This window comes from Podarcis pityusensis (genome assembly GCF_964106645.2).
Source record: "Podarcis pityusensis genome assembly, chromosome: 1".
NCBI classification, from domain to species: Eukaryota; Metazoa; Chordata; class Lepidosauria; order Squamata; family Lacertidae; genus Podarcis; species Podarcis pityusensis.
Window position 1 is genome coordinate 121,302,678 of NC_138028.1, and position 576,716 is coordinate 121,879,393.

Consider the following 576,716-nt stretch of genomic DNA (forward strand, 5'->3'; position numbering starts at 1 on the left):
TGCAGCAGAGGGAGAGATGGAAAACAGGAGCTTCTCTATTAGTTCCATTGAACGATCAACTGCATTTGGCTCTTTCCCCCCCTCAACAGTCATCTGGCTGCATCAGAGGAGAGATGCTGGTTTCAGAGCCAATCCATTTATTCCATAAAGCTTATCTGTCCTCCATCACCTGGCAGCGGTCCTTCCATAAGCTTGCAGCTAACGGGGAGAAAGGGAAAAGGGACCACTCCATTGGCTCTGATGGGAGACCAGTTCCACCAGTCTCCTCCCTCCTCTTCTATCAGGCTGCCATGGAGGAAGAGGTAGAAGAAGGACCTACTTCATTGGCATTGCTGAGAGGCCAGCTCCTTTTGGCTCCCCCTTTCCCTAAAATGTTTGCATTCAAATAGTCACTGTTCTCCCACTGTTCTTTGGACAAATTCGAATAGGCATGCAAAGTTTCCCATGCAGAGGGCCATCACCTGCTCATCGCTGGAAGATGGACTACATTGGACATCCACTGCAGCCTATTTTACAGGGCCCAGACTAGTCTCGTATGGGATGGAGGATGACTCTACTGCTCTTATTCTCCCCTGGCGCCTAGCATGACTCAGCACATGTTGTTTGATGTGGCCAGTTCATAATGCAATGCCCTATCTAGCCTGAATGAATGAAACCATCTCTGATCTCATGTTTCGCTTCTAGCGGCCTAAACTAAATGTCGTGGCATTATTATTTTTCTATAAACAAGTGGTGTCTGCGTTGTTTTAGTCTGTTGCTACCATTAAAAAATTGAATAAAGTCAACAACATCATTCCCACTAAATTTAAAAGTGGTTGGGCCAGATTCCATGTGGTTTAGCTAGTTATAGATCAACTGAACATTTTTAAGGGAATAGGGAGCAGCCTAAATCCCTGTAATGAATGATCCTATAAGGAAGTGAGAGGGCAAGTCTTTCTATCTCTGAATCCTTTTATACGTGATAGGCTTCCCCACCCTCCAGGGAAATTCCCCCCTCCCACTATAGGACAACATTCTGATCTATGAAACAAGCACCATCTGAAATGTCGTTATGCTGAATCGATGAGTTTTTACCTCATTTCTCTGCTATGTGCATGTACACACACAAACAAGCACCGTTACCCTACCGATAGACACCAACATGCAATTGCAGCCATTTCCCCATGTTTTATGGGGGGGAAATCCGCATGCAAATCCATCAGCATTTGAGTTTATTCTGTAACATTACTTTTTTAAAAAAAATAATACAAAAATTAATAATATGTCAGTCTCAAATGTATTTACAGTGGGATTTTCTCCCAGATACATTTCCTGAAGGGCACAGCCTAAAAAAAGTCTCCCTCACATAGTTCGCAAGAGCTTTAAAGTGGTTTGAAATGGAAATTTGATTGTGGGATGTGTAGGAAATGAAGCAGCCTTATGGATATTTGTTTGCTGCCCGGGATCTCTCTTGTGGTGGCTAAAGTCGAAGCCTGGGGTTGTAGCCAACTAAGTTCTACACAGAGTAGACAAACTGAAATGAATGGAGTGAGCCATGTCTATTAATGTCAATGGGTCTACTTTAAGCAGGACTACCACCAGATACAGCCCCCTGTGTGTTGTATCTGTAGACATACTGTACTTTGGGGGGCTGCAGGTGAGGAAGTTAAATGTCTGAATGCTGCCCAGAGCCACACATAAAACGAGCACACCAGGAAGAAGGTTTCTAGCTTGACCTTCTCCCTGACATGCAAATTGTTCTATATGGGGGAGGGGGTAATCTTATGGGGAGGACCACTCAGGCATTTGGTTCCCACCCACCTACATTCTGAAATGGTACCGCCCAACGACCAATTCATCATGTGTGGTCTTAGCACATCTGTTTTTTATGTAAAACTACCAGAATCTCTTTGATCAGTCAACAGCATGTGGAATTCTTACAGTGAAACTACAAAGCCTTCTCACTCAGCAATGTTACCGAAAAAATCCAAACTTGGGTAAAGCACAATGCAACCATCTAACTGCTTTCCTAAGCACTCTAACCTTGGACCCACATCCACCATTTGAGTCCTGTAGGACAGCCAGGGTTTTGAACCAAAGACCCTGGTGGTATTCCAAAACCGTCATGGTAGCTTACAAGCTCAGGGACCTGCTTGTCTCATGTCCACTGCATTGTAGCCTCATCACCACTGTGGATGTTCAGTGAAGGTTCCTATCAAGGAATCAAGGGAGCAATACTTTCCATGTGGTGCTGAGCCAAATTGCCTCTCCCCATTTTGCTGAAAACCACAGGAGGAGATACTGCTCTTGTGCAAGGGCCCTGCTTACAGATTTCCCACAAGCAACTGGGTGGCCACTGAGAGAACCAGATGCTGGACCAGATGGGCCGCTGGCCTGATCCAGTAGGTAGATAATGGAACTAACCTTCCCTGCTTTCTGCTCAAGGAAGCCTTTTCTTAGATCAAAGAATTTTCGGTCAGTGATGGGATGCAATTAGATGCAACTCTGTCACAATACCACATTTTGTTCTTTAAAAAACCAACCAACCAACCAACCAACCAAACAAACAAACAAACTTTGATGGAATATTCAAGACTTTTCTTTTGGTCCTGAAAGACTTTAGGTTTTTATAGAGCCATTGGCACATCCCTTACTTACAATGTCCACATGGGTCACTTCCAGAAGAAGAAGAAAAATTACAAGGCCACACATTCAGTTTGAAAGATGTGCATTCTTTACAACAGCAGCTTGGAACTAGCATTCCAAATTATCTGATTCATCACTGGCTAATATCGTAGCTGCAAACAAACAGGGCTCCGCCCTACCGGCATATCCAACTCTCAAGGGTCAGGACTATGTATGCTAACCAAATGCACATCCAACTCTGTCTCTCTCTCTCGCTCTCTGTCTCTCTTTGTAGATAACCGATCGTTGGTCCTCTCTGGTTCATCCGTTTATAGTCATAATTTTGGCTGTGTTTTAAGAGCCATTACAGCTGTGCTGGACACACCACACTGTCCTCAACGTGATTCAGATGAATAATTGCATTCCATATCATCTCCAACAGCTTTCTTTCTCTCACACCCTCCAGCCCCCACCTCAGATTTAGAAACGTGGAGCTTACATGCAGGGGATCTTAAAGGAAGGGGTGCAAGCCTTTTCCACTTGTGCATCGAGGGACCCCCATAAACCAGAGCAGATCCCCATTTCCCTTGTTGCCTTATTGGTACAGGCACCGCTCCAAGCTTTTTATGGGAGATGAGAATCGTGGGCTGACATGCTGCAACCCCATCTGGCCCATGCCCTCCCCCTGGCCCATGCAGCACAGGCTTTCGTTTCTTGACCAGAAGAAGGTTGGGAAGATCCAGCCCTTACACGTTATATCTTGCCTGTAAAAAAAAATCACGTACATGTTTATAAATGGAGCAGAAAATTTAGAGAAGTGTTGAAAGAGTAGCTGATGGATTCTTGGCCATTTCCCCAAAGCATTCATTTGCTAGACCTGCCCGGTGAGATGACATGTTAACTGAAACACGCCTTTATGGTTGGCCATTTGTGCTTCATGGTCAACCTTAAAATAAGAGGAGTAACAAGATTGCAAATGGGTCCTGAACCCCAGTCATGGTATAGAAATGACTGAGTTCAAATCTGCCTACAAGTCTCTATGAGCTGCCAGGATGCCATAGAATCCTTCTCAGGACTCTGTAACTGCCCCCTCTCAGGGAGAGCTACATGTTACACTTTGGCCATGTGTAAAGTTAGCCTGATCGATCCCTTCTCCTTTGAAAAGTGTTGTTCTTCTTACATTTCTAGCCCACTTTCCCTCCAAGGAGCTCAAGGTGGCATACATGGTTTTCCTCCTCCTCATTTTATTCTAACAACACTGCTGTGAGGTAAGTTAGACTGAGAGTGAATGGCTGGACCAAGGTCACCAAGTGAGCTTCATGGCTGAGTGGAGATTTGAAGTTTGGTCTCCCAGATCCTAGTCCAACCTTCTAACCGCTACACCACTGGTGGCTGACAAGTAACTGGCATACTGTTAAGCTGGCATACCAGACAAACAATATGTGTGACTAGTCAGGAGAAGGCAAGATACATAGATGCTTGGATGTGATGCCCTCAGCCTGGCTATGGAATGTTCATAAGGCAAGCATTGAAATCAGGCACTTGTGGGGCCCTATAGGAGCCAACTCCTGGGGGCCAAGGTCCTTTCAGGTACCCCAAGAAAATATTTGAGGGGGCCAGGGCCTCCCAAACTTGATGGGCATTGCCATTTAAATTGTGTGTATGTGCCACATCTTGTGATCAGTTATGCAGGGCAAGGCTTACTGAGTCCCCTGCAAATATTTTATTCAAGTTGGCACCCCTGTGGGACCCCAAGAGAGTGTGAGGGAAGAAGTCCTCCTTACACTCTGGAAGGTGGGGCCCAGGCTTTGCCTTGCAGTACCTTTTGAGTGGGCAGAATTTGGCTCACCCAAGGTGCAGATTTGAGAAAAGCTTCCTGCACTTCCCATTTCCTCTGCAACTTTTATCAATAAAATGTGGCCCTCGTTCAACTCAAGGCTCATCCAGACTTCCTTTTGTGGCACGTTTCTAGGCACAGGTCTGCTGTGTCTGTGTGCTCCACCACCCAGCACTATCCCCACAAAATACCACTCTTTAATGCTGATTTGGAACAAATGGCAATTTGGGTTTTCTGTGGATTCCAATTCAGAAAAAAAAAAAAAAGTGCTCAGACCCAGTGCTTTAAAGCACACACCTGTGCTTAGAATGCACAGGACAAAAGGTAAATGTGGATAAGCCCTCATTTTGTGATTCTCATCTCTTTATTCCTGGGTCTGGTTACAATAGAAACAGGTTCTTAGACTGCTTCTTTTGAAGGGTCCAGTTCTTATGGTTGTAAATTGTGTCAACACTGTCAGTTTTTTAGGTGTCTGGACAATGGGGCTCCTGCACCTTTCGTAGTTGCATAGAATTTCAGCAATTTTAGCTTGCGATGCACTCCTGCTGGAATCCCCTCATGCACACCACTACTAAAGTTGCAGGAACCCAGTGTGAGCCAGTGTGGTGTAGTGGTTAAGCACGGTAGATTCGTAATCTGGGGAACCGGGTTCGTGTCTCCGCTCCTCCACATGCAGCTGCTGGGTGACCTCGGGCTAGTCACACTTCTCTGAAGTCTCTCAGCCCCACTCACCTCACAGAGTGTTTGTTGTGGGGGAGGAAGGTTAAGGAGAATGTTAGCCACTTTGAGATTCCTTCGGGTAGTGATAAAGTGGGATATCAGATCCAAACTCTTCTTCTCCTCTTGTACATCTGGACACTCTAGTTCGGCCTTTCTCAACCTGTAGGTCCCCAGATGTTGTTGGACTACAACTCCCATCACCCCTAGCTAGCAAGGCCAGAGGTCATGGATGATGGGAGCTGTAGTCCAACAACATCTGGGGACCCACAGGTTGAGAACCACTGCTCTAGTTGCTTTCCACTGGGATAACAGGTTGGCGGTCAACCCCAACAAATATCTGGCAGAAAAACATGTGCTAACATCATTACTGGGAAGGAGAAATCCCAAAGGGAATATCTCAGCTTGCAAGGAACTCTCTGCTACAGTACTTGCTGTGTTGTTCCCTTCCCACAAGGTAATGGTTTTTTTCCCTCTTGGGGAAGAGAGTAACAGGGAACATAACAATTTAAGGATGTAAGCAAAATCACAGTAGGGAAAATCTGCTGTTGGCAGGTAATGTGAGCCTCAAATCTGCGTGCAAAAATTCAAGCAGGTATGCTCATCTCTTTGACCACCCCTGTGTCAACAATATAAGGACATTAAGGACTATCTGATCCCTTATGCTCCATCTTGATAACTGAGATCTTCTGGTGGGCCACTTCTGGTGGTTCCCCATACCCCTGAGGTTTGGTTGGCCTTCACTGGGGACTGAGCCTTTAGTGTGGAAAGCCCAACCATGTAGGAGATCTAGGACAGATATGAGAAAATACTTATTCACACAGCTCCTAATCAAACTATGGAACTCCCCTCGGATGCAGTGATGGCCACCAACTTGGATGGCTTTAAAAAGGATTAGACAAAGTCATGGAGACGAGGGCTATCAATGACTACTAAGCTGTACCTCCACAGTTGGAGGCAGCAAAGCTTCCCAGTACCAGTTGCTGGAAACCATGGGAAGGGAGAGTGCTCTTGTGTTCCGCTTGCTGGCTTCACACAGGCATCTGTGAGAACAGGATGCTGTACTTGATGGACCAATGTCTTCATCCAGCAGGCTAGCCCTACATTCTTATGTTAACTCCCTATCAGTCAGAGGGTCAGTAGAATGATAGAGTCATGGCATTGTAGTGCTGGATGGTACCATGAGGGTCATCTGGTCCAACCTCCTGTGATGCAGTAAACTTTTTGTTCTACATGGGGCTCAAGCCCACGACCCTAAGATTAAGAGTCCCATGCTTTAGCAACTGAGCTATCTTCCTTGGTGTCAGGATACTGTCAGCAGCTCCCAGCTGGTTGCCCAGGAAAGTATAAAGACAAGGAACAGTTTCCTACAGTCCGCTTTTATTTCAAACTTTACAGAGAGAGGCTTAGAGAACCCAGCCTCTTGGATAATGGCGTTGTCCTGAATGAATCTCCACCCCTCGTCTCTCCCACTTCCTCATTCGTCATCATCATCACCTCCTCTATGGTGCCCTCTGTCTTGGAGCTCTTTGCTCTCCTACTTTTATTTTTTTAAAAAAAATAATATTTATTAGTAGTTTTCAAAATTATAAGAAGAAAAACATTAAAATACAACACTATAATAGACAAAAAGAAAAGAAAAAACACAAAAACCAATACAACAATACAACAAAAAGATAAAAAGGAAAGAAAAACACAAATCCCAACTTACATATCTAAAACTTCCATTTGCTTGTTTCATTGACTTCCTCACACCTCCCTTTTTGTATTCTAGTTTAATTATTTATTTCAGCAAATTCTTTCCATCTTTCTCAATTTTTGTTAAAAAATTCATCCTAACCTAATTTAATCTAATAATTAACTCAACAAATCCTTTCCATCTTTCCCCATATTCTATTATTCACATTGCCTTAATTAATTTAACCTTATCTTACCCTAAAACACCTTAAAGCTTGAATCTTAGTTATCAAATATACATTACTCCTGATATCATTTCTGCTAAAGTCGTATAGTTTCATTCCAACCTTTTCCCTAATATTCATTAATTTTTAACCAATTCCCCAATTAGAAAATTTTCTTTATAAATTTTCTTCCAATCTTCATCCAATGTCCCTTCTTCCTGGTCTCGGATCGTGTCAGTCCTTACTGTCCATTCCATCTAGTCCATCAACCTGGAAGCCTTATGTCCGAGGCCCTTAAGTCTCTTCCATGTCCCTTCTGCAATTCTTCTTCTTCTTGTTTATACTTGCCTTTTTCCTTGTCTTTAGTTGGTCTCTTTCTTAATTTCTTTCCTTTCTCATTGAGGGGTAGGCCTCTGGGGGGTTCCAAGCCAGAATTGTCCCCATCTCCCTTCATCAAACCCGCCCATTCCCCACAGTCCCACTCCCCACAATCCTCAATATAGTCCAAAAAGTATTTAAAAGCATATTCCAAGGTCTCTCCAACGTTGGGAACCTCCTCAACTCCAGACTCCCCCTGGCCCACTCCAACTTCAATCTTCAATGACAGCGGCTCATACTCCTGTAGGGCCTTGGGACTCTCCATTTGTATTATTTGGGGTGCGACCGCATCCTCCTCCATTATCTTCTGCACATGCCCAGTCAGTACAGATTCATGAGTTGGTCCCTGGATAATTTCTGTATCAATATTCCCTGTTTGCCCACAGTTGTTAACTGCAACAGTCAAATCCATTTTCTCATTCATCAAGTCCATCTTCTCATGCATCTGTTCCAGCAGGGCACTTGTCTTACATAAGGCAAGCACCCAGTCTTCTTTCCAACTCATCTTTAGTCAAGGTCAGAAAAGCCTGTTCCCACGCTCTTAATCTCACATCTGTTGAGCCCTCAAGTGTACTGTAGCAACAATTTGACAAGCTCCCTCTAGAGGAGGCAATTTCTATTTGTATCCATTTTTTTTTTTTAGGCAAGTCCAACAAAGGAAAATTACTTTCGTTTTTCAGATATTTTTCAGATATTCTGTTTCTTTAGGATGCAAAAGGCAACATTGAAGTCAGCTTGTTTCTCTTCTTTAGCTATCTGTCAAAATATCCCATTCACAGTCAATGAACCTCTCCAACAATTTCTGTCTCTGACACCCCGTTCCCAGGTTAGAGACGGTGGAAACTTATCCTTCTTCACTCCCTCTCCTGCTAGGGTTGAACAAAGTTCCCCCCTTTTCTCCTGCTTCCAAGGGGGTTTCAGTAATTATAAATGAAGGAAATTTAGACTTTTTTGACAGCTTTCCAGGCTTTAGCTTACAAAGTTTTTGCTTTAGTCTATATACAAAAAGCGGAAGGCAGACTTCCTGTTTTGAACCTTCCCGCTTCGTTACCAAATTAAGAAATTTCTTGATCCAATTTTCCGTTTCTACTCACGGGTACTTGTTTTAAATCCAATTGTCCACAGGAAAAAGTCAGCGCTCTCCGGCAATGGATGTGCGGCTTCACTCTGTGAAAGTAGCAGTCAGTTCGCAGCACCGCGCTTCTCACCCCACTTCGCTCCGGAGCCCCTAAATGGGATTCCCTGCGAGTAGGGGGGCGCTCCTGGTGCCCTGCCGAACCCCACGTTCCCAGGCTTCCTCCGCCTGGGATTTCTAGCGGGTCCCCACCTTTGCCGCAGCGGGAAGACCCAGTTTCCACGGAGCCCATTCCTCCGGACGGAGGAACTCCGCCATTCACCGATGGCGCTGACCCGGAAGTCTTTTGCTCTCCTACTTTTAAGGCTCACTGGGTTCTGGGAGATGGTGGATCTGGAATGCTTTCTAAAAACACCATTTCAGCCAGCTGTTGCTCTGGCTCTCCCATGATTTTCCAGCTTTCCCCCTCATCTGCCTCTGAGCTGTGACCTCCCGCAAGCCCCTGTTGTAAATCTATGCTGTCTTCCTCTTCCTCCTCCCTGGAAGGGTCTGGATGGGGAGGTGGTCTCCACCATTCCTCTTCTTCCCTGTCCCTGACACTTGGCTTCTTTTAGACATCTTCTGGAAACTGTACGGTTCAGATAGGCCTTCACAATATCAGATGCCTCTTTTTAACCAGCCAGTATTTACTGATGCTTCATTGATGTTTCTCATGAGGATTTTATGGATGCCTTTATGGATTTTACTACAATTTTGTATGTTGTATCCAACTTTGATATACTTTTATGAAATTGTGAGTTATAAAGAAAATAAACAAACTCTAGATGCATTTTAACTTTGGGTGAATGCTTTGCATAGCACAAAAGGATGGGTGCAAGCTACATTTATCCAGAAATGTCCTCCCAACAATCACCACCAGAGATCTGAACCCAGGTTTACAATGTGTGCACAGTTCTCATGGGGGTGATTTTACCTAGCAGGGTATTTTACCTAGCAGGGTAAGTTATAAGCACTCATTTCCTCTCATTCCTGAGGATGGGAGAAAAATTCAATTTATTTTTCATATGAAGGTGAACTTACAATATTTGTGATTTTCAAAACAGCATATGAACAGAAACAACCATTGACATCCACCCTTTTCTGAATTTTGCGGTGCAGTTCTGCAGTCAAGCAAAGTGAACAAAGATGCATATTTGTCAAAGCAGCATATAAAAACATGCTTTGGGGGAGAAAATTGCCCTAGAATTCTGAAGAAATTCAATAAGAAGCTTTTTAGAAAAGAAAATTGCTGCAGAAATGTAGAGAATTGAACTTTAGATTGGAAAAATGAGTCACTGAGAAAACTGATAATTGACATATTTGCCCTTTCCCCTTCTTCGCAACAAAGTAATTTTTCCCAAGGGTACTTTGCAAAAGAGAAAAAGTCATTGGACTAGTTTTATACATCACCCCATTTCCTTCATACATTTGCTCATTTTCAGATTTTTCTGAGGGCTAGCAACTTGCTTCTCTACATAAACTGAAATTTTGGCATTAGATTCTATAACTCTCATAGCCATGCAGATTTATTACCATTTGATAAGAAACAGACAAGTATTATAACAGAATTCAGTCAATAGCACCATTCAGTAAACATCCTTTCAATTCTGCATGTGCTACTTGATGACAGGAAATGGGAAAAGTGGGGATATATATTTTCTATTTTTTAAAAAAGTCAATATAAAGAAGAGGCTAAAGCTCATTGCCATTGCCAAGAAAAAATATATTTTATCTATCTGCTCTTAAGTTTTTTATAATCTCAGGAACAGCCTCAATACAACCTTTTACATGCTTCTCATGAACATTAGTGAAAACAATTCCACATCAGTCATATCCAAACATTTTAGGAATTTAATTATTTTCTCTATCTGCAGGACCCCAACTGACCTTAGCAGGTCGAGGGTTCGTGCATTAAGTGAAAACACAAAATTGCGTGGGATGATCATGACCCCCACAAAAATGCTCGCCCCGGGGTCATACATTAAATACAAACCATTCATTGTAAGTTGATTACCTACTGATAGCAACGTTGTACTGTTATTTCAACACAAATGATGCTAAGGAGTCAAAAGGGAAAGCAAACTATCATTAAAAGTGGAGCAAAAGGGAAGAAAACACATTGATTTAAATGGGTGGGATTTTATTTATTTATTTTTAGTTGTTCATAGCCCACCTTTCAGGGTACAAATCCTTCAAAGGCAGCCTACAATTCACATTAAATACTTTGTAAAACACACACACACACACACACACACACACACACACACAATTAGCAATAACAATATATAGAAGGTCATCTAGATCCTTCCCAGAGGGCAGCTGGTGACTGATGGTCCAGACTGGGGTGGCGTAGCGGGATAGTTCTCTGAGGCACCTGTCATCCTACCCAGTGAGCAGTTTGGTGGTCAATGAGCAACTTGCTCTATAGAAGTAACAGAGTCCCTAAAGAAAGCCAGTGTCTGAGGGCTTGGACTGAATCATATTTGACCTCCACACATCACATCGCAGAACACCTGTTGAACGAACCTCTCCAGGACCTCTCCCTTTCTTCATGGTTGTCACATGCAGCAGAAAAGGGTGGTAGAGTCCTGATATTTGGACTGTACCACTTGAGAGGGTTCTGCTGAGGTGCGCCATTTTTTAAAAATGCTCCCCCGTGTTGCAACATACAAACGAAACCTACCTCAAGTCGAACAACCTGGCAAGGGAGAGGGGAAAGTTCTAACCTGGCTTCCTCCATGCCATCTTAGTGTTCTACTTGTATGGGTTTTTGAGCACTTAAAAAACAAAAAATTACTCCCCCACCTGTAGTCTGAGGTTCTACCATCCATGCTACCACACCAAGACTCTAGCACTTCTTCTCCTCCTTGTGTAGATCAGGTCACAAGCTGCCCTGGATTCCATTCTTGGGAGACACAGAAGAAATAATAGTTCCTCAGCAGCCATAAACTGCTTCAGCAGGCCAAGGATGCAGTGGTCAAAAGTTCACTGCCACATTTCTCCTTGTATTCCAAAAACTAATCACAAGGGATTAGTCACTACCCTGGCTAGGAGAGATTCAGGATGACTACACACCATACATTTAAAGCACATTGCTTCCCCTAAAGAATTCTGGGAACTGCAATTTACCCCCCTCGATCTACAATTCCCAGTACTCTTAACAAACTACAATTCCCAAGATCCTTAGGGGGGGAGTCATGTGCATCAATTGTGCTTCAAATGTATGGCATGCATGAAGCCCAAAGCTGAGCTCACATTCCCTATAGCCAGTAATTGTACCTTTTCTGGAAGGTCTGGTTCACATTTTAAAAGCTGTGGCTTCAACGCTGGTCTCTCACAGAAAGAATTGCGTGGTCTCACGTGATTTTCTGGGTTCTCTCCATTTTTGTGTGTGCATGAGAGAAATTTCTAACCTTTCAGGTAAACTCAATCCTCATCATGGTCTTTCTGATTTAGAATCACCATCATCATCTAGAACAAAAAAAAATCAACTGCTAAGAAAAAATGAAATCCAGTCTTCTCTGTCGCACTTGCATGCCACACATAAAGAAAATCAGCTCACACACCAAAGCCCAAAATCATATAATATAACATATATGTGCATGTTCTGTATTCCATACAAACAGAGCAGCCGCTGACAAGCACAAACTCTCCAGATGTGTTATGTAGCTGCTTCAGTTGGCTGTTCCTTCTGCAAGGCCAAAAGAAATATTAATCATTTCATTTAATGCTAAGGGGATGGGACCTCCTCTCATATTTCAGAAAGGGGCTGGGAAGTAAAGGAAGCCAAAGATTTTCCTATTTAAGGCCAGAGCAAAGGAATGTCTGTGGCTGAGTTGTGTGAAGGGCCCGGTGGCTGAAAGGGCAGGAAACAATTGATGGTGCTCTTTTGATTTTTCTTTCCCCCCACTTTTTTTCCTTCTCTCTTTTGCACATAGAGTCTCATGTCTAATATTTTTTAGACATGATGAGCTGTGTGCAGGGAGCCGTTTTGCTTTTCCTTGCTGTGTTGCAACCCTCAGTTATTTTGGCACAACAAGATGGTGAGTAATTCCCACTTAAGATTTTTCATGGATTTTAACCGCTCTGTTTTTCAACACTTTGTTTCTCCTCTTGCCATAAAATCAGCACTGAGCAAACCCATTTTCCTGTCGCCGGTTGTAGCATGTAGTACTAGCCTAAATAAAACAAACTTTATCTGAGCTTACGCATTCTTGTGCACCGTTTTCTTAGCTTAAGTTCTTTGCATCCTTTGCTTTGCTTGACAAGTTCTGGAAACTTTTTAATCTTCCTTTCTTTTAGCTGTTGGAGTAAGATTTGTGAATACTAGTTCAGCAAAATCTGGAAGTCATTTTGGCATATTCAACGAGGCTGTATCTTCAGCTCCTTGCAACATGACTGTTTTTTTATATAGTAAAGTATTGCTTTGGTATACAGGAACATGTACCTTTTAAAAGAAAACTTTAATGTCAAAGGAAACACTTTTGCAAACCAGAATGGTTGTTCCAGCTTTGGGGAAAGATTTTCCAGCTGTGTGTGGTGCGTGGGTGTGTTACTTCTTAGACATAAGCAGAAGGATGGAACATACTGCTCTAATATTGTACCATTATTCACCAGAGGCTGCTTCAAGCTTCTACATGATCTGCTTGCAAACTCCTTTAAGATTAAGCAGAGGGAGACTTACATCTAAGTAATTATACCTAGGATTGGGTTGCTCTTGGTGCATGCAAAGAAAAGATCACTTGAAAATGAATTGGTACTAGATGTCCTATACCTTTTGTAGTACAGATGCTTTGTGACCTGTTTTCTTTTTAGATCTTTTTAATCAGTGTATACATTTTGAGCTTTGAGGTGTGCTATGAGGTGTACCAGAAGAAACTGTGCAACGTTTTATTTATTTGTGCACAGAACTGGGTCGATGAAACCGGTCACAAACTATTCATCACCACCAAACCCACTCACGCAATCCATAGCTGTAATTATAGGAAAAGGGTTTTTTGGAACATTCTGAAATCCATGTCCAAAACACGCATCACGTTTCCTGACAGAATTCAAGTTCTGTACAAGCCAGGCACTCTAGAGACCATAAGAAAAGGAACCACCAATAATAATCTTCATTACCTAGAAAAAACTGCATTGCTGAAACACGTTACTTCAGATCTTATGATTTATCTGAGATGCATGTAATAGCAACACATTCAGCAAACAAATGCTCAGATTTCAATGTTCACCTAAAAGACACAGTCTGGCTGCAATTCTCTTCCCACTTACTTGGGATTAAACCCCATTTAACTTGATGGCACTTACTTCTGAGCAGACATGCAAAGGCTTGCACCCTCAGATAGCTATCCCCACCACGCTCCCCAATATTGATCATTCATGTCTACTGATTTTGTGGTTTCCCCCTGTATGCTTTGTCTTTCATGCAACTATTTGCAGTGTGGATGATGTCGGATGTTCAATTCACATCTTAGTGAATATTAAATATGAGTATCCAACACCATCCCTTCCTTGGTTAACCATCAATCATCCATCTTCCAAACTGCAAGAAGGAAAAATTAACCATTTCCACCAAAGAAGCATGTGTTTTTTCAGTGCAATTGCATGAAGGAAACTTCTCTACATTTTGGTTGCTTTCCATATTCCATTGCCTATTTCACATAGATATTTGTGCCCTTATGGTTATGACTATGGATTCTGACATGGTGTTTGGTTCTAGTTGGGAGTACACATTCTGGGCAGATGTAGCAAAGGATTCAATGGTGCAGCCCAAAATGACATTTTTGCAGATTGTCTTGTCATGGGTGTTTCATTATTTCAGTGCCAGGTTAGATTTAAGAGGCAAGGACAAAGAGATAAAATTACCCTCGTGAGACTGGGTTTTTGTTGGCATGGAATAGCTCAAACACAATATCAGGTAAAGTACTTTCTTAGCAATGTATCTTTCCATACAATGCAAGTTTCTAGGCTTCTGTTCTAGAAGCAATCTCATCTTTCCTCACTCTTCCTCCCATTTTTTCCTTGCTCCCCACAATGGACAATGACAAATCAAAGGCTGTTCAAAACCTATTTAGAGAGACAATGTATGCAATGAAGCAGCAGTATATGGTTGGTGGGTGTTAGTGTTTATAAGGATGAAAAAGAGAGTTTCTAATCACATTATAAAGTGCTCTGGATGTGTCAGAAAGAATTTCCATTTGGTCTATATCAAATTTAAGTCAGTGCACTGTTTTTCTTAGCATATCTTGCCAACTGACAAGCTCTGGCAAGACATTAAGGAAACTGCTGAGGATATACAGAACTGAGAATGATCAGATGTAGCCCTACGCAATGTTCTTCTTCTTTTCCATAATAGCTAAAGAGGGGAATGAAATAGACTTGCACCATGATTCTATCCTACCTTCCTATGGTGACAGTCACATCACCACCAGTTGCCCACTTTGTGACATCTACATCTGGCAGCTGAGATACCCTATCCTTTATTCTATGCTGATATAGGTCATCTTAGAATCAGGCTACAATGGCATCTTTGGTCTTAGTTCTGGCTATTGGGGAATATCTGAGTATTTGAATGATGGTTCTTTCACCAGGGCTCTTTCTTCCTTGCAAGTCTTGTTTAATTTGTGGTTCACCAAGATGACGTTTCCTGGTTTGCATGAACATTTGTTTGAGTCAAGTCTTCTCCCTCACCCCTGCCACCGCTCCAGCTCTAACTAACCAAAGCATCAGCACCTATACTGAAGGGCCATCTAGTGGTTGCTAATTCTCCTCCAAAAGAATACTTAATCATCCTATGCTCCAATTAGTATTGCCCACTGTACCACATGAGCCTCGTACCTAGATCCATATAAATGATGAACATTTGCTATATTGGTTAAATAGACCAAAAAGACTTGTCATCCAATAGCACATTCAGAAAGTGATAAGTAAAGGTGTTTTCTTTGGGGGGGAGGTGAGGTTGCCCTTGGAGTAATCTCAGCACTATCAATAACTGCAAAGCTTTAGCTAAATTGCAAATGAAAAGATGCAACATTTAATAACTGGACTGCAGCCATGCTAGATAGGCTTGGGGATTAGTGCCAGCCTTGCTCTTTCATGTTTGAAGCCTCCTTATGGGTGCTTCAAGAAAAGTTATGTGATTAAGAATTGCTTACATCTAATAGCTCTGCTTTCCATTTCAAAGCATTCAAGACATAAGGGGCAAACTGAGTCGTGCTTGGTTCTTGTCGGCACGTTTTCTGAAAAGATATGACCCCATTTGGGGTTTTGCCAACATTCGGATGTACAATAGAAGCATGTTCACTGGGGAGCAATCAGTTAAAGTTGCTTTTGAAACAGAACAAAAACATTTGCAACTATCATTCCCTCCCCCATCCCTTACATCAGCCTCCTCTGGGATCTGATTTATATGATACCTCTATGTTGCGGTTGCCCCTTCCTTATGGCTTAATCCCACAGCACAGCAATAATGTTTAAGTTGGATAATCATGTAGCATTGTCATGTCAGGTGGGAACCCACCAGCACCACACCTTCCTGGGTGTTGGTGGCAGTGGATGGATAACGTTCCACACAACCTATCCCTCCCATCTGATTATCCTATTGGGTTGGGATCTATCCATGGGGAAGCACCAGCCACATGCAACAGAGTTAATGTATCAATCAGCTTTAGATTTCCATTCCTGAAGCAAAAACTTGGATTGAGTCTTATGTCACCTGCAATCAGGATTATGTTGTCTGAAATAAGAATATAATGGACTCTATCCAACTTGTGCAACAGACACCTGTACATGCAATGGAATTTTCTATACCTCTCTGCGTCCCTTCCAGCTTACCACATGCTCTCTAAAGCAGCTCTGGGGGTTTGAGGGCCCCTCCAGAAGAAATGTGGAGGAAAAAAGACATCTCACTGCCCAAGCAGAACTCCACTCACACTACGCTGGGTACAACCCCATGTGATCTTCTGGTTTGTCAGTTACAATACAAGCATTTGATGACCTGCACAAAGCCCTGACATTGATTATAGTTGATGGCATTTAAGCTTTAAATGGTGCAACTGAGAAATAGGCCAAACGCAAAACTTTCCCCATGATACAGGCAAGTAGCATGGATGGACCACATTCATTGGATACATCTGAGAGCCATTGGCTTAAGACTACTTCATGCATTACCTTTTGTAACTGGTTCTGCTTCTCGTAATACATGTGTGTACAGTGGTACCTCGGGTTACAGACGCTTCAGGTTACAGACTCCGCTAACCCAGAAATAGTACCTTGGGTTAAGAACTTTGCTTCAGGCTGAGAACAGAAATCACGTGGTGGCGGTGCGGCGGCAGCGGGAGGCCCCTTTAGCTAAAGTGGTACCTCAGGTTAAGAACAGTTTCAGGTTAAGAACGGACCTCCAGAACAAATTAAGTTCTTATCCTGAGGTACCACTGTAGTGTCATTTGTAAAAGACTTCTGTGTGGTTTCAATTAGGGGTGGGGAACCTTAGGTATGAGGGCCAAATGTGACCATTCAGACCACTCTACCTGGCCCTCGGGACTAACCCCAGGCTACACATCCTCCTCAGCCGCTCATCCCTCTCCCCAGGTAACATCCCTCACCAATGCAACTTCGCACCCACTTTGAGTGTTTTTGCCTGGCTGAAATGTGTCCTTGCTTGCTTGGCTGGGTGAAGCATAGAGAGGCATGTGCGAGTCTTAAAACACTTGTATGAATATGGATTGGGCTAAGCGTAAGCAACCTATTTTCTCAATTATTGAGTTAGTTGTTCAGAAAGGCAAGCCTTTCCATGTGTTGCTTGAAACCAGGGATGGGAATGAAAGCTGCCAGCTTTCAATCTGCACTTGATTTGGAATCTTTGTTTCCCAAGGCTAAGCATGAAAAGCTGTCATTAGTTCACTGTGGGGTGTGTGGAGGGCACAGCTTGTAGACGGCTCTATGCCCAGAATGCTATTTGCCTTCTGTTTTCATTCCCTAATGTGGGAAGCGCAACCTTTCCCATCTCCGCTCAACCAAGCCCACTTCATCTCCACCCAAGGCCTAATCATGGACAACTCATTTCTTTCTTGCATTTTGTGTGGGGATGTGAATTACTGGGAGATGGCTGAGCAAGACATGCTTGAGACTCCCTGCTGTAAAGGCTCCTGAGTAAGAGCGCACAGCTGCGCATAGCTGGCTTGAGCAATGCTGATTGCCACATTTGAAATGAGAGCATTCTTGAAAGCAAGGGCCTTGAGGGGATTCAGAGTGTTGCACAATGTAACCTTCAGTACAGAAAATGGTCTGTGGCTTCCTGTGATTTAGAAAAGTCCAAATCTAAATTAAGTTCCAGGGAATCCACATCCTTTAGGTGAGTAGGTGTTCTTGGAAATTAGGCCAGCTTCATAAGTTTGAGGAGGCCTATGGTTTGATGAAAATTAGATAATTACCCTTCCCTTGCATGACTTTCCATATGTGCTTTTTGACTCGAGCCCAAGATCCATCAAACATTTTCCTTAAGAAGCTGGGGAAAGAATCCATTGCTTTATTGCAACAGGGTAGCGCTGAAGTTTCTTTTTCACTGGCGCAGATATTATTTTACTTATTTTTAACAATGTTGAATCAATGCCATAAGGTGCTCGATAGATCTTGATGCTATAAGCAGAACCTCTCTCCCTTTCCAACTTTCCAGCTTAATCTTAGACTTCGGTGGTTAAAACAGAAGATGGAGAGCAAGAATTCAGATGGAGGGCTTGTTTCTTTCTTTCCAAAAGATGTCGTCTAGTCTAATTCTGGCATTCATGTTAGACATGCTATCAGTTATATATATTGGAGAGCCTTTTGCTGATTCTTCCCCCCCCCCCCCCATGTTTTGGTGACCAATGGGAAGTCTAATGCTCATTCAAAGTGACAAGGTGTTAAAATAGAAAGTTGGCTGTGCCCTGGTCTTCTGAAATATAGACACTTTCTCTGCTAATACAGTTGCTTGGTTTGTTGAGGATCTCAGGCTGTTGTATTCTTGATTTCTACCATGATCTAAGTCATTGGTCTTAATTTCTTGTGTCATGACCTGCAACTGGGTCACAAGCCAGTTCTAGGTTGACATGCTCAAGAGAATGAGAACAGATTTAGGAAGGAGGATATAATATGTAAGTCCAACAATTAAAAGTGAGTCCTGGGCCATCAAGGTGACATGTTATGCTCCAAGTAGATGCAACCCAGGCTTAAACTTGTATTGCTGTTCAAGCTGCTAGCATATGCTTAAAAACCTCCCTATCCCTGTGAAATTTAATTTAACAGCCGTTTATTTCTCAGGGTGTCCAAGTTGGCATGTTTGCTCAGGCTATAAAGCAATGTGAACAACCCATACATTCTGTGGCCAAATTTTCACCCAGTGACACTGAGCAGAGCAAGGACAGCTGCCAACAAAATGGCTCAAACAAGGCCTTTTAAGGCTCTGTGGTCCTCGGCCCATTCACTCTGAAACTTCAGTGCATTCAGGATGTCTATTCAGTCTATAAACCATGAAACTTCCCCAGTGTTTCCTATAGAATCCTAGATGATTAGTTGTTTCACTTTGTTGTTCTGTTCTATCTTTGCATTTATTTATCACAATTTTTTTGGCATTTTTTAATTATCTGCTCCAAAGGCCTCAGGTTATCTTATTATCTTATTATAATCAAACAGAAGCCCTACAGGGTAGATGATAGGAAGGGGTAGTCTGAGCAAGACTTTGGACATAGGTCTCCCTAGATATGACCAATCATTATTTTTATAGATTTATTATGTTTCCATACCACGTTTTCCTCCAATGAGTTCAAGATGGTGTACATGGTTCTCCCTTCTCTATGTTATCCTTGCAACAACCCTGTGAAGTAGATTAGGTTGAGAGGCAGTGACTGGCCCAAGGTCATCCAGTGAGCTCACACACAACATTCTTCATGGATCTGGTCCAGTTCCAAGAATTATTAGACTAACTCTATTGCCTAAGCAATTCTGAAAGAATTTAAGTCCATAATCTGACACCAATTTTAAAATAAAGGAAACTCAATGGGGAAAATCCAAGCGTTCTGGTTTCACAACTATTCCTGTAAAAGGATATGCTGTTGAGTGGCATGTGGTGGTTGATTTTCTAATTTTTGCACATTGCTGAGGTCTAAAGACGTGATGAATTTGGCTTGTCTTCCTCAAAATGTTAGCTAACAGCTTTTAATTAGTCTTTGAATCTATGGATCCAAGAGCCAAAGTAATAAATTATGTAGCCTGCTCAGAACATTTCTTCAACAAGCTTGAGCCTTAATTTAATGAGAACACCCTCTTCCATTTTTCATCCTCCTCTTTCTTAAGCCAGTGCATTTTGCCCAAATGATGGATTAAGGATACAATAAAGATTTTACAGTTGTGTTTTATGGGCAGAACTGGACATTACAACAAACACAAATGTGTTGCTAGGGGTGGAGAAGAATGTTTGATGCTATTCCATTCATTTGCCATTTCTATTTCATAGTGTTCATTTTGAAATTAATGAATCTCGAACTCCCCATTTAGTTAAGTTTAGCTTATTATTTGGTCTGAAATGAATGACCACCACATGGAGTGCCAATCTTACTATCTTCCTAGTGAGGTCTAGTTTTAACAGCAACCAAAGATATGAGGTGGGGCGAAGAAACTGTGTTGTGTTAGATGTTGCAGTGGAGGAAAGAGACATGGAGCAAGATGGTAATGTCTAGTTCTATGTTATGCTTAGGGGCACAAAAATATCAGTAGTAGAACATGTTTGGACCCTGGGTGAGAACCCAGAGGCTAAGAGTGGAGTGTACCAGAAGGAAAATGAATTTCTATTGGTTTATATATATATATTGTAACTTTGTATTAATGTAACATTTTTATATGTAACTGTGTATTTTTGTAATATGCAGTTGCCTGTTGTTGCTTCTTTATTGCACACCACTTAGAGATATTTTAATATATTAAGCAGCATAGAAATTAAAGAACCATAATCAAATTTTAAAAATAACATAAATCCAGCAAGAAGAATGAAAAACAGCTTTGGGTCTTCCTCTTTCCCCCAAAAAAGCTCAACAACTTTGGTCAATCCAATGGGTAGATCACTGCCAGTGTTTTTATAATGGGAGTAGATTGCAGTCTCTTGGGAGTTTTACATCCCTTACCTAGCCCAATCCCTGCAATGCAGGAATCTCATGACAGACAGTCGTCCAACCTCTACTTTAAAACTTCCAGGGAAGAAGAGTGCACCACCTCTTGTGGGAATCTGTTTCACTGTCAATCAGCTCTTACAGTCTGAAAGTTCTTCCTGAAGTTTAGTTGGAACCTCCTTTCTTGCAACTTGTATCCATTGATTCAGGCCCTAGCCTCCAGAGCAGGAGAAACCAAGCTTGCTCCATCTTCTATGACAGCCCTTAAGATATCTGAAGATGGCTATCATATCTCCTCTGTCTCCTCTTGCAAAATGAAGTTTCAGCACACACATACACCTCTCTCCCCACCATATTGTTTTATTTCACAGTGATCCTAAATACATTTGCCTATACAATATGGCAAAGTAAGTGTCACCAATTGTTGCATAACTCATGTGATGTTTCATCCTTGGGCTCCAGCTTTATATTCAAATTGTGATCAAAGAAGCCAAAGGTTCATTGCAGAGTGGTGGCTTTGATTCAAAGTAGTCTCTTGTTCCAGGTGAACAGTCTTTTCTATTGCAGTCTAGCTATTGACACAAGTATCAATCACAACATTTCAGCTAGTCTATGAACTGGATCAACTTTTCTTTTTTACTAAATTTCCCTAAACTTCACTTTTTGGTGACCTTGCATATGCTGCACTTCTCAGTGATTGAGGGCATGGCATCATGAAATCTACTTCCCTATCTCCTGGTTCAAATCTACTGCTGAAAGTAACACATCCATTTTTTCTTAAGAATAGTGGTTCCACAATAATTCCAAATCATTGTAGATATGTGCACATTCATCTTTTAATGTTATGCCTCCCCCATCAAAGCCCCTAGATAACAAAGACATACAACAGGGGCAATTCTTTGCCAGTCATAATTCTCCCTGTTGCATGAAAAGCTACATGTACTCTTTTTTATTTTATACTCCTAACACCAGTCAGCTGGGTCCGATTTCCAAAGTTTGGAAACTGTTTCATGTCAAGATGACAATGGAAAACATGATATAACCCTTCAAATAACAGTCATTTTGTAGATTTAGTTTGGGAGTGCTTCAACCACTGGGTTTTTTTGGCTGTGTTTCATGAAACACAGCAAAAGAGATTCCTTTCCTATTAGCTAACAAACCACTTCCATTTTCCAAGATTTCATGTTGAATGAGCACTGCATTATTTTTTAAAGTATTTTTTAAAAAATGTAAGTGAAGAAGAAAGAATATGCAGTGTCCTTTAGACATGCCTACTTCTTCTTCTTAGTTACATAAAATATATACATGAATGCCTGTCAGCTTGAGGGAGGTGGGCAGAGCAAGGGATCATGTTCCAAAACTTACCTCTTATCATTCAGCTGAATTGCTACACCCCTTTGATAACATATTCTTCAGGTACTACAACTTAATGTTTATTTTGCTAGCAACCTTTGTACAAAATGGTTTGTGCCCAGAGGGTTGACGGCACAGGCCTGCACAAGCTGCAAGTCACCCAACTAATCTAGCATAATGGATGCAGTGAGGCTTTGATGGAAATTCAAATACATGGCCTCAAGCACATCCTTTTATGCAGCTTGGTTCTTGCAGGGCTGGACCACCCCCACCTTTGAACATTTGAGTAGTTTCTGAATCAGAAGGCTGAGTACAAATGATCTTCCCCCTATCTCCCATTACAATGCAACTGATACATAGGGTTGCCATATTTCAAACAGTGTTGAGCTATTTTTGTGGAAATACGGTAAAAACGACACTGCCGACATGCTGCCATATGTCTGGATTTTCCCAGATATTTGTCCGATTTCTGCCCGGACACTGCTGCCGACTGGTGTATATTGTATATGTCCGGGGAAATCCTGATGTATGGCAACCCTACCCATGTAACCTGTTTCCTTACCAAGTCATAACTGTGTTGCCAATAATGGGAGTCAGTAGAACAAGATGTTGTTGTTGATGATGATGATGATGATGATTTTCCTAGTGATCAAAACCCAAAGGAATGATCACTTAAAAATACCATAGGTTGAACAAACACCAGAACTACCAAGTGATACCATGCAAGAGGAAAGACTAGTATAGAAATGTATCTGGTTTTTATTGTAGAGAGCTACAATTTCCAGAGTTCCTGGGGAAGAGGGGTTAAACCAGTCTGGGAATTATAGCTCTGTGAGGAGAATAGAGGCCTCCTAACAACTACCAGTACCCTTAATCCTCCCAGGATTCACTGGGGAAGCCATGACTGTTCAAAGTGGTTCTCACTGTTTTTTAAATGTGGTCAAGATGGGGGATGGGTCTTTGTTGTGAGAACGCTCATTCCCTATGAACTTCTGTTCCTATTTCTCATGGGTTCACAGTTCACAGAATGAGTTGTAGGCAGCCTCATTTGCATTCCAGTTCTGTCATCAATACAGTCTTCACTCCAAACTAGGTGCCTATTACAGATGAGGGAATTCCAATGCATGCAGTCCTTTGTGCGTATAAATCTTTGTACCACTGAACGACACAGCTATGCCACAGAACAAGAGAGTTTCTGAGCTGCTAATCAGTCCTGTCTCCATTCTTGGGTGAAACACACAGGTTCCCATGGCAAGTGGAGATCACGTATCAAGAGAAAGCAAGCAATCCCAAATTAATTTGCATCCCTGTTTATATAAAGAGTGCCTAGTTTTTCATAATTCCTGTTTCCCATCTAGAAACTGGTGTGTTCTGCCTAAGGATGGTAGCTGAGCTGCGTAGCAGTTGGTTGTAGTTACAGATAGTTGGGAGGACTGGACCAGCCATTATTTGTTTTCTCCTTCCCAGCAGGCCTCAAAGCACCTGAAAGGGCCTCATTTGAATATCTGCTACATCCTCCCATGCGCCATTTTACCAGAGGAAGACATGGATGACTTTCTTCTTTCTTCCCATCCCACCCTTTGCATTTTCAACCATCTGGTCCAGTGTTTCCCAAACTTGGGCCTCCAGCCATTTTTGCACTACAGTTCCCATTATCCTTGACTACTGGTCCTGCAAGCTAGGGATGGTGGGAGTTGTACTCCAAAAACAGCTGGAGGCCCAAGTTTGGGAAACCCTGATCTAGTCTGATGAAAAATTTGGGGGTACTCATGACCCGGAAGCTGTACGCCGGCTCCCTCGGCCAATAAAGCGAGATGAGCGCCACAGCCCCAGAGTCGGTCATGACTAGACCTAATGGTCAGGGGTCCCTTTACCCTTTACCTTTACTAAGTGTCTGATAGCTGAGCAATCTCACCACCTGTCAAAGATGGCCTGTGGGCTTAGGGAGATGAGATGGCATACTCACCACTGGGAAACCCAGCAGAACTGAACTCCACACATCAGATTCTGTCATTCATTTTTTGTCAGCTGATAAACAGGTGGCTATGATTTGAGTGAAATGACCTCATGAACCAATTTGGGCACCCTGGTGGGCAAAGACTGGCCCAAAGCAACTTGTTCCCCATCCCTGACATAGCTGCATCAATGTAGAAGAAGTTTTGACTCAGAAGCCTTTCAAATGGCCTCCATTTGGTGGTTCTTCAAAAGAGAAAGAAAAAAACCAGAATAAAAGTTCAGGTTGCAACATAGTTTAAGACTATCTCAATCTTAAAAATATTAAGGTACCACTATAGCAGTTTGATACATTATTTATTTTTAAAGTATCAGTCTGGGATAAAGAAAAACTATCTCCCAATGCCATGCATGTTTAGCTTAGAAGACCAGGACAGATGCATAAAGATATTTCAGCAGAAAGCGCATAATGTAATGTATATGAAGAGTTATGTTTTAGTTGATGTGCCCGATAACAAAAAACTTCCATGTAATTTCATTTTATTTTGTAGTCATTTATTTTAGATAGCGAGCTGGATCGCTTTAATGTACATCAAAATGAATTACCTGAGCTAAATTCTCCACTGACTTATAAGCCTTGGAATCATCCAAGCCACTTATAAATTAGCTGAGAATTAGTCTTCTGCCAGGGATGAAATATTGCTGCAGTTTGAGACAGACCAGGAATGCATTTCTTTCCTATCTGAAATATAAATGTACTGCAATATATAAAACCTTGACATCTCTGGAGGAAAGTAAGGTATCTCCATAGAAGTCCTTTAAAAGCTCACTGCATAGAAGATGTAGCTCTTCGTCTTGGCAGGAGAAGATCATTTCCCCTACTTTTGAGATTTTTTCCCCATGCTTTCTCATGCTGAACGGGAAACCCATTTGGCAAACTCAGACTTGAAGCAGCTCATATTTTGACTTGAGTATATTTGGGTTTCCAGGTCCTCAGAAGGAGAAATATGCATCACAGGTTAAGAACATAAAAACCAGAGCCTGTCTGCTGGACCAGACGAAAGTCATCTAATCCAGAACATCCTGTTTCCAGTTGTCACCAGCCAGATGCTATCCCCCAACCTTCACACAGTGAGTGTGAAGGTCCGCAAGGAGATTTTAACTGCCTGCATCTGAACATAGACAGAATCCTCCCTTTGATCAGGAAATCTAATTGCACAGGGCCAGGGCTAGTCTTGCACTGGGCAGAATGAGGCAATTGCCTCAGGCAGCAAATATTGGGAGGGGAGTGACAGTCCTCGCTCCCTAGCTGTTGTTTTTTTCCTGAGTTCCCTAACTATTCCTCTCTGTTGGAGATCAAAACTAGGTGTCTGCTGTCCTCACATGTGGGGCAGGATGCTTTCCTGTGTTGCCAGGGTTCAAGCAAGATTCCAGGTCCACTTGACTTCTGTACATGCAATGCCAGGGCATGGTGGGGAAGAGATCATGTGCTTTGTGGTACATATTACTGCCAAAGGCAGCAGAATGCCTTGGGCCAGCCCTCTACAGCTGTGGTTTTCAACCAGTGTGCCATGGCACCCCGGGTTGACTTGAATGATGGTCAGGGGTGCCATAGGCAACACTGGCCTCTGTCCCTTTTTCCTTCCCTCCCTCCACTGATGTCCTCTCATGTCTCTGCCTTCCAAAGGCTTGCACAGTTGTTTATTGCAGCAGCCCTGGCTACAAGCTCCTCTTTGGGGCAGGGGTGGGGCAGTTCAGAGACCAGGGGCAGCAGCTGCAGCTGCCTGAAGGACTCCCAAGGAGAGGGGAGAGGAGAGGAGGCTGAGGGAACACTCCACAAGGGTGGGTGTTCAAAAAAGGGTGAGAGGCTGGCAGCTCTGCAGGCAAGGGGTGATACAACTGGGCTCCTGAGCCCCACAGGGGTGCTGCAGAAAAAAATGTAGTTGATCAAGGGAGCTTTGGACTCAAAAAGGTTGAAAACCTCTGCTCTATAGAGTTCCTGGTTTGGGAGAGGAGCCTAACTGCATTATACTGAATGCAGGCTTTCATCTTCAGAACTTTGCATGGAACACACAGAGTTTGGGAGATCAGCCGGTAAATGGGGACACTGGTGGAAGGACATTTTGAGGTAATGCACATTCTTTTGAAGACCTTGCCATGCGGAATTCAAAAATACATGTTGCCTTTTTAATTATTCCCGATCACTCCTAAGTGGTCCATAAGAAAGGCTTGGCTTTCTTCAAGGTAATCCATAACACTGGTGTGGTTACATATAAGGCCTTTTGTAGAATGCAAAAAAAAAATAAAGAGATCACACCTTTGGAAAAATGTTGATTAAGCACTCCCATTTTTACTTGCATGTTTCAACTTTGGGGGCATATCCCTGCCTGCATTTATTCATCCCTTTTGGCTAATGGATTGCTATACCAAACAGCAATTCATTGACTGGCTGAAGACATTTATAAATCGCATTTGTCAATGATTTCAGGGCAGGGTACAGTAAAGCCTCATTTAAATCAAAAGTGCCTCCGTTCTTTTTTTTTCTCTGGCTGTGCTGTAGTTTTTCTCATTGTCTACAAGGCTGCTTCTATGTGATAGCTTACTGGCAACTTCTTTGTTGCTTATCTCTATCACACAAAGGTGACTAATGGCAAGCCGTTACTCTAATCTAATGTAGAGACTGATGGCAACCTTTCCAAAATAGCTATCCCAAAGATACAATGACCGTGGTCCAGAATGGTAAGATTGTACAAATGTGGAAATAAATCAGCATTCTAGCCATCTTCAGGCATTTGTTACCTGTGTGAAAGAAATATCTGAGGTGAGCCATGGGGATGAGCCTGAAGGGTCCACCACCACCACCCCAATCACATTTTCCTTGGCAGATGACCCGAAGTCAGGGTCCTACTTTACTCATTCAGCTCCCCCACCCCTCACATTTTAGAATCCATATTTTCCCATGATACTCAAACGTGCAGGAACCCTTCACAAGTGCAAGAGGCTCCTTGCTTCAAAATGCTACCCTCCAACTCCGAAAACTCTAAGGGGGTGAAGCTCACATGCTTCTCCCTGCGACCCCACCCCAGAGAGTTTCCTTAACCCAAATTGTGGCTCCTTTAACTAGACTTCACTGTGGGAACAGACCAATTACTCTGAGACAGTTTTCGGGCAAATTAACAATGATGTTCAGCGATTGGAAGCACATGTTATAATCTTCTTGATGCAAGAAGCCAAACATGATCGCCGTGTTGTAATTCTTAAATTCATACATGCATGAGAATGTTTACTTGATTCCATCAGGACTTAATTACGGGTAAATTAATTTAAGAATGGTGTCTTCGGTTGCAGTGTACAAACCAATTGTTCTGGGAACGTCCCAGTCAAAGAAAATGATTGCTGTTTCGGATTCTCAGGTCTCCTCGAATTGGAGACTGCCCTTTTGTGCATCTCACAAGTATGTGGAGGGAAATGGCTTCATGAAAGCATGCTGACCTACGTGATTGCTGCAACATTTGAAGTGGGTGAACTCACATACCAGCGAGCTTCCGATCACATAGAGAGGTCCCTAAACTACCCCAAAATGTGGAATAGTTAACCAATTCTCCTCCAAATATTGTTGAGCTGTACCTCCCATCAACCCAGACTTTTGGCCACGGTTTAAACACAGAAAAAGTTGTACGTAGGTCAGAGTAGAGCCTGCTTCAACACAGCCATCCTTTCCACATACATATTTATGAAGAGCTGTGAGAACTGAAAGAGGTACTTGCATTCTTCAGTGCCTTCTCTAAAGCCATTGGTTTCAGAGGAGGTTAATCACTCTTCAGTCCCACCGAAATCAGTGGTGTTTGAATTTGTTGCAATGCATTTGTTAAATGCAAGACATCTCTCTGGATTAGAGCCAATTTAAAATGCCAATTAAAAAAAACACCAGGCTGTGTTTTTATTCAGTAGATTCCTGGGATACAAAATGAATAGCATTTAACCTACTTGCCCTGTTTAGAAGTTCACTGGAAGTATATGGTGGTGGGAGCAGAACTACACAATCTAGCCTGAAGGTCCCCATTCCTACTGGCTATAGCTATAGGTTAAGACTTTTGTAGTTGACCAGGAAGATCTTGAGGGTTAATCTTCTTGTGTCCTGCTGAAATATATGCACAATCCTTCACACTGCATGATTGATGCTCCTCATTGTGTGGAAGATTCTCAGTGTGTTCAGCTGAGAAGCACATTCCTCTTCTGCCCCTCCTACTCAATATGCAAATGTTGGGGTGGAGTCAGGAAACATAGCCCTGCCTGGAGGCACCATGCCTGAACAGGGCTGATGCATTTGTAACATCCCATTAGTACATGAATTTTACTTGAGGTGCTAAAGCAGTGCTGGGGAGAATGGTAGACTCAGCTGTTTCTCACTCTGAGGAAAAGCCATTAGTTTTTGTTGGCTGATTCATGTTTTTATAGTTGTTGAATTTCCTCATATTGGGCAGCTACTGCTTTTGAAAGCCAGTGGTCCCATAAGAGTCACTGAATCTTCTGATGTGTTGACCCATTTCCTAAGACTCCCCCCAAAGTGCCACATGATCAACTCAGCCCATGTGGTCTCAGTCACATAAATGCCTCTGCAGCATGGGTCCTCATCACATTGATGCTGCTTACAGTATGCTGGGCATCTCATTACAAGGCCATGTAGCTTGTTAGGTCTGATCTCTCTCTCTCTCTCTCTCTCTCTCTCTCTCTCACACACACACACATGCACAAACACACAACCTTTCCCACAGCCTGCTTAGCAAGCCTGCCATTGGTCTGTTCCTTGCTTACCTCACTAAATCACCATGTATCTTTTGTCTATCCTCAACCTATTTCTGGTCTTCAGCCAGAATGCAAATCACCATGGAATGGAAGAGAAGGTACTCCCATCTGCTGATGCAAGTATACCTGAGAGAAGTCTAAGGGCCTCTTCACTGGTGTTGATGATGAGTAGGAGCTCCTCCTTATGCTCAACTTCCTTTCACACAAAAGAAACAATTCATTCCTTATAGTGTCACCAGCAGCATGAAATCCATCCCTGTCCAACTTTTTGTAAGTGCTAATTGCTTAATTTGCCTTCACTGCCCTGGAACTGGGGAATTCAGGAGATGAGAGACGGAGAGGGGGAACATAATTTTGTGAGCAACCTAGTAGAAAATTGATGTCACTCATGTTCAGTCTAAATCATAAATCAAGTGCTGAGGCGCATGGCAAAGGAGCCTTGTTGAACACATGTATCTGAATTTCAACCTGCGTGCTGTACAACGCAAGCTTTTCTTGTATGGGCAGTCATGTCAACTTTTGCAGCTTAGGGATCAGAGACATTGCATGTAGGAAGAAAAGCCTCGTGTAAAATAACAAAACGTACTATAGAGTCAAGATAACAACATGGTAAAACAGGCAGCGGTAAAAACAATGCTTATGTCCCAAAGTCCTAGCAAAATAAAGTTTTAGAAACTTCTTAATTGGGCATCAATACAGGCAAAATGGGATAAATTCTGGTGGCCTTGAATCACCATTCAGCTAGCTATGGGCATTGGTGAAGAAACACCATTGGTGGTTGCACAAGCTCATGGATTAAGTCAGGCTTCCCCAACCTTCAGCTCTCCAGATGTTTTGGACTACAATTCCCATCATCCCTGACCACTGGTAGGCTAGGGATCGTGGGAGTTGTAGGCCCAAACATCTGGAGGGCCGCAGGTTGGGGATGCCTGGATTAAGTCCATATTCTGATGTCATGTAAACATAGCAGGATGCAGTGATTCTCTTGGTATTTGGGCATTATATTTGTAGTTGTCACTTGTTATTATGAATCAGTCAATTCTGTTTCAAAAAATTGGCCTGTTTCCAAGGTCTGAGGATATTGGGCAAAGAGAAAATAATGTACAATTTAATCCAATCTAACATTTCTTGCCCAAGGAAATGTCATTTTGCACATTTTCTTCTCATTTCTCATTGCAGTGGTGCACCATGAGCTTGAGAAAGAAAGAAAAATAGCATGTCTTCAATTTGCAATCCCACCAATCAAAATTGCTCATATCCATTAATTTAAAATAGCTAGTTACAGGTAGGTAACTCTGTTGGTCTGCCGTAGTCGAAACAAAATTTTAAAAATTCCTTCCAGTAGCACCTTTGAGACCAACTAAATTTGTTATTGGTATGAGCTTTCGTGTGCATGCACACTTCTTCAGATAGAATTTTTTTATTTTAAAAAAGCTAGTTTTAGTTGATGAATCTACTAATACAGCCAGTGAAAGAAAGCAACCCAACTGGTATGTGCTGATCCAAAATCAAGCAACTGATGATCAAGTGAGCCAACTGGAGTGACAAATTATAGATCCGATTAAATGATACATTACTTTCACTTTGCACCATATCCTCCAATAGGGACCTTTGTTGAAGTTTTGGAAATTTCTTTGCCACTAAAGAACCGAAGCGGTCCCAAACATTTACATATTTACATCTTCAGTATAGGCATAAGATTGTGTTTCATGATGTTGTGATGGCAGAGAAGTATCCTAAGATAGGAGTCAGCAACTATAGGGAGATTGGTGTGTGCCAATCCAGAGGCCAAAGAAGGGCATAAGAACAGTGTAATGTGGCCAGAGTGAACCAACAGTCTCAAAGGTGGGTTGGAGAAGACTTTTGGCTGCCACCCTAAACTCCCTGCCCCGCCCTAGCAAAACTAATTGATATAAGTTCTTGCGTGGTGTTTCATCTGTTCCTCAATCAGGCTATTTAAGCTGCCAAATACACAGTTTAAAATTCAGTATACAGTAGATTAAATGCATAATATGGTAATAATCATTATCATGCCACCATTTGTGATTTTTTACTTCACTAATTATGCTATTTATTATAAACTAAAGCAATAATCCATCGGGGGAGTGAGGGAGGGAGAATTCTATAAAACATCTGGATGAATTTAAGTGCTGACTGTTCCCTCAAATGATACCAGAGGCGTTACACATGATTGTGTGCATCTGTACAAAAAGAGAACATTGTATTTTTTACTCTTCTTGGCATATAAGCCCCGGAGGAGTGGTGTAGGGAGTAGTGAGAAAATGTTTGGGGGCATGTGTCCAAAACTCCATGCATTGTGTAGGTGTTGGGATTTTGGACTTGTTTGCTTGCGAATCCTTTTTTTTCTCCCCATCCCACTCCATAAAGATATTCATACACAAAGTGTTCTGGTGCAATGGAACAATTAAGAGACATAGCACTGCAAGTCAATAATTATGTATATAGGGTTTGTTTTTCTTACATAAGGATTACCTAATCATAGCAACTGATGGCTGTGAGGCATTCCTGCTGCATCATAAATACAGGTTATAAAATGGATTTTTCCCATTGATGCACCATTTATTGAAAGAGGAGGAAGGAGTATGGGAAAGAAAATAATGCATAACATAAACAGATTCCATAATTCCATAGGGCAAAATGAGTTAGAAATCACTACAAATGACCATTGCAAGATTATTGGGAAATCTCTGCAGTTGCTCCAGCAGGCTCACCGATGAAATTATTTGCTGTAAACAAAAATATTTCTTACATCAGAGTAGGAATCCCAGCTCTACTGTAGACACGGTGTTTTTCGGCTGCAAGCAAGTGGTTGTTTTAAAGAGAGTTCAATTATGATCTGTTTCTTTCAGCTCCCTATTCTGGCCAGCCAGGTGTTGTTGTTTTCAAGTGCTATGCAAAGCCTTCAAGACCTGTTTGCTCAGATGCTATAGTGACCAGGAAAAGAAACAGGCAGCAACACCATGACCAACAATAGTTCTCTAATTTCAACCCTCTTCAGCAGCAGCTTCCAACCTGGTGCCCTTTGGATGCTTTGGGCTACAACGCCCATCATCCCTAACCAGTGCAGCCATGTTGACTGAGGCTGATGGGTGCTGTAGTCCAGAATATCTGGAGGGCACCAACTTGGCCAGGCTGCTCTGGAAAGGAACTTAAAAGCTTGTATTATATTCTCCCAGTTAACACTGGTTCAATGGGAGCAGCTTGGGTGGTGCATCTTGTTATTACTGTTCTGTAGAGCCCCGGTACTACTGGTTCTGCAAAGGGCATTTCCTTACACAGAGCCCCAGGTGAACCCTACATTGTATTTGTGGCTCTAATGCAAGTTAGCTCACCTAGTCACTTCAGCTGTGGGGAAAAGCTGAGCGCACACTCCATACCTTCCAACATAACGCGACCCAAATCTATGGCACCATCTTTCAGGTCTGCACTACTGTGCAAGTCACAGGACCAGTGTTGGATTTATGTATAAGCTAAACAAGCTATAGCTTAGGGCCCACTCTCTTGCAGGGGCCCCCAAAATATTCTTCTTCTTAATTGTATTTCAATATTAATATACTTCTTCTTAATTGTATTTCAGTTCAACAATTACTTTGATAAAATACATATTTTGTTATGTGCAAATGGCTTGAGATACCTGTTAGGTCCATAAATTACCATATAGCATATATTCAACACAAAAAAACAGCGACAATTTGTTGCTGACAAAGGACAGCTGGACATAGAAAGGGCCCCATTACCTTCAGTAGCTTAGGGTCTCATCAAACCTAAATCTGGCCCTGCACAGGACCCATGCGAGATCTCGAGTCTGCCCCCAAACAGGGTTTTTTTCAGACACAGTGCCCCAAAATGCCTCCCAAAAGTACAGCCTGAGAGCACACGAGAGGCCACTGTCCTCTTGCAAGAAAAAATAGGGTGCCCTGTGTGTATTTTCCCCCTGTTTTTTCCAGGGCAATGGATGGGTATGACACTGCCTCGGGCATGTCTCTTTTTGTTCTCCACTTGGATGAATGAGGGAGCTGTTATAATGGGGAAGAAATTAGGGATTCTAGTGATTTTAGTGAGGTCGTATCCAAGACCTCACCCTAAGCTATTGCTGGATCAGGCTGAAAAGCCTGCGGAATTCTCTCCACATTCTAGCTTTGTTAAAATATTCTTCTGCCTATGTCTTTGCAAGGGGGAAACACCCCACATGAGTATAAAGACTAGCATAATCCACAGAAGGACAAAAAGACTCCTTTCATGCATGCTCTTGTGTTATATTCACATCTAATTATAAGTCTTATGAGCACATTTTTTCCACTCGCCCGCACTCAGCACTTATCTAATTGCCCAAACTGAAAACACTCTGCAGTTTGGCTCAGCGATCCAATGAGTTCATTTTGAGACTATGCTTTGCTTGTATTACGATTCTCGGGATGGAATGAACATCTTAACTTTTCTTGTAAACATTGCCATAATAACAGGCACCGGATTCTTTGGCACCCCACTCCAAGGGAAAATAGATTTTGATGGCCTTCATTTGTGTTGGGTAAATGAAAAGGGATATTGTTCCGATTCTCCCCATCAAATGTCTTTCAAGGTGCAGGTGGGAATCCACCCAAATTCATGGACAGGTTTTGTGTTGCTGTTTGTAAATCCCATTTCTGTGCCCATCGCCCCTTCACATGCATGCAAATCTGTGTTCGCCTCTTCTCACAAGTCATGCAAACGTCACCCTTCTCCATTCATTGACTCACACACATGACCACATGTGCATTCTAGAATATGCATGTATGTATTATATACATAGGGACGTGGGTGGCGCTGTGGGTTAAACCACAGAGCCTAGGACTTGCCGATCAGAAGGTCAGCGGTTCGAATCCCCGTGACGGGGTGAGCTCCCATTGCTCGGTCCCTGCTCCTGCCAACCTAGCAGTTCAAAAGCACCTCAAAGTGCAAGTAGATAAATAGGTACCGCTCCGGCGGGAAGGTAAATGGCATTTCCGTGTGCTGCTCTGGTCTGCCAGAAGCGGCTTAGTCATGCTGGCCACATGACCTGGAAGCTGTACGCCAGCTCCCTCGGCCAATAAAGCGAGATGAGCGCCGCAACCCCAGAGTCGTCTGCGACTGGACCTAATGGTCAGGGGTCCCTTTACCTTTACCTATTATATACATAACCTGCCTATTAATGGCAGAGGCAGCACAAATCCTTTTCAGGTTAAACATGGTGTCTGTGGGTGCAAACGTTTCATTATCTCCTCCCTTCACCCTAAACAAAGAGGAAGACACAAATAGCCTCAAATGTCTATAAGTGACCAAAGTAAGCAAGCTAGGCTGTGCCCAATAGGTTAGGAAAACAAACTCACCTGACAACAATTAGCACAAGAAACATCCTTGCTGACCTCCAGGAAGATCTCCATCACTGGCACTCCAACCCCAGCATAACAGAACAATCCTAACCTGCAGATCCACTGGCTGGTGGCAGTTCGGAAGGAGTGAAGGTGCCTGGGACTGGGAGGAGGAAGAGTAAGACAGTTTAGAATTACAACAGGGGGTTGAGGATGGTCACAGCTCAGAGGCAGATGAGGGGAAAAGCTGGGAAATAATGGGAGAGGAGGATGCACGGGGGGGGTAACAGCTGACAGACACGGTGTCTTTAAAAGCATTCCAAGCCCCACCCCCATCTCCCAGAAACCAGCAAGCCTTAAAAGTAGGAGAGCAAAGAGCTCAAAGACAGAGGGCACGTAGTAGCACCCGTAGAAGTGATGAATGAGGAAGCGGGAGAGATAGGGGGTGGAGATTAACTCTGGACAACGCCATTATCCAATAGGCTGGGTTCTAAAGCCTCTCTCTGTAAATACTGAATAAAAAGCGGACGGTAAGAAACATTTCCTTGTCTTTGTACATTCTTGGGCAACCGGCCATGGGAGTCGCTGGCAGCAGTCTGACACCCCTGGTGCAGGACCGCTTCATCGGCAGTGGGCATGTCTGCCACAATGCCTGTAAATAGCTCCCCAGGTGTAGAGCTACTGTTGGTGGTTCCTTTACCAGCCCAAAGTAGGCCCCGAGGTGGGACAGTCTAAGCTGGGACAGGACAGGAAGGAGGCCAAGGATCCTGGAGAAGTAAAGGGAAGATAAATAAAGAGAATATATGTGCAGGGGAGGGGAGAGGAAGGAAGTCAATGTTTATCTGGAAACCTATTCCCAGATAAGTCAAGAAGCCACATCTGCCACCTGGCCAGGAAGTACAAGCCAGGGCTTCAGATGTAGCAGAAAAGCTGCCTTTTCACATACCTCCCCCCACTTAGAATTTCACTTCTTTTGAACAGATATACAGTACTTGCTCTCACTCATTAACTACAAGCTAGGGAACAGTGATTGCTCTGACTAATGCAATATCAGGTGTTTTATCCTTTGCTCTGAAATAGAGAAAGAAACCACCATTCCTTTGGCCATTCTCCCATAGGTGCAGTGAAACCCATTATATTGACACACACTGCATATGAAAAGTTCCATCAACCCTGACCAGTTAAACTAGAAGCAGCTGCCGGACATGGCAGTCTTGAGCATAAGACTGGTGGGTAGGAAGAGGAGGAGATACTTACTCATTTCCCTGTAGGACCTCTTTTCTTCAAAATCACCCCACCCCACTCCAGATGGTTTCTCAGCACCCACATAATTTCCACTGCAGGGTTGAAAGCAGAAGGGAGGGGCCTAATTTTGAATGGTAAAGGTAAAGGACCCTGGACAGTTTAGTCCAGTCAAAGGTAACTATGGGGTGCGTCGCTTATCTTGCTTTCAGGCCGAGGAAGCTGGCGTTTGTCCACAGACAGCTTTCAGGGTCATGTGGCCAGCATGACTAAACCGCTTCTGGCACAACGGGACACCATGACGGAAACCAGAGCGCACAGAAACTCTGTTTACCTTCCTGCCGCAGTGGTACCTATTTATCTACTTGTGCTGGTGTGCTTTCAAACTGTTAGGTTGGCAGAAGCTGGGACAGAGCAACGGGAGCTCACCCCGCTGAGTGAATTTGAACCACTGACCTTCTGATTGGCAAGCCCAAGAGGCTCAGTGGTTTAGACAACCCATGTCCCCCAATTTTGAATGGAGAATCAACTGGCAGGAAACCAATCAAGTTTCTCCTCCTTGATCGATGCTAAAGACTCTCGCACAGCCCTTCCCGGCCTGATCTTCTCCAGATGTTTTGGACTATGACTGCCAACTGTCCTGCTGCCTCAGGAGCAGTATGGGGGTTGCTACCCCATCATCAGTACTGAAGTCAACTTATGTATGTGGTATGGGCAAGGGTGCCATCTCATCCTTTGCCCGAGCTAGCAAAATAGACTGAGGAGACCCAGAATCAAATTTCAGTCATGAAGCTCATTTGATGACCTTAGACCAGTCATCTCTCAACCTAATCTACTTCACCGAATTGGAAGGAAGAAATGGACCAAACCCAAGTATGCCATCCAAAGGTTCTTGAAGGAAAGGGAAAATGCAACCATTTTTTTACAGTGCAGTCCTATAGATACCTCCTTTTGTGAGGTTTATTCCCAGATAAGCTTGTTTAGGATTACAGCCTTAATGACACAATGGCCCAATTCCCATTGGCCTTGCTTAACTGCTATGTTACAGCAATACCTTTTCCTTCTCAAACTTGCTAAATGTTGTGCTGCCTGATACATTCTTTCTGCACTAAATGGTGAAATGAAACATGGATTTTGAAAAAGCAATCACCATTTTGGCCCCTTCCTCGTTATATCAGCCCGTTCTGTTTCTTTAGTGGTATACATGGAAATGTTGGCACTGTTTCAAAACTCTCTTGTTGGGCAGGAAGGTTTCCCTCTGTTTTGATTTCTCTTTGCTTCAACTCAAGGAAAGCAAACACATTGATAGAGATAACCAGTATTAAGATGTGAACGTTTAGGAAAATGCAGTTTTAATCTGCTACATAAATTTTCCAATACTGGAAGAAGAAAAAATCTCTTTCTCTGAAATGTTTTCCAGATGTCTAACAACTTGTAATTTATATAAACAATTTCTGGCAAGCCTTCTCAATAATTACTCAAAAAGTAAACTTGTATACAACTCTAACGAATGAGGCATTGTATGTTGAAAACAAGCTTTTGTGTTTTATAAAGTCTTAAGGGCCAAACCCCCGTGTACAGTGCACTGGAATAAATAGATTTAAATATGCCAAACTCTGTTTTGGATCGTGGCCAGTATCTTGGATTGCAACCAGCATTCATCCTCCCCTCCTTCCCCATCTGCTCATTATGTTCTGAATCATAATAACCATGGGAGCGACATGAAATTCACAGGGATAAGCAATTGGCTAACTGTTCCTCAATCTTGGGTTCCCAGATGTTGTTGGACTACAACTCCCATCATCCCCAGACAGATTAGCCAATGATCAGGGATGGTGCGAGTTGCTACTCCAACAACATCTGAGGTCCCAAGGTTAAAAATCACTGCCCCCATGCCATGTTTTCTGGATTAGCAATCCTGCCACAATGCAAAAGGAAGTCCTTGTGCGATCAGGAAAGTTTGCAGGGTCCCAATCCCACATTTGTGAAATTTCTTTGCTTATTACTCCACTGGCGGTAGGTTGCCTTGTCTCCTGACAGAATCTCTCTTCCCTCTTGATCATGGCATGTAGTCATTTATTAGAGCAGGAGTAGCCAACACGATACTCTTCTGAAGTTTTTGGTCTCTAGTTTCCATCAACCCTGCTCATTGGCCGCACTGAGTGGTGCTGATGATGAAAGCTGGAGTTCAGCAACATAGTGAGGACATCACAATGGCTACCTGTAGGCTTGCTGTCACCTAAATGTAAAGGCAGGGGGTACCCCCTGCTACGGGGTAAATTGGAAGCCATTAAAAAAAATCCTCATAGCCTCAACTACAACTGCGCCAAAAGTCTGCCCAATCAGTGAATTGGTTTTGTTCTTTTAGCCCCAAGTCTGGAAACAGACATTTCAACTTGTAGTATCAACTTCCCATTATGTCTACATATTCTTTGCCAGTGCTGGCAGTTTTGTAGAGTGTTTTTCACTTTTTATTTTTTATTTTTTTTAAAAAGGAAATCTTCATAGCCAATGTGCAGGGCATTATGTCATCGTGAGCTGACACAGAGAGCTACATCTTAACCTAGCAGGAGTTTTGTGAACTGGCAAATCAACCCAGATGGAAGGTTCTCCTGGAAAAATGTATTTAATACGTTCATCCTGCCAAAAGCCACAGAGATTTGTAGTGCAGCACTTCCAGTTTAGTTCTTAACTGATCTAGCAATATCCAGAAAGTTAGAAAGAAGGCTGAAAGTCATTATAAACAGATGTTTGGGTAACATTGCCTTCTCTCAGGGCAATTGTGCCACCTACTGTATATGAAGAGAATGACAGTGTTCCTAGATTAGACCATTCAGCGAAGAGTCGAAGAGACAATTTCCTGTTCAATAATAGCATTTTTATTTAAAATCGTGTTCTTTTTATTGGCTTTCGTTGGCAGAAACAGCCACTTTTCTAAATCTGATGCCTTCTTATTCTAGCAATTTGTTGCAGGCAAGGTAGTTCCATAGTTTCCCCATTATTTTTTGCTGAAGATAATAGCTCTTTGGGACATAATGAGACAGCAAAGCCATTTTATGTTCCTTCTCTCACTATTCTAATAATTTACAATGCAATTCTCCGCATCTCCATTTACTTCTAAGACCCATTGTCTTCAGGGTCACTTACTCCCAATCTGTGCCTATAGGATTAAATTACATTTGCTTTAATTTCCTTATTGCAATGGATTTTTTGTTAGTTTTAGTCTGGCAGTAACCTGGGGGCACTTTGGGGGTGGGGCCCAAAAGCTGGGGTTCCATAGGATTCCCCCCCCCCCCAGTTATGTGTGCCTGGGACTTAAAATAGTTCTTATGCATTCTCCTAACAGTCCTTCTCTCACCACCACCATCATTTCATTCCCATTTGTTTAGGGGAAATGGAGGTAACGAAATGGAATTATTGGGTTTCATTGCTTCACATTCCATAGATGGAATGGCTTCCTTAGTCCATAGAAAGCTTTTGATACAGTGGAGTGACCAAGGGGAGTGGCAACTTTTGCTGATTCTCTCCTGCCACTGCAACCCCAGTACAGTGGCCAAGCTGCATGCTCTGCTACTGGGGGCGGAGAGCAGGAGGGGGGGTGACTGGTGTCCCCGGCGGGCGTGACGTGCACCCGGGGGGCATGGAGCGCATCCCAGGGGCATGGTATGTCGCCCACGAGGGCATGACACGCCACCCACAGGGGCGTGGCACACGTTCTGGAGGCATGGTGTGCCGCCTGTGGGGGCATGGTGCCCTGCACGCGAGAGGGTCCACAGCGCATGTCGGGGGGGCGCCATGATGGCACCCTACTGGAATAGTGGTGCAGGGGATGGTCTGCTCTCTCCGCACCACCGTTCCTCCCCCAGTGCCCCAGTACCCCTCCCACATTGTTCTGGGGGGCACCCTCCAACTTTCCAGAACAGTGTGGGAGGTGGTACTGGGGACTGAATGGGGGAAGAGGAGTTGACAAAAGCTGCCTCCCCCACTGAAATATATTCAGAGTTGAGAGTGGATTTCATGCTCTTTATTCAGCTCATAGTGGTGAGGAGGAATGGAAGTTCCCCCACAATATCTGCTTTATATACATTATTTACACAATGGGCTGCAGGTGACTGGCTAATTCCGGGATTCTTCTGTAGGCCAATCAGGTTGTGGATTCACTTCCACCTGGAGCTGGATTGGGTGGCTCCTGCGGACCCATCAGACTGCTGCATTGTTCTAGGACCAATCAGACTGCTGCATTCTGAATCCTATTGTTCTAGGACCAATCAGACTGCTGCATTTTGTATCCAATTGTTCTAGGACCAATCAGACTGCTGCATTTTGGATCCTATTCAACTCAGTACATAACACCCACATGCCACCAGCTGGAGGGAGGGAAGCCAGAATGCAACCCATGCATTTGTCCACTTAAATTCACGTTGGGCTGAGATTTGTTCCAGAGACCTACCAGCTCCAACTAGTCCATTGTTCTGTCTACTGGGTGACACTGAGTCTTGAACTGTACTGGGAACTTTGACAGGAAGGAAGGCCTCTTGTTCCCTGCAGGAATTGTCATAAAACGGTGTGGTTAGTTTGAAAGGCCACAAGATGCGTTGTAACGGGAAGGATATATGACCTTTTGTTTAATGCTACTAACATTATAAACAAAACACGATGCATAGGTTTCAATTAATCTTTTTATATTAATCAGGCTTAAAGAAAGGATTTTGCTTAATGAATATAACTCTTCAGCGAGCTTTGATATTCCTTTCCTCCCTCCTATTTCAGGACTCAATGCATTTTATTTCTGAACATCCACGTTTGGCTTGTTTCTTTCATTTCTGCCTTTTACGACTGCTGTGATGCATGGGAAAATTCGCAGGGGAATGCTTGGATTCAAGGGGTACAGCCAAAGTTTTTCCAGATTTGCAGATGATTGCTGGGGTCATAACAGTACAAATAAGAATAAAAGAATGATAATGTTGGAACCTTCATCCACACATGCATATGAGCCCGAATTCATGTTTTACCAGATTTCCGTGTGTGTATACAGCGGTACCTTAAGGGACACGGGTGGCGCTGTGGGTTAAATCACAGAGCCTAGGGTTTGCTGATCAGAAGGTCGGCAGTTTGAATCCCCGCGACGGGGTGAGCTCCCATTGCTCGGTCCCTGCTCCTGCCAACCTAGCAGTTCAAAAGCACGTCAAAGTGCAAGTAGATAAATAGGTACCGCTCTGGCGGGAATTTAAACAGCTTTTCCGTATGCTGCTCTAGTTTGCCAGAAGCGGCTTAGTCATGCTGGCCACATGACCCGGAAGCTGTACGCCAGCTCCCTCGGCCAATAAAGCGAGATGAGCGCCGCAACCCCAGAGTCGGCCACAACTGGACCTAATGGTCAGGGGTCCCTTTACCTTATACAGCAGTACCTTACAAACGCTTCAAGTTACAAACTCCAGTAACCTGGAAGAGTTAGCCGGAGTTGAGAACTTTGCCCCAGGATGAGAACGGAAATTATGTGCCAGCGGCGCAGCGGCAGCAAGAGGCCCCATTAGCGAAAGCATGCCTCTAGTTAAGAACAGTTTCAGGTTAAGAACGGACCTCCGGAACGAATTAAGTTCGTAACTAGAGGTACCACTGTGTGTGTGTGTGTGTGTGTGTGTGTCCCTCTATCTTTGCTGTTCCCCAAAACAGTTCATTGAAGACTGAGCATGCTCACTGGCCCCAGAATGCTGACTGTTGAGGGGCAAAAATGGAATTCTGGAGTGGAATGGCAGGAATCCCAAACAGCAGCAAACAACTGCAACATTTGTTGCAGGTCTCACTTCTGTATTTTTGATACAGGAACATCTGTTCAGCAGAGTAACCATCTAATCATTGCTACGTTTTCCCAGCAGCAGCTACCTGGAGGAAAACATTATCCTGAAACTGTCACTTAAAAGATAATTATGACAGAATCTTTACCATGTGCCAGTAAATTAAGGTGACAGGGAAGCAAATCTTTAGTATCCTTAGGAATCCTTCTGAAGCTCCATAGCTACCCAGATATCCTGTGACTGATAAAACGGTTCTGGGATTCTGGATTCTATTTTGTGAATGGAAACAAATAAAGAGTTCTACTATTTCCTCATTCCTCTGATTCCCAAGTTTATACTATATGAGCAAGTTCCTTAAAAGTTGGATAGCAGTAGCCTATTGTACATGCACAACCTGTTCAATGGATCGAGCCACCTGGCGAACGCAGAGTGTCATGTCTGACCAAAGTTGAAATAGCAACGAAGTGAGCACACATGGTTGGGTCAGACGTAACATGGAAAAGATTGATGGAGATGCAGAGGCCATAGATGTTTGAGGGAGGAGAACTATTTTAAATGAACTGTACTCCTATGTTGTGAGAGTAAATAACAACATTGGAGTCTGGACTGCTGAGGGATTCTGTGCCAACACAGATCCCTCCTCCTTGAGTAGAACTGGCCCACATCTTAAGATACAGGCTGATTGGTGGTAAGGAAAGTGGTTGTTCAGATACTTGGGTCCTAGGCTATCTAGAGCTTTATAGGCCAATGTCTATAAACTGATTGCAGTAGCAAAATTAAATATATGATAATGTGTTTATGTTCATGAGTGAAATGTTGTTGGGAAGTATGTGTATGTAACTATGCATCATTCACCAGAGTCTTCTGTTTTTGTTTGTAAAGTTAAATCTTCTGAAATGTGTAACATGAAGATGCACATCATTTCCCACCAGGGGAAATGAACATCTTTTTGTGCTGGCATTAACAATTTGTGCATTGTATTTTCATGTAATTGACCTAAGATTTAAAATATGCATAAATAAGTGTTTTTAATATTCTGTTGGAAGCCACCCAGAGTGGCTGGGGAAACCCAGCTAAATGGGTGGGGTATAAATAAATTATTATTATTATTATTATTATTATTATTATTATTATGCATTATTCTCATATTTAGAGAAGTGGGATTCCCTCCCCCTCTAAAACAACTAATGACACTCATTGCTTTGAGATATTAACAAGAGAGATTGCTGTTGACATTGAACAAACTAGAAAAAATGTCAGCAAATTCTACTGATAATCTTTTATTTCAAAAGATTGCTTGTCATGCCACTACTACCATGCTACTATGGTACATACAGACAGTGAAACATAGTCTGCAGTCATGACCAGCTTCTGTTTTGAGGTAGCCTTTGAGTATGGCCCCTTCTAAATCAGTGGCCCTGAACCCCAGTCATGAGTTGAACTGGGCAGCAGTTATGAGCGGCCATTTTTATTTCCCACAATGCCCTGGAGCAACACTAGAGACTGCTCAAGGGTGCCTGGTTCTGACATCAATGTTAAATAAGTTGGAGTTCTTGTTATTTAATATACCAATAAAAAAGCACACCAAGAACTCAGAAATTGATTTGCGAGTAGGGACCACTCCCACTATTGAAACTTACATTGGCCTGAGTTCTTGGTGTGCTTTTTTCTTGGTTCTGACATCAAGCTTACGATTTCACGCTATTATAAGCAGAAATTATCAAAAACATTTCACTTTATGTACTGTAGAACTTTATGTCCAGCAATGTTCTCCCCCCCCCCCAATTTGTACATGCGTTCACAATGGAATCTAGTTTTTTTTAATCTAGTTTTTAAAAAAGAATTGTAGGTGTCCATCTGTCACCCTTCCTAGTTGCTTGTCATCAAACCTTTCACATTTGTCTCTTAGCGTGTAGTGTAGAATTCTTTGTGAAAGTGTTCACCGTTCTCTCTGTGTGGGAAAAGACCCTAGACAAAACACAGAATCTCACGTTGTTTCCTCTCCTGCTATTAAATAGTTGATCTCTAGTGACCACCTCTGCTCTTCAAATGCTAGATCATGGAATCACAACTGCCATTTTAAACTCTATCAATGATCAAATAGCAATGATCTGCCAAAGCTGTTTGCTATTTCTTCCATTTGTGTTTTACTGATGTGCACCCAATACCTAATGTTTATTATTTCTCTCCTTCACGTTTTTCTCCCCAGTCGTAGGAGCATGTACACACCTTGGCCAAGTGTACGCTGACAGGGATGTTTGGAAACCGGAACCATGCCAAATCTGCGTGTGTGACTCAGGAGCTGTTCTGTGTGATGACATCATCTGCGACGAAGAATTGGAATTAGACTGCGAGAATCCGGAGATTCCGTTTGGAGAATGCTGCGCAAAGTGCCCTTCACCAACGACCCCACCTGTAAGACCTTGTATAAACCTACCACCCTGAATCCAGCCTCAGCTAAGCCTTGGTGCCTAAATTTAAGATGGTTTAGGCTACAAACCTATGCACACTTCCATGGGAGTAAAGTCCCACTGAATTCAGCAGGACTTCCTTAAGACATGAATAGGTTTGCACTGTTAATCCTATTGAGTCGGATTCAACACAGTGCTATGGAAAATTTTCCATGATCACAGGATTTCTGCTTGCAGAATGGAATGTTCTTCCCCTCTTCTCCCAGCCTCCCACAACCCTATGGAAGAGATTTAAGTATGTCATGGTGGGAGGAGAAGAAGGAAAGTTCTATTGCACTGTTGTAATTCTTGTGTTCATGCTATTATTTTGTTGACTATTGACTACTGGCTTCAAAGGGGTTATATTGGGTTCAATTCTATTTTCTTAGGCTTAACTATTGCTATGGCTGTTGATGAGTGCATACTCAAAATGGCCGTGTGTGATATATTCAAAACCTTCCTTCAAGTATTGATTTAGACTTTGTGAGATCAAGCATCAAAGAGGGCCAACTTATTAGGAGCATCATCTAAATACAGCTATTTCCCCATTCTCAAAAGGGCTATTTCATGGAGGTCCAGGAACGCTGATTCCTTCCCTTTTCACAATGAACCAGGACCTCTGCACTTCCTAGGCTGATAAAAGGGTTAGAATTTGAACTGCCAGGATATACGGAGAAATATTGTTTTTGCAACACGTTCCAGTCCAAACACCAACAAGGAAGTCTCTTAGCAATCTCCCCACAAAATCTGTTCTCACTAGAAACGGAGAGATGCTATAAACCGTTGAGCATATAAAAACTGGGCAGGGCTTGTTATTCACTTGAATACAAATAAAGCCTGGCAAGTATCAGGAATATCTACTTAGGCCAAAAACTTTGCATCCAAAGAACACTAAATTCTGTCCCAAGAGAACATCCACTCTCTGCACAATTTGCATTGCCAATTATAAATTTGCAGCTGGAAATTTCTCATGGTGTGTAGATGCATGGAACAAAGTTCATGTTCAGCACTTGATTTCCGCTAGCGAAAATGCTCAAAACCCAGATCCGGAATCAAGATGGAAACTTCCATAGAATGGAGTAGTCTGCATTATGAGTTTTGTTTATGAACCATTGGGATCTTTGTGTCGTTCCTCCCCTATCCCTCAAATATTGTAAGAATACTTGAGGGATTTGGTGCTACTAATGAAATAAAAATCAAATGCTTAGAGACACAACCTTTTACAGAGTGTGTGTCTATTTAGGAATAAGCCCCACTGAAGCCTCACTGGGGCTTACTTCTGAGTAAATTGGACTGTATATAGCCGAGGTGAGGAAATGTTTCTTTGCCAAAGGCCATGTTCTCTCAGGGAATTATCTGTCAGGGCCCCTCAGGGGCCATATGGTAGAGATAGGTAAAACCAGAGATTAAAGTGAGCAAGACCACCTCTTTCTCCACTCTTTCCAACAATCCTCTCTCTCTCTCTCTCTCTCTCTCTCTCTCTCTCTCTCTCTCTTCCCTTCTGCCCAGTAGGCTGTCATGGAAGGGACTGCTCACTGGTATCCCTGGGATGGCTCAGTAGAGCACAAGACTCTTAATTTCAGGGTTCAAGCCCCACTAGGTGAATTTTGTAGTCCTTTCCAACTCTATAATTCTCAGAGAGGATCTGAACCAATTGTTTGCATAGAACTTTTCTTCTTCCTTGCTTCCATTGTTCCACCCAATTCTACTCCCCCTCCCCATTTTTTTCTGTTCCTGGTCTTCTTATTTCCCTCTGGGCTCCCAATACCCAAATGAAATTAGGCAGAGGGCCATATGTACCTCTTAGGCCACAGATTTCTCACCTCTAGTATATAGAATATTCTTTAGATGAAAGTTGATGGCATAGATTTAAACTGCTGCCTCTCGCTGAACTAAAAGTAACTGGATGTGTTGAAGTTCTCTGTTACTATTCCCTTACCTGAATCATTATTTTTCATCCTAAAATTCCCTGCAAGAATGTTAACCTTTCCATAGTGGTTTCATCACTAGACTCTACCTTCCCCATATGATGTTTGTATGACTGCACACTGACCTGGCTCGAAGTTTGAGGGACCAACTTTGAGGCCCACTCCTGTCGTAGAAGTTTTCATAGAATTATAGAGTTGGAAGGGACCACAAAAGTTGTCTAGTACAACCCCTTGCAATGCAGAAAAATTTAGCCCGATGTTGGGCTTGAACCCACAACAGATTAAGAGGGTTCATGCTCTACTGACTGAGCTATTCCTTTAGTTGTCCTGATGGAGGCAAGCACATTCAGTGAGTGCTACACATCTAGGATCTTTTAATTTCCCACAATGCCCTGATGCAGCAATAACCACACAAATCTCATGGGAAGAAAATAAACATTTCTAGAGTGCTGTGGATTTCTAATTTCTGCATTAATCTGAAATTAATAGCATTTAAATATGTACATATTTTTGAACTTGTTTTATTTCAAAAATATGCATTTCTAAGCATGCTTTATCTTTTAAAAGTATTGTTTTAAGCAAGGTTTATAAGCGTTTTTGGAGCCAATAACGGCATTACCAAGTGTAAAAAAGTGTAAATTCCAAAGGAAAACTGTGTTGCGACCTGCAGTTAGTTCTAGGGGTGTAGATCATGTCGGGCTGTATCATTCTCAGAGAACAAAAGAAAGAAGCATTTCTACTGAACACAGGCCTAAATAATCAGCACTCTTTAGCTAAAGGCTAAATTGTATGATGACATCCCATCACCCTCAATCAAAAACTAAATGAGTTTATAACTAAAAATGTGGAGTGTCCCCTCATATTGCTTGAAAACAGTTGGGCAATTTATTGTCTTTCCTTGAAAACTAAGCAGCTCCCTTTGATAAACATGGTGACATGGGTTGTAATACATACCAGAATTTATCTCATCTAGACCATATGAAAGAAGTGCTCATTTTCATGGATTTTATTGGAGTTGTACTTGGAAAGCTTCACAATAGCCTTTTCTCTGAATTTTATTGCCCTCAAAACACCAAACGCCAAGCTGTTCAAACAGAGACATTGTGCACTGAGGGAAGAGGGAAGGGAAAAGGTGAGGGCTACCAGGAAAAAGAAGAAAAGGAAAAGAGAACATTATTCTTTATGTCTGTTAAATTTCTGTTGTGCCCTTCCTCCCAAAGGAGCCCAGGGTTTCAAAGAAGTCAACAAAACAATGCAATTAAAAATAAAATAAAATATTTAGAATGTTAAGAGTACCCAAAACATTAGGAACATCTTTAAAAAGTCATCACAGCTAACAATGTTCAGATTGACAGGAACAGTGTATTTCAGCTATCAAGCACCTGAGTGAACGTGAAAGCTTTACATACTTCTTGAAAGTTAATAATGAGGGAAACAGATGTACCTCACCAGGGAGGGCATTCCACAAATGGGGAGCCACTACTGAGAAGGCCCTGTCATGGGTCAATATCAACCAGGCAGCAGAGGCAGAACCATCAACAGTGTCTTGTCTGCCAATCTCATGGCCTGCAATGGTTGATCGTTTCCTTCTAGTAGCTAGCTCAGCAACTCCTGTTCTGGTTTTTTGCATTCATAAAAAGAATGCATTTCTTTTCAACAGTGTGGCCTTCTGGATGTTAGTTAGTTAGTTAGTTAGTTAGTTAGTTAGTTTATTAAATTTCTATACAGTCGTACCTTGGATCCCGAACACCTTGCGAGTCAAACGTTTTGGCTCCCAAACACCGCAAACCCGAAGTGATATGAGTGTTCCGGTTTGCAAACGTTGTTTGGAACCCAAACGTCCGACATGGCTTCCATGGCTTCTGATTGGCTGCAGGAGCTTCCTGCAGCCAATTGGAAGCCATGCCTTGGTTTCAGAATGTTTTGGAAGTCGAACGGACTTCCAGAACGGATTCTGTTTGACTTCCGAGGTACTACTGTACTGACTGTTCTTCATCCAAGGATCACAGAGCAGTTTGCAATATAAAAGCACAAAATTGCACACCATGGTAACAAACAACCCCCCACAGTATTACGTTGCTGGACTCCAACTCCCATCAGACCCAATCAATATGGTTAATTGTCAGGGATGGCGAAAATTGTAGTCGGACAACATTTGAAGGGGACTTGGTTAGGGAAAGTTGCACCTGGGGAATATGCCAGTTAAGCAAAAATGCATCTTTCACTTATTTTGGTGGGGGAAAACAATACAATCTTTTTGAAAAGTGCCAATGTGGATGTATATTCCCAGTCTCGTTTGAAACTCTGGTCAATTTCTGATCACTTATTTTCTTTATGTTTGCACTGATATTTATTGCTCACCTTGATTTCTTTTTCTTCCTCTAGGGCCCTGATATGAATGTTCCAGGTGGTCCTCAAGGCCCCAGGGGAGATCCTGTAAGTTCAATAACTATAAAATCATGTCCTTATTTCTCATTTTTTTAAAAAACCAAACCACTGCAAGCCAGCCTCGGTTCCCAATAATACTAACACAAGGGAAGAATGAAAGACTCAGGCCACTTGCTTAGGATGTTGATCTCCTGCCACAGATCAGCTTAGGCTTCAAAGGCCTAGTTTTTCACACTAGGAGAAAGCTGTAACATTTCAGACATCTGATGGGGACACATATAATTGACTGCTTCTTATTGCAAAACTTGCCCTGCTTCCATATCCCATACTTGTATCCCATACTTGCAGGTGGCACTGTGGTCTAAACCACTGAGCCTCTTGGGCTTGCTGATCATAAGGTCGGCAGTTTGAATCCACACAACAGGGTGAGCTCCCGTTGCTCTGTCCCAGCTCCTGCCAACCTAGCAGTTGGAAAGCACACCAGCGCAAGTAAATAAACAGGGAACCCCTGTGGCGGGAAGGTATATGGACCCTGGCTTCCGTCATGGTGTCCCATTGTGCCAGAAGCAGTTAAGTCATGCTGCCCACATGACCCAGAAAAACTGTCTACGGATAAACGCCAACTCCCTCAGCCTGAAGCGAGATGAGCGCCACAACCCATAGTCAAATTTGACTGGACTTAACCATCCAGGGAGTGGGACGCAGTTGGCGCTGTGGGTTAAACCACAGAGCCTAGGACTTGCCAATTGGAAGGTCGGCGGTTCAAATCCCCACGACGGGGTGAGCTCCCATTGCCCGGTCCCTGCTCCTGCCCACCTAGCAGTTTGAAAGCACGTCAAAGTGCAAGTAGATAAATAGGTACTGCTCTGACGGGAAGGTAAACGGCGTTTCTGTGCGCTGCTCTGGTTCGCCAGAAGCAGCTTAGTCATGCTGGCCACATGACCCAGAAGCTGTACGCCAGCTCCCTCGGCCAATAAAGCGAGATGAGCGCCGCAATCCCAGAGTCAGTCACGACTGGACCTAATGGTCAGGGGTCCCTTTACCTTTACCTTAACCATCCAGGGATCCTTTACCTTTACCTTTTTACTTGTATCCCCTTATGGTTGTTCACAAGAGCTCATTGCATGCAACAGGCAGGGGGCCAGGGGGATCTGCCCCTAATGTTTACATAGACTCCCATTCTTGCTCCTAGTGCCCATGTTTCATGGAACATCACCAAGGGGCTATGCATATAAAGTATAATGTGCAGACTGGGTGGGTGGAGGACTGGAGGCAAGGCAAGACCTTTGCACATGCCCTCACTGCCCTTTCACATATTGGCCATTGTGGCTTTTGTGTGAACAATCCCAAGTTTGATTTTGTTTTGTTTTTTAATATTTTTTATTAAAGGTTTTCTTGGTTTACAAAAATTAATGCATTGTCTCTTTTTCAAGTTGCAAAGTCTTTTCTACAGATCAGTTGCATTTGATATGAGACATTAGCAGCTCCGGATTTATGTACTGTATAAGCTAAACAAGCTATAGCTTAGGGCCCCACTTTCTTGGGGCCCCGCAAAAAAGTTAAAGAAAAAAAAAAGCACTGTACATTTCCAAAATATAAGATAAAAAACAAATAAAATAAAACCTACATGCAGCAACAGTGTTTTGTGTTGTGTAGGTCCATAAATTACCATATAGCATATATTCAACACAAAACACAGTGACAATTTGTTGTTAACAAAGGACAGCTGGACATATAAAGTGCCCCATTACCTTCAGTAGCTTAGGGCCTCATCAAACCGAAATCCGGCCCTGGACAATAGTATTGTATACAGTATAAGGTTAGGGAAGAAGAGTGGGGAGGGGGTGCTGAAACTTATATTCTTTTATATAGTGCATGTGTGGGGTTTTGTGGCAACATCCGCTGGGTAAGTTCTCGTTCTATTCGCTTATTACATTTCCTTGATAGTGAGAGGGATTGTGGGGGCCCAAGCTGACGCAAGTGTGGGTCATCAACACACCATGACTACTTGATGTAAGAAGGAGAAACACATGGGCAACACACACTGTTTTTGTTTTATAGTATTCCGTTCTAGTTACCATATTTTTCGCTCTATAAGACGCACCAGACCACAAGATGCACCTAGTTTTTGGAGGAGGAAAACAAGAAAAAAAATATTCTGAATCTCAGAAGCCAGAACAGCAAGAGGGATTGCTGCGCAGCGAAAGCAGTAATCGCTCTTGCTGTTCTGGCTTCTGGGATAGCTGCGCAGCCTGCATTCACTCCATAAGACGCACACACATTTCCCCTTACTTTTTAGGAGGGAAAAAGTGAGTCTTATAGAGCAAAAAATACGGTATTTGAATGAGAAAGGGCTTGAGCACTTGGTGCATGCCTCAATTATTATTATTTCAATTCATGTTCAGGGTCCACCTGGTACTCCTGGAATAAATGGCTCACCTGGCCCACCTGGCCAGCCAGGAACACCTGGCACTCCTGGCCAACCTGGAGTCTGCCCAAGTTGCCCCGGTCTCGGTACAGGATCGGTAAGTCACTCTCTCCTTTCTGTTTATGTTTTGGCTCTGAATTTGTTTTAGGTGAAACAGTACTATGTGCATGCCATAGAGTCATGAGAGATACGTTGCTCTGTTCCTCCATAGAACAGCGTTTTGTCAAAGGTTCTGAATGAAGATGGGAAGTCATAAAATGTTGTCAAAAAGGTTCTTTTAGCCGATGGGAAAATGGATCCCTAGGCTGCCACCACAGTTCCCTGGCCCCCCACTCTTTATAAACCCCACTCTAGATATTTGTGCTTCTTTAATTTTTATATTCCAGGGTCCCTGCCACAATAACTCACTGAGCTCCTCCATTTGACTATTTTCTGCTGCTACCCTTTCCCTCAGAACATTTTTGTAGCCTCATGGTGGCTTGGTATGTATGATAGGCTTAGTCATGAGACCGGCACCATTACAGGAGACAGGATGAACTAATAACTAAAATTTTCATTACTACTGTTGTTGTTGTCATCTCAATAATTTTGTTTCTTGATGACAGTTTCTAAGGACTCAAGAGTTGCTGTTGCTGCCACCAGCCTTTAAGCACCTTGGGCTAGTTTCCCAAATTTCTAGCCAAATTCACGCACAACTCTGTTCAGCTACTGGGGACAATTTGCCTCTGGTCAAAAAGCTCCACCAGTTGTACTTACAGCTGCTTAGGCAGCTTAGCTGATTTTATAAACCAACCTGTGTAACTTTCTTCTGCTAAGACCTTTACACAGGGCAACCCCTTAGCCCAGGCATAGGCAAACTCCGGCCCTCCAGATATTTGGGACCACAATTTCCATCATCCCTGACCACTGGTCCTGTTAGCTAGGGTTGATGGGAGTTGTAGTCCCAAACATCTGGAGGGCCAGAGTTTGCCTATGCCTGCCTTAGCCCAACAGAGTCAATGGCTCCCTTCATTTAACTTCACCATCAAAGAACTGTTACACACTGGGGTTGAATGGCTTTGTAGGCCTCACCTTGCACTTTCAGTTGAGCTTTCTTTGGTCTTTGTAAAGGACAAGACGGCACTCTGGACTGGCAGTTAAATCTTACTTCAACTTTGGGGAGGGGGTTGTGTTCTTCACCACACCTGAGACAACAGGCTCATTCAGGAGCTCCAGGATTTGCTGTGAAGCACAGTTCTGTCCTCACACAGAGCAGAATAGCCAGGAAGGAGGTCTCTACATTCCTCACCTTTAGCATTTGCTTAATGACAAGGCTGGTCCTGATACTGCCCGTTCCATTGGATTTTTGTGTCCCACCGCTGCTGAGAACCAAGGAATCCTTCTATCCAACATCTGCTAAATGCACTCAAAAAACGTGTGTCTTTCCAACCAGTAAAATACAAATTCTACTTTTGTATATGGTAACAGCCCTGTTTCCTTTCACGGCAGCTGTAGCTAATGCTGCATTTTACTACCACGTGGTGCACTTCTCGCAATGCCAAAAAGAAACCTTTCGTTAAAGAATTGGTCCGATAAACTTGCCGTTCTCCAGGAATGTTGGGGAAAGTGAGAAACTTAAGTCAAAAGAAGGACATTTCTGGAAACAGACATCCATGCGGGGATCAAACCTGCAACCTTGGCATTATCAGCACCACACTCTAACCAACTGAGCTATTCAGTCCATTAAATGAGCCTATAACTTTGCATGGTTATTATGAAGTGTTATGAAGTATTAAAACAGAGTCCACAAATCCACAAGTGTATGCAAGTCCCCCCTCTAGCAAGCCCTGATCCTTGCTGCATTGAATGCTCGCTGCTGAAGTGTTCAGTAGACCTCCTTCCAGAAACTTGTATGATGCCTCCAGCCAGGAGTCAGAGCTCCGGGAAAACCTCCCCATGCCTGCTGTTGTGTATTGGCCCTAGAAGGAACTGCATGAGTAAGCTGTCCATCACTGTGCTGTTATGTTTTTCGGTTGTACGTTTGTTTGTTTGTGCAAATTTGTATTTGTTTGTGCAGCCTTGGTTTGGCTTCTTGGTGTGGATACTTTTCACTTTCTTGGCCTTCTACAGCTGATCACAGTGGTATTTCCTTTTCCTGCCTGCCCCTTCTGTCAGTTCTCCTTGCTACAGCTACTGCTCGCAATATCTCCCACGCAAGCTTTGGGCTATGGTTTGCATATATCTCCTTTCTCTCTGATAAAGCAACGTGTGTTCCATGGACTCATGGATCCATGTGAGGCCCTTACAATGTTCTTTCTTTACCTGTTCCTTCTCCCAAACTGCCTCTTTCCCAGCTTAAGGTGCAATACTGAGAATGATGGCGACGATAACACTGCGCGGAGAAAAGGGTTGTGAAAATGGACAAGAACTTTATCTTCAGCCTCCTGGAAGGCTGACCTTTAGCGGTTCAGGAGACAGATTCATTTGCTCCCAAGCTACATTTTGGTCAACCCTGCCACTGTAATTGAGAGCAACAGCATTATCCACGCTAAAGGAAATTATAACCCTATCTTGACTGACCAATCATGAAGATATGTCCTATGGACTTTGAGTGGGACACCTCTTCATTTCAAATATACAGTATTGCCAGTGGATCTGTGGACAGCTGTCAGCTCCTCATTACATGCTTACATGTGCTGGTTTTGTATGTCATTGCAATTGTGTATGCTGTCCTCCTGTTTTATGTGTAATGGCTACATCTTTTTCGATTTCTTTTTTTAATTACAGAACTTTTCTCCTCAGTATGAAGGCGATTATACCAAGTCTGGTGGAGGAGGATACGGCCAACTTGTAAGACAATAACACTGTCTCTCATCTTTTTATTGAAATTACTGGTTTTTCCCCCCTTGTACAGATTGTATTGAACATATACTATTACTGCTTAGGAACGTAAGAAGTTTTAAAGCAGGTCACATTACTCTGGATCTGGATTTGAGCAATTCTTTAAAAGATTTTGATCAACTTTTTCAGACTTTTCCTTGACATCTCTACCTTACCATTATTTCTTCTTCATTCCCCTCCCCTTTGATTTTTTTACTTCCTTGCTTCCATGTTCAGCTTCTTCCTTTTTCCCCTTTTCTTTTACTCCTATATTTCCCTACTTTCATTTAAGTTTTTTCCCCATTACCTGCTCCACAAATTTCTCCCTTCCAGTCATTTTTGTCATTTTCTCCATTAGTAACAACATTTCAGACCATTCATTGTGTCTCATTCTCTATTTCCACATGGAAATTTCAACTGATAATGGATCAAAGCATTGTTTATAGCTCTTTTCGCATAAGCAGACTTTTATTGCATTCCCCCCTTATCTATAGCTGCCCAGATCAGTCCATAAGGATTTTTAAATACTTATTCAGCATCGTATATGTGCTTTATTTTTTGCTGGGGGGGCGGTGTCCAAGAATTATTTTGATGTAATCAAACCTACATGAAATTTCCTCAGTAAAACTGTATCATGAAAGAGGCATTCTTGTAGCTCCCACTTTCTATGTGAATTATGCAAGCAGTTCATTTCCCCTTGAATAGGCAATAGCCACCTACAATTGTCCGTCCTTATTTTCTTGAATGGAGCACATGTTTAGAAGAACATTGCAAATTTAGGAATGCAGGGCTAGCCCAAGATATTTTCCTGCATGAACCAGATCCCAAATGATGCTCCCCATAAAAATATCAGGTCCAGCTTGCATCCTGCCTTCATCTACTACCAGCACCATTCATGATGCCACCTGAAGCATGTGGTCTCACAACACTACATGGCAGGACTGGCCCTGTTGCAATCAGGTTTGTATTCTGTATATTCTGTTACAAGGGCTGTATTCCATGCACTGGATTATTAAGAAAGCTGTCTACACAAGTGGTCTACAAAGGAGATAAGAATCCTGGTTATTTCCTACATCTTTCCTACTTTGTCCATTTATTAATATGCTCATTAATCACTATATTCATTCACCTTCTGTTCCTCGCAGGTTTTTTCTTCCTTTCAGTTTGTTTGTTCATTAATCCATCCATCCATCCATCCATCCATCCATCCATCCATCCATCCTCTAACCCATTCATCCATTTCCAGTTGTTTACCATATTTCTCTCACAGTTTGTGTCATTTTCATTCTGCTGCTTGGCTTCCACATCTGAGATGCGCTGAACCAGAGGGGGGAAAGAAATACCTGACCATTTAATGTTCTTGGTTGCTACATTGCTTGTGAGCTTTCTGTTTGACTTTTGTCGTGTGGGTATGGCTAGAGCTTCAATAGACACAGATCACTAGACGGTGCCAAACTTCGTTTTGTGTGCAGCATTTATTTGTTCTTATTTTTTTGCGACTCTTGGAACATTGATGCACAGCCAGTCCTTGGCCCTTTACCTAAAGAGAGCTTGTTTCTCCATTGAATCACCTACATCTGGAAGAACTTGGTATGACTGTGTCTGGCACAGCAGTCACAAGAAATTCTTACATGCCAGCTACAATGGAGCCTTTTCATGATGGGCAAACAGTGCCAGCCAATAAGAAAAGAAGCACACAGGTGATTGGCCGTATGATGATCAAGTGTCATGAGGCTCTATGCAAAGAGATCTCCAAACTGAAATCATCAAGAACGGGGGAATTCCCTGTTATTTTGGTAGACACAAAGCAAGCACATCTACATAAATCTGTATCTGTGCCAGCTTGAGAATACTTTCAGATTTAGCTTGTAACTTGTAACTTGCAACTAGCCTTTATTGGCATAAGTGAAAACAGTAAACTCAAAGAAAGTCATCCAAATACATTGATAATCCAAACACATACAATATATAAAAGACTAGATAACCACTATTGAATAAATCAGGCAATTTTAGATTTAGCTTTAAAGATCTCGGCTAAGTTCCTCCTAACAATCTTGGTACAGATTCAGCTCTTGATATGTGATGATTGCAATGGAATAATTGACTTGTGCATCAGACTGCACTTTTCTTCACTACTTTGTTTACTTACACTGTGCCTATTTGTAAATTAAGATTTACCACATACAAATCAGCAGTAATGAGTAAGAATGCCTTATAAGTGAAGCATTCGGCTGCCAAATATATTAACTGGTGCAAATCCTTGGATACATTAGCTGCATTATGGAATATATTACTTTGCCATTCATGTCATTCACTTCTTGTCACACGGAGCATGTCATCTAAGTTGCAGTTCTTGCAATGGGATTCCTGTGCTGCTATCACAGCGGGCTATAATTAAGTGGCAAAAAATAATAATTATTCCCTGCTTTGTGAAATATATTTTATCTGTGCTGTAAGTCACAGGATATATTTCCAGTGCTCAGGAATATATTATGTGTGCTTTGACTTATGGACTCAGTGTGTGGGGAGAGCATTGTCCTTCCCCACAGAAATTACAAAAGCTCAGAACACCTTTTAAACAGACAAATAAAAGCATAACTGGATATGGATGACAAAATGTGGCTTTTTGCCTAATTATCAAGCATCCACTATACAAATTTGTTCATTTTCCATCAAACCTTTGAGCCTTTTATGTGTGTGAAGTGTGTGTGTGTGTGTGTGTGTGTGTGTGTGTGTTGTAGATATGTGGGAAAAGGTTGCAGATCAGTGGTAGAGCATTTGCCTCGCATGAAGAAGATCCCACGTTTAATTCCTGGTATCTCTAGGTAGGGCTGAGAGAGAGATCCCTGTCTAAAGCCTTGGAAAACACTGGTGGTCCATGTACTGTACACAAGACTGAAATGGATCGATTGTGTGACTCCGTATCAGATAACTAAACTTCTTATTTTTAGCGTGTGGAGATTAGATAGAGAACGTGCAGAATAAACCAACAAGAAAGTCATCAAATACTACATAAAAATTTGACTATAATTTTAGTATTAGCACTTGCAATTCAAAACCACTAGCAGTGAGATTGTTTCTCATCATAGGCAAAGGGCTCGCTGTATGATTATGCTACATTTTCCCTTACTCTCAGTGGAGCTGTTTCTCACCAAAGCTCCAATTCTGTTGCCAATGGAATAGATGTGGATTGAGATGGGTTCAAAATTGCCTAGCTAAAGCACACTCTGCCTTTTGCTTCATCTTTTCCAATAATACTGATGAGCCCTTTTGTTTCAGCTTGCATTTGGTCTCTACACTCTGTCTCATGGCTATATTCTAAATTCACTGTGTCTGATGGTATTGTTTTTACAATGTTGTTTGCAGGGTGCACCTGGAGCTCCTGGCTCACCTGGCCTCCCTGGTCCTGTTGGTCAGCCTGGTCCACCTGTAAGTACAAGTAATGCGTCTCTAATCTAATATCTTTTCTCACTGAGAAATAGGATCACGTTTCATGAATAAGGGCCAAACCAACCATTACCTAGAAGATGCACCATTTCGATTTAGCATGCTTCCAGACTGTCACTATTTTGGGCTGGGGTCAGTTATGACATTTCAACTTCTGAAAACCTCTGAGGGAAATGCCAAAGGAGGTATCCAGCTAGTTGTACCACCATATTTCACACGGAGCCCTTTCAGACATGAAGCTAAGTTATGGGTGCCCAGTATGCATGATGTCACAATGTCACATTATGACATCATGCACGGCCCCTGCCCTCAGAACCTGACTTCTGGTGGTACCAGAAGTTAGGTTTGGAGGTCTCAGAAAGCATCTCCAAGGCCTCGGAGGTGCTGTCCAAGGCCTTTCAAGACCTCAGAGGTTGCGTGGGGGCCCTGCAGTGTGGGTGCTGAGCTAAACCATACTTCAGTGCTATATAAAGGAGTCTCAAGTTGGCCTGCTTTCCTCTCCCTGATCCATCCCCAGCTCCAGAGAGGAAGATTGGAAGCACCCAGTTCCACAAATGAGTTCCCTATTTCATCCAGTCTCCAAGGATTCTGGTTCGTTTAAACAAGCCAGGATCAATCCATCATTTTTTGAATTAACCAGAATTCTCCAAGTTTGAGCATGACAAGGAACTCTGGTTAGTCTGTTAGCAAAAGTGGATTGTCATTATCTCTTCCGTTGCATACCAAAAGGGAAGAGTGGAGGGAGAACTGAGGCTCTCTCTCGCAGAATTAAACTATGGTTTTAGCGTTGTGTCCAAACTGAGCCATTTTTAAAATTTTAAAATATGCAGACAGCACAAATTATTGCATGCTCCACAATGGAATCTCTTTGATGGTGTCGAAGGAATTAATTCTCCTCGACTCCCTCTTGATGTCTCAGAAATTTGGAATTTGTGATTGCAACATTTAATGAGCCGACTCAATCCATGATTCCTAAGGTGTGCCATTTGTCTTGCCTAACAGGGACCCCACGGATACCAAGGCCCTCCTGGTGAACCTGGGCAAGCTGGTGCTCCGGTAAGTATCAGTGTACACTGTTAATTAATTGGTCTCACAACTTAATTTTGGTAAATGATCGTATTGTGTGGAATTGTAGATTAAATACTTCCAGCATTCATTAGCAGGAGTCATTATTATTGGACAGTTTTCTACAATATTTGGAAGAACACAAGTAATGCAAATTTTGTGGAACTGTGGAAACGCTTACCTGAGGCTCGCAGGCACATTTGAAAAGAACCTTGTATCTTGAACTGGTGCAATCGTAAAGCATTGGGGAGAATACCGCCTTATCCTACTCTCTGATTGGAAGGTGAAAGTGAGAGCAGAGAAGCATCCGGAATGCTTCTATCCATTTTTTGAGGCTTTGAGCATTTTTCTTTCTCAAAAATGCTTCGCTACCCATTGGAAACCATAGGAAAGAAAATGGAGGAAGAGATTTAGTCAACCATGTGACTAAATTTGTCCCTGGTTTGTGGATGTGTCATGGGAACATGACAGCTTTGGATCCTTCAGATCCAAGCCTCTCGCAGGGACACACCTAGAATGCCTCTGATATGACCCCATTTTTATTTTATTTTTGGCCATATGGACATCAGAGCTCTGCCAGAGGATCAGAAAAGGAGGCTCTGATGTCACTCTCCAATGCTAAGAATTTTGTCTCAGATGTTGGAAAGAGGTAATAGGATTGCACCCTTAATCTGCTGAGGCAAAAGTGCCAAATAAATGTTTATTATTATTATTATTATTAATAATAATAATAATAATAATATCCTGCCCTCCCCGGCCAAAGCCAGGCTCAGAGTGGCTAATATCATACAAGTAACACAATGCATAAAAACAAGCAATCAATAAATTAAGATACATCCCACAATTAATTCAAACAAATTAAAATTAAAACTGGACAAGTGGCAATCTTCTGGTTAAAATTGAAGGCAGTTACCAACTGATAATACCGCTGATATTATAAGCACCTGTGAGCGGGCTGGGAACCTTCTTCGTGCTTGTTCTTACACAAGGAGAACTTACTTTGAAAGCTCCAGCTGTGCTCAGGGACATATAGTCTTTTTGGGAACATATTTTTAAAGGTAATATCAAGTCAATGTTCAAAAAAATCAATACAATATTTATTTATTTTTACTTTTTAAAGCATTTACTTTAAAAAGCATTAAAGGGACAAATTGTCACCTGAGTTAATATTTTTCAGATAAACTGAACTACAAAACCATGACCAGGCAACATTCTCTGAGAATCATGTTCATGCTAATTGGACTCACAAAAGTGAATTTCTCTAGCTAAAGCCTGAGAATATAGATTAATAAAACAATGTCCTGCATAATGTTTTGCAAGACTTCTGAAATCCTAGATTTCACCATGTGGTGGGAGGGACAATAACAAATATTCAGCCATGAAATTAACAAACAACAGGTGCCATTTAATTGACATCACCGTACAAATCCATTGTGGATAGATTCACAGCCACTATATTTTGGAAACCAGTTTCTCAATAGCCATAATGACTACAGACTCCATCTTACTATTCCACTTCGTGGAAGGTTGTAAACAGTTGCAGAAAAGTAGGGGAAATCAGTTTGGATTCCGACATCACCTGCTTGAACGAAACAGGGACTAGGTATTCTCTGTTGATTGCAGAGTTCTCTTTCTCTCAGAACCTACATAATCTGATTTCCACTGGCTATCATTTCTGTAGACCACCATATATTGTTTCTGTTTTTCAGGGTCCTGCTGGTCCACCTGGAAATATGGGTCCTCCTGGCCCTGCCGGAAAAGATGTAAGTTAAGTTCATAGTTAACCTTAAGCTTATAATATTACATAAGGCTATCTAAGGAGAGTCATTTTCTTCTAAACCGTTGGTTTGAATCCAAAGGTGGATTGTACAGGTAGAAAAGTACTTCTCTTGACACAAGGTGTCCCCCCATTTCCTGTTTTGCTCAAAGATCGATGAAAGAGACTTCAAACGCTATGAATGCTGATTTGCCATCCACTAGCCTAAGTCCCTGGTTCCTCATGTCCAACCATGCTTGTTGACAAGGACAGACGAGCACATTTTGTCATGTGGGTTGCAGGGATGGGGAGCACACAAGGGTAGATGGACACACAGCAGAGGAGGAGGCAGTGACAGCTGACAAGAGCAGCAAATGGCAGGCAGTGTGCTCCACAGAAGCCGAATCTGCCACCCCACCCAGCTGTCTAGAGCTGGCCACCATAAGGCAATTGCCTCACTATGCCTCATAGGTGAGCCAGGCCCATAGCTGTCAATGTTTCCCTTTTTTAAAGGGAAATTCCCTTATTCCAAATAGGATTCCTCGCAAGAAAAGGGAAAAGTTGACAGCTATGGCCAGGCCTGCTTGTTGAGATCAAAGCCAGAGGGTTGTATCAGGCTGCCCTTCCATCATATACACACCTTAGTACACATTGGAAGACCTGCACAGGGTGTTCATTATATGCACAATGAGTTGTGAGAATAGATCAATTAAAGTCAACAAGACATTATTGTTCTTCTCATAAAGGAATGCTGTTCACAAGAGTGATTTTTCTGTTGTAGGTCTGGTCCTTCTTTTGAACTCTTAAGAATTTACTGAGACATTATAGCAAGACAATGAATTATTATTATTATTATTATTATTATTATTATTATTATTATTATCTCTCTTTAGGGAGAATCTGGAAGACCTGGCAGAACCGGCGAACGTGGATTACCTGGTACTCCTGTAAGGAAGGAAAAAAAATATTTTCTTGGTTTTGAGTATAAATATGGGTGGTTCTGGAAATGTGGTCCAATCTGAATATGGCTGAGGACAGTGTTGAAGTGGTGTTTATCATTAGGGCAGTTCTGATATGTGCCATCATGCTTTTGAAAGTAGTCGTGTTCCGGCCACTGACATACGCAACATCCATGTTGAGTGCATGTTGAGTGAGGCTGTGAAGGGGCTCTTCTCTTGAAATTACCCAATGTCAGGAACTGGGCAGAGGAGGAGTGGTGGAGACTGCCTCCCCATCCTGACCTTTCCAGGGAGGAAGGAGAGGAAGACAGTTTAGATTTACAACAGGGGGTTGCAGGAGGTCACAGCTCAGAGGCAGATGAGAGGAAAAGTTGGGAAATAATGGGAAAGGAGGAGGCAGGACCAGAACAGCAGCTGGATGACACAGTGTCTTTAGAATGCATTCTAGACCCCTCATCTCCCAGAACCTGGTGAACCTTAAAAGTTGGAGAGCAAAGAGCTCAAAGACAGAGGGCATCCATAGAGGAGGTGATGATGATGACGAATGAGGAAGTAGGAGAGACGGGGGGGTGCAGATTCACTCGGGACAGCGCCATTATCTAAGAGACTGGGTTCTATAGCCTCTCTCTGTAAATATTGACTAAAAAAGGACAGTAAGGAACCTTCTCTTGTCTTTATACTTTCCTGGGAAAGTAGCCAGGAGTTGCTGACAGCATCCTGTCACACAAACACATCAAGCTGCTCAGGATCTCCCTTGCATGGAGGAGCTCTTTACATGTACATGTAACTAGGCACATCAGGTACATCCAAACACTGGCCAGATATGCAGGTAGCAGGGTACGTAACCACACTGCCTGCCAGCAGTGACAAGACTAAGCCCATACAACCCTGAAACTGCCCCACACATTAGTTCAGTGCTTTGTGGGGTTGTTTGAACTGTCTGCTGGAAGCCATGCATTTCAGGATTGTCCTGATGGGGGGAAAGGAAAAACCCACTTCCCAATTTGGAGAGTATTCCCACAGTATCATGTTGTGTAGCAGTTGCAGAAATGTGGCTCTTGGAAGCTGTGTGAATAAGACACATGAGACCACATGTGACGGTTGAAATCAAGCAGTTAGCTAATGGTTATACAGCAGGTAAGTAGGGGTGGCATAGCAGTAGGGTGAGGATCAGGTCATATTCCAATCAGCCCTTGCTGTTGGAATAGTGCTCTCCACTTGATGGTTGGGAAACGCTCATTGCAGTCTTGGGAGTTGACCAGTGCTGACTGGTGTGAGACAGGCACATCCATAACTTTTGAAGCAACTTAGTATGTGTCAAAACTATTGGTTTCAAGTCTTACTCAGGCTTTCACTTCTACAGAGTATGGGAACTTCAAATAACAATGTGCTCAGAGATTTGTTCGTCTGTCTGTCTGTCTGTCTGTCTTTTTGTTTGTTTGTTTCAATCTGAGTGATACCCAGAATTAGCCATGCTTAGAGCAAACCCAGTGAAATCGGTGGATATACTCTGAGTATGACTTATTTGGGTATCACCCTAAGTCACATTTGGGAAACCTTTGGCCCTCCAGATGTTGCTAAATAACAACTCCCATCATCCTTTGCTTGCTGGGGCTGATGGGAATTGTAGTTCAGAAACAACTGGGGAGCCATTGAACTGAGAATGCAATAAAAACTCTTTCAGTGAATATTTGTATAAAATGATCTCCATTTTACATGCGCCTTCATGGATTCTTTTTCTACTACCTCTCATTTCCATTTAGGGTCACAAAGGTCCCCCTGGCATGCCTGGCATGCCTGGAATGAAAGGTCACCGAGTAAGTATTTTAACTTCAGCCAATGCATGGTAGAAGGCATATCAATGAGCGGTAATTCTCCCAGTTCTTGTATATTGCAGAATCTTACTCAAGCCAATGAGATGTTTGTTCACTCAAACACTTTTCTAAGCTAAACTCGCTGAAGCCCCAAAGATCAGGGCCCCAATTCAACCAGTTAGGACAAGGTAACTGCAATTAGCTTTTGTTGGCTTGGGGTCCGGTTGTGTTAGCAAGTATTCACTGGCAGAGTCAGTGAAAAGTGGAAATATTCTCAGATGAGTACAATTTTTCATTAGCACTGCTGTGTTCAGGCAATTTCAATGGAGAATTCTTTTTTCTATATAAATTGGCTTTGGAGATATGCAGGCCCATTTCCTTGGAGTTTGCATTCCTGGGGTTACTTTTTCTCTGGCATTAAGAAGAGATTTTCAGAATTTCCCCTGAAGATTCTCCTTTTGTTGTTGTTCTATATTATTTTAATTTGGCGGCTGCTATTTCCCTCCCACAATGCTGTTTCCCTACCATGATTGGAGAATCCAAAATGGTGGTCAGACTGGCAACACTACTGCTGTTGCTTCCACTTGAGAAACTGTTAGATAATGTTTCCTCCCCCTGTAGAATAAATAAATAGAAATTCTGTGAAATTCTTAACCCCCTCCTCCCTGAAGTTTCTTTGACCATAGTTAAGGTAAATGATTTCTATTTGTGCGTCTCTACTCAGATGTAGGCAGTGCTTTTCTTCCCCCAAAAAATGTTTAGGAGTACTCTCATTTTGACTCAAGAAACTCACCATTTTATAGTTCAAATCGGGGAAAATAAATACAGTAAATGGACAAAAGTACAAAGATTCAAAAAATGTTTAGTGGTATGCATACCCCTGCGTCTCCCCCAGAAAAAAAAGCACTGGGTGCAGGGGAAAATGAACAGAGCAAACTCTGTTGTTTATCAAAATGGGGGGCGGGGAGAATGGCATTTTCCAAGGAGATGTGCTAATGTATTTATTTCCTTTCACAAAGGGATTTGATGGAAGAGACGGTGCCAAAGGTGATGCAGGTGCTCCTGGTCTGAAGGTAAAATATGTTTATTCTATATACTGTACAGAACCGCTTCTACCAAATTAGGGATTGTTTTAAATGTATGCCTGAAGGGGCCATTAAGCTGTATTATGAGGCTGCATGCTTGGTTTGGTTGAAAGAGTGGATAACCCTGAATATGGGATTTTTAAGTGCATTTAGCTAAACATTTGTCTAGCCTCCTCTGCTTGCACAATAAGGTTTCCCAAACACAGGGGGGACTGTAAGTGGGTTCTGCCAAATGCAAAGTTGGGGTGAGAGTGGCAAGCACAGCCCCACACCAGTTCCGTGAATAGAATTAGGAGTGCCTGAATAGAGTTTAGGGCAGCAATCTTATATACCCTTACCTGATAGTAGGGATGGGTGACAAATTCAGTTTGGTTCACAAGACATAATATATACGGCTGTCCTTTGGAGCTCTCTGAATTTTGCACTTCTCTGGCATAAAAGGTATACAAAATGTATACCTTTGGTCAGACCTCACCTGGAGTACTGTGTCCAGTTCTGGGCACCACAGTTCAAGAAGGACACTGACAAACTGGAACGTGTCCAGAGGAGGGCAACCAAAATGGTCAAAGGCCTGGAAACGATGCCTTATGAGGAACGGCTAAGGGAGCTGGGCATGTTTAGCCTGGAGAAGAGGAGGTTAAGGGGTGATATGATAGCCATGTTCAAATATATAAAAGGATGTCACATAGAGGAGGGAGAAAGGTTGTTTTCTGCTGCTCCAGAGAAGCGGACATGGAGCAATGGATCCAAACTACAAGAAAGAAGATTCCACATAAACATTAGGAAGAACTTCCTGACAGTAAGAGCTGTTCGACAGTGGAATTTGCTGCCAAGGAGTGTGGTGGAGTCTCCTTCTTTGGAGGTCTTTAAGCATAGGCTTGACAACCATATGTCAGGAGTGCTCTGATGGTGTTTTCTGCTTGGCAGGGGGTTGGACTCGATGGGCCTTGTGGTCTATTCCAACTCTATGATTCTGTGATTCTATGATTCTATGTCTATGTTGTAGGAAAGTGTGCATTCTGTTAATTAATGCATTCCATTAATAAAAATCACATACAAAAATGCCTTACATGATGGGGAAATTGATTGCCAAAAATGTGTATATTAGGCAAAACTACAGTTAAAATGGTTTGTATATTGTGAGAAATGTGCCTACAAATTTTCACAAAGACTACATTTTATGCATATATATTTCTCAAACTGATGCAAAAATGTGTGAATTTGAACTTAAGAATGGAAAAATGAGAAACTGAGAAAAAACTTGAGACTGACAGGTTCTACCATCCCTACCTAAAAGCAAGCCACGCCAAAATCAGTGGCGCTTACTTCATTCTGAGGCCGAGTAAAGCTGTGTATTATTGCACCATAGTATTTGTCTACTTATGCAACCCCTTCACACAATTAATTTAAGAAGAATAGGAAAATATTTACCGTTTCACACGAGGTTTTAATTCCAGAGATCCCTGTGTTCAGCAAAGCCCAGCAGGAACTCTACAACACACAAAGACCTCTTTACATGCTCACCCAGTTGTCTTTGGTGATGTTGATCTTACTTCCCATGCAAATGATCAATCTCCCCTATGGCCCAATCCAGCCAGGATCACTGCATGTATAGCCCAAGATAGTGCAGGCAGATTTGACCTATGTATTGCATTTTTATTTTTATTTTACATATGAGGGTCTGATCCAAAAAGTGATCCTCATATAAAAGCCTGCTTCCATGAACTTATTCACCTTGCTGGATCAGGGAAAAATATTTAACGATTCACAAAAAAAGAAAAAACAGTTTTCAAAACACACCAGATAAAATGTGAAACAATATATGCTGTATATTTATCCAGTGTTTTCTTTATTAAATAGGGTGAGAACGGTCTTCCTGGAGAAAATGGATCCCCCGGACCAATGGTAATTTGTTTATTTCAAAACAATTGAGTAGGAAGTCTCAAAATGAATACTTGATAGAACATTCAGCTATTGGATTAAATTTATATGCCTTGTTCCCTTTGCTATAAATACTTCCAGGGCAGCACACACAGGAAAACCAAGGCAAAACATTAAGATGACCTTTATTATTATTAAAAATGTAAATAAAACAAGTGTAATAGATATAAAATAATCACATAGGAACAGTTAAAAACCTGGAAAATTAAAACAGTTTTGTTTTCCTCTGGCTCAAAAAGATAGCATAGTAGATGCCGTAAACGGGAAAAGATTCTGTAAATGGAATTCCACAGCTGAGAAAGTCACCTGCCTCACTTCAAAAGGTGGAGGTATCAAATAGAGCACCTCTGGTGATTGTGATATCAGTTTATGACAGGCTATAATGGACACAGGGTGTTCCTTCAAGTATCATTCCCATCTCAAGCTGTATAGGGTTTCAAAGGTAAGCACTTACCTTTTGAATAGCCTGCAGAAATGAGCTGTGGAGCTGTTTAACAACCAGTAATATATGTTACCGGGACGAGGGTGGCGCTGTGGGTTAAACCACAGAGCCTAGGACTTGCTGATCAGAAGGTCGCGGTTCGAACCCCCGCAATGGGGTGAGCTCCTGTTGCTTGGTCCCTGCTCCTGCCAACCTAGCAGTTCGAAAGCACATCAAAGTGCAAGTAGATAAATAGGTACCGCTCCAGCGGGAAGGTAAACAGCGTTTCCGCGTGCTGCTCTGATTCACCAGAAGCAGCTTAGTCATGCTGGCTACATGACCCGGAAGCTGTACGCTGGCTCCCTCGGCCAATAAAGCGAGATGAGCGCCGCAACCCCAGAGTCGGTCACGCCTGGACCTAATGGTCAGGGGTCCCTTTACCTTTAATATATGTTGCCACCAGCTAGTCGATTGTGCATCTGTTCCCTTTTGAGAAGAGATTCCATGCTGTTATCCATTTCTGTTGTCCAAAAAAGGGCTTCCTACTACACAAACTCAACTATCCCTTAGCAGCTAAGTATACATAGAGTTGGTAGGTACTGTCTATAAAATGATGCGGGTGGCACTGTGGTCTAAACCCCTGAGCCTCTTGGGCCTGATGATCAGAAGGTCGGCGGTTTGAATCCGTGTGACAGGGTGAGCTCCCTTTGCTCTGTCCCAGCTTCTGCCAACCTATCAGTTTGAAAGCACACCAGCATAAATAGATAAATAGGTACTGCTGCGGCAGGAAGCTAAACGGCATTTCCATGCGCTCTGGTTTCCATCACGGTGTCCCATTGTGCCAGAAGCAGTTTAGTCATGCTGGCCACATGACCCGGAAAGCTGTCTGTGGACAAACGCCGGCTCCATTGTCCTCAAAGCAAGATGAGTGCCACAACCCCATAGTTGCCTTTGACTAGACTTAACCGTCCAGGGGTCACTTATCTTTTATTTATTTTATAAAATGGTGGAAGGATTGGAGTGTGGAGATGGTGTCCTCCTAAATAGACACTGCCTCCTCCAAGCCACCCCAGCTCCTATAGGCAGTGAATCCCAATATACATGATCAAAATAGTCTTACTATGAGACCAAAATCTTAAAGAGTCATTGGTGGTGTTTCTCTCATAAAGGTTTTCCAGCTATCCAGTCAGTGATGAATAATTTTAAACAAAATGTGTTTGATTTCCATTCCTTCACTGAATGTCATATATATTCATTAGGGTCCAAGAGGTCAGCCTGGCGAGAGAGGAAGACCGGGAGCTCCAGGAAGTGCTGTAAGTTACTGAACCAAAACTTCACATTGATTGCTATTTTTAGTCCTTCAGGCAAGGCATCTTCAGTAGGTCTCAAGAATCCTGGAAGGTAGCATGCAGACCCAGAATTTTCTCATGTTGCCTCTGGTTTTCTTGTGTACAAAAGGAGACGACAAAGTATAGCATGAGTGTGTTTGGAGAAAGGGTCCGTATGTTACAAAAGTACCATCCATGCAGAAGAGGGAGGTTTCAGCAGGCTGAGAAGAAACCCCAAGGATTGCAGAAGCTCAAGAAAAATATTGGGATTGGGGGCTAAAATGGGGAAGGTGTGCAGACAAGCCTCTGAATATACAGTGAATCTCTACATGTTCTGTGCAGAGATTTGTCGGTGATTGTTGTTAATATGCTTATTGGTGACATTTTAAAATCAATAGGTGTATGAAAAACAACATGCATTATTATTATTATCATTATCATTATCATCATCATCATCATCATCATCATCATCATCATCATCATTATAGCAGCAATCCTAGATAGGATTGCATCCTCCATGCCTTGTTGGAGGCCTGGCTACTGACTGTCAAGAATGGTGAACTATTTATATATCCTCCGCTCCTTTGGCACTGATGCACCCAAATTCTGTGTTTTTATTTTCCAAGTATATCCCAAGTGCCCGTAGTAAGAATCAAATTATTCTCCCCCTATACCAGGATTGAGGGACGCGGGTGGCGCTGTGGGTTAAACCACTGAGCCTAGGGCTTGCCGATCAGAAGGTTGGCGGCTCGAATCCCCACAATGGGGTGACTCCTGTTGCTCGGTCCCTGCTCCTGCCCACCTAGCAGTTCGAAAGCACATCAAAGTGCAAATAGATAAATAGGTACCACTCCGGCGGGAAGGTAAACGGCATTTCTGTGCGCTGCTCTGGTTCGCCAGAAGCGGCTTAGTCATGCTGGCCATGCTGTACGCCGGCTCCCTCGGCCAATAAAGCGAGATGAGCGCCACAACCCCAGAGTTGTCCACAACTGGACCTAATGGTCAGGGGTCACATTACTTTATACCAGGATTAACACATGCTATAGTTTGTTTACTTTGTGGGCTTGGCAGCCATTATTTAAAAGGCATTTTTAAAACTGCCTTTCTTGAAGATTTTGTCCCCTTGTTTCTCCCCTCCCAAACCCATCAGTTCCAGATTCATAACCAAGAGCTCCAATGTGCACATAAAATTCCTGAAGCTCCAAGGTTTCTGGTGAGGAGCAAGTTCAGTGTTTGCAATGAGAGGAATTTACACATGGAGTTTTCTTTCTTTCCTTAGAAACAAATGTTTGTTTAAAAGAGGGAAACATATTGATATTGTTCCGTGTCAGATTTTGTTTGTTCCTAATGTATTTAATTCCATTTGCAGGGCGGTCGTGGTAATGATGGCTCTCCTGGAGCAGCTGGCCAACCCGTAAGTAACTGTGCATTGTGTAGCTATCAGCCACTCTGCATGTATTCAAAAGCTAACCTGTTTATAACTCAGAGTACAGCCCGGGACGCAGTTGGCGCTGTGGGTTAAACTACAGAGCCTAGGACTTGCCGATCAGAAGGTCGGCGGTTCGAATCAATGCGACGGGGTGAGCTCCCGTTGCTCGGTTCCTGCTCCTGCCAACCTAGCAGTTCGAAAGCACGCCAATGCAAGTAGATAAATAGGTACCACTCTGGCGGGAAGGTAAACAGCATTTCCGTGCGCTGCTCTGGTTTGCCAGAAGCGGCTTAGTCATGCTGGCCACATGACCCGGAAGCTGTACATTGGCTCCCTCAGCCAATAAAGCGAGATGAGAGCCGCAACCCCAGAGTCAGCCATGACTGGACCTAATGGTCAGGGGTCCCTTTACCTTTACATCTAGCCCATATATTATATTAAGTGCTGCTGAATTGCAAGCGAGACATAAAGCACTTCTGGCTTCCCTCAATGAAGGCAACGGCCAAAGTAAAACTTCAGATGAATTGTACTTCAGATATTACATTTGTTGCAGAGAACCAGTAGTGCCAGGCAACCTGCATCATTAAAACAATGCCTGGCCCTTTTGTTATCCGCACTGGTATCTTCTGCTTCTATACGTTCATCCCACACCCTGGTAGTCTCTTGTTTTATTCAAACACTTGCTAAGTTTCATCTCAAAATCTTTTTTAAAAAAAGGTTGAGAGCTCACCCCCCTGTGCACTCTCCAGAAGTAGTGACAGAAGGGTCGGATAGAGATCCAACAAAAATAAATAAATCTATCTAGTCGCGTCTCTCTGAATAGCATTTAGATTGAAATTCTTCTCAGGTTATTGATTAATGAACAAAATCTAAAACCACAGTTTCCATATGTGCTGAGGAAACCCAGACAATGTTAGGCGTGACTCAGTCCACTGAACAGAGTGAAATTTAAATGGGTTTACGCCATCTTGCTTTTAACAAGAGTCTTCCCTGTGATTGGGAGTCGAAGTCTGTGGCTGAAGTGAAAATCTCACCACATGAGAGCAGCTGAGCTAAAGACTCATCCAATTTGCCCTTGCCGCACCACTTTCTCCCAGGGAAACCCAATGTTTACTGCTGAATCAGAGCAAACATCAATCACGTTTTCTCCAGACTGACTTTGCTCTGATTTATTCCTAAAGAGCTGGTTTCCCAGGGGAAAGCAGTGGGGCAAGTGGAAAACTGCTCAGACTCATGCTTTCTAGGCATGGGACAGGTGCAAGTTTGGATGAGCTCTAAGTCTCCATTCCATCACAATGCATTGGGACTTAGCCAAGAGACTAATGTGTGCTAAAATCTGTCCATATTCAGCATTATGAAATCCAAGTAACTTATATCTGGCATATTGCAAGGACCAGTGTATAACCATTCATGTGATCATAACACAAGCTTCCTGTGTTATTTATATATTGTTGTGATATCCATAGCCTGCTTTTTCAGTAAAAAAATAATAGTCAAGTTTACTTGCAACATGTTTAAAATCACAAAACATCAACATGTCGACCACATTTTAAAAAAATGTGTAAGGAACAGGCCATAGGAGATAGATATAAAATCTAGGGATTTGTTGTTGTTGTTGTTGTTAAAAAAGACCAGTTTAGGAAGCCAAAAATTTGTGTGAACAAGATGATGGAAGTCCATCAGAGATGAACAAAATGAACCTCTCTTGGTGGGGAGTCCCACAACCTAGGTGTGACCACAGAGAAGGCCCTCTGTGGTTTGCAGTAATCAAATGCAGCTTATGGTTTTGTGAGAGACCCTAGGCTGGATACCTGAGCTCAAGCTCTGTGCTTGATGTGTCACTTCAAGCACAGGTAGCAGCTCACGATGGTGAAGGCAACCTTCCAAAGTCACACATTCAGAAAGGGAAAGATTTTGTTCATACGTGGGCCACATAGTCTCTTGATTGTTTTCATCTATTCTCATAAGAATATGATGTAACGCAACTAATACTTTTAAATAATAATGACCTATATCATTTTTTCTTCCAATAATAATATTGTTGTTGCTGTTTTCCTAAGGGTCCCCCAGGCCCCCCTGGACCTTCAGGATTTCCAGGTTCTCCAGGTTTTAAGGTATCTATCCTATCCTATCCCTTTCTATCCTATATGTTTGCCTTTAAATAAATGCCTCATATATGTCTCATCTGCGATCCTAAGGACGTTTTTGCTGAAATCCACAAATAGATGAAGTTAGGAAGTTTTATCAAAAGTAGCTCTTGGGTCTGGGTTTTTCACTAACGAGGTGTTTCTCATCTATTAATAGCATGTGGGACACGGGTGGTGCTGTGGGCTAAACCACAGAGCCTAGGGCTTGCTGATCAGAAGGTTGGCAGTTCAAATCCTCACGATGGGGTGAGCTCCCGTTGCTCGGTCCCTGCTCCTGCCAACCTAGCAGTTTGAAAGCACGAAGTGCAAGTAAATAAATAGGTACCGCTCTGGCGGGAAGGTAAATCATGTTTCCGTGCACTGCTCTGGTTCGCCAGAAGCGGCTCAGTCATGCTGGCCACATGACCTGGAAGCTGTACACTGGCTCCCTCAGGCAATAAAGCGAGATGAGCGCCGCAACCCCAGAGTCATCCGCGACTGGACCTAATGGTCAGGGGTCCCTTTACCCTTTACCAATAGCATGTGAAGTGGTTATTCCCCCCAAAAAAATCATGCAGTGTGATTTTAATTGAAACACTTGTGGATTTGAATTGCCAAGTTCCAGATTTAAAATCTTCTCTATTGATGCAAACATAACAAGGTATTGTGTAAATATCTGGAAGAGGATCTTCAGTGCCTCATCGATTATGGTTTTCAGTATCCCTTTGTGGGGAGAGGCAGAATGGTAAAAAAAATGAATGTGTTTGGTGTTGATGTATCCTTAGTTTCCACTAACTTTTTCAAAAAACAATTCCACGCACCCTTTCCTTCACATTCTAAATAGCAACAATTATTGAGAGATCATGGCAAACATATTTGCTGACATTACTTTGTGCTGAAGAAGAATTCTTCTTCTTCTTCTTTGGCGATTACTCGTAGCCGACTAAGATTGTTTTCTATAAACACGGTTTTAACTGTGAGTCCGTAAGTGACTGTGGAGGCCAATTCTGGATCCACACGTCCTTCCACAGTGGGGACATTGGTTTCCGGGCAGGATTTGATCACGGTGTGGATTTGCCAAGTGTGCCTTCCTCTTAGCATGTTTATCCCTTGCGTCCTGAGTTCGAGTGTCTTCAAAGCCCAGTGTTTCCCAGTTGTCAGTGTTTTTTTAGATTTGCCTTGAGACAGTCTTTAAACCTCTTTTGTTGACCACCAGCATTACGCTTTCCATTTTTAAGTTAAGAATAGAGTAGCTGCTTTGGAAGATGATCATCAGGCATCCGCACAACATGACCAGTCCAACAAAGTTGATGTTGAAGAATCATTGCTTCAACATTGGTGATCTTTGCTTCTTCCAGTACACTGGCATTAGTTCGCCTGTCTTCCCAAGTGATGTGTAAAAATTTTCAGAGACACCGTTGATGGTGCCTGATTGCCATGTCCCTCGTGTGATGTGATCTTCCACTTAATGAAACCACCAGAAGAAACTCCAGTGAAAATCCTCATTATTACATATTTTACACGGCTGTTTATAACTGTATATATTTTAAAATTTTATATATGGATGTTTTGTGATGGCCTATGTTAGTAATGCCTAAAAAAGTTTGGCAAATTAGGATGAAATCATCAAGCTACTGAATTTTGTTTGTTAAAACCAATTGCTTGCTCTCTTCTATTCAGGGTGAAACTGGTCCTGTTGGCCCCCCTGGCTCTAGTGGGTCTCCTGGAGCAAGAGGAGAACCTGGTCCTCAAGGACAGCCTGGTGGTCCTGGTCCTGCTGTAAGTATCATATGTCCTTTATACACCCATACATTGTTTTACTCACCTAGCAAAATCTGTTTCATAGAGACATTTTAAAAGCTGCTTCCGTGAATGTCAACATTATTACCTATTCTCTTTTTTCAATTCTATTTTATTAAGTTTCAACATTTTAAAATTATACAATCAAAACACAGTTTTGTCTTTTCTCTTATTTTTGTCAGCTTCCTTTTTTCCCCAATAAATTTTTATTAATTTTCCAACACAATTATACAATTTTATCCAAATTTTAACAAATTATCTCTTTTTGGACTTCCTTCAGCTTCTCTGGCAATCATCCATATTTATCTCTTCAATACGCATTCCCTTCATTTGTATTGCCATTTGTCTTCCCTCCCCCTTCTATTTCTTTTTAACAATACATCTCAATTTTTACAGTGCTTCTTGAAACCCCACTAGCGTTGTTTGCACATCACATACACTTTTCAGATATTCTACAAACTTTCCCCAGTCTTCAATGAACCTTTGGTCTCGCACGTATCTAATTTTCCCAGTTAGTTTATCCAATTCCGCATAATCTGTCAGTTTCATTCTCCATTCTTCTACCGTCGATATTTCCTCTTGTTTCCATTTCTGGGCCAGTAAAATTCTTGCTGCTGTAAATGCATACTGAAAAAGTTTACAATCCTTTCTTCTTATTTCCTTTCCTATAATCCCTAAAAGAAAAGCTTCTGGTTTCTTTACAAAAGTATATTTTGGCATCTTTTTCAATTCATTGTCTATCGCTTCCCATAAACGTTTCACTTTCTTACATTCCCACCACATATGATAAAACGTTCCTTCGTTTTCTTTACATTTCCAACACTTATTACATGTCTTATACATTTTTGCTAGTTTTACCGGTGTAATGTACCATCTATAAAATATTTTCATAACATTTTCCTTCAACGCCGTACATGCAGTAAATTTTAAATTTTCTTTCCACAGTTTTTCCCAATCATCAAATTGAATATTATACCCAAAGTCTTTGGCCCATTGTATCATTACCGATTTAACCTCTTCATCTTTCGTATACCATTCCAACAATATCTTATACATTTTGGACAAAATTTTACATTCATTATTTAGTATATCTGTTTGAAATTTTGAATCTTTTTCTACATAACCACTTTCTTTTATATCTTTTTTAAACATTTCATTAACCTGGAGATAATGCAACCAATCATATACATGATCTTTAACTTGTTCATATGGTTTTAATTTCCATTTTCCTCCTTCTTTAATTACCATTTCACCATACGTAATCCATTTACCTCTCATATTAATTTTCTTTACACTCATAACCTCCAACGGAGATAGCCAGTGTGGAACTCTTGGTTCCAATAGATTTTTGTGCCTGTCCCATATTTCTATTAACGAATTCCTGAAGATGTGGTTCCCAAAACCTTTATGAATTTTCTTCTTGTCACACCATAAGTATGCATGCCATCCAAATCTGTTATCAAAACCTTCAAGATCCAATAATTCCTTATTTTCTAGTTTTATCCATTCCTTTAACCAACATAGGCATGCTGCTTCATAGTATAGTTTCATATCATATTTTTGTCAGCTTCCAACCTCGTTTTCCATGCAGTTGTTGTCTGCTTCACCCTATCTTCTATCTATCAAGTTATAACCACAATATTATAATCTAATTACTTCTGTTACTCATAGCTGAAATCCTTCTCGCGAGTTCGTCATACTATAAAATTTCTTTAAATAGTCCGAAAAAGGCATCCATTCTTCCATAAAACCCTCATCATTAGAATCTCTTGATTTTGCTGTTAATTTTGCCAGTTCTGCATAGTCCATTATCTTACTTATCCATTCTTCTTCAGTTGGAACTTCTTCTTCCTTCCATTTCTGCACATATAGAATCCTAGCTGCTGTTGTTACATACATAAACAACTTTTCACATTTTCGGTGGGATTTCTGCCCCTATAATCCCTAACAGAAACGCTTTGGGCTTTTTCAATAGACTCATTTTACGCTTTTTATCTTATCATGTATCATTTCCCGAAATACCCTCGCTTTCTTGCAAATCCACCACAAATATATGTAAAAAAAACCATCTACCTGTTTACACTTCCAGTTATTATTAGGAACCTTCTTATACATTTTAGATAATCTGTTAGGTGCTAAGTACCATCTATACGACATTTCATATAATTTTCTTTTAGAGCATAGCAAGCAGTAAATTTTATATCTGATTTCCGCGGCTTTCCCCATGCACTCATTTCTAAACATTATTACCTATTCTCTCTAGGGTCCTGGAGGTAGAGATGGAAGTCCTGGTGCAAAAGGTCCCCCAGTAAGTAATCCTTCTGTCATACCACATTGGCTGTGCCTGTGGTCTAAGCTGCCATTTTATTCAATATCACATGGGAATTTGTAAATTTGAGCACATTTTCTTTCCCCACAGGGTCCTGCTGGCATGGCTGGTGCTCCTGGACTGAGTGGAGGTCGTGGTCCTCCTGGCCCCCCGGGTACCAATGGAATCCCTGGACAAAGAGGTCCAGCTGTAAGTCGCCAGCTCATCTTTGTCAAGTTTGCATGAAAATTGGATTCAGGAAAACAACATCTGCAATCCTATAGATATTGGGAAAACAACACCTGCAATATATACAGTACTTATAGGCACAAGCATATGATTTGAACCTAATTGGGGAGGGTTATCTTTTGAGCTTCCAACTTTCCATGTTTCCTCCTGAAAACTATTACATCTTATCTCCGACATTTTGCTGTTATTATCAATATATGCCCGGGAATAACCTGAATCAGAGGGTTGGGGAATGCATTCTCAGGCAGAGCAGCTCTTCTCTGAAGAGGAGCTATAGGGGAAAGATTTGTCCCCCCTTGTCTCCAGCAGTTTCAGAAGCAGGGAGAGACACAGACACTGAGCAGCTTTGGCAGGAGTTACCTAGCTACAAGCTAATGGAAAGAGAAACAGAAGGGAGGGAACAGCCAGCAGAGGCGTCATTAGAGTGTGAGGGAGTCTCCCTCCCCAAGAACTAGGAGGTCTGTCTGTATTAGAGAACAAAGAATGCAGAGAGGAGGAACTTCCTGTTGGTGCCCAGGATGTTGCGGGGGATGGAAGGGGAAGGATTTAGAGTAGCCAACTGCTCTCCTAGTGGAGAGATGTGGATTTTTGCTTGCAACCAGATGGCTGAATAAAAAAAGACTATAAATTATAAACTGCTCATTAATTCTTATCTGTGAAGTTATCAACGGGAGGGGAGGACTCTCGATGCCTTGACAATATAATACAAATGGGGATGGCACTAGAAGCCAAAAATATTAATGATAAGAAAATATTTTACTAGATATAGTGGCACGACAAATAAAAATGCGTAACTTTAGGGTGGGTTCAGTCATGCTTAGGAATAATTCCATGTGCCTTGCATCCTAAATAGCAAGAATTCTTGAGAGATCATGGCAGACAATGGGTCATATTTGCTGACAATACTTTGAGCTCAAGATGAATATTCAGCAGCAGATTTTACTAGATTGCTTTTTGCTTGCCTACTCAACACTAAGCGCATTGAAAAGCCATGTTTGATCAAGGCATAATCATGCTTAGAGTAGCCTCACTGAAATTAATGAGACTTAAGTTAGCTGTGACTAACTTGCCCCATTGATTTCAATGGGTCTACTCTATGTATGATTAAGTCCAAGCCACTGTGAGATTTTATGAAAGCTGTCATTGTAGTGTTTGATCTTTGCTGGCTCATTCAAACAAGCAAGTCAAGCGGTGAATGCGCATGTCTGAAACAGCCGTTAATCTTTACCGCAGGGGTAGCTACCCTGTTGCAGCAAAATGACAAAGAGTGTCATGACAAAAGCTTTAGTGCTGCAGAATCCACTTTGCCGAATGCATAGAACGTGATCCTAAATCTCAGAACAACACAATTTTTCTCCTAGCGTGTGTGGTTCATTTGGTCTCAGTCAGTGAAACCTCACATTCTATCGGAAGTATAATGTGAGGTATAGGGATGTGGGTGGCACTGTGGTTGTCGGTTTGAATCCCCATGACAAGGTGAGCTCCTGTTGCTCTGTCCCAGCTCCTGCCAACCTAGCAGTTTGAAAGCGCACAGGTGTAAGTAGATACTGCAAATAGGTACCACTGTGGCAGGAAGGTAAACGGTGTTTGCATGCACTCTGGTTTCCGTCACAGTGTTCCGTTGTGCCAGAAGCTGTTTAGTCATGCTGGCCACATGACCCGGAAAGTTGTCTGCAGACAAACGCCGGCTCCCTTGGCCTGAAAGCGAGATGAGCGCCGCACCGCATATTCTCCTTTGACTGGGCGTAACCATCCAGGGGTCCTTTACCTTTACCTTTTTATAATGTGAGGTGATTCACCTGCTGGAACAATTGCTGTTTAATAAGTCTTTCGGTTAAATTTTAAGGATTGTGTGTTCTCTTTAGGGTGAACCTGGTAAGAATGGCGGAAAAGGAGAACCGGGACCAAGAGGTGAACGAGTGAGTATTTGTCAACCCAGTACATAGTAGGTTTGGATGGGGCGGAACTGTAATTCCTGCTCATGGAAAATTGGTTTCAAAAGATACCAGTACATTGTTGTAGTGAGATTTTATCTTTGGGACTCCTCCAGCTTTAGCAGTTAATAATATTTTATTGTATTTCATTATAAGGGTGAAAATGGTACTCCCGGCGCTGCTGGTCCTCCAGGAGAAGAAGGCAAGGCAGGGGGACCTGGTCAACCTGGCACAAATGGTATACCTGGAAGTCCAGGAGAACGCGTAAGTACTCAGCAGATCAGGTTTTAGACAAAGGGAAACACACCTTTGAAATGACTCGTGTGACCAACAGTGCAACCAGACTCATGTCTGCTCAGAATTAAGTTCAGCTGAGTTCAGTGGACTTACTTCCAGCTAAGTATGGATAGGATTGCAACCTAAATCCTGAAGCAGCGAAACATTAGCCTTGCCCAACTTAAGGGACTATTCAGAAGATGGTAAATTCAAGAGAATGTAATGGAGTAAGAGCTTTTTTCACTAGAAAAAAGCCAACAAGATTGTCATTCTTGAATTTTTATTATTTTTATTTTTTATTTTTTGAGAAACAGCGTGGATTTCCAGCGTGGTCCCCAACTATAGCACTTTTCACCATCGGGAGCATTAAATTGTAAGCTCCTCGGTACAAAGACCTTGTCCTTTCATTAGCTGGATCAGGTCCATTGTACATGAATTCTAGAGCAGCAACAGATAAACTTTTCATCCAATGTGAAATGTCGCCTACAGTTATTCTTTTGACTAAATCTCATCCATCATCTCATATATATGCTGTTATGTGGACATTTCAGTACAAATAAAAGATTGAAAATGCATTTGACATCTCTGCTTGGTTGGGATGTAGCATACTTCAACGCAGCCTTTTCCTCTGCTATTAAGTGACCCACAACATGAACATTTCTGTTGGTTTTTTCCTTCAGGGTGCCCCAGGTTTTCGCGGCCCTCCTGGCAGTAATGGACTTCCAGGTGAAAAGGTATACTCTTCTATTCCTGCTCAACTGTTCACTTTCTACTTTGCTTATTGTTTTTCCTCAAATTACAATACAACTTTATATTTCCACAATCTGTTACTAATCCTATATTGCAATTTGTTTCAATGTCATTTAAGGGTGGGCCCGGTGAACGAGGTTCTCCTGGTCCTGCAGGACAAAGAGGCGTTCAGGGTGAACCAGGACGTGATGGTAGCCCAGGTCTTCCAGGAATGAGAGTAAGTTAAAATACCTTCTGGGTGGGATAGATAGATAGATAGATGATATAGATATAGATGATATAGATATGGATGCGGGTGGCGCTCTGCTATAAACCACCAAACCTTTGAGCTTGCCGATCAGAAGGTTGGCAGTTCGAATCTCTGTGACAAGGTGAGCTCCCGTTGCTCTCTTCCAGCTTCTGCCAACCTAACAGTTCGAAAGCGTACCAGCTCAAGTAGAGAAATAGGTACCGCTGCAGCAGGAAGGTAAATGGCGTTTCCATGCGCTCTGATTTCCATCACAATGTCCCGTTGCACCGGAAGTGGTTTAGTCATGCTGGCCACATGACCCGGAAAGCTGTCTGTGGACAAACGCTGGCTCCCTCAGCCTGACGGCGAAATGAGCGCCGCAACCCCATAGTCACCTTTGACTGGACTTATCTGTCTAGGGGTTCTTTACATACACAAACACACACAATATTATATATATTCCATATTAGTGATGGATGAGATGACTAGCTATAGTAACAAAGAGCTCATATGCCAATACTTTATTCTGCTAATATCCAGATACCAACTTTCTAGATTTCTAGATAATTCCCTACCAGTGTCCAAGTCCTTGAGAATCCATTTACACCTATGCACTTAGTGGTCAATGCTTATAAAGAGCTGTGCTTCATTATAGAGAAGAAATGGTGGACTTGTTTCTTGACTGCACCACTAGGACATCTTGAATTTGTCAACTTTCGAATTCCAAAAATGAGAGGTGATAAAAAATTTGTAACATGACTTGGGAATTCAAAAGGAAGTTTGGTTAAAGTAATGTAATTTAGTTTTGCTAAGCAAGCAAAATGTGTGTAAATCATTGAAAATATTTGCCAAGCACTTGCAGTTATATTTTTAATTAATTTATTTAGCATCACCTGACATTTGCAGAAGGGAAAATTTAAATTATTTTGTTTTCTGAAAGCATTTTGTGTGCTATTGCACCAAAAGTAGACTTACCAAGCTAATAATTGTCCAGCCACAAAATAATAGCAGATTTGAATTTTTCACACCCAAAAACAATTTTTTTAAGACCCTTCACTGGAGAGATTAGCAAAAATTAAGTTTCATGCCCTAAAATAACATGCCCTACCACTTAATAAAGCTTGTCTTCAAGGCTAATGCTGTAACAGTGGGAAAAATAAAATGGAACCCTAAAATGTCCTCTTACGAAAGGTCTCTTTTACACAAATACTATTTTCATTTCCTTGCACAGGGTTTAACAGGAAGCCCAGGAAGCCCAGGACAGGATGGAAAACCAGGTCCTTCTGTAAGTAAATAACTTTATGCCACTCCTGTTACCATCCTTGACTTTCACACCTGTAATAAAATAAACATAGCAGCTTATTTAAATTTACTGAGTACATTGGTTTGCTCTGAAGTTATATTAGCAAAGCTTTTACTCTGGGTTTTACTAAATGGCACTGTCAACCCTACTTAGCTAACATTCATGGGGACACCAAATATTATTAGATGAATGTATACTTTCAGTAGGAATGTGGGTAGAGCTGTGGGCTAAACCACATAGCCTAGGACTTGCCAATCAGAAGGTCGGTGGTTCGAATCCCCGTGACAGGGTGAGCTCCCGTTGCTTGGTCCCTGCTCCTGCCAACCTAGCAGTTCGAAAGCATGTCAAACTGCAAGTAGATAAATAGGTACCGCTCCAGTGGGAAGGTAAACGGCGTTTCCATGCACTGCTCTGGTTTGCCAGAAGCAGCTTAGTCATGCTGGCCACATGACCCGGAAGCTGTACGCCGGCTCCCTCGGCCAATAAAGCGAGATGAGCGCTGCAACACCAGAGTCGTCCGCGACTGGACCTAATGGTCAGGGGTCCCTTTACCTTTACCTTTATACTTTCAGTGTCTTAGGGTTTTCTTGTTTGTGTATGTGTGTTTTAAATCGTTTGAGAATGTTTAAAATGACAGGATAATCTAGAACTGTCTTTGTTTAATTCACAACAGCAAGATGATCCCTTGGCGTTTTCATATTTCTCTGTTGTTTCTTTACATGTCCCTATACATTTAATTTGCATTTGTTTTCATCAGGGGTCCCCGGGAGAATCAGGGCGAAGTGGTCCCCCAGGACCAGCAGGTCCACGAGGTCAACCAGGTGTGATGGGTTTTCCTGGTCCCAAAGGTAGCGAGGTTAGTATAATCTGAAGAATATATACTTAAGAGGCCACACTTACTTATACTTACAGCTTCTATAAACTCATGGTGCTGTGACTCAGACAACAGAATATCTGTTTCCAGTGCTTTTTCTCCTACAGAAAAAGAGGTGCCGGAACTCACCATGAATGTCTCTGTTGTTCTCTTAGAATAGCAATGGCACCCACCTGAGAGGTGCTGGAACTGAGTTCCAGTGAGTTCCAGCTGAAAAAAAGTCCAGTCTGTTTCTACTTTGAGTATGGCACCCCTGAATGTCTGTGACTGGCCATTAATTATGGTTCTATCACATTATTTTGATAATAAATAGAATGTAGTATATTGAACTTTTATTGCTTTCAGTCCACAGCCATTGAAACTTTCCACTATTAAAAACAAAAAAAGATTTCAGAGATACATTTCAACTCTGCCATATGTTTGTATTTCTTAGGGTTCACCAGGTAAAAATGGAGAGAGAGGTTCACCTGGACCTCCTGGCGGACTGGTGAGTAGAATTAATCAATCTGCTAGTAATTCCACATTATATCTTTATGGCATTATGCTGACAGTAACTAACACAAATTCTTATTATTTAACAGGGACAACCAGGAAAGGATGGTGAAGCAGGAGCACAAGGCCCTCCAGGACCTTCTGTAAGTAAGCTTCAGAGAGAAACTTGACAACAATTTCATAGACTCAGAGTTGGAAGGGGCCTCAAAGGTTGTCTACTCCAACCTGCTATTACTGTTGCAGCATCCCAATTATATCATATCTACTAAAATTGTAACTATTGTCTATAAAAAGACAAATTTATCACCCATCCTATCTGTAATTCTGTCTGGGACTTTACTTGACATCAGGCAGTGGGGCACAAATTTCATCTGGTAACCATGCAAAGTATTTTTTGATATTTAGGGGAAATGAGTATGTTTGTTCCGATAGCATTGGAAATGAGATTGAGGGGAGCAGAACAGGGAATCATTCATCAGGAATTCAGTACTTTTGCTCCCGCCTTCTTCTTCTTCTTCTTCTTCTTCTTCTTCTTCTTCTATGCCAGCTGCTGGGTGACCTTGGGCCAGTCACACTTCTCTGAAGTCCCTCAGCCCCATTCACCTCACAGAGTGTTTGTTGTGGGGGAGGAAGGGAAGGGAAAGGAGAATGTGAGCCACTTTGAGACTCCTTCAGGTAGTGATAAAGCGGGATATCAAATCCAAACTCCTCTTCTTCTTGATTAGTGTTGCCCTCTTATTGTTTCTTTATCTCAACATACCCAGGAACAAAAGAGTACAGATGTGCCAATGATGCGTAGAGTGTGTTGGCAAACTATTATGACTACTTTCCCCCTCGGTTTTTCCAGGGTCCTTCTGGGGAAAGAGGGGAGCCAGGAGCAACAGGACCACCTGGATTCCAGGTATTTTGATATTCAGCTGTTATTCATTCTTCAGTATATATTTTTCCCCAAACCAGATTCTTTAAAAGCAAGTTAGGGCGAAAATGTGGAAATGCATTTATGACACGAATCATTTAATTATATTTTGATGTTCAAGTCTGCAATACTGAACTCAGCTTGCTTATCCCATCCCATCAGAATCAGTGGGATTTGAGCAATGTAACTCTGAGCCAATTTCAGCCAGAAAAAAGCAAGGTACCATAGATTCCCCTACTCTGTATTTTTATGCCTTTCCCAACTGCAAAGACACCATCAGGTTATCAAATTTAGCTACTGGTCATCTAAAAGGAGTTGGACATATTCGTAAAGTGTAAAAGATCCATAAATACCTCCCAAGGAATTTATCTATAATCCTATTTGTAGGTTTCCTTCAATATTCCTACAGATGTTTTCCTTGACATAGACCCTTCAGGTTAGCCTCACATTTGACTATATGAACAATTACTGGTGACATGCTGCAAACATACCCTTTGTTAGGGTTACTCTTGAACTGCATGTTTATGCTCTATCATGGAAGAGAGATAGTATTGACTCAGAGATGGAGTAGCCATTTAGCATGCTTAAGGATCTAGGCCTAGTTAAAGATTATCAGGTAGGTGGGGAAAATAGGCCGATGCCAATCAGAGTAGACAATAACTGAAAAGATGGGTCAGTGGTTTGACACAATATAATGCCTATATTCAGATGGAAATCACTAAGTGGAGGAAGCTACTTTCTACTCTTTCTGAATTTTTATTTATAAAGTCATGCAACACCATTTGGCTGTTTATGTGCTGGAAAAGCAGACCTATATATGTGTAACAAGTTCTTTTGCCTCTCCTAGGGACTACCTGGTCCTCCTGGCGGACCCGGAGAGAATGGAAAGCCTGGAGAAGCTGTAAGTTGTCCTTTCTTCTTCTCTTTTCCCTCCTCTTTCCCCTCAATCTTCACCTCCAGAAAAAAAATAGAAAAAAAATGGATGCACAGATACACAGTGCTGAGTGGTGTGGCGAAAAACATGCAGGCTTTCCCACATACTATCACAGCAGCATCTAAATGATATCTGGAAATGGTGGCATATATCACTGCTGAAATATCAGCCCTAGCAAACCCGGGACACAAGGAAAATTCCAAGGTTGCTATAATGAATTCTGAGTCCTAACTGTATGTTGACATAGAGCCATTTTCCAGGGGCAGTGGTGGGGTGGGGATTAGTTTCTAGTATAGCTTTAAATGAACAATTAATGAGGTATTACATGCCAAGTAATTACTGCTATGAAGTGATGTGACTTATGAGCCAAATATTTTTTTAAAAAAACCTACAACATAGTAGAAAAATAAACCATAATAATAATATAAAACTTTAAAAAGAATGAGTAGCATAAAATATATTCCATAGTGGAATACAAGGTTCATATTTATAGAAAACATATCACATAATCATGACTGTTGTCAAATAAATTCATATTTAGTGGGAATATGATTTTTTTTAAAGCTATATTTTTTAAAGCAATGTCTACAAAATGTTTCCATCAATATTTGCTTCTTACTTAAATAAAAATCTATATTCTCCCGATATGCCAGGATTTCATACAAACTGTAGGGCATAAAAAGCTATTATATAAGGACTAAACACGAGGACAGAAAAGAGTGTGAGTTGTTAGCATTTTCCTACAGGTCAAAAAGGGTTTTGATAAATTAGAATGGGATTATCTTTTTAAAACCTTAAAGAAAGTTAGTACAGGTTCAGTTTCTGGATCCAAATAATGTATAGTTTACTTCAAACCAAAATAACAGATAATTAGATGCACTGTAAGCTTTTGAAAGATGTCTAGTTTATTACTTGTACTGTACACAGAACCTTTAGCAACTGAAGTGTGAGTAATCCATCGTCTGAGAACTATGGCCATGACATGACCTATAAATCCAATCAATTACTCAGGATTGCATTGCCAGGTTATATTAAGATGGCTAGGAATGCAATATTATGCAGCTTTGCATGAAAGTAAGATTTACCATATTCAATGTATCTTAATTCCTAGTTAGTGTGTTTCAGAATGCAGCTGTGGTATTATAGATATGTTTTCCATTATGGACATTATAATAACTTTTCTATCCATTTGGGCAGATTACTCTTACACATTTATGGCATAAAATTTCACCAAAGAAAGATGTGCCCCTTGTTAATAGCATTAAAAGTAATTTAAAAACAAATATTTATTTTAAAAATAAAATCAAACTTTGAAGTCAATTGCACAAATGTATCTTACTCAGAGCAGCAAAGATTTGTACACAATTAATTATAACTTTTCATGAAAATTAAGAAGCATCTGAAACAATTTGAGCAGCAAAAGTGTAATAAGCCCACAAAATAACTTTATATTGCAATGCCTCCCAATAACACTTGGCAAAGCTAGTCCCTAGGTTTTATCAATATGATAAAAATGACGAGGTTTATCTGCTTCTAATGGATTGTATTAGTGTGACAACTGTATATATTAGGTCATAAACTGGAGACATGGCTCAAAAGAAAATGCCTGGGTGCATGTTAAGCATTAATGAATAAGTATTTTATGAAACATGTAAGTAATCTATCTGCATTTGGTTCATAACAGGGTCCAAGAGGTGAAAATGGAGCTCCAGGACTCCCAGGAACCAAGGTACATTTTGTAACAACTGCTCCATGTTTTTTGTGTGTGTTTGTGTTTAAGTATGGAACGGGGGGCTGGGAACCAAACAAATACATGCTGTGGCCCTTGGAGATCGTGCAAAGCAAAATGTTTTAATTCATATCAGGGTGAAAATGGCATCCCAGGAGAACGAGGTGCACAAGGACCTCAAGGTCCCCCAGGAAGCAGAGGTGGAGCTGGCCCTCCTGGACCAGAAGGTGCAAAGGTATGTACAAGTTTATTTAGTTTTGTGCACACCTTACAAAATATTTCCGGTCTTCCTCTTTTGTTGTCATGTAATAGCTTCTTAAAACATTCTACTAGGGCCCAGGTGGTCCTCCAGGTCCTCCTGGAGGTCCCGGACTACAAGGTTTACAAGGAATGCCTGGAGATAGAGGAGCCAATGGAAACCCTGGACCTAAAGGGGACAAGGTATGCACTTCTGTACTTACAACAACAACAACAACAACAACAACAACAACGCATGCTATTCTAAACTCATAATGATCATCTGGCTAGCTTTACTACTGACCTGATCATAGGTTCCTTGAAAAACTGCATTGCCAGATGAGGCCACTAAAAGCTGCAGGTACTTATCTTTCCTGAGATCCCCACTTTTTGGATACAAAATGATATACAAAAATATTGGGGTCAAATCTTCAGGTAGCATACCTATCTCACGCCTGCCCTAAGTATACTTACATGGACTTAGCTTCCATTGGAGCCAGTAGGACTCTAATTGAAACAAAAAGGATTAAGAATGGGCTATTAATCACCATATTATGTTTATATTAGTGGGATTGGTTCGGTTTGACTCTTTAACCCTGAACTTATTGATCAGATTTGCACTTGAGTTCCATGACTGAATCAGCGTCCTGATTCATAACTTTCTAATACTTCCTAATCCTTGCTTGTATACTTTATATACTTTGTGAAAACCAGTATTTTCTCACAGCACGCTGTGTACCAGTTCTGTGCCACTGGTAACAATAGGCATATGAACATAAATTACAGATTGGTGAGGAGGGAATGACCCTTTCCCAGACACTAAGTAGATTGACTCTGTTGGGAGAGTCATTATATCTACAACACTGATCGCAGCAAACAGACTCCTGGTGGTTTAGCAATGTTAAGAAATAGCAGTGATTCCTCTTTCTCCCCTTTTCCTGTTCGGGTAACCATATAAGCTTTGTTTGACAGGGAGAGCCTGGTAGCAGAGGTGGAGATGGCTTACCTGGAAAAGATGGTGTCCGAGTGAGTAAAACTTCCCATGGGTTCATTTTTAGATAACTTGGCTACAACATCCCTTTATGGGCGGGAAGGTGGATTTCCAATTGTTCTCTTCCAGCTCATTATATGAGTCTGGGGAGCTCCTTGCTAACCTTCCCTACCAGTTTCCCAAACTTCCCCTTGTCAGGTAAGTCCAGAGGGCAGGAACCAGCAGCGGAGGCCAGCAGGGAGGGTTGGTAGCAATGACACAGGTCACATGGGAAATAGACAGTCATGTGTATGCTCAGGAGCGTTTACTGAGTAGGGAGTGCAGTTTTCCAATATTTCTCTGCTCAGTGGATAAAGCTGGGAGGGATTGTAACCCACACACTCTATGCTCCCATGTAGCAGTGGATGCTCCTGAGCTGGGAGGCAATGCAAACTTCTATATAGCCCATGTTCCTCAGTGTTGATAGATGTTTGACTGTTTCAAACCCTCCTAGCCATTTCTCCCTAACTTAACCGTGTGTGTGTGTGTGTGTGTGTGTGTGTGTGTGTTTAGTGGTGGGGATCAGCTTTGACAACTGGTAGTGGGTGAGCCTATTTTGAGACACAGAGATTTGACTTCAGCTTGGTATTTCCAAAGTGGAAGATTCAGTTCCAATCCCTTACTCAGTTTGGAATTTCAGCACCATCACTAATTCTTATAGCATGAAAGTATAAAACAACAACAACCCAGATTTACCCTATAGATCACCTATAACCCCTGCAAGCCTCGGAGTTGATCCCTCTTTTGCGGAGCGATCAATTCCGCGCCGCCATTACCTCTGCAGGAAACCAGAAGTCTGGGAGAAGAATATTCAGAACACTTTTGCTTTCCAGACTTTGTTGAAAGTTATGTTCACATTTTTTATTAATATTACACTGCTGAATATATATATTTCATCCTGCAGGGTCCTGTCGGTTCCATTGGACCCCCCGGTCCAGCAGGCCAACCAGGAGACAAGGTATGGGTCTCATTCCAAAATGGCAATTATTATTCATATGTAAATGTCAACTGTGCACATTTTGAAGAATCCAATTCTGAAAAAAATATATATTCTTTTCTTTCAGGGAGAGCCTGGTACAGCTGGGCCTCATGGTCCAACAGGTCCCCGTGGTGGTCCCGTAAGAGATCCTTTATTTTCAATCATAATTTAAGCAAATTTTTGTTTTGTACTGCTTCTAAAGTATTTTCCAAGGAAGAAATGTAGCTCTGTATAACCCATTGACTTCACATATAGTACTCTTGAGTGTTGGATTGCTTGCTTAGGGATCAATATATAATAGAAGGTGCCAGAATATCATTTCTTTTTGGCATGTATTTTAAAACTATACATGAAAGTAAATCAATCCCTCTTCTGTACTAAATTACATGCATAATCTCACAAATTTCACTACCAACCAATAGGAACCTGTACACATATTTCCCTCTCCTTTCCCTTCCCCCGCTAACATTTTACATTTACGCAAATTTAAGGAGCCATGATTTCAACAGTACCCTATTCATTTTTCTTATAATAATCTGTTATAAGATCTCTACTGATACATTTTAAACATTTAACTCTGCTGGTGGCATAAAATCGTGTAACTAAAATTGATGCCTAGCACATAACACTATCGTCAAAATAAGCATCTTTAGCAAAGCAGTCTGGCCATGTAGATACGTACAAGAATATAATCAACGTTTATTCTTATTTATTTATTTTTCTTGCATTCATATCCCACCTTTCTTCCATCATGGAACCCAAGGTGACATACATGCATATTATTGATTCTTCCCTATGAGGGAAATTAACCTTATTGTCCTATTTAAAATATTATTGATCATTTCCTAGCTGCTTGATAAATAATAGTTCATTATTAGAATGTCCATTTGTGGGTTTATTTAACTTTCCTGCCACACAGAGTACATTTGGACCCCTGAGAAACATATGAAAATCTCAAAGAGGGAGGGGAGGAATGCATGGCTTTCTTGCATTGGTATACAAAACAGATAAAGAAATAAGAAAGGAACTGAACACAGCAGGTGGGGAATGAGTCAATGTATAGGGCATTCAAGCAAAGTCTGGGTTTAGGCGCTTGCTATCCTTGATAGCCACGCGGGTGGCGCTGTGGTTTAAACCACTGTGCCGCTTGGACTTGCTGATCAGAAGGTCACGGTTCAAATCCCTGCGACAGGGTGAGCTCCCGTTGTTTGGTCCCAGATCCTGCCAACCTAGCAGTTCGAAAGCACGTCAAAGTGCAAGTAGATAAATAGGTACCACTCCGGTGGGAAGGTAAACAGTGTTTCCGTGCATTGCCCTAGTTCGCCAGAAGCGGCTTAGTCATGCTGGCCGCATGACTCTGAAAAACTGTCTGCAGAAGCGGACAAACACCGGCTCCCTCGGCCTGTAAAGCGAGATGAGCACCGCAACCCCAGAGTCATTCGCGACTGGACTCAACTGTCAGAGGTCCCTTTACTTTTACCTATCCTTGATCAAGTCATTTCCATAAGAAGTTGCCAAGCTAACAAAGCATAACCAGTTATGAAGGGGTATCAAAGCTTTTGCACACTTTCTTGGATGTTGTAAACAGTTTGATGTCTTGAAAGGAGAGAATAGGGGGACCCTGCAAATGCAGAATATCTGCAAACCAGAGCAGCTGAAATAGGAACAACAATAGAGGTGGTACTTTGCAAACTTCTGAGGTGATTTAATTGTATTACTCATTGACCTTTTCAGGGTGATCGAGGAGAGCAAGGACCCCCTGGCCCAGCTGGCTTCCCTGGAGCTCCTGTAAGTATGGGGAGGGAGGAAGGGAGGGAGGAAGGGAGGGAGGGAGGGACATAGGTAGATAGATAGATAGATAGATAGATCCTTTTTTGTATTTTCCTAGTCTTTTCCCATAGATTTTAAGTACATCAGAAGATAATTATTACCCCTTTTTCACTCTCACCTGTGCATAGCAAGAGGAAGGCAACAGCTTCCTATAAATATTGAACCTTCTAGTAAATTCAGGCATTGAGTGCTAATAGAACTACAGTTGTACCTTGGAAGTCGAACGGAATCCGTTCCAGAAGTCCATTCAATTTCCAAAGCGTTCGACTTCCAAATCGCAGTTTCTGATTGGCTGCAGGAAGCTCCTGCAGCCAATCAGAAGCTGCAGAAGCCCCGTTGGATGTTCGGCTTCCAGAAGAACATTCGAAAACCAGAACAGTCACTTCCGGGTTTTGATCGTTTGGGAGCCAAAACGTTCGAGAACTAGGCTGTTCGAAAACCAAGCCACAGAAACAAGAGAGAGGTTTCTGTGAAACTCCGATATTTGCAGAAGTACAATAAATGTTTTAGAAACCAAAAACAGAAACGCCTAGCCATAAGGACTGAGCATGCCCAGCAACCACAGAATCTAGGATACCATAATTGTTGGGAAAGACCAGCTGGCTTAGACGCCGAACAACTGAGAAAATGGCTGCCTAGGACCCTGAACAGGAGCTCTACTATTAGGAGGAAGGATGCACAGCAAGCTTTTGGTGCACATCCACTTGTCTAATAGTAATCCAGATGTGCTTGCTTCTCCTTCTGCATCAAGTACACCTGGCTGCTGCTTTTTAAAATATAGCGATTTAACAAAAGAAAAAACCTCAGTGACATGTAAACATCAATAACCCCCATAGTAAGGTTATTTGAGTGCTCCTTTGATCACAGCAGAATGCCCTGCTGCAACCAGTTGCTTCTTGAGGCGCTGCACTGAGATTGCCTGTAACACCTTTTATAAGCAATAAATGCTGGAGCTGGAGAGCAGAACCAAGGAGGAATCGTGGTCTTTTGAAAAGCCCAGTCTTTGAGTGAAGTTGTCAGGGAAATTAATAAGACATTAGCTCTGTGCACACTACTTTGCGATAAGCATCTTTAACTGCATCTACAGTGAAAAAAACATTGAGCTTGACAGGTGATTAAATTTGGATTCCAGCTTTCCCAAAGCACTCTTTAATAATAATAATAATAATAATAAAATTTTATTTATAGCCCGCCCTCCCCAGCCAAAGACAAGCTCAGAGAGGCTTTCTACCAGAATCATCCATGACAGGATTTGCAGCCCCCGCAAAAAAGCAGGGGAGCAGGACTCAATAGCTACTGTTAGGTCTCATTATTCACCTCGTAATCAGTCATTATTATATCTCATCAGTGCTATTTTTCTAGAAAAAGAGGTGCTGGAACTCCCTTGTTCTCTTTTAATGGCAATGGTGCCTACCTGAGAGGTGCTGTAACTGAGTTTCGGCATATTCTGGCTGGGGAAAAAGAAATCCTGTGTCTCCTACTGATAATAATGTTGATGTTTAACATGCATGTCTTACTTTTCTATAGGGACAAAATGGAGAACCTGGTGGAAAAGGAGAGAAAGGCCCTTCTGGTGAGCGTGGTGAACCTGGAGCCCCCGGCGCTGCTGGTCCATCAGGAGGCCCTGGAGCACCCGTAAGCATAGATATCCTAATCTAATGTTTATGAAGTCAATGTATTGCTGGTCTGTATTTTCCTTCTGGCATTATGATGTATCGTTCTCATATCCTGTCTAGGGTCCAGCCGGTCCCCCAGGAGGAAAAGGAGAGCGAGGTTCACCAGGCCCAGTAGTGAGTATTGTTTTTTCAGTCTCTTCTGTATCAGTAAGCAATGGTGATGCATATTCCAGTTCCAGTCAGATGCAAGTAGTTGCACTTGCTAAAGTATACTGTGATCTAAGAGAAGCATGCTAGAGTCCCCTGACATAGATAAATAAGAAAGTAGTTTAGATAGTTTAGGTACTACATGCTTGGTTCAACTGGCCTGAAAGCTCTAATTAACAAAAGTATTTTGATGCATGCTTTGACATACACCGAGGCCCTTCTGGCAGTTCCCTTTCTGTGAGAAGTTAAGCTACAGGAAACCAGGCAGAGGGCCTTTTTGGTAGTGGCACACCTTCCCATCAGATGTCAAGGAGATGAGTAACTATATAAGCTTTAGAAGACATCTGAAGGCAGCCCTACATAGGAAAGCTTTTTAATGTGTAATGTTGTATTGTGTTTTGTTATATGATGGAAGCTACCCAGAGTGGCTGAGGTAACCAGTTAGATGGACGGGGTACAAATAATAAAAATGATTATTATTTAGTTAGACCAGCCCATCCATTGTAAAATGTTGACCTCCCGTTCTTACGTGGAGATAAAATGGAAATGCATTCATATCTTTTCACAACATGGCTACATATTGCACAAAGATGCTCTAGCATTGGTCTCTTAATATATATCTGCCAACAGAGGATAACGCTTTCTGCATCTTATCAAGTCCAGAAAAGTTCTGCTGCAATACTTCTAGGACTCTTTAGGTTGCCACAATAATCTTGTGTTTCCAGACGTGTTTATGACAGGCACATTCGCCATATAAATCTCAGTTAGTTGCCATGTAAAAAATGCTGTTATTTTTCACTCTCATGTAGTAACTTCCAACATAGTCATCAAAGTAGGTGATTTAATTATGTACTTAAGGATATTTCAGTCTCTTGAATTCTGCTTTTCGGTATTTGAAGATACTAGTGTTTTATGACCTGTTAACTTGAGCATCATTTATATTTTTCAGGGTCAGGCTGGCTTTCCTGGTACTCGTGGCTTACCTGGCCCTCCAGGCAACAGTGTAAGAATACCTACCATTTCCTAATCCTTTCCATGCTACTAATGTCTCCAGTTGCCTTTGAGTTCTCAAGTGGCCAGGGATGAGTGCCCACCTCCATGGACATGAATTTGAAAATTTACTTGCCCATAAGTTGTGCACATATTGCTTGTGAAGTCTTAATCAACTGGTTTTTGTTTTAATAAATTACAAAACAAGCTTCCTGATGGAGAAACGCCAACCTGCCCCAAACTACAGAGCCTCCGATATTGCCTGCTTAGGTTCTTCCAGACTCACCTACATCAGAGCTGTAAGGAAGAAACCTCTGGGTGGAATTCAGGGTCACACTCAGGCCAGCAGCTGATGTGCCTCTTCGTGACTCCTTGTGCTTAAATCCTACCCAATGCCTTTTCCACACAAGTTGTGACATATGTCTATGTATCAGGCCCAACAACCCCATGAAATCCACTAAGTGAAAAGCGAATCTTCTCAACCAAAGGCCAGTTGTGGTTATGAGTCAAATTTCTTCTGGCTCTGAAAACCAGCAGCCACTCAATGCCTCAGTGGAAGACTCTAAACCAAGGGATGGAGGGCTGTAAAACTGGCCCACGATGTGTGGAAGAGGTGAATGGTGGGCTGCCCTGCCCTGTTAAACGGCCTGCCACTCCAACCCCTTTGCAAGAACCTGTTGGCCTCTATGAGAGGTCAAAAATCTCAGCAATGGAAATGGGAGGCCATGGCGGCATCTGTGCCACCCGGCAATCTTTCTCCAGGCCATTGCTCCTTTCCTTTGCTCCTATGCCACCTGGTTTGAGATCATGCTGTCGCCAGTGTGGTGTAGTGATTAAGAGCGGTAGACTCGTAATCTGGTGAACCGAGTTCGCGTCTCCGCTCCTCCACATGCAGCTGCTGGGTGACCTTGGGCTAGTCACACTTCTCTGAAGTCTCTCAGCCTCACTCACCTCACAGAGTGTTTGTTGTGGGGGAGGAAGGGAAAGGAGAATGCTAGCCACTTTGAGACTCCTTCGGGTAGTGATAAAGCGGGATATCAAATCCAAACTCCTCTTCTTCTTCTTCTTCTTCTTCTTCTTCTTCTTCTTCTTCTATATAGCAAAATGTCCTTTTGCAACTTGGCTTGAACTAAAGCCTAGCTGCGAAGAACAATTCCTTCAACTGGATCCAAGCAAGACTTAGGACAAGGAATAAATACATTATAATAATAATAATAATAATAATAATAATAATAATAATAATGTTTGTGTTCTGCTAACAAACCCACCCCCCATTTGCTATTATGTTGTTCATCCATAGTCTGCTTTACTCTCAAAGCATCTCTTCTTTTTATGAGTTACTTTTGAATGTGTTCATAGAGCACAATTCAATCCATATTGAAGGGTGGCAAGTCTAAATCAAGGAGGCCTATCTCCTTTGCACATATCATAAATTCTCCATTATTTTGGTATTCTAAGAGTGTTGATTCAAATACTGTATGTCAAGCATCACTTTCAAATATTGACTCCTAGGGTAACCCAGGACTTCCTGGCAATGCGGGTCCCCCAGGCAAGGATGGTCCTCCTGGCCCAGCTGGTTCTACTGGTCCTGCTGGTGGCCCAGGAGCTGCTGGTCCCAAAGGTGAGCCTGGCCCACCAGGTGAAAAAGGTCCAGCAGGTGTAAAAGGAGAACCAGTAAGTACATTATTTGGGAGTCTACAAAATAGAGTTTAAAATATTCAGTGAAAGATTACAGTTTTCCTGTGATGTCTTGCTTCTGATACGTTAAAATTACAGATGCAGTGATTACACTGATCTGTTGTGGGTGTGTGATAAATTAGGACCAATCTTTACAGCTAGTCATAGCAGCTCTTCTTCTTAATCAATGTATTGCCTTGCCTGCATGTCAAAATGGCTGCTCATCACTCTCCCGGGGGTGGGGAACAGTTGCAGCTCCTTACTCTTGGCCTCCTTCCTCTGATGGCTTAGGCATAGGCCATTGAAGGGGAATTCCCCATGGCCAGCGGGAGTTCAGGGGTGGTCTTCCTGCCCATGACACCATCTCCTGACAGGCTAATCAATGGCCCCACCTGGAGGGCAGTGCCTGGCTGGCTGGCTGGCTGGCTATTGGCTGCTGTCTCCTCCAGTCTGGCAGCAAGGCTTAAGAGGCTAGCTGCATGGAGATTTAACAGCGCTACAAAAAAAATTCATTTACTTAAGTTTTTGTTAACACTCTTCAAATAGTAAGGAGCAAACATACACATTCCTGCTAACCTAGCAGTTCGAAAAAGTGCAAGTAGATAAATAGGTAAGGTAAACGGCGTTTCCGTGTGCTGCTCTGGTTCGCCAGAAGCGGCTTAGTCATGCTGGCCACATGACCCGGAAGCTGTACGCCAGCTCCCTCGGCCAATAAAGCGAGATGAGCGCCGCAACCCCAGAGTCGGTCACGACTGGACCTAATGGTCAGGGGTCCCTTTACCTAAACATACACATTGTTTTATCTATATCACAGGACTGGATAATGGTTTTCGATCCTAGTTTTCAGGGCAAGCTCAAATCATAGTTTGCCAGTTCACATTAAATGGTAAACTATGGTTGGCCTCAAACCAGGAAATGAGGGAAGAATTTCCCAGGCTCATGAACAGGAGAATACTTCAAGCTCGATGTTTCTTCCAGGCTCATTCACATAGCGCCAAACTATGGTTCTGCATTATGCCTCCACCATTCCTCTGTTTCTTAGAAATGGAACAACTCAGAATGTAAAAAGTATCCCACCCCCCTTAAACATAATTGGTGAGAGGCAAGACTTTAAGTCAGCCTTCCTCAATCTTTGGGTTCCTCAATGTTGTTGATCAGCCCCAGCCATCTGGGTAAATGGCACAGGATTGTGGGGGTTGCAGTCCAACAACGTCTGGGGACCTAAGATTGGATTAATCATTATCTAAAAGCCTTATCAAAAGTTTTATCAGAACACTATTTCTAAGAAATATGGAGGCTGAAATAAGCCCATAATCGTGACAGGGCCCACCAACCTTTAGAGGTCCATAGGCCCATTTGCTCACTGGAGAAGCGGTTATGGGCAGCACACAAACACTGCAACCAAGCACACACCACACTGTTCTGTTGGCTACAATATACCGCTTCTTTCAAGCCTAATGTTAATGTGGAGAGGGAGACCTTGTAGGTGTCAGGGAAGATGGTCTCCATTATGCTCTGCAAGGCATGGAGTGCATTTTCATCTGTACCATCTCTGCTCAGCTGAGCACGTTCTGCAATAGAAACCTTCTCCCCCCCCCCCCCAGCTACACATATCTCAGTAAGCTTCAAAAGCCATTTTCTGCATCTGTATTTGTTGGTCTGGGGAAAATGTTTATTGTCCAAGGTGATAAATACAATCAGTAAATAAATCCCATAAACAAATTTGTTTCTGTATTTCTCTTCGTAGGGTTTTCCAGGTCCTTCAGGATTGGGTGGCATACCTGGGCAACGTGGTTCTGTAGGACTGCCCGGCCCGAGAGGTCCCTCTGGTGCCAATGGCGCACCTGGCGGAAAGGTAAGGCATTACCCCGTTACTTTTAATTCTCCAAATTATTTAACATAACAAACGTTTTGTGTTTTAGAAATTAGGTCTTGAAGTGATGTGTGTGTGAGAGAGAGCTTCATAAAGAAATGTGTGAGGAAGCTGTTTTGTGGACAAGTCTCCAGTGATCAGTGATTTCCTCCAGAGTTATAAAACATATAATTCCATTTTCGTGTCAGTATCAGCAGTTTTGTGGTAATATAAGGTGACATTATGTCAATGATGGTCAGTGTGGTGGGAGAGATGGTAGTAATCAATTGCCTTCACTGAATAGAGTCCAAGGAAGAACAAGCTTAATTATTTACTGACAGATGCAATGCAATACTGCTGGAGGCAGGAAGTGGCTGGGTCAGCCCCATGGGGGCAGCTTTTGACTAGCCAGCAGCTTTCAATATGGGTGCAAGCTGGTATAATTAGCTGGCATCAAGGGAATGAGAGGTCCCCCCCCCCGGTAGTTTTGGAGTTTGCTTATGATGGGCAGAAATGTTATTGAGCCCCTTTGCATATCCCATTGCTTTAAAGCTCTTGCCACCTCTCTACCCCTCTAGCAATGAACAGACCACACACTCAAGTAAATTTAAAAGCTTTACTTACTAACTCCTAAGGTCTGATTCATGCATTGTTCCTCGCAGCAGCAAGGAGAACACAGGTAGATTACTCTTGGGTGCCTAATACAGCATATAGTTTCAAACATGCAAGTTCAGATCCGTCTGTCTTGGTGGATTATATAGTGAGAAGAGAGAGTGAGGAATAGGAAAAGAAGCAGCTTCACTTTCTCCCTCGAGAAGGGGTTTGACCTAGCTGAGTCTAGGAACAGATCTCTCTGGTCTTAACTTCTTCATGCCTACAATAGCTCACATTTAGCAGGGTTTGTTTTAAAAATGTCAGTATGTCATTAATCCATCTGTTTTTCCATTGCAGGGTGAAGATGGCAAACCAGGATCCAATGGTAGCCCAGGAGAACGAGGACCTCAAGGGCCACCAGGTCCAATGGGCCTAAATGGAGCACCCGGAGAACCAGGCAGAGACGTATGGAAAGAATTTCATCTTCGTTCTATCCTAGGGATAAACACACACTGCATGTAGAAATTTTGCCCACCTAAAATGAGACAAATTAGCCTCATTCAAACATCCTGCTGTACATCCTAGTACAGAGACTAGGAAAGACTTGGTCTTCCTTCTGTGGAAAGCTGGATACTGGTTTGCACCCATGCATGTGCATTGCTTGATTTCTTTGAATTTGATTACTATACAAGACAAAGGCCCTTACTTCCTGGGAGACCCATTTGTTGCTGTCACCTGGGTTGGAGGGAGACCTGGACAAGCTTTCTCTGGTGTGCCTGAGTGACTGTTGCATGACTGTAGCACTGCTTATTTTGCACCCCTGTGGCCAGTCAGCTGCAACAGCCAGCCTTCTGGGGGCAGAGACTCCAAGCAGACCAGAGAAGGAACCTGTCCAAACTGGTCTATGCCTAGACATTAAAGGCTTATTTGCATATCTTTGTGCTTGGTTTCTCTTCACATGATTATGGTTTAATTCAGACTCACAGCTGAACATAAGAGCAGTTTCAATGAAAAGCATTGTGTCAGAGGTAGCATGGAAGTTTAATGTGTGATTCCCTATTCGGGCACGCATATCAGCATGTGGTACTGCGTTCCTCTTCATGTGTGATGTGTGGGAAATCCCTTAATGAGTGAGCAGTCTCAGAAGAGCACCAGCAGCCTATTTTGACATGCCATTAGGACCACGATAATTTCAAAGTTAAACTTTTGGTGGAGATATCACTCCAGAGCTAAATATTTCCTAAATGTTAAAGGATTTCTTTTAAGAAATCCAGTCTTTCCCTTTGCTTCAACCTGTTTATACTTATATTTAAAGCCTTCTTTCTCCCATATTTCTCAGGGTAACCCTGGATCAGATGGTTTACCAGGTCGTGATGGGTCTTCAGGACCAAAGGTGAGAAGCGACTTAACCATGGTGGTCATGTGTGCTCTTTCAGATCCCAGTGATTGTGGTTACTACTGCTAGTCCTAATCAATACAGTGGCACCTTGGTTCTCGAACTCAATCCATTCAACTTCCAAAATGTTCACAAACCAAGGCGTGTGACCAATGCCAACAGCCAAAACGGATGTTCGGCTTCTGAAAAACGTTCGCAAACCAGAAAACTTACTTCCAGGTTTGCGGCATTCAGGAGCCAATTTGTTTGTCAACTAAGCCGTTCGGGAACCAAGGTACCACCGTACTAGCATTTGACTGTGTTTATGGTCATTTAGAAAATTAAATGAATTCCTCACGTTGGCCATTTGTTGTCTCCTCAGGGTGATCGTGGTGAAAATGGTTCTCCTGGTTTGCCAGGGGCTCCGGGTCATGTGGGTCCCCCAGGTAATACTGGTCCAGCTGGGAAATCAGGCGAGAGAGGACATCCAGTAAGTGCTGCCTTCCTATGTTTTCTTACTAGCATCTATGTGATAGTAAACTAGCAGTGTATTAACAGTACGCTATGCTTTTTCCACCTCCGTCTGACACCACAAGGAAGCGGGGAAGCCATCAGGAATACCACAGAGATGAAGGCACTTTCCCAAGAGATTTAGCTTGCCCGTTCAGCGAATTTTCTTCGGGTGAATTGCTTCGAGTCGATCCCACTATCTAGCAATTGGGGGAAAAAAGGCATATCAAAACAGGAATTTTCAAAATGATTTAGTTATTTGTAATGACATTTCTTTTGAAATGCTGAAAACAGTGGGATGTGACCATGTGTCATACTCTAGTGCTCTAGAACAGAATTTCCTCCACTGAAACAACTTGAATTTGGTTTCTTCAACGACCTACTGCCATTTTTCCCAATGAAAAGCCTCTCCAAGTTAAATCCGGGGCATACACCAACATGACCTGAGGGCACTGTGAAAAACTATGCTGACGACAAAGTGTTATTTTTCTAGAAAAAGAGGTGCACCATGAATGCCTCCCTTTTCTCTTATACAGTGGTACCTCAGGTTAAGTACAGGTTAAGTATGGAGGTCCTTTCTTAACCTGAAACTATTCTTAACCTAAAGCACCACTTTAGCTAATGGGGCTTCCTGCCGCCATGCTGCCGCTGCACGATTTCTGTTCTCATCCTGAAGCAAAGTTCTTAACCCGAGGTACTATTTCTGGGTGAGCGGAGTCTGTAACCTGAAGCGTATGTAACCCAAGGTACCACTGTAATGGCAACGGCACCCACCTGAGAGCTGAGTTCCAATTAGTTCTGGCTGAAAAAAGCCCTGAGCATATATATTTTTTGAAAATGGAAGTCATTGAAGTGATGTTTGTTCATTATGTTTGCTAATATATTTGGGAGCTTACTAGTAGAGATGTGAATGTTTTCTCTGTTTTGTGACACATCCAGTTTATATCCAGAAAATTGATGCTTGGCATAGACATAATCCTGTGTTGTTCTTTGTTACAGGGACCTGCTGGTCCAGTCGGCCCCGCTGGCCCTGCCGGTGCCCGTGGTGCTCCCGTAAGTCTCTGCTTCAGAACTTTGCATGTATGTGTCCAGGGCAGCTGTCTACCAGCTCCATCTGGTATGCAGGCTGAGACCCTACCTGCCTGCGGACTGTCTCGCCAGAGTGGTGCATACTCTAGTTATCTCTCGCTTGGACTACTGCAATGCACTCTACGTGGGGCTACCTTTGAAGGTGACCCAGAAACTACAACTAATCCATAATGCGGCAGCTAGACTGGTGACTGGGAGCGGCCGCCGAGACCATATAACACCAGTCTTGAAAGACCTACACTAGCTCCCAGTACGTTTCCGAGCACAATTCAAAGTGTTGGTGCTGACCTTTAAAGCCCTAAATGGCCTCGGCCCAGTATACCTGAAGGAGCGTCTCCACCCCCATCGTTCAGCCTGGACACTGAGGCCCAGCACCAAGGGCCTTCTGGCGGTTCCCTCACTGCGAGAAGCCAAGTTACAGGGAACCAGGCAGAGGGCCTTCTCGGTAGTGGCGCCCGCCCTGTGGAACGCCCTCCCACCAGATGTCAAAGAGAAAAATAACTACCAAACTTTTAGAAGACATCTGAAGGCAGCCCTGTTTAGGGAAGCTTTTAATATTTAATAGGTTATTGTATTTTAGTGTTTTGTTGGAAGCCGCCCAGAGTGGCTGGGGAACCCAGCCAGATGGACGGGGTATAAATAATAAATTATTATTATTGTTATTATTATTATTATTATTATTATTATTATTATTATATTACTAGTTCTCATTAAACCCAAGTATACTCTTATGAAAACTCTTTGTCAATATGCTTCTACAAGGGCCCTGCGGGTGCACGTGGTGACAAAGGTGAAGCCGGTGAACGTGGCAGCAATGGGATAAAAGGCCATCGAGGATTCCCTGGTAACCCCGGACCCCCTGGTCCAAGTGTAAGTTTGCAGAACTCTCCTGCCTTCCTTGCGTAAGAGGGGGGAAATGCTGGATTTGTTTCATGACCCCAGAGTTTAGCACAATATGTAACTTTGACAAGAATGAAAAGTATCACAAGTGATCCCTACAGTGCCTGGATTATCCACCAAATGATGTACAATTTAATGTTTTGGCAGAGGAAAACAGGAGTGATTTTGCAGGTGTTCTGGAATTTACCACCCTGTGTCCTGAGCCTTCGTTATGTTTCATGGAGGAAACATGCCTAGCAATATCACTTGGGCATATAATTATTTCATTTTTGTGGGAGTAAAGTTGAACCTTTTGGGATATCCCAATATCCTTGGCAGCAATGCATGAGAGAAACTCCTTACCCATCTCAGCTGGATGGGCAGGGGGAGCATGCCTTGTTGCACAAATGAACAATCAGGATTTCAATTTAAGCTCCCAGTTTGTTCTTTTAAAGCCCCACCTTTACTTGCCCCATACCTGATGCCATGCATCTGATATCTAGAGAGGTTCTACTGTTGGAGTTTGATGTTCCAGTTAACTTGCATGCCGAATAGCTGTAGATACACACCATATTTTTCACCCTATAAGACGCACCAGACCATAAGACACACCTAGTTTTTGGAGGAGGAAAACAAGAAAAAATAATATTCTGAATCTCAGAAGCCAGAACAGCAAGAGGGATCACTGCGCAACGATCCCTCTTGTTGCTCTGGCTTCTGGGATAGCTGCACAGCCTGTATTCGCTCCATAAGACGCACACACATTTCCCCTTACTTTTTGGGAGGAAAAAAGTGAGTCTTATACAGCAAAAAATACGGTATATATTCATCTTCTGTGGATTGCCAGATCTTGTAGTGAGTGCAACAATACAGGTGTTCCAATGTAAAGAAAAGAATGAAAAAAACTGGATTTTACTAAATCTACATCATTATTATTTTTTTGACAGGGTGCATTGGGTCCCCAAGGTCCAAGTGGAAGCCCAGGACCTGCTGGTGCAAGAGTAAGTAACCTGTTGATTCTGTCCAGCCTGAATGCATGCTCAAATTATGGCTAGACAGTTGAGAGAGAACTAACTTTCTTCTTCTTCTTCTTCTTCTTCTTCTTCTTCTTCTTCTTCGTCTTCGTCTTCGTCTTCGTCTTCGTCTTCTTCTGTTTAGGGTCCCCCTGGTCCAAATGGCCCACCTGGAAAAGATGGTACAAGTGGCTACCCAGGTCCCATTGGGCCTCCAGGTCCTCGTGGAAGCAGAGGCGAATCTGGTGCTCCGGTAAGGGAATCAGATGATGAAAAGTGAGAAGCATCATCTTGAAAGCTAGTCTCCATACCATCCGGGAGCCTAGCACAAGACTTGACAAGAAGGGCGATCAAGTTTGTGCCCAAAGGGATCTGAACAGCACTTCTCAATAAAGAGTGGTAAAAATAAAAGCTGCAGAGTTTAGCCTGACCATGCTGAATTTCAGGCAAATGTCTTTTCCTTATGAGAGCTGTACCTGAGCCACAGTTATGGTACCCAATCCTGAGTGTGGGAATTAGGTGGCACTAAACAGACAGCTTCCGCACTACAACTGGCCACATGCACAGCCAGTTACAATGAAAGTGAAGGTGTCTATCCAGCTGGCCTCACTATTCAGATTTATTCAGATTTGTTGCTCACAAAGCTCAAGCTGGGTTCTTGTGTATTTCATCAGTATGATGATAAAATAGAAGGATTAATAGAATAGAATAAAATAAAATAAATAGATAATGATTATTATATCTGTTGTTTCTATTGGGTGACAGTACATTTCCGAGCACAAGTCAAAGTGTTGGTGCTGACCTTTAAAGCCCTAAACGGCCTCAGTCCTGTATACCTGAAGGAGCATCTCCACCTCCATCGTTCTGCCCGGACGCTGAGGTCCAGTGCTGAGGACCTTCTGGTGGTTCCCTCACTGCGAGAAGCCAAGTTACAGGAAACCAGGCAGAGGGCCTTCTCAGTAGTGGCACCCGCCCTGTGGAATGCCTTCCCACTAGATGTCAAAGAGAAAAACAACTACCAGACTTTTAGAAGACATCTGAAGGCAGCCCTGTTTAGGGAAGCTTTTAATGTTTAATAGGTTATTGTATTTTAATATTCTGTTGGAAGCTGCCTAGAGTGGCTGGAGAAACCCAGCCAGATAAATTATTATTATTATTATTATTATTATTATTATTATTATTATTATATAACAAGGCACAGTTATGGACGGAAATATCACTGGGGAGAGGACTAGCCTGAAACCTTTCCTATCTAAATAGTCCAGTGTCATGTGGTTAGTGGAATAGGGGAACTAAGCTAGTCCCCTAAATGTTCCCAGTAAATAAGAGTATTAAAGCATTAAAGCCTAGTGCCTTCTTTCCAAAGCCTGGGAAGCTTCTGCCTGGTTTAGGGAGGGAGGTGCGACACTCATCCCGCCCCCCATCACCTTCACATGCTAGCCCTAACTATTCAACTATTTCAAAAAATCACCAAGCGCCACTGAAATAGCCACATACAAGACCAGATCAAAGAAAAGCTTGACCAAAGGATAAATATTGAGTCCAACCCTCGGTGGAGATTATGAGCCTGGTGTCTTGCAGCACAAGGCTAAAAGTGCCAGTAACACTGACTGGTCCTTTTCTTTGAGTGTACAAGTGAACTAATGTACATGTGCATTTTTGAGTTATGGGCGGGGCTTGTTTTATTTTCTAGGGTCCTGCGGGTCATGGTGGTCCTCCAGGGCCTCCTGGTCAACCTGGAGCTCCTGGTCCGTGCTGCGGAGGTGGTGGCCCAGAGAACCTTGAAAAAGGACCATCCTACTACAGAGACCAGCCGGATGAGGACAAAATAGCCATGAGCGATATTTTAACTTCGCTGAAGTCAATCAACAACCAAATCGAAAACATCGTTAGCCCCGATGGATCACGGAAGAACCCAGCTCGGAACTGCAGAGATCTGAAGTTCTGCCATCCTGAACTGAAGAGTGGTATGTTCATTTCTCTTCTGATCCAGGTCATAGAGAAGTCAGTGAGAAATATGCAGTCTCAAGAAACGAACCGGGCATCGCGAGGGACACAGAACTGCCCCATAGATCTCTTTTCCCTCTCTTTCTGGTAAAGACTAGTAATATAAAATGTGGTGCTCCTTTGGTACACTATGCATTTCTTAATCAATGACAGCAAATGATGCTGCACAATGTAATGCTCAGTGTAATCATATTATATATTTCCATGAAGAGGGGAGAAGGAGGGATCGGCTAGTGGCTGATTCCTGCACTTAGCCACAACAGGAGGCAATGAACTACATTAGCTCCAAGTCTGGAATAGTTTCAGGGCTGGATTGCAGGCAAATTGTGGAAATAATAGGGCTTGGGATCCTATAACTATACTATATAACTATAACCTATAACTTTAATGTTTTATTCTGTTTCTCTATATGCTGGAAACTGCCCAGAGTGGCTGGCTCAACCCAGTCAGATTGGCGGGGTATTATTATTATTATTATTATTATTATTATTATTATTACCAAAGTGCTTGATGTTCCTGATAATGAAGAAATGTGTCGGGGGAATGTGTAGCTGTTATTCAGTTGAATTAGACTTTGAAGGAAGTGTAAAGATTAACAGTACTAAATATGACCCAGCAAACGTTAAGAGCATACAAGTGTAGAGTAATATTATCGTTTAGGTTTGTATTCTTCCCAAAGTAACCCCACAAGGCAGCAGAAGCCTTTGGCATCCAGTGTAAGGAAGAATCTAATCCCAGGTTAAAGAATGCCCTTTTGCTTTGTCACTTTAGGGGAATACTGGATCGATCCCAACCAAGGTTGCAAATTGGACGCCATTAAAGTATACTGCAATATGGAAACTGGGGAGACGTGCATCAGTGCTAATCCTATGAGTGTTCCAAAGAAGAACTGGTGGACAAGCCCAGGACCCGAAAAGAAACATATTTGGTTTGGAGAGTCTATGAATGGAGGCTTCCAGGTAAGAAGAATGATGCGTCTCCACCCCATCGTTCAGCCCGGACACTGAGGTCCAGCTCCGAGGGCCTTCTGGCGGTTCCCTCACTGTGAGAAGTGAGGTTACAGGGAACCAGGCAGAGGGCCTTCTCGGTAGTGGCACCAGCCCTGTGGAACACCCTCCCATCAGATATCAAGGAGATAAACAACTATCTGACTTTTAGAAGGCATCTGAAGGCAACCCTGTTTAGGGAAGTTTTTAATGTTTGATGCTTTATCGTGTTTTTAATATTCTGTTGGGAGCCACCCAGAGTGGCTGGAGAAACCCAGCCAGATGGACAGGGTATAAATTGTTGTTGTTGTTATCATTAATATTATTAATATTTGGTCAAGCAAACCTTGACTTGAGAGTGTAATTAAATTGCTTCTCAAGAAAGAAGCAACTCTGGATCCATTTCTAATTGAATGAAAAACACAATTGTCTTCTCTCCCAACTACCATAGCAACTTCCATGGCTCTTGCCATTTTTATCAGATGTTTCTTGCATTGCTAATGCTGATTTTTAAAAATATTTTAAAATATAATGTTACGTGCATGGATATCTATATATATTTCCAAATTTATACGCTTGAATTTAAAAGGGGGATGTACTGGGGGAAGGCATTGATTGGAAAGACCCCCCCCCCAAAAAAAAATAATAATCAGGAAACAACCTTTGCCAGCTGGAGCTGGTATCTTTTCTTCACTTTTATTTCCTCTCCATTGTTTCCAATGGTGGTGATGGGGTGGTGGTCTTTAAAAACTGGGGAAAGCTCTTCCAACCTCACGGCAAGAGCCCAGCATGGCTTTGGTTTTGATGCATGGACTGCCTATGCCGTCTACAACCGTCTACAACAAACAAGCCTTTTGTGTTTGCCCCACAGTTCAGCTACGGAGACCCAGATCTTCCAGAAGAAGTTGCAGATGTTCAGCTGGCCTTCCTCAGAATTCTTTCTAGCCGAGCATCTCAGAATATCACCTATCACTGCAAAAACAGTATAGCTTACATGGACGAGGCCAGCGGGAATGTAAAGAGAGCCCTGAAGATGATGAGTTCTACCGACAGCGAAATCAAGGCAGAAGGAAACAGCAAGTTCACATACACTGTCCTGGAAGATGGCTGTACTGTAAGTAAACATTGCAAAACAAAATTGAGATTCGGTTCATTGTTCCATTATGAAATTTCAGTTTTGCAAACCTCCTATTTTCACTCCTAATCTTGTGCATTTTAAAGAGCCTTAAATTTGTAGTTATATCTTTCGATTGGATTTTATAGTGCAGAAGAACTTTAGCATTTTCCCTAGCTGACTATAGAGGGGCCGATCACAAGAGTGAGAAGTGGAACAGGAAAGTAAAACTTTGGGGCAATGCTTGCTAGCAGGGTGGTGGAAACTTTGATTCAAGCTTCCACACATATAGTTATGTACAGACATCTCATCCTCTTCACTGGATGACCAGTGACCAGTGAGCTACTCCCAGCTCAGATTGGACTGATGAATAAGGCTATCAATGGGAATAGCAAGGCTATCAATGGCTGCAAGTCAGGATGGATCCTTTATCAAAGGCAGTATGCTCTGAATTCTACTTGCTGCTGATTAATACTACTGCTAATAATAATAATAATAATAATAATATGCATTTATCCCTCACATATGACTCAGAAGTCTGGGGAGAAGAATCACGATGGGTCATTCATACTTCCTCCTTCACCATGGAAGAGCCTGATAGATATTAATCCAAAGTGTCGCTAATCAAACCTTTTAAAAATCACTTTCTGCTTTGCATTTCACAGAAACACACTGATGAATGGGGTCGAACCGTCTTTGAGTACAGAACACGCAAGACAATGCGGTTGCCGGTGATAGATATCGCACCCTTCGACATTGGCGCTCCCAATCAAGAATTTGGTGTGGACATTGGCCCGGTTTGCTTCTTATAAACCCGAGAATCATGCTCATTCCGAACCCCAACAAACAAATTCACACTCCCATCTTTGCTCTTCTTGTCTTAACCTTGTCAGCTATTAAGAGTCAAATCAACTGTATCCCAGTTATTTATTTGCAAAAAAAATTCTGGAGAGAGGGAGGAAAGAGATAAATTGACATAAAAAATGCCATTTTCTTATTTTGCTCTTTACACGACATGCAACAAAATCCCTTCTGCTGTTTCTTTCACCAAAATTGAAAAAAAAAACCTTCCAACAGTATCTCCATGGTGCTACATTACAACCTCAACACTCAGTACAGCAAAACTGTAATTATAATTGAATGCTTGCCCATCAATCAAGCACTGATGGATTCCAGCATCCAAGTTTGCCCTCCAATATAAGATGCAGTTCATAAAGCTAGAGAGAATTCCCCGTTTCAACTACCTCAACATGGACAGAAACTGGGATGAGTTTGATGATTCACACCAAGAGAACCAACTCAAAAGATGTTGGAACCAATGAATACATCTGGTCAGGTGGTTTTGTTTCTGTACTGATTATTGATGAACAGAGTACAGTCCATCTGAAGAAGTGAATGCCCCTAGTGTCAACAGACTAATATAATTTTATTGCTGGACTGCATTGTGTGATTTTTTTGATTTATTTTTTTTACCGGGTGCTCCTATACTTTCCTGTCATTGCTGGTCAAGACCACTAAAATTAGGGAAGTGTAAAAAGATTAATGTGATGGTGCTAGTTGTGTGATTTTTTTCCACTTCTAAATCTGTGAGCCAGGTTTATTGGCTTGCGTTAAAACATCAAGGCTTGACAACAATTGTAAATGTCTCTCATCAAAAGTCGTATTGTCGGTAGGCCATTGCTGAGGGCTTTTCTTCCTTCCCTCTGTAAAAGTCAATAAAGATGCAAAATCGTGAGCTTCTTTTGTCACATTAACACATTTATAGTGTTGGAGGTTAACCATCTTTGTAAGCTTTTATATGGTTGTTGGTCTTTTCCTTACAGAGACACATAATAAAATATTGTAATAAAACTCTAGCATTGCAGTTTATGTGTTTTGCTAGATAAATCTCTTTCTGTAGGTTTCATCAACAATGAATTTAGCATAATGATCATTTATTTCTTCAGTACCATCCAGGTCAATGGCATTTTACAGAGGAGCACAGCAAACTAGGCAAGATCTCCAAAAAGGAATTTTACAATCTACATTTCAACTGAGGAGCGGGGTGGAGCAGAGAGAGAATAGTGGGGGCGGAAAGGGAGCAAATGCAGCTTCATGTATTTAGCAGGGCCGTCTTACCCATAGGCGCTAGGGGTGCAGGGCACCCGGGCGCCAGGCTCTCAGGGGCACCAGGCCGAGAGTCCAGGGCCCGAGAGTTGAGTCCGGGGAAGAGCCCGCCCATTGGTCAGAGTGCCACAGCGGGCTCTGCTGCTGCGGGAGGGGAGGCTCTGTGCCGTGAGTTCAGGGGCGACCGAGCCAGCGAGACACTGAGGCGGCCGGCTGCCTCCGCCCACCTGCATGCCTGGGACTAGGCAACTGGAAGGGGTGTTGAGCGGATCTTTGCACCCTGACGCCGCATATGCTTAAGACAGCCCTGGTATTTAGATATCATTTGGCTAAAGATGGGAGCAGATAACGGCCAAAGGGGAGGGATTTGAAGGGAAGCGTTATCGTTGCTCTTGAAAAAGAACATAATTCTTGCAGGCTTAAAAACATTCAGCTGCCAGTTGGCACAATTTCCTTTCAAAGGAATATATTTTGTGTTGAGGCAGGTGCTACACTACCTAGATCAGCCTTTCCCAACCTGATACACTCCAAATGTCTTGAGCTCCAACTTCCATCAGTGATAGCCAGCACAGGCTGCGACTGCGAGGGAGCATCCCGTGGCCTCTCCATGGCCTCCACTGATGGCCTCCTTCCTTGGGCAGCTCATAGTGGCTGCTGGAGAGTAAGCAAGGAGGAGGGGAGGCAACAACCACCAAGAGCCAGCCTTGTATGACATGCCAGCTCCAAGAGGTAGGCAGAGGGCAGGGCCAGCCTTGGAGGGAAGAAAGGTGAAGCAGAGCACAAGGAGTCTTAATTTCTTTTCAATTTCTTTTTTCAAGACATTTTATTCATTTTACTAATAAAGAGTACAAATAAACACACATCAATAAAGTCATACTGGATCCCAAGACTTCCCCCCATCCCATCCATGGAGTCTTATTTTGAACATCTACAACTGCATATTAGTCCGTACTCCAGTTTTTTTTAATATCAAACCATATTGTCCATAATGCTTTTTACACTACAAGTGAGTCAAAATCCTGCTCTTGTTTCCATCTGCTTACAGTGGTCTCCTAAATAACTTACAAATTTTTCCCATTCTTTTATAAAGTTTGTATCCTCTTGGTTTCCTGAGGTTTCCCGTCAGCTTTGCCATCTCAGCATAGTCATGGCTTGCCACTCTTCTCTGCTAGGGACTTTGACATCTTTCCAACTCTGGGCCAATAGCATCCACGTGGCTGTTGTTCCATATCTTAATTTCTATTTTTTTAAAAATGCTTTGTGCATCCATGTCTAATCCTGCAGTTATTTACTGGTGTGTGGTTTTCTTTTTATAAATCTACCAAAGAAAAAATAATACAACACAACACAACACAATATAATATATATTAAGGGGTTTCCTTAGGATGGTTGAAAGCAGTTGGGGAGGAGTGATAAATGTCCCTATTTTCATCTGAGAAATCATCATCATTTTTTTATTTGCATGCCACCTTTCCACAGTTAAAAAGCAATGCTCAAGGCGGCTTACAGCATAACAAGATTTACAAAATTACAAAAGTCATAAACAATAAATAAACCACATAAAAAAATACACAACCAAATGGGAAACCATTTCCACATAAATCAAAATCTAAAACTAAGAATACAACATTAATATCACAGTTTAAAATGACATAGGTAAAAAATAACAGCAATTTAAACAAAAAACAAAAACAAAAAGGAGCCCTCTCTACCCAGCAGCGGCAGTGGCAGCGGCAGTAGCAGCAGCAGTCCTTTATAGAGCCCATCAGGCCCTGCCCTAGGCCAGGTGTTGAGTGGCCAGACTCGGGCCCTCAGGTGCTGAGCAGGGGAGTCCTCCTGGGTGGTAGCCGCAGCAACAGAAATGTTGGAGGACATGCATTCATAACACCGCCACTTCCCGAGACAGGGCAGGCATCAGTTTTGTGTGGTCCATGCTGTGTCATCATGACCCTACCTCCATGCCATGGACAACAGGCAAGCTACAGATGCTCTCATTTGTCCTCCTGCCCCTTCCCTCTATCAAAGTCTGCTGCTGGTGGAGTGAGAGGTGTGCTGGGTGTGGAGGAGGTGAGGTGTTGCCTCCACCAACCAAGGAACCAGAAGTGGCGGCAAAACCGTGAACTGAACAGAATTTATTAATTTCGGTCACAGACCGGTTCCAGCTCACATACAATATCACGGAAGTCATAAAACACAATAGGGATACATTTGAATTTGCAGTTGGGTATAACAGGGGCAATACAGATATAGCAGCAGTTAAAAATATATAAGTTAAATCTTAAGCACTAAAATATAACCTAAAATTGTCACTTAAGGCCTTAGTCATTACGGTAGCACAGCTTGTTCCCTAGGTTTTACGGCAGTCACGCAGAATTTGGCCATCCTTAGCATGAACTCTGGATCCCTGTCCTCTACCAGGGATTTTAGACATTGGAGTTTGGATCCATTTGGAGATTTTTGCATAGCAGGGATGATAAATGCAGAGTGTATATCGCCGTAGAAACCACAGTGTAACAAGGTATGAGAGACAGTTTCTACCTCCATCAAGCCACAGGGGCAGACTCGTTCCATGTATGATTTACCCTCGAATCTGCCCTGCCATAAGGCAGATGGCAGCACGTTGAATCTAGCGAGGGTAAAGAACCGTCTGTATTTAAGTATTTGTAATTTTGACAGATATTTTGCTGAGGTGAACCCTCTCCCATTATCTTTTATTGCTGGGTTTTTATTCATTTCACTCACGTGACACACCATGAACAGAGAAGCTGGAGTAGGAGCAAGCAAGTGCTACTGGTCCGTCAACAAGGCAAGTGCCTGACTATGTGACCAGGTGCCAACAGGCCTGGCCTGAGATACCACACAGTTCTCTCTTTTTTCCATTTTTTTTTATTAATTTCCCACATTTATAACAAAAATAACATTACAAAACACACAACAAATAAAAAACACATTTCAATACAAAAAACTAAACACAAAAAACAATTGCTTCTTCAGATACCTAATTTTTATAACACTGTTAACTGACTTCCTCTAATCCCTTCTAACTGAATTTCATTATATCACTTATGTAACAGTTCTTCAAATTCATATTTCTAATAATATTAGAAGATTCTGGAGAGCCAGTGTGGTGTAGTGGCTAGGAGCAATAGACTCGTAATCTGGGAAATCGGGTTCGCGTCTCCGCTCCTCCACACGCAGCTGCTGGGTGACCTTGGGCTAGTCACACTTCTCTGAAGTCTCTCAGCCCCACTCACCTCACAGAGTGTTTGTTGTGGGGGAGGAAGGGAAAGGAGAATGCTAGCCGCTTTGAGACTCCTTCAGGTAGTGATAAAGTGGGATATCAAATCTAAACTCTTCTTCTATTAACTCCTTTCATATACTAACCTCTTCTCCTTCATTAGTATTCTAATCCTTAGTGCTTACTACTACATATTCTTATTCTAATCTCAAACCTAATTGTTACTCCAAGTACATTCTAATTATCTCATATTACAATATTTAGCTAAATATTCTTTAAATTTCTTCCAGTCTTCTTGTGTCTACTCCTCTTTCTGGTCGCAAATTCTTCCACACATTTCTCATCTTCAACTCAGGCAAAGATTTCTCATAATCCCACAAATCCATCAACACTTTATGAAACTGTTTTAACGTAGCCTATCAATGCAACATACCTTTTGCAATGAAGAGGAGTTTCTTGAGAGAATGAAAACAATTCTTTTATCAATATTCTTCGGCGGTGCTTGGACGGATGCTGCTACACATGGGCACTTGGGAAGGCATCCGTTTATATTGTTTCCACAGCCAACTCCCCTTTCTCCCAAGAATCTACACTGACATATTCACACATGCTCCAGCATTAGGCAGGGTCAGGTCTCTGCCTTGGGCAGCAGAAGCCTCCCAGGTAGCACTCTCATCGGCTCCCCACTGCCCTATCACACACACCCCCAGTGATGGAGAAGAGGCACCGCCATCGACATTGATTTTGGGCAGGTCCGTGTCCACGCTGGGTGAGAGTTCACCTGAAATCGGCGCCAATGGCAGTGGTGCTCCTCCACCAGCGGTACATGCAGCAGGGGGCTCGGTGGCAGCAAAGCGGGTAGTGGTAGCAGCAGCAGCTATAGTGGTGGCGGGACATGTGGCAGTGGCAGGGTAGGGCAGCACTCCTCGTTTCACCTCAAGCAGTGCAAAGGAACATGCTGCCCCTGGCATGTTCACACCCTAAAGCAGAGGCAGTTAACCTTTGGCCTTTTAGGTGCTGCTGGACTATAGCTTCCATCATCCCTGACTACTGGCCATGTTTGCTAGGTGAGTTGTAACTAGAGAGAGAACTCCTGGTTATTAGGAAGAGTTTCAGAGGGTCCATTGCAAAAGATATAAATTGTCAGGCTTCAGGGAATCAGCTTCCTCCCCCCCCCCCCCCCGGCAGTAGAACAGCAGTCATGAAATTAAAAGACGCCTCTTTCTTGGGAGAAAAGCAATGACAAATCTAGACAGCATCTTAAAAAGCAGAGACATCACCTTGCCAACAAAGGTCCGTATAGTTAAAGCTATGGTTTTCCCAGTAGTGATGTATGGAAGTGAGAGCTGGACCATAAAGAAGGCCAATCGCTGAAGAATTGATGCTTTTGAATTATGGTGCTGGAGGAGACTCTTGAGAGTCCCATGGACTGCAAGAAGATCAAACCTATCCATTCTTAAGGAAATCAGCCCTGGAAGGACAGATTGTGAAGCTGAGGCTCCAATACTTTGGCCACCTCATGAGAAGAGAAGACTCCCTGGAAAAGACCCTGATGTTGGGAAAGATGGAGGGCACAAGGAGAAGGGGATGACAGAGGATGAGATGGTTGGACAGTGCTCTCGAAGCTATGAACATGAGTTTGACCAAACTGCGGGAGGCAGTGGAAGACAGGAGTGCCTGGCGTGCTCTGGTCCATGGGGTCACGAAGAGTCAGACACAACTAAACGACTAAACAACAACAACAAAGCAGAACAAAGGAAAGGAGTCTTCTTACCAGTTAGAAATCTTTAATGAGCACAGCAAGAGAACAAAGGATTCCTGTCCTAGGAATTACGGAGCTCCCAATTAAGGGTTCCACCCACTTCCTCCCTAGTCACCCACGTCACTACCACGTTTTGTAACCTGATCTCGTAACCACTGTGCTTTTGGTGCTGCCACCTTATCAGCTCTTCTTGACCTTGGGCTGAGCGGATGAATGTTTTACAGAGACAGTGAATCTGTTAACTCTCTCTCTCCCAGCACATCTTCTCCTAGCTGTTCCCCATCCAGTATTTCCCAGCTTCTGCCTTCTGAACTATGTCCCTCTGCAAACCGCTATTCCAAATCTATACTGTTCTCCTGCTCCTGGGAAGATTCAGGATCCTGGTCAGAACCAGGGGGAGGGGGAGGCTCCTACCATTCCTCCTCAGTGCATTCCTCCTCAGCATGATCTCTGACATAAATGAGGGCTCCAATCCCCAAAGAGAAAGTTGGTAGAAAGGCTAGAAATCCATATAAATCTTCTTACAATGTTTCTTCAAGTTAGGTACTCTCTCATAAAAGGGTGGAGGCCTGTGCTAGTAGGCCCAGAACAATGGGGCCAATTGGCACTGTGATCATGCGATATTTCTCATAGGAAGCTGCCTCAAAACAAGTCATTCCATTGGTCCGTCTAGCTCAGCTTTAGGAGGGGGAGGAGACCGAACCGCCAAGCTGAGCATGACACAGCATCACAGTCAGGCTCCTCCTGAGCGCAAGAGAGGAGGAGCCAAGGCCACTGAAGCTGCAAAGTGCTGGGCAAGACCTCCTCCCAATGACTTGCCTCCTCCTGACAACATGCACATGACACAGGTTGTGTGTGAGAGACGTCTCAGGCATCCACCACTGGCCTCTCCATCTTTGGTCCAAGGTGGCGCCTCTGCTGAAATGCTGCAAAATTCTCCTTTCACACAGGCATGTCTTGCCTTGCATACATACTCCTTTCTAGGTTCTTCACCTTGTGGAAAGACATCTTTGGATGCTCGAGGCATGATCTTTCACTTGAGAGTGGGCTCAGCGTGAAACCACAAACACTGGCCCAGCGACTTTTCATCTCCATTGTACTGCAGAGTTTACTATAGTGGCTTGCCTGTTCTTTGTGATCCTGATTTCCAGAACAGGGTGAGGCAGGTTACTTGCAATACAACAGGAAGGCAGAACATGGAACTTGCATTATGCTCATCCTCTGTCTAGAAAGATTTTCTCTTTCCCTTCACTAGGCACATTCAGCACAGCTGCACTAGAGTTCAGAAGGGGCTGCTTTTTTTATAATTGGGCCTCCATCATTTGAAAGTACCCCATACCACACATCAAAGGGATCCATTGCTGCAGCACAACCGTTTTAATCAAGGCACTGGATTCTGCAAAACAGAAAAAAGTACTCTCTCTGCCACCACATCAGTCTTGTTACACTGGGTACCAAGGTTTAGAAAGCACAGTTAGATTGAGGTATCATTACTGCTACAGCCTAAATCAGCATTTTAAAACTGTGGGGATGTCATGTGCCTCTTTTGGTGCTTTCCTGATCGGGCCTTATCTATGCCAGTCTGGAACCAGTATAGCAAAACACTATGAGAAAAATAATACTGTGGGCTTTGGATGTGACAGTTGATTCACCACTTTGCTCCTCTTAGACCACAAAGGGACAAGGGTGGCACTTTGGTCTAAACCACTGAGCCTCTTGGGCTTGCATATCAGAAGGTCGGCAGTTTGAATCCCCATGACGGGGTGAACTCCCGTCACTCTGTCCCAGTTCCTGCCAACCTTCAGTTCGAAAGCCCACCAGTGCAAGTCAATAAATAGATACCGCTGTGGCAGGAAGGTAAATGGCATTTCTGTGCGCTCTGGTTTCCATCATGGCGTTCCGTTGCACCAGAAACAGTTTAGTCATGCTGGCTACATCACCTGGAAAGTTGTCTGTGGACAAACGCCAGCTCCCTCAGCCTGAAAGCAAAATGAGTGCCACAAACCCATAGTCACCTTTGACTGGACTTAACCGTCCAGGGCTCCCTTACCTTAGACCTCACTTAGGATTGCTTTGTATATTTCTGTTCTCCCTGTCCATTTGTCATTTCATCGATCCTTGCATTTTCAGAAGCCTGTTGCTACTGAATCATGAATAGGAATTGAACCTAACATTTGACAAGGCAATGTTGTGTAAATACTACGGCAAGTCCTGAAGACTTCTCCCTGCTGGTTACAGAACTGCAAGCACAGACTCCAGATCATGTTAGATCTTATACTAGGAGTCTCAACAATAGCCTCTTGAACCATATTGCCTGTATCTTCTTTGCACTGTTTTTTGGCTAGAATGCCCAGTGTGAACCTTCAAATATTTCAGATTATAGCATGTAATGAGCAGGACAATCTTAAGCTATTATCCACCATGCTGGAAGGTGTTTGGATGAATCGGAAGTATCCCTCAACAAAGGTTTACCAAGCTCCACCAGCAGCAGAGAAGCCAACTCCTAGGAGCTGAGGTCCCTTCACCCTCCCCCCATGAAATATTTGAGGGTCCCCCACAAAGTTAATAGGCATTGCCATTCAAATGGTCTGTGCACCACTGTGCTCACCCAAACGGTGGGCATACACTACTGCCAGAGATGTCCCCACCAATGGTAGCCAGTGAGCCCCCTGAAACACTGGTGGGGCACTGAATCAGCGTATGATTAACGGGATCTTGTGCAGGCCCTGTTGCTCTCACAGTAGACTTGATCCTGGTCTCTTCACCACATCAGTCTGCAAGATGGTGCGCTGTACAGTTTTTTTCCCCTGTACACACCTATCTTTCACTCTGGCTCTTATCGGTACAAGGGGTGCTTGTGGCCCCCCTCCATCATGCCCTGAAATTGCCAGCCACAGGTTAGGACTGCAGCCTAACATGTATATAAAGTGTTACATGCGCTTCAGGTTACAGACTCCGCTAACCCAGAAATAGTGCTTCAAGTTAACAACTTTGCTTCAGGATGAGAACAGAAATCGTGCTGTAGTGGTGCGGCAGCAGCAGGAGGCCCCATTAGCTAAAGTGGTGCTTCAGGTTAAGAACAGGTTCAGGTTAAGAACGGACCTGCAGAACAAATTAAGTACTTAACCTGAGGTACCACTGTATAAGCACAATTAAAGGTGAAATGCTACAACCACTGATTCGAGAAGTGCAGTTTGCTTTGAATCTTGCACTCTGTTGTGGATTTCCTCCTATAGTGGGTAGGGGTGGAAAAACCTGTCAGTTTGGGTTTCTCATTTTTACAGCCTTCAATTTCAGTTCTCTTCATTTCTACATCCATTAGAGAAATATTGAGATAGTTTTAAAAATCCTTGAAAAGATTCATTAACATTTTAGTGCAAATTTCCCCTAATAAACCTATTTTTGTATGCAATTTGGCCTAATATACATATTTTTGCAAAGCAATTTCCCACTTAATATAATACAATTTGGAATGTTATTTGCACCAATACATGCATCTCTATGCACAATTTACCCCAGTACATGCATTTTTGTATGCATTACCTGGCCAAAGAACTGCCTTACAAAATTTGGAGAAATATGAATTCCAAAGGCTGGCTGTATTTCGGTTCACATATTGTTTTGGGACATGCAAGTTAGGAAGGGTCAGGGCTTTAGGGGGAACTCACAGGAACTCAGTTCTGGCACCTCTCAGGTGGGTGCCATTGCCATTGGGAAGTGTTCATGGCGAGTTCCAGCACCTCTTTTTCTAGAAAAATTGCACTGGGAAGGGCTGCCTTTAAATGTGAACCTAATTTAAAAATTTCCCCTTCTCAAACTTCAGGAGATGTTCATGTGTCTTTCCTGATATATTCCATGTAATTTAAACTGACACACTGATTTTATCACAATATTTTATTCAGCAACAATTTTTAAAAATTGAATTTCCAGAGTTCCAAAGCCAGAGTTGTCAAATCCTGAGTTTCCAGATTTGCATTCAATGGCAATCATTCAGATTGCTTGCCTTTAGTTTTTAAGCACTGTCATAAACATATATAACTAAAAAAAAAAAAAAATTCCCCTTTATAATTTAATTTATAAAATACTTTGGGTGCTACATTTTTTAAAAAAAAAATCACAGGCGGCATAGTGCACACTCACTTATCACACACATACACATACACAAATACAATACAATCCTGTTTTCTTCCACCAGAAATAGATATTGTGAGAAGGACTCTATAGACAAAGGAAGCCACTACTCAACAAGAAACTTGTATTTAATTAAATGCTTTGCAAAGATACATGAATAAAGCTATGCGTATGGCTTTTCTTTCTTTTTGTGTGTGTTTATTTTCAAAAGAAACAAAACAAGAAACGAGAGAGCATAATTCTTCAAGAAAGGAACGGACCTCTGTATTCACATGCTCTGTGTAAAAAAGATATGCTGATGTACACAGCATTCTGTATATGGTATAACCATAAGAGAGAAAAATGCACAGAATAACATTTTCTCCCGGACACCAGAAAACTAATACTAAATTCTACCAAAAAAATAAGTTGATGGCAACAGTCTTTTATTTTCTCAGGATTTTACAGACACCATTTTAGCACCATTCCCTTTTTTTAATTAAAAAAAAACAAAACCATTTTACTTTATTATATTATATTGCCCTGCCTTATATTGCCCTGCCTATATCCATTCTTGGAATTATAACAGAAGCATAGCACCTTGTTGTATCTAGAACAAACACTAGATTATTAAATGCATCCCAGTTTCTAGAGATGAGGTAGCTCATGCTAAGAAATGATGGACCATTTGCTTGCCCTGATTGATCAAGGCAGTTAAGTCAGAATTTCCGGTGATGCATGACCAGTTGTTAAGCGAAAGTGTATCTCAGCAACAGTAATTTATATTAATACTTGGTTTTGGGGTTAATATATGGGAATACATGACAACACACATAATTGGGCAATACACTAGAGGCAGTAGGGAAATCCCGATGTCATGAAGTCATTCGGGAGTTTTGATATTGACCACAATGCAACAAAACTCTATCCACTGACTATAACTTAGAAGAGGTAATTGCCCATTGGGGATTGCTCATTAGATAGGCAACCAACCACCAATCACCACCCCAATCCCAACCACTGATTTTGAATTGGAAACTTTGGGGGTAAAACAATACCAAACCGTCGACATATTAACAGTAATTGGAATTATGCATTAAGCTAACTACATTAGGTAGCACGTGTTGTTCTTAATTTTGTAGAATTCGAGCCATAAGGAATGTGTACATCATCTACTTCAGTTCTCTTCAATGTGTCAGAGTACATAAACGCACGATATGCATTATTCCCTATGATCCCAGAGGATAGCCTTCATCAGAGTGCTTGATGGTTCACAAATGGTGGCCAGGACTGAAAGGGATGTCTATACACACTTGCAAATGGTGGTACACAGCTTTGTGTTCCCGATTTTGCTGCAGCAGTTGACAAGTCACTGTTTAGCTTTACATCATTTCTTTGGCAGTAGGAGCCGCTGCCTCAAAATCGGGAAGCAGAGTTTCAGCTGCATCTCTAACTCTTCTTTTGGATCGTATCTGATTGGGGGTCAAACAAAAGCAGAAAGAAGGCTGTTTCACAGATTCAAATTTTCCCAAATGTTTGAAATGGCTTAGCTTAAGAACGTTGACCACGAGCTCATGGAAACTTAAGTCCTTTGTTGCACTAAGGATAGACTCTGACATTAATTTCCCCTACTTACATCACGGAAGTGAGACAAAAATGCAAAAGAAGCGAGTCTTTGTAATATCATCGTGGTCAGAAAGCATCTGATGAATGGTTGGCAAGCTTCCAATGACCTTTGCCAATTGGATGCATCAGATTTGCATTTAAACATTTGGAAACTGCAGACTCTCACACCCTTTGCCTATTTTCTATGCTGTTTCAGAAGGGCATAAACTAAAGAAACAAGGAAATTAGCCCTGGCAGGATGAACATGAATATCAGTTAAATATCAGTTGAATATCAGTTAAAAACACTTCCAAATGTATATTGAATACCTACTATGGTTGACTATTGAAATTGGGAGCAAAGCTGAAGCAATGATGTTCTGTTTGCAGAGAGTATACCACACCTTTACAATTCATAGTGTGATTCACTGGAGGAATTGGTGGCAGCAGTGGTAGTAAAATCTCTTGGTAATGTTTCATTGAGCTACCTTGATGTTCAAGAACATTCTACAGCGTGAAATTGCCCAAAGAATATTCTGAACATTCCAAGTTTCGTGGCGAAAGTGAAATCTCAGATTGGCTGGGGGAATCCCTCACATGAGCTGGAGGGACAGGAAGAGCTATATGCTAAAGCAAGATGACCCCAAACTGGAAACCCACAAGAGATTGGAAATTTCATTGAGTTACCAAACCCAGGTGCAGAATTGATAGGGGGTGGGGTGCTAAACAGCAAATGAGATGGACTGAAAAGTAGGGGGTTGAGGAAATGAGTTGTGGTAGAATCATGAAGTTGAATGACGGAAGTCCAAGGATAAAGTGGAACATGAGGAAACCTCACACAGGGCAAAGAGGACAGGAGTGGTTTTGTACTATTAGCAAAAAAGAAATGGAAAGGTAAGGGAGCTTTAAAGATGGTGGGCCCAGTGGCCTTAGGGGTTCCTGTGTCTGGAGACTGAGGGGCCTCTGTACCTTTAAGAGTTACATAGAAGGGATAATTTGACTTTTCTTCCTTGACCACAGCACTGTGACTTGGCTAATCTAAGGGATCAGTAAAGGCCAATAGGTGGTTCAGAGCAGGGGTCAATTTCACGTATTAATTTGAATTAACAAACCAGTTATCAGTGTCATAATCTACAACGCCTCACTGGTGCAGTAGTGAATTTTAACTTGGTGGACAATTGACCGTCTTACATATACCCATCTGTTTAGAGTACTTGCTTCATGCGAATTGCACCCATTTTAAACTGAGCAGAAACCCCATGTATAAATAATAATGACGGTGATGTTTTTGTTTTGTTTTTAATTAAGAAACATATGTTAGCTATTTTTGCATCAAAGGGTGGTCATTTGTCCTTCTAAAGTCCTATTACTTCATTAAAAAGTTGACTTGGGACAATTAAGACTGAAGGTATGTAAGTCAGTAAAATAAATAACCTAAAGCAGGCCAGGGAATTAGAAAGAACTGTTATATACAATGCTGATTCCAATATCAGCCATTATTTCAAGAGTCTCAGGATTAACTTCACTCAGTCTAAATTCTTGTGTTTTGTTGCTGTTGTTTCCCAATGCTTGTGAATATGTATGGTTCCCCCCCCCCCTTTTTATTTATTTATTTTTCTTTCTTTCCTTCCTTTTTTACTACACAAAACAAACTGGCCCAATCTCTATTCCAAACTCTTGGTCTGCACTTCCAATGTCCACTGGAGCAATGTCGACTATAGGTAAGCGTGCCACATTCTGTGTTTTGTATTCGAAGACGGTGCTGCCCACGTTCCCGTTGCGTTTCTGCAAGAGAAGGAAAACAAGAGAGGGGGGAAATGACTCGAGGCTATTGGTCAGATCCTCTGCAAACCAAGAAGAAAACTAGGCCTACCTAGCCAATAAACATGTGCTATTCTGGCTGCAAGGGACGCGGGTGGAACTGTGGGTTAAACCACAGAGCCTAGGACTTGCCAATCAGAAGGTCAGCGGTTCGAATCCCCATTAGGGGGTGAGCTCCTGTTGCTCGGTCCCTGCTCCTGCCAACCTAGCAGTTCGAAAGCACGTCAAAGTGCTTCCTCTGGCGGGAAGGTAAACGGTGTTTCCGTGTGCTGCTCGGGTTCGCCAGAAGCGGCTTAGTCATGCTGGCCACATGGCCCGGAAGCTGTACGCCGGCTCCCTCGGCCAATAAAGCGAGATGAGCGCCGCAACCCCAGAGTCGGTCATGACTGGACCTAATGGTCAGGGGTCCCTTTACCTTTACTTATGCTGGGTGCAGTGAAGATTCAGGAAAGAAAGAAAAAAAGAAAGCACTTCTTTGCACAGCGCATAGTTATACTATGGAACTCGCTTGCACAGGAGACAGTGACAACCATTAACTTGTCTGGCTTTAAAAAAGAATTGGACACATTCCCGGACAATATGGCTATCAATGGCCGCTAGCCATGTTGATTATGATCTGCCTCCACAGCTGAAGGCAGCAAGGCTTCTGAATACCAGTTGTTGGGAACCTCAGGAGGGGAGATTGTTCTTGTGCTTAGATTCTCCTTGAGGGTTTCCCTGCAGGCATCTGGTTGGCCACTGTGGGAACAGGATACTGGACTAGATGAGCCTTTGGCCTGATCCAGCAGACTCTTCTTATGACCAGCTCCAGTCTGTTGCACATAGACACACCCCCATAGCCCTCCTTAGTTATTACAATCACTACTTATCAGTAGTTCGCAGTAGCTAAATCCGGCCTCCGACAACCGAGGTGGGCTGCAATCTGATACATACGCCCTGAGCTTAGAACTGAGAAGACGTGTCCCAAAAGGAGTGCCTGCTATTTGGCGTACACAAAAGTCTGTGCGATTATATGCTATGTTAAAGGACGGCCTGGTTTGTGCAGAAGAGCTGCTACAACACACCGGCAACAAAAGGACTGTAGAAAAAGAGGTGTCAGAAATCACCATGAGGGCCTCCCTTGTTCTCTTAGAATGGCAATGGCACCCACCTGAGAGGTGCCGGAACTGAGTTCCAGTGAGTTCCAGCTGGAAAACAGCCCTGACTATAGGTCAGTGACAGGGCACTTTGCCCCCAAAAGGTTTAATCCCTGGGGGATTAAATCCCTGGGGGAGAGGGAGACAAATTTCTGAAATTGCCGGTCAGTGTAAACAATACAGTCGTATCTTGGTTTTCGAACAGCTTAGTTCTCGGACGTTTTGGCTCCTGAACACCACAAACCCGGAAGTGACTGCTCCGGTTTGCAAACTATTTTTGGAAGCTGATCATCTGATAGGGCTTCCACGGCTTCCGATTGGCTGCAGGAACTTCCAGCAGCCAATCGGAAGCCGCACTTTGGTTTCTGAACGTTTTGGAAGTCAACTGGACTTCCGGAACGGATCCCGTTTGACTTCCAAGGTACGACTGTACTGAGCTAGTTGAAGGAAAGGACTGACTTTGTATAAAGCTGCTCCCTGTGTTCCTATATTTAGCTGGCTCTTGGCAGGCAGATAAAATTGCCAGTTCATACCGTATATAGAAGCTGCTATGGGCTTTGGTGTGTGTAGCATCATTGTGACTGCCCAAGGTATGTTGAGCTTTCCCCTCCGCTCAGCTGCCATCTGGCTGTGATGACCAATTAAGTGCACAGGACCTTCACTGTGACTGGAAATTACACAGTGCAACTGGTTGCGATATCATTTCCCCCCCTGCATTGTAAATTCTTATTTCAAAACCCAAAGCTTTGGGGATATTCTCTTGTTGAGAGAAGCTAGTAGTAAAATCCTATTTTGCTTTATGTCTCATTATGAATGCCCAGTGCTGAAAATGCAAAACAAAGAAACCCGCCAACTTACGCTGCAGCTGTCTTGAAGGACAGTGTATCTAAAGCGGCTGTTTCCTTCAGCTTTAATCTCAAGGTCATTAGCTGCCTTCAGGACCACAGCTTTCTTCAGGTTCTTGGCTTGGTCATCCATGTACCCTATGCTGTTCTTGCAAAGGTAGGTGATATTCTGAGAAGCTTCTTTGGACAGCAAACGGAGGAAAGTCATTTGAGTGACAGCAGTGTTGGGTGACTCACTATCTCCGTAGACAAACTGCAGAGGTATGAAGAAGTAAAAACTCATTTACACAACTCTAGATAATATCTTCTCTTCTCCCCTAAATCCATGCAATTCAGTTGAAGTATAACTGAAACAGCTTGCTACACAGTATAAGGAATTTTAATTTAATATCTGAAAAACTGTCTCCTTCCTCCCCTCCTTCTTGGGTGTTGAAATTGGCAGAGGAGGACCTCTTAGTAGTTCCACTGCTCTCAGAAGTTTGGGAAGGTGTGGTGGCCCAGGAAAAGACATTATTCATGCTGGCCTCTAAGGTGAGGCGTATTTTTATGCTGGCATTTGATTCTGGATTGCTGCAATTTGTTACTCCTGTACATTACAAAATTGCTTTTGTCGTTCTAATTCGCAAGCAAAACTGAGAGCTTTGGCTGCCAAATTGCCAATAAATCTAATACATAAAATAAATGCTATATTAAAAACCAGACATATTAATAACTAAATGTGCTAAATTTTTCAACTCACCTAAATTTATAATATTATTTTCATTATGGATTACATTTCTAAAAACCTCCAAAAGACAATGATGAGGTGAATACCCCCCCCAAAAAAAGTAACTTTAATTACCTGTGAACCTCTATTCATATCAAGTCCATACCATACGGGCTTTAGGTCAGATGATCTACTAGTCCACCACGTTTTACGTGGGATGCTAGCTGGGTTGGCAGGTATACACGATTCTCCTGTTTCCAAATTGCAGAATACTTTGATAGCATCTTCCACACAACCCTGATTAGGATCAATCCAATATTCTCCTGCAAAGATCAAACAGGAAAGTTTAAAGCGAGACAAACCAGCTGTTACTGGTCCAGTAAGTAGGTCATAATTATCGCACACAGCTTTCTTCCATTAAAAGTATACAATGGAGTAAACCAGTTTTGTAAGGCAACAAGCAAACGCGTAGACATCTGGAAGTAAATCCCACTGAACAAAGTAGGACTTGTTTCCAAGTAAGTATGCATAGGACCATACTACAGTTCTTCTGCTTCAATATCATCCATTCAAGAATGAGTCATCCAGTGGTAATGTAACAAATGAATATGGGACATCTTTAGAGAAGGTGTGGAAAGAGAATTCAACAGTCAGCGGAAGGAAGGGAAAAAGCTCCATTTACAAAAACCTGAGAACAACTGAACTACGGTAATCCTCAAACACTACATTCATGTTGTCAGCAGTTCAATCTCAGGACAGGTTAAATTGGTGTTTTATACCGTGTTGCCATTTTATTTTTATTATTAATTGAGTTTATATACCGCCCTATACCTGGAGGTCTAAGAGCGGTTCACATAAAAAGATCACAGTACAGTGGTACCTCAGGTTAAGAACTTAATTCGTTCTGGAGGTCCGTTCTTAACCTGAAACTGTTCTTAACCTGAGGTACCACTTTAGCTAATGGGGCTCCCTGCTACTGCCACGCCACTGCCGCGCGATTTCTGTTCTCATCCTGAGGTAAAGTTCTTAATCTGAGGTACTGTTTCTGGGTTAGCGAAGTCTGTAACCTGAAGCGTCTGTAATCCGAGGCACCACTGTATATAAAATAAAAATAAAAGCAATAACCCAATCATAACCCCCACCCAAAAAAAGAGCCACATTTTAAAAGGGTATGGGATGTTGATCAGGTCAACCAAAGGCCTGGTTAAAAAGCAACGTTTTTGCCTGGCGCCTAAAGGTGTATAATGACGGCGCAAGGCGAACTTCCCTGGGGAGAGCATTCCACAGATGGGGAGCCACTGCAGAGGTCTGTTCTTGTGTTGCCACCCTCCGGAGCTCTCGAAAAGGACCTCCAGACCTTTTCAGGTGATATTTGAATACGGCTGCATAAAGTTTAATATTTATGGGCTTGGATCTCAATTTAGTCTCCCACAAACTCAAAGTTTCTTTCCACCCATGGAAGACTCTTGAATTTTGCAGCTCCTTCCACTGTTCCAGAGGCTGCCACAGTCCAAGGGAACAGATTTTCGTAGGGTTTGAAGGCTTGCAGTGGGGAAGAAGAAATGGTGAGAGTCACCTCTCCCCTCCCATCTGGCAGCGGAAGGAAAGTCAGGAGTCAGTTCATTTTATTATATTTATTCATTCTTATAAGCTTATTCCACTCTGAAGACTCTAGGACAGAGCTTTCCAAACTGTGTGTTTTGACATGTTACTGTGTCGGCTGCACTGTGTAGGTGTGTCGCTGGAAAGGGGTTAGTTTACCTCCAGTTTGCCAGTAAAACGGAATTACTGTTTTGTGAAATGATGCATGTCTAAAAAGTATGTCACTAACATGAAAAATTTGGAAAGCTCTACTCTAAGAGGCTGCAAGAGATTTGGCGGAAATATTTGATAACTCCATCACGGTTAACCAATTTTTCTTAATTTGTGTTGATAAGTTTAAGGGGAAATCGTTTTTCTTGGAAACTGTATTAAATCACTCCAGCAGATATTGTAGAGGGTTTTTAGATTTTAGATGAAGAGATATGAAGTGAACTGCAATTTTTGCTCTTCTCATCTGCTCTAGCAATTGTTAGACATTCTTGTCTTATGGACCACGATTCTGGCTTGCTTCCTCCCTGCGGACCACCACATTTTCTTATGTTATGGCTCCCATATGAAAGGCTAATTAAAACCCAGTTTCTTCTACACTCTGACACAGATGTACTGAACATGTAGGGTAAAGAGAAAGAGGATCAGCTGCTACATAGCAGATAGACATTGCTATGGTGGTGCTTCTAAGACCTAAGACCATTCAGTGCTGTGGCAGACTGCAGAAGTTTTAAGTCTACATCAGTTGATACATGCGGCAGCTACACTGGTGACTGGGAGCGGCCGCGAGACCATATAACACCGGTCTTGAAAGACCTACACTGGCTCCCAGTACGTTTCCGAGCACAATTCAAAGTGTTGGTGGTGACCTTTAAAGCCCTAAACAGCCTCGGTCCAGTATACCTGAAGGAGCGTCTCCACCCCCATTGTTCTGCCCGGACACTGAGGTCCAGTGCTGAGAGCCTTCTGGCGGTTTCCTCACTGTGAGAAACTAAGTTACAGGGAACCAGGCCTTCTCAGTAGTGGCACCCACCCTGTGTAACACCCTCCCACCAGATGTCAAAGAGAAAAACAACTACCAGACTTTTAGAAGACATCTGAAGGCAGCCCTGTTTAGGGAAGCTTTTAATGTTTAATAGGTTATTGTATTTTAATATTCTGTTGGAAACCGCCCAGAGTGGGCAGGGTATAAATTATAAATTATTATGATATTATTATGATATTTGCCTTCATCAACAGTGACTCTGACAGCCGACACACATACATACATACATACATACATACATAGACAAACATACACGTACCACTCTTCTTGGATGGATGACACAGCCTCAGGTCATCACAGGTGCGGGCTGGATGTTTCTTAGATCCATCAGGGCTACGCATTGTTTCAATCTGACTACTCAGCGACTTCAGTGTGGCATGGACTCCCGGGTCTGTTTTATTGTTGTCATCTGGGGCAGCTTCGTCTTCTGTGAATTCCGGCAGTGGATCGTGCATCATATCGTCATAATGTCCCATGATGTCCCCAAGTGCAGCTGTGAGATGACCTGGAGGTCCAGGGGGACCTGGGGGACCTGGATCACCTGGTGGACCCTAAAGGTAAAAGTAGTGAGAGAGACCAGACTCCTGATGACTCAGTGAAATGCCTGGGTCACAAGCTATGAAGGGACAGCATTCTAGCTACGTTGCTAAACAACACCTGGGTGCGTTGATCTGGCATGCCCAACTGCAATGGATTTGTGAGTAATGGAGGAGGGATGATTGCATTGTCCCAGCAAGAAAACACTACGGTTACAGCTGAGCAACAACTGGACAAATACTTTGACACGGGATGATGGTCTGAAGACTATCTAACCCTACGCAACATGGCCATGCTGCCTGGGGCGATGAAAGTTGTAGCCCCAAACGCCTGGAGAACAGCAGGTTGGGAAAGACTGCTATACAATGTGCAGTGAACACTTACCTGGGAATAAGTCCCATTAAGCTCAAAGAGTTGATCGGGCATGTAGAAGATTGTGCTGTCAATTAATGAACTCACTTTTCTGCCATAAGAACTCAAAGCAGTTTGTAACAAATCAATCTAATTTCATCTGGTGCTAATCAATCTAATTTCAACACAGTGCTGTTAAACACTGTGGAAATTCATCTAATTTCCTTTTATTCTTTTTTTGACATAAATAAATAAGAATAAATAAATAAGAATAATAATGTGCACCCCACCATTGAGACCATTCCATTGTAACTATCCAACCTCCCAAAATTTCAACACCTCTTGCGATAGTTTGGCCCCTTTCCATTTTAACAGTACAAATTCTACAAACACCCTCCATATCTCCTCAGAATCATTTCTTCTGCATATTCCCCATCTTACCTTGATGGCACATGTTAATTTATCATTAATAGCTATATCCCACAAAATTGATCTAATTTCAACACAGCGCATACTTTTTTTCACTAATCTCCTCCTTTGGAAGTATACCTGAAGGAGCGTCTCCACCCCCATCGTTCTGCCCGGACACTGAGGTCCAGCTCCAAGGGCCTTCTGGTGGTTTTCTCACCGTGAGAAGCCAAGTTACAGGGAACCAGGCAGAGGGCCTCCCGGTAGTGGCACCCGCCCTGTGGAATGCCCTCCCATCAGATGTCAAAGAGAAAAACAACTACCAGACTTTTAGAAGACATTTGAAGGCAGCCCTGTTTAGGGAAGCTTTTAATGTTTAATAGATTATTGTATTTTAATATTTTGTTGGAAGCCGCCCAGAGTGGCTGGGGAAACCCAGCCAGATGGGCGGGGTATAAATAATAAGTTGTTATTATTATTATTATTATTATTATTATTATTATTATTAAGTCCCTTGCCCTCCAAAGCAACTAAATTCCCAGTAGTAAAATTACTACCAATAGCTATCTTACTTTTTGCACCAGTAGTGGGGTAAATGCTGTACAAAACCCTAAACTGGTACAGCCCCAAGCCGCCACCGCCACCCTCCCTAAATTTCCCATTGTTTACCTCAGGTCCTGCTTCTCCTAAAGTTCCTCTTACACCAGGAGGTCCAACTGGCCCATGTGGTCCAGGATTTCCTTCTTTACCTGACGGCCCAACTGGACCTGGAGGGCCCTGCATTGGGAAGGAATTTGCACATTAATCACCCACTTCAGCTGAAGAGTTATACTTCTGGCTTTTCCTCCATCTTATGTACCCCAACCTTATACTGTATACAATATTAATGACTCGCATCGAATGTAACTGATCTGTAGAAAAGACTCTATAACCTGAAAATGGAGATACTGCACATACTTCTGTAATCCAAGAAAATTTTAATAAAAACTATTTTTTTTTTAAAAAAAAGTATCTCTGGACTCAGCTATACAGCTGCAAATAAAACATTTTAAGTGTGTTTTAAGTGCAATATACAATGTGACACTAGATGGCGATGGCGAGCCTTATGGAAAATTCAATGCAAAAAAGCATTTTCAGAATTTTTTTATATATGTGTGTAGATTCCACCTCTGTATTTTAAGGCACAGATACAGAGATAAGGCACTGTTTAATTTGGCCTTGCATCTCCTTTTTATTCTCCATTTCTTGAGTTTCATGTTGCATCATATTATATGGTTATTTTTGTTGCTAAAAGAGTCGTGTTGAAAGCTGCCCTGGGAATTTTTTGTTATAGGGCAGCCTACAAATGCTATAAGTAAATAAATAACATCTAACCTGGCATCTAAGCAGGTAGGGCATGAATAACTGAGGGCAGAATCTGTCCCACTATCTGTGCTTTGTTCATATGCCAAAAAAAAAAAAAGTTAAAAACTGGAATTGTGCTTGCAAGGAACAGGGAGGCGGTGTAAGTGATGCAAGGACGTAATGGGAAAATATTGTAAAGAGTGAACTGGGAAACATAACTAAGGGTCATTAAAGATATGCAAATTAGCACACAGGGCACACACCATTGGCTCCCTGAATTCCATTCATCTTTGTACACAAAAAATTCCAAACATTTCCATAAGCTTGAGGGATAGAACCTTCTTATTTGGGATTGAAAATTGAGATCCTCTGCAAGCTAACTTTTTTTTTTTTTTTTTTTTTTGACAAATCCAAGATTATCTTTGGAAAAGAATAGGACAAATAGCCTCAAGCAATAACCTTGCTTAACGAAAGTACATTGTAATCCCCATGCAAAGTTCATTTACTTTGAAATCAACAAAACACCATCTGCACAACAGCAAACTTTCAACAGGGGGGAAAAAAATCTAATTGTTTCCATATTGTTTTTCATATCTGGTGTACTCACTCTAGGGCCAAATGGACCTGGAATCCCAGAACTGCCTTGTTCACCGATAGGACCCTGCAGGGAAATAATATGGGTGAGGCATTATTTAAAATAAACATTATGGTAGTGTTGTGAGTTTGGGTGTTAAACTGTGTGCCCGACTCCTCTAATCCCTGGACCCTGCAAGTGTTAGAATTTAATCAAGGCTTAATTCTTGGAATAGCCAAGTTAGCCTCCTGGTGAGCTGGTAGCCTGGGTGATTCCCTTAAGCAGGAATTAAATTAAGGGGTTAAAACAGTAAATGGATGGAGCCCTCTCCCTCAACAGACTGAGAGAGCAGGGAGTGCAGTGATGCAACTGGGAAAGAAAGCAGCAAGCTGGAGAGAGAGTCAGAAAAATATTTGAGAGCAACATTTGATTTCTATTTGAAACCTGCCACTATGGGAGAAAAAAAGACCCTTTGGGGTGTTAATGCTGTGAACCCCTCTGTCACAGGCTCAGGTTGTATATGTAAGTAAATTAAGTATATATATTATCACCACAGTCTCTGTTGTGCCTCCTTCCCAAAGGAAACACGAGCCCTGGGTTTGGGACTTTCGTTTTCACTTGCTTTTAAAAGTGAATGGTTGTTTTGTTATAATCCGCCCTGGGACCTTATGGAAAAGAGCGAGTAAGAAATATTGGGTTTTCTCCAACTAAGTTATACTCAGAGTAGACACAGTGAAAAGAATGGGTTTAAGTTAGTCGTGTGCATAGATTTCAGTGGGTCTACACTTTGTTTGACTGAGTTTGGATACTGTTATGTACTGAAGTTCTCACCCTGGGCCAGCAGGGGGATACTGTAGATAGTTCAGGTCCACATATGCAAATAAGGGATCGAAAGTGACGTTCAGTGATTGGATAGTTACAGAAAGTTGTTACAGTTACGTTGTACTGGAGCTCTATATAAGCAGGCTGGCTGAAGCCTTCGGTTCAGTTCTGTTCCAGCTTACAATTAAAGAGCTGCTTTGGAGAAACCGCTGCGTCGTCTGCTATGTCTACCCACTATTCAACAGATACAATCCCAAATAAATAAATAAATAAATAAATAACGCAGTTCATCATAAGAGGATGCAAAAGCAAAATTGTCTGGTAAATGTTGCCTGTTGTGTTATATGCCCAAGCTTGCAAATAGTCACTCATCTACCTTCCTGTGGCAAGAGCTTTCCAGGCAAAGAAGAAGAAGAAGAAGAAGAAGAAGAAGAAGAAGAAGAAGAAGAAGAAGAAGAAGAAGAAAAAGAAGAAGAAGAAGATTTTGATGGGGTGATTGTAAACTAGAAGGGACTTGGTACTCATCTCTTTCAAGTTCTTGATATGGCAAAAGATTTGCATTTTGGGGTTGAGGGCAGGCAGATAAGAAAGAAAAATGTGTTAGTACATTTTATTTGCAAGACACACAGAGGACCCTTTGGAGTGTGGGGATTCTGAAAAGCAAACAGAGTGCACTGCCTACAAGAGGCTCCCTATTAACTGCAGTGAGGAAGGGGAAAACCCTTCTATCAAAAGTAATAGGAAGATCATGCACAGTTGCTCCATATATACAGTGGTATGTGTTATAAGAATTTTAAGGTCTTATATTTATAATAAATGTTCATAAATGTACCAACCAAGCACGTACATAGATCAGCAGAGGAAGACCGACCTGAAACCATTTTGACTCCCAAACTGACCAAATGTTTTCTCTGCAAGGAGGGAGGGGGTCAGGGAGCCTTCCCATTGTTACAGGAATTTAGTAATCACCATTTCGAAGGCTGACAGACTACCAGGAAAGGCAATCAGATAAGGCATTATAAGATAACCCAACAGACAGGGGAAAAACAACATTCAAATTTCTGTTGTAGACCACCTTTTCTGTGATGTAGGTATGATGTTGGAGGGGGGTGGTCTTGGGTTACACCCCTTCTGTGATGTATGTATGATGTATGGAGGGGTGGTCTTGAGCACCAGGGCAGGGAATTTAAAATGTCTATATAAGGGCAGGCACACCTTTGTTCAGGGTCCTCCTCCTTTCCTGCATGTGAGGGGAGCACCCTGTTGCAACAGATCAATAAAGATCAGGCTTACTAGCTGCTTTGCTTCTCAATATTCTCTGGTTGGCCTCTGTTATTTTCTCCTACCAATAGGGAACCTGCGTAAGGACTCTATATGGGCTCTTGGATACCTCATAAGGGGAAAAGGGCAGATTTTGTTTACAACATACGCAAGTTCCAGATCAGAGATCATAGACAACAATGGAATCTTTGAATAAAAGTAAAGGCAAAAAAAAATTGATAAAGACTCACAGGAGGTCCAGGGAGACCTTGAAGACCAGTGAAGCCTCGGTGACCCTTCTGTCCCCTGTCCCCTCGATCTCCATTGTCCCCTTTGTCACCACGAGGACCTTGTGGACCCTAAAAGTAGGAAGGGGGGAAAGTTAAGCAGCATTCATGGGTTTTAACTTGAAGGGTATTGCATGAGGCTTAACACTGATCTGACAATCTATAATTACAACACCCCATCTAACTCCCCCTTTGGAGGTAGGGTATCTCTGAATATCTTGCTTCTGGGTTTTCCATGGGAATCTGGTTGTACTCAATGTGCTACTGGCCTGATCAAGCAGGCTTTTCTTACATCCTTACATTTAACAGGAACACTGACCATGTGCTTAAATATCTCCCAGTGACGCAAAAGGTGTACCGTTAGATTGTTCCCAAAATAAGTATGAAAATTCTCCTAGGGCAATGATGCCATAGTTGCAATGTTTTCTTTAACCCTCTCTTGCAAGTCTGCATAATTAAAAAAAACCTTACAGAATGGCCTTTTGTTCTCTTTATTAAGAAACAAAGATAATTTCTAGCTTCTGGTTAATTCTGTTCGCTCAGAACTTTGAAGGGAAGTACATTTAAGAACATTAGTCCGCTGGCTGCACTAGTCAAATGGTGGAACCAACTAAAAAGAAAGATTTTGCTACTGATTCAGCTTCCATAAGCTTGAATCCATCAGCTTCCTTAAGCTTATTCAACTAATAAACACAAGTACAAACCCTGTGTATACTTACTGAACTCACTTTTAAACTACAGTACAGTCGTACCTTTGATCTCAAATGCCTTGGCTCCCGAACAAATCAGCTCCTGAACAATCGAAATCCAGAAGTGAGTGTTCCGGTTTTCGAACGGTTTGCAGATGCCGAACATCTGGCACGGCTTCCTGCAGCCAATCAGAAGCCGCGCTTTGGTTTCTGAAAGTTTTGGAAGTCGAACGGACTTCCCAGAATGGATTCCGTTCGACTTCCAAGGTACGACTGCAAAAGCATGAGCCATATCAAGGCAGATCCCAAATTGCTTGTACAGAGATTCAGTTCATGAGTAATTTAGATTAATTTGAAATATTGCAATGGGTTGCCTGCATTAAGTTGGCTGAACTGAAATGCAATGTTATCCCTTTATTTATTTTTTAACAGCTGATTTGAAACTGACAGTAATTTTGGAAAACAACTAGAAAGAACTGCAATGGTCTGGTATTTTTTTCTGCCCTAAATTTAACTCATTTACAGTCAGTTAAAAGTACTCATGTAGGACATACAGGCAAACCTCGTTTTCCAGCACGACCAGAAGGGCCCATCGGACCTCGAGAGCCCTACAGGGAAATGAAAAGTGGTTTCATTAGTTTATTCATGATCGATGCCATTATTTTATCAACTTCATTACCATGTTTACAGTTCTTTTACATAGTATCTCTATGGTCACCAATGACACTTCATAACGGCAGGCACTATCTGAGAAGAAGAAGAAGAGGAGGAGGAGGAGGAGGAGGAGGAGGAGGAGGAGGAGGAGGAGTTTGGATTTGATATCCCGCTTTATCACTACCCTAAGGAGTCTCAAAGCAGCTAACAATCTCCTTTTCCCTTCCTCCCCCACAACAAAAACTCTGTGAGGTGAGTGAGGCTGAGAGACTTTAGAGAAGTATGACTAGCCCAAGGTGGAGGAGCAGGGAATCAAACCCGGTACACCAGATTACGAGTCCACTGCTCTTAACCACTACACCACACTGCAACAGCAAGCCTACCCACCAAGAAAGAACAAGAGACACCTGTCTCCTCCAAGCATGACCAAGCCATATCCTTAGCCTCACAAGTGACTGCTTTATAAGTGCTCAGTTCTAGGCTGCTGTATTGCCAACCAGGAAACTAGAGTCACATACTGTTGTTGGACTCCATCTGTCTCGAAAAACAATGGAGTGCACCTCCAGGGGTGAAGTCAAACTGCTGTGTTAGGAGCACCCAAGTGGCCTCTCTAGGACACAAGCCTGGGCAGTGTGTAAGGAGGTCCTGGGATGCTAAGATGACAGCCTCACTGATGTGGTCCAAAGGAAAGCAGAGCAATACATTTGGCATCAGTTTGAATGCAGGAGTTGCCGGAAGGAGGCGTACAAGGCTCCATCCAACCATCTTTGGGGGTCTACTCCAGATTTCTGCATGGTTTACTCCTTAGCCTTTTTTCTCCTGAAGATGTCGCACAAGGCAGTGGATATGGATTTTCCCTTGGGGCTTACTCCTAAAGCAGGCATGGCCAAACTTGGCCCTCTAGCTGTTTTGGGACTCCAACTCCCATCATCCCTAGCTAACAGGACCAGTGGTCAGGGGTAATGGGAACTGTAGTCCCCAAACAGCTGGAGGGCCAAGTTTGGCCATGCCTGTCCTAAAGCCTTTCTCCCAAATGAGTACAGTCACAAGGCAGCAGAAGTTTAGGATCAGAGTTTTCCTTCTCCTAAATGGGCTACCTTCCCAGGTTGACGGGCCCCATCTGCCCCTCACTTCCCTCTATAGCACATACAGAAACCACCTTCATGGCCATTGGACCCACTACTGGTCTCAATCCACTGGAGCCTGTCTTCACATGCAGCGGAAGTCCCTAACTCACCATTGACTACCCTCACCTGGTTTAGCAACCAGTGAAACTGTTTCCCGTGGTGTGGCCGCTGTCCCACACTGACAGCCACAGGTGAGAACTGAGCACAGGGTGGAGACCAAGGGTGGAGAAACTACATACAAAGGCAAAAGGAATTGCCCATACTTACTGGTTCACCCCTTAGTCCTGCATCCCCTGGAGACCCAACTGGCCCTGGAGTGCCTGGAGAACCCACAGAACCAGGAACGCCTGCAGGTCCAGGTTCGCCACGGTCACCCTGCAAGAAGAATTACAAATATTCACTCATCTATATGTCACAAATTCATTCTCTGAGTGCCAATCCCTACATAGCTAAAGCAGCACCTTATGCACACAGGGCAGAGGTATTAGCAGGAAGACCAAAATAATTTTAGGGAACAATTCTAAGCAGGGGAGAAGGAATCCTCAAACAGCCCAGTGAGGGATGTGCCCATTCAATAGCCACAACAGCTACTCATTTTGGGTTCTAGCAAAGCAAACAGTCTAATTTGTCAGCGCCTAAATAATATCGAGCATCAGAACAACTTGAGCACAATAAGGAAATTTTGCCCAAGGTATGAATATTGTCCACCTTCCCATCTCAACTCTCTGGCACCCTATCTGTATAACCTAGCAATTCTAAAACATAGACCAGGCATAGGCAAACTCGGCCCTCCAGATGTTTTGGGACTACAACTCCCCTCGTCCCTAGCTAACAGGACCAGTGGTCAGGGATGATGGGAATTGTAGTCTCAAAACATCTGGAGGGCCGAGTTTGCCTACGCCTGACATAGACACACTTTTACCCTCACAAGATTAAATGTACTGCCCTGCTGTACTTGAGGGACGATTCCACACAAAAAACACTTATGTCCCTGTGGAGATGGCAATACCGAATCGGTGGCACATGCCCTTCTGGCTTGCACTCCTTATAAAGACTTGAGGAGTGAGATTATCACCCCTCTTTTATTGTCTATTCCAGGTTGCCCAACCACTGCCACAGTGTCCTTGGCAAATCAAGATGAGCAGGTGACAACAAAGGTTGCAAAGTTTTTAGCTGGGGCAATCAGAATAAGGTCCACTATTTGACTGCTGCCTCAGGACCTTAAACTGTGTTTTATATAATCGACTTTTATTTCTGTTTTTGTATATCGCATTGTTGTTTTGTTGCTATGGCCAATGGCTGACGCAAATAAAGATTCATTCATTCAAATTCAATAGCCATAGAATGCTGAGTGTCTGTCTGGTGGGCGGGGGAATTGAAAACCAGGAGGAAAGAGGAGTGTAATGGAGTATCCTGGAAATGGACACTGCAGATTGGTTGGAAATCTGAACAAGATCATTTCACACTGCAACATCTTGTTGCATGCCCTTGCACGAATTGAATCAGCACTGAAACAACCAGCATGGCGAGAGAGAGAGAGAGGGAAGATGGAGTAGAGTCATTCTCCTCACTCCTAGTAGAAAATCTGCTTCTTAAACTGACAGCCCATATCCACATGGACAATATCAACACATCCATGCAGAAAGGTAGCTCAGCCACAAATATGAGCAATGAGGTTATCTTAATAATGAGATGCACCAACTATATTTGGCATAGTTTGTATGTAAATACGGCATGCATAAGTACCACCACTAACCTTCGGCAGTCCTGATACAACAAATAAAAGCTACTGGCAGCTTTTATATTCAAGTGAGACCAATGGTTTTGTGGTGACTTGTAGCTTCTAAAACATTGGGGATGATATACTGGCCCTCACTGAAACTATGGTTAAGTTTGTTTTCTTGGCTTTCTTATTTGAAACTCTTGAGCTTTGAAACTGGCTTTTCTTGCAGCAATTCAGAGTTCGGATTGTGATTTAACCCAAAGATATAGGTAAAGGTAAAGGTAAAGGGACCCCTGACCATTAGGTCCAGTCGTGGCCGACTCTGGGGTTGCGGCGCTCATCTCGCTTTATTGGCCGAAGGAGCCGGCGTACAGCTTCTGGGTCATGTGGCCAGCATGACTAATAGAAGACGCCAAAATTTACAGCACAGCTCCATATAATATTGTGCACTATTCTTACCCTTTCTCCAACAGCTCCATCTCGTCCTGGGGTACCATCATTGCCAGCAGGCCCCTACATCAAAAAATAAAGTCAGGTGTTAGCAGCGGCACTGATTATGTCTTAAACAGTGCAGTGTGCATGGGACTTCCCTTGAACACAGTTCGGAAACTGCAACTGAAGTCATGGCTGTCTTGAGCATATGCGGTGCCGAGGTGCAAAGATTCCCCCCCCCCGCCCAGGTTGCTCAGTCCCAGGCACGCAGGAGGGCGGAGCCGGCTGGCTGCCTCAGTGTCTCGCTGGCTTGGTAGTTCCTGAACTCACGGCACAGAGCCGCCCACAGCAGAAGAGCCCGCTGCGGCGCTCCGACCAACGGGGGCTCTTCCCCGGACTCAACTCTCAGGCCCTGGACTCTTGGACTGGTGCCCCTGAGAGCCCGGCGCCCGGGTGCCCCGCACCCCTAGCGCCTATGGGTAAGACGGCCCTGACTGAAGTACAAAATTTGCAGGCAGTCACATACAAACTCAGCTGCAAGTATTTGCACTTTCAGAATATATTATCAAGGAGAAAAATTCACTATAATTCACTTCCCTCAAAACACTTTCCAGCTACTGTAACGACCTCAAAAACGACGCAGAAACCAGATCATAATACTGAGACAAGGCATTTCAATCATGTCCAGAAGTTTTAAAACAACTACACAAGCTCTCTGTCCATTTCTGAATCCAAATCAAGCTGCCAAGCATAACTAAGGCAACTAAATGGTCTAGAATCATAGAATCATAGAGTTGGAAGAGACCACAAGGGCCATCGAGTCCAACCCCCTGCCAAGCAGGAAACACCATCAGAGCACTCCTGACATATGGTTGTCAAGCCTCTGCTTAAAGACCTCCAAAGAAGGAGACTCCACCACACTCCTTGGCAGCAAATTCCACTGTCGAACAGCTCTTACTGTCAGGAAGTTCTTCCTAATGTTTAGGTGGAATCTTCTTTCTTGTAGTTTGGATCCATTGCTCCGTGTCCGCTTCTCTGGAGCAGCAGAAAACAACCTTTCTCCCTCCTCTATGTGACATCCTTTTATATATTTGAACATGGCTATCATATCACCCCTTAAACTCCTCTTCTCCAGGCTAAACATGCCCAGCTCCCTTAGCCGTTCCTCATAAGGCATCGTTTCCAGGCCTTTGACCATTTTGGTTGCCCTCCTCTGGACACGTTCCAGTTTGTCAGTGTCCTTCTTGAACTGTGGTGCCCAGAACTGGACACAGTACTCCAGGTGAGGTCTGACTAGAGCAGAATACAGTGACACTATTATTTCCCTTGTTCTAGATGCTAGGTATTCCTCAGTTCCCCTACTCTCAAAATTTAGGTAGTTGAAGATCTCTGAAAGACTGTGTCCCCTCAACCTTGGAGCCGTCTTTCCAGGGAGGCAAGTCTGCCACCGAGCCCAAGGGTTTTCCATCACCAGGCAATTTGTGCAAGCCTTTAAGCTATTGTATTTTTACAACCCTCTTGCCCCAGATGGTTGTTCTGCTGCTCTGCTTTTACCTTGATATTTTTAGGTATTACTGTTGTTTCAAATTATGCACCACTTGGCCTGAGGGGCTTTCAGCTAATTAAGTTGTAAACATAAGCTTCTGTGAATTGGGACGTTTAATCAATGCAATTACTATGTCATACATTTACAGTGGGTTCCCCCCCCCCATAAAAATAGGTACCAGAACTCACCATGAAGTTGTAAATTTGCTGGGCGACTTGGGGCAGCCCTGAACAGATGCCAGCGTAACAATAGAGGTGTTAAAAACTACAACAAGCCGACACCCTAGCTGGTTGGGGGGGTGACCATATTTCTGGTGTAGGTTAAATAAAGGTGCCCCCACCTCCCTTTTTCTCTTAGATTCATGTATATGGCTAGGGCAGCTCGGAAGGGCCCTCGCGCAAATGTGCATGTATGTGCCTGGCTGGGAAGCTTAAAGGCCGCCACTGCTAGACAGGAGACAAATTGAAGAAAAGGAAATGAGAATTGGCCCCGTGCCATAGCTTGACCAATCTCAGCTAGGAGCAAGGTGGAGTCATAGATCTGAAAAAAGGAGTTTGCACATGTTGGCCAGCTTCCATTTAAAATTGAAATGTTTGTTTTGGGCTTCTCAGAAGTACAGTGGTAGCTCGGGTTAAGTACTTAATTCGTTTCGGAGGCCTGTACTTAACCTGAAACTGTTCTTAACCTGAAGCACCACTTTAGGTAATGGGGCCTCCTGCTGCTGCCGCGCTGCCAGAGCACGATTTCTGTTCTTATCCTGAAGCAAAGTTCTTAACCTGAAGCACTATTTCTGGGTTAGCGGAGTCTGTAACCTGAAGCGTACGTAACCTGAAGCGTATGTAACCCGAGGTACCACTGTACATAAAGGCAAGAAGCGGGTGAGGGGAGCGGTGGCCCATAATGGTACCCGCCTGAGAGGCACTAGAACTGTGCTCCAGGGCAGCGGCGGAGCATATACCCCTGCTGCCCAGGGTGGGCGTGCTCCCGAGAGAGGCGTGGCACAGAGGGTGCCCTCCCAGGCGTGGGATAGCCGCTGAGGTGCCTGGAGTGGTGTGTGAGCCCTGCAGCTGGGGGCGGAGCGAGCTGCCCATGGCGGACAATCGGCATGCCGCCAACAACTCCCAAGCCTCCCCCGAGCTGTCAAAATGAAGGGGAAAGGAGGTGTGCCGCTGGCAAAGTGGCGCAGCTCCCCTCCCTTACCCCGACGGCTCGGGGTAGGCTTGGGAGTCGCAGGCGGCCGGCGCACCAAATGTCACCCCCCTCCGTGAGGGCACCCAGGGAGATCCGCTCCCACCCACCCCCTTCCTACACCCCTGCTCCAGGGCGGTCTGGCTGAAAAATAAGCACTATGCATATATTTCTAATATATTACTGTAGCCTAGAAAAAGCCACTTACTTCTGGACCTGCTTCACCCACCGGGCCATGAGCACCTGGAGGACCTAGTGGCCCAGAAGGTCCTTTGTCTCCTGGTGGTCCTGTTGGGCCTTGTTTTCCTGGTGTGCCCTAGAATGAAAAGAAATATTATGCCTATGGTTAAGGTCACTGAAGACGCATTTTGTGAAACATACCACTCTTTTCACATTGGGAGTAAATTTGAATGAGCATTGGTGCAGCATTAAGAATAACTATCACGTGTGGCCTTCAAATTTTTGTGTTGTTCCACTAAGCGACAAAACAGTGTGGGGGGAAACTAGCACAACCCAAATCTTACAGCCTAGGGAGAAGAGACTAGGATCACATTTTGCTGATACTCACAGCAGGACCAGGTAGCCCAGGCATACCCCTTTCTCCACGTTGACCTGGCATACCCACAATGCCTCTCTGGCCAGTAGTTCCAGCAGGGCCTGGAGGACCGTCAGGACCCTAGGAGGTAGAAGTGACAAGACAGGAGGATTGCATTGCAGACTCTAAGATGCATATTAAGCCCAAGTGTACAGCTTTAGTTTGTTTTAGGGATAAAGGGGAAAAGTACTACCTGTACTATACAGAGTAGCAACTGGGAAAGATGTCAGAACAAGATGCAAAAATGAAACACCGTAATGCCACTAGAAGGTGTTTTAAATAAGAAAAGAACAGACATGGAAGTTTTCAATTCCGTTGTCACATGTGATTTGTGAGAAATGGTTTGAAGGTACAGTCATACCTCGGGTTACAGACACTTCAGGTTGCGCATTTTCGGGTTTAAGACACACCAAAACCTGGAAGTACCGGAATGGGTTACTTCCGGAGCTTGCGCATGCGCAGAAACACTAAATCGCGCTTTGCGCATGCGCAGAAGCACTGAATCACAACCCGCGTGTGCGCAGACGTGGCACTGCAGATTGCGAACGTGCCTCCTGCACGGATCACGTTCACAACCCGAGCGTCTACTGTAATGTATACTGTAAAAATGGAATGGAATAAACAGCATTTCAATGATGGATATCTTTTGTGCTTCCCTATAGCTCATTCCCAAACAGACCTTGGCCATTTGGGTAAAGGCCGTGGGAGAACGGACTATACCACTGGGGCTCAAAGTAGGAGTGCCCATGTGTTGCGTGCAAGGCTTGGGAGGAATTATATGTTGGCCAAGATGGGGAAGAAAAATGGGGGAAGCTGCAAGATGGGGGGAAAGGGAATTAGGACTGCTGAGGGAAAAGGACCATAAGTGAGGTCATGAGAGAAGAATGGCAGCCATGGCACAGAAAGGCAGAAACTGACGTATCTTTGTGCCTCCTGGGGATGAGATTTTTGTTTGGTTATAAAATGTTTCTTGCTGTTAATCCTGTCCATGGAAGCCAAATGACTGGATCTTTCAAACAAAAACAAAACACAACACATTTTGGAAAGGAAAGCTTTGCTATATCTATTGCAAATAGAAAACCCTCCCCAAGCTCCGCTCCAAATTACAGGTTGTCCATCTTCTCCTGAGTCTCCTTTGTCTCCAGGACTGCCAGGTGGACCTGCAGGACCTCGATCTCCTACTCGACCATGAGAGCCAGGATCTCCACGGAGACCGGGAGGACCTTCTTTGCCTGGTTCACCAAGAGGCCCAGCTGGGCCAGGCGCTCCCTAGAAAGGAAAGTTTGGGTTAGAACTGAATGCAAAGGCAGGGAGCTAGATGTTTTCCACGCGGTCTCCTTTCCAGGCACTAACTAGCTTTTCCCCCCCGTTTTTTAAAAATGTGTGATTATTTTCAAATTCTACCTAACAGCCTCGATACTGAGCTGTCCCTTTTATTTATTTCATGAACTGGGTGAGGAAATACAGCATATGCTCCCAACACATATTGCTTCTGACTTAGAATTCACTTAAGGGTGGGATAGCATGTTACTTTCAATTTCTCCTCCACACCCATGAGAGGCAGATGACCCCAAATCTAGACATCGGCAAAGCGGTCCAAATTAATTTGAGATGGTTTCTTGCATGAATTATACCTTACTCCAGTGGAGTGTTAAAAATAGATCATGTGCCCTAGTTACAACCAGTTTATAACATTATGATCTTGCCTTCAATAGACTCAAAGGAGCATACACGGCATATCACACCCCTTTATCCTCACAACAACCCCTTGTGTGAGAAAGTCTTAAGCTGTAAAAGGAAGGAAGAGCATAGGTTACCCAGTCTAAATTTAGCACTTGGACCACTTGGCTAAACAAAAATGGTAGGGTGTTGTTCAATGCTAGTCAAACTCGGAATCAACCTATTGAAAGCAAACGATGCTAGATTTGTATTAATAAATTTGCATTAATTTAGAATGTATATTTATACTTGGGGTTTTTTTTAAAAAATGAACAACCTCCCAAAAAATGTTTCAACTTACGGTAGGTCCCGGGGGCCCTACTCTTCCAGCAGATCCAGGGAATCCAGTAGCACCCTAGAAAAGAAACAGACACGGACAAGACATGAGGCAAGAAAAATTGCACTGTATCTATAAAACAAACATCCATATATCATGCATTTCATTTAATTATCATAAGCAAAACACAAATCAATATCAAGTAAGGCCTAGAGATTCCCAATATTTTTTATTAAATTAAATTATTAAATTAATAGAAAGCAATTCTACTTACTGGGGGTCCTTTAGTACCACGGCCACCTTTTAGTCCAGGAACCCCAGAAGGACCCTGAATGGAAATGAGAAAACAAAGGAGATATTCAGTTGCTGCAATAGACAGAAACCCGGCATCACCTTTTCCAGTGCTGCTTTTACTTACTGGTGGTCCATGAGACCCTGCAAGACCTTGGGGTCCTGGAGATCCAGCATCTCCTTTCTGCCCAGGCTCCCCAGGTTCACCTTTCACACCTGGCTGACCATCAGGCCCCTGTAAAAACGGACACACAGAAGGAAACACCACATTAGAGACCTTTGAAAGGTTCCCAGCTTTACATTCTAAACACCAATGGATAGCAAAGTTTATTCATTTATTTAATGCATTTGCGTGACATTGGACGTACAAAGTTGCTTATTTTTAAACTGCTTTATTTTTCACGTTCTAAAAATATACACAACGAACAGCCCCCAGATACCCACACCCCTTTAAAATCAAAAACAAAACTCCTTGCATATACAATGTAAATAATAGTCAAGGCTGCATGTAGTCTGGAATCGATTACATAATTTAGATGTATTCTATTCTCCACCAAAGAAGTTGCCTTATACAGTGGAACCTCGGAAGCAAAACACCTTTGAATTCGTACGTTTCAGCTCCCGAACGATCGAAAACCGTAAATGATTGTTCCGGTTTTTAAACGGTTTTCGGAAGCCGAATGTCCAGCATGGCTTCTGTGGCTTGGTTTTTGAACTGTTCCGGAAGCCAGAAAATTGGTCCAATGAGGTCTACACTGAATGGCAGTGGCTCTCTGTCAAGGCTTCAGGGAATCCTATCCCTCAAACAGTGGGATGCCAAGAAGCAGAAAAACCAGAGGAGTTCTTACCAAGTAGTTTATTCAATATTCATAGTGAGAGACGAAGGAATGCAGTCTCTCTTAGATAATGGCATTGCTCCAAGTAAAGTTCCACTCCTTCAGTCCCTCCTATTCTATGTCACCCCTGCGCTGGCTCATCTGAGCTTTCTGCCTCTGAGCTTTCTGATCTACTACCCTCAAGGCACGCCTGGTTCTGGGAGAGGGGGGTTCAGGAATGCTTTCAAGGGACACTGAGTCTGCTAGCTGTCTCTCCCCGGGTGCTTCTTCTTCCTGCTGCTCCAATATTTCCCAGCTTCTCCCCTCTGCAGCCTCTGAACTATGACCTTCTGCAAACCACTGTTCTAAATCTATACAGTCCTCCTCTTCTCAGGAAGGTGCAGGAAGAGGGGGGCAGTGGTTCCCACCATTCCTTCTCAGACCAGCCTCTGACAACCTCCAGGATTTCAGGCACAAACTTTTCCCAGTCCAACCTGGAAATGCTGGAGATTGACCCTAGGATGTCCTGCATGAAAATGCACATGCTCTATCTCTCAGCTATGACACGTCCCTATACTGATAATTAGGTAGAGCACAAATAAAGGAAATTCAGTTGGGTTCATCTGCGTGGTAAATGCGTAAGGTCATAGCATCAAAGTGTTTCAACCTGTTATCAGCAAAATGTTTTAATGACTAGCATTTACTACTGTTCTAAGGGCTATTTTAGAAATGCTAGCAAATGATCCATCTTTTAAGAATCTTTCAGAATAGTCTAGCATCTTACTGTGCAGAAGATAATGCGGACGCCATAACAGGTGGTGATAAAAAGAAACTTATTAGAAGATTCACATACCTGGGGACCAGCAAAACCAACCGGACCAGTTGGGCCATTTTCACCACGGGAACCCTGAGAATGAAATTCAGAGAGAGAGAGATGGTTTTAAAGGGATATTCAAAACTTGCTTCTAAAGACATAAAATGCAGGCCTCTATAGCAAAATAACATGAGAGGGACAGGAATGATTCTAAGGAATTTTCTGTTGAAAAATATGTATAGTTAGCAGTATAACTATATGCATAGTTAGCGGTATAAGGGGAAGTGAAACTTAACAAGTTGAGAAAGCTTGGTCAAGTTAAATAGAAGAAACTAATTAAGTGTGGAGGCAGGGAATCCTGGGGTGAAAGAAGCAGCTAGAGAGTAACTAAATAAGCAGGCGGAAGCAGCAGGAGGAGAAGGAACTAGACCTTTGCAAGCAAAAACAAAAGCATAAGGGGAAAAAAAAGAATTTAAATTCAGTTGTTCACTTACAGGATTTCCACGAGAGCCTGCAGGACCGACTAAACCTCGAGGACCAGGTTCACCCTTTAAGAAGAAAAAAAGTACACAATACATTATTGTGCGTAGTCTGGAACAGATAAAAAGTAATAGAATACCACAAAAGACACTGACGTGTTTACCAAAATCCTTTTACCTTTTCACCAGCGGGACCTGCGGGGCCAACTGGGCCTAATGGACCTGGGAGACCCTATGGAATAATAAATAATAATAGTAAATATCCAGTCAAAGGAGTGAATTTTCAGAGTCCTGCATTTAAAGCAGGGTTTCCCAAACTTGGGGAAAGGACCTCAGGGGTCATCCGAGTTCAAGCCCCCACAATAAAGGAATCTCAACTAGGTTATACATGCCAGGTGGCCATCTAGCCTCTGTTTAAAAACCTCCAAGGTTTGAACCCTATAGTAGAATCGATTCTGGAGCTACTATGTTGGGCACTTTCAAATGGTGTGTGTGACACTTCTGGAATAAAATGACTGCAGTATGAAGAGCACAGAGATAAAAGGAGCTATGTGTCTCAGCCCAGCCCACCCTCAAAATCAACTCCAGTTTCTTAACTCCTGATATCAAAACTGCATTGCTACAGTTTAGCGTGCATAGTTGTTGATTTCTCGTCACCAGGAATTCCCAATTGTATGAGCATCCAAAGAGGATTTTAGAGCACATTATTATGTCACCAGGGTGTGGGTGGGGGAGATAAGAAGAGAAACCAATAACTGACTCACCCTTGCGCCATCGTTGCCAGCTGTACCTTCGCTGCCTTTTTCTCCTATACTGCCCTGAAAAAAGCATAACGAAAGTTCAAGTTATTTGCAATGCATGATACAGAATCGTGGATAGAAAACCAGTACTTGAAGGAGAAATAATGGGGGAGGGAGGCTTACCCTATCGCCTTTGGGACCAGGAGTTCCAGCAATACCTCTTTCTCCTGGCATACCCTGAAGACCTGGTGGCCCTTGATCCCCAGGAGTTCCAGTGGGGCCGGGATTCCCCTACAGTGAATAAAGGAAATTGGGTCTTTTTTCCGTCGCAAAATGGAAATTAAGAGGTCTTCTCATATCTGTGGAAACTTACGGGAGTGGCTTTCATTTCTCTTTCTTTTCCCCCCAATTTTTTTAATTGATTTTCCACATTTATCACAAAAAAGACATAACAAACCACATAACAAAGAAAAACACATTACACCACAATAAACACAACTAAACACAAAGGAAATTTGTATCTTTAAATATCTAATTCTCATTACATTGATAACTGACTTCCTCGAACCCCCTCTATCTGAATTTCATTATATCATCTATATAACAGTTCTCCAACTTCATATTTCTAATAATATTGACTCCTTTCATTAACTAACCTCTTCTCCTTTATTAATATTCTAATCCTTAATATTTACTACACACATTCTTATTCTACCCCTAAGCCTATTTGTTACTTCCAAGAATTTTCTATTTATCTTATATCACAACATTTGGCTAAATATTCTTTAAATATCTTCCAATCCTCTTGTATCTCCTCTTCATTTTTCTGTTATATTTTTCTGCTTAACGTTTTTGCAGGAAAACGGATGTCAACACTGCTCACTTTAGCTTAAGCAATGGCAGAAAGATGATAATAATTATATCAGGTTTTGTAATAGAGGAGATCTCTTTGTATAATGCGGTAGGAAAGGGCGGGCGATTAAAAAAAAATTACTATGGAGGTATGAGTGGGAAGTCAACCTCTAAAGATATATTAAACTGGAAATTAATTTGAGATTTGATAAATTTGCTGATCTCTTTTTTGAAAACCTAATAATAATTAATTAGCCAAAAAAACCAAAAAAACACCAATGCTCATGTTAGGATTCTGGAGTACACTTGTACGTTTCTCCTAAACCTAGATCTAGTCCAGATCTTCCCAATCCATGGCCCACCAGTAAGAATGAATCCCACCAGCCACAAATGGCAACATGCCAGGGTTGGAAAATGTTCCGGGTTTACTGCCTGACTGATACCATATAAACAGCAGATCACAATATATGGCTGGAAGCTTGTGTTTGGCTGGGCGAAGCCACAAACTTACAAACCAATCTAGTCACATATCCCTGGAAAATGTGGGTTATAAACAAGGAGTGAATGGATTACATAAATGCATGGCTCCTGACCAACAGGGAGCCAAGTAGATTTCTCCTAAGGTTAATGATATAATACTACTAAAGATGGGCCTATTCTGCCAATTTGAGGGTGGGGGTTAAAATCACAGCTGTGCTCTTTAGTCCAGACTTGTAGACAGACGTAAAATTGCCAGAGGTGAGCACGAATTGCCTATGAGTGACCAAGCAAGGAAGTTTGTTTAAGTTAGAAGAGAACTACTTCTTTTTTTCTTTTAAAGCACAGGCGACACAGGTGCACACAAAGAGCAAGTCGCCATTTTGTGGGGCCAATAAATTATAAACTTTTTTGCAAAGCAATGTCAGCTACCTTGGTTAGTTGTGCAACACGAAAGAACATGATATGGACCACATCTGTACCAAGGTTAAGACAGGAAAGACTTCCACCGTACCATTATATGAAAAGGATGCTTTAATTTGTCCCTTAATATTTAACTTTCCTGTGTATTCCCCGCTTCCTTAGTCACCTACTAAAATTTGATAGGATCATCATCTGACCAGCATCTTGCTGGATTTTTCCAGAACGTAAGAAAATTGTTTTGTCCATGCTGGTTTGCCCTTAAGTAAGTTTTGAATAGGACACACATACACAAAAATTACCTTTGGACCATCAGGACCTTGACCTCCAGCCATTCCCTTTTCCCCCTGAAGACCAGACGCTCCTGGATTTCCTCTCTCACCTGGATTGCCACGTTCACCCTGGAAATAGACATATTAAGCAATTATCTAGCCACTGTGGGTTTGCTGGCTGTAATGCTCATAATTATTACAGGACAAGGAGATAGTGAATTCTGTAGACACTGGATATGAGTTGCACAAAAATAGAGTTTAAAGAATAACCCATCATTGACACTGGTGACATTTTGTACAGAATATTATGCTAGGCCTGCATTTTCCTCCTCCACTCGCTCCCTTGCGCAAGAAACAGGTGCAAGTTCCCTCACCTGTGAAAAGGCAATCGATAAGGGAAACGGGGTTTAGTACTACATCTTTATTACAGAGCAGAAATGCTTCAGCCGACACTGCACATTTTATGCAAAGGCCTCATATGCCACACAGATGGTAAGTCAAAGAGTTCCTCACAACTGCCATGAGTTACTGAAGTGTCATTACTAGTTGAAACTGTGACACCAACACTGGGTCACAGAGAGTGGTTTGCTGCCACCTGATGTACTTTCATCTCTAAAGCTAAGAAGATCTAGGCCTAGCCAGTACCTGAATGAGAGATTAGCTTGGGAGTGCAGCCACATGTGTGCTGCTTTAAGCTCCATGGAGGAAAAACGGTATAGAAATGTAACTAGCAGTGTAAACATATAGACATATGAACAAACTGAAAATACAAGAGTCATATTCAGACAATCATATTTTGCTTTGACCTTCATGTGAGTGACCAAACAAACTAGGAAGTATTCCATTAACTATAGTTTCCCGCAGGGCTTTTTTTTTCCCAACACCCCTCAGGTGGACGCCATTGCCATTATAAGAGAACAAGTGGGGAGTTCATGGTGAGTTCCGGCACCTCTTTTTCTAGAAAAATAGCACTGGTTTACCTTTTCGGCTGAACCAAGAAACTATGGTTAACAGTTTCAGAACAAAAGCAAAAGCACAGCTTACCCTTGGACCCAAAGGGCCTGTAACTCCAGGATCACCAGGAACACCCTATAAGAGGAGAGCAAATAAATCATTACTGACTACTAAACGGAGAAAATCCAGGGAAACTTTTTCTTTCTATTCATCATTGTTAGGCTGGCTATAAAAGCATTGTTCTGAAGTGAAGTTGTTCATGCTGAAAATATACCAGCCCAAAAAAGGACAAGGAATTGATTCATATTGTAAACACAGGAGATATTGCACTACAACACGTGAAATGGCAAAAGAATGCTATAAAGCAACCTAACTTATGAACGGCAAGTTAAAACATTTTGTTTGTTTTTGTTTTTATTTATTTATACTTTTCAAATTTATACTTTTCATTAATTTTACAATCCATCTAACATTTAAAAATTTGTCTTGTAGTAAGGTTAAAGCTTACTGGGAAATGATATATAATGAATTGAATTGAAAAGGATGTTCAAAATAACTTTTATTTTAAAAACCCAGAATATTTTCTTTGGGGAATTATAGGGACAGAACTACCAAAATTGTGTAGAAATTTATTTATGTATGCTACTACAGCAGCAAGAATGTTACTTGCCTCAAAATGGAAAGAAGCAGACGTCCAAGTAAAGGAAGAATGGATACAAAAACTTATGGAATATGCAGAAATGGCGAAACTTACCAAAGGAATAAGAAATCAAGATAACAAACTTTTTACAAAAGAATGGAAGTGGTTTATTGAATATTTGCAGATAAATTGTAATCAGATAAAAATGTTAGCAGGATTATCGTAATAACCTGCAGCTTTATAAGAGTCTATATTTACAGTAGATAATTAAATGAGTAAGTTAAATGAATTTGTATATGCAGAAGATATGAAAAAATAAATTTAAGGAACCACAGGAAGAGGGGGAAGGAAGTTAAAACATAGTTACCTGATCACCTGGCTTTCCGCCCTCGCCTGGAGGACCTGGAGGACCAGGTAAGCCCTGTGGGGGAAATGAGGAGAAAGGTCAATGGACATCTAGGAAAACACAATGGAAGGATTGTCTCTGGTATTTTATATGGACTACAATAGGACAGTGGTTTCCAATTAGCTAAGTACTGCGGACCCCATTTTTCAAAAACCAAGCCATGGACCCTCTCCTTTTGAAAATGTTGACATCTTTTGTTATGCGAATAGTGCCACCATACCCTCCATCATGTCCCAGTGCAGAACCAGGATGTGTGTCTTCTGGGTCACACACCTGCCTGAGTTACATGACCCACACGATCTCACACGAGACGCACATCCTCACTATTTTGTGCATTTTGGGGCATCATGCTCTCACACAAGAGCACGGCCTCCCAAAATGGGGTGACTTGGACAGTTGACGGGTATGTTCCTGGGTGGGTTACATAGACCCCTTGGGGTCTGTGGACCACCAGTTGGAAACCTCCGCAACAGAGCAATTGTGGGTAACTTGAGAAAAGAAATGGACTTGCATCCAGTAATAGTGGTATAGGATATCAGCCCCACTGCATATTTAAACTGAAAAATGTAATGGGTTGTTCCATTTTTGCTAAAGTACCTCTTCTTCACAGGATATGAAAGTTGACATTTTTTATGATAGGGCTGCAAAACATTATCCCAGTTTAATAATTTTTTAACTCAGGGGTGGGGAACCACTTTCATCCGGAGCACTGGACAGGTGGGTGGGGCTCTCTACATGTCAATCACCTGATGTTATATGATGTCAGGTAGATACAATCACGTCCAAAAAGACAGCAATAGTTGCATTCGGTGCCAGATTTAAACAGCACGAAAGGCAAGTCAGTGCTACAAAGGAACAATAAATAAGGAGCATACTCTAAGGCTTCCAATTGTTCCTTTGCAATGCTGTCTTTTCCTGCCCCATGCCATACGATGTCAGGTGAGTGGCAGGTGGCACAGCCAGCCCAAAGCAGCCTTAGAGGCCAAATTGGGAGGCCTGTTGAGCCCAATTTGGCTCACGAACCAGAGATTCCCATCAGTGCGTGTCAATTTTAATCAACGAGGACAAACTGTAATCCGTAAGAGCATACTGTTTTGAGGCTAGGTTGCATCTTGTGTATAACTTTGAGAAAGAATGAAAATACAATGAAAGAGGACTTTTCATGCTAGAAATTGTTTTAATTCATTGTCAACCCTCCTAAAAAGGTCCCGAGTGGGATTGTGGCCACCTTCCTTCCCATGTCCCATTGCAATATCCATGATTAGTTGAGAGCCCTTCTAGTTCCATCCCAAGTCGATCTAATGAAGGCACCAATAGAAGCATTCACCAGGCTAACTTCTCTGCTGTGAATATTGCCATTATTAGATATTTCCCAATTACATGATACCTTTGCACTACACTCACAGTGACTAGGGTTAAGAAAGCATGGGGTGCTTTACAAACATGTTTTTTTATTATTTTAGTTGATATTTCATTCTTTTATTTAATGTAGTGTGCACTCAAAAACCCTTTGGTAGGTTAAATTGAAAATAAATTTGATAAATACTCACCTGGAAACCTGTAGGACCCGGGGGACCTTGTTCCCCTCTTTCTCCTGCTAGTCCCTAAAAAGAAACAAACAATTGTATTCTTTACTAAAACAGTCGGGAAGTTTATCATTTTTAACCACGCCCGCTACCTTGCATGAAAACCACTGCAGCTATTCTTCTGAAACTTGGCCAGGATTTTTGTTAAGGGGGCAAGCTTTTGTTAGGGGGGCAAAACCTCAGATTTGTATTGATTTTGGGGGGCAGCTGCCCCCTGCCTGCCCCCTTGGCTATGCCCATGTCTCATAATGAGATGTCAAGGCTGCAGAGTTAACCCAATTCTTCTCCCCCACCCAAAAATAAAATATTTTCACATGTGTGTGTTCATTTGTGTATGTAAAGCTACTCAGCACCAAAACTCTTGGACCTATTTGCCTGTAATTTGGCAGGCTTCACCCACCCAGGAGAGGCAACTGGGTTTGAAAACACCATCAAAGGCTGTCAGAAGAAGATGAAAGGTATAACCACTTAAAAAAAATTTCCCCGTAATAGTGAAAGGGAAGGCACAGAGATTCATTCCCCCCCCCCAAACTGGGATTTGGACCAGACTCAAACTGGGCAGCCTCTGAAGAGTTACAGACAAAATCGGTCAGTTTTTCGAAGCATCAAATTGGGGTCCAAACTTGCAGACAACTCTAAAATATATTGCTTAAGTGTCAGTAGTCAACAGCAGGAATAGAATAAGACACCTGTTCTTCTAATTTTGACAAAGTTACAAGAGGGGGAGAAACTGGAAAGATTCCCCTAGTGATATTTGTAACATCTGCAGTCTTTATCTTCCACCTGCTCATACAACAGTCCTATGCCTCTTGGTCTTCACTCCAACCTACGTCACATTTTGACATATGTCCGTATTCATGAATGTCCCATCCCATAATCCTTCCAATAGACTTATTTAAAAAAACACAAATGTATCAGGGAATCAGACACATACATTTGTGTGGACAAATAGCTCAAATTATAGTCACCAAAGTATAAAAATTAATAGTATGACCAGTATTCTCACTTTGGGGGCGCATTCATGCCAAACAATGGATACCAGAATAATTTACTCATATAGCTTTGCTTGGAAACTTACAGGCGGACCAACGGGACCAGCAGGGCCAACTTCACCATCTTTTCCAGGAGCTCCCTAAAATAATATAATAAAAGAATAGTGATTTGGCGAACACATATGGATATGTGTCTGTGGCAAAGCGAAAGGTTGTTGTATTTAGACAATGAAAAATACTTTAAAAAATACTTACTCTCTGCCCTGGGACACCAGCATTGCCTGCTTCTCCAGGTTTTCCAGGGTCTCCCTAATTTGCAAAAAAGGGGGGAGGGATATATTATTTATGTTTCTATTATTGTAAGTCAAAATGTAGCCAGCTTGATATATCAGTGTAAACTATTAAGACACTAGCAGGATGTACACAGCACTGCTCAGGAATAGACAGATGGATGGATGGGCAGTCAGTTGGATAGCTCAGTTGGTTAGAGCATGGTGCTGATAACGTCATGGTTGCAGGTTCGATCCCCATATGGGACACCTGAATATTCCTGCATTGCAAGGGGTTGGACCAGATGATCCTCAGGGTCCCTTCCAACTCTACAATTCTATGATTCTATAGATATATGTTGGGATTTATAAAGGGATAAGGGAATTTGTTGGTTTATAGGGCTGTACATGGCTCCCATCCAGTGACCTGATGCTGGTCAACCAGGGAAACACTCAACCAGGATCCAGCCCCAAATTATTTTAAGGGATGTGACTAATTTTTAACTAGGGTTTTTTAAACCCTAGACAGCCAGGAGCGGGAAGCAGCATGAGATGCTACCATATTTTTCGCTCCATAAGACACACTTTTTTCCTCCTAAAATGTAAGGGGAAATGTGAGTGCGTCTTATGGAGCGAATGGTGCTTCGCAGGAGAGGCTCTGCACAGAGAGGGAGAGCTGCGCAGCGCCCCTTCAGCGAAGCGTCTCTCCTGTGAAGCGGGAGGAGGAACGGAGCCCCTTCTGTTCCTCCTCCTGCTTCACTGAAGGGGCGCTGCACAGAGACAATGGCCAGCACTGTCGCCACACAGTGGCCAGCTTGATGCCTGTGGGAAGCCCACAAGCAGTACATGAGCATCATAGCACCTCTAAAAACTAGGTGCGTCTTATGGCCGGGTGCGTCTTAAAGAGCGAAAAATACGGTATGTTCCCCACCCTCTGCAGGGAGGAGGGCTACATTCTGCTGGGTGCTGCTCTGCCAACATGTTCCCTGGACAGAACACAATGGCAAAGCAGACCCCTACAGGCAACAGGATTGCACCCTCGGTGAGCTGCTCCCTCACAGCTGCTGTATGTGCTTGGCAGCTGTGCAATGCTTGCTTGTTCTTCCATCTTGGCCCTTTCACTCTCCCACAGCATTGCCTCCAATATGTCTCATGGCCCAGTGAGGTTCAGGTCCCAGCCATCCCCGCTGATGACAACTCCACCAGCTCCCACTCCATGACTGCTGCTTACCAAGCTGCCTTCAATGCAGTCTGGAACAGTTTGGTCCATCAACTCCCATTTCTCCATCTCAGGAACCATCATGCCAAATCATGGACACTGTTAGGATTCTTTTCCCGTGCTTGCAGTCGTGGGATTGGGTTTTTTTTTAAATCACATGACAGTGTATGTTCTCATTCCACAATGTGGGAAGTGACAGAGACAGGATGTTCATAACCATCCTCTGCTACCAGGTCAAGACTATCATGAGTCCTACTCACCCACCATCAAGTAATGAGAGCATTAGGCTTATGCTCAAAATTGCTGCAGAGGAGAAAATGCATGTTTCACATCACAATGTGAACACAGCATTTTCTACTGGGGCCCTGGGAGCATCAATTTATATGCTACCACCTGAAGGAGTACAGGTAAAGAAGGGATTGGTTTGTGCTCTCAAGAAATCCCTGTATGGTCTCAAACAAAGTGCCCAGTGTTGGAACTCTAAACTAACAGAGACATTGTTTTCTCTAGGTTTTCACCAAGGCAAAGCAGATCCATGTGTGTTTGTCAAATATCTGCAGAGGTGTCCCAATCAGTGTAGTTTGGAACATTTCAATCCATCATCTTGATTCAAAATGAATCTGACCTTTTGCGAACGTACATCACAATCCACTCCTTGGTGTGGGAAATGGTTGTGCCAAATTTGTCAGTGTTATCTCCAGAGGTGTCTAAACCAGTGCAGTCTGGAACATTTTTGTTCACCATCGTGATTCAAAATGGCATCCAATTGTACCCAAACATAGATGGAAGCCAGCTCCTTCATCTTGATAACCATGAGGACAAGTATGGCAATGATCTCACAAGAGGTGTTACAGACAATCATCAGACAAACCACTTTCGAAAATACCTTGTAGATAAAGAAATAATACGTACACTACTGCCTTTTGGCCCAGGGAGACCCATGCTACCTGGCTGGCCTCGAATTCCTATTGGACCTGCTGGGCCTGGTCGCCCATCTTCTCCTGGAGCTCCCTGCAAAACAAAACAAAAACCCCAAGCATTTAATGCTGAAATATTAAACAAATTTGGTCCAGTTTCTTCCCTTAAAGACAGCCATGTACACATGGCCTTCAGAACCATTGCACAAACCACTGCAAAGCCTTTTAAGGAATGAGGAAGGCAGAAAGGTGCAAATAATCTGAATCTAATGCCTTCTTTAATGCAAGCCATGGAGTTGATAAGGAAAGGGAAGATAACGTTTTCATAACATAGGCTATAAAACAGGGATGGGGGAAAACTGTGGTTCTCCAGAAGAGCAGGGGAGTTTGGGGCAATTATTCCAATATTCTTTACAGTAGTTGTTGCTGGACCAATTCCCCACTAGCTCCATGAACTGAGCAGGCGTATGTATTTTGTAGATTGCATTCTGTAGTTTGTGTTTCTGATTTCACATGCAGATGCCATAGAGACATAATTTAAATCATAGCAGTTTCAAGCATTAAGGGGGGGGGGGACAGTTGTGAGTTCCATCATTATAATCTGTTGAATAAAAAAAATCAAAGTTTAATTCATAGAACGCAATCCTACTTCATTTTTAGTTGCTGCATTCGATGAGACACTGAGACACACACATACGTAAGTGCGTATGCAAGACTGCAGCCGCAGTGTATAACTATCTGCTTTCATTAAATCCATCTGTGGTCAGTATTCAGTAGGCTATCCCATTCAGTATTTAGAGTGTTATATCTAAATTCTTTGGATTAGTGCTGCTCATGCATGTAATTTTTTTTAAGCATCCACATGACGTTGTAAGCATCAAAATGCAAGCTCATATTTTCCCTGATCAATCTGCATTTACTCTTTCTACAAAAAGCCCAGCAAGCTTTTTAAAAGCCATGACAACCCCCCACAACCTGCGGCCAACAACCCTTTTGCAATATCTGAATGACCCAACTGCAATATTATGCCCCCATCTGGAAGCAACCTTGGACTGACAACTTTAGCCAGCCAATTATTATTATTACCCCGCCCATCTGAGTGGCTTCCAACAAAAGATTAAAAATACATTAAAACATCATTCATGAAAAACTTCCCTAAACAGGGCTGCCTTCAGATGTCTTCTAAATGTCATATAGTCGTTTATTTCTTTGACATCTGATGGGAGGGCGTTCCACAGGGCAGGTGCCACTACCAAGAAGGCCGTCTGCTTGGTTCTCTGTAACTTTGCTTCTCACAGTGAGGGAACCACCAGAAGGCCCTCAGCACTGGACCTCAATGTACGCGCTGAACAATGGGGGTGGAGACGCTCCTTCGGGTATACTGGGCCGAGGCCATTTAGGGCTTTAAAGGTCAGCACCAAGTGTGAACCAAGAGGAAGTCCAGAGCACAGCCAACCAAGTCCCATCCCCTAGAGATGTCTAAATGTACTTACCAAGGGTCCAGATTTTCCTTCTGGACCTGAAACACCTGGATTCCCTGTAAGACCCTATAAAAGGAAGATATTACAAAACAGCGTCCGTTTTAGCACTTGACTGCTAGATTCCGCTCCAAGTCACGTATATTCATAAGGCATATTTAGACATTTTCATAATACAGGGGGCAACCATTCCATGCAGGGGTTCCATTTCCAGCCCCCTCATTGTGCTCTGCTTTGCCCTGCCCTTGTTCTGCCCCATTCTACCCCTTTCTGCCTTTTTCTGGGTCCAAAAGGACCCTCACGCTGTCAATTGTGCATCAGTTGGATGCATCTGAAAAGGTCACCACCTGTATTATCACAGTATTTTAGATATGGCTGTCACCATATTGAGCTATCAAAAAGACTAACATTTACAAAGCCCTCCACAGACTGAAGAAATCTATACATCTATCTCTATATGATGTTCGGAATTCTCCCACTAAAACTTCTTTTATGTTACCAGCCAATGAAATGCCTAGCAGATTTTACCAGCAGAAAATGTTGGTGTGCCCTCTCAAATCAGTCGAAAGCTTTAGACGCCCTGAACTGACCATTCAGCTCTGTCCCTTGGAAATGAGACAAACGAGTTCTCTTACCCTGGCCCCTGGGAGGCCTGGTTCTCCTGTGCGACCGGGATCACCTTGACTTCCTTTAGGACCGGAAGCCCCTGCAGGACCACGTTCTCCTTGAGCGCCCTGCAAGGGAAAGCCAAGTCATGCTAGTCAGTGGTGGACATAATTAAAGGGAGGATTATATTTCTGAGAGGTATTTTACAATAAAGTCAATCCAGAATTCATTTAAAAATCATTTGTTTTCCTCAGAAATCCTATCGGCCAGTGCAAAAAGGCAGACTAAAAATATTCTGAAGCAAAAACAAATATGTGGGCAAATACCTATGCATTCTAACATGTGCTCTATTAACAACATAGGAGTTCGTGCAAATGGAGATGCGCTGAGAAGGGACAAATAACTATACAGTTGTACCTTGGATCCTGAACACCTTGGTCCTCGGACCTTTTGGCTCCTGAACGCCGCAAACCTGGAAGTGAGTGTTCCGGTTTGCGAATGTCCTTTGGAACCCAAACTTCCGATGGGGCTTCTGCAGCTTCCAATTGGCAGCAGGAGCTTCCTGCAGCCAATCAGAAGCAGTGCTTTGGTTTCTGAACGTTTTGGAAGTCGAACAGAATCTGTTCCGGAAGTCTGTTCGACTTCCGGAACAGATTCTGTTCAACTTCCAAGGTACAGCTGTATATATGTCAGGGAAGTCTGCTTACCCTTAAAGGTCTGGCGGTATTGTGGCCCGACACACCTCTCCCTGTGCCAGAGGCAGCAAGTGTCCCAGGGGGGCAGAGCAGCGATGTCACCCCCCTCAGGGATGACACCCGGGGCGGCCCGTGCCCACTGCACCCCCTTCCTCTGCCAATGACCTGTGCAGTCCAATGTGGTGCAATTGCAGGGGTTTCCCAGCCAGCAAGGAGCCAAACGGTCTTCCACGCCGGCCAGGAAGCCGGATGCAAGCCTGCCTGCAAACTGGCCAATCATGGGCGAGCTAGGACACAGGTTTTCCCCAACCTAAGCCTACAGGTTTCACTTGGGTCCTCTCCTTGGATATATAAGGTGACCTGTCTCTCCCTCCGCAGAACGTTCCTCATTGGGTTTCCCACCCATCTTCCCTTATCTTTGGCAACTGGTGCTGTGCTTGACCTCGCAATAGGCATTGTTGATCACCATATTCGGGGCCGAACAGGAATTTTCCACCACACCAGTTGGCCATGTCTGGTGGTTTTGCCTACCTCATAGCAATAGTCATAAATTGGCGATTTAGGCATTGGGTAAGCCTTAGTCCTGGCCGGAGGGGAGGCTGTAGCCTCTGCCTGCCCCTCCTCAACTCAGGGGTATCCCTTTATTTATTTATTTATTTATTTATTTTTAAATGCATTTTTATTGACTTTTCTTTAACATCAATACAAACAAAACAAATACAGTAAAGTTCCATAATCTTATACCCACTTATTTTCATTGCTCTGCCGAGCGCAGACTTCCCTCCCTCCCTTCAGTGGGTTTTCATTTTACACTTTACTTTCCGCAGCTTCTTGACAATATCCTATCCACATCATAAGATTTATTTTAATCCTGCTACCGTCTTTAAACTTCTACAATTATTACTTACATATTCCACAAATTTACTCCATTCTCTTCCGAACTTGGTTTCCTCTTGGTTATGAATCCTGTAGGTCAGTTTTGCTAATTCCGCATATTCTACCATTTTTGTCTGCCACTCCTCCAATGTTGGTAGTTCCTGTATTTTCCATTTTGGGGCTACCAAAATTCTAGCGGCAGTCGTGGCATACATGAATAACCTCTGGTCTACTTTTCCTATTTCTTCTCCTGTCAAGCCATGAAAGGGATCCAGAAGGAGTTGCTTCTGTCCAGACAACCAGATGGTGGCTAGGCCATAGCACTCCTCAAGTCAGTGACCCCACAGGAGTTTTCCTATTTGATATATGTCATAGGACTTCCATGTCATCTGGTTGACCCGATTTTTACTTCCAGTAAATATGGTGGATATCAATGGTTGTACCCAATGCCTATGCCAAACCTCTGACATCTGCAATTAATAAATTTGTGGCCTGGTTTGATCCAAACCATTGCTGTGTGTCATTTCTTTGGCTATGGGGCAGCGGGTGGCTGCGACACTGGGGCATGTAATTCCACCATGATAATCCAGCATTTCTACTGAGCCTACCTCCCATTATTAAGTGCCTTAATCTACTTACTTCACTTACTACAATGAAAAGTCTTTCATGCCAACTTACCTTTGGTCCTGGCAAGCCATCGGAACCTGGAAAACCACGATTTCCAGGAGGACCCTACAGAATCAAAGACGTGAAATTTATTTTTTAGAAATGGATTAAATATATAGACATTGCTTGCAAATGTTTATTGTTGTAAACCGCTTTGAGATTTTTCTTAAAAATATAAAGAGGTATAGAAATTTTAAAAATAATAATATCAAAACTGCAGATTGCACAAATGTAAAACACAGATCATTCGTAATTTGGTAATTGCAAAGGTCCATGATGATTGCTCCAAAAATTAATTACACTTTTAAAAAACACATTACATATTCATGTCCGTAGTCCTATCAGAGGACTGTTATTCTCCCCTTCCACATTTCTTGCATGTATACATAATTTTATGCAGGCATTCTGTGAGATTAGATCTGCCTAACTCAATTTTTGTTGCAATTAATGAATTCATGTCAAATCCTTGATCTTTAGCTCTTACATAATTTAATCAATGGAAGACTACTACTACTACTACTGGTTTTGAATTTCTGCTAATGTTCTAAATTTCAAGGAGCCGTATGGTTATGGAAGCTGGCTTCCAAGTGAATAGCCAGATGGAGAACTGCACAGGCTGCAACTATGTGATTCCTCCATCAACCTAGCTGCTATGTCTGTACATAGGTAGCCCAGTTACAAAATTGATAATTGCAGTGATTAGCTTCTTGGAAGGAGGTTTTGAAGAACTCAGTCTTCTTTTCCTACAGATGACAATTGGATCTGAGCCTAACCTATTAGAACAAATGAATCAATCAATCCGTTCTCACACTGTGTCACTTTTTCATTAATCTGAATTGTTGTTTTTGAAATCTACATATTAAGTTAAAGGGACCCCTGACCATTAGGTCCAGTTGTGACCGACTCTGGGGTTGCGGTGCTCATCTTGCTTTATTGGCTGAGGGAGCCGGCGTACAGCTTCTGGGTATTGTGGCCAGCATGACTAAGCTGCTTCTGGTGAACTAGAGCAGCGCACGGAAAAGCCGTTTACCTTCCCGCCAGAGCGGTACCTATTTATCTACTTGTACTTTGACGTGCTTTCAAACTGATAGGTTGGCAGGAGCAGGGACCGAGCAACGGGAGCTCACCCCATCGCGGGGATTCGAACTGCCAACCTTCTGATCGGCAAGTCCTAGGCTCTGTTTGTTGTTCTTGAAATCTACATATAGCTCTTCACAAACACTGAATCCTCAAGCATCCCTATCTAACACCTGATAATGCAATATTTATTACATCTAAAAAAACCAACCCATTTTCTCCAAGGAGTTCAAGGTGACATACATGACTCCCTAACTCCCCATTCTGTATATAATACTCCTGGGCCTTAGCTACATTTGTAAAGAAACAACTATTTGAATGTGTTATAAAAATGCAACACAAGATGGCACCAGAGAGCAGGAAATTTTAAAACACACTTTTCCATAGGGATCTTTTTCTTTTGTTAAAATGATCTAATTTCTGACTTATTTATAGCATGTTTTTTCCCTATGTTTAGATCCACCCCTGGATACAGCATCGTCATTTGAGGCCCAGGTGACTTCAGTGCAAGGTGTGCTTACGGCTATGGCTGGTTCACCAGCTGCAGATGTTGCTTACCCAAATTTGGGGTGGGCAACGGTTGCCGCCCAGCATGACTCCCTGAGGAGAAAGAGAAATCTTTCCCCCCTTGTGGCAGACTGCTGGGGTCCTCTTTGGCTGGCTGCAGGAGATGGCGGGCGTGCCCACCAAAGTTTGAATTTAGTAAATGGCCAATGAGAGCCTTGGAGGGGGAGGAGCCTAGGTGGCGGACCAGAGTGAACAAGTCTTCCCTCTGGTCCACTGCTGGAGGATGTAAGCCAGCTGCGCCTTGGGCTCAGAAACATCAGATACTCTGCTAAATGTGTTGTGGAGAGGGAGGTTATTGGTTTCTTTTGGGGGGAGGGCTGTTCTTGTTTTTAATACGTATTCTGTATTTTTATGTTGTGAACTGCCCTGTGATCTATAGATGAACGGCAGTATACAAATTTTAACAAGAACCACAACTGAATGTACTTTTTAATAGACAGTATGAGGCCAAACAAGACAAGGAAATCTGGTCACAAAATAGTACATGATAGATACAATTTTTCACCATGCCTATGATATTTCAATTGAATTATATTAATGCCAACAAAATATATAAATTCAGAAAGTCTTAAACCATGAAGCAAATATGCATGCCATAGATATATTTTAAAAACCAATTACATCACTTAGTATATTTGATTAAATTGTTTCAAACTCATTCTTGCCCAATAAAAAAAAAAAGGAACAGGACAAGATCTCTTTGGCCATTTCAGTAAAACATGTTTCGAAGAAAATGACAATTTTCTCAGGCTTATCTTTATCTCTCTGGCACCATTTGAGAAAACTGAGGACTTTATTCCCAACTCTCTTCAAGAGAATAGGAAATAAAAAAATTATTTGATTTGGTGTAGTCCTAAATCTCATTTATCAGCCTGTGCTTTTTTTGTGGGAGACAGAATTGCTTTCCTGTTCTGAAATTGTGTTCCATGTTTGCTGATAGACTTAAGTGTTTCACTGCAGGAAACCAAGTGCGAGAAAGCTATGGACAGAATATTTTTTTAGTATAATCAACAGCAGAGTGTATGCTACAGACAGCCAGGACAGGGGAGCAGGGCATGCCCCTAAGGGGGGACAGGATGCAGAGGGAACCCACTGCGCCCCTGGGGTCACACCTGACCCAGGGGTGGAGCTGCAGTCAGGCATCCTCGCACAACACTGCCCAGCCGAGGCAAGAGCGGCGAATTTGCCAGCAACTCTCAGGCATGACCCATGGGTGAAACTGCGCTGTGTCATCCCTCCAAAAAGTGCCGCTCAGGATGGTCCACCCTCCCACCCCCTAGCTACCCCCTAAAAGTCAGATAGTTGTTTATTCCCTTGACATCGGATGGTAGGGCATTCCACAGGGAGAGCACCACTACCGAGAAGGCCCTCTGCCTGGTTCCCTGTAACCTCACTTCTCTCAGCAAGGGAACCGCCAGAACGCCCTCGGAGCTGGTCCTTAGTTTCTGGGCTGAATGATGGGGGTGGATCTGTAGGCACAGACCATCCCCCGATTCAATATAGTTTGTTTAAAAAATTCCCAAACTCTGATCCACGGGTGATTCTGGGTCATTTCTCTATGGTAGTCTCTCTTAAAGTTTTTATGTGTTTATATGCCTACCACATTTTAAAACTTAAAATCCATTGTTGTATATTGTTTTAAATGTTTGTCTTGCTTTTGGGATTGTAGTTCCATTTGTGTTTCACAAGCTGGTCTCTGACCGTAATAAATTTCATGTTTCATGATGGGGGTGGAGACGCTCCTTCAGGTATACAGGACCAAAGCTGTTTAGGGCTTTACAGGTCAGCACCAATACTTTGAACTGTGCTCAATAACGTACTGGGAGCCAATGTAGGTCTTTCAAGACCAGTGTTATGTGGTCCCGGCGGCCATTCCCAGTCACCAGTTTAGCTGCCTCATTCTGGATTAGTTGCAGTTTCCGGGTCACCCTCAAAGGCAGCCCCATGTAGAGCACATTGCAGTAGTCCAAGCGGGAGATAACTAGAGCATGTTCCACTCTGGCAAGACAGTCTGCGGGCAGGTAGGGTCTCAGCCTGTGTACCAGATGGAGCTGGTAGACAGCTGCCCTGGACACAGAATTGACCTGTGCCTCCATGGACAGCTTGTGAGTCCAAAATGACTCCCAGGCTGTGCACCTGGTCCTTCAGGGGCACAGTTACCCCATTCAGGACCAGGGAGTCCTCCACACCTGCCTGCCCCCTGCCCCCCCAAAACAGTACTTCTGTCTTGTCAGGATTCAACCTCAATCTGTTAGCCACCATCCATCCTCCAACCACCTCCAGACACAGGACAGTCAAATTGTCAGTTATTGCAATTTTACCACAGTAGTTTATAAAATGTGGGTTTTATGCCTTGTGAACAAAAGGAAACCTGCCTGGAGCTTTTGAACAGAATCTAGGCAAAGCTACTTAGGTCTTTGTTTGCTTTTTAATTTGTTTTCTTCCTTACCCTTTCTCCCACAGGTCCAGGAGGGCCAACTGACCCTGGGTCGCCACGAGGACCTCTTTTCCCTTCTTCACCAACGGGGCCAATTGGACCCTGAGGGCCATGTGGACCCTAGAGGAGAAGAAAAATCCATTTTAAAAAGATATGCAAGAACCTATGAGTCATTCATATAATCAGGCACACAAAGACAAACATTCGTTTCCAACACGACAGATAGCCATGGCTGTATGTTTAAAATGCTGTGTTTCCTTTTCCGTTTCAGCAGCAGAAGCTAATGTTTCATGAAGAAGGATGCCTGAATGGACTGCATTTCTATAATAATCCTTTACGGTTGTTTCCTTGCTTGCATAAATTCTAATGTTCCGGCAATTCTGGAACACAGGCCAAACAGCATTAGAGGGAATTAATTCTATAATTACTCAGAATTCTATCATTACTAATTGTGTGCTATATTCATAAACCTTCCTTTCAGAACAAAATTGTGTTTCTGTATACACAAGCTAAATAAATAATGTGCATTTTCAAAACTCAGCTGTAAACACGGGAAGCAAATTCCTAAGCAACACAGCAATCATTTATCTATGGAATGATTCTACCTATGTTCGGTTTGGAGGTTAACTTTGATAGTAAAGCAGTGATTCAGAGAATCTACATGCAACTGGCAGTGAATAGAATCAGGTAGGTAGCCACGTTGGTCTGACGCAGTTGAAATAAATAAATGAAAATTAAAAAATTGTCGAGTACCACCTTCCAGGCCAACCAAGTTTGTTCTGGGTATAAGTTTCTTCAGATACCTGAAGTGTGCATGCACACGAAAGCTTATACCCAGAACAAACTTAGTTGGTCTGGTAGGTGCTACTGAACAAGTGAATAGAATGTTAGGATTAGACCAGTGAGACAAGAGTTCAAATTCCTGATCACAATGACCACAAAGATCTCAGGTGGTCTTGGTCAAGCCACTATCAACCAGTCAAACCAACTTCACAAGAGATAATGACTTAGGTTGACAACCCGCCCCCCCCCCATATATGCTGTTCTCAGTTCCTTGGAAGAAGAGGAGGATACAAATGTGGTTGGTTAGGTAAATGGGTAGGTATTTGGGATTTATTTATTTTTAAAGTACACTGTCCTAAGTGTCACCATTGCCTCCAGCTTGGAGAATAATAATTCAACACATCTGACACAAACACTAGCCAAAATCAGGGGTCATTCATTTTTCATTGACCAGCAGAAACAGCTGGGGTCAATGCATGCCATCTTGGGCAACCCAAAGTTGAATCTAAGGCACTATTTCACCAGATTAACTACACAATGCATTTTACCTGACTATCTTTTTGCAATTTTAAATAAAATTAAGTAGAGTTAGATTTAGATTTGTTTATGAGTGGATGCTGCATGCAAGTGATACAGTGCAGTGTATACTTATTACGGATGTATTAACTATAACCAATCAGCATGCTTTTGAAACCTGTGCATGTTTATTCGGAAGTAATTTGATGTGGTGTGCTCCCAGACCACAGCCACATCTGATCTTTTATAGTCAAGGTCATCTGCAGCCCTTGTTGACAGACGAAGTGTCAGAACTATGCAATGCATCAGCAAATTGCAGTAATTAGAACAATGTTTGGATTTACTTCTATTGTGAGGCATTTGTTTTGTGTGTGTGTGTGTGTGTGTACACACACACACATTTAATGGGAAGAGCACAAGTTGCTCATGCATTTCCAGTTAATGTCTCCATTGTTCTTAATGGAATTGTATGTTATATTTGCAGCTATTTTTTCCTTCAGTACATGGAGTTAAATTATGAGGTGTGTTTTTAAATCTTGGAATCATCCACTTAAGCAGAGTAGGATTCCTGGAGCCCCAAAAATTCCCAAGGTCAAGGTTAATATTGTTTCTTCAAAGCCAACAGGTGCAAACAGACTGTGCAATCAAGTCTGAAGTATGTTAGAGAGGGAAATGTGTTCTCTTGAAAGAGGAAAATCTAAGGATAGCTCCTAGAAGATATGTTTGGAAGACTTACCGGTTCACCTTTAGGGCCTGCTTCTCCTTTGAAACCGGGCACACCAGGATCTCCCTGAAAGTAAATATCTGCCATTAAAACAGTAATCAGTGCCGCTGGGTTTGTCAAGCATGATAGGGATAACACTGACAGATGATAACATTTAATGTTAGAAAACATTGTGTTAGATTTCTTTTTCTTTTTTAAGGAAAGTCATTTAAATAAAATCACAATGATTTTTGTGAATTAGTGGTAATTGGTTGGATTCTACTACAGTCCTGTTAACAGAAGCGTTGTACATTGACTTCCACTTGTGTATTAGGGCCTTCCCCCTCTTCTCACCATGTGTTCCCATCCAAAATTGGCTCAGGGGTGAGGAGAACCCTCAGAACAACCCGTAGGGTGAGGAGAAGAGGAATCGTTTCTTCTGGCAAGCCAAAATGCTTGCACTGACTAAATGATCACCTTGGCACGACGGTGAACTTCTCCAAACATCTGCTGATTTACTCCATATACCCTGTTCTCAATGGCACACTAGCAGTGACACTGTGGCTGAGACACCACTGTAGTAAATTGTATCATGTCTCTAATATTTTTCAGTTTAGTACCAGGATATAAATTACGGCTCATGTGCTATTTAACACCTGCGCAAATGTACCTCAATCGTTCTGTAGGGCAGACAAATTGCTGTTTTGTCAAATATCTGGACGCTTGTACGAAATGTCTTTTACGAAAAGGAGGAGCCAGTAAAATAGCAGGCAATTGTCAAGAGCCACCTAGACTGGAGCCAGCAGCCTTTGTCTGCTGGGACACCATGAGGGTCGGTGGTTTGAGCCCCACTTTGGGCGAAAGGTTCCTGCATTTCAGGAGACCTTCCAATGCTACAATTCTACAGCTCTGTGTGCAGCTGCCTCCGTGTGGTGAATGACAGAACTCGCTTCTGGAAAGTAAAGCGTTCATGGGCTCTGGTCAGCCAGGCTGGTCAATGGTTCCTCTTGCATAGTAAGAGCTGTGAGAGATTGCCTGTTGAGAAGCAATGGTCTCCCTGGCCTTGATGTGTTTTGATGCATTGCTCCATTCAAACGCTCGGCTTTGTCCCTCAGCTTTGACACTTGACTTTGTTCCTCAGGTCCAAGTCCCTAGCACCACTTCTGGTTCCAGGTTCTGGCCCAGCCCTGGTAGGAATATGCCTAAGAATGATTGAAACGAACCTATCTCACTTGAATTGCCTCTCCGTTTCATCGGTACTCAGGGATCATAGGCACTATATGCTGGCAATAGCAACACCAGCACCCTCTAGACTACTGTACCATTTCCAATGTGAGGGGAACATCATTACCATTTGCCCTCTGATGCCAGGAGGACCTGTGCTGCCTTGTGGTCCTGGAGAACCAAGAGGTCCTGGTGAGCCAGGTGGACCTGAAGTGCCTGGAGAGCCCTAGAAGACATATAAATATGGTTGACAACATATACATAAGAAAAGACATGCCATCATCATCATCATCATCATCATATCACCACCTGGTTTTTGCAAGAGTAATAAAAAAAAATTGTTATTTAGGGGAATTGAAATTAATTCTAAATTATATACCGGAAATGTGGGACATTACAAGGGGTATAAAAAAATGGATGTACTGTGCCATATTAGAAGCAAAAAAAAAACTTGTTTTGATGAATTGGAAGAGCCGCAAAAAGATTCCATTGAGCACATGGATTGACAATATGGACAGACTAGCTACATACGAACAAATTGCATGTCAACGCAAATTAAGAATGGATAAATATGAAGAAATCTGGAAGGAATACTTAAGCAATAAGGCGGACAGTGGTGGGAAGTAGGGGGAGGAGAGGTGGGGAAATATTATTTAAAAGGTGTAGTTATAGGTATATCAGTACTCAAATCTGAATTGTTAAATTGTGTTGTTAGTGTTATTGTGGTTTTTGTTGTATGTGTTTTTTGTGGTTGTTGTTTGTATTGAAAAAATGATTAAATAAATTTAAAAAGCAGCTAAAAAAAACATAAGGAAAGACATGCCACCAGCATCATCATCATATCACCACCTGGTTTTTGCCTGGTGCCTAAAGATATGGAATGAAGGCACCAGACAAAACTCCCTGGGGAGAGCATTCCAGAAACAGGGAGCCACTGTAGAGAAGGCCTGTTCTCGTGTTGCCACCCTCCAGACATCTTGTGGAGGAAGCACACAAAGAAGGGCCTCAGAAAATGATCTCAGGGTCCAGGTAGGTTCATATGAAGAGAGGCGGTCCTTGAGCTACTGAAGTCCTGAGCCATTTAAGGCTTTCTATGTCAAAAGCAGCACTTTGAATTGGGCCCAAAAACTATTTGGTAGTTTATATGATCACTTACCGATGGCCCTTTAGTACCTGGGGAACCATCCGTACCGGGGGAGCCCTAAATGGAGAGTAAGATATATCATCGTTAGCAACAAGCTTCAGTGTTCATGCACAACTTCTCTGAAAAACAGGAAGCAAGAGGGAAATGTGCAGATGTTACGTAGCTTAAACAATGGAAATTTCAGTATTTCTCAGACTGAACACACCTCCGCAGCTGTAAATAAAATCAAAGGCAGTCAAGATTGATCTAATACTTTGGGGACATGTGTCATCTGTGTATCCTAAGCAACTACCTTGGAGCCACACAAGACAGTGGTGTGCGTTAGCTGCAACCACCTTGGGCAGATCCCCACCTTACCTTCAAAGTACAGCCGTCTTGAGATATTTGCTGATGCGAATTAAAAATATTTAATATCTTTTTCATATCCAAATTCATTTAATTTGCTCCTTTAATTATCTACTTTAAATATACACTCTTGTGAATCTGCAGGTTATTACAATAATCCTGCGAATGTTTTTATCTGTTTGCAATTTATCTGTAAATATTCAACAAACCATTTCCATTCTTTTATATAAAAAAAGTTTGTTATCTCGATTTCTTATTCTTCCGGTAAGTTTTGCCATTTCCACATATTTCATAAGCTTTTGTATCCATTCTTCCTTTACTGGGACTCCCCCTTCTTTCTATTACAGATTATTAATTCTCTAGTGACCCATTTACTATGCTAGGGGGTCACCAACTTGGCTCCTGCACATGCACATCTGCCTGCAGCGGACTTGCCCCACCCCTGTGCCACTAAATTAGACTTGAGAGAAGTGTTCTACTGCAAGCAATCTAACAGGTTGTGGGCTTTGAATGGTGCCCATGATAGCTTCTCCTCTTTGCAAATGTGTTCATGGGCCGAGAAAGGTCGGCAACCCCTGAACTATGCATTCAATTATACATCAGGGAAATTGTGACCTGGCTGTTGCTGTGGAAGAGTGTCTCAAACTGTAGCTCACATGCCTGAATATACTTCCACATGGATGCACACATACAAATCCCTTTTCATCAAAATCAAGATGTCAAAAAGAAATGTTCTAAAATAGGAACATTCAGTGTGAGCTGCCACTTGCAATCCTGCAGTAGCAGAGAACAGACACAGTTTCACCACCTCAACGAAAATTAGGACTCATGAAATGCTCAGGTTATGAAAAGTCTGGTGAACTTACAGGAAGACCAAATGTTCCTGCAGGACCTGGCAGACCTGTTTCACCTCTTTGTCCCTGAGGACCTTCTGGACCACGTGCACCTGTTGGACCAGCTTCACCCTGGAAAAAAGGTGGGGGAGAAATGCATTGTTTCTGAATATTAACCACCACCATTAAGAGAAAGATCCTGGCAATGATTGACAGCTCTGGGATTAAACTGCAAAGAGAATATTACTGTAGCAGAGTAGCAGTCTGGTCTGCTCACACCTGCATCTAGTTGAAGTTCTTGTGGCGGGACACAGCCATGAAACCACTCTCCTGAAACTGATGTGGTTAGGGTAAAGGGGACCCCTGACCATTAGGTCCAGTCGTGGTCGACTCTGGGGTTGCGATGCTCATCTCGCCTTATAGGCCGAGGAAGCCGGCGTACAGCTTCCTGGTCATGTGGCCAGAATGACAAAGCTGCTTCTGGTGAACCAGAGCAGCACACGGAAACGCTGTTTACCTTCCCGCCGGAGCGGTACCTATTTATCTACTTGCACTTAGATGTGCTTTCGAACTGCTAGGTTGGCAGGAGCTGGGACCGAGGAACGGGAGCTCACCCCGTCACGGGGATTCGAACCGCCAACCTTCTGATTGGCAAGTCCTAGGCTCTGTGGTTTAACCCACAGCGCCACCCGCGTCCTCAGCTGGTGTGGTTACAGCCTGCCAGATGGGGATGGGGCATAGCAGCTGTGAGTTCGAGGCCAGAGAGAGACACCCATGGAGCCAATTCCTTTTTAAAAAATCCAGTTTCCCCAACTTCCAATTTTCCATGTATAATGCAGTGAACACTTCCAAATAAAGATGCTACAGAATCCATGCGATAGATGCACTACTAGCGGCCGATCGCGTTCATAAAAATAATATTCAAATCATGTTAAACGCTATAAACTTGCAGAAGACACATTGCATATGTTTGGTGTATCCCTTAATGCAATGTGAGATCATTCCATCGAAAGTGAGAATCTTAGCCAACACTTCTTTAAACAAAAAAGAACAAAAACCACATACTTGCTGCCTTTCGCCAAGTTCCTTCCCATGCCGACATTGTTTCGGTCTGTCCCTATTCCCTGCTCCCGCCCATCCATTAAAAGGATTATTACTTAATCCCTTAAATTACTGCATTGACTAATGATTGTTTAGCGAGAACTGCCAACTGTAAATACAGCGCAAAACATCTGCTAGGCTGATTAGTCCTTGCGCTGTTCTCTCCAAGGACATGGCTACCAGATGTTTGCGGTGATGAGATTTTAAGAACTTCGGGACAGAGAAAAAGTTCAGCAGCTTGGCCTCCAGCACTCCGCAGAGTGACTTCAGCAACGCTGAAGGAAGAGGGGGAAAATACAGAAGGGTGCTAGGAAAGCAAAGAACTTTCTTCCCACTAAGAAGTCTTTTCGGTCCAAGTAAGTATCTGTTAATCCCAGCTGGCGAAGGTGGCCAACCCTATTAGAATTGCTGGGTTTCAAATTCAAGAACATGGGTGGCCAGGTGGAAAAAGAGGACAGGGCTTCTGAACCTTTAATAGTTCTGTAGAATAGGGAATTTGGGCAGGCAGAGCTCATGCTGTGCCTTGATCAATCAAGGGTTGGCTCCACTGGTGCTTTTGCAACACACTAACCTTACTGCCGGGACGCGGGTGGCGCTGTGGGTTAAAGACAGAGCCTAGGACTTGCCGATCAGAAGGTCGGCGGTTCGAACCCCCATGACGGGGTGAGTTCCTGTTGCTCGGTCCCTGCTCCTGCCAACCTAGCAGTTCGAAAGCACGTCAAAGTGCAAGTAGATAAATAGGTACCGCTCCGGCGGGAAGGTAAATGGTGTTTCCATGCGCTGCTCTGGTTCGCCAGAAGCAGCTTAGTCATGCTGGCCACATGACCCGGAAGCTGTACGCCGGCTCCCTTGGCCAGTAAAGCGAGATGAGCACTGCAACCCCAGAGTCGGCCACGACTGGACCTAATGGTCAGGGGTCCCTTTACCTTTTTAACCTCACTGCTACTTCACCCCTCCCAGCTCTGTGTCCCCTATGCAGCAGTGGCACAGGTAGTCGGAGGCAGAGGCGTAGGAAGGGGAGTGCGGTGGGGGCGGACCACCCTGGGTGTCATTGCTGAGGGGGCTGACATTCGGCGTGCCATGCACCCGTGACTCCCAAGCCTACCCCTAGCAATTGGGGGAAGGGGGGAGCTGCGCGGCTTTGCTGGCGGCCATTGCCCCATGCTCCCAGGCTGCTGGAGGAGGCAGGCAGGCAGAGAGAAGATGGGAAGGAGGCAGGTGAGCAAACAAGCAGAGGGAGGAGGGAAGAAGAAAAGCAAAAGCTCCCTCAACTCAGGACCCAAACGCTGGAATGCACCGGAGGAGAGGTGGGTGTGAGAACAAAGTTAGGGGGGGTAATTTAAGTGCTTATGCTCACAATGTTAAGTAAATAAACCAGAAAATAACACTTGCAACTGTAAGTATATTATTTTTCCTTCTTTTGAAAAGTTCAATGTGGGGAGGTGACAAAAAAAATTCTGCACCAGGTACCACCTGACCTTGATACGCCTCTGGTTGGAGGTCTGCTGAGCACCACTGCCTTATTCCACTACCCAGAATCGGGAGATCACTTGTGAATAGGACAGGGACACAAAAGTAAAATGTCACTGCAAATGTGATGTCACCACAATCGATAAGCACTGGGAATTTCCATAGCAAGGAGAATTTCCCTTAAGTTCTCCTCTTGTGGTCAAGGGCTCAGGTTGGGGCAATAAAAACAGTGGCCCCTTTCTAAGCCCCATCTAGTCTGCACAACACACATCCATACACACACACACACATATAACATGCTTCTTTAAGGGGAAACAGACGCGGAAATGAAATGAAAATTCAGAGCAACAAGTGCAAATGATGAAGGGTAAGACCCAACACAGACTAATTCGGTATATTTACATGCTTTTCCCCGTTAAAACTATTCAGAGCATGCAATCCATTGGGAAAGTGCCCCCTCCCCTGGGCTAAATAACCTTTGAAATAAAAATACAGTGGTAGGCACTTTTCCCAGGACTCTTCCTCAAACCACTTGCTTGTGCCTTTAGGCTATAAAGAATGCCAACTTTCCTACAGACCCAACATTCTGAAATACAAAGTTTAAAAGCACACTAGAAAAATAACCGTGAGAAAACTATAGCCTGCCAGTGAGGCCAAATAAAAAAAATGAAGTAATAAAAGAAAGAAACTAGATCCAGCATTATTAAAAACTAATACTATCCTCGTGTTAAAGATAGGGGCGTGTTTTCACTATTATAATTCTTTCATCTAAATGGACCTCTCCTGTAGGTGTGTTTGTTTGTTTTTTTAAAAAAAGTTGAGCATGAGAGAAGATGAGCTAACACCGACTTTGCATGAGAACAGGGCTGCTTTATGACACCATATAAATGAGGAAAACCTGGCTGTTTAGCTTTTTCTGCAGTTCATTATTCTGTGGCACAGGAAGAGCCCCAGGTGCATTGCCAACTCCTGTTAAAATGAATTGCACTTCCAGCTGTTTCGGTTTCCTAAGGGATGCTGCAACCAGATCTATCCAGCTAAATAACACCACACTCACAACCTTAAAAAAGAAAAAAAAACACGCAATGCATATAGAAGCTTCGCTCAACAGCACACTTAAATCTCTTCTGTGACTTCGCTTCTTAATATTATTGTCGGATATGTTCATATGTATCACTTCAAACAGCCTGTGCCCATATTAACTTCGGCAGTAAAGCAGTCTTTGCTGTTCACACAGTTGCTTCAGCGAGGAGTTAATAAATGCAGGTTCTCTTTGTCTCCAGGCTAAGAAGGAAAGGAGAAGCTGATCCTTGTTCCCATACATAGGCCTGGTTCACAACACCACTTTAAGCTAAACCATGGCTTAGTGCTGGAGACTCCCAGAGAGGACATTGCGGCTGTTTTGCTCCTCCCTGGCCATCCTGCTGCAAAGCTGTGCATGGTTTGACTTAGCCATGGTTTGACTTAGCATGTCATCCAAACCGAGGTCCACGGTTCAGCTCTCCCAAACTACAAGCCATAAGCCTTAGGACACACCTGGCCATAATTCATGGTTAGTTTGGAGAAAGCTAAACCACGAGCTCGTGTTTGGATAACGCACTAAGACCAGGATCTAGCGACAAATGATGGATAAACTGATTGTTTCTTCACCGAATAATCAAGCACGGCATGGTTGATTTTGAATCATTGGGGTTTACTCCTGAGTAAACTTTCTTAGAATTGGGGTGCCAGGGATATTTTATCTCCTTGTTCTGAAACAAAAATATGCATATTAGAAGATGCAGTACAGAAAAAGTGGAGAGGTATTTCCCTAACAGAATCGAACCAAAACATGACTTACCTTCCTGCCAGGAATGCCTGGAAAACCTGGTGAACCAGCAATACCAAGGGGACCCTACAACAAGGAGATAGTAAGCATAATTGAGCACATGTTCTCCTTATCATCTCTACCAGACAACATGATGGTGGGGAAAAACATACTGGGCATTTAAAGGTCAGCCTAAAGTGGTAACTTGCACCAAAATGATTAGCTAACGATGTGTAACGCCTTCTCTTCTGGGAAAGGCTGGTTTTCCAATGATTATTCAGATTTTCCCAGTGAATTTACAATGTGATTGAACATGGCTGCTTGACCAACATGCAGCTTCCAACCCAAGCTCCACGAGGACATCCGCCCAATGTCAATAAATGTTCTTCACAAGGAACGAGCAATCCCTGATAGATCTCTTAGGGCAGCAAACTACAACCAAGATATTCGAAAGTACTTTGTTGTTGTTTAGTCGTTTAGTCGTGTCCGACTCTTTGTGACCCCATGGACCAAAGCACGCCAGGCACTTCTTTCTTCCACTGCCTCCTGCAGTTTGGTCAAACTCATGCTGGTAGCTTCGAGAACGCTATCCAACCATCTCGTTTTCTGTCGTCCCCTTCTCCTTGTGCCCTCCATCTTTCCCACCATCAGGGTCTTTTCCAGGGAGTCTTCTCTTTTCATGAGGTGGCCAAAGTATTGGAGCCTCAGCTTCAGGATCTTTTCCTTCCAGTGAGCACTCAGGGCTGATTTCCTTCAGAATGGAGAGGTTTGATCTTCTTGCAGTCCATGGGACTCTCAAGAGTCTCATCCAGCACCATAATTCAAAAGCATCAATTCTTCAGCGATCAGCCTTCTTTATGGTCCAGCTTTCACTTCCATACATCACTACTGGGAAAACCATGGCTTTAACTATACGGACCTTTGTTGGCAAGGTGATGTCTCTACATTGAAAGTACTAGGCGAGTCCTTTTCAGCATTCATTTCAATGAATATTCACTTTCTGGGGAGAAAATGAATTATGAATGGGAGACATATTGACATTACATATGTCTACGCCAGGCAAAATCTAAAAATCTAAATAGGGCAACACCTTTATTAAGAACAAACAAAAAATTGCGAAGAAGTGAGCAAGTTTTTTTAGTCATCAGAGTTCTCCATTGAGTTGGATGCCAACGAGTGTGTGAGTGTGTGGAGGGAATGTTACAGCCATTTTTTGCAGCTGGTGTCCGATTGGAATTAGGCCCTCAGCTGCTATGCATACAGCATTAGTAAACCAGGGATCTTTGGCCTAAGCAGCTGCTTCCTTGGGTGTGTTGACACTGTACATGTAATGGATGAGAGCCTACGCTCCTTGTATAGACACCAGCAGCCTGGGACACAGTGTGAGTCATTTTTTCTTACACCTCTGCCATCATGTTCTAACAGAGTCTTATTGTCGTAGCTTCACATGTTGAGAAAATTAAGCGCAGGTCAGTCCTGGGATTGGTATTCGATCTGTCAAATCTTCAAAGCTGAAAGCTTGTTCCATAAATATGCAATCCGATATTGGGAGAAACTGGTTTACTGTGATCCAGAAATACTTGGCTGAAATGAACATTGCGGGCTGAGCCGTGGTGAATTTTGCAACAGATAAATGTTAGTACAAAACTCAAAAGAAAATGATAAAATGCTCAGCTTTGTTGGGAAGGTGAGCCAAGTTTCATGTTCAAGGTCTGTAAGGCACATGGAATCATTCCATCAAAATAAAACAACAGCAAAAGCATGATGTTCTGCAGAATGAACCATCATGGATCAAATGTCATAGGACTATACATCTCCTCAGTTTAGAATGAAATGTATTTTCATATTCATCAGCAGTATCAAGTGTCACCCCTGCAGGTGTGAACTGCTGCCCAGCTCTCCTAATTTAGTACAGTCCACCCAGAAAGTAATATACTGAGACAATAGCAGTGTCTATGGTTGCTATTCTTGCAGAAAAGTTATTTTCCATCGTCTTAGGGAGACTTGGATATTTCTCTGTCATGTTCTTCCACAGAATTAACCAATATTTCTGGCTTGATATATAGTGGGGAAAATGCTAAAGGCTTCTGTAGTGCTTTTTGTTTCTTTGGCTATGCTGAAGAGCTAGATTGTCTAGACAAGCTCTGGGTAGCAGCACACAGCGGCCATAAACATTTACCACCACTTCAAAATGTTCACTGCTCCCCAGTGATTTCCTTTACTTTCCTTTTTGCTGGCTTGGCACCTTCTGGAAGAACAAGAGGCACTCACACACTGTAAAATAATGCTTTGTTATAAAGGACGTTTCTCCTGGCAATCTCAGTAAGTAGTATGATTTGTTCCAGAAATTAATTCATGATGAGAGCATCATTTGCCATGAAGCCTTGTACTGAATTTTCTTAAAGCATCACTACAACAGCTCAACATGCATCTAGATAAACAGTGAACCCAGTTCCCCAAATGTCAGCCCTTACATACAAATGAGGAAGGCATCAGCAGGGTTGGGGGGAACCCAAGGTTTGTGGAAGCACAAAAATAAACACCCGAAGAGAGAAAACCCTGAAACAACTCAATGGGAACTGAGCGGGTTCAGTAGCCACAAAAGGCTGGCTGAAATATAAACATGTCAAAACTCAGACTGTGTATACACTATGCCTTTAAAGCACAAGCACACATACACACCGCAAAGGATTCTGGGCACTGTAGTTTGTTAAGGGTTGCTGGGAAATGTAACTCTGTGAGAGGTAAACTAGAATTCCCAAAATTCTTGGGGGGGGGGGGAGTGCTTCAAATGTGCTTTATAAGTACAGCAGCACTCCCAGTTATCTGCTGCAACACTATTATCAGAATTGGATCTAGCCATTTTGGACTGGAAACAAATTGCACAGGCCATTTTGAATCTATGCGTTGACAAGAAGGCCGCTCCGCTTGCCAGCGGGGAGGTGTTGTGTGTTGTGCACTGGCCATGGGCTCTCCCCATGCACAGCAAGCCCGCGTCAGAGGGGATTTCTGGCCACGTCATGCACCTGCCCAACCAATCCGGTCAGCCAGGGGGCGTGACTGGCTGAATTTAAGCAGCCATGTGGCCAGGAATTGCCCTCTTGGTTTCCTGCTTCACGGATTGCCCGCCCTCTTTTCAGGCGTTCGTCATATTGGCCTTGCTATGGACCTCGGTTGGTTGCCTGTTGAGGGGACCTTTTAGCAATTGTCACAACTTTGTAAGGTCTGGCAGTTAGGCATTGGTAAAACCTGGTTCTGGGGAGGGGAGGTGAGGCCATCACCTGCCCTCCATTTTAAGGGTATTCCGTTAAAGCGATCCAGGGGTGTGGATCTTGTGCGAAGCCTGGGTAGGGGCTAGGGCCAAGCCATGACCTCATCGGGGACCCTGGGGGAGCTCTCAGTTGATATACATCAACAGGGCTCCCCCTACTGGTGGTTGACCCTTACTGGATTTCCTGCATGGTGGGCAGGAGTCAGATATAGTCAGTTCAATTCCAATGCCTAAGCCAATACCACTCACATTCTGTAACCAATAAAGTTGTGGCCTTAATTCGCCCACTAACCTAAAATACTGTGTCCATGTGTTTTATTATTCAACAAATTGGGGAGCTTGGGGCCTTGATGTGCAATAATTGCTTGCTGCTTCCATGATGAGCCCTTTGTTGCACTATGGATTTATGGGAAGGCTCCATTTTTAGCAAATCAGATTGTATTAGAATGAATGATAAATACTTTTTGGTCTTCTATCCGGTAACTGAATCAGAATCGTGGACCTTAACTTGTGGTGATCAAACCTGGTAGCAAGTGGGGCGCAAGCCAAGCACCAAGTAAAGATAATGCCATTCTACTGAACAAGAAAGCACATGTGGTCATGTGCCCTGATGTGGCATTGCCTGATAAGAAGCAGGCAGGAGAACAGTTCTGGAGAGGCAGGGGCAAGTGCAGGTCTACCTGACCCTACATCATCCCCCATCCTACGGGCCTTTAGACTCGTGTCAAGGCACACCAAAAAACAGCTGCTGTCTGTAACGCTCAGGCCTTAGCTGGAAGCTAATTTTCCAGAACACATTGTGAAATAGGTTGACAGTGAACAGTGGTGTGATCCAAATGAGTCATGTTCTTTTCTCATTTGAATGAAATGGGACCAGATTGAAAACAACTTGGGTGGAGTGGGGGGCAAAGAAAGATGGACAAGAGGTGCTGCTTACCATTGGCCCCGGCTTCCCTGGCATACCATGAGAACCACGAGCCCCCTAAGTAGAAAACAAAAACAAGAAAAATGAAGGTTAGGAAAGCTTGGGAGAAACCTAAGAGGAATATGATGGTGGCTCGAGGACAAAGCCCATAACAGCAGGTATAGGGCAATAGGGGGAAATAAGAGTGGGGGCAATTCCAATGTATCCTTTTCACGCACACACACATCTTTAATTTTTTCACTTATGGGAATCCACCTATTCAGCCAAACTAATATATTGTGGTCACCACCAGGACCATAGATGCCAACTCTATGGGACATGGCTGACCCACACACACACACACCTTGAGGAGCTGGGACTCATTGGACCTCACTGCAGAGCACCCCGTTGGGATCTGTTGGGGTTATTCCATTAAAAATAACTACTTACTGGAACTCCCTGTGGTCCAATTCGTCCTCGTTCTCCTGCCATTCCTCGAGGACCCTGCAACCAGAAAAAGAGGGAGTGAAAAAAACATTCTAGCGAGCTATAGTTAAGCGGAGATCACCTTCTGTTTACAACTTCACCGCAAACAGTATGCAATCATGTTCTACAACAGTAGTCGCAGGTGAAACAACCTACGTGATATACATTTTTTTTCTGGATCATGTGCTATCTCTTTTACTCTATTTTATTACTTCATGTGTTTTATCTGCTTAAGGTTTTATGGCACAGCAACAGAAAGCCATAAGAGTGATACAGAGTATAGTATCTAGCAGGTAACATTACAGAGCCATTCCTAGGCAGGATATATTAGGTTTCCAAGGTCAGGCAAGACAATCCCGTTCACCTAGCTATAATAATGGGTTTATTAATGACTACAATAATGAAAACGAACCTCTAAGTCCAGGTAGACATACAGAAAGGGTTGTTGCATCCCTCCCGTTTAAGTAAGGAAGAGAATAATCACTCCCAAAAGATATCAAAGGCTGCAATCCTAACCACACTTTCCTTGGAGTAAGCCCCAGTGAATTCAATAGGATTTGCTTCTGAGTAGACGTAGTTAGGCTTGTAGCCTTCATGCCTAAGATATGAAGTAGCTTTGATCTGAGATGGTATTCTACTAAGACTTTCCACACCTTATTGTCCTACCCTCTTACTGCTGGAGGCTTTCTTCACCTCCACCTGGTAGCCACTTTATCAGGCTGAAAATGATAATATTTACTCACTAAGATACCTTCCCTTTCTTTTGGCTTCAGGTATCATGGCTAGAAATATCAGTCTGGATGTGCTTACATGCTTGAATAAGAGTTACTGGTATGAGCAAGTTTTGCTGAGTAATGTAAATTGTCAGGCTTCGGGGAATCAGCTTCTTCCCTCCGTGGCAGCAGATAAGCAGAACTAAGGAAAAGGAGTCTTCTTACCAGTTAGAAACTTTAATAATCACAGCAAGGGAACAAAGAACCCATCTCCTAAAATGGTGGTGCTCCCAATTAAGGATTCCACTCCCTTACATCCCTACTAATCTACGTCACTCCTATGTCTTGTACTCTGAGCTTGTACCCTCTGTGCTTTGTGTGCTTTCTTTTCTGCCACTTTCTGAGCTCTTCTTGACCTTGGGGAGAGCAGAGGAATGCTTTCCAGAGACAGTGACTCTGTTAACCCTCCCTCTCCCAGTGTTTCTTTTCCTAGCTGTTCCCCATCCAGTATTTCCCAGCTTCTGCCTTCTGAACTATGTCCCTCTGCAAACCACTGTTCCAAATCTATACTGTCCTCCTGCTCCTTGGAAGATTCAGGATCCAGATCAGGAGCAGAGGGAGGCTCCCACCATTCCTCTTCAGTGCAGCCCTCCTCAACATGGTCCCTGACATAAATACAGTTGGGGAAACTCTGGTCCTCCAGATGTTACTGTGCTGCTAAGTGCGCAACAGAGAATGATAATAGCTCTGAATTTTTATCCCTGGAAGGGCATGGCACAAGGAGAACCAGTCCCACCCAATCTATCCCCAGTGTGTTCAGCTGACACACAATTCTCCCCACAACTGAGGACATTAAGACATCCCTCCTACACATATTTACTAAAGGGGGGGCAGAGAGATTGAACTCATTTTAGTAAACATGCATAAGAACTGCAGAGTCAAACAACATTAGAGAAGATTGATCAAAGTAATTAACGTTATTTCTTCAGCACATGGACTGGGTCCATGCTTGCCACGATATTGCAACAGTAAAGCATTCAGGGTGGCAGGAGAAACGGGAACCATAAATCATACAAATGGCACTCACCATAGGGCCTGGTGGACCCATCTGACCCGATGGACCAAGTTCCCCCTATAAATTCACAGAAAGCACATATGCAAAAGTTAGGAATATTTAAATTGCCCCGGATAATAACCTCATCATGCCATTTTGTACTATGTTATGCATAAATGCAGCACTGTTACTTATGAGTAGACCTTGGTTTATATACTACCAGAAGCGTAAAGGTAAAGGGACCCCTGACCATTAGGTCCAGTCGTGGCCGACTCTGGGGTTGCAGCACTCATCTCGCTTTATTGGCCGAGGGAGCCGGCGTACAGCTTCTGGGTCATGTGGCCAGCTTGGCTTCTGGCAAACCAGAGCAGTGCACGGAAATGCCGTTTACCTTCCCACCAGAGTGGTACCTATTTATCTACTTGCACTTTGATGTGCTTTCGAACTGCTAGGTTGGCAGGAGCAGGGACCAAGCAACGGGAGCTCACCCCGTCGCAGGGATTCGAATTGCCTACCTTTTGGTTGGCAAGTCCTAGGCTTGCCCACAGTGCCACCTGTAGAAGCATACTCATCTTTAAACATCCTGAGAGAATAATTTTGCTTCTCTGAAGCATGCATTTGCTTTGTCCCTTAAACCTCTACTGTTGAGAGGAAAACCACTGTCTCATGCAGCTGTCCCCCTAACAACGGCAGCAAATGAAGAAAGCAATTTGCATTCCAAGTACCATAAAGCTACAAAAGTGGATTCTTCAACAGACGGGTCCAAATGAGGCATTTGGTTTCAGAATCCCTGTGCTGGAAGCCCTTTTTGGAGAGTTGGGCCAGATCTACCCACTGGAAAATGCTAAAGAAAACCTCCCTCATGAGTCAAGGAGAATCTTCTGGTACTGATAAAGAAGTAATGGGTAACTCATTACATCAGAGAACTATATCTTACACTATATTTTGCTTTGTTTTTCTTCAGGTGTGTAATTTCAAGGGGAAACGGGAAACCAAAGATTAAGGATGGCCTACACTTCACAATCGCCAGAGGAGAGCCACTTGATGCCACTCCATTTGGGCCCCACGAAACATAGGTAGAGCGGTTTATACTCTGAATTGCCCCCCAATGGCTGAAAAGCTTCAGCACTACTGCCAGCTCTGTTTGTAGGTGGCATGGAGATGTGTCACAGGGTGGAGCAATTCACACAGCTGCTCTATGCATTATGGTGCGGAAGTAAGGCAATCATTGCAAGAAGCTTCCGCTGCCACCAAATGCAACATGGCTTCCTCTAATGAGGCTCATTAATCAAAATCCTGCCCCTAGTTATCCTATGCATGAGATCTGATCATTTCAAATTCCTGACAACAGAAACAAGCCATTTCCCTGTAAAACTAAAAACAAACCATTACCTTAGATCCAGTAGCTCCCATTTCACCCTTCGGGCCTTCGAGTCCTTTATGTCCCTATGAAACATATACAAGAATATTTAATTTTTAATACTCAAAGAAGAATAGTTCATCACACACACACACACACACATTATGTGCCTGGTTGACCACAGGGCAGGGAGACACAGGAGGCATGGAATGTAGTTAGCTTTATTTAACAGAAAATAACAACACAGTAGAGTCCTCTGGCTTGCTGAAACTGACCACAAGCTCTGCCCTTCTCCCTACAGCCTTTTACTCTGGATCCCTCCTAAGCAGACAAAGGCTACGGTGATGGGATGGGCTTCTGCCTTGGGCCTGTCTGGTCCATTGCTCAGCCATGTGCAGCACTCTCCTTGAGCAGGGTGTCAGATGGGGAGAAGGGCCAGCAGGACTGGGACTGTCCTGCTGTTGGGTAGCAAGGGCAACTTCTGACTCCTCTCTGTCTGAATCTGCGCTCACACTGTGACTTTCAACCTCTAGCCCTATCCTGGAAGGGCCTACTTCTTCTGACACACATACCCCTTGATCGCTCAAACCCCTTGCTTCTAGAACCTCCCAGCTCGTCCCTGCTCTTCAGTGTCCCACCACCAGGATCGGGGATCTAAGTCATCATCTTCTGTCTTCTCCCTGGTGGGCTCTTGGGTGGGCGGCCGGTCCCTGATACTAAAATTGAACAGGAAAGCAGACTTACCCTATGGCCTTTTAAACCTGGAAGGCCAGGAGCACCAGGAAAACCGCGAGCACCCTGAAACAAAGAGAAACAACTCATAGTTACATAGGTGGTGTATATACTAAGTCAGACCATTGGTACATGTAGCTCAGTATTGTTTGCTCTGATTGGTTAGCAGCTATCTGGGGTTTCTTGACAGCAGGACCATTCTACGTGCAAAGGATGTGTTCCACCAAGGAGCTATGGCCCAAAAGATGTATCCCATTTATCCTCACAATGAGCATGTGAGGCAGCTTAGGCTGAGAGACAGCAAGCACTCCATTGGTCACTTGGTGGGCTTAGCAGGGATTTGAACCCTGGCCTCCTAGGCCCTAGTCTACACACAACATGCAAGCCTGATGTAGGGAAGGGGTGAGCAGACTTCAGGCTCTTCTGAGAACTACTGTGCTTTTCAGTAAAACCTACCAACCACCACCAGATGCAAAAGACATAGGAGTTAGAATTTGAGAACAGAGTGCCTCTGAGCATATGGTGAGCCTAGGTGTTTGTTTTCAGTAGCAAAACTAAGCTGAACTCACAGTCCTTTGAAGCAAAAGTGCACCTGGTTAGCTCTCTTTGCTTCAGCAGCCTAATTTAGGTGAGGGAAGTCATTTTGTGGTTGTTAAACATTTGGGAGTCATGAAACCTTTGCCAATCTACTGCAAATCAATAGTTTTGGCATCTTCCTCCTCCCTATTGAATTGAAAGAAAATGAGCTCAAGGAGGTTCAGGCAGGGCCACCCCCTGAGCTAGCTGAAAGGCATAAGACTGGCAGGTGGGGACTTCTTGAGGGTAGACCAAGTTTACTGGGGCTGTGTACTATTTGCTCTAGCCGCCGCTGAGGTTCAGAGTCCTTTTACATGCATGGAAACAAAACAGCTAGAATGCTTACTGAATTATTTTACACAAGAGAGGTAGACTTTTCATTACCAAAATGAAAGAGATATACGACTACTCTTTAATTAAACAAATCTAGTGGGAAATCATTTTGAGGACTACAGACCCAAAAGCATTTTTTTCTTTTACATGACAGCTGTTAAGTCAGCTATTTTGCACCCAAAAAAAAGACACCATTGAAGAAGCGAAGATGCCCCTCCATGCTTCTTCCATCTAACTTCTTGTATCATCTACTGAACAATTTTTTATTATTCATTAAATGATCACAGATCTAAGAATGCATTTCTTTTGATATGCTTTTACCGATAATAAACATATGGTTGTTGTTTCCTTTATTTATGGTTTTATGGCATATCTTCATTTCTTTAAATAAATTACGATGTAGCTCAACAGCGCCACCTAGAGTGTGTGGAATTTCACACCCTCACAGTGAATCCTGAACAGATGGTCATCCACTGTTTTATTCTTGAACATACATCAAGTTAAGCTTTTTTCCACAGAGGCTGGCTTTAGACATTCAAGTGCAATGTCACTAAGAAGGTAGACCTACTCTCTAAGTTGATTTCTGATTGATCACAGAGACTACTGACATCAGAGATGGAGTGTATCTCACAAATGGGGCAAACAACCACCTGTTACCATTAAGGAGCTGGCATGTACTGGTCTCAGTTTCACCCTCTGTCTTTGCCTCCTGGAACCAACCAGCGAGATGCTCTCTCTCAAAACCTCTCTTCTGCAAAGAACTTTACATATGCTCCAAAATCCAAGATGCTGCTCAAGCAGGTAGGTAAATGTAAAGGGAAAAGGACCCCTGGATGGTTAAGTCCAGTCAAATTTGACTATGGGGTGTGGTGCTCATCTCGCTTCAGGCCGAGGGAGATGGCGTTTATCCGCAGACAATTTTTCCAGGTCATGTGGCCAGCATGACTAAACTGCTTCTGGAACAACAGGACACCATGACAGAAGCCAGAGTGCACTGAAAACACCATTCACCTTCCCGCCACAGCAGTACCTATTTATCTACTTGCACTGGTGTGCTTTTGAACTGCTAGGTTGGCAGGAGCTGGGAAAGAGCAACAGGAGCTCACCCTGTTGCAGGGATTCGAACCGCCAACCTTCTGATCAGCAAGCCCAAGAGGCTCAGTGGTTTAGACCACAGCGCCACCCGCGTCCCCACTCAAGCAGGTAACACATTACTAGCTAAATTAAACTGATTTCACTGGTTTTATTTACAAGCCTGTGGATGTAATTTCCACCTGCCCCCTTTCCTTCTCTTTTCAAATGAATTGTCTTTTATACTTTTGGGTCATTTGAAATAATTGTTTCTCACTAAAACCTTCCACATGTTCTAAGGACAGCATAATTAGGGAGCCAGTATTCTGCAGTTATTTCACAAGATCTGGAGAAATTTATCTCAGCTTCACCTATAAAAACATAGGTATGAAAACATACAGAGCTAGACCTTTGGGCCATCTGGTTCAGTATTGTTTACACTGTCTGCTGGCAGCTTTTCAGAATTTCAGGCAGGGTGTCTCTCCCAGCCCTACCTAGGCACATTGGGCATTAAACCTGATACCTTTTTCAGGTAAAGCAGATATTCTACTGCTGAGCCAAAGCAGCTCACTGACCTATTTCGCAGTGTTGCTTATGAGAGGAAATAAGGAAGCCTGAGCTTTTTCACTCTCCCCTGCACAGGCTACAAATAAAATAAAATGAAATATAAAATAAAATAAATAAAAAATAAAAATAAAATAAAATAAAAATAAAATATCTCCCTCCATTTAATCTGCCTTACTTTAATTTGGTTTATTGTTGTATGACAAACGAGCTGAAAATTGCAAAGTGCTGAAATGCTACTCTAGTGTTGAATATTACGTCTACAATTAAACTCATTAATTGCTTCAATGGGTAGCAGATGACTTTATGCCTTGGGAGGGGAGTCTGTGCAGGGAATATGGTCCAAAGAGGAGGCAAAGTTTAGAGGCAGCTGACACATTTATAAAAATTATGAGTGCAATGCAAGTTTGAACTTTATCGTAGTAGAGAAACTAAGTTTAGGTTAGGATGTAATGCAGAAATAACTTTTCATTGTTTATGAGGGTTTTTAAAAAATGAAACACTTCCAAGGGAAACCTAAGTGATGGTCTCAGGGAAAAGAAAAGAAAATTGCAGGGAGTAAAGTAACTGCACAGCTGATGAAAAGCAATGCTCTACAATGTCCTCTGATTGCCTATTGGTTTCCCGCAGAGTTGAACTCATTGCTTTCAACAGTGTGGGGAGCAGGTTTCTTCTTAAGAGGTGCCCTCTCCCCCTATGCAATAGTGGCCAAAAAAAACAATCTACAGAGTCACTCACACAGAAATGGCATGACTTCAAAAAGCGCTTAGCTTTTTCTGTTCACTTCTCCCCTGAGGAGAACATAGAACTTGGCCATTTTTACAGATGGTTGGTGCAGATTTGGATATGTTATCAGTCATTAAGCTCTTCAAAAGAGTAAGTCCTTTTTATGCAATTCCTATTGATTTGCTCTGGTAGTGGTGAATATATATACACACACACACACACACACACATTGTGTGTGTGTAAATATATACCGTATTTTTTGCTCTATAAGACTCACTTTTTCCCTCCTAAAAAGTAAGGGGAAATGTATGTGGGTCTTATGGAGCGAATGCAGGCTGAGCAGCTATCTCAGAAGCCAGAACAGCAAGAGGGATTGCTGCTTTCACTGCACAGTGATCCCTCTTGCTGTTCTGGCTTCTGAGATTCAGAATATTTTTTTCTTGTTTTCCTCCTCCAAAAACTAGGTGCGTCTTGTGGTCTGGTGCATCTTATAGAGCAAAAAATACAGTATATCTGGTTGAGTGTTGTTTTAGGAAGGCTTAGTATACAATTGCCAGCAAAGCTTTTCATATATAAATTCTATGGTAACTCAAAAACATGTTTGGAATCATCAGTGTTTCCCATAATGTAAAGTGGTGTGTAGGGTTTTGCTAAGCTTTTATGTCAAGCAAAACGAAACACGGTAAGTCTACTAGGACTCTACTATCCTGGGAGTTTAGGCACCAGGACTTTCTATGAATAAATGCTCATGAACATACTGGAGATCCTGGGAATCCAACTTCTCCGGGTTGTCCTGATCTGCCAGCTTCACCCTAAGAAGAGCAAACAGATAAAAAAAAAGTTCAGATTTATTTTGCAATCCATCAATAACGTTCACACATACAAATCATCTATATATGTGAACAAGGGAGCTTATATAACTCAATGTGACATTGTTAAATATCTATATCTGAATCTTTCTTCCCTTTTTTCCCCCCAAAACATTTTTCAAGTTTTCTTTTTTGCTGACCTATATGTGCATGTCAGCTTAACGTAGCACAACTTTTTGGGTGACAAGACAAACAGAAGAAACATAACAAACACCTCATTAGCACTTTCTTATGCCACTCGAGGGGCCTAAATAAATATTAGTAGCGAAGTGATTAGCAGTCATGAAGTGGGTTTGGTTTGGTTTTTTAAACCAACACCAGGTGCTGAGGGGGTGGGGAGTGTCATTAGCCTTCCCTCCCCAGCCTGGGTTAAAAACACCTTTCTCGGCACTATAATTAGCATTTCAGGGGCGAAACTCTCATTGACCTGTATAAACTGAGCACTTCTACATTCCTTTCAGTCTGTCATGCTGCAAACAGGTGTCTCTCAAGTTTCTGCTTGCAGCTGTAGAGAAACCTTTATTACAGGCGTGGCGAACCTCCCATGCGCAGGTCAGTCTTAGTCTGCCAGGGGGGTCCAGTTTTGGCTGTAATGCCATTTTGCCCAAACCACACCAACCTGCCAATCAGCTTGTGCAGCGGGGCGGAAAGAAAGAATCCTGGTTTTTTTGCACACCTCGGCTGCAAGAGCGAGTTCTTCCTTGAGCATTCAAAGCATGCAAAATAAAGGCTTCTTTCTCTTCCTTCTCCCAACTTTTGGGAAGGGCAGATTTCGGGCAGTGCAAGCAGTGTGGTCGCACTGGGCATGCAGCCAAGGAGGGTGGCATCTCAGAGCCCATTAAGTGCTTGTTTGGCTTCAGAAAGGAGGCGTGAGGACTCTGACAGGGTCCTAGTATCCTCCTGAGAGCCAGTGTGGTGTAGTGGTTAAGAGCGGTGGACTCGTAATCTGGTGAACCGGGTTCACGTCTCTGCTCCTCCACATGCAGCTGCTGGATGACCTTGGGTTAGTCGCACTTCTTGAAGTCTCTCAGCCCCACTCACCTCACAGAGTGTTTGTTGTGGGGGAGGAAGGGAAAGGAGAATGTTAGCTGCTTTGAGACTCCTTCGGGTAGTGATAAAGCGGGATCTCAAATCCAAACTCTTCTTCTTCTTCTTCTTCCTGCCTCCTTCCCAAAGCTAGGCAAGTGCTTACTGGGCTTTGGGAAGGAGGAGGAAGGGCTCTAGGGCCCTGCCAGAGCCTCACGCCTCCTTCCCAAAGCCCGGCTTAAGCCAGCACTGCAAATGGCCTTGCACAGGGCAGCATATAACCAAGGTCCACCCCTGTTAGGGGTGGAGAGAAGGGAGGAAATGGCAGCCCTGTGCTTGGTGCTTCCTGAATCATTGAGCATAGGGTTGGCACCGCCCCTTGCACCAGTTCCCAAGCGCCCAGCAGCCAGCTGGCTGTAAGGGGCTTGAGGACCCAGTGTGAGTGGGGCAATCCACCTGCCAATCATGTGGTGTCATAATGATGTCATATGACTGAGAGGCGGATTGCCCCACTCACCTGCAGGATGGAGTCAAATCTCTGTTGGAATCCATGTTCTGGCAGATTAATGCAAGCTGTTGCCCTATGTAACAGTTGGTGATGGTAAGGGATGGTTGGAAAATGCAATTAAAATGGTCTTGAAACTGAGTCTCCATAGCGGGCTGTAGCAATGGTGACTCTGCACTCATACGCCCAGTTTTATCAACCCCATCTATTTATAGCAGCCCCTGACCCATGCCCTCTACTGAGGAGGGTTTTCAAGCTCTCAGGACCAGCAAGGGGGTGTCAGTGGGTAGGGGGCATCAGCACAAATTGGGAGCCATACATCGCGCAAGTGGAAGTGCTTTCTGCTAGCAAAAAGGCATCTTTGGAGATTTCCCCTTTTAATATAGGTAAACGTAAAGGGACCACTGACCATTAGGTCTAGTTGTGGCTGACTCTGGGGTTGCAGCGCTCATCTCACTTTATTGGCCGAGGGAGCCAGCGTACAGCTTCCGGGTCATGTGGCCAGCATGACTAAGCCACTTCCAGCGCACCAGAGCAGCGCACGGAAACGCCGTTTACCTTCCTGCCAGAGCGGTACCTATTTATCTACTTGCACTTTGACATGCTTTTGAACTGCTAGGTTGGCAGGAGCCTTTTAATATAACTGAGCATAAATCCACGTTTAGCATTCTGTGTATCAATATTGAAGGAATCCAGCTTACAATGAAAAATGAAAGATAAGTTTCTAGTCCATATGTATGCAAAGGTCACTTTTTAAATAGCAAGTGTTGCCGACAGGTGGATGATACAGTGGTACCTCAGTTTTCAAGCATCTCGGAAGCCAAACTTTCAGTTTTTGAACGTCAAAAACCCAGAAGTAATTGCTTTTCAGAAGTTGAATGGCTTCTGCTGAGGTTTTTCTTTTCTTTTCAATTTTCTCCATTGAAATTGCAGGCTGCCCTTTGTGCCTTGGTTTTCAAATGTTTCAGGTCAAATGGTCTTCCGGAACGGATTACATTCAAAAACCGAGGTACCACTGTACAAGTCTGGAGAAATTAAAAATGGCAAGTTTCAGATTTTTCTAGTCATCTACCAGTAATCTGTGTGCATGGAGGAATCACAAAATCCCTCTTCTGTAGCACCCATGCCACTCAAAAGCTGCTCTATGGAGTTCCTCACTCTCTAAAGCCAGTTTTTGGGAGTACAGTAGATTACATGTGATGTCATAATGCTGCCATTAGCATACCATTGGCAAATCTGAAAGGTGAGCATTTTGAAACTTACGTCTTCGCCAGGTTTCCCTGGAGGGCCTTCTGGACCACGAACACCAGCTGGTCCCTAGCAAGATAAAAGATGCACTCTTAAATTAACAAATTAAACAATTCCGGGGATGGGGTGGGATGAGGAATAGATTGCCCCCTCATAAAATCAGAACAAGTGGAAAACTTAAACAATAAGCAAAGCTTTACTGTCTTGAGAGGAAATGTTTCCCCAAACTGGGTTCACATAACCTCCACATAAGTGGTGCCACCACTAGAACTTACAACACCTCTTTTCATTGCAGAACACTTTTCTTTCCCTACCCCCTTAAAATTTGGGTAGGTAGAAGCATCATTGACCTTACCATTGGCCCAGGATCTCCATGTTCACCTGGAGGGCCAGAGGGGCCTGGAGCACCCTAAAACAGAGAAAATATACATTCAGAATTGGAGAAATCTATTAGACAAGGAAAGACATGATGTGAAATATCTTGCATTGTCTATGAATCTATTTCCAACTCATATAAATTTTTATAAGGCTTATAAACAGATCTTGGGGTAGTCCACATCTTGACAGATGACGGCTTGGAGAAGCCGTGGAAGCTACTCTCGGCTTCTTGAAGGGAGAGGCAGCAATATGAGCACAGGAGCAAATAACTGTACATGACAACAAGAATCGTTTCCAGTAATGAGTAAACTAGCAGCCAATACTTTTATCATTATCCAAAAGATGTCACTGATAAAACTTGGGCAGTAATGGAGCAGGGATTAGGCAAAGCAGTTCTACTGAAGAAATTGTTAGGATATTTCCGTTCCACCTTAAAAGGGAGCAGGCTTTGTGAGTCAGAGTCTGCGTATTTCCTGTTTCACAGGATGTTTCTGTTGTGTCTTTTGCTTTCGTTTCTCTCTGTGTGTCTGGAGACACTGAAGCAGGCAGTCATGTTTTTCTTTGTTCTGATCAACGCTGAATAAAACTTGTAAATATGCTCTCCTGCGTGCATCTTTCGCTGTGCATTATCTGCTGATAGAGAGCGTGCATCGGCTCTAGAATGTGGCAGGCTATTTCTGGAGCTCATGTCGCTAATTGCTGATACTGCGTGCCTACGGGAGATCGACGGACATCCGGACACGGCTTGGGGGCCATGATGGACTTTGTCTCCCTGGCAGTATCCCAACAGAAATCCCTTTCCATTAACTTTGATTAACTTATTGGGGGCTGCAATGTCCCTGAAAGTCTTCTTGTTTACACAATAGCAGTCAAAGAACCGCTGTTCTTTGACACAATATTGTTGACACAATAGCAGTCAAAGAACCACTGTTCTTTGACACAATATTGTTGATGTAATAGCTGTCAAAGAACCACTGTTCTTTAATAAAGGAGTAAGCCACAGTAAGTCTTGAGCTCACACATTCTCCCCTCAGATTGGAAGCTTTCACTTCATTTTTTAAATTATTATTATTATTTAACTGCAGCTTGATATTAAGTGCCTATATAGGGAAGTTTGAAATGTTTGATGTTCTATTGTGTTTCTAATACATTGTTGAGAGCTGCCCAGAGTGGCAGTCAGATTAGTGGCATATAAATAATAAAATGTTTGTTGTTGTTGTTTACAAACATGGACAAACGGTGGCTAATCTTAGCAAAGGTTTACCAAAAAAAGCCAAATTCATAATATGAGTTAGGAAATTCCTTGCTTCAACTAACCATAGTTAACAGAAGTTAAGAGTTCAGATGCAATGCTAAGCAGCGGTTAAAAGAAAGAAAGAAAGAAAGAAAGAAAGAAAGAAAGAAAGAAAGAAAGAAAGAAATTCAATTTCCAGACAGTTCATTGGGAGTGGGAGATAACACATTCCTAAAGTTGACTGTAACACACTAATGCAAATGATAAACCATTGTCTATTATTTTCCCCAAATGCTACCAATTATACTTTTAATTATCAAACCACTTACAGGTTGTCCCTGCAGACCTTGAGGCCCACGTGGACCCACGGGACCCTGTGGGAGAAAACAAACCTTTGTTAAACATATGGTCTTAAAAGAAAGGAATCAAATGCTTTACAGTATGACATGCAAAGCATCCTGCTATATGTGCACTGTGTCATAAAGGATAAACTGATAAACCTGGGCTCGATCTGTAGTACTAAAGGTGATAGCTTACATGACTGAATGTTCCTCAGTACTAGGGTTGACAGCCATCCTGTATAATAGTTTGTCCTGTATTTCCATTTTGCTAATTCATTTTCTCTCTCTCTTTCTCATCCCCTCAAATACTTTGAAGCTCCCCAGCATCTCCACCAAAAAAAAACAACAACAAAAACTTTGAAGCCAAAATTCGGGGTGCCATCTTGCCAGATGCCATCTTGCCTTTTTTTTTTTTTTGTCATGAGAACATGGTGGCCATTGTGGTTGTCATGATCACGCACCATTTCACACTGCACTCCCCCCCCCAAAGTGTTTTATCACAAATGTGTGTTTGGGGGCACGGTGTAAAATCACAGGCCTGAAAAAGTGCTTTTCTAGTGGGAAATTGCATCATGAAATTGCATGAGATCATGGTAACCAAATGGCTGACGTGCTCTCACAATAAAAAATGGGATTTCCCAGTCACTTGCAGGATATGCAGTCCCCCCCCCCCGTCCCCATCCACGTCCCCGTCCTGTCCTTTATTTTCCCAAACCAAAGATGGCAACCCTACTCCAAACCAAAAAATCTCAGTATACAGAAAACTAGGGATGGACTGATCAGTCTTTTTCTGAGCCATATAAGTTTTCACTTATGCTCCTTCATTAATCTGTTCAACATCATTTCCACATCAATCTGCAGATATGGTTGTTGTACAAAATATGCACTTTTTGTGCTGAAAGGCACATTTCCAGCCACAACCTAAAACGCGTATTTTGATACTATTTTGACCTAAAATAATGCATTTTATGCACAGTTTGGTACTTTTTCTTACCTGAAACACAGGGAGCTAGTTTATATTAAGTCAGATCACTGATCTATCTAGCTCTGTATTGACAACATTGATGGGCATCATTTTACCAGAGTTCCTAGTCCTACATAACACCAAGACCACATAACACCGGTCTTGAAAGACCTACATTGGCTCCCAGTACATTTCCAAGCACAATTCAAAGTGTTGGTGTTGACCTTTAAAACCCTAAACAGCCTTGGCCCAGTATACCTGAAGGAGCATCTCCACCCCCATCGTTCTGCCCAGACACTGAGATCCAGCTCCGAGGGCCTTCTGGCAGTTCCCTCACTGCGAGAAGCCAAGTTACAGGGAACCAGGTAGTGGTGCCTTTCCATCAGATGTCAAAGAGGAACACCCTCCCATAGATGTCAAATAGATAAACAACTATCTGATGTTTGGAAGACATCTGAAGACAGCCCTGTATAGGGAAGTTTTTAATGACGGATGTTTTAATGTATTTTAGCAGCCATGAAATTAAAAGACGCCTGCTTCTTGGGAGAAAAGCAATGACAAACCTAGACAGCATCTTAAAAAGCAGAGACATCACCTTGCCGACAAAGGTCCGTATAGTTAAAGCCATGGTTTTCCCAGTAGTGATGTATGGAAGTGAGAGCTGGACCATAAAGAAGGCTGATCGCCAAAGAATTGATGCTTTTGAATTATGGTGCTGGGGGAGACTCTTGAGAGTCCCATGGACTGCAAGAAGATCAAACCTATCCATTCTTAAGGAAATCAGCCCCGAGTGCTCACTGGAAGGACAGATCCTGAAGCTGAGACTCCAATACTTTGGCCACCTCATGAGAAGAGAAGACTCCTTGGAAAAGACCCTGATGTTGGGAAAGATGGAGGGCACAAGGAGAAGGGGACAACAGAGGACGAGATGGTTGGACAGTGTTCTCGAAGCTACCAGCATGAGTTTGACCAAACTGCGGGAGGCAGTGGAAGACAGGAGTGCCTGGCGTGCTCTGGTCCATGGGGTCACGAAGAGTCGGACACAACTAAACGACTAAACAACAACAATCTTTGTTGGAGGCCACCCAGAGTGGCTGGGGAGGCCCGGCCAGATGGACGGGGTATAAATAATAAATTATTATTAATTATTATTATTATTATACCTAGAGATGCAAGAGATAGAACCTGGGACCTTTTGCATACAAAGCAAGTGCTCTACCATTGAGCTATGGCCCTTCGCCAAATGGCTGAGAACTGCATTGCAAAATTCAGAAAAGTTCCGAAAACCACGAATAAGAGTGTTCTACTTCAAGAAGTAGAAATCAGATCAGTTTTAAAATATGGACAAAACAAAATCTTCAAGCATCCCTATAAATAAGTAAGTAAAAGAGAAATATGCTAACATAGCTTTCTTGGTGGTATTCTAGTTTTCTTCTTTTTAGATAATAATTTTTATTATTTTTTGAGCATATTAATTGTCATACATACCACAAAATTTCACATCTTATACAATCTTTTTGGACTTCCATCAGCACCTCTGGTGATCCCCCGTTTTTATCATTTCTTCTGCATTTCTTAAATTCATATTGCCTTTAATTATCTTAACTAACATCTTCGTTTTTATCCAATTATGCAATAATTCAAATTATTCACCTCACAAAACTTCTTGCAAACCTACAAATATAATCTGGTCATCACAATTACCTTTCAAATAGTCCGTAAATTTACACCAATCTTCTGTGAATTGGTATTCTAGTTTTCTATGTGGATTGATTTTGAAAAATTGTGCATTTATTGGTATAGAGGAACACTGCTGTATGTCACAAGTTACCACCTCAGTAAAAATGGTCAGAAATGTTACCTGTAAGTAACATATTGACAAATGGCATTAAAAAAGAGAAAAAATAAGAGATTAGAGGGTTCAACCTGTTTTTGAAATTATTTATAACAGATGTGATATAAAATACAGAAAATGACAAAGATCTATCTATATAAAATACACACAGAAAAAATAGCACACTAATTAACAGGGTGATCCTATCCATGTCTACTTTACCTTTTACCTACTCACAAGAAAGCTCAATTTAGTTCAATGGGGCTTATTCCCAGATATGTAGGATTGCAAGCTTTTAGACCACTAACAACTAATAACTCTTAATTTGTCTCATAAAGGTCTTTAATTTGAAATACACTAAATGGATGGAGAGAAAGAAAAAATATATAACTAAAGCTTATTCATAAACATCTACATGAGGGAATCTAGCTTTCTAGGTCCTTATAAACAGCTCCTCCTGTTCAGGATCTGAACAAACCACATTTTTTCTGATACCACTCCTCTGTAGACAGAGCTTTAGTTGTTTTCCAGTATTTAGGTCTTAGTAATCTAAGCAGATATTTAACATTTTCTTGTTTTACAAAAGCTTGTACGTCATTCAATGAAGCCATTTTGGGTGTCAAAACACATATGCGTGCCCATAAAAACATCTCACACAGTACAAACTGGATCCCCTTTCAAAAGGGGATGCCATGCGCCTTGTGGAGCTGCTTTTCAAGAAGCGCCAGTCAAAAGCTTGGCTGGGGACACAGAGCTTTGAACCGTGACCCATAAATAATACATTTATTCTCGTAATTAAGAACGCAACAGAAGACTCGACAGCAACAAAAGCAGGCAGAGGTGTAGGACCCACATGTATAATGAGTAGTAATAGCAAACCTCATCAGAATAAGAAAAGAGGGAATTCATTGATTTCAATGAGTATAATCTGAGTACGGTGGTTCTCAAATGACTTAGTTGTCGAACAAATCGGCTCCCAAATGCCACAAACCTGGAAGTAAGTGTTCCAGTTTGCAAACATTTTTCGGAAGCCGAACATCCGACGCGGCTTCCACTTGAGTGCAGGAAGCTCCTGCAGCCAATCAGAAGCCGCACCTTGATTTTCAAACGGTCGAACCGACTCCCAAAACGGATTAAGTTTGAGAACCAAGGTACCACTATATAATTTAGTTGAATATTATCCATTGTATCCTATGTTGTCTTACTGGATGGCTGTTGTTTTAAAAATTCTTCTTGTTGGCTAGCTCAGTTGCTTCGCTTTGAAAATGGAAAGGCGGAATAGAAATCCTGTAGCCAACAAAGATACAGATAAATAAAATATTCTTACCACTGCTCCGGGCATGAACCCCATTTGGCCAGCAAGCCCAGACTTTTCATCCAGTCCTGCCATCTGAGATGTAAATGGCTGCAATCATAAGAAGGATAACCATTAACCTTAAGGTAAATCCTAAAAGATGTGGGTGGTGTGTTGTTGTTGTTTTGCAAGGTCAGGGGTATGTGTGCAGGTGTGAATGATGATGATAAAAACAACAACAACAACAACCACGACAATTTATTTATAACCCACCCTTCACTCCATGGTCGGTCACAACCAATTTAAAACAACTTGCAATCATAAAAGTAAAGCGAGGTACTCGAGAAACCCATCCCTGCACACTTACAAGCCTTTTAAGTTCCATTTAACTCAGTAGGACTTATTTCTGACTAAGCATGTCTAGGATTTCACTGCAAATCTTACAATCATTAGGAGTGAACTGCTTGCTAGGTTGTTGTTTTTTTTTTTTGCCTCTGGTCTTTTCAAGCTGAGATTCGGACCAGGCCTTCTGCCCCCGCCCCGCCCCCGATCCTCACAACTGAATGTTGAACTCACTATACTGTGATTCCTATATCATTTATCACCAGGCTTCCCCAACCAGGTCCTCCCCAGGTGGTGTTGGATTCCAGCTCCCATCATCCCTGACCATCGACCATGCTGATTAGATCTGGAGTCTAACAACACTGAGAGAGCACAATGTTGGAGAAGGCTGCATTGCTTCAAATTGTACTGAAGCCTGAGTAGCTCAATTGGTTAGAGCATGGTGCTGGTAACACCAAGGTTATGGGTTCGATCCCTGTATTGGACAGCTGCATATTCCTGCACCACAGGGGGTTGGACTAGATGACCCTACAACTCTACAGTTCTTTGGTTCTATTATTCCTTGAGTCTTACAGACCTCTGGACAGCAGCCTCAGCTTTGTAAAGTTAAGGTTTTCCTTAAGCTCATCAATTCCAAAGTCCATTAATCATTTGCCTTCAAAATTCATCCTGCCATCACCTGCATTTCATTTGTTTCCAAAGGTATGCCAAGTTTAATTAAAAGGAAAATGCCTTATCCTCACGTTGAGCTCTGGGAGTCAAGAGTTTGAAAAATGAGCATGAATTGAATTATCCCAGGCTCTGCTTATTTTTAAAAAACGTACCCTGTTATCTCCCAAGCCCATGAGAATGATAGCCCCGTTCCCTCTCAAGGATGTCACACACGCCATGATCAAGAATAATTTCAAACTTAATTAAAAGGGAATAATTTATAATTAAACCAGCACTGATTAAACTTTCTGCACGTCACAAGAGGCTGGGGTAAATATCAATGTATGTAAATATTTAAGGCTGCCATCCCGTACACACTTACCAGGGAGTAAGCCCTACTGAACTCAGTGGGACTTACTTCTGAGTAGACGTGTAAAGGATTGCTCTGTAAATCACTGTTTGTTACCCTCACACTCTGGCACTACAAAGCTGCTGTCAATCTGGATTTCCTGATTGACACCATGCTCATGAGGTTTCACCTATGAGCAAAACACATCACTCTTTTTAAGCAGAATAGATGGCACAATGGATGCCAGACCAAAAATTAATCTCCAGACATATAAGGAAACTAGCATTTCTGTCTCAGAAATGATAATTTTCTGAAGTACAGTGGTGCCCCGCAAGACGAATGCCTCGCAAGACGGAAAACCCGCTAGACGAAAGGGTTTTCCGTTTTTGAGTTGCTTCACAGGACGAATTTCCCTATGGGCTTGCTTCGCAAGACGAAAATGTCTTGCAAGTCTTGAGATTTTTTTTTCGCTTTTCGCCCCCTTTATCTAATCTGCTAAGCCTTTAATAGCCTTTAATAGCCTTTTAGCAGCTAATCCGCTAAGCCTTTAAGCCTTTAATAGCCGCTAAACCGCTAATAGCGCTAATCCGTTAAGCCGCTAATAGGGTTGCTTCGCAAGACGAAAAAACCGCTAGACGAAGACTCTCGCGGAACGGATTAATTTCGTCTTGCGAGGCACCACTGTACCGTATTTTTCTGTGTATAAGACTAGCTTTTTTAACCCAAAAATGAGGTTCAAAATTTAGGCTCATCTTATACATGGGTAGTGCTAAGGGGGGACACGCAAATTTTTTTTGGCACGAGCCTGAGATTGTAAGCAGCGATTGGCTGCTTGATTGTGGGGGGGGGTGTCAAAAATCGCTCACCCTCCAGAACGCAGCACACACCGCTCGTGTCGCTTACAATTGCCGCTTACAATCTCGGGCTCACACTTCATTCCAATGAGTGAGCGATTTTCGGCATCTCCCCACCCCCCCAACAATCAAGCGGCCAATCGCCGCTTAAAAACTTGGGCTTGCATCACAGAAACCACCTATCAGCTCCCCGATCGCCACCAGCGGCCGCCAATCACACTCCCGCTTGCTGCGACAAGGGCAGCTGTCTATTGACTGCCGCAGCAGCAAGCAGGAGGAATAATGGTGGCGATCAGGTGGGTGAGCGATTTTCGGGATTCCCCCCTCCCACAACAATCAAGCGGCCAACGCCAAAAATCGCTCACCCGCCGGAACGAAGGGCGAGCCCAAGATTGTAAACGGCAATTGTAAGCGACGCTTGTGGTTGTGTGCTGCGTTCTGGCGGGTGAGCGATTTTCAGCATTCCCCCCCAAATAATCTGTAAGGGTATCGGGGGTTGCTCGAGAGCAATCAGGCAAATGCCTCCCTGGTCTGTTGTAAAGCCTTGTTATTGGTGCCAAAAAAACCCTTCACCAGGCAGAGTGCCACTATTCCGCGGCTGGCTCATTCACTGGCAGAATCTGAGAGTGGGCGGTCCTTAAACTTTCCCCAGCAGAGTAGTCTCTTGACGCCCAGTCTGCACCTCCCCTCTCTGCGTGAAAGCCTACTGCGCAAGGAGGGTGTGGGTAACGGAGGACCTCTCTCCTCCCCTCTTTGCTCAGGCAAGGTGTCCTGGCACCGCCTCGCCTCCTCCGAGCCCTGAAGCTCCTCTCCGCTGGAGGCGTGGTTACTCTCCTCCGCTGAGGAGGTGCTGCTTCCCATGATCTTTGGGGGCTCTCTGTAATCCATACGGCTTTCCCCTTCTTGCCCCTGAGTCGATGGCAGTTCCCTGACATAATCCTCCCCAAAAGCTCAAACTTCCCCCCCATTTTATAAATTTTGAGGCCCCAAAAATAGGGGGCGTCTTATAGACGTGGGCATCTTATAGACGGAAAAATACAGTACATGAGAGGTCAGGTCATTGTCATGCCTCATACCACTTTGAATTGCTTCCTCTAACGCATTCTAGTTTCAGCCCTTGGGAATTATGAAGAGGAATGATAATCATTGGAGGGAAATAGTTGCCGCAATGCCCATGGAATGGGACATTTTGGGTTTCCCCCGATCTTAAGTTTCTGCCAGTTGTTCCATATAGGGATGAGATACAAAGCAACAAACTCTTCATGGCTAGGTTTTGATGGTCGATCTGTGGGGGAACAGAGGTTTGGAGAGCATGGCAAACCTCTGGGGTTGGTCCCAATATGCACTGCCCCCCCACCTTCCACCAAACATCTAGGGTAATTGTTTAAAGTAGTTAGCATGAGGATCCAAATGCATGCAAGCCTAATTTATGCAATTCTTTTCCTTTATATATGAAAAAGTGGGAAAGTTCACCTAATCTGATGAGTTATGCGGATGAGTTGGCAAAGTTGACATATAAATTACGTGAGAAGGACAATTGTGACTTCAAGGAAGAATGGGAACTTTTTACAAACTATCTAAAAAAAACCCCAAAATGACTTGGACTCCTTGGCAGGTTTTGAATAAACACCCACAAATTTATTAATAGAATATGTGACAGATAAGGTACAACTTTTAACAGGCAGAGAATAATGTGTGCAAACAAATCAGAGAGGGGAACTGAGGGAAGTCTTTGATGGGGGGAGAGGGAGGGATGGGGGGAATAAATATGGGTAAAAAATGTAATTGGTCATTTTGATTGATAATTTGTTTTGTTGAAATTGTTTAATTTTTTTTAAAGGAAATTTCACCTAAGATAGCCCTGCGTTTCCACAGATTTCTGTATAGATTCTTGCCTCACGTATTACCTCAGGAGTGTTTTCCTCAACCATCAAATCTGACAAGTTGCCCAGGATTTCGTTTGTTTTACCTCAGTCAGCTGACATTTACACAGAAATCTTGCCACAGAAATTGTAATTCTAAAGTGCAATTAGGACTTACAAAAGAATTAAGCAGTGCCCACTGTCAAATCGCATATTATTTAGTTGACAGACATAATTATGCAACATATAAAGTGTCCTTCTATCGGGTTGCCATATTTCAAAAAGTAAAAACCAGGGCGCACCAAGAGTTGTTGAGCTGTTCTCAGAGCAGGCATGTCCAAAGTCTGATTTAAAGATTTAAAGCTCAACAACTTCAATCCTTAAAAAAGCTCAACAATTTCAATTCTAAAAAAGCCCAACAACTTTGGTTGGCCCTCACGCATGTTCACTTCATCAAATCTGGCCCTCTTTGAAAAAAGTTTGGACACCCCTGTTTTAGACAATCCCCAGATTGGTTGAGATTTCTTTCACAAAAAAGCCTAGAAAATGTGATTATTCAACTGACTTGCCTAAGATCCTGGACAAAGCACCACGTTTCTGAAATCCCCCATCCCCATCAATTCCGCCTTTGAAATCCTGGTAAAATCCAGACGTATGGCAGCCCTACTTTATATGCAGAGATGTCACAAATATGTGCAGCCTGAGTCTTAGACTGCAGGTCACTTGGTTCAGGGCATATTGTTGGCCTCGCTGTCGTAAGCCGCCTTGAGCACAATTTTTTTGTTGAAAGGCGGCATGCAACAAAATGATGATGACAACGACGATGCATACAAGTGTATAAAAATGTTTATACATACTGTAGAATCATGATGCAGAAATATAGTAATGCTTTTATACATAAAATATACTTATTTTGTGATAATTTTGCAAATAAAGTTAGTGAGTTGTTGTTTTTTAATGCACATAACTGGCCATTTGATGCAAGAGCTATTTGGTGCAAGCAAAGCTTGATCAAATTAGAAGCGCCAATTTAAAATGGATTCCTCCTCCACTCCTAGCTACCTTCACTTGGTGTGAGATTTGGCTGAGGCAGCTTCCCAGCAGACAAAACTGAACCTTCAACTATTCTCCCTCTTTCCCTTTAAATAGCACAGTCATTTATTTCAGTTAATAAAGCTGGAAAAAAAATTCTAAATGCATCAATATCCAAATAAATAAATTCCCTGATTTCCTATTTCAATATTTCACCTTTTGATTCCAGACGATTAAAAAACAAAACAGTCTTTGGCTGGAGAGCAAGTGGCATGAAACATCAACACAATGGACTCAGCTACGTTAGTCAAAAAACAATGTTTTGAATTCGTTATGAACATGCAAAAAATGGCAGCAGAGAGCCAAAAAAATCTATGTGGTTTTTACATAGCATTTTGTTCCTTTTGTCATAACAATTTGATTTCTGACTTATTTATAGCGTTTTCCCCCCTGTGTGTGGATCCACCCTATGTCTCCATCCAAAGGCAAGATTAAACTGAAACCAACCGAAAATTCAAAACATTTCTACATTTATTGTGTAAGTTTGAAATCCTGAAGTTCAAACATCAGCCTGCACGCTGCTACCCTGAGTTTCTCTTCTTATAGTGCCCAAGACAAACGTCACTTACTCTGCCCACTCCATCTGGCCCTGTGGATGGTTGACCGGGAGGCCCAGGGTCGCCAGGTTGTCCAGGTATACCAGGTTCCCCATCTATTCCTGGAGGACCACGTGCACCCTAAAAAGAGAAGTAGTAAAAATCAGGACAGGTATTTGCAGAACATAAACAGACCAACAAAGTTCCAAATTAGGAAGACACAAGATCTACCCATACTGGAGGAATGGCAGATGAAAATGATGGACTACATGGAATTGGCAGAAATGACTGGCAGAATCCGTGACCAGGGAGAAGAGTCGGTGGAAGAAGATTAGAAGAAATTTAAAGACTATTTACAGAAATATTGCAAAATTAATGAATGTTAGAATGATGTTGGATTGAAGTTAAGTGGTTTCTAGCTGTACAGGTACAAAAGAATATGGAAAAATTGGTTTTTAATATGTAAAAATTTAAAGTTATAATATATCAAGATTAAAGATTAGGATTAAAAAGGAGGGAAAGGAATTGTTGGATTAACAAATTTAATTGGAATACAAAAGAGGGAGGTATGAGGAGGTCCGGGAAACAAGTAAACGTAAAAGAAGTCAGGAAAAAATGGAATTGTTTTTAACTGTTTTTTTCTTTTTTTCTACTTTGAATTTTTCCTTTTCATTGTTAATTTTTTTTTACTAATGTGATTTTTTTTCCCCTTTGAAACTTTAATAAATATTATTTAAAAAAAAAAAAAGTTCCAAATTAGACTCGGCACGCTCATGATGAATACAGAGAGCCCTTCTTGTTACTGAAGGTACCTAGGCAAGGTGAAGGTACCTATAGCAGTATGGCCACAACTCCAGAAGTTTCAACCCTCACATGGAGTCTGTTGGAATATTCTAGAAGGCACTTGAAAATTGTCTTGAACAAGCTGCTAGGCAACAGAAAATTCCCCCAGCAACAGGTGCCTTTATTAGGTCATGTGATCAATTAAGGCTAGGTCAATGTAAATAAGCATGTGAATAAGTGAGCATTAGGTCTCTGACTGGATGGCTAAAAGAGGAAAAGCATTATGTTGCTTTATTTGTTTTTTAGCTATTTATTAATGACCAGTGTAAAGTTTTGCAAATAATAAAGACTCTAAGAAACAGAACCAAATGGTGTTTATTCGTGCAGTGGGAATTTCACTAGGAGCTGGAAGGCCGCTGCTGCTGTTGTAAAGAAGAAAAAGGTGCAGAAAAGCTTTTCTTTAAAGGAACTCTGCTGCAGAAAGAATTGAAAACGCATGAATAGATGCTCACAGACCAACAGAGTCAGCATCTCTGCACCACAGCTTTCCCACCAGCCTTAAGATGGGAGCTGTAACATTTGAAACGGATCTTAAATTATTAGATAACTTCCATTCTCACACAGATCCCATTCATTCCAGCAGAACCTGGCAAAACAATCTACTTTTGGGCTGAACGTTTCCACCCATGGTTTCTTTTCAAAAGCCAGAAACATCAGACGGGTGATTATGACTTCGATACCATTTCCCCCCTTCTCCTAGAAGGATTTCAGATCTAAGAACTAAGGGTGGCATCCAGTTCTTTCTGTCTGCTGGTGGAAGGAATTTGTCAGTGGAAAGGCGAGTGGGAGACAATATTCACCAATTCCCGCTCTCCCTTCCAGCCCTTTATAAAAGGTAAAGGTAAAGGGACCCCTGACCATTAGGTCCAGTTGTGGCCGAGTCTGGGGTGGCAGTGCTCATCTTGCTTTATTGGCCGAGGGAGCCAGCATACAGCTGTCATGTGGCCAGCATGACTAAGCCGCTTCTGGCGAACCAGAGCAGCGCACGGAAACGCCATTTAGCTTCCCGCCAGAGCGGTACCTATTTATCTACTTGCACTTTGACGTGCTTTCGAACTGCTAGGTTGGCAGGAGCAGGGACCGAGCAACGGGAGCTCACCCCGTCGCAGGGATTTGAACTGCTGACCTTCTGATTGGCAAGTCCTAGGCTCTGTGGTTTAACTCACAGCACCACCAGCCCTTTATACGTCCATCTAAATCTGCTTCATAGGGTTAAGGCACCCTCCGAAACAGATTTAGGGAGCTCTTTAGGGCTTAGTCGGAGCAAACAGCAATTCAGGTTTTCCCCAGATTGTCATTTACTCCACTCTATCGTTTTTCACTCACACTGGTGCAAATTGAGAGGAACCTCTTGGGTTCCATGGCACAAGGTCCAAGATTTATAGCAACATAATTCCGCAAGATAGCTTCTTTTTCAGCACAAGGCATATAGCCAAACAGGCTGTTTGGATGACAGTGAGGCAGGGGAGGAATGAGGAAAACAGAAGAAATATTTCATGGAGCTGTCTGGAATAAAATCTGTGGTGACTCATCTGAGGTAACCTCATGCACTTCATAGCCTTGTTCGTTTGCGACAGGGCTCTGCCATTTTGACTTTGAATGGATGGAGTCACTTAGTAGCTGAGTATGAAAGACCAGGAGGAGAATAAGTAAGTGCTGCCTAGCAAGCATCTTCAATAGGAAGGGATGGCCTTTTGATATGAACTACAAATGTGCTTCCTATTCATGTTTTTCACCTCAACTTCCTCTCACCTGCAGCATAGGACCAAGTGTATTTTATGCTTGGGGGTTTTTTTAATAATAAAAAAAACTAGGAATATAGAAATATTGCGGACAGGTGAGAGATTCTAACTCAAGAAGAAGGTAGGCTCCCACAGATGAAATGAAATGTCAGATGGGGGCTTCTGAAGGTGCCATTGTTCAGTGTTAAATATCAAGATTGAGAGGCCAGCCAAAATAACATCACCACAACAGAAATCTGAGACATTCTGAAACTTGCAGTGGTCATACTGTGTACCACCTTTTGATTATAACAAAACAAAACTGAACATTGGTTTTCTAAATATTGTTATAGGTTGGGGGGGACCCCTAAATCCTAGAAATTAATAAATGGCAGGATTTTGATTATTTGACATGTGAAGGGAGAAATACCAGCTTCAGAGCTAGCCTAAGCAAAAATGACCCAGCCAAGCAAGGGCCGTTAAGAAACAATACAGAACCACTGAGGGCTATTGGCAATGCAAGAGAACTGTCTTCCTCCCTTGTCCTGGGGTGTGAAGAGAGACTGGGGATTTGGAAGGCTGCTAGGGTAACTGGGTATGGGGCAGGAAAAAAGAGCCTTTAGAGCAAGGTGTGGTGGGAAGAAGAAGGGGGAGAGAAAAGATTAGGATCCATGTTGGGTAGGCTGGATGAAGGCTGGCTGGGAGAGATGCCTTGGATTCCAGGGCTGCACTGCTGTAGGGGAACAAACCATGCTGTAAAATCTGGACTTCCTCCCTACAGACTGAAAGTGTAATTAGGTGAATAAACCATATTTCTTAAAGCTACGGCAGTCTCTGCCGTGTCTCAATTCTCCAAATGAACACAGACCCTGGGTGAGTGCCTGGAACCCCCTGGAATCTTGCTACTGCTCATCTGGTGTCTACCATCCTCCCCCCACCAGCCTCTAAGCATTCATTCAAAAAATCTGAAAAAAGCTTGCAGGTTCTCTGTGCAGAGTCTAGAACCCTGTGCAACCCATGGTGCTACGCCCCTCTGATGCTCCAGTAAATGAAGGTTGGTTCAAATCCGCTTCCCCTCCCCTCCACAACTTCATCATATCCACAGTTATTGTTGTGTGAAGAGGGCTTAGGTGTTGCCTCTCTGGAGCCGGCAAGTTTGGTGTTAGTATTCTCTGATAAATGTCCCATCTCTAAAGTATTTTTCAAGTGCAGGTTATCTGAAGCATGGACTGCACTGTATTTCCTTATGACTACAGGGGTCTTCACACGTTGTATTCAACGAGTGTACAGTTTGTCTACCTGTATGTACACAACAAATCAACAAGTGCACAGTCTTTCACACAAGCACTTGCACACGTGAAGAGCCAACTTGTGCTTGGATTCAGTGGAACATGTGAACAAGCCTAAATTCCTTCTATTTCAGGATGATATCGCGGGGTATAAAGCTGAGCACCATACTAAGGGGTTAAGACTGATATCTACTCTCATCCTTAAAAAAAAGAAGTTTAAAATGAAGAATATTAGAATTCCACTGCACTGGTGGATCGCTGCCTCAAAACAAAAGATTAGAGGTTTTAAAAATAAGCATTAGCTAGAGGCTAACCCTGCAGCTTCTTAGGTCAACTTGTCCCAAAATGCAGTGCATATTGCAATGGCGTAGTTGCCTAAGGAGAACCACGAGATGGCACCATAACACACTATTATTTTTGCATTGCTTCCTCATTAACTCAATGCCTAAAATAGATTTGGGAAACATGACAACATAATGAAGTGCTTGCAGCCAAGGAACTGGATGGCTTGTTCAAATCAATATGTGAAATTCAACCCAGAGAGACAGAGACAGTCAGTAGAGTCTTTTGGCCCTCCTTGCTCCCTTAACATCGCCAACTCATAATGGTGCAACCCGCAAGTGGCCAAAGGAATTCCCTTTCTCTGTAACTCTTAAAGGTACACTAGCCTTGCCAAGGTCTAGACCAGGAGTGGGGAAACTTTGGTCCTTTGGTCCAGTACAGACCTTGCTGTTTTGCAACCCCCATCATACCTGGCCATGTTTGCTTGGTCTGATGGGAGTTGGAGTTCAGCAGCATTTGGAGGTCCATAGGCTCCTCACCCCAGTCTAGACAGAAGGTTTTAGCAATCCTATATCCTCTTGTTTCCTGGCCCACAGATACCAGTCTTCCAAGACATCATTGCCTGCTTCCTTCCAGCCCATACAACATGTTCCCTCCTGACCGTAGGTCCTATGTGCTTGTGCCTCCTTCTTGCATTTCTCCTTGGCTCTGTTATTTCATCTCCACATCTCCACCACCCATTGTTTCCTCGGGACTCATCTTTTCAGCCACTGCTTCTTTCCCCAGCTTTCTTTTTTAGTCATCCCGCCGATTAGTCATCTTCCTTAGCATTCCTGTCTCTCTACCCCACCACCACCACAGCACCATCATGACCTTAAAGCTCTGCAAGGTTTTTCCAGAGGCCTGTCTCTCATTAACTCTTTCCCTGTCTTCTCTGCCCTTTTCATCAAGCCTCCTTCTGCTCCTCTTTCCTCAGGCTCCTATACTCCCAGTTCATTGTTTATTCTGTAGCTCTCCTTCAGACAGCTTGCCTCCGAACTCAGTGCCCCTTATCTTTCCTATCCGCTGCGTCCTCATCCCAGCCCATCCCACAAAGCTGCCCCTGTCTGAAGCAGGAGTAGTCAATGTAGGGACTACTGTTGTTGGACTACAACTCCCAACAGCCCAGCCAGCCATAGAATCCTCCCCACAGCTGTACCTGAGTGGGCTTGAACCACCAACCTTCTGGTTATCAGCCAGATGCACTGACCTATTCCGCCACTGGGATGTTGGGAACTTTAGTTCAACAACATCTAGAGGGCACCTCATTGGTTAGCACCCCCGATCTAAAGGATCTGTAAAGTAAAGGTAAAGGGACTCCTGACCATTAAGTCCAGTCGTGACCAACTCTGGGGTTGAAGCGCTCATTTCACTTTATTGGCCGAGGGAGCCGGCGTACAGCTTCCGGGTCATGTGGCCAGCATGACTAAGCCGCTTCTGGAACCAGAGCAGTGCACGGAAATGCCGTTTACCTTCCCGCCGGAGCGGTACCTATTTATCTACTTGCACTTTGACGTGCTTTCGAACTGCTAGGTGGGCAGGAGCAGGGACCGAGCAACGGGAGCTCACCCTGTTGCAGGGATTCAAACCGCCAACCTTCTGATCGGCAAGTCCTAGGCTCTGTGGTTTAACCCACAGCGCCACCCGCGTCCCTACAAAGGATCTGAGACAGGTTTAAAACTCTAGCCAACTTCAGTTGCGACACAGCCTCGTTCCCCATCTCTTACAGAAGTTGGACTGCAAACATTCCATACCATCACTTGGCCAATTTGTGCCAGACCCGTGCTTGATGTGATCATGAAGCAACGCAGAAATACACACTTTCTACTTCAAAATGCAGCTCTGCAATGAAACAAGACACTAAAGGCATATTTGGCACCAAGTTGTAGAAGGCAGATTATTTGCTTTTCATCTAGCCTTTTGTTCAAGTTCCCTTGACACTTTACCAGTAATTGATTGATCAAAGGATGGTTTCTTGACCATCATCACTGGGGATGTTGACTCATCCTTCTCTACTTGACTCATCCTTCTCTGTTTTGGTCTAGCTATGCAATGCATTTATATTTGCAAATAAATTTGCAAACAAACCAACATTACAATATACTGTATGCATCTTTCCTTCCAATAGGAGGTCAATCTGGGGTACCACACCCGCTGCAAGTGTGGAGAACATAATATATTAAATAAGGTTCTTGAAAGCATATATTAACAACTTACAGGTCTTCCTTTTGGTCCTCTGTCTCCTCTTGGTCCTTGAGATCCCGGAGGCCCCTAGACCAACAATTAGAACTGTTAGGGACATATGCACACATTTTGAAATAGCATAATGAGCACAGCACAGTCTGGAAGTTAAATAATGATCTCTTTCATGAAACGTGGATTCATTGTCTTGTTAACATTGAAGCTGCTCTTGTTTGGCTCCATGCATCTGGGTCCTCTGTGACTGACTGCATTGCCACAGTAGTTTTCAAACTGTGTTCCATGGAGCCTTGTAAGCTTCTCAGGAGTTGGCCAGTGAGAAGTTTGGTAATAGCAGGTAAGCTTTCCTGAACAGCAGCCCACCCAGCATTACTGATCTTCTGCAGCAATATGAAGACACAGAGGAATGTTGGGTGTGTTCTCCAGGTCTTGTTCTCAGTTCAGGCAGGACAGCAGTGAATCCCTACAATCACATGAATCCCTACAATCACATGAACTGATGGTGGGTTATAAATCTGCTCCAGAATCTTCAGGCTAGAATTCTGTGGCAGATGCATAGCAGTTCCTCAGCAAAGGAGCCAACATGGAATGTCCTCTCTGAAGGCAGAGTGCTTGGAAGCCACTGCCATAAACTATGGCCCATATTCCCCTAAAAAGGCTCACTATTGAGGGTTAAAGGAAAAACACATGAAGAATTGCCCAGAGACCACTGGTTAAACATCAGAGGCATACTCTCCAACATCCCACAGAGGAAAATCAGGGCACGTGAGAAAATCACGAGACTCGGGTGAGATCATGGCCCCCCCAAAAATGTGCATCTTTCAGGGCTGTGCTCTTGCAGGAGCCAGGTGATTCACACTAGGGTACGACCCACAAAAACAGGCATCTGTTGGGGCCACACTCTTGCGGGAGCCCAAATGAGACAACCCAAGATCCAACTGCTTCTGCAATTCTGGAATGTCCTGCTCACAGTGGGACAGTTGACAGGTATGCAGATGGGGACAAGAAGTCAGCAACCTAAAATGAACTTTACAAAGATGTGGAATGTGTGTATAAGAAGACCCCTGCTGGATCAGGCCAAGGGCCCATCTGGTCCAGCATTGTGTTCTCACAGTGGCAAACCAGATGGCTATGTGAAAACACAAGCAAGCCAACCATTCTGAACTGCCTGGCAATGTAATTTTTGCCTGCCTACTGAAAGCTATTTTCTCCTAACCCTGGACCTGAGATCTTTCACTTCCACTCAAGGTGAGACCAAATGTTACATTCCCAATGAATGCAATGAAACTCAGGTGTTAGAGAAAGGCCACTTTGCAGGGGCAGAGTTGCAGGATTTGGAGCACAGAAGCACCAGGCAAGGAGAGATGGCTTAACTCCCCCCCCCCTCCATCCTGCAACCCTATTACTGCAATCCCTTGTCCCTACTCCATGTTTGCAAATGCAAACACTCACACACATTTGAAAGGGTAAACAGACACTTGGGACCATCTAAGTACGGGGGGGGGGGGGGCTTCCTTTCCTAAGTATTATATGTGAAGTCTAAAGTGCAGGAAGAGCAATAGGAAATGAAAACCTATTGGGAAATCTATATGAAAGACCTCATGCACAGCAACCACTAACAATCATATAAATAAGAACTATAGCATGGCTATTCAGCATGCCCTAGAAGGGAGACGCAATAACCAACTCTGGAAGGAAGAGATCAGAACAGCTGCCAAAGATAAGAAGAAAGTGCACACTAGGAGAATATTCCACATTCTTTAAAGAATACTGGAGTTAGTGATTACTTACAGCTGGTCCGGGCCGGCCTCGAATACCTGTAACCTAAAGACAGAGAACAAGTTTAATAACAGATCACAACTTAGTGAAGTGTAGCATGCATTTTGTGGTAATGATTTGCAGCGTGATTGTCAGCATGAATTCTCTCTCTTTGTCTGACAGACTCCATTAACATTTCCACAGATTTTCTGCAGAAGGAGCAAGAGCCGGAAATGAAAAACCAAACACTCTAAGTACGTTAAAAAGCTATCTGGCGGCTATGTATTTTCACTTCCCACACAGACACACATCTCTCAGTGCTTGGCCTTGTTAGGGACATTGTTGGCCACTGGGGCTGGGCAGGAATTTTTCCACCTGGCATATTGGCCCCGGCCCTGTGGTTTTCGCCTTCCTCATAGCAATTGTCACAACTTTATGCTGCTTTGTCTTGGATGGAGGAGAGGTTGTAGCCTCTGCCTGCCCCTCCATGGGAAAGGGGATTTCATTAAAGGGATCAATGAGGAGCTGCTTCTGTCCGGACACCCAGGCAGGGGCAAGGGCCATAGCACTCATCAAATGGGGACCCCAGTGGGGGGACCCCTATTTGATGTAGGTCATAGCCCCTGCCCCCCAAGGTTGGGTTAACCCTAGAATACACTCCCAGCAGATGGGCTGGATTGGAAATGGTATATCCAATGCCTAAGCCCAAACTTTCACATCTGCAATAAATAAAGTTGTGGTCTATTTGACACATTCTTCACTTATATACATTGTCCTGTCTGGTTATTTTACAGTCATACCTCATGTTACGTTTGTTTCATGTTACGTTTTTTCAGGTTGCGTCCCACGGCGTCCCGGAAGTACCAGAAAGGGTTACTTCCGGGTTTTGCGGCATGCGCGCAAGTGCCAAATTGCACCATTATTTGACAACTGTTATTGTTTTATTGCAACCTATCTTTGGGCAGGGGATGGGGGAATCTAAGGACCAAAAGATGGAACATAAATGCCTCTGATAAATAAGTTGTTTTACGTACTCTACCCCGTAAAGAGTCATGTCAGTGAAAATTAAAATGGAAACCATAAACAAAGGAACCCAGCAACAACTTACCACTGGCACAATTCCAGGTTCTCCTTTTTGACCCTGCAGGGTTGGAAACAAACGTTATTTTTTCTGACAGCCCAATAATAAGGAAAATTGTGCAGAGAAAATGCTTTTCAACATTCCACATAAAACATATGATGACATTATACAAGGGGGGGGGCAGGTCCCAAATTATTAGAAAACCTGGAAAACTCTTTTAGCATTAAATGCTAAATTAGTGCAGTTACCTAAAGCCTGGTCATGGATATGGGTGAAAGAAGCTTTGCGCTCTCTCTCTCTCTCTCTGTGTGTGTGTGTGTGTGTGCATTCTGGTTCTTGTATTTTCTCCCCTTCAAAATGAATCTATCTGTGCTCCACAAGGAGTACACAGTCTGGTGGCGGGGGCAGGGACAGATCTCCTTTTACATGAACATAGTTCCAGCTGCCATGACTTAAGATGGTGATTAGAAACCTGTGGCCCCTTCAAATGTTGTCAGACGCCATCTCCTATCAGCCCCAGTCAACATATCCTACGGTCAGGGATGGTGGGAGTCAGAGTCAATCAAAAACTATAGGTTCCCCACATTTGAGTCAGGATCTGGGTACCTGAAGGACCTCTCTTTCCTGCATGTATCTACCCATACCTTGAGATCTTCATCATGCTCCCCATCTCTAAAATTGGGTGGGTAGTGAGCAGTGAGAAGCTTTATTTGCAATGCTCTGCCCAAGGATGTACTCTTGTATTCTTCCAGCACAAATTGAAGACTTTTTAATGTTCTCAGGCCTTTTAAAAAATATATCAGTTGAATGCTGTTTTTATTCTGCTCTGTGATGCTTGTGCTATACCAGGAATGTCCAACTTTCAAGAGACTGCAATCTACTCCCACTAAAAAAAATAAATGTCAGTGATCTACCCATTGGATTGACCAAAGTTGTTGAGCTTTGAGCTCCTGGTATGCCCAGCGGAGGACCTTAAGGTCCACAAATAACAACACTTTGGAGGTCCCAAGTCATAAGGTGGTTAGATTGGTCTCAGCTAGGGCCAGGGCCTTTTCAGTACTGGCCCCAACTTGGTGGAACGCTCTGTCACAAGAGACTAGGGCCCTGCAGGACTTGACATCTTTCCGCAGGGCCTGCAAGACAGAGCTGTTCTGCCTGGCCTTTGGTTTAGACTCAGTCTGACCCTTATGTTTTCCCTCCCCTTACAGTTTTGATCTATGAGCTACTTTTAAAATGAGGCTGCATTTTAAATTGCATTCTAACCTGTATTTTAAATTGCTTCCCCCCCCCCATTATGTTTTTATTGTAATTTTACTGGTGTTAGCCGCCCTGAGCCCAACTCTGGCCGGGGAGGGCGGGGTATCAATAAAATTTATTATTATTATTATTATTATTATTATTATTATTATTATTTTGGCCAATTGACCAGGATCGACCAGGGGCGCCCTGCGATCAACCGGTACATCACAATCAACCTGCTGGACATTCCTGTTCTATACTTCCTGTTCTGCTTTTTATTATATTGTTATGATAGGTCATTCCATCATCTAAACTGTTTTCTTTGTACTTGCCTTCAGAATATTTACTCAAGGAAGGGGTATACATATCCTTCTGCCCGTGTGCTATGACTTCCTACTGTGTTTAAAATCCAGCAGACCTTCCACTATGACTTCAATAGTTGCAGCTTATTTGTACCAGCACCAGAAAGTCTGTATCTATCACTCGTCCCTGCCTTTCTAAGGAATCTCTATAATCTTTGTCAATCCTGAAAGATCTCAATGGTTTTCCTGTGTTTGCTCTTGCATATTACCGTGGTACCTCAGTTTTCGAACGTAATCCCTTCCAGAAGACCATTCGAGTTTTCAAACATTCAAAAATCGAAAACTCAATAGCTGATAGCTAGGCGTCAGGATCTTGTGCTCAGCGGAAGCCGCGTGGCATGTTTGACTTCCGAGGCACGTTTGAAAACCGAAGCATTTACTTCTGGGTTTACAGCGTTCGAAAACCAAAATGTTCATCAGTGGAGACGTTCGAAAACCAAGGTACCACAGTAATTAATTTGTGAGAGAGATGCTATTTAAGATTCCTTGAAGTTTTTTCAAACTACCATCAAAGCGCTTACAGTGGCATTTTATGTAATGGGTTAGTAAAGGTAAAGGGACCCCTGACCATTAGGTCCAGTTGTGACCGACTCTGGGGTTGCGGCGCTCATCTTGCTTTATTGGCCGAGGGAGCCGGCGTACAGCTTCCGGGTCATGTGGCCAGCATGACTAAGCCACTTCTGGCGAACTAGAGCAGTGCACGGAAACGCCGTTTACCTTCCCGCTGGAGCGGCACCTGTTTATCTACTTGCACTTTGACATGCTTTCAAACTGCTAGGTGGGCAGGAGAGGGACAGAGCAATGAGAGCTCACCCCGTCGCGGAGATTCGAACCGCCGACCTTCTGATCGGCAAGTCCTAGGCTCTGTGGTTTAACCCACAGCGCCACCCGCGTCCCTATAATGGGTTAGTAGAGGGAGGTAAATAAAAGTGAGAATGCTTACCTTCCGTCCTCTACCTGGAAGAAAAGGAAAGAAGAGAAGAGAAATTAGCTCAGGTGGGTTCCCAGCACATGTACTGACAATGATTTCCATGCCTGAAGTTATGAGCTATATTTAGGCATTCAGAATGTGACTTTACTAAACATGCACGGAGCGGCAAATATACCGGTACGCTTTAACTCCACTTCTCATCCGTTTCTGTCTTCTGTGTAATCATAGAGGCTTTTGCACAATTCAGAACCCTGGAAAAATCAGAATTCCAACATGCACAGGGTAGCTTCCTCCATGCTGCTAACAGTGTTGGGAGTTGCCAGCACGTTCATGGGTTAAAAGATCGGTTGGCTGAATCAAACAGGAGACAAAAAGGCAAGCGTCTTAAGAAGTAGAGGCCTGAGGGGAGAAGGTTGGGAAGAAACACAGGCCTGGGGGGGAAACGCATGAATTTCGTTACATGGATTACGGAATAGGAGCAGCCATGGAGAAAGAAGGAAAGCCTCAGGCAAGGGCCTGAGAAAGGTCTGTGTTGCTACCAAGAAAGGAGAGAACAAAGGAGCCAAGATGCAAGGAGGGAAAATGGAAACGCAGGAGAGGAGGAATGTCACATGCAGAACTCCCCAGTCATTCTTTGGTGCACAGGTTGCTAATTTTGACAGTCGCATGAATGTGTGATTTATTGAATGAAACTGGAAAGTTGCTTAAGCCATCCTGCGGGAAGATACTTCCTATTTCAGGAATGCAGAATTTTATTTTGCTTATATCTCAGATGAGGCAATTTTGCATTTCCTGTAAATAAAACTTTTCTCTACAAACCTTCACTCAGACCACAATCCTTTGTATGTTTAATCAAGTCCCATTGTGCTCAAGAATACTTACTTCCAAGTAAGTGTTTATAGGATTACAGACTGAATCTGCTATGTGCTGATCCTTGACAGCTTCCTTTAACATTGATATTTTGTCTTTAAACCTAGCTGGTTGTTACATGCAATCAAAAGTTGGCCAGCAAGCACAAATAATCCAATAAATGTTTTCTAAATACTGCCTCCCCTCATCATTTTTATCGAATTTTGCAAGAGCTACAGCTGGCTGGAAACCTATTTAGCACCAGCCACTTCTAACATGCATACTAATTATAAGCAAATGCCCAGATGTGAAGTCAAACCATAATATAATTCTTAGGCAGGTGTTGACAAATGTATTTAAAAGCATTCAGGCAGTCTACAGCTTTGGCATCGTCTTCTTTCCGCTTGTGTGGCTGAAATTTGCAGCCTTTGGCCTGAAACCTGCGAAATGCACCCATCTGCTTATTAAAGCATGCCATATCTTGTCTTATTGCTTAATCGTCTAACAACCAGATGTACAGCTCTTGTTCATACTCCAAGTCATCAAAAGTAATCCAAATGGCAAATAGTAAAGGTAAAGGGTCCAGTCATGACCGACTCTGGGGTTGCAGCGCTCATCTCGCTTTATTGGCCGAGGGAGCTGGCGTACAGCTTCCGGGTCATGTGGCCAGCATGACTAAGCCGCTTTGGTGAACCAGAGCAGCGCACGGAAATGCCGTTTACCGTATTTTTCGCTCCATAGGACGCACTTTTTCCCCTCCAAAAATGAAGGGGAAATGTGTGTGCGTCCTATGGGGCGAATGCAGGCTTTCGCTGAAGCCTGGAGAGCGAGAGGCATCAGTGCGCACCGACCCCTCTCGCTCTCCAGGCTTCAGGAAGCTATCCGCAAGCCTTGCAAGCCTGGTGGGAGTTCCCGCGGGCTCACAAGGCTTGCAAGCAGCAGCCTGCAGCCCCGGCGAGTGTCCGCAAGCCTTGCGCGCCCGGCAGGAGGTCCCACCGAGCGCGCGAGGCTTGGGGCGGCAGCTTGTCGCCCGAAGCACGGGGAGCCCTCCGGAGGGCTCCCCGTGCTTTGGGCGAGTGTCTGCAAGCCTTGCGCGCCCGGCAGGAGGTCCCGCCGAGCGCGCGAGGCTTGGGGCGGCAGCCTGTCGCCCGAAGCACGGGGAGCCCTCCGGAGGGCTCCCCGTGCTTTGGGCGAGTGTCTGCAAGCCTCGCGCGCCCGGTGGGAGGTCCCGCCGAGCGCGCGAGGCTTGGGGCGGTAGCCTGCAGCCCGAAGCACGCGGAGCCCTCCGGAGGGTGCCCCGTGCTTCTTGCAGGTGTGTACAAGGCTTGGGGCGGCAGCCGCGGCGGGGGGGGGAATAATTTTTTTTATTCATTTCCCCCCCCAAAAAATGAGGTGCGTCCTATGGGCCGGTGCGCCCTATAGAACGAAAAATACGGTACCTTCCCGCCGGAGTGGTATGTATTTATCTACTTGCACTTTGATGTGCTTTCGAACTGCTAGGTTGGCAGGAGCTGGGACCGAACAACGGGAGCTCACCCCATCGCGGGGATTCGAACCGCCGACCTTCTGATCGGCAAGTCCTAGGCTCTGTGATTTAACCCACAGCGCCACCCACACATTTTGGAAGTCGCCATGCTCCACAGTAGAATTACCTTATTTTTCCTTAGACAAGACTAGGGTTTTTTTTACCAAAAAAATAGGCTTAAAATTGGGGCTCATCTTATACACAAGTAGTGATGAGGGGTGTTTTCTTAATTTGGAGTCCCCAAAAATAGGGGGCCTCTTATACATGGGGGCGTCTTATACAGGGGAAAATACGGTACTCAGCACACATGCCAGGCATGCTTGAACACAATCTGGTTTGCTTCCAGTATAAAGGAAGGTCAGAAATTCAAAGATTTCCTTCTGCTGCAGATCCTTCCCTTAACAATTAGTGAAATATCCATTTTATGTTCCTCGGGGCATACAAAGGAAATGAACTATAACACCAAGACAGCAGTTCAACAAACCTTTCCTGTTTAAAAAAACCCCACAAATTGTATGGTTTGAATTTTATAAGAAAGTGCTATATTTACGTGAATCTAATGTGCCGTTGAATCTAATGCGCACCTCAATTTTCAAAACCTTGAAACCGAAATTTGCTGGCGCCATCAAATCGAATGTGCACCCTAATTTTCGCAACATAATTTGGCCAAAAAGGTGCGCATTATATTCGAGTAAATACAGTAGCATTGGTTTAGTCCAGGGGTGCCCAAATATTTTTCAGACAGGGCCAGATTTTATGAAGCTAACATGCATGAGGGCCGACCAAAGTTGTTGAGTTTTAGGGATTAAAGTTGTTGAGTTTTTTTGCAATTTGACCCGGAGGTTGTTAAGCTGGATTTAACCAGAAATATAGACATATACTGCCACAGGGGCCGGATTACATTGACCGGTGGGCCAAATTTGGCCCCCAGAACGGACTTTGGACATGCCTTGTTTAATCTAACTCATCTGTTCTTCATAGTTTTTATTTTTCTTGCCTGAAAATATATATAGTGCATCACAGCTCTCCAGTCCAGCCAGGATTATGCCTATTGCAAACCATCACATGCTCACCAACAGCAGATGCCATATCGGGGCACCACTGCACATCTGACCTCCCAACAGTTGAGTCACTGTTGCTTACTGGGAGAGAGAGGAGAGGTTTGCATGGTGCAAACACGCCAGCGGAAATACCAGTTTGATTCCGCCAGTGCTCACAGACACCTCTCTTCTTCCCTCTCTGAGGGAACTCAGAGGCAAATCAAACTGTTGGGGGGAACTCTCTGATGCAACTCAACTGTTGGGGGAGAGGTACAATCCCCTACTGCCACCTCCCACAAAATTGCTGCCATTCCAGCCAATAATCTGGCGAGTGTGGCTTCCCCACTAGAACTCTTACACCGCTGAGGCACTGCTTCTCGTTAATTGGTTGGAAACAGAATTAGAACGACATGCCATGTCATCCAACGACGCCCTTCCCTCCACGACTGAGGCCTTTTATAAAGTTTATCCAGGAGTAAACTTCATTCAGAAAAAAGTCCTTTCAATGTTAATTAAACACTTCCTGATTGCAGGGCCTGACCTCACTGTTGTTTCTTTTTGGCCACAGCTGAAGGATTGGTAATGAATAGCCTCTTAATTATCCTTGAATAGCCTTTCTTAATATCCCGTTGTCCAGTTTCCCTTTCTATGGGAAGTTGTAGGGGGAGGTAAGACTTTTAATTACGGGTTTCTTTTTCCTGCCAGATTGCACCATTTTGCTATACAAAATTAAAAGGAAAGAATGAGACTACAATGATGTGACAACAATATCATGCAGATTCTCCATAAAGAATGAACCGCAGGGCAGTAATTCGGGGGTGGGGGGAGGTTACCATGGAAACAATCTAGGATGGTGTAAACACTGGTCCAGTTGCCAGAGGAAGATAGGAACTGAAGCTATATGTGGCTGGGAATATAGCCTAAAACTTCAAGCATGAACCACATGAGATATCATTCGGTCTTTGGTGGATGGTCCCTATTTTTCCAGGGACAGTCCCAGATTTACAAAAGCCGTCCCATATTTTTTTATTTGATTCCAGAAGGTTCTGCTTTTCCTTGGGACGTCCCTATTTTCACCAGAAACATTGGAGGGTATGGAGTTATGTGACCCCCCCCAAAGCCAAAGAGATAAGTAACTATACAACATTTAGAAGACACCTGAAGGCAGCCCTACATAATAATAATAATAATAATAATAATAATAATAATAATAATTTTTGTTTCTAACCCCCCCCCCCAAAATCTGGCTGGGTTTCCTCGGCCACTCTGGGTGACTTCCAACAAAAGATTTAAAATACATTAAAACAACAGTCATTAAAAAACTTCCCTAAACGGACTGCCTTCAGATATCTTCTAAATGTCACATAGTTGCTTATTTCCTTGACATCTGACAGGAGGGCGTTCCACAGGGCGGGCGCCACTACTGAGAAGGCCCTCTGCCTGGTTCCCTGTAACCTCACTTCTCGAAGTGGAGGGAACCGCCAGAAGGCCCTTGGAGCTGGACCTCAGTGTCCAGGTTGAACGATGGGGGTGGAGACGCTCCTTCAGGCATACTGGACCTAGTTTTATTTATGTTTTTATATATGTTGGAAGCTATCCAGAGTTGCTGGGGCAACCCAGTCAGATGGGTGGGGGTATTATGGAATAGGACATCCCTGTTTTCATCGAGGAATGTTGGAGGGTATGCTATTGGAGACGGTGCTGGCCCCTGGACTGGTTTTTAGTAAGAAGCAGGTGGGGTGGCGGGCTTAGCTGAAGACAGACTGAGATTGATGGGGCCATGCCTCACTCACTTTAATGGGCCAGCCTCTACTGCACCAAAATGTGTCCCAACACCACCACCATATTCACACATGGTGCATAGTAATATCTCCACCTAAGTCTGCTTGGGGACGTGGGTGGTGCTGTGGGTTAAACCACAGAGCCTAGGACTTGCCGATCAGAAGGTCAGCGGTTCGAATCCCCACGACGGGGTGAGCTCCCGTTGCTCGGTCCCTGCTCCTGCCAACCTAGCAGTTCGAAAGCACATCAAAGTGCAAGTAGATAAATAAGTACTGCTCCGGAGGGAAGGTAAATGGCGTTTCTGTGCGCTGCTCTGGTTCGCCAGAAGCGGCTTAGTCATGCTGGCCACATGATCCGGAAGCTGTACGCCGGCTCCCCCGGCCAATAAAGCGAGATGAGCGCCGCAACCTCAGAGTCGGCCATGACTGGACCTAATGGTCAGGGGTCCCTTTACCGTTAAGTCTGCTTGAGCCATTTTATCTTTGTGAATTCCTTGAGCCTGAACTGTCCTGAATCACACATCTTAGACTAATGTGTGGGTCATAACTGAATTACCCCCCTGGTTTTTGCGCTTTCCGTATGTCCCGGCAACAGGGCTGGCCCAAGACATGTTGACACCTGAGGTGGAGCCCAAAATGGCTTCCTCCTCCCCCCACCCCACCAGGGAAGAAGGGGTGAGGCAAAATCTACATCAGGAACAAGGGGGGGGGGAAAGAGAAAGATCTCCATCAGGGTCTGCTGCCTCTAGCGTACCCTACCAGCCTGCCTCATGTGTGAACCAGCCCTGCCTGACACTATTTTCAATTTTGCGTGTGTTAAAATGCATATTTTGAGGGGGAAACACTTCTAGAAATGGGTATTCTGAGAGAAAATACGTTTTAAAATGTTCAAAAATCAGATCGGTAGTTGGATTCCTCTTGAGGGTACTTGGCAAGCCGACAGGACAGCGATGAGGGACCAAGGATTGACGTGGTTATTCTGTGATGTTATGGCAGTGGACGAAGCTGTAGGGTAACTTTTGAATAAATGTGTTTTAATATAATAATAATCAGTGCTTTTTCTGGGGGGGGAGGGATGCAGGGGTACGCATACCCTTAAACATTTTGTGAATCTTTGTACTTTTGCCCATTTACAGTGGTACTTCTGGTTATGAATGGAATCCGTTCCGGAGGTCCGTTCGTAACTGTAAACTGTTCTTAACCTGAGGCGTGATTTGGCTAATGGCGCCTCTGGCGCGCGATTTCCGCTCGCATCCTGGGGGCAAAGTTCGCAACCAGGAGCGCCTACTTCCGGGTTAGTGGAGCTCATAACCCACAGCGTGTGTAGCCAGGAACATTTGTAACCAGAGGTACCACTGTACTGTATTTATTTTTTTCCGATTAGAACTATAAAATGGTGATTTTCTTTAGTCAAAATGAGAGTACCCCTAAACATTCTTTTAGGAGGGGGAAGCACTGACAACAACAACAACTACTACTACTACTACTACTGAGGGGGTTTGTGCAGCAATAGGGCAGAATAAACTTGTAAGTAACTGGAAATAGACCGATACAACCATATCCTTACCTAGATGGACTGAATTGACTATTGCCTCTTCTGCAAAGGAAAGACTACATGAATCATAAACAAATACAACTGCACTGCTCCCTAGGTTCTAGGTCAGGCACCCCCAAACTCGGCCCTCCAGCTGTTTTGGGACTACAGTTCCCATCATCCCTAACCGCTGGTCCTGTTAGCTAGGGATGATGGGAGTTGTAGTCCCTAAACAGCTGGAGGGCCAAGTTTGGGGGTGCCTGTTCTAGGTGTTCAGGGTGTGGTGTGTATGCACAAGTGCCCATCTTCTGTGCCACATTGACTCAGGCAAGTCTGTACACGTCCAAGTTATATATCCCAGCATGCAACTGGGCCCCGATTATCACATTTGAAGCAATCTTACCAATAGCGCCTTCAAATCCATTGCGGGCTGTGTTTGGACACACAAGGCAGCACTCTCCCGGAGGGACCTGTGGATTTTCACATTCTAGCACATCAAGACATTGGATCTCATCGCAGAGAATGGCTCCGCTGTCGCAAACGCAAATCTGGCACGGGGACGGCTTCCAAATGTCTCTGTTCAGATACACCTGGCCATTCTGCGTGCAGGCAACCTCTTCGGTATCTAGTTCTAAAAGAAAACAGAACAGAAGGCAATGTAAGTGGCTTCATTTTACTACACGGTGACAACACAATGTGTCAACAGAATGACAACCCCTCATGAGGTGCATGCGCTTCTTCACTTGTTTGCCACATGCCATGAGCCATGGCTTATGTTTTATTTTTGAAAAAGAAAAGCAAGGCAATAGCTCTAAGTTGGGACTCAGCTTCATTAGTTTTTTAAAAGCGTTTAAAATGTGTTATATCGCTGCGACACCAGGTGGCGCTGTGGAGTTCCGACTTTCGGCAATGTGATTTCCCATTGTGAGGTTTACAACGTGTTTTCCTGAAACTTGTTTTTTTTTATAATGTGTCTAGTTCCAGCCCTGGAGTTTGTACCCTAACTCGAGTAAAGCTATTCTGCCAATTGTGAAAGCAACCAAAAGTGAAACAGATGTGTTGTTAACTATTACCTACCCACACTCTCACTTCTTGGCTTGCACGACAAAAAAAATCTAACCCGGTTGTTTGAGCTCTGATGCCTGGCATGAGCGGTTAATTCATGGTTCCTGTTACACTCTGTCCTCTGATGTTTGGCATGTGGACTATGGCTCACTTAATGTGTCACCTTCAGAAATGACAAAGTTGTTCAGAATAGAAACAGAGGTTTCTGAGTTAAAAGAAGATCTCTAGCTCGCTTTCAAATAAACCACAAAGTTACAGGCCTTGTGCTGGGGCTGCTAAATGTAGATTGTGTACATACCATACATTTAAAGCCCATTCCACTCCCCCCCCCCCAAATACTGGGAACTGTAGTTTTCCACACCACATAGCTACACCTCCCAGCAACCTTTTTTCCCCTTGTAGTTCTCAGGATTTGGGAGGGTGCTTTAAAAGTATGGTGCATATGAAGCCTTAGTCTATGTACACATTAGTGGCTTAAAATGCAGAGAGGTCATTCCCCACTTTGTCTCACGTTGCATTTGCATGTTGCTGTACACACCAGAGAAGGGCCAGAGATGTCTTCCCCCTTAATGCGCATTACCTGTTTGGTTTTCCCCATGCCCCACAACCAGAACCACCCCACTCCTTTTCATGAAGCTGTTGTCTGCACAGGCACTGTCATCCACACATATACCTTATCACATATACAGTCATCAAACTGTTTTTTAAAACTATGAAAAACAAAAGTAACAAATAAAATAGTAGGATCGAAAGAAGCAAGAGAAATTGTTGCCAAAGTGAGTCTCCCTCAGTCACAGGCCAGGTGTTAGAAAGGAAGGAAAGGGAAACAATAATAATAATAATAATAATAATAATAATCCACCAAGTGGCAGGCGCTGTGGTCTAAACCACTGAGCCTCTTGGGCTTGCTGATCAGAAGGTCAGCGGTTTGAATCTCCACGGCAAGGTGAGCTCCTGTTGCTCTGTCCCAGCTCCTGCCAACCTAGCAGTTCGAAAGCACACCAGTTCAAGTAAATAAATAGGTACCGCTGCAGCGGGAAGGTAAACGGTGTTTCTGTGCGCTCTGCTTTCTGTCACAGTGTCCCGTTGTGCCAGAAGCAGTTTAGTCCTGCTGGCCACATGACCCGGAAAGCTGTCTGCGGGCAAACGCTGGCTCCCTTGGCCTGACAGCAAGATGAGCGCCGAAACCCCATAGTCATCTTTGGCTGGACTTAACCATCCAGGGATTCTTTACCTTTACCTACCATCCGGGGCTGGGGCTGCTGAACGTTGGCTGTTTACGGGCCATATTTTTAAAGCACACATTTGCTCCGTCCAGTTCTGGGAACCACAGTTTGCCCATCACAAAGCTATAACTCCCAGCAACCTCTAAAAGGAATAAGAGGACAAAAGAACACAAGAAGAGGCTGCTGGTTCAGACCCATCTAGTCCAGCACCCTGTGGGGAACCCACAAGCAGGACCTCAGACCAAAAGCACTCTCCCCTCTTGTGGTTTACAGCAACAGGTATTCAGAAGCATTAATGTCTCTGACTGTGGCAGCAGAGCATAGACATCACAGCTTGTAGCCATTTAGAGCCTTTGTTGTTGTTTAGTCAGTTAGTCGTGTCCGACTCTTTGTGACCCCATGGACCAGAGCACACCAGGCACTCCTGTCTTCCACTGCCTCCCGCAGTTTGGTAAAACTCATGCTGGTAGCTTCGAGAACACTGTCCCACCATCTCGTCCTTTGTAGTCCCCTTCTCCTTGTGCCCTCCATCTTTCCCAACATCAGGGTCTTTTCCAGGGAGTCTTCTCTTCTCATGAGGTGGCCAAAGTACTGGAGTCTCAGCTTCAGGATCTGTCCTTCCAGCGAGCACTCAGGGCTGATTTCCTTAAGAATGGATAGGTTTGATCTTCTTGCAGTCCATGGGACTCTCAAGAATCTCCTCCAGCACCATAATTCAAAATCACCAATTCTTCGGTGATCAGCCTTCTTTATGGTCCAGCTCTCATTTCCATACATCACTAATTTAGAGCCTTATCTCCCATGAATTTGTCTAACCCTCTTTTCAAACCACCCAAGTTGGTGGTTTAACTATGCACTGTACTTTATTCCATATGTCCTGCATCTTCCAACATTCAGCTTCATCACATGTCCGCGAGTTGTAGTGTTATGAGGGAGAAAAACTTCTCTCTGCTCATTTTCTTCATGCCTTGCAGTATTTTATAAACTTTCATCCTCTCACCTTTTCTCTAAATGTTTTTTTAAAAAAGCAAAAACACCCAAATGCTGCGATTTTCCTACACAGGGATCATTCCGGTTGCCCTTTTCTGAACCTTTCCCCATTCTACAATATCCTTTCTGAGGTGAGACAGTGAGGTTTAAAATAAAATTAAATCGTATTCTGGAGTATCAATGGCAATGACAATGACCTCACCGTTTCTCTTTTTATGAGGCTGTTAAAAAGGTAAAGGTACCCCTGACTGTTAGGTCCAGTCACGGACGACTCTGGGGTTGCGGTGCTCAACTCGCTTTACTGGCTGAGGGAGCCGGCATACAGCTTCTGGGTCATGTGACCAGCATGACTAAGCCGCTTCTGGCGAAGCCAGAGCAGCGCACGGAAATGCCGTTTACCTTCCCGCCGGAGTGGTACCTATTTATCTACTTGCACTTTGACGTGCTTTTGAACTGCTAGGTGGGCAGGAGCTGGGACCAAACAACAGGAGCTTACCCCATCGCGGGGATTCGAACCGCCGATCTTCTAATCGGCAAGCCCGTTAGAAGCTGTTACAGGAGGCCAAATCTCTCCTGCCTCCATTGAGAGCACAAGATCTATTGTTGCTATTCCCCAGGAATAGGGTTGTGGGCTCAAGCCCCACACTGGGCAAAAGATTCCCACATTCCAAACTAGATGACCGTCCTGGTCCCTTCCAATTCTATGGCCGAGTTGGGACTTGTGGAGAATTTCTGCAGTTATTTCATTTAAAGAATTCAGTGTGCTACCGCTAGGTGGCAGAAAAAGCCAGCTAATAACAAGGTGGAATTATCTTATTGCACAGTGAAGGAAAACAGGCCAGCCTTTCATTTGTTTGGACTTATTTGGGTTTGGGTTTGTCTCGGATTATGACTTCCTGCCAAAGCAACTTCTCAGAGTAAATATAATATCAACACTGCTGAGATGCTGAGGGTAATAAGCATTGTGCTTGCTCTCTTCAAGCAGCGATTGCAGCACCATCTTCTGCTTGCTTATATTAGCGAATGAGGCTGACCTTTGAGAATTCACTCAGGACCTACCCAATGGCTTTTTACCAAGATGACTGAATCATCGCTCACCAAAATTGCTGGGAATATGAGAAACAGAGAAGAGAGAGAGAGAGGAGGACATGACCCAGATTCTCTTACCAAGAACGTCCTCCAGTATGTTATTTTTTTATTTTTTAAGCATTTTTATTAGCAGGGGTGGATGAGAGTAAAAGCAAGCACTGATTCTTCTTCCCTGTCCTTCTAGTTTCCAGACTCTGTGCTTCATCCAAAGCAAGAACAGGGAAATAGATTGTGTTGGATTCCAGCTCCTTTCAACACAAGCATGGCTGATGGTCAGATTCGATAGGAGTGGCAGTCCAATCAACATCTGAAGGACCACATTTTCCCCATCACTGATCTGAAGGCCCCTAGCAATTACTAGTAGCCATTTTTCTGGCTACCAAATCGTTGTTCCCTAAGGCACATTTGAGAAGCAAGAATCTCTCCCCCTTACCCGTTAAATTGATTTGCCATACAAAAGGTATATCTTTGCGTGAGCTGGACTTTCTAGAGAAATGGGCCTTCGTCCACATCCCTTCTCAAGAGCAATTACTTTAAGGATGGAGAAAAGAACATGGAGAGAAGGTGAAAAGGCTTGAATGAAAAGTTGACAAGATGAAGGTATGGAGAGAAGAAATTTAGAGATGGAACCATGAAAAGAGAAGCACACAGTGTGCTAAGGGGACCCACAGTCTCACTTGGGCAGTGGGCACATCATGCATTTAAAGAACATGATTTCCCCCAAAGAATAATGGGAACTATAGTTTACCCTCACAGAGCTACAAGTACTCTTAGTACTACTGCGCTCCTCAGCTTGTAGCGCTCAATGTATCCAACTACGGTGAAGGTGGTGGCACGAGCAGCCTGTTGTTGTTTAGTCGTTTATTCGTGTCCGACTCTTTGTGACCCCATGGACCAGAGCACGCCAGGCACTCCTGTCTTCCACTGTCTCCTGCAGTTTGGTCAGTCTCATGCTGGTAGCTTCGAGAACACTGTTCAACCATCTCGTCCTCTATCATCCCCTTCTCCTTGTGCCCTCCATCTTTTCCAACATCAGGGTCTTTTCCAGGGAGTCTTCTCTTCTCATGAGGTGGCCAAAGTATTGGAGCCTCAGCTTCACGATCTGTCCTTCCAGTGAGCACTCAGGGGTGATTTCCTTCAGAATGGAGAGGTTTGATCTTCTTGCAGTCTGTGGGACTCTCAAGAATCTCCTCCAGCACCATAATTCAAAAGCATCAATTCTTCGGCGATCAGCCTAAGGAGCCACACTTCAAGCAGATGCACAGGGGCCCTTCGCTGATCATAGCCACTGACCACAGAGACTATGTTGTTGGCGCAGAAGTGCCGCCTTGTAAACACCCAGCCCAGGTGCCTCTTCTGACATCCAAGGCAGGCCGATGAAAGCCTTGCGGTTTTGCTATATATCATCCCGCATATAGCCAAGACATTTGCCAGTATGGTACATACTCCTCTTGGCAACAACTGTTGGGGTGTCAGGATGCTGTCAGCAGCTCCCGGCTGGTTGCCCAGGAAAGTATAAAGACAAGGAAAAGTTTCTTACAGCCCTTTTTTATTTTAATCTTTTCAGAGAGAAGCTACAGAACCCAGCCTCTTGGATAATGGCGTTCTCCCAAGTGAATCTCCACCCCCCCCCTTCTCTCCCACTTTCTCATTTGTCATCATCACCACCTACTCTGCGGGTGACGCTAAGTGCCCTCTGTCTTTGAGCTCTTTGCTCTCCTACTTCTAAGGCCTGCCGGGTTCTGGGAGATGGAGGGTCGTATTTTACTGTTGGGAACCTCCATGTGATCTGCGGATGAAGGGCAGTATACAAATTTAATAAATAAATAAATGAAAACATATAAATAGAGGGGCCTGATTCAGCCATCTCTTCTACTGATCTTATGGGGCAGTACCCCATTAACCTCAGTCTGCCTGCCTCTGCCTCCCCAATTGCCTGCCTTTGTGTTTGCAACTACTCAACAGGGTGGCACTAGCCCAGGCACAGGCAAACTCGGCCCTCCAGATGTTTTGAGACTACAATCCCCATCATCCTTGACCACTGGTCCTGTTAGCTAGGGATCATGGGAGTTGTAAGCCAAAAACATCTGGAGGGCCAAGTTTGCCTATGCCTGCACTAGCCTGTCAGCTTCCTCCTTCTTATTCTCAGTGTTTCCTTTGTAGAATTGATCAAGGAAGATGATGGGGACAAAACTAGCATGAGGACTCAGCTATACAGCTGCAAATAAAACGTTTTAGGTGTGTTTTAAGTGCAATATACAATGTGACACCAGATGGCGACAGCGAGCGTTATGGAAAATTCAATGTATTTTTTCAAAAAGCATATTCAGAGCAATTAAAATATGTATCTAGGCTCAACTGAGTAGGCCCCCCTCTGCTTTCCATGCTATTGGTCCCAATACGCACCAGCGATCACTAGAAGGAAGGGCTAGAAGTTGCAGTGGTGGGTGACAATGTGGGCTTCACATTTCCATGCAGCAGAGGCCTCACCACAACAGCAAGCAAAATTGCTAGTGCAGAGAAGAGTCAAGTTCTGCGACATGTTCATTGTTCTCTACATTCTGACAGGGGACTGAGGAGGAGACTGCATGCTGGATTCTAATTTGATTCGAGATTCCTGAGCACCTTCCAAAATGGCCACCGTCCAAGGACTTTAAGAAACTCAAGGCTATGTGGCAGTCCAAGTCATCTTCCCATCGATGGTTATCTTATAAAACACTCCTCTTCCTCTGCTATGAAAATACACAAAACTGGCTTAACCCAAAATCATCACCAGGCACACAAAAATGAATGTTTGCACAATCATTTCAATTGGGGGCAACACCCCACTGCCAAAACTCTGAGAAGTTATCCTTTGTATGCAGCCACCGATGGCTATGGAGTTCTGACATACAGTACAGTGGTACCTCGGGTTAAGAACTTAATTCGTTCTGGAGGTCCGTTCTTAAACTGAAACTGTTCTTAACCTGAGGTACCACTTTAGCTAATGGGGCCTCCCGCTGCCGCCGCCTCCGTGCCACTGCCACACGATTTCTGTTCTCATCCTGAAGCAAAGTTCTTAACCCGAGGTTCTATTTCTGGGTTAGCGGAGTCTGTAACCTAAAGCGTCTGTAACCTGAAACATCTGTAACCCGAGGTACCACTGTACGTTGATTTTTTCTGGGGGTGGAAATGAACCCAACACCCTTTTCTAAAATAATGTTAGGACATGTCAAATGCACCTAGGTGAAATTAAGCATTTAAGATAGCCCTCGTATCATTCAGCTTCCAGCGCAAACCAGATTGTATAAAATCTAGGTGGAGAAAGAATTCCCTTGTGGAATTCCAACTATAAGATAGATAGATAGATAGATAGATAGATAGATAGATCGATAGATAGATAGATAGATAGATAGATAGATAGATAGATATCATTCCAGCACTCAATTTCCATTCTATATTCCAGTACATCCCTGAAGCATTCGTAAACAGGAGTCACAGAGTCTGAAGGGGGAGGAGGATATAGGAAATAGCAAAATAAATAATATTCAGCTTCACATATTTCTGTGGCTGAGGGGTGGCTCACATTAAGCACAACTTAAAAGATCTGATCAGTAAAAATAACTATTGTAAGGGGGAAATTCAACCCCATACTACGTCATTGTTAATTCAGAGCAATAATTTCAGCTTGCTAGGTGGAATGAACCCACCATCCACCCCATGTCACCCTGGGTTTTAGCCCAACCCCCTCAGAACCACTTTGGGGAATATGGGGAGACACAGGGGAGGAAAGCCCCATCGCACAACTTGTGTGTTCCATTATCCTTGTGTGGGCTTCCCCTGGAGGAAACTCATTAGTTTAATCATCCCCACTGATTTTGTATCATTTGAGCTGAAAACATGGAGAACAGGTAAACATCTGAATGCCCTTTCCTTGCCTTTGTCCCATCACAATCTCCTGAACATATCAGAATGGCCGTTTATCAAATAAGAATTTGACCCCAGCTTTAGAACTCATTCCTTCTAGAGATCCTGCAAAACCTGACCATAGTCCAGAAAAATAAATAGTTGTGCTGTGCTTCAGACATGATAGCACAGATGCAGTGTTGTCTTGTAGAATACTACACCGTGCTACTTTTCTTCCTTCTAAAGCTTTCGCAAAGTCAACATCCTTCCATTGAAACGTTGCCCTAGCTCCATTAGCTCCATCTGAAATGAAGCATTTGATACCCAAACTCTCTGCTTCTTGTTCGCTACAATCCCCACCTATCTGTTGTCTTCTTTCCCTCAGTGCCCCCTGCACTGCTTCAATTTACATTGCAAGTTCTGTTGGCGACTGGCAGGATGCTGACAAGTGGGAACCAGGAGAAGGGGAGCTGGAGAAGGGGTCAGTGATTTGTGGGGAACTGTTCCTGCCAGGTGGCAAGAGTCGGAGGCAGGGGAAGCTTCAGAGCTAGAGGGTGGAGCACAAGATGGGTTGGAAGAAGAGGAGGCAAGGGCAGGGCAGGCTCCCCACCGTCTTCTGCCCCCACCGTCTTCTGCACCATTGTCTCCTAGTACCATGAGCAGACTGAAAAGGGATGAGCAGAGGAAGACACCATGCAGGCGTAGTCTCCAGCTGCGTGCATGCAGCCCATTGTGGGAAGGCTTATTTTAATAGTTATCCTTTGTTAGGCATAGCAAACCACACATTATCAAACATATACAAATTGTGCAAAATACGAGCTCAACATAACAAGGTTTGTCCCGGTCAGATCTTTAACTCCAGAGAAAATCAATTTGCATAAATAATACAATACAGCACTACCTAATCCCTGATCAATTAAGAACCACTAATTGTCTTTATAATGACCCAGTCTTTCTACATGGACAGCACTCAGTATATAAACTGTTAGGAAGTGATCTCCTGTTGCTCCATAAAGTGGAGACCTGGGAATAGCTGCCTAGACACTAGATAGGTGTGTGAATTCGTTAAACACTTTGACAATAGAGTTAACGAACGTGTACATTCCTTTGGCTGGGAAGCACCTTTGACAAGTTGCTAGGAGCAGGGATCTGTCTTTTGCTGAGGTTAGTCCAGGGTTGAACAATGTAGCACCCTCCAGATTTGTTGGACTACAATTCCCATCAGCGCCAAGATGGATGATGGAAGCTGTAGTCCAACAGTACCTGGAAAGTACCATATTGGCCACCTCTGTGGCAGTTTTCCAAATGTCATATACACTGTTGATAGTATGTAACATTTGTTATTGTTGTTGTTTATTAAAAGCAGCCCTAGTTATCTGCATTTTTCTGTATCAATGCAAACTATTGTTTGCAAGGTATTTGCAACCAGCAGATCCTTTGAGAAGCTGGTTGCTGTTGCTGGTTTTTTTTAAAAAAAAACTTATTTGGTTCTATATATTTTTCCATCCTGAGCTTTGGGGGAGGTGGGGTAGGAGAAGTTTAAAATCAAAGCATTAACGCCTGCAATCTAGCCATTCCCCCCCTCCCAGAATGCATTTCTACACAATGGGCTCAAGTTTTGACCTAGATGGTTTCCTTCCTTCTCCCCCATTTTCTAAAAATACGGTCTCCTAATTAGAAAGCTCTGCCTACTTCACAGAGAAGATGGTTTTGATTCAAGCTCCAACATGCTCAGCTGAAGAGCAAATTACAGCGCTTGCTCCTGCTGTAGCTGGAAAAGCCGCATGAATAACTTGCTGACTGCACAGCAAAACTATTCATCTAATGTAATGCTGGGCCTGTGGGAAATTTAAAAAAAGAAAGAAAGAAAGGGCAGCAAGAAAAGCTGCAACAATGCCAAGAAGAAAAACTCAGACTCCCAATTTCCTCTTCGGATTTGCCCAGCTCACAGTCAGCAAGTTTTTATTCCCTGCTGACAAAGAGCAGGCTTTCTGACATCCCACGGTATTGAGGATAAAAAGACATCAAGGCTCTGACAGGATTATGTAAAATGCTACCTGGTATAGCATTCTAACCACTCACACAGGGAGAAAGTGCCACTCGCCAAAGAAAGTGCACACACAATTCTCGTTTTTGCCTGCAATCTCACAGGCACACATACACACTCACTCCTGAGTAAACTGATTAGTGCGCAGGTTAACACTGATATTTTTATTATTATTATTATTTTGGCAAGCCGTTCTGAGAGCCTTTTTGAGATGACTTGAACAAATAAATAATGAAATATACATTTTTTTAAAAACCAGAAGCATTTTTACTTGGTATTATCTAGGTCAGGACATTAATAGGCAAGATGTTAAATTGTTTTTATATGCAACAACTGCGGCAAGAGTATTGTTAGCCCAGAAATGGAAACAAGAAGAAATTCTGACCAAAGAAAAATGGCAGACGAAATTAATGGACTATGCAGAATTGACAAAATGACAGGAAGGATTTGACACCTGCGGGACCAGAGATTTACAGAAGATTGGAATAAGTATATGAATTATTTGAAGAGCAACCGTAATCAACAAATTGTGCTAGTAGGACTACAAGAAGTTTTGTAAGGAGAAATATACGAAGTGTTACAAAGTAGAAAAAGATAGAGATATTGGTTATGAGTTTGAAATGTAATAGGGAAGATAAGAAATGCATACTGAGAGATTAGACTGGAAATTTTTCAGACAGGATTGATGGAAGTCAAAAATTTGAAGATGTAAAAGTATGTTTAATTATTGTTGAAAATGATATGTTAAAAAAACTAATGTGTGTGTGTGTATACAAATAAATAATGATAAACACATAGACAATCCAGCTGAAAGCATTCTTCCTCCGGAACGTTCTTCAATGCAGGCTTCACCAACCTGGTGCCCTGCCAACGCTGGGAGCGATGAGTGTTGTAGCCCAAAATATCTGGAGGTCACCCAAGTTGGAGAAGGTTCCTTTAATAGAATGAAAGGGGCCCCAGACCTCTGAAGCAGTGCGGTAAATGATAATTTGAGGGGCGACAGTGCCTCCTCACAGGCCCTCCAACCCTTTTGAGGGCGGCTGGAGCAAACAGTGAAGTGGTTTTCAGAAGAGCGACTTGTGGTCAGTTGCCCCCAAGATTGGGGAGCCGGCACACAACACACGACGTCACACACATCTCCCAACGCCGGGGCCCTCAACACTGGGGGGCTGGGCCCCCTTCTAACAAATACTGAGGGGGCTAAAGATACCTCCACCCCCTAGAGTTGGCACACCTGATCGTGATGACTGGGAGCAAAAGGGGAAATCCCACGAGATTTGGGATTTCACATGAAATTTCAAGTTTTAGAGTAGGCCTGCATAATGCCCCTCTCGACATGGTCTCTCCTCAGTCAGCTTAGCAGACGGTATGCTCCACCCATACCCAGTGTCAGATTTACGTATAAGCTAAACAAGCTATATCTTAGGGCCCCATTCTCTTGGGGGCCCCCAAAAAAATTAAAGAAAAAAACTGGATGTACATTTCCAAAATGTAAGTTCAACAATTACTTTGATAAAATACATATTTTTTTAATGTGCAAATGGCATTAGATACCTATTAGGTCCATAAATTACCATATAGCATATATTCAACACAAAAAAATTGCGACAAATTGTTGTTGACAAAGGACAGCTGGACATATAAAGGGCCCCATTACCTTCAGTAGCTACGGGCCTCATCAAACCTAAATCTGGCCCTGCCCATACCCTATATAAAGATTTCCCCAGGTTTTTGTGGCACTGTGGTCTAAACCACTGAGCCTAGGGCTTGCCAATCAGAAGGTCGGTGTTTTGAACCCCCACGATGGGGTGAGCTCCTGTTGCTTGGTCCCTGCTCCTGTCAACCTAGCAGTTCAGAAGGACGTAAAAGTGCAAGTAGATAAATAGGCAGGAAGGTAAACGGCATTTCCGTGCACTGCTCTGGTTTCGCCAGAAACAGCTTAGTCATGCTGGCCACAACCCGGAAAAACTGTCTACTCCCTCGGCCAGTGAAGTGAGATGAACGCCGCAACCCCAGAGTCGTTCACGACTGGACTTAACTGTCAGGGGCCTTTACCTTTACTTTTGGAACCCAGAAACATTTCCCCATGCTGTCCTGATCAGCCCTGAATGGGGATGTTTTTCGCCTTCCATGGCTTATCATGGGTAAATCATTCTTGCTGAATAATCATCTCAATCTTACAGACAGTATGGTGAAAGCAGGCCAGAGATTGGGATGGACTAAGGTCATTAGGATGTGTAGTTATTTCCCAATCTCAATGCTTTTGTAAAAAGGGTTCGTTTTGAAAGTAACCCAGGGAGTTAAGATGCCCAACTTATTTTGACTTTTGGAATCTAAAATCCCATTTGAATCATGTTACAATGATTTGTTTGACCCGCAAAGCCAACATTTTCCAGGAGGCTGATTTGGAATGAAACTACTGTAGCTAACAAAACCACTTTCAAGATTTAGATATAACAACAAAACTAAAGGCAGCGGTGATTTTTTATTTTTTATTTTAAGCTGCAAAAAAGAAAGAAGGTCGTTTTACAATCACAGGGTTGTCGCATGGTTTTCAACACATGCATATTAGTTATTGTTCTTTTTCTTTTAGGATTACTGTTTCTGGGACACAGGAAATGAAAGAAAGGTTTTACTTTAGGCTATGGGGCCCTTATTATTAACATGTGGCTCCTTGCATTGGGATCAAGTATTATGAAACTCTCCACTACGTCAGACAGAGAGTCTCCGTGAAACATCCATATCCGAATTAGAATTCAGGAAAGGATGTGCACTTTAAAACAAATCACCATATGCTTTGCAGTTCATCTATCATCTATTTCTGTACCACAAAAGGCAATCTTCTGTCTACTAGTAGCATTCGTTATTTCTCCCTATCCATTCAGTTTAATCCTTTACAAAACCAAGAGGCAGGTTTATTAAGGAAATGTAGGCATGGCTGCTGTTATGTACTAAGCTTGGATCCTAGAACAATAGGTAGGTAGGATCCTAGAATGCAACAACCTGACTGGCTTGCAGGAGCAGCCCAATCAGACTCCAGGAGGAAGTTAATCAGCCTATTAGGCCGGTAGGATCCTAGGATGCAACAACTGATTGGCCTGCAGGAAAGGACCAATCAGGCTCCAGGAAGGAAACAGAATCAACCAATCAGATGGGACTCATTGTGTAAATAATTTACATAAAGCCTGAGATTTAGGGGGAAATTCATTCACTGTTTTTCGAGCTGCAATAAAGAGCATGAAATCACTACGCGACTCTGAGTATATTTCACTGGTGACAGAACCTCTTCAGTTTCTGTTAGGTATCTGAGTCCTGTCAACTACAGTGGAACCTCTATCTGCGCCCATAATCTGTTCTGGAGGTCCACCTGGAGGTCGAAAGGGGTCGCTGGGAGAGGCACCATTGTGCACAGGCGCAGGCGGCAATTGCCCACTTCTGCGCATGTGCGAACGGCGATTGCCCACTTCTGCGCATGTATGAAAGGCAATTGCCCATTTCTGCGCATGCACGAATGGTGGCAAACCCTCCGGTTACTTCCAGGTTTGCCGCGGTCGTGACTTGGAACGAGCGTAAGAAGAGGCGGTGGTAAATAGAGGTTCAACTGTACACTCATACCTGACGGTATTTATGAGAAACAGCTACAAGAGACAGCAGAAAATATTCTAGCAGAAGCTATGTTAATGCCACCTGTTTAAACAATTTAAGTTGCAATCCTATACTCACTTACCTAGCAGTAAAGCCCATTGGACTCAATGTGGCTGACTTCTGGGTATAGACATACACAGTGCTTTTTTTCTTTAAAAAAAAATGTTTAAGAGTACTCTCATTTTGACTCAAGAAAATCACCATTTTATAGTTCAAATTGGGGAAAATAAATACAGCAAATGGACAAAAGTACAAAGATTCACAAAATGTTTAGGGGTATGCGTACTCCTGTGTACCCCCAGAAAAAAAACCACATCACATAGAGCAAATTTCACCCATTTGGTGCCCTCCCAGACATTGAGCTACAACTACTGCTGTGCTGGCCGGGGCTGCTAAGAGTTGTGATCCAACAATATCTGGCAAAGACTGGTTTATAGGATTGTCCACTGGGCATTCAACATGCTCTACCCCAACCTTCAATGCAGCTCTCAAGAGAGCTACTTGGTATCTTTGTATGGCTGTGCTTAGAAGCTTTTACTGTGCAACCAGGAACCCTGACAATACAGTTAGAGAGTGGCTAGAAGCTATTTTCAGACCTTCCTACTACATGGGCAAAGGTGTCTGTGGTGGTAGGGCTTGCCTGATCGACCTTGCTGCCCTCTTCACTTTGGAAAAACAAACCTCTCATTGAACAGTTCTGTGATGGGCTCCTCCATTATGAGGCCTTCAGAGAACATGGTAGCATAACAGCAGAACTGTTGCAATGTCAAGCTTCTTCTTTAAAACACACACACGAACATGACTTTGACTATCTTTTTTTGTACAGTGGTACCTCAGGCTAAAAACTTAATTCGTTCTGGAGGTCCGTTCTTAACCTGAAACTGTTCTTAACCTGAGGTACCACTTTAGCTAATGGGGCCTCCTGCTACCACTGCACCGCCACCGTGTGATTTTTGTTCATATCCTGAAGCAAAGTTCTTAACCCGAGGTACTACTTCTGTAACCTGAAGCGTCTGTAACCTGAAGCATCTGTAACCTGAGGTACCACTGTATTTATATTCGTTATATACTGTATTTTATTTTAATACAATAAAAATACCTTAAGAAATAAAAATCAATATGAACATTTAACATTATGGATGTTCTGTCTCCCATATTCAACCACAAATCCATGCTGCGGTCCATCTGAATGGACCCGTGTGATAACCCCTGGCTTCTATTCTTATTATCACTATCATATTTCCCACCTCCTCCCCCATTTTTTATTTTTTATTTTGACAAAGTAATAACCATAAATAAATAAGAATAAAGTGTGCACCCCACCACCGAGACCATTCCATTGTAACTTTCCAACCTCCCAAAATTTCAACACTTCTTGCGATGGTTTGACGCCTTTCCGTTTTAACAGTACAAATTCTACAAACATCCTCCGTATCTCCTCAAAATCATTTCTCCTGCCTCGTCTTACCTAAATGGCACATGTTAATTTATCATTAATAGCTCTATCCCATACCTCTTTATGCCATTTTTCCTTGGCTATCTTTTTGGCTATCCAAGTTCCTCAGAGATTCTACCCCACCATGAGAAGGACACAAGAGGATGCAATTGATGCCATTGGTGTGTGGAGAAGCTACTGTCATGTATTAAATAGTGTCTCACATTGGTGACTGGCTCTGAAAAGTTCCTACCAGCAGCTCAATGAATTTGTTTGTATCACCAACATCTAAAACTCCAAGCTAAGATGTAAGCGCTCCGCTCTTCCAAATTTTGTCTATCTAATGAAATAGCAGAATGAAAAACACTAGCAAAATAAGAAGGTGTTAGGAAATAGAGCCATGCTTTAAAACAGCACTGTACATCTCAGAACGAACAGGATGAAAAATTCACTGTTTTATTTTTCCCTAGGCAGCTGTCCCCATTTCAAATATTACTGCAATTTGTTCATTGAGATCTGAGTAGGAAAACAAAGTAACTGGGATTTCGGCTCCCAAATGTTTGAGCCTCAACTTTTGTTCTAGAGCTTTCTGCTCTGCTTTAGAGTTCTACCATTAGCGAAGGACACTAGGCACCACTGGTTTCTTTGTAGAAAAACAAACTTTCCCCTTCTAAATGAAAGATCCCATTTGTCAAGTGAAAGCTGTCATGTCACAAATTTATATCCCTGCTGGCATTGCGCAGCTAGATAACCAAAGCGATTAATGTCATGTTTTTAGGTGAATTTGTTCAACAACTGTCAGACATCCACCCATAAATGACCCACCGTATGCATGAACTTAACCCTCCTATTTATAGTTTCCCTTTTAATATGCACCACTTGGAGAGCAATTCTTCAAAGGTTTCAGTCTCCCACACATCACTGCTTAGGCTAAAAACTGAGCACCACATCTTGAGCAAACAATGAATATAAAAGGAGTGTTTCAAAGAGTAAACTTTGCAAGCACCAGAGGCTGACCTCTGTTGTTTGCCGTTTGCATGTAGCACTTCAAATTTCAAAAGTACTTTCTTGGTTTGCCATGACCTCACATCAACTCTGTGATGCAGGATACCATATGGGTATGTCTACACACTATGAACTTTTATTGGTTCTATACCAATCAGTCATGGTTTCCCCTGAAGGAACACTGACATTTTTCCTTTGTTGAGGGTGCTGATAATTTTCCATTAGAGATCCCACACTCCCAAACAACAGTGCTTTGAGTTTCTGGAGAAGAGGACAATGACTGGTAGCTTGTAAATAGTGTGAATATAAAACTTTACTTACAGCTAGGTGGCTGAGGATAAGAAAGGAGAGCAGTTACTGCAAAGCCCCTTGGCTGATGAAGGACTTGAATCCTTTGAGATCCAGAAATATCTCTCTGGTGACATTAGGGCGTGTCATTTTAGGGGGTGAGGATCTTAAAAATACAATTTTGGGTGTGAGGAATTCAAACCTGTTATTGTTTCTGTGACTGGACAACATATGATAAATTCAGCACGCCCAAATGGTGGTTGTGGCCACAGCAAGAAGAAGAAGAAGAGTTTGGATTTGATATCCTGCTTTATCACTACCCGAAGGAGTCACAAAGTGGCTAACATTCTCCTTTCCCTTCCTCCCCCACAACAAACACTCTGTGAGGTGAGTGGTGCTGAGAGACTTCAGAGAAGTGTGACTAGCCCAAGGTAACCCAGCAGCTGCATTGGAGGAGCAGAGACGCGAATCCATTTCACCAGATTACGAGTCCACTGCTCTTAACCACTACACCACACTGGCTCTCAGTTTTTGTTTTTGTTTTTGTTTTAAATAAAAAATTAATTTGAGAGCCATTTCCATGGTATCACAGAAAATTGCCATGGTCCATAGTTAAAGAGGCAAGCATCAGACACATGCCTTCCCACTCAGATAAGTTAGAACAGTTCACGCTTCTCCAAGAACTATTGTTTTAGCCTCGCTGCATAACATCCACATTCCCCCCTCTCCACCCTACAAATCAGCACATGGGTGAGAAACATGCTTTTTGAAAAGGATAAGTAAGTTCAGTTTCCTGCACATTTCAGAATAAATGTTCACTTATAGCATTCAGTTACAGACCTTGTTTTTCATTAAATGGCTGACTAGATGCACAGCGGAGCTCAATTCTCACTCTGAAGGTGATGCACGGAGAGGGGGTGCTTACCTCTTCAACAACCAACCCTTCTGCAACCAAAATGGAGATCCAACCCAACCCCCTGGGTGTCAGAAGTCCAGGTTCCCAGCTTACTAACACAGTAAGCGGAGGTAATTAAAAAGGAAGATTTATTGCAAAAACAGATACCCATAATTTTGGACGGTTCTAACAAAGCCTCTGGCATCATTACTCAATATGACCCTTCTGAAGACTCTTTCCGGTGTCTACAGAATATATTGAACTTTTGCACCTTACGTATCTTGTTTTGCTTCCTGTCTAGCAGCCCTCGCCTTCGCCAACTGTGTGGACTTATTGGATCAGCTCCAACCTCTGCCTTTTCAGAGAGGCTGTCTCTGAGTTTGTTCGCTTTGTTTTGTGCTTCCTGCGAACTTTGGCCTGCTCTCAGCTACTGCAGCTGCCAGCTCTCCCCTGCCTAACATCTAAGCTTCTGTGTTCCTGGTTGCTTTCTGCCATTGGCTGCAAACCTTCGCTTGGAGCTGGCTCATTCCTGACACTGGCTGACTAGGATTCAGGAGGGGGAGCCCATATGAATGTCAATGGGGACTCCCCTCCCTCAAGGCTCCTCGTCACCCAAGGAGGACAATATTATCACTAGACATATAGATAAGCCTATTCTTCAGTCCCCTTCCAGTGAGTCACCTTTCCAGTACGAATCTGGCTCCTCCACGCCTGTAGTTCTTTAAGGGAAATGAGATACATGCATCACAATTAAGTCAATGATGAGTTTGGCCCCTAGTGACAAATTGCAGGTCACCTAGAAAAATGAAGATGGATCCCTGCCATTTGCACAGACTGTCTTGTAGGTTCACAATGGCCCCTTTCAGCCATACCGATGTCTAGCAGCGAGCAACAGAGCTTGAAGCTTGAGCTACAAGTCAATTATATAAATCAATTGTGCCAAATGATGAGCATATCTGCTGCATCCTTTAAATCAGGGACAGTCAGCACCTCGCGTCCTCTCCAAGTGGAGGCTGCAGTATGCCATGGTTATAAAATGAAGCAACTATGCCCATTCTGAACCCTGTGGAGAATGCCCGCGTCACTGCCAGCCACTTCCCAAAACCTCCGGCATTGACAAGAACATTTCCCATCCAATCAAAGTGGACCATGTGGCAGGATAGTTAGGTCAAACAGGGAGCTGTGGTCCCACAAAAGCAGCCTCCAGATTGAGAAATGGATAGATAAGCCAGTTCTTAGCCCATATGTAGGCATCAGTCAGTGGGATGCCAGCAACAGCAAGACATCAGTCAATTCATACCAGTGAAGGCAGTAGTCCACACTTCAAATTGCTGTATGAAATCTCCATCACAAGCTTCTGATGTGGTTTTACAATGAGAAACACAGTCCATTTCCAATGTTGCAGTCAAAAAATACACAAGACCATGATGATACATTAACCAACAAGTCTACCGTTATGATGGCTGTGTAGAAGGAAGTCAGCTGTGAGTTAACGCGTCTATGTTCCCTCTGAACCAGTACTCTTCAACCTTTGCGGTACCAATCACAGTGACACTCAGGCAGTGAGTACAAAGTGGGATGAGAGAACAAACTCAAACAGACAACGGTGTGGATTAAAAATGGCCACAATTTTATTGGTTACAGGTGTAGGTGGGATTTTGCCTCAGGTATTGGGTGTGTATCCATTTTAGCTTCCTGGCGGAGGGCTGAAACCACATCAGGGACATGCCAAGGAATGTGGCTTCCCCCTCCCCCCAAGATGTTGATCTACCAAGGTAGCTGCCCTAGACCCTTCAAGACCCAATGCCTTAACTGCCACACAGTGTGGCTTTCAAAGACATCTGATCGCCAAAACAATATATATATATAAGTTTGGATTTGATATCCTGCCTTTCACTCCCCTTCAGGAGTCTCAAAGCGGCTAACAATCTCCTTTCCCTTCCTCCCCCACAACAAACACTCTGTGAGGTGAGTGGGGCTGAGAGACTTCAGAGAAGTGTGACTAACCCAAGGTCACCCAGCAGCTGCGTGTGGAAGAGCGGGGACACGAACCCAGTTCCCCAGATTACGTGACTACCACTCTTAACCACTACACCACACTGGCTCTCCTACAACTGCAACCAATCAGAGATACCCTTAAGAGGTACCCTTACGTACAACTGCAACCAATCTGAGATAACCCTTAAGCACATCTGCCAACCAGCACTCGTCCCCTGATGTGGAAAAATGAACACCATCAGATTTGGGGAGGGAACCACTTCTTAATTTTTTACCATGTATTTGCATGGTGGTAGTGCTCCTCTTGTGACCCACCTCAGATCAGGATGTGACCCACTCGTCGGTCCCGGCCCACCAGCTGAAGACTCTAAACAACTGTAGCCATGCATGAACGCAACACACTGTGAAGAAATACCTGTTTTCACAAGCATTCCCTTGATCTCTCAAACTCAACTGTGCGTTTTAATTAGCGTGTTATTTTAATGGGACTTTTGTTGCAAAAATTTAATTGTGAGCGTTTATATTTTCACGTTTCACTGGGGTCGTTTTACCGTGTATTCCAATTTGTTTTAATTGGCTTTTGTAAATCGCTCAGAAGCTACTTTGGCATTAAATGGGCTATAAATTGATAAATAAGAATAATATAACAACTGTGAGATTGATGCTAGGTAGTATCTCAGGGTAAGGCGGGGGTGTCAACAATGACCATCGTATTCCCTGAGTGTACTGGTTTAATTCTTTCCTCAGAAGTGAGTGACAGCCACTTTCCACAGGAGAAATTAAAGAGATCCTTGTTGCTTACACTAATGGATAAGGGTCAGGCCTGCCCCCTGCTTCTGACACACTTTGTTTGTTCTTGTTTTGTCATTTGGCTATACTAACTCCCACCCCCAAAAATAAGGGGGCTAGCAGTGAAAAGCTGTGACTTCTGCCTTTGGGGATGAAAGTGATGGACTGATAGAATCAGCAGTTCCATTTCATGAATTGCCTTCTCTGGAACAGCCCCTAAGCTATGAAGTTTCCTGCCTACAGTTACGTCTGCTGCCCTTATTGTGCAGTTTTTATTATTTGCTGAGGATGCACCTCTTTGGCCTCGCATGGGTTTGATCAGATGGGTTGGTTGGTTGGTTGGTTGGTTGGTTTAACAACACTAGTCTTCTGATGTAAATTTTCTTAACTGATTTTCAATATTCTATATTCTGTTGCATACTGATTGAACTGAGTTCAATTCTGTGTTATATTGTTGTTTTAATGTATTTTTAATATTTTGTTGGAAGCCGCCCAGAGTGGCTGGGGAAACCCAGCCAGACGGGTGGGATACAAATAATAAGAATAAGAATAAGAATAATAACAATATGTTGTTGTTGTTGTTGTTGTTGTTGTTGTTAGCTGGCCTGGGGCCTTGTGGTGCAGGGTGAGTAAGAAATCTTATAAGGCAGGCATAGGCAAACTCAGCCCTTCAGAAGTTTTGGGACTACAACTCCCACCATCCCTGACCACTGGTCCTGTTAGCTAGGGATGATGGGAGTTGTAGTCCCAAAACAGCTGGAGGGCCGAGTTTGCCTATGCCTGTTTATAAGGGTTTCCCTTAGAATCCATTCAGGAGGAAAATGCTCAGGGTTCTTATCCTAGACCACCTCAATTATTTGAAGGGCTAGATATAAATCCATCAAATTAATTAAATATATTTTAGAAAGAAATGAAAACTCATTGTACAAACTTCCTGAGACTGAAGCGCCTCAGATTTCATATAAGGGATTACATATGTGAATGTCTCTAGTGTTAGAAACTTTTGTCAGGAGAAAGCTAGCATGATAGGGAGGAGCCTAAACTAAAAACCTGGCTTTCCACATGCAGGGAGTTTTGGACATGGGAGAACATGATCCCTTGCCTGCTTTCTCAATTACTACAGTCCCAAGAACAGTGTGGCATGTTCACTTTCTGAGAATTTGAACTAGCCCTAAATGCCATACGTGAAAGGACAGGAAAAAATAACATCATGATTTAAGCTCCACAGTAAAGATAACAATGAGTTTATAGAAAACAGATGTCTTGGGCTGCTATTTTATAGGTAAAGCTGTGTCAGCTTTTCTGAAATAAGCATCCTCTTTTCATCGCTCTAAAAAATTGGCAGTAACAGTTTCTACATCTTACCAACAAGTTCTCACTCCAGGAATGATATGCTTGGAAAACACTGAATAAACATTAGTTTGGGGAACAGAATAGTTCTCTCTCTCTCTCTCTCTCTCTGTGTGTGTGTGTGTGTGTGTGTGTGTATACCATCCAGCAAAACTGAAAAACAGATTGTGTGAATAAGAAATGGAGGTAGACGTTTTACACACTGCAAAACTATTGTAAGCTGTCCTTCTCTCCCGACAAGATTCTATTATTGAGACTGCAATGAGAAAGCACCTTCAATGTTATATAGGAAAATTAACCATGGAGGAGGGAATCTATCAGATCTGTCATTTGGTTCTCTTCTGCAAGTTTAGAGAGCAAGCTAGGTGCTTGTTTTACTGCCAGTCAATGTACAGCTGTTACTTTGGTTCAGGCGATCTAGATATCTTTATCCAACGTAGCACTTTTGCTTCAGGGACATTGCGGTCTCCAATTGCAGTTTCCAAACAAGCAAAATATTCAGACAGAAGCTAATTCTTCCCTCTTTGCCTTTGTTTCCAAGCAGGAGAACCATGGCAGCTCCATTTCAATCTGTTACAAGGTCTATTGAACACAATGGGAATCCTTTATAAGGAGGAGGTGACCAGCTGTTTCAAATACCCCAGGAAAGAAAATATCCACACTGCTTTATAATATCAGGTTGCTTAATTACCTTGATGCCAGTTCCTAACATAGGAAGCTGCACTACACCAAGACGGATCATTGATCCACCGATCTCAGTGTTGTCTTTGCTGAGTAGTAGTGGCTCTCTGGGATTTCGAAGAACGAACTTTCCGAGCCACACCTGGAGGTGCCCAGGATTGAACGAAGACCATCTGCGTGTTCTGCCACTGAACTACAGCACCTGCTCTAACACTGGAGAGGCACTAGAAGTGTTTGCAGCCAATTACAGCAAGGTTTGATTGTAAGCTAATGGACCAATTCAGCAATGTAGATAAGTATGTGGGGGGAAGCTGTGAATCTGAATCTTCATGATGCCCTTCTGAATACAGTCCTACCTCGGAAGTCAAACAGAATCCGTTAGACTTCTGAAATGTTTGGGAACCAAGGTAGGGCTTCCAATTGGCTGCAGGAAGCTCCTGCAGCCAATCGGAAGCCGCGTTGGATGTTCGGGTTCCAAAGAGTGTTCGCAAACCGGAACACTCACTTCCGGGTTTGCGGCATTCGTTTGTCCCGCAAGGCGTTTTACTTGCAAGGTACAACTGTATGACAGAATTGGTTGGGCATGTTAAATAACAACAACAGGTACTGAGGTACCACTGTATTTCAAAAAGTAAAAACCAGGGCACCCTGAAAGTTGTTGAGCTTTCCCAAAAGTCTTGAGCAATTTCTCAGTTTACAAACCGCCACCTTCTGAAAATTCCCCCAAATCATAGAATCATAGAATCATAGAATCATAGAGCTGGAAGAGACCACAAGGGCCATCAAGTCCAACCCCCTGCCAAGCAGGAAACACCATCAGAGCACTCCTAACATATGGTTGTCAAGCCTCTGCTTAAAGACCTCCAAAGAAGGAGACTCCACCACACTCCTTGGCAGCAAATTCCACTGTCGAACAGCTCTTACTGTCAGGAAGTTCTTCCTAATGTTTAGGTGGAATCTTCTTTCTTGTAGTTTGGATCCATTGCTCCGTGTCCGCCTCTCTGGAGCAGCAGAAAACAACCTTTCTCCCTCCTCTATGTGACATCCTTTTATATATTTGAACATGGCTATCATATCACCCCTTAACCTCCTCTTCTCCAGGCTAAACATGCCCAGCTCTCTTAGCCGTTCCTCATAAGGCATCGTTTCCAGGCCTTTGACCATTTTGGTTGCCCTCCTCTGGACACGTTCCAGTTTGTCAGTGTCCTTCTTGAACTGTGGTGCCCAGAACTGGACACAGTACTCCAGGTGAGGTCTGACCAGGGCAGAATACAGTGGCACTATTATTCCCAAATGTCACTTCCATCTTTGAAATCCCAGTAAAGTCCGGGAAATCCCAGCCATATGGCAGTCCTAATATACCAGTTCTGGAAAGATGTGCTTACAGGGATGCCAGCTTGAATAAAATAGTGAGGTGGAGGCAGGTTAGCCCTGCTCCTCATAGTCGATCATATGGTACAGTGCATGCACACCATTTGAATGGCAATGCCCATCAACTTTGCGGGGGAGGGGGCTGCCCCCTCAAATATTTTATTGGAGGGTCCGAAGGAAACTCGGTCCCTAGGAGTTGTCTCCTATGCATGCGTAAAATGCTCGACGTGGAGAAATGGATTGGAGGAGGTGGCAATCAACTCTTTTCTGTGTCAGCTAAGCTTTCTGGCCAGTTTGTGAATGAGAGTATCTGCGTCACTATTGTCTTCTGTATGAGAACTTACATTTGGTCAAACACATAGACAGCCAGTGCTACTTGAGTAGTTTAGGTCCATGTTTTTAATGCCAAGGAAGTTGACTGATCCCTCTGCTACATTATGCTTCCTCTCTATAGAAGCAAGATCTCCACTTAGAAAATGGCCTGTGGGTCTCCAGCTGCAACTCATCTCTGACCATTGGCCATGTTGCCTGGGACTGATGGGAATTAGAGTCTAGCTACACTGTCTGGAAGGAAGGGACGCAGGTGGCACTGTGGGTTAAACCACAGAGCCTAGGACTTCAGACAATCAGAAGGTTGGTGGTTCGAATCCCCGCGACGGGGTGAGCTCCCGTTGCTCGGTCCCAGCTCCTGCCAACCTAGCAGTTCAAAAGCACGTCAAAGTGCAAGTAGATAAATAGGTACCGCTCCGGCGGGAAGGTAAACGGCGTTTCCGTGCGCTGCTCTGGTTCGCCAGAAGCAGCTTAGTCATGCTGGCCACATGACCCGGAAGCTGTACGCCGGCTCCCTCAGCCATTAAAGTAAGATGAGCGCCACAACCCCAGAGTCGGTCACGACTGGACCTAATGGTCAGGGGTCCCTTTACCTTTGCCTTTACTTTACACTGTCTGGAGGGTCTCAGTCCCCCATTCCAAACTTAAAAGTGTGGCATATGCTTGCTTTTTTTCTTCTTTTGCTGATTTGTGGTTTCGAAAGCAAAATAGCTGCAGACATATAATTTTAGCTGGCTACAATGCTGGTGCATAGTAGCTTACAATTCAGGCCCTTTGTGGTGCCTTAGTTTTTAATTTCCCTTTAGGCATTCCTGAAAAATCCCCTTGGAAAAAAGTACCGTTTCATTAGTCATGGACTCAATTAGTTTGATGTTGCGCAGAGCAGGGCAATGACCGTACTCATAGCTTACCTTTAACTCAAATAGGGCAACTCTATAACAAACACACACCAAAGCTAGCTCAGAGGCCTCGTGACAACTTTCCATTTATAACAGAGGTGTCTGGAGAGGGAGGGAGATTATGGCATAACTTAGCTACGCACACATGGCTTGTCTCACAATGCTCCAAGGACCTGGACTGTAAGAGTCCATTTTGTAAAGAGAAAGTTAAAAAAACAAAACACCGCACTCACAAATGTTCAGGGTGGGGCCAGGAGGGAGAAGATGCACTGCATATTATTATCAATTCTTCTCTTTTCACAAAATCTTATTGGGCTTCAGTGTTCCTCTATACTGGGTTTACCATCCCCTAGGTGGGCCTAAAATAGAAACGAGCCAACAAACCGCTGCAAACAAAATGTGTGTGCTTGAGAATCCGTCAACATTGCGCGCTCTCTCTCTCTCTCTCTCTCTCTCTCTCTTGGTTTCACAGTCTTAAGGTCAGTTCTCTAGATTTCCAAACCAGTTTGCAATTTTATTTCACTTTTTAAAAAGTTTCGTTTTAAAAATCATCAGCGTTTCGTGCAAATTTCTCTTAATATGCATATTTTTGTCTGCAATTTTCCCCAATTTGCAAAGCAACTTTCCCAACTTTGTACGCTACTTTCATCAACCTGTGCATTTATATGCACACACCACCCATTTCTGCCTCCATTACTTGGCTGAAGGACTTTACTGCAGGCATAGGCAAACTCAGCCCTCATGGTGTTTTGGGACTACAACTCCCATCATCCTTGACCACTGGTCCTGTTAGCTAGGGATGATGGGAGTTGTAGTCCCAAAACATCTGGAGGGCTGAGTTTGCCTATGCCTGCTTTACGGCAACACCTAGAGAAGTGCAAATATTGAAAGATGGCTGGGTTTTGGTTCGCATATTGTTTCAGGAAATGTGAACTGGATCGAATTTCTTCCCCTTCCCTAGTTTCTGCAATGCAGAATTCTTCAGAAACCAGGACACAGTTCCACCCCCTAGTTTAAAGAACGCTCGCTGCCTTATGTCTAAAAAGTCCCTCGACAATAACCATTTCTGTGCAGATTGTCTACCCACCCAGAAAGCGATGCCAGCCTTGAGATACAAACAGGTCTTTGTGCCACGTTGCATATCTATTTTTGAAGAAGAGAGCCATTCTCTCGGGTAAAACTGGCAGCTTCCTGCCACATCCACCCACATTTGCTAGAGTTCCTTCTTGCAAAGCCTTTGACAACCAAAGGAGGAATTGTGGTTTGGTTTAGGGTATGTGTGTGTGTTTGTTCTTCAAGAGATCATAGAAACTCACTACATACGAAACACTGCTGCCCTAATTTTTCCAAGAATTTCCCAGCCCCCAAATTATAGGATGCAGGAATGTCCTGAGTTATTTCAAACCACGCACACAATGCAGCAAGATTGTTTGTGGGTTTAGGATGTGCCGAGAGATGAGTAACCCATCGCTCCAAAGGCAATGCAGCAGGCCTTTGGTCTGCAGTTTTTAAGCCTGCAGTTTTCAGATCATGTTCCTGTAATGCAGCAGTGGTCAATGTGATGCGTGGATGAGATGCAGAGTCTACGGCAGAAGCAGGAGGGCACGTGAACTAAGAGCCAGGGCTGCACTCCCACCAGGGCCGTCTTAACCATAGGCGTTAGGGGTGCGGGGCACCTGGGCGTCGGGCTCTCAGGGGCGCCAGGCCAAGAGTCCAGGGCCCAATAGTTGGAGTCCGAGGAAGAGCCCGCCCGTTGGAGCACCACGCCAGGCTCTTCTGCTGCGGGCAGCTTTCCGCCACGAGTTCGGGGGCAAGCGAGGCGCTGAGGCGGCCAGCCAACTCTGCCCTCCTGCGCACCTGGGATTGGCATAGGGCCATGGAGCGGCCCACCCAGGGTGCGCTGCCCACCCAACGAGGCGTCCGACCTAGCGCTGCCGCCTCGCGCTCTTCTGCTGCGGGCAGCTTTCCGCCACGAGTTCGGGGGCAAGCGAGGCGCTGAGGCGGCCAGCCAACTCTGCCCTCCTGCGCACCTGGGATTGGCATAGGGCCATGGAGCAGCCCACCCAGGGTGCGCTGCCCACCCAACGAGGCGTCCGACCTAGCGCTGCCGCCTCGCGCTCCTCTGCGCCCTGCTCTGCCCTGCCTGCGCAGCTTGACAACTCTGGCCAACCGGGGGGGGGCGCCAGGCAGATTTTTGCACCCCGGCGCCGCATATGCTTAAGACAGCCCTGACTCCCACCTTGGCTATTCATGCTTCACTGTTTCCAAATGCACTAGGATAATTCTACCCCAAGTCTTAGGGTGTGGGATACATATGTACTATACTGTCACTAGGCTGGGCTTTATGTCTTTGAACATATTTCTGGCGCCTGCCCAGGCCCAAGCAGAGTTGGTCTAAGGGAAGACCATTATCATGCTGGGAGTGGAGAGAGTAGATTATGCTTGAGGATGTTCGGGGGGGGGGAGGATGTTCGAGAGGCAAGATCTCTTTATAAGATCTTATTGGATTTGCTGGAGCCAATCAAAAGCAGTGCTAGAACAGACAACATTCACAACAGCTACTGGCATGCCAAGATTGGGGGGAGGGAGAAAGGGAGGGATGAGTGTCTCCTATGAAATATGCTCTCTCTCAAGTACCCAAGGTACCCACTGGTATTTCCTTTGCATAAGCAGGAGAAGCCAACAGGATCTAGCAGGAGGAAAGTGGGGCAGGGGAAGGATAATAATCAGTGGCAGTGAGATCCAGTGCTGCTGATAGAATTACAGTCCTCGGAAATCAGGGAAGACATTAAGTTAGTCTACTGCTTTTCAGAGTACATACCTGTAAGGATGGATGAATCTGTCACTTTTGGTTTCTCTCCATTTCTAATTTTTCCACATCACATCACTGCTTCGGGTTGTGATTTCATACACACACACACACACACAATCACCAGCACTTTAGTATGCATTTCTGTTAATATACCATTTTTGCAAAGTATTTCCCCTCATATACATTATGCATGTTATTTTCACAATTGTGCACATCCTTCTACACATTTTATTTCAGTGAACAAAGTTCACTGAATTTCAAGGGATAATTGTGTTCCGGTTTCTGTGTCCTTTCACGAAGGTCAAATCAGTTAGGTTCTCATTAAAATGCAACCCATGCCAAATTTCTCCCATATCCCTACATACATGACAGTTTGTCCTGTGTGGCTGTATGTACAGATCACAGAGCCAGAATCATAAGAACCTCTTGCTAAAGGACACCAATCAGTCCTCCAAGTTGACTGGCTACAAGTACCCACCCTGGAACCTTATCCTGAAAGGCTCTTAAGAAACATAAAAATCAGAAGCAGCTCACAGGGTGGGGCAGTGCCTCTATGCTAGCTTCCCAGGAGGTTGGCCACTGCTGCTTTCAGAGAGAGGTCAGAGTGCTGTAAACTCACCAGCAGGAGCCAATCTGCTCCTACTGTTGCATTTGCACTGCGCTAACCTTTCTCGCCCATCCCCTTCTTCCTCCCAGTGAGGAACAACATCCCACCTGTGGGGGATTAGCAGTTCCACCGCACCAAGTGAGCCTTTGACCATAAGAATAAACATACAAATCTGGCACCCAGAAACACAGTAAAGGTAAAGGGACCCCTGACCATTAGGTCCAGTCGTGGCCGACTCTGGGGTTGCGGCGCTAATCTCGCTTTACTGGCCGAGGGAGCCGGCGTACAGCTTCTGGGTCATGTGGCCAGCATGACTAAGCCGCTTCTGGTGAACCATAGCAGCGCATGGAAATGCTGTTTACCTTCCTGCTGGAGCGGTACCTATTTATCTACTTGCATTTTGACATGCTTTCGAACTGCTAGGTTGGCAGGAGCAGGGACTGAGCAACAGGAGCTCTCCCCGTTGCAGGGATTTGAACCGCCAACCTTCTGATCGGCAAGTCCTAGGCTCTGTGGTTTGGACCACAGCACCACCCGCGTCCCCACACCCCTGACCATTAGGTCCAGTCGTGACCGACTCTGGGGTTAAGACGCTGCTAAAAGACACTATTTCCTCCCCAAAAAACAGACAAGGCTTTGGAAGGTCAGGAGCTGATACAAGTTTGTACCTTGCTCAACTAAATAACACGTGGACACTGTTGGGGGGGGGGGGGTTGGCCGCAACTTCCATAGCCTTCCACTATGACTGAGAAGATTTAAAGATGAAGTGACTTCTGGTAAGTATTTGCTATGTACATAACTAACCTAGTAAGCACAAGCAATGAATGTGTGTTAGGCACAGAAGTGCCAAGTTCCACCCAACAATGCGGGGCCCATCAAGCAAGGCCTGCCACCACTGTGAGGCCCAGTGATGCCCGCTGCTGCCAAGGTCCAGTGCCGCTGTGGCAAGGCCTGGCAAGGCCCACTGCAGCAAGATTGGGGGTGGCTCAGCCCCATCCCAAATGACTTGGGGGGGCCTGAAGACACCACAGCCCTGTGGAGTTGGCACCTATGGTTAGGAAGCACAGCTGACCAGATCTCCACTGGAACCAAAGTTTAAATAACCACACACCCTTCCTCAACCTCAGCAAGACTTGCAACTGTGCTAAAAGGAAAGTGCCCAAAGATTTTCAACATCAAAATTGCTACCGTTTTGTAAGAGAGTGTATTTTTCTACATTGGACTTGTGATGTATTGTAGGAACATTGGAAGGTGTCTAATACTGAGCCGGAACATTGCTCCACCTAGTTCTGTGTTCTCTACCAGGGGTGTCCTACTGGTAGATCACCGGGGTGTTCCAGGTAGATTGTGGGATGGCTTCCCCCCAAAAGTGGAAAAACGGAGGCCTCTCTTCCCCCAAAAAACTCAACAACTGGGGTGCGCCCTGGGTGTTATGCCTAATGGGGCAATTGCGGCGTTGGCGGCCCCCGTGTGAGGATCACCTTGGTGGTGTTGGCCATCATACGAGGATAGTGTTGGTGGCCCCGTATCGGAGGAGATAGCTACGCCCCCCCCCGCACAAAAAGCTCAACAACTTTGGCTGCCCACCCCCACACACAAAAAGAAAGAAAAGCTTGCCATTTTGGGGGTAGATCTCTGCCAGTTTTTTATAGTAGGAGTAGATCACAGTCTCTTGGGAGTTGGACGTGCCTGGTCTACACTGACTGGCGGTGAGATTTCAGACAAAGGTCACCTCCAATTGTACCTAGAGATGCCACCAATTGAATGTGTTCCCGTTTTCAAGGGAACTGCCCCGAACCATAGCCCTTCCCAACCTTCTTCCAAAGGAAGGGAGCATAAGTGGGTTTATCAATATGCTTCCTCATGAGTAGGGATCTTAACCTAGCTCTCCCTGATCCAAGTCCAACGCTCTACATCTGGTTCTGTGTAAACACGAACAGGATTGTGCGGCACCACAACTGCATAAAGAAAAGCGTTAGAAACTTTTCGGAATGGTATTGCTACTGTCTTAAGGAAACTATTCCCCATATGTTGCATTTATTTGTCACAGAGAAGGGGAACTTACAAACCTCCAGGTGGAACTCCAACACCTGTCAGCCCCAGCTAGCATGACCAATGGGCAGGGATGATGGGAATTGCAGTCCAAAATTAATATCGGGTGGGCTGCAAGTTCCTCACCCCTGATTTATCACAAGTATATTGTGTCTAAGCCCCCCTCCCAAGGAAGCAGATGTAGCACCAACTCCATTTTAGGAGACACCTCTGCCAAGGAAGTGGAATGATGTTGAATAGGGAAGGTTCGCTGCATCTCAAAATAGAGTCACAGCAATCTGCATATGTTGCATTCTGCATATAATGCCTTCTTCTTTTCCTCCCTCTTTCACTGCCTGATAAAGCCTTTCTTGCAATGCTTGTTTCAGCTTTAAGCATTTTTATGTAGGAGGTCTGCCTATATTGATCCAGTATGGCCATAAATAAGTACAAAACAGATGGCACTTGGGGCAGTTCGCTGCATCTGGAGTTCTTCCTCTCTCTCTCTCTCTCTCTCTCTCTCTCTCTCTCTCTCTCTCTCTGACACATGCACACATCATCATCATCATCATCATCAAAACAAAATAAAAAAATTCCTTCCAGTAGCACCTTAGAGGCCAACTAAGTTTGTTATCGGTATGAGCTTTCGTGTGCATGCACACTTCTTCAGATACAGATAATGATTCAGCTATCTGAATATATGATACAGATATCTGAAGAAGTGTGCATGCACACGAAAGCTCATACCAATAACAAAAGATACGATACAATACGATATATTTATTGTCATTGTTCCATACAGAACAATGAAATTGAAAAATATACATAAGACATTCAAAACCCCCTAAAAACTCTGAAACCCCATTTTAAAATACAATATACTCCTATAGAGACTCCTTATACTGCGTTTAAAACTAGAATTGCAGTTGGGTGGAAACTGTTTCTCAGGCGGCTAGTCCTGGTCTTTATAACCCTGTACCTTCTTCCAGAAGGCAGAAGCTGAAAGAGATCATTTCCGGGGTGCGCACTATCCTGCGCTATCTCTGCAGCTTTCTTATGGCACCTGGCCATAAGATTTGATCCAAGGTGGGAAGAGTGCACCCAATTATTCTCTCTGCAGTCTTTATAACTCTGGACAGCATTGTTTTTCCCCTGACCGTCCAGTTCCCAAACCACACACACAGACCATAAGTTAATACACTCTCCACAGTACAATGGTAAAATGCCATCAACAGGTCCTTTGAGAGATTGTTTTTCCAGAGGATTCTCAGAAAATATAACCTCTGCTGTGCTCTCTTCATCAGATCTTTGCTGTTTTCTCCCCAGGTTAGGTCAACTCTCAACTCCATTTCCAGAAATCGAAACACCGTTGGTCTCTAAGGTGCTACTGGAAGGAAATATTTTTATTTTGTTTCGTCTATGGCAGACCAACACCTTGGCCTCAGTCCAGTATATCTGAAGGAGCGTCTCCACCCCCATCGTTCTACCCGGACACTGAGGTCCCGTGCTGAGGGCCTTCTGGCGGTTCCCTCACTGCGAGAAGCCAAGTTACAGGGAACCAGGCAGAGGGCCTTCTCAGTAGTGGCGCCCGCCCTGTGGAACACCCTCCCACCAGATGTCAAAGAGAACAACAACTACCAGACTTTTAGAAGACATCTGAAGGCAGCCCTGTTTAGGGAAGCTTTTAATGTTTGATGTATTACAATATTTTAATATTTTTTGGAAGCCACCCAGAGTTGCTGGGGAAGCCCAGCCAGATGGGCGGGCTATAAATAATAAATTATTGTTATTGTTGTTGTTGTTGTTGTTGTTGTTGTTATTACCTACCTGTATCATCATCATCAATAGTCCCACCCTGGCACTGTGCAACCATTTCAGCACCTATCTCAGTTAAGCCTGCACACAGTCTGCCTGCCTGCCTCTGCAGCTCCCATCTTAGGATGCTTTAGCTGAGATTTCTGCCTTGCGGGGTGGTTGGGCTAGATGACCCTCCTGGTCCCTTCCAGCTCAACGATTCTATGATTCTATGACTGTTTACACCCAGGAAGCCTGCCACCTCGAGCACTGTGCCCCTGGTGTACTTTTTGGAACGTTTTAAGTCTGGAAAAAGAGAAGAGCTAGCAGATTAAAGTCTAGGGTTGCCATAAAAAAAACCAGGACACCCTGAAATGTGTTGAACTTTTTTAAGGAAGACCCCAAAATCCAAAATTGAGCTTTTTTTTCCCTCCCGAAAACACCAAAATAACACATTCCGTTTACTTGCCTAAGATCCACCGCCTTCTGGAAATTCCCCCTGGACATCACTTCCACCTTTGAGATCCCGGTAATGTGTGGGAAAATCCAGACTTAGCAGCTCTAATGAAACTCTTCCCACATCCTTCCTCAACTCTACAATTTTTTCAAAGCAGAGATGGGTATCCCAGCTGCTGAGCCATCATCTCTATAGATTTTTTCGGATTTTCAGTGGTGTTAATGTTTGTGATAACAACAGGAGGATAGGGTGGGGGCTGCAGGAGAGACCCTAAAGGCCCATAGGCTGAACACATTGGCTGAATGCATCCACTCTAAGCAATCTGATCCCTCCCACGGGTTTCATTCAGGAATAATGAATTGTCATTATAAATTTCATTTATCATTAAAGTTACCATAGGGTAAAGTAATCTTATGAGTAGATAAGAGTGGATTGGTGGTTTGTTTTTTATGATGGTGCTATTCTAACAGAATAATAATAATAATAATAATTTAAAAAAACCACGTGTGAATCAGACTGGTGAATTAGTGTGAATCCTTGCAAAAAATAGTTGGGTCAGTGAGGAGCCTGGGCAGAATCTAATCAGTGAATTGCAAAAAAAGAAGAAGAGTAAATTATGACTATAGATGCACTCTTGCAAACTCTGGAGTTCGTTGGCTCTTCAGACCCTACGTTCTTGTTTCAGGCCTGTAATTCTTTATTTTTTGACTAGGCACTGTCTTTCTCTGAAATATTTTATAGATGCCATAAAAAAAAAAAATCTCCCGTTAAATTCGACTTCCCAGACAAGCAAAGTGTAAAAAGACTTATCTGGAACCATTCCTATGGGTGAATTCAGCATTGTCAGTGCCCAACAACAGAAGAGACTGGAGGTTCCAAAATATCAGAGGAATCTTTTGCATGCAAACTGTGTGTGTGATGTCTGCTTTTCTTTCCGCTAAATATTCATTCATTGCTCTGAAGCCTCCCCAACTGCCTGAGCTGGGCTCTAACTGAAGTGCAGGAAGCTGCAGAGATGGACTATTGAGCATCTGAGAGCAGTACACTCACTGATTATTATTATTTTTTATGGGAAGCCCTTTTGAATAATAAAAATATTTCCATGCCAACTTCTTTCAAATTAAAAAATACTGTTCTAAAAGAAAACAATGAACAGCTACCTAGCACATCATAGACAGTAGCAGACAGCATGTTGGGAAGGCAACATTCACCTGATCCTCAAAAGCATTAAAATTATTTTTTTCCATTTATATGTTGTGTTGATATTTTTATTCTCGAAATTCTACAGCAGCTTGAGACACCATTCATGAAGGGTGATTTAGAAATATTTAACATATTCAATACATTCCAATGCAAATGTCAGCATCTACTACATATTAACCATCGCCTGTTACACAATCTAAAATATTCACTAGCTGCTCCTCAAAATATTGGTTCCTCCAATCCTGGCTGTTGGACTAGCCTTCTCTCCTCCATTTGTAATTTCCTTAACCTAAGGTTGCCTATCAACATCCATGGGCCCTTGAATAATAGAGACATGGTGCCTAGGTCATTCACCAGCCAATTCACGCTGACGTCATCAGTAATGAGGTCAGCACCATGAACTGTGTCAAGATGTAAGTCTGCAACAGGAGGTCAGGAAAGCTAGGCCAGGTCAGCAGCACAGACCCAGGGAAGGAAACCTAAGCGATCCATTCACCTTCAGTACATAACTGAATAACTAAGAAAAGAGAAAATTTACATCAGCCAATACATCTATTCCAGAATTGTCTAGGACATGCTAATGAGACTTTCTCGCTTCTTTGGTAAACAGAGACATAAGGAACATAGGCAGCTGCCATTGGTCAATCTAGCTAAGTATTACACTGATTGGCAACAGCTCTCCAGAATTTCAGGGAGGGTGTCTCTCAGCCTGATCTGGGAAGTACCAAAGATAGAACCTCTGATCTTCTGCATACGACACATACGCCCTCCACTGAGCCACAGCCGTTCCCCACGGCCGGATTTTGGTTTGATGAGGCCCTAAGCTACTGAAGGTAATGGGGCCCTTTATATGTCCAGCTGTCCTTTGTCAACAACAAACTGCCACTGTTTTTTGTGTTGAATACAGTGGTACCTCTGGTTACGAACTTAATTTGTTTCGGAGGTCCATTCTTAACCTGAAACCGTTCTTAACCTGAGGTACCACTTTAGCTAATGGGGCCTCTCGCTGCCGCCGCGCAATTTCTGTTCTCATCCTAGGGCAAAGTTTTTAACCCGAGGTACTACTTCTGGGTTAGTGGAGTCTGTAACCCGAAGTGTTTGTAACCTGAGGTGTTTGTAACCCGAGGTACCACTGTATATGCTATATGATAATTTATGGACCTAGTAGGTATCTAAAGCCATTTGCACACAACAAATGCGCAAATAACAATTTGTGGAGGCCATTATTTACACCATAGGAGCTTACACAACACAAAACACTGTTGCTGTATGTAGGTTTTATTTTATTTTTATCTTATACTTTGGAAATGAGTTTTCCGGTTGTAAATGCTTCCGGAAATGCAGGCTTCAGTTTTCAAACATTTCGGAAGTCAAACAGTCTTCCGGAACGGATTACGTTTGAAAACCAAGGTACCACTGTATAGATATAGATATATAGATATGGGTTGTGTGAAAGCTGCTTCTCCCTTATCCCAGGATAACTGGAAAGGAAGCCACACACATTTGCAGAGTTGTTCTGAAAACAGTAAATTGTCTGGAGCAAGAACCCACATATGGTCATAACAGAGCTGGATATTAAGACACCAAGAGATACACCAGCTGAATGGTGGTGGGCCTTTCAAAGTTTAGCAGGCACCCCGAATATCACAGGGCTGTGCCACTTACTAGAACATTTATAGCCTGTAATGCACATTATTAGGAGCAGTTGCTAAACGTTAAAATGTGTTCCCATCACGGAACCTTCGGTGCGTTTCCAAGAGGCAACGTAAATTATCTCCGTTCCTTATGTTCATGACGAGGCAAGCTATTTGCATTAAAGCTGAGTCCAAATCCTATAAACGAGGCAATCGGAATTCCCATTGTCTTGGAGAACTCAATAAATCACACGCAAGGTCTTTTAGCCTCTCCAGTCATTAATGTAATGAACGGGTACAAACTTAAACGTCTTCGTTGTGATGAGCATATTTGCCTGGAGAGATATGGAATTAGTGCTGGATGACCTCCGTTCCATACAGCTGAAGCACAGACAAACATTTGGTTCCAATCTCCTAATATGGCAATAGATGCAAGAAACCCACAGCCAAGGATTCATGTGCTCCCCTGTTATCTCTGGCAAGGTCAGGCCATTGCAAAATGTGTTCCATACACCCAAACAGAACTAACACGCTAGATTACTGGCTGGCTAACAGTTGTGTTCAGAAAGGCTCCAGAAGCATCAGTAAGTTAAAGTATGTTTGGACAGAGCCCTAAACACACTGCACAAACGTTGCATTCTTCCAGTCATATTATCCTCTCCTGGTTCAAAATCTCCTCAGATGTTGTGTCCATGGCTTATTCTTTTCCTTGGTGTGACCTGAATTCCAACCATTAAGAGGCAAAGTTCTTTCACCCTAATTTCCAGAGTGCCGCCATGTAAGTCTGCTGTACAGCAAAAATAAATTAATAAAAAGTCTTGTGGCGCCTTTAAATAACTAACCACTCTGTATGGCAGAAGCATTTGTATAGATTACAGTGGTACCTCGGTTTAAGAACAGTCCGGTTTAAGAACAATTTGGTTTACAAACTCTGCAAAACCTGGAAATAGTGTCCCGGTTTGAGAACTTTACCTCGGTCTAAGAACGGAATCTGAACGGTGGAAGGGCACCGGTGGTGAGAGGCCCCATTAGGGAAAGTGCGCCTCGGTTTAAGAACAATTTTGGTTTAAGAATGGACTTCCAGAATGGATTAAGTTCATAAACCAAGGTACCACTGTACTTTATAATGTCTTTTCAGACCTCCTGTATTTTTATCTGCATGCTATGCATAGTTATTATTTTTATTAAAAATAAGATTGTTGTTGTTGTTGTTCTTAAATTGATTGGCCCTTCTTCTATGATTCACTGCAAGGTGCCAGGGCGAGTTACAACAATTTAAAATACAAGTTTAGAACACTTTTGAAACCTGCAATTCAAAAACATGATCACAAAAAAACAGAGTGGGTGGAGCTGACGCCAAAGGTTTATTTCAGCTCATAAACCTATGTGTGAACCTGTGAACCTATGTATAAACATCTCAAAAATCGAGACGCCGTACAAAAATCAACAATTACACAGCTCAGAATTCACATTGTAAGCTTTATAGGAAAAGGAAAAACAGGAATGACATTAAAAGATCAGACTAAAGGGCTATATAGACCAGCATCCTGTTCTCTGTGTGGCCAACAAGATGCCTCTGGCAAGCCTGAAAACAAGACATGAGCTCTCTTCCCACTTGTTTTTTTCTCTCTCTCCCTTTCCTGCATCGCTGCCCCATTCTGCATAGTATGGGCTCCTCGGTTTGAGATTTGATGCAGAAGTTGCGCTCTCAATTTGGAAATAACTCAAGAGAGCAGGAAATGCAGGCACTTCCTGTTCCTGTCACATGACCTTGCTGTAAAATAGCAACAAGTTTTAAGAGCCAGGTCACAAGTGAATGCACAGACTGGAAGATATGTAGAAACTACCTTGTTCTCATGTCCTGGAGAGATACCTTTTTCTTTCCAATGGATATTGAGAAAGTAACCCTTACCTCCTTCTCTGACATCAAGAATCACAAGACAGAGAAACCAGTAGGAGAACACTTCAATCTCCCAGGACATTCTATACAAGATCTCAAAGTAGCTGTTTTACTACAAAGGAATTTCAGAAATAGACTGGAAAGAGAAGCTGCTGAATTACAACTCATTACCAAACTTAAAACCATGGAGAGACCTGGCCTGAACAAAGACATTGGATTCTTATCTCATTATACATGACAAAGCCATTTCTCACCTTCTCACCCCTTGCTTTTTCCTGTAAGACCTATTGCAGTCGTTAAGAGTCGTCAACAGGCTCTTCTCAGCTATCTGCCAATCACCCATTCCCACCACCCTTCTGAGTAATACCCCTCCCCACCTTCTCACTATATAGAAGGGTCTGGCAACTTCTGTTTCAGTGTATCTGAAGAAGTGTGCTTGCACACGAAAGCTCATACCAAGAACTAACTTAGTTGGTCTTAAAGGTGCTACTGGAAGGATTTTTTTTATTTTGACTATGGCAAACCAACACGGCTACCTATCTGTAACTCCTTCTCTTTATTTACTACTGGGCAAAGAAAGCCAACCTGTGGCTGGAAAGCAGCGGAGTGAAACAGCCTCAACCAAAGCCCTTTCTGCTTATGCAGACCAGGGCAAAAGGTGTGAGAGTTCCCTAATTTATTGCTCCAACAGCTCCATCCCAAAACACCCCATTTTAAGGCATCTAAACCACAGAGCCTAGGACTTGCCGATCAGAAGGTCGGCGGTTCAAATCCCCGCAACGGGGTGAGCTCCCGTTGCTCGGTCCCTGCTCCTGCCAACCTAGCAGTTCAAAAGCACGTCAAAGTGCAAGTAGATAAATAGGTACGGCTCCGGCGGGAAGGTAAACAGCATTTCCGTGTGCTGCTCTGGTTTGCCAGAAGTTGCTTAGTCATGCTGGCCACATGACCCGGAAGCTGTACCAATAAAGCGAGATGAGTACCGCAGCCCCAGAGTCGGCCACGACTGGACCTAATGGTCAGGGGTCCCTTTACCTTTACCTTACCCCAAGAACTATATATTACGGGGTGGCATATGTATCTGGGGAAGAGGATCATTAAAAAATAATAATAATCTCATTTTCTGTTGTTCCCAGAAAATACCCAGGCATGCTGCATTTTAGGATTTGAAGTGTCCACAGTATGGGTCAAGACAAAGGTTTGCAATCCACCAATCGGATGCATCACAGAAACTACAGATCCTGGGTTGGTGTTTGTTCACTGTATCCAGAATGAGATATGAGCAAGCTGTTTGGAGGGAAGTGTAAGAATGTTAGAAAGGTCTTGGCATAAGAAGTCCTATAGCAGCATTCCATGGAATTACACAAGATGGTAAGGCATGCAATATTGTGGTGGTTTTATGTAAAAGCAGCAAAATATTTCATAGTACAGATGCTACAGTAAGATTTGGGGTGGGTTAGTCGGTCAGTTCCAGCTTCTCTCAGTTACTCATTGTTCTGGTCATAAATTCAGTTTTCCAGATTTCTGTGTCAGTTTCTGAATATTTTGACAAAGATTCATCATTATCTTAGTGCACGTTTTTCAAATCGTTTCCCCTCATATAATGTATTTTTTATGTTATTTTCATTAATATGCGTGTTTCTATGAAGACTTTCCCCTAATATATACACTTTTCTACACATTACAGTGGTACCTCAGGTTACAAATGCTTCAGGTTACAAACGCTTCAGTTACAGACTCCGCTAACCCGGAAGTAGTACCTCAGGTTAAGAACTTTACCTCAGGATGAGAACAGAAATCGCAAGGCGGCGGTAGCAGGAGGCCCCATTAGCTAAAGTGGTACCTCAGGTTAAGAACAGTTTCAGGTTAAGAATGGATGTCCAGAACGAATTGAGTTCTTAACGAGAGGTACCACTGTACTTGGTTGGAAAACTTCATTGCAAAATTCGGAGGAATGCAAATTACAAAGAATAGCTGTGTTCCGATTTCGGAAAGTGAAAATTACATAGTTTCACATTAAAATGAAAACTGAACTGAATTTCTCTCCCATCCCATAATGCTAATCATTGGGAACCAAGTAGGACAAAGAAAATATCCCTAGCCAGGGAGAACATGTGGCTGGTTCACTAAAAATATGGCAGATTTTTGTATGGCATCCAGATCTTTCTGAAGATAATTGTAAACCAACAAAAAGCAAAATATTTACCCTGAATTCATTTTATAAGAAAACAAAATTTGGAAACTAGCATATATGTCACAGTAATTGGAAAAAGCACCAGTATGGCTTGTTTATTTGCCCTTTTTATTCAAACAGGAACAGATACTCAAAAGTAGTTTGGAAAAAGGTAGCAAACGAAGGCCCAGCTTGGATTTATGGACCGAGACCAGCATCTTGAATGGAGTCCTAAAACAACATGGTGTTGGTGCCAAAACTAAAGCAGTAATGTAGAGTTAGGCAGCTAGCCCAGTTAAGAGGCAGGATGCCACAGTCTTCATTAGCTGCAATTTATGTATCATATAGCAGCTTTTGAAGATCATATATGCCCTTGACATGATTTGCTATGTTATACACAACATAGTTTAATTTTCAATGCTTCGTTTTCACAGCTGCCGTCCACCTTGTGCGATGCGTTCTTTTAAAAGCCACGAGAATTGAGGGTCAACCCACCATTTCAGAACACCTTACCCTGTAATATTGTAACGCCACATTTTGAACTGAATTCAGTTTGAGGTGGACTGGAATGTAGTTTAGCTTTCTTCAAGCAAGCAAGCCTTTCAGGTACAAATGAAAAGAAGCAGTTCAAGAAGATCATAACCATCTTATGTTTGAAAGGTGGCATGTGTATGTGTATGTGTGAGAGTGTGGGAGCAGGTAGCACTGTGGTCTAAACCGGAAGGTCGGCGGTTCGAATCCCCGCGACAGGGTAAGCTCCCTTTGCTTGGTCCCAGCTCCTGCCAACCTAGCAGTTCAAAAGCACATCAAAATGCAAGTAGATAAATAGGTACCACTCCGGCAGGAAGGCAAACAGCGTTTCCATGCGCTGCTCTGGTTCGCCAGAAGCGGCTTTGTCATGCTGGCTACACAAACCGGAAAAACTGTCTGCAGACAAACATCGGCTCCCTCGGCCAGTAAAGCGAGATGAGTGCCGCAACCCCAGAGTTGTTCGCGACTGTACTTAACTATCAGGGGTCCTTTACCTTTACCTTTTTTATATATAAATTAAGTAGTGTCAACCTCCTGTCCTAAGGAGGTAATAGGAGACAGGAGAGCTAGCTGATCACCAATGGAACAGACTACTATGAGAGGTAGTGGTCTCTCTTTCCTTGGAAGTTTTTAAGCAGAGATTGGCTGGCTATCTGTCATGTATGATTTAGTTAAGATTCATTGCAAGGGGTTGATGACCCTCGGGTCCCTTCCAACTCTCCAATTCTATGATCCAGATGCATTCAGTTTTGCTTTATTTACTTCATCAGATGTATCATAGCTTGTTACTTTCCATAGCTCATTTTTCAGTTAATTAGATGCCAGGATGCCAAATCAGCGTTTTAGCTGATCCTATCCATGCTTTAGGGACGCGGGTGGCGCTGTGGATTAAACCACAGAGCCTAGGACTTCAGACAATCAGAAAGTTGGCGGTTCGAATCCCTGTGACGGGGTGAGCTCCCGTTGCTTGGTCCCTGCTCCTGCCAACCTAGCAGTTCGAAAGCATGTCAAAGTGCAAGTAGATAAATAGGTACCACTCCGGCGGAAAGGTAAACAGCGTTTCCGTGCGCTGCTCTGGTTTGCCAGAAGCAGCTTAGGCATGCTGGCCACATGACCCGGAAGCTGTACGCCGGCTCCCTCGGCCAATAAAGCAAGATGAGTGCCGCAACCCCAGAGTCGGTCACGACTGGACCTAATGGTCAGGGGTCCCTTTACGTTTACTTTTATCCATGCTTTAGGTGCTACCTGTCTTGCAACAGCTCTGAACATGCACTGGCATGCAGCATACACTGCCCCAGTTTATATCCTGCTCAAATCCAGTTTATATCCTGCACTACTCCAATTTGGCACCACAAACACATGGAACACGATCCAGTCAGTGTTGAGAACTTTTACTTCCTACCCATGTCGATAGAAAAAATAATCACGTACTGAACTTAACACTTTTCCTTTAAAATAAATCAAACCAAGACTCGAATTGGAACCTAGTTGGTGCTCCCTTTCTCTAGGGACAAGTGCTTGCCACACCATTCTGACACCGATTCCTGCTTCCATCTACCTGCCTTCCATGGTGCCACCTGACCCAGCTCTGCTCCAAAGTGCTTCTGGCATCTGTCTGAATATTGTAGTTGGTTCTACTTTGAGGTAAGCGTGGAAATGCTCGGAAACTTAGGAGGAAACGACCGTGTTCTCCTGTGTTTCCGGATACAGAGGCAAGGGAAAACTGAGCATAGTTGGACACACTCTCTGGACTTTAAGAAGGCCAGTTTTGAAAAGCTGAAGGTTTGATCCCGTGGTCAGAAATACTCAATGAGAAGGGAGTCCTAGAAGGATGGGGGTTTCTAAAAGCAGAAATAGTGAAGGCCCAAATGCAGAAAACAGGAAAGAAAAGTGGGAGGCATCTAAGGAAACCAGTGTGGCTGAGAGTTAATAAGGGCATGTGTAAGAAATGGAGGGATTAAAGAACCTTTTAATGAGGGTGCAAGGGGACAGCGCAAAATATGATCTGAAGCTCAACATCAAAAAAACGAAGAACATGGCCACTGGTCCCATAACCTCCTGGCAAATAGAAGGGGAAGAAATGGAGGCAATGAGAGATTTTACCTTCTTGGGCTCCATGATCACTGCAGATGGTGACAGCAGCCACGAAATTAAAAGACGCCTGCTTCTTGGGAGAAAAGCAATGACAAACCTATACAGCATCTTAAAATGCAGAGACATCACCTTGCCGACAAAGGTCCGTATAGTTAAAGCTATGGTTTTCCCAGTAGTGATGTATGGAAGTAAGAGCTGGACCATAAAGAAGGCCGATCGCCGAAGAATGGATGCTTTTGAATTATGGTGCTGGAGGAGACTCTTGAGAGTCCCATGGACTGCAAGAAGATCAAACCTCTCCATTCTGAAGGAAATCAGCCCTGAGTGCTCACTGGAAGGACAGATCCTGAAGCTGAGGTTCCAATACTTTGGCTACCTCATGAGAAGAGAAGACTCCATGGAAAAGACCCTGATGCTGGGAAAGATTGAGGGCACAAGGAGAAGGGGACGACAGAGGACGAGATGGTTGGACAGTGTTCTCGAAGCTACCAGCATGAGTTTGACCAAACTGCGGGAGGCAGTGGAAGACAGAAGTGCCTGACGTGCTCTGGTCCATGGGGTCACGAAGAGTCGGAAACGACTAATCAACAACAACAACAACAAGAAGAAATGGAAGAAAGGTGAAATCACAAAGGAGGAGTATAAATGAGTAGCCAACAGTTGCAGGGGGAAAGTCAGGCTGGCTAAAGCTCAGAATGAGCTCAGGCTTGCAAGAGAGGTTAAAAATAATATAAAGGTTTAATTGGCTATGTCCGAAGTAAGAGGAAGAAGAAGTGGTAGGTCCTCTGTGTAGGGAACATGGAGAAACGCTATTGGGTGACGGAGAAAAGGCGGAACTACTCAACACCTACTTTGCCTCTGTCTTCACCCAAAATGAAAGCAATGCCCAACCTGGTGATAACAGAATAAATGATGTAAGGAGGGAGCTGCAGCCCAAGATAGAAAAAGAGGTAGGAAAGGAACACCTAGCTACTTAAAATGAATTCAAACCTCCAGGACCTGATGGGTATAGGACGGTATAAAAATAAAACAAATAAATACACAATTTTGACTGGACTGTGCCAAATATAAATGCCTAAATGCCTAGGTGCTGCAAATTGCATGGGGTGATAAACAGTATTTGTGATATTTGCAGTACTCATTTGAATAACATTACTGTTTAAATGCATTAGCAACATGCATATACACATATAGCTTGGCTGAATATTTGAAATCAATTAAATAATGGCCATCTTTAAGTGTGGTGGGTCAAACATACAAACTTACTTCTCAGCACTATTCTAATAATAAGTTCTCAACAAAGCAGATATATATCCAATTTTTTAGATGTTCATTATCAATCGTCATCTCCTAGTGCAAATCTAGGCATGTCTACTCAGAAGTAAGTCCTGCGGGATATAGGATTGCACCCTAACTGTGCTAAATTGTCACTGTTGCATTAATGTATAAATGACACATTGCTGTAGGAGGAACATCTCCCTCCACTCTGACTGGATTTAATGTACTGTTCTCAAAAATTTAATAAATGTACAAAAAACATTACAATGTGGTCTTAATAACAGCCGTTCTTTGGCATTAGCTGTTTCATCAGACCATACTTCCAATTCCCTAACAGTTGGTATACAAGTTTGCCTTTTCCTCAAAATAACCAGAGTAATCTATAAGGATTGTCTTCCAAAATAAAGTGATTGAGAATTAAAAATTCAGTTCAGTTCCATCATCTGAGTCTCTTCTTGCTATCATCAACACTGAATCCTGCCTTTGGTCTGTGCTGTTCAAGCTTTCCATTTCAGAATGTTCCCTCTTCTCTTGCTGGCAACATAACTAATTGGTTGCAGATGTATTTCCATAGCGATCAGCAAATGGCTATGACATCATACTATATATACTAGCAACCTGTGTTTCCCCAGTGGCCAACTCTTCTCCTAAAAAGCACTTTCTGATGGTATTTAGGTTGCAAACCACAAGGATTGTCATGGAACATATCTGTTCGTCGGGTTTTCCATCCTCTGTCTTCCCCTATCATGTGTTAAGACTGTGAAGCACAAGGTTGAACAGTGGTACTTCGGGTTACATACGTTTCAGGTTACAGACTCCGCTAACCCAGAAATAGTACCTTGGGTTAAGAACTTTGCTTCAAGATGAGAACAGAAATCGTGCGGTGGCAGCGGGAAGCCCCGTTAGCTAAAGTGGTACCTCAGATTAAGAACAGTTTCAGGTTAAGAACGGACCTCCGGAACGAATTAAATACTTAACCCGAGGTACCACTGTATATGTTACATTGCCCCTCCTGACTTGGTGCATTCCACATGTGGGACTGCGACTTCCATCATGGCTGACCAATGGCCTTGTTGACTGGGGCTCCTGGGTGTTGGAGTCCAACAAAACCAGAAGGGCACCAGGTGGGGAGAGGCTGCTTTAGAGTCTACTATACTGAACACACTAAAATGCAATATGCAGTGCTTAATAATAATAATAATAATAATAATAATAATAATAATTTATTTATACCCTGCCCATTTGGCTATGTTTCCCCAACCACTCTGGGCGGCTTCCAACAAAAGATTAAAAATACATTAAAGCATTCAGTCATTAAAAACTTTCCTAAACAGGGCTGCCTTCAGATGTCTTCTAAATGTCAGATAGTTGTTTATTTCTTTGACATCTGATGGGAGGGCGTTCGACAGGGCGGGCACCACCACCGAAAAGGCCCTCTGCCTGGTTTCCTGTAACCTTGCAGTGAGGGAACCGCCAGAAGGCCCTTGGAGCTGGACCTCAGTGTCCGGGTTGAACAATGGAGGTGGAGACGCTCCTTCAGGTATACTGGGCCGAGGCCGTTTAGGTTTGATAAGGGTGTATGCCAAAGAAGAAGAGCGGATAACCTGTTGTCCTCCAGATGTTGATGGACTACCCATCATCCCTGATCATTGGCCAGACTAGCTGGGGCTGATGGGAGTCCAACAACATATTGAGGGCCCCAGGTTAGACACCCAGCCGTAGAGAACATACTATCCCCTTTGCCTATGTTTCTTTGAAGCATGTACTCATAATGTGGCCCGCACAGATACCACATAAAAGCAAATGGCACTTTGACTGGGCTTAATGTGCTTTTTCCTAATAGTTTACTAAATGTACCAGCACAGGAAAAATATAGGCTTGCAGACAAAATATAAGTTAACAAATAATATTAATAATCACAATGGGACGTCATAGCAAGGGCAGATAAGAAATGTAGCAACAGTAACAGTGGCACGGAGGCCTCTTACAATCGTGTAAAAGGTTATAGTCTCAGTGTGTCTCCACATAAACAAAGGCTACTAGAAATGCCAGTGTTCTGTATCTGAAACAGATGGGACTCCCTGTGTGATATTTTCGAGCTTGTTTTTGTAGCATGTGTCCAGGAATTTGGCGGCAAGGGAAGAATTCTACATGCTTCACATTACTCTTCTGTATCATTCTCCCAACCGGACCTCATACGCCTCCCGTAAAGTTTGCATTCTTTAATATACACCATACAGTTGCTTTAAGATACATTACACGCTCGGTGGCCGAGGCAGCTGCTTTTTCTGCAGCCGGTTCTGCAGCAAGCACAGCTGTCCACTCACGAGACAGCTCGTGGCGGAAAACTCCCTTGAGTGGAACAGCAGACAAAGAGGGAGGAAGGAGGGGAGATGACACGGCAGGTAACTGGATCGTGTTCTTGGTTTTTGAATAATTATGCAGTTTGCAACCTGCAGGCCTTTATGGAACAGCAAGGCCACCGGCACATCGGCAACCCTACCAAGCCCTAAGGAGGCCAAGAATTTGGGGGCCATGTAGATTGCTTCACCAGTCTTGAACTGACACAGTGATTTGACCCCAATTGAGGCTTCCTACTGGCTGTAGGCGCTGTAGCGGGTGGCGCTGTGGGTTAAACCACAGAGCCTAGGGCTTGCCGATCAGAAGGTGAGTGGTTCGAATCCCCGCGACGGGGTGAGCTCCCGTTGCTCAGTCCCTGCTCCTGCCAACCTAGCAGTTCGAAAGCACGTCAAAGTGCAAGTAGATAAATAGGAAGGTAAACGGCGTTTCCATGTGCTGCTCTGGTTCGCCAGAAGCAGCATTGTCATGCTGGCCACATGACCCGGAAGCTGTACGCCGGCTCCCTCGGCCAATAAAGCGAATAAATAAATCAAAGATTACCATAACAAGGAAGCTTAAGAAAACATTCTGCAATGTATAAAACATGCTCAAATGTATGCTGGAAATGTAAGGGAAAGAAGGCACCTTTTATCATATGTGGTGAAATTGTAAGCTAGTAAAAGGATTTTGGGGAAATATATATAATGAGTTGGAAAAAATGTTCAAAACAACCTTTGCTAAAAATCCTGAAGCCTTCCTTTTAGGAATTTTAGGTGCCAAAATCCCAAGGTAGTAGAAACGTCTATTTATGTATGTGACCATAGCTGCACATATGTTATTGGCCAGAGATGGAAAGAAGATAAAGTTCCTACAAGAGAAGAATGGCAAATGAAGTTGATGGACTATGCCAAAATAGCTAAAATGACTAGAAGAATCAGAAATCAGGAATTTTAATAAGGAACAGGGGGAAATTATAACTTAACTTAAAGACAATTGTGAACAGTTAAAATCATTAGTAGGATTGGAATATCACTTGTAGTTTAAGGGTAAATTCTGGACACAATGGAGATATAAAAGATTTGGATCATCATAAAAGATGCAGGAGGAAATGATTAATAATAGGACAAACAAAGGGGAGGAGGGAAGTCCAGGAGATTCCCTAGAATCTTGTTTTTATGCTTTATGCTTGATATATCTCTGTAAAACTTTAATTTGAAAAACCAAATAAATACATTTAAGAAAAGAAAAGAGAAAAAATTCTGCATCCCTGGCAAGTAGCTTGCCCCTGTCTCCCATTCCACCTTCCCCACCCCCACCCCGGAAAAAAAATATTGATGAGCCACTATGGATATGAAGGAAAGCTGCAATACACTAAAAATTAAAATAAGCCTGCAATCATAAGCAGTCTTACTTGAAATTTAACTCCAATGATCATCAGTAAAACTTTCTCCAAAGGAAACATGTTAAGGATTAAGAGATAAGTGTGAAAATACAGAAAGCCTGCCACGTACACACATTTAATTTGTGCACATTCAGCTTTACATGCTTGGCAAAATAATAATAAAAATGTTAAAGGGGGAAGAAAGGGAGTGGGCATCCAGGACAAAATATTTTGGCACTCCCACCCACCATTGCACCCAATGTGTTTTGACTTCACGCAACTTTGGTTTTAAGCACAATCCCTGGAATGTAACCCCTGTGTAAATTGAAGCCATATGGGAGATTGAATATGCACCAATGCGTGTTGTCCCTATACCATTCCTAATATTTGGGGAGCAGGCTTCACCGTATCTTTGGGTGGTTATGTAGCTAAATTAGGAATTTCCTATTCAGACACCTTGACCTTATTGTGCCTCGTCTTAGGGGGTCAGCAAACTTTTTCAGCAGGGGGCTGGTCCAAGGTCCCTCAGACCTTGTGGGGGGTCGGACTATATTTGGGGAGGGATGAACAAATTCCTATGCCCCACAAATAACCCAGAGATGCATTTTAAATAAAAGCACACATTCTACTCATGTAAAAACACCAAGCGGGCTCCACAAATAACCCAGAGATTCATTTTAAATAAAAGGACACATTCTACTCATGAAAAAACCAGCTGATTCCCGGACCGTCTGCAGGCCGGATTTAGAAGACGATTGGGCCGGATCCAGCCCCCGGGCCTTAGTTTGCCTACCCATGTAGACTTAGCCTGAGTAAGTGTAAACCATTTTACACACTGAAGCCAACGACAACATACAACTTTTATAGATGGGAGCAACTGAGGTGTTTCTGGATACAAAGCTAAAGGCCATTTTGAAACTTCTTCTCTGAATCTACCAGCACAAGCCAGGCTCAAGGCACACACCAGCTCTGATTAACTATGCTTTGAACACACACGCAAAGATGCGCTTGCCGTCTCTAAGTGTGTAATGCAGCCCAAACAGTGTTGGATTATATTGGAAACGTGCACTTCGCTGAGTAGCAGTTGGTGCCCAAGTTCCAGTTGGGACATTACAAAGAGCCACTTGCTACTTCCGTTTCCCCTCATCTGGTAACATCTGTAGTCATGCTCGGTCCGAAGTTCCAAAGCTTTCGTTCGCATCCAGCACTACTGGCATGTTTGAACAAAACATTTGTGAGGAGCATACAGCTGACACTGACTAGTTGAAGCTGGAATCCTGCCCTGCTGACGTGGAGGAAGGGTAACCACAGAGGGCCTGAGTAGGACCAGATGCTTCTCCACTCAGAAAGGAAATTGAAGTCTATATAAGAGAAGTCTGGCACAGACAATTTTTTAGGACAGGCAATTTAATGATCTCTTGGGACATAACATCATGGCCATATTTTTGCTCCTACAGCTCTTTAAAAAAAAAAAAAAGGCAGGCTGTTACTTACAGGGCCAGCTGAAATGTGGATTGTTGAGCACTGGCATTTTGTTTTCTTTGCTTAAAGGTAAAGAAAGGGACCCCTGACCATTAGGTCCAGTCGTGACCGACTCTGGGGTTGCAGCGCTCATCTCGCTTTATTGGCCGAGGGAGCCGGCGTACAGCTTCCAGGTCATGTGGCCAGCATGACTAAGCTGCTTCTGGCAAACCAGAGCAGCACACGGAAACGCCGTTTACCTTCCTGCCGGAGCGGTACCTATTTATCTACTTGTACTTTGACGTGCTTTCGAACTGCTAGGTTGGCAGGAGCAGGGACCGAGCAATGGCAGCTCACCCCGTCACAGGGATTTGAACCGCCAACCTTCTGATCGGCAAGTCCTAGGCTCTGTGGTTTAACCCACAGCGCCACCTGCGTCCCTTTTCTTTGCTTAGGTGTTGCTTTTACTCAATATAATCATACTTGGTTCATGAACGCCTTGCGAGTCAAAGGTTTGGCTCCCAAACGCCACAAACCCAGAAGTGAATGTTCCGGTTTGCGAATGTTCTTTGGAACCTGGACGTCCTGCAGCCAATCGGAAGCCGCGCCTTGGTTTCCAAACCTTTTGGAAGTTGAACGGACTTCCGGAACAGATTCCGTTTGACTTCCAAGGTACCACTGTTTTTGTTGCTTTTGTATACAGAGCACTCTCCAAAGGAACTACTGTGGGAACGTGGAACGGGCTGCATCTAGTGTATCAATGGAAATTGGGGGGTCTTGTGCAAGCAGAAACACCCTCCATTCATGCAAGCAGCTTTAGAGATCCCATCATACATGCAGAAGGGAATAATCTTCTTTCTCCTATGTTTGCTGAATACTTTATTTAAGAATCACGCCGTTACTGCAATTGGGTATGAAAATGCTATTTTCATTGTCAGTTTCCAGAGATAAAACATGAGCCCTTGGGATGCCCATAGCCATATGTACTCTCATCCAGCAGACAATCTCCATTTGTGACCCTCACACTCCTATTAGCTACCTCTTTGCCTTATTTCAAGTGGTGGGACAAGGGAAAGTAAACCCTGCTAGACAGAGTGGGAGAATTCATTGTTGTTTACATTTCAGTGAGCGATTACCTAATGTGCACTTCTCAAACCAATTCACACTTCTGGAACCAATAAACAAACCGAAAAATAGCTACCATTTGAAATTCTCACTTCTCTTAATTTTATGATACAGTTATCTAACCAAGCAATGTATACAGACGTTCTTATATGATGGGGGACATGTGCCTAAATATGCGTATGAAAACAACATACAAAAAAAGGCATCACATTAGGGGGAATCACTTGCAAAAGATAAACCCTGTGGATTGCTCAAAACTGCATAACAATCAGTTTATCAGGAGACATTTCCACTAAAATGCCATCAAATTTTCACAATGACATTTGTGAAACACCCACACAGAAAAATGGCTGTGGAATTGTGGTAAAGGTAAAGGGACCCCTGACCATTAGGTCCAGTCGCGGATGACTCTGGGGTTGTGGCACTCATCTCGCTTTACTGGCCGAGGGAGCTGGCGTACAGCTTCCGGGTCATGTGGCCAGCATGACTAAGCCGCTTCTGGCAAACCAGAGCAACACACGGAAACGCCGTTTACCTTCCCACTGGAGCGGTACCTATTTATCTACTTGCACTTTGACGTGCTTTTGAACTGCTAGGTTGGCAGGAGCAGGAACCGAGCAATGGGAGCTCACCCCATCTCAGGGATTCGAACCTCCGACCTTCTGATCGGCAAGCCCTAGGCTCTGTGGTTTAACCCACAGCGCCACCCGTGTCCCTGTGGAATTGTGGAGAACTGAATTTAAGACTGGAAAAAAGAGAAGCAGAAATGAACCAAAACAGGCAGATTCACATAGCCCTAAGCTGTAGTTCTAAATGTCAGATATGGAGGGTACCATTTGGGATGCAAGCCATATTCCTAAACTTCCATTGCCAAGCCCGCATTAGCAGAGGCATAAAAGGAGAGCTTCAAGCCCTCAGTGTCTCCATGAAATCCTGGCCATATGCTTGGATGGTAACTAGAGGAAATTGCATCACTGGTTTACTTTATCTGAAGGAGGATAAAGCTGGGAGGAAGGAGGAGCTGGGAGTTGAGGATTGCCTGCCACTCAACAGAGTATGTCTTTGAACATTCAGAACAAACAAGTGCCTTTTTCCTTTTAATGCCAGACATGCTTTCATCTCTTAACTTCTTCAGGCTTCAATAATTACCACTGAACTTCCATAATAACCAAGTGTTTCAAACAGCAGTGGGTTGTCACAGAGAACTGCTGTTTCTAAGGCTGGGGCGTGACTGAACAACTGTAGATGGAAGTAGATTTCTCCCTTGTATGTATCCCAAATAATGAAACCTTCAGATGTTGTTGGACAACAATTCCCATCAGCCCCATGTCATCATGGCCAACAGACCTGGACCTGGACACTCAGAGTTTTAATCCCAGAGTTTTAAACTTTTGGGGCTTATCCACACTTAACTTTTGCCCATGCAAAACCTGCTATTTAAAGCTGAAGCACAACAAATGCCAATTCGAGTTTTTCTGTGGATTGCCATTTGTTCCAATGCAGCAGCAAAGAGTGGGTTTTCATGGGGAAAGCTCTAGAGCAACAACAAAAAAGAGCACTCAGACATGGAGCTTTAAAGTGTGGAGGAAAGGTAACTGTGGCTAAGACCTTGGAAGGCAACAGATTCCCAATCTGTGTGATAAAATCAAACGGAAAAAGTGCAAGATTGTGACTTGCTCCAATGGTTACCAAGTAACCCGCTCACCCTGGTTTTGAGTCTTCCACTACTCCAAAACTATAGGAAAACATTTCCTATTTCACTACTCTGATATAGAAATAAAATTTATGTAAATGGAAGACCAAAAAAATTTGTTCCACAGATTGTGGTGAACTCAATCAGCCTGTGACATTTCCCTCCGCTTGAAATTGAAACTGAAATTCCAGATTATAATTTACACTCTTTCCTCCCAAACAGCAGGTGAACTTCAAATCTGGTACCAAATACAGTGGTGCCTCGCAAGACGAAATTAATTCGTTCCGCGAGTTTTTTCATCTAGCGAATTTTTCGTCTTGCGAAGCACGGTGTCGGAAAAGTTTTGGAAAAGCTTCAAAAATCACCAAAAACCTCAAAAAAGGCTACCACACCGCATTCTATGAGTTGCTCCTCGAAGTCAAGTCGCAACTTATTAACGGTGTTAAGAAAAAGGAAAGAAACTTGCAAGACGTTTTTGTCTTGCGAAGCAAGCCCATAAGGAAATTCGTCTTGCGAAACAGCTCAAAAACCGCAAAACCCTTTCGTCTAGCGAGTTTTTCGTCTTGCGAGGCATTCGTCTTGCGGGGCACCACTGTATAAAAAAATCCCATGCATTCAGTTCCAAAATTGTAGGTTAAACTTCTCCACCACTAAAATCTACAACTCTCCTTTGGAGCTTGTTATTACTGGAATGGCTTCAAACTAGTTTCTTTAAATTTAAAAAATGTCTCTTATTGTAGAAATACCAAATTTCATGATTTTTATTCAACATTATGCTTTAAAGTTATATGAAAATGAACAAAACTTGGACATATTATTTATATACTTCAACAGAACCTATTATTGTGCAAATCTGAAATAGTGCAACAAAAACTTGTCCACACAATTCTTTCCCCTTTGATTTCAGATTGCATCAAATAAGTGGATCCTGAATGCAGAAAGCAGTTGGTCTCAAGGGCCCTCAGTAAAGCATTGATAAACTCAGATCAAACAGTACAGCTGTAGCTTATTCAAATTGCCCGTGGAAAAGTCGACTGAAATTTCTGTCTTGCTCATGAACCAAGTGGACAGAACACAAGTTCAAATGGCAAACACACACAGTATGGACAGGGGTTTTGTCATACAATGTTTAATGGTCAGTGAGATTTACTGAACTGTCCAGAATTTATTTTATTTTTCTGCCAGGTTTTGGCCATGCTCATAGACTGGACATGATAGGTGGTTAAGTCCTTGAGCAGCCAGACCCAGATCCAAATGTCCAGAGGCAAAGGACATGGGTCTCAGAAGGGTCTGTTGGATGCTGCATATTGCTTATGTACTCTTGCTATAGTTACGTATAGAATTGAAATGTGGGGGGTTTGTATGTTATTACAGGAGACTCTTGAGAGTCCCATGGACTGCAAGAAGCTCAAACCTACCCATTCTTAAGGAAATCAGCCCTGAGTGCTCACTAGAAGGACATATCCTGAAGCTGAGGCTCCAATACTTTGGCCACCTCATGAGAAGACAAGACTCCCTGGAAAGATGGAGGGCACAAGGAGAAGGGGACGACAGAGGATGAGATGGTTGGACAGCATGAGTTTGACCAAACTGTGGGAGGCAGTGGAAGACAGGAGTGCCTGGCGTGCTCTGGTCCATGGGGTCACGAAGAGTCGGACATAACTAAACGACTAAACAACAACAACAACAGTATATTTGCTACTATTATTATGTAATTGTTACTATGTCATTGTTGTGCCGTTATAAAATTGTTACTATGTTTTGCTATTTTATTATGAAATATGTTTTGTACTGTTGGTTTGAAATGCATTTGTATTTTCTTTGTTGCAAGACGCTTTGAGCATGATTTTTTGTGTGGAAAAGTGGCGTACAAATAATACGAGTGGATGAATGGATGAATGGATGGTGGTCAGGTTTTAAGGCAGAGCTGAGCAACGCTGTTCAGCAGCTTCTGCCAATGAGAAAAGGAACTTGATCAACATCAGCTGACAGTAATCAGTGTGCCCACCGGAAGCCTTGGAGATTGAGTTGCCCCTCTTGGTCCATATACTTTTAAGGTTTAGCATGTGGGCGAGAGACTTCGACAGTGTACACCCGCCCATTTATATGACTCACTGCATTTCCAGTGCTGAGTTTTTAATCCATGTTCACATGACATTATCCAAAATGCATATGCATCTTCTACTTTTTTACTACTATCTGATGCAGTTTCTCTCAAACCAGTTTCACACAGGTTGGCGTCTTTAAGCTGTTCCTAATTCTTCTCTAGCAAGGTGTGAACACCTTTGCATATGGTAAAAACATCCCTGACACATCAAAAACAACAACCCGGTGTGTATGAAATACATGGGAGGAGGACAACTTTGCAGCACTCTTAAGGCAGTGAGCATCCCCTAAGTGCACTGTGCATGAAGGCATCTCGTCATCTATGGACAGAAGATTCTCTGAGGCAGGAAAAGCAGAGTGCACAAACATCATATTCTCCCCAGTCCATGGAAATACAGAAAGTGGAAGAGAAAAGGTCCCGCCAGGAATTCTCGAGCTCTGACTCTTATTTATTCGATTGACGTCTGGCCCATCTTCTGTGAACAAGCCTGGCCCATCTTGCTATTTTATTACGAAATAGCAGATGCACAACCACCAGGAAATTGCCAAGTGGGGCTATGGAAGCCATTGCCGAGCTCACTTCTACGGCACATCACCCATTTGAGTGCCATACCACAAATGTCTCCTGCATCAGAATGTTGGAGAATTCCAACGGAAAGGGAAATGGGAGCAGAAATTGCCAAAGTTCACATACTCATCCCATGTCTAGAACGGAAATCAATCCAGCGAACACCATCAATATTTGTTGCTGTTGTTTTCAGTCTGTGATATGAAATGATATGTAATTGACAAAGTCTCCTGACCTTTGCATTGCATTGGTGTGGAATAATTATGTAAAATTCCACCACAGCAGAGAGCAAGACAAATAACAGGGGGGTGTTTTTTTGTGTGTGTTTTTTTTGTTTTTTTTTTAATTCAAACCACAGTAGAATGGTAACACTGCTGCATGATATGAACTTGGGTTGGACGGAAACCAGTGCCTACTTACATCTCTCCTCCTGCAGCTTGGCCAAAGCTCTAGAACAATGTTTGCCAAACTTGGGTCTTCCACGTTTTTTTGGACTACAATTCCCATCATCCCTAGCTAGCAAGACCAGTGGTCAGGGATGATGGGAACTGTAGTCCAAAAGCAGCTGGAGACCCAAGTTTGGGAAACACTGTTCTAGAATGTTTAGAAGATCAGTTTCCCATATTATATTCACATATTTGCCATAAAGAACCATTGGCATTCCTCGTTTTACAGATAGATAACAGCAGATGAGAGAAAATGGGGGGTCCAGAGACTTCCAGTAAGCAGATGCTGGGATATGAACCTGGAACCCATGAGCACAAATATTACATTATTCACTGTGCCACAAAAACTTCTTTATGCTCCCCTCATGAATGGCATAAATATTCACAGCCATTCAGTGACAATGTAAATGTATCCTTATCACTCAGTGACTTAGAAGCTCTTGAACACTGCCTAGTTTTCTGACAGTACTATCTGTGGAATGCTTAACATAGGGTACAGCATGCTTGAAAATACAGACTCTGTAATTTGAGCTCGGCTGCTGCACAAGTTCTTTATAAGCCTTCCGCAGTGTATAGTTTATATGTGCACTCTGTTGTTATGGTTACTATAATTTCTGTAATTGCTTGCTGGATGAGGTAAACATTAAAAAACTCAACACTGGTCATTACTGGCAAACTTCTTCCACCATAGCATGTGCATTGTGGAACTAAGTAATCGAGCCATGCAACTGATACGCCCAAAGTTAAGTATCATCTTATGGCTGCTGTGTATCTTTGCACACTCCCATCTAGGTCGGTCCGCTATGCCAAAAATTCACATTGGGCTATACTGCAAATATTAAAACGCAATACAAGATTTTGAAGGTGAGGAATGCTCCCGCATATGGGCTTCTTCAGATATTGGAAACTCTCACTCAGTACATGCCACCCCCTGAGGTGAGACCATGCTGTTTCCTAACCCCAACCGCACTGTGAATGAGTACAGCAACAGGCTATCCACAGGCTGACAAGTCTGCACATTAAAGAGAGAAATGTCCCTGGAGGTGTCTACAAAGCCACATCATGCCCAATTTGCCAGAGAACATCTTCAAAACCTCTGGTATGGCGGCCAGATTCAACTAAGTAGTTGCAACTCACAGGGGCCCACACACTGAGTCCCACTAGCACAAGTCTTTTCCCACTCTCCTTCCTCCTCCCCAAATTGGCTCTGGGTAATTGGGAGACATCTTAAAAAGTAGAGACATCACCTTGCCAACAAAGGTCCATATAGTTAAAGCTATGGTTTTCCCCGTAGTGATATATGGAAGTGAGAGCTGGACCATAAAGAAGGCTGATCGCCGAAGAATTGTTGCTTTTGAATTATGGTGCTGGAGGAGACTCTTGAGAGTCCCATGGACTGCAAGAAGATCAAACCTATCCATTCTTAAGGAAATCAGCCCTGAGAGCTCACTAGAAGGACAGATCCTGAAGCTGAGACTCCAGTACTTTGGCCACCTCATGAGAAGAGAAGGCTCCCTGGAAAAGACCCTGATGTTGGGAAAGATGGAGGGCACAAGGAGAAGGGGACGACAGAGGATGAGATGTTTGGATAGTGTTCTCGAAGCTACCAGCATGAATTTGACTAAATTGCGGGAGGCAGTGGAAGACAGAAGTGCCTGACGTGCTCTGGTCCGTGGGGTCACGAAGAGTCGGACATGACTAAACGACTAAACAACAACAACAAGTTGGGAGAAGCCCCAGAACAGCGCAAGGCAGGGAGCAGAGGGGATATGATGCCATCAGACAAGCCAAAATTCTTATGCTGACAGAACTATCTCATTAGCGCTACTTTGAACTCCACACCGTGTTTAAAGGCCTGCTAAGATTATTTTCACAAGTCTCCTCACAACTGGGAACCCAGATAAGAGCTCCTCACTGCAAAAAAGGGGGGGTTGTAGGTACATTCACCTGAACACATTTACAAGCCCCCTTCAGAGTTTCATGCTGAATAAACCAAGGATGGGAGTGGAAGGGGTGCACCAGGCAATGTTGAGAGCAAGACTGACTCGCCCCCTCCCCGTTTATCCCTCAGATGTCCAGGCTGAAAGCTTGAAGAGGACTGTTATTATCTGCAGCCAAAGGTCACTAGTATTCTGGGATTTGCATTAAATCGTAACGTTTGTTTTATTTGCAGTGAGAGTTTAGAAAATGCTTAATCTCACCTAATTCAGGAAAACAGGAACGTCTTCAAGCACATGGGAAAAAGCAAAGTATGGGAATAAGGAAGAAGGGAATGAAGTAATTTTAAAAACAAAACAAACTATATTCTCTGTGCCAGGAGAATAATCTAGTTAGAACCCCCAGTTGGCCAGATCTCTAGTCATGGGGCTGAATGTGACACATTTCCTACCCAAAAATGTTTGAAGTAGCCCTTGGGGTGAAATTCAGTCCGGACCTTCTGGGGTCAAGTTAAACAAAGCACTGAGGACCAGGCAACTAGCCAGCCAATTAGCATTCACCGAGAAATTCCTCTACTGTTGCATTGCAGGCTCATAAGCAAATTCATACATCTTGCCTCTCCTGATGGTGCAAACAGGAAACTGGACACTGCAGAACAGAGCTTCTGTGGGAACTCACGCTTAGCTCCACAGCAGTTTGGAAAGCACCAAAGAGTCACGGAAGCATTGCTGATAGAATAGTCGCTCTGATCCCGAGACAACCCCAAGGTAAATATCATTCAAGAGATGAGAGGTGCTTCAAATATCAGCTCTGGGTTCACTTCAGTTGGTTGTAAAGCCAGGAGGGAAAGAGGTATCATGGCCTGCCCTTTGAAGAACTTAGCTGAAGTACCATACAGAACCTTCCAGAAAGCCTTGCTTAACCCCTTCAAATCCCAAGCCAGTTGTGCTGCTGAAAGTCAGCCTTTACCTGCTTGATTTGTTTGGACCAGTCTAGAAATTTTAATGGCTCTTGGTATCATGGTGAGCGCTGTGGCAGTGTCGAGATGGCAACAGTAAGGGGAAGCTAAATGATGTCATCTGGTTCCCCGCCCCCCCCCCCATAGACAGTGGTAGAGAACCTAAAGTTGTCCAGCCCTTGCAGCAGCAACAACAATAATAAGATATTTATATGCCACCCATCTGACTGGGTTTCCTCAGCCATTCTAGGAGGCTCACAACAAAAAATAGTAAAAACACAATACAAACCTAAAAACTTCCCTTAACGTGGCTGCCTTCAGATGTCTTTGAAAAATCACATAGCTGCCTTGGTGCTGGATCTCAGTGTCTGGGCTGGACGACGAATGTGTAGACGCACCTTCAGGTATGCAGAGCCAAAGTTGTTTAGGGCTTTAAAGGTCACTTTGAACTGTGCTTGGAAACGTACTGGGAGCCAATGTAGGTCTTTCAAGGTCCCATGTGTTACATGGTCCCAGCGCCTGTTCCCAGTAACCAGTCTAGCTGCTGCGTTCTGGATTAGTTGTAGTTTTTGAGTCACCTTCAAAAGTAGCCCAACATAGAGTGCATTGCAGTAGTCTCCCTAAGCTACATCCCCTCTCGGGCCACACCCTTCTCCCTGGTCCACACTCCTCACATGCCTTGCAGCACATCTTCTATGACTATTTTTGCCTGTGTGGAGTGTGTCCTTGACATCTGATAATGACTCCTGCTTGCCCAGAGGGACATTAGAGGGGGTGTGAGCATGAGTGTAGAAATAAACCTACCATACAAAGGTCAATTTCATATCTATTGCTCTGCCCCAGTTTTTGCCCCATTGGCATGCAGACCCTGGGCTGGAAAATGTTGCCCACTTGGGGATTTCCGAATAATCAAGAACGTCTGGGGCAAGAATTCTGCCAACCTACAGCCCTCCATGTGAAGGGATTGCGTCGTCTTTAATTGCATTTGTGATAACTGCAGTCAACCATTTGGCCAGAGAGCATGACCAGTCTGGATTAAGCAGTAGTCCAAACTAGACAAGACAGGCAATTGCATGTATCATTCCATTTTTTACAACCAAAAGTAGTCTCAGAAGGCTGTGCATTGAAGCCAAGATGTGAGGAAACTTTGGTCCTCCAGTTGTTGCTGAACTACAGCTGCCATCATCCCTGTCCCATTGTCCATACTGGCTGAGGGCTGGTGGAAGTTGTGCATGCATACAAAATTTTATTGTAGTTCTGCGACCTCTGGAGGGCCAAAGTTTCGACATACCTGATCTAAGCCCTTGGATGGGAAGATTCTGTTTAACCCCTTTCATTTGTGGATGGTTGTTTGTCCATTCAATTCTCTTTCACACAAAGAGCCCACAGGGAAAAATACATGCATGCATCTAACTTTTCCAATGCAGGCAGCTTGGAACGGTAACTTTGAACACACACAAACAGCCCTTCCATTCAAAGGTGCTTTTCCAAAGGCTACTTTTAATTTTAAAAAGGGAAACATTTGAGAAAGGGTATGCATGAGTACATGTGACATCTAATTTGGGCCTGAGCGATTGATTTGTCCAAGATTGTCCAAAGAGATTTATGACATAGAAGCTAAGTGCACATTATCTGAAAGTTTCAACTACATGTAACTGAGTGCGGAAGCTGTGGATGATGACGATGAAACACTCTTTGGGAAGAGAAATTTGGAGTGAAGAATAAGTGTGGGAGAGAGATGACACTTAACCCTTTGCAAAGGCAAACGTGCTTTTCGAACTCCACCAGGGCCAGTCATTTTAGAGGGCATTTGGGAGCAGAGAAATACAAGCAAGAAAAGTTAAGTATACCTCTCCTGATGCCTCCATACTCTAAATACTCCATTTCTAAACTGGCATTTCTTCAAAAATGTTGTCAAGTCTCCACTGCATGCCATGGTTAATTCAAACCAGAGTTAGTAAACCCACTTAGAACCATGGCTACGTATCCTGGTTTACAGCATAGATATTCAGATGTAATCCTGAACTACCTGCAGTACATCTGCACAAAGTATCACTCTCTCAGAAGATACTTGGAAGCACCATTACTCTGTGTGGATGAATTATAAGGAGGCACCTTTGAAATTCCCCCGTGGCTATATTCCCAAGTCAAATAAATGGATAAAAATAGACTAGCAATTGTTCTCTGTTATCTAGTATGAATTATAGCTGTAACAGTCCGTGTATTCTGGGCACCAAAATGATTCCGTTGGCTCCTATACCCTGCATCTGTTCTCTCTTTTGCATATTCTGCTTATTGTGCCAGTCTCTATGAGCTCTTGTGCCTCGTACATCACTGTTTCACTTCCTTTTTTCTCATTTGGCCAGTATGTGTTTCAGTATTCCTTCTCGTTGCCAAGACAAGCATTTAAACATCTGGAAATCGTCCTCCATCATTGTTACCGGTGAGATACTGCATTCGTCTGAAACATTGTTTCCATAAAGATACCTTAGGATTCCCGTAATGCCTTTTCTTAAAAAAAGAAAATTGAATGAGGCACTCTTCCAGTTTCAAGTTGAGTGATAGTAACCACGATCAGTTGTGAATTACCCCAGTCCATTTACCATAAATAGCACAGCCTCCTCTTAGCTATCCATTAAACCACATCTGACCTTCTCCATCTGTGTCTCAATTTGCCTTGACCTCCATTGGTTCCCTGTCACCCAACCTCACGAAAAAAAGAAAGAAAGAAAGAAAGAAAGAAAGAAAGAAAGAAAGAGAAACTCTCTCCCACTATTGGTCTGGTCCATACAATGATCCTTTACAGGTACAAGAGGAAGGCCTTTGAGGGCTTCCAGCAATCTACTAATGCCCAGCAGAGAAACATTTTATGCTCTTGGAAGCTACTAAAATGACATTTGTTATAGTGGCACAAACCATGTTTAAAAGTTCCTTATTGTGAGCATGCAGTAAAGGTAAAGGTAAAGGACCCCTGAACTGTTAAGTCCAGTCAAAAGTGGGGTTGCGGCGCTCATCTCGCTTTCAGGCCGAAGGAGCTGGTGTTTGTCCACAGACAGCTTTCCGGGTCATGTGGCCAGCATGACTAAACGCTTCTGGTGCAATGGGACACCGTGACGGAAACCAGAGCACATGGAAACACCATTTAGCTTCCCGCCAAAGTACCTATTTATCTACTTGCCCTGGTGTGCTTTCGAACTGCTAGGTTGGCAGGAGCTGAGACAGAGCAACAGGAGCTCACTCTGTTGCAAGGATTCGAACTGCCAACCTTCTGATTAGCAAGCCCAAGAGGCTCAGTGGTTTAGACCACAGCACCACCCGTGTCCCTGATCATGCAGTAAAGGCAGCACACATGGATAAAACATGATGCCAGGGATCTGAAGAATTTCAATAGGCAATGGCTTTTCAGTGGTCTTCACCTTCTATAAACCATATTGGGGGGGGGGGTCACTGAAGAGCCATCCCCTATTATGAATTTTAAACCAAGTCTAAGCCTTGGGCTCATAAGGTACCTGCAGAATAGCCATGTCAACACTTCAACCTCTGGTTCAATTCAGGCATCACATCAAACCTTGGTCAAGAAGGCATGACTATAGTTATTTAAGGTGATGCATGAATCAAAGGCCATGTTGTGCAAGAGACTCACGAACCAGAAAAATAAACTATGGTTTACACGATGCCCTACTTTACAAACCATAGTTACAAACCAATGCTCTTCCTCCAGAGCGTACAACACCATGGGGTCAGCAGTAAACAAAGGGCTGCCATACGTCCAGATTTCCCCAGACATTCTTCTTCTTCTTCTTCTTTGGCAATCACTTGTATCCAAGTAAGATTGTCTTCCATAAAAACGGTTTTAACTGTGAGACAGTAAGTGACTGTGGAGGCCAATTCTGGATCCACACATCCTTCCACAGTGGGGACACAGGTTCCTGGATGGGTGTTGATCAAGGTGAGGGTTTGCCAAGCGTGCCTTCGTCCTAGCATGTTTCTCCCTTTTGTCCTATGTTCAAGAGTCTTCAAAGCCCATGACACCTTTGGTAAAGGCTGTTCTCCAATTGCAGCACTCGCAGGCCAGTGTTTCCCAGCTGTCGGTGCTTATACTGCATTTTTTTCAATTTGCCTTGAGAGAGTCTTTGAACCTCTTTTGTTGACCACCAGCATTACGCTTTCCATTTTTAAGTTCGGAATAGAGTAGTCCCAGACATTACCAGGATTTCAAAGGCAGAATTGACATCCGGGGGGGGGGGGGATTTCCGATAGCACTTTGTTCTGGATCTTAGCCAAGCTCAACAACTTTTGAGGTGTCCTGGTTTTTACTTTTTGAAATATGGCAACCCTAGTAAACATATGAAACTGAAAGTAGACAAGAAATGCTAGCTATAATTTGTATGCTTGGAAGCAAAAACCATGTCTCAGGTTATAATCTGTGGTTAGTGCAAACCATGATTTCTAGTGATGTCTATATGGAGAATGCTATAAGTATTCTTATATGTGTTTGTTGGGTAAACAGGGACCCAGATTGCCATCACTCTCATTGAAGCCATTACATTGCACAAGGTTGCATTGACCCGTGTCAAAAAAATCACTACTGCAACCACCACCCCTAAAAAGCACTGAACTTCCATACATTATTTTTAAAAATCCTTATTTTCACTAGTTGTATTGGAAATCCACAACTGCCTCCATTTTATTTTGGTGTTGGGAGGGAATTATTTTCCTACAAGACTTTAAAAAAGCCATTTGCTTACACATGGGAATTGCACTAACATTTCATTTTGGCAAATATCATAGCCACAAGCTATCTTCTTTTCCTTTAAATAAAAATAAACATTAAGGACAAGTCGTACTGTACTTGATGAACCTTAATTGCCTACCATAGCCCAGAGCACATGGTAACATGCCTATACTTTCATTTGAATAGTACTTAATGTGCCTCAAGACATCGTTAAGCAAGCACATAACATGTGGATTGTGAAATTTGATACTATTAACAATTAGCATATTACCAAAGGAAATAGCAACTCCAAGTTATGCATTTGAAAGAGACAAGAATCTGTGTCAAAGAGTAGCAGCCTGAATATATTAAGCAATTCGCCCTATTCCACTTTCATTATATGCAATGGGCAGAATGGAGAAATCACTTTTGGAACATGCATAGCCGTCACACAATTTGGATACATTTTTGATCTGCTAATGTTGTTTTATTTTTTCCTCAGTCCTGGAATTGGAAAAGAGGGTGAATTATTATATGAGGGGAGGGCGCTGGGGGAAAGAATTGTATCTCCACCCCATTCTCATTTTCATCAACTTCTGTGATCTGGAAAGTGACTGTTTGCAGGAAGGAGGCTTTTGTATCTGTGGAGGGAGGCTCCCCACACATTTTGGAGCCGGGAGGGCAGGGGATCAGAATTCCAAAATGCACATAAACCCTTCATGGCTACAAGAGGGTCCTCACTGCAGCCACCATCCAATTTATGGAAGGTGATGAAAATGGACACAGAGGGATGGAGATAGAACACTCATCTGCATTGTAAGCCATGTGTGGTGACTCAACCACAATGTTAAAAGGTGAATATTTATTTATTTATTTATTTATTTATTTATTTATTTATTTATTTGTACCCCGCCCATCTGGCTGGGTTTCCCCAGCCACTCTGAGCAGCTCCCGATTGAATGACTTAAGAGAGTTCCTAGCTTACTAGAGGCTGTTCCTAGGAATGAACATTTTTGGCTCTGGTTCTAGAAGTTGCATAGTTGGGATTTTTATCAGATAGATTATAAATGCTCATTGTAGATGAGGGCCAGTGTGACAGTGTTGGCCGTGTCATTTTAGGGGGTTGACCTTACTTTTTGCATTTTTTTCAGCAAGGTCATTAAAGTATGCTTTTGGGTGTGATGAATTCAAATCTGCTATTTTTTTTATGATTGGACAACATTTAGCTTAGTAAGTCTGTGCTCAATGAAGAAGCACTTAAACTGCATTCAGAAAACCAAATAATTTTAATTTTACTTTCTGGAAATGTCAGGCAATGCCTAATAATAATAATATAAGTGTAGGTACTTGACAATCATTTTTAAAGGCTTCTATGCAATTTCAATATACATTTTACTTACCAAGGAAAACGAAATTAGATTAATTTAACCAAAACACTTTTTGAAGTCCCAAGTCCTGTTACAACGTTTTAGCACCCCTCATTTTTTGAGTTTGCATAGTACTTAAAGAGGGTTGGACTAGGATTGAGGAGAATTAGGTTCAAATTCCCACCAGCCACAAAGCTCACTGCGTGACCTTGAGGCCATGACTGTCTGTTAGATAGGAAATGTTGCTGAATGTCATTTGAATTTCAGGAATTTTATAAGGAGTGGTCGGCTGTAAGGTTAAAATTCTGCTCAAGGCTATGGATTATCAGTCTACAGTGGTACCTCGCAAGACGAATGCCTCGCAAGACGGAAAACTCGCAAAACGAAAGGGTTTTTTGTTTTTTGAGCTGCTTCGCAAGACGATTTTCCCTATGGGCTTGCTTCGCAAGACGGAAACGTCTTGCAAGTTTGTTTCCTTTTTCTTAACACCGTTAATACAGTTGCGACTTGACTTCGAGGAGCAACTCATAGAACGCGGTGTGGCAGCCTTTTTTGAGGTTTTTAAAGACTTTGGTGATTTTTGAAGCTTTTCCAAAACTTTCCCGACACCGTGCTTCGCAAGACGAAAAAAATCGCAAGACGACAAAACTCGCGGAACGAATTAATTTCGTCTTGCGAAGCACCACTGTATCTGCATTCGACCTGACTTCTTTATATATATATATGAAATTGTTCCATGCATTTTCATTGTTGACTTTTAAAATTTGAATCGCTCTGAGATGTTTCCCAGGATGCGATTTGTAACTGGAATTAAATAATTTAAGAAAACTGCTGTAGTGATTCAGGTTGTACATCCCCTTTCAGAAAGGAAGAGTTATTTAACGTGGCATACACCAGGAAAGATAAGGCTTCAGCAATATGTGAGAATTACATCCAGGTTTCTGATCTTTGTTTGCTGGTTTGAACAACGGTATTGTTGGCCTCAATATAGAAAAGGAGAGAGGAAATCCCTGCATGCAACAGAGGAAGAAAGGGGGGTGGGGGTGGAAATCGATGCTTGGACACATCGTGTTGTTACATCTGCACCACAAATGTGAATAAGGTCCATCCTCTTTGCACATACATCCAGCCAATCATAACGGTGGGTGTTTTGCTAATCGCCTAATTAGAAACAGACCATTTCGCAAAAGTAATAGGTGACAGTCAGGGAGAATGACACGTATATGAACAGAGAGATTTCTAACTTCTAAAGGAATTTGCTTAATAGATTTTCATTAGCAAAAGATTAGAGGTTCCAAGCAGCACCCAGAACTACATTTCTTCTTCTTCTTTGGCGATCATTCGTGGCCGAGTAAGATTGTCTTCCATAAACATGGTTTTCACAGTGAGTCTGTAAGTGACTGTGGAGGCCAATTCTGGATCCACACGTCCCTCCACAGTGGGGACATTGGTTTCCAGCCAGGAGTTGATCACGGTGAGGGTCTGCCAAGTGTGCCTTCCTCTTAGCACATTTCTCCCTTTTGTCCCGACTTCAAGTGTCTTCAAAGCCCACGACACCTTTGGTAAAGGCTGTTCTCCAATTGGAGCGCTGACAGGCCAGTGTTTCCCAGTTGTTGGTGCTTATACTACATTTTTTTAGATTTGCCTTGAGAGAGTCTTTGAACCTCTTTTGTTGACCACCAGCATTACGCTTTCCATTTTTAAGTTTGGAACAGAGTACAGTGGTACCTCGGGTTAAGAACTTAATTTGTTCTGGAGGTCCTTTCTTAACCTGAAACTGTTCTTAACCTGAGGTACCAATTTAGCTAATGGGGCCTCCCGCTGCCTCTGTGCCGCCACCACACAATTTCTGTTTTCATCCTGAAGCAAAGTTCTTAACCCGAGGTACTATTTCTGGGTTAGCAGAGTCTGCAACCTGAAGCGTCTGTAACCCGAGGTACCACTGTAGTTGCTTTGGAATACAATAGCCAGGCATCCACACAACATGATCAGTCCAACAAAGTTGATGTTGTAAAGAAATACACCATAAAAGGGTCATCAAGGGGGAAGCAACTATGCCGTAGAGAAAAAAGATTCTCATATCCATTGTGGCTTTCTATAGCATACATCGTGACATGCCTAGGATCATAAGACCAATATAAGATAGGAACATGATAGGGTGCTATATAGCATCAGGCACATCAGGCTACCAGCACGTCTCCTGAGTTTCAGGCAGACAATAACCCCAGCCCTACCTAGAGATGCTGAACCTGAGACCCTCTGTAGGCAAAGCTCTAGCTCTGAGCTAGGACCTTTCCTGGGGAATCAGCACTGCAAACATAATCTGAAATCCTTTCGAAGGAACCCAGCTCTAATCCTAGGAGCCAACTCCTAGGGGCCGTGGAGGAGGCCAGACTCCCACTAAGTTGATTGACAGTCCCAATCAAATCGTGTGTGTGCACTGCGTCATGTGATCGGTTACCTGGGCCCCGACCATATTTTATTCAAGTTGGCACCCCTGGCTCCAACTTTCTAGTTGTTGCAAAATAATCGTAACAAATGCTCTTGAAACACATTGGTTCGTTACCATGACTGAGACCTTTTTCAAGGACCATAAGGGACTCAGCTACATTAGACAAAAAACAGTGCTTTGAATGTGTTATAAACATGCAGCACCAGATGGCGCTGGAGAGCAAAAAAAATTATTTGAGATTCTACATAGCGTTTTTTCCCCTTTGTTATAACAATTTAATTTTTGACTTATTTATAGCGTTTCCCCCCCTGTGTATAGATCCACCCAAGCTGTGCTCAATTGGCATGTTAAACATTCAGGGCTGGATCCAGAGGCACTCTTCTGTATACAGCTTTTTCTGACTCCACTTGAGCTCCTAGCATGAGAAAAGAACTGAACCCTAGAGGTGTCCTTCCACTGGTGCCAGGAATTTTGCAATCTCTTGCACTAGCTCTTGTACATTGCTCCTTATGTTCTAAACCTGTTTTATGATGGCACCTCCAATGTACATCTGTACATGTTTGCTCACTGCTCAGTATTTCATGGTCCAGAGGTTTATACACATTTATAAAGTCACTTGACTTCCACTAGCTCTAGCGCAAAAAATCATGAACAGCACCATTGCCAGAACCTATTCCTCCAGACAGTGCATGTCTGGATCTGACCTTCAGTCATCTAGAAAACAACTTAAGAATGGGGGGCAAAAACCACACACCCGGCGTTTGAAACATGCTCGTTAGCTGGAATTTGATGTGCCTCTTTTACGGCCCACTTTTTATGATATACAAGTTGCATACGAGTTGCCACATTGTAAACAGTTGGCTTTGCATCCAGAAGCCCCTCTGCCTCCCTCTGCAACACACACATTCACAAAAGAAGCCATTATTTAGGATGTCTCATAAAGCAACAGATCCTGTGTGGTCTAATCACTGAAATAACCGAGAGAGAGAGAAAACAAGGGGCTGCTAGAGGTTCTAATCCCCATCATCATGGCTAAGCCATTTAACCTCCTGTGGCTCAATTAGCTCAGCTGGAAATTTGGGTGGGTTCTACTTAAAAACAGATGCTACCTCTGAGCTGGGTTTTCCTAGGTAAGCATATAGCAAAATAGCTGCTTTTTGGCAGAGGTTTTGGTTTTCCATGGGGTTTGGGGGGGGGGAGCTGGTATGGAAAATAATATGAAAATAGGACATTTTGTAGCAAGGCCCAATAATTCTGTGCTAATAAAAATGGTACATTAAAAAGGTAAAGGACCCCTAACCATTAAGTCCAGTCGCGAACATCTCTGGGTTTACGGCGCTCATCTCGCTGGCCGAGGGAGTCGACGTTTGTCCACAGACAGTTTTTCCAGGTCATGTGGCCAGCATGACTAAGCCGCTTCTGGTGAACCAGAGCAGCGCACAGAAACACCATTTACCTTCCCTCCAGAGTGGTACCTATTTATCTACTTGCACTTTGACATGCTTTTGAACTGCTAGGTGGGCAGGAGCAGGGACCGAGAAACGGGAGCTCACCCTATCGTGGGGATTCAAACCGCTGACCTTCCAATTGGCAAGCCCTAGGCTCAGTGGTTTAGACCACAGCATCATATATGCCACAAAGCTAAGAATGTCCTTTGAGATGCAATTAATGTGATATTACTCTTGGGGATATTAGGCAAGAAAGGATATTAGGAGCATAACTCACATCTTTTAGCCCAAATCGTTCATTTAGAAGCAAGTGTCACTCTTTCCAATAGGACTAACTCAATGTAAGATTTGTGGTTGCTACTCAAAAACTGAGAAGAATGTTCATCAAGGATAATATGGTAGACTGTAAAGATCTAATCGTCAATGAAATGTAGAAACACATGTGTTTTGGTTTGCATTTCAAAATATATATGTACGGCTAATGCTGTCTTTTAATGGTGTGTCTATGCACATTCTGCATAGTATGGATAGGATGTATATTTCTTTTTAGTGATGGTCAAAATGACCAGGATGGTCACAACAACAAAATAAACCATAGGACTCACTCCCAAGTTAAGGACCTATCCACACCTGCATTTCTCCCGCCACTTTTCCCGAGGGATACCTGATCTTTGGTGCTGAAACAGAACAAATGGCAATTGGATTTTTCGCAGGTTGCCATTTGTTCCGATTTAGCACTAAAGAGCAGGTTTTCCAGGGGCAAAGTGCAGAACAAGCAGAAAACTTCTCGGACCCATGCTTTCTCGGCACAGGAAAAGCTGAAGTGCGGAAAAGCCCTACATATGTATCGGATTGCAACCTAACCTGCCAAACGAAAGACCACACTTCTGATTTGGTGAGCACTAGGCATAAGAAACACATTTGGCATGGTCAGTGATGGCTGATTAATTAGGGCAGATGAGGCTCTGCCCCAAAACGCCCAGCCAGCCCTAATCTGCCTGCCTTCTTTCTTACATTCAGTCCAGGCCTGCGCTGTCAGCTTTCTCCACCTTTGCATCAGTGCTGACATCTCATCAAGAAGGATAGAGGCCAAGGAAGAATTAGTTACCCCATCTGCCATTGGCTCCATCATCTGCTGGGCTCTCAGCTTTCTGCCCTTCCAGTGCCAATGGACACAAGGTACCAGATCTGGCCCTCTGGTCAGATCCTCCTCCCCGCCCATAGCAAAGGAGCCTTATAACTGGAGTGGGGGAGGGAACAGGAATTAGAGCATTAGAGATAAAGCCAGATCACATTCTGAAACATTTTTCTCCTGGATACGCTCAACAGACAGGCTTTATGTGCTTGTCCCAGGTCTAATGCAATGGTTCTCAATCTACTCTTTAGATGTGATTGCAGGAAGGCAGTGGCAATTGGTTCCACTGGCCTCTCTCACCGTCGAGCAACATGGTGATTGCAGGAAGAGGAAAAGGGAAGTCACAGCTGTAAGCTGGTCCCTTGCACTTCTATAGAGCTGGCCAGTCAGAGTAGACAATATTGGGTGAGACAGCTTCCTATTTTCCAGTGTTCAGGGGCCTGCAATATGGTTTGCATAGGGTTCATTAATCCATCCCAGTCGTCTTCTTTTCCCCCACGTGCCAGCAACACTGGTTTTATACCATTTTTAAAAATACATTCCTAGTTATATTATATCATGATTTTCCATGGGAAACAGATCCTTCAGAGGAGTCATTGTTGAGAAAGCAGGAATTGCACATTTTTCCAACTGTTGCTGCTTCTCTTTGCTGGATCTGGAAATCATTAGTAGAAGTCATGATCTATTGCAATAGTTTGCCAATTCTTTTCAGTGAAATTTCTGTATTCTCTGTACAGAAGGGAGCTTGTAGATCATTATGCTGTAATCAAGGCCCCCAATTGAACCAGGGTCTCCAAGCTATACTTAATCCAACCTCGGAGCACGTACTGATTCAGCTGTGTTCAACCTTATGCCAAATTCAAAGTGGAAGGATTTGATAAATGCTGTTCCTGCTATCACACTGTCCAGTACTCAATGGCTGATTGGCCTACTACAGGTCATGGTTTAGCAACCATCTGCTTTCCCTTCCTCATGTCATAGAAAATATAATAGCACAGCATAAAATCTATAGCATCCATTATACTGTAACTATTTCCAATGCTGACATAGTAAAAGGTAAAAGGCAAAGGACCCCTGGATAGTAATGTCCAGTCAAAGGCAACTTTGGGGTTCAGCGCTCATCTTGCTTTTCAGGCCAAGAGAGTCGGTGTTTGTCCACAGACAGCCTTCCAGGTCATGTGGCCAGCATGACTAAACCTCTTCTGGCACAACGGAACACCGTAATGAGTGCCAGAAAGCACTGAAACACTGTTTACCTTCCTGCCACAGTGGTACCTATTTATCTACTTGCACTGGTATGCTTTCGAACTGCTAGGTTGGCAGGAGCTGGGACAGAGCATTGGGAGTTCATCCCGTTACATGGATTCAAACTGCCCACCTTCCAATCAGCCTAAGAGACATAGTATGAGCACTATAACTGTGCTTAAAGGAACAGCACTGGCTATAAAATCACCTACCAAGATCCTGCCACAGTTGTAAACAGATCTGTGTTTTGTGATCAGATATATGTTTTTTAAGTTTAATTGGTGGTATTCAACTAGCTCAGAGCAGACCCAATGAAATTAATGACCATGACTAAGTGAGGTCCCTTGATTTTAATGGGCTTCCTGTGAGTAAAACTTGGATGAACAACACCCAAACATCTCTCTCTCTCTCTCTCTCTCTCTCTCTCTCTCACACACACACACACACACACACACACACACAGTACATACTGTATAATTTTGCATGAGATTCTTTGATTCCTAGTTAATTCCAGGTGTGATTCAAAGTACTGATATTGACCTTTCAAGCCATCAGCAAGAGCACTGAAGAGAACACATACCTGTCTACACTTTAATGTAACTAAGGGAAGTGATTCATAAACACAACTAAAGGCTACGATAAACATCCACCAAGAACAGAACACCACATCTATTGCCATATCACATCCATAACACACAGTGTGGGGATGGGGAACTTTTTTTCAACTGGAGGCCAAATTCCTAGAAGTGGGTGGGGCCTGCTGCGTTCCCACTCTCTCACATAAACCTTTATCCACATACATCCATATTTAACCCTTCTTGTATCTAGCATTTTGCCAGCCCATCCATCTGTCCATTCATTCTTGGACACATCTGTCCACATATACTCATTTTCTCTGCCATGTGCACACAACAATTAACCTTGGAAATAAAAGCCATGGAGCTTTTTCAAGTCTAACTGCTGGGGGGCAGGGGGTGGTCTTTGTGAAAATCACAGGGCCCTTCCCTTTCCTTTCCTCTCCTCAACCCAACTGGCTCCATGCTGCAGTTAAGCTGAAAAACAGTTTCCCATTACAGCTAAAGGAAGGTTTTCTTAAAACAATCAAATTTCCATACGGGGGCATTGAGAGAGAGAGAGCAGGAAAGGTTGTGGGAAGAATGGGGAGGCCCCACGGTCTAAAAGTTCCCCTCCCCTGTCCAATAGAACTTACCCATGTGCTGATGTCACAATGTTCCATGTTTCCTTCAGATCCTGCCTATGTCAGCCAACGTTGTTGAGTAAAGGAAGGAAAACTCAATACAGTGGTCCCTTAGTTCTCGAACGGCTTAGTTGACGAACAAATTGGCTCCCGGACGTTGCAAACCCAGAAATAAGTGTTCCGGTTTGCAAACGTTTTTCGGAAGCCAAACATCCGACATGGCTTCCGCTTGAATGCAGGAAACTCCTGCAGCCAATCAGAAGCCACGCCTTGGTTTTTGAACAGTTTCGGAAGTCAAACGTACTCCCAGAACGGATTAAGTTCAAGAACCAAGATTCCCCTGTACTACAATGTCAGAGCATGGGTACTGTATGGATGCAAGAGAGTGGTGAGCTGAAGGCATGGGTGCCTTTTTGCTGACACCAGTGCATTTAGCGCAATGTTTAGAATTCCCCCGTGCTCATCAGAGCCTGTGCACCTCCTTGGCATTCTGGGGCCAGCCTGATGATGAGAAGTTTCTAATGTGGATCTCTCCACGCAAAGAAGCTCTTCCAGCAGCTTCATCACAGGCTTTATAAATACTGTACCTTTATGCAAGTTTCCGTAGTGTAGTGGTTATCACGTTCGCCTAACACACGAAAGGTTCCATGTGAGAAACCGGGCAGAAACAGAAAAAGATAAATACTGTACCTTTCAATTCTACAAGGGAGAGATGGGAAACCTGTGATTCCCCCAGATATTATTTAACTACAGCCCTCGATGGAAGGAGGATTCAGCTTGTGCCGTAGAACCCTCTACCGCCCACCTAGAATCCTGAAACACCCACTAGTGAGTGGTGGGGACCAGGTTGACAACCCCTGGCTTAAACAAAACTGAACAGAAAATAGGTCATAATTTGCCTTCACGGTTCATGAAAGTCAACCCTTTGCAATCAAGCTCAAATAATCACCACAGCGCTGGATTCAGTTTATTAAAATGAGCAGAGGTGAAGTCTGAGTAGGCCAGAACTTCCAAGATAGAAACATCTGGCAACTGCCCATGGGGAGGAAATGTGGAATGAGGTATGTGGCGTGGAAGGTCTGGGGCAGGGCCTTTCCAGTGGCACCTCCTGTGATGACTTGGCCACTGTTCTCCATGCTCTGATAACCTCCAGACTAGATGTCTGCACTGCGCTCTACATGGGTCTTCTCTTGGAAACCATAACAAAATTTCAACTGTCAAAGATGCAGCAGCCAGATTACTGGCTGGAGTTCCATTTAGAGCACACATACAGCTACACTGGTTGCCAGTTTGCTCCTGGGTCCAATTCAAGGTGCTCATGTTAGTGCTTAAAGCATTAAGCAACTTAGGCCACAAATACCTGAAAGAACTTCTCTATCCCAATTAACCTTCTCACAGACCCTCCAAGTGTCCCTGTTTTCCAGGGACGTCCCCTGATTTAGAGGAGCTGTCCCGGTTTCTGATTTGATCCTGGCATGTCCCACTTTTCCTTAGGATGTCCCTATTTTCATTGGAGAAATGTTGGAGGCTATGGAGTTATCTGATGCCCGAGCTGTCTGAAGACAATCTTGTATAAGGAAGTTTTTTTTAATGTTTAATGTTTTATTATGTGGCTGGGGCCACCCAGTAAGATGTGTGGGGTATAGATAGTAAAATTATCATTATGGAATGGGACGTCCCTATTTTCATTGGAGAAATGTTGGAGGGTATGTTCTCAGGGATGGAGATCAGCAGAAGGACAATCTTGGCAGTTCTGCTGCCCTCAGAAGTGTGGGGACTGGCAGCCCAGAAGAAGGCCTTCTCTGTGGCAGCCTCTAAATTGTATAACGCCTTCCCCATAGGTGTGTCTGGCACCTTAATTGTACAGCTTTCATCATACCCTGACCTTTACCAGTTAAGGCATGTGTGTGCTGTGGGGGGGGGGGACTGATTATTTTGTTGACTTTATACTGTTCCGTTCCATTTAGAATGGTTTTACTTGTTTTCTAATTTTAACAGTTTTATCTTTATCTTATAAAAATGCATGTTAGATTGTTGTAACCTTCCCTGAGGCCTTATGGAGAACACAGGATATAAATCTTATAAATAAGTATGTAGAACTCCATCCCTGCAGAAGTGTGTTAGGCCTCATCTCTATATAAGTGCAGGCGATTAGTTAAAATGTCCCCCTTTCAGCAGGCGTTTGGAGGAAGAGGAGACCTGATTGGATAAATTGATTAGTGCACTGCTGCTGCTATTAGTAAATTGATGTGGGTTTTATGCATTTAGAGGTTATGCTATTTTTTGCATTGTTTTGAACTGGTTTGATTTTGCTGTAAACCACCCTTTGGCTTGTACAAAGGATGGGCTATAAATCATCTAAACGGAATCTAAATTCAAGGTAAGTGGTGCGGTTAGGCCACATTCAACTATGTCGTCCTGAAAACTAGCGAACAAGTCATAGTAAAGGTAAAGGGACCCCTGACCATTAGGTCCAGTCGTGGCCGACTCTGGGGTTGTGGCACTCATCTCGCTATATTGGCTGAGGGAGCCAGCGTACAGCTTCCGGGTCATGTGGCCAGCATGACTAAGCCACTTCTGGCGAACCAGAGCAGCACACAGAAACGCCGTTTAGCTTCCTGCCAGAGCGGTAACTATTTATCTACTTGCACTTTGACGTGCTTTCAAATTGCTAGGTTGGCAGGAGACGGGACCGAGCAATGGGAGCTCACCCCGTCGCGGGGATTTGAACCGCCAGCCTTCCGATTGGCAAGTCCTAGGCTCTGTGGTTTAACCCACAGCACCACCCGCGTCCCTAGACAGAGAACCCCCTAAAAAGAAGTGGGATAGCACCCCACCTGACTTTCAGCACTTCTGCTGAAGAAAAGTGAGACCTCCAGCCATCCATACGCACATTAAGGATGAGTGCAGTCAACAGAACTCAACCAGAATAGTAGCAAACGATGCCAACCCAGCTGGAGCTGAGGAGCTGAGGAGGTCTGGAAAGGTGCACGATCTTAAAAACTCGCCAGCACATCTCACAAATTGTCCAATTTAAGGGAACAGCCTGTTCCGCTTCAGAGCAGGCACTTTTGGAAGTATGCAGAGACAACGCTACCATAAAGGCCTAGGAACCAGGAGGCATGTGTCCAGAGGAAGCTTTAGGGAAGATTCTAGTTTCCCAATCCTATTGGAGCTCTCCCATGAGTATACTCTCAGTGCTGCCTCCAGACACCGCATTGCCATCTGGGACTGCAACATACCCTAGTGTAGAGGCAGCAGCAAAAGTAGCAAGCTAGGGAATCAGCAACACCCACAGCTGGCTGGCCAATATGCCACGCATTGGCTGGCCTTGCTGTAATCCCACATTAAATAAAACTACTACAATGACTTACAAAACACACGCTTTCTGCATCATGGATCGTGTCATTAGATAATCCCTACCACAAAACAAGCTGGTGTTTCCTGTGAAAATGAGGTTGCAGATGTGCTCCTCCAAGTCTTGAATCCAAGGCAACTCATATAGTTTTAAACGTGTAGTAAAACCGCTAGGCAGAAGGGACAATAACCGAATAGGCTACGGTCATGCCATAAAATAGTTCACATTCTGGCCTGCCAAGTCATCCTCATCTGCTCAGTTTAAAACCTCTCCGCGTGTAATATCCATTAGCAAATGTGTTGCAATGCATCATCCCTGGCTCACCCCAGGGTTTCCATAACAGAAACAAACAGACAAATGGCATGTACTAACCTAGCCCTTCAGAAATCTCGCTCGCTGGAAGCATGCTTTCTTATTTACTTTGAAGTTAAAACTTTGTGCTCCAGCTTCCCTTTTCTACTTTCGACAAAATGGTGTTGTAGTTGCAATCCTAAGCATGTTTGCTAGGGAACGAGACCTATTGGAAAAAGCGAGACTTACTCGTGGGTAAGCATGCATAGGATCGCTCTGTAAAACCCACTCAACCTAATTACACCTCTGTGTACAGATGGCTTCGGAGGGGGCTGTGTGTTTCCCATTGTCTTCCCATTTCAAATCGGTTCTGTCTGAAGCCCTGGTGCAAATCATCTTGCGCCAGCTGAGAAGGTTACATAAAGGCTCTGCCGGTCTGCTTGCACAGTGTACAGAACTGGAAAAAGGCTTGTCTTCCTTTGCAAGAGGAGGGAGGAACCCTCTGACCTGGTTCAAACCTGAACCACGTATCAAGCATTTTACTGCATTCTGTACAAAGACAATTGTGCATCCTGCTAACACCGTTTTAACAACGCAATCCAGTAGTTTGCAAGCAATCTTTATATATGTTTCACCTTATTCTCAGTTCCAATTTGTGACAAATATATCACATCCCACGAGGGACACTTTCACTGCCACATGCGACTTTCCAGCTAGCCAAAATGTATTAAGACAGCAGAATCTACCTATTATGAAACCCTCCCAAAATTTGCATTTTAATTGATACAAATAGGAAGCAAACAGGCCAGCTGAAAAGGAAACCATCTCCAATGCCACGAAGACAAGTACCCGAGCCTCCTAACTTCCTGTCCTCTCTAACATCAGGGGACAAAATGCCAATATCCAGATAACACAGAAGTCTGAAGGGTGGGAGCACAATATGTCAGAAGTCTGGATTCCGTCAAGCCCAAGTCGCTGGGCAACAGGGAGACAGCTCTCTCTCCCGAAAAGAGAAAGAGAAAAGCAGAGAAAAGGAGAATAAAGTTCTGTGTAATTCTCTCAAACAAAGAATGGAATAAAACAGATGTAGTTCAGGCAGTGCATAAGGACTCCACCCTTCCAAGTCCTTGTGTTTACTTCTCTCTCTCTCTCTCCTCAAAATGTTCCAAAAGTTTCATCCCTACCACTCTCTTTTGTTGCAACACACACACACAAAATAAAACTTTCCACAATCTCACCCAGAGGGGTAATGCCAAGTAACAGGATTTTTCACTGCAGAGATTTTTTTTTTCCCCTCTCGTTTGCTTTGTTGCATATTTCATTGTTCTTTACTTACTCCCGTGTTTGCACAGAAAGCAAAAGACGTTTCAACTTTTAAAACCCATCTCCAGCCCGTTTCTTTTCAAGCCCCCATTTCACAACAGTGACACACAGGGGAGAGACCACACTGACACACGCACGTAGCCCCTTCCAGACTTCCCGATCCACTGTTACTCAACGTATGCAAGCAACAAAAGAAGAAGAATTTTTTAAGAAAAAAAACTTACCCCCTTCAAACTCTTCTTCCTCTTGTGTTCGTATTGTTCGCAAACATCCTAGAAAAGCAATAAGAATGACCAAAGTTCTTCTTTGAGTCCAGGTTGCCATCATGTCTAAATATTAGACATGTATATGCTCCTCCTGGGGCGGGCGGGCGGGGGGGGGGGATGAAAAAAAAAGTGTAAAAATATTATTTGAACACCATGAAGCCAGCTCTTTTCCTTTCAGCACTCACGCAGGATGAAACAGAAAAGAAGTCTGCCAGTTCCCGATGCTTGCTTGCTTTAAAAAAAAGAAAGAAAAAAACTGCACTAGCTCTCGCAGAGTCTGCAAACACCCCCCCCCCCCAGTGATGCAGCTTTAAATAGGAAGAATGCTGCCTCCACGTTTTTTCCTGCCCCTTTTCAGTTTCTTGAGGCTCATAATCATCCAGTCCCTGGCAAGAAATAGCGTGATTGATGGTAAACAACCGAATCAGAACTCGCTTCACGCTCTCCGCTCAAACTTTTTCCCTCTATTATTATTTTTTTTTAACATGCACAGTTTTTGAGAGGAGGTTTGGTTTTGTGTCCCCCCCCCCCCTCTCTGCTGTTGTTCAGGAAAAGATCTCCTATGTAAAGAATTTATTGGGAGCAGAACATACTTGGCGGAGGTAAGATGACTCTACCACTCGCACTCTTGGAAGGAGGAGAAGGGAGGCTGAGATGCTGAGACACTCTTTATATAGTAAAGGGCCAGGGAAAGGGAGACCTAGCCCCCCTCTTCCAAGCTTCTGGGAAGAGGCTTCACACACACACACACACACACACACACACACACACACACAGCTTTTCCTTGTTGATGACTGTCTGGAAGTTTTAACCATTCCCCTTTCCCTCTAGCTGCTGCATTCTCTAAGGCTACCCTAGTCTCCTAGGTGACCGTGAAAGCTGCCCCTCTCTCCCTCCCTTAATGGTGGCAGGGAAATCCAGTGTGCAAACTCGTCATTTCTATGCCCGGGGCAGGCTCTAGACCATGCAACGGAGGTTCAAGAAAGGCTGTGGGCCTTTAAGTGTTGCCGAAATTTGATGGCCTCACCTGCTGATACGCCCCAGTTCCGCGGCTGCTGTGCAAAACAAACACGCAAACACACAAAAACAAGTCGACTGACTGCCAGTGCTCTCCGTTTTCCTCCCTTGACCACCAGCAATTTTTTAATACATCCCCATGACAAGGGACCACAAAATCGGATGGACAAGGGGCTGCTTCTCATGTTAGACCTTTGTCACATTCACAGCATGGCTTACTTCCAAGGAATCCTGGAAACCACTCGCAGATCTACAATTCCCATCACTCTTAACAAACTACAGTTCCCAAGGTTCCTTGCAGGGAGTACGTGCTTTAAATACTTTTTGTGGGGGGTGACTTGACACACCAGCAACCCTCTGTTTGGCCCTACCGTTTGGCTCCTTGGAAAACGAGCGATGGATTACCGTGAAAATGGCAGAGTTTAGACTTCCTGCTTTCGTCCCCAGTTGTTCTGTGTCATCCGTTGCTGGCTAACCGTAATTCAAAGATAACTGGTGGGCAGAAAGAGGTGTCTAGCTCATCTTCTGCTCACAGAATCCCTTCCAGAGCTGGTCCCCTTGAGGCCCCCATCTTCACCTTAGCATCAAAGCCAACTTGGGAGGGGGGGGGAAGTAAGATGTGAAAAGGTGTACATCCCCTATCTGCCCGCAGACTGTCTCACCAGAGTGGTGCATGCTCTGGTTATCTCTTCTGTGGAGGGGTCAGGTTTCCATCTAGCATTTGTGGCACTGCCACTCCCTCTGGCCTGGGACCCATTCAGCCTCAGTGTCAGAGGTTGAACTCCCCCTGGCTGTGGATGGTCTCTCCTCAGTCTTTGTAGCATGATCCTGGCTTCTTTTTTTACCCAGATGGAGTCTGGCCCAGGGCTTGGTGTAATGTCAGGTCCTCCTTCAGTGAGGAGTCCCATGGCTAAGGCAACTAGTGATCCACCTCTGGTGCCAAGCCTGAGGACAATTTGGGCTCTTGCTTCCAAGATGCCTACCTGTGTTTATGCCTGTAACTCAGTGGTTTCAACAGTAGAATGCAAAGGGTATCCATTTAGGGTATTTGTGGGATGGAGGAGAAGCCAAGCCGTTAGACCAGAACAAGCCCCCACTGGTCCACAGACTCCTAGTTATTCCACTTACCTGGGCCCGCCACAGCAGAGGAAGCAACCTGAGTTGATTCGGCAAAGCCTAACTTTCCTGGTCCCTCTGCCTGAGACCCCATCAAGAAAGATTAGTCCTTCTGCAAGACCTGCCAAGGAAAACAAGGAACTTATTTATGTATGCTACAACAGCTGCAAGAGTCTTGATAGCACAAGGATGGATGAATGAATGAAGAAACCCCAAGAAAAGAACAGTGGCAAGAGAAATTGATGGACTACGCAGAACAGGCCGAATTGACATACAAATTGTGAGACAAGGACAACTGTAACTTCAAGGAAGAATGGGAACTTTATACAAACTATCTAAAAACAAAACAAACTGAATTGGACTCCTTGGCAGGTTTTGAATAAACATACACAAATTTATTGTTGATAGGATGAACATGAAGGATAGATATGTAAGGATACAGTGGTACCTCGGGATGCAAACGGGGTCCGTTCCGGAGCCCTGTTCGCATCCTGAATGGAACATAAGATGCGATGGCGCGTCTGCGCAGGTCGTGTTTTGCCACTTTCACACATGCGCGTGACGTCATTTTGAGCGTCTGCGCATGCGCGAGCGGCGAAACCCTGAAGTAACACGCTCCGTTACTTCCGGGTTGCCGCAGAGCGCAACGCAAAAGGGCTCAACCTGAAGCACATTCAACCCAAGGTATGACTGTATATATAATTTTATAATATGCAGAGAAAATATGGACAGCGAAATCAAGGAAAGGAGCTGAGGGAAGTTCATGGGGGCGGAATTATGTAGGTGATTGTATAATTTGTTGTGTGGAAATTGAGCAATAAAACAATATTTTTTAAAAAAAGAAAGAAAGATTAGTCCTTCTGCACTGGTGGAATAATCACATTCCACTTTCTGTAGAAGAACTAAGTTACCCAGTGAAGCTGCTGATTCTCCAGGCTAGGGAGGACCCAAGGAGCCTTAGAGGTCTCTCATCTTCCCTCCCTGCGCACTGTGATTCTGATAGCAATTGGAGACCCCTGCAGCTATAATTAATTTAAGAAAAACAAGAGAGATAGCTGCATGTCTCACATCAAGCCTAATCAGTAATTTGTGATCATTCTGACTGCTGGGGCTGCAAAGGGCTGGATGATAAAATATGTGTGGAACAAGTCAGTTTCAAGGTCCTTTTTTCTAGGAAAACCTGACAGGGAGGCTAGGGAAAGGAGGGGTTAGGAAGCAAGCAAAGTACTGGGTGTTGTTGTTGGGGGGGGGGCGTGGTTTAAACAATTTTTATTTTTTTCCAACAACCAAACACAAACAGTGAAACCCCCCAGGCAGCTGATACATTGGGTATACATAATCAATAATAACATATTCAAATCAACCATATGCACAATTTTATATACGTTAACACTCCTCCATCCACAAGGTTTATTTAACTTTTAACATTTTAATTGCCCCAAATTGTTCAAACCTACCCAAATAATTCAATATCTTCCCAAACCAATCCTCCTCTTTCTCACTGACCTTAAACCCTTTCATTCTGTGTATCTTCACAGTTAGATATTCTAAAATTATAATATTATTCAGTTTTTTCCTCCATTGGTTCACCCCTAGCTCTTCTGTATTTTACCAGTTACTCGCTATAAACTGTCTGGCTGCAGTTACCGTCAATTTTACCCATTTACATTCCTCTTTTGTTTTTAATTTGGCGCTACTCAGACTAACAAGAACCATTAATTTAGATATTCCCACCTTCCTACCAACAATTCCAGATATTTCTATACCAATCTGTTTCCGAAATTCATTAACTAACAGACAATCCCACCACAAAGCAAAGTACTGGTAAACAGAGTGAGAAGAAATCCCATGAGATAGGGGATCTAAGTGACCAGAGAGGCATAAAGTCTGAAAGATGGGGTGCAGACTACTGAGGGGAAGACAGAAGCTTGGGGGAAAGAGGTGGAAAAGAAGGTCAAGTGTGACAGGAAGTTGTGGAAATGAAGGATCAGTGAAAGAGGGGCCATGGAGGAACATCAGACAAAGAAAGAGGGGCCTAAGGAACTGCAGAAGAAACTCAGAAAGAGGCAAAAGGGGCGGTGCACTGTTGGCAGAGAAAGAGGGAACAAGACTATGGCTGAATACACAATATGAAGAGCATGCTTCACCAAAGAATCCTAGGAACTGTAGCTTGTTAAGGGTGCTGGGAACTGTAGCTCTGTGTGAGGTAAACTACAGTTTCCATATTTCATTGGGTGTGGGGAAGCAGGGCCGTCTTACCCATAGGCGCTAGGGGTGCGGGGCACCTGGGCACTGGGATCTCAGGGGTGCCAGGCCGAAAGTCCGGGGCCCGAGAGTTGAGTTCAGGGAAGAGCCCGCCTGTCGGTTGGAGTGCCACAGCGGGCTCTGCTGCTGCAGGAGGCTCTGCGCTGCGAGTTCGGAGGCGACGGAGCCAGCAAGACGCTGAGGCGGCCGGCCGGCTCCAGCCTTCTGCGCTCCTGGGACTGGGCAACTGGGAGGGGCGCCGGGCAGATCTTTGCACCCCGGCACCACATGCTTAAGACCAGGGGTAGGCAACCTAAAGCCGGGGGCCAGATGTGGCAATCTCCTTCTCAATCTAGCCCACGGACGGTCCAGGAATCAGCGTGTTTTTACATGAGTAGAATGTGTCCTTTTATTTAAAATGCATCTCTGGGTTATTTGTGGGGCCTGCCTGGTGTTTTTACATGAGTAGAATGTATGCTTTTATTTAAAATGCATCTCTGGGTTATTTGTGGGTCATAGGAATTCATTCATTTATTTATTTTTCAAAATATAGCCCTGCCCACCAAATGGTCTGAGGGACGGTGGACCGGCCCACGCCTGAAAAAGGTTGCTGACCCCTACTTAAGACAACCCGGGGGGGGGAAGCATGGTGTTTCAAATGTATGGTGCAAATGCAGCCTAATCCTCATCCTCAAAAGCTGCCTGTATCTTTTAGAGTTGTATGGAAGTGAAACTTATGGTGGAGCTTCCCTCATCACTCATCACTGAATGTTCTCTCACATATGTTCAAAACAGTTTTTTGGGGTTTTTTACTAAAACGTTAGCTTTTTTGGAATGGAAAAGAACATGACAAAAAAAAAAAAACCAACCACTGCAATCAATTATAAACCTGACTTGCATACTTAAGAGGAGTGTTTTGGAACACACAACGGAATGAACATATCTCGTAGCAAAATCACAGTGAATAATGTATTGTGTGCAACAACTGTTCCACTACATAACAGGAATGTTTATCATACTAGATTTTTAGGTGGGTTGAGGAATTTTAATTTGTATACAGTAGGCTGTGGTAATAGAAGAAACTGCTTGTTTATTTTGGCACAATGATATGGCATGTTATTAGTGTGCAGAACTATTGGAGGTGTTTTGGCTAAATGAAGGTAAGAATCGCTATATATTTGTTACATTTATTTTTGACAAATGAGATCCAAATATTTGTTAAATCAAATAACGTGAGATCATCTGTTATATGCTGGCAGAAATTTACTTAACAGGTTGTGGAATTCTGGTTATTATTAGGGTCTGCAAGAAGATGTATATGTTTAGTCACACACCCAATCATTTTCACTATTAAAGATTGTATTTGTTTCATTACCCATTCATGAAAATTGCAGTTATTCCATTCTATATTTGTTTCATTACTCTCATTAGTTGCATTCGCATACAGATGACTCTGAAAGGTTTCTTATCTACAAAAGCGACAAAAGCCAGCAATGAGCACTAGAGATGTCAGACAGGGTTGTATGTTAGTGGCCCCTTTACTATTCAATCCATTTAGTAAGGACTAAAAAGAGGCTGATTCTTCCTTTATTAAGAACTCTAGCTTGAAGATCCAATGAAACTCTGATATCTGTCTGTTTAAGAGATTACTCCTTCTGTGTTATGGAAAAAGTGGCTGAATTCTTTCCCTCCCCAATACAAATTAGAAAGCATTCACTCTCCTTGGGTGAATCTATCAGTATTCTTATGTCATTTATTCTGTTCATATCACCTTTTATTGATGGCCATGATGCAATTATTCTACTGGTGAGAAGATTATTATCACCACCTAGCATTCAACATTCAGCCAACAAACCTTAGACCTTATTCCTACAGAAAAAGGCACCAGGGAAATACTGTGGCTCAGTACAGTGGTACCTCGGGTTAAGAACTTAATTCGTTCCGGAGGTCCGTTCTTAACCTGAAACTGTTCTTAACCTGAGGTACCACTTTAGCTAATGGGGCCTCCCGCTGCCGCTGCACCGCCACCGCACAATTTCTGTTCTCATCCTGAAGCAAAGTTCTTAACCCGAGCTACTATTTCTGGGTCTGTAACCTGAAGCGTCTGTAACCCGAGGTACCACTGTAGTAAGAAGCACCTGCATTTCTTGCAGAAGTTCCCCAAATTAAATCTCTCACGTATCCAGTTATATGGATCAGGTGAAAGGTGATTCAAAAGATATAAGTGTGTACCCAGTGACGTGTGAAAGGAAGTCCATTCATGCAGTAGAACTGCCCTTTCCTTCCTGCTGACCCCAAATTATGCTCCCTGGAGCAGATTTTAAGGGGGCTGGAGGGGGGTGTGGACAGGAAAGGGAAGTTCCATTTTGCAAGTGGAAGAGCAGCACTGGATATCCCCCATATCCCGGAGTGCTTGCAGAACTGCTGCCATCCAGAATAGCCAATGCTCACTTGATATGAGGCAGTTCCTTCAAGCAGGACTCACATCCGTCTGCAACTAACAGATACCCCACTTCCTAATCCCTGCTTCGGAGGGACTCTCCAGTTATTCAGATGCGAGGAAATGTACTAGTCTGCATCTGCTCCGAGGCACTTTCCTCTCTGCTTTTTATTAAGCGCTCCCAGGCTAATCTCAGCCTCCAAAAGCAGATACCAGTGTAAAGCTCAAACATTGTGTGTGTGTGTTTTTCCCCAAAGCTCTTGCATCCAGGGCATAATGCATTTGAGCGGTATTGCCTATTTACTTCCATACATTTATAGCCTACTTTTCTTCCATCGTGGAACTTAAGGCAGCATAAATGCAATTCCCAGGCAGGCACCCATCTAGACAGTTACTGGAGAGGGAGATGCGGGTGGCGCTGTGGTCTAAACCACTGAACCTCTTGGGCTTGCCGATCAGAAGATCGGCGGTTCAAATCCCCACAACGAGGTGAGCTCCCATTGCTCTGTCCCTGCCAACCTAGCAGTTTGAAAGCACGCCAATGCAAGTAGATAAATACCATATTGGCCTGAATATAAGCCTCACTTTTCCCATCAAATTCCAACAGTGAAAAGTTAAAGTGCGGCTTAAATTCGCTACCTTACAAAAATTGGCTTTTACGATATGGCTGCTGAAACAGACATACAGTAAAACGGAACGGATGTGAATGCCTGTGGAATTTTAAGGGAGAGGTCTATATTCGGGTATTGTCTTTTTTTCTTTTCCCCCCTTGAATTTTAAAGGTGCAGCTTATATTTGGGTGAGGCTTATATTGGGGCCAATACGGTAGGTACCCCTGTGGCGGAAAGGTAAATGACGTTTCCGTGCACTCTGGTTTGCATCACGGTGTTCCGTTATGCCAGAAGCGGTTAAGTCATGCTGGCCACATGACCCAGAAAGCTGTCTGTGGACAAATGCTGGCTCCATCGGCCTGAAAAGCGAGATGAGTGCCGCAACCGCATAGTCGCCTTTGACTGGACTTAACCGCCCAGGGGTCCTTTACCTTTTTTTTAGAGAGTGAGAGGTGTACATCTGTGGCTGTGTGTACATGAGTGTGTGCAAGAATGTGGCCACCTTTTATATTTTTCTTTGTAGTGTGGGGGGAGGAGGAGGAGGAGGAGAAAATAAAAATGTGCCCACTGGTCCAAAATGTTGGCAGCCTGACTTAGGGGGTTTTTCACTCACCCGATAAGGAAGCTAGCTTGTCCTTATTGAAGTGTTTAGCCAGTTATACTGATTTTCCGCTGCACCTTGCCTTGCAAGGAAACACTGCATGTATTTGAGGGTGAATAAACTCAGCAGGGCTGGCCTGCGATATTTTGCTGTTTGAGGCAAAAAAACCTACTGCAGTATCCCCTGTGGGTACAGGCACATCCCATAGCCATGCCCCCACTGCAGGAAGCACAGGCAAGGCAGTGGGAGGGCTCACCCTCAGAGGAGGCGAGTTACTCACTCCTCGGGTCCAGATCAGTTGCCTCACCTCACCTCATGGGTGGGCCGGCCCTGGAACTAAGTATTGTGTTCTAGAATATATACACACGCAGTCTGTAGTCCGCTGGCAGTAGGAGTACAATATGGGCATGTCTTTAAGTTAACATCTTACATTAAAAACCTGACAGTACCAAACTATTGAAGGCTTTTCACCAAAGCCAGACTAAACGTCTTTCCTTCTGCAGTGTTGGATGGCAGGTTGAGAGGAGCTCCCTACCAGGACAGACTTTGCTTGTGTGCTCAAGACATTGATTCCATAAAACATAGTTTGTTGCACTGTGCAAAATATGAGCAAGCCAGGGCTGAACTGATACTACCCTTGCTGGTACCTTTTCCAGGAAAATCAGAAGCTCATTATGTCAGGTTCCTATTGGAAGACCGGACAAATGCTAGAACATTAGCAGTGGCAAAGTTTTTATCGGTGGTTGCGAGAACCAATGATCCCTATATTCTGAACAAAAGGTTGGTTAACCTGGAGGTAGGCTGTATGAATTGTGTATTGCTTTGTAACGATTTGTTGGGTCTCTGGACCCTAATAAAAATTGATGATATATGCAAGAATCCTCTGCAACATGGTAGATTCTGAGGTGGAGGTGCTTGGCAGATAAAAGTGGATGCAGAAAGCAATCTCTGAATATAGGAACATTGAAAATCATGAGGGTCTTTTTGTTTTGTTTTGCTTTGCTTTGTTTTGCTTTGTTTTGTTTAAGCTTCATTTGCTGTCTTGGAAACAAGATAGTGGAATAGTCAAATCAACCAAAGCAGATACTAACTCTGGGCATGAGGACAGTGTACATCCTGACAAAAAGATGGTGGCAAATTGCCTGCTGATCTAAATGGTCCTGGCATGAATCAACTGACAAATGAGAATATTCTACTACGTTGAACCCTGGGACTCAGCTACATTGGCAAAGAAAAAGCGTTTTATATGTGTTGTACATGCATTATAACACTATGACACCAGATGGCGCTGTGGAGTTCCGTTTTTGCCCGCCCGATTTCTCATACAAAGTTCACAATACGTTTAACTGAAACGCTTATTTGGTGTAAGCGCTGAAGGTAGCTGAATTATTTCTTTGTGAGTTCTATTCCCCTACTCTTTGCTCAAAAGAACACCACGTTTTATCATATGTGGTGGGACTGCAAAAAGGTAAAAACTTATTGGGAAATAATATATAATGAGTTGAAGAAAATGTTGAAAATAACTTTTGTAAAAAAACCAGAGGTATCTTAGGCCAAGATATACCAAAAGAAAAGAGGACTTTATTTATGTATGCCACTACAGCTGCGAGAATGTTGATTGCACAAAATTGGAAGACAGGAGAAATACCAACTGAAGAACAATGGCAAGAGAAGTTGATGAACTATGCAGAATTGCCAAAAATGACAGACTACGAGAAAAAGACAACAGTGACTTTGAAAAAGAATGGGAACCATTTATATTATATTTGCAGCAACAAAGAAAGTCTATAGACTTGATGGCAGGATTTCAATAAACATTCACATCATTGGTATTAAAAATGTGTAGTAGATAGAGAAATATGGTGTACTTATTTTTATCCTTATGTTTTTAGGTTAGATGTTATTGTATAAATATGTTATTAGTACTTTTTCTTTTAGGAGGTAGCAAGATGAGTGAAAGGAGAAACAAATCAGAAGTGGAAGTTGGGGGAAGGGAGGGAGGAAGGAATGCATAGTAAATGTTATGAATATGAGATGTATGTACTGAATGAAAAAGAAAATTGAATAAAAATAAAAAGAACAAAAAAACACCACGTTAGGCTATCAAACTTTGGCTTTATTAACTCTTTGGCATTTTCCTCGGCACTGGTATTCCACATATGTTTAATTTTCTGTTTCATAAGAATTCGTGTAAACGTTGTTGGTTTTTTCCCCTTTTAAAATAAACAACTATTTCAGTTATTATTCTGTTGCCAGTGGATTAGAAGTATGTGATACATTGCGATAAAACACACTCACACAAAGAAAGCTTTAAAGAGCTAGTACACACCCACTCTGTTGGCTTCCTCACATAAGCCTGCATTGAATTCCAAAACTTCACTGAATTCAAAAGGCGTTTAGCACACACAAAGTTCAGTTCCAGAGAGAGAGAGAGAGAGAGAGAGAGAGAGAGAGAGAGATTGTAGAATATTGTGCATCTTTCCAACACAAAAGATTTAGATGACAATCTTCTACATTATCTATTGCCCTATGGATATTAAATTTGGGTCAGATGTAACATACTTTAGGACTATTGCATTCTATGCCAATAAAGGAGATTGATTGATTGATTGATTGATTGATTGATTGATTGATTGACTGACTGATTGACTGATTATTACACTTTTACAGGCAAGTAAAGTTATGAATCCCAATCCAATGGGACTTACACTTGGGTAAATCTACAGAGGATCATAGCGTAAGTGCTATTGGAGTCCTTTCCTGATACCCCAAATCAACCACCTGAAGCAGGTGCCTCACTCTGCCTAACGGCAGAAACTTATATCTTGTAACTTATATAGCCATGGCTTCCCGCAAAGAATCTAGGAGCTGTCATTTGTTAAGAGTGCTGAGAGTTGTTAAGAGAACCCCTCACAGAGTTACAGCTCCCAGGACCCTTCTCAAATGACGGTTCCCAGGATTCCTTGGGAGAAGCCATGAATGTTAAAGTGGTATGATAGTGCAGCTGTTGACCTAACTCAAATCCTCTCCTAGTTCAAATTAAAATAGGAAATGGGTTGGGGGGGGCTACTGAAGATTAAGAAGACAATCGCAAGTTGTTTCACTGGGTCAGTAGTTGTGTGAAATGTGAAACCGATGAATGAATTTCTTCTGTCTAAGCAATTTATGGCAGACAATACAGAGAGCTTAAGCTGAATTATACGCAAGAGTGACAAATCCGGTACATGTTATGACTAACATTTGAGCATTTCTCCGTACTTCTATTTCACCAACATTTGCAGTAAGGTACCCCTGCCCGTACGGGCCAGTCGTGTCCGACTCTAGGGTTGCGTGCTTATCTCGCTCTAGAGGCCGTGAGCCGGCGCCATCCGAAGACACTTCCGGGTCATGTGGCCAGCGTGATGAAGCTGCAGCTGGCGAGCCAGCACCAGCGCAGCACACGGAAACGCTGTTTACCTTCCCGCTATAAAGCGGTACCTATTTAACTACTTGCACTTAAGAGTGCTTTCGAACTGCTAGGTGGGCAGGAGCTGGGACCGAACGACAGGAGCTCACCCCGCCGCGGGGATTCGAACCGCCGACCATACGATCGGCAAGTCCTAGGCACTGAGGTTTTACCCACAGTGCCACCCGCGTCCCTAAACATTTGCAGTAGGCGTTCATAATAAGAGAAGGTATCGGCATTCGATAAAAGTAGGGCACTGATCAACATCAGAAAATGATGCTCACTTCCCTGTTGCAGTCATGGTGAGACTGGGCCAAGGAGCATCGGCCTTTTCCACTGCCCATGCCCAGCCCACAGCTCATTGGTCCGCTGGGATGGGGGTGGGACGACGGCCACCCTGTAGCCAAGGTGGGTGGCCCCCTGGTCCCGGGAAGCCTCGCGCTGGATTGCAAACCCCGCCCACCTCTCGGAGGGGGTGAGTGGTAATTATATAAACTTTTCCGAGTTGTTGTTGTTGTTGCTTAGTCGTTTAGTCGTGTCCGACTCTTCGTGACCCCATGGACCAGAGCACGCCAGGCACTCCTGTCTTCTACTGCCTCCCACAGTTTGGTCAAACTCATGTTAGTAGCTTTGAGAACATTATCCAACCATCTCATCCTCTGTCGTCCCCTTCTCCTTGTGCCCTCCATCTTTCCCAACATCAGGGTCTTTTCCAGTGAGTCTTCTCTTCTCATGAGGTGGCCAAAGTATTGGAGCCTCAGCTTCACAATCTGTCCTTCCAGTGAGCACTCAGGGCTGATTTCCTTAAGAATGGATAGGTTTGATCTTCTTGCAGTCCATGGGACTCTCAAGAGTCTCCTCCAGCACCAGAATTCAAAAGCATCAATTCTTCAGCGATCAGCCTTCTTTATGGTCCAGCTCTCACTTCCATACATCACTACTGGGAAAAGCATAGCTTTTACTATACGATTTTTCCGATTTAGAATAGTGTTAATGAGGTGAATAGATTTGAGAATACCCATTACATAATGCAGAATCCGGTTAACTACAGGTTGTATGTGCATTGCATCTCTTCTACTGGATGTTATTTGTGGAAAGAGCTTCATCGTTTGAAGAGATTTACACACATGATCTGTCTGCAATACAGACATCGATAAGCCACAGCAGCAGAAACACCCGTGTATCTGTTTCACAATAGAGATGCATATAAATCTTTCTGCCCACGTTTTAGACCTGATGGATTCTGCAGTGAGCGTTCCCTCATTCATGTCAACATCTGCATCCAATTGGCTACCCAGAACTGCCCCTCCACAACGTTGATGTTAATGTGAACCCTGGGTGCCCCAGTGAACAATTGGTTCAGAGTAAGAGGGGTGACTTTCAGGAATGAAAGATGAGACTCCAAATCCAGGATAATAAACAATATCCCAAGATATTTCACTTACTCATATCCTTCAGGGAGGACATTAGATGCTCCCGTGCTCAAATTTAGGGACCCAAATGAAGAACAGATTTTTTTCCCCAGACATGTGAGTTATTTTCTGTGAATGAATCCATTTTCCTTGGACCTAGTATCCCAGTAAGGTTCTAAATTGGAAAGATCAAGCAAGTATTTTCAGCGTGAAGTTAATTCATGCCCTCATGCCTGGCTTTGTTTACACCAAGGATAGCCAACACAGGGCCCACCCTAAGATGTTGTCAGGCTGCAACCCCTGTTGTTGTTGTTTAGTCGTTTAGTTGTGTCCGACTCTTCGTGACCCCATGGGCCAGAGCACGCCAGGCACTCCTGTCTTCCACTGCCTCCCGCAGTTTGGTCAAACTCATGTTAGTAGCTTTGAAAACACTGTCCAACCATCTCATCCTCTGTCGTCCTCTTCTTCTTGTGCCCTCCATCTTTCCCAACATCAGGGTCTTTTCCAGGGAGTCTCCTCTCCTAATGAGGTGGCCAAAGTATTGGAGCCTCAGCTTCAGGATCAGCTTCCAGTGAGCACTCAGGGCTGATTTCCTTCAGAATGGGTAGGTTTGATCTTCTTGCAATCCATGGGACTCTCAAGAGTCTCCTCTAGCACCATAATTCAAAAGCATCAATTCCAGTAGTAGTAGTAGTAGTCATTGTTGTTGTCAACCTAGGGCATAGCTGCAACTTCAGGCTTTATATCTGTCACTCTGGCAAAAATTTGGTTCCAGGCCTCTGTTTCCCTACACATATCTATCAATGCTTTCTGTTCCAGAGGAATTCTGTTGTCACTTATTATTATTATTTAATTAATTAAATTTGTATACTGCTCCTTATCAGGGTGGTTCACAACATAAAAACACAACATAAAAACCTAATAAAAACAAGAACAACAAAAAAATACCCATGAACCAATAACCCCCTACCCTACCCCCTTAGAGTCTTAGAGATGTAGCTAAATTTTGCCTAAAGAAAATATTGAGGCAAATTTGGAAGGTCCTGGTCTCTGTACAAATGGGTGGATAAAGGAGAATGGGTGTTTCAGCTAAGCTGGAATTTCTCAAACGATACTTATCTAGGGACATTTTTGAGATTTATTTTTCCTCACCCTCAGTAGAACAAGGAGGTGGAACTTTGCAGAATGTTCTCCAAATATCACCATGTTTGAGGGGAAAGAAGGCCATTTTGTTGCTCATTGGTGAACACACAAACACTTTTTTGTGGAATAATTTCATGGAAAATGGTGCAAGCTTGTTTCTCCTGTTCCGGAGGCAAGGACCCAAACCAATGGATTCAAGTTGCAAAAAAGGAAATTCTGACAAACCATCAATAAGAACTTTTTGACGCAAAGAACAGTGGAACAGACTCCCACAAGAGGTGGTGGACTCTCCTTTGTTAAATAAGTTGGGGTTCTTGTTATTAAATATACCAAGAAAAAAGCACACCAAGAACTCAGGCCAATGTAAGTTTCAATAGTGGGAGTGGTCCCTACTCGCAAATCAATAGTCAATAGCAACAAAAACTAATTCATTCAAAAGTATGTATTCTGACAAGGATTACAAACTCAAATAGAGATTACAAACTCTAACAGAGATTACAAACTCAAACTCATAAAATATGTATAACACAATAATTCATTACAGAATTAGAGATAAGAGTTTATGAGTAGAGATAAGTTCATGTTAGTCCAGATTCGTCGTGGAGGTCTTAGTTTCAATCATTGAGCAGAAGGGAGAAGTCAATTATGGATTAGAAACCAGCACAGAAAAGCTCAAGATACACGTTGATATACCCACATGTAGTTGTTATCCTTGAGAAATGTAGAAAATAACAGGATATATTTATCCGAAAGTCTTCAAACTTACATGACCCTTTAAAAATTAGCTGATGAAGGTGAATACATCAAAAGAGGGCCATGGACTCTCCTTCATGGCATATGCAGTGGATGCTTTAGCTGACATTCCTGCCACTGCAGAGGGTTGGACTAGATGACCCTCAGGATACCTTCCAACACTATAATTCTATGAGTCTGTATATTTGTTCTTTATATATTTTTATTTACCTCTGGCAGCTTTGGGGTGGCTAGTGGCTGAGAGAGCAAGTTTACAGTGACAATAGGGAGTGAAAGGAAGTAATTCTTACAGGAGAAAGGGATGTAAAAACATTGCCAGAATGAGAATGACTTTGGAAAAATAGGAATTGTCCAAAAACCAGACTCTGTTCCAAGGTTTGGATGTGTATGATACCTAACCACGAGAGATATAATTCACTTTCTCTACTTTTTTGGGGGGTGAAGTCACCAATGGAATTGTAGCCCAGTATAACAATATTATAAAACTGTGAAAACAGTTGCCTGGTTATTTCAAATATAGAATGAAAAGCAGATTTATTAAAAGGAGAGGTCTTTTATGTACTCTCTTTACTTTTCCATTTTCCCTCCCCGCCAACTTCTTTCCAATATTTTACAGCCTTTTACATTGTTATGGATTGAATCCATATGTGAAACAGATTTTCAAATACTTCATAGAAGTCTCAGTAAAATTCTGCCTGAAAATTTGTCATGGCTTTACGCTGCTTGTCAAACGTAAATTTGATTACTGTTCTGAATTTTAAACAAAGGTGTTTTGGACTCCGTAGGTGAGCTTGTCACTAGCTATGCTTCATTTTAAGAATTTCTTTTAATTAAAAAAAAATGCTCTTTTGAAAAACACTTCCCCTAGAGCAAGGAATGCATTCAACCTGATTGCTCAAGGATATAGTCTCAAGCTGAAATCCTATGCACATTTTCCTAGGAGTAAGTCCCATTGATGATGCTAGGATTTTCAAGAAAGCATGTTCAGGACTGTGCTGCACATCTAAGGAAAGGGCCCAGTGGGTCTATACATGTACAAATCTCCCATTTCCCCAGGATAATAAAAACAATTGCTATTTGTAACCACTAAAAATTTCCTCTTTTGTAACAGGGATGGATAGTTCCTGGAGATATGCTGTTTGAGACTCTGAAGACCATTGGTTTGAGCATATTGCACTGATCCTGGCCTGCAAATTAGTTCCCCGGGCCCAATTCAAAGTGCTGGGTTTGACCTATAAAGCCCTAAACAGCTCAGGACCACAATACCTCATAGACCACCTCTCTGCATACAAACCAACCCAGACTCTGAGTTCATCATCTGAGGCCCTTCTTTGTGTGCCTCCTCCACAAGTCCGGAGGGTGACAACTGTTGGGATACTGCCAGGGAGACAAAGTCCATCATGGCCCCCAAGCCGTCTGCCGGATGATCCATCGATCTCCCGTAGGCACGCAGTATCAGCAATTAGCGACATGAATTTCTAGAAAATATCTTGCCACATTCCAGAGCTCATGCACACTCTATCAGCAGATAATGCACAGCCAAAAGTTGCACTCAGGAGAGCATTATTTACAAGTTTATTCAGCGTTGATCAGAACACAGAAAAACATGACTGCCTGCTTTAGTGTCTACGACACAGAGAGAGAAACGAAAGCAGTAGCAAACATAAACATCCTGTGACAGGACATGCGCAGACTCTGACTCACAAAGCCTGCTCCCTTTTAAGGTGGAACGGAAATATCCTAACAATAACACAAGAAAAGGCCTTTTCTGCAGGCTCTCCGTTTGCAGAATGCTCTCCCCAGGAAGGATCGCCTGGCTCCTTCATTACATCTATTTAGGCACCAGGTGAAAATGTTTAACTTCAACCAGGTGTTCGGCTGATTAACAATCTATGGCTTTTTAAATATGCTTGCGAGAGAGAGGTTATTGGTTTGTTTTTGTTTCGTTTCATATATCATATTCTCGCTTTGTATTTTTTTCTGCTGTGAACCGCCCTGGGATCTACTGGTGTAGGGTAATATACAAATTTAATATATTCAGGGTATTTTTTTTCCTGTCGCAACTCATCCAGAACTCAGTTCCGGCACCTCTCAGGCAAGTGCCATTGCCATTATAAGAAAACAAGGAAGGCATTCGTGGCGAGTTCCAGCACCTCTTTTTCTAGAAAAATATCACAGAATATTATATTAGTAGTTGTAGTAATATTAGTATTGGTGCAGTTGAGAACCTTCCCAATTCTGCCCCTATTAAAGCTTACTGAAAGGAACCATGCTGTTTATTTGAGATCATGGAGGTAGGGTGGATTAGGGAGGTGGGGTTGCCATCTTCTGCAAGGAAGGTAGTTATGATCCAAACTCTTCTGAAAACCACAACACTGAAGTCAGCGGATGAGCCACTGGCCAATTTCCAACCTTTCTGCATGGTGAAAAGTTGTGCAACCTGTGCTGAATGTTACATTTCTTACCTCATTTCAGTTTGGCCTCTGTCATTTTGGACTGTTGTTGCTGTTGGCAGCCACTTGTCTTGGGAGACAATGGAGGAGTGTGCTTTGGTGGGTGAGGTCAACGCCAGCTTTAACAACAACAAGAAGAAGAAGTGTTATTATTTATACTCCACCCATCTGGCTGGGTTTCTCCAGCCACTCCGGGCGGCTTACAGCACATAAAAAAGTGATAAAATATCAAAATTCCCTTAAAAGGGTTGCCTTCAGATGTCTTCTAAAAGTCAGATGGGTGTTTATTTCCTTGACATCTGATGGGAGGCTGTTCTACAGGGTGGGCGCCACTACCGAGAAGGCCCTCTGCCTGGTTCCCTGTAACCTCACTTCTCGCAGCGAGGAAACAGCCAGAAGGCCCTCGGAGCTGGACCTCAGTGTCCGGGCAGAACGATGGGGGTGGAGATGCTCCTTCAGGTATACTGGGCCAAGGCCATTTAGGGCTTTAAAGGTCAGCACCAACACTTTGAATTGTGCTCGGAAACATAATTGCATACATATAAAACCTACAGGAGATGATGCCTCCATTATCCTGGAGTTCTCATGACTTTTGATAGGAACGTAAGCAGCTGTTTTATACCCAGTCTGATCACTGGCCCATCCAGCTCAACATTGTCTACACTGACAGATGTCTTCCAGGGATAAAGGTAAAGGTAAAGGGACCCCTGACCATTAGGTCTAGTCGTGGCCGACTCTGGGGTTGCGGCGCTCATCTCACTTTATTGGCCGAGGGAGCCGGCGTACATCTTCCAGGTCATGTGGCCAGCATGACTAAGCTGCTTCTGGCGAAGCAGAGCAGCGCACGGAAAGGCTGTTTACCTTCCCACCGGAGCGGTACCTATTTATCTACTTGCACTTTGACGTGCTTTCGGACTGCTAGGTTGGCAGGAGCAGGGACTAAGCAACGGGAGCTCACCCCATTGCGGGGATTCGAACCACCGACCTTCTGATCGGCAAGTCCTAGGCTCTGGTTTAACCCACAGCGCCATCAAGGATTAAATGTCCATGCAACACATATGCTCTACCATGCTCTACCATCGTACTCTAGTTATGCCCCTTCCCCTAGTGTAGAGCATTGCATTTTGCTATGCCATGTTGGTCATCTGTCTTGCTCTAGCGTGCTTTCAGAGTGGACTCAAAGGGTAGCCTATTCAACCCCACAGGGACCATCATGTAACTTTTCACAGCAGCCCATTATTATCATCAATCTTGTTTAATATCTGTATGAAACTGCTGGGCGAGATTGTTCACAGCTTTGGAGCATGGTGTCATCAAGATGCTGATGACATCAAAATCTATATCCCCCCCCCCCTTTGAAACAGCTGGGAGCAACTCTTATCTGGATGCTGTCATCAAGTGGATGAAGCTAGCAGAATGAAATGAAACCTAGACAAGATACAGATGGTGCTGCTGAGGAATACTGGTATTCTTGGAGGTGTGTAAGTCCTTGTAAGTGGAGTAAGAACCATAGAATAGTGGAGTTGGAAGGGACCCTGAGGGTCAACTAGTCCAACCCCTTGCAGTGCAGGAATCTCAACTGAAGTATCCATGACAGATGGCCATCCAACCTCTACTTATAAACCTCCAAGGAAGGAGAGTCCACCACCTCTCATGGGAGTCCGTTCCACTGTCAGACAGCTCTTACCATCAAAACTTTCTTCCTGGTGTTCAGTCAGAATCTCCTTTCTTGTAACTTCCAATCCATTGGTTTGGGTCCTACCCTCCAGAGCAGGAGAAAACAAGCTTGTTCCATCTTCCATGTGATAGCCCTTTAGCTATAAGAAAAAAGGAGAGACCTGATACGATATTTGAAGATGGCCATCATATCTCTTCTCAATCTCCTCTCTCCTAGGCTAAACACATCCAACTCCCTCAACTGTTACTCATAAGGCTTGGTTTCCAGACCCTTTATCATCTTGGCCACCCTCTTCTGCACACACTCTGGCCAACTGAATAGGAGGTCAACCTAGGGGAGTTCCATAAACATTCCTTTTTGAAAAACAGGAAGCAGCTCAGACAATAAGTCAACTAAACTCAGTTACATAAAAAGGTAAAGGGACCCCTGACCGTTAGGTCCAGTCGCGGACGTCTCTGGGGTTGCAGCACTCATCTTGCTTTATTGGCCGAGGGAGCCGGCGTACAGCTTCCAGGTCAAGTGGCCAGCATGACTAAGCCGCTTCTGGCGAACCAGGACAGCGCACGGAAATGCTGTTTACCTTCCCGCCAGGGCGGTACCTATTTATCTATTTGCACTTTGACGTGCTTTCGAACTGCTAGGTTGGCAGGAGCAGGGACTGAGCAACGTGAGCTCACCCCATCACAGGGATTCAAACCGCTGACCTTCTGATCAGCAAGCCCTAGGTCCTGTGGTTTAGACCACAGAGCCACATAGACACCTTGAAAAATACAAGGTGGCTATGCCTTCTCCTAGAGAATAGGGATACTGCCATAATCATCCATGCTCTTGTGTTTTCCAAGGAAGAACTACTCACTACTCACCTCCCAAGGAACAAAAGATGGTGCAGACATACCAGTTTTGTAGTAGTTGCTGATTAGTTTAAGCCTGATTCAAGACACTGATGTCTACCTATAAAGGCCTTCAGTCGTTGCGTCCTGCACACAGACCACCTTGCCCAATATGAAACTCACTGCCTTCTTCAATCTACTTCCAGGTACCTTTTCCATGGTAGTCCAAATGACACGGAACAAATTCCCAGAAAAAGTGCAACAGGGCATATTGGAAAGCTCAGTGTGATCTTTCGCTATGAATCAGGTTTAGTTTTCGTTTCCTAATTCTTCCTGTTAACTATTTTGGATGTTTGACCCTTTTAAATGTGGGAGAAATACAAATTAGCTAATGAACTAACACGAATACCCTTTCCCAGAGAACAAATGGGGAACCTATGGTCCTCCAGATGTTATTGAACTTCCAACTCTCATCAGCCCCAGCCAGCAATGGTCAGCGATATTGGGAGTTCAGCATCATCTGAAGGGCGACGGTTCACCATTCTTATCTTAGAATATCAAAAAGACATTTTTAGACCTGGCACACTCACACATATTTTGTTTAGGAATGGACACATCTGCCTATATCTGCGTAACTTTTTGCATGCATTCAGTCATAAATCTGGTTCATACCATTTTCAAATTACTCAGCATTTTTATTTTATTTTAAAAGAATTTACAAATCTACATTTACATGTATTTTCTCTCAAAATGAGCATTCCTAAATGCATTGTCTCAGAATCTGCATTGTAAATGCACTCTGCTACATTTTGAAGCCATGTTTTAAAGCAGGGACAAAGGTGGCGCTGTGGGTTAAACCACAGAGCCTAGGACTTGCCGATCAGAATGTCGGCGGTTCGAATCCCCTCGATGGGGTGAGCTCCCGTTGCTCGGTCCCAGCTTCTCCCAACCTAGCAGTTCGAAAGCACAAAGTGCAAGTAGATAAATAGGTACCGCTCCGGTGGGAAGGTAAATGGCATTTCCGTGCGCTGCTCTGGTTCACCAGAAGCAGCTTCGTCATGCTGGCCACATGACCCAGAAGCTGTACGCTGGCTCCCTCAGCCAATAAAGCGAGATGAGTGCCGCAACCCCAGAGTCAGTCACGACTGGACCTAATGGTCAGGGGTCCCTTTACCTTTACCTTTAGGCAACCCAAGGCCCATGGGCCACAAGCAGCCCACAGGGGTCATTTAACCAGTCCACAAGCCCCCCCCCCAACTGAGCCACCTGCTCAGCAAGTCCCCGCACGCTGCGCTAAACTGGCGCAGTGCGGCACGGGGACTCGCTTCCGCGGTGCCGGAAATCGCGTCTGTGCATGCTCAGACGCCAAAAATCGTGTCTGCGTAGATGCCAAAAATCGTGTCTGTGCAGACGCCGGAAATCACGGCCACGTGCACTCACGCGCACACTCGATCCGGCCCATGGAGCGATCTCCGCTGGAGTGAACCTGCCCAGGCGAAGTAAACCTTGCCAACCCCTGGTTTTAAAGCATCAGAACATTCTAGAAGGGTGAAAGCTTGTTGATAACTATGTTCTGAGCCACACATTAGTCTGGAAGGTGACGATCGGGCCAGTTCATACTGGAATTCACAAAATCACATTTTCCTCATGCATCCTTACATGTTCTTCAGCTGACCACCATAGCATCAAGTAGTGATTCAGATGTGTAGTTGGAGCTGTTGCAAATCAAAGCCCACAGAACGTTCAGATCACTTCCTGGGAAAGCTTTTCAACAGAGTCAGCCCACGCATTCACCAACTTTTAAACTTCTAAAACCTTCAGCTACATATGTGTAACATAAGCCTATTTGGTTACAGGTTGGCTGGAATATGTCGAAGAGTGAAGAGACATTAAACATAGTGAAAGGAAAGCCAACTTTCACAATACATTCTAACCTCAATCAGAAATAGTTCAGTTTAAAAAGAAGCAAGAGATAAGCGATTTCTATATTGTGAGGCTGGAATACTCCCCCTTCCTGTATTTCTGGAGAAGTAATTTTATGGACATATGGGACTAATCAGGAAGTCTTGTTAGAACACTCTATTGAAATGGTGCGATAGAATAAAGCAAAGACTTCTGAGACGTAAAATATATCACAAATTTCAATCCAAAGTTCAAAAGATTTCTTATTGGAACAAGTATGAGTTCTTGTAAGTACAGTAAGCACCTAGGGAACTAGAGCAAGCCTTGCAATAAATAAGCTTTTATTTTTCATATGAAACATTCCTTTAAGACTAATGAATGGAATGGGAGCGGATGGGCTGGCATAACACAAGCTGAAAGCCAGGAAGTGTTATCATGACGTTCAGTGTGCTCACTGCCAAAGTAATTGAGTAGAAGAAAGAAGGAGGAGGAGGAGGAGAAGAAGAAGAAGAAGAGGAAGAAGAACCATGCCATCTGAGATGTTCTGGGTCCCTGCTGAGTACTTCTGTTTTACCTTTTATTTATAGGTTTACTACTAATTTTCCAAGGAGACCTAGCAATGTGTGTCCAATTGGCATTATTTATGAATACTGTGCAGCACTTTCTTGTTAAGATTAGAAGGGAAGAAGCTTGGGGTCCTAACTCTTCCTCCATTTATCTTGTTTTCCTTTTGAGGTTGAGGTGACCTAATAAATAAGGCTACACTTATCTGGTAGGGGAGCTTGTTTGGAAAGTTTATGGGACTTTGCCTATAGGGCTAAGGTTCCCCACTCTTGGTTTAGCACATGCAGTGACAACATTTTCAAGCACTCTTTCCTCCCACGAAGTTTCAAAACAATGGCAAAAGAGAATCAGGGCTGCTCACATTGCTGTCCCACCAAAGCAAATTTTAATATACTTACCATATACAGAAAACAACAATGTAAAATGATCTACTGCTTATTCCTGCAGAGACCAGTGTTTGCCATTGCTCTGAGTAACAGAATGCAAAATGATTTCCCAGTAATGGCGGGCAAGTAGTTTTACTAAAATAAATATAAAACAAGGAACGCAAAATTGGCAAAACAAGGCCCAACTCTCCCCCCGCCCAAAAGAAAACGACACTGAGATGTTGCTTAACATTTGCTCCAACATTAGCTTTCAAAGATTTGGGTTTGGCCCTGTGCACTCTCTCTTGTCATCCTAACTTTAAAATAAACACTTATTGAACATCCTGTAACTAGGACATAAATATATACACTGCCATTGGCATCAGGTTATTGTCTTGGCCGTTTTCCATGCATTGCAGAGCAACTTAAGCCAACTGACAAGGACTGTGGGAAAGAGCTCTTCTTTCTCGTCTGCATTCAATAGACTCATCTGTATGACTCATGCCTTCTGTAAACTGTTGCCAGTAGTCCACCAAGAGATTATGCTGCAAACCTATACAGCAGTAGCAGTCAGCAGGGTCGTGGTGCTTACCCAGCCTCCTGTTACTGCGGGTACTGCAACTTACTGGGAAAAGGAGGTGTGTGATGCAAACACATTGGCTGGAGTGCCAGATTGCCTTCACCACTGCAGCTGCGCTATGCCAATCTTTCCTTTCCATTATCTCTCCCAGTAAGCCACAGTGATGCCAGCAATGGGAAGTCAGTATGTTAAGTACGTCTAATAGATTTAATTGACACTGGAACGAAAGTGTCTGTGTATTTATGAATGTTTAAAATGGAAAATAGCTAAATGTGTATTGCTGTCACTGCTTTTTTCCACAGTAGTTTCTAAGAGACTCTGAGCTCTTGATGAGTTGATGATTGTTGCCTTCTGCTGGCTAACATGTGAGTGTTGTAACTTTAGATCAGGTGGACCATGGCATTGGGTTGCAAATTTGCCATCTTGAAAGGGTGGTGTCTGTCAGTCTTTCTCTGAACAGCCACAGGGAGTAGAAGATATAAATGAAGCTCTCAAGGAAAACAGCTCCAGAGAAACAGATACTGTTAAAGAGAGAGAAAAACCTCTGCTTCTAGGTCTATTTGGATCATTTTGATGCTGAGCCTGAGCTGGACAGCCCAAGATATTGCATGGATATTCTTGGACGCAGTGGGTCTTTTTCTAGAAAAGGAACTCCCACCTTTTTTGACGGACAACCCTAAGTCATTGAACAAAGCGCCAAAACCACTCAGTGTGCCACCTCCCGTTCCATCCAAATTCCTCCACCTAGAAAACGCACCGCCTGCCCGCAACACCAGGATTATTATAGACACAGATAGGGTCTGCCAGAACGCTCAGGAGAGGTACCGGAACTAAGTTCTGGAGTGTTCCGGCTGAAAAAAGCCTCCTTGGATGTATCATTTTATGTTTCTGTTTTGTCTTGAAGAGTGCTGCAAGTAAACATTTGAATAATATTTTTATGAGCCCGGACAATGATTTCTTCCAAAAGAAGTCAGTTCTTATGCTTCCAATTGCTTCAAGCTTGATACAATATTACTATCTGCAGCAAGGTACACACCACTGCCTCACCAATCCCTACTGTATAGGTCACATGAAGAAAACCTATTTGTGGCACCACACCCTACAGAGTGGTAACCCAAAGAGAAAGAGCATGCAAAAGTAATGTGTGTCTGTGTGGAAGTAATCCTGTGATATGACTAGAGCATGTATCTGAAAACCCATATAACATTTCTCAGACTGTCTTAATCATTTTTAACTGGAAATACCTGATTTTCAACCTTTTGCATGCAGCGCAAATACTCTGTTACTGAACTATGGCCGCTCTCTGTGATAAGATAAGCTAAAACAACCACCCTCTCATTTTAAGATGTTGTCGAAAATAAGCATTGTTCGTTCAATATCCTCAGCCAAATGAGGAGGAGGAGGAGGAGGAGGACCAGAGAATAAATTGCTGGTGAAGCACACATTCAGTCACGCAAAACCCACTGGCAGTGGAAATAACAGAAACCAGGTGTGAGGGAGAAAAAATAGCTGACTGAGCTCTTTATGCAAAGAACTGGCTTGAGGAAATTTGTGTCTTTCTTTTTGACTGCGATAGGTTAATACTTTTCTGGTGCGCTGCAAATAAACCTAAAAGTGGCACAAAACCAAAGAAAAACACTGCGCATTCTAAGAGAAAATACCAAAGAATGTGCACAGCTTAACACACCCATTGTATAACTACAGGAAGCCTTTTTGGTGGGGTAGTAAATTATAGAGAAGCAGATGAAGATTGTCTTTGGCAAAGGGCTCGGTCTCTATGAACAGGAACGCAGCAGATGTAAACTTAGCTATCTGCAGCATGTGAAGCTGTTTTGCTGGGAGGGAGAAGGATGCCCTAAATTGCAAGGTGGGGGTGGAATCTAGAAAAGGAAACAAGCAAATACATGATGTGTCCTTATTTCCCTTAATTTTTTTTTAAAGACACTCCTGCAATATCTGATTTGTCATTTTCAATCAAAACTTTGCCACTGCATACCTTTCTATTTGCTGTCTCCTTAAGTCCAGCCAAGAAACCCTCTGTTTTTCACATTGTCAAAAATGAATAATCTATGTAAAACAGGTCATAATAAGTATATTTTACACACACAGTTCCACTGACAGCACATTTGCAATTTGCAAATACAGAACATGGTGTTGGTCACCGACATGTATGGCTTTAAAAGGAAGATTAAACTAAAAACCAAGTTTGGGGCAAGTACTCTTTAGTGGGAGAACCCCAGCAGAGATTTAAAATGACAAAATATGCAGCACAGTAAAGCATGGAAATATAGGCTGTTAAATATGCCCTTCTAAAGTTTCCCACTTCCCCCATTGTTAAGTTTGTGGGTGAACATATCAGACGACACAGCGATTCTTCAAACAGCTCTTCTTTATTCAGAGGCCAGAACAGAACTGACTGAAGGGCTCAGTCAGCCTGCTTATATAGAGCTCCAGTACAACGTTACTGTAGCAACTTTCTAAAACGATCCTATCACTGAACGTCACTTTTGATCCTTCATTTGCATAACTATCTACAGTATCCCCCTGCTGGCCCAGGGTGAGAACTTCAGTACATAACACCCATCATAGGAAAAGACCACACATTTGATAATAAATGTTTACTTAAAAACTCTCTAAAGGTCAGATTCATGTACGGTACTTCACAAAGTTGCACAGGCAGTAAAACTTAATTTAATTACAAAGTGCTGAAAGTTCCTAAATTATTGGTATAGGCTTGTGATAGCCATGTGGTTGAGCTGCATCAACCAGCTCAACTCTTCACACGCTGAGCTTCTCATTGAGACTAGGGAGAACAAAGGCTTGGTTACCTTGTTCCTCCCAAGGTGAAGGGAAGTGGCATAACTAAGCCCGGCAGGACAGCTTACTGTATTGTATTAAGCTTTTCATACCTTCTTCTTCTTCTTCTTCTTCTTCTTCTTCTTCTTCTTCTTCTTCTTCTTCTTCCTCCTCTTCTTTGGCGATCACTCATAGCCAAGTAAGATTGTCTTCCAAAACACAGTCTTCACAGGGAGTCCATAAGTGACTGTGGAGGACAATTCTGGATCCACACGTCCTTCCACCATGGGGACATAGGTTTCCAGGTAGGAGTTGATCATGGTGAGGGTTTGCCAAATGTGCCTTCCTCTTAGCATGTTTCTCCCTTTCATCCTCAGTTTGAATGTCTTCAAAGTCCATGACAACTTTGGTAAAAGCTGTTCTCCAACTGGAGCGCTTGTAGGTCAGTGTTTCCCAATTGTCAGTGTTTTTACTACATTTTTTTAGATTTGCCTTGAGAGAGTCTTTAAACCTCTTTTGTTGACAACCAGCATTACACTTTCCATTTTTAAGTTTGGAATAGAGTAGTTGCTTTGGAAAATGATAGTCAGGCATCCGAACAACTTGACCAGTCTGACAAAATTGATTTGAAGAATCATTGCTTCAACACTGGTGATCTTTGCTTCTTCCAGTACACTGGCTGATGGAATCTTTCAAGGAGTTGGAGATGGTGTTTATAAGTGGTCCATGTTTCGCAAGCATAAAGTAAGGTTGGTAGTACAATAGCTTTGTAAACAAACATTTTGATTTCCCTGCGAATGTCCCAGTCGTCAAACACTCTGCACTTCAACTGGGAGAAAGCTGCACTCGCAGAGCTCAAGTGATGCTAGATTTCAGCATCTATGTCAGTCCTTGTGGAAAGATAACTGATCAACACTTTCCAATGTTACACCATTGAGTTGGATTTGTGGTGCTGCAGAGGGGCTATTTTGTGCTTGTTGGTGCAGCACTTTGGTTGTTTGGATGTTGAGTGATAGGCCAAGTTTTTTGTAAGCTTCTGCAAAGAAATTTAGCATGGTTTGGAGGTCATCCTCTCAGTGGGCACACACTATGTTGTCATCAGCATATTGAAGCTCTATGACAGAAGTTATGGTAACCTTACTCTTTGCTTTCAGCCTACTCAGATTAAAGAGCTTTCCATCTACTCTATATATGATTTCTACTCTAGTGGGGAGTTTCCCTTCAACAAAGTGTAGGATCATGGCAATGAAAACAATAAACAGAGTTGGGGCGATAACGCAAACCTGTTTAACACCTGATCCCTCCGTGAATGGTTCACTTTGAGAACCATTGTTATCTGCGATTGTTGCTGTCATATTATCATGGAGGAGCCAAAGGATTGTTCACAGATTTATTAGACTTAAACATATTGGTTATATGCAGTGCTTTTTTTCTTTAAAAATGTTTAGGGGTACTCTCATTTTGACTCAAGAAAATCACCATTTCATAGTTCAAATCAGGAAAAATAAATACAGTAAATGGACAAAAGTACAAAGATTCACAAAATGTTTAGGGGTTTGCATACCCCTGCAAAGCCCCAGAAAAAAGCACTGGTTATATGAGGCTGGTTATCTCACAGAATTCATGGCAAATGAGGCTATCAGTGACTACAGGTCATGATGACTGAATGCTACACTGCTTCCAAGTTCAGAGACAACAAGCTTCTGAATTATCAGTTACTGAGTAACTAGAAGTAGGAGAGGGACATTGTATCCATGTTCTGCTTTTGATAACATCAGACGCTGACTTATACTTAGTGAAACCACTGGCCAGTCCAGTTCAGTAAACACACATAAACATAACGACCACCATCCATGACAGAAAATCCTAGATCTTCTTAGTTATACAGCTAACCTAGAAAAACAGACTAGACAGAGACCTGTTCTCTTTATGTATTAGGAAGCAGTGCTAAGCTTCTACAATGAGAAATGCTTGGGGTTCAGCAATGTGAGGTAGGGTTTTCATTACTCAACAGTGAGTACAAGTAGGGCTTATTTCCAGCTGGAGCTGGGCTCTCATCTCTCAGCAGCCTCAGCAAAGCCTTGCTGTGTCTCCAGCTCACGAGGACGCCGTCCCTGGAGACTGAAGGGGACATCCTCTGTGGGCTTTGGAGAGGGTCTCCTTGTGGGCCAGAGACACAGTTAGGCTTTGTTGAGGCTCTTCTGCTTTGCAGCAAACCACGCACACATGTCAACCTTCCCCTTTTTTGTGGGAAATTCCAGCGCCTTTTCCCACTGCTTCCCACTGCTATCCCGGATTGTTAGATAGCCCGTAGACTGTCCCTGGGACAGGTGAGGCTGCTGATCCCTTATTTTCGAGGCTCCCCAGGACAGGTGAGGCTGCTGATCTCTTATTTTTGAGGCTGCTGATCCCTTATTTTCAAATCTGAAAGTTGACAGCTATGGGTCTGGGTTGGGTCTTGTTGCAAGTCACCATGACTCTCCAGTGTGCTCCCCATTCTTCTTCTTCTTCTTTGCCGATCACTTGTAGCTGAGTAAGACTGTCTTCCATAAACACAGTTTTAACCATGAGTCCGTAAGTGACTGTGGAGGCCAATTCTGGATCCACACATCCTTCCAGAATGGGGACATTGGTTTCCAGGCAGGAGCTCATCACAGTGTGAATCTGCCAAGCATGCCTTCCTCTTAGCACGTTTTTACGACCGCTGGGTGGTGACCCCACTGGGCGCGGTAATCCAGTCAGGGGGAAAGGGAGGCAGACTATGTTAAGGGTACCTTTTCTGGCCCCTCCCCATTTTCGGGGTGAGCAGAGTGGATCCTGAAAAGGGCTGCTCAGTCATGGATACAGCTGCCAAGCTGCTCAACTGCCTCATTCCTTGAGTCAGAACAACTGAATCTGTATCTACTGCCGGTTCATGACTAGGGGCTTCCAGATTTCACGATCCTGCCCCCGTTACCATTTGCCGATCACCATGGGAATTTGGGGTTTGGGTTTGGGACAGGTTTTTGGAAGTCACCCAAGGCAGTAAGGTCAAAGGGAAGGAGCTAGACAAAGATTGCTCCCCATTATATGTGATTTCACTTACAGGGACCCAGAACGGAACCCCCATGTCAATGGGGAGTCACCTGTACTACTAATACAAAAGTTTGTTTGCGGTGAATTCCAGCACCTTTTCTCCCTCCCACCCCCCAAAAAAGCACTGAGTAAAGGTCTCTTTTTCATCATGACTTCACTTCTTCAAAGGATGAGTTGCCACTCCTGGTTCAAATTAAGCCCTTGCCCAAAGCTAACCCTGCACTCCAATAAAATAGAAGCCCCTGACTAAATTTACAAACTGTGGAGCTGTTCTGAACCAGCCTATTTTTCCTCCTCAGTGTTTGGTCCTATGTAGAATAGCAAGCTGTCCCAAGTTCTCAAGTAATTATACGGTGTAAGTTAGCTACAGAGAGAGGAATTTGGCAGGGAGGGGGTGAAAGGTAAAATTCGGCAGCTCACTCACTGAAAACGCCCCTCCCCAATCATTTTTAACAAGGTTTTTTTAGCTTCATAGAACCAGAATTATTGTCTGACTTGTCGATTACAACTGTTTGGGATCTGGGACTGGAAAAACTAAAATGACATCAGCAAAACCAAACCCCAGACTTCTGGGATGAGTCACATTTCAGTCTGTGTTCCCTTGATCAAAATTTTTAACATTTGTGCGGTCTGAATAAGATGCAGTCAGCCGCTGGTGAGAGAAAATAAATGGAAAAGGCCAAATATGGCAAAGTTCTGACTCACTGGCTAGGTATCCTTCATTTGAAGGGACGTCTGAGAAAACTATCTTAATGAGCGGAAACCGCTGACAGAATCCATATGAACAAAGTTTAGCCACCTTCTGAAAGTTAGCATGTATTAACTCAAGCTAACTGAGTTTGATTTGCTTAGTTTGAGAAAAGAGAGAAAGAACAAAAGCTTCACCACCTACAAAATCACAGTGGCTCCAACAATAATACATGCTGGTTTTCTTTAAATCAGAATGCATGACGAGAGAAGCGTATTACAATAAAGAATAAGAAGGAAGAGTTCCTTATAAAGGAAGCTATTCATGTATCCAAGATACTTTAAGTAACTTTTTTAAAAGTACCTTTTATTGTTTTATCTCTTTTGTGAATGGCCCTGAGAATTGCTGGGTTGTTTGTTTGCTTTCAATCAAGCAGTGTATAAATTTTATGAAATAAATAAATCTGTGACACATATGCATCTACAAAGAACTGCTAGCTCTTCTGGCAAATGTTAGTAAAATGCCTCAGTCTGGAAGAATAATTCAAGAAGATATGGATTACTGTTGGTGGAGAAGTATAGGAGACGCTGAACATCTGGCATAAAGCTGAAAATGAAGAAAGCAACCCAAATAAGATCTGTATAGCTTGGAGATTACGCAAAAGAGAAAAGTTAGTAGGCCTATGGATTAGAGGATGAAAGAATTCAATGAATGGAAAATCCACTATATGCGCCATTGTGGTGCTAGTCACACCAAAAAAACTCAGAATGCAATGCTAGGGTTAAAACCAGCCAAATAATTCATGCGAAATGAATTCTTCAATGCTGTTGCTTGTTTTTAGCCATATTTGCATATTTTGTCATTTCTTTGTGTCATATATAAAACCACATTAGATTACAGTAATGCAAAAAGGCATTGCACAACTGAAAGAAAAATCAAAGTCATAGCACTTTAGCCGTCCAAACTGGAGAGGCTGGCATCACTATTCTCACCGCAAACCAGGCAATAAAAATGTGGTAGGACGTTATGGCAAAAACACTGGATTCCATCAGTTTGGCAATGTTGTCACCTGGGTTTTTCATAATAACTGAGGGAATGAATTGATGCCAGTTCCAGAGGAAATGGCTGTGTGCATGCAAGCTATCTTTTCCTTCTCCCCACTCCTACCAATTTGAGCTCTCCAGGTTTGATTCTGCTTTTTTATCTTTGTATGGAGAGACTCTTTATGGATAAATAAAGTTCCTCCACAAAGTTCTTATTGCTCAAGGTTCTCAGGATTAAGTTCTAGGGTTGCCAGATGTCAACTTTTTCCAGGACACATCCTCTTTTTCATAGGTAGAGTCGCCATAGTGATCCATAGTTAAAAGCAGAAGTCAGCAAATGTAGAAGTCCTCTTTTTTTGCTCTTCAAAATATGGCAACCCTAGTTAACAATCTGTGTTTTAAGGGTATGTAACTTTAAAAATGATACAGCAGCTGTCTAAAATTGAATTATTATTATTATTTATACCCCAACCATCTGGCTGGGTTTCCCCAGCCACTCTGGGCAGCTCCCAACAGAATAATAATAATAATAATAATAATGGCAATAAAAGATCAAACATTAAAAACTTACCTAAACAGGGCTGCCTTCAGATGTCTTCAAAAAGTCAGATAGTTATTTTTCTCTTTGACATCTGGTAGGAGGGCGTTCCACAGGGCAGGTGCCACTACCAAGAAAGCCCTCCACCTGGTGCCCTGTAACTTGGCTTCTCGCAGTGAGGGAACTGCCAGAAGGCCCTCAGCGCTGGACCTCAGTGTCTGGGCAGAATGATGGGGGTGGAGACGCTCCTTCAGGTATACTGGGCCAAGGCCGTTTAGGGCTTTAAAGGTCAGCACCAACACCTTGAATTGTGCTTCAAAATGTACTGGGAGCCAATGTAGGTCTTTCAAGACTGGTGTTATATGATCTCAGCGGCCACTCCCCGTCGCCATTCTAGCTGCTGCATTCTGGATTAGTTGTAGTTTCCAGGTCACCTTCAAAGGTAGCCCCATGTAGAGCACATTGCAATAGTCCAAGCGGGATGGGCCAGGGTCATGCTAGCTTCTCTCAGTCCAGTGTTCATGAAAGGCCTGTGTCAATAGAGAGAGGGCCCAGCTCTCCACCGTGGCTCTAGCAGCAGCTATGACATGACATACAGAAGATGATGAATTGCCACCAGCCAGCTAACATGAGTGGTTCCTGCTGGATGCTGGGTCCAAGGTCTCTTTGCTCTAGCACAGGGGTGGCCAACTCCCAAGAGACTACAATCTACTTCAGGTTGTTGCGCTGGGTAAAACAAACAGCCTCACTGAGTCTTCCATTCTGCATATCATGCAACAATGGAGGGCGGGGCCAGAGGGCGGGACCAGATTCTCTTTCTCCAATGCTAAGGAAAGGGAGCCAGCGATTGACTGCAATCAACCAAAACCTCCCGGGGATCTACCAGTAGATCGTGATCGACCTGTTGGACATCCCTCCTCTAGCAGAATGGGCAATATGCTCCCATCTATAGACACATAAGAAAGGGAGAATCAGTCTATAGAACTGGATTTAGAAAAGATTGTTGCATAAGAAGCAAAATAAAAGACACCAAGTAGACAGAATTATGTGTCCCAAGTGCTTCGGAAGTTCTGGTACACAAAACGATGGCAAAAGGAGCCAAGAAAAGAAGGTCTTTCAATTCTGATTCCCAGATGATGGCTGGTTTCTGCGTGGAAACCAGAGTCCTATGAAAGAGGTTGTTCCAAGCTTGTATTATGAGCTCATCCACATTCTACAAATCAGAACAACACAAGGGGAATATATCTGGCAGTAGTATGAATGGAGGTGGCCAATTTTGACAGATGGCAGAAGAATATCTCAGAGCACCTGTAAACCTACACTCCAAGTTTGTAAATCCCTTTGGGAATGCAGCTGATGTTAATAGGTTTTTTACATTTGGCAGTGTGAAAAATGCTTTAAAGAAGCAAAAAGTGTATATGCCCTATTGCTTGCGCTCTGAACATTAGTGTAGTTAAATGCCATACATTAATCCGATTGCAGTTTTTGAAGTTAGATAAATAAATTTAAACAAAAAATGCCCTGTATGTACGGGTAATGTATGTGGTATAATTTTGTATATTTGCAAGATGCCTTTTCTTTAATTCATAGAAAAGGAGGCCGAATACCTTTGGTCAGTCTGGAGCAAAGTACAACTTGATGCACTACAATAACCAGATTCAGGTAGGTAGCCATGTTGGTCTGACGCATTCAAAATATATAAAAAAATAATAAAAATGTCCAATAGCACCTTAGAGACCAACTACGTTTGTTCTTGGTATAAGCTTCCGTGTGCATGCACACTTTTCAAATACATTTTTTATTTTTTTATATAATGACCAGGAGACATTTCATTAAAATACTGATTATATCTACTTAATATGTACAGTTAGAACACATATGATCACTGTGTTCTAAAAACTGGTTTAAACCTAGCGTCAAGACAGACTGGAAAGCTACAATGTACCACTTATGTTAGCATCTGGCCTCTGAAATATAATTTTCATTCCAGTTGGGATTGTATTGCATTCCAAAACCTACTACATGAAAATCCAAGAATAGCCTTTTTAAAATAAAGGTTTTTTTATTATAAAAAAAACACACCCAAAAGGCTGCATTATAAAACATTTACGCGCTGTCTCTCTCTCTGTGTCTCTCTCTACTTTATGGCTTCCCATGTAATCCAGAGCCGCCATTTGATAGTTTATGCTGCTTTCGTATGATCACCATTTGCTTTTTCTTCCAGCGGTGGATTTACTGACCCCACCGTAATGATATATTCATCCTTTCCTGCATTACTAAGCTTCTGTTGATGTACTCTGCAAGTTCAAAAACACAGAGCAGCTGGGAAAAGCTGTCTTTCATTGGGCAGAAAGTAAAAAACAGGCAGTTTCCACTCTGCTTAGATGGGTTCTCGCTTTCTACTTCCTGACAGGGCCATTGTTTTCATTCATCGTGGACCAAATTTATTTTAAACAAAATCCTCTTCCACCAGCCGTCCAATCCTGAGACTTGCTGTGCCAGCAAGTGAGAGCCTAGGGCATGGCAGACAGGGCCAGCTACAACTCAACAAGCTCCCTAAACATTATGGTGGTTTCACAAAGAAAATGCAATGGTGTGGTAGAAATGAGCTGAAAGGGGGGAAACATATTATGAACAACTTTTTCCAGTGGTCCCTCCCCTTTTCAGAGACTGCTTCAAAAAGACTTGGAATCTTTTGCCTATTCATAGGTCCTCCAGACACATTGTTTATCAAACATTCCCCCTGATCTGCTTGCACAAAGATTACATGGAAGTTCAACTATGGCTGCATTCATACCGGATATTTAAAATACAGTGGTACCTCGGGTTAAGTACTTAATTCGTTCCGGAGGTCCATTCTTAACCTGAAACTGTTCTTAACCTGAAGCACCACTTTAGCTAATGGGGCCTCCCACTGCCGCTGTGCCACCACCCCATGATTTCTGTTCTCATCCTGAAGCAAAGTTCTTAACCCAAGGTACTATTTCTGGGTTAGCGGAATCTGTAACCAGAAGCGTATATAACCTGAAGCGTATGGGACCTGAGGTACCACTGTACACACATACAAATGAATCATGGGAACTGTAATTTGTTAAGGAAGCTGGGAATTGTAGGTCTGTGAGGCGTACATTACCACAGGTGCACCAACTCTATTATTGTTGTTGTTGTTGTTGTTGTTGTTGTTGTTGTTGTTAAATTCGTATGCCGCCCTGTACCTGCAGATCTCAGGGTTCACAACATAAAATCACAATTCTGCATGTGAAGTGTCTTCGGGCCCCTCAATCATTGTTGGAGAGGGATCGCCCACCCTCAGTGTTGAGGGGCCCCAGCATGCATTGCGCGTGCACAACGTCGCACAATGTTACAGTGTGTCACACGCATTGCAGTTTCATCGGCCGGCTCCTCCAGCTGACACAACATCGTGCATGCGTCACTCGTCATGTGACATCACATAGGCGCAGCGTGCAACACGTGACATCATGCCAGCCCCCCTCAATCTTGGGGTAACCTGGTGCTTCTGACTCCCAGGATTCCTTGGGGAATGTCATGCACTTTAAATATATGATGTGTACACAGGGGAACTCTGGCCTTTATTGAACATTTGTTCCAATTTGTTTGGGGGGCAGCGTTCATCCTGATTTGTGGGGTGTTTGTACATCTTTCTGTTAATCATTCATTCACCCTAAACTTCTCAGTACATTTCCTTGTTGCTTTCCTAACCACAAAATATCCATTGGTTGTTTTGTTTTTGTTTTTTAAAAGTGGATTTGTTGCACTAGGGCATGGGTAGGCAAACTAAGGCCCAGGGGCCGGATCCAGCCCAATCGCCTTTTAAATCTGGCCCACAGACGGTCCAGGAATCAACGTGTTTTCACATGAGTAGAATATGTCCTTTTATTTAAAATGCATCTCTGGGTTATTTGTCGGGCACAGGAATTCATTTATTTATTTTTTCCAAAATATAGTCTGGCCCCCCACAAGGTCTGAGGGACAATGGACCGGCCCCCTGCTGAAAAAGTTTGCTGACCCCTGCACTAGGGCAACAGAGAGCTCTTGCCCACTTCAATTGCCACTCGGTTTCCACTATGTGCTGGAATTCCTCCCACAAAATTGTGGCAGACTTCTAAAATAGCAACCTTTCTGGCCGGGTTGAGATCTGATAATATACGTGGCACTGACCTCAGCGACTAAAGCTCATAAGTACTGGTTGTCGAGCATCATCGTCTCCTCTTTGCCAGGAAGAACCCTGGCATGAGGTAAATAGTAGCAGTGAGGAATTTGTCTGTCCTAAAGGATCTGTTTCCCTTGCCCCTAATCTTTCAGCAGAGATGCCTCTCTCAAGGAGTTGCTTCCATGCCTAATGAAAGGAAACAGCTATGCGACATGCATCACAGCGGAGGAAACGATCAGGTGATTTTGTCTCCATTCCAAACTGAAGGGAGTTCCTCCAGGAGTCTGCGACAGGGAACCTGAAAAAGCACTTGTGGGCTTGAACACGTGCCATAGACGACATGGCCGGGGCCCAAGGCAAACTCGTCCGCTTTCATGCTCTAGTGGGGCACTTGTGGTTCGCAGCGCACAGAAGGAAATAACCAACTGCTTTGGCCTTCTGATGAACAGTTTGCCAAACATTTAGGCAGGCAGCTGTGGGGATGCAGCAGACCACAGAGCAAACAAGACGATGGAGTACATTACTTGGGATGGAATTTGAAAAACTGTTTTAAGCCTGGCCCCTGGTATGCTGGGTTTGAGCTATAAAGCCTTAATCGGCTCAGGAGCACAATACTTCAAGGACCGCCTCTTTCCATGTTAACCTACGTGGACCCTGAGATCATCTTCTGAGGCCCTTCTTTGTGTGCCGCCTCCTCCTTGAGAGGTCCAGAGGGTGACAACAAGAGAACGGGGCCTTCTCTACAGTGGCTCCCCATCTGTGGAATGCTCTCCCTAGGGAAGTTCGCCTGGCACCTTCATTATACACCTTTAGGCAGCAGGCAAAAACATTCCTTTTTAACCAGAATTTTAGGTGATTTGATCGACATCCTATGTTCTTTTAAAATGTGGGATTTTTTCTTGGGGCGGGGGAGGGGGATTTATAGGGTTGTTGTTTTTATTTTGACTATATATTTTGTGGTTTTATATTTTGATTTTGTTCTGTGAACCGCCCTGAGACCTCCAGTATATAAATTCAATAAATAAATAATACAGTGGGACCTAGGGTTACAGAAGCTTCAGGTTACAGACTCCGCTAACCCAGAAATAGTACCTCGGGTTAAGAAGTTTGCTTCAGGATGAGAACAGAAATCGTGCGGCGGCAGCGCAGTGGCAGCGGGAGGCCCCATTAGCTAAAGTGGTACCTCAGGTTAAGAACAGTTTCAGGTTAAGAACAGACCTCCGGAACGAATTAAGTTCTTAACCCGAGGTACAACTGTAATGGGTATGTCTTGCTTCTCTGTACTGAAAAATTTCAATGAAATGTGTGTTTTTTAATAAAATAAAATAAATATGCTATTGTAGCTGCTAGAAGCCTGTGTGTGTGTGTGTGTGTGTGTGTGTGTGTGTCTGTGCCTCTTAGGAGTGTGGCAAGTGTTGGTCCTCCTTGGCTGGGTGTGTGCAGGGCACTTTGTAACTTTAAAGCTGAAACTCCCCAATCCCATTACAGTGGTACCTCAGGTTACAGACGCTTCAGGTTACAGACTCCGCTAACCCAGAAATAGTACCTCGAGTTAAGAACTTTGCTTCAGAATGAGAACAGAAATTGTGCAGCGGCGGCAGCAGGAGTCCCCATTAGCTAAAGTGGTACCTCAGGTTAAGAACAGTTTCAGGTTAAGAACAGACCTCCAGAACGAATTAAGTTCTTAACCCGAGGTACCACTGTATTTACTTGGGACTAAACTATCACACCACTTGAGTCTTCTTTCTGGACAATCTTCTAACTCCAGAGATGGGGCGAATGAGTCAGTCTCCTCCCTGCCCCCCAGCTGTGCTTCAGTTTAGCTGCTGCTAATAACCATTCTCAATTCTCACAATTATACAGTAACAGTTGGACATGGACATACACACAGTAAATAGCAGGTCAGTAATTATAGCTATGATGGGCCAGTAAATGCCTTTTGCCCCAGATTTTAACTTGAATGTTATGATTACAGTCAAAGCTGTACAGTACAGAAAACAAACAGCTGCAACACAGTCCATCATTCAGGTATGCCAAAGGGGTTGTGTGTGTCCAGTGTTGAGTTTCATAGGCTTTTATTAACCCTCTCCCACATAAATGCAGTGAAAGGGTAACAGGGCTTTGTGAGCAGGGAGAGTCTGTGACAGAGAGAAGTCCAGAATCGGATTGGGAAGCTGAAGCAGAAGAGGAGGGAGGCCAAGAGGCAGGGAAAGATCAGGCTTGTGAAGAGGCACAGGTGTCTCCCCCTTCTGTTGTGACAAGATTCCCTTCCCCCTGGTCTCCCAGAACCAGAAGAGGCATGAAGGGGGATGAGCAGGCATGCAGGTGCAATCTCTGCTTGCTTGGGGGAAAAAACCCTTGAGAAGATACATAGGTGGCTATTGGGAGGCAGGGACCTTTAGTCTTAGCAACTGCTTAATGGGGGCAAGACCTGACAGAGATGAATTACTATGTTATTTAGGCCTGACAGTCCTGTGTAGTGTGCTTTTTTTCTGGGCGGATGCAGGGGGACGCATACCCCTAAACATTTTGTGAATCTAAGTTTGGCCTCATTGAGGGACAGTATTTCAATATGAGTAGGAAAATGAGAGTACCCCTAAACCTTTTTTTAGGAGGGGAAAAAAAGCACTGCCTGTGTAGATCCTCTTTGGCTAATAAAGAGTTAACTCCATCTCAGTGTGATTTATTGCTGTTCACTCCTGTCATTATCCATTAAGAAAAATGAGTTGATAGCAATGTTTAGGGTTTTTAAAAGTTTCTTTTCTTTCTTTTTTTAGAAAGGCCTTCCTTCCCGATGCTTCTTCCCCTTTTTCAGCACCTCAAAATACATATTTTTCGTCTAACATCTGTTTCTTTTTCATCCTCCATCGCATGTAAATAGCTGTGGGGGGAGAAACAGCCACTACAAAATACCAGATTTCCTTGGTAGGATTTCAAATTACAGGCAGTTGTGGGATTGAAAGCTACTAATCCATGCCAAAAACATGGTGTAAGTCTTAAAAATGGTGGTATTACCCAGCCAGAGCTGGACATATTTAGCTACTCAGAGGATCTTTCAAATGAGCCGAATATACAGAAAGTTATGAATGTTCATTTTCATTTATTGCAATTATATCCCACCCTTCCTTCAAGGAGCTCAAGGTGGAGTACATGATTTCCCCCTATCCTCATTTTATCCACACAACTTTGTGAGGTAAGTTAGGCTGCGAGTGAGTGACTGGTCCAAGGACGTCAAGTGCATGTGATGGCTGAGCAGAGATGTGAACCCTGATCTCCCAGGTCCCATACCTTCCAAGTGTCCCGATTTTCCAGAGACAGTCCCAGAATTACAAAAACTGTCCCAGCTTCTGATTTGATCCTGGTATGTCCCTGTTAGTTTCTGTTCTTATCACTGTGCAGCTGCGTGGAGTCACAGGACTCTGTTTACATTCCTGGGATTCCATACTATTGGAGTCTCACGGGAAAGAAGACGGGATGTGACGTTAGTAGTTTCCTGTTTCCTTTGTTCATTTGTTCCGTTGCTCTCTGCTTTCATAGAGAGAGGATGTCTTTTCTGTTCTGCGTAGTTTAGAAATAAAACTCTTTACAGTGTAGCTCATACTGTCTCATCCTTCCTTGTGCTGGGAACTCTGCTGGGAGGACGTGCCTTGGAGCCTCATCAAAGGCTCAAGGTCGTTAAACAAGTCAGGAGGCAATTCCAAAGAAAAGCTTTATCAGCTCGGTCAAACGGAGTTCCGACAGTCCCTATTTCTCCTGCCACTGCTAAGCTCGGGGAGGAGGATGAGCCGGCGCTTGTCCCAAGCAGCGGTGGTGAGAGAGCATCCCATTGCCTCTCCAAGACCGCTGTTGCCAGCTTCCTCCCTTAGGCAGCTTGTAGTAGCTGCTGGACAGCAGGTGAGGAGGAGCCACCACCATCGAGGCCCAGCCCGACAAGATGCACTGGCTCTGAGGGGCAAGCAGAGGGCCAGGGCTGCCCTGGGCAGGCAGGGGAGAAGAGCACAAGGAGTCTTGATTTGAAGGGGGGAAATGATTTGTGCATTCACGTCTAATCTTGGCCCTTTGTAAACTTTATTTATTGTTTTGTGACATCTGAAGGCAGCCCTGTTTAGGGAAGTTTTGAATGACTGATGTTTTAATGTATTTTTAATCTTTTGTGGAAGTCGCCCAGAGTGGCTGGGGAAACCTAGCCATATGGGCGGAGTAGAAATAATACATTATTATTATTATTATTATTATTATTATTATTATGCTTTTCTTTTTGTAAATCTACCAAAGAACAAAATAAAATCGGGATTAAGGGGCTTTCTCAGGGTGGTGAAGAGTATGTGTGTGTGTGTGTGTGTGTGTGTGTGTGTGTGTGTGTGTTTTGTCTCGTTGGTGTTGTGGTGCTGGCACTCACCATTTTTCTGACAGGAAATAATCTGAGGGGGACAAAAATGACTGGTCAAGGATGGTCATTTGGCGGGGGGAGTGAGAAATGTCCCTATTTCCATCTGAGGAATGTTGGAGGGTATGAGGTCCTAGTCCTATACTCCAGCCACTCTAACACACTGGTCTATGGCAACACACCCAAAATTCCAGAGACAAATGCTTAAAGCTCCTTCATTCCACCAGAGTAGACACATGAGAGGAGAGCTCCCCTTCTGTCGATGATAGAACTTACCAACTTTATAATTACAGCCGCAAAACATAAAGGAATCCTTGGCAGAACTGCAAAACATGATAAAAGGACAAAACTATCCCATTTTGGAGGAGAGGCAAGGAGGCGACGTATGACTTTATCAAAGATTCTCCCAGCCTACTGATAAAGGTAATTCAACCTTCAGGTGTGAGTACTTTCATTAGGAAGGTGGCATAATTTCTTCACTTTGGAGGAAGTTTTCCAAATTATTTGGGAGATAGTGTGCAAGCACAGGAACGAGATAAGAACTGAAATTCCCAAAGTCACTGCTTGCTCCTGTTATTTAAATACTGTTACACTTGCCAGGACAATTTTAGTTTAGCCATTTCATTCAGTGTTTCTCGGCTAGGTCTGGTGGGTATCAGTGGCTTCTGTGAAAGGAAACAGCACGGGACCTAATTGGGAATAGCAGCTAAATTTGTTTCGTTGAACTCAACCCAGAATTGAAATTAAACTAAACTCTGTCCTCTTCCAAACACTCCAACCACACCCTTTCTTTCGTCTCGCCCCCCTCCCGATCCTTTTTATGTCTTTAACTGCAATTCCCAAAATATAATTCACCTACCACAATACCACATCTTAGTAACTGACATTTTACATACATTTTTCTTTTCTTTTACTATTTTACATAACAGATACCGATAAATAGTTGAGACATAATTCTAACAAACTCATGTTGAACCGTGTTTGGTATGCTTATCTTTGAATTTTGTTTCGATTGTGAAATAGTACACGAATCAAGTTTTATTTACTTTTATGCATATTACTAGTTATTTCTGTCCATCTTCTTTGCCATGTAAGCAGTAACCCAGACTTTAATTCATAAATCTATTCTACTCCATTCCTGTATTAATATGTCAATTCTTAAAAAAAAATTAAACTCAAAATTAATTATCACCAAATAGGTATATAATTATGTATTTTATCCTAAAATATATACCGGTACTTTTAAATACATATTTCATTTATTTATTTTTGAGCTGAAAACTATCGCAAAATTTGGAGATGTATGAAATCCAAGGGATATGAACATTCTGTTCTTTGTAGTAGTCCCAGGGGAACAAATTAGGCCAGTTCTGTGAAAAATGTGGATCAAATAAAATTCTTCTCCATCCCAACTATTACTGATATGATGCTATCGAAAGCCTGTATATGTTTGGTATTTAGGGAAAAAATCAGCTTTGCTTTTAAATGCAAGTTTGGGGGCATATAAAAATAGGCGTGGTAGATTTCAGGAGAACTTCAAAGTTTAATCACATATTAACGTATTAATCCTTCCCTGAGGGCAACATACTTTAAAGTTTGGGGTTTTTTTCATACTCAACAATGCAGGCAGTTCCTAGGGAAGGTAAATAATCATCAGTTTAATTCTTAATAAGATGTGATGTTGGGAATCACCAACGGTCTGTGCAAACTGATAGGTCCTGACATAAATATGAAATTGCTTCTCATTTCCCTAGGGAGGAGAAGGGGTCAACAAGGGTTTCAAGCATCTGTTATATAGAGCACATTGCGCGTACACACACACACACACACACACACCATAATGATCACTGTGAGACACCTTCAAAGTTTCATAACTATGATCTGTCTAAAATAATGTGATAAAGTGTCAATCTTTACAGAAATGGGGGAGTTCTGAGGAATCTAAACCCATCAAGCCCAACACACTTCCACCAAGTATCTCCCATAATTTGAATTACAGTGCATTTATTGGAACATGGAAGACCATGGTTAAATCCTTAACCTCCAGAAAAGCATGCAACTAGTGGCCTCAGTGTAGTTGAGGGGAGTGTAACATGCAAACTAATACCAGTGTACTAGAAGAAGCAAAGATCACCAGTGCCAAAGCAATGATTCTTCAACATCAGCTTCGTTGGACTGGTCATGTTGTGCGGATGCCTGGTTATCTTCTTCCAAAGCAACAACTCTATTCCGAACTTTAAAATGGAAAGCGTAATGCTGGTGGTCAACAAAAGAGGTTTAAAGACTGTCTTAAGGCAAATCTTTAAAAATGTAGTATAAAAAGGTAAAGGGACCCCTGACCATTAGGTCCAGTCGTGACCGACTCTGGGGTTGCGGCACTCATCTCGCTTTATTGGCCAAGGGAGCCGGTGTACAGCTTCCAGGTCATGTGGCCAGCATGACTAAGCCGCTTCTGGCGAACCAGAGCAGCGCACAGAAACGCCGTTTACCTTCCCGCCGGAGCGGTACCTATTTATCTACTTGCACTTTAACGTGCTTTCGAACTGCTAGGTTGGCAGGAGCAGGGACCGAGCAACAGGAGCTTACCCCATCGCAGGGATTCAAACCGCCGACGTTCTGATCAGCAAGTCCTAGGCTCTGTGGTTTAACCCACAGCGCCACCTGCAATTGGGAAACACTTGCCTGCGAGCACTCCAATTGGAGAACAGCCTTTACCAAAGGTGTCATGGGCTTTGAAGACACTCAAACTCAGGATGCAAGGGAGAAATGTGCTAAGAGGAAGGCACGCTTGGCAAATCCACACCATGATCAACTCCTGCCCAGAAACCAATGTCCCCACTGTGGAAGGATGTGTGGATCCAGAATTGGCCTCCACGGCCACTTACAGACCCATTGCTAAAACCGTGTTTATGGAAGACAATCTTACTCGGCTTCAAGTGATCACCAAAGAACATGTTTCAGCCTCAGGGCATCATTCCTTTTTGGGCAACCAGGGATAGGCAGGACCTGAAGCAGAAGTGGGCTAGTTTCACCACATACACACACCTTCTTTAAATGTTTTCACAGGGAGAACTGTGAGAGGAGGAAGACTGTTGTCCAGGAAGTAATGGCTTTTCCCACCTGCCTTGCCTTATCCCTCCAGCCCTAGGAGCCTTCGTAAAGGAGCTGTTTGCAGAGGAAGAACTGTGAGAGGAGAGAGACTGTGTTTGCCATGAGGCAGTTGTCGATTTACCTGGGCTACCCCACCTCCATCCTGAGGAACCTTCAAAAAAAATTTGCTGCTGTAGCTATTGTCTCTGTGTCTTTAACAGAGAACCACATATTCAGCAACGATTTTCATTTACCGTGTTTTTTGCTCTATAAGACTCACTTTTTCCCTCCTAAAAAGTAAGGGGAAATGTGTGTGCGTCTTATGGAGCGAATGCAGGCTGCGCAGCTATCCCAGAAGCCAGAACAGCAAGAGGGATTGCTGCTTTCACTGCGTAGCGATCCCTCTTGCTGTTCTGGCTTCTGAGATTCAGAATACCTTTTTTCTTGTTTTCCTCCTCCAAAAACTAGGTGCGTCTTGTGGTCTGGTGCGTCTTATAGAGCGAAAAATACGGTAGTTCATAGACACCCTAGAGCAGGGATGTCCAAGCAGTTGACAGCGATTGACTGTTCAATACCTGGGAGGTTTGAGTCGATCGCAGGCTCTTTTTCCTTTGCGGTGGAAAAATAGTATCCGGCCCTGCCCCCTTGCCTCTTCCACCTTCCTCCATTTGCACATGATTGCTAGAACAGAAGACGGAGTGTTCGCTGTGAGGCTGTTTGTTTCCTGATTGATGAGCAACTTTTCCTTTTTTCCCCTACAGAAAGCTCAGCATTTTAGATCTGCTTCAAGTTAACTGCTTTGACTATCCTCCCCCAAAAAAGCTCAACAAGCTTGACCTGAGCCTGGAAAAAAGGGGGTAGATCACTGCCCAAAAAAATTTCTGTGAGTAGATCGCAGTCTCTTGGGAGTTGGACATCCCTGTCCTAGATAAATCATGAGCATGTCAAATATTAAATTGTTCACATTCGGAGTTGGAGACAACATGAAGGACACGAGTCAGAAGCTATTTCCAGCCAATGGAATTGACAAGAATTCCCCCAACCAAAACTTAATTAAGTGTTTGGAACCCCCCCTCCCCTCCCCACACACAGAGAAATATTTCCAGACAACGAAGCCATATTTTTCTGACTGGTCTAAGAAGCCATTTTTCCATTATAAATTATTTCTGTAGTGTGGGCGTAAGCAAGGATTCTTGTAATGGTTCCAGACCCCAGATCTTCTCTCTTGCTCTCTCTTTAAAGGGACAGGAGCTCACTTAATTGCGCAAGGAGGCAATTCTACAGTGCTTTGTTTAGTTTACAGTTTACGAATATTAATGAGACCAAGGTGGAATCTACACACATATAAAAAACGCTGTGAAAATGCTTTTAAAAAAAAGTTTTGAAAAATACATTGAAGTTTGCATAGCTCACCGTCATCATCTAGTGTCACATTTGTGTATTGCACTTTACAACACATTTAAAATGTTTCATTTGCAGCTGTGTAGCTGAGTCCCACATTCTGCTGTTGCGTAAACCAAATGCTGCATTTACTATTATGCTGCTATTAGCATTCACAGAACACCTATCTCCTCCCATACCGCTGATTCCTGCAACAGTCTAATCCAAAATAGAGCGTTTACAGGAAAATCACACCTTGCTCTTTGCTCTAATTTTGTGGCAGCTACACTCCCAGACGTTATCCCAGTTCACATTTTCTATTGTACTTTTCCAGGATGTAAAATTGACTGTCATTCTTGTTTCACTTACTGTATGCTAACCACCCTGTGGGTTGCTGTCCTAACAACCCGATAATCTATAGGGTGAGAGAAAAGCCATCGGGCAAATCATAACGGCTTGGCAGCAAGGAGTGATGCTCCAGCAAACTGTTAAGACTATGTCACCCTCTTTGGATACTTATTTCATTTTTTAATTTCATATACATTATAGACTAATATTGAGGGGCAAAAACATCAAGGTGGTTTACAAAAAGAATAAAACAATAAAATTATCAATACAAACAGCCAGGGCTTGTTTTTCCAGCCGGAACTCAGTTCAGGCACCTCTCAGGTAGGCACCATTGCCATTGTAAGAGAACAAGGGAGATGTTCATGGTGAGTTCCAGCATCTCTTTCTCTAGAAAAACATTCAAAGAGTAATTAATGAACACCGTCTGCCCTGTGAGGAGGAAGATGAGCAAGAGGTACGGAGGAACAGACAACAAGGCCTGCTCCAGTCAGGCTGTTTCCCCCCTTCAACACTATCATCTTACATGTTGTATCATTTTTCTTCATACTTTAAAATTGTAAACCACCTTGGGTGCCTTGGCTGAAAGGTGGTATCCAAATGCAATGAATAAATAAGTAAAATAAAATCCAATATATTGTTTCTAATTGGCAGCTATGTATATGTATGATATTGTTTCGCACTATGCATTCTTGTGTTTTCATTCTTATTCTCTAAATGTGCTTGGAACTGCATTGAGCCAGTGTGGTTTAGTGGTCAAGAACTGTAGACTCGTAATCTGGTGAACCGGGTTCGTGTCTCTGCTCCTCCACATGCAGCTGCTGGATGACCTTGGGTTAGTCGCACTTCTTGAAGTCTCTCAGCCCCACTCACCTCACAGAGTGTTTGTTGTGGGGGAGGAAGGGAAAGGAGAATGTTAGCCGCTTTGAGACTCCTTAGGGTAGTGATAAAGCGGGATATCAAATCCAAACTCCTCCTCCTCTTCTTCTTCTTCTATGCAAAGAAGCAAGGTAGAAATTCAATAAATAATAATCTCATACCCTCCAACATTTCTCTGATGAAAATAGGACATCCTATTCCATAAAGGTCAAAAGTGTAAAGGACCGCTGGACGGTTAAGTCCAGTCCAAGGCAACTATGGGGTTGCAGCACTCATCTCGCTTTCAGGCCCAGAGAGACAGCGTTTGTCCACAGACAGCTTTCCGGGTCATGTGGCCAGCAGGACTAAACCGCTTCTGGAGCAACGGGACACTGTGATGGAAGCCAGAGCACAGGGAAATGCTGTTTATCTTCCCGCTGCAGCAGTACCTATTTATCTACTTGCACTGGCATGCTTTTGAACTGCTAGGTTGGCAGGAGCTGGCACAGAGCAATGGGAGATTTGAACCACCGACCTTCCGATTGGCAAGACCAAGAGGCTCAGTGGTTTAGACCACAGTGCCACCTGCATCCCGCCCCTATTCCATAATAACACTCATAATATTTTTTTTATTTATACCCCACCCATCTGACTGGGTTGCCACTCTGGGTGGCTTCCAACATACATAAAAACATAATAAAACTATACAGGGCTGCCTTCAAATGTCTTCTAAAGGTTGTATAGATACTTATCTCCTTGGTTCAGGGGGCACATAAATCCATACTCTCCAACATATCTCCGATGAAAATAGGGATGTCGGAAGAAGAAGAAGAAGAAGAAGAAGAAGAAGAAGAAGAAGAAGAAGAAGAGGAGGAGGAGGAGGAGGAGGAGGAGGAGGAGTTTGGATTTGATATCCCGCTCTATCACTACCCTAAGGAATCTCAAAGCAGCTAACAATCTCCTTTCCCTTCCTCCCCCACAACAAACACTCTGTGAGGCGAGTGAGGCTGAGAGACTTCAGAGAAATGTGACTTAGCCCAAGGTCACCCAGCAGCTGCATGTGGAGGAGCGGAGATGCGAACCCAGTTCACCAGATTACGAGACTACCGCTCTTAACCACTTTACCACCCTGGCTCCTTAAGGAAAAGCAGGACATTCTGGGATCAAATCAGAAACCAGGACGGCTTCCGTAAATCTGGGGCTGTTCCTGGAAAATCGGGACACTTGGAGGGCCTTGAATCTGAACTGTGACCTTCCCTTGTTCAAACGTAATCCTCAGCCAAGGAATAAAATGGATGGGTTGCTGCACTTTGGCCATGCAGTTTGGCAGGAATCTTTATGGAGAATACTGCATGGTCGACAGCTAGCACTCTATTAGTATGACACAACTGCCAGACGTGAGGGACAAGCAGTAGAGAGAACTAGACAACCTAGTCTATCCACTCTATAGAACTTTGGCAAAATCTCGGATAAATATGTTCAGGCTTTCCCTGAAAACAGAAATAAAAATGCTACTTTGGCAGCTAAAGCAAATGATATTCCAGTGCCTCCTGGTGGTTCTGCAATCGCTCCACTTACCAAAATGTGGAATATATTGAATGCCTGCAGAGAGTGAGACATTGGCTGTTAAAAGGAAGTAGTAGACAAGTGATTCCTTACACATTTTCCACGCTTTTATGGTTCCATTATATGGCTACAGGGGTCCAACTCATATATTTCCTTCCTTTTGATAGATTTCTTTCCAAAAGAAAATATTTCGCTTTATCCAGAAGACCACTTGAAGTTGGTTTTTCCCTTGCCCTCCATCAACATATGGAAAGAAAATAATATATTTCTCTATGGCATGCTCAAGTTCCAGTTCTCTCATTCTCCTAACAGATTTATAAGGGGGAAAGGGTGGACAGGATCAGACATGTTGTGGGAGAGGATAATGCAGTGCTAAACACTCACATAAAATTTGCATGAACCACAAAACTGGGACCTTGAAATTTACAGCGTTTTTCCATTGCTGGGAAACAAGACTATTATTTCAGACCCTCCAATAGAACCTTCAAAAACAGCTGAGTTTTCCCACTTTGGAACTTGGAAGATGCCACTTCCTTCAACGTCTTTTGTATTCTCTGTGCCACTAAAATTGATTTTGGTGGCCTTTTGGTCACAGATGTCAAAGGAAATAAACGTGAGCAAGCAAACCACTGGTGCTTACTTAAGTCATTGGGATGTGAGTGGTGCTGGGGTCTAAGCCACTGAGCCTCTTGGGCTTGCCAGTCAGAAGGTCGTCAGTTCAAATCCGCACAACAGGGTGAGCTCCTGTTGTTCTGTCCCAGCTCCTGCCAACCTATCAGTTCAAAAACATGCCAGTGCAAGTAGATAAATAGGTACCACTGCAGCAGGAAGGTAAACTACATTTCTGTGCTCTCTGGCTTCCATCATGGTGTCTCGTTGTGCCAGAAGAAGTTTGGTCCTGCTGGCCACTTGACTTGAAAAGCTGTCTGTGGACAAATGCCGGCTCCCTTGGCCCGAAAGCGAGATGAGCACCATAACCCCATAATTGCCTTTGACTGGACTTAACTATCCAAGGGTCCTTTACCTTTACCTTACTTAAGTCATGTAGGCTGAAAGAATGCTGGGGATTTGTTTCCTTTTACACTAATATCAAAGGGCTCACCTTCCTTCCATTTCTATGACTAGTCTTTATATCCAGCACTTATGAGTCAGACAAGCAGGAAAAGATGCCTTCAAGCAATTTTATATGATTTAACACCACCATTACCAAATTCAGTACATTTTACATTTACAGTGGTACCTCAGGTTACATACGCTTCACGTTACAGACGCTTCAGGTTACAGACTCCGCTAACCCAGAAATAGTACCTCGGGTTAAGAACTTTGCTTCAGGATGAGAACAAAAATTGTGCTCCGGCGGTGCGGCAGCAGTGGGAGGCCCCATTAGCTAAAGTGGTGCTTCAGGTTAAGAACAGTTTCAGGTTAAGAACAGACCTCTGGAACGAATTAAGTACTTAACCTGAGGTACCACTGTATAGCATTTCTCATTCAAGCTGTACTATCAGGGCTGTCTTAAGCATACGTGGCGCCGGGGTGCAAAGATCCACCTGGCGCCACCCCCCCCAGTTGCCCAGTCCCAGGCACTTAGGAGGGTGGGGCCAACCAGCCGCCTCAGCATCTCGCTGGCTCGGTCGCCCCTGAACTCGTGGCGCAGAGCCGCCCGTGGCAGAAGAGCCCATCGTGGCGCTCTGACTGACAGGCAGGCTCTTCCCCGGACTCAACTCTCAGTCCCCAGACTCTTGGCCTGGTGCCCCTCAGAGCTGGGCGCCCGGGTGCCCTGCACCCCTAGCACCTATTGGTAAGACGGCCCTGTGTACTATGCAATCTAGTAGGCAAAGTCTCACAACACACAAACGTGAATGTGAATTGGAGAAAGATATAAATGCTCAGAATTATCATCATCATCATTATATATTTATACCCCACTTTCCCCCCAGATTCGACTCAAGGTGGCTTACAAGAAAAAAGAACCACCACCAAAAACATAGAAAAATCATTCATTAAAATATAATTAAACACTATATTCATATATAAACTCTGCTGAAAGATAATATAGATTTAAAACAAAAACAAAAACCAATGGTGTTAACATAAGGTCCATCCACTGCTCTCTTCCTCCCTCCTTCTCTAAAGAGGCAAAATGAAGGAAGGGAGAAGTTGAAGGCAGGCTTGTTCTCCAAGACTGAAGGAAGTACTGAATGAAGTATTAGGAGCTCCTAAACAAAAGGTCTGGGGAGTTTCATTCCTTGACGCTAAAATAAGTACAAAGGATATTGGAAGGGAAAAACTGGAGATTTAGCAACTAGGTGCCCGGCCATTTCTCCTCAGCCTAGGTGCTACCAGTTGCTACCCTCACCTTACAAAATCATTTTTACAGGGATCTTTTAATTTTCGCTAACGGAGACAATTATTCAATAAGCAACTTACTTTTTCACTTAGAGGGCATTGAGTAACGTTGACTCTTCAACACGCTAATCCCTTGTATTTAGAAAGAAAACAGGCATTCAAAACTTTCCCCTAAAATGTAACTGGTGTTTCCTTTAAGCTTATGCTACTATTTTATATACCAAAAAAAGGGCCCCAAGATTCCATAAACAAAAGAGCTGGAGGACTGTCCTTTTCCAGTTAACTTTTGTAAGTTCAGCACATTTATAACCTGATCATTTTTCACGCATTAGATGTTTTTTCCACCACGTCTCTGCCACTGGCAATGCCACCAGAAATTATTTTTAAAATCACTGCACTCCTAATAAAAACTGAACAGCTTGTGAAGGAATTCACCGAAAACCAGCAGAGGGGGTGGGGGTCATCCTCTAAAACACACACATATTTCCTCTTTTGTATTGGATGTTGACTATTCCCAGAGATATAATCGTATCTCTGTGTTTCAGGGATGTTTGAAGAATTTGATCTTTGCAAATTCCAATGTAAACTTACTCCATTGGGCCTTCCCTGGACAAATGATCAGGTCATAACTTGGGGTTCCTTGAGACTTCTGTTTGTCCTGCCACTTCACCCCCAGAAAGCCCAGTCCTTACCACCTGATCACAGCAAACATCAATCGGGTTTTCCACCAATTTAAGTTTGCTCCGATTCAGTCCTAACATTTTCCCGGGAAAAGTGGGGAGGCAAACTGACATAAGAATTACGAAAAACCTTGAAAAAACACACACACACACCAGCAGTCACAAAATTAAAAGACACCTGCTTCTTGGGAGAAAAGCGATGACAAACCTAGACAGCATCTTAAAAAGCAGAGACATCACCTTGCCGACAAAGGTCTGTATAGTTAAAGCTATGGTTTCCCCAGTAGTGATGTATGGAAGTGAGAGCTGGACCATAAAGAAGGCTGATCACCGAAGAATTGATGCTTTTGAATTCTGGTGCTGGAGGAGACTCTTGAGAGTCCCATGGACTGCAAGAAGATCAAACCTATCCATTCTGAAGGAAATCAGCCCTGAGTGCTCACTGGAAGGACAGATCCTGAAGCTGAGGCTCCAATACTGTACTTTGGCCACCTCATGAGAAGAGAAGACTCCCTGGAAAAGACCCTGATGTTGGGAAAGATTGAGGGCACAAGGAGAAGGGGACGACAGAGGACGAGATGGTTGGACAGTGTTCTCGAAGCTCGAAGTTTGACCAAACTGCGGGAGGCAGTAGAAGACAGGAGTGCCTGGCGTGCTCTGGTCCATTGGGTCACGAAGAGTCAGACATGACTAAACGACTAAACAACAACATATACGTGTGTGTGTGTGTGTGTGTGTGTGTGTGTGTGTATGCATGACTGCAAGCCCATTTGGGGGGGGGGGTTGACAAAAACAAATTTAAAATAGTGAAAAAGAGAAAAACTTTTAACATATCCATACATGAGATTCTCTGAATCTTGTGACTTCCCCGCGTCCCCTACATGGGTCCTTAAATATTTTTTCTAAAACTACGTATCATTACATTCTCCACAGTTTTCATTTCTCTAAATTGTCCATGTCTTTCGTTTATTTACAAGTTATTTTTAAAGTCCAGCTAACCTTTTTATTTGTTTGCAGTGGTCTCCCAAGTAAGTTATGAATTTTCCCCATTCTTTTTTCAAGTCTTTATCTTCTTGATTCCTGAGTCTCCCAGTCAGTTTTGCCATTTCAGCATAGTCCAGCAGTTTGGCTTGCCATTCTTCCCTAGTCAGGACTGTTGCTTCCTTCCATCTTTGGGCTAGTAGCATCCTTGCAGCTGTTGTCGCGTACATAAACAGTCTTTTCTGGTCTTTTGGAATGTTGGTACCTTTAATTCCTAATAGAAAAGCTTCTGGTTTTTTTGACAAATGTTATTTTAAACATTTTTTTCAGTTCATTATATATCAACTCCCAAAATGACTTTGTTACCTTACATGACCAGCACATATGATGAAAGGTACCCTCTTTTTCTTCACACTTCCAGCAAATATTTGAGCTTGTTCTATACATTTTAGATAACTTAGTAGGAGTGAGATACCACCAATACATCATTTTCATGTAATTTTCTTTCAGCGTACAACATGCTGTGAATTTCAAATCCGTTCTCCATAGCCTCTCCCAATCTGCTATTTGTATATTATGTCCTAAATCCTTTGCCCAGAAAAAAAAACACAAAATTTTAAGCACTCTTCATGTTTGTTTCAGTTTCATACACAGCATGGAGGCACATGTTTAAGGCAATATTGCTTATTTAATAGAGAATAACCACTTCACTTAAAAATAAAATATAAAACCCTGCTCTGGTTTTCCTTGCAATTCACTCTATGAATCAAGCAGTCCGAATGCACTTTCTGACCAGCATCTACTCCACATAAAAAAATAACTTCCCAGAAATAACCTCTTTCATCAAGAACCTGGCTCAGATTAAACAAAAACCAAGTCAAAGCTATGACTATCTTCCCATTATTGCTTTGTATTTCACCTCTGGAATTCAACTTAGCTATGCTTTTCCTCAGCTGTAACCTTCCTTACGAATCTTTTGCCATTTTAACAGCCCTTAAAAATGGCTAACCACTGAAGTATATAAAATGGGTGAGCCAGATGTTGAGCTATTGTAAGAGGAATCCCAAAGACCCATTACTCTGCAGTTTCAAACCACAATTCTTAACAGCTAACCTAAAAAACATGCATGTGTTATAGGTTTCATTTCTTCGGAGAACCGGACTTTGAGTCAACAATATGTGCTTCTGAAAATGGGGTGGGGATTTGCATTTTATTAGTTCACAGCTTAGAATTCCAGACAAGGGGTCTCTTTGACTACAAGCACATAAGCAGAAGGAAAAACATCTCAGAACAAATCAGAATTATTTGATCAAATCTGCCCCAGGGCAATTAGATTAAGGGAAACCTTACTGACCCGGGTTAGCTGTTGATTCTGTCTGCAGTATACACAATAATTCTGCACTTGGACACACAGGCAGCAATAGATTAGGGTTGGTCCTGATATTCATCCCAGCTGAATTATTGTTGTTGTTGTTGTTTAGTCATTTAGTCGTGTCCGGCTCTTTGTGACCCCATGGACCAGAGCACGCCAGGCACTTCTGTCTTCCACTGCCTCCCGCAGTTTGGTCAGACTCATGTTTGTAGCTTCTACAACACTGTCCAACCATCGCTGAATTATTAGTGATTTCAAATAGAGGTGGTGGAATTCAGTTTCATTCGCCTTTAAAGGCAAATCGACCCAATTCTCATTTTCCAAGGCATGCAAACCGAAACACAGCCTTGCTTCAAAATATATAATTTTCCAAATATTACAATGCAGTTCTCCAAACAAATAACATGTACAAAAATGTATATACAGTACTAGGGTAGCATGTCCATGGAAATACATATATCAATGAGACTAACATACGTTGTGAGGAAATGGCTTTGTATAAATTTGTACATTCTTAGAAATTGCAAGTAAAATGATAAAGTTTCTTAATAATAATAAAAAAATAAAGTTTCCTGAGGACTTTTAAAAACAGTTCACAAACTGATGCGGAAATGTGGACAACAGAATTTAAGAAGGGAAAAATGAGAATCTGAAACGGACAGATTTGCCCATTCCTAGGTTTGAGGTGGCCAAAAGTCCTCCTCCAAAACAAAACAAAAAGCTTGAGGGTGGGTGTGTTGCAGTTACTTGTGAGGTTGTTAGAGGGTTTTTTTCAAGTTCAAAAAGCCATGTTGTTGTCCTGAACCCCTGGCCTACCTGGCAGCAAGGCAGTATGACAAGTCCCCAGTCCAGGGTCAGCAAACATGCCCAGAGTCCAAACTGAAGCACAGTCCTACAGAGAGCCATCAGAATGACCAATTGAGCAGACCCAGCCATTCAGCTCTGCTGCCCTTTTATACTTTGCATTCTGGGCGCCTGGGCTTGATGAGGCAGGTGACCCTCACCTGTTTCAAGCCTACTCTTCTTGAGGAATCACACACCTCCTCCCAGAGCTAGCGAGCCCTACCTAGCCAGCTAGGGAGCTGAGCTGTGGGCCCTCACCTGCCTCAGCATCCTGGAGCACCCTGCCCGCTGTTCCCTCTACCTCAGAGCCCACCACGTTCATGGAGACAGGAGGCTCTCTGGCTTTGGTGGTGGGTCCTGTTGCTCTGGTTCCTGCGCACTGATCCCCATCCCCTTGTCATCCTCTGTCACCCTGTGAGTACATCCTACCACAGCTGTCAACTTACAGATTTAAAAATAAGGGACCAGCAGCCTCGAAAATAAGGGATCAGCAGCCAAAATAAGGGATTTTAGTCAACCAGCAGCCAAACAAAGCCTCAAGCGGTGGTTCCCACAGCGCAGCAATCCGGCAAAGGGGATGCAGCAAGGAAAACCACCATCACCTCTCTGCTGGGAAGCGCTGAGCAAAGGCAAGGCCCCAGGCAATGCGGCCGATTTGATCGTCACAAAGCATGCAGGCTCCACCCCCCAGTCGTTCTTAGACTCCTTATTGGGTGAGCAACGCAGCCAAGCAACACAGTTGGAGCCTCCCTCCTCCCTGACTGGCAGGGAGGGAGAGGAGCTGCTTCCTTTGAAACCCTGGAAATTTAAGGGACATCATCAATAAGGGACAGCAGCAGGACATGGCGCCAAATAAGGGACGGTTGACAGCTATGCATCCTACACCAACCTCTCCTTCCTCATCCCAGTGTGTCCCGGTTCCAGCTACACCCATCGTCAGAATCCTCTTCCCTGTAGTCCTGCCAGCTCATGACAGTTGTGTGCTTAGCTGCCACACTTTATGAAACTGAGCTGCTAATATCTCCAAGTGTGATGGCCTGGGACTCGGGCTCGGGCTCGGAACCAGAGGAGTCTCAGTCTGCACTGGATCCTCTGCTTCAGGCGGCATCTGAACGGAGTCTGGGGCCTGATTCTGAAGAGCCCCAGTCTGCACAGGTTCCCCTGCAACAAGCATCAGCTGGGCCGAGTCAGGGGCCTGAGCCTGCCCTCGCTCCAGATGCGGGGATTACCTTGTTGCCTTCAGCTGGGCAATCACAGCAGCTCCATTATCAGTTGGGTCAGGAGAGGCTGAGGCAGCCTCTGGGTCTAGTAACCCACCAACATCTCCCAAGCTGCAGAGGCTAAGGTCTGAGAGAAGGAGAGAGCTGAGTACTCGCAGGCGGAGTGCTCGCCTTCGGGCGAGACAGGGAGATGAGTCACAGGGGGATCAGGACCGGCTGTTACCCCGACAGAGAGAAAAGGCTGTCGGACCCCGCCCCAGGTTGTGAGAGCAACATTGCTGTTTGCTAAAACCTGCCTGTGACCCTGTGCCTGACCTAGCCTGGTGTCCTGCCTTGGCCCTGTCGGACTGACTCCTTGCAGAATCCTTGGATTCGGGACCAGACCTGGACTGCGTTACTCGGGTTTACCCCCGGGCCCAGCACACCAAGTATGCTAGGTAATGATGTTTTATCAGACAGGGATCTGATGTGGGGGGGGGGGAGAGAGAGAAAGAGGTTGCTCTCACAACACACACACACACACACACGTGGCACTGTGGTCTAAACCACTGAACCTCTTGGGCTTGCCAATCAGAAGGTTGGTGGTTCGAATCTGTGTGACGGGGTGAGCTCCCGTTGCTCCGTCCCAACTCCTGCCAACCTAGCAGTTCAAAAGCATACCAACGCAAGTAGATAAATAGGTACCGCTGCAGCGGGAAGGTAAACAGCATTTCCATGCGCTCTGGCACTTATAAAAGTCCTCCATGTACCAGTAGCAGTTTAGTCAAGCTGGCCACATGACCCGGAAAGCTGTCTGTGGACAAACGCCGGCTCCCTCAGCCTGAAAGCGAGATGAGTGCCGCAACCCCATAGTCGCCTTTGACTGGACTTAACCATCCAGGGGTCCTTTACCTTTTCCTACATACATACACGTTTCGCATAAATTCTGAACCTACCTTCATTAGGAAGAACTTTATCAATCACTAATGTAAATCTATTTTTCACTCTATGAGATTCATAAAAAAAAAATCCTCATTCATAGGAAGCTCACTGGACATGACACATTTTGCATAAAATTAGCTCGCAATATAATGCCTTCAAGCAGTGATATTCCCAGTTAGCTTTGATTCTGCTGGAATTTCTATTCCAGTTTAAGCCAGACAGAAGAGGTGAGACTAACCATGACATTCTGCTCTCATAGAAAAGTCTCCATTGCAAATTACTCTTGGGGGATGTTTATTGTATTAGAGTTCTGATTACTAACACAGTAACAGTTCCCAGCCTCTCAGTCTTTCCATTATATATCATTATCTTTCAGCCGTGACATTTCTCTGTAGGCTGACATTTGGAATTAAGACAACTTCTTCTAGGAGAGAGACTTAGTGATGAAATAATCACATAATCACACCGAAGGTAACAGCCCGTTGTGTGATGTGGAATAGAGGATGAGCATAATGCTCCCCAAATTAAGAAACTTTAAATTCCACTGGTTTCAATGGTGTGTGTTGAATGAAACCAGTTAAAATGAGGTATCTGTAACTGGAAGGACAGATCCTGAAGCTGAGGCTCCAATACTTTGGCCACCTCATGAGAAGAGAAGACTCCCTGCAAAAGACCCTGATGTTGGGAAAGATTGAGGGCACAAGGAGAAGGGGAGGACAGAGGACGAGATGGTTGGATAGTGTTCTCGAAGCTACCAGCATGAGTTTGAGCAAACTGCGGGAGGCAGTGGAAGACAGGAGTGCCTGGCGTGCTCTGGTCCATGGGGTCACGAAGAGTCGGACACGACTAAACGACTAAACAACAACAACAATCTGTAATACATTTTCTTTGAAAAGTTCATATAAAATTCAATGCTCCTCACAATGTCCATCTGTTGTTGCCACTGACCTGAAAGGCCGCACCAAACACAAAATTTTAAAGAAATCTTTGTTGCTAATGGTGAATCTGTGACAAATGCAGCAGTGGAGTAGAATTACTTCTCACATGGTCACTAGGCTGTTGTGCATGGCATCAATAATTTTTGCTGTTGTTGAATGGCCAGACAGCAGTGTGTTGCTTGGTTTATGGCTGAACTGTAGTTGGCTACATTAGCTTATCTTGCAAATATTTTTTCCAATATTTATTGTCTCCATTTGGGCTCTCAAGGTCTGTCTTTGTGCTCAGTGCTTGACATAAAGTCCTAGATTTTGTGAGGAAACTCCCATTGTGAACTCATTTTGTAAGAAGGAAACTTTGAGGTACTCCTTACTTTAGCAACTTTCTTGACCAAAAATGACGCTACTCTTGTCATCTGGTTTTCCAACCTTAAAGTCCTCGTGGGAGAAACCTTCACACTTACCTTCCCTGAAAACAATGACGAGTCCATTCCGTTCATGATCTTTTTTGATGTATCAATCCTAGCAAAGCTCTTAAAAGGAAGGAAAATTTGAAGAAACTCTCAAGTGATTAACTTAAAATGGAATTCTGCAATGCAGACATGTTCTGCTTTTTGATGCAGGCTACAGATGAATAACTGGGCTTTTCTACTGCTGCTGGAAAGAGTGTCTTTTGGTTTGGTTTTCATTCATTCACAGCAATTAAAGCATACCACAACAAAATTAATCTAGCATGCTTGCAGCTAAAACTCAGTAGCACTGAGCCACACGCTGAGAAACTTTGTGCAGCGTGACAAGCCCACCTGTCTCACTGACAATATAAAATAAACTTTTTGTATTTCATCAGTTTTCTTTCTCATAATATTCTTTTTCAAGTCTATTTAATATGCCCAGGTTTATCTTTATTACGCTATCAGTGGTGCCCATCCCATCAGATGTCAATGAAATAAACAACTGACTTTTACAGCCCTGAAGGCAGCCCTGTTTAAGGAAGTTTTAATGTTTGATGTTTTATTGTGTTTTTAATATTCTGTTGGGAGCTGGGTATAAATAAATTATTATTATTATTATTATTATTATTATTATTATTATTATTTATTTCATGTGTAGTACAGATATTTAGGTTAAAGGACTTTTTCACAGGCTATCTGATCTGTGAAAAGGACCTATTCCCATTGCAGGGACGCAGGTGGCGCTGTGGTCTAAACCACTGAGCCTCTTGGGCTTGCCGATCGGAAGGTCAGAAGTTCAAATCCGCACATCGGGGTGAGCTCCCATTGCTCTGTCCCAGCTCCTGCAAACCTAGCAGTTCGAAAGTGTGCAAGTAGATAAATAGGTACCACTGCGGTGGGAAGGTAAATGGCATTTCTGTGTGCTCTGGTAGCAGTCACAGTGTCCTGTTGAACCAGGAGCGGTTTAGTCATGACCCGGAAAGCTGTCTGTGGACAAACGCTGGCTCCCTCGGCCCATAGCTGTCAACTTTCAGATTTGAAAATAAGGGACCAGCAGCCTTGAAAATAAGGGATCAGCAGCCTCACCTGTCCCGCGGACAGTCTACAGGATATCTAACTATCCAGAATAGCAGCAGGAAGCAGCGGGAAACGGCACTGGAATAAGGGAATTTCCCGCAAAAAATGGAAAGGTTGACAGCTATGCCTCGGCCTGAAAAGTGAGATGAGCACTGCAACCTCATAATCACCTTTGACCAGACTTAACCATCCAGTGGTCTTTTACATTTTATTCCCATTGCACCATTCCGTGATTGGCTCTGTCCTATGCTACTGTTTTGTAGCTCGCCTCTTTATTATCCACTCTACCGGCAACTGGTATATCAGACCGTGGGATATAGTTATAGCAGAGAACCATCTACAGTGCTACCTCAGGTTAAGAACATAATTCGTTCTGGAGGTCCGTTCTTAACCTGAAACTGTTCTTAACCTGAGGTACCACCTTATCTAGTGCGGCCTCCCGCTGCCACTGCCACACGATTTCTGTTCTCATCCTAAAGCAAAGTTCTTAACCCGAGGTACTATTTCTGGGTTAGCAGAGTCTGTAACCTGAAGCATCTGTAACCCGAGGTACCACTGTACAAGTTACAGGTGGCAAAAAGTTTGGAATTTTTACGCAATATAGAACAGCTTCATTGCATACCCAAATAACCATCAATTCAAGACTTATATCATTTCTTCACATACGGGAGAAAGACTGACCTGGAGAATAATAAGTGGCTGCCAGGATAACTGCTTTGGAAACAGAAGCTGGAGCAGTGGTTTCATGAATTTACAGTGGTACCTTGGTTCTCAAATGCCTTGGATCCCAAACTCCGAAAACCCGGAAGTAAGTGTTCTGGTTTTCGAACATCTTTCGGAAGCCGAATGTCTGATGCGGCTGTTGGCTATTGTTTCTGGGATGCCTGCACAAATCAGAAGCCGCACCTTGGTTTTCAAACATTTCAGAAGTAAAACGGACTTCTGGAACAGATTAAGTTTGGCGCTTTTGTTTTTGCTATTTATTTTGTGTTTTTGAGGCCTTTTCGGTTAATTTGTTTTTGTAACTGTGTGGAACCCAGTTCAGATACTGATTGATTGATTGATTGATTGATTGTGTGACTGCGGAAATGGATAAAAGCCCCCCATCCAAACAACCACTATCATCAGTAAGAAAGAAAAAAAATTAATTTTTATCATCTACGATACTGTCTCATTTATTTTATAGATTGTTTATTGTACATTGTTATTGCTTTCATTTTATGGATCAATGGTCTCGTTAGATAGTAAAATTCATGTTAAACTGCTGCTTTAGGGGTTGTTTTTAAAAGTCTGGAACGGATTAATTCATTTTGCATTACTTTCTATGGGAAAGCGCACCTTGGTTTTGGAACGCTTTGGTTTTGGAACGGACTTCCGGAACAGATTAAGATTGTGAGCCAAGGTACCACTGTACCTGTAAGATTAACAGAAACTTAAGGTTATGTAACAACTGTGTTCCATTGTTGCTTTAGTCAAAATTAATATAAACAGTAACCCTTGGGTGGTTTTTTTTGTTAAAACAGGCTAACCCAGCAACCCTAACTGTGCTACATTCCATGGCATTATTCATGCAAAGTCAAGGCACAAAGCAGCCTTTCCAGTTTATTTTTCATCGGATGTTTTCCTGATTTTTTTAAAGCCCGAAGCTAATAAATTAAGTGATGTATTTTCTTCCTTACATTATGAGCTGAATCTATGAGCTATAACAGGCAAGCACAGCTGGACTGCAAGTAGTTGTCTAGTTGCTAAATGTTCCAACTACATCCCCACTGCCAGGAAACTTTCTTGTATGTATGTGTGTTTTCAGACAAATTGTTGGTCTGCTTCTATCTACATAGCTATAACAGAGTATAAACAGTGGGACATGAGAAGAACAGCATTATTTCATTGGGATCTTCCACAGCAGCTGTGCAGTGTAAAGCTTTTTCTGCATTGGCTCGGCGTTGTAAAAATAACAACAACTAATATTTCTCATCGCCATTTTGCCCACAGCTTTCGGGATGATTAGTAACGTTTAGGTTGCAACCTAGAGAACTTGGAACAGCTTGGTCATATATAACTATTTGCTTGATCCCTGTACACTTAATAAGTTCAACTGCGAACACACTCTGGAGCGCACCAGACATGCAGCACGTCCATAGAATGAGCGCACAGAAAGAGGCACTCTCAGCTGTTCCACACTTCTGGAATTCCCTGCATGTTCTGCAACAAACCTACAAGTTAGCAGGCAGCTCCAGAACCCCCCACCTCTGAAATTGCTTTGGAGGAAAGTAGGGTAGACTTGAATGGGACGCGGGTGGCGCTGTGGGTTAAACCACAGAGCCTAGGACTTGCTGATCAGAAGGTCGGTGGTTCGAATCCCCACGACGGGGTGAGCTCCCGTTGCTCGGTTCCTGCTCCTGCCAACCTAGCAGTTCGAAAGCACATCAAAGTGCAAGCAGATAAATAGGTCTCTCTCCGGCAGGAAGGTAAACGGCGTTTCCGTGCGCTGCTCTGGTTCGCCAAAGCGGCTTAGTCATGCTGGCCACGTGACCCGGAAGCTGTACGCCGCCTCCCTCGGCCAATAAAGCGAGATGAGCACCGCAACCCCAGAGTTGGTCACGACTGGACCTAATGGTCATGTGTCCTTTAGGGTAGACTTGGCTACTCCTCCATCTTGGATTAAAATGCAAATTGGAGAACCTTTGAGGCCAAAATCCTCATCTCGCATTTGAAGCAAGCAAGAAAATCATGCAAAAAACAAAAAAAAAGTATTTCCAAGCCAGGAAATACAAATCTCATTTTGTATCACCATAAAACATTTAGAAATCTAACCTTAAACTCAGGAAGACATCTTCTGCAGCTTGAAGAAATAGAAGCTAGAAGTAATTTCTCTTCAACAAAAGGCCTAAATGAAGGCAGTGAACAGCCCACAATTTCTTCAAATTTTACATAAACTATGTTCTGGTAAGCGGCATTTTGGCATTACAATAGCTCTTTTCCTCTCTATTCCTCTTTCATTTGTGTAGCTGAAGTACACCTATTAGCACATTTCAAACTTTAGAAGTCAGTTTTACCTTTAAAGGCGTGGGGGGTGGAATCTATAAGCTATTTCACAAAATCAATATGGAGGTATATTGCTTTCTTCCTTTCCAAACATTTTAGGAATAACATTAGTGATCTAAGTCTATCCATTGTGAATGAATTGGGTAAACCCAGATTTGCAGGGCTAAAGCATTGATATTGGTGTTATTTTGAGTGAAGCATCATATGCACCATGTCAATTAAATGGAAACACAAAAAGCTGAAAACAGACAGTAAACTCGGTGTGAATGAGCCCTGACCCACAACCTAATGTGTCAAAAAAAATATATGCTTGTCGAAGATTTTGCAGCAAACTCCTTTCTGGCAAGTAACAAACTTCCCAGCATCACCTGGTGCCTGGACCAAGGAGGATTGGAGTCAGTTCAGTCTCTATTAAGGTAAAGGATAAAGGGACCCCTGACCATTAGGTCCAGTCGTGACTGACTCTGGGGTTGCGGCGCTCATCTTGCTTTATTGGCCAAGGGAGCCGGCGTACAGCTTCCAGGTCATGTGGCCAGAATGACTAAGCCGCTTCTGGGGAACCAGAGCAGCGCACGGAAATGCCGTTTACCTTCCCACCGGAGTGGTACCTATTTATCTACTTGTATTTTGACGTGCTTTCGAACTGCTAGGTTGGCAGGAGCAGGGACTAAGCAACGGGAGCTCACCCTGTCGCAGGGATTCGAACCGCTGACCTTCTGATCTGACCTTCTAAACCTAGGCTCTGTGGTTTAACCCACAGCGCCACCCACGTCCCTACTCAGCCTCTATTAGCATATGGTTAAATAAACTGCCTTGGAAAGGGCCCTGTCCATTTGTAACTAAGACACTTCTCATGTAAGTTTCCTCATGAAGATTGCCAGTATCAGTGGCTATTTAAGGTTGGCGTTGATACCTTCTTTCAAAGCTTCCCTGTCCAATTCCAAATACAACACTAGAAAGCAGAGATGGAAGAAACAGCGTAACATTCTCTGTTTCACTCATCCCAGACCAAAGCAGCCTTTGGATCTCTTCAATATTTTTTTTTTTATTTTCAGTCTAGTTTTTAAATGACTCAAATAATAGGGTTGGGTTTTTTTTCCATTCCCCTTAAGGAAACTGGCAGTCTGAATGATCTCACAGTAAGGAATTTTCCCCCAGTACTCAGACGTTAAGTTTTCCTGTGTTCATTTCTGTCCCAAAATTACTCCCACAAGCTTCTTGGAGCCATTTTAGTCATTATTACTACTAGTAGCTCAAGCTGCCACACATGCGAGCTCCCCCTCTTCATTTTGTCCCCACAACCAACCATCAGATAGGTTTGACTGCGAGATAAGTGACTGGCCCAGATGGACTGCATGGCTGAGTGAGGATTTGAACCTGTGTCCCCAGGTCCTAATTTGATGCTCTAACCAGTATGCCGCACTTTACTTTTTTTTTAGATGATCTTTATTGAATTTTTAGTTACATACTGTACATACACATACATTATATTTCACATTTGTTCTTGCTCTCCCGAGCTGACTTCCCTCCTTCCTTCTTCTGGCTTTTTTGTGTCCTCTTTGACTTTTCGCATTGTCTTTGTCCATTTTCCACAAGATTGTTCTTCATTTTTTTCCATTAAATGTCCGTAAACAAATAAATCTTTCTGTATATACAAATTCTTGCTGTCTGTCTATATTCATTTACAAATATTGTTCAATAATAATCCTAATATACATTTTTAATTCATTTTGATATTATTATCCAGTAAATTTCTTGTATTTTCCCGTTATGAGATATTATTTTAATTTTACTGGTTTCCCTATTTCACATCATCTTCTCTCTATATAACATAAAGTTTCCCCATTCTTTTTGATATGTTTCATCCCCCTGATGTCAAATTTTTCCTGTCAATTTTGCTATTTCTGCGTACTCCATAACCTTGTACTGCCATTCTTCTATTGTAGGCAATTTTTGCTGTTTCCATACCAGAGCCAGCAGTAACCTCGCTGCCGTTGTTGTGTATAAGAACAGTTTCTGGTCATTCTTGTCAATGTCCCACCATTCCCAACAGGAATGACTCTGGTTTTTTCAAAAATGTATACCTAAAAATCTTCTTTAATTCGTTATATATATTTTCCCAATACGTTTTCACTATGTCACAAGTCCACCACATGTGGAAGAAACTGCCTTCTTTCACCCCACACTTCCAACAATTTTTATTTCCTGTATGCCACACTTTACATTTGACTAAGGCTACCTATTGTTCCAACGTTCACTTCTGTAACTCCTTCCAATACACTTCACAAAGAGTCTTTCGAAGGGACCTGAGTGGAAACTACCGTAGTTTTCCATGTATAAGGTGATGTTTTTTAATTATAAGGAAATGATAAAAATAAGGGGTCATCTTATACACGGATAGTGTAGATGCGGGATGGGCAATTGGTGGCATCTGCAAGCAGGCGAATGTCAGCGGCGATTGGGTGGGTGGCTGTGGCAAGGCATGCTGGTAATTGACAATTGGGCGGACGATTTGCGGTGAATGGACAGACGATTGGTCGGTTCGGTGAGGCGTGCGATTGGCAGCAGCAGTCAGGTGGATGAGCAATTGTCGGCAATGCCCCCCAAAAAAGCTGAAAAACTCTTTCCCCCAAAAAAAGCTAAACAACTCTGGGCAATTCCCCCCCCCCATTTCCTTAATTTATAGTCCCCTCCCCAAAAATAGGAGTCGTCTTATAAATGGGGGCGAGTTATCAGTGCCAGATTTATGTATAGGCTAAGCAGGCTGAAGTCTAGGGTCTCTAAATCTAGGGGGATTCGCCAGCCCACCCACTCCCCAGCGGGCAGTCTCCTCTCTCCCAAAATTGCAAACCCAAGACTTCATGCGAGGGCTGGGCAACTCGCGCCTAAAGTCTAGGGGGACCTCACCAGCCTGCCCTCTCCCCAGGGCTTTTCTTGAAAGTTGTTCACTGACAAGAACACACATGCTTTTTTCCTCCAGAAGAGTACCCCATCTCAGGCAAGGAGCCAGAACAACCACCTCCTCCCGGGGCTGATGGAGTTGTAGATCCTGAGGGAGGTTGCACTTTGTTAACTGCAAGGTTTGGGGTCTCATCTATATGCATCAGTTGCAGGGAGAACTGGTGCAGCTGTGGTGGCTTTGCTCGTTTCTCTGGTGGCCAGAAGTGGCGCTCCTGTATCAACCTCTCTACGCACGCAGCTGCAGCAGCAAGCACTTCCCTTCCCCCTCCTTTTTAAAAAAAAAAAAAAAGATTTGCTGCAAGACCAGTGACAAACTCTTGGCAATATGATTGTTTTCCCAATATGAAATACTGCCAATACAGCTGCTCAGATTTCACCCCCTTCAGCTGTTGCTGGAAAAACTGCTGCAGCCAAATTTTGAAATCTTATCTTTACAGATGGGTGACAGGAATTGATTCGCTATTTAAAAAAAAAAAAAATTAAATCAAATGGAAATGCCATTATATAATTACTTGTGTACACTCAGAAACCCCAAAGCATTTTGTTCAAAAAATAAGGAAGATGAGACAAGGTACTTGACGTTAAGTAACTCCAAAATGCATATGCATTATAGAATAGGCAGCTTACAGCTGGTTTAAGATGGAGACAAAAGTACATTGTCCTTTCCCATTAGGAAAATGAGGAAATACATTTTCTACTGTTATAAATACCAAAGACCATTTTGCAGTTGAATAGACCACAGTACAGTGGTACCTCAGGTTAAGTACTTAATTCGTTCCGGAGGTCCGTTCTTAGCCTGAAACTGTTCTTAACCTGAAGCACCACTTTAGCTAATGGGGCCTCCTGCTGCTGCCGTGCCCCTGGAGCACAATTTCTGTTCTCATCCTGAAGCAAAGTTCTTAACCTGAAGCACTATTTCTGGGTTAGCGGAGTCTGTAACCTCAAGCATATGTAACCTGAGGTACCACTGTATTATAAGCAGAAATGTCAATTTCCTTTTCAGAATAGGCCTCAAGATGCTACTTTTTTTTTCTGGTATTCAGACAACACACCATGGAAAAAGTAATCGCAGGCTGGAAAACTGTACTGAGCTGTAGGGAAGAAGCAAGAAGCAACAGCCTGGAGCTAACTAAGACCCACAAGCTTCATTGATTTCTCCATGTGTTATGTACAACCATGCTTGCACAATTGCTACTTCTCAGGCAGTTACAGTGGTACCTCGGGTTACATGCGCTTCAGGTTACATACGCTTCAGGTTACAGACTCTGCTAACTCAGAAATAGTACCTCAGGTTAAAAACTTTGCTTCAGGATGAGAACAGAAATCGTGTTCTGCAGCAGGAATCCCCATTAGCTAAAGTGGTACCTCAGGTTAAGAACAGTTTCAGGATAAGAACGGACCTCCGGAACGAATTAAGTACTTAACCCGAGGTACCGCTGTACTGACTTTTCTGGAAGATGAATGAGGACAAGAGAAGAATAAGAAAACCATGATGGGTGATATCCAATGTCCTGCAAATGAACAGTTCTTGCCTCTCCTCCTGCAGCCCCCTCTACTCCCAAAAGATGTTCTAGGACAGAGCTTTCCAAACTTTTCATATTGGTGACACACTTTTTAGACACGCATGATTTCGTGACACAGTAATTCAGTTCCACTAGCAAACCAGAGGTTTAACTAACCCCTTTCCAGCCCCGGCAGGGAGCATTTGTGCGACACACCTACACACTGCAGCCAACACACTGTGTCGCGGCATACAAGTTTGGAAAGCTCTGCTCCAGGGGGTCACCAACTCCTCCAGAACAGAGTGGGGCACAGAGGGGAGAAGGGAAGGGGGACCCTGTTCCATGAGTAGAACTAAGTTCTACTGGAAGGGGAATGTAAGTGGATGTCATCCTATGAAATTGATTTAAGGAAGAACTGTAAAGCTGAAAGTCAGTCTGCTTCAGGATTAGAACACAAAATTGGCTGAGAAATGCAGATCATGGCTTCCATGTGTTTGAATCAAACATACAAAAAAAGGAGAAGATTGTCAAACATGAGCACACAGCTCTTAAATTTAATATCAATGAACACAGAATTATTCCACTTTCACAATGCATTAAAAAAAATTGCTTTAGCTTTTGAAAGAACTCAACCTTCTCCTAGTTAGCAAATATGGGCGTTCACCATTATACGTTGAGAAAAATAGTAGTGTTCAGGAGTCTCCACAGATTTAAACAGATGTGTGTGATTAATGGTATAAATATGCTCAAGAGGGTCATTCCATTCCTTCTTCATTTTTCCTTAACCATTTAATCAGCCCTGGCATTGCAAGTGCGTGACCTTCTAGCAAGGAAGGAAAAGGGAAGACAATTTTTTAAAAGTGAACGGTAGACATCGTGATGTAAGAAAAACAAAACAGCCTCAGGATTTCTTCATGATCACTTTTCCTGCACAAGACGGGGGGGGGGGGGATATGTGCCAAGGAATTTGTCTGACTTGGGTATAAACCAAGTTTTCATAATGTTCAAAACAATGCTTATTTCCTTGAAAGAAAAAATATGAAAATGGTTTCAAAGCCAAAAGGATCCACTATGATCCTTCTTATGCATATATGGATCTCTGATAAAAATTGAATTTTTTAGCTACAGTGGTACCTTGGGTTACATACGCTTCAGTTTGCAGAAGCTTCAGGTTACAGACTCCACTAACCCAGAAATATTACCTCAGGTTAAGAACTTTGCTTCAGGATGAGAACAGAAATTGTGCTCCGGCAGTGCGGCAGCAGCAGGAGGCCCCATTAGCTAAAGTGGTGCTTCAGGTTAAGAACAGTCTCAGGTTAAGAACAGACCTCTAGAACGAATTAAGTACTTAACCCGAGGTACCACTGTACAATGCGACAAACACATGCTAGGTGTAAGATTGAAGACTGAAACACAGACATATCAATACTCAATTACTTGTATACCAACACAGTTTAGTGATCAGATTTGCCTCGTAGTTTAAGGAATAAGTAGTACCAATGGGAAACTTGATTTAAAATCAATCTAGCCTGCAAGTTGTTAAATCAGAATCTGAATAATCCAATTTACAATGCAGAGAAAATCGGGCTACCACAAATCCTTAAGGAGTTGCTAAGGGGGGGGGGGGAGAGGAGGTGGATAGGAACATTTGCAAAATAAAAAAAATATGAGTCATATGTCTGCTGCATGGAAGCATTAAAAAAAATCCCTATGAAGAAAAGAGATCGCCTTTTTTATTCCATTATGTCAACACTCGCAGTGGCTCTAATAATCCCTCATTTTATGTATCCATTTCTTCCAAATGTTTTAGCACTGAGATGAAGCTCTAGTGACACCCAATGGCTTTCCCAGTTTTGGCATGCAAGAGCAGTCGATCCAAATTTGCATCCATATTTTAAAATAGGGATTGTTCAAGACAGGATATGGAGGAATTGTGTTTCTTTATGGGGATACTTTCATACACGTTCAGAAGACCCCTTTTTCACACGTTACACATGATGGAGCCTGCCTTGCTTTCTTTTACCTGGTTGTCTTCTGTTTTATTTCTCTGACCAAGAGTGGGCCTTAGAAAAGCCTATGTCCCTTGAGAGGGAATGGGGTGTAAAATCGAACAAAGGTAGCATTACAAGACAGAGCGGGTTCTCCTTCATGGAGAGCACGTGTTGCGGTGGGAGCAACCATGACATTCCCTGTTGCTGGGCGGGTTAGTTTGGATGTCCACGGATTTGATTGGGCAGTTCCAATGTTGCTGGGGGAAATTGATTGTTGCAATTTTATTTGATTGATGGGGGTGCTATATAGGTCCCTGTGCGCAGCGTTAAGCTTCTTCTTTTCACTGCGCACATCGGATTACCCGTCCACCCTCCCTTTATTTAGGGTTTGTTTGTGCTGACCTTGCTATGCCTGTCATGGGGTCGTTTGCTTTGAAGCAGGGGCCTGGTAGGAATTTTACCATTTGGCTGATTGGCTGGTGCCATTTGGGTTTTGCCTACTGCGTAGCAAATCGTCACAACTTGTAAGTTGCAGTTGTTGTTGTTTAGTCATTTAGTCGTGTCCGACTCTTCGTGACCCCATGGACCAGAGACCGCCAGGCACTCCTGTCTTCCACTGCCTCCCGCAGTTTGGTCAAACTCATGCTGGTAGCTTCGAGAACACTATCCAACCATCTCGTCCTCTGTCGTCCCCTTCTCCTTGTGCCCTCCATCTTTCCCAACATCAAGGTCTTTCCCAGGGAGTCTTCTCTTCTCATGAGGTGGCCAAAGTATTGGAGCCTCAGCTTCAGGATCTGTCCTTCCAGTGAGCACTCAGGGCTGATTTCCTTCAGAATAGATAGGTTTGGTCTTCTTGCAGTCCATGGGACTCTCAAGAGTCTCCTCCAGCACCATAATTCAAAAGCATGTGGTTAGGCATTTGTTAATTTTTTGGTTGGTGGAGGGGATGAGGTTGGCTGTGCCTGCCCCTTCAATGCTGCTGCTGCAAGGGTATTCCGTTAAAGGAATCCAGGGGCTCGCCATGCTTTTGTCCGTATCCCTGACAAAGGGCTAGGGCCACGCAAGAGCCCCAGGGAGCATTTGGGGAGAGGTATGAGCCTGGAACCCAGCTTTTTCTCTCCCTAAAATTGCTTACCCTTACTGACTTCCGCATGGGTGTGGTTGTCCTACCTCCAAGTGGGAACAGATAGTCGCTAACCAATGCTAAGCAATGTTATGTACTGAGTTGAATAGGATCCAAACTGCAGCAGTCTGATTGGTCCTAGAACAATAGGATCCAAAATGCAGCAGTCTGATTGGTCCTAGAACAATAGGATCCAAACTGCAGCAGTCTGATTGGTCCTAGAACAATAGGATCCAAACTGCAGCAGTCTGATTGGTCCTAGAACAATAGGATTCAGAATGCAGCAGTCTGATTGGTCCTAGAACAATGCAGCAGTATGATTGGTTGGCAGGAACCACCCAATCCTGCTCCAGATAGAAGTGAATCCACAACCTGATTGGCTTACAGTAGAATTCCGGAATTAGCCAAACATGTGCAGCCCATTGTGTAAATAATGTATATAAAGCAGATACTGTGAGGGGACTTTCATTCATTCCTCCTCACCACTATGAGCTGAATAAAGAGCATGAAATCACTTTGCGACTCTGAGTATATTTCACTGGCGACGAAGGTGGGATCCCGCTGAGCTGACTGCCACACACAGCACTGCAGCACCGCCAACTGCCGCACCGCTGCCTCGCACCGTGTATCCAGGCTTCAGCTCCGGGACACAAGGAACTCAGAATGGCAGCCAACAGCAGCTTCTCGCCATTCAACCCAGCATCTGGAGACTGGGAAGCGTACGCCTCCCGTTTCACCTTCCTCCTAGAAGCCAAAGGGGTCACCGATGAAGAAGACGCCAAGAAGAGGGCGATATTCTTCAGCGTCTGCGGAGAGGAGACGTTTGAAATCGCCCGGGCTCTCCTTGCGCCTGAAGACGTCGCTACTGTTCCATACAAAACAATAATGGAACAGCTGAAGGGGCACTTTTCGCCGCAGCCCTCAGTGGTGGCTCATCGAAATGCCTTCTACGCAAAGCGGCAAGCCCCTGGGGAAACCATAACTGGGTTTGTGACCTCTCTCCGCCAAGCCGCCCGGTTCTGCAACTTCTCAGAGCTGGAGAATATTGCAAGCAACCACTCACTTACTGTAATTCAATAAAGTTGTGGCCAAAATCCAAAACAAAAATGATTTGTGAACGTGTTTTTATTCAGGGGTGTCTTGGGGGTCCTCAACACGCAACTTACCCAAGCAAAAAAGCTTCTAAGAATTATGCAGTAAGTACAACATGGCCCTACTTTTGATATTTTAATTCATTTTTCATGAACAGTCAGTGTTGAAATCTAGAATTAGAAAACTTCCCGATATCTCTTTTCTCCAGTTTACTTCCAGCAGATCACTTTTCCTTTTGTACCCTTTAAATAAATTAATCCATTTTGGAGCACATTCTCTATCATTCTTCATATTTAATCAAGGCAAGCTGGGAAAGCTGTTTCCAGCGCATACAACTTCCCTCACCCACAGGCTCAACCACAGCTGGGTATTCAGTTGGCAAACGTCTGAGGATAAGCATATCAATGATATTTAAGCTTACAGCTCTGCATTTTTGTTATGTACTGAGTTGAATAGGATCCAAACTGTAGCAGTCTGATTGGTCCTAGAACAATAGGATCCAAAAGGCAGCAGTCTGATTGGTCCTAGAACAATGCAGCAGTATGATTGGTTGGCAGGAACCACCCAATCCTGCTCCAGATAGAAGTGAATCCACAACCTGATTGGCTTACAGTAGAATTCCAGAATTAGCCAATCATGTGCAGCCCATTGTGTAAATAATGTATATAAAGCAGATACTGTGAGGGGACATTCATTCATTCCTCCTCACCACTATGAGCTGAATAAAGAGCATGAAATCACTTTGCGACTCTGAGTATATTTCACTGGCGACGAGGATGGGATACCGCTGAGCTGACTGCCACACACAGCACCGCAGCACCGCCAACTGCCGCACCGCTGCCTCGCACCGTGTATCCAGGCTTCAGCTCCGGGGCACAAGGAACTCAGAATGGCAGCCAACAGCAGCTTCTCGCCATTCAACCCAGCATCTGGAGACTGGGAAGCGTACGCCTCCCGTTTCACCTTCCTCCTAGAAGCCAAAGGGGTCACCGACGAAGAAGACGCCAAGAAGAGGGCGATATTCTTCAGCGTCTGCGGAGAGGAGACGTTTGAAATCGCCCGGGCTCTCCTTGCGCCTGAAGACGTCGCTACTGTTCCATACAAAACAATAATGGAACAGCTGAAGGGGCACTTTTCGCCGCAGCCCTCAGTGGTGGCTCGTCGAAATGCCTTCTACGCAAAGCGGCAAGCCCCTGGGGAAACCATAACTGGGTTTGTGACCTCTCTCCGCCAAGCCGCCCGGTTCTGCAACTTCTCAGAGCTGGAGAACATGCTTCGTGACCGCCTCGTCGGTGGCCTGAAGGATGAGAAGCTGCAACGGCGCCTCTACGCTAAGAAGGACCTAACGTTCCAGGTCGCTCTGGAGGAGGCCCTGGCAACAGAAGCTGCCGAGAGGTCGACCCAAGAGGCACGGCCGAGCCTGCCATCCCAACCGAGGGTCCACCATGAAGACCTCACCGACGACTCAGGATCCGACAGGGAGGAGGTGCACCGAGTACAGCAGCGCACTCAAGCAGCGCACAGACCACAGCTGCCTCGACGAGAAGGAGGGAACTGCGCAAGCTGCGGGGAGAGTCACGAGAGGAGGACCTGCCGTTTCCGCAACGCAGAGTGCAGGCAGTGCAGAAAATCGGGACACATCGCCCGGGTGTGTCGGGCTCGGCCCACCCGACACCAGGCATCAGATGACCAATCCAAGAGCCCCAGGTCCCGGGGCCCAACGCACCAAGGCAACTCGACGGAGCTCACGGACTTCCAGGTATACCAGTTGCCCCACCCCAACGTAGAGAAAATTTATGTAGAGGTACAGATAGAGGGGGCCCCATGCCGCATGGAGCTTGACACGGGTTCAACTCTATCCATAATCTCGGCAAGGACCTTAAGGAAACTGTGTCCCACTGGGGGTCCCAAACTCAGGCCGGCCCCATTCACCCTCCGGGACTTCCAGAAACGTAAGGTCCCCACAATGGGGGTGGGGACCTTCAGGGTGCAATACCGAGGGCGGACGCGGCAACTGGACTTGCTTGTGGTCAAGGGCCCCTACATTAGCTTACTGGGATTGGCATGGTTTGGACCACTGGGGCTAGCTGTCACCGGGGTGAACCACACTAGCTTACAAGTGGACGTGGACGCCATATGCAAGGAATTTCCAGGGGTTTTCGATGGGAAATTGGGACAGTATACGGGCCCCCCCATTGCGCTACAGCTTGACCCCGCAGTACGACCGGTCAGGCTCAAGGCCCGCCGGGTCCCGTTCGCCTTGAAACCCCGTATAGACGAGGAATTGGACCGACTCGTAGAGCAAGGAGTGCTGGAGCCGGTGCCTAATGCTCCCTGGGAAACCCCAATCGTCACACCCGTCAAGCCTAATGGTTCGGTCCGCATCTGCGCAGACTACAAATGTACCATAAACAAGGCCCTCACGGCCCACGCATACCCAGTGCCAGTGGTCAGCCATGTCCTTGCCACCCTGGCTGGGTCGAAAATTTTTGGCAAGCTGGACTTGGCCCAAGCATATCAACAGCTGCCAGTAGATGAGGCCACAGCAGAGGCACAGACGATTGTGACGCACAGAGGAGCGTTCAGGGTAAAGCGGCTGCAATTCGGTGTCAGCGTGGCACCAGGCATATTCCAGAATATAATGGACTCTCTCCTTAAAGGGATTCCTGGCGTCACCCCCTTCTTCGATGATGTGTTGATTGCCGGCCCCACACCAGAGGAGTTTGAGGACCGCCTCCGCACCGTTCTGCACCGTTTCCAGACGGCGGGTCTCAAGGTGAAGCGGGAAAAATGTCTACTAGGAGTGCCTCAGGTGGACTTTCTGGGATTTATGGTGGACGCAGAAGGGGTCCACCCGACTGGGGACAAGGTACGGGCCATTTGTGATGCCCCAGCGCCCAACAGCAAGACTGAACTTCAGGCCTTCTTGGGACTATTGAACTTTTACCATTCCTTCCTTCCCCACAAGGCGGCGGTAGCGGAGCCCCTACACAGACTCCTGGACAAGCGGGCCCCTTGGGTGTGGGGCCAGCGCCAGGAGGCCGCATTCCAGGCAGTCAAGGACTTGCTTGTCTCAAACTCGGTCTTGGCACACTTCGACGAGAGGCTGCCGGTGGTGCTAGCATGCGACGCCTCACCCTATGGCATTGGAGCTGTCCTGGGGCACCAACTCCCGGATGGAAGAGAGGTACCGGTGGCGTACTTTTCCCAGACACTCAACACAACCGAGCGGAACTACTCGCAAATCGACAAGGAGGGTCTGGCAATCGTAAAGGGAGTAAAAAAATTCCATGATTTCTTGTACGGGCGGCCCTTCACCGTGGTGACTGACCACAAGCCGTTGCTTGGCTTGTTTGCCCCCGAAAAGCAGACCCCCCAAGTGCTGTCTCCTCGCGTCCTCAGGTGGTCAATTTTCCTTGCCAGCTACCAGTATGCACTGATTCACCGACCTGGGAAGGCGATGGGCCATGCGGACGCCCTCAGCAGGCTACCACTACCGGAAACAGGCCCTGACCCAGCACCTGCACAAGAGGTTATGAGCCTGGAGCTGCTTCCCGACCGCCCCATTCAGGCACAAGAAGTTGCACACCATTCCAAGAAAGATAGGGTCATCTCCCGGGTCCTGGACTGGGTGTGGAGGGGATGGCCCAGCAGCAGCCCCGGGCCAGAATTCGCCGGCTACACAACCCGCAAACATGAACTGTCGGCCCACAAGGGGTGCCTGTTATGGGGAAGCAGAGTCGTTGTTCCCCAGCCCCTCTGCAAAAGGGTCCTCACAGCCCTACACGAGACACATCCAGGGGTAGTAAGAATGAAGGCCCTTGCCAGGAGTTATGTGTGGTGGCCGGGGATCGATGGAGAGATAGAGGCCTGGGTCAAACACTGCCAGGCCTGCCAAGAATCCCGCCCAGATCCCCCAAGGGCCCCAGTCCAGTCCTGGGAGTCCGCCCGAGCACCATGGTCACGCCTGCATGTGGATTTCGCTGGCCCCTTTCAGGGGAAAACATTCTTCATAGTGGTGGACTCCTACACCAAATGGCTGGAAGTCGCACTGGTACCGTCCACTTCCACGTCCGCAGCCATCCGGGTACTACGCAGGCTGTTTGCAACCCACGGGCTCCCTGACACTCTCGTCTCAGACAACGGGACTGCATTTACGTCAGGAGAATTCCAAACCTTCACAGCGCAGAACGCCATCCGCCACATCCGTTCGGCGCCGTTCCACCCTGCCACCAATGGCCAAGCAGAACGCATGGTGCGGACCACCAAGGACACCCTTCGCCGCATGACGCAAGGGGACTGGGAGTACCGCCTTGCCACATTCCTTCTAGCACAGCACAGCACCCCCAGCTCAACGACTGGCCGGAGCCCCGCTGAACTACTAATGGGTCGGCGCCTTGCAATCAGATTGGACCGCCTTCACCCCGATAGAGCTCAGGATGAGGTAGTGGTGGGGGAAGGCAGGAACCCCCGGACCTTCGAGGCCCAGGACCCAGTGTACGCAAAGAATTTTGGGGCAGGCCCAGCATGGGTACCCGCCACAATCACCAGGGTCACTGGCCCCGTGTCGTACGAGGTGCTAACGGATGGGGGGCAATGCTGGCGCCGCCACTGCGACCAGATACGGCGACGATTCCCGGGAGAAAACCAGGAGGAGGACAGGTCAGAGGAGTCCCAAGGGAACAGCGGGGCAGTGAGGCCCATAGAGCAGGAGGGGCCAGCAGGAGAGGCAGAATCAGTAAATACAGAGAGGACCCGTGAGGCCGAAAGGACACCGGAACCAGAACCACGACGGAGCGAGCCGGTTGCACCAGACCAAACAGCCGCATCACAGCCAGCATCCTTGGAACACGAGCCAGAACCCGGAGCCCGGACCAGGGAACACCCCAGGCCACAACGCACACGTAGGCCGCCGGCATACCTTGAGGACTATGAATGCGACCTCCCGGGCAGGACTGGAACTTAGAGGGGAGGGGTGTTATGTACTGAGTTGAATAGGATCCAAACTGTAGCAGTCTGATTGGTCCTAGAACAATAGGATCCAAAAGGCAGCAGTCTGATTGGTCCTAGAACAATGCAGCAGTATGATTGGTTGGCAGGAACCACCCAATCCTGCTCCAGATAGAAGTGAATCCACAACCTGATTGGCTTACAGTAGAATTCCAGAATTAGCCAATCATGTGCAGCCCATTGTGTAAATAATGTATATAAAGCAGATACTGTGAGGGGACATTCATTCATTCCTCCTCACCACTATGAGCTGAATAAAGAGCATGAAATCACTTTGCGACTCTGAGTATATTTCAATTTTGTTTTTAAAATACTGGTAAGCTTGAGAGTCAAGTCTCTCAGCACGTTGCAAAGCAGGCTCTTGAGCAGCAAACTGATACTGCCTTCAAACGATGGAGAATATATATCATATTTACTCGAGTCTAATGTGCACTTCAATTTTCAGAACCTTGAAACAAAAAAAAGTATTTGCTGGCAAATGTAAATGTGCCGTCGAATCTAATGTGCACCTTAATTTTCGCAACATTATTTGGCCAAAAAAGGTGAGCAGTAGATTCGAGTAAATACTGTGTGTGTGTGTGTGTGTGTGTGTGTGTGTTTACACACACGTACGTTTGTGTAGAGAAGAGCTTTCCAAACTTTTCATGTTGGAGACACACTTTTTAGACATGCATCATTTGGCGACACAGTAATTCAGTTTTAATAGCAAACCAGTGGTTAAGCTAGCCCCTTTCCAGCCCCAGGAGGAGCGCAGGGAGCATTTGCGCAATGCAGCCAACACACTAACGTGTCACAACACAGAAGCTTGGGAATCGCTGGTGTAGAAGATTATAAGTGTAAAAAGTCACCCACCCATGATTTTGTTTTAGCTAAAAGAGTGCCTCCAATTCTAATCCCAGCCAGACGGGTGGGGCTACAAATAACAAAATTATTATTCTTCATTTATCATTATAATTAATCCCCAGAACGGCTTCCATCAACGGGTTATTGTTATCTTTTACACCCTGCTTTATAACACCCCCTGCGTCAAGTAAAACAAAAACCACACAATGACCATCACGCCGTTTATCCCCTTCCTTACTCAAGCGGAATAAACGCGCAATGCCACGAGGCTGCCGCCCCGCCTCCCTTAAAAACAATATGAATGAATGAAACTAAACGTTTTTTATTTAAAGGAAAGTCGCCTTTAATCGTGAACTCTTTATATTGCGTCGTTTTGCACAATTAACGTATCTATGGTGAAAACCCTGTACACGTAGCATTGGGTGCGGGATGGAGACCCAACTCAGCCTAATGCAAAAATAAGGAATGCGTAACTCTTCCATTTCTAGCTCTATGCCCCGTTCTTCCTGGCCGGGAGCCGATTGCCAGACCCTGACGCGGACTTTCAGTCCATAGAGCCTAGAAAAAGAGGAGCGTCACTCTTCCGGTTTCTGTTTTGAAAGCTCTTTCTATCCCATTCCTTTCCATCTCTATGGTCCCCTTTTTTGTTTTCTCTCGGCTTCAATTGCAAGAAAACCGGAAGTACGGGTCGAACCCCTTGGAACGTCGTGACAGGAGAGCGGAAAGAGGAGGAGCAGAGCGGTGCTATTGAGTTGTAAGGGAAGGTTTGGGCTAGAGCGGTAACGGAGCTTTTACTCTTTCTTCCGGAGGAGCGAGGCTGGTCGGGGGAGGTCAGAGGTCGGAGGTTGCCGAGGGAAGATGGTGGCGCGCGAGCAGCTCCGCGTGGTTCGCTGCGGCGGCAGTTGGCTGAGCGGGAGCCGCGCGGTCTTTTCGGCCGATTCGAAGTGAGTGGCGCTGAGGGGATCAGTGGGGGCTTTTCAGGAATGCGAACCGCTTAAGCCGCGGGGCTGCGGCCTCAGCCCCGTTGAACGCGGCTGAATTTACTCCCGAGTAAGACTCGCGTCTAGACTCCACATCATTAGTATTATTCAGACACGTGCTCAGACTCCACATTATTATCATTAATTATTAAGACGCGCGCTGAGACTATTATTATTATTTATTAAGACGTGCTCTGAGACTATTATTATTAATTTTTTATTATTTTTATTAAGACACACCCCAAGACTCTATTATTATTAAGACACACGCTGAGACACTTTATTATTATTATTTATAAGACACACGATGAGACTCATTATCTTTATTGTTGTTGTAATAATAATTACAATTGGGATGCAGGTGGCGCTGTGGGTTAAACCACAGAGCGTAGGACTTGCTGATCAGAAGGTCGGCAGTTCAAATCCCAGCGACTGAGTGAGCTCCCGTTGTTCGGTCCCTGCTCCTGCCCACCTAGCAGTTTGAAAGCACATCAAAGTGCAAGTAGATAAATAGGTATCGCTCCGGTGGGAAGGTAAACGGCGTTTCCGTGTGCTACTCTGGTTCACCAGAAGCGGCTTAGTCATGCTGGCCACATGACCCGGAATCTGTACGCCGGCTCCCTCGGCCAGTAAAGCGAGATGAGTGCCGAGAGTCGGTCATGACTGGACCTAATGGTCAGGGGTCCCTTTACCTTTATAAGACAAGCGATGCAACTCATTATCTTTATTGTTGTTGTGATAATAATTAATATATATAATTGCTATAATTAATAGTATACCACCGTGTTCCAGAAAGTCGCAGGGCGGTTACAACATAAAATCACCAACATAGAAACGCAAAATACATAACAAAAATAAAAACAACCCACTAACACACACACACCCGTCGTGTTTTGTGGGTTTTTCTACATAAGGCTGAGTGGGCTGTAGGATCACACACAGTCTGAGGTGCACTGTTTAGGTTGGTTTTGTTCCAATCTTTTCCCTTTTTAATTTCCTAAAAATTATGGTTTCAAACAACAACGACTACCACAATTAAAAAAAGAAAAGGATGCCCAGAAAAATTTACTGCCATGTTCTAAGATACACAAAAGTTAAAACACTAAAGCAGGTTTAAGATGACCCCAGCTGTCAACCGGAACAAGAATATTTTTAGCGGGCACCGGAATGAGTACATCAAAGGCGCCTGTTTGCGCTCAACAGGCAGGGAGTTTCAAAGCGCAGGCACTGCTACACTAAACTATCAAAATATAATTGCAAATCCAGAACGGGCATTGTGTGGCAACTGTGGTGGTGCTGATTCTGCCGATTAAATGTAGGGATAGGTATGTTCTGTTAAAACTGAATTTTTCTTCATGGGGATTTGTGCCCCAGTATCGGCAAGCTTTTAAGATCTTTATAACAGTGAAAGTAATGAATGAGGAGAGGAGTGTTACACTAGATCAGCATAAGAAATTGTCTTATACCCAGGCCTTCTGCTCTACCACTGAGCCCATACCTTTTTCCCCTTAGAGTTTTGAAAAGCGCATATATTATGTGGTACAAACAATCCAGAGAAAAAGAGGCTTCTGATAAACTGGCCTTTTTAACAGTCCTTAGACTTCCTGGAACTATGACAAAAATGTGTTTAAACCACATGGTAATAAATGCAACACAGTTCATTCTCCAGTTATCTTTTGCTTCCATTCCCTCTTGTCAACATGTTTCATCCCTGTCCCAATCAAAAAATTGATCTGTAAACTCCTTTTATTCTACTCTAAGCACCGTGTATATTAATGCCAACATGTTTATAAAAAGCGTGTTTTGGTCTATTGCTATCATTTGGAGAAACAAAATACAAAAATATTTATATTATTTTTAAACAGTTATATTTCACTTTTCTGTCTCCATATTAGGCACGCATGGCAGCTTGTGTTTAGTATTTAAATGCCATTACACGTGGCATTTAAATACTACATGACCTGGTTCACGTGTATCATTAAGATAAACCAGTGGTTAAAATGCACTTGCAGGAATCATGGCCACATCGCTTCTTTCCCCCAGTTGTCCTGCTCTGCACCAAACTCAGCTTTGGTTTGGTATAGCCAAGGTTTGTTCTGCTTACCATGTACGGTTTGTCTGGAGGTGACAAGCTACGGGCCCATGACTTCAGTTGCTAACTCCCACCCAAAATTAGCTCCAGATAGCATGGCAGTAGGAGAACTGGAAGAAGAGTAAAACAGCTACAATTTTTACTGAGAGTACTTGCATATCTGCACATTCATGGTTTGGTATTGTATGCATTAGATATGAACTGGACCATACTGAAAAATAGTCTGATTTTCCTGTACCTTTGGCAGTTGGGAATTGGTCTTTTACATGTAATGCTGGATGTGAAAATGGACAAATATTATCTAATATGCTTCTAGAATTTTCCAAGTTAGCCTATGTTCTTTCTGTCAAGTACTATAAATGCCTTTTAATTGATTTCTGGCTTTGATTTCATTGTTTATAGATACCTTTTGTGTGCTTCTGGTGACTATGTGAAAGTCTACAGTACAGCTACAGAAGAATGTCTGCATGTTCTCCAAGGTCACAGCAACATAGTGACAGGAGTCCAGTTGAATCCCCGAAACCATCTACAGGTTGTTAAAATTTTAGCAATGCTAGTCCTATCTTAGAGCCAAACTACAAGCAGCATATGTAATGTAATTGTCATTAAGTGCAAACTTTCCCCCGCCCCCAACTTGCTTGGAGAGGGGCAATTTGGATTAGAGGGCCTGAGACAGCAATTTACAAGAGGGAAAGGAAGCTCCCACTGGAGCCTCTTTTTTCACTGCAAAATTTCAGAACCACATAGGGACCATAGCAGAGGGCAAAGGATTTAAGTTCCCTCCCCACATATGCCAGGGTCCTAATCAACATCAGGGCACCAACACTCACATTTATGAAAGAAAATTGGCACTCAAGGGAAAACTGGGATAAATATCCTAGGTAATTTTGCTGGTGCTTAACGGTGACCTGCCCTATAATCTTTGAATGAAGGGCAGCATAGAAATTTGATATATTGTTGCTGTTGTTGTTGTTGTTGTGATATGTTGTTGTTGTAATCCCAGGCCAAATCCATGATTATGGCCAGGTATGAGTATAGCTCAAATGGAGCAAATTATACCTATTCTGCAAAAGTTTCTTATCAATTCCTGGCCCAGTTGAAAATGCTGGTGGAAAACCTATAAAACCCTGCCTGGGCCAAGGTCTCCATAACTTAGATAACATTTTTCTCTCACCCTCATGTGCAGATCTATAATGGAGATGCTGCTTCATATCTTGTCCTTTATGGACATAAGAATTTGAAAGGACTCAAGGCTGCATCTTCCTTATGTGACAGACACAACTAGTGGAACAGTCTGCTCAGTGATGTGACTAGCTACATCTCTGCTGGTATTCTGGTTTCTCATAGAATACATTTCTTCCCTTTTAAGAGCGGTCGGCGCTAGGACATACTTATTTGGACTTACGTCGCAGTCGTTTTGTCTGCATCATAGTTGATTTTGATTATCATCCCATCTCTGGGCTGTTTTTCTCGTACATGTGCTTGTGTGTTATATCTTCAGCAGAGAACATGTGCAGTTTTAATTAAATAAGTAGTAAGAGCTTTTTTCAAAGGTGTTAGAACCACTTCACATTTTGTTAGCATTTTTGTCATACACAGGGAGTAATCAGCACTGCTAAGAATCAAAATGCTTTGTAGATAAACCAGAATAGGACCTTACAAATCATTTTAATATGTCTTTTTTTTTTCTCCACCAGCTCTATTCCTGGTCTCTAGATGGCACTATTAAACTCTGGGATTTTATGGATGGCATTCTCATCAAGGTTTGTTATGTTTTCTTTGCATCTGTTCTTTCTCCATAGCAGCCCATGGGCTTCTCATTAGATTAATGAAATAGTATGTATTGGAGTGAATAAAACAAATCTCTGTGATTCGTGAGTAAATGCTCTGTTTACAGACCTGGATATGCTTTGCCACTGCTATGCAAACTGTACTGTGGCATCTTGGTTGATACGAGTCATCACTAACTGCATCTACAGTGGAATCCTCAATATAGCTACTCAAAACTAAGACTGTTAAGTTGAGCAGGACTTATTCCCAGCCAAGTGTGTATAGGATTGCAATGTAAATGCATTGCAATGGAGTAGGGGAGCCAATGGGCTCTTTTCAGCATACGAGTGTCTAGCTTCAAAGACTAATAAGCAGGATCTCTTATCTTCTTATCCACGAAGGCTTAGAATGGACAGTGTTTTCTGTTGATGATTCATGACTGAGATGAGCTGCATTAGAGATGGGGAACCTGTGGTCATCAGGAAGATGATGTACTACAACTTCCATCATCCCATGCTGACAGGGACTGATGGGAGCTGCGGTCCAAAAACGTGTGGAGTGCCACAGGTTCTCCATCCCTGAACTGTATGCACAACTTTATTGATAATTGTGCCTAATTAAAAACCCATTCCACACCTTCTAACTAGCAGGGTTGTATAAACTTGCATGGGTTTTCAGCTTAGTTTTTAGATGAGACTAAAGAGATTGATTTTGTGTATGTGTGTGTTTTCTCTTACAGACATTGGTTGTTGGGTTCAAACTCTTTGCATTCTATGCACTTGCGGGATCTGAGAATTCGGTGTTTGTTATCATCTCAAAAGATAATGATGAAAGATCAGGTATGTCATAATTGGTGCTCTTGTAATTTTGTTACATCTTGTTTTTTATGATTGTTGTTAACATGAGGACTGCGAGCCTTTTTGCGGGTTTTATTGTTAAGTAGAAAGGCAGGATAAAGAAATTCTTTTCCCCTTTTGTTGCTGTTTTTTCTTGCCCGGGGGGGGGGAAGTGGGGTACATAGGAGCTTCGTCACATCTTAGGGATTGGTTATTTATTATAGACTATTAGTATAGACCATATCAAAAGTGAACAAAATAAAATACATGTAAACTCCACATAAAAGTATACGTGAGTTCAATGCTGAACATAAAAGTATACCTAAAATAGAATTTTGTATGTGATGGGGGATGGGGTAGGATCCCTATAAGGAATAAATTCCCAGAGAGGAAATTTATGTATCACTTAAGTTTAAGTCCCCTAATGGTATACCAGCTGCGGTAGTGGAAAAGTTTGTGCAAGAGAAGGCATAGGAAGCCAGCATGGTTCTAATGCCTGGTTGCAGCTCCAATACCTGTTGCACAACAGGCTTCCGCTAGCACAATGGTTGCGCTGTATTTTATATCGTGCAACCATAATTCTTGCCCTTACACTAGCACAACACCCCTTAGGCTGGCAGAGAATGCTGAATCCGGTCCCCTGTTTGTTTTGAATGCTCCTGCTATAGCAGGGTGGTCCGCCTTTAATGGCAGTCATCAGCAACAATCAAGAGATAACATCTTAAAACCTTTTTTAAAAAGTGTGTCATATTTTGCTAACAAAAGCACATGCATCTGTTTGCGTATTAAATTTGTGTAGCAATTAGATCTATTAATTGTGTGTTTAATTAAATATATTTAATTAATATATTAATTACATATATTAATTAAATATATTTAATTACATATATTGTGTATATTAAATAACATTAAATGTATTGTGAACACTTCAATTTACAATATGGAAATTTAGTTCAGTGTGTGGCAGCACTCCTGCATCCCACTTGGTATGAAAAGTTGGACCACCCTGTGCTGTAGGACAGCAGAGGAGTAGAAATAGGTTTCTTAATTTGTGAAAAAGATGCTAAGCAGACTTCTTAAAACACTATGTTGTTTTGGATTTGAACATTTATGGAGCGTGGAGGCATAGATGTCATATATGCTGCTCAGAACTTGAAGCCCAGTCCCGTGAACTGCTTTTTCTGGCTGGTAAGCATTTATGGTTAGGGTGATATCCAGTGACTGCTATATCAGCACTATCTGTGGTATGCTGACACAGGAAAGCCTAATCAGTGCAGAATAGGTGGGCTGGGACTACACAGCCCAGAATGTGTTAACAAAACTGCATGCAACAGCTTTGCGAATAGGGGACAAGGTGCACTGTTACCGTGAGTGCAAATTCCACCCCCAAATTAGTGGGATTACAGATTTATTCCAGTTCACTGCCTAGCACAGGAAGAATGCTTTAGGTGTTTTAGTATAAGCTGCTGTATCACAAACAGGTATTTTATTTAGAGGATCGATGAACCGCAGATTAAAAGAACTTAATGGTAGGAATGGCTTGCCCCAATGCATTTAACGCTCCTTATCTTAGTGTGGCCATCATGCTTAAAATGAAACACTGTGCTCATCAGCTTTTGCCAACCTGCTGGAGGGCATCATGTTGGGGAGATATACATTGCCATAATTTTGTCTGTAACTATAAAAGTTTGCACAGTGCGTGTTAATTTCTGCCGAGCATTGTGGGGGGAAATATTATTTAACCATAGAATTGTAGAGTTGGAAGGAACCAGGATCATATTGTCCAACCCTCTACAATGCAGGAATCTTTTGCACAACGTGGGGCTTGAACCCGCAACCCTGAGATTCAGAGTCTCATGATCTACCGACTGAGCTATCCCAGAGTTTCATAAGGCATGTTGCTGCATTGGCTAGGAATCAAATCTGGGCCTCCCACATGGCAGGCAAGAATTATGCCACTGAACCACAAATGCTGCTATAATTCACAGTACACTTAGTCTTTGTGTAGGCTTGTTAGGAGAATAAAATGAGGCAGCATTGTTGATGTCGCTTTGAGTTCTGGGGACGACAACCAGGTGCAAATATGATAAATAAAGGCCATACAACAAAATACAGTCATACCTCAGGTTACAGACGCTTCGGGTTGCGTACCACGCCGAACCCGGAAGTACTGGAACGGGTTACTTCCGGGTTTCGGCTCATGCACAGAAGCGCTAAATCGCAACCCACGTGTGCACAGACACGGCGCTGCGGTTTGCGAATGTGCTTCCCGCACAGATCACGTTCGCAACCCGAGCGTCCACTGTAGCCTAATTGCACTCATGCTAATGAATGAGATAAAAGTTAGATGTCATCAAAAATTATTATTATTTCATCTATATGAGAATAATTGGTTTAAAACTTAAATAAATTTTGTTTCCATCAGGTCCATTTCAGCTAGCTTCACTGAAAATCCCCAAAACACCGGGTCAGGAAGTAGAAGCCAGTGAGCTGGAATTGATTTTGGATGGTGTAAGCCAGTCACCCAAATGTACAGCGCTTGGAAGAGAAGTATATACCCTTTCTTTCTTTCTTTCAGTATATCATATTAGAGGTCTGCATGCACAAACTTGATGTCAAATCATCCTTCTTTACTTCCTCAGCTCTTAGAGCATGCACCCTCTTCTTAGCCTGTTCTCCGACCACAGCCTTACTCGTTGCATTCCTAGCCTCTTTGCCTTGGCTGCCCACTGTAAAATCTCAGAAATTTTGCCAATCCAATGCAGAGGCCCTTCCGCTTTCTCTGCTTTTCCATGAAATGTGGACAGAATAGTCAGTCACTGCCAGGATGGCTTTCTAACTACCATAAAATCCTTTACCGCATTACAGCGTAGGTGTTCTGCTGTAACTGTCATATTCTGTACAGTTGGGAAGAAATTCCTCTCTAAAACTTCCTTATTTGTGACCCTGGACACAAAATACCTGTATTTCTCTCTGCCTTAAGGGGGTATCCAAAGAGCTACCTTTTTATCTGTTACCTGTTGTGTTCTCAAAGGAATTTATCACTTTTATATGAGGTCTGCTTTTCAGGCTGTTTTGGAAACACTTCCTGTTCCAAAAACAGGTTAACAAAAGGCAGTGGGGTGTATGGCATGTTTTTGTAAAACGCAAGCCCAAAACTCCTTTGGGTACACTCCTATGTCTTAGGATACCAAGAACCACATGGCCAGTTCTGTGGAGCCAAAGGAGCTTCAACCTTGTGGTTTGCCGCCAGCAGCTAGGCTGACTACACCCGTGTTCAGCATCTTTGCTATGTTTCTTTAAACTCCGCTTTCGATCCAGATCTCAGGGCACCTGAATTAGCCATCATTTCTCTTGAGATCACTCTGGGTAAAAGCCATGGAGGAAATGTCTGAATTTGATTTAGAAGGGAAAAAGCACTGGTTGCAAATATACCATTGTGCTGCTTTAGCTGACTTGCATAGCAGTTGTCTGTCTCCTGCAGTTTGCCCATCACATGTTTTTTTTTTATCATACATTTTAATCCACTTGGACTCTGGTATGTACTAAACTATATTTTGTTTATAACAGGGTGAATATGTGGTATCTGCTTGCGGCGGTCACCTCGTCGTCTGTTTCTTCAGGAAGAAGAAGCTTTACAGGTGAGGGCAGACAACTCCAGCTAGTAATTGCTTTGCTGCTTTGAATATGCATCTGTTGCTTCTGAACTGGCCAGGAATTCGCTGTTCCTTACAGAAGTGTCCGTAGCCCTGATAACACTTATGCTTATTAATGAAGAAAAGAAAAGAAAAACCCACATGGTGATATCCAAACTGTAGTTGGAGTAGACCAATTGAAATCAATGTGTTTAATTCTATTGACTTTAGGGGATTTATTCTGAATATGACTTAGCTGGATATCTCCCAGCTATTAATATCTTTGGAGAAGGAAAGGCTAAAGAGGAAAAGGTGAAAGTAAACCACTTCTGGTGCAACAGGACAGCAGGATGAGTGCCAGAGTGCAAGGAAATGCCATTTATCTTCCCACCACAGTGGTACCTATTTATATACTTGCACTGGTATGCTTTCGAACTGCTAGGCTGGCAAAGCAACGGGAGCTCACCCCGTCGTGCAGACTCAAACTACCAACCTTCTGATCGGCAAGCCCAAGAGGTTCAGTGGTTTAGACAACAGTGCCCCCGCTCCTTTATCTGCTAAGGAGTAAACCCTATACAAATGTGGAGTGGAATTTCCTAAGTGGATGGTGCCTTTGTGCCTCCTTCTGGCATCTCCTGCAGCCAAACTGGTGCCAAACATATTGCTCTGCTTTCCTTTGGACCACAGCGAGGCTGGGGGGGGGGGGTCTTGTCGTCTGGGCAGTCCAGGATCTCCATACACACTATCCAGGTTTGACTTCACACACACACACACACAGCGCACTCCATTGTCTCTTGAGACAAATGAATGCCAACAAAAACAAAATGAACCAGTGATAGTACTGTAAATCCCATAGGATAAGGCTTGGAGGAGCAATAGAAGCTGCCTTCTATATAATCATTTAATACGTCCAGACCGGATTCTCTCCCAGCCATAGCTGGAGGTCTTGGAACTTTCTGCATACAGAGTATGTGCTGTCCTGACTGTACCTTGTAGGGACGCAGGTGGTGCTGTTGTCTAAACCACTGAGCCTCTTGGGCTTGCTGATCAAAAGGTCATCGGTTCAAATCCCCATGATGGAGTGAGCTCCTGTTGCTCTGTCCCAGCTCCTGCCAACCTAGTAATAATAACAATTTATTATTTGTACCCCATCCATCTGGCTGGGTTTCCCCAGCCACTCTGGGTGGCTTCCAACAAAGTTTAAAAATACATTAAAATGTCACACATTAAAAACTTCCCTAAACAAGGCTGCCTTCAGATGTCTTTTAAATGTCAGGTAGTTGTTTATCTCTTTGACATCTGGTGGGATGGCATTCCACAGGGCGGGCGCCACTACCGAGAAGGCCCTCTGTCTGGTTCCCTGTAGCTTTGCTTCTCGCAGTGAGGGAACCACCAGAAGGCCCTCAGGGCTAGACCTCAGTGTTCGGGCTGAACAATGGGGGAGGAGACGCTCCTTCAGGTATACTGGGCCAAGGCTGTTTAGGGCTTTAAAGGTCAACACCAACACTCTGAATTGTGCTTGGAAACATACTGGGAGCCAATGTCGGTCTTTCAGAACCGGTGCTATATGGTCTCGGTGGCCGTCACCAATCTAGCTGCCGCATTCTGGATTAGTTGTAGTTTCTAGGTCACCTTCAAAGGTAGCCCCACGTAGAGGGCATTGCAGTAGTCCAAGCAGGAGATAACTAGAGCATGCAAAACTGTGGTTAGACAGTCTGCGGGCAGGTCGGGTCTCAGCCTGCGTAGCAGATGGAGCTGGTAGACAGCTGCCCTGGATACAGAATTGACCTGCACTTCCATGGACAGCTGTGAGTCCAAAATGACGCCCAGGCTCCACACCTGGTCCTTCAGGGGCACAGTTACCCCATTCAGGACCCGGGAGTCCTCCACACCAGCCTGCCCCCTGTGCCCAAGAACAGTACTTCTGTCTTGTCAGGATTCACCCTCAATCCATTAGCCGCCATCCGTTCTCCAGCTGCCTCCAGGCACTCACACAAGACATTCACTGGTTCTGATTTAAAAGAGAGGTAGAGCTGGGTATCATCCACTTACTGATGAACACCCAGTCCAAACCCCCTGATGATCTCTCCCAGCGGCTTCATCTAGATGTTAAAAAGCATGGGGGAGAGGACAGAACCCTGAGGCACCTCACAAGTGAGGGCCCAGGGATCTGAACACTCATCCCCCACCACCACTTTCTGGACACGGCCCAAGAGGAAGGAGCGGAACCACTGTATAACAGTGCTCCCAGCTCCTATAGACAGTCCAGAAGGATGTTATGGTCTATTGTAACAAAAGCTGCTGAGAGATCCAACAGAACCAGGAAACAGCTCTCACCTTTGTCCCTAGCCCACCAGAGATCATCAACCTAGCAGTTCGAAAGCACGCCAGTGCAAGTAGATACTGCTGCGGCGGGAAGGTGAACGGCGTTTCCATGTGCTCTGGCTTCCGTCACGGTGTCCCGTTGTGCCAGAAGCAGTTTAGTCCTGCTGGCTCCATGACCCGGAAAGCTGTCTGTGGAAAACGCTGGCTCCCTCAGCCTGAAAAGTGAGATGAGCACCGCAACCCCATAGTTTCCTTTGACTGTCCAGGGGTCCTTTACCTTTACCTTTACTTTGTCAGAGTGAGCACAATGGAAAGGAAAACTGCTGAAGTTATACAGAAAGAGCATGTGTTCTTCTTGCATGTTCCTAGTGGCAGATACTACTGCATCAGAAATGCTTCGGGGGGGGGGAGAGATTTATGCAATGGTTGCTAGTACATCCCAGAAATGGAAAGGTATTCCCCATCCACCTTCCTTGCACTGTTGAGCAGCCAGGGATTAGTTGACATTTCTTTCAGCTCAGTCCAGCCAAACTAACTTAAAGCCATGACTCCTGTTTTTGAAGCTTTTCTGTAGATGGGAAATCCAGAATAAGTGACTTCTTCACCTGCGTAGCCTGCCACCCAACGGAAGATTGCATAGCAAGCGGACACAGCGATGGCAAAATCCGGCTGTGGTGAGACAGCTGCTATTGGCAGTGGTTTTCTGATCAGCATGTATATCCTGCCTTGCTGTAATCTTGCAGTGCAAGTCTGCAGTGCAAAGGCACAGTTTTGGCCTCTCCTCCCTGCCAAAGCTTGCGATAAAATGAGCCTCTGATTCCAGCAGAGAAAGCTTCTGTCTTAGAAGGTGTTGATTATGGAGTGGTAAAGATATTCTTCACCTGGGGCAGCTGGAGGCAAAGGAGAAGAGGCCTGCTGTACAATTTAATAGTTGTTGGAAATATTTACTCTAAATCTTCATACTTGAATAGTGGCAAGAGTGCATATCTATAAGTGAGCAAGGGCTATTTATTTGTTACATGTATAGTCCAGTCTTCTTCCAAAGAACTCAAGAGTAGCTTACATATGGTTCCCGGGGCTTAGTTGCAGTAGTAGGGTTGCACCATCTGCCTACAGACCATTCTCATGGTTATTGGTAAAAGACCTGGTATTGAGGCTCCTGGCCTTAATCCAGTTTTAGTTGTCAGTGGGCAAGTAACCGAGGGAGAGGATGGATGCACCATGTGTATTGGAATACACCTTGGGATGTACATCCCCCTGGAAAGGACTGCAATGCAGGTGGACCACATTTTATTTGGGCTTTGAATGCGCCATCACCGTTAGGCTTGCAGTTTCCTCTCTGGTGAGCAGTCCCCATGTGACAGCCTATTGATGCCAACAGAGCTCTTTAGCTGAATCTCAGTGCCATGTTTTTATTCTGTATGCAAAGCACAGGAGAATATAATTAGAACCCAAGAATTATCATAGGTTAGCCGTTTCCCAAGGTGCTTCATGTATCTCTTTGTGCACCAGTCCTCCTCCTCAAGATCCCTAACTTGGAAAGTTTGCCCTAAATTGAATGGTTTTTTCCCCCGCACTAGGAGAAATTTTAATCACAAGAATGACTACACGTACTCCACAATGCACTGGCACCACGGTGAAGTTATGGATCTCGCTTTCACTGTTGAAGGTAACGTTACCCAAGCTAGGAACATTTGCTGTTTCAATTCTCTCACCTCTCCCATCAGCTCACCAGTGGCCTTGAGCAAGTCACTTTTCTAGCAATCTCTCCCCACGCAAATTCACCCGTCTGCAATATGATAGTTCTGAAATTCTACTCTCTTGTATTTGATGTCTGTTTTCTGTACGTGGCTTTGAGATCCTTTTGAATATGAAGCAATTAAGAGAATTTCTCAACAGATTCCCGACATTCTCTTCAGAAAACGCTTGTGAACTGCTCTTGATATTTGAAATACGCTATATAAATGCACAAGGGACGCGGGTGGCGCTATGGGTTAAACCACAGAGCCTAGGACTTTGCCGATCAGAAGGTCGGTGGTTTGAATCCCCGTGACGGGGTGAACCTAGCAGTTCAAAAGCACGTCAAAGTACAAGTAGATAAATAGGGACCGCTCCGGCAGGAAGGTAAACGGCGTTTCCGTGCACTGCTCTGGTTTGCCAGAAGCAGCTTGGTCCTGCTGGCCACATGACCCGGAAGCTGTACGCCGGCTCCCTCGGCCAATAAAGCGAGATGAGCGCCGCAACCCCAGAGTCGGTCACGACGACCTAATGGTTAGGGGTCCTATATAAATGCACAGCAGTGTCAAAGCAAAAGAGTTAGATCTCCTCGATGCATCTTGCAAAAGTCTGGAAGTTTAGAGATGGGATTGTGGCAAAAGCAATAGAGTTGTCTGTGTGTTGCGTAAAGACAGATATAACTAATCTGGTGCCTTCAGCTCCAGCCACCATGGCCAATTTTTGGGGATGATTGGAGTTGTAGTCATATTGTGAGCACAGGGTTGGCTACCCCTGCATAAAAGTGACATTAAAAGCACTTTTAATGTGAGCGTGCTTCGTTCCATTCCCTTTGAGTTGTCAGGCAGAAGTAAACTGTTTCGGTTCTTCAACAAGCAGAGGAAGTAGGAACTTAATCCTCTCGCAAAATAGAACTAAATAAAAATTGTTTTTCTATGTTGAAAGCTGTGAAGATAAAATCTTGTTGACCTCAGCAGGAACTTGAAGTGACCCACCGCAGTGTTTATTTTATTCTTGGCTCCTCTCCGAAACAGGAAGCAGTTTGACCTGGCAAGTGGGAGGATTTTGTTGTGTTGCAACATTATTTGCTTCATAAACACAATCCAGTTGCTCCTGATCTTCTTGTTGCTGGGTTTTTTCAGTTCTTATAGTCAGACACACAAGAGCCCACGCAGTCTGTGTCCACATGTGTGTATATTTATTTATTACACTTGCATTTGTGTCCGTATGGCAATTGTGCACCAAACTCAGTGCATGCCTATCTACTGGGAAGTAAATCCCATTGGGTTCACTGAGCCTTAATCCCAGGTATACGTGTATAGGACTGCAGCCTTGGTCCTTTTCAGCATCTAAACCTAGATCAGGGTTGCACAACCTGTGACCTTCCAGATGTTGTTGGACTACACCTCCCACCATCCTCGATCACTGGCTATGCTGTCTGGGGCTGATGGGAGTTGTAGTCCAGAAACATCTGGAGGGCCGAAGATTGTGCACCCCTGTCCTAGATTAATGTATATGGCAACAGGTAATGATGTCCTCCGAGACTGTAATATCCATGGAGAGTAACCAGATCTGTGGCAAGTCACATTGCTCCAGTTGCACTGAGCAGTATGGTGTGTGTGTGTGTGTGTGTGTAAAGTGTTCCATTTCTAAGGCACACACATTTTGTTCGGTTTGATAGGAACTAGCCTCCTGAGTGGCGGAATCGAGTCTGTCCTAGTGCAGTGGCGAGATGGGTCAAATGCGAAGAAAGAATTCTTGCCCCGGTTGGGATCCACAATAGAGCACATCTCCGTCTCTCCAGATGGAGCCTTCGTTTGTACCTCGCATGCAGATAACAGTAAGTCCAAATGGGGGAGAGAAACCTACCTCTTTATAATGTCAAACAACCGTGGCTGTTTGGGTTTTGAAAGGTGATAACCTCCTTAAATCAGTCATTTATATCCAAGCAGCTCCAGCTTCAAATTTCCATGAGCACCTGAGCCATGGATTGGAAACCAGTGATAGCCCTCTAGGTACTGTAGGACTACCAACTCCCATCAGCCCCAGCGGTCAGGGATGATGGGAGTTGTATTTCAACAGCATCTGAAGCCACCCCCACCTCCCGGCCCTTTCCCTCCCTGCTTTGTGATTGGCATCTCTCCGTTTATTCTATAGGGCTTGTGGGGAGGGGAAGGGTTGCGGTCTCTGGATTTATATTTTTCTACCCTGTTGCTCCATGAGGATCTTCCTACCTGCCTCAGTTAAGCCCAAACCCAACGATGAACTGGCTTTCTTTCAGTGCCAGTTGTATGCCCGGGGTTGGTACTGGTTTAAAAGACCCTTAAGCAGCTGTACATATGAATGAACAATGTCGGCGAGGCTGTGGTGCTCTCCCAACTGGAAAGTGGTTCCAGAGCTTGGGGGCCACTGCTGAAGAAGCTTGTTCGAGAATGACTCCCAGCCCTAATAGTTAATGGAGCCTTTTCAGCCAGTCTGAAAAGATTGGGGAAGTACTCATGGGGGAAAGAGTTCTCTGTTCCCTAGCGAAACTGATTAACAGGCTTACAAGATAAGCACCAGAACTTTTGATTTAGCACAGCAGCCAGGGAAGCAAATCTAGGATGGGTGTGCATGCTCCTTGCATCTCATACCAGGCTCATTCTGAAGTAACTGTGATTTCCAATCCGTCTCAGCCCCTAGCATTGCATTAGTTACTAGGGTGTGTTCAAACATTTAAAAGTCCCTCCTTTCAAAGAAGGGATGTTGTTGTTTAGTCGCGTCCAACTCTTCGTGACCCCATGGACCAGAGCACGCCAGGCACCTGTCTTCCACTGCCTCCTGCAGTTTGGTCAAACTCATGTTAGTAGCCTTGAGAACACTATCCAACCATCTCGTCCTCTATCGTCCCCTTCTCCTTGTGTCCTCAATCTTTCCCAACGTCAGGGTCTTTTCCAGGGAGTTTTCTCTTCTCATGAGGTGGCCAAAGTATTGGAGCCTCAGCTTCAGGATCTGTCCTTCCAGTGAGCACTCAGGGCTGATTTCCTTCAGAATAGATAGGTTTGATCTTCATGCAGTCCATGGGACTCTCAAGAGTCTCCTCCAGCACCATAATTCAAAAGCATCAATTCTTTGGCGATCAGCCTTCTTTATGGTCCAGCTCTCACTTCCATACATCACTACTGGGAAAGCCATAGCTTTAACTATAAGGACCTTTGTCGGCAAGGTGATGTCTCTGCTTTTTAAGGAGGGAATATCAACTGGCAAATCTAACTAAGGCTGACCATATGTGCTGTTGACCACCACATCAGTCTTGGCCATACCAAGTGGAGTTCTGCATCCAGTAACGTCCCTGAGCTGCAAGCCATATCTGGCCATTTGAAGTGCACCATTTTTTTCTGAATAAAACGTTTTATGCCCAGGGAAGGCCATCTGCAGCCCTCTAGATGCTGTTGCATGACAAGTTCCCCACTCCTGTTCTATGGGCTGATGCAGATTCTGAATCATCATTTGGTAAACAATAGGCCTTTTAATGCTCTGCCAGCTTTCATTCTTAACCTTATTAACTTTCTTTTAAAACTCCTGTAGAAATAATCATCATACACAGCAACTTGAAGGTCTCCACAGTCATTCAAGGATTGAGCAGAGGTATGTTTGCTTCAGAGAGCTTATTTATATACCTGCGTATCTCCTTTTCTCCAAAGAAACTGCATTCCAGCTCAAACCATCTGTTTCCTTTCAGGCAGTGACGTCAAGGCTGGCTTGATGGTTGACCCTCGAACTAAAGCTTTGGTTCTGAACGGCAAACCAGGCCACCTGCAGTTCTTTTCGCTGCAAAATGACAAGCAGCTTTACAATGTAAGTTAGGCCAGTGATGATCTAATGGTAGCTCAGGACCCACTTGGTATGTGTTATCTGTGCTCTCGTCACAGTGGCAAATAAGGCTGAGGTCTAGCAACAGTAGTTGTGGCTGCTGTTTGGGGTTGTTGGGTTTTTTTTAACATTAACTGGACATATAATTTCTGCATAGAAACAAAATACTACTAGGGCTGGGCGGTATCTGGTTTTCAACATCATGATATATCACCAGGTAAACGTTGTGTACTGATACAGTGGTAACTTGGTTCTCAAACTTAATCCGTTCCAGAAGTCCGTTCCAAAACCAAAGCGTTCCAAAACCAAGGCGCACTTTCCCATAGAAAGTAATGCAAAACGGATTGATCCGTTCCAGACTTTTAAAAACAACCCCTAAAACAGCAGTTCAGCATGAATTTTACTATCTAAGGAGATAAAATGAAAGCAGTAAACAATGTACTGCAGTCACACACGCAATCAATCAGTAGCTGAACTGGGTTCCACACAGTCACAAAAACAAAAAATAAGAGCTGCCTAAACAAAAATGCAAAATAAATAGCAAAAACAGACAGACCCCAGCGTAGCACTCAAAACGGAAGTGTGGCACTCAAATCGGAAGCATAACACTCAAAACGGAACACATTCGACCTCCAAAAAAAGTTCGCAAACCGGAACACTTACTTCCGGGTTTGCAGTGTTTGGGTTCCAAGTTGTTTGAGTACCAAAACGTTTGAGAACCAAGGTATCACTGTATATCATGATGTCTGTAATAAGGATAGAGCTATGTAGAGACATTGGCTGGCTTCACGGTTTTTCCCACATTGTTATTTTTGCATAGCGTGCGCACACACACATATACGCGATGTATTGATATATCGCCCAGCCCTAAATACAGCCCTGGCCCAGATTGCTAGAGAACAAGTAGTGAACACAAGCTGTGGGCTGGCAGTGTTGCTGTAGGTAGGATGAGGCTAAAGTATTTCAAGAAAGGCTTTGCTGGAGGTAGTGGGGAAAGCAGCGCAACTCAGGGGTGGGAAGAAGCTTATCAGATGGCATTGGGATGAGAGTGGGTGATGGGAATAAAGAGGTACAAAGTGCATATGTGTTTCTTCTCCAGTAGCTGGCTTCAAAGTGTTGGTGTTGACCTTTAAAGCCCTATACGGCCTCTGCCCAATATACCTGAAGGAGCGTCTCCTCCCCCATCGTTCTGCCCAGACACTGAGGTCAAGCTCCAAGGGCCTTCTGACGGTTCCCTCCCTGCGAGAAGCGAGGTTACAGGGAACCAGGCAGAGGGCCTTCTCGGTAGTGGCGCCCGCCCTGTGGAACACCCTCCCATCAGATGTCAAGGAAATAAACAACTATCTGACTTTTACAAGACATCTGAAGGCAGCCCTGTTTACAGAAGTTTTTAATGTTTGATCTTTTATTGTGCTTTTAATATTCTTTTGGAAGTTGCCCAAAGTGGCTGGGAAGGACCGGCCAGATGGGCGGGGTATAAGTAATTAATTTATTGTTATTATTATTGTTGGGGACTCGGGTGGCGCTGTGGGTAAAACCTCAGTGCCTAGGACTTGCCGATCGTATGGTCGGCGGTTCGAATCCCCGCGGCGGGGTGAGCTCCCGTCGTTCGGTCCCTGCTCCTGCCCACCTAGCAGTTCGAAAGCACCCCTAAAGTGCAAGTAGATAAATAGGTACCGCTTTATAGCGGGGAGGTAAATGGTGTTTCCATGCGCTGCGCTGGTGCTGGCTCGCCAGAGCAGCTTCGTCACGCTGGCCACGTGACCCGGAAGTGTCTTCGGACAGCGCTGGCTCCCGGCCTCTTAAGCAAGATGGACGCGCAACCCCAGAGTCGGTCACGACTGGCCCATACGGGCAGGGGTACCTTTACCTTTATTATTATTATTGTTATTATTGTTATTATTATTCATTGACTGACTGACCTTCCAAATGTGCATGAGCCCATAAACCTACTTCATCTCTTCTTTCAAAAAATTGCAGTTGGATATTGTGCAGCAGGAGTATATTCATGAACACGGGCTGAACCAGATTGAGTTAGTGAAGGCTGCTTTTGATTCCGAAGGCAACTGGCTGGCTACTGTAGAACAGCGGCAAGGAAGCAGCAGCGATCTTGAAATGTACATGAAACTCTGGGCTTACGACGAGCAAAAGCAAAGGTACTCATGCTTGCATTGTCTAGCAAGTTGGCAGAAAACCGGTTGTTTCAGATAATGTAGATTTGTCAGTCTCAAGTGTTTTCATTGCCCACACTTGCTGCCCCCATTAAACCTGTGACAAGATGGGACTTGAGGTATGAGCATCAAAGGGAGCATGCATGTGCAGTTGTTGCGCGTCATTACTTTGTCCATGCACATGTGCGCACACAGATCCCCCCAGCATGTGCCCTAGTGGCATGGCTGCTCCTGTTCTGTGGCCGCTGTCATGTTGGTCGGAACCTGTGTAACAGTATCCACCAAGGCAGATATGTGCCTCTTACTATGGAAACAGAAGCTCCTGCAGCTGAATGGGACACATCTGTGGTCAGCCTGAGGAAGTGGGCCTGCCCATAAAAAAACAAGTCTGAAGTAAGAGACTAGGGTGATCTCTGCTGTTTCCAAGAACTCTTCTCGTTGCGAGGCTTTTGGGGGTAAGCTGAGAGTCTGTTTGGACCCCGAGTGAGAACCCAGAGGCTAAGGGAGGGTGTGTCTCTCTCTCTCTCACACACACACACACGCATTCATTCATACCTTGGATCCCAAACACCTCGCAAGTTGAACATTTTGGCTCCCAAAGACTGCAAACCTGGAAGTGACTGTTCCGGTTTGCAAACTATTTTTGGAAGTCTGACGGGGCTTCTGCGGCTTCCGATTGGCTGCAGGAGCTTCCTGCAACCAATCAGAAGCTGCGCTTTGGTTTCCGGACGTTTTGAAGGTGGAACGGACTTGCGGAACGGATTCCGCTCAACTTGCAAGGTACGACTATATATGTAACTTTGAATCAATTACCATTTTATATGTAGCTCTGTACTGTCACAATATTTTAAACAAAATTTTAAAAATCCTTAAAGTAGCACCTTAGAGACCAACTAAGTTGTTATTGGTATGAGCTTTCGTGTGCATGCACACTTCTTCAGATACCACTTCAGATAAGTGTGCATGCACATGAAAGCTCATACCAATAACAAACTTAGTCGGTCTCTAAGGTGCTACTGGAAGGAATTTTTTTATTTTGTTTTGACTACGGCAGGCCAACACGGCTACCTACCTGTAACTACAATATTTTATGTGTTGTTCATTTTTTTGTACACTGCTTAGAGATCCTTTTATTAGCCTTAAGCGGTATAGAAATTAAATAATCAAGATATCAAATTGAATCCAGTCAGATGAAATGAAAATGTAAAATATATATATATATATATATATATATATATATATATATATATCTCCATCCTTTTTATTTTATCTATCTTATTTTCTTAGGGAGGGTGGTTATAATGTCAAAGTATAGTGCTTACGGTGATCGCAATCCGACATAGAGTTAGGTGCCCTTAAGCACCGTGGCTTCAAGGAATCTCTCTCCTCCTTTCTTGCAGCTTTACTCTGAACACAAGAATAACCATGCCGCATGAGGATTGTGTCACAGCTATGTGTTTCCGTTGCACAGACGCATCTGAAAATATAACCCCGACTTTGGTAACGGCTGGCAACGATGGGCACTTCAAAGTCTGGATGCTACTGGTTGACAATGATGGTGAAAGTGAGTAAAAGGATGGTGGTGTAGCTGTAAAATACTACATTGTGCTTTTATTCACCATAGAGAGGGGGGAAATCCTCTTCTCTCTGTTTACTGATAAGGGCAGGGGACTTGAAACAAGGCAGAGCAACACTTTTATCCTTCCATAGATTCACATAGTATGCTTCTGATGCCTTTAGATTGTGCTTGTTTCATCCTCAGGTCAGAAACAAGAGGTTCCCACGGAAAACACAGGGCAAGTCTGGGATTGTTTTCTTTTTGGTTAATAAATTGTTTTTATTAGTTTTCAATTACAGTCCAATAATAGCCTAATTGGACGCGGGTGGCGCTGTGGGTTAAACCACAGAGCCTAGGACTTGCCAGTCAGAAGGTCGGCGGTTCAAATCCCCGCGACGGGGTGAGCTCCTGTTGCTCAGTCCCTGCTCCTGCCAACCTAGCAGTTCGAAAGCACTTCAAAGTGCAAGTAGATAAATAGGTACCACTCCGGCGGGAAACGGCGTTTCCGTGCGCTGCTCTGGTTCGCCAGAAGCGGCTTTGTCATGCTGGCCACGTGACCCGGAAGCTGTACGCCGGCTCCCTCAGCCAATAAAGCGAGATGAGCGCCACAACCCCAGAGTCGGTCACGACTGGACCTAATGGTCAGGGGTCCCCTTACCTTCAGTAGCCTCATTATAACAATATCAATTTACAGGGAATTGCTGGGTTTTAGGGGGGGGGGCAAACTGAAATCAATGGAAAACTTAAGGAGCCAACTTATGGATTGGTTGCAATATCACCAGACACAAATTAGATAGAAATAATTGATTTTTGGACCAAAGCTCACAATTAAAAAAAAATTCTTACAACGTAAGGGTAAACTTCTGTCTAAAATGTATAATTTTTAATTAGAATGGGAAACAAAAGACAAGCTTGTTAAAGCTTCAGTGACATACTGGGCAATAGATATAGGACACAACATAGATCTTAACCTCTGGGAGAAACTTTGGAAAAAACGACCTGAAATTTACTGCATGTTATTCATTGAGAAAGAACTACTTGGAAATGATTCATAGATGGTATTTAAGTCCGAGTAGGTTGGGTAAGAATTATAAGGCGGAATCAGATACATGTTGGAAGTATAAATTGAACTAACTTTCAGAGGAGAGTTGCCGAATCATAAATGTAGAGAAGAAAACTTTAAATAAAGAAACTGTAGGCTCTCCCCCCCAATCTTTTGCATCAAGTGAAGTCTTATCACAGATTCAAACCTTAAAGTCCTTGCAGTTGGTTTGTTCCGCAGTTTGCGATCTCATCTCCTCTACCACACACCTGTACTTTCGTCAAATTAAGCTCTAATTAACAGGAGAACCTCTGCTTCTTAATGGCGGCATTGGAGGGTTTTCACCAGGCAAAGTGCTTTTCCACTCAGCGCCTCTCTGCCCCCCCGCATTCCATGCCGGAGCGAGAGACAGGTACCGAGACGAACTGCAAGTGAAGCCCATTCCTCCTATCCCTGAGGGGGAGTTTGCAAGGATGATTTACCATCAATCATCCTTTTTCCTTCACCTACAATCTCCTGCCTGCAATCTATTAAGGCAGAGCGGAACCGGAAGCCAAGTCTGGGATTGTTTTCAAACAAAAAGGCATATGTTCCTATGCCTGGCATTCAGCAAAAGACATATAGTCCCCATTTAATGTGGTATATAGTGCCTCTTTAATGTGGTACTGACGACTCCTACAACACAAGTCTGAAATTGGCCTTGGACACATCCCAGGAAAAACAGCTGAGGTGGTCACACACCTCAACTATCCTTTTTCAAGATTTAAGTACTTCCTTCTAATCAAAACAGTGAGTCATGTTTGTGCCAGGAAAAGCCTACACGTTTGTGATCACTATCCCAGAATTGCTGTTGAAGTTGATGTCAGCAGAAATATGCAATTTAAATAAGGTAATGGCTTATTTAACGTTTGATTAAATGCTCAAGGAGCGCACACAGTTAGCTATTAACTAAGTGCCCTCACCTGATTCCAGGATTTCTGCTTGCCCACAGGAAGTGTGGCACTGCTGTCTGGTGACAATGGCAAATCCCAGCCTCAAAAGCTTCAGCTATGGGCAGCGGTCATCTCAGCAATTGCACAACAATCCCCATACCCCAGGCATAGGCAAACTCGGCCCTCCACATGTTTTTTGGGACTACAACTCCCATCATCCCTGACCACTGGTCCTGTTAGCTAGGGATGATGGGAGTTGTAGTCCCAAAACATCTGGAGGGCTGAGTTTGGGGATGCCTGCCCTACCCTCTTCCCAGCTTCAGGGTTAGGAAGAAGGTGGGGAGTGTTGTGGCCACAGGACCAAACAGTCAAGCATCCCCTGCCACTCCACTTCCTGCCCTAAGAAGGAAGACGTGGTGGAAGGCTGCTGTTCCAATGCGGGGCCCAATGTGTAAGCCCCGCCTCCCCTCATGGAAAAGGCAATGAAGGATTCTTGGTCTTCTGCAGCCAAAGAGAGACCAGGAAACCTCCCTTTTTGACCAAAGGTCTGGATCGCCTTGCCACATGATGCATCTAAACTTTCAATGGGTGAGACAAGTGATCATAGTTCTTGGCTTGGGTAGGTAAAGGGAAAGGGACCCCTGACCATTAGGTCCAGTCGTGACAGACTCTGGGGTTGCGGCGCTCATCTTGCTTTATTGGCCGAGGGAGCCGGCGTACAGCTTCCGGGTCATGTGGCCAGCAGGACCAAGCTGCTTCTGGCAAACCAGAGCAGTGCACGGAAACGCTATTTAGCTTCCCGCCAGAGCGGTACCTATTTATCTACTTGCACTTTGACGTGCTTTCGAACTGCTAGGTTGGCAGGAGCAGGGACCGAGCAACGGGAGCTCACCCCATCGCAGGGATTCGAACTGCCGACCTTCTGATCAGCAAGTCCTAGGCTCTGGTTTAACCCACAGCACCACCCGCATCCCCTTGGCTTGGGTACCAAAGCCAAATGGAAATTGTGGACCCCTGCCTTAATATTCTTACATACTATTTATCATGTTACTCAGTTTTAACACATCTGTCCTGTTATAAACGTGTGGGATTTCTTTCTCTTTAACAGATCAAAGCATAACTTGGGCCTGCGACTTCGTAGGAAGCTATCACAACTATCAAGCTACAAATTGCTGTTTCTCCGAAGATGGCTCTTTGCTTGCAGTCAGCTTTGACAAAATAGTCACTGTGTGGGACTCGGAACTGTGGGATCTGAAATGTACTTTCTGCCATCTTCCTGGGACTATACGGTAAGTAACCATGTGCTCCTTTAATTTAAAGCAGGTTTTTGGGTTTTTTTTAAAAAAAAGGTTCATTGAAGAATGTAATGAAACTAACCTAATATTTCCCCAAAGTTTTAAAAGCATTAATCCTTAATATCAGAAACTTCTTTATTGGGCCCTTCTGAGCTTTCACAAGAATCGATGGTTTTAAGGGAAAGATCTTTAAATAGCAACAAAGCTCTGTAACAAAACCAGCTTATTTTTTACATGTGTCCAGAATAATCTGTGCAGAACTAGAAATTGCATTGGGTGGGAAACAAACACCCATCTTCCCTCCTGCAGCCACCAGCCTTCCCTCAAATTTTGCCCCAGATGGTCCTCAATCCTCTGGAGCAGATTATTGGACTCATGGAAGTTTAGGCCTTGAGTAGGAAGTGGCAGTTCTGTCATGTGACATTGGGTATTGCCTACAGTTTGATTTCAACAAGACTGTAGAATACCTTGCGCTTTTGGACTTACCTTCTTGCATGCTGCTTGCTTCCCCTGCCTAGTTTATTTATTGCAAAAGTTTCCTAAAGAAATCTTGCCCTGCTTTTTTTAGCACCTGCCCACACCAGTATTATCTTAAGGGGGATTACAACAGAACAGGTTTGCTAAGAAGCTGTAAGCTCTACAATTAGCCGAGAAATGCCTCTCTGTTTATTTAGAGTAAACATTTACCTGGTTGCAAGGGGGGGGGAATCTCCCTTGTTGGAATTAGAGCGTCATAAAATAAGAGTCTGAGCGCAAACAAAATTGCTCTTGAGAGCGAGAAGAAAGAGAAAGGTTGTGTGGTGGTTTAATGGAAGACTTCGGCCAGTCCTGACTCCTGAATCCCTGATTTGCCTAGGCATCAGTGGTACCCATTGTGACAACACTTTTTAATGTGTGGCAGGTCTCCAAAACTGTAATAAACCTCTTTCTTTTGAGCACACATATAGCCTTTCACTTAAAATTACTTGCTTAAACTGTATACTAAAGCATGCAGAAGGTAGATTCCCATCTTTTACCCATCTGTGAGGTATGAGCTTTTGAGCCAGGATTGGGGAAAATGAAGCATGGCACCTAAGGTAGACATGGCTGGCCTCCCGCCTGTAACCATTTCAACCATGGAAATAGCAGAAATAGCTGCCTGAAGTGAGCTAGGGTTGTCTTAGATCAGGCATGGGCAAACTCTGCCCTCCAGATATTTTTGGGACTACAACTCCCATCATCCCTAGCTAACAGGACCAGTGGTCAAGGATGATGGGAATTGTAGTCTCAAAACATCTGGAGGGCAGAGTTTGCCCATGCCTGTCTTAGATTATATAGTGACCCTACAGTGAAATATCTCATGCACACTACTAATTAACATTATCTTTGTTATTTATTCTTCCAGAAACCTGTGTTTTGGGAGGCAGAGTTGTTCAAAATACCTTCTTGGCACCACCAACACTGGATTTTTGTGCTGTTGGAACTTGCTGAGCTGTACATGTAAGACCATTTTATCACCTTTCCTTCCTTCCTTCCTTCCTTCCTTCTGTTCTTTCTTTGATTAAAAATTGGTCATTCTGAGAGAACCCAAGGAGGCAAATTGCTTTATATTTCAGCTTAACACCAAATACTTTTAGTTTTTATTTATCCAGTCGTTGGAACCGTATCGCATAAAATTATACGGCAGGTATTGTTGCTGAATCCCCAACCGACCTCCGCTCCCCAATTCAGATCCTCCACTTTGAAAGTTCTCTTAGCTGCATTCATGGTTTGAATTAATTGCAGTGCTGTCCTCCTTGGGAGTCTGTGGTTCTCCGTCATAATCTGGTTATTTTGATTTTCAGTGGAATGGAGTGCCCAATTAAATGTCATTGTTCTGCAGCCAGATTGTCTGTCTGAGAACATCGTCGCGGTTTCATCCCACTCAGAATACTCAGATGGTGAGCATAAAGACCTCTTTCATTTTTGTTAAGGATCACTGGCCAAAACTGCAGAACCCTACTGCCCAGGAAAATATTTTGCTTCCTTGGACTTGAAAGCCACTTAAAATAACTCTTTAAAATAGGCCGCTCTTGTCTACATGGAAACTATATCATGGTTTGGATCTTAAGACAAGAAAGTTTGCTGATGGAATGTTTCTCATCCCCCTTGTACTCAAACCTAGCTTTCAGGCTTCCCCATAAGCCTCTGGTTTTCCTCTGTGAGAACAGAATCCTGGACCAAGTGGGCTGTTCTTTTCCCCCACAACTGCATCCCCAAAATGCCCATCTATAAGATTGCTGGTACTTCTGAACCAGGCTGGAGCATGGTGGGATTGCTGGGTGAGAGGACAACGATTGGTTGGCCTGAACTTCCTTGTGTCTGCACCCAAACCCCTTTTATCTAGAGCAGGCATCCCCAAACTCTGCCCTCCAGCTGTTTTGGGACTACAATTCCCATCATCCCTGACTCTGACCACTGGTGTTGTTAGCTAGGGATGATGGGAGTTGTAGTCCCAAAACAGCTGAAGGGCTGAGTTTGGGGGCGCCTGATCTAGAGCAAGGTAGACTTTCCATTACCGAAGTAGGGCAATCTGTCTAGCAGACCTTTGGGATACCATGTCGCTTAGAGTCTTGCCCTGAGATCTGTTTTCTGGCTTGTAGATTTTCATTATAAGAAAGCTATTTTAATGAAAAAGGCCCCCTGACAGTCTTGGCACCGCAGAGCCTTTTAATAACTCTCACCCCCTACTGGGCCAGATCAGGTGAGCGATAATATCTTGTTCACATTCCTTGTTTTCTGCACGTGGGGTGGTTGTTGTCAGGGAGTTTAAAGTCTATGGTGGGGGGGAAACCTATTTCCATTTCAGGAGTTCCTTTTTACTGTTCTTTATCCTGCAATGTGTGATACTCTACAGCTGGGTTGGGCAGCCCATGGTCCTGCAGATGTTGCCAGACTACAATTCCCATCATGCCCAGCATTTAGCCATACTTCCTAGGGCTGATGGGAGTTCCCCATCCCTGCCCTGTAGCCTATTTCTCACTGAGGTGGTACAGTCCAGTGACAGGTTTACTAACTGACTGAGAACTAGGCCTATCATGCTGTATCTTGATCCATACTATTCTTTGTTGTTGGAACTCTGTAGACAGTGGACTGGTTTATTTAGACTTTGTTGATAGGTTCCCATATAAGTACCAGGAGCTATACTGAATGTATGGGTTTCTTTATCATTTTGTGACCATGCATTGACTTCAGACCTCAGAAAAGCAACGCAGAAAGCGGTTCTTAAAGACTAAAATTCTCTTTTTCTTCTTTTTCTTCCCCTCAGTATTTGTATTCAAACCCTGTGAGCCGCAGCCTTTGTGTATCCACAGAAAGGTCTGCAGAGGCCAAGTCCGGTGTGCCGTCTTTGTTCCAAGAGATCTCCCCGAGTCCATTCATTCAGAAAAATATCAATGGCTCAGCCAATCTCAGTTTTACTTCTTGACTGAAACACTTGTAAGTGTTTAAATGCGCATCCGGGACAATATTGCAATGAGTTGTTAAGTGCTCAGAAAGCCAAGTTGTCGTGCTAGTCATTTCTGTAGCCCTTTTCAGCTCTGCTACCCTTACCTACCATTAACATGGTGAGACAGGACGAGAGGTCATCATTTAGCCGCAAAGCTCACAGGGGGACCTTGAGTCAGTTGAGAGGTAAACCTGAATCCCTCACTTCGGAAATCAATGTTGTGCCTGATTTCGGTACATATGAATTGCTCCCTTTCTTGGTATAAGAAGCTTTCTGGACAAGACTGCCTTAACTCAGAAATCTTCTGCTTCCTTTTTTTAATTACAGTGGTACCTCGGGTTAAGTACTTAATTCGTTCCAGAGGTCCGTTCTTAACCTGAAACTGTTCTTAACCTGAAGCACCACTTTAGCTAATGGGGCCTCCTGCTGCCGCCGTGCCACCGATTTCTGTTCTTATCCTGAAGCAAAATTTTTAACCTGAAGCACTATTTCTGGCTTAGTGGAGTGTGTAACCTGAAGCGTATGTAACCCGAGGTACCACTGTAGTTCTTACTAGGGGAGATGGGCAATAGTTCAGTAGGTAGGGCAAGAGACTCTTAATCTCAGAGTCGCTGATTCAAGTCCCACACTGGGCTACAGATTCCCGCGTTCGGGTTTGGATTTGGATTTTGGATTTGATATCCCGCTTTATCACTACCCTAAGGAGTCTCAAAACGGCCAACAATCTCCTTTCCCTTCCTCCCCCACAACAAACACTCTGTGAGGTGAGTGGGGCTGAGAGACTTCAGAGAAGTGTGACTGGCCCAAGGTCACGCAGCAGCTGCATGTGGAGGAGCGGGGACTCAAACCCGGTTCCCCAGATTACAAGTCCACCGCTCTTAACCACTACATTGGACTAGATGACCCTTGGGGTCCCTTCCAACTCATATGATTCTGTTCTATTCTAGTCTAAATGTTAGCTAATCATGTGAGTTTTAGTTTCATAAGGGTAAAATCAGTCATGTTGACAAAGCTGTCATACATTGTTTCTTTTTGATTCCTTCCTAGAATAAGAAAGAGAAATGCCTTGACCACAGGGGTGCCTTTCTTCCACAATTTTATACGTACTTCTGTTTAAAACCTTTCAGTCAGCTAAAAAATTGTCAGGTGATAGGGATATAGACTGATAATAATGTCATTTTTACTTGTAGTCAGTTAAATCATGCAGTTTTATTTGGTCCCAAACAATACTGTCAAATACTAATGAATATCCCTAGTGTCCCTTGAAAAGAAAAAAGAAATCATTTCAAACAGCATTAAACCTTTCATGCTTCATGTTATATCTCTTCTGGATTTTGTTTTTAATGAGTAAATGCTTATATTTCTTAAGTGCATATGCTACAAAATAAATCATGTGGATTGTGTGCCATATTTTCAGACTCACTGAAATCCTACCAAAAGATAGTTTTTCGTAATAGTGTTTCTTCCTTCTGAATGTTTAGGAATTGATGACATTTAGCACAAAGACACCAGAAGAGAGACTTACACCTTCCAGCAGACAGGTAATTGTTCTTTAAAAGAAGTGAACAGGAATTCTAAATGAGTCTACATTCCATTCTGTGTGGTTTTATTGAACTGTATTAAAAATCGGTTTGACTTATATTAAGTTTTGGATCCAAATATCTCCTTCTGGGTGGTGTGCAGTGCACCATGGTGGGACTGCAGGGGTAGAAGATCTACTTTGGAATAGACCCTTGGGCCCAATCTACCCAGTCAACTCTGTCATACTAGATTCCCATTTCAAGAGATTCTTGTCAGTAGCTTAGGGATATGCCAGGAATCTTGCTAGCATCCATAAAATGATAGGCCTGTGTTCCTAACTTTTTCAAACCTTGGGTGAAAACACAAGTGTTTGGGCCTCTTTTTTAATTGTACCATGGTGATTATTGGGCTTGCTGATCAGAAGGCCGGTGGTTTGAATCCCAGCGACAGGGTGAGCTCCCGTTGCTCTGTCCCAGCTCCTGCCAACCTAGCAGTTCAAAAGCTGCAGCAGGAAGGTAAACAGTGTTTCTGTGTGCTCTGGCTTCCGTCACGGTGTCCCGTTGTGCCAGCAGCGGTTTAGTCATGCTGGCCACATGACCCGGAAGGCTGTCTGTGGACAAACGCCCGCTCCCTTGGCCTGAAAGTGAGATGAGCACCGCAACCCCATAGTTGCCTTTGACTGGGCTTACCCGTCCAAGAGTCCTTTACACTTTTTACCTAGTTATTTTTTAAAAAAAAAATATATCTGCATCACACTTGGACTTGGGAGGGGGAAAGTTCTATCTTTAAACTGCTTTATCAGTACAGAAATGCATGAAAAGCTAAGCTTTTGGCATTTGCCCAAATTTAAATTATGTCTGCCTAGGCAAGGATGAAGTGAGCACTTAATTCTGTTTATGCTTTACTCATAAATAAGAAGCGAGCTGGAAAAAAGATACCTGCCTTTCTAATTTTTACAATTGCAAAAATAAAATAATTTTGTAATTACCCCCCCAGTATACATAAAAAGGTACAACTAGCCCAACATAAAGCCTTATAACAGCCATCTAGAGCCATACAGTGGGCCAGGAAATAAATGGTGGCAGATCTCAGGCTGCCAATGGGACATTTGGCCCCAGCAATGTTCAGGAGGCCACCAATTTGACTTCACCCCTGGAGGCGCACTCCACTGTCTTTGGAGACAGACGGGTGCCAACAACAAGGAGCATAACTAACTTTTGAATAACATATGGCTGGATCCAACCACTAGTAATTGCGGGGAGTGGGGGGTGTCTCTCAAAAGAAGCTGTTGGGTTTTTCTCTTAGCCTGCTTGCTTGCTGTTAAAGTGTGCTGTCATTGAATTCAGAGGGATTCTCATTACAGCTTTGCCCTCAAGAACTTCTAATGGTTCTTTATATATCCAAAAAAAGGAGCCAGTCACTGTAAGGAAGCCATTGGGGACAAACCTGGGAATCCTGTGCCCCTCCGGAAATTGTTGGACTCCAATTCCCATTAGCCCCAAGCCAAAAGTTGGGGATTCTAGGGCAGGGGTCTGCAACCTTTAAGACAAAAAGAGCCACTTGGACCCGTTTCCGAAGAAAAAAAGAACTGGGAACCGCAAAACTCGTCATTATAAAAATAACTTTTTTGTCACTTTTTTATTATTTCTTTGTTTGACCCCTCAGAATTACTCCTCCTCATAGAAATAAATGTTAAATTAACAAGTTACATTTTTGTGTGTGTGTGTTCTTCACTCCCCTTCAAAACAGTGACCAGCGTACATGCCCCCTTTCAATGCAGTGACCAGCGTACATGCCCCTTACAATGTAGCGGGCGGGCGGGCAGGAAGGTGACGTCGGGACGGTGCGTGACTAACGCACGCACCGCCCCCATGCGACGTCACAGCCAGTACAGCGCCTGCCACAGTGGGGAGTGTCGGGGCGCACAATGCGCCTCCTCCCCTCGCTAGTATCCGCCCCGGAGCCGCAGCAAAGGTGTAAAAGAGCCACATGTGGCTCCGGAGCCGCGGGTTGCAGACCCCTGTTCTAGGGCTTTGCTTGACTTTTCTCCGGTTGCACTTCCCCCTCCTTTAATTTAATAACTTTGGACACCAAAGTGGGTGGGAGGCAGGGATTTAAGTACCCTGTTCTGTTCTTTAACTCGGGTCTGTTTTCTCCATCACCACTTTTTAGTTGGCAGTTGAAGAGAGCTTCTCCATGACTCCTTTTTACCTGCTACTGGGAAAGCACCAGCAACAGAACAAAGAGGCTACAGAAACTGGGAGACTCCCTGTTCAGAAGAACTTTGCACAAGAATCGCCTGCCGTCAAAGAAGTAAGAATAAACATGATGCCTGTTCAGGAACATGCAAATACTGACTACCATTTAACAAGCTTTCCTTCTTATTGTGTCCTTTTTTTTCCCTTTCCTCCCCAGCTTCTTCACACTCCAGCTCATGTCTTACCGTCTGCCTCTTTCCTGTGCCCCATTTTTATCAACTCACTGCTGCTATCCAAAGCCAATAAAAGGTAAGAAGCCCTCAGTTTTTTAAACGTTTGTTTTCGAAGGGAGTCGACAATAAAACTGAACTTTACAGAACAAAAGAAGGTCGCGCACAACATTTCCCCCTATCCGCTTACATTCTGAGGTGGTGGTTCTTCGCGAAGCTGAGTTAAGAGGGCATTAACACGTTACCATTGTCATAGAAACAGAAGCATTTACACTGAGGTGTCCTTTGAAAATGACTCTTGCCCTATAGGAGGCACATCCACATTCACAAGAGATATGGGTGAGAAGAAAAGGTATTAAAACATAATTCTCCTATTTGGGAACCTGGTATGATGACACATATCAGGTGGGCTAGAGAATCTCATGTCTGAGGTTGCATTCAGACACGGAGCGTTATTTCATAATTTCCTGATCATTAACGGTAATGTGTCAATTCTTATATTCCTTTGACACAGCATAACTTTCTTCCATTAGAGAACACTGCCTTTTTGATCAGTATACTGCCGTGTCACACTAAATTTTAAACGTTTGGAAAGGACAGTGTGCCAGAACACTGCCTAAAATTTCATCATGGAATTACAATGTAAAACTGCAGTTTTCTGGGTCACCAGAAAACTGGGCTACACATATTTTTTTCTGGAAACACACAGAATTTAGCACTAAACTTTGGCTAGATTCCACTAGTTTTCCAAAAGTGGCTTTTACATCATGCGAAAGATCACATAAGGTGTAAATACAGTCGTACCTTGGTTTTCGAACAGCTTAGTTTTTGAAAGTTTTGGCTCCCAAACGCTGCAAACCTGGAAGTGACTGTTCCAGTTTGCAAACTAGTTTTGGAAGCTGAACGTCCGACGGGACTTCTGCAGCTTCAGATTGGCTGCAGGAGCTTTCTGCAGCCAACCAGAAACCACACTTTGGTTTCCAAATGTTTTGGAAGTCAAACGGACTTCCAGAACGGATTCTGTTCGACTTCCAAGGTACGACTGTAAAGGAAACATTGTGAAAATGGAATTAAGTGCTGTCTCAGCACAGCCTGAGACCTGTGTAGCTAGGCCCAGCATGTTCAGCATAACTATTTTATAAAATACTGAAAGGTTTAGTGTGTATTATTATGAGAGGTTGTGTGTAAAACTGAATCTTAGCAAAAGCTAGTTTTAAAGGCACCTCCACTGCCTATACACTTCAGGAACATTTCTAGGCCTTTCCCGGCCGTGCCTGTTTACGGAGTATTTTCTTTGTGTTGGGATGCATTGAAAAGCTTAATTCCCTCCTAATTTGTGTTTCCTGCTGATCTCCCACTGCTTCAGATTATTCTGCGACCTTTATAATTCCCATTCTCTTATTGGTGACTTGTATGGAAACTTTTTTCCAATTTTAATAAGTCCACGTCCCCCGTCATACTAAAGCTTACTTATCATATTCATGAGAATCTTAAGAAAAGTATCTACAACCCAGCAAATATTCTAGCTCTGAGACTTGTTATAAATGTCTCCGTGGTCTCAAATGCACATTTCTATTGATCCTTCCGTTTGTATTTTTATAGCACTAGTGAAGTTGCCAATGAAGTGGAAATGGAAAGCGACAACAGCGAGAATGAATCGGAGGAGGAGGACACGGAAGTTGCTAAAATGGACTCAGAGGCACCACAGGCAACAGATTGTTTGGAGGAAAACATTCCACCTAAATTGTCAAAAGAACAAGAAAAAAATTTGCGCCAGTTAAGAAAAATGGACTACAGCTGGGCATCTGTTCTCTAGACACATAGTATTGTGGACTACATGTATTTATATTTCTTACCAATAATTCCACAAGATGTCATTCTTTCAAATAAAGGATTGCGATTTTCCAGGATGCTTCTTCACTTCTTGGAATAAATTGTAACAAGTGTCTCCCGCAGTGAAGTCTTTGAAGCAAGCATTTTTATGGTTTATTTACAGAAAATGTGTTTTTGTAGGGGAAACAATTCAAAACAACTGCATGCTTCTATCTCTAGGTTTTATCCAAGGTCCAACTGGTTTTACAAAGTGTTGAGGTTTTGAAATGGGAGTTACTCTAGAAATTGGAAGACTTGCCATTGTTTTCTGAAAGCACAGTGAACAATCCTAGCATGAGGCACCCGTCCTTCAGGAGGGACAGCAAACTTGCTGAACGAAATGTAAGTATTTATTAATCTACATTCCTAAGACGTCCAGGAGCGCTTGAGGCAGAATTTGAAATGCAAGCCGCAAAACAAATCCACTTTTGTCCAGTGCAGACAGCAGGAGCAAAATAGGTCACTGGATAATAAGTCACTTCTGAACTCTCAAAATAGCCTGCTCAAAACCTTTTAGTAGAAAGCATTGGGTGGGAGAAATTATATGCATGCTCACCAAGATGAAAGAATAGTGAAATTAATACTGTCGACCCCAGGGACCATTTCAAACAACACTGCCTCCCATGATAAACTGCTTTTGGAATGGCGATGTCAACAGTTCCACTATGCTAGTATAAGAACCTTCTGTAAGCCCAAACAACTCTGAATCCAGTGCGTGTCTGTGCATGTGTCTATAGGTATGCATGTTAGTGGTGTTGAACTCTGAAGAAGCATCTATCTTAAGTACAACTGTTACACAATAAGCAAAGGAATATGTGGTACCTCTGGTTACAAACTTAATTCGTTCCGTAGGTCCATTTTTAACCTGAAACCATTCTTAACCTAGAATCATAGAGTTGGAAGAGACCACAAGGGCCATCGAGTCCAACCCCCTGCCAAGCAGGAAACACCATCAGAGCACTCCTGACATATGGTTGTCAAGCCTCTGCCTAAAGACCTCCAAAGAAGGAGACTCCACCACACTCCTTGGCAGCAAATTCCACTGTCGAACAGTACTCCAGGTGAGGTCTGACCAGAGCAGAATACAGTGGCACTATTACTTCCCTTGATCTAGATGCTATACTCCTATTGATGCAGCCCAGAATTGCATTGGCTTTTTTAGCTGCCGCGTCACACTGTTGGCTCATGTCAAGTTTGTGGTCAACCAAGACTCCTAGATCCTTTTCACATGTACTGCTCTCAAGCCAGGTGTCACCCATCTTGTATTTGTGCCTCTCATTTTTTTTGCCCAAGTGCAATACTTTACATTTCTCCCTGTTAAAATTCATCTTGTTTGTTTTGGCCCAGTTCTCTAATCTGTCAAGGTCGTTTTGAAGTGTGATCCTGTCCTCTGGGGTGTTAGCCACCCCTCCCAGTTTGGTGTCATCTGCAAATTTGATCAGGATGCCGAGGAACCATTGATGAGCACCCTTTGGGTTCGGTCAGTCAGCCAGTTACAAATCCACTGAGTGGTAGTATAGTCAAGACCGCATTTTACCAGCTTCTTTACAAGAATGTCATGGGGCACCTTGTCAAATGCCTTGCTGAAATCAAGGTAGGCTACATCCACTGCGTTCCCTTCATCTACCAGGCTTGTAATTCTGTCAAAAAACGAGATCAGGTTAGTCTGACATGACTTATTTTTCAGAAATCCATGCTGACTATTGGTGATCACAGCATTCCTTTCTAGGTGCTCACAGACTGAGGTACCACTTTAGCTAATGAGGCCTCCCGCCGCGCGATTTCTGTTCTCATCCTGAGGTAAAGTTCTTAACCCGAGGTACTACTTCCGGGTTAGTGGAGTCTGTAACCCAAAGTGTTTGTAACCCAAGATACCACTGTACTAACAGAGCACAACAGCTCAATATTAAAACCGACGAAATGTTGAGGAGGAAGCCATGAGTAGCAACCACATTGGCTCATACTTATTCATTTGACCAGAGCTGCTGCAGAGGAAAGTGTTTCTGAGGAAAATAATTTCAGTATGGACAATTCTGTATCATAGGGCAAACTGCATCTAGACCAGCACTTTACCTCATGGCTGGCCAGGTGGAATGCCTGATGATAAAATACATGGATATAACTTGCTTCCTCAACACTTTTAAGTCATAGATGTTCAGAGCCGGGGTGCTACCCTGTGTCTCTCCAGCTTTAGGACTACAACTTCCACCTGTGACCATTGGCCATGCTCCCTAGAGCTGATGGGAGTCCAATTTTACATCCCAGGAGCCCCTGCCTCTGGTATAGAGAGACTGGGTTGGCTCTAGACTTGGAAGCAAAACCCAACAAACTGGCATTCCCTGCAGAGCTAGGGTGAAACAAACTTTGACAAACACCTCTATCCAGGCAAACATCAGAGCAAGGGCATTCTAGTTAGGCAAAATGGGTGATAGTAGGGGCAACAAGGGTGGTGGCCTGGGCAGAGTGCCAGAAAAACTGGAGGGGCAGCATTTGCCGCCTGGGCCTAAGGTCCCCCATTCCTTTAAACAGCTGCTTTAACTGATGGCTGAAGCTGGAGAACATTCCTGTTAGGTTTGTTTCCAACTTGTCAAAACTTGTGCCCCTTACAGACCTCTCATTCAGATTGCAGTCCGGGTAACCCTCATAATTCTGGTCTCCTGACAGTGACTTTTCTGTGGAAAGTAGTACTTTTAGGTCTCTCTGCTCTTTTCGTGCGAAGATCTTCTTGTCAAAGCAGGAAAGAAACGGTATGCGCTGAAGTAGATAGCATTTTGCCCCGACATGCAAAAGGACAAAAAGATAATGCATTAGTATGTCTTGTCTGTTTCAATACATCGACCCTAGCTGCTGGGCCTGGCGGAAATGGTAGCACAAAACACCTGACGGGTCTAGAACCTCACTTATGGGAATAGTTGTGGGCAAGTGGGGAGGGGAAGTGACATATAAAGTTTAACACCACTTTTCTCTGCTTCTCCGCTTCAAACCACTTTTTCCTGTTGCTAGGTAAAGGGACCCCTGACCATTAGGTCCAGTCGTGGCCGACTCTGGGGCTGCGGCGCTCATCTCGCTTTATTGGCCGAGGGAGCCGGCGTACAGCTTCCGGGTCATGGCCAGCATGACTAAGCCGCTTCTGGCGAACCAGAGCAGCGCACGGAAACGCCGTTTACCTTCCCACCAGAGCGGTACCTATTTATCTACTTGCACTTTGACGTGCTTTCAAACTGCTAGGTTGGCAGGAGCAGGGACCGAGCAACAGGAGCTCACCCCATCACGGAGATTTGAACCGCTGACCTTCTGATTGGCAAGTCCTAGGCTCTGTGGTTTAACCCACAGCGCCACCCGCGTCCCTGTTGCTGCGTATTGTTGCATGGCATTTTGGCATTTGAGTTCACCAGTAGTCCTGGCTCAATCTCTACGCCTAAATCGCTCTCTGTGCCCCTGGCTAAAGTTTTTTTTGTGTGTGTGATGTCCAGTCTCTTAATTCAAAGGAACCGTCAGCTCAAATACAATTTCCATGCTAATGGAGAAGAAGGCAGGGTGGCTCTCCTGAACGTCTCCCTCTCTTTTTAAAACAGATGTGTTATTAATTGGTTCACACTCGCAAGCAAAGGAAGAAACCAATAAGACAAGTTGGGTACATGAGGTTACTTCATCTGTTTTTCTGTGCTCCAAAAATCCAAAGGTCTAGTCAAACTTCTGCTGGGCTTACTGAAACAACTGCAATTAAGAAAATAGCATGATGCTAACAGATTTGGCAACGTCTCACAAGTCTCACGATTGAAATTGTAAGGGTGGTGTCTGTTGTGTTGAGCTAAGTGCAGGCTGTCTGTCATTATCTACTTGTTTTTCTGGTGTGTTCCTTTGCTTTAGTCGCTAGCAGTGCATGAGAGTATTTTCATGAAACGCTCTTTAGAAATCTAATGATCTTTGGATTGGTCTTGAATGCAGCAATTTGCCACATTATCAATGAAACTCTGTATATGATATAGCCAGCAAGAAGAAAAAAAGATGCTTAATAGTGTTCCTCATTCTTGGATCTTTCTCCTTCATCTGCTTTATGGGATGCATGAGGTATGAAACAGACTTCCACCACCTTAGAAGTACTGCAAATACCGAGATATATTATATACATTCATAAGTACACACACAATTATCATGCTTGGAGAACGCCCTTGTAGATACTTATCGAGCTAAAAACCTACTAGTTTCTCAGTTTTGACTGCAACTGAAACATCGATGTTTGTGAAACACAGTAAATGCCCTAAGTTGATGATGTGAGTGAATTTTAAAAGAATGATTTGATTTCTACTTGTTATAGCAAGGGAAGTTGCCATTTATGTGTCAATAGGTTCCAAAAAAATGCTATTTACTGTTCCTCAAGTAACTTCCCCTGCAGCATGGGTCCTTTGGTTGATTTTATTCTCATATGTTGTAGAACGCATTGAAATGTTGTTGTTTTAAATGTGTATTACACACACACACACACACACTGTGTATTTTTTTTTAAAGCTTTCTGGTGAATTTATTTACCTCACACAATAGTTTTCTGTGCAAGAGCAGCTGAGTGTTTTTCCTTGGTGTGCACTCAGAGGTGATATAGTCTCATAAAGGCCCGCTTCATAGCCTTTTCAAAGACTCTGCCTTATTTTGAAGTATTGAACCTCACCGGATAGCGTCAGAGGTTTCAAAACCCTTTCTGCATACCTCAAAACTGCAGTTTCAGTTCATCTTCTATTGTTGAGTATTGCAGAAAGTTCAGCCAAGGTTAAAGATGATGTCTCAAATAGAACTGAACCAAAATTCTTCAGAATATTTTTTTCCTGAAAAATCTCTGAGATCTCTCTCTCTCTCTCTCTCTCTCTCTCTCTCTCTCTGTGTGTGTGTGTGTGTGTGTGTGTGTCTTCATCAACACAGTTCCCTCCGAAAAAGCAACCTTACAGGATTTTCTCTAAATAGTTGCCTTCCATTTGGGGGGTGGCATTTGCCATTACCCACGCACAATGTCTCAGAATGATGCGGGAGTGCAAATAGTGCCCCGGACTAACAAGATAGTTACTGGAACACCACACACACACACACACACACACACACACAATGGAGATCTTGGTGGGGGTGGGGGAGAAAAAGAAGCTGTGTCTCAAAGCAGACCTCTCTTCCATTCCAGGGGACGTTTAAAATAGCTTCTTAGTGTCAACCACTAAGACTTGATTTAGGCAAACAAGAAAACTCAACTCTTAGCATGTTATAATACAGTGGTACCTCGGGCTACATACGCTTCAGGTTACATACGCTTCAGGTTACAGACTCCGCTAACCCAGAAATAGTGCTTTAGGTTAAAAACTTTGCTTCAGGATGAGAATAGAAATTGTGCTCCGGTGGCGCGGCAGCAGCAGGAGGCCCCATTAGCTAAAGTGGTGCTTCAGGTTAAGAACAGTTTCAGGTTAAGTACGGACCTCCGGAATGAATTAAGTACTTAACATGAGGTACCACTGTACTTGGCACCATTTTCAGCAAGCTTCGTACCCCTGCTCTGGTACATTTTCCCCAAATGCAATTTTTTGATTCCATCTCCCTGACACAGCATGATCAGGTCTAGATCCTCAAGAAAGTACCTGCACCTTTAAGAGTTGTACAGAAAAAAAGAAGTGTGTCTTTTCCAATACAATGGGGATAAGTTCTGCCTAACAAATTCCTTTCACAAAACTCTCAAGGACCCCTCTTAGGGTCTGAACATTTTGCCCTTTATTTGAGGACACAGAAGCAAAGGAGTGCAAGACATCTGCATCTGTAATAATGCTACAGAAAAAGAAATCCAGCATTTACAGTTTTTATAACTCCTGATCGACAAGCCACACCTGCCAGAACTCACTCTCCCCCCAACCCAATTATTAAAAGTACAGGAGAAGACTTAACTTCCTTTGCATGTGGTCAATTTACCCTCATCTCAAAGATGAATAACATTTCAGGGCTATGTTTCTGTACATTTCAAAAAATGCCCCCTCCTTGTTGAAATTCAGAGAAGGCAATGTTTTTCCTGGATTTTCGACTGAAGGGCAAAACCTTTCCACAGTACACCGTCTCAACATAAACACCAGGAGGATTAAGGAATTCCAAGTAAGCCATGATGTTACTGCTTTAGAAGTTATGCCAGGGTGTTAGTTGCAACAGCACAAACTGGTAAAAGTTGTCAGGTTCAGTGGTTGCAATTGCCTTTCCTCATATTATCCACGCATAACACTATGGTGCCTGTCTGCTTCTAAATCAGCAAGTGGATCAGCTATTAAGAAATAATAATCATCATCATAAAGTTTCCTAACTTTGTAAGAAAATACAAGAAAAGAACAGAATCTTGATACGAGTAGCCTTGTTAAAATATGAAATAGTCCTTATTAACTGAATCCTTCTCACAATGGTCTAGTTTGTTGGACAGAGGCTGAACATTGGCCCCAACTTTCCCCTTTTATTTGGCTATCGCCATTTCAGATTCAAAGCACCTGACTACTTTGTGGAGGGAAGCATGTCATGATCGCCTAGCAACTGTAGGATGTTCTTTTCAGTCACATAATATTTTGGCGCCTTGTAGCACAAATCAGCTGCCATTGATGAGTCACAAGAAACCTTGTGGCTTAATTTAAACCTGTCAACTTGAAATGTTGCAACAAAACATTATGACTTAAAAAAACAACAACCAACGATCGCTTGGCAGTATCTAAACTCAAGACTTAATTTTTAATCGTGTCATTAGTCGCTCCTTTTGAAACAATACTGCAGACACAAGCTCTATAAAATTACAAAGAAAGAAGAGAGTTTTAAAATGCACATTGTGTATATATACTTTGTTCTTCAAGCTATGACCGATGGGCATCAATTAGCAAATACAACAAAGAAGGAAAATGGAAGAGGAAGCGAAAGAAGCCAGTGATAAAACTGGAGAAAACTGCAGTGGCAAATTTTGAAACAAACTTTTTTTGGGAGGGGGGATGGAGGAAGAATCTGAAAGCTCTCATGTATATTTCTCCTTGGTTCTCAAACTTAATCCGTTCCGGAAGTCCGTTCCAAAACCAAAGCCTTCCAAAACCAAGGTGCACTTTCCCGTAGAAAAATGGATTAATCCTTTCCAGACTTTTAAAAACAACCCCTAAAACAGCAATTTAACATGAATTTTACTATCTAACGAGACCACTGAGCCATAAAATGAAAGCAATAAACAATGTACTGCAGTCACACAATCAATCAATCAGTAGCTGAATTGGGTTCCACACAGTCACAAAAACAAAAAAAGAGCCACAAAAACGCAAAATAAATAGCAAAAACAGACAGAGCTCAACGTATCACTCAAAACAGAAGTGTGGCACTCAAATCGGAAGCATAACACTCAAAACAGAGCATGTTCAGCTTCCAAAAAAAGTTCACAAACCGGAACACTTACTTCCGTGTTTGCAGTGTTTGGGTTCCAAGTTGTTTGAGTACCAAGGCGTTTGAGAAGCAAACTACCACTGTACTGAAATCTGCATTTCACAGCCGGCACTGAAGAAACCTTGGTGTCAATTTAGTGCAAAAAAATGATAGTAACCTGTATTCATAATGTAGAAGAGGACTATGTAAACTCAATGGTAGGCTACCAAGAATTTCTGTATGCCCAATAAAGACAGTCTTAACAACTTGGCAGCATGTTACAAATAATGTATTCATTTAACTGGTAAGCATGTTCTAAATGTTAACATTAATCAATATTTTAAAATACTAGGTGCTAACCAGTGAAACAGGTGTGTCTCACCTGGGTCTACTTAAAATAAATTCTTGGATGTCTGTGGTTAGGCCAAATACAGCTAGGCAAGCAGATTTTTCCTGGGATGGTCTTAATTTTTCTGTGTCAATAGAGTACATCCTGCCACACTATGAATCAAAGTCCTTGTTTAATAGGAAACATGACAATTTTAAACTTTCCAGGTCTTTCTGTCAGCCGATTTTTAAAAAAAATGTTTGCCCACAGTGAAGTTACCACACAAACTTTTTAAAAACTTATCCTGGCAAGTGTTCTCCATCCATGTTAAATGTTTAAAAGGAATCATGCATTAGTTTTTCTGGCTGAAATAAGGATTTCAAACAGTGGAGCAAGGTTTATGAAGCATGCCTTCACCCAAAATCATTCCTTAGGCTCTAATGCACAACTTGGGAGAAAGTCCCATTCAATTCAATAGGACTTATTTCTTTCTGCCAGGTGTGAGAAACCTGTGGTCCTCCAGATGTTGCTTGAGTTCACCTCCCATCATTCCTAGTCAACATCAGGAATGATGGGAGCTAGAGTCCGTCAACACCTGAAAGGCCACAGGTTCTACAACCCCTAAGGCATTTTCCCATGCCTTTGTATATTGTATTCGCTTTATAGGTGAGATCTTCATTTCCAAGCTTCTCTCTGTGAATATTGAATAAAAGCAGATGGTAAGAACTTTTCCTGGTCTTGTCCGTTCCTGGCAACCTGCTGCGGGGTTTGGTTTCTGTGCTGCCTTACACTTGCTTACTTACCCCTTGCCATTCATGGCTTTTGACAGATGTGAAATCAGGGCTGGGCGACCAGACCCCAGAGGTACCGTAGTTAATGCCTCATTGACAGAAGGAGTGGTTTCTATCTGCCTCAAGGGGTGAAAGTGTCACCGCTCCTAAAATGCCAAATTTAGATCCTTTGGCCATGGACAACTACCGGGCTATTTCTAATTTGCAAGGCGATAAAATGAGTGGTGGCCTCTCAACCTCAGGCAGTTTTGGATGATATCGATTCCAGTCTGAATTCAGACCTGGTGATGGGGTGGAAACAGTTTTTGCCAATCTGGTGGAGGACTTACATTGGAGAATGGACAGCAGGGAAGCAGCATAAGTCTTCCTGGGTCTCTCAGTGGTTTTCAGTACCATTGACCATGGGGCTGCCTTTGAAGACAGTTCAGAAACTTCAACTAGTTCAGAATGCAGATGCTAGAGTCCTTCTGGGGCCAAGGCAGTCAGCCTATGTAGCACCTTTTATTATATCAGCTCTATTGGTTAATAGTGCATTTTGGGGTCCAGTTTGCTGTTTTTAACCTTTAAAGCCCTAAACAGTTTATTGGACCGCTTGCACCCATCCCATCCTGCCTGCTCCTTACGATTTGCTTCAAAGACTGCCCTGGTGTTCCCACCCCTTCAGTCAGGAAGGCAGGTTGCCACAAGAGAGCCAGTGTGGTGTAGTGGTTAAGAGCGGTGGACTTGTAATCTGGTGAACCAGGTTTGCATCCCCGCTCCTCCATATGAAGCTGCTGGGTAACCTTGGGCTAGTCACACTTTTTCCTGTTATTGTGACTCACAATTGCTACCTTCACATACTAAAAGCATTTCTATTGCCAAAGGAGCAATCCTATAGCCAGTGTGGTGTAGTGGTTAAGAGCAGTGGACTCGTAATCTGGTGAACTGGGTTCGCTTCCCCGCTCCTCCACATGCAGCTGCTGGGTGACCTTGGGCCAGTCACACTTCTCTGAAGTCTCTCAGCCCCACTCACCTCACAGAGTGTTTGTTGTGGGGAAGGAAGCGAAAGGAGAATATTAGCTGCTTTGAGACTCCTTCAGGTAGTGATAAAGCAGGATATCAAATCCTAACTCCTCTTCTTCTTCAAGAGAGAAAGGTCCTTTAGTATGGTGTCTTCTTGGCTATGGAACCTCCTCTCATTGGACCTTCACAAAATCTCTACACTGCTCTTTTTTTCAGAAGGCCCCAGAGGTTTTCTTGCCCCCTTACTGGCCTTCAGGCATGATGTTGATTAGATGAATGGTGATCCTTCTCTGTTATGTTGGTTCTGTTCAAAATATAAAATGCTATGTATGGTTGAGCTGTAGTGTTAAGTTTTCAAAATTATCAGTTTTGCACTGCTTTTATTGTAAGCCATTTTGACAAAGCATTTTTCCAGAAAAGCAGCTAATAATAATAATAATAATAATAATATGCTGTGACTTACCATGTGGAATATGGATGCACAAGTAGCATGGGAACCTACTGAACATGGCCTGTGAAATCAGCCTGTCTGCAGCTCTCATTCTGCATGCAATTTTGTGACTTTTTGGTCAGTTTTGTCATTTATTATCTTTAAAAAAAATAGACTACACCACAGGGCTTTAGTTTGGGAATATTTATTTAACTTAAAAAACAAACAAAAACCCAGCAGCATAGATATGGCCAGCCCACTATGGATTGTAGTCACCGCAGTGCTAATCAAATCATGCCATAAGAACAAGGATTTCTCCTTGCACAATGGAATGTTTCCTCCGCTATGAACCCCCTAAATCTATTCACGCGTTTCCCCCCACCCTCGTAATCTGGTGAACCGGATTAACTTCCCCGTTCCTCCACATGCAGCTGCTGGGTGACCTTGGGCCAGTCACACTTCTCTGAAGACCCTCAGCCCCACTCACCTCACAGAGTGTTTGTTGTGGGGGAGAGAGGGAAAGGAGAATGTTAGCCGCTTTGAGACTCCTTCGGGTAGTGATAAAGCGGGATATCAAATCCAAACTCTTCTTCTCTAGAGTAGATGTGGGGACAGTGTGGTGCAAGGAGAAGGAGAAAGTCCTTGTGCTAGTGCAATTATTCAGTTGAATAAAGTAAAGGTAAAGGGACCCCTGACCATTAGGTCCAGTCGTGACCGACTCTGGGGTTGCGTGCTCATGTCGCTCTATAGGCCGAGGGAGCCGGCGTTTGTCCACAGACAGCTTCCGGGTCATGTGGCCAGCATGACTAAGCTGCTTCTGGCGAACCAGAGCAGCGCACGGAAACGCCGTTTACCTTCCCACCGGAGCGGTACCTATTTATCTACTTGCACTTTGACGTGCTTTCGAACTGCTAGGTTGGCAGGAGCTGGGACCGAGCAACGGGAGCTCACCCCGTCATGGGGATTCGAACCGCCGACCTTCTGATTGGCAAGTCCTAGGCTCTGTGGTTTAACCCACAGCGCCACCCACGTCCCTCTATTCAGTTGAATATCACCCTATAAAAATACATTGGCATGAAGTTACCCCCGTCTCCCTTTTAATTTATTTGTGGATGCAGTTATTATTAACGGAAGAAAATTCTGCACACAAGAATACTTCTGAGCTACAACATTTGTGTAAGCACATCGATTCCGCTGATGAAGGAAAAAAAGAGCAGCTGTTCCTCAATATGCGCCTTTCTAGCAATTCAGGTGGTTGAGCTGATGCAGATGCCAAGACTCATGACTTAAGTTCCTACTGCGGTGACTTAAAGTGCTCACACAGCAGACAGAGCACTGAAAGCGTAGAAGCAGCTAATGGGCAAAAGCTGTTCCCAGGCTCCGGTCAGATTGCCAAGCACAATATTTTGGATACCATGCCAGGACATTTGTGTTGAATGTGTTCAGAATTTGGTTTCCAAGGCATAATAAATTACTGAACTTTTAATGCTTTGTTGATTTCCCCTCTCTCTTCTGCCAGACAATAGCTGTTTCCATTAATTCATGTCCACAATAACATACTGTGTGTGCGCACATGAGTGACACACCAACACCTCCTGTAATATTTTTGTTGAGGACCATCCCACTAACCTTTCAGTAAACTGATTTTATGAAATGATATTGCATTACCTTGTTTATTCTATTCTGCCTTTCTATAAAAACTTGGTATTCACATTGGCTTTACAAATATTATATATTTGTATACAATTGCTACCTTGTTTTGAGTCCGGGATCCGTTCCAGAGTCCCGGACACTCAAAGAAAGGGACGCTCGACAAAGCACTGCTCTGCACATGCGCGTGAGCAGTTTTGCGCTTCTGCGCATGCGCAAAGAGAGATTTAGTGTTCCTGCGCTGCGCGAGCTCAAGCATCAAACTCAGAAGTAACCCTTTTTGTAATTCAAAAAGATTTTCCCCAGGGTGGTTTGCAAATATCATATACAACCCATACATTTATATTACAATCCAGTACGGTGCAGAACTTAAATCTACTCACTTGTGAACCACTGACTTAAGTGGGACTTGCTTCTAGGCAACCTAGCTACATAAGGTATAAAAGCTGCATTAGAAACAGTGTAAACCAAGTTTCAGAGGCAGTAAAACTACTAAGAGGTCATCAGAAATTAAAAAGTTTTCACCCACCATCAAAAAGATAACAAAGATGGCGTCCAGAAGTCCACACCTCAATCTAATACCTTGTTCTGTGTAACTCTCAAGTGCTGTTAAAGAACTTATATACTGTGGCCTCCTATATTGCTGCTAGTAAAGGAATTCCAGTGACTGCTTGCTCACAAGTAGACCACTTACTCATGACTACGTGACAACTCTGGCTCCGAAGACACATGCTGTGTTGTTGCTCTTTGGCCTGGGCCTAGACCATTTGGTGCAGGCCTTCTCGAGGACTGTGGGGTGGCTCCTCCACCTCTTCCTCTGACAGCTGAAAGGGTTCTTCAGCTGGTCTCCCACCAGAAGGTCCCTCAGCACTGGTCCCAAGAGACCCTGCCTGCTCCTCATGGTCCTTAACCTGTGGAGTCTCTCTGGAATCATCCTCCAAGGACTCAGTGTCTGGCAGCAGATCAGGCATGTCATCCACCCACCAGACCAGAGGGAAGGAAGCTGTGTGTCCCTCAAGTTGTTTGGCCTACCAAGTCTCATCATCTCTGATCACTGGTCTTTCTGGTTGGGGTTAAGAGGACTTGGAGTTCCTCACCCCTGTACAGTCGTAGCTCGGGTTAAGAACTTAATTCGTTCTGGAAGTCCGTTCTTAACCTGAAACTCTTCTTAACCTGAAGCACCACTTTAACTAATGGGGCCTCCTGCTGCCGCCACGCCACCGCTGTGCGATTTCTGTTCTCATTCTGAAGCAAAGTACTTAACCCGAGGTGCTATTTCTGGGTTAGTGGAGTCTGTAACCTGAAGCGTCTGTAACCCAAGGTACCACTGTACTAGACATTTGGAAGTTGCTTTGCATTTTGGTTTTTTTATCTATCTGTAACGAACTCCTGGCATGCTCTGGTCCATGGGGTCACAAAGAGTCGGACACGACTAAACGACTAAACAACAACAACAACGAACTCTTCCTTTACTCCAGTAGCTTTGCACAAATTTGAGGACAGCCAAGGAAACCGATGCTCCAAATTCTTGCATTATGAAAACCTACATATGTAAGTTCTACCATGAATTGTTCTGGCCCACATTACTTTTAACAGCATTTAACTATTCATTTTAAAAGCAAAAAAACCAGGGAAATCTCTGTTGCCTTTTCATGTTACTGTGGAGTCAGTCATACAACCACGCTGTTCCAATCCAAGCTGTTAGAGTGCTTTGAAGACACATGTGAGGCGCATGAAAATGAGTCATGTTGAACGCACATGCCTTGCCAGCAATATAGGCCTACACAAAAATATTTGTTCTGGTGCTATTAAACGACTCTTCACACACCCTTTTGCAATATAATGCAAAGCAATAGTGGCCATGGTTTTTATGTATGTAATTTTCACAATGATAATTGTAGCCTCTTGTGGAATAATTGTAGCCTCTTGTGGTGTGACCTTTTTCTCCAGTGGCAAAGCACAGAAAGGTATGTGGTTGAAATAATTCAAATAAATGGCCTCCCTTGTCCGTCACAGATTGCCCTATGAGGTAAAAAGGATTATCATGGTGCAACTGTTCGCCTTTTTGCATCATCCTTCATTGATTGTGACCTGTTTCAGCAAAGATCTGTATTTTCCCCCAACTCTTGTACAAAGCATACTGCTCTTTTAAGCACTTAACCAACCAACAAATAGCTACACAATCTGATTATCTGGTACAGTGGTACCTTGATTCTCAAACTTAACCCATTCCCGAAGTCTGTTCCAAAAGCAAAGGGTTCCAAATCCAAGGCGCGCTTTCCTATAGAAAGGAACGCAAAATGGATTAATCTGTTCCAGACTTTTAAAAACACCTAAAACAGCAATTAACATGAATTTTACTATCTAATGAGACCACTGATCCATAAAATGAAAGCAATAAACAATGTACTGCAGTCACACAATCAATCAATCATAGCTGAACTGGGTTCCACACAGTCACAAAAACGAAACAAAAAAGCTGCAAAAAAAACCAAACACAAAATAAATAGCATAAACAGATAGACTGCAGTGTAACACTCAAAACGGAAGCATGGCACTCAAAACGGAAATGTAAGATTCAAAACAGAAGCATAACACTCAAAACAGAAGCGTAACACTCAAAATGGAAGCATAGCACTCACAACAGAAGTGTGGCACTCAAATCGGAAGCGTAACACTCAAAATGGAGCATGTTCGGCTTCCAAAAAAAGTTCACAAACCAGAACACTTACCTCTGGGTTTGCAGTGTTTGGGTTCCAAGTTGTTTGAGTACCAAGGCATTTGAGAACTAAGGTACCACTGTATACATTTTATTAAAATAAGAATTATTTAATTTATTACCTGCCCTTCACCCTGAGGTCCCAGAATGGGTTACAACATTACAACACAACATTACAACACAATATTTTAAACAGTTCAAAACAACTTGTAGTATCATGGCACCCATACCCTCCAACATTTCTCCAATGAAAATAGGGCCATCCCTTTCCACAATGATAATTTTACTATTTATACCCCCCCCACACACACATCTTACTGGGTTGCCCCAGCCACTCTGGGCAGCTTCCAACATATATAAAAAACATAATAAAACAGTAAACAATTTTTTTAAACTTCCCTATAGAGGATTGCCTTCAGACGGCTCGGGGGTCAGATAGCTCTGTACCCTTCAACATTTCTCCAGTGAAAATAGGGACATCCTAAGGAAAAGTGGGACATTCTGGGATAACACCAGAAACTGGGACGGCTTCTCTAAATCAAGGACGTCCCTGGCAGTGGCAGAGCAAGCTGATCGGGCACCTGGGGCGGCACGTGTGCCCTGCGCCCAGGGGCAGGGACAGCCGCCCGTGGGGCGGGGTGAGCTGGGGCAGGACACCCCGTGGGGCCTCCAAGGAGTCTGCCTGCAACCTTCCACTCAGCCGCCCTACAGCTGAGGGGGAGGTGGCGGTTGGACAGTTTGGGGCAGCACAGAGCCTGCGGGCGCCCAAGCCACCGAGTCACTCCCAGGAGAGACGCGTGGCTTGGGCGTGCTGCAGGCCCCATGTGCTGGTCCCGAGGGTTAACCATGAGGCAAGGTCCGAGTCCAGTCCGAGGTCGAGGGTGTGGTATGGAGGCTGTCCGTCAAAGCTGAAGCTGGGTCCAAGGCAGGGAGTCAGGTGAGATCAGGAACTCTGACAGAAGAGCAGGACAGGGTGCAGGCAGGAACAGGCTAGCAACAACATTGCTCCCGCAACCTGGGACTGGGGCTGGCTTTTATCTGCCCCGAGGCATAGGGCAGCCCCAGTCCACAAGTGACTCGCCTCTCCTGGCCTGGAGGCGAGCACTCCTCCTGCGGGAACTTAGTTCCCTCTGCCTCTCTGCCCTGAGCCTCTGCAGCTCAGGAGAGGCTGGAGGGTTACCGGACCCAGAGGCAACCTCAGCTTCCCCTGATGGGGCTGAGAGTGGAGCACCTGCAGGCAATGGGTCCTCCATCACCTCAGGAGCCAGAGCAGACTCAGCTGATGCCTGCACCTGAGGAGCCAGCACAGGTGAGGACCCTTCAGGCTCATGCCCCAGCCCCGGCTCAGTTGGTTCTGGAGGCGGGGACTCCTGTGCAGGCTGGGATTTCTCAGGTTCAGCCTCCGAGTCCAAATCCCAGGCCACCACACCCCGGGGTGAGTGCAACCAGGCATTTTGTCACCCCCCTCAGTGGTGACACTCGGGGCGACCCGCCTCCACTGACCCCCCTTCCTCCGCCCCGGTCCCTGGAAAATAGGGACACTTGGAGGGTCTGCGGTACACAAAGGAAAAGACTAAGGGATGGGGGCCTTGCATACTGCTACTATTTGTGTAGGAAGGATTCAAGTGCAAATCATAGCTTTAGGTTTGCGCTATTTTTCCCCCAAATTTTTTTTATTAGTTTTCCAAATTTATAACAAACAAATCCACAAACATAAAAAGAAAACATTAAAAAACAAACAAACAAGAAACATACTGTAATAATTCCATTTTTGTTAACATTGTTAGGTGACATCCTCGAGTCCCCCTGGCTGAGTTTCCATATAAATCATTGTAGCAGTTTCCAAAACTATTTTCACATACAATTTACTTGGTCGATTAACATCTTTCTTTCTTTTCATTTTAACTTTTGACATAGTATTCTACAACATCACATATGTAAATCCTAGGCCAATCTGATACTCGCAAGTAATTCTATTTCAGTTATCTTAACATATTTAGCTAAATAGTCTTTGAATTTCTTCCATTCTTCCTGGTACTCCTCCTCCTTCTGGTCGCAGACTCTTCCAGTCAGGTCGGCTAGCTCCCAAAAGTCCATCATCTTCATCTGCCGTTCCTCCACTGTTGGTACTTCTTGCAATTTCCAATTTTTGGCCAAAAAAATTCTAGCTTAGGTTTGCACTATTAATGTAGAATAAAGCGCTTGGATGCCCCAGTACAACAAATCCTGATGGGACTGTTTCCCCATGATCTCAACTTCTCTTAGATCAGAGAGAGATCATTCCCACAATTATTCCTGTTCTCGTATGAACAAGAAAGGTTTCTGGGTCACAATAAGAATTAAGAAGTCTGGGAAGGATTACAAAATGAAGCCAAAAGTTCAGCAAATGCAAGAAAAAGCAGTGGATATATCACATTCCGTGCACTGTTTCTGGGACTCCTGTGAGTTTTTCTGTTGCTTCTTAACAATATGCGTAAGACCAGCTCCAATACATCCGCCATTCACAAGGGCTAAAGGGAGAACGCATTTCTATAAATGACCATATACACCTGCCATCTTGGTCCGAGGCTGAATGCTTGTTGCATGCGGATACATATATATCTGGATTGGGGCTATTATTATTATTATTATTATTATTATTATTATTATATTCTTCTTGTTCATTTTATGCTGCAATCTCTGTTAATGCCCTTAGCTTAACATGCGAGGGAAAAGCACTTCAGCAGTTTTGCTTCCCATTCGGAGTTCTTCTTTTCCCACATCATAAGAAAGCATATAGATCTGGGTATTGGAAAAGAGCTCATTTAGAAGAAAACAAGGAGTTGAGCAAGGAGCAGGGGAAGGTCTGCTGACCCAGAGCTGGACCCTGTGATTATTTTCTTCTTGTGCCCCCTTCCATGCAAAGTCCAGAGAATGGCAGCACAAGAAAAGGCCTTTTCAGTGGTGGCCCCCCGCCCCCGCTTGTGGAAATGCTCTGCCCATGAAGGCTCACCTAGTACCGCTTTTATCTGTTTTTTAGGCTCCAGGCAAAAAGTTCCTTTTTACCTGGCCTTTTGGTTCTGAAGGGTTTAAAGTACTATTAGTGAGGTGAGTTCTGTAAGGCCTGGGTTTTATTTGTATGGGGTGTTTGTTTGTTTGTTTGTTTGTTGTAATTGGTTTTATTGTTAATACTGTGTCGCCGTTGTGTAAGTCACTTTGAGTCTTTTTAGTTGGCAAAGCAATTAATTTATTATTATTATTATTATTATTATTATTATTATTATTATTATTCACTAAATGGAAATACGGTGATTCTTTGTATTTGCACATTCCTGTATTGGCCTCTGGAAGATGAAGGTGTCTGTGTTTCTGTGTAAAAGCATACTCTCCCACCTTTCTCAGATGAAAATAGGTACATCCTATTATTATTATTATTATTATTATTATTATTATTATTATACCCCACCCATCTGACGGGGTTGCCCCAGCCACTCTGGGCGGCTTTCAACATGTATAAAAACATAATAATAAAACATTAATCATTTTAAAACTTCCCTATACAGGGCTGCCTTCAGCTGCCTTCTAAAGGCTGTATAGTTAACTGATCTCCTTGGCTGGGGGGGGGGGTCACATAATTCAATACCTCCCAACATTTCTCTGATGAAAATAGGGACACCCTGAGATCAAATCAGAAACTAGGATGTGTCTGTAAATCCAGGACTGCCCCTGGAAAATAGGGACACTTGAAGGGTCTGTAAAATAAATCAACTTAGCCCATCCCCAACTTGATTCCTGTGTTCAGTGGTGGAGGGCATATCCACACACAGTCCAGAGTAGCCCTGACATCACAAAGAAAGATGATGACGATTATTATTATTATTATTATTATTATTATTATTACCTATACCCCGCCCATCTGGCCAGGCCTCTCCAACCACTCTGGATGGCTTCAAACAGAATATTAAAAAATAACAACAATAAAACATCAAAAACTTCCCTAAACAGGGCTGCCTTCAGATGTCTTGTAAAAGTCAGTTGTTTATTTCCTTGACATCTGGTGGGAGGGTGTTCCACAGGGCAGGCACCACTACCGAGAAGGCACTCTGCCTGGTTCCCTGTAACCTCGCTTCTTGCAAGGAGGGAACCGCCAGAAAACCCTCGGAGCTGGAACTCAGTGTCCGGGCTGAACGATGGGGGTGGAGACGCTTCTTCAGGTATACTGGGCTGAAGCCATTTAGGGCTTTAAAGGTCAGCAAAAACACTTTGAATTGTGCTCGGAAATGTACTGGGATAGAAATCGGTGCCCAAATTGTGCAGCCAGACTTGTCTAAGTGTTGTCCCTAGCAAGGATAAAACATGCTTTTGGGACGTTGCTTCAGGCAGCAAACCATCTTCGGCAAGCACCACACAGTCAGCACCTTCCTTCCTTCCTTCCTTCCTTCCTTCCTTCCTTCCTTCTGCATCTTTTCCCAAAAATCTGTATCAGCATCACTTGTTTGCTAAAGCTAGATGAACTTCCTGGTTATTAGGACTCGCCATTATGTTCCAGACCACTAAATTATTGGCTCTTAATGCTGTGACTCAGAGAGTGGCTCTGCCAAATGACTCGGTGATCTTCTCTTCTAGCTAAGCCAGCCTAGCTTGTAATTTGAGGAGTCCAAAAGGGATAATAACAGCGCTGCTTGTCATGTGGCTTAACACCGACTGCACAAAACAATTCACCGCATTGGCTTCCGTTAAAAACACAGGGAATGGCGACTTATTGATACCTGGGCAGTGCCCATACACAGGAACTCCTCTTAACTGATACTTTTCTTCATCTATGTTTACTATGCGTTGGTGATGGTGATTGTTAAAAAGCAGTTTGAGCGTGTGCTCTGCCTTATCCAGAAGTAGGTCATCTGAAGTGATTTTTGATGAGTATAAAATTACAAGACTGGCTTCATAATAATACTCTTTGCTTGATTTAGCGAACCATTGGCATAGTAACTGCTTGGTTTGATGTTAAAATAAGAAACCCTGCCAGGCTGGACTTCATCTTAAGTCTACAAGGCACAAACTTTTTTTTTCTTGGTCCTCAGTTCTTGGCTGTTGAGAGGTTTACTGTCTCTGAGGTTCTGTTACCTATTATTATTACCTGTTATGACCTATCAAGTTGCCCAGAAAGAATTGAGAGTCCTTGAACTGAAAAAGGTTCCCCAAATCTGGCATAGAAATAAGTGCCGGAAGCATACAAATGTTTCTATTTTCCCTCATGAAATACTGACAGGTAAGTTAAACACTTTCTGCACTTCCCAGAAACAACTGAAGACATTTCTGGATGAATATAGGTCTCTGCCATGGGTGTCTCCCTTGTACAGTGGTACCTCACGTTACATACGCTTCAGGTTACAGACTCCACTAACCCAGAAATAGTGCTTCAGGCTAAGAACTTTGCTTCAGGATGAGAACAGAAATCGCGCAGCAGCAGCGGGAGGCCCCATTAGCTAAAGTGGTGCTTCAGGTTAAGAACAGTTTCAGGTTAAGAATGGACCTGCAGAACGAATTAAGTACGTAACCAGAGGTACCACTGTATTGTTTTTATCTGCTTTCTGTGCTGTTTTTAAAACTGATTTTTAAAGCTGTTTTTATTCAATTTTGCCTTGAGAAGTGCTATATATTTTTCTAGGAAAAGAGGTGCTGGGACTCAGCATGAACGTCTCCCTCATTCTCTTAGAACGGCAATGGCGCCCATCTGAGAGGGGCCGGTTCTGGCGAGTTCCAGCTTGGGGGGGGGGGGGAGGCCTGGCCTTTAGACACATGTGTCAAAGACAATCAATGAATGAATAAGTTAAATGTAGGACTAAGGTTTTATTTATTTATGTAGAACAATTGCACTTGATGTACTACACTTCAAATCAAACAAATGCATTTATGTACCACACTAGGAAGGAAGGAAGGAAGGAAGGAAGGAAGGAAGGAAGGAAGGAAGGAAGGAAGGAAGGAATAATGCATATAGTAATAATGTATATACAACAGGTGCTTCTTTGCAGCTGGTCCAGGAAACAAGCAACAATAGGCACAAGCGACGGTATTAAAAGTTTATTTACGTAGTTGAGATGCAAATCCTCTTATACAGTATCAGGAAGTTTTTTAAAAAATGTTTTCTAATGTTTTTATATGCGCTGGAAGCCACCCAGTCTTATTCCAACGTTGTTGCGTGTTGAGGTCCCCAAGCTACTCTCCTAAATAAATCACAATTCACACAGAAATTTTTGTTTAAGGTTTTTGGCATAATTTTGGCCGGGGGTGGGGTGGAAAATCAAACAGGAAAAAAGGGGAAATAAATTAATAAAGGGGCTGGGGAGGATTAGAAAGAAGGGGGACATAAAGAAATGTAACCAGACAATGAGAAGATCGCTCCACTGTCCTCCAAACGGTCCGAGTGCTCCAGGTGACCCGGTGCACGCAGCAAAAGAGAACGCTCAATGCTGTGTGCTCAGTACAGTGGTACCTCGGGTTACAGACGCTTCAGGTTACAGACTCCGCTATCCCAAAAATAGTACCTCTTTGCTTCAGGATGAGAACAGAAATCGTGCTCCGGCAGCGCGCCAGCAGTGAGAGGCCCCATTAGCTAAAGTGGTACCTCAGGTTAAGAACTGTTTCAGGTTAAGAACGGACCTCCAGAAGGAATTAAGTTCTTAACCCGAGATACCACTATATATAAAACCCTTGGTCCATCCCACAAATTGGCAACATCAAAATTTCCAAGGTAACTCAAACAGCCCAATCACTGCTATGGCCATCTATATGATCCCGCGCATCAACAGAGGGGTGTCCTGTTAGCCCCCACCTCAACACGTGCACTCCCTGAAGGAGAACACGCTTGCGAATGTCCTTTGGAAGCTGAACATCCGACACTGAGTGCAGGAAGCTCCTGCAGCCAATCGGAAGCCGCCCCTTGCCCCCCCCCTTCTAGAACCCACCACTCTCAACGAACTCTCAACTGCCCCCCCCCCCAACATTCAAACTCGCTTTCAAAGCCTGAAAGGACCCTGCTGTACTCTTTCTACAACAGTCTCCGCTATTTCTGAGTTTCCCAAAGGTGAGAGCCTGGAAGCTACAATCCCCAGGATCATTTGGGGGACATCATGTGCTTAAAATGCTCATTAGATGCACTTTCTATTTATGATGTTGTTGTTGTTGTTGTTGTTTAGTCGTTTAGTCGTGTCCGACTGTTTCTTCCTTAGGGAGAGGCAGGCCAGAACAAAGGGGGAAAGGCTCCCACCTCAGGTAAGTGGAAATGCCAATTGAACGCCCTCTATTATAGGAATGCTTCCTTTCCATGTCCCCCACCCTCATGTGCCAGACTGCTGCTAGCATGGCTGGGAGCCAGGCATTTGCTGATTCCTTCATTTTCTTTGCAGGGAGGGAGCCTTTCCCCAATGTGTACTTTGTTTTGGCGAAATCCCTGGAGAGACATGGCGGCCATCAGGTACTTGGGCAGAGGGAACGAAGGGATCCTTGTGAAACATGTTTTGGGAGTCCTAGAAACACTCTCCCCACCTGTAGCTTCCAGGAAGTGCTTTTCAGAAGCATTACTCCCTCCAACTGGGTTTCTTTGCATAACCCTCTCCACCATGCAATTGTCTCACCCTCTTTGAAAGCCACCTCATCCGAGATGCTCTTGTGGGGCATCTGATTGTCCTTGGCTTCCACTACAGGATTGCCAGGTGAAATATCGAGAGTGGATTTCATGCTCTTTTTTTGTTGTTTAGTCATTTAGTTGTGTCCGACTCTTGTGACTCCATGGACCAGAGCACGCCAGGCTCTCCTGTCTTCCACTGCCTCCCACAGTTTGGTCAAACTCATGTTGGTTGCTTCGAGAACACTGTCCAACCATCTCCTCCTCTGTCGTTCCCTTCTCTTTGTGCCCTCCATCTTTCCTAACATCAGGGTCTTTTCCAGGGAGTCTTCTTTTCTCATGAGGTAGCCAAAGTATTGGAGTCTCAGCTTCAGGATCTGTCCTTCCAGTGAGCACTCAGGGCTGATTTCCTTCAGAATAGATAGGTTTGATCTTCTTGCAGTCCATGGGACTCTCAAGAGTCTCCTCCAGCACCAGAATTCAAAAGCATCAATTCTTCGGCGATCAGCCTTCTTTATGGTCCAGCTCTCACTTCCATACATCACTACTGGGAAAACCATAGCTTTAACTATACGGACCTTTGTTGGCAAGGTGATGTCTCTGCTTTTTAAGATGCTGTCTAGGTTTGTCATTGCTTTTCTCCCAAGAAACAGGAATTGAAGTTCCCCCCAAATGTCTGCTTTATATACATTATTTACACAATGGGCCCCACGTGATTGGCTAATTCCGGGAATCTCCTGTAGGCCAATTGGGTTGCGGATTCACTTCCACCTGGAGCTGGATTTGGTGGCTCCTGTGGACCAATCAGACTGCTGAATTCTGAATCCTATTGTTTTAGGACCAATCAGACTGCTGCATTTTGGATCCTATTCAACTCAGTACATAACACCAGGATTCTCCATGACGGTCAAAGTGGAGAGAGAAGCCTTTCAATATTTGGTGTGGCTAAGACAGCTGAATGTGCACCCATTCTCATATGATGTCCTTCTTCCTCCACAGGGCCACACCTCCAGGGATAAGGCTCCAGCTCCAGCCCCCGGGATGAAGAACCGGACAACATCCTAGCGGTTCCCAGCTGATGTCCCTCACAACGCTTCCCCACTGCCCCTTCTCCATATGGGCGTGGCTCCTTCCCGGCCCGGTTTGGCGCAGAAGCAGCAGCCAAAGTTTCCTCCTATTAAAACAGCTTCTCGGGTTATTTCTGAGAGGGAGGAGACTTTGGCTGCTGTTTCTGTGCTAGGCCGGTTGGGACGGAGCTGAGACGCCCATACAGAGGAGAAGTGGGGAGCACTTATAAGATCAGGTAGGAGGAAATGCCCCTTCCCAGGTCCCCCACCCTCCTGCCCCAGACTGGGGCTAGCGTGGCTGGGAGCCAGGCGTCTGCTGATGTCTCCGTTTCCTTTGCAGTGAGGGAAAAGTTCAGACGGGGAACCACCGCATTCCAGGAGGGACTGGAGCCCAGACGAAGGCCTCTCGCCTCTGAGGTAATGGGACAGGGGGGAGGAGGGGGCCTTAGGAAACAAACCAGAAGGGCCTGCAGGATCAGGCCAAGGGCTCACCTGGTCCAGCCTCCTCTTCTCCCAGGGGCCACCCAGATGGCACTGCGAAAGCAGCAAACAAGATTTGAGCCCAAGAAGCAGTGCATAGCGTTGAGTTCTCCCATGCTTCAAAGATCCCTTCTTTCTTGCAGGATCTCCTGTCTGCACCGCTGTGGCTGCTGCCCAAGCCTCCCCCAAAAAGACCAGATAAGAGGAAGGGAACCTTTGCACGGCGCAGGGAGAACACCCTACAAGTTGAGCGTACGTGTTCATGCTCTGGGTGCATTTCTGAAAAAAGGCATGCACTGATAAGACGGGTTTGGGGTCTGGGGGCCTTCCTACAGGGGTTGCTTGACTACAACTCCCATTGTCCTTGACCACTGTCCTTTCCCCCCTTCTTTTTTTATAAAAAAAACACAGCTTGAGGATTCCCCAGTGATGCCGGCTGGCGGAAGGAAGAGGCATTGGGTGATGGTGCAAAGATGAATTCCAGAGCATTTGGATCTCAGCTGAAGGACTGTATTCCGGTTTCTGATTTTTCAGCTGCTGAAGCATTTGAAAGCTGTGATGTGATAAATAGAGGCTTTACAAATGTGTAGGGTGAACTTTCCCCTCTTCATCCTTTGGTTTTGATTGTTATGTACTGAAGTTCTCACCCTGGGCCAGCAGCGGGATACTGTAGATAGTTTTCACTCAGGTCCATATATGCAAATAGGGGATTGAAAGTGATGTTCAGTGATTGGATAGTTACAGAAAATGGTTACAGTTGCGTTGTAGTGGAGCTCTATATAAGCAGGCTGGCTGAACCCTTCAGTTCAGTTCTGTTCTGGCCTGTGAATAAACAAGAGCTGTTTGAAGAATCACTGTGTCATCTGATATGTTCACCCACAACTTAACACAGATAATTTTGTTGTTAAATCAAGATAAGATAATTTTTTCTACTCTGAGAAATATTCAGGGGCTGCATGCACTGCTGAAGCTGCAAATGGAATTCCAAGCAGTGAAGCAGGTCCAGCGTCTTCCTTTACTTCCAAGTTCTGACTTGTCCCTGGATATCAGAAAAGGCAACTGTGACTGCCTTGGTTTTGAGGATATTCTGAACGACCCGGCACAGAGTGAAGGAATGGGAGATCCTCATCTTTTGGTTGAACACAAACTTGGTTTATTATAATGCTCACATACTCCATCCTTCTGTTCATGAAAATGTTTCTTACCTGTGTCCCTGTGGGTTCAAGTAAATCATATAAACAGTAGTTGTACAGCACTTGTTTTGATACACACAATCTCTCACCTACCTTGATGCAAACAAGGCACATTAAATGCTTAAATATACTACTTTTGTTCTGTGTTTACTGTCAGTACAAATGTCTTGTAACTGGGTATTTTTTAAAAAAATCGGGAAATATCTCTATTCAGGGCTATTAATGTTTCATGTCTGCAACTGTAGACATTAAAAAGTCTATAGAAAGGGGACATTTTAGATTGAATGTTCTTGTTCTTTGCCATATATAACCCAGGTATTTGCCGTTTAATCTTTCTTTCCTTGTGCTTGATGACTTGACATGTCATCTTTTAAAAACAATGAGTAAAATTTTACATAAATTCAACAAACAAAACAAACAAACAAAAAACCTGAGCTCCCCACCGGGGCAACCCAAGCTCTGAAGAGTTCAGGCTGTCTCAATTTGGAAAATGAGCCGTGGCAGTAGAGGGAGAGATCAGCTCATCAGCACACAGCCTCTAAGACTGTCCTCAGAGTGAGAAAACTTCCCAAATTAAATCCAAATAAGGAGAGAGAAATCAAAGAATTAGTGGGACAACTTTTGAAAAGTGTCTGGAAGTGAAATAAGGGAGTCCACTCTAGAGCTGGTCAGAACCGCGTGGGGAAAATCGGACTGGAAAGAACCGGGTACAACTAAACCTTTAGTCTCAGAGCATCTGGGCATAGAAGGGATCAAAGAATTGTAGAGCTGGAAGGGACCACAAGGATCATCTAGTCCAACCCCCTGCAATGCACAAGCCCCACGTTGGGCAAAAGATTCCTGCAATGCAGGGGTTGGACTAGATGACCCCCGGCGTCCCTTCCAACTCTACAATTCTTTGATTCTAATACAAATGCTGTGAATGGCATGTATCTTGAGGGGCTGCGATGACCCACTAAGTTGCAACCTGCAGGGATAAATGCCTCACCCTGAAGAGAGACTGCTTCCCATCACTCATTTAGAACTCTAAGGGTTTGACAACCAGGAGCAGGAAGAAAAGGGATGCGGGTGGCGCTGTGGTCTAAACCACAGAGCCTAGGACTTGCCAATCAGAAGGTCAGTGGTTCGAATTCCCGCGATGGAGTGAGCTCCCGTTGCTCGGTCCCTGCTCCTGCCAACCTAGCAGTTCGAAAGCACGTCCAAGTGCAAGTAGATAAATAGGTATGGTATCTGGCGGGATGGTAAACGGCGTTTCCGTGCACTGCTCTGGTTCGCCAGAAGCGGTTTAGTCAAGCTGGCCACATGACCCGGAAGCTGCACGCCGGCTCCCTTGGCCAGTAAAGCGATATGAGCGCCGCAACTCCAGAGTCGGCCGCGACTGGACCTTTGTTGGCAAGCTGATATCTATGCTTTTTAAGATGCTGTCTAGGTTTGTCATCGCTTTTCTCCCGAGAAGCAGGCGTCTTTTAATTTCGTAGCTGCTGTCACCATCTGCAGTGATCATGGAGCCTAAGAAAGTAAAATCTCTCACTGCCTCCATTTCTTCCCCTTCTATTTGCCAGGAGGTGATGGGACCAGTGGCCATGATCTTCGTTTTTTTGATGTTGAGCTTCAGACCATATTTTGCGCTCTCCTCTTTCACCCTCATTAAAAGGTTCTTTAATTCCTCCTCACTTTCTGCCATCTGCAAAAATGCAATGCTTTGATAAGTAATTTAAAGCTCTTTCTTAGATAAAGGCAGGGGGAATGCTTACAAAGCCTATACATATTTAAAATTAAAAAATTCCCCGTCAGCTTTGCAAGGGCTAAAGCGAAATCCCGTAGAAGAAAGGAAAGGAAAAACAGAGCTTGGCAACATTTTGCTTGTGGTTAAGTGTAAGTCTTAAAATGCCTGCCAAGAAAACAGGAAAGAGGGACCAGGAAGCTGAACTTTACCCTACATTGCAGCTGAGATGTACTAGAAATCTGAAGTGCTTTTGTGCCTCTCAGAACATGCGTTTGGAAGGGCGGGGGGCGGGGATCAAATCTATATACTTATGCAAATAGCTACATGTGAGGGTAATGAGAGTATTGCTTGGGAGGCATGCATTGACCAGCTCTTCTGAAGGAGCAGGGAGATCACGGAGGGTGTTTTGCCTAATGCCCCTCCAAAACCCTTGTTTACCAGGAAGTCGAGCTGACATGTGAGAACATGCTTGAACTGGTGACAACGTTCTTCAGAGTTTAAGGTTTCTCTGACTCTTTCTGGGGTAGATTACGCCAAAGTTTCGTCACACCGTCATTCACGGTGGCCAATTAGCACCGCGATAAATAAATGAGAGATAAATATTTGCACAAAATCTCTCCAACACTAATTGTGTGTGTGTGTGTGTGTGTGTGTGTGTGTGTGTGTGTAGATGCGCAGGTAGAAATAATTGCTGCAATTTTAACAGACGTATGGTACATTTCCATATCCGTCAACTGTCCTGGGAAAACTGGGGCATCCCGTTTTCTCGTCTGAGGGCACGACAGCCATTTGGGGCACCACGATTTCACACTGTGACCTTCTTCTTTTTCCCCCCAACGGATATGAGAGATTTATTCGGATGCTTGTTCAAAAGAATTTGAAAAAGTTAATTTTTGAAAAAGTTATTAAAAGAAATAAAATGAGTGCTCTCGCGCACGCTCTCTGTCTCTCTCTCTCTCTCTCTTGCTCTCTCGCTCTCTCCCTCTCTAAATTTCTTCCCACGCTCTCTGTTTTCTCCAGTCAAGTCTCTGCTACTCAGGATCATTGGATGGAGGTGTCTAATCTTTTTTTTCTTTTTCTTTTTAAATAACTTTTTTATTCAAAATTAAAAAAAATATTATCCAGAAACATATCATCCTTATTTTTCACCCAATTTTTCCTCCCTCCCCCCACAGAATGCACCCCCCACCCCCCGACTTCCCTCAGTTCCAGTCTTTGATTTCTCTAAAAATGCTATGTTCTGCATGTTACACAGTTGTATAGATCCTCAAACTATTTAGCTGATTATTATCAATAAAAAGTTTGTGAATGTTTATTCAAATCGATTTCACACTGTGGCCTTGAACCTGGAAAAAAAAAAATGCCCGGAAGATGCGCTGCCCGGTTTTGGGCCTGGACATGTTGGAGGGTACGCATCTCACCATAGTGGAGAAGACTGTGAGAAGGTGGAGTGTGCCATGTGTGTGCCCTGTCTGCTGCTCATGGTGCCAACTGTGGACTGCAAGCTTCAAGGTCCCTCCTGATCTCCTTTATAAGGGTTCCTTGTGATTAAACTGCACTTGGACCGGACAACCCTTCAGTTAGGGGGGATACTTTCAAATAGAAGTAGGAAACATAGCCACCCTCCTTTTTAACAGCAGGTTCTTAAATTGCAAAATAGAAGCTTGCTCAGTGGCACTCCTTCCTGTACCCCTGGGATAACATTAAAAACAACGACGTCAGTTTGGGGTTATTAAAGTGGTATCCGTGAAATGCTTTAAGCTTCTGCTTTACTTCTGGCACAAAATTTGACAGTTCAGCAGCAAGAGCATAGATAAGAAGGGCAAACCGGGTCCATAATATTATACAAGAGTAAATCACGATAGTCTCAGGCTACTCCCTCGAGCTCTTCGGGCTTTTGCTGACTAGAAATCTGCCAAGTCATGAACTGCTGAGTCACTTTTTAAATTGTGCAAGAGTTTGGCAGAAAGAGAGAGAGAGCAAGAGCGCATCCTAATCTAATTATTAATAGGCAGGGTGTAAAAAGTTGTTGAGAAGTATAATTCAGATGCTGCAGATTAGTCTTTGTCAACCTGGTGCCCCCCCCCCCCCCCCAGTTTACAAGGCAGATGGAAGTTGCAGGACAAAACAGCTTGAGGACAGCTGGTTAGTAAAGGCTGTGAAGTTCAACACTTTTAATTTTTATTTATAATTAATCAATTACCGTATTTTTCGCTCCATAAGACGCACTTTTTTCCTCTTAAAATCTAAGGGGAAATCTAAGGGGAAATCTAAGGGGAAATCTAAGGGGAAATCTAAGGGGAAAGCAGCGCTTCCCCCCACCGCCAGCCCCACAAGCTTGGGGAGCAGCGGGAAGGCAGCGCGCAGCTTTTCCGCTGCTCCCCGACCTGCTCTTTGGGGCTGGCGGCGGGCTTCCCCCTGCCAGCCCCAAAGAGCAGGTTGAAAGGTAGCTTTAACTATACGGACCTTTGTTGGCAAGGTGATGTTTCTGTTTTTTAACCCCTCTGTAATAGTGGCCAAAATACCATAGAAAGAGGCTACTGGAGCTTTTAGGGGATAGATGGTGATTGTGAGAATGGAACAGCTTATCTTCTTGACATATCAAACATGGCTTCCAGACCTTCCATCTTCAGGAATTCCTTCCTACATCTATTTGTATGCTAAGGAACTTTTGTTCGTTGTAGAACACAGTCAGTTCACGTAGAGAGCTGGACGTCCTTATTTGTAAGGTCCCACTGTGGCCCTGGAGAAAGAGAGAAAAGACTGTACCCTTTCCCTAGAGTTTCCAACATGGTGCCCATGGGCACCACATCACCCGCCACAACCCCCTTGGTGCTTGCCAAGGCCTCCCTGCCCCTACCAAATTTTTAAACATTATTTTTAAATGGTTGTTTGGTTGGGAGAAGATTGCCTGTTTTCCCCTGCTTTTTTTGTCTCTGTTTAGCCGACAAGGCACATTGTATTTTGCCTGGTATTTTGTGGGGTAATGGATAGGTTCTGAGCACTGACATTTTTTCTTTCTGCGAAATGGGTATTTTGTGGCACCTGTGACAGTTACTTAGACTGTCAAATGTGCTCCCCGGTCCAGAAAATTTGGGGATCCCCCCGTTCTCCCCTCTCCCACACTTGTGCCTAGCAAGAAAACCCACCTAGCACAGTGGTGATAAACCAATGCATCTTTCAGGTAAGATCTGCTGCCATTAGTGATCTTTTCCTTGGGAAACACAGAGCTTCCAAGGGACTCCCTAGGGTGCACTTTGGAAACTGCTGTTCTAAGGCATCCCTAAGTGTAAAAAAGGACCTGGGTGGCACTGTGGGTTAAACCACAGAGCCTAGGACTTGCCAATCAGAAGGTCAGCGGTTCGAATCCCCGCGACGGAGTGAGCTCCCGTTGCTCGGTCCCAGCTCCTGCCAACCTAGCAGTTCGAAAGCACGTCAAAGTGCAAGTAGATAAGTAGGTACCGCTTAGGCGGGAAGGTAAACGGCGTTTCCGTGTGCTGCTCTGGTTCGCCAGAAGTGGCTTAGTCATGCTGGCCACATGACCCGGAAGCTGTACGCCGGCTCCCTCGGCCAATAAAGCGAGAAGAGCACCGCAACCCCAGAGTCGGTCACGACTGGACCTAATGGTCAGGGGTCCCTTTACCTTTTTAAGTTTAAAAAAGAAAGAAATGTGAAGAATTCCAACAGTGTACTTGTCTTGTGCTGTTTAGTCTTGTCAGAGCTGTATCCAAACCATGACATTTGTCCCTTGATGTAGCTTTTAGACCTTTGCAGGTGATGGGAGTTCAAGGCTTTTTACGCTGCAAACAATAACTGAGCGGGTTCTGTCAGGATAACAGCTGAGCAAACATTGCAGACATTTTGGCTTCAGCCCCACTGCTTCTTCTCAGCTGGGTGGAGTAGGTGGCAAAAAAAAATTCCCCAGTCTCTTTCCATGTACTTGACTATGGTCAACATGCTTCATTCCCAGAAATGAACTGTCAGTAGTTAAGGGAGGGTTTCCTTTTCAAAGTAAAGGCCAGCTCTTTTTAATGTATTTCTAAAAAAACATCATAGAGTTGCGACCAAGTTTTTGAGTACATCGGAATGCTTCTCCCAACTGGATGTTAAGCGAACAAACCAACTCCAAATGAAAGATGTGTGTGTGTTTGTTTGTTTGTGTGTGTGTGTGTGTTTTTGCAAGGTGTAAACAATCTGCCGTTGAAATTATATAAGTCGGCAGTCAAGCAGATCCGCCTATGGCATATATAGGGACCCCCACAGTATTCCAATTAGTGTGAAAGACAGTTTTGAATAACTGCCTTGAAACAAAATTTTCTAAAGGGAGCATAGTCATTGCATCTTGGACTCTTTCCCCTTTGATGCAACCAAATCGTCTTTGCGACCAGCACAATATAATACAATTAAGGCTGCCTGCAACGCAGCACACATTTACCTGAGAGTAAGTCTCATTGATCCTAATGGGATTTACGTCAGACTGTCCAACAACAGAACAGGTCATCTATTCCATTTCAAGACTATTAAGAGACTACAGGCTTGAGTCTTTTCCCATTATGCCCTGAAACAGCTCCCTCCACTACCACCCGCCTTGTCAATTTTTGCATTTCCCTTAACATCCATCCTCAAAAAGGGTTTTAGTGAACGTCAACATTCAGCAGGGCAGCACCACAGCTACAGACTCCTGGCAGTGGAATCAGAGGCTTCCCAAGAGAGTGAGAGGTCTCAACTATGCATACTGAAACACCTTCTCCATCTTGTTTCTTAAATAATTTTGGATTAATTCTATTGGAGGTTCTATTGCGCAACAGTGTGCCATTGGGTCAGATGCAAAGGTTCCCTTCCTCTGACAAAGGATGTATGTTTTAGGAGGATGTTGCAGATCGAAACGATCACAGCAAAGGACCTTTAACTTCTTTCCATGTGTCAACGTGCCTCCGAGATACGGATATCCATTTTATTGGGTGTATTTGGAGTCGGACTGTTCTATGCACTTTGTTGTGTACTTTTCCTCTTGCAAAATCCAATAAGGGAAAAGTTTAACTAGGAAGAAATATTGACTTATGCTAGGACAGGATAAAGCCCTACCTTACAGCATGCACTTTGTCCCACACTGTGCTGGTTTTTCAGTAAACACATTAAATGTCCTCAGTCCTATTCACGTGCCGCAAGGTCTGTGTAACATCTAGTAAAAACGGACTGAGGACTGGAATTCTAAGTCTAAAGTGATGTTAGCTCTTCTTTTTTTAAGGTAGAGGACAGGGAAGCAAAACTTTACAGAACTTTTCATAGAGGGCCTAGGTGACAGATTTCTGGGTACATACTTGATGGTCACCCAGCACTGGGCAAAAAGTATTCAGCCCAGGGTTTTCCACTGTTTTCAGGGAGAGGGAAAGATCTGTTTATTAGTAGGGGGAGTGCTAGAGAGGGAGAGATGTCTGAAAACCCAGAAACCTTGTCCCATCATGGCTCCCCAAACAAGGATTCTCAGACACCTGCTTCTGCTTGAACTCCTTGAATATGCATTTGACATATTCCAAAGAACACAAATGGCCCTATGCAAGGATGCTTCCATGCAGCTCCACACTGTGTATATATATATATATATATATATATATATATATATTCTTTTATCTTTCCCTGTCTTCCTTTAACAAATGAAGACGCATTGGGAAATGGGGAGGAACTGCCATCCCCAACTGCTGATTAAAAAAACAACAACCTGTGAAGGTTACTGAATACATCACCACTTCTGTCAGAGTATATGCATGCTCCACACCCATGGAGTTTTCCTCCCCAATTAGCACATTTTTCACAAAAAGGGCTGTAGCTCAATGGTTAGACCAGCCTTTCTCCACCTGGGGTCCCCAGATGTTGTTGGACTACTACTGCCATCATCCCCCAGGTCCTGCTAGCTAAGGATGATGAGAGTTGTAGCTCAACAACATCTGGGGACCATGGTTGTGAAAGGCTGGGGGAGAACATCTGCGTAGCATTCAGATCCCAGGGTTGGGAGAGAATCAAATCTGAAATCCTGGAGAGCTGGTTCCACTCATTTCAGACTGAGCTACATGGACCAGTGGTTTGACTCTGTATAGGGCAGCCTCCTGTGATCTTAAGGGGAAATAAAAGCAGAAGAGTGATTCAGTTTTAGCCCAGAACATTCAACTCTGACTGGCTGTGATTCTCCATCATATGCAGAAATCTTTCCCATCACTTGCCCCCAGATCCATTTTACTGAAAATGCTAGCTGAACCCATGCCCTCCTGCAAGCAAGGGAAGAATATGCTCTACTACTGAGCTATAGCTCCATCCCTAAAAAAAGAATGTAATCTTTGTTTTTTCATAAAAAGTTGGATAAGAAAACGTCCATGAAATGTACAGCTGAAGTACTATCAACCAAAAAAAAAGAGTGACTCATAGTTTCAGGTGGCTAAAAAGAAAATTCTGTAGAAGGAAAATCCTGCGGTTGCAAGAACTGATTTCCTCAAATTGTTTTGTGACCTTGCCATCAATCACGTCAGAAATAGTTGTGTCTGCATTCCATTCAAAACAAAGTCTAGTGTCAGTTTCAAAGTTCTAGGGGTCAGGCCAGATTAGAATGAAGCTTTGATGTACAGTCCTTTTAAATTCAGGGTCAGACTATTTCTATACAACTTGACTCATGTGTGTTTGTGTGGAAAGTATACCCCCAAAAATGACAAAAAACCCCAAAAGTGTGAAAAACGGTTTGTATTTTATGCAAACAAATATTTTACAAATATTTAACAGAGATTTAAAATCACACTGCTATCTCTTAGAAAAACTCCCAGGAATACAGTAAAGAGAATTCAACTCTACTGGAAAGCAAAGTGCTCAGGGCAACATTAATACAATTTCCACAAAAGTGCATAAAACGGTTAATGTAAAAAGCATTTCCTGTACACTGTAAAAAGGACTCGGAAAGCATGTTAGCGCATATGGCATTGTCAGTCGCTACCGATCATCAAAGCAGTTTTTACAAGATCATACAGTAAGAAGCCTTTTTACAAAAACAGATTTTTTTTTAATAAAAAAGTACACTTTCCCAGTAAAAGATACTTTGAGATAATATATATATAATCTCGAGTGCATAAGAATATCAACTCTATGAAACATTTAAAGTTGTCCATTATGTGCCACAATCCAACAAGTCTGTGAGCTGAAGTGGGCATCTGAAGGTAGATAACCCTACTGAGTGCAATTCATGCTGGCTGAAAGGTGAGGAACGCAAAGCTACATCCAGCGCACCATGTGCTGGCCATGTGATGCTACAACATGGCAGCCTCGACACCACCTGGAATGGAGAAAGCAGCTGCATGGCGCAACCTGCTTGGGTACATGAGAATCTGATCAAGGACGCGTTCCTTACATTTCAGTCAGCATGGACTATTCATCACTTGCTAACATGTTACGTTCAATAGGTCTGATTTCTCAAAAAATATTAGGCATAGGCATGACTTAAAAGCACACATACACACAAATCAGAACGCTGCCTATTTGAGCCCCATGGGATTGAGTTTCTTCTGCAGATTCCCATTTATTTCAGAAGGCCTTTCCCACAGGGAGGTTTCCAGGTGAATAATTTCTTAGCTACAAACTTTATAGATTTTTTTTGTTTTCCTGACATTAGTGGGCTAAACAAAAATAAGAGGTTGATATTCTCAGCTTAAGGATCTGTACGCATTTTGAACTTTTTTTTTAAAAGGGCCAGTGTAATGCTTTCACACTTTTTTATATCAAACACACAAAGCCAGCTCATGTATCTTCCCCTTAACACTATGGAATCAAGTTTCGTAAATAGGATGTAAGGCCCTAAGCTTTACAATGCTATATTCGTACCTGCTGCTCTCGGTTCCTAAGAAGTGCTGCAAATATATTCTACAATATCGTTCACTATTCCTTATTCCAAAGAGCATACTTAAAACAATAAAGGCATTTCTTCCAAGAAGAACAACCATCACAGAAAGACAGATTTTGGTGGCAAACCCATTGAAATTAATGAGCACGGCTAAGTTAGGTCCATTAATTTTAATAGGTCTACTCTTGAGTAAAGCACATAACTCTTTTGCTCATTTGTGTAACGTTTTGGTCATGTTTCTTGGCAATTTCGTTAAAGACAAAATATAGTACATCTATGTTACATTGGGGGATCACTGGTCATATTACAGAGGATGCAATAGTTATTTAAAACTGGTTTTAATTTCTTTGTTCCAAATCCGCATGAAATTTTTTTTTTTGGGGGGGGGAGGCGGAATCAGAACAAAATTCATTCTCATTCAATTTGTCTTTTGATTTATGGTATTTATCTTTTATTTATTTTTATTTTTAACTATCATTCTTACAAAAAAAAAAACACTACTCAGGAGATCTCCCCTTAAATAAATAAGCTATGCCACTTCTAACTGGGGAAAAGCCACACGTGATCATGTGCCCAAAGGCAAAACAGTTTGAGAAGCGTTGAGGTGGAGCGTTGAGCACCACTTTTAAGAGGTACCAGCTACCCCTGACCCATAATAAAGCATATATATATATGTACATGGACAGGAAAAACAAGCGCTGGCAGCAATAAGTGAAACTCTCTCTAGACGCTTGACGCATCACAAGCTGGTGGGTCGTCAGACACCGATTTTGGCACAGGGGTACAGCAGAGAAAGACATTCCTCCCCAGGGTTTTATGGGCAAACCGGAAGTACATGAGATGGCCCATTGCAACGAAGGAAACAGAAATAAGCACCAGCAATCCGAAAGCTTCTGGGTTAGGAGCTAGGATGACCATGATAAAATGCAGGAGATCCAGAAGGTAATTCATGGAGTTTTGGACGCCATTTATGATACCTCTTTCTGATTCTATCACGTTTTCTTGCAGCAACTGCGTGACGGTCAGGTCAAAAGACCACAGTCCTGTTAAGACAAATACAAAGGGAATTTGTTCAGTTCCTGCTTGGGGGGCAAAAAAGGAAAGCCACACAAGATATCTCATGTATCTCCAAAAGTTAAAAGACCTTCTTTTCTACAGCTGATTTGCAAACGTAGAGACAATTTCCATGCCTTAATGAAATGAACCAAAGTAAAACTCATGCCTATTTTTTGCCTCTAGGTGAATTTTTCTTCTTCTGTATATAAGTAAAAATGCCTAACCTATTCACCTCTTGGAAAAATAAAGAGATTGCTTGTTAACTGAGAACACAAACCTGTCTTTGTGTTTATCTGGAAATCAGTACTAAAGCATCAGATGGGGCTTACCTTCTAGAAGGCGCATTTAGGATTGCAACTTAGATAATTAAGAAAGGATGTGAACTATCAAAACCTAAAATATATGCAATGTCATCACTCTTTAACTATTCTCTCAACAACCTTCCTAGACTCCAGTACTAATGCACAGTTCTGCTTTGTTGTGGGACTATTCAGGGTGAATGTCAGCATAGTATATTTGCTTGGAAACTAGTTTCTGCCTTGCATGTTATGCAAAGATCATATATATGCAAGGAACGTGAACCTACAATTTCTGCACAAGCAATTCTACATCATATTTAGGCTACAATCCTTTCTCTTAAAATCTGATTTAAGCAAGAGGATCTTCCAACTACTGGAGAGGTCTAAATTGTTATTTAAAGCATCAGAAACAGTCATCTAAATGTCTAAAAGGAAGATGGAGGCAGCTTGGTTTTTCCTGCTTCAAAGGGCAGAACCCAAACCAATGGATTCAAGTTACAAGAAAGCAGATTCTGACTCAACATCAGGAAGAACTTTCTGATGTAAGAGCTGTTTGACAGGGGAACAGACTCCCTCAGGAGCTGGACTCTCCTTCCTTGGAGGTGTTTAAGCAGAGGTTGGATGTCTATCTGTCATGGATGATTTAGTTGAGATTCCTGCATCTCAAGAGGTTGGGACTAGACGACCCTCGGGTACCCTCCCCGCCCTAGAATTTTATGATTCTATGAACCAGTAGGAGAACACTTCAATCTCCCAGGACATTCTATACAAGATCTCAAAGTAGCTGTTTTACTACAAAGGAATTTCAGAAATAGACTGGAAAGAGAAGCTGCTGAATTGCAACTCATTACCAAACTTAAAACCATGGAGAGACCTGGTTTGAACAAAGACATTGGATTCTTATCCCATTATACATGACTAAGCCATTTCTCACCTTCTCACCCCTTGCCTTTTCCTGTAAGACCTATTACAGTCGTTAAGAGTCGTCAGCAAGCTCATCTCAGCTATCTGCCAATCTCCCATTCCCACCACCCTTCTGAGTAATACCCCTCCCCACCTTCTCACTATATAGAAGGATCTGGCAACTTCTGTTTCAGTGTATCTGAAGAAGTGTGCTTGCACACGAAAGCTCATACCAAGAACTAACTTAGTTGGTCTTAAAGGTGCTACTGGAAGGATTTTTTTTATTATGATTCTATGAGTTAACTTACCAATTCTCGCAGCAATGACTCCTGCAAACAGAAGGCTTACGGAGACAATAGGCACAGGGTTGGGAGCCAAACCCGGATCAGAAGTTGACTCATTGAACAAGGAAGGCATTCCAGTTGTAAAGGGCATTTCCAGGAGCTCGCCTTGAGGCGCCATAGTAGGCAACGGGTTACTTTCAAACAATCTAGCACTGATGTCAGCAAACGGGGAAACAGTCAGATCCAAAGGACTTCCAGGCATGAACACCGAAATCACACACAAGACGAGGGAAGCCAACTGGGCCACTCCAGAGATGATACCCGTACGAACCAGGCCACACCTGCGACGCAGCCAGGTGAAGGCAACAGTACCCAGGATTCCAGTTATGGCCGAACCCCCCATTAAGAGGCTTAGAGTGGAACCACTCAGTCCCTGAGTATATGCATAGCCAGTAGTAATGCAGTCAAAGCCTAGGACAGTCATGTAAAGGAACGCAAGGGCCATTCCTGCAAGGAACACCGGCTGGTTGTAGTAGGCCACCCATCCGTCCCGGAACGTACTGAAAGGCTCAGCCATCCGAGAAAGACAGCTAACTTCTTCCTCCAGTTTGGGCTCAAAGACAGCCATGTCTTTCTCGCCAATTAACTGGACTCCTTCGTTGGGCTTTGACTCGCCACCTGTGGACCGAGACAAGAGTTAAGTACTGCCAAGGAAAAACATTGTATTGTGCCATTACTTTATTTCGACAGTGGTTCGTCAAACTACAGCTAGAAGTCCTGTTAGCAAGAACTCTTGTGAGCAAGGAGAACTCAGGAGAGCCTACATGCTTTCTGCCACTCAGCAGACCGTTCAGCTGCACCCAGGTCTTAAGTATCTGGCTTAAACCAAAGAATGTGGATCATTAGGACAGTAGCAGTGTTTGACACTGCGCTAGTTTTGCCATTTCATTTCATTTGTCTGTTTTAATGGATTTTTTTTTTTTTTTTTAAAAAGGACATCACTTTGGTATTTTCCTACTAATGAAAGGTAGTATATGATGATGATGATGATGATTACAAAAAACAATATTCAAGAATATATTTAACTCATTTTAAAAGGATCAGCTTTTGAAGGAATATATTTGTGACTGGCAGATGCACTTGGCAGATGGAATTAGAAGGTGATCACTAGGTGCCGACAGAAGCAGGAGTGATAGTAATATGTATGGAATCCACCTGTAGGAAACAAGCAAGTTTAACATTTCCAAACAAATTCAAAAGACCTTTTTGTAGTGCAATCCATTTTGGAAGCATTCTATGAAAAGAGATGGACTGGGGCTGCAACTCTTCACACAGTGAGAGAGTAAGTCTCCTTCAACACAATAGGGCTTGCTTTTGGGAAGCTGTACGTAGGTTTATATCTTATAGGTCATTTCTATTTGGCCAAATACACTCCTTGGAAATACTGGTACCTTTCTGCATGTTCAGCTGCTTCAGTTCTGACTCCTCAACCTTTGAACTGGATTTATGAGCCAAAGCAGGAGTTTTCTGGTAAACTTTCCACAGCAGCATATATTCTGCACACATGGAAATCAAGTTCCACCCAGAAATGAATCCGCAGCCAATCACAGGTGATCCAAAGGTCATTATCTGCCCAACAGCCATTGGGGCCAAGATATTGGTCAGCTGGTCAATTCTTCGTATTGTAGCGTTCATATCTGTAAGGGAACATTGGAAAACGCAAAATTGGCACTTGATATAGAAGCTGGGAACCCCAAATTCAATACTATTTACTTGCACACAAAGATCTCCTAAAGATTTCAATAAAATTTACTACAAACAAGTAAGCCTTGATTCAGAGGCCAACACTCAGACCTTCTATATTATATACTATCCTTTTGTTTTCCTCCTCATACTGCCCCAGAAACTTCTTAAATAATCATACATACACAGATCATTGTTATTTTTTTAAGTACAAACAGGCCAGAAGCTCCTCAAAGACTTGGCAGCACAACTGAATTACAGCAAAAAGTATGTAGCTTCTCACATTTCCTCTCTCTTCAAATGTACCTGTAGCCCTGTACAGTAAAGATAGCAGCCGCAGTCTTTTGGCTCCACCACCTCATCTCCAATAGTCTTAACATACAATTTCTGTTGGATTACTGTGCAGAGATTCTCCTGCAGGTGATCTCAGTGATCAAGCGGGGATATAAGGGTTCAGGCGATTCCTGAGATATCCTGGACCTAAGTTGTTCAGGGCTCTGTAAATTCATACAACAACCTTCAACCTGGACAACAACACATAACACCAGTGAAAACGGCTAAACTGGCTACCCATCTACTACCAAGCCGGGTTCAAGCTCCTTGTATTAATTTACAAAGCCCTGAACAGCTTAAGTCCAGGCAACCTAAGGGCCCTGCCTGAATCTTTACATCCCAGTTTGATCTCTGAGATCATCTATAGGAGGTGTTGTTGCTTGTCCCCTGAGTTGGTGAGGCTCACTGGACATGGACAAGAAACAGTGTCACCAGCCCAGCCCTGTGGAATGTTCTTCCAAAATATGCAGCAGGTGTCTTCTATTTTGACCTTCAGACGACTGCTGAAAAGTTTTCTTTGTTCCCAGGCTTCTGCAGACAATTAAGACAAACACTTTCTGCAACAGTTGTCTGATTATCTTTGTGAATTTGTTTGCATGGTTTTTGTTGTGTATATGTAATTGTTGCAAACCACTTTAGTGTGTTTTTTTAAAAAAATGAAGTTGTGGTATACAGGTTTTTGTTTTTTTTTTAATCTTTAAATAAATAAAGGCACTTCAAGTCCAAACATGTACAAGCAACTAAAATCAACAGAATGTGGTCTAGATTGTTGAAACATCCTGGAGCTTACTGACTCCATCTGCGCAGGCTTACAACTGGGGTTTAAGGCTTGCCATATGGCAACACAGTTCACCCCTCTTACAACAGAGGATATTGGCAAGAACTCATCGCACCTGGTAAAATTAGATCGATGCTTACCCTTGTACTACTGCAAGAAATATTTTCGTAGTAAAAATGTGACAAAGCATTGATTCTAAACACAGCTGTGTAAAAAGTTCTGTGTTTGTTCAACCTTGGCAGTGTAATAGCTGAACTATAACAAGGGCCACAGAGCATAATGTCTACATGACCAACTGATAATCCACTTATTATAATTAGCTACTCTCCTGCTCTCTCTGAACAAGAAAGAGGAGGGAAGAGAAACAAATATAATCTGCCCTTTATAACCTGATGTTGACTCACGACTCCTGTAACACAGAAAAATGTGCTGATTTCAGCTAGTATAAAGCCAAGTATACAGAGTAAAATAGTTTTTAAGATAACCAAAACCCAATATACATCACCTGCTAATTTGCTCCTGTTTTCACCCGCAACAACGACGACCCAGTCTCTCTGTATGGTAATTGATGTGGCAGTGCTGGCAAGATTTGCAATGTTTGCTATTGTGATGACTAGGATATAGCAAAGGGTCTGCAGGAATGGAAAGAGACGTTCAAGCATAAGGAAAACAAATCAACCACTCTCCCTCAAACTGCCAAATTACAATTTACTTCTTGTTTACTTCTTGCCCACAACCATTGTCTGCTAGCAGATGCATCTTCCACTGCCTCAAAAACCATCCTTTGTCTTCTCTTCCCTCTGTATGGACATAAAACTAGAGCGATCCAAAACCATTAAGGTATAGCAGGTATCCCCATTTGGCCAGCCAGGCCATTATGGCCAAGCCACACCCACCTGCCCAACAGGTAAAGTCATGGCTGGACCAGAAAGGGATTTGCAGGTACTGCTGATCAGCTGATTGATGATGCCTTCCAAAGGTGCTTTGAAGTCCAGACCATCAACAGATTGTTGGGGCTTCAAAGCGCAGTGCTCTCTACAGAAGATTTAAAAGATCCCAGCACAGCCCAAGCTGCCCTAGTGCCTACAGATTTATTTATTTTTAAACCAGTGTTTCCCCCCCCCCCTCTCTCTCCTTAAAGAAGGCTTGAATACATTATGACATCAGGTGATAGACAGGCATGTTGTTCACCTGCCCAAGTTGGCCTATAGCAGGCCGAGAGAGATAAGGAACTGGCCAGTTCCTCACCCCTAGTATAAAGAAAAGAGTGTCCTTGAAAGCTGGACCATTGTTCAGTTCAGATAATCCATCAAGCCATGATGTGTGAGATCATGAATGTGGCTTAACCCTTGAGTTTCTTGTTCTGGCTTGGCAGGCAAGGACTAATCATAGTTTGCTGGTTGAAAAGCCTTCCTCTTCTGAAAAAGGAACTCTGAGAACGCCTGACCAGATTTTGAGAGCCACCCCCCCTCCAAATGACGCCACTGGTAACCACACAGAGTACAGAAGTTCATGTTTAACAGTGCAAACCTGTACATTACGGCTAGGGAACCTGAGTCCCTCCATATCTTGTTGGACTCCCAACTCCCAACAGCCCCAATCATAACGGCCTGTTGTGAGGGTTGACAGGAGTTGTGACCTACCAATACCTGAAGGGACAGAACTTCCCCACTCCTGCTGTGCACGTCCACTCAAGAGAAAATGTCACTGTTTACTCAAAGGTAAGCATGTATAAAGGTAAAGGGACCCCTGACCGTTAAGTCCAGTCGCGGACAACTCTGGGGTTGCGGCGCTCATCTCGCTTTACTGGCCGACGGAGCCGGCGTTTGTCCACAGACAGTTTTTCCGGGTCATGTGGCCAGCAGGACTAAGCCTCTTCTGGCGAACCAGAACAGCACACGGAAACGCCGTTTACCTTCCCGCCGGAGCGGTACCTATTTATCTACTTGCACCGGTATGCTTTCGAACTGCTAGATTAGCAGGAACAGGGACTGAGCAACGGGAGCTCACCCCGTCGTAGGGATTTGAACTGCTGACCTTCTGATCAGCAAGCCCTAGGCTCTGTAGTTTAGACCACAGCGCCACCCGCGTCCCTTAAGCATGTATAAGATTGCTTTACTATTGATCTAGGATGGGACCAACCTTATTGGCCTAGCAAGAGGAAATCCATTTAAGCACTGACAACAGACTATATTCGATTGAATCCATTAAGTACTGTGACATCAAAAAGCTTCAGGCTGACTGAAAAGGCAACAGTGCTATCATAATCAAATGTTTATCAATGGTTTTTTTGATAAAAATGATGAGGTTTGTGCACTTACCAGAAGCCACCCATGATATAGAGCCAAAAGCTGAGTCTTAAACAGGAAGACCATCATCAGAAGGATGCCACACAAGATGACCGATGCATTCTGCACAATTAAGGATGTCTGGGCCACTGTTTAAGATAAAGGGAGAGGAGGGGAAATTGCAATTTAGGTCATGCCAACAATGACAATAGGAAATATGCAACCAATGGAAGACCTTGCACCTTTTCACGCAACTTTCTCTTCAATATTTAAAGCAAAACATGTTTCGTGTTTACAGACTCCTGGCTTCTGTTATTTCTCCCAGCACTTTGAGGGACAAAAAAGGGGGGAGTGGATGCATAAGACCAACACTTGGTTCAGATTGCTCCCTAGGATATAACACCCGCAAGTCTAAAGAAATTAAAATATGACTCTAAATGAAGAAGACATTTGGTAAGAATTATGTTGAAGCTGTCTGGCTTGCTCCACCAGCAAGAGTAACTACGCCTTCGCTGAGTAACCCCCTTGGGCTTAGTGTTCAAACATGGAGTAATTGTTCACCCATTGGGCCCTGCCTTCAAAACAAAGGCATAATTTTTTAAAATGCTAACGCCTCAGCCAAGAAGGAAACACCTAGCGTGAGTAGCTGAAATGTACTACTAATGGCAGTAATTATTTAAAATTAGCTTTAAGCAGGTCACATAATTATACTGTCTGCAAAATGCTTAGTCCAAGAGACAAGGCATATGAATTTTGCAGAGAATATGTGACCATTACAGCCCTGCCACACAGGTTTTATAAAGAGGATAGGCCTTGTTGTACACAGTGGTACTTGCTTCTGAGTAAACCTGGATAGAACTCTGCGAGCTTGCACAGTTATTCTTTACCAGCTCCGAATGAGATACTAATCAAACTTTCAATGCCTCTAGCATTTTATTCAAATATTCTACACCTTGATAAGGCTCATCATTTTCAGACTGGCATAAAATTAACTAAGCCATACTCAGAGTAGGCCTACTGAAATCAATGGGCATACATTAGTCGTGTCTATTGCTTTTAGCAGCTGTACACTGAAGTTGAGATACAACCCAGTGCCACATGGGTGAGGGGAATGCTTGAAAACTTGCAATCATCATCATCATCATCATCTATTTAGAAAGTAAACATTGGCGTAAGCCATTTTAACACCTTCCATCTTGTTTTCTGTGATTTGGGGTCCACTTAACACATGTCAACATTCTTCATCAAAACCACTAAAACATGACTAACCTTTGAGCCTTGGGTTCTTGTCTACCCAGTCTCCAATAATGGCTCCCAGAAGAAGAACTGAACCTGCCACAACCAGCCCATAAACAGCAGTCAAGAGCAGACTGTTTCCGTACAGTTCAACCAGGAAGACCGACACTGCAAAGTGCCACATACGATCTCCCTAGAGGGGGAAACAAAGAGATTTAGTTCAATACTAAATCATGTGCTGCACATAACAATTTAGGGCAGAGCTTTCCAAACCTTTCATGTTGGCGACACACTTTTTAGACATGCATCATTTCGCGACACACTAATTCAGTTTTACTAGCAAACCGGTGGGCTACCTGCTCCCTTTGCAGCCCTGGGAGGAGCGCAGGGAGCATTCACGGGACACACCTACACACTGCAGCCGACACACTAATGTGTTGTGACACACATTTTGGAAAGCTCTGCTTTAGGGTGTCTATAAAGTATCCAAGAGTGTCTTCCCCATATTTTTGGGTAAGACGCTCCCCGTGAATCTCCTTCCTTGAGGGGCCCCACCTTCTTGCCCTTGTCACCATTGCCCTTTCCCTGGCAAGGGACTAAAAAGACAACCTAAACACAAAACGAATAAACGAAGGCACCAGACAACTACCCTCCTTTATTATCTCCCACGCTGAAGTTCCTTGCATCCTTCTCATTGGTTACCTGAACTGTTCAGCCCCTGTAATAACCCAACATCCTCCTCCTTCACAGCACTTTAACTCCAACGTTGGTTTCTTGGAAGTTGGAGCCCTTGAAACTGTTCCAACTCTGCTTGAAGTTGACTAGATTTCAACTTCTATATATGTAGAACCCAATAAATCCTGCAAGCGCTGCAATGGAAACTTCCCCATTATCCTAGCAACTGCGATAGCAGATGAACTCTGATGAAATGCCCGTAACTGTTTTACTGTTACTCAGATAAATATACAGAACAGGAGCTTGGGTGGCATAATAAATCTGCTGTTGAAAAAACCAGAAACCCAGTAGTTTCCTCATCTGTCACAAAGCAATAGCTGTGTACCAGACAGGTTACTCCTACAGTAATCCTTAATTTGCACTGGACAGGTTACATTGCAGGCAATGGGACTGTTACACAGTAAGTCAATTATTGCCTGTGACCCCCATTATCTGAGTGGAAGGGTCATGTCGTCTAATGACCCTTTAAAGGCCATCTGTCAGACAAGCTAGCTAAGGGGTGTCGCTGACATTCATTTATTTTGTGATGTTCACATTCCAGCAATCTACCTTCCTCTGAAAAGTCCTAAATGTGTGTTCAGCAGATAAGTTTCTCACTTTGATAAGCAGCAGAAAGGGGGCAATTGCCGATAACAAACATGGAACGCACCAGTGCGGCCAGCATTGAAATGTTGCAATGAATGTGTGCTTCTCTTCAGTGTTCTAGCCAAGCTAGCCTCCACAATTCTCCATTCTATTGGTCCTACCAACCAGTTTGGCCCCCTCCAATATTCAGCCCACACTCTGTAGCCTCTAAGCGTGCTCAGTCTTCACTGGGTTGTTTTGTGGTCCCTTTATCTAAGTCCCCACCACCTCCGCTGGAAATATTCTTTGGTATTTCTGAAAACCTTGAGACTCCCCTGAACATGCTGGTGCCTCCTCTCTTGTGTGTGGGTTGCGCCTTTTTGGCTACAAAAGCAACAACACTCACTTCTGAAAACACTGGGAACGGTTGTTTAATGCCTGAAAATAGCCAAGGGAGCAAGAAAAACAACAATCTGGTAACAACTAAACCAAAGGACCTATGGAAGACTTTAGCTAAGCGCATAAGGGTAATGCCACACACTGCATTTTTGGGTGTGCATGTAAAGCTGTTCTTAAGTTGTAAATGTAATAAAGCAATGCGTATGAGTAAATACACTCACTGAGGAGCCACGTTTGACGTAAGTGCCCTTACGGATCATCCTGGGATTGAAAATATGAAATTACCTTAACTTGATATAGTTACTAGAAGCAGAATTTTCGTCTCTAAAAATGTAAGTTGTTTTGGCTGTTCCATAAAGGTCCTAGCTGAAGCCACAGGTGTAACCCGAGATTAAATGCTTAGTTATTGCTTGTGACAGCTGTCAGACTGAGCACAACATTCTCTTGGAGACAAAGGAGGAGTTCCTTGCCACAAAACTAACAACCAAAAGCAAGCATGGATACAGTTGCCTGCAATATTTAAGCATCCTTTAATTCAAATATTTAAAGTCTTGGTTCCACAAAGTGTGTGTCTGTTTGTGTATTGCTTCTGCAAAGTTAGCTACTTAAGAAAGTGTTTCTTTGCCTGTTTATTTTCTTATTAAGAGAGAAAAGCAGTGAGTCAGACACTAAGGCTGTCATGGGTGGCACAAACCAATTGTTAGCAAATTAAACTGGGGAAGTTAATTAGCTTCTTATGCCTTCATACGAACCCCGTGCCTCAGAAGCAATTCCCAGTAAAAACAAATGAAACTAGAAGGATTCCACCCTCTGCATACCCACAAACAGGACAATCTGTTGTGCTTCAGAACTTGCCTTTGTTAGACAGAGGCATCGGGGTGCTATGTAGCAAAACTGGGGCATGGTTAGGTTAAACACCTACTGAACTGAAATGTTTTGTTTTGCTGATTTGCACCTAAGACACCTCTGGTTATAACCACAGACATTAGTAATAGTAATAATAATAATAATAATAATAATAATAATAATAATAATAATTTATTTATACCCCGCCCATCTGGCTGGGTTTCCCCAGCCACTCTGGGCGGCTTCCAACAGAACGCTAAAATACAATAACCTATTAAACATTAAAAGCTTCCCTAAACAGGGCTGCCTTCAGATGTCTTCTAAAAATTTGGTAGTTATTTTTCTCTTTGACATCTCGTGGGAGGGCGTTCCACAGGGCGGGTGCCACTACCGAGAAGGCCCTCTGCCTGGTTCCCTGTAACTTGGCTTCTCGTAGCGAGGGAACCGCCAGAAGGCCCTCAGAGCTGGACCTCAGTGACCGGGCTGAACGATGGAGGTAGAGACGCTCCTTTAGATATACTGGACTGAGGCCGTTTAGGGCTCAAAAGAGAATACCTGCTGCCTCCACAACAACAGTCAAGATGTTCTTTCTGTACTACAGCACCACTCCACACATGCCTGAATTGCCACTATCTTTCAATGACCGATTTTTATCCTAAAAAAGGGGGTGAAGGGGGAGGCCTTTTTCCCTGGAAAAACCAACTGGCTTATGTGTGCTCAACTCTGAACTGAACTATGGAACCTATCTCTCTATCACATCTTGAACAAAACATTTCAACCTCTCCCACCCGCAAATTCATGGTCGGTTAAGGACACAGAGGGGTTTTCATTAGATAGAGACCCTTTTAAAGTAGGGGTGAGGAACAGGAGGCTCTCCAGCTCCCATCAGTCCCAGCCAACATAGCCAACAGCCAGGGTTGAGCGGAGGTCCAACGTATTTTAAGGACCAATCTACCTAAATTATAAGCCACAATTCTAGACACAGATGTGGGCAGGCAGAGCAGAAGGGTGTGCATGGCCAGAGGTGTAAAGAGCTGCTTATTACAGCTGGTCACCCAGCTGAACAAGCAAGCCCGTTTTAAATAGAAAAAGCAGGTTCCAAGGTGAACAGCTACAGTGGAGCCATTCAAACAACCTTTGTGCTTTATGCATGTGCTTTGCCCATGATATGACAGCCAAGAATTACAATTTCAACCTGACACATTAAAAAAAAGCACATTTAGTGCTCCTCCTGAAATCCATGGGAATTGCAAAGCTTAACTCTAGCTAGATCGTGCCCCAAGTATTTAATGGTGAGTTTAGGAAAATTCTTTATTGCACTGAATAGTGAGATACTCACTTCCAACCAGGAATGGCCCAATAGATTTTTCTGCTTCAAAGGACAAGATGGAGCCCCATTCCACATAAAAAGTTCAACCTTACTTCAGCACTGGTTAGTGGACAGTGTCTTCCATTGCACCCAAGGGCAGCAGCCTGGGTTTAGGGTTTGGGGCCGACCGAGTGGTACCCACAGCTCTGTTCCTCAGTACCTGCCCAGTTCCCAGCATTTGCTGTCTTGCTCTGACTAATGGCAAAGCTGTCCCTGAGCAAACTATGGCCAAACTAAAGAGAGGCTTTGCTGAAACCCCAGTCCTAATCATGTGTGTCTTTTCACCTTCTTGCAATATCAACCTTAGTGGTTTTGCTGTGTCAGTTTAATGCCATGTTTTGTGGCACTGTGCTGACACAGATGTACTATATGCTGCCACAAAGATCATAAGCTCTGTGTTCCTGCATGACAGTCACTGGGGAACAGCATATAAAAATTAATTTAACTTGCCTTCTACAGAGAAAGAAAAAAGTTTGCCTTTTATTTGAATCAGGACAGAAGCTTCTCAGTGCACGTATGGGTTGTATTATTATTATTATTATTATTATTATTATTGCTCCTTGGAAATGCTGTGTCTTAACCATCCCCTTTTGCTAACAAACATTCTTCCTCATAAATCACTGATAATTTTATCAATTTTTTAAGCACATTTGCCCCAATTCTACACACTAGAGTTGCCTATGCAAACAAAATAAATATCTCTTGGTACGGGAAAGGAGAAAAATTCCAGCAACAACAATTATTATTATCATTATCATTATCTATACCCCGCCCATCCAGCTGTGCTTCCCCAGCCACTCTGGGCGACTTCCAACACATATAAAAACAGAATAAAAATTCAAACATTTTAAAAAAAAACTTTAGCCAACCAGGCCTTTGCATACTGCTGAAAATAAGTCAGAATATTGATATCAAAGCTCTTTAACAAAGCTGAGATCTACATTATTCTTCATTGAAAAGCATAGGCTCTGGTCCTAACAGAGCTGAAACCTGTGATGGGGCTTGCTAACGAATTCAGGACCAATGTGTCAGAGCATATTTTATTAAATGTATTGTTGCACATTTCCCCTGAATTGTGGCATGATATCACACAGCACAACCCCCTCTTGTTGATATATGCTACAGTTGTCCACAAGTCATCCTGCTATACAGACCAGCCAAATGTATATTATCTACGGTTATACATTACTTACCCAAGTGGACAGGGAATGGCCAAGGTACAGTAGGAATTTTGCAGAGGTGAAATAACTGGCACAGGATCCTAAGATGGAAACAGAAGAGTTGTCATTTAAGTGTGTCCTGCAAATTCACTTTTCTTGTGCAGCTAGACCAGGGGTCAGCAAACTTTTTCAGCAGGGGGCCAGTCCCCTGTCCCTCAAACCTTGTGGGGGGGCCAGACTATAATTTGGAGAGAGAAAATGAACAAATTCCTTTGCCCCACAAAATCCTATGCATTTTAAATAAAAGCACATGTTCTACTCATGTAAAAACACCAGGCAGGCCCCACAAATAACCCAGAGATGCATTTTAAATAAAAGGACACATTCTACTCATGTAAAAACACACTGATTCCTGGACCGTTCACGGGCCGGATTTAGAAGGCGATTGGGCAGGATCCAGCCCCGGGGCCTTAGTTTCCCTACCCATGAGCTAGACAGTGGCCAAGCTTCTACCATCATCTCTGCCGTTGTTTAGTATCGTTATTTAGCTTAATAAATTTGAGTAAAGCACCAAGACAGCTTGACAACTACCTATAGGTTCCAGGCTTTGCATAAAGAAATATCCACCTCTGTTAACACCAAGTTTTATTAAATGTCACAAGGCACTTAGTTTTTTCCATCTATCTAGTCTGCCACATTTTTTCCAACTATCTTGAGACCTGCTGCCTTAGTCCCAATTTAACGTCCATGCATCGTCCGCCAGAATTATTTCATGCGCTACTCGGAAGAGCTGCTATGCAATTCTAATGGCAAAAAGTTATGAACAAAATTCCAACAGTGGTCCTACCTCCTTTTGACATAAAAGCCATCACAACTAACGCCACACATGCACTTTTCTAGGTTACAGGGATATGAGCCTTTCAACCAAGCTAATGAAAGCAGAAGTATGCAGATGTTTCTCTCTTCAGTGTGAAAACCACCACAAAGTTTCTCCTCTTCTTCAGCAACCTCATTTTATACCTCATGGTTGCAATCCAGCATTACCTGTGTGCCCTCTTCCCATGTAAGGGAATATAGCCCCACAAAGCATAACACGTCTTCTCCCAGACATAGCCAGGATTCCAACGCATCTTGGATTTCTTCTGCTAAAGAATTCCTTCTCCTAAATAGGAGCTGGCTGCCAAAACATAGGAAGCTGCCTTAGACCACTGATCCATCTAGTTCGGCACCATCTTTCCTGACGGGCAGCGATTCTCCAGGTCTTCAGACATAGGACACCCGCTGCCGTAACTGGACTGAAGTTGGGGTCTTCTGCATGCAAGGCAGCTGCCCTCTACCAATGGGCTACGGGGGCCCTTCGTCAAACTGCTGAACTGTCCAGCAAAAGCAAGGTACAGTCGTACCTTAGTTCTCGAGCAGAATGCGTTTCAAGAGTCCGTTCAATTCCTGAAACCATTCGCGGCTTCCAATTGGCTGCATCCTGCAGCCAACTGGAAGCTGCGGAAGCCGCGGCAGACGTTCGGCTTCTGGAAATGGTTCAAAAACCAGAACACTCACTTCCGGTTTTCGATCGTTTGGGAGCCAAAACGTGTGAGTTCCAAGACGTTTGGCCACCAAGGCATGACTGTACTTTGCAAGAGCGCTTACAGCGCACCCATCAGCGCAGCGACTTTTGTTGCGGGCTGGGTGCATGTGCACCCACTACCACACTCGGCACCCAGTGCCGGATTAAATCCTATGGAGGCCCCTGGGCAGTCGAAATATCACCAATTACCTCCTAGCAAGTTTTATGAACTCACAACACACCCACTCACAGAAAGCTTCGTTTCTGGAGCGGGTAACACCGAACTAAGAAAACTCGGTTGCCATTTTCCCTTCAAGATCAAATCAGTATTCTTTCGATCCCTTGTCGCAGAGCCCTCTCAAAGGTCCATAGGGGCCGGTGGCTCCTCTCTACCTGTGTGGTAACGAGACACTGCGGGCAAGCGCCTGGCGCTGTGCGCGCAGAAGAGAATCCAGCGCAGCTCGCGCGTAACGCGCCTCGCGGAGCGCGCGCGCGCCTTTGCGCAAACTCCCTCCTTCCCCCGTGCGCGCAAGACCTCTCCATGACCCGCTTCCCCGCGTCAACAAGGAGCGAGCCAGCCTCGCCACCTGCGCCCGTGCGCTCAGCCCGCGTCCCTCTCCGCGCCCTGCGACTCACCACAGCATCCTTGCTTGCTTTGCTGTTCTGCCATGGCTTATATAGATCAGCTTGGCACCGCTGAGTTGTTGTTGTTTTTAAAAATCTCTCCCCGGGGGAAGGGGGGGTCCTTTCCTCTCGGCGGCTTGTTGCTCTCGTGAGAGACACGCGCGCACGCACACACACGCGACGAGCGCAGCGGCTAGCTCGGGGGTACCCGGGAGAGGAGAGCGGGGCAGAGCGCAGCGCCAAGAAGAAGCAGCGGACGAAACGGCCTAACCCCCGTGTTGCTCTTTCCAAACTTAGCTATCACTGTAGCTGAAGTTGGAAAGAAATGGCCTTATGGGCAGGTGGCCGCGACGCGACCGCTCCGCTGGGAATGGGGACCCCGCAAGGCGCCCACCAACTTCCTCAGGCTGCGGCTCCTCCTGCCCGAGCTGACCCCTTGGGCTCTGTCCTGGCGCTAGGGCGAGCCGACCCTTTATATAGAAGCGAGGGGCCGCGCGAAGGTGGAGGAGTTCCCCGGAGTCGCCTATCAGCGGCCGGCAGATCTGCATATCCCCTCCCGCCCGTCCTGACTGTGCGAGCTGCGCCTTCTGCAAGGGAAGAAGGGATGGCTGGGAAGGAGAGAGAGAGAGAGAGAGAGGAGAGAGAGGGTTGGTGCTTCTTTTGGGGAAGCCGGGACTGAGAGGAGGGGGGGCCTTTTATAAGGCTAGGAAGGCTGGCCGGAATCTCCACCCTAGAAGAGGTACATTATCTACTCCCCGCAGGGCTCTGCAAATGACACCCTGCAACGCATAGCATCCTCCTGAGTCTCCTCCAGCGCTGCGCCTCAAAACAAAACTCAAGGACCACATTAGGAACGGCTTTATAAGGGGGAGGCGTGATCCGGGGACCCTCTAAAGCCACGGTTCCCGACGTGGGGCAATTTGATTTTTAAGGGGGGGGGGGCAATTCGAGAATGAGTTATCAACAATGAGTTTTTTGTTTTATTTTTTGCATTTCTTCCTCCACGTGAATAGGACTTCACTTTTTGAATAATAAGAATTATATATCATGGAGGGGGGACACACCAGGATTTTAGAGATGCTTAGGTGGGGCATGGCAAAAAAAAAAAAAAAAGGTTACTACTGCTCTAAAGCAAACGGCCACCACTGAAAAGATGGCACCTTCGTTCTTTCTCGCTCAAAAGCCCCATCATTCCTGCTGGTTTCCCATAATTTTTTAAAATATAATTTTTATTTGATTTTATAAATATAAAATTATAACAGTACAGCCATGCACATCCACATTTAAAGATTCTTCCGAATCTCTAGACTTCCCACCTTCCCCCTCCATGGGTCCTTTTTATTAACCTTTTCTACTGCATCTTTTTCAGTGATCCACATTTTATATCACTCCATTATCTCCGTAGTACTTGCTACATTACAAGTGTTATTGCAGTCCTGCTAATGTTTTCATCTGCTTACAGTGGTCTCCAAGATAAATTATAATTTCCCCCCATTCTTTGTTTTGTTTTATTTTAATTAAATATTTTCTTGGTTTACAAAAGTATGAGCAATGTCTCTCTCTCTCTTTTTTCCCCAAGTTACATTTTTACAGATCAGTTTTCCCCCATTCTTTGTTAAAGTTTTGGTCTTCTTGGTTCCTGAGCTTTCCGGTCAGTTTCACCATTTTGGCATAGTCCAACAGTTTCATTTGCCATTCTTCTCTGGTAGGGACAGGTTTCCCATAATTTTACTCAATTCCCCCTCTGGGTTTCATTCATGCCCTTCTTTCCTGGTCTGGAAACTTCAGCGTTCAGCTCTCCCTTCTGAAAGGCTGCCATCTCTCCTTTGCCATGTGCCATTTCATAGATTTTTCCAATGAGGACCCTGCATGCCACCAAAGATACCAATATCACCATTCCGCTTCTAATATTGGTTGAGTGCCAATACATTTGGAAGCAAAAGACGATCCTTTCCGCACACTAAAACTGAGTGCTTTCTACAAGCTCAAGAGACATCCTTGTTAAAGATTGGATTTGAGGATGGAAGACTATGTTTGTTTACAGAAAGTGGCTTTGTTGGGTGTTATATGGGAGCGGATGAAGTGAATATTTTGTGTGTGTGTGTGTGTGTGTGTGTGTGTATCATGGACAGACGAAGAATTGGAAGTCCCTTCTGAGTTTTATTTATTTCTCTCTTAACATCATCAACAACAACAAATTTTTATTACGGTCGTAGACCATCATAAGGACGGAGGGGTACAATCATTTAACATCTAAAAAACGTTTTAAAAAACTAAAAGGAGTTAAAACAGAAAGTATATATAAAAATCTAAAAGAAGCTCTCTTAACATCTTTTCTACATCTTTTTCTTTGTTTCCCTCTCTTTCTTTATTCCCCTTTTCTTTTTATTGTATTCAAATCGAAGTCTTAGCTGAGACAAAGAGAGAGGAAAAGATACTTGATACTAACTTTGTATTTTTCCTCTATAAGCACTAATAAAATCTATTTCAAAAGTGAGAGACATCGTAGGTACGAAGAGGGATATCACTTTGTAAATTTAAAAGATTTAAAAACAAAAACCACATGTCCCTACAAGCACCTGTGGGACCCCAAGACTTATGAATACCGATGGCATTTGAGCCTATAAAAAGAAAGTGTTTCGGATGTGAGGGCGATCTGGCTGCGACATCTGTCACCCCATTGATCGCCAGGGTTGATTCGGCTGATCTGGCTGGCTAGGCGGGTGTCCCCTTCCTCCCTCACCGCTCCATGTGCGTCCCTCCCGAAGCTGCGCGCTCGGTGGAAGAGGACGACCATCCCAGATAGAAGGAGTGTACCGTTCTTCGGTCAAGGGTATACGATAGCTGCGCTCCCCTGCTAGAACCTCCAAACAAGCTCAAGGTCCATTTGTAGGAGAACGTAGGGTAGTCAAGCTTCCAAGACTCCAGACACATCCAAGTAAGGCACTGCATGTGGCAGTTTGCCATTCTTTAAAAAAATAAAAAAATAAAAATAAAAAAAGTGTTTCTAAAGCTTGAGTAGGGGACCTGTGGCCTGCAAGCTGGTTGTTGGACTCCAACTCCCATCGTCCCTGACCATTCGACACGCTGGCTGAGGATGGTGGGATCTGGAGTCCAACACCATCTGAGGGCCATATCTGGTTCTCCACCCCTGGTTTAAAGCAACCAGAAGTTGAGCAGACTCTGCATGTCTGTCAGTTCAGTCAGCGGCTGAGAGCTGTCAAGTCATGGAATATTAGGGGCAAGTGGGGCAGGGGTAGGAGAGGAAAATGGGACAGAAGAAACTGGTCTGCTGAAGTCCATAATTAAGGCCTCTTTGCTTATATTGAGCATCCTGGAGCTGGAGGTGGGCAGTTAATGGAGTTTATGGAAGCATGCTGAGAACAAACTTCAACAATAACAGGATGTTTCAGGGGGAACGAAAGGGAAAGATCCAACTTTCCCATTTTCCAAAATACTCAGGTTCAAGGTGGCAGCCCTCTGAGCTGGAGTCAGCAAACTTTTTCAGCAGGGGGCCAGTCCACTGTCCCTCGGACCTTGTGGGGGGTCAGACTATATTTGGGGGGGGATGAACGAATTCCTACGCTCCACAAGGCAAGCCCCACAAATAACCCAGAGGTGGATTTTAAATAAAAGCACACATTCTACTCATGTAAAAACATGCTGATTCCCGGACTGTCTGCGGGCCGGATTTAGAAAGCGATTGGGCCAGATCCGGCCCCCGGACCTTAGTTTGCCTACCCATGCTTTAGAGCTATAAAGAAAACATGTCCTTCTTCTCGCCGTCCAAAAATTCCTATCTGTTCCGTGAGGCCTAACCAGGACTATCAGCTTCCTATTCCAGACTGGCTGGAATCCCAAACAGAATCACATAATTGTAGAGCTGGAAGGGTCCCAAGGGTCATCTAGTCCAACCCCCTGCAATGCAGGCATCTTCTGCACAACATGAGGATTGAACCCACAACCCTGAGATTAAGAGTCTCCTGCTCCACTGAATGAGCTATTCCCGTATTTGCCGGGCCCAGAGATCCTGAGCCCCATGACTTTTGTGCCAGATTCCAGATCTCTGGCCTTTTTCCTTCCCTTTTCAAAATAAAACAAAATAATATTCTTTTTTGCTGATGGGGTTCCTGGTTGTACTGCACAGCAAAGTGCAGGTAAGATTCTAGCCAACCACCATCTGTTTTTGCACAGAGACATCTATGCACATCCATATGCAATTTTTATGTGACTCTGTGTATGGCCCTGTGCCCCTGAATACTTTAAATATCAATGTCCTCTCCGGCATTCTTTGGGATACACCACACCATTTTGTTGCAGGACCCACTTGAATACAGTAGAAACAAACTCAGGTGGCTGAATGTCCTGTTGGCTTGAAAAGCACTCAGAAATAAACTAGTGTTTTCTATATACTTGAGGGACTTCCTAAGTAACCGGACGTCCGTAAGTTTGTAAATTAAAGCAAACATTAAAAATTAAAACCAAACCAAAGCCTGATAAATGACTTGAGGCCATCCAGGATGTTGTCGTCACGGCCATTACAACTTATTACCTGCCCTTCACTGTAAGTCCCAGGGCGGGTTGAAACCATTTAAAATACCATATTAAAAACAGTTTAAAACATGCAGAATGTTGATGTGCCTGTGGCAGAGGATGCTTAAGCCACTAGCAGCTTATAGGAAGCATTTTTGTTCTTCTATCATTCACATTAGCATGCACCCTGTTCAGGTCCACCCATTTCTTTAAATTCGTATCTTGTGTTTTATGTAATTTGCTCTGGTTTGTCCTTTGGGATGTGAACTCTAAGGGAACTTTCTGCTTGCTGCTATAGTGATTGGTTGCTCCTGTCCCGTGTGTGTGTGTGTGTGTGTGTGTGTGTGTGTGTGTATATATATATCCCAGTGCTAGCCATTTTGAGAATCCCTGTGACTGAGAAGCACGGGTGGATACAAACAGATAAATACTGTATTTTTCCATGTATAACATGCCTCCATGTATGAGACGACCCCTATTTTTTTGGATGGCAACAAAAAAAATTGTGGGGGGAAATTGCCCAAAGTTGTTGAGGGTTGTTTTTTTTGGGGGGGGGGGTCACTGCTGCCAATCTACAGCCTGCCCGACAATGCAACTTGCATGCATCACCGCAGCCAACAATCGTCTGCACGCTTGCTGCCAAAGGCCCACCTGCATGCTAGATGCAACCACAGCCGATTGCACACACGCCTCGCCGCTGCCGTAAATAGCCCGCCCAATTGCTGCAGCCCCAGGTCAATCGTCAGCAGGTCTTGCCACAGCAACCAATCACATGCCCAATCACCGCTGCCAGTCTCCTGCTGGCTGCTGACACCAATCGCCCATCCCCCCTCTGCTATCTGTGTATAAGACGACCCGAATTTTTTGCCTATTATTTCTAAGGAAAAAATATTGTCTTATTGTCAGGGAACTGACATCGGAGCCAGAGGCTAGGCTCTCAAGCGATGCTGGAGAAGGGCCCAGCAGGGGGAGAGGCAGCTCACCAGCTGGGGAAGGAAATCAGCGTAACACCAGGGATAAAGGGGGGCAGATGGGGGAATCGGCGAGGGGGCTCCAGGACTCCTCACCGGAGACCAGCGAGGAGAGCACGGGTCCTCCGCTACCCACACCCTCCCTGCGCAGAAGACTTCCACGCAGGGAGAGTAGGAGGAGACTTGGGGTCAAACAGCTTTTATGCTGGAAAAGGTTTAAGAAACGCCCACTGACGGACTCTGCTAGCGACTGAACAGCCACGAAGTGAAGGGCTGTCCAGACAGAAAAGGTTTAACAAGGCAACCTAGCCAGGAGTGGCAGCAACTTACGCACAAGCAACCCCTACATTTATTACACTTATACATGGGAAAAATACAGTAAGTGCACAGTGTAAATGTTTCTCACCAAGGACATTTGGTGCCTTTTCTAGGCAGTTCAGTGGCACTTGGTGATGAGCAACTATTCTGTTGAAAGGAGTCCTGGTTTTCCCCAAATAATGGGAACACACAAAAGAGTAAATGCCCAAGAGAGAACCCTAGTTCTGCAATATGGGAAGAGACAGTACAGAAAAATGCATGTGTTTTCTGTAATCACTAACAACCAGTGCCTTTTTTGTGTGGGGGTACTCAAGGGAACGCAGGACTGTCGCCTCTTTGTTTTTTCGAGAAGGAGAGCACTGGTTAAAAATGTGGCACTTACTGTAACAACTTCATGGTGAGTACCGGCCCTTCTTTTTCTAAGAGAAAAGCACTGGTAACAACAGTCTTTCCCAGGCAGAAGTTCTGGCTGTTCAAGATGCAGTATAATTCCTCATTTTGAAAATGGATGAATTTCGGTCACTGACCAGTTCCAGCTCACATACAATATCAGGGAAGTCATAAAACTCCATAGGGACACATTTGAATTTGCAATTAGGTATAACAGGGTTAGGGTTAAAGTATAACCTAAAATTGTCATTTAAGGCCTTAGTCATTATGGTAGCACAGCTTGTTCCCTAAGTTTTGTGGCAGTCGCACAGAATTTGGCCACCCTTAGCGTGAACTCTGGATCCTTGTCCTCTGACCTCAGTTTGAGAGTTCATGAGAGATCATTTCTTGTGCAACACAGTTCAGTTTAATAAAATGGGAAAGAACAAGGTTAAGGCAATGCCGCCTCTGCTGTCTTTCCCCCTTCTGAAACTTAGTCCTGGTGCAATGGGTGCATGTATTATAAACAGACGCCCACAAGAAAAAGGACTTAGCGAAGCCCTTTCCCTAGACATACAGAAAAACAGAAAAGAAGCAAGGCACAGAAAGAGAAGTCAGCTGCAGAATCAAAGCACACGCATGAACAAAATGATTTTTACTCAAGTTTTGGTTTCCTTGGATGAACCTTTGGGCCCTGCCAATGATAAGATGCATGTAGATCAGGCCTGGGTCTTGGAATTGTCCCATCTCTGATCAGGCCACTCACATGCACCTTTCTGATACTTGTAATTCATCAACCTTAAACCACACAGATTCTTTGGTTTGGCAACAGAGTTCTAGACTTTCACTTTGGTCATGGGAAGTGATGGATTCTCCATGGATGCCTCACCTCGAAATGTGTCAATCCATTCTAGCAAGGAAGGCCCTGCATGGACCCATTAGAGAAGCCCGCAGCCTTAAGCACACTTGTTAGTAGGCTAGTACCACTGAAATCACTGTCTTCTTGTACCAGTTAATGTGCTTGGGATGGTGGTATATTCATGTTTGAACATGCAGGTCACAATTTTAGCATCCATCGTGAGAATAAAATAAGGGAAAACTGGTACTTATGAAAGAAAATGAAGTCTACAGTTTCTAATGTGCGATAAGGTCATATACTGTATGTCAATGTGTCAAAATAACAAAGAATCTGGAGGTGGCGCCTAATAGTGTAAGAAATTTATTGGGGCATCATTTTTCATGAGCCAGAGATGACCTATAAAGAATGATCGAAATAGCTGGGGAAATTGAGGCCTGACAAGAGATGATTATGGTGTCTTCATACGTCCGAAGACCTCCAGGAGATGGAGCAGACTTGTTGTCAGTTGCTCTAGAGCACAAAACTTGGAGCGTGTGTACACTGCAAGGAAGCAGCTTTTTTGGAGATACTTCCTAATAGTGAAAGCTGCCTGGCAGTGGGACACAGACTGCCTTGAGAGATAATTCAAGCAGAAGTTTGATGGCCAGCCATCAGGGAAGTTGTAGTTGCATCCTACCCGGAGCAAGAGATTAGACTAGATGCAGGGCTTTTTTTTTTAAAGTCGGAACCCGCTGGAACTCAGTTCTGGCACCTCTCAAGTGGGCGCCACTGCCATTATAAGAGAACAAGGGAAGTGTTCATAGTGAGTTCTGGCACCTCTTTTTCTAGAAAAATTATGGTTGTTTAGTCGTTTAGTCGTCTCTGACTCTTCATGACCCCATGGACCAGAGCACACCAGGCACTCCTGTCTTCCACTGCCTCCCACAGTTTGGTCAAACTCATGCTGGTAGCTTCAAGAACACTGTCCAACCATCTCGTCCTCTGTCATCCCCTTCTCCTTGTGCCCTCCATCTTCCCCAACATTAGGGTCTTTTCCAGGGAGTCTTCTCTTCTCATGAGGTGGCCAAAGTATTGGAGCCTCAGCTTCAGGATCTGTCCTTCCAGTGAGCACTCAGGGCTGATTTCCTTTAGAATGGATAGGTTTGATCTTCTTGCAGTCCATGGGACTCTCAAGAGTCTCCTCCAGCACCATAATTCAAAAGCACCAATTCTTCGGCGATCAGCCTTCTTTATTGTCCAGCTCTCACTTCCATACAGCACTACTGGGAAAACCATAGCTTTAACTATACGGACCTTTGTCGGCAAGGTGATGTCTCTGCTTTTTAAGATGCTGTCTAGGTTTGTCATTGCTTTTCTCCCAAGAAGCAGGGGTCTTTTAATTTCGTGACTGCTGTCACCATCTGCAGTGATCATGGAACCCAAGAAAGTAAGATCTCTCACTGTCTCCAGTTCTTCCCCTTCTATTTGCCAGGAGGTGATGGGACCAGGGCCATGATCTTAGTTTTTTTGATGTTGATGTTTTGAGCTCTCCTCTTTCACCCTCATTAAAAGGTTCTAGAAATCTGGTGGTGGTTCCAGTACTACACAGAAAGCACGTAAAACAAGATGTGATCAGGGCCATATTCCAGCGAGTTCCACTTTTTAGTGTTCTGCCAAAGTAACTCTTAATAAGGAGGGGCAGGTGTTATATTATATTTCTCCAGCATGATATTGCTAAGCTGGCATCATTTGTGGAAGGGCATCTTCTGCGAAATTAGGTTTATAGGTCATTGCTAGAGGCACAGCTACAAAAGCGTATGGACCACTAATTTGCTCTGCTTAGGGAAGCTCTTGTTTAAAACATTTCTGCCATTAAGCTGGCGCCTACATTTACTATTGATGAATCACACAAATGTTATTTGCCATGAGAAGAACCTTCCCTGCTAAAGAACTTTAGCATTGGTAGGAAAGCAGCGCTTAATCAACATCTCTATCGATACTGAACAACGCTAAATATTGCGACGTGAATTCAGTATCATATTTAAATAAAGCAAACCCACACATGTTCGCAATCTTTTTCTCTAGGACTGGGATCATATTAACCATTTCGAAAAGTTATGTACATTTTGTGCCACTGTAAAGGGACAGATCAGTCCTGTTTCATTTTGGTCTGTTCAGCCCCATTTTGTGCATTTTAAAAAAATGTATGAGAAATTCACTTTGTTATACTCATTATTGTGTGCATTTTTTCCCTCAGTGCTTTCCTCCATGAAATAAACATTTTACACACATTTTGATGGAAAATATGTCCTGCTAAATCTGGAGAAGTGTCTGATCCAATCTGGAGCTGCACTGTAATCCACAACTAAGTTTGGGATGACTGAATGGGGTCAAACTTTCCTCACAGCATTTTTGTGGGGTGTAATGTGTTTGCTTCCTGTGTGAGCTATACATTCTCAAGCTGCACATTAAGGCAACTCACACATTCAAATGGCTTGCGTATTATACTACCCTAAATCACACCATCCTGTGCTGGGAGTCATTGTCCCATTCATGAGCTTTCTTTCCATTTTGAGGACTCAAAAGCTGCCATTTAATTGTCATTGCGAGCACACTTGGAATACAGTGTACAGTTCTGGCCAGCTCACCTCAGAAAGGATATTATATAGAGCTTGAAAAGCTTCAGAAGAAGGCAAGCAAGCCTTTTCTGGATGATCTGCAAAAGTATTTTAATTTAAGGAACTCGCAAGCAGGAGTTGGGTTATCAACAGTGGACGTAAATAAAAAATAATGTTATGAGAGGGATTTTGTGACAGGTAACAATGATATATGAGGCAGTAGAAAATGGCGGGAACAAAAAGACCATGGAGGAAGGGTGGGAAGTTAATATATAAGGTAACGATGTAGTGAATTGGGAAGGTCATTTGTTAAAAATAATATGTTTAAATTTGAATTTGAAGTCAATTTGTTATAAAAAAGAAGAAAATTAATAAAAAATAATTATAAAAAAGGTCAAACAAAAATCATTAAGGGCATGGAGCATCTCCCCTATGAGGAAAGGTTATATCATTCATTTTAGTCCCCATGCCTCAGTGCCCACATCAGAAGTACATTATGGTATAATCACTCAGGAATGGTATCTTGATATTATTTTCACAGGGAAGGAGGCTTCCATCCCAGTAGATATATCTCAGTTTCGTTTCATACATTATGAAGCCTAGCAAATCCAGCAAACATTCTCGTTAGGTCAGTACAGATCTAGTCCTCCCACAGATCTGCCATCTCAGCACTGGAGCACGTTTCTTGTCTTTCGAACCACCGAGAGTCTTCCAGATGCCTATCTCATCTCGCTGCTGGGTCATGAGTTCAATGTGCTCTTCGCAACCTCCAATTTGCAATTTCGATTTCATCCAAGGAGGAGACAATTGCTGGAAGTTGGACGAGGTGAACTTCCTGTTTTGCTTAGTGCAAGCAAGGTACAGTAAGGAGTCTTGCGACAACCATTATTTGCACAACGTTGGTACACCGCAATGGCATGCGAGTGCAGCAGGGTGGGTCTTTGGATGAGACACCCGCAAGGCTTTCGATTTATATCAACCTCAATAATTCAAAGGAAACCAAGGAAGAATTCCGGCCTCCTTGGGAAGGAAGGTCCATCCCTTGTTTGTGGGTGCAGGATAACACATTAGTAACAAAAAAGCCACACACTTTAATTTATGGACTGCTGTCATGTGAGCGCTGTTGTTTTTGTTCATGGGAAGACAATTTGCATCATTTCCAAGAAGGGAAGTTTAACTATGGTTACATCCCCTTCAAAAGAAAGAAAGAAAGAAAGAAAACTTGGGAGCTGTAGTTTGTTAAGAATACTGGGAATTGTAATTCTACGAGGAGTAAATTATAGTTCCCAGGATTATTGGGAGGAAACCATGGGCTTTAAATGTGTGTTAAATGTGTTTTAAAATAATGGTGTGGATGCGACTAAAGAAAGTAGTTGTGGACCTGGGAGACAGATTGCTAACTCTGATTAAGGACATACACTTGGTGATCTTAGGTAAAGCATAATAATAATAATAATAATAATAATAATAATAATAATAATAATTCATTATTTATACCCCACCCATCTGGCTGGGTTTCCCCAGCCACTCTGGGCGGCTCCCAACAGAATATTAAAAACACAATAAAACATCAAACATTAAAAACTTCCTTCAGATGTCTTCTAAAAGTCAGATAGTTGTTTATTTCATTGACATCTGATGGGAGGGCATTCCACAGGGTGGGCGCCACTACCGAGTAGGCCCTCTGCTCCATAAGGTAGCCTTCCCATAAAAGAAAACTATAGTGTACATCAGCTTCTTTTTAAAAATTGGCTTTAAAAATTATTTTATCTGTTTGCATTTTGCTAAGTTGCTTTGAGACATTTCTCTCTTTTTTTGCATACCACACCTAGCAAATACAAATGCAAATAATATTAATAATTCTGACACACTGACATGTTGTGAGGTAAATGCTGTCATGTGGTTTCAGGCCGAGGTGGTATATAAGATCACAATAAGACCTTCAGCTGAAGGGAAGTGTATACATTTAATAAATTAATTAATATTAGATATTTATTACATTAGCATCCTCCCCGAAACTTGAGGTGGCATAGATGGGTGTTTTCCCTCCATTTTATCTAGGCTGAGAGAGAACGATTAACCCGAGGGGATCCCTTAAGCTTTGCGACTAAGTAAATGTTCCAAACTGAGGTTCAGCTGTAACGCTTAAGTCACCACATTACATTAATTCTCACATAACATTCAGATTCACAGTTTTGTTTTTGTTATTTAGGCAGTGTCTTTAATACTCAAGATTTCAGTGCGTTGTTTTTTCAAAGAGCTAGCCTTAATCTGATTAAACCATATGCACTTGTTTTATGACACAAACACATAGATACAAAACATGTGTACCGCGTAACATCAAGCACTGGCATGTTTTGTGAGCATAGCTTAGCTCTCTAGAAAAGCAAGCCTCTTTACACTAACTAAATACTTGGAAGTTTCCATGTCTTTTACGCCCATAAAGTTCTTTGTTTTTGTAGCACCAGTGCTGGCGCACCACAATGAAAAGCAGAGTTCCTAATATCATGCAGAATCTTTTTGAATCCCTTTTTAATCCTTGCACCTGCACTGGTCAGGTTGGGTATTTAAAACAAATCCCCTCCAGTTCTCTGAATTTGTTAAAGTTGCAAGTTCACAGCAAGCATACATGGGAATTGCTGCTGAACTGTTTGCTGCTTAAATTGACTGATTTTCTGGAAGTCACGTGACCTCGGGCTTTATTCATCCTTAGTTGTTTGTCCCCCGCCCCCCCCCCCAATCTATTGCTCAAGGATTCAGTTTCAGGACAGGAATGTTAATACCCTGCCTTATCATCAGGGATCTTGTTTTCATTACTGCCCATAATTTGCTTAGCACAACTCGGTCACTCCCTTAAACTGCACTCCATGTTGCAACACCATATCCTTTCTCCCTAAGGATGCTCACGTGTGTCGCTCCCATGTGATGCTGTGATATATTCTGGTATTTATTTATTTATTATAAAAAGGCTGTCCAAGAAACAAGAAGAAAAATCTAACAGGGTCCATGTGAAGACACATAGAGTCTCCTCAGAAGTTAGCTCCATTGAGTTCAATGGGACTTATGTCTAGATTAGTAGAAGGTGGGAGCCAACCTAGTGCCCTCTGCAAATTGTTGGACTCCAACTCCCATCAGCCCCAGTCATTGGTCAAGGATAATGGGAGCTGGAGTCCATCACCATCTGGATGGCACATTAGTAACCCTTGACATAAAGGTTAACATCATCAACTACATTTTAGCAGGTCAGAGGCGTACCTAGGTGTCAGGAGTCCAGGATCCTGGCTTGATAACACAGTAAGTGTAGGTAATTAAAAAGGAGGATTTATTGCAAAAAAAGACACATATAGCTCCAGACGGCTCTAACCAAGCCACCGGCATTATCACTCAAAATGACCCTTCTGAAGACTCCTTCCTGTTCCTACAGAATATATTGAACCGTCGCCCCTTACGTCTCTTGTTTTGCTTCCTGTCTAGCAGCCCTCCCATTCGCCGACTCTTCGGACTTATTGCATCAGCTCCAGCCTCCAGCCTGTTCTGAAAGACTGTCTCTGTGTCTGTTCGCGCCTGTTTGAGCTTCCTGAGAGCTTGGGCTGTGTTCCAGCCCGCTCTCAGTTGTTCCCTTGGCAATGGGGAGTTACTGCTGGCCTCTGCTCATCCTGCATCAGATCTACACCTCTCTGTTCTGCAGCCGGCTGTAAAGTTCCACCAGGAGCTGGCTCATTCCAGAGACTAGGGGCTGGTGAAACTGGGGTGCAGGCCCAGAGGCACACACAAACATCACCTATCAGACTATGGAGTGTACGACGTACATTGTTGCGGGGATGCAACACCACTGCTGTGGTGTGGTCAAAATGTGGGGGAGGCTTCCTGTCCTTCTTGATTCGCAGCACAAAGGTGTGTGTTGTTGTTGTTTTGCCTTTCCTCCTCACCTTGCCCTCACACCGAACGATTCGAGTACCTGGGTCAGGCGTCATGTAGTCATTTCTACATGTCCACTCCATCTATGAGCAAGCTAATATCGTACACAAAGATAAAGCTGTTGTGTCCGCTAAAGCAATGGCGGTTTCACACCCTTTTTACTTAACATAATCCATTTATGTATTCCGGTGTAGACAAGGAACTCACATGTATTCGGCATGAATATGTATATCTATATCTAGATAGGTAGATGAAAGGAAGGAAGGAAGGAAGGAAGGAGGAAGGAAGGAAGGCGCATGAACAAAGCCTTTCCCAATGTGTGGCTTTCTGCAAAGGGGCAATATAACCAGCACCAATTGATGGAACTGTGCAGGGAGTGAACAGAGAGCTGGGTGTTGAAAGGGGACTGAAAGGGACTTAGAGATAGCAAAAATGTTGTTGTGCCTCAGAAATAAAGGGCAGGAGCTTGTACAGAGAGCACCTCCTTGTCAGGAAGGAACCTCTGCATTTGACGATATGATTCCACACAATACAACCATGTTGCTTCCTCATTATATTTTTAACCTTCCAGGATATCTCATAATGGTGATGGACGATTGATATATGCTAATTGTATATTAATTGGGGATCTGGGTGGCCACTGTGAGAACATTAAGTGGCGAGGGAAGGGAGGGGATAAGAATCCATTGACAGGAAGTTGTTTAACCTCTGTGCAGAAATGCTAGTCTGAAGGCTGACTAACTAGTGGGTTTTTGTATAACCTCTCCACAAAGAAATCAGAATGAAAACTCAAGAAAGAGTTGATATTGTTTAACCTTCACAGAAGCTTTGTTGCAAAGCAAATCAGGACAAATGTTCCGACGGGTTGCCTGGAAGTGAACTGTTATGGGGATTCCTAAGGTTCGTCTAGGGGAAAAAATGATATCGAGAGTTCAAAATATACCACCGCAGCAAGGAGAACTGCCAATACTCCAAAAGTCATTTTGGAGAGTTGTGTTTTCCACTTCAAATGAGAAGAAGGGTTGGGGTTTCCAGGCAAGGTATTGACCTTGTGATACAGCTTCCCACATGAACCTCTGATATGGGGGGGAGTGGGGGTGGGCAGAGTATACAGTTTTACAAAATCCCTGTTGCATCCGACATCCTGGTGTCATGAATGAGCCAGCTCCCAGGGAAGGTTTGCAGCCAGCTCCCAGGGAAGGGTTGCTGCCAACTGAAGAAAGCAGCCAGGAACAGAGAGGGTTAACTGCCATGCAGGATGAGCATTGGCTCGTACCAACTCCCCCGCCCCTTGGAATGCCGGCTGATAAGGGAATGGCGGAGAGCAAGCTAGAACGCTTCGTCAGAAGCACAAACAGGCGGGAAAGGGTTAAGAGACAGCCTCTCAGACAATGGGGAAGAGGAGGGAGCTGACCCACTCAGTCTGAGGTCTCGGCAAATGGGAGGGCTGCAAGATAGGAATCAAAACAAAAGACGTATGAAGTGAAAGTTCAGTTCTGGTCTCGGTGGAAGTAGTCTTCAGAAGGGTCATCTTGATTGATGATAGCGGAGGCTGTGTAAAGCCGTCCGGAGCTATCTGCTTGTTTTGACAATAAATCATCCCTTTTAATTAATTGCGTTAACTGTGTTATCAAGCCAGGAACTGGACTCCTGACACTTGGGTACTTCCAAACAAAGTGTTCTTCTTAGTGCACTCTAAGGGCTCGTACACACTTTGCTTCTCCTGCACTTAGAAAGCAAGGGTCTGAGAGTTTTTCCACTTCCCCCACTGCTTTCCTAGGGAAAACCCACTCTTTACTGCTGATTTTTTTTTAATTTTAATTTTAATTTATATACATTATAACAATTAATTTGCCAAGTTCTAACATTTTCTTATTTTGACTCCGTTCCCCCTCTTTCTGCGGTTCCTTACATTTATTTTCCTGCATACTCCAAATTGTCTTAACTTATTCTTTTACAGTATTTGTCTATTCTAGACAATAGGAGCCAGTGTGGTGTAGTGGTTAAGAGCGGTGGACTTGTAATCTGGTGAACCGGGTTCGATTCCCGGCTCCTCCACATGCAGCTGCTGGGTGACCTTGGGCCAGTCACACTTCTCTGAAGTCTCTCAGCCTCACTCACCTCACAGAGTGTTTGTTGTGGGGGAGGAAGGGAAAGGAGAATGTTAGCCGCTTTGAGACTCCTTAGGGTAGTGATAAAGCGGGATATCAAATCCAAACTCCTCCTCTATTCTAATATATATCTCATACATCTTTTAAAACAACAACAACATCACTGTAGGTTTTTACAATAATCCTGCCAACATCTTAATCTGTTTCCAGGTTGTTTGTAAATACTCAATAAACCACTTCCATTCCTTTCTTAAAAGTTTGTTGTCTTTATTTCTTATTCTTCCGGTAAGTTTTGCCATTTCTGCATACTCCATTAGTTTCTGTATCCAATCTTCTTTTGTCGGGACCGCTTCATCTTTCCACTTTTGGGCAAATAATATTCTTGCAGCTGTAGTTGCATACATAAGTAAATTTCTATACTGTTTGGGTAGTTCTAATCCTACAATTCCCAAAAGAAAAGTTCCTGGGGGTTTTTAATGAATGTTATCTTAAACATCTTTTTCAATTCATTATACATTATTTCCCAATAAGCTTTACTCTTATTACAAGACCACCACATGTGGAAAAAGTACCTTCTTTCTCTTTACATTTCCAACATGTATTAGACTTTGATTTATACAAATATATATATAAATTTTCACAAATAAAATACAATTGATCAAACATTTTCCAGTATACATTCACTTAAAAATCCAACTTCCCTCCTACCTTTCCATTGTTTTCTCGTGATTATCTTTTGCTGCTGCATATTGTAACTAATCTATACCTTTTCCCCCTCAGCTTTCTTCTCAAAATAACTTTCACTGCTGAACTTAATCCAAACCTGCTGGTGTGCTAACATGTTTACAATAATTTTTACAGTAATCTACATCCCATTCCTCCTTGAAAACTGTTTCTTTTGTTCTCTGATTTTACTAGTTAAAACTTGCTAATTCTGCATATTCCATCAATTTCAACTGCCACTCCTCTTTCGTGGTATTGCCTCCTTACATCATTTGGGGGCATATACCGGCAATACGTTCACTGCAGTAGTCGCATACATAAACAAATTCCTTTGGGGTTTTTTGGTACATCTGATCCAGTTATCCCTAAAAGAAAGGATTCTGATATTTTGGGGGGAGATATCTTAAATACCGTATTTTTCCATGTATAACACGCCCCTGTGTGTAAGACACCCCCTATTTTGGGGGACTCAAATTTAAAAAAATGGAGGGAGATAGAGTTTTTGAGCTTTTGGGGGGGGGGATGCAGAAAATCACTAACCCAACTGATAAATGCTGACAATTGTTTACGCTGCAGAAGCCAACAAGCGCCGGCCCACTCGCCAACAGCAGCCGACAATTGCAGGCCCAATTGCCGCAGCGGCAGCCAATCCGAAGCAGCCCTTGCCGCAGCAACCAATCACCCACCAAATCACCGCTGACAAGCTGCAGCTCACAGATGCAACCAATCACCCGTCCCCCGTCCCCCATGCACTATCTGTGTATAAGACGACCCCAGTTTTTAAACATTATTTTAGAGTAAAAAAACCCTCGTCTTATACACGGAAAAGTACGGTATATATTTTCTAACTAATTGTTGTTTTTTATAATACTTTTTATTGATTTTAACATATAAATTATAATACGTACCACAAAACTTTATCACTTATACAATCTTTTTGGACTTCCATCAGCACCTCTGATGATCCACCATTTTAACCACTTCTTATGCATTTCTTAAATTTATATTACCTTTAAATTTCTTAACTAATCATCCTCCCCCTTATCCATTTTTGCAATAATTCCAATAATACTCCTCACAAAACTTCTTGCAAACCTACAAACGCTGTCTGATCTTCACAAATACTTTTCAAATAATCCGTAAATTTACTCCAGTCTTCTGTGATTCTTTGGTCCCCCCCGATTTCAAATCCTTCCTGTTAGTTTATCCGGTTCTGCATAGTCTATTAATTTCGTCCTCCATTCTTCTTTCATCAGTAATTCTTCTTGCTTCCATTTTTGAGCCAATAATATTCTTGCTGCCGTTGTTGCATATAAAAAGAGCTTACATTCCTTTCTATTTATATCACTCCCTACAATGCCCAGTAAAAATACTTCTGGTTTCTTTATAAATGTATATTTCAACATTTTTTTCATCTCATTATATATCATCTCCCAGAAGCTTTTCACCTTTTTACATTCCCACCACATATGATAAAATGTTCCTTCTTTTTCTTTACATTTCCAACATTTATTACTAACTTTATACATTTTAGCTAACTTGATGGGTGTAATATATCATCTATACATCATTTTCATTATATTTTCTTTTAAGGCATTGCATGCAGTAAATTTTAAACCTTCTTTCCATAGTTTTACCCAGTCACTCAGCTGTATATTGTCTCCCAGTATCCCTTGGCTACTTTACAGGTCCACCACATACGATGGTTTCACAAGAACTTCAAATCAGCCTTAATTGCACAGCCTGCATTTGCTGGGATGTGATTAAATCCCACCCGAAAACGGTGACAACCTGGGAACACCCTGGGACGCTGTTGTTCTGCTGCAGATCAGGTTAGCAGTGGTGGAATGTGGAATTAATTATAGATGGAAACCAGCAGGAAGAGCCTTGAAAAAAGAAGAAGGGGGAAACAGCCACAAGGAACACCCACACCTGTTACATTCTTTTCTCTTGTTTTAAAGGCAGATTTTCTGTGGGAGGAAAACAGGACGGCCACACCACCTCAACCCTCCCATCGGATGCGAGTAAACACGACATGGTCATTCAATAAAGGCCTTATCTGGAGCATTCCACGCTAAACACCTCAAGCAAGATATGCTGAGTCGTAGCGCAGCACAATGGTGTTCCCAGAGTAGATTAGGACTCCATGCCATGTGCAAAACCTCCAGTCAGCAAGCGATGGGTTGGAATTATCACCTCTTTGTTGCATCTGAGGCCCATCAGCATGCAAAACCGAGAAGCAATGCAGTCCCTGTGTATTGCACAAGTTCCGCTTACCAGTACCACGCTAGATCTGCATTCAGGGTATTCGGACAATTTTTGTAGGATCTGACTATTTATATACCGTAATATTGTCCCCATAGGATGTGGGTCTGTCCCCCCCTTACTGCACATTGAATTTTGGAATCTATTTTAGTAAAAAATAAATAAATTTGAATAGTTGTGGGGGTTTTTTAAGCGCTTTTGAGCGGGGGGGGGGGGATGAACCAACGAGGAACATTTTTAGGATACAGTGGTACCTCAGGTTAAGAACTTAATTCATTCTGGAGGTCCATTCTTAACCTGAAACTGTTCTTAACCTGAGGTACCACTTTAGCTAATGGGGCCTCCCGCTGCCGCTGCAGGATTTCTGTTCTCATCCTGAAGCAAAGTTCTTAACCCGAGGTACTATTTCTGGGTTAGCGGAGTCTGTAACCTGAAGCATCTGTAACCCAAAGCGTCTGTAACCCGAGGGACCACAGTACTGGTCTTTTCACATTTCTTGGGATATGTAAAACCTGGCTGGCATTTCATTGAACCTGGGTTTCAAAACTTCTCTTTTAAATGCCAGATCAATATGTGAGTACATTTTGAGTATTACAGTGGTACCTCGGGTTACAGATGCTTCAGGTTACATACACCTCAGGTTACAGACTCCACTAACCCAGAAATAGTACCTCGGGTTAAGAACTTTGCTTCAGGATTTTGTGCGGTGGCGGCACGGCAGCAGTGGGAGGCCCCATTAGCTAAAGTGGTACCTCAGGTTAAGAACAGTTTCAGGTTAAGAACGGACCTCCAAAACGAATTAAGTTCTTAACCCGAGGTACCACTGTATTACCAAAAAGCGAAGTGTTAGTGGTACAGACACTCTCTGAACATCCATTTCTAAAAGAAAAAAAGCCACCATCTTTTATTCAGGAACAGTTGGTGATTCTAGTGCCAAATGTCTTCCCAGAAGTCCTTTTTATTTTGTATTTGTTATGAATTGTGTACATGATGGTATCAGGGCAGTTATATGCAAAGCTGCTTTTGATACTGTTTGTACCTGCAGGCATACTGCTTTGTTTCCAATTAGTCCATGTCCCATAACTTCTTGCTGAAATCCTGCAACTTTTTATGCTACAAATGTTCTGGTAGGGAACTGGGTTCCACTTTTATCAAGCTGTAGCACAAGAGTGAGCTATCAGACAGCAATTATCCAATCATATTAAGGAAGCCTTGCAGAACAACAAAGAAAGTTGCAGAGGCGCCAACTATAGGGGGCCCTGGGTGCCTGAGCACCCACAAAAAAATTGTTGTGGGTGCTCAGCACCCACACCACAGAGCCTTCAATGCAACTTCCAACGCTTCCCGAAACACTAAAAGTCACGTTCCAAGGCCGCGGGGCGCATGACGTCATATTCTGGAGGGGCCCTAAGTCAACAAGGCTAGCCTGAAACATTTTGCTCCCTGAGGTAAAACAAAAGAGCATTTTCAATTCCACATGCATAAAGCTACTAGAGTGGCAGTTTGAATCTTACTTCACCGTTGGTAATGAGACAATGTCCGATGCCACAGCTGAAGGCAACAGGTTTCCTTCGAAGGCACCTTGTAGTACACACAGTTCTGTCCTCCAACACCTTACCACACAGCATCTGCCACCTGAGGCAGCTTCCTCACTCTGCCTTATGCTAGGGCCATGCCTGACTCTTAAAAAGGCATCCCACATTGCCAATAAGAATCTGGTCTCAGATGGTAATGGTAGTTCTGAAAGTGGATCTTTCTCTCAACACAGCCTAAAAACAGTAACACAAAGGAGTACACAATTTCTTTGGAGAGCCACAAAAGCGTATGAACAGGAATCCAGGTGCAATCCTTTTCCGTTTTGTTCTTTGTTCTTTCCTCTTGGATAAAACTCGCTGCAATATGTTGCCTAAAGGGCATAACTGAATCATAGCCCTGAGCAATACAGTGTTTTAAAGTCCCAGTGTTTTAAAGGCCTTTTATGTGATGAATGCTTCTCTCAAGTGATGGAAATAGCTTCATTTTGAAAGGAACTTCTATCTGAACATACACTGTAAGAACCAGGAGGCTGTTCTCCATTCTTATCTGTTTAAAAAGTCAATGTTCTACTTTGAATGCTAATTAATTGCTCAGGGACTTTAGTATTAATAAAAAAATGTATCTCCATAAAAAAGCACCTCCTTTATTAACAAAAGGAGGAAGGCTAAATTTCTACATAGCAAGTAGAATTTCTACATAGCAAGATGAATTTTAACAGGGAGAAATGTAAAGTATTGCACTTGGGCAAAAAAAATGAGAGGCACAAATACAAGATGGGGGACACCTGGCTTGAGAGCAGTACATGTGAAAAGGATCTAGGAGTCTTGGTTGACCACAAACTTGACATGAGCCAACAGTGTGACGCGGCAGCTAAAAAAGCCAATGCAATTCTGGGCTGCATCAATAGGAGTATAGCATCTAGATCAAGGGAAGTAATAGTGCCACTGTATTCTGCTCTGGTCAGACCTCACCTGGAGTACTGTGTCCTGTTCTGGGCACCACAGTTCAAGAAGGACATTGACAAACTGGAACGTGTCCAGAGGAGGGCAACCAAAATGGTCAAAGGCCTGGAAACAATGCCTTATGAGGAACGGCTAAGGGAGCTGGGCATGTTTAGCCTGGAGAAGAGGAGGTTAAGGGGTGATATGATAGCCATGTTCAAATATATAAAAGGATGTCACATAGAGGAGGGAGAAAGGTTGTTTTCTGCTGCTCCAGAGAAGCGGACACGGAGCAATGGATCCAAACTACAAGAAAGAAGATTCCACCTAAACATTAGGAAGAACTTCCTGACAGTAAGAGCTGTTCGACAGTGGAATTTGCTGCCAAGGAGTGTGGTGGAGTCTCCTTCTTTGGAGGTCTTTAAGCAGAGGCTTGACAACCATATGTCAGGAGTGCTCTGATGGTGTTTCCTGCTTGGCAGGGGGTTGGACTCGATGGCCCTTGTGGTCTCTTCCAACTCTATGATTCTATGATTCTATGATTCTAAGTACTGCTACTGTCTCTCTGCTTATGGGGAGCTAGGGCTGGCCAACTTATTGGGCAGGGTAGTCCAGGTGCCAAAATTAAATCATAGGAGATGCCATGTGGCTGACTGCTATATTCCTTTGACTACTATCACAGCTCTTTTAAAATGTATTGGGGGGGGGTTGTTTTGATCATGTATTCTGTGTTTTTATACCATAATTTTATCTGTGAACTGCCCTGAGACATAAAAAATTTATAAATAACAATAACAATAAACAATGCTACTTAAACTACCTAGGTGGTTGCACCCACACAATTCTAAGCAACATCCCTGTCTTCTGAAATTAGGGGGCAGTAAGTAACACAAAGGGCTTTGTTCCAGTAGCGGCACCCCCAAATGATATAATTCCCTCTGCCTGGCATCTTCATTATTATCTTTCAGGTACCAGTTGTTTGATATCTTTCAGGTATCAGTTGAAACAATTTACAATCAGAAGAATATGATAGATCTTAAGATCTTTGTGTGCATGTGTGTGAGAGGGAGGCAGCTGCAAGCAACTCCCAAGGCTGTTTGCCCAGGAACGTACAAAGACAAGGAAAGTGTCTTACCGTCCACTTTACATTTGGTATTTACAGAGAGAGAGTGACTTTGGAACACAGCCTCTTGGATAACGGCGTTGTCCCAAGGGAATTTCCACCACCACCCCGTCTCTCCTACTTCCTCTTTCATTGTCATCATCATCTCCTCTACGGGTGCTGCTTAGGGCCCACTGTCTTTGAGTTCTTTGCTCTCCTACTTTCAAGGCTCGCCGGGTTCTGGGAGAGGGTGGGGGTCTGGAATGCTTTCTAAAGACACTGCGCCCATTAGCTGTCGCTCCCCTGGTGCTGCTTCTTCTTCCTCCTCCTCTCCCATTATTTCCCAACTTTTCCTCTTGTCTGCCTCTGAGCTGTGATCTCCCTCAAACCCCTGTTGTAATTCTGAACTGTCTTCCTCTTCTCTGGAAGGGTCAGGCTGGGGAGGTGGTCTCCACCATTCATCCTCTGCCCTGTCCCTGGCAGTGACAGTGTGTGTGAGAGTCAGGTGTCAAAAGAGGTGCATCTCCAACATACAGCAAAAGCTGTGCAATGAAAATGGCAGGTGTACCTCTGTGGGAAGGGAATTCCACAACTTACTTGGTGGATGCCAGTGGATTAAAAATTAAGAACCAGTGCTCTATCTAACCCCCTTTCAGGCATTCAAGTAGTATAATAATGCAGAGTAGGTTCCGCCTTCCCGGCCCATTATTTTTACTTTCTTATGCCTGCCCTTCCCTCTGTTTCCTTGAGCAGAGTAATATAATAATAATAATAATAATAATAATAATAATAATAATAATAATAATTTATTATTTACACTCCGCCCATCTGGCTGGGTTTCCCCAGCCACTCTGGGCGGCTTCCAACAAAATATTAAAATACAGTAATCCATCAAACATTGAAAGCTTCCTTAAACAGGGCTGCCTTCAGTTGTCTTCTAAAAGTCTGGTAGTTTTTGTTCTCTTTGACATCTGGTGGGAGGGCGTTCCACAGGGCGGGTGCCACTACTGAGAAGGCCCTCTGCCTGGTTCACTGTAACTTGGCTTCTTGCAGTGAGGGAACTGCCAGAAGGCCCTTGGCGCTGGACCTCAGTGTCCGGGTAGAACGATGGGGGTGGAGACGCTCCTTCAGATATACTGGACCGAGGCTGTTTAGGGCTTTAAAGGTCAGCACCAACACTTTGAATTGTGCTCAGAAACGTTCTGGGAGCCAATGTAGGGCTTTCAAGACCAGTATTATGTGGTCTCGGCGGCCACTCCCAGTCACCAGTCTATCTGCCGCATTCTGGATTAGTTGTAGTTTCCGGGTCATGAGGCATATGAGACCATTTTTGACCTTGGCCCAGCATACCCTCCAACAGTTCTCTGATGAAAATAGATATGTCCTATTCCATACCCTCCAACATTTCTCTGATGAAAATAGGGATGTCCTAAGGATCAGAAACCGGGACGGCTTCTGTAAATCCAGGACTGTCCCTGGAAAACAGAGACACTTGGAGAGTTTAGCCCAGTTCAAAGAGGGATTGAGCCAAACATGAGCAGGAGGTTAACTATTCCAAGTGGTGAGGTTCCGTTTTCTAATCCTCTTGTTTCTGATGGTCAGCCCCTCTCTATTTATGTTTCCTATCATGAAACAGACTAGGGTGTGGTAAAAGCTGGGCATGCTAATATCTGTGCCTGGTTGTCCTGTATGATGCATATAGCATTTGATTATGATTGCTGCTACGTATCCACAATGATATAAAACATTCCATGGGCAGAAAGTGTATGAGATAAGTTATTCCGCAGACGTTAAAGATTTGCAGGCACACGGTAATAACGTTAAGCTGCTATTAAGCAGTTACAGTAGTTGTCATTGCGAAATTACCAATACAAAGCGGACAAGAAATGTCGTATCCGCCATCGCATAGGAGGATTATTATAGGGTTCGTCCTAAAAGGGAAGAGACTGTCCCAGGGTGGTTAGAGGAAAGGGAGGAAATGAATGAATGATGCAACTTTGCTCTTCAGGATGGACTGAAGCAAGCCTGAATTAGTGGGGAGATAAGCCAGAGAAAATATCTTCTCTCATAATTATATGTTGCTTTAAGCTTTGTGTTTGCTTGAGGTTAAATGCATCACTGTGCCTCCTGCTCCAGTCCGACACACTGGTTATAGCATTGCCTGGTAAACATTCTCTGCTTCTGTTTATCTGGGATCAGTTCACACCCGTTCAGACTTCCTTATATATATTTATAATCAAGATAGCCTCCTACCCAGCAGAAACTCACATCTGCCTGAAAAACAAGACTGAACAAAACAATCCTCTACTGTATTGCAGGAATCGGACCACGGATTGTTTAGCATCCCTTACTTTTCATAGCGATGTCTTTGGGTTCAGAAAGGCAATCGGGAAGATGACCTTCCTTTAGTTGCCAAAGACTGAAAGCAAAATAAATCATTTACTTAAAGGGGGGGGCAATATTTGCGTGCCCAGGCTGAGACCCCCATGAGACCACCAGAAGGAATAATGACTCATGACAATGTGTTGTGGAATCAAAAATTGGCCACAACTTTATTAAACCTTTCAGATGTAGGAAGACCTTGGCTTACGCATTGAGTATTGGGTTCCCATGTATCCCTCCCAGCCCCCCAGCCAGGAGAACTGGGGTTCCTCAGGGTGGATGGGATATGGGAGGGTGCAAAGCAAGATGCTTGTGTACACTGGCAGCCCACCCCATATCCCCGCAACACAGGGGCATTCACTGAAAACCTTTCAGTGTATAACAACATCATCAACAACATTTTATTATTTATACCACGCCCATCTGGCTGGGCTTCCCCAGCCACTCTGGGTGGCTTCCAACAAGATATTAAGATACAGTAATCCATCAAACATTAAAAGCTTCCCTAAACAGGGCTGCCTTCAGATGTCTTCTAAAAATTTGGTAGTTATTTTTCTCTTTGACATCTGGTGGGAGGGCGTTCCACAGGGCGGGTGCCACTACCAAGAAGGCCCTCTGCCTGGTTCCCTGTAACTTGGCTTCTCGTAGCGAGGGAACCACCAGAAGGCCCTCGGCGCTGGACCTCAGTTTCCAGGTAGAACGATGGGGGTGGAGACGCTCCTTCAGTGACTCTCATATACAAACCACTTTAAGAGGGGACCCTGGAATCACAGCCGTGGGGTAGGGGAGGGAGTCACCACTTCACCCCCCCCCCTCCATTTAGGGAAGATAGACTAAAGGATTCCGCTCAAGGCCTAAAACCGCCACCCGAGACCGCAAAATTGCGGTCTCACCGCCAAGATTACCTACACTTGAAAAAGAAAAACCCTTTAGGAAACTGGCAACCAATCCTGTAGGCCTTCCTTTATTTGCCAAAGACCGAAAGCTAAATAAATCATTTACTTAAATGGGGGGGAGGGGGGAGTATTTTTGGCCTTATCAGTCTAAAACTGTCTAGACCAAACTCCACATTAGGCATAGAGCACAAAGATGGCAAGAATGTCTTAGAAACATTTTTGAGGAAGAAGCTGCTTCCTCAAAGTTAAACCACTGCTTCATCCAGCTCAACAGTCTAGCAGTGATTCTATACAGGAGTCAGGAAACTTTTTCAGCAGGGGGCCGGTCCACTGTCCCTCAGACATTGTGGGGGGCCGGACTATATGTTTTTTGGGGTGATGAACGAATTTCTATGTCCCGCAAATAACCCAGAGATGCATTTTAAATAAAAGCACACATTCTACTCATGTAAAAACACCAGGCAGGCCCCACAAATAACCCAGAGATGCATTTTAAATAAAAGGACACATTGTACTCATGTAAAAACACGCTGATTCCAGGACCGTCCGCGGGCCGGATTGAGAAGGCGTTTGGGCCAGAAGTGGCCGCCGGGCCTTAGTTTGCCTACCCATGCTCTATGAAGTCTTGGGCAGCAATTTTCCCCAGCCCTACTTGGAGATGCCAAGGACTGAAACTGGACCTTTTGCATGCAAAAGCCTGTGCTTTGTCATAGAATCATAGAATTGTTGAGTTGGAATGGACCCTGAGAATCATGTAGTCCCCACACGGGGACTGAACCTTCAACTGAGCTGCCATCATGCTACAGCCCATCTCCTTTAGAAGAACTTGGAACCACTTCCACTAACTAGTCAGCAGGTCAGATTTTGTTGTTTATAGGCAATGTCAGCTCTGATAAAAAAATCACACACACATCCAAAAAAGATACAGTCCAACAGTAAGCTAACAGAGTACCTGCATACACTTTACATGAAGATCCTACAGCCGGTCCCTGACAGGCTTAGGTAGCAAATGAAGGTCTGAGACCTTGGAAATCCTTTGCTAATAGAAACAAACCACTGAGCTAGGTGGTCCAATTGAGGGTGTGCACACACTATATTTCTGAAGCCCATTCATAGCCCCTCCAAGTTTCCCTATTTTTCAGGGTCATTTTGGGATTTACATTTGGGATTTACAGAAGCTGCCCTGGTTTCTGTTTGGCTCCCAGAGTGTCCCACTTTTCTTTAGGACGGCCCTATTTTCATCAGAGAAATATTGGAGGGTATTGAGTTATGCAACCCCCGACCAAGGAGATAAGTAACTATACAACCTTTAGAAGACATCTGAGGGCAGCTCTGTATAGGGAAGTTTTTTTAATGTTTAATGTTTTATTTGTCTTATTATGTGTATTTGTTTTATTATTATTGGTTTTTTAAAAAAAAAAATGTTGGAAGCCAGCCGGAGTAGCTGGGGCAACCCAGTCAAATGGGCAGGGTATAAATAGTAAAATTGTTGTTGTTGAATAGGATATCCCTATTTTCATTGGAGAAATGTTTGAGGGTATGCAGTCAAAGCACGCACACACATACGCACCCTCACAAAGAATTATGGGCACTGTAGTTTTAAGGGCTGCTGGGAATTGTGAGGAGTGAAGTGTACCGCTCATAATTCTTTGAGAGAAGGGATGTGTTTTGAATGTGCTTTAAAGGTACAGTGGTACCTCAGGTTACATACGCTTCAGGTTACAGACTCCGCTAACCCAGAAATAGTGCTTCAGGTTAAGAACTTTGCTTCAGGATGAGAACAGAAATCGTGCTCCGGCGGCGCGGCAGCAGCAGGAGGCCCCATTAGCTAAAGTGGTGCTTCAGGTTAAGAACAGTTTCAGGTTAAGTACGGACCTCCGGAACGAATTAAGTACTTAACCCGAGGTACCACTGTATAGGCTAAACAAAGCAAGGCAGCAGCCTATATTTCTAATCTGATATATAATGATTGCCACTTGGCAAACGACATGTGAATCCAGATCGCATTCTTAGCAATGTCAGTGAAGAAGCACCAACCATTAACTATTGTACAACAAACATTAGGAAAACATAGCCTATGCTAGTCATACACAACTGGGTGGTGGCCAAGTCCACTCTCCGCTAACCCTATGCCTTTTTAACGTGCCTCCTGACTAGCAGTGAGAAAGTTACAGGTCACTTTTTTTGCCCCCAAACACTTTTGACTGCCAAGTGGATTTAGGAAACATTACAACGTTCTAATAATTTTCAGTTCTGAAAACACAGATGTTCCCAGATGTTCTTTCCTCCATATATACAACAGTGTTATATACAGCAGACCTAAAGTAATTTCCCCCCAATTTAGATAGGTATGTGAAGCTCAGACTCCTTATTAACCCACCACCTATCTGTTGCCTTGACTCCACATAATGAAATCTCCAAAGTTATTTTTTGCTGTCCTTTTCTATGCTCTTAAGAGCCACTGCAGAAGTCTGTTTGGTAAGACACCTGTGTTAAGGGCGCAGACTGTTTGTAAATATCTTTGTCTGTAAAGCATGGAAAGAAAGAAAGAAAGAAAGAAAGAAAGAAAGAAAGAAAGAAAGAAAGAAAGCTGCATTATCAGATCAATGCTTGTTGCCCTGTAGATTGTGATGTAATAATTGCTGTTGACATGAGCAGGGGACACAGATATGGATGTGGAGAGAGGGACTGAAGAGCTCAGTCCATAAAAGATGAAGTTAAACAAATTATTAAGGGGTTATAAGGGACGCGGGTGGCGCTGTGGGTTAAACCACAGAGCCTAGGACTTGCCGATCAGAAGGTCGCGGTTCGAATCCCCACGACGGAGTGAGCTCCCGTTGCTCAGTCCCTGCTCCTGCCAACCTAGCAGTTCATAAGCACGTCAAAGTGCAAGTAGATCAATAGGTACTGTTCCGGTGGGAAGGTAAACGGCGTTTCCATGTGCTGCTCTGGTTCGCCAGAAGCGGCTTAGTCATGCTGGCCACATGACCCGGAAGCTGTATGCCGGCTCCCTTGGCCAATAAAGCGAGATGAGCGCCGCAACCCCAGAGTCGGCCACGACTGGACCTAATGGTCAGGGGTCCCTTTACCTTTTTATAATTGGTTTAAGATGTTTCTTGAAACCCAAATATAATCGTAGTCCCAGGACATGCTACTGAACGTTGTGGGTTAACTTGTTAGTCTTCATACATTCTTCTGTTGATCTTACTATACTGTTCTGCTGACAAAACTAATTTTCCGACAGCGCTACGTTATTAGATGACTTAATTACTGCAAGATAGCATAGGGAGTGGTTTGCAGATCTGCAGGCTGGCCTTGCTGGAAATCATGTAAGTTAGGGACAACTAGCAGAAGGACACCTCTAGGCGAGAACTTTCTAACACAACTAGCTCCACTTGTAATGGTGAAGTCAAGGTGACACCAAGGCATTTAATGAAGACCTCTCTCAAGGCAGCTCCAGCCTGTCTATTCCATCAACAAAGACTTGTTCAGGGCAGACTAATAAAAGTCCAGGTTTCACTTCCACCTGAAGATCAGAGGAACCAGCCGCCCCCCTTTATTTAAGACATTAATTGTGCCCACAAGCAGAGGACCATTGTTGCTTGTTAATTATATTATGTTGTGGTTGAAATGTGTGTTTATTTTAAAGGTAAGGGTAAAGGGACCCCTGACCATTAGGTCCGGTCGTGGCCGACTCTGGGGTTGTGGCGCTCATCTCGCTTTATTGGCCAAGGGAGCTGGCGTACAGCTTCCGGGTCATGTGGCCAGCATGATTAAGCCGCTTCTGGCGAACCAGAGCAGCACACGGAAACGCCGTTTACCTTCCCACCGGAGCAGTACCTATTTATCTACTTGCACTTGACGTGCTTTCAAACTGCTAGGTTGGCAGGAGCAGGGACCGAAGAACGGGAGCTTACCCTGTCGTGGGGATTTGAACCACTGACCTTCTGATCGGCAAGTCCTAGGCTCTGAGGTTTAACCCACAGCGCCACCCGCATTTTAAAGGTAAAGGTACCCCTGCCCGTATGGGCCAGTCGTGTCCGACTCTAGGGTTGTGTGCCCATCTCACTTAAGAGGCCAGGAGCCAGCACTGTCCGGAGATACTTCTGGGTCACGTGGCCAGCGTGACGAAGCTGCTCTGGCGAGCCAGCACCAGCGCAGCACATGGAAACACCGTTTACCTTCCCGCTATAAAGCGGTACCTATTTATCTACTTGCACTTAGGGCGGCTTTCGAACTGCTAGGTGGGCAGGAGCTGGGACCGAAAGACGGGAGCTCACCCCGCCGCAGGGATTCGAACTGCTGACCATGCGATCAGCAAGTCCTAGGCACTGAGGTTTTACCCACACCGCCACCCGCGTCCCACCCGCATTTTACGGTTTAATAAAACTGAGTTGTATCTTCCTCCCTTTTATGGTCTGAATTTCTGTCTATTTCTGTTGAACCCAAAAGCTGACACATGTCCATGCTTACAAGAACACACATGCCCCACTTCCTTCAGCCACCATGTCTCTGGGCTCTTCTTTCCTTAGGTCCCTGACTGCCTGGATGACGAAGAGTGGGGATGACGCACCAGCTGGGGAACCCTCTAGGTTCACAGGTCAGAGCCTGTGGAGTGGTGGTGGGACACTGAGGACAGGTCCAAGGGTGAAGGCAGGGAGGAATGACTGGATACTGAAGAAGCAACAGGCTTAAGCAAGCAAGAAGAGCCAGGTGCAGAAAGCAGTGCAGACTCGGCAGATGAAGCAGAAGAGAAGAGAAGGGGACAGTGTCTGCAGAAGCAGCCCAGGAGCTTGCCGTTCCTACTGTTCTAAGCTCCCCTCGTGTCTCCAAAGTCATGAGGGCTATGCGTGTAGCAGAACAAAGAGCACAGGTTCCCTCCCCCCCCCCAACATAAGGCTGCTTAGGAAACATCTGGCTGAGAAGGAGGAGGAGACTTAGAGGAGAGAAGATGGTGGAGATCTTCAGTCCTGGCAACTATTCAATTGGAGCAGGTCCAGCCAGGAGGCATTGCTGAGCTGCCTGCCATTTTCCTGAATAAAGAATTAAATGTACTGCTGAGCTATATCTGACACTGCCTCAGTCATTCTACTCAGCTTCCTAACCTTCAGTCTCCCACACTGCCTGCTTCCGTTCCCTCACATCTATTTTACCCAACTGTACATGACATCCATCTTTTCCTTTACAGAATCTGCAATTTGTAGGCATTCTGGCTGTGAGATTTTCAGCCTGAGCAGTTGGAATACGCGATAATATTCCATGACATTAGAGCTGCTCATTCACAAAAAGGCAAGCTGCAGTTTTTAGCCTATGACATTTGCATTTAAAGAGTATATAGAAGACACCTTCCTTTGAAAGCTGCCGTTGCTTTTAATGCAAATGAGTGAAATAACAAACAATGCAAACAAACAACTTAGCTATAAATGCACTAGTCACAGAATTGCAATTACGTTTAATGCAAAGGAAATGCCGAAAGGATGGTTAAGGAGGTCACCGCAACAAATGGTCCTCAAAATAACAGTCTCAACGAGAAACATGCAGGGGGAAGAGTATTATAAAAAACCTGATGATGAGATCATTAAGAAAGAATGAAGAAATAGTATATTATAAACCCAGTGCAGCAGAACCCAAACAGAAAGAAACTGAAGATGCATGGAAAGGGCAGATCCTGGGAACATTGAGGGAGGAAGGAAGAGGTTTGTCCTAATGATAGACCAAAGGGCAATGAGCCAGACACTCCCTAAAATATAATTCTGGACCTGAGTGATTCATTGTGCTTGACTTGGGAGACTTGCTTAACCTCTCTCTTATTAAAATTTGTAAACAAAGATAATATTTACCCACAAGTTTTTCATCAATTAATAAGCTGATTCTAAGACTCCTTAAAGATGGGAGCTGAAATTCACCAATGATTAACAGTCCGTCGTGTTGGTATGCTCACCTGAGCACTTGGCACAATAAATGTGCCAATAAGTCAATAAATCAAGTGCACTGCATTACTGTAGAGGAACACAGGCGCTGTGTTAACCACATCTTGCTTTATTGTCCTTTTCAAGTCATTGGGCATGTTCACCTAAACCTGTTGAGTGCCCTCACGCAGGGCTGAATTAATCACTGAGCTAAACAGAGGCGCTGAGTTCTGCCCGACATTGGAGGGGCTCGTCGCGTGCGTGTGATGTCACACGTGCGACACACCAGCCGGGCCCTCCACCGCCACGGGGAGGCCTGGTGGGGCCCTCTGCCAACATGGGGAGACTGGGCAGGGCCCCTCAAGATTGGGGGGAGCTCAGCCCCATCCCCACATACTTTGGGGGTGGGGTGTCCTCAGAGTTGGCGTGTATGGTGCTAAATGCATAGCAGGGGTGGGATGCTGTGGAACGCAGGCCAAATTTGACCTGCCAGGTGATTTCCCCTAAACTATACCCACCTGCCCCATGGCAGGTGTGGGCCAGGCACCAACATGGCTACAAAGCAACAATTGGGAGCTTAAAGTGAGCTCCTGAATGCCACCCCCTTTGTTGGAATGTGACTTGCTAGTGCTGGGGGATGGAAGCAGCACTAAGTAATCTAGCCTGTGCCCCCTAAGTCAGTTTGCTAAATCAGATATAGGGAGGAAAGCTAACCCATCATCAGTGCTGAACCAAGGTGCAACTGCACCTCCAGTTTTTATTGTATGGTTTTATGCTGTAAACTCTAACTCTCTCTCCCTCTCTCTCTGTGGTATATACCATATTTTTCGCTCCATGAGGTGCACCTACTTTTTGGGGGGGGGAATGCAAGGGGAAAAAATATTATTTAAAGGGAACGCTGAGCAGAGCTTGTACGCATCCCAGGCTCTGCTCAGCGCTCCCTTTCACGAGCCGTGCGGTGTGTGTGTGTGGCTCTTGGGGAAAAGCCTCCACACTCTGTCCCTTCCCCCACCTCCCACAAAAGCCAGGGATAGCCGCGCGAAGCCTCCACAGGGCAGCAGGATGAAGGCTCCCCGCTGCCCTGTGGAGGCTTTGCCTCTAAGGCAGAAGCTAAAACAGCTTGAGGGAGCGCTGCACAGCACTCTCTCTAGCTGTTTTGGCTTCTGGGGTAGCCCACGAAGCCTCTGTAGGGCAGTGGGGAGCCTTCATCCTGCTGCCCTGCGGAGGCTTCACTGGCTACCCCAGAGCTGCTCAGGAGGTTGTCAGGGCTGAAGGGGGAAGCCCGGGTTCCCCCCCCCAGCCCCAAAGAGCAGCTTGGGGAGCAGCGGACCGGCTGCGCGCAGCTTTCCTGCTGCTCCCAGAGCTTGTTGGGGCTGGCGGGGGAAGCCCCCCCCCCAGCCCCAGGGACCACACATTCGCTCCATAAGACGCACAGACATTTCCCCTTAAATTTTAAGAGGGGAAAAGTGTGTCTTATGGAGCGAAAAATACGGTAAATATTTTCCTTTTAAAAAAACAAAAACAAAACACCTCATCCCATGTTCCATCTCCTGTACCCTGGAGATCTCTGCCTGCTCACAGAACTGGGGGAAACTGTTGTTGCCAGTCAGAGTAGGCATTACTAGTTTAGACAGACCAATGAGCCAGCACCGTACAAGACTACTTCATAAATCTGTAGGTTATGCCATCCAAAACAAATTCAGTTAATGGGTGAAAAAAGTATTCCCTTTTTTATTTAAAAGGGATTTATATTGGTAAAATGACCAGGGTAAGTTTGAGGTGCAGAGTTGTAGTTGCATGTTAACTGTTCAAGTTTTATTTGTAATGAATTTTACTTTCGTATAATATTCCATCCTGCCTTCAAGAACTCAGAGTGTGGCATACTGGGAATCTCCCGTTTTGAGAAGGAACTCAGATACCCTTCTCTGCCTATTGGGACATCCTTTATTTTTGTATTTCTCTCTCTTTTATTTTGAGATGCCATTCATTCATTTAAACATCCTTATTCCAAAACATAATAGCTCCTTATTCTGAAACATCATAGCTCCATAGAACCTATTTGGAACATCTTTTTTCAGAATGAATGCACTATTTCAATTGACTAGAATTTACCTTTGAGTCATCTTCCACAACCTGTCCAGCACTTAACAACAATGACACATATTTGAGATCTTAATCATATATGGAAATAAACACAACCTCCTCATAGATCACAACAAGTTGAAGAAGAACTGAAAGCAAAGTACTTGGATAAAGCTATAGTAGGTTTGTGGTGAGAGTTATTAAATGCAGCTCAGCTGTTCAGAAAGCTTATCTCTGTTTACTCAGCTTGTCTGCAAAACTGGAAAAAAAGCGGTCTGGTCCACAACAGGAATAGATACACTTCCTTGCGAATAAGGATCATTGAATTCAGTAGGAACTAGCACAGGATCAAGTTGCAAATGAAATTATAAAACTAACAACTTTTCTAGGTGGTTCTTTATTGGGCTGCTATAAGAAAATAGCTTCCCTATCATTATTTTGTAAACTGCTTAGATTTTCTTTTATTAAGCAGTATATAAATCTTGTTAAATAAATAACATGTACATCTTAACAAGAAAGAGAGTGATTTGAATTAGAAGAAATTAGGACACTGCACATATCGAAAATATTTGCCTCTCCTGAGTCCCTATCTGTGCACACAATTGCAAATATTGCTAATAACAGCATAACTACTGTTTCTTCATTTATTTATAAAAGATGAGAAAGTAGCTATTTTATAGGACTAGCAGAGGTTTAAAATTGACAAATCTCGATGAATCCCTTTGGAAATTTGGGAAGAGGTTTCCTGTGAGACACTGAAGAATTATTAATCGCATTCAGGTCACATAAAGCTCATCTTTATAATAGAGATGCAGAGCAGAAACAGAAAGGGAAACAGTGGGGCCTTTGTGTGAAACGCATTGCCTTAAACAATGGTCGTTATAAACAGACAAAAGAATATTAACAGGCCCAAGAATCAGCAGCATCCATAGTAATATTATGGCAATATACATATCGGAGTCAGCTTAGGTTTCTAGGTTATTTCCCATGCTTTTCCTCACAAAATGCATACACCCTTGTGCTAATTAATTGAAACAAACAATGTAGTTTATTGTACAAAGCTCACATATACATGTACAAAACTCACATATACGTACATTACTAACAGATATGACCTCCGCTATTTTAAAGCAGCTATTTTAAAGTTTGGCATGGAGTCTACTATAGTTTTGAACAGTCGCTGTTGATTTTTGGATCCTTGTACCACACTTGAATCTGCGCCTGAATGAGCTTCTCCATAGTCGTACAGTCTACAGCACGGAGGCGACTTTTGCATATAGCCCACAAATTCTCAATGGGATTTATGTCCAGGGAATTCCCTGGCCAATCAAGTACCTGTATTTGCTGCTCTGTCATGAATTTCTTCACCACTTTCAATGTGTGACAGGGGGCAATATCCCAGTACCGTCAGGATACCTCTTTTCCAGCTCTGGAATAACACTTCCGTAGAACCTCAATATATTGCGGCGAGCGCATCATTCCTTCTGTTGGCTGCAGGATTCCGACACCATAATGATCAACTGACTTTTCGTGTTTGTTTTGAGTACAGGATTATGAGTAAGATAGAAAACATGCTTTGTTTCAATTAATTTGCACAAGGGTGTAAAGGCCAAAATTATGAGACCAGGAGGCATAATATATATTACTGTGTCATCTTAGCTGGAGAAAAGCTTCTATCAGCCACGCTATTCTAAAAGGCTGCAGTATATGTAAGCCGAAATGAACAGTGTGAGACTTATTTCAGAGTACAGTGGTACCTCGGGTTAAGTACTTAATTCGTTCCAGAGGTCCGTTCTTAACCTGAAACTGTTCTTAACCTGAAGCACCACTTTAGCTAATGGGGCCTCCTGCTGCTGCCGTGCTGCCAGAGCACAATTTCTGTTCTCATCCTGAAGCAAAGTTCTTAACCCAAGGTAATATTTCTGGGTTAGCGGAGTCTGTAACCTGAAGCATATGTAACCTGAAGCATATGTAACCCAAGATACCACTGTAAACATGTACAGGGTTGTGTTTTAAATTACATACGTAGACTGGCTTTCAGCCCGAAAGTTCATAAAGCAGTTGAGATACAACAGGATAATTTAAAAAATGTTATCTATACTGACTAAGGCAAACCCTCCAAGTGTACACATTTTCCAGGGACAGTCCTGGATTTACAGAATTTGATCTCAGAATGTCCTGCTTTTCCTTAGGACTTCCCTATTTTCAGTGGAGAAATGGAGGGTATGGAGTTATGTGACGCCTGAGCCAAGGAGATAAGTAACTATACAACTGTTAGAAGATGTCAGAAGGCAGCACTGTTTTTTTAAATGTTTAATGTTTTATTGTGTTTTTATATATATTGGAAGCTGTCCAGATGGGTGAGTAATATTAATAATCATAATATTATTAATAATAGAATAGGTAAAGGTAAAGGGACCCCTGACCATTAGGTCTAGTCGTGGCCGACTCTGGGGTTGCAGCGCTCATCTCATTTATTGGCCGAGGGAGCCGGCGTACAGCTTCCGGGTCATGTGGCCAGCGTGACTAAGCCGCTTCTGGCGAACCAGAGTAGCGCACGGAAACGCCGTTTACCTTCCCGCCGGAGCGGTACCTTTTTATCTACTTGCACTTTGACATCCTTTTTTTTTTTAAATGATATTTATTAAAGTTTCAGAAAAGGTTACAAAAATAAGAAAAAGGAAAAAAGAAAAGAGAAAATACAAAATACAGAAAAATAAAAACAATTAAAAACAAATCAATCTTTCCATGTCTTGTCTTTCATTTACTTGTTTCCCTGACCTCCTCACACCTCCCTTTTTTGTATTCCAGTTCAGTTAGTTAATTCAGCAAATCCTTTCCCTCTTTTTTTTTATCTTAATCCTTTATCTTAATATATTATAACTTTAGATTCTCACCTGTTAACAATCCATTTTTACATACTCCTTTGTAACATTGCTGCTAAAACCACTTAACTTCATTCTGACATCATTCTAACATTCATTAATTTTGCAGTATTTCTATAAATAGCCTTTAAATTTCTTCCAATCTTCTTCCACCGACTCTTCTCCCTGGTCTCGGATTCTGCCAGTCATTTCCGCCAGTTCCATATAGTCCATCACCTTCATCTGCCATTCTTCCAAGGTGGGTAGATCTTGTGTCTTCCAATACTTTGCAATAAGTATTCTTGCTGCTGTTGTAGCATACATAAAGAAAGTTCTATCCTTCTTTGACACCAATTGGCCAACCATGCCCAGGTGAAAGGCCTCTGGTTTCTTCAAAAAGGTATATTTAAATACCTTTTTCATTTCATTGTAGATCATCTCCCAGAAAGCCTTAATCCTTGGGCACGTCCACCAAAGGTGAAAGAATGTACCTTCAGTTTCTTTACATTTCCAACATTTATTATCGGGCAAATGATAGATTTTTGCAAGCTTGACTGGTGTCATGTACCACCTGTATATCATTTTCATAATATTCTCTCTTAAGGCATTACATGCCGTAAACTTCATACCTGTGGTCCATAACTGTTCCCAGTCAGCCATCATTATGTTATGTCCAACATCTTGTGCCCATTTAATCATAGCAGATTTCACCGTTTCATCCTGAGTATTCCATTTCAACAGCAAGTTATACATCTTTGACAAAATCTTGGTTTTGGGTTCTAACAGTTCTGTTTCCAATTTTGATTTTTCCACCTGGAAGCCAATTTTCTTGTCCAAATTGTATGCCTCCATTATCTGATAATAATGAAGCCAATCTCGCACTTTGTTTTTTAGTTTTTCAAAACTCTGCAATTTCAATCTGTCTCCCTCTAGTTCCAAAATTTCTACTTGCACTTTGACATGCTTTCGAACTGCTAGGTGGGCAGGAGCAGGGACTGAGCAACAGGCGCTCACCCCGTTGCAGGGATTCGAACCGCCGACCTTCTGATCGGCAAGTCCTAGGCTCTGTGGTTTAACCCACAGCGCTACCCGCATCCCAATAATAGAATAGGACATCCCTATTTTTATCAGCAAAATGCTAAGGGACTTGTCTACACTTCTGTCTAGAAAGCATTGCTTTGAGCAGTTTCCCACTAGTCTCTAGGCATGGGTCGAACCAGTTTTACCTTTTCACTGCCACTCCCCGCCCCCCCCAAAAACCACTCTTTAGCACTCAATCGAGAGATTGTTTCAACAAACAAAACTACAATACTGCAAGGGAACCCCCTGAAAGGCTCAGGACAAGTCTGTGATGAAAGTCATTTCCCCCTTTTAATCAGCCTGCATTTATTGATATTTATTTGTTTTACTGAAGTTTTTAATGATGTTTTAATAGCTCTGTTGTTGATTTCATCCTAATATGTTGCATTCCACACACACACCCTTGCTGTGTATTTATGAATGTAGGGATTTACAGATTTAAAAATACAAAAACAAACGCGGCAGCATGGACACAATTGTCAAGGAGTTCAACATTTGCAATTGCCAAGGGAGCACAGCAGGACAAACCGGCTTGACCTGTCAATCACAGGATGTTGATGTAGTAATATGGACCCAAGTATCCCTGCCACAGCTACACACCTATCCATGATTCCTTTGCGGACATTTCAGGTCAGAGCTGAGAGTACAAAAGAATGAGGAGAAACAGGCAGAGTATTTTTAATATTATAATCCAGATTTCCCCTTATCACAGAAAATACAAATAGTAGCAATAACCTGCTCTGCATCTTCAGGCACTGCTGTTGTAGAAGCTCATTCGTGCATTTTATTGAGAGGTGTGTGTTGTGACACTTCGATGAGTGTTCTCTGCCACCACTTTCGTTTGTTCCTCACCTGAGCACAACCTAGTCATTTTGCTTCCAGCGACTCCCAATACCAAACAATACCCATCCCCACAGATTGCTGAACGCCAAAGGCACACCCAGTTTGTAGGCGCTATTGGCCTAGTTCGCACGAGATACCAAGCCAAACTAGGGCTCGCCTGGAATCCACAAAACATGCAGGCTCCGGGAGATGAACTTGCAGCTGTTTTGTTCCTCCCCGATTGTTTTTGGTTCTACTGAGTGTGTCATACAAATCCGGTTTGATCTTGGCTACAGCTTGCGGTTGGTGAGCACAGAGCTTAACTGTGAGTCTGAGTTTGGACAACACAAGCTGTGTTCACACTCTCATTTACTGTGCACTCACGGTGTTCCATAGCTGTCAACTTACAGATTTGAAAATAAGGGACCAGCAGCCAAAATAAGGGACCTGCAGCCTCACCTGTTCCAGGCACTCCAGTCTTCCTGTCCTCCTGCAGTCTGGTCAAACTCATGCTGGTAGCTTCGAGAACACTGTCCAACCAACTTTGTAACCAGAGCTTCAACTGAATAGAATCTGAATCACATGCACCACAAGGCCTATGCAGCCTCAACTTAAGATGGCTCCCCGGCCTGGCTTTGCACTGCAAAGTTTGCAGCAGCACGTGCAACAAAATGGCGTCCAGCATTCAAAAAACCCCTCAGCTTGCATTAACTAGCCACACACAAGGCATGCAAGCTCCACCCCCCAGTCATTCTTAGACTTCTTATTGGGTGAGCAACACAGCCAAGCAACACAGTTGGAGCCTCCCTCCTCCCTGGCCGGGAGGGAGGGAGGGAGGGAGAGGAGCTGCTTCCTTTGAAATTTAAGGGACATCATTTAAGGGACATTTAAGGGACATCCATCAATAAGGGACAGCAGCGGGACATGGCGCTGGAATAAGGGACTGTCCCTTCAAATAAGGGACACTTGACAGCTATGCAGTGTTCACAGTGCTGGGTTTTTACTCTGTGTTCACATAATGTTCTCCAAAATGCATCTGCACCCTGTACTTTGTTGTAAAATACTACTGCACAATGCATTGTTTCTCGCACCAGCTTCACACAGAGTGATGTTTTGCGCTTCGCCTCAGGTGCCAAAATGTCTTGGACTGGCCCGAGATTGGAGTCTTCCTAATTTGTCTGCAGCCAAGGCATGAGCACCTTAGTATGAGGATAAAGACACCTCCACCCTGTCAATGCCCCCTGGTGCGTATACAAACTGAAACATCATCTGACACTAATTTGTGTTATTGTGAACAGCTGGGGGGGGAGGGTTAAGTGCTTTGAAACCGGCAAAAAAACAACTTCGCTGCACTTTAAGGTGGTAATGTGAACACGCCTTAAGTCAAACTTTGGCTTAGCTCAGTGTGTCATAGGACAAAAAAGGACCCAGGAAGCACATAAGAACTGCAAACACCTCTCTGGGAGCCTGCATGTTTGTGCAGTCCTGGTAGACATGGTTTGGCTTGCAAAAGAGGGCCTTCTGGTGGTTCCCTCACTGCGAGAAGTACAGTGGTACCTCTGGATGCGATTAGGATCCATTCTGGAGCCCCGTTCGCATCCTGAAGCGAACGCAACCCACGTCTGCGCGTGTCGCAATTTGCCGCTTCCGCACATGCGCGTAACATCATTTTGAGCGTCTGCACATGCCCAAGCGGCGAAACCTGGAAGCAATGCGCTCCGTTACTTCCGGGTTGCCGCGGAGCGCAACCCGAAAACGCTCAACCTGAAGCTACTTCAACCTGAGGTATGACTGTAAAGCCACAGGGAACCAGGCAGAGGGTCTTCTCGGTAGTGGCGCCCGTCCTGTGGAACGCCCTTCCATCAGATGTCAAGGAAATAAACATCTGGCTTTTAGAAGACATCTGAAGGCAGCCCTGTTTAGGGAAGTTTTTAATGTTTGACGTTTTATCACATTTTTAATATTATTATTAATATTCTGTTGGGAGCCACCCAAAGTGGCTGGAGAAACCAAGCCAGATGGGCAGGGTATAAATTATTATTATTATTATTATTATTATTATTATTATTATTACTACAGAGTTGTGCGAATCATGCCATCCTCTCAAAATCTCTACATGGTAAGTGTGGGGAATTATCTTGGAGGTTGTAATGACACAACAAACATCAGGCTTGATTTTTTAAAAAGTACTGAAGACTTGTGCAGGACTTACTTATCACTCATGTGAAAGCCTTATAGCATCCCGATTACCTGTTTACTGAGCGTTCGTCCCAGTTTGCTTGCACAAAGCTTGCTTGGAGGTTAGATTGTCCGATGAAAATAGGGACGTCCTAAAGAAAAGCAGGATATTCTGGGATCAAATCAGAAACTGGGATGGCTTCCCTATTTTCCGTCCCTGGAAAATAGGAACCCTTGGGGGGGGGGGGCTGTTCTGAATGAACTGCTTGAGATGTAAGGCCCCAGTCTGCATACCCTCCAACATTTATCCAATGAAAATAGGGACATCCTTCCAACATTTCTCTGATGAAAATAGGGACGTCCTAAGGAAAAGCACAATGACAAACCTAGACAGCATCTTAAAAAGTAGAGACAGCACCTTGCCAACAAAGGTCTGTATAGTTAAAGCTATGGTTTTCCCAGTAGTGATGTATGGAAGTGAGAGCTGGACCATAAAGAAGGCTGATCGCCAAAGAATTGATGCTTTTGAATTATGGTGCTGGAGGGGACTCTTGAGAGTCCCATGGACTGCAAGAAGATCAAACCGATCCATTCTTAAGGAAATCAGCCCTGAGTGCTCACTGGAAGGACAGATCCTGAAGCTGAGGCTCCAATTCCTTGGCCACCTCATGAGAAGAGAAGACTCCCTGGAAAAGACCCTGATGTTGGGAAAGATGGAGGGCACAAGGAGAAGGGGACAACAGAGGACGAGATGGTTGGACAGTGTTCTCGAAGCTACCAGCATGAGTTTGACCAAACTGCGGGAGGCAGTGGCAGCAAGGATACTTCTCGCAAAACACTGGAAAACTCAAGATCTACCCACACTGGAAGAATGGCAGATGCAACTGATAGACTACATGGAACTGGCTGAAATGACCGGCAGAATTCGTGACCTGGGAGAAGAGAGGATTGAGGAGGACTGGAAGAAATTTAAGAATTATTTACAAAAACATTGTAATTTGAGTGAATGCTAAATAGGATGCTAGACCAAAATAACTGAGCACCACTAAATTTAGAGGTTTTTAAGAAAATAAGTAAGATTGTGAAAATTTAACCCCTTTCGAGAACTATAAGATTATGAAGCACAGAAGGGATATAAGAATGTAAATAAGATGATAAATTGCTGACAAAATGTTATAATGATGAAAGTGGGAGCGGGAGATGTGAGGAAGTCCAAAGAAAATGTGAAATTATGTTAAGACAAATGTTATATTGTTTATTATGTTTATTTCTATTGTAAAACCCAATAAATTGTATAAAAAAAAAAAAAAAAACAAACTGCGGGAGGCAGTGGAAGACAGGAGTGCCTGGTGTGCTCTGGTCCATGGGGTCATGAAGAGTCGGACACGACTAAACGACTAAACAACAACAACAAGGAAAAGCAAGAGACGCAGGTGGCGCTGTGGGTTAAACCACATAGGCTAGGACTTGCCGATCAGAAGGTCAGTGGTTCGAATCCCCGCAATGGAGTGAGCTCCCGTTGCTCGGTCCCTGCTCCCGCCAACCTAGCAGTTCGAAAGCACGTCAAAGTGCAAGTAGATAAATAGGTACCGCTCAGGCGGGAAGGTAAACGGTGTTTCCGTGCGCTGCTCTGGTTCGCCAGAAGCGGCTTAGTTATGCTGGCCACATGACCCGGAAGCTGTACGCCGGCTCCCTCAGCCAGTAAAGCGAGATGAGCGCCGCAACCCCAGAGTGGTCCGCGACTGGACCTAATGGCCAGGGGTCCCTTTACCTTTACCTTAAGGAAAGGCAGGACATTCTGGGATCAAATCAGAAACCAGGCTGGCTTCTGTAAATCTGGGACTGTCCCTGGAAAATAGGGCAGTTGGGGGTGTCTGTGTCTGTAAGCACCCTAATGGAGACCCCCTTTCCATGCTGTTGCTCTCTTGCCCCAATTTTTTCTCATAACTAATGTCCAGAACTTTGATCTGCCCTTCATGAATGTTAATGATAGCAAGCAGGCAGCGCATATTTGATTGTTCTTGTATCCTGACCTGACTCACACGTTGTAAATGAAAGAACAGCTGAAAGGTAAGCTTCCCCTCAGCCTTTCTGGGGCATGGTGCACTATGCAGCCGAAGCACTGGAGAAGCTACTTTATGAGGAGGACACAGAGGAAGGTAGGAGCATGGCGTTATTGAAATGCCCTACTTCTCACGCCCAAGCAATGGAAAATTTAAAGCGCTGCTTTTTGTGCTGTAGTAAATTGTCTCAGTCTTTGGTGAAGTATGTCTTGGTTTGATGGTAAGTTACCTAGATAGTCACATCGTTCTGTTTATGCAGACAGATCCAGGCTACAGTATTCAGCTTGAAGAAGAAGAAAACTGCTCATACAATCAGTCTGCTCCATACATCCTGCTATCCTATTCATCAGTGTCAGTTCCTACCTGTCTCTGGTAAACCACTGTATCTTTTTCATTGTTGTTGTTGTTGTCATAATAATAATAATAATAATAATACAGTGGTACTTCTGGATACGAACAGGGTCCGTTCCAGAGCCCCGTTTGCATCCTGAAGCAAACGTAAGATGCGACAGTGCGTCTGCGCATGCCGCGTTGTGCCGCTTCCGCGCATGCGCATGATGTCATTTTGAGCATCTGCACATGCGCGAGCAGCGAAACCCAGAAGTTACTTCTGGGTCGCCACAGAGCACAACCTGAAAATACTTAACTTGAAGCTACTTCAACCCGAGGTATGACTGTAAAAATAATAATATATCATCATCATCATTATTTATACCCCGCCCATCTGGCTGGGTTTTCCCAGCCACTCTGGGCGGCTCCCAACAGAATATTAAAAACACAGTTGTTGTGTTGTGAAATCCCACTGTTCAATGCATGGTTATTCAAACCAGCTTCATGCCAACTAGAGCAGGTCCGGCCTACCAATGAGACAAGGTGAGGCAACTGCCTCAGACAGCAGGATGTACAAGGGCAGCAGATCCCAATATATATATCTTTCTTTTTTTAAAAAGGTGAGGTCTCTACAAGTTAAATCTCAGCAATGGAAGGCACTTGTATTTTGACTCTAGTGCACATGCGTGTAAATTTATGCCCATGGGACAAAACACGCAATCTCCGTAAACATTGCTGAATGGGTGTCAGAGAGCCTAGGATAACTACAACCAGATCTTTTTTGGACGTTGTGCCTGTAAAAGTGCTTTTTAAGAGGGGGGCTGGGGTGCAAAATGGCAACTGTGCTCTCGCGATAAAAAAAACGGGAAGATGGCGTCTCAGGTCTTGGCTTCAAAGTGTTGGAGGGTATGAGATTTGGGGGTACGATTGCCCCCACACCTGGTGCTGAAGTAACTTCAAAGCAACCCATTACAATCCATTGTGGCCTAACAGGATGGCCCCTCTGGAATTTGTCACACACACCTAAACATAAATTTGTAAATCTGTCTGTGCTTTGCTACCCAGAGCTGAAATTCATGACTTTCCACATAACTCTTTTCGCACGCATGCAGTACTGTACAGCAGTACATGTAGGTCAGGGCAAAAAATAAATAAATAGGAGGGCACATTCTGCTGAGGCAGCCTTTCTCAACCTGTGGGTCCCCAGATGTTATTGGACTACAACTCCCATCACCCCTAGCTAGCAAGGCCAGAGGTCAGGGATGATGGGAGTTGTAGTCCAACAACATCTGGGGACCCACAGGTTGAGAACCACTGTGAGGGACAAACTTTGTTCCACATGCTAAATTTCTGAAAGAGAGGAAAAGAAAGATTAGGTGGTGGGGAGGAGGGCAATAATAATAATAATAATTTATTATTTGTACCCCGCCCATCTGGCTGGGTTTCCCCAGCCACTCTGGGCAGCTTCCAACAAAACACTAAAATACAATAACCTATTAAACATTAAAAGCTTCCCTAAACAGAGCTGCCTTTAGATGTCTTCTAAAAGTTTGGTAGTTACTTTTCTCCTTGACATCTGGTGGGAGGGCGTTCCACAGGGCGGGTGCCACTACTGAGAAGGCCCTCTGCCTGGTTCCCTGTAACTTGGCTTCTCGCAGCGAGGGAACTGCCAGAAGGCCCTCGGCACTGGATCTCAGTGTCCGGGCAGAACGATGGAGGTGGAGACGCTCCTTCAGGTATACTGGACCGAGGCCGTTTAGGGCTTTAAAGGTCAGCACCAACACTTTGAATTGTGCTCGGAAACATACTGGGAGCCAGTGTAGGTCTTTCAAGACCGGTGTTATATGGTCTCGGCGCCCGCTCCCAGTCACCAGTCTAGCTACCGCATTCTGGATTAGTTGTAGTTTCTGGGTCACCTTCAAAGGTAGCCCCACGTAGAGCGCGTTGCAGTAGTCCAAGCGGGAGATAACCAGAACATGCACCACTCTGGCGAGACAGTCCGCGGGCAGGTAGGGTCTCAGCCTGCGTACCAGGTGGAGCTGATAAACAGCTGCCCTGGACACAGAACTGACCTGTGCCTCCATGGACAGCTGTGAGTCCAGAATGACTCCCAGGCTGCGCACCTGGTCCTTCAGGCCTTGTGGGAAGCTACTTCTTTCCCCCACCTTTCTCTCTCAAATACTATGCAGATAACTATGCTCATAATGGGGGCTCCTGGGCCACATGGCACAAAACTACTTGATTCTGGAGCCCCAGAACCTGTTGATTTCTGAGGGATGGGGCTCAGTGTTTCCGTGCTACATCTCTGTGGATGGGAACTGGAAGCGGCAACATGAAATCCTTGCCCTGGTTTGCTCCTCCTTGGGGGCAGGATGAGGAGAGATAGGAGGTGGGGGGGGGGGAGAGAAAAGAAAGAAGCGAGAAGGGGTTTCTCCAGCCAAGTCAGGAGCTGGGATGGGCATTTGGAGAGGATTCCTAACTTGGCAGAAAGAGAGAGCGTCGGGAGAGGGAAAGAAGCAGCAAAATGGAAATACAGGACAAACTGCGTCTTGTATTTGACTCAGTACAGAACATAGTACTTTACATTGAAATACGGGACAATCCTGTATTATACAGGACAGGTGGCAACCCTATAGCCCCTGTTGTATTACCAACACCTATATGAAACCTGGATGAGTAACGATGGTTCAACACACTATGGTCCTGAAATTATACCTACAGAAGGGGGACAGGGCGACTTAATAGCACAGTTGCACGCGTGTTGCACTGACTCATATCCTACTTAAATGGAGCGTGTGTACGGCCGCCTTAAGGCTCAAGGCCTAGAAAGGAGAAACCGGTTTGCTTCAACATTGCCCTGCAGCTCAGGGAACTCTACTTGGTTATATATTGTATTTAAATAAAAAGAAGACCATTAGCTTATCATGGCTGTTTGAGGTGTGGTGATTTATGGCGTTTAGTCACTCATTAGAAATGCATTTATTTTAAAGACTTTCCAACCTTCCCTCTGCACTCGGAACTGTTGGAAACATCAATAAATGTGGGAATGGGAGAGACGTTAAACGACTCCTTCTCAGGTCCAGAGTCTTCGTTCCGCTTGCGGTTTGGTCATTTTTATCAGCGATGATTTATCCATTAATACACATGGGTGATGTTTATTGCCGCATGGGCGAAGAATAATGACTTGAGAAATTATACTCCGTTGCTCCGTGGGCAACCTTTGTCATGTTTCAGCAGCAGGGCAATCCAAATACGGTAAGCCGTTGGCACAGCACGGCACATAATTGTGCCGAACGCTGCTTTGGATTGACATTTCTCTCCTCAGGTGCTGGTTCTATCGCCTCCAAGTCCTCTGAGGTAACCGGGGAGTGTGCAACCACTGAATCTTCCATTCTGTTCTCTTTGCCAACCTTCTTGTCCCACGCAGGTTTCTACTTCCCCATCCTCACCCCCAAACACACAGGGGAGAAGAATGAAGGAAGGCACAGGAGGACAGGATGGGCAAATTCGCCCCACTTCCTTGGCACATGAGAAAGGGCCTGCCACATTGAAGGCCTAGTCCCTGGTGGACACCACCCAAACCTCAGGGGCATCAGGAATCACGAAAAGTGCCCCAGCAGATCTTGCTGATCAAGTCAGAGCATAGGGAACCAGGGTCATGGTCGTTTATGGCTTTGTACATAGTATCTTACATTGAAATACAGGACAATCCTATATTATTATTATTCTGCTACTACTACTACTAATAATAATAATACAGTGGTATCTCAGGTTAAGTACTTAATTCGTTCCAGAGGTCCGTCCTTAACCTGAAACTGTTCTTAACCTGAAGCACCACTTTAGCTAATGGGGCCTCCTGCTGCCGCCGCACTGCCGGAGCACGATTTCTGTTCTCATCCTGAAGCAAAATTCTTAACCCGAGGTACTATTTCTGGGTTAGCGGAGTCTGTAACCTGAAGTGTATGTAACCTGAAGTGTACGTAACCCAAGGTACCACTGTAATAATTCATTTATACCCCACCCATCTGGCTGGGTTTTCCCAGCCACTCTGGGCAGCTTCCAACGAAGGATTAAACCTACATTAACACATCAGTCATTAAAAACTTCCCTAAACAGGGCTGCCTTCAGATGTCTTCTAAACATCAGATGGTTGCTTATTTCTTTGACATCTGATGGGAGGGCATTCCACAGGGCAGGCGCCACAACCAAGAAGGCCCTCTGCCTGGTTCCCTGTAACTTTGTTTCTCACAGAAGGCCCTCGGCACTGGACCTCACTGTCCAGGCTGAACGATGGGGGTGGAGACTCTCCTTCAGGTATACTTCAGGTATATAAATAGAATAAAATAAAGCCTTGAACTTGGACAAGCTGCAAATCAGCAAACAGTTGCGGTATATTTATTGTTACAGATTTTCAGCCTTATGATAAGTCAGGGAGATGGAGCCCGTCTCGGACAGCGGATTTAGCGTACCATTAAAGGACAACAAGTGGTCAGTTGTTTAATTGTTTTGTTTATTCATACCACTAAGCAGGATGCCATTAGGGTTTTATTTTTATTTTCCCCACAGGCACCAAAACATCCTCAGGATATGAAACCTCACTATAAGACAAAGCCAGCCGCCTCATACTAGGTCAGAACATTCGTTCATCTAGCACAACAGTCTTTACAGAACTGACAGCAGCTCTTCAGACAGCCCTACCTGGACCCAGAGATGTCAACCTGAAGATGCTGAATATAAGACTTGAGACCTTTTCCGTTGCAATTTAGATGCTCTAGTGTGGAGGTTCCACAGTTCCGTTCTTAATGTGGTTCAACATATGACCCCGAAGTCTTTGTTTTCTCTGTTTTGCCTGAGGTTTAAATGCCTGAGTCAAGTGCTTAAATGGCAAAGTAAGGTCCATTATAGAATTTAGAATGAATTAAAGTCCTTCCTATAAGAAAAGCAAATAATCCCTAGCAAATGTGGCATGGAAACTTGTTTCTTTACTGAGATGTTTTCTTCCGCTTGACTCAAAGAAATAGATGTGTTGTTGTGAAGTTGATTTTAGCAGATCAACAACTAGTCACTGAATGATGCACTTTTCAGTTTACAAAAAAATAGCTCTTAACGATATTAGATTTATTTGCAAAGCTCCTGTAGCCTGAGAGAAAATAAAATCTAAACAGTCATCTACACTTAATTCCAGTTGTGAATAACATTTTCAGAAAACGACAAAGGGTATAAATTAATCATGCTATTTTTCTTGCTCTGGTTGCATAATTTCAGCGACCGGGTTCAATGTTGAACTAGAAAACTACCAGCTTTCAAAATATGTATTTTAACTTTTTGACTGCTTTGAGTGACTCTTGAAAGTATTTGCTAAGCTTTTAGATTTAAACATCATTTTCTAATTTGCAACATGAGAAGGAATTGTGTAGCTGTGTGAAAATTAACTATTCATCTGATTTGTTTTCTTTGATGCCTTACATGCCATTTTTGTTTTATTTCTGTATGTTGTTTGTTCAATAAAGATGGGGATGGGTGGGTGAGGACAATCCATTAAATGGAAGTTGTTTGCTTAATAATGCAGAACCCAGCCTTATTTTACATCCTTTTTTGTATGCTTGTTATTGCTATTTATGCTGCAAGAAGTGCTTCTTTTTTTTGAAAAACAGAAAGGCAATGTTCTTTTTTCTTTTTTAAAAATAAATTTATTTGGTTTTTCAGATTAAAATTTTACTGTCACATATCGAACATACAACATAAAAACAAGATTCCAAAGAATCTTCTGGACTTCCCTTTTCTCCTGTTGTGAATCATTTCCTCCTGCATCTTTTATAATAATCCAAATCTTTTACCTCTCCACTGTGTTCAAAATTTACCATTAAACCACAAGTGATATTCCAATCCTACTAACGATTTTAACTGTTTACAATAGTTTTTAAGATAAATTATAAATTTTCCCTATTCCTTATTAAAATGTTGGTCTTCCTGATTTCAAATTCTTCCGGTCATTCTAGCCATTTCGGCATAATCCATCAACTTGATCTGCCGTTCTTCTTTGGTAGCAACTTTATCTTATTTCCGTCTCTGAGCTAATTATATCCGCGCAGCCATGGTCACATACCGTATTTTTCGCTCCATAGGACGCACTTTTTCCCCTCCAAAAATGAAGGGGAAATGTGTGTGCGTCCTATGGAGCGAATGCAGGCTTTCGCTGAAGCCTGGAGAGCGAGAGGCATCGGTGCGCACCGACCCCTCTCGCTCTCCAGGCTTCAGGAAACTATCCGCAAGCCTTGCAAGCCCGGTGGGAGTTCCCGCGGGCTCACAAGGCTTGCAGGCAGCAGCCTGCAGCCCCGGCGAGTGTCCGCAAGCCTTGCGCGCCCGGCAGGAGGTCCCGCCGAGCGCGCGAGGCTTGGGGCAGCAGCCTGTCGCCCGAAGCACGGGGAGCCCTCCGGAGGGCTCCCCGTGCTTCGGGGGAGTGTCTGCAAGCCTTGCGCGCCTGGCAGGAGGTCCCGCCGAGCGCGCGAGGCTTGGGGCGGCAGCCTGTCGCCCGAAGCACGGGGAGCCCTCCGGAGGGCTCCCCGTGCTTCGGGCGAGTGTCTGCAAGCCTTGCGCGCCCGGCAGGAGGTCCCGCCGAGCGCGCGAGGCTTGGGGCAGCAGCCTGTCGCCCGAAGCACGGGGAGCCCTCCGGAGGGCTCCCCGTGCTTCGGGCGAGTGTCTGCAAGCCTTGCGCGCCCGGCAGGAGGTCCCGCCGAGCGCGCGAGGCTTGGGGCGGTAGCCTGCAGCCCGAAGCACGCGAGGCTTGGGGCGGCAGCCGCGGCGGGGGGGGGAATAATTTTTTTTATTCATTTCCCCCCCAAAAAACGAGGTGCGTCCTATGGGCCGGTGCGCCCTATAGAACGAAAAATACGGTACATAAATAGTCTTTTCTGCTCCCTTGGGATTTCGGCCCCTAGAATTCCTAAGAGGCTTCAGGTTTTTTAGAAACATAAAGGCAAGGTAAATAATAGTAAATATGTTAAGTTTCCAGTTTCATAAAAGCAAATAAAAAAATGGAAATACAGGGGCACCCCCCCCCCTTTACACGGGGGTTCTCCTCCTGGCTGTTGCAGACATCAGCTCTGTCCCTAATAACCGAGAAGAAACTACCTAGCTGGTTGTGGCTAGGTTTCTTTCCACAAAAAGTGCAACCATCTGTACTGATATAACCTTTGTGTTATATCAGTTAATTTGGATATGCAGAAGATATTAAAAATAAATTTAAGGAACTGCAGAAAGAGGGGGAAGGAAGTCAAGTTTTGAAATGTCAGAATGATTGCAAAATTAGTGAAATGTATAAACCTGAAAAATAATAAAAAATTAAAAATCGAGACATTAAAAAAACCAACCCATTACATTGTAATTATGTTGTAATGTTGAAATAACCACTGGTGATACTAAATGTTTTCATCATATAAAACCAGTGCAGGAAAAACATCATGCCATGCTTAATAATATATGGATCCATAATGGGACCACCCATAAAAAGGGAGGTATTAAGTGGCTTAAGGAAACCCCTAGATTTTCAGAATAGTGTTGCATGCCACCACAATATCTGAGTGGGGCAAGATTCCAGGCGTTCCAGGTGCTTACCCATCGTTTATGTTTCCTTTTGGAAATGAGGCAAAGCAGAGACTGTGGTGTCTTTATGATATATGGTTTATATACACACATATACATCCTGAGCCCATGATGAAGGGGTTGACAGCATCAACACCCAAAATGGTCTTGTTTGTCCCATAGTTTGTCCTTAGATTCAGATATAAGTCAACCATCTTGTTCTGACCCTCTTTCCAGCTTGCTGCCCTTTACCAGCCTGCAACCTTAAATACATTACCGTATTTTTCGCTCCATAGGACGCACTTTTTCCCCTCCAAAAATGAAGGGGAAATGTGTGTGCGTCCTATGGAGCGAATGCAGGCTTTCACTGAAGCCTGGAGAGCGAGAGGCATCGGTGCGCACCGACCCCTCTCGCTCTCCAGGCTTCAGGAAACTATCCGCAAGCCTTGCAAGCCCGGTGGGAGTTCCCGCGGGCTCACAAGGCTTGCAGGCAGCAGCCTGCAGCCCCGGCGAGTGTCCGCAAGCCTTGCGCGCCCGGCAGGAGGTCCCGCCGAGCGCGCGAGGCTTGGGGCGGCAGCCTGTCGCCCGAAGCACGGGGAGCCCTCCGGAGGGCTCCCCGTGCTTCAGGCGAGTGTCTGCAAGCCTTGCGCGCCCGGCAGGAGGTCCCGCCGAGCGCGCGAGGCTTGGGGCGGTAGCCTGCAGCCCGAAGCACGCGAGGCTTGGGGCGGCAGCCGCGGCGGGGGGGGAAATAATTTTTTTTATTCATTTCCCCCCCCCCAAAAAACGAGGTGCGTCCTATGGGCCGGTGCGCCCTATAGAACGAAAAATACGGTAATTCAAGCTCTGGCTTTGTCTTCTAACTAATTCTGAGTTGATTTGTCGTCTGCCACAGGGTCTTTGATTTCTCAGTGGCTCATTACCTTTCCTTTGTTCTCATAATGGCCCATTTCCCTGAACACAGAAAGCTGGGTCTAGCATCCAGTTTAACTCCCCAAGCCTTCTGAATTCTAACACCTACTGGACCCAGGAATTTAGGAGAGTCTGGCACCCGCAAACTCATAGCAATGAAAAAAAGGAGGGGGTGACCAAGTCCCATCCCACTGCTAAAAAACCCATTCGAAAGAGGATTGAGCTCAGTCGCCACAGAATGTTGACTGACTGTTGAGGGAGGGAAACAGAAAACCAGAGGGTGGAGGAAGAATGGACTGGGTTGGCAGAATCCTGAACAGGGGTTAATTACGCTGCATTGCAACATTTAAAACTTCATGTTGTTAAGTTTGCAATACTTCGGAGTGTTGATGGAGGGGTTTTTATGTAGGTGTTTTTGGACTTTTACATGTGGTATGTTGCCTCCAAGAATGCAGTCTACTGACATTCCAGGAATCATGTTGAATAATCATAAGTTCTTAGTATACACACACACACACACACACACACACATGTATTTATATTACCATTAATGTGCAGGGAACTGTACAGCTTAACAAAAGACAGATCCTTTTTCTGAGGAATACTCTCTCTCTCTCTCTCTCTCTCTCACACACACACACACACAACATATATAGCTCTCTTTTTCAGTGCACTCTAACTCTATTGATGCACAGATGCTAGAACTCCCCAAAAAGGGGACATGCCGCAAGTTTCAGGGCTATGCTGCAAATAAGTAGTTACCCTCCTTGCTAAAAAGAAAACCAAGATGTGTTTGATTTGGGGACAGTTTCGCTGCCACCCTTGAAGCCCCACCCATCCATCATGGCTTCGTTGCAAAGATCTCCAAGAATTTCAAGCCCAGCCTTAAGAGCTAAAATCTGACCAGATGACCACACACAAAACACTATTAGAGAAAAGAAACGGGTCAAGTATTCTACCTGAAGTATGGGTTACACGGGCGAAGAGGCAAACGATTTAGAGGCTGCGTGTTTTCCTTGAGGGGAAGAGAGGAGCAGAACTTATCCACCCTGCATCAGAAAAAAAACTCAAAAGCTTTCCTGTTTTTAGGTATGCCTGCGCACAGCTCTAAAGTTGACAGCCTGACATGATCCCAAGGCGTCCACTAGACGGCACTGAACACTTGTATTAAGAGACGGCTAGGGATTCCTGAGCTAACTTTTCAAGTGGTTGTAAAAGGGACTTCTGCTAGGTAATTATCCCACTCCCCAAATGCTGATGAAGAGAATGCCATTAAAATCAATTAGGTACTTAGTAGTCCTAGTCTCTTTAATGATTCTTGACATCTTATTTGTAAAGGGACCCCCAAGGGAATCTTTTGTGGAACTGCACACCTGTTGAAACACAACAGCTGCCTCCTATTTGTAATTTCCAGGAAAAAAATTAAAAACCATTTTCTTCTGACAAACCTTTTCAGCAGGATTGGGGAGGAAAGTCTCTGTCTCGGGTGTTTGTTTGTATTATTCCTAAACTTATCTTTAGGTGTTTTATTGTATGGTTGTAAATCGCCTCGAAATGTATATTGAAGTGCGATTTATTCATATTCCAAACCTCGCTCTCTTTCAAGTGATAAGCCTGTGTTTGGCTGTACCATTTCAGACCACAGGGACATGCAAGATGCTTCACCTAGAATTATAGGTGTCAGGGAGAAGGATTGTTGCTTAGCCTGGAGGTTCAAAATATTGTTCGAACTTTATCTTTGAATTATGCTGGCTACCTTCACCGAACAAAACACCCCACCCGCCACAACGCGTTGCGTTGCTCAAGCCTCGGGGTGGTCAGATTAAGCCTCTTCCAACTCTACGATTCCACAGCGGCTGTTTGGGATTTGCAGCCCCTACCCACCCAAAAGAGTCCCTCGCACGAAAGCACACCGAGGCTAGAGCAACAAACGAATCCGTTTAAAAAAGCGAAATCTGGAGCGAAGCAGCGTTAGCCACCGATTTGCATGCAAAAACGCGCCGGGGTTTGTTCCAATAGGAAAAGCAACCCAATGCAAACGGCAGCCTGCAAGCCGGCCACATTGAAGGCCGGGATTCCTTGCAATCATCTAATCTAAAGCGAAATCTGGAGTGCTGCAGCCTTAGCCACCGATTTGCATGCAAAAACGTGCCGGGGTTTGTTCTAGAAGGAAAAGCAACCCAGTGTAAACGGCAGCCTGCAAACCGGCCACACTGCAGGCCAGGATTCCCGGCAATCATCCATCTAAAAGTCTTATAAACTGGTCCCCTCCCCAACCAGCCTGCCACTTCCTAACTGCGTTCCGTGCGTAAAAGCGCAACGACCCTTTGCAGTCCTTCCTTCCTTCCGTTTGCATATTTTCTCCCTCCCTCCCCCCCCCCTTGAGCCGATTTAAGCCGTCTTCATAGGTTCTCCAACACGCCCGTCATCCCTCCGATCCAATCGGAAGAACCACCGCGATGGACCCACCCTTCTTCCGAGCCCAAGGAAAGAAGCGCGTCACTGTGGGCGGAGAGGGTCGTTGGATGGCGGAAGAAGCGGAGCGCCGGGTACGCTGCACGTGTGAAATGTAAGGTGCCCGTGGGGAAACCCTAGGGAGGTCTCAGGCAACCCTGAGCTCGTTGGATCAGATTCTGAGTTCAAGTGGGACTTGTTCCCTGGTTAACTGGGCGCAATAGGTTTGCAGCCATAGACATCAGAATCATTTGATATTGTGATGGCTGCTGCCTCCAACGCTCCACTCATCTGCCAAAGGCATGCGGGGTTTCCAGTGGGTTGCCCCAGTTCTGCCTCATGAGGCAGCCGCTTCAGTGTGCCTCATGGGAGTGCCGGCCCTGTGATGGAGTCTGGAAGCGATCCGGAGTTTTAGCCTGGGAGGGGAGGTGGAAAATGGATATTCAGCCTGAAGGACTGTCTCCATCCCCATCATGCAGCTTGGACACTGAGGTCCACCTCCAAGAGCCTTCTGGCGGTCCCCTCACTACGAGAAGTAACGCTACAGGGAATCAGGTGGAAGGGCCTCTTTGCTAGTGGCACCCATCCTGTGGAACACCCTCCCATCAGATGTCAAGGAAATAAATAACTATACAACTTTTAGAAGACATCTGAAGGCAGCCCTGTTCAGGAGGGTTTTCAATGGTGGATGTTTTATTGTGTTTTTAATATTTTGTTGGGAGCCACCCAGAGTGGCTGGGGCAACTCAGTCAGATGGGCAGCATATAAATCATAAAATCCCTATTATTCAGAGAGCTGCATTTCCTTACTTTGCACCATGTGCAAAATCGGTGTCGTTTTCCACAGATCCAGCTTGTATAAATGGACTGGGCGGGGTGTGTGTGTCTCTTTTTGAATGTAAGAAAGGGAGCCTTAACCCATTTCCACCATAAACAAAAGTCCTCTTGCTTAATATCATCAACGGACTTTGGACTTTCAAATTTCAGCAGCACCCTGTGCGATGCCAAAATTTGGTGCCCCCTGCCCTCACTTTCTCTTCTACATTATTGTTGCAGTACCCCCCCCCTGGCTTGGCACCCAATGTGGGTGAACCATTCACACTCCCCTAAATCTGCCTCTGTTAATCTAGTGCAGAGTTCCCCAAACGTGGGCCTCTAGCTGTCTTTTGGACTATAACTCCCATCATCCCTAGATAGCAGGATCAGTGATCAGGGATGATGGGAATTGTAGTCCAAAAACAGCCGGAGGCCCATGTTGTGGAAACCCTGATCTCATGGCATGAGTGCCTCTTACGTCCCGTCCTTCTAGTTTAAATTTATCTTGCGTTACTTGGCAAACTCGCCCTGGCTTTTCTTCCCCTCAGAAGTTGGGTGATACTGCTTGCTTGGCCTCCCCGACACCCCTTAAGGAGGCAGGAGGGGAAGAAGTGGGGCTGAGGCAGCAGCGAGGTCACTGCAGTTCAGATGCCCCTTTTGGTAACCCATCTCCCCATCCCACTGTGGGAAGCATTGTGACTCTTGAGTACCAGTTGCTGTGATTCACAGGTGTGGATAGCGCTGTGCTGCTCAGGTCTTGCTTGTGTGCTTCCTACAGGAATCTGTTTGGCCACTGTGAGAACAGGATGCTAGACTACATGGGCCTCTGGCTTGATCCTGAAGCTTTTCCCCCTCCTTTCCCTTCAGATCTCATGATCCTGGCTGGTTTTGAGGCACGATTTTCATCCACCGAAAAAGCAACTGCTGATCGCACCGAAAAAGAAGTACAGGTGGCCTTGGAATAGCACGGACTTGCAGCAGATGTCGAGCCAAATACCACAAAAGGCAGAGGAGATGAAGCTGTATGACAAAGAGGAGCTCAACAGAAAGGTGAATGGGAAAGGCATAACCTTAACAGAGGGAGATGGTCATCCAACACTTCGGTTTATTCTGGAATCGGTGCTGTTCATGCATGCAAGTGGGGTTTGGGAATGTGGGGTTTGGGGGTTTTTTTGGTTTTTATTTATTTATTTGCAGCATCCACCTGATATTGTCCTCACCTAAAGGCCAAGCTGCGGTTTTCCCCATTTAATCAGGATTTAGCATTTCCATTGCTGTTGTTGTTTTGTTTTGTTTTTTGCTGCTGTTTTGAGACTTGCTGGGATTTCTGTGCAAATGGTAAACTCAGATTAAATGGGGAAATAATGAGTGGCAGCGTTTTCATGAAGACAGCGTTGTGTGGTTGTTGCGTAAAACTTGCATGCACCTTCATTTCATGCCTTCTGTAACAACCATGTTCTTTATAAATATATCGTGGCAATTTTCCATTGTGAGGTGGGCAGCTGCAACGGTCAGCTACCTCCGCTTGTATGAGTATGGCTTGATATAGTATATTGGTGCAATATTTGTGCTCTGCTGTTTCTCTACACTTGGTTGATGTTATATTGTTAGTGGAAAACAATAACAGTTCTTTTTACAAAATAAAACTTGTATGCGTGAGCAGTGTTCAAAACTCCCATTGTTCTGGGCGCAGTTTGCGACAGGGAAGTTCATTAGCGCCAGCAGTTTCTGAGCTCTGGGCACAGTACTGCGCCTAAGATTTCAGATTAAAACTGCACAGTGGAAGAAAAGGAGGACCTTTTTCTGCCTCCTCACTTCCAGCTACTGTCTGTCGACTTTCTGAAGAATATAGAACAGCCACTTTCTGAAGAATATAGAAGAGACCCTCTTAAGAATATTAGGGGGGTGGGCAGGAGAAGGACTAGACCATGTGAAAAATGAACATAATATTTTAACCGCAGTTCATTCATTTTCAGGTTTGTAAGCGCACCTAGACATTCCGTTGTTGCGCCCATAACCTAGGTTTAAGGTGCCATTTAGCTCCTAGCTTTTATATCTCAGTTTCTCATGCTGTTCTTGAGCAGCACCAAGTCCATGGGAAACTGCCACACAGAGGCACCCTAAATTGTTGCTGTGTTTGCATTGTTTCTGGTGGAAGAATCTTGAGCAAGCGTTAAGCTCTGCTGTCAAGCGAGAGATAAAAGAACTTGCTGTGACGTTTTAACATTGTGATGTCAACAGTTCGTTATCTTACAACTGAATCCCTAAACACACTTATTAGAAGGAAAGCTCTATTGTACACAGTGGGATTTACTTCTGAGGAAACATGCACTTGTACCATCTTGTTGATGCAACAACTATGTCTTGCAAATCATGAGAGTCTAATTAATGGAGTTGGTAATTCTAAAGGCATAGCTGCTGCCTTCAACACAGAAACACACATTAATAAAGCAGAATTCCACAACTATTTCTGTTACTGTATATTTGCAGAAGGTGCACCCACGTTGCTTCTTCCCATTAATGCTGTAAAGAAACTCAAAAGTGTGCCTTCAAGGCCATCCACATGTTGTGCTCCTGTAATGGCCAAGTGTATTGGTGGTATTGAATTTAGTAGCAGAACATTTGCATTTTCTCAGTTTCTTTTCCCTTTTGTTGCAGATTAAAGAGCAAAAAGTTGTAGTTGATGAAGTTTCCAACTTGAAGAAGAACCGGGTAATTCCTTTTGATAAATTATAACTAACTATATAGGAGGAAACCTAGGGAGCTTTGAAAATGTGGCGTCCAGATTTGCACATAACTGTAGCAGTGCACAGAGTAAACTGAGTTGTGATAGCTTTCGTACCTTCCACTTTTGTTCTGAAAGATATCTGCAAAGTATTAGGTACATGCAAAGCAGCAACTACTTCATGGGTCCCTAGAAATGTCGAAACAGGAAATTTAATCACACATGCATCCTTTGTGCCCGCTGAATGAGTGGGATCCTAATCAATGAAAACCATGACACGCTACTCTTGTGTCAAAGCTTTGTAAAAAAAATTAAGATAAACCTGCTTATAGACTTCTCTAATCTAGTAAGATTAATGGTAGAGAAATAATGTGATTTCTGAATTTTTTTTAAAAAATAAATAAATTGTAAATTAAGACCAAAATTCAAAAACAGTAACAAAAACCTCAGAAATAAGAACACTTATTTTTTCCCCAGTGTAGCTAAACCTACTTGTTTTCTTCTTGTTTTGCAGAAAGTTTACAGGCAGCAGCCCAACAGCAACATATTTTTTCTAGCAGACAGAACCCAAACACTATCCGAATGCAAAAGTAAGTTCCTTGGCTCTCTTAATTTTTTATTTGTGATTGGATGTAGAGAAGCTGCGTGATGTTACATAGTACGGATTTTACATGGTATTACACTTGTACAGATAGCGTTCCTTTATATATGCCCAATTATGTCCTTAATATAAGTAATCATCACCATCATTAGAATGTAGGCAACCATCCAGAAAATCTTTATGATGATTAGTGCTATGGGGCCTGTGTTTCATGAACCAGTTAGGAATTTTTGGTCCTTGGACCCATATAAAGTGTGTCGTGTGATGGTGGGAGGCATATCACTAGTCTGAAAATAGCCAAGGATAGATCAATCGATCGATAGATGAGGAGGCTCAGGTTTACTGAGGATCAAAGTTGTATATTTACAGGGTTTCTGATATTAAGATGGAAAGAAGATTGAAATATTCTCCATATGTGGCTGAGATTAAGGTTAAATCAACTAGAATGATGTTTAAAAGGTAGACTTAAGAAGCTAGCTTAGCTCAACAAAATATACAGGGTGAATTGATGGATGGGTTTTGTTATAAAATGTAAGTTCTCATATAAAAGAGGCTATTGTTTTCATATCAGTTTTTAGCATGGGGGTGTGATCATAAATCATCTGAAAGGAGTTCATTACTGTAATACAGAAATATCAGTATTTGGAATATAGCAGGCTCAGATACTGCTGTTGCTAAATTTTACAGAAGTGAAATTAAACAGCTATATCTGGTGGGAAAAAATATGCTATGTGATACAAGTTCCTGTTTTCCTATCCTCTTTTTTTTATTCATACCTTCACCATGTGTTCAAAAGAGTTCTGTAACCCACAGCTCTCAATTTTCAGGTTCTGGTGTAGATGCCCATGAGAATACTAGCAGAATGAGTCTTCTGTTGCGACTATTGTGTTACCTTCCCTGCTGTTAGCTGGGACATACAGTGGTACCCCGCAAGACGAACGCCTCGCAAGACGGAAAACCCGCTAGACGAAAGGGTTTTCCGTTTTGGAGGCGCTTCGCAAAACGAATTTCCCTATGGGCTTGCTTCGCAAGACGAAAGCCCATAGGGAAATCTCCGGGGACCTCTTTTAAATGCTAGCGGTGGGGAGCAAAGCCTTTCCCCCCCCTCCGGCCTTCAGAAGAGGTCCAGGAAGGCTGGCGGGGGCCGAAAGGCTTTGCTCCCCACCGCCAGCATTTTAAAAGCAGTCCGGGATAGCAGGGAAGCGCTTCCCGCTATCCCGGACGGCTTTTGAAGGCAGGAGAGGTCCGCGAAGCCTGGGCGCGCTGATCTCAGCGCGCGCAGGCTTCGGCATGCCGGCAACTCTCCGCAAGCAGCGGCAGCGCTGCCGCTGCTCGCGGAGAGGTCCGCGAAGCCTGGGCGCGCTGATCTCAGCGCGCGCAGGCTTCGGCATGCCGGCAACTCTCCGCAAACAGCGGCAGCGCTGCCGCTGCTCACGGAGAGGTCTGTGAAGCCTGGGCGCGCTGATCTCAGCGCGCGCAGGCTTCGGCATGCCGGCAACTCTCCGCAAGCAGCGGCAGTGCTGCCGCTGCTTGCGGAGAGGTCCGCGAAGCCTTGGCCGGACAGCTTTTGAAGGCAGGCGGGGGGGACAAAGACTTTCGCCCCCCGCCAGCCTTCAGAAGAGGTCCAGGACCTCTTCTGAAGGCTGGCGGGGGGCAAAAGTCTTTGTCCCCCCTGCCTGCCTTCCCAGGGGCTTTTAAATCGCCCCGGACAGCGGAGAAGTCCTCCACTGTCCCGGGGCGATTTTAAAATGCCGCCCGCCAGCATTTTAAGATCGCCCCGGACAGCGGAGAAGCCCTCCGCTGTCCCGGGGTTTTTTAAAATGCTGGGGTGGGTGGGAAGAAAAGCCCTTGTCCCCCCCCCCCCCAGCCTTCAGAAGAGGTCGGGGGACAGACTGTCCCCAGACCTGGTCTGAAGGCGGTTTCCTTAGGAACGCATTAATTGATTTTCAATGCATTCCTATGGGAAACCGTGCATCGCAAGACGAAAAACTCGCAAGAAGAAAAAACTTGCGGAACGAATTAATTTCGTCTTGCGAGGCACCACTGTAGATTACATATTGGCACCCCACCCCCCCATTTCCTGCTCCTGCCCAGTCCATTTGATTGGAGGAGTTGTTCCCCTACTTGTTATTGCAGATTTCTGGATCGTGGACGCAGTTTAAAGTGTTCATTTTAAATTTGGCAATAATTGGACTTCTAGAGCATGCAGTTATGGACTGTTTAGAATACTTTATAACGCTTTTATTTTGCAGTTTTTAACTGATGTGCTAAATACAGGTTTTCCTCTCTTTTTTACAGACACATTAGATGAACTGAAGAAGGCACATCAGGAAATGGAGAATTCGGAGAAAGTCAAAATCAAGAAATAAGCTAAGGCTTCAAACACACGTTTACAATGTGTGGAATTTGCTGTGTGGTCAGCTTGTCTGTACATCCCCCTGACGGCTGTTTCTTGAAAGAGGATATTTTATGTAATCTTAGGAGACGAGGACCCAATAGTAGTCAACAACTGATTAAGACTGTACCCCAGCTTCCATACCACTGCTTATTTTCTGGCCACGTGCTTCACTTAAGGGGACAGTTGACTCCACAGCCTGTGGAAGATCCTACAAGTGGCAATGTGTTTCTTTGGAATGGAGAAATCTTCAGCGGTGTTCCTGTAACAGCTGAAGAGAACGACACTCAAATTATTTTTCGGCAACTTTGCACGTGCCGTCGTGAATCGGACGTTTTGTCAGTGTTCTCTTCCATTCAGGGTCCATGGTCTTTTGTTTTTTATCAGGCGTCGGAGCATTGCTTGTGGTTCGGCAGAGACTTCTTTGGCCGCCGCAGTCTGCTGTGGCAGTTCAATAAAGAGGCAGACAAAGTTTTCGTTCTTTCTTCCGTAAGTGCCGTCTCTGGTAATCCGTGGCAGGAAGTTCCGGCATCGGGAATCTTCAGATTGGATCTCAAGGCCTGCGCTGCATCCGAAGTGGTGACTTTAACGCTGTATCCTTGGAAATACCCTTCCAGACAGAATGCTACCGAGAAAGCAGTCCTTGGTGACTTAAATATGGCTTCTAAATATTCCCCAAGTTACGTGTCTCTTGTGGTGAATGACTCACACACGTTGGTAGCGCCTGTCATTCCGTTAAATAAGGAGACCCTTAACACACAGGAGGAGTCCCGTTTATTTGATTTTACCAACAATGTAGCAGATGTGGAAGTTCTGCAGATGTTACTTGCAAAGCACCATAAGAAGGAACTTGTTCACCAGTTTATTGACGTGTTGAGTAGAGCAGTCGAGAGACGAGTTTTATGTCTGGCTAGAGAGGCCGAAATGTCAGGAGCAGCTCCGAGAAAACCTCATGTTGCGGTGCTTTTTTCTGGGGGCATTGATTCCATTCTCATAGCAGCCCTTGCTGACAGGCATGTTCCTTCAGAAGAACCCATTGATCTTCTCAATGTGGCCTTCAAGGTAACAGACAAAGGAAGGCAAAGCAGTTCCACCAAGAAAAAGAGCAAGGAACAGAAACAGTCGCCCCCTAGTCAGGGATGCTTTGATGACACCGGCATTGTGAAATGTGGCTCTTCGTCATCTTTTAACGTGCCTGACAGAATTACCGGCAAGGCAGGGCTGGAAGAACTGAAAACCGTCAGTCCTTCCCGATCGTGGAATTTCGTGGAAATCAACGTTACGCTTGAGGAGTTAAAAGCAATGAGACAACAACACATAAGTCATTTAGTTTATCCCTTGGGCACTGTTCTGGATGATAGTATCGGTTGTGCTGTGTGGTTTGCTTCCAGAGGAGAAGGCCTGATTACCAGTCAGGGAGATATAAGGCCATATAAAAGCGTTGCGAAGGTATAAAGCTAGCTATCAATTTATGACTAACGACTTTCTCACTCACATCTGTTTTTACTCCATAGTTGGTATTGCAATCCTAAGCCTACAAGGGAGTGAGCCCTGCTTATACTGCAGGCATAACTTTGCAGTTCCTTTTTATTTTATTAGCTCTTTTGCCACACATGTAAAATTGAATGTGGACAAGTTAGATGCGTGTAAGTAAGTTACGGGCTTACTGTCACTGATAGAAACTGAGATACGAAAGTTAGGAGCTAAATGGCACCTTAAACCTAAGTTATGGATACAACAACGGAATGTCTAGGCATGCTGTTTTTATAACAAGAATACAAGCTGAAAATGAATGAACTGCAGTTAAAATATGTTCATTTTTCATATGGTTGAGTCCTTCTCCTGCCCACCCCACTAATATTCTTAAGAGGGTCTCTTCTAAATTCTTCAGAAAGTGGCTGGAAGTGGGGAGGCAGAAAAAGGTCCTCCTTTCCTTCCACTGCAGTTTTAATCTGAAATCTTAGGCACAGTACTGTGCCCAGAGCTCAGAATCTGCTTGCACTAATGAAATTCCCAGTTGTGAAGTGCACCTAGAGCAATGGGATTTTTGAACACCGCTTACTGTATTCTTTTGGTAACGATGATGGCTCTATGATTTAAATGGGATGGAAATCTGGCACAGTTGTAATAGTCATCTGCGTATTTCCAGCTGAATAAAATGCTGTTCTTCTCCTGTCTAAATAGATTGCCAGTTGTTCATTGGAACAGAACTGAACCTTATAAAACTGTTTATTTAAATCTAAATAGAGTTTAATTTGGATGTAGCTATAATTAGATTTACCAAAGTAAATGCAAAATATTGCGGAGTAAAAGTGTTTTAGGGTACAGCTGGTTGAGTAAATAAATGCTAAGACTGCAAGTTGTGCTCTGTTGCAGATTGTACTTACTGGAATTGGAGCAGATGAGCAGCTTGCTGGCTATTCTAGGCACCGGGCTTGCTTTGAAAAACATAGTTTGGAGGGATTGAATGAAGAACTGGAAATGGAACTGGGGCGAATTTCATCTAGGAACCTTGGCCGAGATGATAGAGTTATTGGGGATCATGGCAAAGAAGCTAGGTAAGCTGTTTGGAAGGGGAAGTTACTGGGCTATTTCTTTTTAAATCATCATAACTGAGGATATTTTGTTAGCATCATTACTTCATTAAGGTGCAGCAAGTTGGAGTGATGGTGATGATGTTGATTTATTCAGTTTCTATACTGCCCTTCATCTGAGGATCACAAGGCGGTTTTCAATATAAAAAGACAAAAAATACATACCATAATAACAAATGAAATCAATTCCCCAACCCCTTATGGTTTAAAAGGCCATAGATTGTTTCATTAGCCAAAGGTCTGGGAGAAGAGGAATGTTTTTGCTTGGCACCTAAATACATGCAGTAACTTGTGGCGCTGTGATCTAAACCACTGAGCCTCTTGGGCTTGGCTTGCCGATCGGAAGGTTGGCGGTTCGAATCCCCGTGATGGAGTGAGCTCTCGTTGCCCTGTCCCAGCTCCTGCCAACCTAGCAATTCGAAAGCAGACCAGTGCAAGTAGATAAATGGGTACAGCTGCGGCAGGAAGGTAAACGCCGTTTCTGTGCACTCTGATTTCTGTCACAGTGTCCCGTTGCGCCAGAAGTGGTTTAGTCCTGCTGGCCACATGACCCGGGTTCTGGCGGTCATGCATGCACAGAAGCACTGAATTGCAACCTGTGCAGACGCGCCGCTGCGGGTTGCGGACGCTGTGGGTTGCGAACGTGCATCCCGCACGGATCACGTTTGCAACCCGAGCATCCACTGTACAGTGGTACCTCGGGTTACATACGCTTCAGGTTACATACGCTTCAGGTTACACACTCCGCTAACCCAGAAATAGTACCTCGGGTTAAGAACTTTGCTTCAGGATGAGAACAGAAATCATGTAGCGCCAGCATGGCAGCAGTGGGAGGCCCCATTAGCTAAAGTGGTGTCTCAGGTTAAGAACAGACCTCCGGAACGAATTAAGTATGTAACCAGAGGTACCACTGTATATGCAATGAGGGCACTGGCTGAACCTCCTTCGGGAGAGCATTCCACAGACAGGGAGCCACCACAGAAAAAGCCTGTTCTCATGTTGCCGTCTTCCAGACCTGTTGTGAAGGAGGCACACGAAGATTGCAGGGTTCAAGATTGGTTCATATGGGGAGAGGTATCATGGTCCTGAGCCGTTTAAGGCTTTATAGGTCAAAACCAGCACTCTTAATTGAACCCAGAAACTTATTGGCAGCCTGTTCAGACCAGGATCGGTGTAACCATCTTGCCCTGTTGAGCAACCTGGCTGCAGAATTCTGCACTAGTTTCCGATCCATCTTCAGAGGCAGCACCACGTATATTGTGTTGCAGTAATCTATCCTAGAGTTTACCAGAGCATGGGTGACAGAAGTTAGGCTATCCCTGTCCAGATAAGGGCACAGCTGGGCCACCAGCCGAAGCTGATGGAAGGGGCTGTATGTCATTGAGGCCACCTGAGCCTCAAGCAACAGAATACAGACGTGCCCCCCCCAGACTGTGTACCCGCTCCTTCAGATGGTGTGTATCCTCATCAAGAGCAGGCAACCTCCCATCCATCCGGTCTAAGGAACTGCCCACTCACAGTGCCTCTGTCTTATCTGGATTGACCTTCAGTTTACGCATCTCAGAAGGATGTGTCTCTCCACAGTTTCCCACAGTATGCTTGTCTAGCTCTGAGCTGCTTGGTTTTTTTAATAGGTTTATGTATGAATACGCGGGTGGCGCTGAAGTCTAAACCACTGAGCCTCTTGGGCTTGCCGATCAGAAGGTCGGCGGTTTGAATCCCCGCACGGGGTGAGTTCCGTTGCTCGGTCCCAGCTCCTGCCAACCTAGCAGTTCAAAAGCATGCCAAAAAGTGCAAGTAGATAAATAGGTACTGCTCTGGCGGGAAGGTAAACGGCCTTTCCGTGCTCTGCTGGCCACATGACCCGGAAAAACTGTCTGTCTTTACAGCTCCCTCGGCCTGTAAAGCGAGATGAGCGCAGCAACCCCAGAGTCATCCACGACTGGACTTAACTGTCAGGGGTCCTTTACCTTTATGAATAATTCACACATTTGGATACTTATAGGAAACTACTAATTAGCTCTGATTGTAACTGCCAAATCAGTCGATTCAAGGATTTTTCCAAAAATATTCTTCGCAATTTATTTTTGAATTCTCTTGAAACATAAATTTTGCTTGGCGTTCTTTTTTCGTTTTAGGTTTCCGTTTCTTGACGAAGAAGTAGTATCTTTTCTCAATTCTCTTCCCATCTGGGAGAAAGCAAACTTGACTCTACGTCGAGGCATCGGGGAGAAATTGCTTCTCCGCCTGGCAGCGGCTGAGCTTGGCTTGACAGCCTCGTCGGTCCTGCCAAAGAGAGCCATGCAGTTTGGTTCCAGGATTGCAAAAATGGAAAACAGCAGCGAAAAGGCATCTGACAAATGCACAAGACTCCAGTCACTTCCAGTCGGGTAGCTGTGTACAGGATTCTGGGAAGCCTGTTACGAACTCAATCACACGGTAGTTACAATCCAGGAAATGCCAGATACAGCCAGTGTGCTTAACTGGGAGTCAGCCCCAGTGGGATCAGCACTGGGACTTACTTTTGAGTTAATGTGTGCAGGATCAGTGCTAGAGATCCCACTGAGAACAAACGTATGAAGTCTCACAACCCACGACGTTCTGTTGGCTTCAGTGGAACGTTGTCATGGCTAGCTAGCTAGATGGTCCCTGGTTTGTTCTGAAAGATGATTCGTGAAAAATGAAAGAAAATAAAGGTTTTTTAAAAAGTCTCGGACTCTGTATATTTGTTAATGTAGTCGTACATCTTAGCCAAGGGCATTGAAGTAGACACACGAGTAGATTCCACAAAGGGAACCAGCAAGTAGTTGAAAGGTTATAGAGCTGCTCTGTGTGCAAACAGTTTAAGCCGTACGCTTGTAAAAAAAGTGTTATACAATGCCAGTGTATTAGCTCCCAAGTATCTCTCCATAAGGAGCCATTGGTCAATGCTGGCTCTGCATACTTGTACAGTGGTACCTCGGGTTACATATGCTTCAGGTTACATACGCTTCAGGTTACAGCTCCGCTAACCCAGAAATAGTGCTTCAGGTTAAGAACTTTGCTTCAGGATGAGAACAGAAATTGTGCTCTGGCAGCGCAGCGGCAGCAGGAGGCCCCATTAGCTAAAGTGGTGCTTCAGGTTAAGAACAGTTTCAGGTTAAGAACGGACCTCCAGAATGAATTAAGTACTTAACCTGAGGTACCACTGTACAGTTATTCCCAGTGCAAATTTTTTCTTCCTGCAGAATATGTCTATCACATAGAGCAGAGGGTTTTAACCTTTTTGAGTCCACATCTCCCTTGACCAGCTGGCAGCCTCTCACACTTTTTCAAACACCCTTGTGGAGTGTTCCCTCAGCCTCTCCCCTCTCCTTAGGAGTCCTCCAGGCAGTTGGTGCTGCTGTCCCTGGTCTCTGAGCTGCCCCTTTTCCAAAGAGAGGTGCCTCCCAAAGTCACCATTTGCCTGCAGAGCTTATAGCCAGGGCTGCTGCAACAAACAGCTGTGCAAGCCTTTGGGAGGCAGAGATGGAAGTGGGGCATCAGAGGAGGGACAGAGCCCAGTGTTGCCCGTGGCACCCTGATCATCCTTCAAGGCACCCCAGGGTGCCACTGGCAGAAAATACTTTTTATTTATGCAACGGTGGCCACACGGATGCTATGAGCCCAGAGGTGGAAAGAAGATGAAAGTCCCTAGCACATAAGAATGGCAAACTAAGCTGTTGGACTATGCCGAAATGGCAAAACTGACCGAAACAGGAACAAAGAAGGCAAAAGTTTTAAGAAATAATGGAGAAGATTTATAATGTATTTAAGAGACCACTGTACGCAAATGAAACCTTTAGGATTTTAACAACACTTGTAAAAAATATGTTGGATAACATGAAGAGACTTAAAATAGGGATGAAGAAATAAGATGCAGTTGAAAAATATGACAATCGTGTGTATTTGATATTGTTATAATTTTACACTTGTAAAATCAAATAAAAATTACTTATGAAAACCACTGGCATAAATACTTATGGGAGTGTAGAAGCAGCATGTACCTGTGTGAAGAAGGCTATAGAGCAGGTGTGCTGAATTTTCCAATAGGACCAAAATTGCTTAGCATCTTTGCTAAAGTATACTGCCCGTAAATTTTGGCAGCTGCCCTCAGGGGCGCTAGAGAAGAGTCTGATGATGGACAGTTCCATCTTCTTCCTCTTCTCAAGGACATCATAGCTGCTTGCTGTCTTGCTCCCACCAGTTTCCTTTGCATAAGCGAGGGGAAGGATGGTGTGGTGGTCTGAGATCAGAGTGCATTTTTATTGGATAGATCCATACTGCAGCTGCACCTGAAATAAAGATATGGTGCAGTTGCTGACAGAGATGTTGATGTAAATGACGACAAAACTGGTTCAGATGCCAAGAAAACCTCAATAGAATGAATATATCAGCAAAGGTTTGCTGCAGTCATCGTATTGTTCAATGTGGATAATAAATTACTGTTGCAACAGTGATCAGGTGCCAAAATCTCTTTCCAGGTTGCTTGACCCACACTTATCCCTAAACTCCCCACTTGAGCTGGAAGAAAATTATGCAACTGATGTTTGAAGAGCAGCACAAAGGCAACTGAAAGCAGAGTTAAGAATTCCACTGTAGTAACTACCGTATTTTTCGCTCTATAAGACGCACCAGACCACAAGACGCACCTAGTTTTTGGAGGAGGAAAACAAGAAAAAAAATATTCTGAATCTCAGAAGCCAGAAGAGCAAGAGGGATCGCTGCGCAGTGAAAGCAGCAATCCCTCCTTCTGTTCTGGCTTCTGGGATAGCTGCACAGCCTGCATTCGCTCCATAAGACGCACACACATTCCCCCTTACTTTTTAGGAGGGAAAAAGTGAGTCTTATAGAGCAAAAAATACGGTAATTCCAGAAGTAACCTACTAGCTAACCCAAATTCACTACAAAGCCGAGTCCAGTGTGAGCCTTGGGGGAAAACACGAAACATCATACCTTTTTTGTGCAGATGAATGCAGTCTTGAATTCAAGAATTAAAAGCTACTGTTAACATACCACAGGAATAATCTCTTTTGGAGGAGAGGGGATCCTGAAATGAAATTAAGATTACTCCCGATGGCAGAGACGTTTCTCTTTAAATGGTGGAATGGTTGTAAGTAATCTGAAGAGATTTGTTGATCATAATAAAATGAATGGTTGTAAAACTGCTCATGGAACATGCTGACCCGAAGTTCTTAATATTTTTAAATGGCAGATCTGGAGCTGTTTTGTAGAACGGATTGCAACACAGGTGAAATAGGAAGAAATGCCTTGAGGATGAGGATTGCTTTTTTTGTCTAGCATGAGTGGGATGGTTCCTTGCCGAAAGCTCGGGACTCCTCTGATTTTAATTTCTTGGGAGTCATTTTTCAGCTTGCTAACAACAGCTGTGCATTTGTTGACAGAACCACTAAGAATTTGAAGTATAAATACTGACTAGGCCAGGCATAGGCAAACTCGGCCCTATCATCCCCATCATCCCTGACCACTGGTCCTGTTAGCTAGGGATGATGGGAGTTGTAGTCCCAAAACATCTGGAGGGCCGAGTTTGCCCATGCCTGGACTAGGCTGCCTAGATTAGGCCATGGAAAGTTCTAGTGTGGCCACGAATATCCCTCTCTATTTGGAAAGGCGAGCTGTTTGGTGTGAAATAGGGAAGGGGGCAGCCTTTCAGAGTCAGAAATCCCATCGGATGCAGGCAGACAAGCACAGTGAAGTTCCCAGAATACTTATTTCATACTGAACTGTGGAAGGGACACTCAGAAACAGCACATAATACAATCGACGTTGTCTGGGTCCACTGAAGAGCTGTCTGCCCCCACAGAAAAGGTGGAAATTGCCCAGTAAAAATAGTCTTTTTACTGACTCCATCCCACAGGCTCCCTCACTGTTGACTTCCCTCATTGTTCTTTGGTTTCCATGGCTACCACATCTAGTCAGCAGCCTCTCTTCCCACATTGTCTACTACACAACAGCTGAGGGAAACAAAAGTGGGTGCTCCCTAGACCTGGGTCAAGAGACAAGGCCTCACAGTTGCTGGCTGTGGTACCTGCACATGCTTGTCTTTTGAATGCACCGCCTGGATTTGGAAAAGCATTTTTCTGGTGATGCTTCTAGTTTTCCTTCTGAGATTTCGGCAATATTGCACTTTCTCTCTTAACTACGGCAATCTTCCGTTTCTCTCCCCCTCTACACCCACCTCCCGCAATCCAGAAAACATATAGTTTAGAATGGGTGTTCAAGATCGCAGATGGTTTTCCCCTTGAGGCTTTTCAATACCTTCATGTTCCAGTGTGGGTAGTTTAAAAAGAAAAAAAAACAGTAACCAAGTAGACTTTTCCTTTTACCTTACTTTTCAGGTCATGCTTAAATAGAAATGGTGATAATAATAATAATAATATTGTGGTAGCTTTCATAAGGGCCCAATTCAAAATGGTGTCAGGGCTAGGATTATCATAGTTGTTGAGGTATTTTTTGGAGGGGGGGTCAAAGTTGTCAAGCTTTTTAAAGTTTTGCCCCAAGTTGTTGAGACATTTTTGAGGTATTTTTAAGAAAGTTCGCCAAAATCTACAATACTAACATGGCAGTTGCCTTACCTCCAGATTTCCCAGGACATTTTCAGTGATTTCCGCCCGAACGCAGCTTCTGACAGCCAAATCCCAGCTATCTAGACATATGACAAGCCTAGTCAGGGCAGGATATCTAAGGGGACTTTCTTGTCCCATAAGAAATTGCTTAGTTATTGCAAACTTCTATTATTTATTTACTTATTGCCTGCTATCCACCCTAAGCCCCCAGTGCAGATTACAGCAATTAAAAAGCAATATTAAATATTAAAATTAAAATATTAAAAACAGGTTTGTTTGTTTTTTTAAAAAACCTTACAATCGCAGAAATAAGGTTGGGCCAAAGCTAAAGAAATGCACCTCTAGAGAGGCATTCTTCTCTAGTCCTATTTGAGTGTCCAGCTTCACCTGGCAGTAATCTCTGCATGTACCGTTGCACACCACACTGACCCCTCTGCATGCAATGAGGGCATGTCCACCCCAATAATCATAATTTTATTGTTTATATGATGCCTATCTGGCTGGGTTGCCCCAGCCACTCTGGGCAGCTCCCAACGAAGTATTAAAAGCAGGGCTGCCTTAAGCATATGCGGCGCCGGGGTGCAAAGATCTGCCCGGGGCACCCCCCCCCCCAGGTTGCTCAGTCCCAGGCGTGCAGGAAGGTGGAGCTGGCCTCAGCGTCCCACAGCCTCGGTCGCCCCCAAACTCACGGCAGCAGAAAAGCCCCTTGCGGCGCTCCGACTGACAGATGGGGTCTTCCCCAGACTCAACTCTTGGGCCCCGGACTCACGGCCTGGCGCCCCTGAGAGCCCGGCGCTCGGGTGCCCCGCACCCCTAGCGCCTTTGGGTAAGCACAATAAAACGTCAACCATTAAAAACCTTCCCTAAATAGGGCTGCCTTCAGATGTCTTCTAAAAGTTGTATAGTTATCTATCTCCTTGACATCTGATGGGAGGATGTTCTACAGGGTGGGTGCCACTACCAAGAAGGCCCTCTGCCTGGTTTCCTGTAGCTTCACATCTCACAGTGAGGGAACCGCCAGAAGGCCCTCAGAGGTGGACCTCAGTGTCTGGGCTGGATGATGGAGGTGGAGACACTCCTTCAGGCATACAGGCCCGAGGCAGTTTAGGGCTTTAAAGGTCAACACCAACACTTTGAATTGTGCTCGGAAACGTGCCTTGTTAAAGGTCAAGGAATATACTACTCAGGCTCTGTGTTTTAGTCCTATCTTCACAGGAATATTTCTGTTCCAACAACCCATAAACCACTTGATTAACTCACGTGAATTACATATTCTCTCTCCTTTTTTTAAGTATTTAGGAAACAATAGAACAGAAAAAGAGGCAATATGATGCTGAGACCACTAAAAAAGCAAGTGCTTAGGAATGAGCAAGCGGATGAGGCAACTTATTTAGCCCACCTAGCTGCGCAGAGAAACGCAAGTGCCTTCTTTGAGAAGTACGAGCGAAGCGAGCTTCAGGAACTACTGACCACTTCGTTTTGTAGCTGGCTGGCAACCAAAGATAACTTGCGCCAAACGTTGGACCTCCCCACTGGGCTGCTGAGACAAATGAAAAGCATAAGTGTCCCAACGGCTATTTTTCTAACCCCCGTGGAGCCCGACGTAGAGTTGGATTGCAGAGAAATCCATCAGATCATCAGAGAGTTGTCTGTTGGGATTTACTGTCTGAACCAAATTCCATCCATCAGTTTGGATGCTAATTACGACCAAAGTACTTCTTGCTCCCTCCCTCCAGCATACTTTGACACGCGAATCGGACAAATGTTGATCGCCGTGGATTACATGCTGAAAGCCTTGTGGCATGGGGCATACATGCCCAAAGAAAAACGCGTCAGATTCTCTGAACTGTGGCGTTCTAGCATGGATATTGACGCAGACGGCATCCCTCAAACAGAAAGAACTGCCTGTGCAGAGTTCTGTCAAGCTGGTAAGATAGGGTTGCCATATTTCAGGAGGTGAAAATCCAAAACCCGGACAAAAATGTTGCTGCCTAAAGTTTTTGCCCAAAGAGCTTTTCCTTTGCAAATCCTCGCAATTTGGGTTTAACATTTCAGCAAAAAAATCCCGCTTACACAATGGGTTGCCATACACCTGGGTTTCCCCAGACATTTTAAACGGCTGTTAAAATTTCCGCCTAGACGCAACTTTTGGCAGCTGAATCCCAGCAATGTCCGGGATTTTCCGGACGCATGGCAGCCCTAGGTAAGAGTGATCTTGTGAGCATCCCAATCTCTAAGCAGTAACAGGTTGCAAGGGGCTCGTCCGGTACCTTGGCTTTGGTTTCCTTGGAACGAAGGATCTGGTGGCTGATGGCGATTCTGTGATAAAAGGTTTTATTTACATATACAGGCTGAGCATAAGAAGGATAGTTCGCAACAATTACACTGCAACAAATCTAGACATCAGCCCAGGTGCCTCTGTTGCTTTCAGATCCACTTTTTATCTTCCCGGTCTATTCTCTTTCACACAGAGAAACTCTGAAGACACCACCTCCAGTGGGAGAGGAGAAAGACATTCCCCATTCCAGAAGGATCTCAAGTTATTTTGTTCTCTGGCAACACATCACCTGTGCTTGGCCATCTCTTTAGTTATGCAAAGGCCCAGTCCCTCAACAAAAGGGTATCTGCTCTCTAAGTTTGTCTACCCAATTCATTGTTTGTTTAAGATACTTATATGCCACTTTTCAGACAGACATCACAAAGCACCTTATGTGGGCTTATTACAAAAAAATAAGCATTGGTATTTGAAAAACTGTTTGTTCAGAAGTGCTTCTTCCCTGCTCTTCCCAGGGCAAGATGCTGCTGCAGAAGCCTCTGTGGTGAATACTGTCAGAGGAAAGGACCACTGCTGAGAGCTAGAGGGTTGCAGATTACCATGGCTGTACCTTTCTGTCCATGCCCCTCAGGGCAAGAGATCTGACACGACCTCTTTGTCAGCCTCTTTTTTGAAACCAGTTAGTAACAGGGATGGAAGTGGGGGAACCACGACGCTATTGATGTTGACACATTTGTGAGAACCGCATCAGACTGTATAGACTTTACGTATACTTGGAACACACTTGCCTGTAGAAAGAAGAACGAAAACTGCGTGCACAGCATCATGAGACAATTGCACATATCACTCTGTGCAGTTGTGGGGAAGCCTCACGCCCATTATGTACACATAATTACACAAACGTGAGGAGTCTGACACCACAATATATTTTTTAAAAAATTAACTTTATTTGACAAACATCAATAACATCCACAACAGTCCACCGTATATTACAATTTGCCCTCCTTAATCTTATAATACGCTACACAACATTGCAACGCATATTTTACCATTTGGAACATTTATCCATATGTACTTTACATGATAAAAAGCAAAAAGAATGACACAAAAAGAAAAGGAAAGGAAAAAAAGAAAGAAAGAGATTGAGAATGACTTCCGAATACTCTCTTTGTACTATTACTTATTTTGTTGTTTAACGCACAGTATCATATTATGTTATATTCTCTTAATTCTTATGGAAATAATTCTTTCCATAAGAATTGACACCACAATCTGGAGTCAAAAGGAATACTCATAAATTCATGCAAAGTTAGGATTGAGAACTCTTCACTTAAACTATCTTCAACATGTGAGAGATATTCTGGCCCTAAACTCAATCCAACTATCATAGACAATTAGTAACATGTTGCTAATGCATTTATTTATTTATTTATTTATTTATTTATACATACATACATACATACATACATACATACAAATGCATACACCAGCTTTCTACAAATTGGGAGTGAACATAGCTCAAAAGTGTATGAAGATCCCGGGTTCCATCCCCACCATCTCCAGGCAGCAGATGAGGGGAAAGGTCTCCCCCTGCAAGCCTTCAAAGAAGTGACCAGTCAGAGTAGACCAGGCTTCCTCAACCTCAGCCCTCCAGATGTTTTGAGACTACAATTCCCATCATCCTTGACCACTGGTCCTGCTAGCTAGGGATCATTGGAGTTGTAGGCCAAAAACATCTGGAAGGCCGAGGTTGAGGAAGCCTGGAGTAGACAATTCTGGGCTAGATAGACAAGGAGTCAGACAAAGTATTAAGCCGCTTATGATTCTAGGAAATTGTACCTACTCATACTGGTTATAAGCCTTGTGGCACAGATGAGGAGCATCCAGATTCTTATCTGCATTGGCAACACCCACCAAAGGGTGCCTTAGAACGCTGCTTGCTAAATTTGGGTGCCTGTATTTAAAACAGAAGTACAGTGGTACCTCAGGTTACAAACGCTTCAGGTTACAGACTCCGCTAACCCAGAAATAGTGCTTCAGGTTAAGAACTTTGCTTCAGGATGAGAACAGAAATCGTGCTCTGGCGGCGCGGCAGCAGCAGGAGGCCCCATTAGCTAAAGTGGTGCTTCAGGTTAAGAACAGTTTCAGGTAAAGTAGGGACCTCTGGAACAAATTAAGTACTTAACCCACGGTACCACCGTAAATGGGAATTTAATAGTTTCCAAATTTCTCCTTGACGAAAATCAGCACTATTTCTCTAGAAAGAGAGGTTCCAGAACTTCCCGTGAATGCCTCCCTTGTTCTCTTATAATGGCAATGGTGCCCGCATGAGAGGTGCCGGAACTGAATTCTGGTGAGTTCCGGCTGAAAAAAAACCCTGACAAAAATTAAAGTAAGGATGAGTAAGGAGTTTTCTTGACATGCAAGGTTATGCTGTATGATTTAAAAACCCACTTCTGTGTTAGATTTTTTCACATACTAATTACAGTTGTTTCACTTGTGCGCACACACACACACACACACACACATATATCTATATATATATATATATACATGTAGGTAAAAAGTTATGCGGGTGGCACTGTGGTCTAAACCACTGAGTCCCTTGGGCTTGTCGATCAGAAGGTTGGCGGTTCAAATCCCCGCAATGGAGTGAGCTCCCGTTGCTCTGTCCCAGCTCCTGCCAACCTAGCAGTTCGAAAGCACACCAGGGCAAGTAGATAAATAGGTACCACTGCGGCAGGAAGCTAAACGGTGTTTCTGTGCACTCTGGTTTCCATCACAGTGTTCCGTTGTGCCAGAAGCAGTTTAGTCATGCTGGCCACATAACCCAGAAAGCCATCTGTGGACAAACGCCAGCTCCCTCGGCCTGAAAGTGAGATGAGCGCCGCAACCCTATAGTCGCCTTTGACTGGACTTAACTGTCTGGTCCTTATCCATGTAGGACAGGGAATATCTGTAGTTTAACTGATCTGTTTTTATTTCATATATTTATTTATCTTTTTGTGTACATATGTATGATATAGGTCTAATGGATATTTCAAAAGAACCAGATTTCCAAGGAATCTATGAGGAAAACCTGAATGAAGATCCAACCTATGACCCTAACAGTCCAGAGGAAAAAGCATTCTTTATGCAGTTTGCAGACTACATATTTCTTAAGTTGACTTTTGCCACCACAGAGGTTCAGCAGTATGAAAATGTGTTCAAGTTTGATGCAGCATACAACCTTTGTAATGCGATAAGGATGACTGAGGACAGCCTCAGTATGCATGGATACCAGAGGTTGCAGCAGAGGCTAGCTCTTCAACAAAAACTTGTGAAGAAATACCTAGAAAAAAAGGTCGAGATCCGGAAAAACATAGCATATCTAAAGCTAATGAGTTTTCTTATTCCATTTATTATCAATTTAAAAAGGAAAAATAAAATCCCGAATTTAAGTCGGCTTCTTCAGCCATATTCAGGTAAGACTATGTTCTGTCCTTTTGCTGAGAGATTGCTTTTAATCCATGAACATGTTATAGGCCATATCTGTAAGAACAATCATACGAGCCCCTTAGGTAAAGGTAAAGGTAAAGGGACCCCTGACCATTAGGTCCAGTCGTGACCGACTCTGGGGTTGCGGAGCTCATCTCACTTTATTGGCCGAGGGAGCTGGCGTACAGCTTCCAGGCCATGTGGCCAGCATGACTAAGCCGCTTCTGGTGAACCAGAGCAGCGCATGGAAATGCCATTTACCTTCCCGCTGGAGCGGTACCTATTTATCTACTTGCACTTTGACGTGCTTTCAAACTGCTAGGTTGGCAGGAGCAGGGACCGAGCAACGGGAGCTCACCTCGTCATGGGGATTCGAACCGCCGACCTTCTGATCAGCAAGTCCTAGGCTCTGTGGTTTAACCCACAGCGCCACCCGCGTCCCTTTATGAGCCCCTTATCAGTTGTCTAAAATGGTACAGTCCTGATTCAGGTTTAACAGCTCATTGAGAACTAGAACTGCTTTTTTAAAACAAACAAACAACTTTACAATCAGTCCAACCAGCAATGATACATCACACACAATCCACATTAGACAACAGCAGCATAAAGAAAAGTAAGCAAAAATGCAAGGAACGCTTAGTAAACAAAAACAAAAAGCCAGGCAATCGACATTACGTGCTTGTATACCCTGCAATGGACTAAAACAAATGAAATTTTGTGTTAACAAAAGCATACAAGAGGCAATGCACCTAAAACGTACCCTCCAACATTTCTCTGATAAAAGCAGGGACGTCCTTTTCCATAATAATAATTCTACTATTTATTAACCAGGCAGAGGGCCTTCTCGGTAGTGGCGCCCGCCCTGTGGAACGCCCTCCCATTAGATGTCAAGGAAATAAGCAAGTATCTTACTTTTAAAAGACATCTAAAGGCAGCCCTGTTTAGGGAAGTTTTTAATGTTTAATGCTGTATTGTGTTTTTAATATTCAGTTGGGAGCTGCCCAGAGTGGCTGGGGAAACCCAGCCAGATGGGCGGGGTAGAAATATTATTATATCCACCCATCTGACTGCCTTGCTCCAGTCACTCTGGGCAGCTTTCAACGTATATAAAAATATATAAAAACATAAAACATTAAAAAAAACTTCCCTATTCAGGGCTGCCTTCAGATCGCTCAGGGGCTGGATAACTCCAAATCCTCAAACATTTCTCTGATGACAATAGGGGCATCCTAAGGAAAAGCAGGACATTCCAGGATCAGATCAGAAACTGGGACAGTTTTCTCTAAATCCAGGACTGTCCCTGGAAAATAGGGACACTTGGAGGGTCTGCTAAAATTAAGGCACCAGACCCCCTCCAAATGAATGAATAACTGTTGATTGGGGTTCCTTGTGGCAAGAATTAATAAAGGAAATACAAGGGAACCAGTCACCATGGAATTTGTTCCTCATGAACTAGAACTGGAACTACTTCTTAATCCAAAATGTCAATCTTAATGTCAAAAGAGTACACTATGGCTCTATCTCCACCATACATTTAAAGCAATACTATACCACTTCAGATAGCCATGGTTTCCCCCAAAGAATAATCAGATTTGTAGTTTGTGAAGGGTTTTGTGAGGAGACCCACGTTCCTCTCATGGAGATACAGAGTGGTTTAACAATCAACTCCTCTTCCCAGGGAACTCTTACATATCATACTCTTTTGACACCAACCAGTCCTTATTATGTGACGAAACTACGGGAAATCTGCATTTTTGAAAGTGCTGCTTAAAGTTTGGGCATATAATTTTATATTATTAGTAATGTCATTCATTCATGTCATTCGCTGAGAGCAGTGGCAGCTGCCTTCTCCTCTGTGTTAAAATCCAGTTCTTCCTTTATGTAGACGACAAAGTCAAAACGGAACGTGAACTGCCTCCAATTTTGCTTGGACCAGATTTTAAGTGCCAGCATTTTGTATACACCCAGAATCAGTATTTCCATCTCCACGGTGGCATTGAATATGATGTTGGTACTCCTTCAGTTGAAGACCTTTCAGATGAGATTAAGGTACTAAATCGGCATTTTCGAAATAATTTAGCCTGCGATAAGGAGAGATTGTAGGGGTTGGGGATTTACAGCTTCAGGGGATTACATTCCACCTGCTCTGGAAAATAATAATTTGCTCCCACTGAAGGTTCAGCTTTACAGCTTGGGATGTCTCCTTTGTCATGGGAAGCTCATGAAGACTGCATACGCACTTTACCTTTTAAAGCTCATTCAAAGCAGAGTCTCCCTCAAAAGAATTTTGGGCACTGTAGATAATGTTAGGATTTGCTGGGAAATGTAAATCTGTGACAGGTAAAGCTACAGTGCTCAGAATTCTTTGAGGGAAAGAATCTGCTTCAAATGTGCTTTAAAGATGTAGCGTGGACACCGCCTTAAGTCTCCTTACCACAGAAACTCGTCCTACCACTAGCTGGGTCTGGTTCAGCAGCTAACCTCTCCAGAAAACAGGCCATCTAACCAGTCATCTATGCCCTGGTAAGCTCTTTTTCAGATTTCTGTAAAATGTTCCATCTGGGGCCACCTTTGAAGCTGGTTTGGATGTTTCCCTTGGTACTTTCTTGTTCAGATTGTACCTCAGAAAAATGTCAAAACGGCTTGGCTAGTTGCCAATTCACTTTGGAGCCCGCTTGAAAGTACTAGTGCTCCCTTTTAAAGCCCTAAGTACCATATTTTTCGCACCATAGGACGCACTTTTTCTCTCCTAAAAAGCAAGGGAAAATGTGTGTGCGTCCTATGGAGCGAATGCAGGGGGGAGGCAGTCGGGAAAAGCCCCCAAGAGCCACACACAAGCTCCGTGCGCTCTTGCGGGCTTTTCCCCAGGAGGGAGAAGGGACTGACTGGCCGCATCAGTTGCTTCTCCCACCTCCCAGAAAAGCCAGGAGAAGCCGCGATCTCTTTAAAGGGGTTGTGCGGCTTCTGCGGGATTTTGCGAGAGGTGAGGGAATCCCCCCACCTCCCAGGAAAGCCAGAAGAAGCCGTGCAGCCCTTTTAAAGTGTGCGCGGCTTCTGCCAGTTTTGCGAAAGGTGAGGGAATCCCCCCACCTCCCAGAAAAGCCAGGAAAGCCCTGCGCAGCATCTCCCGACAAGGAGAGGCTGCACGGGGCTATGGATTCTTTAGCCCCACGCAGCCTCTCCCGGGAGGGAGAGGATGCACGGGGCTAAAGGGGAAGCCAAAACAGCGAGCGGGATCCATCCCGCCCCCTGCCTTCACTTGCGCCATAGCTGCGCGCAACCCCTCCGGCAAGGAGAGGCTGCACGGGGCTATGGCTTCTTTAGCCCTGCGCAGCGTCTCCTGGCAAGGAGAGGCAGCACAGGGCTAAAGGGGAAGCCAAAACAGCTAGCAGGATCCATCCTGCTCGCTGCCTTGGCGTGCCATAGCCGCGCGCAACCCCTCCCGCATGGAAAGGTTGTGCACAGACTGTACGCTGCTCTTTGGGGCTGGGGGGGAAATATTTTTTTTCTTGATTTCCCCCCCTAAAAACTGGGTGCGCCCTATGGTCCGGTGCGCCCTATGGTGCGAAAAATACGGTATACCTGAAGGAGCGTCTCCACCGCCATCATTCTGCCCAGACACTTGAGGTCCAGCTCCGAGGGCATTCTGGCAGTTCCCTCACTGCGAGAAGTGAAGTTACAGGGAACCAGGCAGAGGGCCTTCTCGGTAGTGGCACGCACCCTGTGAAACACCCTCCCATCAGATGTCAAGGAGATAAATAACTATACAACTTTTAGAAGATATCTGATGGCAGCTCTGTTTAGGGAAGGTTTTTAATGGTTGATGTTTTATTGTGCTTTTAATACTTTGTTGGGAGCTGCCCAGAGTCAGATAGGCAGCATATAAACAATAAAATTAAGATTATTGTGGGGGCCTTCCCTCAATGCATGCAGAGGGGCCAGTGTGGTGTGCAGCGGTACATGTAGAAATTACTGCCAGGTAAAGCTGGACACTCAAATAGGACAAAAGAAGAGTGCCTATCTAGAGTTACATTTCTTTACCCAGGGGCATAAATAATAAATAATAATAATAATAATAATAATAATAATAATTATTATTATTATTATTATTATTATTATTACTATTATTACCTAGGATGGGTGAAAGGAGCAGCTTCTCCTATATCAAACAGCCTGTACTTTGAAGTAATCCACTGAGGCCCATTTCTCTGCACCTTCCTTATTATATTTAGGCATATGGCAAGAAGGGCCTTTTGTTGTGGTGGCCCCATGAGGGAAAACATGCACATCCTCTCCTAGTAGCAACTTTACATTCTTTCAGGCATTAAGCAAAACAAAAACAACAACAAAAACCTCTCAGAGATTTAAAGGGACTCTCTAAGCATTTTAAACCTTTTAGATCTGATTACCATTTTGTCTGCTAGTTTTTTTATTATTGTTACTGTTTATTGCAATTAATTGCTTTTAATATCAGCATTGTAAATTCCCCTGGTGTAATTCTCAAGCAAAGGCAGTATAAACATATTTAAAGTGCATACATAATTATTAAATGACACCATGAAAGGTAAATTGTAGGGAGTGATAGTCAACTTCCTTTTACTCAGAGCAGATCCATTGAAATTAATGGATCTAACTTAGTCGTGTTCATGAATGCCAATGAGTCTGAGCAAAATTTAGTTTAATACCACCCTTCAGTTCTGATTTGTTTCAAGAAAATGTATTTTACAAGAGAATACATTTATTTTTATCTGTATTATTTTATTTTAAAGAGCATTTACTTTGAAGAAATTCAGCATGAAATTCAGCAAGAACAGGACTGTTGTAGAACTGTAACCTCACATGTTATGGGTTGGAAGTCAAATAACTTTGATTCTTTGATTCTATGAAGCTAAAAACCTGTTTCCACCATGTGCCCAGACAGGATTTGAACTTGTTTTTCTCTACCCATTGGGTTTTTCAGCTCTTAGCAGATTTTGAGCCTGCAGATTTTACTGAAAATTGACAAGACGCTTTAACTACTTAAAGCAGTGCTTGGCCTTGATACAGGAAGCTTTAAAGGCTTTGCAAGCATAAATAGAGTCTGTTGTTTTTAACATTAATTGTAGGCTGCCTATGACGAAATGCATACGTGTGCAGCAAATCACCTTGCTCAATTGTTGGACCCAGATGCACCCTATAGAGAACATTACCCCATACCAATAATGGATTTTCAAGGCAAGAGGTAAAGAGAACGTGAGATGCTTTCGATTGAGTTTTTGGGAACGTAACACTAGTTAATGGTTGAGAGTCAAAAAGTGGCTCATACATAAGTGCCAGCAAACACTTGTGTACATGCAGCAGATGTTACAGTATGCAATAAGAACTGATTAGAAATAAGTTTGCCTAAAAGACATACTGACGATTGAGTACGGATGTTTATTATTTATTCATCGAGATTTTTAAATCTGAATGCAGAATTGAGTTTTGCTGCTTTTAAAAAACAAATTATTTTGACCATAGCTCTTTGCCCACTGTGCATTATAATAAAGGGAATCCAGTCACGTAGTGAAAATCTTGTAGATGGAATCCAGTCTGGCATAAAGCATGACACAATCATATTTTCTGTGCTTCCTGTTAGCCCTTTAGTCTAAACTAGGCATAGGCAAACTTGGCCCTCCAGATGTTTTGAGACTACAATTCCCATCATCCCTGACCACGGGTCCTGTTAGCTAGGGATCATGGGAGTTGTAGTCCCAAAACATCTGGAGGGCCGACTTTGCCTACAGTGCACTTCTACTCTATCAAGTTCCCCCCCCCCAGCCCCCAGAACCACCTTTGCTCTATCTTTTATGCCTAGGTTCCATTCTTTCAGGCTAATGGAAACATACACTTCAGTGATCTTTACAGTGCCCAGATACTAAAAGGTAAAGGTAAAGGGACCCCTGATCATTAGGATCGACTCTGGGGTTGCAGCACTCATCTTGCTTTATTGGCTGAGGGAGCCAGCGTACAGCTTCCAGGTCATGTGGCCAGCATGACTAAACATAGCTGTCAACGTTTCCCTTTTTTAAAGGGAAATTCCCTTATTCCAAATAGGATTTCCCTTAAAAAAAGGGAGAAGTTGACAGCTATGTGACTAAGCCGCTTCTGGCGAACCAGAGCAGTGCACGGAAACACCGTTTACCTTCCCACCGGAGCAGTACCTATTTATCTATTTGCACTTTGACGTGCTTTCGAACTGCTAGGTTGGCAGGAGCAGGGACCGAGCAACGGGAGCTCACCCGTTGAGGGGATTTGAACCTCCAACCTTCTGATCGGCAAGCCCTAGGCTCTGTGGTTTAGACCACAGCACCACCCGCGTCCCTTTTGCCCAGATACTAGAGCAATGTTAAAAGGATACTACAGTGGTACCTTGATTCTCAAACTTAATCTGTTCCAGAAGTCTGTTCCAAAACCAAAGCGTTCCAAAACCAAGGTGCGCTTTCCCATAGAAAGTAATGCAAAATGGATCAATCCATTCCAGATTTTAAAAATAACCCCCTAAAACAGCAATTTAACGTGAATTTTACTATCTAATGAGATCATTGTTCCATAAAACAAAAGCAAGAAACAATGTACTGCAGTCACACAATCAATCAATCAATCAATCAATCAGTAGCTGAACTGGGTTCCACACAGTCACAAAAACAAAACAAAAAGAGCCGCAAAACCAAAAACGCAAAATAATAGCAAAAACAGACAGACCTCAGCATAACACTCAAAACGGAAGCGTAACACTCAAAACGGAGCACGTTCGGCTTCCGAAAAAAGTTCCCAAACCGGAACACTTACTTCTGGGTTTGCAGTGTTTGGGTTCCAAGTTGTTTGAGTACCAAGGTGTTTGAGAACCAAGGTACCACTGTACAAATAGTGTGGTGTAGTGGGTAGAGCGTTGGCCTAGGATGATGGAGAGACCCAGATTAAAACTGACACTTTACCCATGAAGCTCGCTGGGGGACCTTGGACCAGTCACACTCTCTTACCCAAACAACCAGGGTTGTCGCAAGGATAATTTTTGAAGAGGGTATGCTGCTGTATGCCATCCTGAGCTACTTAGAGGAAAGGAAGGATTAAAATGAATTATAATGGTATGCCATGGTCCAATTTAGACAGCTGTACACAACCTGCGGTCCACTGAGCTAAATGCAGCTACTACTGCTTGATTTTTTAAAATAAAGTCCTATACATAAGAACCTGCTGAACCAGGTCAAAGTTGTCCACCTAGTCCAGTATCCTGTTCTCACAGTGGCCAACCAGATACCCATGGGAAGCCTGTAAACATAACATGAGTGCAACAGCACTTGTGTCTCCCAGCAACTGATTTTGTGTATTGTGGCCTGCCCAGTGTTTAACTACGATCCAAATTTTGCAGTCTCGGAGACAGCAATAAATATATATTTATAAGCCCCTGGTGCACCACCATATTAAGCGGTTGGGATGTCTTTGTTTTGGTGGGTCAGAAGATTCTCAGGCTCACTTTACAGGAATTGTGAAATATAGGCTATGAAATAATGTGTTAAAATATTCCAGTTTCTACTGTGTGTGTGTTTCCCCCCACCCCCTGCATTTTCCAGCTATTATGTAATCGGGATCGAACTTGAACCATTTTATCTGCTTTTTAAGAGCCAATGGTGGGGAGCCATAAACGAAGTAGTAAGCACACTTAAACCCAAAAGGCTTCCATTAACGGATATTCAAGCAATGGACCAATTCAAGAAAAGATTTGGCTATAAGAAGGCTATTAAATGCAAGGTATGGCTTTTGTTTTTTTAAGGGACTGGACCCTGTGAGGTCCACCACATTTATGGTCATCTTCCTTTAACAGCGCTTTCAGAACAGTTTTGCTCCTCTCCCTCTGTCGCTCAAAATCATGCTTCGTTCCAGTTAGAGCAGCTTTTGTGGATGGAGTCAACCCGCCTGCCCTGCTTCTCAGGCCAGGTGGAAAATTTAAGGTTGCCAACCACCCTGAATGAAGCGTAGGTTCCCATGAGGCAAGAAACAGTGATAACAGCAAGAACCTTTATTGAACTAACAGAACTGGACAGCAGGGGCAAACAACTGCTTATATACATTTCTGAAGGCCTGGGCCACTCCCACTCCCAACGTGATTGGCTATCTAAACTTCCAAGCTGTGAATCATGACTCAGAGTTTAAGGGCCAATGGTAGAGGCCCAAATCCTGAAATGTTCTGTGATTGGATATCATGTATCAAATCAGAACACAGGAGCTCAAAATCCTTAGTCCAGACTCAAGCTCAGGCAAAGACAGAATACATAACACTGTATAATACAGGATCGTCCCGTAGGATAGTGTAAAATACTATCTCCTGTGCTGATTCAATACAGGATGCAGTTTGTCCTGTATTTCCGCTCCCCTCCCCCCCCCTTTTCTCTCTGCCAAGTTAGGGCTTCTCTCCAAATCTATCTGTGTGAAAGGATGTGTGAAAAATCATGTATTTAAGCTACAGGTAGCAAAGCTCAGACAGATTTACAAATTCATGCATACCTGTCTCTGTGCATGTGACAAATTTCAGAGGGGCCATCCTGTTAGGCTGCCACAGATTGTAATGGATTGCTTTGAGTTCATTTATGCACCAGGTGGAAAAGAAAATCGCTCCAATGCCTCTCTCTGCCCCACCCTGCCCTGCCCAGTATTTTGCCAGAGCAAAGGTGGCAGCCTTAGTGGAAATGGCCCAAACAGCCCATTCTCCGTTACTTCCCTATTTATCAGACTCTTCCTGCCTCTGGCTGGTCAGGGCCGCTTGTCTTTGAGCTTTCTTCTCTGCTATCCTCAGCGAACGTCTGGTTTTGGGGGCAGCTACGTTTTCTGGGAGACACTCCAGTGACAGCGTCTCATTCAACTGCTGCCCAAGCTTTGCCTGTTGCTTTCAAAGTCTTCCTCCTCATCTCCCATTATCTCCCATCTTTTGCCCTCATCTTCCTCTGGAGTGTGCCCTCTGCCAAACCACTTCTGGAGTATGAGGCCTCTCCCTCCGATAACAGGACTCTCATGAAGAGTTCGGCAGCAGTCCTGTATCTCAGCGACTCATATCTGCTCATATGAGCATGCAAACAGCAGAGTAAACGAAAGCTTGGCTGCGGAAGTATGTAGCATTGCTAATCTTATTGCTATACATCAAATCAAACCAAATCATAATAAAGAAAATAACAACAACACGAGGAGCAGCTCACACAAACATCCTGTCTGTCCGGGAGACAGAACAAAGAGCCTAAAACAAAAGCACAGAGAACGGAAATGCGGTGCTGAGTTTCCGTTCTCACACTTCCAGAAGAATGGAATGTAAACAGTGTGGATCACGGGATCCAACAGCAACGGGAGGATGAAAAATACTAACATGGAGGTCTATACTAAATGCCCCTTCATCCTCTCTGGAAAACTCCTGGGGAGGTGGTCTCCACCACTTTCATTCATCTGCCCGGTCCCTGACAGCTGGGCAGAAGCTTCCTGGGCTTTGAGAAGGATGTTGGAGCCCTGCTGTCTCCATGATGGAAGGACTCTTGAACTCGGTCAGAGCATCATGTCTCCCACCCTAAGCTGGGCAGAAGCTTCCCAGGCTTTGAGAAGCAGGCACCAGAGTATTAATACTTTAATACTCTAATTTACTGGGAACATTTAGGGGACTAGCCTAGTCCCCCTAGTCCACTGACCGCATGCCACTGGCAGGATAATAATTTGGCTAAAATTTGTTGAGGGAGGCGGGTATCTTGAAGATTCCATTAAGGGCCTCTCTACATTTCCCCCTATAATTTGAGTACCGAAACTGGCATCCAGTGGTTGGGGCCAAGACTTCAGTGGTCTGTATACATCCTTGCCTATTCAATCTAACGAGCCAGGATGGAACGCGTGATACAGAACAAGTACAAAATTATATAATGCGTGGAAAAAATTTAAAATACATCTTCAAAAATACTGCAACATAAAAGAATGTTAGAAAGAGGTTGGAAAAAGAATATTAGGTCGTTTTGGCAGATATGACATAATGGATTAAGTAAAAATGAAGTATAGAAATTGAGGATAGAGGAGGATTAATTATATTATTGAATGTTAAAATAAGTAAATGAAAAGAAGGTTAGAAGGATTTGCTGGAAATACGATTTAAACTAGAATACAAAGCGGGGAGGCGAGAGGAAGTCACGGAAACAAGTAAAAGGGAAAAAGGTTGTAAAGGTTTAATTCGATTTCTGTTATATTTTATTGTAATGTATTTTTATATTTTTTGTTGAGTTTTTCTTACTGTCTGCTTTTTGTTATATGTTCTATTCTATTTTGTATGGTTTTTTTCTTCTTTTTTGTAATCTTAAAATTGGAATAAATATCTTTAAAAAAAAAAAAATTATATAATGCGATGCAGAATAAGAGAGACCCTGTGTCTTTCCGCAGTCGGCTGGCCTCAGGAGTCAATTTATCTTGGTACAGAATTTTAAGTGTTCTCTTTCTTTCAAGGCATGGTACACACAGCCCAAATCAAAGTAGCTGGAGTGAAAAATCACTGTATTCCTATTCTTGTTGTTTTTCTATGTGCCTTTTGGGCGTGTGACATTTAGAGCCTGCCATTTGGCATGAGGGCTGCTGCTGAAAGAGGGTTGGCTGCTATCTTCCTCACCTTCTGCCGCAAGACATCCCTCTCCAGCCTTGCTCTTTCAGACGATCATGGCTACGGTCTTATCCACTATGCTGCTATCTACAACCGTGTGTCCATCATATGCCAGCTGATTAAATCATATCTGACAATCAACCAGAGGCGCAGCATCCCAGTTAGCCAAGGTAAGAAATAGTATATGCTGAGAAGTTATTAGAGTCACAACTCCCAGGGGTCCTTCCCACAAGGAAAGCATCCCCCCTGTCCCCTTTCTTGGTTGTAGAAAAGACTCTGTGCAAGAACCAGAGATATCTAAATCAGGCTTCCTCAAACTTGGCCCTCCAGATGTTTTGAGACTACAATTCCCATCATCCCTGGCCACTGGTCCTGCTAGCTGGGGATCATGGGAGTTGTAGGCCAAAAACATCTGGAGGGCTGAGTTTGAGGAAGCCTTCGTTCACCTTTGTGGAGATCCCTCTTGATTCCAATTTTCTTTTCTGAAGTGTGTGAGATACTTTATTGCTTCAGACATCACTGTTAGCCCTCATCTGACCTGTTACAGACTCCAGTTCAGATACCTGAGTGGGCGAGCAGGCAGAGCAATGTGGTCCCACTTGGCTCCAGTGGGGGGTTGCTTTGGCGCTGGGCTGGAGCAGCAGTCTCTGTCCCCCGCCTGGCATACATGCCCACCCACCCTGGGCATTGGCAACCCACAATATGCTGCTGTGCTGGACAACAGCTCCCATCATCTGACCATTGGCCCTGCAGACTGAAATCCATCAACATCTGGAGAGGAGAACCACAGATTCTTCATCTCTGAAATAACTGTTTGGAGGAGGCCTTTATCATTAGAGTGAGAAGCAGGATAGTGTAGAAAGAAAGAAAGAAAGAAAGAAAGAAAGAAAGAAAGAAAGAAAGACGCAATGGCCAAATCATAATAAATACATTTTTTTCTAGGGAAACGTCCCCAGAAATCTGATCCAAAGGGTAAGTGATAAATAATTTGTTGTCCTCTGACTTTTGTAATATATATAAGTATACAAAATAAAGTTGTGCTAGCTTTAGGAAAACTAGGGGCTATAAGTTTAAGGGCAAAGGCTTGCAGCTTCTGTACCTTAAGAGATAATGCTCTATAGTGTAACTAGAACAGTTCATTCAATGAAATATTTGAGTTAGTGGGAGCTTTGCTCTTGCCATTAAGGGGTGCACAGGTAAGCCCATTCGGAAGAAAATCTCTTCGGAATCCATTAAGCATGTTGCAGTTTTGTAATTTTGTTCCAGGAGTAAATTTAATGCAGAGATTACATTGTAAACACACACACACACACACACACACACACACACACACACACATATATAAAATAATAATAATTAAAAAGATTGATTGCACTGAAGTCAATAGTATTTCGTCACTGGAAATTCTGCATAGCCAATAGCTTTGGAACCTATGATATAATTAATCTTAAAATAAGAACCTATGTCTATATATCACACTGGCATGTAGGGATGTCATGGTTGAAGTGATTAAATAAATATGCTTTGTTTCAGGAACAACAAGCTTCCAAGATAAGGACATTGCAGGAGAAAAAAGTGGTGAGTTGCAAAAAACCACAGCATTACTTTTTTATAGTCTACACTGATGAAAATGATTTAGTTTGTTGCCATTGATTTCTCTTTCTCTCTCCACTAAGGCTGGGCTATATGCTGTTCATATTCAGGGGTGGGCAGAGATTTTGCTATGTTTTCCATTTTGAATGCTACAATGCATGGCATGTTCGATGCTTTTTAAAAAATCTGATAAATTCACATGCTATTTTTCTAGTGCTGGAAAGAGAAACAATATTGATTCTGTGAAAATTCAGTGTGGTGGGGAGGTGAGAGTGTGAAACTAGGACCTTAGAGAGACTAGGTTTCAAGCTTACTGGGTGACCTTGGGCCAGCCCCTGCCTCTCAGACTAACCTACCTTACAGGGTTGTTGTGGTTTTTAAACGCTTTTTGGAGAAAAGGGCTATAAATTCAACACATACATACATATACAGTCGTACCTTGGAAGTCGAACAAAATCCGTTCTGGAAGTCCGTTCGACTTCCAAAACATTCGGAAACCAAAGTACGGCTTCTGGTTGGCTGGAGGAAGCTCCTGCAGCCAATCAGAAGCCGCCAAAGCTGCGCTGGACGTTCGGCTTCTGAAAATCGTTTGAAAACCAGAACACTCACCTCCCGTTTTCAATTGTTCAGGAGCTGCAACGTATGAGTTCCAAGGCATTCAGCAACCAAGGTACGACTGTACACATAAAATAATAAAGGGGTGTTGTAGAAACAGCACTAATATAAAACTAGCAAATAATTATTCAAACACTGGGGGCTCTGCCTTAGATTTTGCCAGCTGAAGTGTACCATGTTATGTACTGAAGTTCTCACCCTGGGCCAGCAGGGGGCTACTGTAGATCGGGGTGTCAAACTCAAATCATCGGGGGCCGCATCAGCAGTTTGGTCACCCTCAAAGGGCTGGTTGTATCTGTAGGACTTATAGTACAGGAGAGAACGGTTCAGGCAGCCGTTGGATCTGTCACATCACAGGATGGCATGCGCTCAATATAAAAACAAGTGGAGGTTTCCTGAATGCATGTAAAGTGGAGGTTTCCTGTGTAGAACGGCCGGCGCCACTAGAGGGCAGACGTTCTCTGGCTTGTAGGCTGCCGCGCATGCGCTGAAGAGGCGGCTTTCTTGTGTCAAAAAAAAAAAGTGAGAATAAAAGGTGAAGTCCGGCGGCGGCTACACGGGCCACATGACGAGGTCTGGCGGGCCGGATTCGGCCCACGGGCCTTGTGTTTGACACCCGTGCTGTAGATAGTTATGGAAATAAGGGATCGAAAGTGACATTCAGTGATTGGATAGTTTTAGAAAATTGTTACAGTTACATTGTACTGGAGCTCTTTATAAGCAGGCTGGCTGAACCCTTCAGTTCAGTTCTGTCCTGGCCTGTGAATAAACAAGAACTGTTTGAAGAATCACTGTGTCGTCTGATATGTTCACCCACAACTTAACATACCATGTCTGTGTAGTTCAGGGGTAGGCAACCTAAGGCCCGGGGGCCGGATGCGGCCCGATTGCCTTCTAAATCCGGCCCGCAGACGGTCCAGGAATCAGCGTGTTTTTACATGAGTAGAATGTGTCCTTTGATTTAAAATGCATCTCTGGGTTATTTGTGGGGCCTGCCTGGTGTTTTTACATGAGTAGAATGTGTCCTTTGATTTAAAATGCATCTCTGGGTTATTTGTGGGGCATAGGAATTTGTTCATTTCCCCCCCCCCCCAAAAAAAATATATATATAGTCCAGCCCACCACATGGTCTGAGAGACGGTGGACCGGCCCACGGCTGAAAAAGGTTGCTGACCCCGGTGCATCTTGTTTCCTCTGTCAGGTTTTGGTCCCACTGCTTTGCACCTATCAGCTCAGTGCTCCTCCGTCGAAGCCCTCCATTTCCTCCTGGCCTTAAAAGCAGATTACGAAATACCCGACGAACATGGGTGGCTGCCTATACATTACGCTGCCTTCTATGACAATGTTACCTGCTTCACAATTCTCTACCGAAAACACCCAGCTTCGTTAGAGTCTGAAACACGAAATGAGTAAGTAAGCAGAAAACAGCATGGGAATTTACGCCGCCTTGTTTCCTTTTGGAATTCAAGTAAGGAAGGTTAGTGATTATGCATAATGTAACACCAAATTGCCTGATCTTGGGTCAATCAATTTGAGACAAGGGTTCATAATGTGCCCGTCAGCTGGCTACATAACTACATTTGCCTGCAAGGGAACAGGCTATTCTAGGGTGTGATCATGTTTCGAAGTGTTTGCTATGTCGACTTCTAGTCAATCTAAATATGTAATGTCCCATATCAATCAAATCCTCCTGGAAGAGTCTACTAGGAGCGTGGAGGACCTTCAGATAGCCTAAGAATGCAGTCTAGACCAACGCTCACATTCATGTTCCGGGTTCAAGCCTGGAATCCTTGATAAGAGTCCTTTTTAGAGCAATCAATGTTGCAAAGTGGGAAGGTAAAGAGAGCAAGAGAGGCAGGCAAAGAAACTATCCCACCACAGCCCGGTTCAGCTCAACTGCATTTCTGTTACATGCAGTTTGTCTGGAAGGATAAAATAACAATAAATCCTATATAAACTTGCCAGTCCCAATCAACATTAGGGTTGGCCAGTGTCTGGTTTTCAACACTGTGATATATCCCCAGTTAAACATCACAATATACCAATATATCATGATATCTGAAATAAGGATGGAGCTATGCTGAAGCATTGGCTGGCTTCACGGTTTTCCCCACATTGTGATTTTTCCATCGCACATGCACACATCAAGATCCGCAATATGTTGCCAGGTCAAAAATTATGAAATCAGTATCACGATACGGACTTGAAACCAGTTTTGAGTGATATATTGCCCAGCCCTAACACATTTCGTGAGTTGCAATATATTGCCAGGTCAAAAACGATGAACCCGATATCACGATATGGACTTCAGACCAGTTTTGGATGACATATCGATATCTCACCAAGCCCTAATGAACATGTTAGGGCTTTCCTTATTAGAGAACATAGGGAGATGTGTATACTTTTATTTGTTCGTTTTTGGCCACAATTCTTCATCTACTTTTCTGGGAGTGAATCTCATTGAACTCAGTAGGGCTTGCTTCTGAATAGATGTGTGCAGGATTCCACTGTCACTTGGCAGCTACCTTGCAGAAACAATGCCCTGGCTTGCACATAGCTTAGCATGAATACATGGGTGTGCAGAGAGCCAGTGTGGTGTAGTGGTTAAAAGCGGTGGACTCGTAATCTGGTGAACTGGATTCGATTCCCCGCTCCTCCCCATGCAGCTGCTGGGTGACCTTGGGCTAGTCACACTTCTCTGAAGTCTCAGCCTCACTCACCTCACAGAGTGTTTGTTGTGGGGGAGGAAGGGAAAGGAGATCATTAGCCACTTTGAGACTCCTTCGGGTAGTGATAAAGCAGGATATCAAATCCAAACTCTTCTTCTTCTTCTTTGGGAAAGGAATCACAATCATAGTTTGGCTTAGCATCTTGTATGCCTCCAGGCCAAGGGTTTAGCTCTCTCTGGACTAACCGTGAACTATGACCAAGGCTTGTCCTGTATATGAAATAAAATCCATTTCATCATCCTATTTCGCTGAGTATTTATCTGCATCGCAGTGATGTTTCTCCTCTCTCCTACAGAAAATGCTCCACCCCACTTTTGCTTGCGGCTACATCTGGGGCATTAGATACGATCCAGCATTTGTTTTCTCTCAAAGCCAACTGGCTGAAAAAGGACAGCGAAGGAAATAATATCATTCATTTGGCGGTGCTGAACTTTCACACGGAGGTTCTGAAGCATCTGGTTGGGCTGCACAACCCTGATCTTCCGGTTTGGAAAACTCTTGTTGGTAAGCACATCAGTTCGTCTCCCTGCAAAGTGGTTCTAGGTGGCCCTGACTCACTGGGATGTTTCAGTTCACGAGGATGCAACAAGGTGGCCCATGGATGCAACAGGAGGGTGCAACAGCCCCCATAGCCCAGTGATAACACATCTGATGCTCTATTATCTAGAGGCAGGATAGGAAGCTGGAGGAAACTCTGGAAAGACTTGTCCTATAGCAGCCCCCACACCATAACAGATTTGCCAGAAGGGACTTTGAACTACCACATGGTGGCAGCATAGGACTCAGCAGGCTGACAAGGAAATATTGGCAGACTAAATGCTTTCTATTAACCCACTCCACCTTTTGAGGTAAAGGTAAAGGTAAAGGACCCCTGGACGGTAAAGGTAAAGAACCCCTGGACGGTTAAGTACAGTACAGTTAAAGGAGACTATGGGGTTGGTGCGCTCATCTCGCTTTCAGGCCAAGGGAGCCGGCGTTTATCCGCAGACAGCTTTCCGGGTTATGTGGTCAGCAGGACTAAACCGCAACACTACCAAAACTAAAACAAAATAACAATAAAAGCACACAGTTTTAGCTGTTGAATATGTTGGCCATCAAGTCCTAAAGACCTGGGTAGACTAAAATGTTGTTTGAATGAGCTGTACCGCTTCAGGGTAATGGTGAGGAGGGATCTCTCTTTTGAATGCCTCCAAGTCATTAAAGCTTGCTCCAAGTAGAAAAGGAGCTTTATTTTAATGAAAGGGAATATTAAAAAGAAATAAAATCTGCCAACTGTAGCCTGAAATGGTATAATCTAGAGGTTTTCAACCTTGGCTCCCTTAACCGACTACATTTTCTTCTGCAGCAACCCTTTGGGGCTCAGGAGCCCAGTTACATCACCCCTTGCCTGCAGAGCTGCCAGCCTCTCACCCTTTTTATTTTTTTTTTAAATAATTTTTATTAAAGTTTTAAACAACAAAAGAAAAAAAACAACACACACAAAAAACAATACAAAACTCAACAATAAAAAACAAAAAGCATAACAATTAAAAACAAACTCTCTTTTCCATTTCCAATTTTAAATTACTTATTTTCTGGACTTCCTCATACCTCCCTCTTTTGTATTCCAATCCACATTATTTGTCCAGCAGTTTCTTTTCCACTTTTTTAATCCCAATCTTTAATTTAATAAAATGTTAAAATATATAACTTCAACTTTTTAACCTAATCCTTGATCTTAATATCATATAATGTTAAAATTTTCCCTTTTAATATCAAATTTCCATTTCTTTAAACATCTTTAATCTTGATCTTTAATCTTAATCTATCATTAACTTTAACCTGTGCAGCTGGAAACCACTTACTTTCAGTCCAACATCCCTTTAACATTCCTTAATTTTGCAATGTTTCTGAAGATAGTCCTTGAATTTCTTCCAGTCTTCCTCCATCTCCTCTCACCCTTTTTAGAACACCCTCCCTTGTGGAGTGTTCCCTCAGCCTCCTCTCCTCTCCCATTGGGAGTCCTCCAGGCAGCTGCAGCTGCAGCCCCTGGTCTCTGAACTGCCCCACCCCTGCCCCAAAGAGAGGTGCCTATCAGAGGCACCATTTGCCTGGGGAGCTTGTAGCCAGGGCTGCTGCAATAAACAGCCGTGCAAGCCTTTGGGAGGCAGAAACACAAAAGGGCATCAGAGAAGGGAGGGAACGAAAGAGGAACAGAGGCCAGTGTTGCCCGCGGCACCCCTGACCATCATTCAGGGCAAAATGCAAAAAATAAAATAAAATAAAATAAAACCACTGTTGATACCTCATTCTCGAATTGCCCCTCTGAAATTTACTCGGAGTCGAGAGTGGATTTCATGCTCTTTATTCAGCTCATAGTGGTGAGGAGGAATGGAAGTTCCCCCAGAATGTCTGCTTTTTATACATTATTTACACAATGGGCCCCATGTGATTGGCTAATTCCGGGATTCTCCTGTGGGCCAATCAGGTTGTGGATTCACTTCCACCTGGAGCTGGATTGGGTGGCTCCTGTGGACCAATCAGACTGCTGCATTTTGGATCCTATTGTTCTAGGAGCAATCAGACTGCTGCATTCTGAATCCTATTGTTCTAGGGCCAATCAGACAGCTGCATTTTGGATCCTATTCATCTCAGTACATAACAGATCCATTCTACCTAGAGCTGCGTCAGAGTTTTGAAAATGTGTTTCCTGGCTATTTATTGGCTGGATAAACTCCAACGAAAAACAATTCTGCAAACTGGAGTTATTGCAAAAAGGTTCAGCTTGGATACATCCTTTGGGGTAACCAGAAAGTGTCTTCAAATTGCTATGGGGATTCTCAACAGGTATGCTGGATTGCAAAGAGCAGAAAAGGAAAGAAATGGCAATACGGTGTTTGGAAGTACTTTGTCTCGCCAAAGATCATTACTGGAAGTGCATTTTGGATGCAGGTGAGATAAGCAGAACAAGATATGTTGCTGTCTTTATGCTATAGGTCGGGGGCCCCAGATACTGTTGAACGACAGTTCCAATAATCCCTCCTACCACTGGCCTGTCTGGCTAGGGCTGATGGAGTCCAACAACAACTTGGAGTGCCAGAGGTTCTCCATTCCTGCTGTAGGTTTTCATATAAGTATCTGTGCACCAGCTACTAAATGCCCATATAAGGTGATTTCAAGCCTTATGAGGAACAGTTGAGGGAGTTGGGTAGGTTTGGCCTGGATAAGAGCAGATAATGACAGCCACCTTCAAATATCTAAAGGGCTGTCACATGGAAGAGGGAGCAGACTTGTCTTCTCCTGTTCTGGAGGCTAAGACCTAAAACCAATGCCTTTAAGCATTGAAGGACACTCTGACTAAGCATCAGGAAGAACTTTCTGGTGGTAGGAGCTGTTTGACAGTGAAATGGACTCCCTTGGAAGGGGGTGGAGGTTTTTAAGCAGAGGTTGGATGGCTATCTGTCATAAATGCTTCAGTTGAGATTCCTGCATTGCAGGGGGTTGGACTAGATGACCCTCGGGATCCCTTCCAACTCTACTGTTCTACGATTCTAATAACAAGGGGGGGAAACAATAAAAGAGATTAATCCAAGCCTGATGTGAATGCATAGGAAGACATAGTACCTCTTCCTTCCATCCTTGCCTTTTTAAAGCAAACGGTACACACAGGGTTGGATCCAGACGAATGTGGTTCCCACTAAAAATCAAGTATCTGTCTGTCTGTCTGTCTGTCTGTCTGTCTATCTCTATCTATCATCTATTCTTTTCAAGTTTATACATTTCACTGATTTTACAATCATTTTGACATTTCAAAACTTGACTTCCTTCCCCCTCTTTCTGCGGTTCCTTGAATTTTGTTTTTAATATCTTCTGCATATCCAAATGAACTTAATTTGCTCATTTACTCATCTTCTTTAAATATATACTCTTATAAAACTGCAGGTTATTACAATAATCCTGCCAATGTTTTCATCTGTTTATAATTTATCTAGTTCCCACTAAAAATCAAAGGACTTGAAGCTATGACAAACTTGCCGCATTGCTTTCGGTGCTATACCTAAGCTGCGTTCGGATGACTTATTTTTAAACTGTTATTTATGCAGCACCATCCGTTGCAAATCCCACAAGGATGTACTCTAGGAAAGTTCTCTGCTTCTTTGCTCCTGGGAGTAGATCGGCTTTAAATAAAGCGAACTGTTGGAGGCAGCTCTTAACATGTTGGAAGCATCTTCTTCAAATACATTTTTAAATGAAATTGTGAAAGACTGAATGTACTCACTGAAAGAAACCACTGGGGGCAGAATTCAGCAGAATTAACAGTAGATGATAATGCCCCAGTTCATAACTGTATGGGGGTTGCAGCATCCTCACTTTTTTAGATACCAGCCGCATTCAGATGTAACAGTAAACCATAGTTTAGTACTGCTCTATAGTTTTCTCCTCCTCTGGCACAGCCTCCCCTAAAACCTTGCTGCTGGGAGGAGATTGGCTTGATAGATTTAAAATGGCATAACAATGAAATGAAAAGGATGTTCAAAATAACTTCTATTCAAAAAACAAAACAGAAGCTTTTCTTTTGGGAATTATAGGGACAGAACTACCTAAGTTGTATAGAAATTTATTTACATATGCTACTACAGCAGCAGGGACGCGGGTGGTGCTGTGGGTTAAACCACAGAGCCTAGGACTTGCTGATCAGAAGGTCGGCGGTTCAAATCCCCGCGATGGGGTGAGCTCCCGTTGCTCGGTCCCTGCTCCTGCTAACCTAGCAGTTCGAAAGCACGTCAAAGTGCAAGTAGATAAATAGGTACCGCTCCAGCGGGATGGTAAATGACGTTTCCGTGCGCTGCTCTGGTTCGCCAGAAGCGGCTTAGTCATGCTGGCCGCATGACCCGGAAGCTGTACGCCAGCTCCCTCGGCCAATAAAGCGAGATGAGCGCCGCAACCCCGGAGTTGGTCACGACTGGACCTAATGGTCAGGGGTCCCTTTATCTTTACCTTTACTACAGCAGCAAGAATGTTACTGGCCCAAAAGTGGAAAGAAGCAGAAGTCCCAGTGAAGGAAGAATGGATACAAAAACTTACGGAATATGCAGAAATGGCGAAACTTACCGGAAAAATAAGAAATCAAGATAACAAACTTTTTTATAAAAGACTGGAAATGGTTTATTTAATATTTACAGATAAATTGCAAACAGATAAAAACATTAGCAGGATTATTGTAATAACCTGCAGTTTCACAAGAGTATATATTTACAGTAGATAATTAAATGAGCAAGTTAAATGAATTTGGATATGCAGAAGATATTTTTTTTAAAAAAAATTAAGGAACCACAGAAAGTAGGGGAAGGAAGTCAATTTTTAAAATGTTAAATTGATTGTAAAATTAATGAAATGTATAAACTTGAAAAGTGTAAATAAAACCTGTAAAATATATAAATAAAATGGCATCTTTAAAATGATATGTTAATATTTAAGTTTCAGTATTTTTTTAGTTTTGGGACCTCACTCGTTTTCCATTTTTGGGCTAATGAAACATGGGCCACAGTAGTGGCATACATAAATAAACTTTTCTGACACATGGGAATTTCTATCTGAATTATCCCCAACAAAAAGGACTCTGGGTGTTTGTTTGTTTTTGGAAAAGTTATTTTAAACATTTTTTTCAATTCATTATGGATTATTTCCCAATACTCTTTTACCCTTTTACAAGTCCACCACATGTGAAAGAATGTGAGGGATCCCCACATGATTTAAAGCCCTCTTTTGTATTTTCCATTGAGCAGGAAACCTCCATGGGTTTGAGAGCGAGAAGGATGGTGAGGTTAGGGGTGTGAGGAGCAAAATGTTCTCAATCCTACCCTGTCTTGCTCACGTGTAGGGTTACATGCACAAGTAGGGCTTTTGTGATCTTTCATACATCCCTTCCCTGCCAACACATACAGATTCTCCTATTCTCTTCTAAACAAGTCAGGAACTTTCAAGTGATTCACAGGATGTTGTATTTGTGAAAGAAATCTGTAACTGACCCTTTGTTTGCGCTCTGCACTGCAGGTACTATACCCTCGTTAATCAACTTGTTAAAAAGTGGCACCATCTACCTGGAGTGCATCACTGTGGGAGTTCTGAGTAACATCTCAATCCATGAGTCCATCGCCAGAGCTTTTGTAGAAGCAGGAGGCATCACAGTATTAATTAAGCTACTGGCAACTCATGAACCTGAATTGCTTTCCCGTTGTGCTGTCCTTTTATATGATATTGCCCAGTTGGATAACAATCAGGTTATAATTGCTGAACAGGTAAGCCTAACCCTAAATAAACCAAAACACCTTAGTATTTTCTTTCATTCCCTCCTTTTTAAAATGTACTATAATAATAAAATGTGTTTGCTTTTACTTCAGGTGTGTTCAATTTGTAAAAGTATCCTAAGTTAGAGACCCCCCCTTTCTTCCTTTGAATCATAGAACTGTAGACCTGTAAGGGACCCTGAGGATCATCTAGGTACATTGAAACTAATCTTAATTGTGCTTAAGGTTCCCAATAGTAATGCCAGGAGTCCAGGTTCCCAACTTGATAACACAGTAAGCGTAGGTAATTAAAAAGGAGGATTTATTGCAAAAACAAACAGATAGCTTCTGACAGCTCTGAGAAAGCCTCTGACATCATTACTCAAGATGACCCTTCTGAAGACTTCTTCCGGCGTTGACAGAAGATATTGAACTTACGACCCTTAAGTCTCTTGTGTTGCTTCCTATCTAGCAGCCCTCCCATTCGCCAACTCTTCAGACTTAGTGGATCAGCTGCAACCTCTTCCTGTTCTGCGAGGCTGACTCTGAGTCTTTTCGCGCCTATTTGTACTTCCTGCAAGCTTTGGCTGTGTTCCAGCCTGCTCTCAGCTACTGCCTTATCAGCCTGCTCGTCAAGGTCAGGAAGAGCCGGTCTGCAGCTGCCGGCTCTCCCCTGCCTGGCTAACATCTAAGCCCCTCTGTTCCTGGCTGCTATCTGCAGTTGGCTGCAAACCTTCGTTTGGAGCTGGCTCATTCCTGACAAGTAACTAGAGTTCTCCTCAGTGGTGGAAGCTGTTCCGACATTCTGCCGTGAGCCACCACCATGCTCCCTGGCCCCTTACTTACCGTGGGTGGCACTCTAAGGACTGGGTTGTCAGCTTCTTCCTCCTTAGTCTCAGTGTTGCCTTTGTAGAATTCAGTAGGGGGAATGGGGTCAAAACCAGAATTAGTTGGTTCTGCCTGTTTCTGGCTCTGGCTCTGGCTCCACCTTTTGCTGTATTCCCTGCCTTCTGCCCTACCAGCCCCTATGAGCACCAGTCTCCTCTGTTCCTAAACCCAGGATTAGGAACCCACGTCAAGCCAAGAGATTCAGATCCCAGGTTAAGAAAAGTACTGGTTAGCCTTAAGAGGGGGTGAAGATGTATTTACTAATTGCGGCTAGATAAAGAGGGAACATTCTCAAAGTTGGCTTCTGATGAACAGAGAACAAGAGTCGTGTCTGCACTATCGACAGTTTGGTATATGTGACTGAATGGATCTCGCTGCTTTCTTCAACACTATTTTTCTTTCTTTCTTTTTCCTGCAGGGTGGAATTCCTGCGCTTGTCAATCTGTTGCAGTACAACATAGAAGACCTGCTTGTGAACGTAATAAATTGCATTCGAGTAATGTGCATTAACAACCATGAGAACCAGTTGAAAGTGAAAGATGCCAGGGGCATCGAGCCACTTGTCAACTTCTTGCAGTCAGATTCAGGTACAGCAAAGGAACAAAATGCAGAATCACAAGTGCTGCTATCCATACACAGGGGAGTGGGCACAGTGCATGTTCTCCTGGACCCCCTTTTTGGAGGAGGGCAACAGACCATCAAAGCTGCAAGGGGTGGATACTGGGGGTGCAGCAGGGGCAGATATAGGGCAGTCCAATTGGTGCAGTCACACCAGGCCTGCTAAATGCTTGCCTGGCTTTGGGAAGGAGGTGTGAGGGCTCTGGCAGGTTCCTAGAATCCTCCTGTGAGCCAGCGTAGTGTAGTGGTTAAGAGCGGTAGACTCGTAATCTGGTGAACCAGGTTCGCGTCTCCGCTCCTCCACATGCAGCTGCTGGGTGACCTTGGGCTAGTCACACGTCTCTGAAGTCTCTCAGCCTCACTCACCTCACAGAGTGTTTGTTGTGGGGGAGGAATGGAAAGGAGATTGTTAGCCGCTTTGAGATTCCTTAAGGGGAGTGAAAGGTGGGGTATCAAGTCCAAACACCACCTCCTCCTCCTCCTCTTCTTCTTCCTGCCTCCTTCCCAAAGCTGGACAAGTACTTACCGGACTTAGGAAAGGTGAGTGGAGGGCCCTAGGACCATGCCATAACCTCGTGCCTCTTTTCTAAAGCCCAGCTTAAGCCGTTGAATGGCCTTGCACAGGGCGGCATATTACCAAGGTCTGCCCCTGAGCCATAGCTGTCAGCTTACAGATTTGAAAATAAGGGACCAGCAGCCTCGAAAATAAGGGATCAGCAACCAAAATAAGGGATTTTGCTTAGCTTATGAGTTCCATTTGCCCTTCCCCACCCAAGAGGGAGGGAGAGAGACTCTCTCCCACGCTGCCCGCAAGCCTGGCATGAGGCAGTTACAGCGCGGCCTCTGAAGCGCCGCCCTTCTGCATCCCTCCCCATCCCCTCCTCTTCCTCCTCCCTCAGGCCAACTCCTCAGCTGCCACTGCTGCCTCCGGCTTCCCCTAGCAGTGCGGCCGAAGAGAGGGGCTTCCTGCCCGCCCGCCACCACCCGTCTCCTCACGACGCACCCCTGAGGGGGGAAAGGGAGAGACGGAGACGCGGCAGCTCGTGTGCTCTCTCTCGCTCGCTCTCTTGAGGCGGAGAACCCCAAGCCGCTGCTTCCCTCCCAAGCCGGGCGAGCATGAAACCCGGGAAATTTAAGGGACATCATCAATCCGGGACAGCAGCGGGACACGACGCTGGGATAAGGGAGTTTCCCGCCAAATAAGGGACGGTTGACAGCTATGCCCTGAGCACAGAGATAGATCTTCTTAGAGAGGCTGCTTTTTAGGGGAGGGGGCAAATCAAGTTTGGGTTACACATGGACATGGATTATGGATTTACTGGCTCGGTTGAGAGCCTATATTGCAGGGATAAGGAACCTGTGACCTTCCATATGCTGTCAGACTACAACTCCCATCATCCCTTACCACTGGCCTATCTGGTTGGGACCGATGAGAACTCCCCCATCCCTGCGGTATTGCTTAACAAACATTGTCTTAGGTAACAGAATACTAGATGTTTATTACTACATCAAATCTCTGATCTGCAAATGAAACGAAAAATAATAACAGCGAAAACAGTAACAGGGCTGTTATTTGCTGTGGTCTTACATGTGGCTGGCTCTTACTGTTTTGTGATCTTTTTCTGCATAAAGATGTGCTGCTGGCTGTGGCTTCGGCCGCGATTGCAGAACTTGCTCGAGGGAATTTCAGAATGCAGAACGCCATTGCTGATGCGCAAGTCATTGCCCCTCTAGTTGAACTTCTCAGAGGAAGGAAAATCAGTGTCCAAGTGAAAGGAGCAATGGCGATTGAGGCACTCGCTGAAAGGAACACTAACATCCAGATGAGATTTCTATCCAAGTCTGTGACCAAATTCCTTTTAAAGCTCCTGAAGGCAAGTATTTTCCCATCTTTTCTCTGGGATTTGTAGAGCAGCTGAGTAGGCTGTTATCTGACCTCACTGGATAACTTTGTAGCTTGGTCCTTCTGAGTTCAGCGGAGCTTATTGATGAGGAAGTCAGCTTGGGATTACATCCTCTGAGACGTTAATGCTTTGAAATATAATCAGGAACATTTTATTATTATTATTTTGCCCAATCTGCAGGCTTTTCACCTGAAAGTTAAAGAACAAGGTGCTGCCACACTTTGGGCCCTGGCAGGGCAAACCTTGAAGCAGCAGAAATACATGGCAGAACAGATTGGATACAACCTTATTATCGATATGCTGCTATCACCCTCTGATAAAATGCAGTGTGTTGGTAAGTCAACTGCCAGGTGGCTGTTGTGGTTGCTCGAGAGTAACCAGGCAGGACTCCAACCTATGTTTTACAGGTTTTATTTTGGTGCAAACTATTTACAGTGAAGAGCCCCAAAGTTCATGTCTGGCTCAATTGCTAGCAGAATCCGGGAGTGGTCTTTTTTTGGACCACCCCCAACATAAGAGTTTCGTTACCCCCAACCATCTCCTCCCCTCTTTGCGCCTCAGACTACTGCGCAGGATGGGCAATGGCAAGGGCATGTTTTCCTCCTGACCGGCTTGCTCAGGAGTGGTGTTAAGGCTCTCACTAGCATCCTCTGGTCCTTGCACCTCTTCTCCACTGGAGGTGGGTCTTTCCTCCTCCCCGGAAGAGGAACTGCTTCGCAAGATTTCCGGAGGCTCCCTGTAACACAACTGCCCTTCTAATTCTCACCTCTGAGCCGATGGCAGTTCCCTGACATGACATCAACCTTTTCCGTTACATTTCTGAAAGAAAAACTGGGCATGGGGCTGAAGGTTGCTAAATGTGTGTTGCTGTGGTTGTTTTGGAAGGAGGTGAGGCCGTCATAGCTCTTAGCAAGGAGAGCGAAATTCACCAGAACCAGATCTGCGAAGGGAACGGAATTTCCCCTTTGGTTCGGCTGCTAAGGAGTGGAAGGATAGCAGAGGGCACACTGCTCAGTGTCATCAGAGCCTTGGGAACCATTTGTATTGGTTTGTAGTTCCTTTTCTGTTGTACTTAGGTTATGTTATAAGAAAAACTGCTCCCTTTCCCTTATGGGGTATTCCAGAATCCGTATAGAGTCCTTGTAGGTTCCCTATCGGTAGGAGCAAACAACAGAGGCAAACCAGAGCATATCTGAGAAGCAAAGTGGCTAGTAAGCCTGATCTTTATTGAAGGAAAAATAAACTGTTGCAACAGGGTCCCCACTCACCACATACAGGAGGGAAGAGAACCCTGAACAATGGTGCACAAGCCCTTATATAGACTTTTGAAATCGCCCACCCTGTAGCCCAAGACTACATCCAAAAACATCATACATACATCACAGAAGGAGGCGGTCTACAGCAGAAATCACAGAAGGAGGTGGTCTATAGCAGAAATCCTTTCTGCCAGGATACCTGATCACAGTCACTGATTGCATTGCCTGGGCAGTCTGGCCATTCTTTTGTGATGGTTAATAATTTAGTTCCTGACTCCAGGTCACAGGCTCACCTTATTCATGCACAAATACGCCCCTAAGACAGGATTTGCAAGCAAAACGACAATGGGGAGGCTTTCCCCATTTGCCTCCCTTACTGCAGAAGAATATTTGAGGTCATTGGGAGAGTCAAAATGGCTTCAGGATTGTTCTCCCATACTATTTCAGACACGTGGTTCATATATTTAGATATGTGTGCATTTATGAATATTTATTCTATATTTGAGACCTTAAAATTCTTCTAACAATCCCCCGTTTGGGGCTTACTAGCCACTTTGCTTCTCAAATATACTCTGGTTGGCCTCTGTTGTTTCCTTGTACTGATAGGGAACTCACTTAAGGACTCTGTGCAGGCTCTGGAATACCCCATAAGGGAAAGGGAGCAGTTTTTTATTATAACAGTTAAAAATAATTAAGCAGTTTAGAGCAATGCAAGAACTTTGGAAGTTGGGTTGTATACAACTAAGTTCTTCTCAGACTACACCCACTGAAATTTAATGGGCCTACACTAGTCATGTTAATTAACTTCAGTGGATCTACTCTAAGTAGGACTGTCATCGGATATAACCCCTAATACATTTTTAGTGATATAAGTAGTCTTTTCCATTAACAAAAGGCGCGTGTGGTATTTGACCGGGGCCTTGATAAATCTCCTGGTTTTGCCAGTCTGTAATTGCAAGAAGGACACGGGTGGCGCTGTGGGTTAAACCACAGAGCCTAGGGCTTGCCGATCAAAAGGTTGGCGGTTCGAATCCCCACGATGGGGTGAGCTCCCGTTGCTCGGTCCCAGCTCTTGCCAACCTAGCAGTTCGAAAGCATGTCAAAGTGCAAGTAGATAAATAGGTACCGCTCCAGCGGGAAGGTAAACGGCGTTTCCGTGCGCTGCTCTGGTTTGCCAGAAGCAGCTTAGTCATGCTGGCCACATGACCTGGAAGCTGTACACCAGCTCCCCTGGCCAATAAAGTGAGATGAGCGCCGCAACCCCAGAGTCGGTCACGACTGGGCCTAATGTTCAGGGGTCCCTTTACCTTTACCTTTTTAATTGCAAGAAGAGTTTGTCAAGTAGGGATGGGGGAGAAATTTGATTCAGTTGACATTAGAAGACAAACCTGTCCAATTCTCAATTTTTCGCAACAGTAGGTGAACGCGAACACAGACATCCTTCTAAATTCACACTTCTCTGAATTTTGCAATGCAGTTCTCCAGCAAGGTGATGGGTACAAAAATGCATTTTTACTAGTCTGCATAAAAATGCATATATTTGTGAAAACAGCATGCAAAAATAATAGCGGAAAGTGGGTAGCAAAAAATGTGCATATTAGGCAAAGTTGCATTAAAATGTGTATATTGGCTGAAGAAATTCGCACTAGATTGCCGATGAATTTTCAAGAGGACTTTTTTTTCCCCTAATCACAAGCAGATGTGGAAATGGGGTGAACTGAATTTAAGATGGGGAAAACTGGAAATGGAGACAAACCAAAACTGACTTCCTAGTGTTAACTACCCAGAAGGCCTAGTCAGCCAGCCCATGGCTGGTGACCAGCATTTGGCTTGTGCCCCAAGTTTTCATAAGGACAATGTTGGTGAGCAGGCAGAAAGCCTCTTTCTACTGCATAACTATGCAGATGTGTGAGCTTTATGAAACATGGACCTCTATCGCTCTCCAACCTAGTTGCTATCTATGGGCCAATACACACAAACAGCCAGCAAGAGGCTACCTTGAATTGCTTTCGTTGGCAACCACATAATTCAGCCTTAATTGACACTGAATCACCAACTTAGAGGAAGAAGTCTCCTTCCATGTCTCTTTTTGGTCCTTATCTGATCAGGGCAAAATAATAATAATAATAATAATAATAATAATAATAATAATATATTATTTATACCCCGCCCATCTGGCTGAGTTTCCCCAGCCACTCTGGGCGGTCCAGATGTGAGGTCACCACACATTATTAATAGAATTATCTGCGAACACACACCTCATATCTGGACCTAAACTCTATAAAGCCCACATTTTATTTTTATCTTATTTCATTGTTATTTTTCATTAATGTAAAATCAAAAATGCAAACAAACACAATGTAAGTCAGAGTTACAGCCTCCATACTGTTTGCTCATTTTGCATTTTCCAAATATGTAGGGAGCAGATAATGTAGAAAAATAAAAGCAGCAAAACACACAATGAAAGCCAAATTTTGCTATTTTTTGGAGGAAGAGAGGGCTCGTTTACACTTTCTGATTATCTTTTCAATTTTTCCTGTGCTCCTTATGTGTGGCTCTCTGCCTGACTTGTTGGACCTTCAGGTGAAGCCAACATAAACAATCCAGTCAGTCAAGACAACGTAGTAGATGAAGGAGCCTTGCCAATATTGGTCCACTTACTGAAACATCATAGTTCTCTTCACATAAAGGTGGGTTTTAAGTGGTAGCCTTATTCAGTATAGAGATGAACTCCCCCAAAGCATTTCTTGAGTAGGTTTAAGTGTTGGCATCTGTCTTCCTTGGAGGACAGTGGGAAAGTGTGCCATCTGAGGAGAAGTCAAACCGTTGGAGAATTAAAGCGCCTGCTGTGGCTGTAGAAACGTGTTTTGTTGCAGCTGGAGAAGATGAAGGCATCTGATTGTGCTGCTGCAGATGAACTATGGTGTTTTTTCTCTCTGTGCTCCCCCGGTAGTCATTTTCCCTCTGGTTACTGCTGGTGATATGTGACCTGTCTATCTCCAGGCTCTTCGGTTATCTGCAAGGAATTCCCAGATGGTGGGGTTGATGTTGCCAGCTTTCATGTCACATTTGCAAACATCTTTGTAACACAGAGTTGGTCTGCCAACAGGCCTGGTACCTGAAGCCAGCTCCCCATAAAGCACATCCTTAGGGATAGAACACTTCTTGACAGTGCTATTTTTCTAGAAAAAGAGGTGCCAGAACTCACCATAAACTCTCTTATAATGGCAATGGCGCCCACCTGAGAAGTGCCAGAACTGAGTTCCATTGAGTTCCAGCAGGGGGGTGGGGAAAGCCCTGATTCTTGAGTAGGTTTAAGTAGTCGTTTCAGTTCAGCACATAATATAAGCTAATACATCTTTGCGCGATGCTAAAGGGCTGCAACTCAGTCGTGGTGCTTTGCATGCAAACGCTCCCCGTAGGGTTTGGAAGCACCCTTACCTGAAACGCTGGTGAGATGCTGCCAGTCCGCGTTGGCAATGAGGATCTAGATAGACCAAGGGTCTGACTTAGTATAAGGCAGCTTCTTATTTTCCTATACAAAGAAACTAGCTGCTGGTCACAGCCAACCATATTTGGAAACTGGCACCTAATTGGTTAGAGTTGTATGACGCTGACGTTCACAAAAGTAACATGGCTATAATAATTTTGTTTGCTACATTCCAGTTCCTAAAGACTGGAACGAGATGTTATTGTAGACAAGGAGCTGCCAACAGCAACATCCCCATATCTAGCTTGATATCCTCACATCTTCTCTCCCCTATAATATCTAACATCTCCCCTGTGACCTCTAATCATACAATTCAACCACTAGTGGCACCCAGTTATGTGGAGCAAGGATAGGGAGATTTGCATTTTGATGAACATGTGATGACCATTTCACTAGAGGTTATGGGGAGGTTGTGGGGAGATGGAGAGAATTAGGTACTAGGATGCTGTTTGGGGCATTGGCTATTTGGCTGGCAAAAGACTAATTGCGTGGACAAGGAGGATACAGTTAGGGGAAGGAGAACTATGTTTATCAGTAAATATATTTGGAAACCTCAGGGCAAGGCAAAAATATCCATTAAGCATTGTGGAACTGTGAGGTACAGAAAGAGTCCAGGTTGTTATATATTAAGTGCACATATTATAACAACTCTGGATGAGATTGTGGCTTTTTATGGTGTAAATATCATTGCACTGCAGCTACATGTTACTTAAAGGGATTGTTCATTGGGGACTGAGGGATAGTCAGCAAGCTCTGAAGGACGTTTGGAATGGGGCTGAAAATTTGGAATTGGGCTAAAAATAATTGAATTTAACCAGTGTGTTGAAGCTCACCTATGAAATCAGTAAAAATATTCTTTATATGCAGTGTATATGTCTGAATCCCATTCTGAACTTTGATGTGAATAGGATAGGATAGGATCTATTATATAAAACTGATATTTTCTCTCTTTTTTTAACTTTTGCTTTTCCATCCAACTGATTGTTTAGGTTGAAGTTGCATATTCTTTGGCTTGCATTGTTCTAAAGAACGATAACCTGCAGAGTGTCTTGCGAGAGAAGGAAGGCTTTAGTTATTCTGACGTCCTTGGGCTCCTTTACGCACCAGAGAAGGTACTGGCTTTACTGGAGAACATCATAGTGCCCATTTAAGAGAAAAGATTAAATACGCTTCATGCTGTAATAAGGCACTGACATTCTTTCTTTCTTTCTTTCTTTGTTTCAATTAACGTCAGTGCCTGATTACAGGAACGGATCCTTTTCCCAAAGCTGTGAGCAAATACTCCTTTCCATGTACAGATCTGCTCCCGCCATTAGAATGGAAGAGCCAGTGTACAGATACAAGAGATTAAAGGGACCTCCGAGCTCACATATGGATCAAATCAGGCTGTTTTGCAAGCACAGCATGAGAACAGTTGGCAGTTACTTGTTAATTGCACAGTTACTTGTTAATTGCACAGAATCACCTTAGAACTACACCAAAAGCTGGAGGGCCAATGAGTATATTCACTGGCCAAATGTGATGCAGCTAGGTAAATTTTAGATCCAAACTTGGGTCTCCAGCTGCTTTTGGACTATAAATCCCATCATCCCTGACCACTTTTCCTGCTAGCTATGGATGATGGTAGTTGTAGTCCAAAAACTGCTGGAGACACAAGTTTTGAGAAACCCTTTCCTAGACCCTGGGCCTAACGGTGTGGGGAACAGAGGCTTTACATGATTGTGTGTGTGTGTTAGTTCAGTTATGAAGTGCACAATTAACAAATAACCTCCACCTATGCTTTACAACTGCATCTACATTCCTGATACACTTGAGCCACAAACCATTTTAAAAACCACAACTCTGAGCATGTGCCATTATTATTCCAATCTCACTTAAATCTCACCTGGCAGCTTCATTATACACCTTTTAGGCACCAGGCAAAAACATTCCTCTTTGACCATGCCTTTGGCTGACTGACATCCAATGCCCTTTTAAAATGTGAGTGTGTGTGGAGGGGGGTGTTGTTGGGGGTTGTTGTTGTTGATGATTGTGTATTTTGTGTTTTTGTACTGTGATTTTATGTTGCAACCACCCTGAGACCTGCGGGTACAGGGCGGTATACAAATTTTAATAATGAGGTGGTTGTTGTTGTTGATGATGATGATGATGATACAGTGGTACCTCGGGTTACATACGCTTCAGGTTACAGACGCTTCAGGTTACAGACTCCGCTAACCCAGAAATATTACCTCGGGTTAAGAACTTTGCTTCAGGATGAGAACAGAAATCGTGCAGCAGCGGCGCAGCGGCAGCAGGAGGCCCCATTAGCTAAAGTGATGCTTCAGGTTAAGAACAGTTTCAGGTTAAGAACAGACCTCCAGAACGAATTAAGTTCTTAACCTGAGGGTACCACTGTACATTCATCCTGACCCATTGTTTCTTAGTGAGCATGGAATTTCATGGCCTCATTTCACCTCTTCCTTCTCCCTATCAAACTAGCTACAGACAACACTGACACACTCTAGCCATATTCAGGTGTGCTGCATTTGTATTAACACGAGTGGGAGCACTGGGGACAAGAGAGCTAGCTCTGCCCACTTCCTGCCAGCACCAGTCAAATTGCCCTCCGTGAGGGCAAACTTAAGAAGTGGGCAACCTTCTGTGCTTATGGAGGTTCCCTGTCTATTTAGGAATGCTGGAAATTTATAGTTCTGCAATGACCGCTCCCCACATCAAATGGGGAGCCTTTTGCGTGGTTGTGCGCAGCCACCCAGATCCCAGTGCGACTCTTGTTAGTTTGGGCTGGCTTCATCCTGCCCAGGCTGGATACCTGAAGGTCTCTGCCTACCTCAGCCAATCGACCAATCCCGCATGGGGAGGCGTTGCCAGGGGATTGGCCAGGTAAGGGGAGGGACCGTCCTGCCCACACAACAGAAGGTGAATCTTACCTGCGAAGCGGCAGTCAGCTCCAGAGCTTCTCCCCTTTCCAGGAATGCTGGAAATTTATAGTTCTGCAACATGGGCTTGTCGGTCAGAAGGTCGGCGGTTTGAATCCCTGCGACGGGGTGAGCTCTCGTTGCTCAGTCCCTGCTCCTGCCAACCTAGCAGTTCGAAAGCACATCAAAGTGCAAGTAGATAAATAGGGACTGCTCCGTCGGGAAGGTAAACGGCGTTTCCGTGTGCTGCTCTGGTTCACCAGAAGCGGCTTAGTCATGCTGGCCACATGACCCGGAAGCTGTACACCGGCTCCCTCGGCCAATAAAGCGAGATGAGTACCGCAACCCCAGAGTCAGTCATGACTGGACCTACCTAATGCTCAGGGGTCCCTTTACCTTTAACATGCAGATAGCCTTCACAAGCCTCCTCATTTCAGAAGATCGCCTTCCAAGGCCTGAAGGGGAATGGGGGCAGAGCTACCATGCTTGTCACCACTGTCCCTTCCCTGATGTGTAAACACAGGTACAGGATTGCCTGAAGAGCCACCGAAAAACAAACTAGTGAAACCTTATGCCGCAATAAATGTGTTGGGTTTAAGGGTGTGCAAGATTCCATTCTTCATACTGCAACAAATTTACCCAGCCACCCTCTGGATTTTATTTTATTTTATTTTATTTTTTAATTTCAAAACCAAAAAAAATTACAAACATCAAATTCAAAATCCATATTCATTTTCTAACATAAGTCTATTACATAGATTACCTAAATTAAAATATATCTAATTGCTCTGGGCTTCCCTTTGCTATATGTAAATACAACGCAATTAACAAATTATATTATAAATGATATTATAGGTTCCCATATACCCCCCACTCCGCTTCACCCATGTGTGATCTCAATATTTTACTTCTTCCATCTTGTTGTGTTGTTATAATTTAATAAGTATTCAATTGATTCTATTATTATTTTCTTGCTTACCCCTGCACGTTTTCCACATTCTCTATTAATATTTCAATTCCGGAGCCATGTTTTTTCATGTATTCCTTCACTCCATACCACTCTCTAATTATTCTCTGATTTGAGTGGCCTCTAATAACTGCCATCAATTTTGCCATTTCTGCAAACTTACAGAGTTTGTTTTGCCATTCTAATAGTGATGGGATTTTCTCCCCCTTCCAGTTTTTTGCAGTCAAAATTCTGGCAGCTGCTGTTGCATAATTCCACCCTCTGGAATTGAATAATACCACATGGAAAGTGCACCCCCTAAATCTGTCCTAAAGGTTCCCCCAATCCTCTGGGTAGGGTGTGGGGTGCTTGCTTGAGTGAGTGAGTGAGTGTGTGTGTTTGTATGTCTCCCACTGCACAAGCAGAAATTCTTGCACAGACAGGACTTGGTAGCTGAATACCACCCATGGTTGTGTGTGTGTGTGTGTGTGTGTGTTTTATGTACTTTATATTTCACAGTCAATACAATTTACTTGTTTCTCTGATTGTTTTAAGGATATCTGTTTGCGAGCAGGAAATGCTATCGCCCTTTTTGCATATAATAATCCCAGCCAGCAGTTACTGATTTTAGAGAGCGGACCAATATCTGTGTCTATATTTGAACCTTTCCTGGAATCAGAAGTAGAGACAGACAGAGCAATGGCTGCCTTTCAGGTACAAAACCAGGGATCACGCTCATAGTTCACCCAGAATGCATAAGCACGCGTGTGCCATTTTTGAAAATGGAGTTTTCCATAAAGGACTGTTTGAATGCTATGCCTGTATTTTTGCTCAAATACAAAGGACTCTGCTCAATCTACTACACTGGAGAAGGAGATTTTCATCTTCTCCCTTTCGGCAGCAGCTTCTGATCCTTGTGGGTGTTCCATAAACATCTGGTTTGCCACTGTGAGAATAGAGTCCTGGAAGAGAGATGGAGCATTTTCCTGATCTACAAGGGCTCTTCTTATGTTAGTTTTCTGGTATAGCTTCCGTTTCTCAAATCTCTGGAAAAAATGAAAAGTTTTCAGGTGTCATAGGTACAACCTGACACCTGCGTAGTACCCAAAAGAGCCTCATTAGACTACCTGCTACCTCCTCCCATATTTCAAGACTGTCACAATTAAATAAAGACTCCATAGTTTCTATATGAGTCAACTTTCCCCTCCTGACTCCTACTCCGTTTACCATCTAGCCTGGTGAAGAGTTTTGGAGAGTTTTGCCTGAGAGGTTCAAGGCATTGCTTGGGAACCTGTGATCTCAACATTTTTAAAGTTGTGCCCGATGTCTCAATCTGTGCCCACTTCAAATACTTCTGCTATTGTTACTTCATCGGTTGCAGTTTCATATTTTTAGTCTGCAGAGAAACCTATATACACTAACAGGAGCGTATGTACATAAACACAATAGCATATCTTTGTAAAATATAAAGAATATAGGAAAATTGCAAGCAAGAAATTTTTTAAAGAATTGGGTTGAAATATGGAAAAAGGTATCGTGTTTTTACTTGCAAAATGTGTACGCATGTCTTAATTTCTTGTGTAAATTATCCCATGTATGTCTGCATATGTTTGCATCATAGACTAATAAATGCTTCTGCAAACTCAGAAGTGTAAGGGCTGAGCTTTTGTGCTTTGTCTCCATCCGCAGGTAACACAAACATATTCTCTTCCATTCCTTTGATTGTGTAGCCATAAACTACATTCTCCTTAAAATATGCTTGCTTTGTACTAGGACAAAAAAAATAAATAACAATTTTTGCTAGAAGCAGGAAATGCAGAGAAATGAGGGGGGGAAATGTGAGGCCTGATTAATATATTAATGCATTGTGTAAAAATGTTTCTTTTGTTTCAGATAGTTATACTAGCCAGAATTATAGTTGATAAGGATAAAGTCAGTCTGTCTGCAAAAGGAGTTTCTATTTTGGTCGACCTGCTATGTTCGGAAAAGACAGCGACTCTTGTGTTAATAGGCAAGTAATGATGCAAAGAAAAGCACTGTTTTTCAAGGCAGCATGCTTATACAACACTGAAATAGTGCAAAATCTTAAAATAGTAGGATGTGATTGTTGATATGCCTTGTCTTGGTTTCTATTATTCTCTAGAGGCAGGTGTTTATTCTGTCAAGACTATTATTATTATTATTATTATTATTATTATTATTGCTATGACACCTATCTGACTGGGTTGCCCCAGCCGACAATACAGCAAAGGTTCTTGCTTCATTTAAATTACTGTATTTTTCGCTCCATAAGATGCACCTGACCATAAGACGCACCTAGTTTTTAGAGGAGGAAAACAAGAAAAAAAATATTCTGAACAAAACAGTGGATGTATGACTTTTGTGGTTCATGCTGTGGCCACAGACATGATATGTGATTTGACAGTGAGTTTGGGGTGGCCCAATGCAAAAATCCTGAGGATCCATGTGCTTTTACCTCCCCCCTCCCAGGCAGCCTCCTTTATCGCTAGAGTCCCTTATCTCCCTCCAATCGTTTGCCAATCAGCTGCTCAGTGGTTTCATTTCAACACCCCCTTTCCTCTTTCTATTAAAAAAAAACCACAAGCTGCTTTTCTCCCCTGGGCAATTCGGCTCCAGGGACCACACATTCGCTCCATAAGATGCACAGACATTTCCCATTACTTTTTAGGAGGAAAAAAGTGCGTCTTATGGAGCGAAAAATACAGTAATTGTACATTGGAGCACACATTTTACCTAAAGCCATAAGTGTCAATAAGTTCCAAGAGTGCAATAAAAAGAATACTGAAAAGTGTGGCTATAGAAATTGTACTGGGGTTCTTGAAATGTTTCAGAAATGGACACCTGCCTGCTGAAGTTAATTGCACCAAAACACTTTTTTGTATAATTTTAGCTCAATTTACTAGTAACATTTAATCTCAGTTATCTATTTCTCTATAGGGAAGCTATTGGCTAGTTTGGCTCACACAAGAGCAGGTATTCCAGAAGCAATTACATGCTTAGGAACTGTCCAGCGTCTTTGTTATCATTTATACGCAAAGGAAGAAGAGGTACAGCTATTTTATTTTTGCAGTCCCCCCCCCCCCCACATTTGATCCATTCAGTCTAACTTTCTAATGCAGCTAAACTGGTGAAATATAAAACAGCATGAAAATAAGCAATGTGGACCCTTTAATAGTATCAAAATATCATCACCTCCTTTTACCCTGAGATTATTAATCCAAAATGAATGCCATATACAGTATTGGTTTTTCAATAATGCACATTGGAAGCCATATTTTGCCAATATGCGTACATTAGACGGGTGGCAGTGATGGTGGGGGAAACCCAACTTTTAAAGCCATTATTTAGCCACTCTGCGTTAATTCCATAAAAACAAGAAATAATTAATGGGAAAGGGTGGAGGGTTTTTTTGTATATATGCTCTCAGGGTGCTTCCAGACTGTTGCTATTTTGGATTGATATTCAGTCACATAGTAGCAAATTCAGATTGCTCAATTAAAGACCAACTTTTTTGTAACATGTTTTTTTAAGAAAACAGAGATCCAGGGGAGATCATGGACTTGACAGGCTGCTTGTATTGCCGTCTTTTCCTGGAAAACTGGTGAAAACGCTGGTGTAAATACAACAACCATAAATTGTAATTAAAACATCAATTTATCACTGCAATTTATAAATATATCAATTTATAAAATATCACTGCAGCATGAACTGTTCAATGATTAATTGTTCATTTAAAATATATCACCTCCCTCAGTTGGATGGACCCTTGCGGAGGAGCAAGCTGGATTTAGGCAAGGTAGATCACTAGCATAGATCACTGTTTCGTCTTAGCACACCTTATTGACAAATACGCCAAGAAAACCTGTGGGGTCTTATATGCAGCCTTCATTGATTTGAAGGCTGCCATTGATTCAATTTCATGAGTAAGACTCTGGGCCAAATTGAATACATCCAGTATAGATAAAAGATTATTATTTTTGATTAATGGCCTATGTAAAGATACTGTGTTGTATGTAAGATCCTCCACAAATGGTCAACTCATAGGCCCTGTACCAGCCACCAAGGGGGTTAAGCAAGGCTGCATTTTAGCCCCAGCTTTTTTTAACCTATATCACCTCCCACCACCACTTTAAGTAGAAAACAGGTACTATGGAAGGTGGACCTCCCAGACACCATGGTAGACAATACAAGAACAGACCAGATCACACATGGATCACACATTCCAGGGTGTGGCGTGCAAGTCTTTTGACGCAGTAAACAGGGATCTGGAAGGTCTGAATTCCCATCACTTTAATTGACTGAATATAATAATTTACCAAGGGTAGCTAGAAACCTACAAGGGACTCAGCTACATTAGTCAAAAAAATTATTAGATTTTCTAATTTAATAATCCAATCAAATCTCGTTAAATATTCCAAATTATACATCTACTTATCAAATAGTTCAAATATTCTGCCGAATTATAAACTTTCTGTGATGTGACAAGTTCTACTTTTGAGAGAGAACTCTCCATTTTAATTTCTCTTTCTTTCTCTGTGTTTTTATTTAGATGAGTTTCTTTTATTGAATATATATATATATATATATATATATATATATATATATGCTTTAATAAAATCCTTCAGGGAAAAGACACCTGAAAGTGAGGTTCTTTTTTCAGGTTCGTACATCTATGGCATGTGCTCTGGGATATTTAACATTCAACCGAACTGCATATCGCCATTTGCTAGTACAATGTAGGAATAAGCCCAAGTTGTTCAAGAGGCTAATACTGAACCTTAGCAAGGATGCAAGAATAAATTCAGACTTTGTGAGAGAATTTAAGAGGCAAAAAAGAGTTGGGCTTCCAGCTCTCAGGTAACAATTAGCAACCTTTCAATTATCTTATGGTTTGTTTGTTTGTTTGTTTTTTAAGGTTTTGAGTCCCTCACTTTTCACGTACTGAAAATCTTACTGATTTCTATTCAGTACCCCATGCAAATATCGATCAAAATATCAGTTGACTTCAGGGTAACATTGATTCTGCAAATACCCCCTTTTGGGGGACAGTGGTGGAGAGGGTTTTGGTGGAGCAGCTGCAAGCATTATTGAATGACACAGATTATTGGGATCAATTTCAATCTGGGTTCAGGCATGGACACAGGACTAAGTAGCCTTGGTCCCCATGGTCTCTTTGCAGAGCAGGACAGGCAGAATGCAACCTGCTCCTTGATTTCTCATGAGTTGTTGCAATTCTCTTTTAAATCCATTCAGTTTGTATTGATGCTCTTAATTATGTTTTTATGGACACTTGCTGAGTTTGTTTTTATATTCCACCTTACTGTTATTGTTTTTTAATGACAGTGCAGCTTATAAATTCATAAATAATTTTTTTGAGTAATCTCCAAAACCTTCAGGGAGTTTTATATTCAGTTGTATAGAGACTTGTTCCCAAAGCAATTTTTTTGTGTGAAGGGTCATTTCCTTCACAAAGTTCTCTAACTGAGAGGTATAGATCACCAATATTTGGATGTTTTAGCTTTATTTCTATCTCACTGGACACCCTCGATGGTGAAGTTTTGTGAAAATCTGTTGAAGAACAACATTCCCCCCCCCCCGAAATAGTGGGGGGGGGGGAGCTTTGTCCCGTAAAACGAAAGCATTTTTTAATTTCCCAGTACTACCACAGAAAAAATCATAAACACAACAGCGTGTTTCTAGTTTGTGTGGAAGGCGATTACAGTCTAGCACCACAATTACATATCATGATATAAATAGGAAATGGCTGTTATATAACAAGCCGTGCATAAGATTTCTTCTTTTTCTCCTGAGGTTAAGGACCGGTGCCTAGCTTAGGGGTGAGGAACCTGTGGCCCTCCAGATGTTGTTGGACTACAACTCCCATCATCCCTAGCTAGCAGGACCAGTGGTCAGGGATGATGGGAATTGTAGTCCAAAAACAGCTGGAGCTTCAAGTTTGGGAAACCCTGGTCTAGATCCTTAATACATTCCCCAGCAAGAAACTCATTTAAGTAAGCAAAGTTTCTGCCGTCCCAGCTCTTTGGAAATGAGAGCTGAGGTTCAAAACAACCTTCCGCATTTAATTGTTTAAATGCCTATTGCTTAATTGGAACACAGATCCTTTGTTGTCCTCGCTTCTTGTCGTTATATGTCAAGACTACTACTAACATTCTGCCTTTTTAATTTTCAGTTTGGAGATAAACGGAGGGCCACCTGCAGTTCCTGTACACATACGAGGTAATTTATTCAGAAATAACTCTCGTTGGCTAGACAGCTCTGCCCTTTTAGCTCAGCTATATACCGTATTTTTCGCTCTATAGGACGCACCGGACCACAAGACGCACCTAGTTTTTAGAGGGGGAAATCAATTTTAAAAATATTAAAGAGGAAGCAAAGACAGCCAGCGGGATGGATCCCGCTCGCTGTTTTGGCTTCTTTAGCTGTGCGCAGCCTCTCCGGCAATTCCCCCACCTCCCGCAAAAGCCCACAGGAGCTGCGCACCCTTTCAGGAGCACATGGCTCCTGCGGGCTTTTCTACGAGGAGGGAGAAGGGACTGACTGGCCGTGTCAGTCCCTTCTCCCTCCTGGGGAAAAGCCCGCAAGAGCCGCGCGGAGCTTGTGCGTGGCTCTTGGGGGCTTTTCCTGCCTGCCTCCCCCCTGCATTCGCTCCATAAGCTGCACACACATTTCCCCTTACTTTTTACGGTAATATACAGTATTATGACAAATGAAGGAAGTTCTGAATTACCCATAAAGAGCAAAGTGCATGAGAAGCCGAGCATGTTAAATCTCACTGTATGTGTGGCGGGGGGCTGCTGATATCTATTAGCTCATCAAATACATAAAATAAAAGTTTGATTATATCTGGACAGAATCCAGAGAATTGAGGGGCCCATTCTGCCATCCAGTGGCAATCCCTCACACTTCACAAGCTGCTGTTCTGGGGGGGGGGGGGGGCCTTGATCTTTAGACATTACGTGAAGGGGACAGACACATTACCTGCGTGTAGACCAGACTTCAGGTGTGTCAGATTTTCTTTGTTTTTTCTTTAGAAACACAAGTTCTACCAAACCGAGGCAGATGCAAAAAGCCATTAAAGAAGTGGGTGCAGTATGCCTGGGCTGTATCTCAATCCAAACAGTGTGTCTAAAGTAGTGTTTCCCAAACCTGGGTTTCCAGCTGTATTGGGGGGGACTACAACTCCCATCATCCCTAGCTAGCAAGACTAGCAGTCAGGGATGATGGGAATTGTAGTCCGAAAACAGCTGGAGACCCAAGTTTGGTCTAAAGCAAAGCAGTTATTTTTTTGCAAGTGAGGGGCAGTTTTTGTATGGCAAGGGTGCCAACTGCTCAGAGGGGGAAAGACAAACAAACGCTTTACTTATGTAAGCTTAAGAATCCCTCTGTTCCGTGGGCTGTTAGGCTGCTGAACGGAAAATAATATAGTGCAACTGACTTTCGGGGTTGGTGTGTTTCGCGACAAGCACACAGAGTGCAATGAGATTGAGTGTTGGGGTGGGGGAGGTACACAGATTGTACATTGACAATAAAGGTATTATTATTATTTATTATACTTGCCAGTGCATAACAAGGGTGCCAACTTGAATAAAATATTGGAGGGTCCCAGGTAAGCCCTGCGCCCCACAAAATTAACCACAAGACGGGGGCACACATACCATTTGAGTGGCAACGGCCATCAACCAGGTGTTGGAAAAACGCCCGGGAAGGCTGCCAACTTCCCAAGACTCCGGGGCGTCTCTCTGGTGGTCCTCCCTGGCTATAAATTTCCCTCAGTCCAGAGCCCCGCGTCCCAGCAACCGGCCACATTCCGTTTCCACACACCACAACTTCGGACCTCATTCAAGTTTCGAGACCGAGAACTGTCAATGTCTCCGCGCTCCTCAGCAACTTGTCGGGAAAGAAAGCTTGACTTTAGTGCCTGCACTGGGGCAGCAATGAAAACAGTAATGTCTCTGCTAATACCTTTCAGATAATTAGGGTAAATATTACTGCTCTGTCCGTAACAGATTTGCACAATGAAAGTTTGTCTATTAATAATGCAAAAAAATAAAATAATTGCTGCTGTGGTAGAGAATAAAAAGGCTGGCAATTGACTGTAAGCATTCGTGTCAATAAAATTTCCCTCAGTCCAGAAAGACCGGTGATAAGCGACCCCTCCCTCCTGAGAGGAGCACACTCGTCTTCTGGCATGTCATAGCAGAAGAAAGAGTCAATCAGTAGCTCTAAACTACTTTATTTTACAGTCTATATACAGAGACTTCATCAGCATGTCTGTGCTCTCTCAGCACCAGTACAGAACAGCATCACAAACAGAAATGAAACTAACTCCAACAGTACTGAGACTTCCTGTCTCGCTCTCTCTCAGACACTCACATGATATACACAAAACTCAGGAACTTTCTACCATATGTGGTGGATATGTAGGAAAATACAGGTGTTCTGGGAGAGTATCCATGCAGAACTGCAAAAAATGCTGAAGATCTCTTTCAATAAAAAACCAGAGGCCTACCTCCTGGGAATAACTGATTTTGATATTCCGCAAAAGAGGAAGGGTATCTTTTTATATGCAACGGCAGCAGCAAGAGTTCTGATTGCAGCAAAATGGAAGAGTAATGAAATCCCCTCTATACAAGATTGGATCCAAAATCTAACTGAATATGCCGAATTAGATGCTCTATCAGAAAAAATAAAGAATAAATCAAAACAGGAATTAGTTTCAAAATGGGAGGTTTTCAAAGAATATCTGAAAAATAAATATACTAGTTTAAATTCTGTTGCAGCATTCGAGGAACTTTAGTAATAGTTGCAAGGTAGATATACAAAATTAGATATATTAAGAATAAGTTTAATTATGATAAAAGTGTGTATTGGCAATAAGTATTATGAAATCGAAATATGGAATAGACGGGAGGTCGGGTCTTTAGTGTTAAGACCAATATATGTTATATTGTTTGCTAAGAAAATTATGTTTATAGTACTGGTATACACACACACACACACACACACACATAGTGCTACTGCTGGAGCAGCACAAATGGATAAAAACCCTAACACTGGGAGGGGGAAAAGTGTGACCCCCTCAAATATTTTAGGAGTCGGCTCCTCTGGCGCATAAGAAAGCAATGTTTTCATTTTGCAGACAAATCACAGACTAGTGGCGTCAAGATATACAAAACAAAGTGTCGTCCAAAGGATTCCCTCTTCTTGGTGCCCACGGCGACTCACCTGATGGGAAGGTTCAAAACACCGGAAAAGCCCCGCGTCCCAGTATCCGGCCACATTCCGTTTCCACATGCCACAACATCGGACCTCATTCAAGTTTCGAGACCGAGAATTGTCAACGTCTCCGCGCTCCTCAGCAACTTGTCGGGAAAGAAATCTTTACTTTAGTGCCTGCACCGGGGCAGCAACGGAAACAGTAGTGTCTCTGCTAATACCTTTCAGATAATTAGGGTAAATATTACTGCTCTGTCCATAACAGATTTGCAGAATGAAAGTTTGTCTATTAATAATGCAAAAAAATAAAAAAATAATTGCTGCTGTGGTAGAGAATAAAAAGGCTGGCAATTGACTGTAAGCATTCGTGTCTGAAAAGAAACTTAGGTGCAGTATTGGAGCCGAAGTGTTTTTTCATAGCCTCCAGTGTTGCCTAGAGAAACCTAAGAGAACATTCACAATATCTCTCAATGTTGGTGTCAGGGAACTGCCATCGGAAGGAAGGGAAGTGAAAGGGCTCACACAGGTTGGGAGAGACTCAGCAGCTGAAGAGGGAACCAGTAGGGGGAGAGGAGCTGGGCTGAGGGAAAGGGAGCTGGAGGGATGGCTCAGAGACACTTCCAGCGAAAACAGTGGGGAGGTTTCAGGACCTCCTGTAGGGACACCCACTCCTCGCCGGAAACTGTCACGCAGAGAGTCCAGAAGACGTGTTTCCGTTAAGGAGCTTTTATGTTGGAAGCGATTCCGAAAGCAACCACTGTCGGAATCTGCCAGCGACTGACGGAGCCATGTTTAAGGGGCTCCGTTACAGACAGAGGTTTGCAAACTTGACCAAACTCTGAGGGACTAGGATTTTACACACAAGCAGCTCATCGTCCCATCACAGCATTCCGACAGTCTTCGTGAGCAGCTTGTGCAGGAGAAGGCATCATGAGCAACCCAGCCGGAACCGGAGAAGCAGGAGCTGGAGCGGGTCCAAGCCTGGAAGAAAGGTACCGGGTGTTGGAGGTCCAGCTAGCGCTGCAGACGGCGAGGCTTGAGGAGAGGAGGGCTCAGGATGCAGACAAAAAGGGGAAAGACACCCAGCTCGTCAGAAAGGTACCAGGATTGGTGCAGAAGTTTGGGGGGGGAGCCCAAAGACTATCATGGCTTTCGGACAGAGATGCAATATGCCCTCAATCTGCAGTTTGATGAATTCCCTGACGAGGAATCAAGAGTGGCTTTCGTCATTGGGCATCTTGAAAAGGGGGCGAGAGACTGGGTTAGACCCCTGATGGCAGCGAATAGTGACGTCCTAAAGGACACGATGAAGTTCTTTCGCGCCATGGATCTGATGTTTTCCAGCGATATTGAACAGGGAGTGGTCCGCAGACAGTTAATGGCTTGCAAACAGGGGAGCCGATCTGTCCGTGAGTACTGGACTGAATTCACCATGTTGATCCATAAATTGGGGTGGGATCTATCGGCGGAACCCATTCAAATGCTTTTTGAAGAAGGGCTTTCTTCGGCTGTGAAAGACGAACTTTCCCGGGCGCCCAGGGCGGAGTCTATGGACCAGCTGACCAAATCAGCGCTGACCATAGGAGCGCGCCAGGAGGCGAGAGCATTGGAGAGGCGGGAAGGGAAGGGGGAACGTTGGAAGGAGTTCCGCATTCCAGACATTCCAGAGCCAACTTTCCCGCCGGCAGAGCCGATGGAAATCGGAACAGCGCGCGCGCGCGCAGTTTCAAAGCCCAGTGAGGGGGGAAAGAAGGAGGGAAAAGGCGCCCGGAAATGCTATCTCTGCCAACAGCCAGGTCACTTTGCCAGAGTCTGCCCCCAGAGGAAGGAATGGCAAGGGATGGTAGGAGCTGTGGAGGGAAGAGAGGAAGAAATACCGAAGCAAGTAAAAGCCAACGCCTGGCTGCCACCGTCGGGGCACAGCAGTCAGGCCAAAGAGCAGTGAAAGTGCCCACGCCAGAACCTCCTAAACCCGCCCTAGTGATAGAAGTGGCGCTAGAGCTGCCAAACGGACACCCTCTAAAGATAAAGGCGCTGTTGGACTCAGGCAGCTCCTGCAATTTCATGAGCAAAGAGTTTGCAGCTGAACACCAGATACAGACGATCCCTTTAAGCAACCCCCTGCAGGTGACCACGATCGATGGCAGGGAGCTGTTGGGAGGAGAAGTCAGCTTGCAGACCGTCCCAATGATAATGAAGGTGGCAAGGCACACCGAACTGATAGCGTTTAATGTGGCCACCTTGGGAGGAGCTCCCATTATATTGGGGATGAGCTGGCTAGCGTTACATGATCCGCTGGTGGGCTGGCATCAGAGAGTGGTTTCTTTTGGTTCAGCACATTGCTTAGAACACTGCAAAGAGGGAAAGGGTTTGGCAGGGGCCCAAGCCACCCTAGCAGGGACTGAAGTAACGGAGAACGTGAAGGTACCACGACAATACGCAGATCTCCGCGACGTCTTCAGCGAAAGGGAAGCTGACCAATTACCCCCGCATAGACCCTTTGACTGTCAAATCAATTTACTCCCTGGGGCACAGCTCCCTGTAGGCAAGCTGTACGCCATGTCAGACAGAGAGATGCAGGAGCTAAGAGAGTTCATTGACAAGAACCTGCAGAGAGGGTTCATCAGAGAGTCCAGGGCGGTGGGGGGCAGCCCAGTGTTTTTTGTGGATAAAAAAAACACGAACAAGCCGAGGCTTGTGTGTGACTTCAGGGCCTTAAATGCAGTGTCAGAACCAGTGGCTTTCCCTATGCCCAGGATTGACGACATTTTGACAAGGGTCAGGAAGGGAAAGATTTTTACTAAACTGGACCTAAGGGGGGCGTACAACCTGATACGAATAAGGAAGGGGGATGAATGGAAAACCACCATGTTCACCCCTTTGGGGGCATTTGAATATTTAGTTATGCCCTTCGGCCTACAAGGAGGCTCCGCGTGCTTTCAATCGTTTATGAACCACGTCCTGGGGCCTTTGCTTTACAAGAATTGTGTGGCCTTCTTAGACGACGTGTTGGTGTATTCTGAGAATGAGGAGCAGCATGTGAGAGACGTCAGAGAAGTGTTGAGCAGGCTGCAAGCCAACCAGCTGTGGGTGAAACTGGAGAAGTGTCAGTTTCATACCAAGGAGGTGGAATTCCTGGGGTATCGCCTGTCAGACAAGGGATTGGCCATGGATCCCGGCAAGGTCCAGGCGGTGCTGGAATGGAAAACACCCAAAACAAGGAAGGATGTGCAGAGGTTCCTAGGATTTGGGAACTTCTATCGTAAGTTCATCCGAAACTTTGCCCACCTGACGGCGCCCATTACGGACTGTCTCAGCAGTAAGAAGAAGTTCGTTTGGACTGAGGAGGCGGAGCGAGCATTTGAGGAACTAAAAAGGGCCTTCGCCTCGGAACAACAACTCCTGCATGTGGATTTACAAAAACCGATGAGAGTGGAAACTGACGCATCAGACAGAGCGATTGGGGCGGTGCTTCTGCAGCCAGGGAAGGAGGAGTCAGAGTGGAGACCGTGTGCCTTTTTTTCGCGAAAGCTGAACAAATCCTCGACGCCAGATGGAAGGGGGATCAGGTGGAGTATTTGGTAGCGTGGGAAGGAGAACCGGAGTCAGAAAACACTTGGGTAATGGCAGAAGATATCAATGACGAGGTATTGATAGAAACGTTCCATCAAAGGTTCCCAAGGAAACCTCAGCCTGTGGAGAGGTTCCGGAGGGAATACTTTGGGACCACCGATGAGGAGGAGGAGTTGGAAGGATTCTCGGAATCGGAAGGGGAAGGGGAGATGGACTCTGAGGAGGAGGAGTACTTCGAGACCAGGAACCGCAACAGGTGGAGAGAAGTGTTCGGGACATCGGAAGATGAAGGAAGTTCATTCCGGGGTTTTGCCTCCTCACCGCCCGTAGAGGAGGGGGCGAGAGGGGATGAAGGGGGCCCTGGAGGGGAGGTGGATGTCAGGGAACTGCCATCGGAAGGAAGGGAAGTGAAAGGGCTCACACAGGTTGGGAGAGACTCAGCAGCTGAAGAGGGAACCAGTAGGGGGAGAGGAGCTGGGCTGAGGGAAAGGGAGCTGGAGGGATGGCTCAGAGACACTTCCAGCGAAAACAGTGGGGAGGTTTCAGGACCTCCTGTAGGGACACCCACTCCTCGCCGGAAACTGTCACGCAGAGAGTCCAGAAGACGTGTTTCCGTTAAGGAGCTTTTATGTTGGAAGCGATTCCGAAAGCAACCACTGTCGGAATCTGCCAGCGACTGACGGAGCCATGTTTAAGGGGCTCCGTTACAGACAGAGGTTTGCAAACTTGACCAAACTCTGAGGGACTAGGATTTTACACACAAGCAGCTCATCGTCCCATCACAGTTGGTATCTTTTATAATAATTTAATAATAATAATTTATTATTTGTACCCCACCCATCTGGCTGCGTTTCCCCAGCCACTCTGCGCAGCTTCCACGGAGACCAAAAATACACTAAAATGTCACACATTAAAAACTTCCCTGAACAGGGCTGCCTTAAGATGTCTTCTGAATGTCAGGTAGTTGTTTATCGTTTTGACATCTGATGGGAGGGCGTTCCACAGGGTGGGCGCCACTACCGAGAAGGCCCTCTGCCTGGTTCCCTGCAGCTTTGCTTCTCGCAATGAGGGAACTGCCAGAAGGCCCTCGGCGCTGGACCTCAGCGTCCGGGCAGAACGATGGGGGTGGAGACGCTCCTTCAGGTATACTGGGTCGAGGCCGTTTAGGGCTTTAAAGGTCAGCACCAACACTTTGAATTGTGCTCGGAAACGTACTGGGAGCCAATGTAGGTCTTTCAAGACCGGTGTTATGTGGTCTTGGCGGCCACCCCCAGTCACCAGTCTAGCTGCCGCGTTCTGGATTAGCTGTAGTTTCCGGGTCACCTTCAAAGGTAGCCCCACGTAGAGCGCATTGCAGTAGTCCATGTTTTAAGCCTGAAATCCTAAGCACACTTGCTAGGGAGAAAGACCTTGGAAGAAAGCCGTGGTGGACCTTACTGTTGGTGTCAACGCACACTCTTCAAGTGTTTGGAATATGGGGAAGTTGGCATGTTAAGATAGGCAGCTGCGCTAAGCATACTGGATCAGCCCCATTTCCTTCCAGTTGTTTTTCTAGGGTTCCAAGAGGTGTGGGGAGCCCACTCCCCACCCCCGAGATAAAGACAGCCCCCTGCTTATATACACACCTTCTTCAAGCTGGAAGGCAACAGAAATAGTGTGTAGCACCATTCAGCCGCAGCCAAGCACTTTCTAAAGCATAATTGACTTCAATGGGAGACCATCAGCACATCCTTAACCATTAGACTTAAAAGAGCTAAATGATGGCTGGATTGCACACCACATGATAATTCCAGCCTTTGCCCAATTTAGCTAGTATAGCACATGTTCAAGAGGTTGCATTTCATGTTAGAAAAATCCCAATTTTGGGAGCTGGGCTGTCTGAAGCCTTCCAGGCATGGCTAAGAAAGCGGGGGATCATTCATCGCAAATCAAACCCATTTTCACCCCAAGAAAACTCGGTTGCAGAATGCAAAATTAGATCTTTGCAGACAATGCAATATTCTATGCTGTGCGATTTTGGTTTACCCCAGAATGTTCTGGGAAAACCAAGATCCTTCAAAGCACCATCAAGACATTCATTCCAATTCCTAACAGATTGTCGAAGCCCACAAAGCCATCTTGGGCTTCGACAATCTGCTTGGAATTGGAATGAATGTCTTGGCGGTGCTTTGAAGAATCTTGGTTTTCCCAAGTATAGCTCAACAGAAGTATAGCTCATAATTGTATGTACACCAAAGGTACAGGTGACAAACGCGAACTGTGTCTTTCGTATGATGCTTCCAGTCTTGCCTCTGTGTTAACTCTCACAATTCAAGCGATCACGTTAAAATTAATTTTATGTCTTTTCTATACGGGCGTAGTAGAAGGGATGCTGGAACATCTACTCTAATAATTCAAGGCTTCTTCATAGAAAGTATCTGTCCATGGTATGTTTTAAGGTAAGGTAAAAAGGTAAAGGACCCCTGGACGGTTAAGTCCAGTCAAAATCGACTATGGGGTCCGGCGCTCATCTCCGCTTTCAGGCCGAGGGAGCCGGCGTTCGTCCGCAGACAGCTTTCCGGGTCATGTGGCCAGCATGACTAAACCGCTTCTGGCCCAACAGAACACAGTGACGGAGGTAAACGGCGGTATGTTTTACATCCTTCCCTTCACCTTGAAAACTGGTTTAAGCAGATGTTTTAACTTAAAATAGAGAATTACGCTGTAAATGTGATTATTAAACTACAGTGAGGTAGCTCAGTTTCATAGGGATGTATCCTGTTACAGTGATTCCCCCATCTTTCTTGGTCCATTTGAAAGGGGCTGCTGGGGCTTTATTCCTGGATGCAATATCAATAACCTTCAAGGCAGGTGTAACATTTCTCCCCCACTTGCAAACAGGTGAAGGCTTTGAACTGGTATTCCCATTTGGAAGGTACTAAACAAACGTACCAAATTTGATTCTTATCCCCCAGGTGCTTAGTGTGGTTACTGAGTTACAAAGGGACTAAACCAAAGGACTTACT

General features: G+C 43.8%; 7 protein-coding genes and 2 long non-coding RNA genes across 18 annotated transcripts; 6 read left to right on the plus strand and 3 right to left on the minus strand.

Annotated features, from left to right (window-relative positions):
• Positions 1–12,365: 12,365 nt before the first annotated feature.
• COL3A1 (collagen type III alpha 1 chain) lies at positions 12,366–106,239 on the plus strand. Of its 2 annotated transcripts, XM_081023358.1 has the most exons (51): positions 12,366–12,594; positions 43,395–43,600; positions 47,949–47,999; positions 50,357–50,476; positions 53,146–53,208; positions 56,605–56,667; positions 57,688–57,741; positions 59,460–59,513; positions 60,400–60,453; positions 62,229–62,282; positions 63,299–63,352; positions 65,225–65,269; positions 66,986–67,039; positions 68,424–68,468; positions 70,544–70,597; positions 72,290–72,388; positions 74,673–74,717; positions 74,829–74,927; positions 76,832–76,885; positions 77,057–77,164; positions 77,857–77,910; positions 78,045–78,143; positions 79,387–79,440; positions 80,216–80,314; positions 80,766–80,819; positions 80,914–80,967; positions 81,672–81,725; positions 82,588–82,641; positions 84,359–84,403; positions 84,540–84,638; positions 84,737–84,844; positions 85,613–85,666; positions 86,575–86,628; positions 86,735–86,788; positions 88,384–88,437; positions 90,007–90,114; positions 90,216–90,269; positions 91,252–91,305; positions 92,805–92,966; positions 94,717–94,824; positions 95,773–95,880; positions 96,755–96,808; positions 97,173–97,280; positions 98,300–98,353; positions 99,152–99,259; positions 100,216–100,269; positions 100,427–100,534; positions 101,975–102,248; positions 103,060–103,247; positions 104,146–104,388; positions 105,054–106,239. In XM_081023358.1, the coding sequence occupies exons 1-51, from the start codon at positions 12,516–12,518 to the stop codon at positions 105,198–105,200; spliced, it is 4,377 nt and encodes a 1,458-aa protein (XP_080879484.1). In that variant the 5' UTR covers positions 12,366–12,515; the 3' UTR covers positions 105,201–106,239. The 2 variants fall into 2 exon arrangements, with proteins under 2 accessions (XP_080879484.1, XP_080879485.1); XM_081023359.1 differs by lacking the exons at positions 12,366–12,594; positions 43,395–43,600; positions 47,949–47,999; ... (1 more) ...; positions 53,146–53,208; positions 56,605–56,667 and adding an exon at positions 57,030–57,359.
• A 9,134-nt stretch (positions 106,240–115,373) lies between these two features.
• Positions 115,374–323,763, minus strand: COL5A2 (collagen type V alpha 2 chain). The gene is made up of 58 exons (XM_081023312.1): positions 323,637–323,763; positions 311,232–311,361; positions 309,557–309,663; positions 294,455–294,563; positions 292,268–292,315; positions 216,401–216,628; positions 209,281–209,294; positions 206,764–206,796; positions 205,689–205,721; positions 203,916–203,969; positions 197,558–197,665; positions 191,872–191,949; positions 187,735–187,779; positions 186,149–186,202; positions 185,809–185,862; positions 182,904–182,957; positions 178,888–178,941; positions 178,176–178,229; positions 176,817–176,861; positions 174,981–175,034; positions 174,564–174,608; positions 170,389–170,442; positions 166,011–166,109; positions 164,812–164,856; positions 163,783–163,881; positions 162,465–162,518; positions 160,442–160,549; positions 156,361–156,414; positions 154,141–154,239; positions 153,521–153,574; positions 152,023–152,121; positions 149,878–149,931; positions 149,709–149,762; positions 148,595–148,648; positions 147,006–147,059; positions 146,089–146,133; positions 145,075–145,173; positions 143,207–143,314; positions 143,048–143,101; positions 142,462–142,515; positions 142,299–142,352; positions 141,844–141,897; positions 140,303–140,410; positions 140,159–140,212; positions 139,909–139,962; positions 138,996–139,157; positions 137,862–137,969; positions 137,502–137,609; positions 134,587–134,640; positions 132,672–132,779; positions 131,178–131,231; positions 129,899–130,006; positions 127,599–127,652; positions 126,317–126,424; positions 124,611–124,902; positions 121,852–122,039; positions 121,024–121,263; positions 115,374–118,993 (listed from the first exon to the last, which is right to left on the minus strand). The coding sequence occupies exons 4-58, from the start codon at positions 294,534–294,536 to the stop codon at positions 118,847–118,849; spliced, it is 4,533 nt and encodes a 1,510-aa protein (XP_080879438.1). The 5' UTR covers positions 294,537–294,563; positions 309,557–309,663; positions 311,232–311,361; positions 323,637–323,763; the 3' UTR covers positions 115,374–118,846.
• Positions 323,764–324,414: 651 nt separating this feature from the next.
• On the plus strand, positions 324,415–333,568 carry LOC308458285 (uncharacterized protein). 2 transcript variants are annotated; one of them, XR_013977210.1, is made up of 5 exons: positions 324,415–324,930; positions 325,194–325,265; positions 329,750–329,802; positions 332,455–332,584; positions 333,436–333,568. XR_013977210.1 is itself a non-coding variant. In XM_080973256.1 (5 exons), exons 1-4 carry the CDS (start codon positions 324,887–324,889, stop codon positions 332,548–332,550), a joined length of 282 nt encoding a protein of 93 aa, XP_080829382.1. In that variant the 5' UTR covers positions 324,415–324,886; the 3' UTR covers positions 332,551–332,584; positions 333,436–333,568. The 2 variants fall into 2 exon arrangements, 1 of the variants encoding a protein (XP_080829382.1); XM_080973256.1 differs by lacking the exon at positions 329,750–329,802 and adding an exon at positions 327,927–328,013 and having other exon boundaries at positions 324,415–324,913.
• A 35,019-nt stretch (positions 333,569–368,587) lies between these two features.
• Positions 368,588–401,336, plus strand: WDR75 (WD repeat domain 75). Of its 2 annotated transcripts, none has more exons than XM_081023913.1 (21): positions 368,588–368,738; positions 371,269–371,398; positions 372,564–372,629; positions 373,376–373,475; positions 375,898–376,022; positions 377,043–377,113; positions 379,996–380,106; positions 381,013–381,101; positions 382,848–383,006; positions 384,734–384,793; positions 384,888–385,003; positions 386,999–387,174; positions 388,590–388,753; positions 391,830–392,010; positions 393,401–393,495; positions 393,840–393,935; positions 395,303–395,472; positions 396,964–397,023; positions 399,176–399,316; positions 399,419–399,510; positions 401,034–401,336. In XM_081023913.1, the coding sequence occupies exons 1-21, from the start codon at positions 368,653–368,655 to the stop codon at positions 401,245–401,247; spliced, it is 2,502 nt and encodes an 833-aa protein (XP_080880039.1). In that variant the 5' UTR covers positions 368,588–368,652; the 3' UTR covers positions 401,248–401,336. The 2 variants fall into 2 exon arrangements, with proteins under 2 accessions (XP_080880039.1, XP_080880040.1); XM_081023914.1 differs by having other exon boundaries at positions 368,738–368,844.
• A 21,274-nt stretch (positions 401,337–422,610) lies between these two features.
• LOC308458484 lies at positions 422,611–426,232 on the plus strand. Of its 3 annotated transcripts, XR_013977468.1 has the most exons (6): positions 422,611–422,681; positions 422,827–422,869; positions 423,004–423,071; positions 424,221–424,524; positions 424,629–424,705; positions 424,912–426,232. It is a non-coding gene; the product is annotated as an uncharacterized lncRNA (long non-coding RNA). The 3 variants fall into 3 exon arrangements; XR_013977469.1 differs by lacking the exon at positions 423,004–423,071 and having other exon boundaries at positions 424,221–424,705; XR_013977470.1 differs by lacking the exons at positions 422,827–422,869; positions 423,004–423,071 and having other exon boundaries at positions 422,632–422,681; positions 424,221–424,705.
• An 8,169-nt stretch (positions 426,233–434,401) lies between these two features.
• SLC40A1 (solute carrier family 40 member 1) lies at positions 434,402–451,900 on the minus strand. Its single transcript, XM_080971178.1, has 8 exons — positions 451,757–451,900; positions 449,590–449,657; positions 444,517–444,676; positions 443,281–443,396; positions 441,465–441,591; positions 439,557–439,802; positions 438,130–438,783; positions 434,402–436,606 (listed from the first exon to the last, which is right to left on the minus strand). The coding sequence occupies exons 1-8, from the start codon at positions 451,788–451,790 to the stop codon at positions 436,287–436,289; spliced, it is 1,725 nt and encodes a 574-aa protein (XP_080827304.1). The 5' UTR covers positions 451,791–451,900; the 3' UTR covers positions 434,402–436,286.
• Positions 451,901–507,222: 55,322 nt separating this feature from the next.
• On the plus strand, positions 507,223–517,380 carry ASNSD1 (asparagine synthetase domain containing 1). Of its 2 annotated transcripts, XM_080971142.1 has the most exons (5): positions 507,223–507,402; positions 509,011–509,064; positions 511,977–513,522; positions 514,450–514,631; positions 516,806–517,380. In XM_080971142.1, the coding sequence occupies exons 3-5, from the start codon at positions 512,074–512,076 to the stop codon at positions 517,059–517,061; spliced, it is 1,887 nt and encodes a 628-aa protein (XP_080827268.1). In that variant the 5' UTR covers positions 507,223–507,402; positions 509,011–509,064; positions 511,977–512,073; the 3' UTR covers positions 517,062–517,380. The 2 variants fall into 2 exon arrangements, with proteins under 2 accessions (XP_080827268.1, XP_080827267.1); XM_080971141.1 differs by lacking the exons at positions 507,223–507,402; positions 509,011–509,064 and adding an exon at positions 509,592–509,667.
• LOC308458638 lies at positions 517,226–520,572 on the minus strand. The gene is made up of 3 exons (XR_013977603.1): positions 520,465–520,572; positions 518,693–518,980; positions 517,226–517,326 (listed from the first exon to the last, which is right to left on the minus strand). It is a non-coding gene; the product is annotated as an uncharacterized lncRNA (long non-coding RNA).
• A 50-nt stretch (positions 520,573–520,622) lies between these two features.
• On the plus strand, positions 520,623–570,494 carry ANKAR (ankyrin and armadillo repeat containing). 4 transcript variants are annotated; one of them, XM_081023328.1, is made up of 25 exons: positions 520,631–520,789; positions 522,565–523,200; positions 526,574–527,011; positions 528,910–529,073; positions 532,130–532,245; positions 534,617–534,794; positions 537,608–537,827; positions 538,600–538,629; positions 539,191–539,235; positions 541,067–541,274; positions 542,890–543,098; positions 545,421–545,525; positions 548,628–548,872; positions 550,167–550,335; positions 551,999–552,240; positions 552,451–552,604; positions 553,156–553,317; positions 556,110–556,216; positions 558,006–558,128; positions 561,436–561,594; positions 562,774–562,891; positions 563,839–563,948; positions 565,562–565,758; positions 567,092–567,138; positions 570,062–570,494. In XM_081023328.1, exons 2-25 carry the CDS (start codon positions 522,600–522,602, stop codon positions 570,310–570,312), a joined length of 4,398 nt encoding a protein of 1,465 aa, XP_080879454.1. In that variant the 5' UTR covers positions 520,631–520,789; positions 522,565–522,599; the 3' UTR covers positions 570,313–570,494. The 4 variants fall into 4 exon arrangements, with proteins under 4 accessions (XP_080879457.1, XP_080879454.1, XP_080879456.1 ...); XM_081023329.1 differs by having other exon boundaries at positions 520,635–520,789; positions 522,572–523,200; XM_081023331.1 differs by lacking the exon at positions 522,565–523,200 and having other exon boundaries at positions 520,623–520,789.
• Positions 570,495–576,716: the final 6,222 nt, after the last annotated feature.

What these genes read in the sequence shown, in the direction of transcription:
- ANKAR (XM_081023328.1), top strand. Translation starts at nt 522,600, where the DNA reads ATGATGCTGAGACCACTAAAAAAGCAAGTGCTTAGGAATGAGCAAGCG. An exon ending in CCAGAAATCTGATCCAAAGG is followed by an intron (nt 538,630 to 539,190) that starts GTAAGTGATAAA and finishes GCTTTGTTTCAG; the next exon opens with GAACAACAAGCTTCCAAGAT. An exon ending in GTTGGGCTTCCAGCTCTCAG is followed by an intron (nt 565,759 to 567,091) that starts GTAACAATTAGC and finishes TTTAATTTTCAG; the next exon opens with TTTGGAGATAAACGGAGGGC.
- ASNSD1 (XM_080971142.1), top strand. Translation starts at nt 512,074, where the DNA reads ATGTGTGGAATTTGCTGTGTGGTCAGCTTGTCTGTACATCCCCCTGAC. An exon ending in CATATAAAAGCGTTGCGAAG is followed by an intron (nt 513,523 to 514,449) that starts GTATAAAGCTAG and finishes GCTCTGTTGCAG; the next exon opens with ATTGTACTTACTGGAATTGG. An exon ending in GATCATGGCAAAGAAGCTAG is followed by an intron (nt 514,632 to 516,805) that starts GTAAGCTGTTTG and finishes TTTTCGTTTTAG; the next exon opens with GTTTCCGTTTCTTGACGAAG.
- LOC308458285 (XM_080973256.1), top strand. Translation starts at nt 324,887, where the DNA reads ATGGCAGAAGAATATCTCAGAGCACCT. An exon ending in ACTACAATAACCAGATTCAG is followed by an intron (nt 325,266 to 327,926) that starts GTAGGTAGCCAT and finishes CTAATCTTTCAG; the next exon opens with CAGAGATGCCTCTCTCAAGG. An exon ending in ACAGCGGAGGAAACGATCAG is followed by an intron (nt 328,014 to 332,454) that starts GTGATTTTGTCT and finishes TTATAATTACAG; the next exon opens with CCGCAAAACATAAAGGAATC.
- SLC40A1 (XM_080971178.1), bottom strand. Translation starts at nt 451,790, where the DNA reads ATGGCAGAACAGCAAAGCAAGCAAGGATGCTGTG. An exon ending in TATATCATGGGTGGCTTCTG is followed by an intron (nt 441,592 to 443,280) that starts GTAAGTGCACAA and finishes CCATTCCTGCAG; the next exon opens with ACCCTTTGCTATATCCTAGT. An exon ending in AAACAGGAGCAAATTAGCAG is followed by an intron (nt 439,803 to 441,464) that starts GTGATGTATATT and finishes GTTCCCTTACAG; the next exon opens with ATATGAACGCTACAATACGA.
- WDR75 (XM_081023913.1), top strand. Translation starts at nt 368,653, where the DNA reads ATGGTGGCGCGCGAGCAGCTCCGCGTGGTTCGCTGCGGCGGCAGTTGG. An exon ending in CATTCAAGGATTGAGCAGAG is followed by an intron (nt 384,794 to 384,887) that starts GTATGTTTGCTT and finishes GTTTCCTTTCAG; the next exon opens with GCAGTGACGTCAAGGCTGGC. An exon ending in ACTTCTTGACTGAAACACTT is followed by an intron (nt 395,473 to 396,963) that starts GTAAGTGTTTAA and finishes CTGAATGTTTAG; the next exon opens with GAATTGATGACATTTAGCAC.
- COL5A2 (XM_081023312.1), bottom strand. Translation starts at nt 294,536, where the DNA reads ATGGGGTCTCAGGCAGAGGGACCAGGAAAGTTAGGCTTTGCCGAATCA. An exon ending in CTGGGCCAAAAGGCAGTAGT is followed by an intron (nt 149,932 to 152,022) that starts GTACGTATTATT and finishes TTTGCAAATTAG; the next exon opens with GGAGACCCTGGAAAACCTGG. An exon ending in ATATGAATAGAGGTTCACAG is followed by an intron (nt 121,264 to 121,851) that starts GTAATTAAAGTT and finishes ATACCTCTGCAG; the next exon opens with TTTGTCTACGGAGATAGTGA.
- COL3A1 (XM_081023358.1), top strand. Translation starts at nt 12,516, where the DNA reads ATGATGAGCTGTGTGCAGGGAGCCGTTTTGCTTTTCCTTGCTGTGTTG. An exon ending in CAGGAGGCCCTGGAGCACCC is followed by an intron (nt 90,115 to 90,215) that starts GTAAGCATAGAT and finishes TATCCTGTCTAG; the next exon opens with GGTCCAGCCGGTCCCCCAGG. An exon ending in CCGGACCCCCTGGTCCAAGT is followed by an intron (nt 99,260 to 100,215) that starts GTAAGTTTGCAG and finishes TTTTTTTGACAG; the next exon opens with GGTGCATTGGGTCCCCAAGG.